A 576716-nucleotide genomic window follows, 5' to 3' on the forward strand; every position below is an offset into this window, starting at 1 on the left:
GGGTCTTTGTAGGTCCTAATACTCAAGGATATTTATTTGAACCCTATACTATAGGTGTTTTTAAGATTTCGGAGGTCATTAAAAATTCTAGCGGTCTTCCAACTCATGAGAAGTTAGTTTCAAGTTAGGTTGTAAAAAACATACAACTTAAAGATATTCCAACTCAGCCGTGCTTGTAATGGGGAAAAAGTTATAGAAATAAAATATTTACATACAATTTCACTATTGCATAAAAATTATGAGTTATGTCTCCCTACTTAAAAAACATCCTACACTGAATAACACACAAACCCATACGTTAAATTAGCATATGTAATACAATATGTAAAGTCAAGAAGAAGGAAGTTCTCATTCTAGAGCATATATACATTTTCTTTTCTTTGTTTCTAAAGAGAAGAGTTGTCTACAAGAATTTTACAAGTGTATGGTCCTAATTGGTAAATATTTATTTTATCAACTTTTATGAGTAAATTATAATAAATGAGCCCAGAGCCAAAATAATTGGACTAAAAGCTAATTTTAGCTCTATGAGTTTCAGGAAACTCATGGCGATTCTTCATTCATGGCTTAAATTGTATAAAGATTCAATATTTCTTTCGGATTTTACAGAGCATGAGCAAGTAGATCGGATACTTTCTGTGATTTACTTTTTTTATTTTTAGTTTCATTATGCAGTTTTGTCACTGTCTCACTGCTGGTTTCCATCAAATCTGTATTATGATATGCCAACATGCTATTGAGACCAGCACAATGCCCTCTGCCATATACCTACCATGAGGCAGCACTGGAAAATAAATGCAAATGGTTATACAGAAAATATAAGGAATCAGAAACAAAATGTGTTTGTGATACAATTAAAATAATGAGGGCTGACTATTTCAAGATAAGCCGGCATTGCTGTTTTATAACAGTGCATACTCACAATATAGTTGACTTTTGAGTCATATTCATTTGATCTCTATATAGTTTCAGGAATTTCAGTTTAGGAATTTATATGTTAAAGTTTAATGTTATTAAATCACAATTCATTAATTAAAAGTTCTAATTGTTTTAAGCCAAATCAATAGTGTGCTTATTAAATTATAAACGTACTGTATATAATAATCAATTTATAAACAATTCCGATTCCGACTCCTGGTTCCGGAATCGATGGAGTCGATGCCACACTGTTGTTTTCGATTCTTTTCGATTCTTGTTTTTTTTATGAAATTGATGGAGGAACCTAGTCCTGGAGTGACTGCAGGATATAAGGATGTAGAAAGTATCCATATCGGAAACTTTATTTGTAAAATGAAGATACATTTCAATAACTCTGATTTTAAATTGTAATTATGGATGCTCCTGAAATGGCCCATAGCCAAGCAGTCAGAATTGACAGTACTCTGTTCCAATGGCATATAGGAACCGTCAGACTGACAGTGCTCATTGTGTTGGGGCGGCAATCATATTTTAGGTTGGCTGTGACACCCTTTACACACACCCCTGCTAAAATGTAGTGCCAGATATGCATCCCCTCCAGCTGATGGTGCCCTGGGCGACCGCCTAGTTTGCCTATGCCTAAAAACGGCCCAGCAGCCCACCTTAACTCAGTACTTAGTTGAAACACCTTTGGCAGCATTACAGCCTCAAGTCTTTTTGGTATGATGCAACAAGCTTGGCACTCCTAGATTTGGGGATCTTCTCAAGATCTTCTCAGGTTGGATGGATACTGTCAATGGACAGCCATTTTAAGGTCTCTCCAGAGATGTTTGATTGGGGTAAAGTTTAGGCTCTGGCTGGGTCAGAGATATTCACAGAGTCATCTTTAAGCCACTCTTTGCGCCAAATGGCTTTCATTTCCTCTAGGGAAACTTCAGTGCAGCAATTTTTTTTTAGACTTCCCCAGATCATTGCCACAATACATTCTTGTTTCTGAGCTCTGCAGGTGGTTCTGTTGACCTAATAGCTCAATTTTTTTTTCTTTAATATGAATCTTCATGTGTGACAGGTTTATGTCCTTCCAAATAATGTGCAAACAATTGAATTTGCTATACATTTAATCTAGGCAGGTTCTAACCTGAATGTACATACTCAACGGCCACTTTATTTCGTACACCTGTTCAACTGCTTGTTAAGGCAAATGTCTTCTCAACCAATCACATGGCAGCAACTTAATACATTTAGGCATGTTTACATGGTCTAGATATACTGAAGTTCAAACTGAGCTCTTCGTGCAATGAAGTTTGTGCAACGGAGGAATTCCTGGCACTGTTTTGGCTACTTTACACATTTTATAAACAAGTTCTCTGCTGGTCAAAATGCCATCATAGGTACACACAAACAGCAAGTTCATTTAGCCCAGCACACAGCATTGTTTTAGATGTCCGGTAAGCTCTTTCGCAAAACATTTTGTATCTTTAGGTTCGGTCTTAAATATGACAATGTAAATGCTAAGCGAAGCAGGACTAAATGCATTGTCTTTTTTTAGTTTTTTTTTTGGTCTGGACCAAAAGAACTAAACTATAAAGCCGCGTTTCCACCGAAATTACCCGGAACTATTTGTACCAGGAACTTTTTTCCCAGGAACTTTTTCTCCCCCAGACCTGCTACAATCTGCGTTTCCACCGCGGTCTAATGTACCGGGGAGATTAGGCAAATTAGTCCGGTGACGTGGGAATGCGCGCGACTGCTTCTCCCTGTTACCGACGGACAGAAATCACTTTTGCGCGATACTGTCTGCAACAATAACAAGTGTAGGAGATGCAAGCAGCGCTGCTTTTGCTGATTATGTACACACATTACCAACACTGTTTATTTAAACGTGCACTTTCACCTGGTTTGACCATTTTAATGCAAAATGGGATGATGGGCAATCCAAAATCTGAATGTGTTGTAATAGCTCAATTCCAAAACAAAACATTTTCTATAAAAGGATAATGAGGTTTCAGTCATGACAGATGTGTGAAAAGTTAATTGAATGAAAACAATAGACTGAATTAAGCAGTTGAAAGATTAGGTACTAGACTGCAAGTATTTTATTTTTTATCACAATAACATCTCTTAACATTCACAAAAAAAAAAATCACATGACTAGTATTACAATATGCTTCATTAAATGCATAATTTTAGAGACTTCTTCCTCAAATTTGAAATGAAGCAGGACCACACTTATGGCTTCACTTAAGTTGTGGTTATAAGTTATTATACTACATTCACATAGTTATACATTTAAAAATATAATATTTGGGTTTTCTAGATATGTTTATGTGCATATTCAGAAAGACTTGCGAGCAGCAGCCCTTTTATTTGCTTCCTACACTATATGAATACAATTAGAATGTGGTTATATAGTTAGAATGTGGAAATTAAAGACACAGTGACATTTTACACATTTTACTTTATTTTAGACAGATTAGTTCTTACAAAATTAAAATAAAAGTGTGCAAAGACAAATAAATTACTAGAACAATAAAATGAAAATATAAAATGTGAAAACAACAATATAAAAAAAGTGTATTTTTCAGTAACCTGTCCAAGAGCTGTGCCAACACGTACAATATATAAAGTACAAATGTGGTAGTGCAAATGCTTCAGTCAAGCGGCTGGTCATTGTGGCTACTTCTTGAACGACTGGACAAACTGTCCAAGAACAGACAGAAACCCGGTCTGAAAGTCCCTCTGCTTTCTTCCGCTTCTGACTGGTGGAATGCCAGCTCTTGCCTCCTCATCTCTCCTCGGCCTGGCTCTCCAGTAACAGCTGAATATATTGGTCAGTTCTTGTCCATGCTGCAGGACGGCCCGGTTAGCATCCTCCATGTCCCTCAGTGCATCAAGAAAAGTCACAGTCCCTTTTCCTTTTCTCTAAGTAGAAAAATTGCACAGAAACACATGGAAATTAATACACAAGGCAACCATGAAACAATAGAAACCATCAATTAATTATTTAGTGTTTTCACTACAAATAATTAACAATTGTTTGCCCAGCTTGGACAATGCCCAGTGTGCAATTTTTATCATGGGCAATTTAAGTTTACAATTAAAAACAACAAAATCATTAAGGATTACACATCATTTTTTAAATATATACACATTTTTGTCAGCTTTATAACGTACTGGTGACCGCGGGGGAAAACCGGCTGGTCTCCGTTGCCTGCGATTCATCAGGGCCACCCGTTACGTCTGGAAAAGCACGTTGAAAAAAGTTACTGCAACGTGTTTAAACACTGCAACGAGTTTAATAGATGATACCAAGATGAGATATTTACCTTCAACCCACTCGGATTCCGGGATGGTTTCCAACAACGCACTAGCCGAGTCTTTCGTTACCGCTGCACCAGAAAATGACGGTCTGTGTCCCAACAACGCGTCCAGGCGGTCATGCCACTTGTTGATACGCCGGTCGGAACCGCTCCGGTTGTTATGATCCTTTAATTTCTTGTCATCTTGTCTTAATTTCTTTAACTTCTATCTGCACTGTTTTCCAGTGTGACTGGAACCGAGTCGATATCTTCAGGTAACGCTATACCTTTTCATTGCGGGTCGCCGTTTCCAGTTCCCGCTGGATGTCCTCCTCCGCTTATGTGCTCAATAAAGCCTGAGCCTCGTCGTCGGTCCATCGGTCAAATTTTTTGTTGAACTCCATTTTTGCAAAAAAAATATTTACTGAACGCAAAACCCACGGAACCCACCTCGCAAAAGACTTGTAAATATGGCGGTGGGAAAAAAAAATAGTTGCGAGAGCTCAACCAATCAGCATGTTCAGCGCCCAAGTCCCACCCCCGAAAGTTCGCAAACTTTTGAAAAGTCCCACCTCGCAAGCAGGGCCGTTTGGAGGGGGAAATATTTACCCGGAACTTCATTTAGACCCTGGTTCCTGCGGTCGAAACACACCGAGTTCCCCCCCAAAGTTCCTGGTTCCGGGGTAAAGTTCCTGCGGTGGAAACGCGGCTTAAGTGTGAACACACCAAGGTTTACAGATAACTGTCTGAAAAAGAAAATATCCAGTGAATGGCAGTTCTGTGGGCAAAAATGCAATGTTGGTGCCAGAGGTCAGAGTAGAATTACCAGACTGGGTTGAGCTGATAGAAAGGCAACAGTAAATCAAATAACCATGTTTCTATGACAGCAAGTCCAGGATGAGCGTTGAAGAACCAAACAATCCAAGATCATGCCAAATCGTCAGCAATCAAATCCAGCTAACCGAGTTAGCGACGTACGAAGAACGGACCGCAGGTAAGTTGACAGTTCAGAAGAAGCTATAACTCAGGACAAACATGTAATAATCAGAATGTCTTTTCCCTTACAGGACCAGGAGAGTGTGTGTATTAAAGGCTCATTCATTTGGGACTTTTATTATGACACCGAAGTTGCAGTAATATTCCACCAGTGAACAGCATCGTTAGTTGAGTTGCCGCTGTCTGCTGTGTGTGTGTGTGATCGGCATGAGCTGTCAGCTGTTGAAGAGGTTCATTCCTGTTCGTTCATGGCGATTTCTGCTGATGTCACATCAGGATGGTCAGGGTATATTCTGGCAAACCGTTTGCCAATCACGTCTAGCAATCGGCAAAGCAAACTGCGGTACACGCCATTCACCAACAAGAGATGGGTAACTCGCAAAGCACAATGTGCCTTCCTCTTTTCCCAGCACGATACCATAGAACGGAATTTAAAGTAAGAGGTTGAAAAGTAAGAGGCGGGGCGCCAGTTAAAAAATTTCAAAGTTAAAGCTCACGCAAACAGGTGTTAATAGACACGTTTTAGTCAAATATTCATTGTTTATAGCTACATCCAGTGTTAAAGTAAAACGCAATTTGGTGTTGTAACAGCTTATCCAATATAGCCTATATGATTTAAGACATAAGGCGATATAAGTGGCATGACAACCAATTTACCATATAATTCTTATGTGTTATGTAATATCTTAATAAAATATAAAATGTCTAACTTCTTTAAGTTTACACCTGCCATTGTGTAATGTAATTGTAAAGTCAATTAACATATTTAAACCTAAAATGGTTCTCAAACTGGTGGCCATCATGGCCTTTTGACATTTTATGAACTAATCTTTAATAAATGCAGTATAATAATATCAGAGAAATAAGACTTTCAACCAAAATAATTTATTAAATCATTGCATAAAGCATTCTACTGTATTATTTAATATGTATGGTTTGTAATGTTAAAATTATTTTGTCATTACATTTTTTTGTTTTGTGTCATTAACTGTGATTTATTTAATCCACATTGTGTTCGTACTTTTCTATGTGTACTGAAAGTTATATAACAAATATCATGTATTTTTTTTTAAATAAAGTTTTTGTATTTTCCTTGCTCAGAGTTGCTCTCAAATCTCTAAGAAGACCAGCCCAAATGTGTTGATCTACTGTTGAAAAATAAATTAACACAAAAAGCTGCAAGGTAAAATTAGATAAAACACAAACTTGGTATTGAACACGTGTTCTATAAATGTTGTTTTTAAATAGGCCTATGTAAAGACAAACTTTACGATTACATTTTTAGTAATTGCGTATAGTATATTATCTAGTAGATTACAGTGAATAAATACAGAAATTTGCAGTAGCCTACACATTGCATAGGCCTATACACAGTGTATGGTGGTTAGCGCAGAATGTCTGCTCACATTAGTAACCTTTTATATTGTAGATGTAAAATGACATAAAAATACATTTTAAAAGTTTGTTAATTTGATAAAGAGGCTAAGTGAATATACATTTGCAATCATATGCAAATGTGTGTCGGTTAAATAATACATTTAGTCTATACAATTATTTAAGAAATAACCCAGTCCAAGGGTTATGGTCACAGTAAACAAAGGTATATTTTTTCAGTCAAATGCTGTACCAAATTATTGACATGACCTCTAAGTGGCGTACTGGCGCTATCGTACGTCAATCGATGTGACGTGACACATTTTATTGCTTAAATTGGCGCTGTTTCTTGTCGCGGTCGGAGGTCCTGCCTGCTGTAAAGTGTACCGTCAAGATGTCTTTGGGAGCAACAACCTATACCCTAAGAAGGGGCAGTTTGTCTGCTGTACTGCGAGAGGATGATATTACAGTGGACAACTTGGCGAGGATCTTCAAGGTTTGTTCTCGTTAAACTGTTTTAATCTTTGATATTAAAGCCCCCATCCCCCACGTCCCAACCCAAACTTAGATTGTCCAGTCCTCATAGAAAGTAATCATTTTCGAATATTTTTAAGTGTAATATAAATTACTTTAAAATAGAATATTTAATTGGCCAAATGCTGAGAATAATTAGATAATAATTAAAGATCTAAATCCAGATATCATGTAGGACTGGAAAACGAACCTTTTGGACAAATGAGGGCAAACGTTTTTTTAAAAATTTTTTATTCTTTAATCTGAGCGGTACAAGACTTGGTTAATTTTTCTACAGTGTGCTTTTTTTCAGTGCTTGAAAGTAAAAACTTCTTAATCCCTTCCTCGTGGACAAAAATGGGCACCCATCACTGATCTATAGATCAGTGGCACCCATACACTCTAAAAAAAAAAAGGTTCTATGGCACCAAAAAAGTTTCTTGGCTAGTAATCATAGGGGAAATTTTTTACCAATATTGGTGCTTCAGTGGTTCTTCAGAGGTGCTATATAGCACCTTAGTCAAAGAACCGGTGAAGACTTGCTGATATATATATATATATATATATATATATATATATATAAAATGTTTTTACTGAAGTTAAAGAAATATTAAATATAACAAAAATAATATGCATATTTTACATAAAATATGGTACTTTTAATACCCCAAAAGGCATAAATTGATAGAATTAATTTAATCAAAGATGGTGATATTATTTTTTTTATTTTTTATTTTGGAATCACACTTTTGACCTCCGTGCCATGTCCACAAAGAAGTGATTAAGGGCTGTTATGCAAGGGTGGCTTGATGGTTAAAAGTGAATTAAATTAATCATGCTTATTGTGTTGTATTCTGATATTGTTCTGTTCCATTGATTCCTCTGTAGGTAACTCAGTCAAGTGTTTACTTGATCAACGATCAAGGAATTTCCATTTTCCCAGGTTCAACTGGATTCTTCAGTTGCATGGATCTCATGGATGGTGGGGCTACCTTCCAGGTTATGGGTGAGGAAATGTGTGGAGCATTACCAAGCCCAGTCACAACCGCATTTCACCCAAACCCTGGACAGAGTAGACCTCGTTTTAGCTTTTCAAGATCAGCCACTGCAACAGCCACTGCTACTCGCACACCTCATCCTGCAACTTGTCCTAAAAAGTACCAAAGGTAAGTTGCTGTAGATCACTTTTGGTCAGCATTGTTAAATATAAAAAAAACTGACTGGATTTTTTTTATTTTATTAGGTTTTCATATAACGTTTTCACCAAAACCCAATCTCTATTTAAAATAAAACAATTAATGAAACCACAACTTGACAGTTACTGACATTCTTCATTTAATACTTTGTGCAACCTCTGTTTGACAAGATAACAGCTCTGAGTCTTATATAACTGCTCGGGTTATGTATATAACCCTTGTTCCCTGAGAAGGGGAACGAGCACTGCATCGGGACGACACTTTGGGGATACTCCCTTAGCATCAGCGAATCTGAAACCAGAATGCCAACTAGGCCAATCCGATTGGCGTGCGTGATGACGTCATCGTGACGGCATACCCGGAAGTATAAAAGGGGTGCTGGAACGTAATGGCGGTAGTAATTGCTCTGAAGCATGCGCTCCAGGCGCGCCAAGGTGTGGCGTCGGGATGCAGTGCTCGTTCCCCTTCTCAGGGAACAAGGGTTATATACATAACCCGAGCAGTTCCCTTTCGAGGGAACTCGCACTGCATCGGGACGACGCTTTGGGGAACGAGTACCCACTAGGCCACACCGAAGGGTAGCGCCTGCCCTAGTGTGAAGCCGGAAACCGGGCACAGCTAGGACTGGAGCACCCTAGCACCAGGCGTCGTAGGGAGATCCAGGCTATAAAACCTGATAAAAGTGTGTGGGGTAGCCCACCCGGCCGCCTCGCAGATATCCTGCAAGGGGACCCCAGAAAGAAGGGCCACCGAAGAGGCCATGCCTCTGGTGGAATGAGCCCTCACAGCCACAGGTGAAGGCAAACTGCGCACCTGATAGGCCATGGTAATCGCCTGGACAATCCAATTACTGATTGTCTGAGTAGACGCAGGCAATCCCTTCTTAGGTGAGCCAAAACACACCAACAGTTGTTGTGATCTCCTCCACTGTGCAGACTTCGCCAAATAAACTCTGAGCGCCCTAACCGGGCAGAGTAGGTGAAGTCTCCCCTCTTCCGCCGTCACATGAGGCGGAGGATGAAATGCCTGCAGGACCAATGACCTGACCACCCTTGATGGCACCTTAGGCACGTAGCCCGGCCTAGGGTGTAAGATGGCCTTTACTCCTCCCGGGGCAAACTCCAGGCAGGTCGGCGTTACCGCCAAGGCCTGGAGATCTCCCACTCTCCTGAGAGAGGTAATGGCAAGGAGAAAAGCCACCTTAAGAGTCCGATCCTTTGGTCCAGCCGACTCCAATGGTTCGAAGGGGGCCTCAGCCATCCTTCGAGAACCACTGCCAGGTCCCAGGTTGGAACTCTGGTCCGAGCCGCAGGCCTCATCCTCCGAGCCCCACGGAGGAATTGTACAACCAGCTGGTGCCTACCCAGAGGCCCATCACCCAGAGGAGTGTGGAAAGCCGAAATGGCAGCCACGTACACCTTGAATGTGGACGGGGTAAGCCCTGCAGAAAAACGATCTTGGAGGAACTCCAGCACTGAAGCCACTGGGCAGTTAACTGGGTCCACCTCACGTTCTCTGCACCAAGTGGAAAATACATTCCACTTGAGGCTGTACAGTCTCCTCGTAGACGGAGCCCTGGAGCTGAGTAAGGTCTCTATCACCTCCGCCGATAGGCCAGCCTCTATGTACCTGGTCCCCTCAGGGGCCAGACCCATAGGTTCCAAATCTCCGGGCGGGGGTAAAATATCGTACCCGCCGCCTGAGATAGGAGATCCCTCCTCAGAGGAATCTCCCACGGCTGACCTGCTAGCAGAGCTATGATATCCGAGAACCAAACTCGAGTCGGCCAACGGGGTGCTACCAGAAGTAGACTGACCCCCTGTCGACGGACCCTTTCCAGGACTCCCGGGAGCAGAGCAATCGGGGGAAATGCGTACAGACGCAGCCTCGGCCACGTCTGCACCATGGCATCCAGCCCCAGCGGAGCTGGATGCGTGAGGGAAAACCACAGTGGACAGTGGGACGTCTCTCGAGACGCAAACAGATCCACTTCCACTGGGCCGAACCTCTTGCATATGGCCTCCACCACCTATGGGTGGAGTCGCCACTCCCCGGGCCTCAGCCCCTGCCTCAGCAGGATGTCTGCTCCCTGATTTTGGACCCCCGGGACATACATTGCCCTGATGGACAACAGTTTCCCTTGGGACCACAGGAGGATGTGATGCGCCAGTCTGCAAAGAGCGCGCAACCTCAAACCCCCCTGCCGTGCCCCAACCAGTGAGGGAGGCGTCTGTTGAAACGGATTTCCGGCAACAGGACGCTCCCAACACTGGCCCTTGGGACAGAAACCAAGGTTTCTTCCATATGACTAGGGAACGAAGGCCACTGCGCGTTACCCTGATCATACAGAATGGATTTCCCCTCAAGGAAAGCCACCTGGTTTACTTCCATATCAGGACATGGTGGCCGCGGAGGTCCGGGAAAAAGCTCCTCAGAGCTTTGTAGACCGCCAGCATTTCCAGGCAGTAGATGTGCCAGGAGAAATGCCTGGTCTCCCACAGACCTCTCGCAAAGCGGCCGCCATGACCACGTCCCAGCCAGTGAGGGAGGCGTCTGTTGAAACGGATTCCCGGCAACAGAACGCTCCCAACACTGGCCCTTGGGACAGAAACCAAGGTTTCTTCCATATGACTAGGGAACGAAGGCCACTGCGCGTTACCCTGATCATACAGAATGGATTTCCCCTCAAGGAAAGCCACCTGGTTTACTTCCCATAACCACGTCCCAGCCAGTGAGGGAGGCGTCTGTTGAAACGGATTCCCGGCAACAGAACGCTCCCAGCACTGGCCCCTGGGACAGAAACCAAGGTTTCTTCCATATGACTAGGGAACGAAGGCATCTGCGCGTTACCCTGATCATACAGAATGGTTTTCCCCCAGAGGAAAACCCCTTGATTCCCAGCTACCACTGTAAGGGTCTCATGCAGCAGGCCAAGAGATATTCTGTTGGACGCAGCCGAAATGAGCCCCAGCAGACCTTAAACTGCTTCACAGTGATGCTGTGGCCTAGCTTCATTTTAGAGACCAGGCCGCCTGGAAGAACCCGATATTGGTACGCTTTGCCCCAAAAAGCGAACCTCAGGAACTTCCTGTGACACAGAAGGATGGATACAGGGAAGTATGCGTCCTCTTCAGACCCATCGTGACAGACCAGTCCTCAGACTGGATCTGAATCACAATGGAGGAAATGCTAAGCATCTTGAATCTGAATCTCCTCAGAGAACGATTCAAGTACCTCCGGTCTAAAGTTGGATGCAACTCGCCATCCCTCTTAGGAACTATGAAGTACTGGCTGTAGAACCCGGACTCCCTGTCTGGCGGAGGAGCACATTCTGTGGCCTCCTTACCAACAGGGAGTGAACTTCCTGTTCCATTACCCGAACCTGCCCAGGGACCACTGCCGTCCAGACCACCCCACTGAACTTCAGGGGAAGGTAACCGGACTGCAGTCTGTATGCCCCTTCCTACAGTCGCAGGCCCCAAGCTGATATATTCGGAGGCATAACCATGCGCCGAGATAATCTGCTAAGGGAACCAGCCTCTCGAGGCCGGTCTCGGGTGTCAACCGAGCCTCCTCCCCGACCCCCTGAAGCGGCTTACCGGCAGGGCGAAATCGAGGAAGATTTTCGGTGTGCGTACGCGTTTGCTGGACCACCGCAAGTCTTGCTAGAGGCGGCTGGTGCAGCACGCGTGCACGGGGAAACGATGTGGCCCGAAGCGTACTAGACGGCGGGAACACAGCATCGATTCCCGAAAACTCCACAGGGGAGGCGACCTCGATCGCTCCTACCCGGGAGAGGGGGCTGGCCAGCAGGGGGCCTCATCTAAGGGAGCAGCTCAACAGGGCCACAACCCTAGAGCGGACACTGCGATTAGCAATTGCCTGAAACTGATGTGTCCCGCAGGCCACAAGGCGGCGAGAACGACATCAACTTCAGGAGGGCTCCATCTTAGATGAATATCCAGTTCACAAGTTAAACACGCTTGGGTGACAGAATTAAAGTATCCAACTTATCAAAGTCGGATAACATGACACTCAATTCCTCGGAATTAAATGCCATCATAATCACCAAACCCGTGCAACCTGATCTGAATAATAGGCTGAATAAAAAATATATCTAACTCCTCAAAGTCAGATAATATTTTAATTTAATTCCTCAGAATTAAATGCAGCCACAATAAGGTGAAACATAGTCTGAATGATAGGCTGAATATCTAACTCCTCAAAGTTAGATTATATTTAATTTTAATTCCTTAGAATTAAATGTAGCCGTAATTAATCAGACGACACTGTTTTATTTGTATTTATACGGACTCATAGACCCCGCGTTGCCTCAGCAACGTGGTTCAAGCCGTCATAATACAATTGGCTTTCATCCCTCGAGAAAAAAAAGCCAAACAGTGTCACACAATACAGTGAAACATGGTCTGAAATGACTGAATATCTAACTCCTCAGAGTCAGATAATATCTCATTTAAATCCTCAGACTTAAATGCAGCCATATCAGACAAATACTGATTTATTTTACTATACGGACTCGTCCGTTAAGCCAACCAGTATCTCATGCACACCGATCGCGTGTGTTCACATTAATTGCAGACCCATAACCTGCGCGCTGCCTTTTTTTCTTTTTTTTCCAGCAATCGCGTGGATGGAATCTTGTATATTTAAGAAGTGCTTATGACTTTGACTGCCTCGATGCTGAGTACGTCTAATTCCTCAGAATCAGACCTCTCACACATCGCGTCCTCCGCCCCGGGGGAAGAAGCCGCAGCACGGGCTTCCACACGGGGAAGGAGAACATCTGAACTGTCAGATAAAGACTGGGAAGATGCCTCAGCAGTCCCAGTCCCGCTGACAGTCCATCCGTGAGCCCCATGACCAGCCTCGCCGCACCGCCTCGGCGGATGCGGGACCGATCCACGGGGCTCACGCCGAGAGCGGAGCACTCTGAGCGTCAGCTTTCATAATGCTCACAAGCGGCTCCCTCGAGAGCCGCTCGAGCATGCTGAACGCCCAGGCAGTGCACACACAGCAGGTGTGTATCCGAGCCCGACATGTAGCGAGGGCAAGGATGCACACACTGCTTGAACTCTCTCAGTTTTTCACACTTCATTTCAATCACACACTTTCACTGACATACAACAGTAAATAGACAGACAGTTTGACAGATAGCGCTTGCTGAAGAGCAATAACTGCCATTACGTTCCAGCACCCCTTTTATACTTCCGGGTATGCCGTCACGATGACGTCATCACGCACGCCAATCGGATTGGCCTAGTTGGCATTCTGGTTTCAGATTCGCTGATGCTAAGGGAGTATCCCCAAAGCGTCGTCCCGATGCAGTGCGAGTTCCCTCGAAAGGGAACCTGTAATAGTACATCAGATATGTATTAAAACAGGACACAGGAGTAGCTTACAAAACCAGAAACTAAAATAATTAACATAAGATGGCGAAAACAAAACAAAAATCTGACAAAGGATGAAGAGATCATAAGATCTTAAATAAACTTATCAAGATAAAATTCACATTAATGGACTAATTAAGATAAGATGCAGATGAGAACAAGAAGGTGTTGAGAAAAAGGAACCCAACTTTAAAATAAGTCCAACAAAACTGGTAGATAGACAAACATAAGCTTAACTGGTAGGGCATTCGTTAGTAGCAAAGGTTATGGGTGTGATACCAAGGGAACAACACACATGCTGATAAAACATGAAGCCTGAAAGCACTGGCTTTGGCTCAAAGCAACTGCCAGTTGCATAAATATAATGAAAAACTTTCCAATAGAGCATTATATGCGTATGTAGAGAAAAAAACACATTACAAGAATGAGTCTGGTTTCTAGGTTGCAGAAATAAACAGTTGGCTGACATTGTTCATTAGACAATGTGTTTGTATGTGTGTTTCCACAGAACTATTTTCCTTGGTCAACTTGAGGGTGAAAAAATTGTTCAGGACAAGGCATTGATTATTCCATTTGAAGAATCTGAGGCCTGTTTGCCTACGATGACAGCTAAAGTAAAGGAAGCCCTTGCTATGGGTGCTGATGAAAATTTCATTTTAACTGACAGTCAAGGAAACCTGCTCCTTGATACCCCTGGCACTAAAGGTTTGTGGTTTTAGGTTAGAATGAACATTGAACAAGTTTATTAGGAAATTCATCACTGCTTGTCAACATACATGTTACTACTTACTGTATTACCATGACAGTACCATTCTGAATTTCATTATTCTATTTACCCCCTCTGTCACAGGTTCTGCTTATTGGAAGCAAAGCTCCAGACGCCTTTTTGCTGTGAAAGAGGATGTGTTCTCAGAGATGGGAAGAAGGAAAAAAAGAAAAGTAGGGTAAGTTCATGAAGGTTCTCACCAGAAGAATCTAGTCATCTTTGAACTTTTCATATATTCATGCAAGTAAAAATTTAAGTGCTGTAGTCTAGTGCATAGACTATCATTTCTAATCACCTGACATCTGTGATTTTATGGACAAGTTCGGATTGGACTAGATGTACAAAATGTTGTGATGATGCACATCAAGGCGTTTTAAAAGGTCACATTTTAAATGCATGCATCAGGTGCATACAATTACTTTTTATAAATTACTTAAGACCATTTTAAAAAGAGTTAAAGGGTTAGTTCACCCAAAAATGAATATTATGTCATTACAGAATTGCCTGTGCAGGTCACAGGTCTCCCCATCCATAGTCCAATCTTCCCATTATGGTCATTCCTCCAATTCAGGGTGCCAATTATTTACCTTTCTGGAGTCATCCAACTCCTATAATAGTACATTTAGGAACATGTTAGCTTGCTTGGGATGCATGATGGGAATAAGTGTTTTCTCATATAAAGCAGTTTCATTTAAACATAAAGAGTATGACAGGAAGTGAAGATTTTACTTGTGAATTTTAATCACAGAGACAGCCCCTAAATATTGATTAATAAATAGTTAAAATCACTCAAAGCTCCATTTCTTTTCATAATATCCCTTTGAGTAAGTTTAACTACTTATTATTTACTAATGAATATTTATCCAATATACTATTTATCCTGATATAATTCTAACATTACGTAATTGAGTTGAAAAATTAAAGTGAGGGTCACTGATATTACAGTGACCAGTTTTTAAAAGTTATAGAATTCTGTATTTTTTATTTTGTTGTCATATGGCAAAAACATAGATATCCACAATATAAAGGATGCAGGAAGCAGAAGATGTGCAAGTTAATAAGATCAATAGTTGTTCACATTGACTAAAACGTTTTAAAAAAGGCGTTTATTATCTGCAATCACAGACATTAACTTTTAGATGGGATCGAATTTCTCAGAGGACCAGAGTCTGCTGAAAAACATTTCCTGGGACTAGTTTTCCTGGATGTGGTTAGAGAAATTTGTCTTAAAGACACACTAATTCAAAATCACTGATCTCAGGTGGTAAGAATTGTAACTCAAATGGTGCTTAGAAAATAATGTCTAAATAGGGTTTGAGATTCTCCTGTACATCTTTTGATTTGTCTTTCAACTGTTAAAGGCAAGTTTCAAGACACAAAGGATCAGAGCTCTTTGAAATAAGAGACAAAATCGGGGAGGTACTTCTTGCATCAGAAGGTTTACCAGCTGTGTCAGCCAAGCTCAGGGAGCTGTGCAAGCATAGTGAGGGCCTCACAGAACAGCAAATTGAAATTCTGAGGACCTCATTTAGGTGTGGTGTATGTAGAGGCAAGTAATCACAAAGGCATTACACATACATGTATGTAGAATAAAAGTGCAACCATACTTTAGTCCATGGGTAAACACTTTCATAAAATATTGCCTATAATCTATATGGGCCGTATGTAAGGGACAATATTGTCATCTGGTCATTATTGCAAAATAAACCCCAAATGGAAGATCAGGACCCCAACAAGTTATTTATAGTAGCACTGATGTCAGTTTCCTGGATCATTAGTCTGACACTCAGGGGTGGTTTCCCAGAAAGGGCTTAGATTAAGCCAGGACTAGACCTTAGTTATATTAGGACATTTAAAGAGTTTTTTACAAACTTACAAAAAAACATTACTGGTTGTGTATTGAAACAAAACAATGGCACTGATATATTCTAAGATATGTCAGTGCAAGCTGTTTTCAGTTAAAGCCGGGTGCACACTGTGATTTTGGCCACGATTTAACTGTCTGAGACGCATTTAACAAATCCTAAAAGATTCCTCTGATCCTAGACTAAAATCTGAAGTCTTTGATCGTTAGTTTGACATGTTCACCGAAAGCCGATTAATGACCACTGCGATCAAATTTAACGTCAGACGAAATTCTGGCAGTGTCAGAAGATTTGGCGCACAATCCTGCAGTCTGACTTCTACGATGACCGTCATATTATCTTCGTTTTTCAAGACAAACTATGATCAAAATGAGCGCTAGAGATTTCTTTGTAGCCACCATTTCAATCCCACGTGTAATGCAGCTCACTGTCACCAAACACATTGATTGATGATATAAAACTCAGGATGAGTTTTCTTGCGTACGTCCGTTTTTAACGAGCCTTGACTATCTTACAGTCTTGACATTAATGACAGCTCAGATCTTACTGTATGACATGGCTTACAGCAAGGATCATGTTTGTACAGTCTGACAAGGAACAATCGTGAAGGACTATTATAAATCACACAGTGTGCACCCGGCTTTAGACATACATTTTAGTCTGGGACTACTTAAACCCTGTCTGGGAAACCACCCCTTAGTGTATATATTAAGAAATATAAGACTTCTGAATGTCACAAGTGACCATCAGCATTAAACGTTACAAAGAGCTGTGTAATAAAGTACTGTAAGTTTTCCTTTAATGAATTAAAGCAAATTGTATTTTAAACTGATTCTTAATTACGTATGTATAATGTTTATTACAGGAGTGATGGACAGTCCTGTGCTGGCACGCTGCTGTCGAAGTTTGGTTGGTTGTCGACAATGTGTTGACTTCATACTTCAGGAGGGTCAAGGATGCATAAAATGTCGGTCTGCAATTACAGAGGAATCCCTGGTGACTGTAGCTGGCCTCTCTGAAGTATTAAATGTCATTAGGGCCATAGAAGAACAGCACAATTCTGTTTAAGATCGCTGCTTTCATATAGTGCATGTTGTTTAAAATGTTCAATTGCAACCAGAATATTTTTTTCATTCAGTTTCATTAATATAACTCGTAATATAATAGTAGTGTTCTCTTAATATTGTATTAAACAAAAATAATGAATGCACAAGAAGACTAATTTTGTTAGTCACGTTAGTTATTACTTGGTGGCTGTAGCTATAATTAGGGTTATAGAAGAGCAGTACAGTTCTATTGCTGCTATGGTATAATACATATTAAAATGCTACCAGAAGAGTTTTTTTATTTGTTCAGTTTTGTTACAATATAACTCTTAATTGTATTGTTCTGTATTTCATGCTACAGTATGCAAACAAAATAAAAAATATATATATATACACAACAAGATGTCATGTTAGTGGTACAAATTTAAAGCAGCTCTATGCACATCTTCTGGTGATGTTAATTAGGTCAGTTACACAGTCTTGGTATGGCCTGTAATGCTCATTTACAGTGAAGTTAAATACATTTACAAGGTCAAAAAGTGAATTAAACTCCATCTCTGCCCTGATTTTGTCATCTTCCGACTGAAATGGGTCAATGCCAAATGCAGATGGAGTGGTCAAACTGTTTCCCATTTCCTGTCTGTATAGCTCGGCAGCTTCTGAGGCCCTCGGCAGCAGTTGCTCTGAAATCCTTGCCTTGCAGCCATCTCTGGCCAGCAGGTTGGGAATGCCTCTGCCTATAAATAGAAACATTTGAATTGTAAGAAAAAAATACTGATAAAACTGCATTAAATAATACTAGAAGAACATCCTACAAGTCTTGCCGAGTTTAGGTCCTGCCTTGCTCCTACTGTAAGTGTAATTGTCCTGAAGACCTTCATTAGCTGGTTCTAGTTTAGGTTTGGAGGTTAGATTAGGGTTGGAGCTAAACTCTGCAGGAACTGGCCCTTCAGAATATATTGGCAGTTGGATAACTGAATAATGATGGTATGACAAAGTAAAACACAATTTTGGAGTGATGTCAAAGCAATATATCATACCTAGAATATTATGGATATTCCATGCCTGTACAAATCTCTGTACTCCAATCTGGCTGATCTCGCATGTAAGATTGGATACACAGTATCTTGTCAACCCATCCTCCATATCCAAAGCCTCCTGGTCAACCATCTGAATAAGTGCAGTCTTGATTGGAAATTTGACCCGCTTATTTACTTCAGGCCATATTCTCTCTACGGTGTGGTTCTGTCAAGTAAAATTCCCACAATGTAAAGCACAACTCAAATTACAGTATAAAGTACAAAATACACTTTCATGTTAGTTCATTGTGCAATAAAGTTAACAGTTACAACCTTTGTTTTTTAAAATGTATTAGTAAATTCTGAAATTAACAAACTAAGATTAATAAATGCTGTAGAAGTATTCATTTTTAATGTTATCTAATGCATTCACTAAATGTTAACAAATACAACCTTACTATTACCAATAGCTTACTCAGAACAGTATACATGTTATAAAAATTAGACATCTGTGATAATAATAAATAATTAAATCTCACCTTAGTTGATGTTGTCTGGAGGTAAGGCAGTCGTTGCTGGTAATGTCTGTATTCTGCCAAGATGTCTTGCATGAAGAGGGTTAGATAAAATTCTCTACCGTGGTCCACTCTGACCTGATCCCACATCCCATGGGAAAGGACAGCGTTTCTAGCAAAATAAAAAATTATAAACTTTGATCGAGTGTAACAAAATTATGGTAATATTAGAGTAGGAAATCTTAGTCTTACTTGTACACCTCTTCATAAATTGTTAAATTGTTTTTTATTGGCATGGTAGAATGTCCAACAATTTTTTTGCTAAAGCCATCAATGGCTATGACATGGGTCACACCAAACATGCAAAGTTTTTCGTTCTGGTCCATATGCAGTTTGTGACCCACATACTCTGCATTATATGGGACAGGATTTAAATTAAGTGAATTAGGTTACATATAGAAAGTATTCAGCCCCCAGTTTTAGAAGCACTTGTGTAGAGAGACTATGGTGTGGTTTCCTGGACAGGGTTTAAGCAGTCCCAGACTAAAATGCATGTTTATAGCTGTCAAAACAGCTTGCACTGACATATCTTAAAATATATAATTGCCATTGGTTTGTTTCAAGATGCACACCAGTAATGTTTTTTTGTAATGCATGTTTGTAAAAACTACGTAAAAGTGCTAATATAACTAGTCCAGGCTTAAAACCTTACCCAGGTAACCGACCCTATACCTATTACATACCCTGCACCTGTCATTTTCAACTGTAGGTTATCTCTACTTTTGAAAGTTAAAGACAAAATACGCACTGAAGTATAATTATATAATGTTTAATAATTTAGATGCATTTAATGATTTTAAAAAAAGTACTATGGCACCCAAGTCTACCTGGCATCGAGCCTGGTGATATAGTTCATGCATCTGTGCCAATGTCCGGCCCACTCGAACCTCTGATGCATGAACTCCTTGTGCAGTAAGGTAGCCCGTCATCATTTTACGTCCATAATATGGTCCAGTCTGTGCACACAAATAAGTAAAAAATTAACCGATAATAGTCACTTAGATACAAGATGATTACACGAAGGTAAAGCATTTACATTGCAAATCTCACGTTCATGTGGTTAATATTTTTTCAGATGTTTAGTATGTTTCAGAATATTTGAATACATTTTTTTTATAAATATTTCATCTAGATCCATCTTAATTGTGGTAATTGACAATTAATGCAATGCAAGTAAAACTTTAATTAAAGCTACACTATGGATTTTTTCACTGCTAGGGGATCCATGACCTCTTTAAAACAATAACAAAGGCCTAGATTGATGACGCAGTGAATGAGCATGGAATCATGGAACTTGTCGTCATACCGATGGGTCTATTAATGTTTTTGGGGAAATAATGTTTATGGATGAGTGAATGCATTCATGTTTTATTAACATGACTGTGGTAAGCAGGGTGCGATTACTAATAAGAGACAGATATCAGCACCACACACGCGCGAGTCCCGGGGGATACATGAGGACATTTCATTCTACCGAACTACCTGCAAGTGTTAATTTGACGAATTAAAACTGTGAGGAAACACAATGCGGCTTCACTTGGTCTACACTATCTAAACTGCATTTGAGTGTTTTGAAAGTTATAAATGTTATTCTGTGTGGTAGTTTGTTGGCTGACAAGAAAAATGTGAATATTAACTTAAGGCCAAAACAAAAAGTAAGCAGGCATCCACATTAATTTCAATGTAAATAAAGGCGCCCACCCCCAGCATGCAACGCAACATAACATTCTCTATTTACAATAACAAATTTTAAATGAATGACTATCTGTAGCAAGAGTTTAAAATATTTATTCAAATATTAGCGATTAAAAAATGCTCACCTCTACAACAGCTTGCGAAACCACCAACTCCAGGTCGTCTTCGGAGATACATTTTCTTTTAAGGCCTCGTTCAGAGCGGAATTTCCGGATATTTCGCTCTGAATTCCCCCTCTGCATACCAAGCTCTGATAAACGATATGATATTTCCATATCTGTGTGTCCATCTTCATACATGCTCATTATAACATCTTCATATGCTGATAAACTCATGGTAGCGAGCGACTGAGTAGAGTCACAAGTGCACTCACTGCATTGAAATTACGCGGGTTACATTACCTTAACCAATCATGTTAATGCTCTCTCCGCACCCCGACGTATTTCCGGTAAAATCTCATTCGGTGTTTCTGTGACACTGGGCTGAGCTTACATGAATATTCACAAGTTTCATGTTTTAAAGCGCCACTGAAAATATTAGTGTACTCTCCTCGGATCACAGAAATAGCCTTTTGATGGCCAAACTGTTTTTTTTAATTTTTTTATTATGTTTAGCATATGTCCTTAGTTTCCTGTTTACACTCAGTGCATTTGGGGTCAATATGACCCCAAAATTTAAAGAATGATTGTAAAAAAAATGTACATTTTTAATAATACATATAATATATTATTTTTTTTGTTTACTTCTCCTCTATACAGTAATGCTGTGTTTTTGGATATACAAAGTACTTTTGTACCTATTTACCACACAATTCCTCAACTATACCATTAGCTTGCGTGTGAAATATTAATTTTTTATGAAAAAAATACTTAAATGATGATCTAAATTAAATATAATTTGTTTCTGGATATTGATCTAGGTGTTAGCTGTACAATTCTGCCATCTGTTGGTCAAAGACAAACCTGAAGGAATTACAATTTAAGAAAGAAATTGTTTTGTCCATAGAGACCCACCAGAGGGCCATAGAGATCCATTCATTTTACTGGATGTGGCCAACTGCTCATATCATAACTTTTGTGATACATTTTGTGAATTTATACATGTATACACATTATACAAGACATTAAAAATAAATATTCTTTCAAATAGTAGAATTTTGGTAGTTTTTGATGCGTTTTGAAATGTCTGTTTTTACAAAATACCACATAAATCGCCACATAAGAAACACCTAAAGTTTCTCTTGAATCAAGCAAGTAATCCAAATTCTCCAGGAGAGTGTATTTCTTTGCCATACTGCCACAGAATGAACTGTGTGCAGGACACCAAAGACCCTCTTGTATACCTTTCGTGTGGGAACAATTTCTTTATTTTCAAAACAAAGTTGCAGCTCTTAGATCTCAGAGTAAACTTTCTCAAAGTTGAACAGGTTAGTTGCCTTTCATCTCTCCCTTGCTCTCTCTGCATGTGTGTGTGTGTGCATGCATTAGGTCTCACTGATTCACTCACATGTGTTCTACATTTGATAGCTGATTTCATTTGACAAATGATTTCATTTGCTGATTTCTGATTTCATTTGACAAATTCCATACAGATGCTATTTGTGACAGTCACACCTCTCTCTCTCTCTCTCTCTCTCTCTCTCTCTCTCTCTCTCTCTCTCTCTCTCTGTGTCTGTGTGTGTGTGTGTGTGTGTGTGTGTGTGTGTGTGTGTGTGTGTGTGTGTGTGTGTGTGTGTGTGTGTGTGCGTGTGCGTGTGTGTGCGCATGTGTGTGTGTGCGCCCATGTGTGTGTGCATTAGGTCTCACCCCTTTTATCTTAGTTCTGCATTTGTGGCTGATTTTATTTGGCTGTGGCAGTCATACCTGTTTGTGTGTATGTGTGTGTGCGGGTGTGTGTGTTTGAGTGAGCATGTCTTTTCTACATTGCATTTTTGCTCTAGTACCAGGCCTTCATTTCTGTGTGGAAATTTTCAGATTTATGCTGGAATTATTGATTTTATTTGTCAATTTCTAAAAAAAAATGCTTTCAATTGGAGTCACACCTGTGTGTGTGTTTGTGTGCACGAGCATGTGTGTGTGCAAGTGATCATGTTCGTTCCACATTACATTTGTGCTCTAGTACCAGGACTTCATTGTGGTATGGAAATTTTCAGATTTATTCTGGATTTATAGATTTTTTTTGACAAAAGAAAAATAAAAAACTAATTTTTTTCGATTTTTCCATTCATTTCAATGTGGGGTCATATTGACCCCAAAGGTCATGAGTTTGACTTTTTTTTTTACATCCCTTTAGAACAACCGAATCAAGCCCAGTTTTTTGGTGTGTGTATGGTTAGATAACTTAGAAAAAGTCACAAGATTTCATTCCACTGAGATATAGGGAACCATTATTTTTAACTAAAGAAAAGTCGATTGGGGTCATATTGACCCCAAAGCACAAATGAGGGTTAAACACAATGAGAAATGTTTTTGTTTTTGACATGCATGCATGCGTTCATATGAATTAATGCATGTTAACCTTCATCTTTTTCCAGAAAACACACAATGATCTATATATGGTTAGAATCATGGTGAGATGGAGAAATTAGCAACCCTGCAGCACTTTCACAAAGTTTTAGTTAAATTAAGCTTACCACAATAATTAAAATGTTAAAAGAATTATAAGTGGTTAAATTGATCAACCACAAAGCTAAAAGTTACTCATAGGGTTTTTATTTACAAACGTGTATATGGAAATGAGGATTATTGTTTATAATATGGGGGAAATTTGATGTATACACACTGCTGTGATTGTTCTTCACAGCAGTGAACCTTGTTGTTATTTTTTCATAGTATCAAAAACATTCCCAAGCTTTATTCCCCCCAAAAATTATGCATTTACTTTAGAAAATGACAAAACATGAAAATTCTAAATTAATTTGACCACCTGATGCACGGTTGAATAGGGATTAAGTTTAACACAGTGGTGATATGGATTAAATTGGTCAAATTGTGAAATGAGCAAATCTGCAGTAGCATACATTCACAAGGACAGTTTTAGTTATATTCTAAAGGCTGTCCATAACAATTAAAATGTTCACATTTTAATGGCATTTATTTACTGGCTAAAATAATAGACCATATAATTTGCACATGTACTGTAAATATAAAATATATTTTTTTAAAAATCATGAGAGTAGTTTAATTTTGAATAATAATAATAATAATAAAGAGCAACTGATTCTGTGTTGAAATTTTATTTTTAAACAAGAAGTCATGACATAAATGATATATTTGAGCAAAAACACATTTATTTAAACACACATTAACACACTTAACAGAGGGTCTTGGGATCCCAGACAAAACAAGTTTGGTCTGCTCATGCAATCCAAAATAAAAATTGTATTCAAATTAAAAATATATAATAAAATGACATTTACAACAAACCTGTATTATTAAAACTGTAAACACACGGTCATGCTCAGAACAAAGTGAAAAACAAAAGTGTCTGCTTTGTCTGGTGTACAGGGATATTTATTGGCACAAGTCATCTTGTTTGGAAAAGAATCAAGGTCATATTATACATTAGCTATATTTGTTTATCACATGGTTCATCATCATGAACCATTAAGATAGTACAAATATTTAAAGTACATTAATATGTTTTTATGCTTGTGTGCAATTTTGGAAACACAAGGTCACAAGAAAGTCTACCGATTAGAAGTGCTTCTGCAAACTGAAATTTTACTGCTGCCTTCACCACAGGATATATATAGCCTACCAGACATAAGTATATGTTGTCATCATTAATCGAGCCAGCACATCGTGTGTGTGTGTGTGTGTGTGTGTGTGTTATTTTATGTTTTTGCAAGAAGTCTCTTATGCTCATAAAGCCTGCATTTATTTAATCAAAAATATTATGTATTAATCAGATTCATAAGAATCTTGAAAAGAGTATCAAAGCTACACACAAAAAAATTAAGCAGCACAACCGTTTCCAACATTGACAATAAATCATCTTATTAGAATGGTTTCTGAAGGATCATGTGACACTGAAGACTGGAGTAATGATGTTGACAATTCATGACAATAAAAAAATAAATAAAAAAAACAATTTCAATGTTTAAGAAAATCGTTTCTATAATCTGCATATCAGGGCAACATGACAGATGTAAACTAACGGAGCTCATATTGCTGTCTGTAGAGATTTGTTGAGGTGAATGCTGTTTGAAGTTAAATCTATAAATACAGTGGAATCCAGCCTAATGCGTTGTATTTGCTGTCCAAGTTGTTGAAATATTTTCAACGTTTAGCCTACATTTATAATGTATAATCTACATTTTACTTAACGGTGTGTCATCTGACACCTTAAACAATGTGACAAACACAATTTATTATAATCCGGAGAAATTTGTGTAAGCAGCGAAAAAAATAATATATATATATATATATATATATATATATATATATATATATATATATATATATATATATATATATATATATAAAAATCTTCTCTCAGTCAATTTGACTCCTCCAGGTAGCTTCCGACGCAGCACCGGGTGTTCTTTAGCCCCCGAACGAATGCGCGAAAGTGCACATTAATAATGTTCCAAATATAACCGGCAGATTATTGGCGTTTTACTTTAACACTGGATGTAGCTATAAACAATGAATATTTGACTAAAACGTGTCTATTAACACCTGTTTGTGTGTGCTTTAACTTTGAAATTTTTTAACTGGTGCCCCGCCTCTTACTTTTCAACCTCTTACTTTAAATTCCGTTCTATGGTATCGTGCTGGGAAAAGAGGAAGGCACATTGTGCTTTGCGAGTTACCCATCTCTTGTTGTTGAATGGCGTGTACCCCAGTTTGCTTTGCAGATTGCTAGACGTGATTGGCAAACGGTTTGCCAGAATATACCCTGACCCAGGATGTTAGTTACTGATCTCAAAGTAAGCTTATTCGCTTATATTTATATTAATAGTGATTTGAACAGTGTTATATGCAGCCGTGCATGCCCAGACATGTCATGTAGCGATCGTTCTGTGTTATTCCGATATGCGCCAACAGGATCTCCATATATGGTCACTATGTTGTTCATGGCAAATGATCGCTTATGGCTTGTATTTCCTGTAAAATATACCTTGTTTCTATTATGTAAAAGTGAACGCTTATTATTGTTTATGTTTTTGTTTATTCATTATCTTTATTGTACTTATTATTTTCCAGACTATGTACATCATTGAATATTCATCTGTGGTCCATTTATCTACCTCATATACACAGTGTTAAGCTGATCACCCTTCTCCTCATTATTGGTGCTCTGACCGGCACCCAGGGGGTTTACTCATCCATTAGCCAATCAGAACCTAACCCCCAATTTCCACCAGCTGCGTTACGGCTGCGGAACAGCTCCGCTGCGTGACCGCTCCGTGTTCCGTCGTCCGTCAATACCCACCAGGTCCGGATTTGTTGCGTAACGGCTGCGGTCATGACTGACAGCTGACGTCACGAGGCCCCATGTAATCTCGCGAATTCTGGTGTGATCGCGCGATATTTAACCTGTATAGCTATATAACTCCTCATTACGAGTACATAACTAGCTATTTGCTTTCTATCTTTATTTCTTGGACAAAAATAGTGACTTACCATCCACACCAATCACTTCTGCTATAGTTTTCCACGCCACATCCTTTTTAATGTTGTCCTTATAAAAAGGATGTGAGGGGTCATAGATGATGGGTTGATTCTGTACCTCAATAATCAGCATTTCTTCATCCATCGTGTCAACGGGGTTAAAACAAGCCTGTCTCCGCCCATTATGACGTTTTCAAGGTGTAGTGTAGGGAAATATGAGCGCGGTATATTTTATTTTGAAAATTAAACGGATCTTTTATTTTGTTTCTGGCTGTTCTGTTTTGTCACTCGACTTCCTGTCCTGCATACTCTGCCCTGTAGTGCTGCGGAGCGCTCCGGCATCCGGCAAAAATAGAAGCTCTGCGTATCTGATGCGGAGGGCTGCGGATCACCGGAGTCGGAACGCAGCTGTAACGCATTCAGTGGAAATACACTCATTGACTTTAATGGAAATGTCACAGGTCGGGGCGGGCCAAGCCAGACTGCACCCACCCCTGAAAAACCCGGGAACCACCTCGAGGAACGTGTCAAGGACCAGACAGACAAGGGAATAAAATACAGTTTTTTTTATTATATTAAAAGGTTGGTAAATTAGATAAGTCCTAATTAAAATCTTCTTGCCGCCAGGACAGTTCAAGAGTCTCTAGACCTCCTGGGACAGGAGGGGAGGAACGATCGTGACGGACCGGAGGCTCGAAGGGGAATCAGGGGGTCCAGGTAGGTCACTGGGTAAGTACTCCTCTACGGGACTCAAGAGGGGAGGTCGTGGTCATACGAACCCCATTCAGACTGGAACCAGGTAAGTATGCAGATGCGGAGGCGAAGCGAGTCACTGGTGTTACTCCGGAGGGAGGTACTCAGATGTGGGGGCAAGCGAGCCACTGGAACAATACAGCAAGGTTTAACTGTCCAACAGTATATGGAACATTCAACTGAATTACCTCTCTCTTCTTCTGAACAGGGTAAAGGCTTCCAATAAGGGCGTGTGGGGACCACCAGGCGGGAAGGACACTTTGGGGCGAAACGCTCCACTTCAGCTGAGCTCTGGAACAGTACAACAAGGTCTCAACGGTTCAACAGTTTGTGAAGCTTTCCAACTGATATACCTTCTCTTCTTCTGAACAGGGTAAAGGCTTCCAATAGGGATGTGTGGAGACCACCAGGCGGGAAGGGTGCTTTGAGCGGGACGCTCACTTCGGCTGAGCACTGGAACAGACACAGCACAGTTTCAACGGTTCAACTGTACATTATGCTTTTCAACTGATATACCTTCTCTTCTTTTGAACAGGGTAAAGGCTTCCAATAGGGGCGTGTGGAGACCACCAGGCGGGAAGGGCACTTTGAGCGGGACGCTCACTTCGGCTGAGCACTGGAACAGACACCGCACAGTTTCAACGGTTCAACAGTACATGAAGCTTTGCAACTGATATACCTTCTCTTCTTCTGAACAGGGTAAAGGCTTCCAATAGGGGCGTGTGGAGACCACCAGGCGGGAAGGACACTTTGGGCGGAACGCTCCACTTCAGCTGAGCACTGGAACAGTACAGCAAGGACTCAACCCATTTAAGAAATAATAAACACTGCACTTGGGTCTTCAACTTGCCTCCAGTGGGTCACTGAAACGTTACACCCAGGGGAACTGAGTGTACTTGGGAGGCTGAACCTCGCCAGTTGCGATTACTTTTCTCTGGAGCAGGTATGCGATATGCTAAAAAATGCGTTTGATCAGGTCCATTCGATCGACGGACATCTTCTCCAACCCGCGCAACTGCCCTTCTATCCTTATTTTGCAATCATCAAAGACCGGTTGTATCAAGTGACCCAAGACACTCATACAAAACAGGATATATTGTAATCCAATGGCCGGACATTTAGGACAGGCAGCCATGTTAAATCATATAATGACCCAATTCTTTGGGCGGGCATTCATGAGACTGTGCGCAGGTGGTGCGCAGCTTGTCATGAATGTCAGCTGGTAAATCCACCGGCCAACCCAAAAGTGCCTTTGCGCCCCCTTCCTCTCATGCAGGTTCCCTTCGAGATAATTGGTATGGACCTCATCGGGCCATTAGAAGGATTTAATCGCACATTGAAAACCATGATATGGAAGTTCTTTCACGAAGACGCTAAAAATTGGGATAAATGGCTGGAACCCCTCGTTTGCTGTGCGCGAGGTCCCGCAAGCCTCCACTGGGTTTTCCCCCTTTGAGCTTCTTTACGGACACCAGCCCTGTTTTGGATGTCCTGAAAGAAACTTGGGAGGACGGAGCTTCGGATAGTAAAAATGAAAAACAATATGTGCTGGACATGAGAACAAAACTCCACAAATTGGGGCGGCTCTCTATGGAGAAAATTTGTTACAGGCCCAGGAAAAGCAGAGCCGGCTATACAACTATACTGTGAGAATTTGCACCGGGAGAGAAAGTGCTTGTATTGCTACCCACCTCCAGCTCTAAATTACTCGCAAAGTGGCAAGGACCCTTTGAGGTCACACGGCGAGTAGACAATCTCAATTATGAGGTGATTCGAACGGACAGGAGTGGAGCGCATCAGATCTCTCATCTCAACCTCCTTTAAAAAATGGAGCGAGGAGGAGCCAGTGATGTTAGCAACGACAGTGAGCGGAGAGGAGGATCTCGGGTCAGAAGTGACAAGCCAGATAGTTTTAGTACCTAAAACTAAAAAGACGGCTTGGTCCGCTTCTGTGTTGACTATAGCAAGGTGAATGCTGTGTCGAAATTCGATGCATTTCCAATGCCCCAGGTTGATGAGTTGCTTGCTCGGCTTGGTACGGCTCGTTTTTATTCGACATTGGATTTAAAGAAAGGATATTGGCAGATCCCCTTATCACCAATATCTAAGGAAAAAACAGCCTTGACAACGCCGTTCGGATTGCACCAATTTGTGACGCTTACAAATTACAAATTAGTAAGACAGCAGCCGTTGCGACCTGTCCGAGTCCTAAGACCAAAAAGGAGGTGAGACAGTTCCTGGGGCTGGCGGGACATTACAGAAGGTTTGTACCTAATTATTCGGACCTCACCAGCCCGCTGACTGATCTCACTAAAAAGGAAGTGCCAGATCCGGTCCAGTGGACAGAGCTGTGCTGGCAGGCTTTCACCCAAGTAAAGGCTGCTCTGTGTGGCGGGCCGTTATTACACTCACCTGACTTTTCTCTCCCTTCTTGTTGCAGACTGATGCGTCGGAAGCTGGAAGCTCTCTATTACCCCTTTTCCACCAAGGCAGTGGCTAGTTTCAAATCGTTTCTTTGTCTTTCCTCACCCAAAGCACCAGCTCTGAACCAGGAAAAGTGGTTCTTAAGTAGCACCAAATCATTGCTGGTCTAGAAGTAAGAACCGTTTGCATCAGGGGCTGAGGGGTGAGGTTACCGTGACGAACAAGGCGAACACAAACTTGAGATCCGGCATTTTTGAAACAGCAGCTATTGGAGCTAATAGCTGCTGCTCGTTTGTAATCGCTGTCTATACAAATTACGGCGAGCTGCACGAATGCGTTGGATTCGTGGTGTTTTGATGCCGATGTAGGATCGTAAAGCCACGTGCATCAATAGTAACGCAACGTTCGCCATTGTTGATGGAAGGCTTGTTCGAGATGCATCGGTCCTGTGCAGACCGATCACCGTATGACAACGAGTCCAACGAGAGCATATGACTCCTTATGCTTTTGAATCACTCTGGCAGTGTTTTGATATCATCAATCGGATGGCTCCTTCCTCTCCTATAACCTTGTTTGTGAAATTGAGAGAATTATAAATAAACACACAAGTCCCAGCAAGCCGACCCTGTCTCCTTCCTTCACTATACTTTGAAAATTTTTACAATGTGTAATTGCAATTCAGTATTCTAAATAAGTAGCCTATAACTGATCTTTATTCAGGAGCATAGGTCCTATACCCAAAACTATATTTTGTATGTAAATTATATTTAGTTTCTTAAATTCTTCTCTAAATTACTTGTCCATTTTTTTTATTATTTGTTATTATTTTACCTAAATATAAATGATTATACTTAGAAGACATTTCTGGTGTTATAAAATATTGCATACAAATTTTCAACAAAAAAAACATATTTTAGTCAGAATTATTGCACTCCTATTTGGTGCGCATGCGTGCAGTAGCGCTCGTTCAATGTGAAGTTGGAAATATTTGCATGAGTTTCTAACAACTACAGATGGAGAACATACCTGTGAAATGTAAGTTTTGTACTGAGGAAAACACCATGTCTTAAATGCATAAAACAGCACAAAATATATGCTGTTTTCTGTGGTGGATCAATTTGATCCATGTTCGAACTCTAGGGCTGCTTAAGAAGAAAAGCGTGCACACGCAAGTATCTTGACCAGATAAACGTGGAACAAATTAGTGGGATTGCATGAACTTCAATTACCTTTTATGAACCTGATTTAGCCCCAACTTATTTTTTAGGATCATACAAGTCAAGTTTTGGAGTTTAATCCCCACTTTTTTTAGCGTCTTTTATGAAACAGCCCTCGTGACAGGTTTGAAAACCAATGCACTAAACCAAAGCACATCTTCATGCTATCACTATGAATGAAAATGAGAAGTTTAATCTTTTTTAAAAGTGGATTTTACATAAAATGTTGCCATTTTATACAAATGCATATGTTTAAATTATTACAAATTAAGGCAAAATAATAATAATAAAAAAAAACATAAATCCCCCTTAACCCTTAAATGCATACCTCGGGTCTTTAGCGACCCGAGATGTCATTCACTACCCTCCTCCTCATTCATTATTTAAAGTTAGACATCAACCATCTTAGTATTCCTCAACCAATCAATTTTAAACAATATAAAAAGAAAATAATAATACAATTATAATAGAATGCCTGTTTTTCCACTAGTTTAAATTAATCTATAATGACGAAATAACTGCAATTCACCTTTATTCCACAAGGTGGCAATGTCTGATACACAATGATGAAGTGATGTTTCACTCATAGTACCTCAGACAGGAAACGAAACAATAATAATCCGCAAAACTTGAAATGGCTCAGCGATTTACTGAAGAGAAAGTAGTGAACACAATCAAATATTAGTGTCACTTTCACTTGATGATGGTGAAGGAAGCTGTCAGTGATCAAAATATTTATTTTCAAGACGTTGAACCGGCGAACGTTCAACATACTTTAATCAAAATAATACAAACAAAGTGAAAGTAAAAGCGGCAACCCCTCACAGACGACTGCCGCGCCCACACATAACAAAACATAAATAAAACACAAATTAAAATCCAGGCCTGGTCCTCTCTCGTCCTTCACTGTCGTCGCTCCTCCTTTATACTCCCGTCACTCCTTCGTGAGACACGAGGCCGACGGCACGCAGCTGGCGCTCATCATCACTAATGACCGCGGCCTCGTCCCGCTCTCACGGTCCCTCAGCCTTGCTGCTCGCCACATAGCCCCAACGCCCTTCGCAGGCCGGGGGGTAGTCCCGAGCCTGCGCTCAACTGCCGATCACGGTGGCCGCGGCACCTGGGGGTAAGGACAGAGAGGTGAGAGAACGGAGCCGGGAGCACGAGGAGCGGCAGAGACGAGAGAGTGGAGAGAGGAGAAAAGAAAAGAGGGAGAAAAAAAATTCTGGTCCGGTTCCCGGACACACTGCCGCTCGGTCCTCAGCCAGCCGAAAGGCTCTTCCTCGCGGTGCCATGCGATGGTACTGGACGCTCGGAGGACGGATTGATCCTCCTCCGCCCCCTGGCGGCCGGCGGTGACTCCTCCTACTGAGGGCAGCCGGCAGCGAGTCCCGCGCTCCCTGCTCCTCCCCAACATGGTGGACGGCAGCAGGCTCCGGCTCAGGGCAAGCACTGGCGACTCCTCTGCTCCCTCTCGGACGGCAGCCACCCCACCTCGACCCAGGGGCATGGCAGCGAGCTGTCCGTCCCACCGGATCTTCACTCGCTCCAGCACCACCACCTCGGGCAGCCACTCGCGGTCTTCTCTCTTCCGCGCTGCCCGAACTCCTCAGCACCGCGATCCCCCTCAGCAGCGAGGGCTCTTAGACAGCATGTCCCTCCTTCCTCCTGGGCTTCGGCACCAATGTAACGGAGTTTGTTCGTGAGGGAAGAAGGAGGCGGGAACCCGCGAACGTTCAACATACTTTAATCAAAATAATACAAACAAAGTGAAAGTAAAAGCGGCAGCCCCTCACGGACGACTGCCGCGCCCACACATAACAAAACATAAATAAAACACAAATTAAAATCCAGGCCTGGTCCTCTCAAATCCTTCACTGTTGTCGCTCCTCCTTTATACTCCCGTCACTCCTCCGTGAGACACAAGGCCGACGGCACGCAGCTGGCGCTCATCATCACTGCGCTCTCGTGGTCCCTCAGCCTCGCTGCTCGCCACAGTTAGCATGTTTGTCTGCACAACTTTACAGTAAAACATTAATAAAGCATGTAATATTACGTTTGTTTAAAAAAAAAAGTTATATTACATATTGGGGCGGTACTTGTCCCCCTCAATGTGTGTGTTGGTTACGGTCCTACTTGTTTTGTGTTTTTAAAGGGCTTAGCTAATCAGGCCAATTAGAGCCAATTATTTCCCCTTTTTATTTAAACCAAGGGGTTATCAATGATGCTTAGGCTATATTTATAATCTACTGTAGAATTCAGAAAATAATGTAGAAAAATCTAAAATTGTCAAAATAACAGCCTCATTTGTGTAACAGTTTCCCAGTTTGAAATGTTCCAAATGACCCCCCCATCATGAGTTTTTTATTGCGACTATTATTTATTGTGTGTTACGACCCTTCTTTAGCCTTCTTTATTAAACATCTAGAGAATAAGGGGAACATTAGGCCAGTCGTGACCATTTTCTCAACTGAACACTGAAAATGATTAAGATAAGTAGGAGATAAGTGTGAGGCAAGTACAAGTGAACTTGTGTTTATTTATAGACCAGCAATGATAACTTATTTACAAGAAAATTATAAAGAAAATAATTATTTACAAGGAAGAAAAACAATTTCCACAAAACAATAATTTATTTAGATGGTTTCTGTGACCTCTTAAACTGTGCATGCACCACATATGTAGATTCCACTCTAAAAAATATATTTAAAAAGTAGGTTGCCTTAACATTTTAAGTTAATTGGAATTAAAAATTTGAGTTAATACAATGAACATTTGAGAATCGACATCACCTTTTATTCAAATATTATTAAAATAATTTGTTAGCATATTGCGTAATTGTGTTTTATTTGTAATAATGCAGTGAAACATGCCAAATTGTGCTATTTTCATGATTTATCACAACATTTTTTATTTATTTATGTGGTTCAGATACAATAATATTTTGAGTTTCTATTTATTAAACCAATTTCCTTCATTGTATTAACTCATCATTCTATTAATTTTTTTTATTTAAATGAACTAAAAATTTGAAGGCAACCAGGTTACGTATTTTTTTAAGTTAAACCAACAATATTTTGTTACAGTGTACAAGTTAATTTCAACTCTCTATATATCATTATCTAATTTAGATTCAACTGACTTACAATTTTGAGTTCAATCTTGTATAACTTAAATTAAAAAGTTGAAATTGCTTAACTTATTTTGATTTTGAGTTAAACTAACTTAAAAACAAATGTTGTCATAACTTATTGTTCCTATAATTTTTTACAGTATACACATTGTTTGTTTAATTTTACACATATAACTATCTCCAAGCAGAGATTCTTTTAAATGATTGTTTTTGTGGCACAAATAATAATAAAAATAATAAAATGTATAAAAAAATAATAATTTAAAGGAAACATAATACATTATGTTATTATAGATTATAAAGGTTTTTGTAATTAAATACAAACCCCCAAAAAACCACCCTTTCCAAACTAGAGTCTGTCAAGTGATTTTCTGCCATTTCCACCACTAAGTATCGTGTATCGCCGATCTCACAGGCTGGTGATAGGACGATATGAAAATGGAGCATATCACCCAACGCTATAATTTACACAACATCTACTCAGAAGACAACTATAAAACTGTCTATACATTCACTTAATTAATATAACTGTATTTTAGACTTTAAAGTCCATCATCCATCCATCCATCCACCAAACCAGAGATGCTGGATCCTATCCCAGCATCTCGGGCCACAAACAGGGGAATCACCCTGGACAGATGACCAGTCCAGCACAAGGCTAACATACAGATTTGCACCTATAGACAATTTAGTGCATCTAATCTACCTATGCTGCATGTATTTTGACTGTAGGGGAAACCAAAGCACCAGGGGGGTATTCCAGAAAGGAAGGTTAACTTACCGTCACATATACCTTGAACTCTCAGTTGATTAGCCCAAACCTTATTACTCGAGGTATGCTGGTTCCAAAAACGAGTAGGGGATTAAGTTCTGAGAACTCAGAGTATGTTCCCGGTTAAGACACAAGACATTCTCAACAGAGCGACGAATCGATGATTCACCAATGAAACAGCCGTCAAGAAAAAGCGTGCTGTTCTACTTCCTCTTCGTCTTTTGTTTAATGGCGATTTACATAACCTACTTAATGGAAATCGCCACCTATTTGGTGGTTGTGCAATAATTTTTTCAATGTCTTCATTTATTAAATAATCTTTATTCACTGAGAATAAGGATTATATTGTTTGTTTGATGCTAATTAATTGAATGCAGATCCATGTGTGAGATGACAATAAAATAAATAATAAATTTATTTTAATTGAATTAACATTTAAACATTACCTTGCTATATATATTTTTTAATTCTAATGCTTTAGAATTAATATATAATATTGTATATTATATAAAAAAAGCGGTTATATTAATAACTATATTAATTATATAAAATACATCTGAATACCTCTTAAGCAAACAAACCCTGGAACATTACCTGTTCAGAGAGTGAGTTACTATGGCTACTTACATACCCGGAAAGTTACCTCCATTTTTGGAAGTGAAAGTTGAGGTTATCTGTTTTCTTATCCTTAAACATACCCAGGTATGGCACATAACCTGCTTTCTGGAATACCCCCCTGGAGGAAACCCACACCAACACAGGGAGAACATGCAAACTCCACACAGAAAATTCAGCTGGGACTTGAACTGGGGACCTGGCTCAGCCACTGTCATCCTGGCTTTAAAGCCATACTTTTAAAATAATATTAAAGTTTTAATGAGACGTTTTTATACTCTTTGTTCATCTCAATGTTAAAGAAGAGGTCAAGGCCAAAAAAGAGGTCTCCTACTTTCTCTAACTTTCCCATAGCCACCATCTGTTGGAAAACTGCTGTATAAGCTGGGAGAGGACTAATTAAATTTAAAATATCAGTCATCACTTAGAGTGAACCTACTCCATTAATTAATTACAACATTGCTTCAGTATATGGACTGTGGGTGTTCCCTGGATAAGACGCTATGAAGCTAATTCTAACACAGTCATTCTGGGATATTTTTTTGTTATTTGAAAACAAAAAGGAAACAACTAAGAGGAAAACATCAGTGAACATCAGAAATTGTCTGGCTGTTGACATGTAACTTGTTTTGTTTGCTTTGATTTCACAGTAAACTTTACTTGACCTGAATGGCTTCAAAACAAGAGGTTCAATAGAGTCTGACAGAGTGTGTAATTTCTTCAAAGCCTTACGGATGCTGTGCGGGCCTACAAAACACAGGACAAAGACCCAATGAGTTACGCTTGAATTCCCACCCTCCACCAGAGCCAGCCATCCACACTGATGTCCTGTAATGGCTTCTGAAGGACCTTGAATGCCCCAAATGCAGATATTAGAGCCTACATAAGTCTACATCAAGTCAAATCACATAAGCCCATGACGGAGGTCCTCTGTAAGAATTTGTAATAAAGTGGAATGTTAAAATATAAATTCACTGGGTTAAATTACTACTCAATTGACTCATATTAAATAAAGACACTATTAAATACTGGACTTTATATTCACCAACAACTTGAGACAACTCTCTTATTAACCCTTAAATGCATGAATGTTTCACCAATCATTATTACATATTTAGGTCTTTACCCGGATCTATATCTAACATGGATGGATCTCTACCTGTCATGATGATATAAAACTCTCCTGATATTAGAGTAACAATTACAGAAGAATAAAATAAAGCATATCATGTTACCTTTTGGAACTTGGAAGTGTTCAGTTTGAGCAGATGTTTTATACCATCATCACTGTCCTCATCAGAGCTCATTTCCCAGTGCATTCAGCATCTGGCTCAAATTTGCGATTTCAAACATATTCTCAAAACTCTCATTTTCAACATCTTCAAAATCAATATTTAGATCTCTGACAGCTTCTTTACCAGATCCACAGTCAAGTGACAGAGACACTAATATTTGATTGTGTTCAGTACTTGCTCTGCAGTAAATCACTGAGCCATTTCAAGTTTTTCTGATGATACTTATTTATGAAACTTCATCATTGTATATCAGACGGGAGAGTGGCGACTCCATCCCCAGGCGGTCCAGCTGATATGGGACCTCTTTGGAGCCGCACAGGTAGACCTGTTTGCCTCTCCGGACTCGACCCATTGCCAGTGGTACTATTCCCTGACCGAGGACACCCTCGGCACAGATGCACTGGCACTGCGCAAGTATGTGTTTCCCCCAGTGAGCCTTCTTGCACAGACCCTGTGCAAGGTCAGGGAGGATGAGGAGCAGGTCTTGTTAGTTGCGCCCTACTGATCCAACCGGACCTGGTTTCCAGAACTAACTCTCCTCGTGACAGCCCCTCCTTGGCCAATTCCCCTGAGGAGGGACTTTCTTTCTCAGGGACGGGGCACTCTGTGGCACCCGCGTCCAGACCTCTGGACTGGAAACTCCATGTCTGGTCCCTGGTTGGGACGCGGAGGTTCTAGGTGGTCTACCACAGGCAGTGGTGGACACCATCTCTTCTGCTAGAGCCCCCTCTACGAGGCGCCTCTACGCTTTGAAGTGGAACCTGTTCGTTGAATGGTGCTCTTCCCACAGGGAAGACCCCCGAAGGTGTTCGGTTAGTGTCGTGCTTTCTTTTCTGCAAGATGGGCTGGAGTGAAGGCTATAGCGCAGCAATAGCGGCGTATCACAACGCAGTTGAAGGTAAGTCCTTAGGGAAGCACAACCTAATCGCCAAGTTCCTCAGAGGTGTGAGGAGGCTAAATCCTCCTCATCTTAACTCGATACCCTCTTGGGACTTGGCTCTAGTGCTCAGAGCACTTCAGAGCCCTCCCTTTTAGCCTTTGCAGTCTATAGAGCTTAAAATCCTGTCAATGAAGACAGTGCTCCTGACGGCATTGGCCTCCATCAAGAGGGTAGGGGACCTGCATGCACTTTCGGTCTACTGCATCTATTACATTAGTAATACTCCATATTCAGAAAATACTAAATTATTAGATAGTAAACTTCTGTCGATTTAACACTTGTCAAGTACTGAAAGGAATTCAGGCAGACATGTTCCTTACAGCTAATTAAAATTTCACTATGCAAAGGTGAAGACACATCGTAAAATAGACCCTTTTCACATTTCCGGGTTTCTTAGAGTGGAAGTCGTCATAGTTGGGTTAAATATTATAGCTGTGAATGAAAGAATACATAAAATTGCTTTGTGTGTGTGCCCATTTGCTCAAATAGCAAAAGAAAAACGCCACAATAGGGATTTCACAACTTCCAAAAAGAGGGAAAAAATAGAGTGAGATTGATAACGGCAGTGAAAAGAGAGAAATATGTTCATTTTACCATCACTCCCATTGACGCTGTATTAGAAACACCCTCACAGCGGTAACTTGTCTTTTGTTATTTGGTGCAAAAGTAATATAATACAAAGTATTAGTGTTATAAATGTACTTTTTTTTTTTTTTTGATGAAATTGCAAAAAACGTTGCAGGAATTACGATATTGATGATTTCGAGTCATCACAGGGGTGGCAGTGGCTCAGTGGTTCATGTAGGTTGTCTACAAACCGGAAGGTTGGTGGTTCGATCCCCGGTTCCTCCTGACCAAGTGCCGAGGTGTCCATGAGCAAGACACCTAACCCCAGCTGCTCCCGACGAGCTGGATGGCGCCTTGCATGGCTGACATCGCCGTCGGTGTGTGAATGAGTGTGTGAATGGGTGAATGTGAGGCAAAATGTAAAGCGCTTTGGATGGCCGTAGGTCTGTTAAAAGCGCTATATAAATGCAGTCCATTTACCATTTACCATCACAGTCTGTGAAAAGGGTCCATTGCTTTGTAAAATATCACTTTGTCATTCAAATCATTAATTATTATTTATCAGGAATATTTTACACTTTTTCACTATTTGCACTATTTTATTAATACATAAAGTTTATTATATTTTATTAATACATAAAGCTTATTATTTATTAATAATTTATTTTGGGACAGTACTTGTGTAAGGACGCTGAGGCGGCGTTAGAATCCATGTGCAGTGTTTTATTACAATCCACATTAAACAAATCCAAATCGACAGGCAAGGGGCATAAACGTGAGGCAGGCAGAAGTTCAAACACAATAAGGCAGTCCAATCCAAGCAACAGTAAAAAGGGAAATCCAAAAGGCAGAAACAGAATCAAACAGGCAATGGTCATAACAAGATGGCAATGGTGAAAGAAACGCTCGGTAAGGCAGGTAAACTGGCAATACTTCGCACTAGAATGATGGCTTAGGCATGCTTAAAGGTCCACCAAACAGGAAGTAACCAATGAAGCAGAGGGAGCAGCACAAAGTCAGTACTCGGGAGAGAGCTCCATCTGCTGGCGTGGCGTTACAGAATCCCCCCCCCCCCCCCCCCCCCCCCCCAGGAGCGACTCCTGGCGCTCTACTAGGACGTCCCCGTGGTCGCGGTGCTGGATGGTCGGGTCTGGCTTGATGGAATTCTTCGATCAGCGATGGATCCAGGATGTTGTGAGCGGCTACCCATGATCTCTCCTCAGGTCCATATCCCTCCCAGTCCACCAAGTATTGGAGCCGACCCCCTCTCCGTCTGGAGTCCAACAACTCCCTTACCGCATACGCCAGAGTTCCATCAATGTCCAGCGGTGGAGGTGGCTCCCGGTTCTCGACGTTGGGGTCAGCATCCGGGTGGACCGGTTTGAGGAGGGAAACATGGAAGGATGGAGAGACCCGATAGTTTGCAGGAAGCTCCAACTGATAAGTGACCTCATTTATCTGTCTCAAGATTTTAAATGGGCTTAAAATGGCTTCCTGCTCGGTAGCCGTAACTTGAGGTCCCGTGTGGAGACCCTTTGTCCAGGTTGGTAGGGAGGATGTGGGCGTCGCCGTCTATTGGCCTGGATTTCCTGGTTCCTGACCGCTCTTTGCAGACGCACATGAGCACTGTCCCACACCCTCTCACTACGTTGAATCCAGTCATCCACTGCTGGTACTAGAGATGGTTCACCTGACCACGGGAACAGGGGAGGTTGGTGCATACTCTGCCCATGGTAAAAACTCGGACCAACGATGCTGTTCACGACCACAGTACGACCTGAGATATCTGCCAATCTCTTGGTTCAGTCTTTCAACTTGTCCGTTTGATTGAGGATGGTAACCTGAAGTCAAACTGACATTGATGTCCAGTTAATTACAGAAGGCCTTCCACACCTGTGACGTGAACTGTGTCCCTCTGTCGGACACGATATCTTCAGGTATACCATAGACTCGGAAGACGTGGTGAAACATTGCTTGGGCTGTTTCCATGGCCGTGGGGAGACCTTTCAAAGGGATTAGCCGGCAGGCTTTAGAGAACCGGTCAATAATTACCAGGATGGTAGTGAATCCATTCGATAGGGGAAGATCAGTGACGAAGTCTATTGAGAGGTGTGAACAAGGCCTTTGAGGTATAGGCAGGGGCTGTAACAACCCAGATGGTAGTTCCTTGGGTGTTTTTGATTGAGCGCAGACTGAACAGGACTTGACGTAGTTAGCCACGTCCTTGACCAAGGACGGCCACCAAAACGAGTTCTGTGTGAGGTGAAGGGTTCTCGAAATACCTGGATGGCCAGAGCAAAGTGATGTGTGGACCCATTGCATGATTTGAACTCTGAGATTTGAAGGAACATAGTGCTTGTTTGGCGGGCAACCTGGTGGTGTGGGCTCGTTCTGTTGTTCTCTCTGAATGTCTTCCATCAAATCCCATGTAACTGGAGCAATAATGATGGATGGTGGGAGAATTGATTTCGGTCTGAATTCTGCTTGTGGGGGATCATGTCTTCTGGATAATGCATCTGCCTTGCTGTTCTTGCTACCCGGACGGTAGGTTACGGTGAACTGGAACCTTGTGAAGAATAGTGACCAGCGTGCTTGGCGGGGATTTAGTCTTTTTGCACCTTTGATATACTCAAGGTTCTTGTGATCCGTAATGACCTGGAAGGGGTAAATGGAGCCCTCCAGCCAATGTCTCTATTCTTCAATGGCCGCTTTCATGGCTAGAAGCTCCTTGTTGCCGACATCATAATTGCACTCTGCATCGGTGAGCTTCCTAGAGAAATATGCACAGGGAAACAGCTTGCCTGGTTGTCCATGGCGTTGCGAGAGCACTGCACCTATCCCACAGTCAGAAGCATCTACTTCCACAATGAATGGTAGGTTAGGGTCTGGATGTTTCAGGATGGGTGCCATAGTGAAGCTGTTCTTTAGGTTAGTGAATGCTTGAGAGGCTTGATCGGTCCATTTTAGTCTTGACGGTTTACCTTTTAGCAATGATGTCAGTGGTGCGAATGTCATGCTGTAATTGCGGATGAAACGTCTGTAGAAGTTGGCGAAACCCAGGAAGCGCTGAAGTTCCTTAACTGTGTTGGGTTGTGGCCATTCAGTTACCACCGTAATCTTGGAGTTATCCATCTCCACACCTTGATAGCTGATGTTGTATCCCAGGAATGAGGTATGTCCTACATGAAATTCACATTTCTCTGCTTTTATGTAGAGTTGATTTTCTAGTCTTGTGAGTACAGTTCTGACATGACCCTTGTGCTCCACTTCTGACTTGGAGTAAATCAGGATGTCATCGATGTAAGCGACTACATACTTGTTCAGGATGTCACTTCATTGATGAGTGACTGGAAGACGACAGGTGCATTGGACAGGCCATACGGCATAACGCAGTATTCATAGTGCCCCCTAGTGGTCAGGAAGGCAGTTTTCCACTCGTCACCTTCTTTAATTCTGATGAGGTTATACGGACTCCGGAGATCTAACTTGGTGTAAATCTTGGCCTCTCTGAGCTGTTCAAGTGCTGCAGGTACTAACGGTAGTGGGTAACGGAATTTAACTGTGACTTGATTCAAACCTCTATAATCTATAGATGGACGAAGCCCTCCATCTTTTTTCTCCCCGAATAAGAAACCAGCAGCCGCTGGTGAGGTAGATGGGCGAATTAACCCAGAACTGAGGGCTTCTTCGATGTACTCTTCCATGGCTTGGCTCTCAGGACGTGAAAGAGGATAAATCTTACTTTTGGGGGGCATGGTGTTTGGCAGGAGGTCGATGGCACAATCCCAGGGACAATGAGGTGGTAGCAGTGTTGCTTTGACTTTGCTGAACACCTCCTGTAGTTCCTGGTAGCATGATGGGATGGCAACTGGTTTTGACTCAAGGCTTTCAATACTGGTGGTAAGACATGGCTTGGTAATGATGTGGTTTAGACAGTGAGAAAAACAGAACTGTGACCATTGTGTGATTTCACCATGGAACCAAGAGATGACTGGGTCGTGAACAGATAGCCAGGGGTATCCAAGGATGATTTCATGGCATGGAGAGTTAATTACGTAGAACGTGATGGTTTCGTGATGAAACAGTCCTACTTGAAGTTTCATGGGCAGAGTTCGTTGACTGATACCGTCTCCGATGGGTTTGTCGTTGATGGCATTAACCTTGATTGGAGGACTGCAGGGTTGCGTGGGGATGTTGAATGTTGTGATGAGGTCTTGATGAATCAAATTTAATGCTGAACCGGAGTCAATCAGCGCTGTGAACTCAAAAGAGTCATTTTCAGTAGAAATCTTTACTGTGGTAGTGAGAGACTTGGTGTTAAGGAGTGAAAGATTGTCAACACTCACCCGGCTGTTGTTAATGGTGTTCCTTCGGGCTTTGAGTGGGCAAACAGAATTGCAATGGCCTGCCTCTCCACAGTAGAAACACAGGTTGTAGACTAGCCATCGTGATCTCTCCTCATCAGATAGCCTGGTGACTCCTAGTTGCATGGGTTCAGGGTTGGCATTATCATTGGATTGGTTAGGGCTGGAAATCTGCGTTCCTGGCTGGATAGGCATGTTTCTCATATAGGATGACTTGATTTGAGCCTGGTTGCTACGTTTGAGATTGTCAATCTTGATAGCTAGTGTAACATAGTCTGAGAAAGAGTGATCCTCACCCTTGCACGCAAGCTCTGCCTGTAGCTGTATGTTCAGACTGCGTTGAAACATGGCCTTGAGTGAAACATCATTCCAGCCACTCTGTGCAGCGAGCGTCCTGAACTCTATGGCGTAATCAGAGGCTGTCCTACGGCCCTGAGTAAGTTGCACGAGACGGGTAGAAATATCCTTGCCACCTGTTGGATACTCAAACACCTCTCTGAGTTGTTTCACAAAATATGTGTAAGAGGTTCGAAACAAATGGTCAGATTCCCAGACGGCCGTGGCCCACTCGATTGCTTTACCAGTAAGCAAAGACATGAGAAATGCACACTTCTTCTCATCAGACTCAAAGTCACATCCTTGATGCATGAAATAGATTTCAACTTGCCGGAGAAATCCTTTACATTGCTCCGCTGAACCATTGAATTTATCTGGTAAAGCAAAGCTTACCTTCCGGGGCGTAGGTGGTGGTAGCGATCGTAGGTGTTGAGTGAGATATTCGTTAGCCACTTGAGCTTTAACCAGTTGGTCTCTGAACTCCTTGAGCATATCGCCTTGATAAGCGAATGTGGCCTGTAGATTGGCAACTTCTGCTGGATTCATCGGTGGCGAAGTATTATGTAAGGATGCTGAGGCGGCGTTAGAATCCATGTGCAGTGTTTTATTACAATCCACAGCAAACAAATCCAAATCGACAGGCAAGGGCCATAAACGTGAGGCAGGCAGAAGTTCAAACACAATAAGGCAGTCCAATCCAAGCAACAGTACAAAGGGAAATCCAAAAGGCAGAAACAAAATCAAACAGGCAATGGTCATAACAAGATGGCAAAACCATGGTGAAAGAAACGCTCGGTAAGGCAGGTTAACTGGCAATACTTCACACTAGAATGATGGCTTAGCCATGCTTAAATGTCCACCAAACAGGAAGTAACCAATGAAGCAGAGGGAGCAGCACAAAGTCAGTACTCGGGAGAGGGCTCCCTCTGCTGGCGTGGCGTTACAACTTGGTCTTTTACAGTGTGCTGGAGGACTAAGAAAGAGCTGGAGGGAAGGGGGAGCCCAAAGGAGCCAAAGGTGTGGAGGGACAAGTCCCAGATGAAAGACTGTATGTCCATGGCGATGGCAGACCGAAAACTGACCCTTGACCCTTGAACCTTTGACGCATGCGTATTGACGAATGCAGTAGCGCAGAGGATAGAGCAAAACAAAACGCCGGTCATGAATTAGAAGTCTAAAAAGAGAATTTTTAAAGAGAAATGGCGGAGAAGAGAAGAGGGGCTTGAGTTTGTTGCCCAGCCCTATCTGCGAGAGGTGTCAAAGTGTGCAATGCTCCTATACATCGCGTCGGGGTTACTCTTTTACCAAAAGTCGACTTGCGTACAGCTGACCACCAGAAGCTATTTATTTTAGTCTATAAAGTTTTAAATATGGATATTTTTCTTACACAAACGTGCCACTTCCCTTCAGAAGGCTAACCCCCCAGAGCCATGTGGAGCAGTTATATGATGGATAGATGCACTTTTATGGACTTCAAAAACGACACAACCATTCACTGTCATTATAAAGCTTTGAAGAGCCAGGACATTTTTAATATAACACGATATATATATAATATATTTCTTCTATATGAAGAATGTCATATACACCTAGGATGACTTGAGGTTAAGTAAATCATGGTCTAATTTTCAATTTTGGATGAACTAACCCTTTCAGCTCTACTGACTCCAGTGGCTCAAAGGGAGCTACCAGGAGGGGATGATGCACAGCCTGGGAGAATTTAACCTCCTGGCGCCTCTCAGGAACCTAATGACCAGGTTTTGCTTTTCTAGCAACTTACCGTCAACTACAATGTTTTTTTTAATTTTTTTATTTAACCTTTATTTAACCAGAAAATACTCTCTGAGGTTAAGAATCTCTTTCACAGGAGTGTCCAGGCCAAAATGGGCAGCAATACATCAGTTTCATCACAAAATATTACAACTCAAACAGACTAAAAAACACTAAAAACAGTTACATATCGTTGAATCAGTGTCCATTTGTCAAATAACTGTTTTAAAATGATCCAATGCAAATTTTGTAATTTCAATTTTGATTGTAGATGATTCCAGTCAGTAGGAGCTGCATACATAAAGCCTTTTTGGCTAATTCAGATCGAACAAAAGGAACAGAGAGAATAAAACAATTTTGTGAGCGAAGAAAGTATTTCTCAACAATTTTCTGTTTTATGAGACAGCAAAGATAAGATGACAACATCCCCAAAATGGGCTTATAAATACAACCCCAAATCAGAAAAAGTTGGGACAGTATGGAAAACGCAAAAAAAAAAAAAAAGAAGTGCTTTCTAGAGTTGGGGTACTCGGACTTGGACTCGGACTCGAGTCCGGACTCGAGTCCAATTTTGAATGAACTCGGACTTGTCACGCACTCGGTTGAATTTGTACTCGGACTTGACACGGACTTGGACATTTTGGACTCGGAAAATATCCCGAGTGCAGTCGATTCCGCGTCATGTGTAACAACAAAACCGGCATTAAACTAAGATAAGAAATGAATGAACGCCTCCCCGCCTGTGATTTTACTGCACCACACCGGCAGGCAGCAGTAGCATCATCTTATGCTTGCAGACAATACACACATCACACGGATGCAATGCGTGGCTAGGAAAATGTCTTCAAAGTCAGCAATAATTTGTTTTGCTTTTGAAAATCATAAAGAATTTATTTGCAAGAAATCCAGTAAAAAGAAGCACTCTGCGGATTGCAAATCAACTGATTGTGTCTGGCACGACTTTCTACCGACATGTTCAAAGAAAACCTAGAGAAATGTAAGTTGCTTATTATAACTTTTAATACCAACTTAAATCCAAATAACTTAGGGCTGTCTACGCGCTGATATAAGCAAATATCCAATCATATGCACTAAAGTTAGGGGGTGTTTAGCCACGCTTGCAATGCTGGTGTCAGAGAGTTATACTCACGGAACACTATAGTTATTCACAATCACGATTTGCTTGCGTTTTAAAGCCTTGCCGGTTAAACGTTTCATTCGCGTGCTCATGCACTGTTTTAACATGCACTAAGCGCGCGCACTAAAAGCCTGTTAAACACACGTGATTACTGGACTAAGTAGTCTTACTGCACTAATACTGTCAAATACACACAAGGTTAACCTAGACACAGTCAGTTATGTATAAAGTGAAAGTAAAATCGGCGTGTGTCTGTATATTAGATGTGTAGAGGTCTTAAATTGACAGCAGCGCAGCCTATAGTGAACACCCTGCCCCTGCCGCTTGTCCTTAAAGGGACAGTTCACCTCTAAAATTATGTAATTATTTACTCACTCTAATTTTGTTCCAAACCTGTATTCATTTCTTCTGTTGAACATAAACAGTTGAATGGTAGCCATTGACATCCATATTATTATTTCCTACAATGGGACCAACTGGTTGGTTTCCGACATTCTCCAAAATATATTTTATGTCCAACAGAAGAAAGAACTTTATTCAGGTGTAAAACAACTTGAGCGTGAGTAATCGATGACAGAATTTTCATTTTTGAGTGAACTATCCCTTTAATGTTAATAAAACAACAAAAGACAAAGAGAAAATCACTCACTCACTCACTCCTGACTAACTTTAGTAAATTTAATAAGAATCACTGTACATGTAATACAGTGCAGTTTGTTTTATTTTACATTTAATTGTTTTATTCAATTTCTATAGTATTTATTCTTACTTGAATAATCCTACTTGAGAAAATATATCATTATTGTGAAATAAGATTTTAGTATCGCCCACGCCTAAACATTAGCATTTGGTGATACCAGAGGCATTAAATAATTGAAATACAATAAAACAGGTTAATTTGTGTTTTTCTTGCACTTGTAATAATAAAAGTTCTACATATATCTATGTCCATTCTATTGTTTGAAACCATTTTGATTGGAAAGTAGTTGATCTGTTGACAAAATAAAAATGTTAAATGGCAATGGCTAGATGTAATAGTGGTATTTTTTGTTACATTTTATATTACCATTGGTTTAATGGGTTGAAAGGTTAAAATATTAATAGAAGATAAAAATGTACAATAGCAATTTCTAACCTTTTTTCAATTTAATTACACTCTGGACTCGGGCGGACTCGACTCGGACTCGGCCGATAAGAACTCGGACTTGAGTCCAACTCGGCCCCTTTTGGACTCGGACTTGGACTCGGACTTGATTGTTTAAGACTTGGACTTGACTCGAACTCGACAAAGGTGGACTCGGACCCAACACTAGTGCTTTCTAAATTTACTTTGACTTGTATTTCATTGCAGAAAATATGAACACAAAATATTTCATGTTTTGTCTGGTCAACTTCATGTCATTTGTAAATATGCATCCTTTCCTGTCATTCAGACCTGCAACACATTTCAAAAAAAGTTGGGACAGGAGCAATTTAGGGCTAGTAATGAGGTAAAATGGTTAAACAATGATGTGATTTGAAACAGGTTATGTAATTATGATTTGGTACAAAAGCAGCATCCAAGAAAGGTCTAATCCTTTAGGAGCAAAGATGGGCCGAGGATCGCCAGTTTGCCAACAAATACGTGAGAAAATTATTGAAATGTTTAAAAACAATGTTCCTCAAAGAAAGATAGGAAGAGATTTGGATATTTCACATTCAACAGTGCATAACTAATTAAAAGATTCAAGGAATCTGGAGGAATTTCAGTGCATAAAGGACAAGGGTGCAAGCCTAAGCTGAACAACCGTGATCTCCGATCCCTCAGGCGGCACTGCATCAAGAATCGTCATTCATCTATGAGCGATATCACCACATGGGCTCAGGACTACTTTGGCAAACCTTTGTCAAGTACCACAATACGTAGTTACATCCACAAATGCCAGTTAAAACTGTACTGTGCCAAAAAAGGAAGCCCTATGTTAACAGTGTCCAGAAGTGCCGTCGACTTCTCTGGGCTCAGAGGCATCTGGGATGGACCATCACACAGTGGAAACGTGTACTGTGGTCAGATGAATCAGTATTTGAGGTATTTTTTGGGAGGAATGGACGCCGTGTGCTCCGGACCAAAGAAGAAAAGGATCATCCAGACTGTTACCAGCAACAAGTCCAAAAGCCAGGGTCTGTCATGGTATGGGGTTGTGTCAGTGCCCTTTGCAAAGGTAACTTGCACCTCTGTGAAGGCACCATTAATGCTGAAAAGTACATAGAGATTTTGGAGCATAATATGCTGCCCTACATCTTTTCCAGGGACGTCCATGCATATTTCAACAAGACAATGCAAAACCACATTTTGCACACATTACAAAGTCCTGGCTGCGGAGGAAGAGGGTACGTGTACTTGACTGGCCTGCCTGCAGTCCCGACCTGTCTCCAATACAGAATGTGTGCGCAAAATGCGACAACGAAGACCCCGTACTGTTGCCCACCTTAAGACTTGTTTGCAGGAAGAATGGGACAAAATGACACCTGAAACACTTCATCACTTGGTGTCTTCAGTCCCTAAACGTCTTTTAAGTGTTGTGAAGAGGAATGGCAACATTACAAAGTTGTAAATGCTTTACTGTCCCAACTTTTTTTTAAATGTGTTGCCGGTCTGAATGACAGGAAAGGATGCATATTTACAATTGACATGAAGTTGACCAGACAAAACATGAAATATTTTGTTATTTGTTATTTGTTATTTTCCATACTGTCCCAACTTTTTCTGATTTGGGGTTGTAATTCAATACCAGTGCATTTTTCTTCTGTTAAGCAAAGAAGACCAACCTACTCTGTTATGCAGTATACAGTGATGAGTTGAGGATTTACAATCAGATATAAATCTCAAAGCACCATGATAAACGGCATTCTAAAGAGGATAGAAGATATGATGGGACGAACTGATACACTACATCACCATAGTCAAGCATGGGTAGAAAAGTAGCGGTAACCAATTTCTTTCGTACGTTGAATGAAAAAAAAAACTTGTTCCTAAAATAAAACCCAAGCTTAATTTTCTATTTTTTCTTCAGTTGAGTAATGTGAGAGCTAAAAGATAGGACATCGTCAACAATAATGCCAAGATATTTCTACTCTTTTACTTTTACTTCAATCACAGCACAGATCCCTGGGGAACACCTTTGGCAATCACCAATGAATCAGACAGTTTACCATCAGCTTGTACACACTGTGTTCTTTCACTTAAATAGTTCTTAAAGGGGTGGTTCCGTGGTTTTTTTCTAGGCTTGCTTGTGTTTATGGGAAATAACGTCACTTTATAAACCAACACTCTTCAATCTATGCAACAATATTTTATGATCCACTGTGTCGAAAGCCTTTGATAAGTCAATAAAAAGAGAAGCACAGAAATCCCCATTATCAATCGAGCCCACAATATCATTAGAACTTTCAATACAGCTGTTGTGGTACTGTGTTTTTTACGAAACCCAGATTGATAAATAGACAACACTTTGTTCACGTTCAGAAAACATGTCAACTGTTCACTGATAATGTTTCTTATATCTTTGATAAAACACAGAACTTTGAAATTGGTCTGTAATTATCTAATATAGTAGAATATCCCCCTTTTAATAGAGGAACAACAAACGAATCAGAACATATACAATTTATTACGAATTCTGCACGAATAAGAGCAGATAGTGCTCCGGAGAACCAGGGGTTATCCCTACCTCTAACACTGAATTTTTTAAAAGGTGCATGCCTATTGATGATTGATATAAAACCATCATAGAAATATGTCCAGGCAGACTCAACGTCATGGATAAGAACGCTCCTGTCCTATCCCAGTTGTAATGTGCTATGTAAAGAAGAAAACCTTGTTCATTAAAATGTCTTAAACATCGTCTAGTGATAATACGTGGTTTATGCTTAGGTAATTTGGTATCTCTGACTATGGCAATGACACAGTGATCACTAACATCGTTATCATATACAGAAGCTGAAGAGTACTTATGGGGAGCATTACTAAAAATGAGATCAATTAATGTGGACTTTTTACAATCCTTCAAGTTAGGTCTCGTAGGTGTCTCAAGTAACTGAAAAAGATTGAGAGCATCACAGATTGCTTTAAAACTATCAGATACTGACTGCAGCCAATTCACATTAAAATCACTCAGAAGGACCAGCTCTTTGTAATTCAAGAAAGTCACCGAGTGCATCATAGAAGAAATGGCATCATTACTAGCTGATGTGAAATGAAAGGTCTTGGAAACAATAAGGTTTAAAGCGAATAATTCATATTTTTGAACAACTGACTCAGAAAGTAACACCTTGACTTCAAATCTACTATTCTTAACATAAACTGCTGGGCGTCACTAACCCCCCCCCCCCCCCCCCCCCCCCCCTAAACTTCTGCCCAGCCCCCCTAAAAAATTTGTGATTTACCTTTATAACATATGAAACTTGCGGGAGGCTTCGGCTTCGTCCTGTCTTTTGATCAGCGTGTTCTTCAATCCGCTGAGGCAGCGAAGAGAGTGCACGTCAGAAGCAGAGGTGTGTGCGTTGATCTGACCCTCATTGGTCTGTCAACACTCGTCAATGTCAACATATTTGAGAAAACCAATCAAATCAGAGTAGGCAGGCTTTATGTTCACACAGATGCTGCTGAGGCTGAGCGCAAATTTTAGCAACACGACTCAATGTCAAGTGCAAGATATGTAAGTAGCTAAACTAAACATTTCTATTTGACAGCTGCTTCTTTAAGTCAGAAATGTTAAACAAATGACAAAAATATTCAGGCAAATTAATAAACTTTTGTCTAATTTCGCCATTTTAAATTGAAATAGGCCTATGTAATGTAACTTATTATATAATTAACAAACAAGAAATATTAACAAAGTTATTTTCTTCAGATTAGGCATAAGATTAATTGTAATGAATGTGTGCATATTGTAAATTAATATAATTCCATTGTAGCATTCAGTAAATAAAAATGCTCAGCCTGTATTGGGCATAAGATTAGTAATGAATATGTGCATATTGTGAATCAATTTAATACATTTAGTTACCTTTTAGCCTTCAGTAAATTAACATGTCTACAAAAATGATTCATAAACATATAAATATCAGTTAACCATATGTTTTACTGTCTTCACTGACAAAAATGGAAAAAAAACTTAATCAGTCATATCTGCCCACTGACATGGTTTTCAAGTTATTGTTATCTAATTTTTTGGCGTTCAGAACATCTTAAAATGCACATATGTAGATCATGGCAATCGTCTCGGTTAGGTATGGTAACCCTCGTTTCCTGAAGGAGGGAACGGAGACGTACGTCGGACGTCACCGACGAATTGGTATCACTTCAGGGAGCCCCTATCAGCTTTGAGATATAGAGAACAGGCCAATAGGCCATTGGCGTGCGAGATTTGCATCTTTCGCTCCGCCCCGCACCACGGGTATAAACAGGAAGCGAGAGCAGCGCACTATTGTTTTTCTCTGAGGAGCCGAACTAGTGACTCGGCCATGCAGTGGTGGTACAGCAACTGTGGCGATGGGACGTATGTCTCCGTTCCCTCCTTCAGGGAACGAGGGTTACCATACGTAACAGATACGTTCCCTTTCAGTCGGTCACGTTCGACGTACGTCGGCCATCCTCTGGGCCATCCTCTGCTTTGAGACAGCCTTTCCCTTCTGCTGTCCTCCGTAACAGACGAAGAGCTGCTCTGAGGTCCTGAAGCTTTGCGTTCTGTCCACGTAGGCCCATAGGGCGCGGACCGGACAGAGAAAAGCTAGGGCTGGGTCTGCCTCCTCCGAAGGCAGCGCTTGCAGGCTCACCACCTGATCGCGGAAGGGAGTGGTGGGAACCTTGGGCACGAATCCAGGCCGGGGTCTCAGGATTACATGAGAGTTATCGGGCCCGAATTCCAGGCACGACTCGTCGACCAAAAATGCCTGCAGGTTCCCTACCCTCTTGATGGAGGCCAATGCAGTCAGGAGTACTGTCTTCAGAGACAGAACTTTTAACTCAGCTGACTGCAAAGGCTCAAAGGGCGCTATCTGCAGTGCGGTTAGCACCAGAGTTAAGTCCCAAGAGGGTATAGAGGGAGGGCGAGGTGGATTTAGTCTCCTCGTCCCCCCTAGGAACCTGACGATCAGAACGTGTTTACCTAAGGACTTTCCATCTACCATGTCATGATTAGCGGCGATAGCGGCAACATAAACTTTGAGGGTGGAGGGAGACAGCCTTCTCTCCGACCCGTCTTGTAGGGATGAAAGCACCGAACTGATCAAACATCTTCGGGGGTCTTCTCGGCGAGAAGAGCACCAACCGACGAGCAGGTTCCACTTCAACACATGGAGCTGTCTCATAGAGGGAGCTCTAGCGGAAGTGATGGTGTCTACCACTGTCCTGTGGTAGGCCACCTAGAACCTCTGCGTCCCGTCCAGGGACCAGACATGGAGTTTCCAGAGGTCCAGACGCGGGTGCCAGAGGGTGCCCCGTCTCCGAGTCAGGAGGTCCTTCCTCAGAGGAATGGGCCATGGAGGTGCTGTCGAGAGGAGCACTAGTTGGGCCAATACAGGGCAACCAACAGGACTTGCTTCTCATCCTCCCTGACGCTGCACAGTGTCTGTGCAAGAAGGCTCACTGGGGAAAACGCATATTTGCGTAGGCCCCGGGGCCAGCTGTGTGCCAGAGCATCCGAGCCGAGGGTCCCCTTGGTCAGGGACTAAAACAACTGGCAGTGGGTCGTGTCCGGGGCAGCAAACAGGTCTACCTGTGTGGTCCCGAAGCGACTTCAGATCAGCTGGACCACCTGGGGATGGAGTCTCCACTCTCCCTGGAACACATGCTGACAAACCATGCGAGATAACAGCATGCCTGGACACTTGTTCTAGAGGCACTCCTGCCCGTAAAAACGAAGGGTCAGCGGCCCCAGCAATTGACATCTGTCCTCTGCTAGAGCCCCAAATGAAACGCTAGATCCTTTTTTTTTTTTTTTTAAGGACCAGCAATCCCATCTGTTAGCTACCAGCAGGCATGTGAGATAGTGAGCGGGGCCGTGAGATGGCACACGGCGCGCTGAACACTCAAGCCCTTATGAAAAAGGCAAGATGAACAACGCGCCGACGTGGTTATGCTCAACACAGTCTCAACATGCTTGCGATGCGATAGAGGAGTGGGGGCCACGGAGATGTACTCGGCGGGGAAGCCTCACTGTAAACCTCAGGTCACCCAGGCTTATCAGCCAAAGTAGCCCCATTTCTGGTGCACCAGAAAATAAACTAGATCGGGGTATAAGTAAAGGGACTGAACCCCGTTTGAGGTGTCACAGTCTTGACCGCACATCTGAAGCGCCGAGCGAACGCTGGGCATCCAGAAACGCACGGGTGGAATGACATCTTGAAAAAGACGCAGTGTCACACCGTGTTAATCTTTTGTGAGGAAACACTCTTTTAACTGTGCTGAAGCACCCAGGGGAAGACCGCAGCAGCACACAGGAGATAAGTGCAGTCCTGTGTTTGCTATCACTGAGACAAACGCCCTCACTGAACCAGTTGCTGAGAGAACAGCAGTTTATTATGCAGATGCAGCGGTGAGCATGCGGTTGCGCTGATTGTGCCTTTTCGCCAACACAAAACGTCCCTCTCATTCTCTGGAGTATCTCTCTTATAGATAGGCTCTCTTTTAGAAAAGCAGTCTTGCTTCATCAACGCCGTTCGGGTGCAAAGTGAATGACAATAGTGCGCTGTTCTCGCTTCCTGTTTATACCCGCGGTGCGGGGCGGAGCGCGAGATGCAAATCTTGCACGCCAATGGCCCATTGGCCTGTTCTCTATATCTTGAAGCTGATAGGGGCTCCCTGAAGTGATCCCAATTGTACGTGAAGTGATAGACGTACGTCGAACGTGACCGACTGAAGGGGAACTAAATTTTCTCGGGGCCGCAACCCCCGAACCACCCTAACTACCTCACATTTGGGATCTCAGTGATTATAAACCTGCCTACATTATATGATTAAGAGATGTACAATATGGTCATGCAGAATAAGGCATTAATATTTGCTTTATAAGTAATAATAAACAGCCAAAATCCTAATATGCATACTAATAAGGTACTAGTTAATAGTGAGAATTGGACCCTAAACTAAAGTGTTACCATTTTTTTTCATTCCCTCACTGGGGGCTGAGCCCCCCTAAAATGAAAATCCTAGAAACGCCCCTGGTCCCAGGGCTATGTGTTTTTCAGACGGGCTATCACTGGCCTGCCGACGTGTGCATGTGTGTGTGTGTCGGTTTGCGGTTATATTCACTGAAGATCGGGCGAAATGATACAGAAATAACATTCCAATCAATCGCGGGTGGATGAGAGATGAATCATTGTGTTTGTTTGATAAAGACATTTTGCGAGCCCTGGCTGTGGGCTGGGCGATTCATTCCGGTTGCCGTTTGCCACACGCTGTCACTGACAGGGGAGCAGAAGCTCATTAAATATGCAAATCTTATCCAATCCTAGCCGTGGCCGTTTACTTCCAAGTCTTTCAGACCTAAAACCCAGACCTAATCTTGATGTTAGATTGGCAGGAACTTTAAAAGACCAAGCAGTATTGTTATATGGACCAGGATTTGTTTGAGCTGACGTTATAGAGTCGTCATACAAAAAAATTTAAAACAGAAACTTGAATCGGCAATCCCAAAGAACATGAAAGTTTGTGTATACACCACTTTTTCCAATTTGTCAATTTTAAAGTTACAGGAATATCATGATGTGGCTGGGAGAGTGAGTCATACCTGTAACGAGTGTTTCCCTGGTTGAATATAAGAAGAATTGCATAATTACAAGTAATGCACAACATTGTCCATCACGCGTCCGACTGTGTTGACAGTCTCGAGAAAAATTATCTGAGTCCTTCTTGCTGAAGCGTAGTCTAATGCACTCCAACTCGCCCTTTTTCCCACGAAACGCTGCCCGACACCACGAAGCACAAGAGAGATCCACGCCAGCACCAATCCACGCCGGCGCCGAAGAGAGAAAGCCAACACAAAAGGATCACCATCAAAACATCAACCGATAGATTTCTCAAAACGCTAAGTGGGCAAAGCCACTTGCGTTACGGTATAAAATAAGCACTTTCCTTTGCGAATAAGGGCGTAATCCATTAAACCCAATGGGCCAGTGAAATCCCTTATTTGGTAGCGATATCAGAGCCGAAACTCGATCAGCAGTCGGCCAACAAACCAGGTCCCATGCCAAAGGGAGAAAGCAGACAGAAGAAAGTCACCATCAAACAACAAATAGTAATATGCCAAAGTGCTAGTGGACAAGGCCACTTGTGTTACAGTGTGAAGTAAGCACTTTCCTTTGAGAGAGGGGCTTAATCTTTTTAACTCAATATTCAGCGTCTTCCCTTTCAATATGTTGGTCCACACGAGGTCAGCAAATAATCACAGGGAAGATCCACTCACAGAGATAAAATTCTTCACTTCATTTATCACAAAACAACAAGTCCTGAAGTTCTGAAGTTAAAAGGAAAAAACTAACATAAAGATCTAAAACGAGCTTACACACAGACATAGACGTGCCACCATCTTGGATTTGGTGTGTTTTTTGAGCCATGTGCAACGTGATGTGCCAACATACACCTTCAAGGTGGAGGGGGACAGCCTCTGCTCCAACCTCTCTTGCAGGAAGGAAAGCACAGATCCGATCAGGAATCTCTGGGGGTCTTCCCAACTGGAAGAGCACCACTCAGTGAACAGATTTCACTTCAAAGCGTAAACTTGCCGGGTAGAGGGAGCTCTGACTTGTGTGATAGTATCCACCACCACTGGTGGTAAGCCACTTAAGTCCTCAGCATTCCATCCAGAAGCCACATGTGGAGAGGTGTGGACATAGGTGCCATATGGTCCCCCGTCCCTGAGAAAGAAGGTCCCTGCACAGAGGGATCCGCCAGGAAGGGGGTGTCGCAAGGAGCATCAGGTCCGAGAACGAGGTCCGGGTGGGCCAATAAGGCACAACCATCAAGACCTGTTCCTCATTCTCACTGACCGTGCACAGTATCTGTGCAAGCAGGCTCACTGGGCGAAACGCATATTTGTGTAAGCACCGGGGCCGGCTGTGTGCTAACACGTCCATGCCAAGGGGTCAGGGAGTAAAAGAGCTGACAGTGGGAGGACTCATGAGAGACAAACAGGTCTACCTCTCCATCCCCAAATCGACTCCAGATCGTCTAGAGTCGATTTGGGGATGAAGTATCCATTCTCCTGGAAGCGTGAACTGTCGTGAGAGTATGTCAGCCACGCAATTAAGCTTGCCCCGGAATGTAAATGGCATGGAGTGACCTGAGCTGCTGCTGACTCCAGAGGAGGAGATGGTGGGCGAGTTGAGACATAAGATGCACAACCTTGGTGTGTTAGGTATATTCAACTGTCACTGTGTTGTCCATCTGGACTAAGACATGCTTGGCCTGAAGCAATGGCCACTGCTGTCAAGGTCCTGTCCAGGAGCTGCATCCCTGTTGCATTCAGTGCCCAAGCCCGTTCTGGAGGCATTTGTTGTCACAACAACGTACCTGGACACTTGTTCTAAGGGCACTCCGGTCAGTAGAAAAGCATGATCTGACCAAGGGCTTAAAGATCAGTGACAAATCGGTGTGATAGTCACACAGAGTATGCTGTGGCACCATGCCCATCTCGTGTAGCCAGTGCTGTGGCTGTCTTATATGCATCAATCCAAGCAACGTGACTGTGGCTGTGGATACCATATGCCCCAGGAGCAGCTTCTGGACTGTCGAGAACTGCTAAGTGAAGTCCTGAACAGTGTTGCCAAAGAGGCCACTGTTACGCCCTGTGGCTCAAAAGGGACGCAAAAAAATTATTGGGACACAAGATAATTTTTTAAATTTAAAGAAAAACATTATTAACAAAAGTAAAACTATACAAAAGATGTGTAATGTAGCAGTCAGGCATCAGTAGTGTAATGTTAAATGAACGCATGGGAATGTAATGTGCTGTAGCATTGTGGTGTGTGTAAAAGAAACACAACCAAACAAATATTAAAATTAAAAAATCAAGTAGGCTGCCCTCGTCTGCCATCTGTCTTGCTTCTTTTAAATGCCCAAAGGGAAGTAAGCAACAGGTGTCAACAATGTAGCCATTTGGGAGGGCGGAGTCATCCAACCAGCACTAGGGAAAACCCCACTAAAGACATGAATTGTCACAGCCATCTTGTGAGATGGGGGCGTTGCAAAATCATACTTCGTCGACAACCTGCATCTCAGCAAAGCTTAGCCAGAGGTAGCCCTCCTGGACCACCAAGGTGGACATCATCGCCGGAGGGTGAGGTCAGTTGCTGTGCTCAGCTCCTGCATCAACCCTGTAAGGAATCTTACATCTATACTTTATACTATCACTGTGCATAGTTTACTTTAACTTAAATTTAATTTAAGCCAACTGTCTTCATTTAATGGAAGTTGGATGTTGTGATAGTCTTTTCTTTCCTATTTTGAATTATATCCAAGTTAAACAGCTTCTCCAAAAAGAAAAAAACTGTACGGTGAGACTTGATTTTGATTTTAAATTGGGAATTGATTGGATCGTTGGATCAATGTAATTTGCAATTGCTGTGATCGCATGTGAGTGACAGGTTGTCCTGCCCTCACTCCAGTAAACACCTCATCAGAGAAGAGAAGTGATGTCGCTGCAAGATTGAGAGTAACTTAATTTGATTCAAGTTAAATTTAAGTTATCGAGTTTTAATGTTGTTTATGTTTATGTGGTGTTTCAACATGCTTTAAGACAGACCATGTGCAAATTCACAAGTCAACACCATTGCTGAGTATTTTCTCCTTAAAACTGCAGTGAAACAAAGATAGTCTCAAAAAATAGCCTGTGTTTCTTACGTCACAAACTACCTTGCAATCATTTACATCAATGTATGGGTGGACTTTAGCATATCATTAACTGCTGCAAAGCAGGGGAGTCTCAAGAGAAACCAGGTTATCCCAGTATATTTTTATGTTGATGTGACACGCTCACATGCCACACCTTGTATTTCTCACACTGAGAGGTAAGGGAAAACTTGTCCTGTTATGTACAAATAGTGGACGAGGCGCAGGCAAATGGAGGTAAGTTCTCTGCCGAGTTCTTAGCTGTCTCGAGTTATTCAACGTTAAATGCCACCTACCAGCCAATCTGAAATTAGAATTTGTTGTTTCCGGGTAAATTATGTGATCCCGCTGCATGCAAGCACGTTCGTTCAGTGTAGCCAGATTGGGCGGGTTCCTAATTTTTCTCAATTGTATAGTCTAATTGGTTAATAACAAACTCAAGTGTGCATGTACTTGATAAAATCAGGTCATCATGACACACACTGGCCCAGCATTCAGCGTTGAGTCAGCTGGCGTTGGTGTTGACGTTGCCGATCAGCCAATCAGCGATCAACAGGGAGACGCGCTCATTCATGACAGGTTTTCAGCGCAAAATTGTAGCTGGATATCAAGTGATCGCTATAATTTGTTACATTTTTATATAGCGCTTTTCTAGGCACTCAAAGCGCTTTTACATGGAAGGAGGGAATCTCCTCAACCACCACCAATGTGCAGCATCCACCTGGATGATGCGACGGCAGCCATATTGCGCCAGAACGCCCACTACACACCAGCTGATTGGTGGAGAGAAGTCAGAGTGATGAAGCCAATCATATATATATATATATATATATATATATATATAATATATATATGGGGATGATTAGGAGGCCATGATGGCAAATTTGGCCAGGATGCCAGGGTTACACCCCTACTCTTTATCGAAGGACATCCTGGAATTTTTAATGACCACAGAGAGTCAGGACCTTAGTTTAACATCTCATCCAAAGGATGGTGCTTGTTACAGTATAGAGTCCCCATCACTATACTGGGGCGTTAGGACCCACACAGACCACAGGGTGAGCACCCCCTGCTGGCCTCACTAACACCTCTACTGGCAGCAGCAACCTGGTTTTCCCAGGAGGTCTCCCATCCAGGTACTGTGGGAAACCAGTCTTGGGCTACAGGGTGATATGGTTGCTGCTGCTATGCCAAAGTGGCATAAATATACAGTAAGTTTTCTAAAGTAATGAGTGGGAGAGGGAACCAACTCGCAAAACCTGTGACTCAAATATTCTTTATAAATATAACTAACTCTAAGAGCACAGTTGAATGACTTGAATTTAAATCGAATATATGACTACTGTCCATCATTGTGCACACTGGCCTGATCAAGACATCTGCACCGTTTAAACCATCTAGACTACGCTGTACTCGAAAGAGGTTTAAAACAATGATTAATCCATTTTCACTGTGTTAAGTTCTGCGTTATGTTCTTCAAATATGTACTTCACAAAAGACATAACGTTACTGTTGTTATGTCTGAAGTTAAAGCACAACACAAAGATAAACGCATTCTTGTTGTTAATTTTTTGTTGTAGGGCTATCGTACAGGCTATGTATCAGTGAATGACACATTTTGGCTGGTGCCTGCTAATTACATTGTTTATTGCGATCACTTATATTTGGCACTTTTTGCACTTAAATCAGTTTACTCTTACTGTTGACATTTGAAAATGATTGTCGGTTAATTTTGTGATTTTGACAGTTTCCACTTGGACATTTTAGTCATGCATGACTGTATTTTAATGTATTGCCCTGTTTTGATCCGTGTTCCTGGGAAATTTGTTTATCATAATTTTATTTTGTCATCATTATTTTGTTTTAAGGATATAAAATGGTGCTAATCAACCTTGATTTACATGACAATAAAATGATATTACATTATTTTGGTAGTTCAAATTTTGGGTGTTTTTTTCTTGGATTGGGTGGGTTTTAGTGAGCTTTTGGGCTGGAAATCGTCAACCCAATCTGGCATCACTACGTTCGTTACTAGGCAACATGAAATTTGAAGTCCGAAGTTGGAAGAGCAAGATCTGATGAATGCGGTAGGTAACTCCATCATTTTTTTTTTGTATTTAGATTTTACGATTACTGGACAATCACTCCTGTGATCAAAGATAGTTGACGTTGGGGAATATAGCCAAATCTGTGCTAAATTATTATTGATGCAGTCAAAAACTCTCCAACTGCTTTGCAACCAGAAGCTTAAGCTTAGCTTTGGCAACCTGAAACTAAGGAAAGTACTACAGATGGATTTCATTGTTTTATAATTATTATAAATTAAATTATTATAATTTTTACTTTTTAGCCATGTTAAGACTACATCTCTTAAAGTGCTCTGGCTATCATTTCAGTAATGTTTTATATCCTGGCAATGCATACATTTCAGTAATGTTTTATATCCTGGCAATGCATACATTAATCATTGCTTTTGTGTGTTTCAAAGATGCAGAGAGAGAGAGAGAGAGAGAGAGTCTCCATGGTGGGTTTGAACAAAACCAAAACTAAGAACAGTTTGGCTCTGGACGGAACGCTATCATCCATCATGAGGGTGAAAATGGCTGGCCTTGAGCCACAGTGCTTTAAGTTAGAGCCCCCTACCCCTGTCATCAATGCATCAAAATGTGCAACAAACACTTACAACACAAAACCCCATTCATAAGCTGAAATGTGTACTCTCTCTCTCTCTCTCACACACACACATTTGTATTTTTGATATACATAACAATTTATTTTATTAAATTTGTCTGTTTCGTCAGATTTACCAATTGTTATATTTTTATTTGTGCTGGTCAATTATGAACAATAGGTAAAATTGATCCGCTAGCAAAAACTTGGGGGGCCGAGGGGCTGCTGGTGCAAATATTTGAGTGGCTCCTCTCCTAACAGATGTAATCTCACTCCAAACTTTTGAAAAAAAAGTGTGTATATGAAGAATAAAATGATGTTATGATGAAATATATTAGCCTGGTCTTACCAGACTCTCTAAGCGTTTACTTCCTTGAAGGCGGGTACTCTGTTGAAGTTTAAACTATTGGATCTGCCCAGAGCCACTCTGGAATTGCCAGAACTAATCACTAACGTTTGGTCAATTCAAATGTTTACGTGCTTTTCTTTTTTTTAATTTTTGATGGTGATGAAATATATTGCTCTTGTAAATACTTGCCAGCATTTAAAGAAATACAAGTCTAGAAATGCATTCCACATTACAGCGAAGCACAAACGCACGGTGCTCTGCAGTGTTCAAAAAGGATATTATATGAAGGTAAAATATATTCTTGAAAACTCAGAGATTCGGACAGCAATTAATTTACCACACGACCTTGGTGTTTGTCTAAAACAGTAGGTAATTCGGCCGGGGATTTTTAGGTGGGTGGTGGGAGACGGACGGCAATAAAATCACTGACTAGCCCCTGTTAATTATGACAATACCTTCCGACCCCACGAGAAACAATTACTGTCCGAATAGGGCTTCAGCCAACTCCTTCACCACTAACGGAGCGAGCTGGAAAATCAAACTTTTCCCGAACCCCGTGGGGAGGAGGGCCACAACATCATGGCCACCAACAAGACTCAGCAAAGTTTGTTCTTGCTCCGGCTTTAACTTCTGGATATTTGGCAGTGGTGCCACAACGGAATAAATGGCTTCGCTCGCATCTTTCTTTGCCGCCATTACTGAACTACAACTCAAACTTGCGCACGACATCAACGTCATCATTCTCAGCCACTCCCTCTGTTCGCTGATTGGACCTTTCTCAACTGATGTTCTATGATGTTCAAAGCTTTTCTAAGGATGCAGATTTGTAGAAGGCAGCAGTCTGACTCTGAGATGGTGAACGGGAACATGGTTTGTGTAACATTAGCAACACATTATTAGCTGTTTGATAATGTAGTCAAGCAAAAGGCTAATCATATGTGCGCCGTGCTGGCAAAAGGTGTCGGAATGGGCACAGGATCATTTCGAGCTACAGGCAAAACAAATGACAGAAAAATTGTGTTTTTCACAAAAATTTGTTAATTACGCCATCATCTAGCGATCCAAATGCTCCAAATAGTAATTCAACTTCTAAAATTATCTTTATTTGTATGTTTTCAGAGAGGAGTACCTTTCCTTTGTCCATGAAAACGATCTTATTCATGCTGACTGACAGATCCGACGCGTGCGCACTAAGACGCCTGAGACTGCGTGCAATCCTGATATACACATATACACAGAATTACAGTATTTCAAAATATCTGTCATGGTGAGTATTCACACGAACATTATCTGTTATGTCTTAAGTGAACGTTTGGTTAACGTTTGGTTTGAGAAAAAAACATGTGACGTGTAACATTATTTTAGATCCGTTCGGTAGGTCTTAATATATAGCTAGTCTGTCTGTTTGATTAACATTAATGAAACAGACTATATAATTGTGGTATCATGGAAAATACCACAATTGAATATATATTTTTTGTATATATATATAAATATATATATTTGGTTTTGACTTGTTTTCAAATTTGGTGATTTACCAGAGATTTTAAGGTATGTTTGCTAGGTGATTTTGTTTTGGAACTTTCAGAAAACGTTAAAGGGATAGTTCACCCAAAAACCAAAATTTGATGTTTTTCTGCTTACCCCTAAGGCATCCATCTGAGAGAAACCGAGCGGTATTTATGCAAATATATCACCTCATATCAGACGAACGCTTCAGCTCTCCAGACTGCCATCACTTCCCGTGTGTAAGGTCAAAATTCTGGCCGGGTCATAGATATGTATACGTAGATTCCTCATTCGAGCGATCCACACCATGATCCACGCAGGCACTAATGAGGAATCTATGAGCTCTGTCTCATTTCGAAAGGCTGCATCCTCCGGAGGTCGCATTTGAAGGCTGCATGCGTATGAAGGCTGTCTCATTTCAAAAAAGTAAGTAGGATACTCCGAATGCGACCTTCAAATGCGCCCTTCTTTTCAGGAATTCGGAGTGTGCATGAGATGTATCCTTCGTTGCTGCAGATAACCCACAATTCTTTGCGTCGCCATTAACAACCGTCATGTTTTTGAAAAAATGGCGCCGCCGGCAGATATACATGCAAGCGAAGATGTGGTGTTTAAACTTAAGTAGTTTAAAGCTTGTTTTTGTTTTTAAGCTGTATATATACCTCAAATAGATAGTTGTGGTTAACAGGATTACAAGTGTTGTGATTTTTTTTTTAAACGTTTAGAACAGTACTTTGCTGTCAAGGCAAAACATTTCATAGTCATTTTCAAGTTATAAATAATTTTCATTCATATAACTGGTGTGAGAGCGCAACTCCACGGTGAACGTGTTGGCATAGCAACGTGATACTTCCTGCCTGTGTGTCCTACGGAGGACGTCTCGTTTAATTCTGATTAAGGACTCTCCGTATACCGCATCCTTCATAGGATGTGTCCTCCAGAGGATGCAGCCTTCAAAATTAAATGAAATGAGACACAGCTTATGTATCTATGACCCGGCCAGAATTTTGACCTCACACACGGGAAGTGATGGCAGTCTGCAGAGCTGAAGCGTTCGTCTCATATGAGGTGATATATTTGCATAAATACCGCTCGGTTTCTCTCAGAAACCGATCGTTTCGTGTCTTAAGACATCAATGTGTCGTCACGAGCCGCAGGGTTTAATTTGAAGTTGTCTGTCCATGTTTTTTTTACTCTAATAGAATTCGACCCCATTGACAAGCATTATATGAGTGACACACAGCAACGGTTTGAGTTAAAAATCTTAATTTGTGTTCTACTGAAGAAACAAAGACACCTACATCTTGGATGCCTTAGGGCGGGGTAAGCAGAAAAACATCAAATTTTCGTTTTTGGGTGAACTATCCCTTTAAAGCTACACTATGTAACTTTTCCGTCCACTAGAGGTCGCCTGTTCAAAACAAAGGCGTAGTTTGATGACGCCACGTTTGAGTGCAGAATCTTGGGACATGTGGTCTTCACCTCACAGCTGGTGGGAAAGAGTCAGGATAGGACTCAGGCAGAAATCATGTTCATGGATGCGATTATTAACATTTCTGTAGTATGAAGCAGAGCAGGACAGAGTGTTGTGGAGCTGAACAAGGCCGCAGGAGCGATTGAAGAGCGGGACTGTTATTATGGCATAGCCACTTCCTCTTTTCCAGTCATGAGTATGAGGTAACGCAACTCTGTTTATCGTATTAGATATATCTGAGTGTGTTGAAAAGGAAGTTATGACGTTCGCTCGGCGGCTGCTATGACACTTGTTCACGCTGCAGTGAGAGTAAAGCGTTTCTGCTAAATAAACCAAGGGTAAACCAAGGGTAACGCAGATATGACGCAATCAACAGGCGACTCCCTCAAACGCATAGCTTACACGTCCCGGTTCCTTGGTTAAAATAGCAATTTCTCACGATTTACAAATAGTTGGAAACATTTGGGATATTCTAAGTACTCAACTGAACAAAATATATAACACTGGCCTATTGGTTTTTCGATATTTTACTGCAAAAATCTTCCTTTAACTCGATTTTTGTCAAAATTGACTTTACTGACTCGATCCACTTAAAACAGGCATAGCTCAGAATTTTTTTTTGTCTGATTCCAACAAATCATATCATTTTGAAAATAACAATAGGCTAAATAATTTTTTCAAATTTGCTCATTGAGACTATTTTTACCAGCACGGGTCACATATTAATTACCGTTATGTGTCCGACGAACAATACCACTGTGCAGCGTTTACTGCAGTAAAGTTGATCAGGTATTCTGAGCTGGTGTGAGTGTTTGGAGGCAGGGCTAATTTACAAATTGATGGGTCTGTATACTAAATGAAGCATGGGTGTTACATTCAAGCTATTTTAAGGCATGAAGAAAAAAAATTTACAGGAAAAAAAGTTTAATTTTGGTGATCAAAGATGAGTTTTAAGGGATAAAAGGATTGACTACAGGGGGATTTTAAAGATTGCGAGGGCACACAAATAAAAATTAAATAATGTGCACTATTTAAAATTAAATAAAATGTAAAAATAATTTATAATAAATTATAGCAATATAAAAAAAATTCAAATTTGATTTAATGGTGAACAATCAAAATTGACTGCAAATATTTATAGGCATTATGATGTCATCGTTGTGGATTCTGTTTTGAATGAACATATTTTTAATGTCAGTCTGAGATTTATTTATTTTTTTATAATTTTAATGTTACATTTCTTAAAATGTGTAAAGTTTACAAAAGGCAAAATTAAGGTTAAATTAACAAAAAGTTTTAGAAAGGATAAACGTGCTCTTATGGGCCTATAAAATCATTCAGTGCGCACGGCAAGGAATGTTCAATAAAAAAAACAAACAAACTTGCATTTATAATTGGTCGAAGGGAATCACTTGGAAAAAAAGTGTGACGATCTTCAAAATATCTGAACACAGAGGCTCTCTCCTCTGAGCATGTGGTCTTTGTTTGAAGTTTGTGTGGCTGTATCCATTCAGCTGTCAGTCAGAGACAGGCAGCAGCACTAGAATCAGTCCACTCAGAGTGTGCCACTCGGTACAGGCGGGCGATTCTTCATCTCTCCTTCTCTCTTCAGTCCAGGATGGCAAAATAACACGGTGAAGGCGGAGAGATCAGCATCTGCGTATATGGGAGCCTGTTATTAAAGCCAAGTTTAGTTTCCACTAGAGTTAAACACTCTAGGCATCTACGCTTGTAAATGCGTATTTGTCAAATGAAAGTGAAGAGATCGGAGATGTGGAGAGCCGGTGTCCTGCTGCTGTTCGCCGGCTGCGTCTGTACGAGTGTTCCGGAGGAGCCCGCGGACAGAGCGGCTCCATCTGACGGCTACTGCAGCTGGATAACGCGGGCTCAGCCGCACGGAGCTGGAGGCAGGAGAGAGGGCTTCAATGAGTTCAGACTGCGAGTGGAAGGAGACCCGGAGCATTATCATCCCAGCAGCACTTATCGAGGTACATGTCACTGTTTCAGCTGTTGTTAGGACCACCGGCGCGGACAGAGACGCTTCACAGTGCGCGCGCTGGATATGCTGTCTCAAAAACTAGCTAGCTACCTACATAGGCAGCATGTTTGGACATCAAATTGCCCAAATGATAGTGGAAACTGGGTTTTGTTGTCATGCGAGGAAGTTGTTTTGGGAAATATTAGGTTTTGAGTCAAAGGTTTAATTGTACAATGTTTGTGTGCTCTAGCATGGGTCATCTTTGCTGGTCTGGGCGCTTTGTGTCTCTTCTAAACTAACTAACTAACTAACTAACTAACTAACTAACTAACTAACTAACTAACTAACTAACTAACTAACTAATAAGCTACATACGCTGTTGGGTAAACAAGTATTCACAACACCACATTAGCATTCAGTAAGAATGTTGTTAGATTGTAATTGTTTTCAGGACAGTGGTATATTTAATCAGTGTCAAGGCAAGTCGTCACATTCATATCAAGGCTTGTTACATATTTAATTTTAATTTTTACTCTGTTATTTTTTCCAATTAACCTTTTCTGTTTTGATGGTTTTATAAATTGTTCAGTTTAAGTGCTGCTGGTTAGTTCATGTTAACTAATGTTAACTAATACAATCTTATTGTAAATGTTACCACTTTTACTAATAGGTCATTACCAAACATTATATAATCCTAGATCAGTAGTGCGTATAGTTTCATGTATAATTTGACAATGCAAATCAACGTTTTATAATTTTTCTAAACATTTGTGCATTGACCAATGATCTGTGCATTTATGCGCATTATAATGTATGTGAAAATGTGAAATATTTTTCAAATATTTTGTAGATTAGAAGTAGGTAAACCAGAGGAATATAGAAAGAAAAAGTAAATAAAGGTACTAGAGTTGTTAGAATTGTTTTTTAATACAAAATAAGTGAAGTTCCTAAAGGAAATTTCTGGAGGAGTGAACCCATGTAATCTATCAATGAACTGCCAGAGCATAGCAGTATACACCTTGCTCTGGCATCAGCATCGCTTCACACCAGAGCTCAAGTTGAAGCCGCTTTCTTGAGCCCCTCCACTGCAAAGAGCTAGCCAGAAAAGTTTAACCTCAATAGCTAAAGATGATAGGGGTAAACACACTTGTGAAATGCTAAAAAATCTATATCAGATACCTGATATAATTGTATGTGTTTTATTGATTTTGATCACCTGTGAAATCAACCAGAAAGGTCATGCACCCTGAATAATTATTGTGATTATTTCTAGTAACCCTGTATGCAGCCAACCCTGCGTACTTCAGAGGCTTTACTCTTATCGCTCTGAAGGAAGGGCACAATGGTGACCAAGAGGAGGATTATCCTGGAAATTTCCAGGTGAGATGCATCACATGTGTCACACATACAGTATGTAATACAATATATGGCCCAGTGTTTGTTCCAAATGGTAATTAAGTTTTATTGTAATTTAAAGGGATAGTTTATAAAAAATTTTTTAAAATCATTATCACCCTTTTATGTCATAAATCACCAGGATGTTGTAGTTCTTTCTATCGCTAGTCTAAATATAAGTAGCTGTATTACGACTACAAATGAGACCAACATGCAGCTTATATTGCAACCAATCAGCTTTCGTCAAATAAAACGTCAGTATTGGATCTGCACATTACTGTAGGTCTTAAAGTGAACGCAACATAATATAGCCTATACCCGCTCCTGTCTGTGTCATTAATGTTAACCAAACAACAACAACAGGGGGGAAAAAACTACTTACACTTAAAGCACTGTTTTTATCTGTATATTTATGTTGTATTTATTCATTCTTATTTTATTACTGACCATTTACTTGATTGCTTAATTACTTGAGAACTTTTTACTTATATTAAGAAATTGCTTATTGCTGTGTTTTTTTTGTAATATTTTGTTCTTATTTCCCACCCTAAGCGATCGTGTTATTAAAGCTAGATAGCATACCACTGGATTAGCCTTTCTTTTTTTTTTGTAAGATACCAAACAAGATTTAAGCATTTTTTTTGTTTTATTGTCATGTGTGACTATTGTCTTATTGACTATTTTTCGCAAATTTCTGGAAATGATCACCACAAAATCAGTCACTTTGATCTAAAAAAGAAAATCACAAAAAAAAATACTTATACACACATATATATATATATATATATATATATATATATATATATATCTTCCGTTTACCATATTTATTGAGCTCAATATATGTGCATTGATAAATTCTTATATGAATAAAAGCCTAAATTAAATCTGTTCATAATATAAAGCGATTGTGTCTCTTTAGAAGACTTTAATTAAACTGCACAATTCATATGGATTAAGTTTACAATGTCTTTGAGAACTTTTGAAGAGTCAAAGTTGCATGGACTTGCAATGAAGGGACAGAAATCTCTCAGGTTTAATTAAAAATATCTTCTTTTTTGATGATAAACTAAGTCTCATGGGTTTGTAATGACATGAGGGTGAGTAAATTGAATTTTTTTGATGAATTAACCCTTTAAAGGAAAATTTTATTATTTCTGCACTGTGTTGGGCCTTTACTTGATGTCCAAAGAGCAATAATTAAGTATAAAACATCATAGATTTCACAGTTGCCTTAAGAAGGATCTCATGAATATTAGGTACCTTATAGTCCTTCTGGGACAATGAATTAGAGGAGATTCCACAAATATAAAGCTGATGGTTTAGTTTGTATTAAGGCAGCCATCCTGATTGCCTGACTGTGGGATCTACTGTACTCCCTTTTGTGTGCTGGAGCCAAGCTCAGATTCAGCCACACCTGGCAAAGCTCTTACATCAACACCATATGCTGCCTCTCCGCACGAGCTCTCATGCTATGCCAGAGAGTGGAAACGGAACAAAAAAGGCCCATTAAATGTCACATAAACCATAAATCTCAGCTCCCTGCAGAAATGCTCTGCTCAAACCTGCTCTTGCACAGAAGAGATTTCTTGTCTTGCAAGTGGGATGTACGTAGAACAGTGGTTCTTAAATGGTTTTGTTTCAGGTCCCAAATTAGACATTAGACATTTACAGTTACAATTGGCGATGAACATAATACAACATCTTCACATCAAATTGTTCAGCATTAAATTGGAAATCAATTGGAATTTATATTACCAAGAACTATGTTGGACCAACAATATGAACAATTTGGATTGTTTCGTGTTCTTGAAAGAGTGTGCTTAACCCTAATCATGTTTAACCTTATTGAAAGTAAACTAATTTTAATCTGGGCAATATTTTCTATAACCCTGCATACCTTTGTTTGAGGATTAGGGCATCTCTCTCTACAAGCTATTCATAATTATATGGTTAGTTACTTTTTTAGTATTTGCATTTTACACATGCTGCACTACGCTGATGTATGCAACCCTACATCAGAAAGAAGAAGAAGAAGAAAAAAAGCATAGGTCATGAAATATATGATATTGTCATGTGCTGGAGAAAGCAGACGAAGGCGAGGATCTAAATGCAGGGTTTTTAATAAAATAACACATTGAACCAAATAACTCCAGGAATAAAGAAACAAAAACTACTACGACACACAAACTAGAAGCAACCATGACACACAAACTAGAAGCAACCATAACATGTATAACAACCCACAAACACCAGTAAGACACAAGCACTATATACAAAGGGAAGACTAGCTTAACAAGATAACAAGAGGGAGTGGCTAATTTGGAAACACCTGGGAGAACTAATCAACATGAAAAACTACAAAAGAACTACAAAACATGACACAAGACAGGAAATAACAAAAGTCCTCACAAGACAGGGAAACACAGGCTGGGATCATGACAGAGCCCCCCACTTAAGCCTTGTTTATACTCGCCGCGGCCGCAAGAGCGCGAGGGTGCGCGCGGCAAAAATGACGTCAACACGGAGGGGGCGGTCTCGCGCGTTGGCTCCGCAAGACCCCATTTCGCCTGGCGGTGCGCAGCAAATTTTTTGTAACTCCGCGCGCACCTCCGCATCCGAAGATGTACGATTTTGAGGCGACTTTGTCCGAGCTGGTGCGTCAGTACCGGCACATTTATGACCATTCCATGAGGGATCATCGCGACAGCCAGATGGCACAGAATTCATGGAAAGTTTGCATTGATGGGCATCCATCCGTCCAACCATTCATTCCTTTTGTGAATAGGACTTTAGAATACATTTGCATTAAGCACTCAGTTTGTCTTAAGTAACTGCTTACATTTTCAAAATGAGCCTACACTAACTGAAATAGAACCTTTGATAAAATAAGGCATGCTAACTGTACAAAGAGGCTTCATTTAGTAAATCAGTTTACAAGACACTTTCTACAGCATTTATTGTGCTTGTTTAGTGTTAATTTCAGAATGTACAAACAAAATCAGAAATTAGTTGTCATCTTCAGTTAATGCACTGTGAACTAATATAGTTAAAATATAGTATATATATATATATATATATATATATATATATATATATATATATATATATATATATAGTATATATATGTATATATAATATATATATATATATATATATATATATATATATATATATATATATATATATATATAGTATAAAAATATCAATATAGTGTATGCATGTTTTCACATCCATCTATTTTGTTCTAATGTCGACCAATGCCATGCTTTCAGTTTTATGGTTTTATTACAAAACACTGTGATAACTTATACATGAAAGTGAAAGATATATTTTAAAGCACAAAGCAAACACACGAGATTTAACACTTTTTTTTTTTTTTTTTACTTTGATTGGCAACATTACTGTATACATCCCCTTCTGATGACAGTCCTGTACTTGTACTGCGATCAACGAAACTGTGGTCGAGCCCAACTTGTAACTGGAGGCAACACATTTTTGGTTACTGTCAGACGCAAGAACACGTAGTGTGACGGCCAGTCTCTCTTGTAAAGTTACGGGGCTCATGTGGGTTCGTTTATGTTCCACGAACGGCTTGCGGGACGCCCTGTTCACCTGTTCCGGTAAACTACTTCTTCGCTCCTGCTTTCGACGGATTTAAGAACAATTACTCCAAGTCGCCCCCTGTCGTTTCACAGAATACTACAACGGCGCGCGCGTCGACTATAAACGCCTCGTCCGTTTGGGGGAGGAGCGCGCGCAGTTTGCGGAGCTCGCGCTGCGGAGCCAGGCGCGAGTATAACAGGGCCTTTAAGGAGCGGATTCCAGACGCTCCACAGGAAACAGTCTAGAAGGGTGGTGGAACGGAGGCAGAACAGGGGGAGGGATGGTGGGCCAGGCCTGTGCAGGGGGACAGGACTTGGACCCAGACATGGCAGAGGTGGGTGGACCTGGGCCGGGGAGCGTGGGCGGACCTGGGCCATGGAGCAGTTCAGGGAGCCACGTCGGCTCAGGGGACCACGTCGGCTCAGGCAGCTCAGGGGACCACGGAGGCGCAGGCAGCTCAGGGGACCACGGAGGCGCAGGCAGCTCAGGGGACCACGGAGGCCAGGGCGGCACAGACCATTCAGGAGACCAGGCTGGTACAGAAAGTTCAGGAATGGCCTCTGTGGATGGGTAAACAGACCGTTCAGGAGGTCAGGGTGGCACTGACCATTCAGGAGGCCAGGCTGGCGCAGAGAGTTCAGGGATGGCCTCTGTGGATGGATAGCCCCCTCCCAAATTTCTCTTGGGAGGAGCTAAGGACTCTGAAGTGAGTTCATAGACTGAAGGCCTCTCTGGATTCAGGACAGGAGACAGAGCCATCTCTGGATTCAGGACAGGAGACGGAGCCCTTTGGGGACTCAGGACAGGAGATGATGTCCTCTCGAGATTCAGGACAGAGGCTCGAGCCCTCTCTGGATGCTGGTCAGTGGCTGGAGCACTCTCTGGACGCTGGTCAGTGGCTGGAGCCCTCTCTGGACGCTGGTCAGTGGCTGGAGCCCTCTCTGGACGCTGGTCAGTGGCTGGAGCCCTCTCTGGACGCTGGTCAGTGGCTGGAGCCCTCTCTGGACGCTGGTCAGTGGCTGGAGCCATCTCTGGACGCTGGTCAGTGGCTGGGGCCCTCTCTGGACGCTGGTCAGTGGCTGGAGCCATCTCTGGACGCTGGTCAGTGGCTGGGGCCGTCTCTGGACACTGGACATGTACAGGAGACGTAGCTGGACTCTGGACGGTGGGCAGTGTGATCATGATGGGTAGAGACTTGGGCTTGGATGCCATGACAGTTGGGGTACACAGTGGTCCAAGCTCCTCCACTTCCCCTACCATGAATGGATATCCACACAGCCACAGAGCGAGGTCAATATACTGAGCCGGGGTCCAGCCAGTAGTTTCCTCCGACATCAGTTGGCCAATGTAATTGTCCAGCCCGCTCCATAAACATTCCATAAGCATAATGTCATCCAATGGAGCAAGATGGTAATAGGCAAGAAAGTCCTTCACATATTCCTCAATGGAACGGCCATTTTGATACATGGAGCAAGGATACGTATAGGGTCCTGATTTCCTCCTGCTAGATCCATAGTGGTGGGTTGTTCTGTCACGTGCTGGAGAAAGCAGACGAAGGCGAGGATCTAAATGCAGGGTTTTTAATAAAATAACACATTGAACCAAATAACTCCAGGAATAAAGAAACAAAGGAACAAAAACCACTAGGACACACAAACTAGAAGCAACCATAACATGTATAACAACCCACAAACACCAGTAAGACACAAGCACTATATATACAAAGGGAAGACTAGCTTAACAAGATAACAAGAGGGAGTGGCTAAATTGGAAACACCTGCGAGAACTAATCAACATGAAAAACTACAAAAGAACTACAAAACATGACACAAGACAGGAAATAACAAAAGTCCTCACAAGACAGGGAAACACAGGCTGGGATCATGACAGATATAAAGGGCATTGGATAAGTTCCATCTCACATATTTGTTTGTTTATGAGATCTGATGTTTTTTTTTCTTTTTTTTCTGATGTCTGGATAATGGAATAATGGAATTATTATTCGGCTATGCTAGTTCAGTAGGTGCAGAGTGTTTTGGCAAGTCCAGTCTTCATTATACATACTGTATTATGTCTGTACACATTTTTCAGTCTGAATACATTCCTTCTGATATTGCATATTCTGTTTTCATACCTGAAACTCTGCAATGCGAGGAAAATATATATTTTGTTGTACATATGCAGTGTGTGTAGATGCATACTGCATGTGAAGAGTGTCATTTTATGTCTGTTACCATAGCAGTGAGAAGCTTATCAAAGAAAACCAGTCATATGACAAAAAAAATTCACATATGTGTCAGAGCAACTCAGCATCACAGCCCTGTGCACAACTGGTGTGCTTCCTTTTCTAACATACCTTGAATTTGAATAATAAAAAATAAAATAGCTAAGTGGTCATTCTTCCTCCAACAATTAATTATCTCTGAATCAGAGTGTTACAAAGATTGGTGGGAGAGAGTCCTGGACTGCACTGTGCATTCATGCAAGGTATTTTTGCTTGAGTAAACAGTCTCATTTAAAAGTTTCACTATTGATTACTAGATTATATACATTTTTATATAAAGATTATTATACAATTTTTCAATAGTTTGTCAACTTCATCTAAACCGCAATGGTTCTTTGCTGCTTAGCTTCCGTAAGTGTTTAGTATGGAAATACTCTTCCAAAAAGGCAAGGCCTATGGTGAGCACTTAGCATCACTTAACACTAACTTGCAAGAAAGTGGACAGGAGTGGTAGAGAATATTTGATTTGAATAGAGAAAAAAGGCTAGGTGCTTCAGACTAGGGTTACTGGTAATGTGCTATGATGGAAAATTACACAAGGAGGCCAAAAACAAACAGCAAGGGATTTTTTGGCAGAACAGCCTTTGTTTTCAGATTTTTTTGTTTGCTTGAACACAGAGTTCTAGCTTAAATCTGTAACAAGATCTGCCAAAGTCCTTGATGTATGACATAATATAGTGGCATAGACACAGGACATAACGTACTTGGAAATATCAAGTTGTACTGTATATGTTGCTTCTCCACTGCAAACAAAAATATACCAAAAAGTTTTTGGCCTGACCAAGGCACTACCATTGTACTATCATTGCCTTGAAATTATTGGGCTATAAGTGACCCCCTCACAACATTATTAGCTAATTATATAATAGTTCAAGCCAGTTACTTATACATAGACGATGCATAAATGCATGTACATGAATTGCAGAAAAACACACAAGAATGTGGGGTAACACTTTTCTGTGATTAATGAATGACTACACAGGAACAAATGAGTAATGCAATATTAACATTCTTATAAATACAATTAACTAACTAGAAACTAATGATGAATGAATTAGGATGTAATAGCGATCAGTTGAATGAGGTAGTTCATTATTATCTAATCAGTAACTACTATTTTTTCATACCTCCCAGAGGACTACTAAGAACTACTATTTACAGCTTCAAAATTAGTGAGAGTAATGCAAATGGTATAATTAATTCTAAAGTAAAGATTATGATAACCTACTAGTAATTACTCAGGTATAACCAAATCCTTCAGAAGGATTTACTAATTATTTAGAACAGTATTCTAAAATTAAAAGCATGATAACTCCCTAGTAATGACTGAAGGTAGTGTAAGCTTTTGAGGTTTCTGTAAGGTTTTGGATAGTAATTCATGTTACTACATACTGGCCATTTGGAACAATATTCTAAACTGAATATCATGGTAACCCACTAGTAATGACTCATTACCAAATCTGTCAAAAGCGAGTACTATCCAAAACCTTACAAAAAGTGACTTCAGTCATTACTAGTGGTTTACCATGATCTTCACTTTTGGATTAATTACTATGCATTATTTACATTAATTATGAACCCGTAGTTCTTAGCAGTCCTCTGGGAGGTGTGAAAACAATCTTAGTTAGCGTATTGATTAGCTAATAGTGAGCTACTTGAACAGTGTGCTTTTACTTACTAATTAGTTAATCAGAGTTTTTTGATAGTTAAAGGGTTAGTTCACCCAAAAATGAAAATTCTGTCATTAATTACTTACCCTCATGTCGTTCGACACCCGTCAGACCTCCGTTCATCTTCGGAACAGAAATGAAGATATTTTAGTTGAAATATGATGGCTCTGAAAGGCCTCCATTGGCTCAATGGCACGTTACACTCTCAAGACCCTTAAAAGGTACTAAAGACGTCGTTACAAAGTCCATCTCACTACAGTGGTTCTAAAATAACTTTATGAATCGGCGACAATAGTTTTTGTGCGCAAAAAAACCCCTAAATAACGACAAAACACGGCCTCATGAAGCTTCGAAGCATTATGAATCAGTGAGCCGAATGATGATTCGGATCGCGTGTCAAACCGCCAAACTGCTGAAATTTGGCAATTCAAACCGCGGATTCGACTCGCTGATTCATAACGCTTTGGGTGGTGCGTGGGTGTGCTAAGCCTGAGACTGGGGGTTTGTCCGAATACCTAGCCTTAAGTATGAGCAACACTGATGCTGGTTCTTATGACTACTTTATCCTGTAGTCATAAACATAATTTATTATGCCTATGTAATTAACTGAAATAGGATCAGCAATGACAGCTTTTGGTGTAATTACTCAGGCTAAAACATGCCCACGCAGGCAGCACTCCCAAAGGGATGTGAGCCGTGGAGGGCTGAAGGAAAGGTTGGCGTCTCGAGGTGACACCCTCACTGCACCGCTCTCCTTCCTCATCCCTGTTCTTTTTGCTCATTTCCCCAGAGAGCCCACCTCGTGTCTCTGCCCTTAATAAGTGAGAGCAGAGCACTGCCAATACTGACTCTTCCAGTCAGAGCCGCCACACGGAGACTCACCTTTCACCCCTCTGCTGCGTTAACCCCTGTAGCTGGGAGAGACTAGTGTTAATACTGGGGGTCTTAAGTGCTGTGGAAAAGTTTCATGAGGTGGGATCTTTTTTGAGACAAGAGGCTTAAATGTTAACTGTATTTGGCTTTTGGATACTTGTAATCTTCTTATTTTTACACCATACTGTGTTGGGTTACTTTACACAAAATATAAAAACAAAAAAGTAGCGAAAAGCTACTAGAAATTTGATATTGATAATTTATTGTTGATAATATCTTGATAATATTTGCATACCATGGATAGAATGGATAGAATAGAATATAATGGTATATTTTATTGTACCATAGTAAAACCATCTAATAACAGTGGTATCGTCAATGATTTTGTAAGGGTACTCTGAAGAGAGTTCCTTCAGAAACCCCTAAGATTCATGACCACAAGTAGCGACCTCCCTATTAACCTCCAGAACCAACCCGGAGGCAAGTCGCATTTATTATTTCGTTTCTTATTATTCCCAGGAGCTGGCAGACACCCTCTCTCTTTTTTGGGCTTTTATTTGCTGTTGAAATTGATTTTGTGCCATAGTTAATTAGTGCCAGCCTTGGGTTTCTTTGAATGGATGATGTGTGGTATGGCTCTGTGAGGGGAGACTGTCGAGGAAACACAGGAAGCATCGAGTCAGAGCCGTTCAGTCAGTGATATGCTTCCTGGCGGTATTCAAATTCAAATATGATTAAGGCACTGTGAACATATTTCCGAATACCTGAATCCCAGTGAGAAAAATTAATTGTTTTGCAGAATTTTACTCTGTCTGGTACTTTTGGAGAAATGACACGACAACAGATTTGGAGAGTTTAAACAGAAAGATGCTTCATGGCTCTGTTTCAAAACCTAGTAAATTGCCTTGCTGCCTACTGGTTAAGTAGCTGCCTTATCGTTTTTATTTCACATAGGGAAAATGCTTTATTATAGTTTTTCTTAATTGCTGATCAATTCTCAAATTAGATTTTTTCCCTCAAAACAATACGTCCAGATCTCTGAAGAATTAGTTTATTGTTCACAACTGATTTTAATTTCTTATTCATTTCACTAAATTGCACATGTTTTGGCACGTGTGCAAAAGATTAAGAACAATTGTCTACAATTTGTGAAATAACTAAATACATGTAGCTTACTGATCAAAACGGATGAGTTGTTTCTCAGTGAAATTGTTTTAAACATTCTTTTGGCACGTGTGCAAAAGATTAAGAACAATTGTCTACAATTTGTGAAATAACTAAATACATGTAGCTTACTGATCAAAACGGATGAGTTGTTTCTCAGTGAAATTGTTTTAAACATTCTTTTGGCACGTGTGCAAAAGATTAAGAACAATTGTCTACAATTTGTGAAATAACTAAATACATGTAGCTTACTGATCAAAACGGATGAGTTGTTTCTCAGTGAAATTGTTTTAAACATTCTTTCATTGTGTGAGCCATCACATGCAAAATGATGCATTCAATTATAAAAAATCTGTAGGACATACAGTATTTGTATTTAATAAATATCTATGACATGGAATGGGTTAGATGTCTGCTAAATTGGCAAATAAACTGCCTGTCACGTTTTATCACAGGGATGAAGAAGGTGGGTGAAATATAATCAAATATAACTTGATTGATTAACCCTTTCGCACGTACGATCACACCGGTGTGATTAGAATGTTCATTGAATCACATGATCAACTGCTAAATTTAAATGTGCTTTTGCACGTTGGCTGGGGCTGAGGCGGAAGTCATATAGAACCATTCAGTGTTTTTTTAACTGTATAATGTTTATTTTAAAGCAGCACTAGGTAACTTTTCAACCTTCATAATATATTTTCAAGACTCTTGTGATGATACATCGACTTACAATAGGTTGAATGACACATCTGCCATAGCTTGACGGGGTCTGTATCGTTTTTAATCGTACTTTTAAACTTCGGGTTTCGGGGTAGTAACCCGAGAAAAAAAAGAACTACAAAATTCGACTGCTTTACGGCATATACGTCACTTCCACCACCACCCCCACTTCCTTAAATTTGGACGTGCAAGCCCGAGCCCAACTATCATTTGTTTGCCGGATGTTATAGTCATGGCCGAAGCAGCACAGAAAAATAAGAAAGCAAAGGTTTTGTCGGAGGAAAGCAAAAAGAAGAAACGAGAAAGTTATCGGATTAAAGGCAGGACGAGGATCAACATTGGGCCAGCGTTTGCTCATTGGCGTGAGCTGAAGGAGGAGGGGCTACATTCTTGCAAGTAAATACATAAATAAATAAATACATCATATTTTAGGATACCTAACATGTCTGTGATATTTATTTATTTGTCTTGCCTCAAGCTATAATGCAAATCGATTTTTCAAATTTGCAGATTCATCTATGGTAGCTTGATATTATAATATTGACGATGTATGGCTATTACCTACCACTCAAACATTGAATTGAAGTATCATATAGATTCTGTAAAACGGGAACCAATTGACTAGGCTACTATAATGACGCTGGCTTGTAAACGTGAGCATCGCGATCATTTGGTGTTTGAAAAAAATAAAACCCATGAAATTATATTCATATGACATGCTGAAACATATGCCACTGTACCTGGGACGAAGACATTTCACACGCGACGCAAGCAGAACACCTGCATGTGAACTCCTGCAGTGTTCAGGGCTATCACGCCGCATTCACACGGGCCGAGAAGCATTGATGCCGACGCCCCGTGTGAATGCGGCGTCATAGTTGTCATGTCAACAAATTAACGTGCGATGCATCCACTGATGTAAGATGACAAAAGTTTACGACAGTAGTAGAGGACAATACTATTTCCCAACTGTAGGGGGACCCCGAGAGCAAAAACTACCTAGTGCTGCTTTAAGTTTCAGACATTTAAATACACACAAGTACCAGCAAAACATTACATTTAGAGTTTGTAAAGTACACAATGATGTCTATGGAAGCAGCAATAATAATCCTTTCCACTATAATTAGACAAGTTTTATTCATATCAGATACACATTGCGTAAGTAACTTTAAAGTTTACTTTATTCTTCTCCCAGTTCACCGGCCACTTACATTCATGTATTTCGGAAGAAGTGAATGAATTCACGTGTTGTAAATCCACATTTAAAAAAAAAAAAAAAAAAAAAAAAAATTTTTTATTTTTTCTAAATAAAAATAGATCCACATTTATAAAGATCAGTGAATAGATCCAATTCTCTGAAATACCCCATCACGCATATAGCGCAACTAACGCAATCGTATTAAAGGTGTTTAAACATCAAACTTAATTAATTTGCCCATATTTGACAATCATAATATCAGATATGTCATGCTATAGTTAATATATGTGAATATTTTTAATAAAAGAGGAACAATTTAATAAAAGCAGATAATCAGTCATACAGCACTATTGTGACTGCGGTGTGTCACGTTACAAGCAATGACGTGTCACCGAAACAATAAAGTGACTAATAGTTCTAAATAATGGTCGCACTATGGTCACACTAGGACACACTAGACGATTTTCACATCTTATTTTAAAACTGTGGAAGTCCACAGACATAATGACAGTTTCAACCGATTTTTAGCATTGTAATCCTCTGAAAGCACACACTAGACCAGACCGTGAGACAACACACTTGTTGATTGTAGGAACGATTTCACAGTGACACGAGATCTCATGGAGACTCCATCACTTGAGAAGAAAAACAAATGGATTTATTTGGACTAGGGATGAAACGATTACCGGTTTCACAATAAACCACAATAAAATTTAGTGACGGTTAATAATATCGTTTAAAATTTAATTATCATTAAAACCGCGTGTGATTATCACGATTTTGAAAACTTGCGGTAAATCTTGTCCAGTCAGCGTCAGTCAGGCGCAGTGCTGTTTTTTGAATGAGAAGAAATGGCAGAAGGCAGTGACAGCACCGGGAGATTGTTCAGACTTCTAAAAGGACCAAATCTGAGGCGTGGTCATATTTTGGCTTTTACAAAAGTCCTGAGGGAAACTTAATCGAAGATGGTCACCCTGTCTGCAGAACATGCCAGAAGAAAGTCGATGTATAGGGGGAACACTTCAAAACTACGAACGCAAGGCAAGTGGACTACGTCTGGGAAATAATAACGTGAAGCGAACGAACAAATTCAGTCAAGACTAGGGTGACATTTAAGGGATAATAATCAGGGCTTGACATTAACAACCGCCATTTGCAGGTGTAACGTTATTTCGGCTGCACACTATAGCCACTTTGGCGGTTGAACTTATTATAGTCTTCTCAAAAGCCATCTGTTATAATCGCGTTGCGCATTATAACCCCTCACACGTGTTTCTATTGAGTTCATGAATGCAATGTCTCATAATCAGAGGCGTTCAGATTAGCCAGAGTTATGTTCAGAGCGCGCTCTCATTCACTGAAAAATGCCCTCAAAGCAGAGATAAACGTGGGATGTACGCAGGAGATTAACTCATCATACAGTGGTTTACTGTTTTTGTTCTATTTCAGCAGGGAAAATAGTTTCAAACAAACACAGCAAAACCACAGCGTATCTGACATGACTGGCATAAAGTTGGCGAATTTAGGGACCGTCTCTAAAGTTACATACAACATTGGTAACGTTATACACGTTTCAAACTTCAATAGCATTTGAAGAGAATGACAGTCATAAAACTGACTGTAAAGTGTTCCTCTAGGTGTCAGGTATGATGCACACATTTTGATATTTAATAAAATAAACTGTCAAATCATATGGAAATATGGATATGCATTATTTCACCAGGATACTGTTTGGGCTCTTACACAAAATATGCTGATTTAAATGCATCATTGCTGAACACTAGGGGTGTAACGATTCGTTTTAACAACGATTCGATTCGTATCACGATTTGAGGTTGTCGATACGATTCAAGGACGATATTGGTTCATTTAGAACGATACGATCCGAAACGATTCAGTGACTTGAAATCGATTCAGTAACTTTTTAGCCAAAAATTGTGTGACTGAAATAAATATCTGGATACTGGTCATTGCAGGTGAAGTTTCCTAGACTCCTGTTGTTTCTTGTAAGGGAATCAGGTATCAATTAATTATGGATATAAACAAACAAGTAAACAAAAATTAATGGCAAATGCATTCAAATTTTATTTGAATAAAATGCAACCAACAGTTTAGGTTGAATTAACAGGAAGTTAACCTTTTCTGCTCTCATTTTCAATATTCAATACATTTTCAATAAAAGCACAGTAAGTGCAACCAACATTTCAACAGTAGGTTAACCTGCTACTTCTGCTTTTGTTTTCCAACATACAAATATTACAATATTAATATAAAAAAATAAAGTGCAACTAACTTCTCTTCAGGTTTAATTAAAAGTAGGTTTACCTGCTACTTTTGCTGTTGTTTTTCAACATTAAAATAATACAAATACAATATTAATATCAAAAATAAAGTGCAACCAACATTTCTTCAGGTTGAATAAACTGGCTGAACCTGCTACTACAGGGCTCGACATTAGGCCGGTTCACATGCTTGTCCTTCGGACAAGTAAATCTGTCATTCACTTGTCCGAGTAAAACATTTGCTTGTCCGGATTTTTTTTGTAAATATAATCTATTCTGAAGCAATATTCTCACCAGTGTTTAATCAGCTTTGACATATTTAAATAAGCATATTTGTCATATTTGTACCTTTTTATAAAGGGCATTTTTTCATATCTTATAAAATATAGGGTATGCTTCGGCTTTCCTTTTATATTCTTAAATTTGATCAATAAATTAAACTAGAATAAGACACTATAGGCTGTTACCAATCAAATTAAATCATTTACACTGAAAAATTACAACTGCATTAAATAATTTTATGAGATTATTTTAAATATTTTTGAATATACAAATAAGAAATGTTGGGAAGATGAAACTAAACCACCAGTAGGTGGCAGCAGGTGACCGTCTTAATGAGCGATTCATTGAGTCGATTCAGTGAAACGGCTGAATCATTCAAGAATTTGGCGGTCGTTTACGAATAGGCCATTGAATCTTTGATTCAACCGATTCATTAAAACGCTGAATCATTCACTAACACACAATGTTCCTGTGAGATGCGTTACGGTTCTGCTGTGATATTTGTTTGGAACTATTTTCGCTGCTGAAATAGAACAAAAACAGTCCATATTGCTTCTAAAATGTAAGTGACTTAATGTTAAATTGTTTATGGAACTGGCTTATGAAATCAGTGTCATTTTCAGTCGTGATGGTATTCAGGAAAACACTCTTGTTAGAGTAATGTTGCTTAACTGTATCATATGTTATAAATATAAAAACTGCACAATTTTAACTGTGTATGTTAACTGAGTTTCTTTGTATGAGCGGCGCTCATTTGTTTTCGTTCTCGAGATGCTGCGTGAGCCTCAACACTTCAGAACACTTCTCTGTGCGTTCACTATGTCACCAGCAGTATTAAAAACTCGCTCTGCTGGCACACTGCTGCCAGGAATGCACAGGTAACATTTAGCAAGGGTTGAAAGTACAGGTAGCTCTTTCTCCTGGTGGCTTGATTATTTCTCGCTCGTTATCTTCTCCTCTGTCATCCGCCATACTATGTTTTGTTTTCTTAGCGCTGCTGCTGGTGCGTGGCGATGATGTCACAGATAGGCAGACTGAATCAAGTAACGTTTAACGCCTTTATCATTAAAAGTGCTAAGAAAAAACATCCATATAAAGTCTGACGTGCTTAAATCCAATGCGTCATTTCCTATTATCGATACAATCGATTGATTACCTTTTAAAACGATGTTAGATCGATACATGTCGTCCGGAAGGCCAACTTGCCGAGCACAGATCGATGTAGTTAGATCATAGGAATATAAATCGATACATCGATGGAGTAGATGAATCGTTACACCCCTACTGAACACTGATGAGAATATTGCTTGAGAATATATTTACAGAGATAATATTAGAGATTATATTTACACAAAATTATTATTATTTATGCGTTATGCGTTGCTATTGACGACGGCCATTATAAGGAAGGAAATCCCACAGAATAGAATCTAGCTTAAAAAAGTGCATGGAGCTGCTTTATTTATTTGTTGTTAACTTGTTGAAATGTTTTAAGTGTGTGCATCTGTTCTTTTTGAACACTTTCATCTCATTTGAACAAAACCGTGATAATATTGATAACCGTGATAAGTTGGGTCACTATAATCGTGATGTGAAATTTCCATACCGTTTCATCCCTAATTTGGACAAATGATTTGGGATCGTGCATGCTCTGATGCGATTGTGAGCACACAATTGAGGACAAAAGGTCGAAAAGCCTTGAATCGGGCTTAAATTCTTCAAGTGTGTGGCCAACCATTGCAAACAACCATTTACTTTTTCCAGTAAACTTTATCTACTGTTGAAATCTGTATTTAAAAACCCTCATTGTTAGACACAATAGCATACAGCTAGACAAAACAGCTTGACATTCTTGTATAATATAGTAAGCAGTCGGTGTTAAAAAACAAAACTAAAGAACATCTAAGCCTGGTTTCACAGACTTTACACAGGATTATGCATTAATTAAATTAGGACATTTAAGTAGCTGTTATAAAGGTCCTTAGAAAAAAGAAAAAAAAGCTTTACTGGAGGGCATCTTACCAAAACAATGGCACAGACATATTGTATGATAAAAACAGCTACAATATGCATTTTAGTCTGGGACTAGGCTTAAAGGGCATATTGCAGGTTAGAGTGAGTCAATGTATAGAAAAATAATGTAGGAACTAGATACTTTAAAATACGCTATTAAAGCTTTTGGAGTCGTTTTTGTGAGAGAATTTTACTTCCGCGTCTAAAAATGCCACATCCGGAAGTGACGTAACGAGAGGGAGTGCGGTGAATTTCAGCGATAGGAAAACAATGGATCGCAATGACAGTTCGGACGCATAGGAAATTATAAACGTTTATTAATACTCATATGGTAGACCAAAGCCATACAATTATGACACACAATTAGAGACAGACCAGGATTAGACAGAACAACGATTAGAGGAGACAAATTGAGTATTTGTGTGAGGAGAAACAGTGGAGAACAGAGCAGGTGTCTAGGTGAGAGACCAGTGTTAGTTTATAGATAATGCTAGCTAAACAATATGTGTACACTGTGCTCAGATTACAATACTGTACAGATTATTATCATGTATCCGGCATTAGGGATAATTATATCTGCATTTATGTTCAAACCTAGAGACTTTCAAACATCAAAATGTAATTTATTAATATGTATTTGTGTCAAAATGACATATAAACAGCTTTTTCTATATTCTATTTTACCTGGAAACGCTTCCAACACGTTTGCGTGTTGCATGAAAAACAGGCGTTGGTTCTATTTCTAGCATGCACGCGTTTTCAGCGGAGCTCGAGTGTGGCAGTGTACAAGCTCTAACCTGTTAACATGAGAGCCAAAATAAAAACGGACATGCCACGCAGCCAGTGGCTTGTGTTTCTACGAGCTGAATCTCTGACGGATCTGTGAGCGTCATGCCGACAACCGAACCATAGACAGTGTAGTGTTATTGTATGCGTTTTTCATGTTATCCTTTATTCATTAATTCTGTGTTATGGGTTTATTTCGTGTCGATTCACCGATAGTGTGAGACTGTGAGGATGTATGACGTGATGAGTATGTATTTGAGTGAACTTGAATGTACTTACGGCATGCATTTGTTTTAATGTACATACTGTGTATTCATCAATGTTCAAATTGATTCACGTAAACAACGGCAAAGAAGCATAAAGTGTGGATGTTTATTCATTTAGTATCCTCCTTTACATGAGTATTACCATGTTAAACACATCATAATGCTGCAATGATAATTCAAAGTGATGATGATCTAAAGTGAACGCTACACCTACACACACCACCACGTGTTTCCAAGCAGATGCAGAAGTGAAGTCACGTCTCTTCACCTGCACAAAACGCCACCATGCAGGTTTCCAGGTTTCCTCAACTTATATTTTTATAGGAAACCTGTGGACTCAGTGTCCTGACAGGCTGGACACAATAATTTACCATGACAATGATACATTGGAATAGAAAATCTACCAAAAATACATGGACTCCAACTGAATACCAACCTATTCTGCACTGAGCCAACGCAGAGCTTGGCAAGCAACTCCCTCTCGTGATGTAATATGACGCGATGTTGAAAAAAAAAAGCGTTTTTTACAAGCGGCTAACGAAACGGCCCCTTTATCAACTAAATTTGTGCTCTTATGTCTTTTTAAAACAATTAAAATCCTGCATTACTTTTTCATATGGTATTTTCATACAAGGTTATATATTCATTTAGAATTTTTTTTTTACCTGCAATATGCCCTTTAAGCCTTGTCTGTGAAGCTTGGGGCTAAACATTTTGACCAGTACGACTCACATGCTGACATAAAGACTTTTAATTTTGGTGGCAAGTTTCTTTTGCATAGTCATTTTTCTCCAGTTTCACACTGGAGAGCTTCTTTATAGTGGATATTGAAGTTGTAATTCTAACTGATAGTGTTACTGACACTGGTTTTTCATGTTTAATGTTTAGCTGCTTGCTTTAAAGCAATCTATTGTACAAAGTGGTATATAAATAAACTGGAGTGACAATTGCAGAGCTCGTATAAACAAATTGCACATCGCTATGATCAGATGCTTTCTTTACTGATGTTTTCTCTTCACTGTCATATATACATATTACATTTTAAGCACCGCTCCCAACAGCGTAGGTGGGTCGGAAACAGTATATCATGCAAAGGTATTTCAAACTTACTTTTACCCCTAAACGAAAATCGAAAAATAAAAGAACTTCACCGCGAGTATATCAGGGCCTTTACTCTGGAGACTCAAGCCTCTTTTCGCAGCTCATCTGGCTGGAGAGACAACCATTTCAAACCAGCCACCTCAGGAACAGCCTCCCTGGACCTGGTTGCTGGTTTAGATTCAGTGCCTGGAGTGAAAGTCACTTAGAACAGCCCTCTTTCTCTCTCTCACTTGTTCGTCAGCCTTCAAGGTTGATATGGTCTAATAAGGCCAGGCTTTTCTTTAGCTTTTTTTTTTCTTCTTCTTTTTTTTTTTTTTGCTGTGCCTCCAGAGAAACCTTTTGCATCTAGGGTTATTTAAAATCTGTGAGCATGCGCCTTCTTAGCCGTTTTTGAGACTGCTCTAAAAGCACTTTTTGTTGGGTTCTCTTGGGAAGTGAGCTGGCACTGGTGCTGACTGAGTGACTGCTTTCCCTTGGACTTGATAACAACATGTGCTTTAAACAAAGCAAATAAGCCTATACATTTATTGCAGGTTGTGCATCTTGTTCTTATTAGGGTGAGTAATCATTCTGTGGTACCTACTGAAACAATAGGCCAACTATGGTTTGAACTGTATATACTGTATTTAACTTCTTTAGAGGAGCCAAGAACATTTTTTGAATGGGAGGGAATTACTGTAATTTCTTATATGGCATTCTTTTTATAACTATAATGTTATATTGTTATATAATTAATGGAGGAATTAATTACACTACTACTAAAGTGGTCATTTTGACTTTGCAGTTTCCAGATCAGACTTTCTTTATTGATGTAATTTTCTTTTTACATTATCTGGGATACCAGCAGTACTTGAACCACTAACTACGATCTTACCCAGAAAGCTGTAACAAAGCTCTAAATCCACAATGGTGTATGAGGCAGGAAAACAAGACATTTTGACCGTTAAGGTCAAAATAAATGAGTAGCGTTGCAAGAAAAATAATATACCACCATCATTTCCAGACATTTCCTATTTGGATGGTAATAGATTTATAAGAGGATGCCTAAGCTAGTTAAAACAAATCCTTTGTTATTTGTACCAAGGTTATGTGAGGATAAAACACAGACTTTGATTCTGTTGGGATTGCATAAATAAGTTGTTGATTCGGTAGTGGTTGTGCTCAGCTTTTTCTCTAATGATTTAGTGATACATTATCAAAACTGCCTGTGTGTGATCAGTTTAGATTTTTTTTTTGTGTGTGTGATCAGTTTAGATTTTTGTACTATGAGCTTTGAAAATGTACACCTTACTTGTGAGAATAGTACCAATATCAAAACCATTCCATTTTAGGAACCAGCATACCTTGAGTAAGCAATTGAGAGTTCAGGGTATGCTTTCAGGGAGGCTGTTTCCTGGAGAATATGGGCTAGCTTGTGTTTGTATAGGGTTGGGAATCGAAAGTCGATTCCAATTCTGAAATCGGATAATTAAGGTCAGGAATCTGATACTAGTTCAAAAAAACCATTTTGTTTCTGATTATCGATTCGTGTGGATATTTTAATGTGTTTTTAAACCATTCAAGCGCAAGAAGTTGCAAAAGAGAATTACTGTTCAAAGAACAATCAAAGAACAAAAGAAAAAGAAAATCACTCAATGATCTTGACTGAATAACTTTTGTAATTTTAATAAGGATTAATCTATATTTTATTTATAAAAATAAAACTATGCAGTGCTATTTTAAATTTAATTTCAATTTCTGAACTTTGTTCAGCTGTATTTATTTATGCGATTGCTAATTTGCTTATTTGTTCTAATTGTATTACTTGACTGTATACTTGTTTTTAATATACATTTATATTAGGCTGCGTTTACACTGGCACAAAACCTTTTTTTTTACTCACATCTGACATAGATCTGAATTCGTTGCACATGTGTAAACACAAAAATCTGCACGCGATTCGATTTTTTTGCATCTGATCTGAGCCAAATGTGGTTTTAAATCAGATACATATTCGAGATCTGGACATCCGACCTAGGTCCAAACCCCTATATCCGATTCCCCTTTGAATTCCAAGCCACCACAAGGCGAGGGCAAATGTTTGCCCAAAAAGATAGCTTTTTAATGCTGTATTATGAAGCATATGTGTCTGTATTCAGCTTTTTTATTGAGGTGGAAACTTTATAAAGGAAATTATTTGCATGCACACAGAAACATGATTTTCAGCCTCTGTCCTGTGTTTTTTATAAATAAAACAGCTTCACTACTGAAAGCTACATTATATTTCTAAGCTATGAGGTCATAACTTTTCTGTAATTAAACCAACAAGCTTCACTAATTGGCAACTCTCTCTCTGTCTCTCCCTCTCTCGCTTGTTAATTCATTCAAATGTATAAAAAAATTATAATCTTACATTGCTACTTTATTTAAAATAACAAACAAAAATTACCGTTATTTTCCGGGCTATTCGGAATCGATAAACAGAATAGGAATTGGAATTGGAATCGCTAAAATTCAAATGATACACAACCGATACACAACCCTACTTTTGACCCTTCTTTAGGTTCCAGGTTGGCTAAATGCTACCTTGGAGTCCCAGTAACATCGGCCCCCAGTGAGAGGGTGTTCTCTACAGCAGTGTTTCTCAACTGGTGGGTCGCCTGAGAAAAACGTGTTGTCCCGATTCAGTATCAGATGATATGTTGTAAGGCTATATGTTAGCGTCATTTTCGTAGCTTGTTACAAAATAAAAAGTCTTGCTCACCTCAGAAAACCGAACTTTCTTGTCCTTTCAGCCGTTATACTGCACTCGTAGCGCACACTGTTCAATTACACGCGCTAATGCAGCGGTACACGCTGTATATCACTTCATAAAGCGCAAGAGAAATTACGAGCATGCAATGTTATGTTGTCAGTTTGTAAGTCATGAAATAAAAGTAAAGTACCAATAAATTACGTACCTTGGTATGATGTGTATTAGCTGGGATGGATTTGCATAAAGGTATGATGTTCATTCTATTCATCAGGAGCAGTTTCCATGTTTCATTAACAGTTCATGATGTATTGTGTATTCACCATGATAACTGTTGTTTATATAACCCCAAAATGGCACTTTATTTTCTCTTTTTATTTTTGTATTATTATGAGTAGTGTGGCGGCTACTTTATTGTATTGACAAAAACTGCTATTTAATGGCTTTTTATTCATCAGTATTAGTCATATTCATGCAATTTATATGTTTAAGTAGGCTAAAGTGGGACATTACTTGTGTGTGTGTCAACAATTTTTGTGAAATAAATTTTGCTTGTTTAAAAAAAAAAACATTGAACACAGAACCCTGCCCCCATAGCAAACAATACCGAACCGAATAGTGGCTCCAAAACGGTGATATGAACCAAACCGTGGCATTGGTGTATCGTTACACCCCTAATTAAGTAATTGAAAACTTTCGAGGTGTTTGTAAGGTTTTGGATAGTGCTTTTAATACAATGCATCTGGAAAGTATTCACAGTGCTTCACTTTTTCCACATGTTGTTATGTTATAGCCTTAAAATTGATTAAATTAATTATTTTCCTCAAAATTCTACAAACAATACCCCATAATGACAATGTGAAAGAAGTTTGTTTGAAATCTTTCCAAATTTATAAATAAATAAAAAACACACGTACATAACTATTCACAGCCTTTGCCATGACACTCAAAATTGAGCTCAGGTGCATCCTGTTTCCACTGATCATCCTTGAGATGTTTCTATAACTTGTTTGGAGTCCACCTGGGGTAAATTCAGTTGATTTGACATGATTTGGAAAGGCACACACTTGTCTATATAAGTTCCCACAGTTAAAGGTGCTGAATGTAAGAATGACTGGTTGAAATGACTACTGCAGTCTAAATTCAAAATATAGTTTGCCCAGCCCCCTCATTGTCAGATTCGACGCTCACGTGCGTTGCCAGTTTGAGGACATGCAACAGGAACGAGCGCAATTGACAATGGAAGGCGAGGAGACTTACACACTGTAAGTTGATGAGTTGATTTATCCACGCTGCAAACATAATATGGTATTTTTATGCTTTAGTACAGTAAAAAAAAACGTACATATTGCACCTTTAACATTGCATGTCAGAGCACAAACCAAGCCGTGAAGTCCAAGGAATTGTCTGTAGACCTCCGATACAGGATTGTATCGAGGCACAGATCTGGTGAAGGGTACAGAAAAATTTCTGCAGCATTAAAGGTCCCGATGAGCACAGTGGCCTCCATCATCCGTAAATGTAAGAAGTTTGGAACCATCAGGACTCTTCCTAGAGCTGGCTGCCCAGCCAAACTGAGCGATAAGGGGAGAAGGGCCTTAGTAAGGGAGGGGACCAAGAACCCGATGGTCACTCTGACAGAGCTTCAGCATTTCTCTGTGAAGAGAAGAGAACCTTCCATAATAACAACCATCTCTGCAGCACTCCACCAATCAGGCCTGTATGGTAGAGTGGCCAGACGGAAGCCACTCTTCAGTAAAAGGAACATGACAGCCTGCCTGGAGTTTGCCAAAAGGCACCTGAAGGACTCTCAGACCATGAGAAACAAAATTATCTGGTCTGATGAAACAATGATTGAACTCTTTGGCCTGAATAGCAAGCACCATGTTTGGAGGAAACCTGGCACCGCTCATCACCTGGCCAATTCCATCCCTACAGTAAAGGATGTTTTTGTGGGGATGTTTTTCAGGGGCAGAAACTGGGAGACTAGTCAGGATTGAGGGACAAATTAATGCTTCAATGTACAGAGACATCCTGCTCCAGAGCACTCTGGACCTCACACTGGGGCGAAGGTTCATCTTCCAACAGGAAAACAAAGGAGTGTCTACGGGACAACTTTGTGAATGTCCTTGAGTACTTGAATGTACTTGAACTCGAATGAACATTTCTGGAGAGATCTGAAAATGGCTGTGCACCGACAATATTTTTTTTCGTTTTTTATTTTTAATACATTTGGAAATATTTCAAACAAACTCCTTTCATGTTGTCATTATTGGGTATTGTTTGTAGAATTTTGAGGAAAATAATGAATTTAATTCATTTTGGAATAAGGCTGTAACAACAAAATGTGAAACACTGTGAATACTTTCCGGATGCACTGTATCACTTGAGTCATTACTATCCAAAACCTTACAAAAGCCTCAAAAGCTTACAATGACTTCAGTCATTACTAGAGTTTAATGTTTTTCACTTTAGAATACAAATCCAAATAATTAGTAACTCCTTTAAATGGATGTATAACACTTGAGTCATTATTAGTGGGTTACCATGATCTTCACTTTAGAATTTATTATACAATATGCATTATTCATATTATTATGAACCTGTGTATAGGTTTCATAGTAGTCCTCTGGGAGGTTTGAAAAAAATAGTAGTTACTGATTAGATAATAGTTAATTAGTAATTAGCTAATAACTACCACATTCAACTGAGCGTTATTACTTGCATATTTGTTAAGCAGAGTTTATTGTTTGTTAAGAGTAGTTACTAGAATGTTAATAGTATGTTACTAATTTGTTCCTGTGTAGGAACTCATTAATGATGGAACAGTATTCTAAAGTGTTACCTACAAACTATATAGATTCTATATAGATCTCTATATAGTTTCTCTCTTGACGCAGACAAGTTTGACTTAGTAGAAAAACCAGTTAAAACTTTAATTTCAGCCAGGATGAGGCATGCCAGTGGGCATTTCTTATTCAGTGTTCCGTTTCTTTCAGAAATGTCACAATATTGAAGGAATGTCGGTCAGAACTTCAGTTTCACACAAACTTCAATGTCACTTTAAATTAATGGCATCATGCTCTGTTGCTCTAAAAGCATTTGACCGGTAAGGTTTGTTTGGCCAGAAAGGTTCGTTTGGCAATACATTTCATTGCCTCAGCTGCGACAGCTTGCTCACCATCAGTCACCTAAATAGTGGAGGTCAGGGCAGTGGAGGTCAAAGGCCACTTAAACACTTTTCACAGTTGAATATATTATAAGATGCTCGTGAGGAGTCATAGAGACAGAAGCACATACGTACACAAATATGCGCTTATTTCCCACAGCTAATGTTAAGATTTTTGTCAACCCTTTGGTTCTTTCCACAATGTGAGTGAATATTTTAAGAGAATATTTAGCGTAAACAACACTTTATATCTGATCGGTACATTCCTATGGCCCTAGTCACACTAGGATGAAATTGTTTGGTGTCAAAGCGACAAAAAAGACACAAAAAAACACTCACCTTCCATATTAAGATATAAACTATTGGAGCTGACATCTGTTGATAGAGTTGGTTTCTGAACAGCCATAATGATAACAAAAAAGGAGCAACTGATAGAAAAAGCAATAATTGACAATGACTTGAAATCACCTTATATTTACTGTATATTGTACCCACGCACACATTTTATTTTATTAAGTTGTATTTCAAGTCAGGGTCAGTGACAGGACACTCCTATTTATGATTTATTTTAATTTATGATTTATTTAGCAATAAATCACAATGCAATTCATACCTTTTATACAGTTGTTACCAGTGCTATGTGGATTACTTACACATTGTAGTCTATTACTGAATACAAATTACATGATACAATTGTAGTTAGTAATATAATCTATTACATTACACATTTTCCCCCAGGTTCACAGACAAGGTTTAAGATTAGTCCCAAAATTCCATGATAGGTGCTCTTTAATATAATACATAATCCAGATTACATATTATCAGTTTCTACTCATTACTGGTTATTACATGTATGCGTGGAGTAAAATAATTTATGTTTATTTATAAATAAAGTTTATTTATTTATTTGAAAAGGGATGTATCTGTAATATGATCATGCATGCTCAATTTATAAAAGTTAAACTAAACCATTTATTTTACATGTTTTGTAGCCTACCTGCTCTCTGTTAGCGGATTCTTCGCAAAGTTAGCATAGGCATAAAAACAAACATCTATACTCTATTATCCTCAAACAACACTGGACAATTGGATAAAATAATATTATTTCTCGCTATATGTGAACAATTATATTATTTTCTGTATCTTTTCTCAGGTATGCCTATCTCTGTGGTGAAACACTGTGATAGTCGCACATGAACGGTTCTTTCATTGCGTTGGTCATAATTTATCTTTGACTGCATCTTCCTAATTCGAAATATGATCAAAGATCACATATGTGGACGTGTTCGGAGAAATTAGCCATTGGAAAAATATATTTTAACTACCAGCATGTTTAAATGAACGAAATGACTGAATGGAATTCAAAGTCGTCAAGTCAATAAAATGAATCTACAGTATAACTGCTGAATATGGGTGAAGTTACACACAACACAACGAGTATAAAGAGAGCTTAATTTTCAGTGACAGTTTCTACAGGTTACACTGTTACATCAGCAGGTGGCAGCAATTGACAGCAAGTAAAAACATTTTATGAGTGGGTCACTGAATCATTCATTCACATATTTGTTCCAAAAAACACTGATTCATTCAGGAAAGAAACAAGTGTATTTATTAATTAGTCATTGAATAATTTACTCAACTGATTGATTCAGCAATGAAACAATATTTCTGTGTCGCTCAAAATGTTAGAATTTTTTAGAAATTAGAAAGAAAAAAGATTACGATTTTTTTTTTTTTTGTTCTGATACTTTATTGTTGGGTAAAAGATGAAGTACACTGACCTCCATATATGGCTCTCCATGTCAAATCAAATCCATGACCTCTGTTACTGCTGTTTGGGTTATTGGGTGGAGGAATTGTGGGTATTGTCAATCATTTGTCACACTCATTTTGGCAGAAAAAAAAAACTATAATAATCTTCAATATTTACGAGGCAATTTAAGACTTTTATTTGTATGTTTCTTACATGAATAGACACAGAAGATAAGTAACAGGAATGCAACCATATTTGACACATTTGTAATAATGAATATGGGTTTGTGCACTCTGCAGATAATCGACGAGGAAGACACTCAGTTTATGACAAACTGCCCTCCAGCAGTGACAGAAAGCACCCCTCGCAGGAGGACCAGGATACAGGTTTTCTGGACAGCGCCACCGTCAGGCAGTGGCTGTGTACTGCTAAAGTAAGTGGCACAACTATTCTCTCCTTATAACCAAGGGTTAAATTAGGGGGAAGCCTAGGATTTTATGGTGATTATGGTACAACAAGTTTTTCATGGTAGGACAAACGCTAGTTACGTATGTAACTGTGGTTCTGTGAATTCCGGATGACCGCCTGAGGCGGTGCTAAGCACTAGTGGATAATCGCTGTGCCAGCTCGATAGGTCGAGAAAATTATAACAACAAAGTCACGTCATGGCGCAGACCGAGACGCTAGGATATAATCCCCAGCAGCTCGGTGCCCAGCCTCGGAATGCTTTCTCGCGCATTCCGAATGACAAGGAACTCTAGCAGTCATCCGGAATTCACAGAACCACAGTTACATACGTAACTAGCGTTCTGTTTCATTCCTCCTGACCGCCTGAGGCGGTGCTAAGCACTAGTGGATGACACATACCAACACAGTCATGAGGAATGCCACCCACCTGCAACATCAGGGTTGCTCCAGAAGGACTGCAGAGCTCACATCATGGGAAGCAGCAACATTAACCTTGTAGAACCGTGCGATGGTACATGGAGAAGACCAGGTAGCAGCCTCGCATACATCGCCAAGGAAACTCCCCGAAAAGCAGCCCAAGACGACGAGACTGCCCTAGTGGAGTGACAAGTAACACCTGCTGGTAAGGGCTGATGAGATTTGCTATACGCCAACTTTATCGTTTCAACAATCCAGCGTGATAGTCTCTGTTTGGACAAAGGCGCACCCTTGCGTACTTCACCGTAACAGACAAACAACTGATCCGTCTGTCTGAGAGAAGCGGTAGACTTAACATAGCACTTTAAAGCTCGTACAGAACACAGAAGATGAGACCTTCCCCCATCTGTTTCTGAGTGAGTGAAAGGCGGTTGAAAAGCAGCCAGATGAATAGACTGATTCACAAATTGCGGTAACAAAACTTTAGGGAGAAAGGCTGGATTGGGTCGAAGAATGACCCCGGAATCCTCTGGTAACCAGCGTAAGCTCAGTTCACTCACTGATAGAGCATGAAGCTCACCAACACGTTTAGTTTAAGCAACGGCCAACAAAAAAGACATTTTTAATGACAACCATAATATCCGCAACAGCCAATGGTTCAAATGGTGGTGAACAAAGGGACTCTAGAACAAGCGGTAAGTCCCAGACCGGAAAGGGAGTAGAACGAACAGGTTTTAAATGCCTCACTCACTTCAGAAAACTGCAAACAAGGTTATGAGACCCCAATGAAGCACCATCAACTGGGTCATGATAAACAGATATGGCGGCAACATAAACCTTTAAAGTGGAGGCCGCCTTGTTGTCATCTAATAGATGCTGCAAGAAACTCAACATTTTTGGCACAGTACAGTGAACTGGGTCAATTCCTTGATCCCCACACCAAGATGAAAATATCCTCCAACGAGCAGCTTAAAGCTGTCGTGTTGTAGGAGCCCTAGCGTTGCTGATGGTGTTCACTTCTGCTGGTTCACAAGCCATTAACTGTGTACTGGACCTAACGGCCAGACCCAGAGCTGAAGGCGAAACGGGTCTGGGTGCCAAACACGGCCGTGCATCTGAGAAAGGAGGTCCTTTCTGATGGGAAGCTGCCACGGCTCGCCCTGTAGTAAACTCAGAAGGAGGGGAAACCATGGCCTGGCTGGCCATCAAGGTGCCACTAACAGCACCCTGTGCTTGCATAGGAATATTTGGTGCAATGTTTCCCACAGAAGTGGAAAAGGGGGAAACACATACAAAAAGGCAGCTCGGCCACTCGTGGGCTAATGCATCCTGACCCAATGGGCTGGGCTTCTCGGCTCTCGCGAACCACCAGCGGCAATGAGTGGTCAGTTCTGATGCAAACAGGTCGACCTCCGCCTTGCCAAACCGCTGCCAAATCAACTGCACCATGTCCGGGTGAAGTCTCCATTCCCCCGGGAGAAGTAGATCCCTGGACAGAGCATCCGCCACTTGATTGTCTGATCCTGGGAGATGAACTGCCCTTAACGAAGCTAGCCGACCCTGAGACCATGTAAGGATCTTGCGAGTTAGCTGTAGAGACGCAAGTGACCTGGTGCCGCCCTGATGGTTCAAATGAAAGACCGTTGACGTGTTGTCGGAACGGACAAGCACGTGACGACCCATCAGATTTGGTAAGAAGTGTAGTAGAGCTAAGTACACTGCCTTCAGTTCCAAGATGTTGATATGTTCTAAGGCTTCCCTTGGTGACCAGTGACCACTGATTCCCCTCTGACTCCAAGTTTCCCCCCATCCTGTTAGAGAAGCATCGGTAGGGAATCAAGGATGTGGCGGCAGCTGACATCCCCATTAGTTGCAGAAGGACACCATAAGGAACTTTTGTTCCCAGACGGAAACAAGTCAGTAGCTGACAAATATTGTCCGTCCGAGCTTGAGACAATGTGGCAGACATTGTGATGGAGTTGAGTGTTATACCTATGAAGGTTAGGGTTTGCTCTGGGACCAGATGACTCTTTGTGTTGTTCACAGTTAGACCCAGCCTCTGAATATGCTCCAGCACAACCTTGGTGTTGCGAATAGCATGTCGTTTTGTTTGGGCACAAAGCAGCCTATCGTCTAAATAGGGCAGAATCCTCATGCCCTTGGACCAAAGGGGAGACAGGGTTGCACTCATGCATCTTGTAAAAACACGAGGAGCAAGAGATAGACCGAATGGTAGGACTCTGAATTGATAAGCTTGATCCTGAAAACTGATTCTTAGGAACTTCCTGTGGTGGGGAGCAATTGGAACATGGAAGTAAGCATCCCTCAAATCCACGCTCACAAACCAGTCTCCTTTCGTCACTGATCGAAAAACATCGACCGTGTGTTACATTCGAAAAGGAAGAGACTTTAAGAACACATTTAGGCGTCTCAGATCCAGAACTGGCCGAAAACTGCCGTCCTTTTTTGGAACAAGGAAGTACGTGGAGTAAAACCCGTCCCTCTGACTGAGGGGAGGAACTTTTTCTATGGCTCCTTTCAGCAACAGTGAATTCATTTCTAAGGAAAGGGCCTTTGAACTGTTTATATTTTTGACTACTGTCCGAAGGATTCCTGAAAACTTGGGAGGCTGGCGTCGGAACTGCAGAGTGTATCCCCTGTTCAAGGTTGCCAGAACCCAGGGGTCGGACACTGAATTTTCCCAGTAATCTAGGTGTTGCACTGTAAAACGACCGACTGCCGGCCCCATAGCTTCAGGGTTTTTGGCCTCTGGCTTTAGGACCTGTGGGGGGGGCGCTGACGTGGCCCCCCCTGACGGTGACGGTGAAAAGGGCGGGGTCCCTGAGCCTGTTCAGTCTCTCTATGACGCTGTGGTGCTTGAAACTAATGAACATTGTGTTGACGCACTCGTTGCTCTGAGCCGTGGTGCGTGAGCCGGAGCCAATGGCATCCTAAACGGTGGTGCCCGTGGTACTTGAGTTAGTTGTCGTGTTGCTTCTGATAACTTCATTCTCTTCTCCAATACCTCAGAAACATTGGGGCCAAAAAGATGTCACGGTACAATTGTCAGTTCTCTCAGCGTCTTTTTACAATCTTCAGATAACCTTGCCTGGGCAAGCCATACCTGGCGCCTGGCTGTTAGAAGGGTCGATGAAAGCTTACCAAGTTCCCGTGTCACATGACCCATAGTCAGCAGAGCCGTGTGTAAGAACCAAGGTATGGAAGCATCCACGCTCGCAGACACTAATGTCTTATTACAGGCAAGGAGCAGCTGGCAGATAGTATTCTCAGCTCTCGTTATATATGCTACAGACTCATATGCCGTCTTTAGGAAAGAGTCAGTACATCCACACTGCGCGCTTGAGCAGCATACATTGCCTCTTAGAGCCTCATCCGGTGATACCACCAGTGCTGCTACTGGCTGTTCAATTTCAGGTGCCCGTCCTACACCAATGGAGTCAGCTTCGGCCATTGAGGCCAGTGTGCGGGCTGTCTTTGACCTTCTTCTAGGTACATTAGGACATGTAAGTGCACTGGAGAATTCTGTCACAAAGTCCTTACATGGTGGCATTGCAAACACATTACTATCAGCAACTTGTCTGAAAAACACATTGGCTTGAACGGGCTGCACAGGTGATTTGTCAAGACCCAAACGAGCCACAGCCATTTGCAGAATAGATACAATATCATCTGGAGAAGATGGGTCTGCGCCTGATGAATGTACAGACCCACCACTCGAACCACCTGTAGCTGACAGGTTGGAAAAAACATCATGTGGGAGGGTGGGTTGCGTGGCGGGTTCCGCCAACTCTGAATTATGTGAATTAGACGTGCTCATGGAGAGAGCATCCAAATCCATATCGTGTGAGGGTTGGAAATCACTCTCATCCACTGGTGTGTTCTCAGTATGGGTGATTAACGCTGGGGGTTGAAGAGACTGAAGAAGACGTTTCATCTCCATCATTTCTGAAGAGAGAGTAGCCACAGTCTTCAATAATATATGTTCTGAAGTTTCCGTCTGTCGTAAAGACTTCTTCTTACTCGGTGGAGCGCCAGCAGCTGCCGAAGCGCGGCGCTTTTGAGCGCGTCGCGGCTGTTGTGCAAGACTAACAGGCAAGTTAGTGTCTAACTCAGCCAAGCAAAGCTGTCTTTCTGACAGCGGTAGCATACTACAAAGCAAACACGGATATTATACACGGTAGTATACACGGAGTTAGAGCCTCCTTCAAATGTTGAATCCCTAAGCAAGATAGGCATAGATCATGTCCGTCGTCGGGAAGAATCGTATTCGGACACAATCTGCAGCTTGAAACGAAGATGAGAGGGCTATGATCCATGGCTCCGTCAATAACGCGTCCTCGGTAGCACCGTAGGCACTCAGAACTGTAATAACACCCACTCCGAAGATCAGACGTCCCTCAAATCTTCGGATAGAACCGAAAGATTATAACGTCTAAGATATAATATAATAATATTTAGGTTTGCGGTGAAAACGCTACCCAAGCGGGGTCGAAACCAGCCACCGGTAGTACCGTGAAGCACAGGGTATCGCCGACAAAACAACTAAATATAATAGTATGCACTCACATAGAAATGTAATCCGAGATATCCGTCCCGATGATAGCGTTGAGCGTGCTGTCACAGCTTAGGAGGGCGAATCCTCGCAACTCAGGTAAGCTGTACACGACAGCGCGAAACTATGACCTATCATAAGCGAGAAAGCGAAAGAGGCTGGGCACGAGCTGCTGGGGATTATATCCTAGCGTCTCGGTCTGCGTCATGACGTGACTTTGTTGATATAATTTTCTCGACCTATCGAGTTAGCGCAGCGATTATCCACTAGTGCTTAGCACCGCCTCTGGCGGTCAGGAGGAATGAAACAGAACTACTTCTCTCAAAACAATTTCCAAATTGTTGGTCACTTGGTACTCTTGATTAGTGATGGGAAGTTCGGTTCTTTTCCGCGAAGTGGTTCTTCGGACATTTCTATCATCCCGGCGAATGAAAATACATTAAAAAACATTTATATAAAGTAATTTGTAATCATAACTTAGTATAATAATAATTATCGTCATTATCATCAGATAAGTTCTTACATTTATGTTTTGCAAAAGCACTCAATACAGCCACTGTCGTGCAAATGTGGATGTTTACACAGATTAAATCAATTTACATTGACATAACATAAACTTACACAAGTCCTCCGTTCACCCATGCTCATATTATCAGCACAGCATCAGTTGTCAGAGAGAAACAGTTCAGTTCAGACGATGCTGTCACGCATGCTCACTTTGCTCAGTCTCTCAGCTCTTCGGTATCGAACATGTCCAAAAGAAACGGTTCTCGATTCTGTACTGGTGATCCGAGAACCGCTGCAACCCGTTCCTGACTCGAGAACTGCTGGATCAGTGAGTGAGTGTGCTGAGCTGAGAACTGTTGCAAGCTGAATATGTAGTCTATAACAAAACTACTGTTTTGATTAATACATTTTAAGATTTATATCAACTTATTTAGAAATTAAATAAGCTGTTCCTGAAAATATCATACATTATTGATAAAACAAAAAAATATTTAGTTTGACAATTTTACAATCCATGCATTGTGTTTCCAAACTTTAAAATATAAGTGATAAGACAGCAATTATGTATTGAAAATGATCAGAGTTACATGATTAATTTAAAATATAACAGTGATAAGACAGCAATTATGTGATGAACATGATCAGAGTTACATGATTAATTTTATGCACTTGAAACCTACATTTTGTTCCTATGAACAAATTACATATATTCTCAGCTCATTGGTTCTCAGTATTGAATGAGTCCGAAAGATCGAACGTGTTCGAAAGAAACAGTTCTCGACTCTGTACTGGTGATCCAAAAACCGTTGTACATTCGGTAGTAGACGCATGCTCAGCTCATCGGTTCATCGGTTCTCAGTATTGAACGTGTCCGAAAGAAACGGTTCGTTCGGATTTGAGAACCGCTGTACGTTCGGTAGTACACACGCATGCTCAGTATCAGCTGCTTTTGAGTTCTCATCAGTTCTCTCTGCACAACATATCTCAGCTCAGTGAACTGTTGGAGTTACTAGTAACATATACATCAGGGTATTAGTTTATTTCTAGTCGAAGGGACTGTCACTCATGTCAGAAAGTGAGTAACTTTAGTAACTTGTGGATCAGTGCTGACTCGATTCAGTTCTGATTTGGTGAACTGGTTCGACCGGTTCACTAAAAAGAAACTGTTCAAAAGAACGATTCATTCACAAACCGGACATCACTACTCTAGATGTAATAAGATATGTATAACAATACTAGACACACAGATAAATAGCTAAAATAGGTTATAGCTCAGTCTGACATCATTATGAATTATTATGAAATTTGCACTAGGTTATAAGGAATATTATGCAGACAATTAATATGTATTGATCTGCAATTAAGAAAACACGTCGCATAGGGCGTGTGTTCATTTAAGAAGAACACTATGCAACTTAGACAAAAAAATTATGTCATAATCTATTATTAGTCGTCATTTTATTTTTTATATAATGATAATAAGACATTTAATAGCATCTGTTTTCATCCCAATTTTAATTTTTATTCACAAACTTACAAGCATATAGGCTATGCATTTATTGAATGAACGATCATCCCTTCCTCTTTACTATCTTACAGAAATAAATAAACTTGAATGAACATCAGAAAATATGTTGAAAGATACAGTATAACTTACCGACATCTGTATCATTCATGTCTCATGTAACAATGTAACAATGTAACAAACGCTCAATGTCATGTAACATTATACCTCAGAAAAGCCATTCGTTGACCATAAACTTGATAGTCAGCTAGAAAAATAAATCTAGAGAGGATAATTTTGCTAAATATATACAGACTGCACTCGCGCTCTGCTGCTCCACACATTTTTACCTAAAACCTACCACGTTTAGACAGCATGACCACATTCAAGCACTTAATACATTGAGCTTAAACAGCTCGCACTTTTACAACAGATTTAGTTCCCAAACTATATATTTTCATTTACAATAATAAATCCTTTGTCATTAGTATCTTAATTTTAGCGTCATCGGTCGAGTGCACTGAAACTCTGAGGATCTCCCATTCTTGGCTCATTTTGAGTCAGACTTTGAGACTCGCTCTGACCGGATCATTTGAATTAGTGAGTTGTTGACTCGAGAACAGATGCAAACAGATTGGACCTATTCACAAATGTATTGTTCAGTGTGATTTGCGCAGTTAAGGTTACAGGTTACAGTAGGGCTGGGTAATATGGAGCAAAAAATGTATCTCAATATATTTTGCTATATCTCGATAAACGATATACATCTCGATATCTTTACAGGAAAAATAACCCCTCAAAAACTACTGCAAAAACAAATATGCCAAATACCACAAAGTCTTTTTTTTTATTGAAGTGCAAAGAGGTAGGCAGTTCATGTAGAAACAAAGTGCTTTTGCGACATTAAACAAAAAAAAAATCCCTGTATACAAAAATAATAATTTAACTGTAAAATAAAGGAAGAAATAATACATATGGCCTTCTTTTCATTCAAAAATAAAACAACTCAACTCATGTCCACTGCTATATGAAATGCCACGGACTCGGTGATGCTACACCGCCTTGCGCTCTTTCTTTCATATTCTACACTGCGCGTTAAAGATTTGTGGAGTGTTATCTGTGTAGTGTTTGTAGTGTGAGTGTTGCCAGAGCTAGTGGGTTTAGTGCCCGGGATCCTTAGTCTGGTGCACTCCTCGTATGCAAGCTTGTGCCTTGTCTGTAAATGGTGGAAAAAGTTTGTGGTGCTAGAAGCTTTGGTTGGCACCAACTTTCGGCATTCACGGCAGTAGACATCTGTCCGCTGTTCGTCCGACGCCTTAAAACCAAAGTATCTCCATATAATGGAGCCAGTTGTTTTTTCTGACGAGTTCTGTAGCCTCCGGGCTGGTTGCTGACGCCGCCATGTTCAATGAGACAAAACGCGAGGGGAGGGGGAACAAAAGCAAGGAGGCGGGGGGCGAGCGAGCGGGGGCGAGCACAGCACAGAGAAGGCAAACAAGCAAAGTGTCACAATCAGAATGTAATATAAACAATATATCGATATATACGATATGTCAAAATCCATATCGTGTTTAAAAAAATCCATATCGTGTTTAAAAAAATATCTCGATATATTTTAAATATCGAGATATCGCCCATCCCTAGGTTACAGTGTTTCCCACAGATTAGAAACCAATTTGTGGTGGCGGGCGGGCGGGCCCCTAATAAAAAATATTAGGATGTAAGTTATTAACTTTTTAAAATTTCACATTTAAGAAATCTAGTGTTTGATCATGTCTAAATATTTATTCAAATGCAAAACTTAACCCTCTATGGCATGACTTTTTATTTTTTGGGGAAAAAAATATTTCACCCCATTTTTTGGGAGCTTGGGGGTCCCTGATAATATATCCATCATAAAAAGTGTCGCCCCCTCACCCCTGAACCAGATTTTGGTTTGTTGCCTCAGGGCAACAATGTGCCATAAGGGTCCTAAAACTCCAAGGTTTTCTACATAGATTTTCAATAGGGAAAACAAGCAATATGTGCATTAGATAAAATTATATTTTGAAAAACATCAAACAATACAAAAACACTACTACTAAATACAACTAACACCTCATGTATTATATTCATACACCAATCAGGCATAACATTATGACCACTGACAGGTGAAGTGAATAACACTGATGATCTCTTCATCACGGCTCTTGTTAGTGGGCAGGGCTCCTGTTAGTGGGTGGGTTATATTGGGCAGCAAGTGAACATTTTGTCCTCAAAGTTGATGTGTTAGAAGCAGGAAAAATGGGCAAGCGTAAGGATTTGAGCGAGTTTGACAAGGGCCAGATTGTGACGGCTAGACGACTGGGTCAGAGCATCTCCAAAACTGCAGCTCTTGTGGGGTGTTCCCGGTCTGCAGTGGTCAGTCTCTATCAAAAGTGCTCCAAGGAAGGAACAGTGGAGAACCGGCCACAGGGTCATGGGCGGCTAAGGCTCATTGAGACCCGTCAGGGTGCCCATGCTGACCCCTGTCCACCGCCAAAAGCACCAACAGTGGCCCGTGAGCATCAGAACTGGACCCCGGAGCAATGGAAGAAGGTGGCCTGGTCTGATGATCACGTGTTCTTCTACATCACATGGATGGCCGAGTGCGTGTGCGTGGCTTACCTGGGGAACACATGGCACCAGGTGCACTATGGGAAGAAGGCGTGGCGGCGGAGGCAGTGATGCTTTGGGCAATGTTTTGCTGGGAAACCTTGGGTCCTCCATCCATGTGGATGTAACTTTGACATGTACCACCTACCTAAGCATTGTTGCAGTACATGTACACCCTTTCATGGAAACAGTGTTCCCTGGTGGCTGTGGCCTCTTTAACTCTTTCACACTTCCACAAAGCACAAATGCTTCAGGAATGGTTTGAGGAGCACAACGCGTTTGAGGTGTTGACTTGGCCTCCAGATTCCCCAGATCTCAATCCAATCGAGCATCTGTGGGATGTGCTGAACAAACAAGTCTAATCAATGGAGGCCCCACCTCACAACTTACAGGACTTAAAGGATCTGCTGCTAACATCTTGGTGCCAGATACCACAGCACACCTTCAGGGGTCTAGAGGAGTCCATGCCTTGATGGCTCAGGGCTGTTTTGGCAGCAAAAGGGGGACCAACACAATATTAGGGAGGTGGTCATAATTGTATGCCTGATCGGTGATAATAATAATAATAATAAAAAACATAAATGATACTCATAATGCACATTCTTTGAGTTTTCTGAACGTGTAAAAACAAACTTCCCAGGAAGACTTGAATGCACCATATGGTACTAACACTATGATATTGCCTGAACAAAAGTGGTCTAACTGCACAGTGTTGCCCTGAGGCAACAAACAAAAAAAACACAGTTTTAGTATATAAATAAAAACAAAATAAATATTTAAACAATCAAACATACTTCTTTACAAGAAGTGCTGATGCACATGCATATATATTTTTTTATAAATTTATTTCAATTTAAACATGTTAAAAAGTGATATTTATCCAAACAATTGATGGCACTGTGTCCCATGTGGCTTTGCTTCATGAAAGGACTGCTCCACCCCCAAACAAAAAGTCACACCCACTTCAGCCCATCATTTAATTGAACAGACATGTCAGGTGATATTATATATTTAAAAAATATATAAAAAAAAGTTAAAGGGGCGGTGTGAGGTCCAAAAAGGTAGTTTGTTGCCTGAGGGCAACACTATGCCATAGATGGTTAAAAATAAGTAAGAAGATGTGATCTGCAATACTTTTTTGAGCAACCAGACTAGACACATATATACTTATTAAAGAGACATACAAGCAACTAGTAGGTAAACCATGGCTTTACAAATGAAAATGATTATTTTTCCAGCCACAAAATGACTCTAATTTGCCTCTTTGCATTGGAATTCTCTATTTTAACCTTGATTACTGCATTAATTGTAATATAAATAATACAAAATATTTTAAGTGGTCATTAATCGACAAAAATTATTGCACAAATAGTAGGCCTATTTAGTACAAAAAGATATCCTCAAAATATTCAATAAATATTATTAAACTAGAATATAGAACATTTATTTAATTTAAAAATAGTTAAGGTGTATGGTCACATTTGACCACCAATGAGGATTAGGAGTGCGACCAATTAGTAAGGAATAGGCCTACCTGAGGGCTAAATACAAGAAAAACATTAACATTAATGTTAACAATGTTGCATCTCCATCACTCTACATAATAAAATGATCGTGTAAATATGGTTGACGTAATAAAATTCTGCAAATACCTGCATAGTAAAACTGTTGTGCATCCGCTTAAGCCATTCAAATGCATTGACAGAGCGCTTGTTTGTTTAGAAGCTCCGCAAACCACGTGACCACGCGCGCCACCGGGAGATGAGAGCATGTCGCAACTCTGTTTTTCAACGCCTCTGACTTTAACTTTTATGCCACATTAGCGCCAAAACGATATTTATTGTTTGAATTTCGTATTCAATATTAAAAGCTTAGACTTTCATACCAAAAGCAGGTTTGGCAGTTTGGCGTGAGATTTTAAAAAGTCAATTAATAACGACGCACAATATGTGGCGGCCGGTGTTGTATCTGTGGCGCAGCGCCACAAATTAGTCTATGTGTGGGAAACACTGGGGTAATTGAAAAGATCCAGCTCATTTACTAATCGGACACTGCTAAAGCTTCTCTGAGCAAGTAACAATTTATTCAGTTCAAAATAACGAGGAAAGACATTTTTTATGAGATGTACTGGAGTAAAAAGTATGATATTATTTTGAAATATAGTGAAGTAAAAGTTTCCCAAAATAAAATGTCTCAGATAAAGTACAGATACTTGACAAAACTTAAGTACAGTAACAAAGTAAAAAAACATAAAATAAAATAAACTTTGTTACTGTCCATCAAATGTTCAGAAGAGGATGTTTTATTGGCTGCCATTTGACAAAGTATTTTAAACTGATTAATTAATAATAGAAAAAAAAACTAACCTTAAAACTAAACTAACCTAAAACTAATAAACTAATGTGTCCCCAACTAAGCAAGCCAAAAGCCAAAGGCAACAGAGGCGATGGTGGCAAGGAACCAAAACTGCATCAGGTGACAGAATGGAGAAAAAAAACCTTCGGAGAAACCAGGCTCAGTCGGTGTGCCAGTTCTCCTCTGGCCAACGAACAAACAGTGTATGATTATGGTTCAGGCAAAATTACGAGTCAGAAGTCATATTAGATTGGAATATTCAGAATCTTTGTCCAGTTCCATCTGATCGAAGATCGGAGTCATAACGCAGGAGACGGGTTTGTTGAGGATGTGTCGATGAGGCCGTCACAAAGGAGAGTCTAGTTGACACGGTCTCTGCAGACACTTCAGGGCTGCATTGGTCACGTCTAAATCGCAGGTCCACCAGAGAGAGAGTCCATAATTAAATAATTTTTGGAGCCTTGGTGTCACAGAATTCTACTGACGAGGCAAGTTGTTGGACCCAAGTGCAGCTTTTAATCAAAATATCAAAACATGGCAATACTAGAAACAAAAGACGTTGCTAAGCATAACTCTCACCTATACAGCAGGTAACAACATCAATAACAGACAAGGACACACAGCAAACATGAGGGCTTAAATACACAGACTAAATGACAAGACAAGTGACACCTGTGAACAGTGATGAGACAATTAGCCAATGACATGACACAACACATGAGGGCATAGGAATCACATGACAATGAAACACATGACAAAACCAGGAAACTGAAAGGACAAGACAAACTTAAGGTGTGTTCGACATCGGCTGCGGCTGGATGCAACTGATCGGCGAGAGTAGCCGCGTGCAGGCGGGGAGGAGCTGCAAACACAGACGTGAAGTCGGACACTTTCTGCTTCCCGCGGAGACGCTCGCGCTGTGTTTGCACACTTTATCAGCTGAAGTGAAATAAATGCAATATTTGGCAATACACAGATGTTTCAGAGACATTATTGTCATGTAATACTTTATGCACTGCTTAATACAGCGTGTGTTTTTACAAGAATAAAGTTCAACATATAAGCCTACACTATCAATGAAGTGGGGTCTATGTTTTTAATCAGTTATATTTTGATAAACATGACAATATAACATCGCGACTACATGAAAGGAGGTTTTACTGTTATAAAAAACAGATTTGTGCGCATTAGTGGAGCTGAAGGTTTTAGAATAAACACGAAACACACGTGATCGCTGTCATGCGGTGAATCTGGCCAATCGTAGAACAGCTGTGTCGTCATCAGAGCCCGTGCAGCCTCATGCAGTCGCTCTCGAGAAACTGCACCGGCTGTAATCGCCGGCTGCTCTCGAATCGCTCTCGCGGCACTTTGTTGACATACGTCACTGTCACGTGGCGTCGGCGTTGCCTCAAGTCGGACAAAATTTCTAACCGGCATGCACTGCTTCAAGTCACATCACAAGTCAAGTCACAAGTGCGCATCGCTGGGTGAAGTCGAACAAGCCTTTAGAAACATGACAGTAAACGTGATGAACTAAACACATGAAACATGAACCAACACCAAAACACCATGTGACACTTGGTGTGCCGATATCTTTTCAGTTTTTTTATTATTTCCTTTGTCAAGCACCCAACTTGAACATTTTTGCCAGTGATGTGTGTGCTTTTGTCCCGTTTGCTGACTGTTTCATGCAGACTGTTTCAGAGTAAAATCTGAGCAATTGTTTGTTTTGAATTAGATTTGATTATTACTACTCACCAGGCTCTGGCATGTGCTGATATTTGATCATGCTCGTTGGGTCACCCTTGTTTACATGGAGAAGTAGATGAGAGTTGTGACATTCCCACTCTATATGAGTGTCACTTAAAAAAATATAAATATATATTTAAAGATGGTGGGAATCCATTACAGTTAGTTCTGGCCCACTTTTCTTTAATTTATTTTTTTATACCCTTGATTGTAATATATACATCATAAACAATATGTGATTTGTTATTGTTGATGTCTTTCTAATATATTGTCCTTTATCCTTAGAAACTGTTGTAGCCGTTTTTCTACTACAGTATGTTGGTTAAATCCATTGAAGGAAACACAATTGTAACTTTCTTTTGTTAACTCTGAGTCAATCGCATGGGTTTTGTTATCAGTCTTAGACCGTGTGTGGACACTCTTAGTCAATCCATGCAAAATTAGACAGTGCGGATCATCGGTGGACGTTAATGACAGGGTACAGGTATGTAGGCTGGAAGTTGACAGAACACGAAGAGATTATGACTGTTCCATGATTCACTTGTTTTTCATATGAAATACTAATCTAAAAATAAGTTGTGAATCTCATAACTTTATATGGTTCACTGCCTGTAATGGAGGGGATTGGGACTGAGCTCCAGCTCAAAGTTCCTCCTTTGGACATAAACTATGGAAAAATAAAGAAGAGTGTTACAGTGGTTGGCAAATAAAAAAATGCAGCATGAGAAAAGACAGGCAGAGTGTTGAGGACTTGAAAAAAGTGCAATATCAAAAAATGTAAGACATGGAAGCATCAAACCAGCATGAGCGATGGAGAGGGCGCGCTTGAGGCAGACAGGATAAGGAGAGGTGGGGAGTAGGGCAGAAGATGTGGAGTGTGGGTAATGAGTAGAGATCCATGGTGGGGTTGCTGAACTCGACTTTTTGCTGTCTGTGAGTGAATTCTAGAGGGGATGCTGGGAGCAGAAATGCTCCATGAAATCAAAAGTTTCTGTTTCTCCTATTTACTCCAAACAGTCTCTCAAGTAAAAACAAAGGAGTGAAAAACTAGCTTGACATTGCAAAATTTAAAGAGAGCAAGAAACTTTCTGTCGTGTGTCAAATAGTTTCTTCATGCCCTCCAAACCTCCCCTGCAGTGGAGATCTCATGATTAAAAACTGCATCCAAAAAAGACAAATTAACTTGCGAAGCCACTGGTTAAAGAGTCAACATTTTACTTGTTTATTATTTGACCCTTTCACATTCAAGTCGAGTCCCTGGTGTGAGTTTAGCTTTTCCATATTTCCATTTTATTCAGCATATTCAAAATATTTTATTTATTATTTATGTCTTTTTAACTATATTTTCAAATACATGTAAGTAAATGTATTTTGACATTTAAACACCTTTACAATGATCATAATAGTTGATCTATAATGTGTAATGGGCGTTGCCATGTTAGTTTGCGCTGCAACTGTCAGATTTACAAAACAAAATGTCATCCACTTCTCTGTCCTAATAAAACCGTTTCCTAAACAGCTGTTCTAGTGTAGAAGGTGTAAGAAATGTATTATTAGGCTATTATTGTAAAACATTTCATTGTGGCTGAATACCATGAACAAAAATCAACAGGCTAGCAACTTTTGCCTATGGTTTAAAAATAACATAGCAAAAAATATATATAAATGTCAATCATTATTAAAGACAAGTAAACACTCAGTAATTAAAAAAAATAAACAAATTAGCAATTGCACAAAGAAATACAATTGAACAAAGATGATTGAAATAAACATGTTCAGGTATCAGGCTCAGAAACTGTAATCAAAAGTAAAATATCACTGCACTTTATTGATAAAAAATAGGCTATACATTGCAAATATAGTTACAAGTTATTCTGTCTAGAACAGTAAGTGAATTCTCCTCTTTCTTTATGATCACAGGAGACACAGTAATGCACGTTACATTCAGGTTTTCTCAGCTCACCCAAAGATCCTTAAATCAGGTGTAAAGAAGGCCAATGTCAAACCGTGCTTAACATTTCTCTTTTGGTATTGATGAAGTATAATTTGGTCAAATTGTGTTTGTGTGCGCGCATGGGTGTGTGTAAGTGCATAAAGGCCATCAACGACATAACCGACTGTGTTTATGAGAGTATTTTGGCATTTTGTGTGTGTATTTGTCCATTTGCGTGTGCAAAAATACGAGGAAGAGAACTCGTTATCGCAAAATATTCCCTGTGAGAAGCCGATCTGTGCACACGTGTGTGTTTGTGTGTGTGTCTACAGCACAGAAAACAGCGCGCGTCTTTTGTTGTTTGATTAACGTTATCATAGAGACGGCATCAAGAAAATCTGCCATCAACGACATAACCGACTGTGTTTTTGAATTTGAAATATTTGTCCATTCGCGTGCTGTGCAAAAAGACGAGGAAGAGAACTCAGAGTTCATTATCACGCACTATTCATTCAATATGAGAAGCCGTTCTGTGCGCACGTGTGTGTGTGTGTGTGCAGAGGAAAAAAAAAAAAATCATCGAATCACCGGTGGGCAATTTGGAACCAGTTCTGAAATGGAACCGGTTCACGATACCCATCCCTACAAATACCGGTAGTGTTGCTGTTTGTTACCAGTCTGTAGTGTGCTTTCAGAAACCCCCTACATTCCCCAGCTCCACCTGTATAGATCTGCTACGCGGGTTATTTCATGTATGTTACATGTGCAGCAGCAGCATGTCTTACATGCTCACAGCAATGTCTGTGAATGTATTAGCAGTAGCAAGCGTGGCATGGTTGTTGGTGCTAGACGGGCCGGTCTGAGTATTTCACAATCTGCTCAGTTACTGGGATTTTCACGCACAACCATTTGTAGGGTTTACAAAGAATGGTGTGAAAAGGGAAAAACATCCAGTATGCGGCAGTCCTGTGGGCAAAAATCCCTTGTTGATGTTCGAGGTCAGAGGAAAATGGGCTGACTTATTCAAGCTGATAGAAGAGCAACTTTGACTGAAATAACCACTCGTTACAACCGAGGTATGCAGCAAAGCATTTGTGAAGCCACAACACACACAACCTTGAGGCGGATGGGCTACAACAGCAGAAGACCCCACCGGGTACCACTCATCTCCACTACAAATAGGAAAAAGAGGCTACAATTTGCACAAGCTCACCAAAATTGGACAGTTGAAGACTGGAAAAATGTTGCCTGGTCTGATGAGTCTCAATTTCTGTTGAGACATTCAGATGGTAGTGTCAGAATTTGGCGTAAACAGAATGAGAACATGGATCCATCATGCCTTGTTACCACTGTGCAGGCTGCTGGTGGTGGTGTAATGGTGTGTGGGATGTTTTCCTGCACACTTTAGGCCCCTTAGTGCCAATTGGGCATCGTTTAAATTAGGGGTGGGCGATATCTCGATATTCAAAATATATCGAGATATTTTTTAAACACGATATGGATTTTGACATATCGATATATTGTTTATAATTAATTCTGATTCCGCCACTTTGCTTGTTTGCCTTCTCTGTGCTGTGCTCGCCCCCGCTCGCTCGCCCCCCGCCTCCTTGCTTTTGTTCCCCCTCCCCTCGCGTGTTATCATGGCGGCGTCGCAACCAGCTCGGAGGCTACAGAACTCGTCTTAAAAACAACTGGCTCCATTATATGGAGATACTTCGGTTAAGGCGTCGGACGAACAGCAGACATATGTCTACTGCCATGAATGCCGACAGTTGGTTCTCAAACACTTGATCCAAGATACAGTTTACCTAGGCAGCATTACTTTGCGAGACAAGAACTCCCGCGACTGTACACTACGGAGAGAGAGCGGCTCGCTTGCTGGAGAAGGTTTCTTACTATGCCCTTGATTTGAGTTGTTTTATTTTTGAATGAAAATTCATTATTTGCATGCGTTTTTTAAAGCCTTGCGCGTAGGGCACAGAGCGCGCGCACTAAAAGCCTGTCAAACAAGTGATTACTGGACTAAATCTTACTGCGCTAATACTGTCAAATACACACAAGGTTAACATAAACACAGTCGGTTATGTCTAAAGTGAAAGTAAAATCGGCGTGTGTTTGTATATTAGATGCGTGAAAGTCTTAAATTGACAGCAGGGCAGCCAGTGAACATGCTGCCGCTTGTCCTTAAAGGGACAGTTCACTCTAAAATGATGTCATTATTTACTCACTCTAATGTTGTTCCAAACCTGTATTAATTTCTTCTGTTGAACACAGACAGCTGATAGTAGCGATTGACATCCATATTATTATTTCCTACAATGGGGACCAGCAACTGTTTGGTTTCCAATATTCTTCAAAATACATGTTATGTCCAACAGAAGAAAGAACTTTATTCAGGTTTAAAACAACTTGAGCGTGAGTAATCAATGACAGAATTTTCATTTTTGAGTGAACTATTCCTTTAGTGGTTAATAAAATAACAAAAGACAAAGACAAAATCACTTATGGCTCTTGACTGAAAAACTAATACAGTAGCTTTAATAAGAATCAATGTATATTTTATAGGGAAGTCTATGTAGTGTTTTATTTTTACATTTATTAATTCAATTGAATACTAATATGCTGCTGTACAGCTCTGAGCTGCCAGTGTAAATCTTTATAAATATATATTTATTTTATATTATACAGTACACTAGGAATGTGTACAAGGGTTTTTAAAAGTAAAGTTTTAAGTTTAAGTAAGGTTTTTCAAGTCTTTTAAGTAAAATAAAGAAAGTATTGCAATAAAAAAATATAATTTTTTCCTCCTTAAGCTCTTGCTGTTCGGCTAAGAATAGAATAGCAAAAATCTGATGCAACTAGCCATCAGAACCGAACCGAAAACCGTGGTAAAAAGAACCGTATTGAACTGTGGACTAACTGTATTGTTGCATCCCTACTTTGTTCCTACATGAACTGCCTACCTCTTTGCACTTCAATAAAAAAAAAGACTTTGTGGTATTTGGCATATTTGTTTTTGCAGTAGTTTTTGGGGGGTTATTTTTCCTGTAAAGATATCGAGATATATATCGTATATCGAGATATAGCCAAATATATCGAGATATATTTTTTGCTCCATATCGCCCAGCCCTAGTTTAAATGCCACGGCCTACCTGAGCATTGTTTCTGACCATGTCCATACCTTTATGACCACCATGTACTCATCCTCTGATGGCTACTTCCAGCAGGATAATGCACTATGTCACAAAGGTCGAATCATTTCAAATTGGTTTCTTGAACATGACAATGAGTTCACTGTACTAAAATGGCCCCCACAGTCACCAGATCTCAACCCAATAGTGCATCTTTGGGATGTGGTGGAGCGGGAGCTTTGTGCCCTGGATGTGCATCCCACAAATCTCCATCAACTGCAAGATGCTATCCTATCAATATGGGCCAACATTTTTAAAGAATGCTTTCAGCACCTTGTTGAATCAATGCCACGTATAATTAAGGCAGTTCTGAAGGCGAAAGGGGGTCAAACACAGTATTAGTATGGTGTTCCTAATAATTCTTTAGGTGAGTGTACATAACCAATTTTAACTAATGTAACCTTATTTTAAAGTGTTACAAATATTATTTTTCTCTTGGAAAATGCCACGTTATGGAGGTAAAATTAGCTGTAAATGTTGTTTCATGTTCACTTTAATAGTGCTTTCACACCATTTTGCTTGGTCTATACCAAAGTTCGATTGCTCCCCTATGGGATGATTTTAGTCTCAAAATGATTAATAAATGCACACACAATTATCCATGAACTTGATAAATTTTGCTGATATTTTTTACTATGCACAAACAAATGCCTTTCAACTTGTGTGTGCAAAATACAGAATTACATGAATGTGCAGCGATTTGTACAAATTTTTGTGAAGAATATTTTTGTATTTTGCATTAGTGTATCATAATTTATGCATGCAACAAAGAAGATGCGCATTTGTGGATCATGTGCATTTATTGGCTTCTTTTCTGAGTCGATCTCATTTGATTCAATTGGATTTTGAGACTTAATGTAGGCCTATACACAAATACCAAATGTGCATTACTATTTTTAAACTAATAATTTACAACTTGTGTGTAAATACAGATTTACATGAATGTGCAGCATTTTGTACAAATAGAGGCGTAATTGTGAATGCAAAACTTTGATTGGTTGTTGGTCATAATTTGTGCGCGCAACGAGTAATATGTGGATTTGTGGATCCGGTGATGCGCATGCATTTATTGACTCGTTTGTGAGTCGATCCCATTTGATTAATTTGGATTTTGAGACTTTCATTTCGCGATCCTTGCACGATCCACACACACAACTGTCTAAGAAAGCCTGCTACCACTAGATGGCAGTATCCTGCCAAAACAGACACTGGCACCGTAAGCGTTCTTCTGCCTATAAGACGCCTAATGTTTCCTCGTTATAAAGACAAGGAAATGCTTAACAGTAGGCTAGCATTAAAAAGTTATTAATAATGCATACTTTGTATAGGCAATTAGATGAAATCAGGTTGTGAACACAACATTGTTCATCACAACATTTTTCTCCCATAGAAAACCATTATAAAATGCATAATATTGTCACCTTCTTAAAATAATTGCCCAAGTCATCAAATGACTTTTCCTAGGCTTCTTTTTAACTGCTATATTTAATAAAGGCCTACAGAGTTTGATCTAATATCAGTCTTTTTATTAGTTTAAACGTAGTAATGCACATTTGGTATTTGTGCATACATTAATAACTAGCACCAGGCGTATTCACTAGTAGTTGTTTGTGTGGGGGTTGTGAAATGCTTGAAAATGCGAAAAGAAAGTCTCAAAATCCAAATGAATAAAATGAGATCGACTCAGAAAAGACACCAATAAATTCACGCGTCACATGATCCACAAATGCGCTTTGTTGCATGCGCAAATTATGATACACTAATGCAAAATAAAAAAAAATATTCACAAAAATGTCTCTATTTGTACAAATCACTGCACATTCATGTAGTTCTGTATTTTGCACACACAAGTTGAAAGGCATTTGTTTGTGGATAGTAAAAAATATCTGCAAAATGTATCAAGTTCATGGATAATTGTGTGTGCATTTATTAATAATTTTGATACTAAAATCATCCCATAGCTACCTCCTCTGGTTTTGTTTTCTAAGCGTCAACAGAATTTGTGGCTATCTGCCGCGAATTAACTGCAAAGGTTCCGAAGAACATTGGAGTTAATTCCCGCGGGAGGCGAGCAGAAATTATGTATACATTTCTCTCCCCTTCTCCTACACACACCCACACGCGCACACACACACACACACACACACACACACACACAATTTGACCAATTCTACTTCATCAATACCAAAAGAGAAATGTTAAGCACGGTTTGACATTGACCTTCTTTACACCTGATTTAAGGATCTTTGGGTGAGCTGAGAAAACCTGAATGTAATGTGCATTACTGTGTCTCCTGTGATCGTAAAGAAATGGTCTTTGATTTTGTAGCTGAAACCATTACTCACTTCACCTCTGCGTGTTGATGAAGGGCAAAATTAAATATTATTAAATAAAATTAGAAAGCTTGAGAAAAATGGGCTGACTAAATGTTTTGGTCTCCATTTAAACTGTATTTAGTATTTGGATCACTAAGAGACTAAAAATCTGACAAGCAAGAGATGTCAGCAAAAGTTATAATTTTATTTTCAATCAGTTGCAGGTTATGAGAAATAAATTTAACTTGTGATTTTCTTTTTCTTAAGGGTGCTACTTAAAATAAAAATATGACATCTGTGAAATCAGCTAATGCACTTACCTGGGTCGGACTGATGCACAAATAAGATACATATAAGCATTTTCTGTTCAAGCTACTCTCAAACACTGATTTTTCCCTTATAAATGTTTGAAGTAAAAGCAAGGTGAAGTACTGAATGAAAAATAGATGTTTTTGAGGCAAGTGGAGGCTCATTAAAGACCTTGCGCAAAAAGCAATTTTGCTAAAAGCCAAGACGAATAATTCAGTTTAACAGCCACAGGGTTAAATAATTACAGTATAATTATATGCCACTTTTTTGGGGGGGGGGGGGGGGGGGTTCTAGGTTCACAGTGTATAAATACAAATGTAACCTGCATTTGTGTGTCAGTGGCACAAATATCACTGCCGGTGGTTTTCTGGGTTGATACAGGCCCTTGAATTTGCATTGCATAGCCTTGAGCACTGGCCTGGGAAGATCTCTCTCACAGACACACACATTGGGAAAGGCGATTAGCATCAGCTGTGTAAAAGCAGGAAAGTGAGTCTGCCCTTAATAACATCTCATTGATAGAATTTAAATTGGATGTTAAATAACCATTACCGCAGCTGATTGCCTGGCCAGCCCTGGAAAGTGAGGAGGCTTTCTGCCAAAGCCACTCTTCTTCAGATATGTGAAATTGGGGTGAGATTGAATTAGAGCATGGACAATTAGAGTAGTACCATCAGTACTTTAACATAAAAGGCGGCGTGGGTGGGTTTGAGTGTATTAGAGTCCTTCTGTGTCTCTCATTCCGTGTACAGACCGTTGACCCATATTTGTCACCCACTATCTCTCTAAATGAATGTTTCTGATGGTGAATAGTGATTGAGACAGTGGTGTAGGTTTCATTTGAACACCAAAAGACATGATTTGTTAAAGTTGGAGTGGGATATGTGGCTCAACTCTCTGCTGTCTGCCTCAAAAGCAAAGCAATCAAAATAAACAGATAGAGTTTGAAGCAGTAAATAGAAGAGCTGCCAATTTGCTCCTCACATCAAAGATAATGTGGTTGAGGGAAGAGTAACTCTGGTCATGGCCACCTGTAGCACAATGCAATCCAATTAGACAACTGAAATAATTGGGGAAAACTCAAGAAACAATGCTTGAATGCTTCAATGTTTTTCCTCTTTCCTTCCATTATCTATTTAAAGTTGTCATGAAATCAAAATCGTATTTTTTATACATTCCATTTTCCGGAATGATAAAGCAAAAAACTGATTTGTGAAAACTCTGCAAATTTATTAAAAAGAAAAAGGAAAAACCCGAAATGATTCAGACCCTTGCTGTTGGCAAGGTATTGCACAGGTGATGAATGATTCCTGGTTTCCTCCAGACATGATGCTGGGAATTAAGGTTCATCAGACCAGTTAATATTGTTTCTTGTTATCCTTTAGGTGCTTTTTTTTTTTTTTTTTTTTTGGCAAATTCTGAGCATGTTTTTTTTTTGTCTGCCATAAAGCCCAGATTGGTGAAGTGTTGCAGTGAGGGTTGACTTTCTGCAAGCTTCTCCCATCTCCACACATCATATCTGGTGCTCATCCAGAGTGACCACCGGTTTGGTCTAGCCAAACTTCTTCCATTTAAATGTGGGATAAACCAAAGCAAACCCATACAACCCAAGGAGAACATACAAAATCCACACAGAAAAGCCTCCAGGACTTGAACCAAGGACCTTCTTGCTGGAAGGCAACTGTGCTACCCCCTGAGCTGCCTGTGATATTTAAATTTTTACCTTTGCCTTTGTCATTATAGCGGAATGGAGTGTAGAAAAAAAATTTGATTAATAATTTAAAGGATGCAACAAAATGTGAAAAAAATTAAGGGGTATGAATTAGGACTCATGATGTCAGATTTTTCAATGCACAATTATCTTGGCCAAAATAATTCACAATAGACCCTTTTCACAGACTGTGATGACGCGTTTTAATGGTCATCAATATCGTTTTAATGGTCATCAATATAGAGTGGTCTTTTATTGTGCCAGCCTAAGGCACACTTGTGCAATAATCATGCTGTCTAATCAGCATCTTGAAATGCCACACCTGTGAGGTGGATGGATTATCTCGGCAAAGGAGAAGTGCTCACTAACACAGATTTAGACAGATTTGTGAACAATATTTGAGAGAAATAGGCCTTCTGTGTACATAGAAAAAGTCTTAGGCCCCGTTCACACTGCAAGTCTTAATGCCCAATTCTGATTTTTTGATCAGATCCGATTTTTTTGTTTGGCTGTTCACATTACCTTTTAAAATGTGGCCTATATCTGATTCCAGTGTGAACTGTTTGAAGTTTCAAACTAACCCGCATGCGCAAAAGAACAATAACAATGACGTCAGACGCAGCACGCTGTTGCACTAAAGTTCGGGAGGTTATGGAGGAAATTTTAATTTACATTTAAGACTCTTCACCTTCCTTTGGCACTGAAGCCATGTTCTTCTGTGTCCCCGTTCTTCCATTTCGTGTGCTATTTTTTCAAAAACGGAGCGGTTACGGTAGGATCCTTCTAGTTTAGCTTGATTTGAAGTATCTCCCCATATACCAATTAGGTCTAACACCCTCCATTGACTCGCTCCATCGCTGTTCTCCATATCTAGTCAAGTTTTTAATGTTACTGTCTGTGTCTGTTGGGTCTAGGGCTAACTCGCCGGCGCATAATTGTGACAAATGCCGAGGTAGATTGACGTAAAAGTCACATCAAATCCACCTTGGTTGTTCACACTGCGGCCACATTGAAAAAAATCAGATCTGGGTCTTATTCAGGACCACATATGTATGTGGTCTAAATCTGATTTGAAAAAAATCAGATCTGGGCAAGATTTGAGTGTTCACACTACCTCTGAAGAAGTCTGACCTGGTCACTTGACCCCAAAAAAATCGGATTTGGGCCACTTTTGCCTGCAGTGTGAACGGGGCCTTAGATCTTTGAGTTCAGCTCATGAAAAAATGGGTGCAAAATCTAAAGTGTTGCGTTTATAATTTTGTTCAGTGTAGAAATCTTGAAAAACAAAACCAAAAAATAATGCTATCAGTCAAACTCCTGCAAAGTTTTTATTTATTTATTTTTTAAATGTATGTATATTTATAAAACTAATACTTTGTATTATATTACTTTTGCATCAAGTTACAAAAACGTTCCCTGTCCCGGTTACATATGTAACCTTAGAACAGGGAACGAGACGCTATGTCTTTCTGATGCAGCGCGACTTCCCTTTCGAAAGGGAACAAGTTACTGCTGCTGTAAGGGTGTTTCTAATATAGCGTCTATGGGAGTGATGGTAAAAATTTACATCTTTCTCTCTTTTCACTGCCGTTATCAATCTCACTCTGTTTTTTCCCTCTTTTTGAATTTTTTTTTAAAAGTTTTTATTTTGCTGAGCAAATAGGGACACAAAAAATATATTTAATGTATACACTCATTCACCGCTATAAAGGTTAACCCAACTATGATGACTTCCGCTCTGAGAAACTCGGAAATGTGAAAAGGTCTAACAATATAACGCAATATATACTGAACAAAATTATAAACGCAAACCGATTGTTGCAGCAGCTGTCTGGGTGGCTGGTCTCAGACGATCTTGGAGGTGAAGATGCTGGACGTGGAGGTCCTGGGCTGGTGTGGTTACACGTGGTCTGCGGTTGTGGGGCCGGTTGAATGTACTGCCAAATTCTCTGAAATGCCTTTGGAGACGGCTTATGGTAGAGGAATGAACATTCAATTTACGGGCAACAGCTCTGGTGGACATTCCTGCAGTCAGAACACTCCCTCAAAACTTGCGACATCTGTGGCATTGTGCTGTGTGATAAAACTGCACATTTTAGAGTGGTCTTTTATTGTGCCAGCCTAAGGCACACCTGTGCACTAATCATGCTGTCTAATCAGCATCTTGAAATGCCACACCTGTGAGGTAGATGGATTATCTCGGCAAAGGAGAAGTGCTCACTAACACAGATTTGTGAACAATATTTGAGAGAAACAGGCCTTCTGTGTACATAGAAAAAGTCTTAGATCTTTGAGTTCAGCTCATGAAAAATGGGGGCAAAAACTAAAGTGTTGCGTTTATAATTTTGTTCAGTGTAGAAATCTTGAAAAACAAAACCAAAAAATAATGCTATCAGTCAAACAAATCTTTTCTTTGTTTATTTAATTTATTTGCATACAAAAGGAACAATTACACTTAATGGCAACCAGTTTGAAATAACTTCCTTCTGTGAACTCATGTGGCAGAAATTATATTATATAATAGTATTTTCTACAGTGATACACGCTATATCAATTGTCATTGCATTATAATATACATTAGCTTTATGAAAATAGATGGCTTAAAGAAATACATATAAAACATATATTGTCGCAATGGTGTGTTAACATAAAAGCGACTAGTATGCTGCATACAGTATGTGCTATGATTTGAATTAAATAATCCAAATAATGTCTGTAATTTAGCGCCCAAGTCAAGCCTAATGCTTGAGCCCTCTATTCCATTTGAAGTGGTATTTTGTGTTGTGAACACCTGTTTGCACACAGCAACTATATTTCTGCATAGACGTTGTTCCCCTTGCATTGAAGTCAGCTTCTTAGATTGCAGTGGGAGTGATGTACAGTAGTTTAGTTGTATTGCATTGTATGCAGTGTAAACAAAGTCACATAAATTACACTGTATAGATCAGCGATGGGCAACTTTGGTTCTGGAGGGCCACTGTCACTGTCAGTTTAGATCTATCCCTAATCAAAACACCTGCCTGTAATTTTCAGATATTCCTGAAGACTTTGGTTAGATTTTACACGTTTATGATTAGGGATGGAACTCCCTTTAGATACATGATCAACTACTAATGTATGGAATGTGACATGGTACTCTTGAGTCTTTACACTAAGAAAATCCTGTCATGTGACATGTGGACTGCTTTTTTGTGAGTACAGGAGAGTTAAATCATTATAGTTGAGCTGTTAGTGAAGGTTTGGAATGGAGTTTTTTGCCTTTCACACGTTTTTTTCTTTTTCTTTTCTTTTTTCTAACCAACAGCATCTTTCATCTTTCAATGGATAATGACCAGTCCAGTGAGTGAAAACTACCAGTTCATAAATATTCCTTGTCATTTGGATGAGGACCACCTGGACTGGTCCCAGCGCTCAGTACAATAATGCCAGGCCTGTTCCTCAGATGAGAGCTTCAGTGTGTGAGGAAGGACTTTTTGTTTACTCTGAGATTTTTCTAGGCTGTATAAAGACCTCCATGGCTGCCACAAGTATATGAGATGGCACCATGTAAACAGGTTTCACCAACTCTTTTGGAACCCAGAGCTTAAGCTATGTTCAAAATCACTTATCCGATTTTAATTACAACTACTTGACCAAAGTCTCTCTCTTTCTCTCTTGTTTACATTCTCTGTATTCTTGGACTATGCTACCAGGTTCATTTACATCTTTAAATCAGCTGTTTACTCTACTAAAAAAAAAGACCATATTTGACCACATTAAATTGCCATATTGATCCAAGCTGGTTTAGTGATGGTTTAGCTTCTGGGTCAGCATAGTTATCATGTTTACTAGCAATACTCTGGTTGACTAAAATTATTATTATGGTGAAGCTGATTGACCAAGCTTTGCTGGTATATTAAAATATCTGGTGGGATGACCAGCACACCAGCATCCAAAATCCAACTGGAGACCAGCTATTGGTCCACATTTAGATCCAAATAGACATGTTTCTTTTTTCTCCTATTGTACAGTACATGATGATCAACCCGCTAAAATGGCAAATTGTGTTCTAGTTAGAAATGTCATTAGAATGTAACTTTTTTTTAAGTTCCAGCGAAAACACATAAATATGCTTCAAATCTGCTGGCTTTTGATATCGATATTCGAATGGCATGTGCCTCTTTTTGTGGATTACAATCACTCCATGTGGGTTCATGATTGCTGCCTTTTCAAAGTGCTGATTTGCAAGTTATACTTTCTTTTCTTTTCTTTTCTTTTCTGATTCCCCTTCATTATCTTGTTCTCTCACCTCTCAATCTCTAGGGCTAGTATTGTTCAGAGGAAGATCATCTCATTCCAGGATGAGGGCTCGCTCACGAAGCGGATGTGTGAGAGAGGTGAGTCTTTCATTAATCCTAGCTAGATGATTTAGCACATTACAAGCAGTTATTCTATGAGATGCTATTTTACAGTGTATAGTGCTTTTCCTATTTTCTCTCTTTTCCCCCCAATTTGCCTCCTCATATAGCTGTTTCTATCTGAGCTTTGGTTGTTTTGCAGGCCTGATTGTTACAGGAAAAAAACGAAAATGAAAAAATATACAGTATATATTCCTGCACTTTCCTGTAGAGTTTAGCTCCAACATCCTGCCTGGAAGTTTCTAGCAGAGATGTTCTTATTATTATGGGAAGGGTTTAGTAGTAACATGTGTGGCTCATTTGCCTTGATTACCAATCACATTATAACATCACTGAATTGCTGTCAGTGCCAAACACTATTTGTCTGACTTCTCTTATAGAACATAACTTTTTCAGTGTAAACTCCAAAAATAGATAAATACAAATCAAATGTTTAATGGCAAAGTTGTTGAAGATTCGCTTATAGGCTGTTGATTCATTAGGTAATAAGCTGCTTCCTCACAAAAACAGTTTACACAGCGTATTGAAGACTCTCTTCCATTGACATGTATTAATAAAAAACAGCCACCTGTCTCTTATCCGGTGTACCGCTATATAGTGATAAAGGTGCTTTTCAAAGCATAAACATAAAAGCATATCCAAACAAAACAAACGAACCAAACAATATAACAAGTATAATATACATAATACAGACACAACATGAGTCAACAGCATAGCCCAAAGTGATCCAACCAGCCCAAACAAAATGAGTGAAACAAAAAATGTCCAAGTAGTCCCTGCTGAAACAATGAAACAAACATCCAGTCCAATAGGTATCAGTATAAAGTCAAAAGCCACTGGTACCGGGATGAAAAATAAAGCAGCTATGTAAAAGTGAAAAAAAAAACAGAAAAGAAAAAAAACTACAACAACAACAACGCACATTTATGTTAAATTTGTTTAGGACAAAACAGCACCCCTGGGGACCAGTGTTAAAAACAAAACATAGCAACAGGGACATCTTGCATGTTTCAATACTTTACATTTTTGACATTGTATGTCTATCTAGTGACTCAACAAAAGTCTGTGTGATTGAGCTGTTGTGCAGTTCATATATATATATATATATATATATATATATATATATATATATATATATATATATATATATATAATTAGATATAATTATTATTTTGTAGGTATAATAATTGTATAGATCAATAAGTAATACATAAACAATGTATCATTAATTATTTATGTATTATAATTAATAAGTAATTTATCTATTTGGATATAAATAATTGTAATAATCCAGCCATTCTCTCTTGTCCTTTAGAACCGCTGTATGGAGAATCCACAGACAAACCCCTGCTGGACTGCTGTGCCTGTGGAACTGCCAAATACAGAGTCACCTTCTACGGGAACTGGTCAGAGAAATTGCACCCTAAAGACTACCCAAGTAAGACACTATGTCCTCAATGACATGTGAGGTGTGTAATTTTTTCAATGTTAAAAAACTCTCTCCTATACCAGTTAAAATGGCAGAGACACTAAGTGATTTGAAATTTGATGCAATACTTAGGCACAAATTATTTACAGTTATTTAAAAAATTATACCTTACATCATGCAACCCTCATGAGGAGAGGTTTTCTGTTACTTTTCTTAATGAACAAGTGTAGATTTGTTTCCTTACATTGAAGGAGGGAGGGAATCAAGCCATGCCAAGGGAGCAGAATATCATAGAGCAGTTCTTATGGAAAACACCCAGTTCCCTTTCAGTCGGTCACGTTCGACGTACGTCGGAACTGACCGACGAATTGGGATCTGATCTCAGAGACCAATCTACTTCGAGTGTATTAAAAACGAGCCAATGGAGATTGGCATGCGATCCACGCATTCCACGCACCGCCCCGCAGCGCGGGTATAAATAAGGAAGTGGAATGCTTGATCATTGCCTTTTTTTTCGGAGCCGAACAGCGTCATTGCTGTGTCTACGAAGAGTGTTATTCGAGTCTCGTGAGAAGGATTGCTGTTCCAGTGCGGGTGTGACGGCGCTTTTCAGCGGGTGGCCGCTTCAGAGGAGATAAAGAGCTGGTTTTGTTGGTTGGCTGGGCGTTTCCATTTCTGAGTGCTCACGCAGGCTTGCACTATCTGAACTGCGTGAGCCGCGGTCATCTCCCTGAGTGCTTCAGCACTGAAAGAGCGGTTTTCCTTTTCTAAAAGAGCAACACGGTTTGACCCTGCGTCTTTTTCAAGATGTCATTCAAACCGCGTGTTTCTGGATGCGGTTGTTTCCTGTCCTCATTTGACGGCCACGATCTCTCTCACATATAAACATGTGTGATTGCGTTCGTGGGTGATCCATGCTCTCTCAGGAGAGCATGGTCACGTCGGCGCGTTGTTCGTCTCACCTTTCTCGTAAGGGCTCGAGCGTTCAGCGCGCCGTGTGCCGTCGAGCGCCGGCTGACAGCGGGGGTTGCCACGGCAACCCAGCGCGTCACTCGGCACTCTCTAGATGCGCGGTCCAGACTATGAAACATCAAATGGAACATCTATGAAACATCAAATAACCTTTCCTTATTCCCTGATCTAGTTTCTTTTCTGGTGCATCAGAAAAGGACTACTTTAGCTAATAAGCTTTGGTGGACCTGAGGATTACAGTGGGGCATCCCCGCCGGGTACATCTCTTCGGGCCCCCACTCCTCTATCGCATCATGAGCATGCCGAGACTTTGTTCGTGGGTGGTTCATGTTCTCTCATGAGAACATGACCACGTCGGTGCGGTGTTCGTCTTGCCTTTTCATAGGGCTTGAGCGTTCAGCGCACCGTGTGCCGTCGAGTTTGACGGCCACGTTCACTGTTTCACATGCCTGCTGGTAGCTTACAGATGGGATTGCTGGTCCTTTTAAAACAAGGAGACCTAATGTTTCATTTGTGGCTCTGGCAGAGGACAGATGTCAATTGCTGCATCGGAGAGAGGGCTGTTATGCACTGGAAATGATGATGCTGAGTTTCCCACTATAATGGTGTGTGCTTTTGCTGAATCAGATTCAGAGTTGGCAGCCATGCTTTCCCGGGTGGCTGAGGCGTAGTGCAACGCTTAAATCGCCTTGCCTACCCCCGTGCCTTTTTTCCCGGATGGGCATTGGAAAAATTAGCAGTATGGAACTATTTGGTGTCAAAATATGGAACACCAAAAGGGCCGAAATCTGTATAAATTTTTCCCTCTCTCACTACCCTCTGTCCTGCATGTACGAGGGTAGTCCCGACCCAGGGGTTATGCAGGAACTGCGTGCGGTGGTGGACCTCGCTCTCTGGGCGACGGAAGTCACTGCACGCTCCCTGGGTCAGGCGATGTCCACACTAGTGGTCCAGGAACCTGGGGCTAAACCTGGCCGATATGCGTGAGTCCGATTAAGTTCGGTTCCTTAACGCCCCTGTCTGTCAGGCTGGCCTCTTCGGCGACGCCGTCGAGTACTTTGCCCAGCAGTTCTCGATGGCCTAGAAGCAGACAGACCCTTGTCGCCGAGGGCGCCCCCCCTGCGTCCGCCTCTGCCCCTGCGAAACCCAGGCAGCAGCCTCCATCTGGGAGGCAGGGTGCCGGACGTAAGGGAGGCGCCCAACCCACTCAGGGCTTGCTAGTCTACAAGCAAGCGTAAGGGCAAGCGGCCCTGAGATGGGCAGCCCAGGGAGAACAGGAGCTGCTCCGAGGGAGTTGGTGTCCGCACCCCTCCCTCACCCCCCCGGAGGAGGACCGGGGGCCCTGACTGGTGTCAATACTCTCCCGCTGGCTCTCCGGAGTCCAGCGGTACCCACATTTTCAGAGCAGTTTCCTCTCTCCCTGGGCCCCAAGAGGGCCAGGTTGGCAGTGTGCGACGCCCCCGGGCCTTGTCACTTCTTTCCTCCCCTCCCTTCGCCAGGGGGCAGCAGTGTGGGCACCGAGAACGCCCCCGGGCCTTCTCACCCACACTCTGCCCCACCCTGGAATACTCAGACAACACTCCGGGCCGCCTCCGGGCCTCCCGAGTCGGGTCTGTCTATTCCGCCTCGCTGCCCCACCCCGGGTACGTCTGTGGTGCCGTTGGTCCCGCTTGTGCGTACATCAACCGTCAGGGTGGTCTACGCTCCCGTTGCATGTTCTAACTCGCCCGCCACCTCCTCCTTTGGAGTCAGAAGCATCTGAGGTCGCTTCGTGCCATTCACATCCCAGGTGCGCTGAACCAGACAGCCGACGAGCTCTCTCGCCAGTCGACACCTCCGGGGGAGTGGCGACTCCATCCCCAGGCGGATATGGGACCTCTTCGGAGCCGCACAGGTAGACCTGTTTGCCTCTCCGGACTCGACCCATTGCCAGTGGTACTATTCCCTGACCGGGGGCACCCTCGGCACGGATGCACTGGCGCACAGCTGGCCCCGGGACCTGCGCAAATATGCGTTTCCCCCAGTGAGCCTTCTTGCACAGACCCTGTGCAAGGTCAGGGAGGACGAGGAGCAGGTCTTGTTAGTTGCGCCCTACTGGCCCAACCTGACCTGGTTCCCAGAACTAACTCTCCTCGCGACAGCCCCTCCTTGGCCGATCCCCCTGAGGAGGGACCTTCTTTCTCAGGGACGGGGCACTCTATGGCACCCGCGTCCAGACCTCTGGAAACTCCATGTCTGGTCCCTGGACGGGACGCGGAGGTTCTAGGTGGTCTACCACAGGCAGTGGTGGACACCATCTCTTCTGCTAGAGCCCCCTCTACGAGGCGCCTCTACGCTTTGAAGTGGAACCTGTTCGTTGAATGGTGCTCTTCCCACCGGGAAGACCCCCGAAGGTGTTCGGTTAGTGTCGTGCTTTCTTTCCTGCAAGATGGGCTGGAGCGAAGGCTGTCTCCCTCCACCCTCAAAGTGTACGTCGCAGCAATAGCGGCGTATCACGACGCAGTCGAAGGTAAGTACATGGGAAAGCACGACTTAATCGTCAGGTTCCTCAGAGGTGCGAGGAGGCTAAATCCTCCTCGTCCAAACTCGTTACCCTTTTGGGACTTAGCTCTAGTGCTCAGAGCACTTCAGAGCCCTCCCTTTGAGCCTTTGCAGTCTGTGGAGCTTAAAATCCTGTCAATGAAGACAGTGCTTCTGACGGCATTGGCCTCCATCAAGAGGGTAGGGGACCTGCATGCACTTTCGGTCAACGAATCGTGCCTAGAATTCGGGCCGGCCAACTCTCACGTTGTCCTGAGACCCCGGTCTGGATACGTGCCCAAGGTTCCTACCACTCCCTTCCGGGACCAGGTAGTGAACCTGCAAGCGCTGCCCTCGGAGGAGGCAGACCCAGCCCAGGCTTTGTTATGTCCCGTCCGCGCTCTTCGCGCTTACGTCAACCGGACTCAAAGCTTTCGGACCTCAGAGCAACTCTTTGTCTGTTACGGAGGCCAGCAGAAGGGAAGGCTGTCTCCAAGCAGAGGTTAGCCCACTGGATAGTGGATGCTATCGTCTTGGCTTACCAGTCCCAAGACGTGCCTTGCCCGTTCGGGTTGCGAGCACACTCAACAAGGAGTGTTGCTTCTTCCTGGGCGCTGGCTCAAGGCGCCTCGCTGACAGATATATGTAGAGCTGCGGGCTGGGCGACACCTAACACGTTCGCTAGATTCTATAGCCTCCGTGTAGAGCCGGTATCTTCCCGCATCCTCGCCCCCAGTGGCCAGTAGCGCTAAGTGCCCGTTCTAAGTGTCGGCTTGCAACGCCACTCCCGCCCTCTGGGCCGGATACGTGCGTCTATTTTCTCCAGTTGTGTTCCCCGGAAACGGCTAACCCTGTCGAGCTCCTCCGTCACCCCTGCGGTGCCAGACGTTGCGGCCGTCTGACGCCAGGCCTGCACCCGAATGCTTGTGAAACGTGTGTGTAGGCTGGGTTCCATATGTAGCGGTCCCCTCACGGCTACCCCATATGTGTATTCTTCCACGGTACCAGCTACCCTACTCGGCTAGCCCCGTGTCTTCCCTTGACAGAGCCCGCTCTGTCGTCTCTGGGCGTGTTCTTTCCCCCCTGGGACCAGGCTGGAACCACCCCAGAGACTGCCATATGTTGCACTACCCTGCCAGGTTAGTCCTTATGTGTATTCTGCCACCTAGCCTTCTACGAAGGACGTGGCTCCGCAGCGTACCATCTCCCGAGACGGGCACGCTTTCCCAGCGTTATCCAATAGTCACACTGAGTGGGTCTTGCAGAAACAGCAGTGACTGACCTCCCTGCTTGGAGCCCTGACTTCCGTACCATCTAAGACGGTCCAGTGCGCTCAAGCAGGACGCTGGAAGGGCCAGCGCCCTGGCGTTTTGGTAGGGATCCCAATTCGTCGGTCAGTTCCGACGTACGTCGAACGTGACCGACTGAAAGGGAACGTCTCGGTTATCACTTCCTTATTTATACCCGCGCTGCGGGGCGGTGCGTGGAATGCGTGGATCGCATGCCAATCTCCATTGGCTCGTTTTTAATACACTCGAAGTAGATTGGTCTCTGAGATCAGATCCCAATTCGTCGGTCAGTTCCGACGTACGTCTCCGTTCCCTCCTTCAGGGAACGAGGGTTACATACGTAACCGAGACGTTTTACTGGACTCTGAAAAAAATATAGTATAACTTTATATATTTTATTTAAATGGGAATTTTATATTAGTTCATGTTTTATTTGTGATATACAAGTAATTTGTCTATTAACAAGTTTAACATGACGCTGAGTCTAAAATAGAGTGCCCTGAAATTCAAACATATTGTTTTCTATGAGTGTATGTTCAAAATCCTGCTGCACTACAGAGGGTCACTCACATAGCTTTCCAGTAAAGTACATTATGTTCTAAATTGTTAATGGGAATAGTCAGGAACTCACTAGTGCTCCTGCACTAATTATTGTAAACTTGGCATTGAAAAAGGTCACATGTGACTGAAACGTTTGCCTTTTATCTCGTATCCAATGATTTTTTTCTTGGGAGAGTGTGTGGAGTGCTCTTCTAAATTGTTAATATACATACTGACTTAACTCTTGGCTAGAAGACTGTTTATAGACATTTGTAACACTCTTACTTAATTTTACGTTTTTAATTTTTTTTTTGCTTCGTTGGAATGGGATGACACTTGGTGACCTTTGTCGCATTAGCTATGTGAACACACAAAAAAATCATGGACATTATTCGGATATGTTAAAGGGTGAAAATAAAAGTCACACTTGGCTCCTTCAAAGTAAAAAAAACAACAACATAGGAAATTAATGGGAAATACGAATGTAACGCAGTTCGATGTTATGGGAAAAAGGAGGCGGGAACCGGCCAACATTTAAAGAATAAACTAAGAGACTAAGAGAGAGTTAGAGAACCTATACAGGGGCTTAACAGATTCTTTGTATGGCAGTGGTGCTATATAGTACCTTATACACCCAAAAGAACCGCTGAAGAACCATACTGGGCTTAACAGGTTCTTTATATGGTAACGGTGCTATATAGCACCTCAACCACTCCAAAAACCGTTGAAGAACCAATTTTGTGTGTAGCAACTGCACAACAATGGCTGGTCCCTCATAAGTACACTTGCATACTACTGCAAGCTGTGCAGTAGCAAGCAGTGCTAGAAGTTTAAATCTCTTGCCTCAGTATATTTTATGCTCACAATATGTCTATATGGTTGTTGTATTTATATGTTTAGATATGTCTATATGTATTTTCTCTTAGCACCTATCCTCTCTTCTAGTCTTTTGTGGTTGGTGTGGATAACCTTGAGAGTGTCTCATTGGGAGTAAATTAAGCCTGGGGATTAGAGTCACTCGCCACTTGAGCTTCTGCAGCTCAGATCAATACTCTGATTAGAATGTACTCTGGGAGCTAGATGAACCTGATAAAGATAGTGTGGTGCCCTAATTTTTGGGCTTAGGAAACAGTGAAAGACATACGGGTAAACAGACACACACACACACACACACTTGTACAGTAGATAACACATGGGATTTAAGATTGTCACATGTGCGGAAAACATTCCCATGTGCCGGTACAATTACATGTATCCTAAAACACAAGCATGCTGCTGTGGACATCAGGAATATGTGCAGTCGTTATTATTTCATTTTGACGTATTTGCATAAATTACTTGATAAACAAATAAACTTTAATTAATAATAGCCAAAAGCACATATTATACTTTATTCCCATGCCACTTTCATCAAATGATTGAGGCACATCAACCAGTCATATTCTTGACTTTGTTGCTCAAATAAAAACATTTATGATTGTAACTGTCCAGTCTGTCCACCCCAAACTCACACGATTGGCTGATAAAGAAAATGACATGTTGGATACATGCATGGGTTGTAATGTTGCAATGTTGTCTTTGCAAACAAAGTGCATTGTATTATAAGCATAGCTTGCATTGAATTGAGCTGTGTTTGCACAGAAAAGAATGACAGTGATTCAAATGTGAGTGTTAGAATGAGATAATAAGATTAAGTATAACTATTTTATGTTTTGGCAAATTGATGGCAAATTTTGATTCATTTAAACATTTTGATTTGTACAAAAATGCATGGTTTTTAGGGGAAACAAATAAGCATCAAGGTCCATTCCTAAACCTAACCATAAGTGAAGTGTAAGCAGATCATATGAAAACATATAAATGAAATGATACAAACTCGTATGAATTTTCCACCAATAAAATAGTTACCTGATTGCAATTAGAGTGCTTTGAATGTCACGGTTTATTTCGCCCCACTGTCTTTACAATCAAAATGGCTTACTTGTAGATGTCATTATATACTAAACTGGCATTTGAGAAAGTATTTTAACATCAAAAACATTACACATATCACCTTGAAGCTTCATTTCAAAACAACTATCTTGCCAACCCAGTAGATCAAGGGCATTTCTGCAGGAAAATACATATACATATTTTTGAAGGAGATAGAGAGGAGAAATGGAGAGATACTGTGTTTGGCAGGACATATGAAAAAAGGCATTGGAACATCAGAGCGCATCAGTAAGATTTGATACAGGTCTGACGGATTGAGCGGATTAGCGGCACAGAGAGGATGTGGTAAGCAGTTCTTCAGAGAGCCAGTGTGAACACTCTGTCATGCCTGTGGAAAAGCTTAAATTGGTGAGTAGAAATTAGATTGAGGGCTTTAAAGGTCCAGATTGGGAGATCTGGAATTTAATACATCAGGTTAGAGATTTTCATACAAGGTGACTATATTGTCAAAGCAGGACATTATAAAGTTAGAAGAGAAGTGTGAAGTCATTTCATAACTTTTTTTTACAGATAGGATGTGTCATTTGTGAAACTCTTGTCAGTGGTTCAGAGAAGGTCAGCATAATGTAGCACCATAATCTAATACATTTATATTAAGTGCAGAATATTTTTGTGGTAAGGTGGAACTTGCCATTGAAGGACTTGGCTAAGGGTACAAATTGAGGACATACACTCAAAAAAGCCCTGGGTAGAGCTATTCTAGTGTTTTTTGGTCGGGCCCTGTGGGAGAACCCCATTTTGTGGGAGGTGGAAATCATTTATATGACATTTGTGGAAGCCATCATGGAGTAGTTGTACACACAACTGCTTCTGCACATTGGAGGGATGCTTCCTCTCCATCAGAAAAGCAGGATTATTGTTTTAATGACCAGAGTTATGTAAAATGCAAAACTTTTTTCAAGGTAAGTTTTCTCAACAAATACTGGTATATGCAATCTGTTGTGCTTAATTAAAGGGTTAGTTTACCCAAAAATGAAAATTATACCATAATTTACTCACCCTGATGCCATGCTACGTGTATATGTATAGGACTTTCTTATTTCAGCCAAAAAAAAAATCCTGTTATTTCCAAAATATCCTGTTATTTCCGAATGCGGAAGCGCAGAGGATAGAGCAAAACAAAACACTGTTCACGAATTAGAAGTCTAAAACAAGATTTTTAAAGAGAAATGTCAGAGGAGCTTGAGTTTGTTGCTTAGACCTAATTTTTTGAATTGCGTTTTTCTTACAACAACACATCAGAAGACCTTTCAGAAGGCCTTTATTAACCCCCTGGAGCTGTATTGATTACTTTTATGATGGGTGGATGCGCTTTTTGGGCTTCAAAAAACAAGGTACCATTCACTCCCATTATAAGGCTTGGAATAGCCAGGATCTTTTTTTTATATAACTCTGATTGTGTTTGGCTGAAAGAAGACAGTCATTTACACCTAGGATGGCTTGAGGGTGAGTATGGGGTAATTTTATTCTACATACCGTTTAATTCAAGACTTAATTTAACTACATCAGCCTCAGCGATACAAGGCACACCTGCCAGGTTATGGTCCTCAGTGGATGTTTTTGCATTTGTGGAGTGGATTGGTGTTTATCATCTGCTCCGTTGAGGAGGATATCACCAGCCCCACTCTGGACCCAGGGCCCTATGAGTCTGACCAGGTGCTTAAGCCGGCAACATCATCCGTCCCAGTGGGTGTGCTTGTGGAGTTCGAGGGAATGGAGCCCCACCCACAATCCCACCGCTGAGGGTGAGCTGCATATGGCCTTTCAGGGATGTTATGAGGATTTGGTAGAGGATAATCCCTGTGGTCTCCTGTCTCCGCCGGTCCTGCCTGGCTACAAGTATCCTGCGTCTCCACTGGTCCCACCCAGCCTCCATCTACCATCTAGCCTCCCACTCCCCCCTCCTCTACCAAAGACAGCCAGTCCTTCGGCCTCACATCTGCTGGCTCCCTTCAGTTCCTTGCCTCCCCCTCTGTTGACTCCACTCTGCTTTGCCTCCAGCTGCCGAGCCATCACTCCACCTCAGCTCGTTGACCAGTCAGCTCCACCTTGGCTCCTCATCCCTTGTCTTCATCTGGGGCCATCATCTTTACAGCTCCACCAGACTCCATTGTCCCTCAAGTTCTGCCTTGGTCAATTGTCGCTCTGCCTGAATACAGATTTCTTGGCCTTCAGCTGCACTTTGTCCCTCCACCTCTTTGGTTCTGTTGGGCTCTGCCTTCTTTCTGGCCCCACCTTAGTCCTGACTCCCACCGGCTCTGCCTTAGCCCTCTGGCACCCTGGCTCCACCTCAGATGCTCGTAGCTCTTGGTCTCATCAGCTCTTTCGGCTCCGCCTGGATCTCTACCTGCATCGGCTCCATCTCAGTCTGTCGTCCCCCTGTGTCTGCTTTCCAAGTCTCCACCATGGCTCCTCCATTACTCGACTCATCTCCTACCTAGCTCCTTCCACTGTTATGACCTCCCTGGTTTCCCCCGCTGTCATCTACTCCTGAAATGTTACATGATCACTGTGTTTGTTTTATTTTGTCATAGCGACTGGTCGATTGTACATCCCTTACACATGTCTCTGTAGTTCAATTTAGCACAAACTATGCCAAAGGTTTGGTTCCCAGGGAGCACATCAATAAATATTCTCATGTGTTTCTGGAATATGCATACAGTAAATGTATGTGTATATTTCACTAATGATCAGAAACACATGGAAATTGGTTTATTTAGTAAGTAATTATTTAAGTAGTTTTATAATTCATTATTCTAAGATATTTTAACTTATGTACCTTAACAGGAAGAGCCAATCACTGGTCGGCCCTCATTGGAGCTTCACATTCGAAGAACTATATATTGTGGGAGTATGGAGGTTATGCCAGTGAAGGGGTCAAACAGGTCTCTGAATTGGGCTCACCGGTCAAGACGGAGGAGGAGATTCGTCAAAAGGTAAGGATGCGGAGTTATTGCTTACCCAAACTGTTAATTTATTCAGCCACCAAATGCTAATCCAGAGTCAGTCATGACAAAAATTGTGATATTAAGCTATAGTGTTATATTATTCTATATATTGTGTTCTAAATTCTGCCTGGACAGCTTTTTTGGATCTAGAATTAATGTCTTTACACAACTTAAAATGGCCCATGTATTTTTAGACAAACTCAACTTGCAAACCCACAGCTGCAAACACATAATGGTTTAATCATAAGTCAGCTGGGTGGGCATTATCCTTCTTGTCCTCGAAGAACTTTGATAAGAACAACAATATGAATTAGAAGCTGTGTCTATGGAAATGCAATGATTACATAGAGCTGAAATGGATCAGGTTGATCATTACATTAGTTCTCCACTGGAGAATCATAATTACCTGCTGTTGAGGTCATTTGTGAGGAGCATTGAGAAAAGACCTTTGCAACTGACAAGCTTGCTGCCTATTCTCTAAGTTCAGTAGAGCGTGCAGATGCTCTTGTAGATCTGTGAAAGGCTCAGATGTTTGGTTCCCAGTACGCACAATGCATTTCCATTTGCAAGATCAGCTAATAATTGACATGGAAAGGATAAAGGTAAGAGGATGAGGGAGATGATTAAACTTAGTTCTGTTTCAATAATCATGTCTCTTACACTCCCATTTGTCATCTTTCTTACAAAAGTAAAGGTACAATAGAATAATTTAACAGTTTAGTAGTGATTTTGTATATAATAAATCTGTGAAGCATATGACTTATTCTACACTGTTAGCAAGCAACAGTTACGACATCACCAGAGTGATTTTTTCTTGATTAAAATAGGATTGATCTGGCTTTGTCACACTTGTTGCATTTAATAATAATACTTTTTTATTTTATTTTATTTTCACACTTTAGATTAGAGTCAAATTGAAGACTTTAGATGCAAAAGTCTGTCTGACGTTTTTCTTTAAAATAAGCATTTTTGTCAGGCATCTATGTATAGGTTTCTACCTAAGTACTGGTACTTCCGAATGGGCTGAGGCTGGGATTTAGTGGGTTTGAAGTGAAAGTATTTTATGAACCTATACTATATACAGAGAGCATTCACTCAGTATAGTTATCTCATTTTTGACCGAAGTGGCTTTTATAGGCTTTTGTATCTGAAATTCTCAATAAACTTATAAACTTAATAAACACAATAAACAATTCTCAATAAACTTTTGCCTCAATAAACTCCTAACTGCTGCTTAAATTGTTAGTAAGGTAGTTTTTAAGTGTATGTTATGGGTAGATTTAAGCGATGCAGGTCATATGGTCATGCTGAATAAGGCAATTATTTGGGCTAATATACAGACAATATCCTAGTAATGTGCATGCTAATTAGCAACTAGTTAATAGTGAGAATTGGACCCTAAACTGAAGTGTTACCAGTCGCTGTTTTATTTACTCTAAATGAGTTTAATCAAATAAAGCAAAATACTACTTATCAAAATTATCGTCGATCCCCTGAGTATTAGTTCTTTGTTTATTTTATTTTCTTATGTTTATTTTCCCCCATCCCACTGTTGCTTTTGACTAACTGAGGATTTGAAGGCACCATTCTTTGTACTAAAAGCTTTACTAACACATTCGACTGGACTGAAAAAAGTAAAATGATATTGTCCCTTTAGACCAATGAATTTCAGGCATCCAAATGGCATTGGCTGATATGGTTGGAAATGTCACTTTGATAATTAAGTCTTCAAGTCAGTGCACCAAAGATACTTCAACTCATCTGAGCAAGTGCTAGAAACCCTGAAGGAGGTACTGTATCACAGTGTGGCAGCTCTCCAGTAGATCTGTTATGTGAGCCATATCGCTGTGTGTTGCATTGGCTCTTGAGTATGTTGTAAGCAGGACTGTTTACAGTTGGTTGGACTGATAATTATTCTCCCTGGGTTTTTACGGTTCAGATAGCAAACAAATCTTACTGGAGGCTAGAGAGCTGGAGAGATCCATGTTGTGATATGGGTCTTGGCAGAAACGTGTGTTTGGGCAGTGACTGGAAAGTATGTTCACTCTGACATTTACACTTTTACACAGGTCAAATCAGATCAAAGGTCAAATCAGATCAAAAATCAAAAGACAATCACAGTTTATAGTAACAGCGGGGTCCATATCTGAGACACTACTGAAAATGGCGGTTTTATCTAGAAAGAAATGTGGGGTTTCACTTTATTTTGATGGTCCCTTTAGCACTCTGTTGACTATAAGTAACGTTGCACCTGTTTCAACTTACTCTCATTAGAGTATTAGTTGACTGCCTGCTTAATATCTGCTAACACATTATTGTGTTGGTCCCCCAACAGACATTCTACTGACTATAAGTAACTTTGCAACTACATGTCTTAACTTATTCTATCCCTAACCCTACCAGTCTACTAATACTCAACAAACACTCTAATGAGAGTTAGTAGACATGTAGGTGCAACGTTACTTATAGTCAACAGAATGTTCAAAAGGGACCATCAAAATAAAGTGTTACCAAATTCGGTAACACTTGACATATTCACTTTACAGCCTTTAAATGGAATGCATTATCAAGATATATTGAATGCATTAATTATGCCTTGTAATGTACCTTATAATGATGCATGGTATGATCTCATGAATAGTTTTAACCACATAATACATTATACAACTTATATAACGCCTTTAGAACGTATAATACATTAAAACACACAAAAAAGATGTAACAAGGAATCTGAAAATATTAAAATCGTTTTAACTTTGGTTATAATTATTTATGAAAAGATATAATGCATTTATAACATACATTATGAATACCTTTATAATGCATTATACTTAAAGGCTTTAAGTAAATTGTTACCATAAAATTGTCCTCAATTCAACTTGTTTATCAAATTGTTATGTTTAAATTTTGGTGCCAATTAGGTGTATTACTGTGTATTTACATTATCTAATTAGGCACTAGGCAGTTTAGGGTCCTGAAATAATTTAAGTGAAACCAAACAATGAACTTCGTGTTGCATTTTGAAAAAAATTGGCCAACATGTGTTTTGAAGTTCGATCCAGTGGTTTGAAACTTTCTGTAAAACCTTGTGCCATCTGTTAAACACCTTCAAACTGCCATTGATCCATAATGTTTAGGTGGTTGTGCTTCAGGTCTCCACCTTCTTTGACATGAAAATCTTTTCAGGTTAATTTGTTCACTCAGTCCTTTGAGGTCCAAAACAAATAAAAGTAATGAGTACACTGGAGTGCCGAATTGCAGAGGTGCACACATCTCCACATCTCTTTGATCAGATTCTTGTGTGTTTGTTGTGTTATTAAGAAAAAAGGTGTGAATCACATATTTAAATACTTATCTAAACACAGCTCCCTGCAGTGTGGACGGTGTCTGAATATTTTTTAACAGTTTATTGTTGCTCAGGTAAGATATTTAGAACTTCCGTTTTCCCCCTGAGCGATGAGGGAATAAGAACTTTGCAGACAGAATGTCAGGGACTTTAGGGGCAAGGCCAACAATATAATTGCAATTAAATTTATACTTGCAATACTTTATAACATAGCAGTACATATGTGCACAATAAGTACTTATGATAAACTTTTCCACGTAAATGTAAAATGCACAGGAAATATAGCTCTACGCATGGATTCAACAGTGTCTAGTCAAGTCATATTTGTATAGTGCTTTTAACAGTACATATTGTTTTAGCGTGATATCAGTTAAACTCAAATCCCACCCTGCAGCTAATTTCATTGGTCCACTCAATTACAAACTCACCTTTTAAGAAAAGATCAGACTTCATGTATTTAGCTTAAACAAATCATGCATGGATCCGATTGTGAAAAACAGTAATGCTATCTGTCAGGATGTGCTACCAATTCTATACTAAGGTTAAAGTTAGGGGTTATTTGTTTTAATGTTGTGTAGGAAATTAGCACTGTGATTGACATAACTAGTGAACTGGTCTATGCTTAAATTGATTGGAAATCAGCTTTACAGAAAATGCTAGTTTCAATGTTACGATTGTGGCGGGAGGTGCAAACGACAGACACAGTGGGTGTGGCATCAGACTCAACCCCGTTTTGAACTTCTGTGTAGTCAGAAGTTTGTGAGGTCACTTCGTGCCATTCACATCCCAGGTGCGCTGAAGGACCACCCCAGAGACTGCCACAGGTAGCACTACCCTGATAGGTTAGTCCTTATGTGTATTTCACCACATCTCCTTCCATTGAAGGACGTGGCTCTGCAGCGTGCCATCTCCTTGAGATGGGCATGCTTTCCCAGCGTTATCCAATAGTCACGCTGTGTGGGTCTTGCAGGAACAGCAGTGACTGTCCTTCCCTGCCTGGAACCCTGACTCCAACTCCAACATAGGAGTGGTCCATCGAGCTCAGGCAGGGCGCTGGAAGGGCCAGCATCCCTGGCGTGTTGGTAGGGATCCCAATTCGTCTGTCAGTTCCGACATACGTCGAACATGACCGATTGAAAGGGAACGTCTCGGTTACATATGTAACCCTCGTTCCCTGAAGGAGGGAACGGAGACGTACGTCCCGTCGCCAGGTGCTGTGCTTCAGCTGAAGGCCCGAGTCACTTATCTCGGTTCCTCAGTTGAAAAGCAATGAGGCGGTATTCCACTTCCTTATTTATACTCGCACAGCGGGGCGGTGCGTGGAATGCGTGAATCGCATGCCAATGTCCATTGGCTCGTTTTTAATCACTCAAAGTATATTGGTCTCTGAAAACAGATCCCAATTTGTTGGTCAGTTCCAACGTGCGTCTCCGTTCCCTCCTTCAGGGAACGAGGGTTACATACATAACCGAGACGATTTTTATGAACTAACGTTAACAAAGATTAACTAATGCTGAACAGAGGTGTTGTTCATGGTTAGTTCATGTTAACTAATGCATTAACTAATGTTAACTAATACAACCTTATTGTAAAGTGTTACCATATTTTCAATTGAAAGAGAACAGAATATTTAAACAATGCTTAGAGAGCATTTTTGTGTGATTTGAGTTCTGAGAACTTGGCTCAAAGTAAATTAAAACAACCATTTCAAAAGCTGAAGTGATTTTCTTTTTTATATATAGTTGGATATGTATAACTCAATGTTTTAACTAATTGAAAAAGCTGAATAATCGTTCAAAATTTACTGATTCGTCGTTGATGTCAATGGCAATAATCGATGATTAGTCGATTAATCGTTCTAATAATTGTTAGATTAATCGATTATTAAAATAACTGGCAAAGGGCGACAATTTCAGGGATGGGGTGGCACTGATAATAAAGGAGAGGCAGCCATTCCACACAGTGTATAAGGTCATATTTAATGGTGACACCTGTTGGTGCTATAGCAAAGATTCCACCTGCTCTTACTGGTCTCAGACTTCAATGTCAAAGTCAATGTTGTTTGCACAGTTCACAGTAAATATTACTATTATTTCAATCTACAGAGTTCATGAATGCTCAGTTAGAATTCATATTGACCTTCAAAAAGAATTTGAATGCAACATGCTCCATATACAGAAATCAGATAGTTCTTACTATTCAGAGTCAGTACACTTGCCATTCTCCAAGCTACAGGCAACACTCTGACAATAGCAGTGCTTAAATCTAGGAATCATTATGCGTTGTTACCACCTAGATCGAAATGAAGCAGTTGGTCGAAGCCCAGAATTAGATGATATGAATGTGGGGGGTCTTTGGCACAATGAGCCAGCGGGTGGGAACTCCACAATGTGACATTTTTCCTTCTCTCTAGCAGAATAGAAGCACCATCTGTCTGAGATGTCTTAATTTATTTTCATGTCTATCCAATGACTGTGCTTTCAACTTTCAAGTGGCTTTTAAAATATGGAATATGGAATTATGAATTACCTTTCATTGAAATGAAGCCTCACCTATTGCCAAAGGACAATTTTCTACCATCCATTCTCCAAATTGCTTGTCCTCAGTAGGGTGTGGGGATGTTGGAGCTTATCCCAGCGACTGGATGGTCAGTCCATCACAGCGTGAATAAAGATTGTCTACTTTAAATTCTTTATAATTAAAAATTAGGTAAATTAACAAAATAGTTCAGTGTAAAAGATCACCTGCAATTCAGTTTAGCCAGCTTTAGTCAAGAATACTTTCTGAATTTTAAAGAGTTGAGTTAGATGCCCAAATCACAGTGGTGGTAAGTATGCCAGGTTGTGGTAGTCTGCTGCATCCATCACAACATGGATAATTGCGCTGTGCCAGTTGCATTCAGCACAGATTTGTTGGACATGTTTCCACTGATACCTGACTTGCATAATTGTGAATTGAGTAGTAAAGTGCATGCAAATAAACAACCATATGCATTATCATTTACTAATAATTACAGAGCATTAAACATAATATAAATTTTCATTTACAACCATTTTCACATAAACCGATGATAAGAAATGTCACATTTAGCTTTGCCTCTTATGCAGTGTTTGGTGATGTTTCTGTCTGCAATACTCTGTCTTCTTTGGTTGAATGAGAACTGTTAGCTTAAAAGTTTATTTTGCACTTTAATTTTCCCGATAAATATGTAATAAAATGAATAGGTAAATAATTTGTGAGAATCACTGCAAGTAATTTTTTTCTACTTTAAGGTTTTTTTTGTACATTCATTTTCATGACAAATAAGTAATACAATTAATAGTTAAAACATTTGCTATCAATTTTTTAATACAAGAATCAGTCTTCTCAATACGATGTCAGTATCGAATGTATTTATACTTATTTCCGCACTTACACCCGTGTGTCTTAATCACATCAAGCACATTAATGACAGGATCACAAACAGGTAGCAAGACAGAGTTTGCAATGTGCAGTGTTCTACACACCGGTCGCACATGGGAGTGAGCACAGCTTGGTACATGCGGACCATCCTCAGTTTCCCTTTCTCTCTCGCTTCGCGGAGCTGGTGAGCAGTGCACAGATAGCGTGATCATATACTGTAATTCTAGCCAAAGAATGTGGGGAAAAGACATTAGCATAGCTACTTCAGGAATTAAAAAAATGAATGCTGTGTTTATTGCAAATATTAATTGGAGAAATTTTCTCCAGCCCTATATTTTACACAATTCACCTGAATACTTTTAAAATATTACAAATGTCCATTATTTGTTTAAGACATTTAACAATATTGTATCATTTAAAAAAATGCAAAATAAATAATTATATGACAATGTTACAACCACTCTTCTTCTCTCAGTTCTATCTCAGGTTTTTCTTTATTCTTTTTCAATAATAATAATTTGTGCTCGTCAGGTGGATGGATGTGGATGGCACACATACAGTATAATTTGGTTAGAAAGGTCCATTTTGAGATTTCTGACTTTTGATTGCTGACTTTGGTATTAGACATTTATAGAAGCTTGTTTCCGTCACTGAATGAAAAAAAAGGTAACTTGTAAAGGTAAATTGTGTCTCACAATTCTGATTCTGCACAATTTCTCACAATTCTCACAATTTTTTCCTGCAATTGCAAGTTTGCATCTAACAAATCTGACTTCTTTTCTCAGAATTGCATAATATAAACTCACAATTGTGTGATATAAAGTCTGAATTGTGACTTATAAAGTCAGAATGGCGTGTTGTTGTTTTTTCCCCTCAGAATTGGACTTTATAACTCGAAATTGCGAGTTTATATCTCACAATTCTGAAAAAAGTAGTGAGAATTGCGAGATATAAAGTCGCAATTGCAAGAAAAAAAAAGTCAGAATTGCAAGAATAAGGGTTCCGGAAGCTTGTTTCCATCATGGAATAAAATAATTTAAAAGATAATTGTGACTCTCATAATTCTGACTTTATTTCATACAATTGCAAGTAATGTCAGAATTGCAAAATATAAATTGTCAATTGCGAGTTATAAAGTCAGAATTTTGTAGGGGAGAGCTGGGCACAACCTAACGCTTTTTGACTTTCTCAGTTTGTGTGAATCCACTTGGGGTTCAGAGTATTTATTGTTTCCCACATTAATTGCACACATGTCTAGTACAATTATGTGGTTTTGTTTAATTAATACAGTGTATACTTTTTTCTTGATTTACCCCGAAAGAATGGAAGTGAAATGTGACAACATGCCCCATAGGTGGGGTACATTGTAACATGTGGTGGGGCATAATGTAACATGACCAAATAACAGCTTAAAATGTCATCTGATATAATAAAAAAAAATATACAAGATAAACTAAAATATTTTGTCAACAAAATACAATTATTAACTTTTTAAAATAAAATAATTCAGTTTATCACGTGTGTTTCATGTTTATTCTAAAACCTTCAGTTCCACCAATGCTCACAAATCTATTTTTTATAACTGTAAAACCTCCTTTCATGAAGTCGCGATGTTATATTGTCATGTTTATCAAAATAAAACTGATCAAAAACGTAGACCCCCACTTCAATGATAGTGTAGGCTTATATGTTGAACTTTATTCTTGTACAAACACACGCTGTATTAAGCAGTGCATAAAGTATGACATGACAATAATGTCTCTGAAACATCTGTGTATTGACAAATATTGCATTTATTTCACTTCAGCTGTGATAAAGTATGCAAACACAGCACTAGTGTCACTGCGGGAAGCAGAAAGTGTCCGACTTCAAGTCTCCATTTGCAGCTCCTCCCCGCCTGCATGTGGCTGTTCTCGCCGATCGGTTGCATCCAGCCGCAGCCGCTGTCGAACACACCTAATACAATGGAGCACATGGCAGGATCACATGACAAACAGGAAACATGAACAAGACCGAAAACATGACTGAAATAAACTTGAAAATAAAAGACATGAAGCGTGAATATGAACATGACCCAAAACCATTACAGTCATCTAGGAGAAACATTTAAATATATATATATATATATATACACCGATCAGGCATTATGACCACTGACAGGTGAAGTGAATAACACTGATTATCTGTTCATCACGGCACCTGTTAGTGGGTGGGATATATTAGGCAGCAAGTGAACATTTTGTCCTCAAAGTTGATGTGTTAGAAGCAGGAAAAATGGGAAAACGTAAGGATTTGAGCGAGTTTGACAAGGGCCAAATTGTGATGGCTAGATGACTGGGTCAGAGCTTCTCCAAAACTGCAGCTCTTTTGAGGTGTTCCCAGTCTGCAGTGGTCAGTATCTATCAGAAGTGGTCCAAGGAAGGAACCAGGTGAACCAGCGACAGGGTCATGGGGCGGCCGAGGCTCATTGATGCACGTGAGGAGCGAAGGCTGGCCCGTGTGGTCCGATCATACAGACAAGCTACTGTAGCTCAAATTGCTCAAGAAGTTAATGCTGGTTCTGATAGAAAGGTGTCTACACAGTGCATCGCAGTGCAGACCAGTCAGGGTGCCCATGCTGACCCCTGTTCACCGCCGAAAGCGCCAACAGTGGGCAAGTGAGCATCAGAACTGGACCATGGAGCAATGGAAGAAGGTGACCTCGTCTGATGAATCACTTTTTCTTTTACATCACGTAGATGGCTGAGTGTGTATGTGTCGCTTACCTAGGGAACACATGGCACCAGGATGCACTATGTGAAGAAGGCAAGCCGGCGGAGGCAGCGTGATGCTTTGGGCAATGTTCTGCTGGGAAAACTTGGGTCCTGCCATCCATCTGGATGAAACTTTTGTGTACTTTTATGTACCACCTACTTAAGCATTGTTGCAGACCATGTACACTCTTTCATGGAAACGGTATTCCCTGCCTGCACAACTACGAGTTTGAGGTGTTGACGTGGCCTTGCTAACATCTTGGTGCCAGATACCACAGCACACCTTCAGGGGTCTAGTGGAGTCCATGCCTCGATGGGTCAGGGCTGTTTTGGCAGCAAAAGGGGGACCAATACTATTAGAAAGGTGTTCATAAAGTTATGCCTGATCGGTGTATATAATATTTTCCCCCACCCTTCGTGTTGTTGGTTCCAGTATTTTTCATAATATTTTAGTTGCTTCTTTACTGTCTTGTCCTGGCAGAGGTGACTCATCAGCTATGATGAATTTGAACTCTGAAGCAAGAAATGCTTTCTTGTGAATGCTGACCTGCACAGAAATAGTCTATTGTATGTATTTGCAGTAAAAATTCAGTCAGGGCTTAGTGTGTGTGGGGAAAAAAATGAGTGGCTTTGTGTGGAAATGTTCCAATATTCCAGGTGTGGCTGTAGAGATGGCTTGTAAATGATGGCTTTATTTTGAGTAGCGCAGACCATTTCAGCATCTTAGACAAGTTTTATATCTGTGTTCCCATCTGTCCAACCTTCTGTCTGGTTTGTATTGTTTTCTAAATTTTTGATAAAGAGCCATATCCTGTTGATAAATAAGCAGTCTTTCTTCTCAATTTCCTGCACTGCAGCTCATCGTGATGTGTCTTCCCCTCTAGAGGCCATTGCTAGTCATCGTTGTGTGCAAAAATGTTTTTCATAAATTTTCAGGTCATTGTTGACGCACTGTGGGGGAGTAAATGGAAAATAAAATCTCCACGCTTCGGTGGATCCATCTCATTCAGCTCAGATAACACTAATGTTTTCTCCAAAACCTTTATGCTTCTGCTATTTCTAAAGAGTCCCAGGTTCCACACGACAATGAGAGTGTGATTGTTTGTGTTCTCACCCGTGTAATTCCCTACCCAAATGCCACATGGCCATATATTAGTGCTGTATGTTTGCATATCTTGTAAGGCATTTCTTAATGAAGGTTTTTTTTTATTTTTAAGATTGGTTATATTTTATACTTGACACTGGAAATATGTTCTCTTGTCACTTTTAAAGTCAGTTTGAAACATTTGTTAGCCATTTTATTCTCGTAATGTGAAAATAGAATATTCAATCAAAATCTATTGAAGAAAAATTATCTCTATATTATTACAGGGGGAAGAAAACTTATAGTGGTGATGTCTGCCAAAAAGGGAAGTTGTTTCAGGTATTTTGATGTAAGGTTGCAAAGACGGATTGTGTTTAGAAAAAAGCGAAAAATCATAAATTCCTTTCAACACATAACAGTGAAGATATATCATTACAAACTTAAACGTGTATCTAGAGGGACAATCAAAGGCTGTTTAAAAAGCCCTGCTTGAAGTCTGGTATGTGTACACTGTAAATAACTGCATGGGCTTTTTTTGAGATTTACTTTCTCCCAAAAATTTTGATAACTTTTTAAATGTTTTATTATTTTGGCAATTCAAATACTTTGGACAAATCAATTGGACAAACACAATAAATTCAAAGATTATATAGATTCAAAGATTATTATATAATTTAAAGATTAAAGGTGTAATTACCCATGTTTAGTCAAGTCGAATACCTCATGGAATAGTTACATTTGTGGGAAATCGGGTGACCAGATTGCAAAACAGAACACAAAGCTGACGCATAGCTTGATCTTCAAATTTATGGGTTCACGTACCGCCCTCATTCAGCACAAATGCAAATGTTTCTATTCCCACAATGTAACATTTGGTTGCTAACATATTATTTATTTCGTAAGCAAAGCTTTGTACTTCACTCGTGTCCACATGTCATACTAACAAGAAACTATGCTTCTAACCACAGGTTGAGAGCTGTAGTTCCAATCACACATGTAACAAGTTTGTAATGCTGTTTGCAAATGTTTGTTGAAAATATGGTATCAGGAAAGCAACAAAAATTTTGTGCGGTGTATGTCAGGCGATCTGTGACAGGTCTGTATGCATATTACCGGAGCCTGAGACTAGATGAGCAAAAACCATAAAGATTTTGTTGAGGTCACTAAAATATCTCCTTTTCCTGAATAATAATATGGCCTTAGCAGCTGATGTCATTGTATTGCCACACCATTTTTTTCTTACTTCTCACCCAGTTGGTAATTTGTGTATGCAGCTGGCTGCTACCTCAGCTCAGTGTGGTGCTAATGAGAAGACTGCTGTTGTGGTGCTTTTAATGGCTGCCTTGTCTCTGACTCAGGTTCTGCTGGCACAGGCCACCAGAGGATCTCAGATGGATTGTAAAATTCTCCATTTCCTGACTGAACAACTGCTGTTCTCTCCCCACATGGACAAAAATAAGGTTCCACCGGAGATAAAGATTATAGTAATGCTAGTCAGCTCTACTATTGTGGTCTACATGAGACACTGGACATTTTCCACTCTTTTTTTCCCTCTCTTTTACGGTTTTTATATGTGCTATTTTTTCTTATTTAAAATCCTAAACTTAAGTCTTCATGGTTTTTTTTGGTTTATGTTTTGTAACTATTACGTTTAAAAACATATCTTCTATAGTGATCATACATATGCCAATTGTCCAAACATAAGCAAGACAGCACTCTAAAGCTATATGTAATCTCTAAAGACAAAAGCCATCATTCTTACACATCATCACCATGGTTTGAAACGAACACACGCCAACCCAAATGGAGGTGATATCAGAGGTGTGCTGATTCTCATCTGGTGTTTGACTGGATCCCTTTTGGAGATGAGGACACTTTTTTATATAGATGTCAATAGAAGAGTGGCTTCAATACGCTGAAATCAGTACACTGACTTTTGTGAGGAAACAGCTGACCACTTTATGAATTGACAGCATGCAAATTTTTAACGTTTACCATTAAATAATATGTTTAGAGTGTGCTATATTTGGAAATTACAACAAAACAATTGCTATTTTATAAGAAAAGTCATTTTTTTATTATTTTATTATTTCTATTTTATTAAATTTTTCTGGTATCACTTTGCCTTTTTGCTTGCAAACTCTTTTTGGCTTGAGGTTCAGTTGTTGTTCTTCAAGTTGCTTCCACTGCAAATAGTAGTAGCTCATTATTTGAATGTTGTTAATTTCAAACAGAAAAGTTACATACTGTAGCTTTAAATCTAAGCAGTGATTTTGATGATCTTGTTTATTTCTGATATTTTTGTTTTGGCTTGTAGAAGTTCTGAATGGCTGGTAACTTTAAATAATGTAGTAGGCAAATTGGCAAATGAGCGAAAAAGTTAAAGGTGGGGTCTAATTACACTGAGCAAACCCAGCCTGATCTGCCGGCGATTTGATTTCGCCCTGCAACTCAGTCTGGAAACATGTACATTCATTTCTACTGCTTCTGTTACACTTTTGTGGGAACCAATCACAGACTGGCTTATCCACCTGACGCACTATTGGCGGGTTTAACACGATGACGGATAGAGAAGCGATGGGTCGTTGCCTGTTGATCATGCCTCTTGTGGTTGGATTGGTTGAAAGACTATCCAATTGCATACAGAGTCATTTGAATTATGCTCGTTTATCACGCCTCTTGTGGTCTGATTGGTTGAAGGACTATCCAATTGCGTACAGAGTCATTTAATTTATGCTCGTTTATCATGCCTCTTGTGCAGTAGAAAATGTGTTGCAGACTCCCCAGGCCACAATGTTCAATCTTAAATTGAGCTTGGTCTGGTGATAGCCAGACAAGGGTCTAATGCTATTTCATTCATTCTGGGTTCCCTTTCGAAAGGGAACTCGCGCTGTGTCAGCTGACGCTACGGGGAACGCCTCCAGCGTGACAGGTGTCTGAATCACAATCGAACCACGTCAATCCTATTGACCGGCGACAGCCCATGACGTCATCAAGATGCGACCAGGAAGTATATAAGGGCGCCTTGCCAACATGACACCGCTTCTTCGTCTTCAGGGACTGTTTGTCTGTTTCGAGGTTGAGAATCACGGAAAAGAAAGTCTACAATGAAGCACACAGGGAAGTCCAAGCACAACCTAAGAAAGTGCGTGGATCCGTGTCCCAGGTTCCTTACACCTGAGGACACCCATACCCTCTGTGTCATCTGTCTGGGGGAAGAGCATGCACGGGAGGTTCTCGAGGGAGCCTCCTGTGCCAATTGTGAGCGTCTTCCCATCCAGATGCTCCGCTCTCGTCTGGCCCTCTTCTCAAGGGAAGTGGTTCCAGCTTCTGGGGATGGGCCCGCCGGTGCTGAGGCTGAGCGCCGGCTACACTCTTGGGGTTCCCAGATGGATCTGGCTCATCGCCTAGAGAGAGGTGTGGTTCTCTCTGACGATCGGCCAGATCACGAGGGGCAGCTGCCAGGGGAGGAGTCAGACCTTTCCTCCTCTTCGTCAGCTGGTGCTCTTCCAGATGAGCAAGGGATGGCTGAGCAGGGTGGTGACGAATTGGCTGAGGCCGAACCCTCTCAGCCGCCCTGCCCCGTGTATGAGGAGCTGCTGGAGGTAATGGAGCGTGCCACCGCTAGGCTGCAGTTACAGTGGCGGCGCATTAGGAGAGAGCCCGCACGTTCGAGCCGCCTCGACGATCGCTTTCTCTCCGACGTTAACCCAGCGGCTCCCGGGAGTCTTCCATTCCTCCCGGATCTTCATGATCAGATCTCGGGGGCATGGAAGAAACCGTACTCGGCTCGGATCTTTCGATATCTGCGGGGAAATTTCGCTGATGTCGAGGGATCCGCCGAGTCCGGTTATGTGTCGATGCCACCAATCAATGAGATTTTCGCGAACTATCTCGCGTCTGGGAGGCCATCGACACTGAGAACTCCCGCCCTACCCTCTAAGGCGCTTAAAACTACCTTGCGCCTTAACGGTAGGGCATACACGTCAGCAGGTCAAGCTGCGGCGGCTCTGCACACTATGGCAGTGTTGCAGGCCTACCAGGCTGATCTCCTGAGGGATCTTGATCAGGGGGAGGGCCTACCCCCTGATGCGATAGCCTAGCTGCGTCGCACCACAGATTTTGCTCTCCGGGCCACCAAACAAACAGCGGTCGCCATCGGTCGCTCGATGGCGGCTATGGTGGCCACGGAGAGACATCTGTGGCTGAACCTGGCTGACATCGGGGGGAAAGAAAATACCTTTCTCCTCGATGCCCCGGTCTCGCCCTCTGGGCTCTTCGGCACCTCCGTTGAGGCGGTGGTGCGAAGATTCAGAGAGGCGAGGGCGCGCTCGGCGGCATTTAGATCTTGCACTCCGCGGAGATCCGGGGCGGCACCAAGACAGGCGGGAGGCTCCGGTCCGTCACGGTCTGAGGATTGGCGGCAGGACCAGCGAGCTAGCGTCGCTTCTCGTGCGCCCCCTACTGGTCGGAGTAGGGCGTGGAAGAAGCGTGACTCCCGCACCCGGAAGAGGAAGGACGCCGGGCAGGTGACCCGGAACCAGCGCCGTGGAGGACCACACTGGGATCAGTCTCTGCCTCCGAGGAGGCGCTAGACTGCCACAGTCCCTTCCTCCAGTTAATTCCCTTTTCCCCGACAAGCCTCTTACATCAGGCCGGTGGGCCCGTGATGAGCGGGAAAAGGAAGTACCCCAGTCTCTGACGGCCCGCCTGGCTTGGTGTGTGAGAGCGCCCTCGAGCGGGTCGGTTGTAATGTTGCACCTAAGCACACACATTTTGAATTAAAGCTTGTGGGTTGATTTCAATGGCGCTCTGCAGGCGATCGGGTAAGTTCCCTTGAGAGGGAAAATATCAATATATTTTCTGACTTATGCTCCCTGCTGAGGGTTTCGGGATCACTGTTGGATCATTGGATATTCTGTAGGGCCTGTAGTTCACCTGTTAGGATGGCCAGAACGATCATTATACACCAGTCGCTATTGGGCTCCATGGTGAGCTATTGTTGCTAGTAGAGAGCCAGCAGAAAGGATATAGGGTTATGTTTTAGAGCGGTTTTGCTCGCTGTATGGAATACAGTTTTTTAACCTCCTGAGTCAAAAAAAAAAAAAAAACGGGAATATCGCTGGTAGTACCGCTCATTCCTGTGTGTGTAGCGCTTTTTCTCAAAAAAACACAAACAAAAGTAAGGCTGCGTGTACGAATATCCCAGCTTTAAGCTTGTAACTTGTAGCCGCCTCAGGGTAGGGCGGTCTGTATCTTCTCTCAGTATAAATTGTCTGGAGAATGAGGGATCAGACTATGCTAGAACTGCAGTTAGATCTAGAGCCTCAGGTATAGATCTGATTACGGAGTCACCCACCAAAAAGCATTGGCACTCCGGGTAACTATTCAATTATTGAATGTAGCTTTTATTATGTCCCTAATGTAGCCTCCTCTTATTAGAGTCGTCCGGCCAAGGCCCGCCCCCTTCCCTGCGTTCTGGGGTTTTTATTAGTAATGCAGGTTGGTGCTGTGCAGATTTGATAGCAACCTAGCCAGTGGTTGTGGCGAGGGTTAGGCCATCTTTTCGTTTAAATACGAAGATGTTGTTAGCCTTGTTCAACTCTGCCCTCCAGAGCTAGTTTATTAAAAGCCGCCAGTTTTTGGCAGGCTCTGGTCCTGTTTATATGTCAACTGGCCAGGTGGCAGTACTCTTCTGATAAGGCAGGGTAGATTTGAGTATCCCACTCCTAGCTCTGTATCATTCTGCCTCACCTATGGCTCGGGTTGAGCAGCACTTCGTAACATTTGTCATAATTGGTTTGGTAGTGAGCTCCCTTCAAGCCAGAGCATTGCCATGGCTGACGCCCTTGCAGTAATGGTAGGCCGCTCTAAAGCTAGGTCCTTCATGAGGTGGGTGGCGTACGTGGTACTCCCCCCGCTTAGGGGGTCCAGGGCGTTGTTTTTGCCGAGTACCTTGTCATGAGTGATGTAATTAGGTTCCAGAGCTTGTAGGCGCTGCTGGTAAGACTGCACTGTTATACAGTAGGCCCAAAAGTAGGCCGCTGGGATGGATTAGCCCCAGGTTGAGACATTGGGGAAGCCAGTTGGCGGTGAGCAGCCAACTTGGGCAGTCTGGGCAGTAGACTCCGGGTCAGGTGGTAGGCCTTAGTAGGCCTCCTTGCGAGTGAGTCCCGATGTTGGGGAGGTTTAGCGATTAATAGCTGCAACCTAGATAGGCAGTCAGCCTTGGAAAGTAGGCCTTTTTGCAAAATCGGCCCCTTTCACCCTGGCTCATTATAAATGTAAACCCCAATAATAATAATAATAAATATATAATTTATGTTGTAATAATTTATGTTTTATATTAATGTTATTGTGCTATGAACTACACTATTCATACCATCAAGGAATATATGGGAAAATTATTTAACGGTGTTAATTAACGGTGTTGCCTGCAAATTGCCGTGCACAGTCGTAAACCTGAAGTTTCACGGCAATCTACAGTGCCACATACTGACGAAAATCCGTGACGTTTATTCAAAGAAAGAGCTTCATTTATAAACACACAGCTGTTCATTCAAAGAAAGAGCTTTATTGTCAAACACAACTATGTACAGTGCAGCAGTAATGTATCTTATGTTGTCCTCCAAAAACGTCAAAGAGAAGTGCACAACACATTCGGGGAACACAGGCGTATATGGTGAGTTGCCCTGTACTTTGGTGTCGCCTCTAATATGGATTGCAAAGTGGCACAGAGTTCGGCGAGCTCCAGGCTGCGAGAGGGCGGTGGCCGCACAATCCATCCAGACATCCCGTAAACAATGCCGTCTTCCTCATCAGATATGAGTTCAATGGTCGCGGACTTCCAAATGTCCACCTCATCCTCAGCCAGCACACTTCGTCTCGCTTTCAGCAACTGTAATACAATCCATAAAGACAATAAGCAACCTGAAAAATACTCACATTGACAAAAAACTGATCTAATATAATAAATCTTACCCTTTTTCTTCTTGATCGACTCCGAGCTAAACTTCACAGTTTCCGCCTGCGATGTAAGTTCAGGTTGTTTGTATCTGAAGCTCCGGCGTGTTGATTCATAATACGTCTTACAGGCAGCTGGAAAACAATTACATGAGACTGGTATTAATAAAAACAGTCACGGTAAAATTAAACAAGGAATGAGAAAAACATTAGACGTTATACTTACACACAATGTTGTCATGTTCAGCGGTTAAATCTGGACTTGCGGAAATCGCTCCAAGCAGATAAGAGGTCACGGCTTCGTTATGAGGCGAGGATAGTCTGTGTAAACAAAATGTGCAGTTTTAAGCTCGGATCTATTAACGCATCCATTTCCTTATACATCTGAATAAAAGCATATTCTTTGAATCGTAACGTTACATTATCCATGCTCTGGTTCATAGCGCCTGCAGTTTGCCTCAGAGTTGTGAAGACGCCTGAAAGATTAGTCGAAAAAGTTGGCCGCGTCCATGCAGAGGAGTTGAAGGGGAGCTGGAGGCGAGACGGCGTCCTGTCATTGTTGATCACGAAAAAGCAAAGCAGCAAAAACACAGGAAATGTATAAAAAAAAGAGAGTCCAAAACACGTCTGTTTAAAGCTCGTCTTCAAGTTTTGTACGCGTCATGGCCATGACCTCGCACGTGATTGGATGAGGGCGAGAAGCTCGTCGGGCTCCTCCAATCACATGCGAGGTCATTGTTATAAGGATGTTTTCCAGAATTAATGAAAAAACTCTGTATTAATACATTTTCCTGGACAGAATGGAAAATGTATTTAGTACCACATGCATGTACAGACTACAGTTCTCGCTCACAAATTTGATGGGATTAGGATTGATTGTCTTGATATAGTCAGTTTATGACAGTTTACAAAGAAGGGAGTCTAACAACAGACTGATTTTAAGAAATGTATTAAATTAACAAGAAAATGAAACAAAAGAATGTTAAGAGGTGAATAAAATAAAAAAATGTTGATGTATTTTGGCTGTGTGTGTGTGTGTGTGTGTGTGTGTGTGTGTGTGTGTGTGTGTCTGCCTGCACAGATGTGTGTGTGTCTGCCTGCATTAGTTATTGCTAATGACTTACAGAGTAATTAATCTACTCTGTTAGCCCGGACAAGTTGAATCTACTTAAAAAATTGGAGCAAACTGGTTGCCCTAAAAATGTAGTAATGTGAACTAAAACGAGTACATTTAACTTAAAATGTTTGGTTACACTTTATTTTGATAGTCCACTTTAAACATTCTACTACCTATAAGTAACTTTGCAACTACATGTCAACTAACTGTCATTAGAGGCTTAGTTGACTGTCAGTAGACTGGTAGGTTATGGTTAGGTGTTAGGGTTCGGGTTAGTAGAATAAGTTGAATTGTAGTTGCCAAGTTACTAATAGTCAGTAGAATGTCTGTTGGGGGACCAACAAAATAAAGTTTTAGTAAATATTAATCAGACAGTCTACAAATACTCTAATGACAGTTAGTTGACATGTAGTTGCAAAGTTACTTATAGTTAGTAGAATGTCTAAAGTGGACTATCAAAATAAAGTGTTACCAAATGTTTTAGTTAAAAAAATTGAGAACCTAGATAAAACTCCCCCTGCTGCTACTCTGATTTGCATTTGTGTAGCTCACAGCATTTTTCGGTGTTGCCTGCAAATTGCCGTGCACAGTCGTAAACCTGAAGTTTCACGGCAATCTACAGTGCCACATACTGACGAAAATCCCACTTTTCATGCAGTGTTTTGTATTGCTATATTTGTTTACTCCCCAACGATGTCGGCCTCAAGTAGCAGAATTCCCAACTAATAACCCTTCTTAGTTGTTGGAAGTTATCTTGTCAGCCAGCAGAGAAGCTACTGTCAGTCCAGGAGTTATAGCAGCCAGTTTTTCATGCCTGCCACCAGGAAGCCGTCCCTGCAGGTCTGCTGTAAGGTAGTAGGCCGTACAGGCCTCCCTGAAGATGGGCTCCACGGACGCCAGTCGCCAGTTGACCGTGACAGTCAGCGTGGATTGCGAGCAGGCAGCAGCCCCCTTCCAGGCCTCCCAGTAGGCTCACCATCGGGTAGTAGGCCTCACCAGGCCTCCGCTGGATGTGAGTTCCTAACCATCCCTAGGGGTGAGCCCTGGGACCAGGATGCCTCTGGCAGCAGGCAGGTGGGATTACCAGGTAATAGGCATCACCAGGCCTCCCTGAAGGTTTGCCATGGGTAGCAGGCCTCAAGCCGGGCCTCCCCTGACGGCACGTCCCAGGGCTTCAGTCATGTGGACTAGCATGGACTGTTGGCAGGTGGTAGGCCTCACTCGGCCTCCCTGAGGGTGAGTTCCCGAGTCAGGATGCTCGGGCAGCTAGCATAGCCTGCTATTAGGTAGTAGGCCTCTCCAGGCCTCCCTGAGGAGACGAGTTTCTGTTTTCCAGCTACTTCGACAGTTGGCTTCGGCTGCTATCAGGTAGTAGGCCTCACCAGGCCTCCCTTCAGCCGAGTTTGGATTCTCGAGCATTTGGCATGTACTGCTATCATATAATAGGCCTCACTAGGCCTCCCTGAGGGGTTGGGTTCTCAATTCAGGAACTGTTAACTGGCATATGCTGACAGCTAGTGGGGACCTTGCTGTCAATATCTGGCCCTTATTCGGCAGCATCTGAGGATGGTCTTACCCTAGCGCAACTGAGGTCGCTTCTGCCACTTGGTTCCCATGGGAGGGAATTTAGCCTGCAACCTGGCTTACCTACCGGGCAGCCCTTTTTAAGCTCCCCTCTCTTTGAGGGTCGTCTGTGAGCCTGAAGCTGCCTGATCAGATGGTCGTAGGCCCCTCGCGAGGCCTCCCAATTAGATCGGCTTATAGGCCAGTCTGGCCTCCTGAGTGTTTCTACTTGATAATAGCTCAGTAGATCCTAGGATCGAGCAGATTAACTCCCCTCGCTGGCAAGGGTGGAAAGCGCTATGCTGAGTACCGTTCTCCGGGATGCCCGTCTATGAGATCCGGTCTGACGAGGACACTGCCAATCTGCAGTCTCTTGGGCTGGATGCCTCTCCGGGAGGCGAGTATCCAGAGGCTCTGTTCTCGAACAGACAGGGATGGCCCGGCCGAAGTGCCCGTTGAAAAAGGCACCAAGCTAGGCCTCCTATTTGGTGCCAAAATATGGAACACCAAAAGGGCCATAATCTGTATAAAGTTTTCCTCTCTCTCACTACCCTCATCGGTGGGGTGGCAGTGCCACTGGCAGGCCACCTCCGCCCTGCTTAGTGCACAAGGGTGGTTCTGAGCCGAGGTTGAGCTGCGCACAGCGCTGGCCCTTGGCCAGACGATGTCCACCCTGGTCCAGAAACACCATTGACCCGAATTTGGTCAGGAGCTGCTCTTCCCCCGGAGGAGGGCCAGGTGGAAAACCATTGGTAATTCTGTTCTGCCACTGGTGTTACAAACAGCCAGTGATACCCAAATTCGTAAGAGCAGTTCCAATACCTCTGGGTCTTGAGAGTTCGGGAATGGCAGCGTGTGACGCTACAAAGCCTCGCCGCTCTCATTCCCCTCCCCACAAGAGGGTGAGAATGGCAGTGTGTGTGACGCTACAAAGCCTCGCCGCTCTCATTCCCCTCCCCACAAGAGGGCGAGAATGGCAGTGTGTGACGCTACAAAGCCTCTTCACTCCCATTCCCCTCTTCTCAGAGGCTATGCCTCGCCGCTCTTGTTCCCCGCTGAGGAAGGAGTTGAGGCAGGCCGTGTGCGACGCCACAAAGCCTTGCCACGCTCAGCCCCTCCTTCAATCGGAGAGTGCGCTTGCCGGTGTACGAAACTCCCATGCGTTGTCACCCCCTGGTGCCTCTCCAAATCGCCAGCAGGGGGTGCTGGCTGTGGGGATGCACATAAGCGGCCTTCCCACATTCGCTCACCCCCTCAGCGGAAGCAGGTAGTGTTGCACAGCACACTCAAACTCCACTTCGGGCCGCTACCATGCCGTCCGAGTTGGGTCCCTGCACGCCGCTACACTGCCCCGCTGCGGGTACATCTGTGGTGCTGTTGGTCCGCTTGCACGGTCACTGGGAGCTTGGCTAGTGCTTCCCCGCCCGTCTCGCCAGCTTGTCCGTACCATCAGACTCGGCTGTGTGATTCAGTTCGCCTGGCGCTTCCCCAAGCTCAGGGTCATTCACTTCACCTCCGTGTCGAAGGAGGACGCCCCTGTGCTCCAGGCGGAGATCGCAGTCTTACTGGCGAAGGACGCGATAAGAGCCGGTGCCTCCAGCCGTTATGAAGTCTGGGTTCTACAGCCCGTACTTCGTTGTACCCAAGAAAGTGGCGGGTTATGGCCGATCTTGGATCTGCAAATTCTTGAATCGGTCCCTTAAAGAAATGCCGTTCAGAATGCTAAACGCAGAAAAGCATCTTCAGGTGCATTCGTCCCCAAGATTGGCAAGAGTGCCTCTAGAACAAGTGTCCAGGCATGCTGTTATCTCCACGGATGCCTCATCCACCGGCTGGGGCGCCACGTACAACGGGCTTGCAGTTTCGGGTCTGTGGACGGGGCCTCAACTGCAATGGCATATCAATTACCTGGAGTTGTTAGCAGTTCGTCTTGCACTCAGCCGCTTCAAGAAGCCGCTCAGAGGCAAGCACGTTCTGGACCGTACGGACAGCACGGCGGCCATTGCGTACGTCAAAGAAAACAGGGTGGTCTACACTCCCGTCACATTTCACAACTCACCCGCCATCTCCTCCTCCTCTGGAGTCAGAAGCATCTGAGGTCGCTTCATGCCATTCACATTCCGGGCCTGCTCAATCGTGCAGCCGACAAGCTCTCTTGCTCTCTTGCTCTCTTGCTCTCTTGCAAGTGTTCCCGGGAGAGTGGAGACTCCATCCCCAGGTGGTCCAGCTGATCTGGAGGGGCTTTGGGACCGCACAGGTAGACCGGTTTGCCGCCCCGGACACGACCCACTGCCAGTTGTTTTATACCCTGACCGAGGGGACCCTCGGCTCATTCTAGCTATAAAAAAACAAAACAACCAACGCAATCGTAGAGAGAGAGGTTTGCCCGCTGATGGCAACTGAGTGGACAGCGCAAAGGATACAGGCGGGCCTCATCAAGTCGGTAAACAAAGCTACACAAGCAATGTTTTTCATCTTACATACTGGATAAGAACCTCAAGATCTACTAAAGGCTGCCCAAATTGATGATTTATGGCATGTAATCATCCATCCTGATGGCAAATATTTCCAACGAACATATACCGATCGAGCGGCATCCACGGAAATGGTCGAGCACCTATGGAAAAACATGAGATATTCTCCATTCATTTTTAACCACTAAAAAAAACCTTTCAGACACAACTTTCTTCTCACGTTAATAGTTAATTTAAGGTGGTTTCTGTGGCGTCACTACAATGACAAATGTATAGAGTGCATAATTGTAATGCGAGAGCGCATCAAATGCGCAAGCAGGAGTCTCTCCGCTCGCAGGCGCGTCTCTCGCTCAGATATTACATGTGCATGCTCAAACCTTTTCTTTCTGCATGTGCAATTGTGAATGTAGAATTGCCTTCTCTAGGATTTAATGTTACCAGAAGTGCAACATTATAGTTTGGGCATTCACCGGCAGAAACATTAATCGGCGCATATGCCAAGTTTGCCAACAAATGTAAATCAATACCGGTATTTACATAGAATAATAACTGCAAATTCAACTCAAGTTACTCAAGATTAACATGAGATTGGCTGAAACTGTGTGTTAGTGCACAACCCCTATTAAAGCAGTGAACATCCATGCTGTTAGAGGTTCTAGGAAAACTTGAGTTGGTTGAGAGACCGTATAATTTTAGAATTTTGAGAAATATTTCACTTCTGTGGATATAACAGGGTTTATTTGTGATCATTGTCATGTTTCAACACTTAGAAACTGTGATTTAATTTAGTTTATTTATAGCTAATACTGTCTTCACTCTGCCGGAATAACTTCCCAGCTTTAGCACTTGACATCAGAGCAAAAGAGTAGCGTAGGTGAGAGAGAGAGAGAAAATAATTTGCTCTACGGCAAAAGAGCCTTGACTAACAGACGTAAAGGACTGGCTTGATGTTTGACACTGTGACAGAATTGACATGAAACAATGTTCAGTCAGCACTCCGCTGGAGGTATTTTCTGTTCCATTTGATGAGGAAGTGTTACATTCTCTCTCGTCTGTTTTCCTCCCCTGCCTTCACAACTCAGGGTACAATAACCAAATAATCATTCTTTAAAGCTTTGACACAGTCTGCCTTAAACAATAGCCAAAACTTTTAATTAATACAGGGTGTGAAGAGACTTTCTGTCAGGATGTTCATTAAGATGACTGCAATATTGATCTTCCCTTTTTTGTTAAATGCAAAAACATGAAACAATTTGATAGAAGGATTGTTTGTGCCTGCTGAGATGAAGAATGGGGAAGGTGGAAAATTTACACTACAGGAATTTTCAAATGTGAAACCCACACAGGCACTTCAGCACCATATGCAAAACTGCAGCATCAAGTCTGTTTTCTTTTTTGGGGTGTGGGTGCAGGGGGGTGTTGTACATGTTTGGTGTTTTTTACAAATCTATATTTTGGCATTTAAGGAAGTCTTTATGTATGGCAACAGACATTTTATTAACTATGAAACTTTAAATGATTAGTATAAATTATAAATCAGCCGTGAAAAAAAAATCTGTCAACCACTACATTCAATCCTGTCAGTTCTTAAAATTCCTTTAACTATAAAAATCCAGTATGTTGATAGAGAAAGTAATTTAAAGGACAGACAGGATTGAAAGTAGTGGTCGACAGATTGTCATGACAGAACTTTAAACATCTCTTCTACAGTGTTCATACATATGCCAAACATCCAAACACAGGTGAGACGCTATTTTAACAGCTCTAAAGGCAAAAGCCATCATTCATAAACAACATAACCTGGGTTTGAAATGAGCACACGCCAACCCAAATGTCACCGCCGCTTCTCGTTCGGTTGGAGACATATGGGTTTTCCATTTATAAATATATTTATTTATTATAAAATTTGGATTTCATACATTAATTTCTTATTCAAACAAAATTCTGTCTCCTCCCTTCCTCTTTCCTCCTCATCATTTTCACCTGTGGTCTGTCACTCGCGCACAGTTTGCCAGCCAATGGTATTAAAACTTCTAATTTTCTTTTCTTGGTTTCCTTCGTTGCTTGGCGGGTCTTTCCTTCTTGCATTGGTGTTCGTTACCCCAGGCAAGTGAAGTATCGCCACATTATTATGTTTTTTTAATCTTCACTATTGCTTTAATGCAAATGATAAGTGCACCGCTATTTGTTGTGTAGTGACGTGTATGTTAAAGCAAGCCAGATATGCGCAGATTCTGTTGAGTATTTGCACTAAATCTGTGCAGATTTGGCTTATACAAACTTCCTCAGCAGAGTGAGTGAACTGGAGTGAACATAATAAGTAACCCGCCAAATTGGCTAGTTATTTGACAGCGTTACCCACCAGAGCTGATTTTTACCTGCATTTGGCAGATTGATGGGTGTAAATTTCAAACCCTGTATATATATATATATATATATATATATATATATATATATACATATATACATACAGGGTTTGAAATTAACACCCGTCAATTAATTATGTATATATATATATATATATATATATATATACATATGTATATATGTGTGTGTGAGTTCATATTTTACTCATTACATTGTCTTTATAAATTGAGGACATTAAAATATCTTGTTGCCGGTGTGTGTACCCTTGTTTGTATTTCCTGCTGTTGCATGTGTATAATAAATTACAGAAAGCTATTGTGAGTATAAATAGTACCCATTAAACAGCATCCATGCCTGGGTGGGCAGACAAGCTGTGAGTTTTTTTTTTCTTCATCTTGTAATCTCTTTGTCGCTCTTGTGAGAGAGCCCCTGTGATGAGTCTGTCAGAGAATCGACTGCCCAGATCTCTTCTAATGGATGACATGCTGACAATGACCAGTGTTCGTTCTACCCTGCCCCACTGTTCCTCAAATCAATCCATCACAGAGATCTTTATGAAATACCTCTTTATCTCCAAACACACCTCTTTCCCTCATCATTACGCCAGACTTAATAGCATATGACAGAATAAACACATACTTGCGTGCAAGTATCAATGTCAGCCACAGTTCACCGACTCCCTGATGCATATTGCATAAATGGCGGAGACTGACTCAAATTGACAACTCCAACCATCGGCGTTTACACGAAACAAGTATGGCTGTCTTCTCCATTGGGTCTACGTGTGGGTCTTCAAATGGCTGTAGAGGCCGATCTGCGATCCACATACTTTGGTGCAGTGTGCGCAGGGAAGAGTAGTGATCATTGGTGGTGGTTGAGGATTTCTGTCTTTCTCCTTGCAAAACTTTTATGGTTGGCTGGGTAGCTGGCTGGTTGGGTGGAGATTGATATAGGACCTGGGTCTTCTTGATGTTTAATTTTAGGCCCAGGGCTCTGTATGCCTTGACACTATAAGAGTGTCCTTGAGCTCTGAGGGAAGTTCTTCTTTTTCCCAGACTTTAAGTAGTAGGGTGTGGATGTGGTACAGGAGCTCTGATCCACCTTCCTTTAAGATCTCAGCTAGGAACCCATCTGGAATGGCAGCCTTGTTGTTCTTAAGGCTCCTGATGGCGTCTTCAACCTCTGTTAGGTTCTCCCATGTCTTCTCTGATGGGACTTTAGGGAACGTGTTTGGTAATGTCTATTTCGGTCATGCTGTCACTGTTGAAGAGTTTTTGGAAGTGCTCTTTCCATCGGGCGTTAATGGATTTGTTGTCCTTCAGCAGCTCCTGCCCATCCTTTGTGCGCAGGGGGTTTAGGCCACAGTAGCTTGCACCATAAACAGCCTTGGTAGCACTGAAAAAGCCTCTGGTGTCACCCAAGTCTGCCAGTCCCTGGATTTCCAGAGCCTTTTCTGTCTACCAAGAGTTCTCTTCTGCCCTTACCCGTCTTTGGACATCCGCCTTGGCTCTGGAGTGAGCCAGCCTTTTGGCCTTGCAGGTTACATAATTTTGCCAGACACGAAAGGCTTTCCTTTTCTTGGAGATGAGTTGTTCTATCTCTGTCATTTTCATCAAACCAGTCCTGGTGTTTTTTGTGCCCAAGAATGGTTTTGCAGGTAGCAAGAATTGTAGACTTTAGCAGATTTCAGTGCTCTTCAATGCCTTCAGGGTATTCTTGTTGCAGAGTTTCACCAAGAAAGGCCTGAAGTCGCTGCTGGATGGCAGTTTCCTCCAGACTGTCAAGGTTCAGTCTTGGTCGGAACTGCTTCTTTTGAGCTTTTCTCTTCCTCTTGAGTGTGATTGACATTTTGGAGTGGATGAGGCGATGATCTGTCCAACAGTCATCGGCACCGACCATGGCCCTTGTGATGTTCATGTCACGGCAGTCCCTGGCTCGTACATGACATAGTCAATGAGATGCCACTGTTTGGACTGGGGGTGTCTCCATATGCCTTAAATTTGTTTTTCTGGCGAAAGAGTGTTAGTGATGATGAGGTAATTCTGAGCACACTTGCTGTGAAGTTCCTGCTGCCTTCCTTTTCTATAGTGCCCTTCCAGAGGTGTTGATCCCGGCCAAGCCTGGCATTGGAGTCTCCTAGGAGAATAATCTCATCTTCCTCATCCTCATCTTCATTCTTGACAGTGTCTCATCTAAGCAGGCGTAGAAGGTCTCTTTTACTTCCTCTTCAGAGTCTAAAGTGGGGGCATAGGCACTCACAACTGTTGCTATCTGGTTGTTGGCAAGCACCAGACAGATTGTCATGAGACACTCACTAATCCCCACAGGAAGTTCATAGAGGTGGCTGATAAGCTGGTTCCTAATGGCAATTCCAACACCATGGATCCTAGGCTCATCAGCAAAATTTCCTTTCCAGAAGAAAGTGTAGCCACCCTTCTCCTTTTTCAGTTGACCTTCATCTGCTAATCGGAAAGGGCAGCTAGGTCAATCCGGAATTTGTTTGTTTTTGTGTTCCTGTGTTTGTTTGAAACTATTTTCGCTGCTGAAATAGAACAAAAACAGTCAACCACTGTATGATGATTTAATCTCCTGCGTACATCCCACGTTTATATCTGCTTTGAGTGCATTTTTCAGTAAGTGAGAGCGCGCTCTAAACATAACTCTGGCTAATCTGAACGCCTCTGATTATGAGACATTGCATTCATAAACTCAATAGAAACACGTGTGAGGGGTTATAATGCGCAACGCGATTATAACAGATGGCTTTTGAGAAGACTATAATAAGTTCAACCGCCAAAGTGGCTATAGTGTGCAGCCGAAATAACGTTACACCCGCAAATGGCGGTTGTTAATGTCAAGCCCTGATTATTATACCTTAAATGTCACCCTAGTCTTGACTGAATTTGTTCGTTCGCTTCACGTTATTATTTCCCAGACGTAGTTTTGGTATTGAGGTCAAAGTCCACTTGCCTTGCGTTCGTAGTTTTGAAGTGTTCCCCCTATACATCGACTTTCTTCTGGCATGTTCTGCAGACAGGGTGACCATCTTCGATTAAGTTTCCCTCAGGACTTTTGTAAAAGCCAAAATATGACCACGCCTCAGATTTGGTCCTTTTAGAAGTCTGAACAATCTTCCGGTGCTGTCACTGCCTTCTGCCATTTCTTCTCATTCAAAAAACAGCGCTGCGCCTGACTGACGCTGACTGGACAAGATTTACCGCGAGTTTTCAAAATCGTGATAATCACACGCGGTTTTAATGATAATTCAATTTTAAACAATATTACTAGCCGTCACTAAATTTTATTGTGGTTTATCATGAAACCGGTAATCGTTTCATCCCTAGCTACCATCAGCTGTCTGGTATTCAACTGTCTGTGTTCAACAGAAGAAATGAATACAGGTTTGGAACAACATTAGAGTGAGTAAATAATGACAATTTTAAAGGTGAACTGTCCCTTTAAGGACAAGCTGCAGCATGTTCACTAGGCTGCGCTGCTGTCAGTTTAAAGGTCCCATGGCAGGGCATTTTTCTATTATTTTATAATGTTTCCTGAGGTGTACTTATATTGTTAGTATGACTTTTACATCATAAAATGTCATAATTTAGAAATAAAAGGCATTTTTTCAATACTGCTGTTTGCCCTGTGGCTGAATGCCCTGCTTCAAGAGGCGTGTCTGCTGTGAGACTTCAGTAAAAACGCCCACTGTTGTGATTGGCTGACATCTTTGTATTTTAAATGAGCGGAGGGGGCATGGTTTAACTTGGTCTACGAGGCACGAGCAGGCACGAGCTGCTGCCAGAGAGACGGATGGACCTGAGTTCACTTCACATCAGTTCTCAGCATGTCTGAACTGTTGTAGTTACAGCATATACTTGAGGTTATTAGTCTATTTCTAGTCGGAGGGACTGTCACTCATGTCAGAAAGTTAGTAACTTTAGTAAATTATGGATCAGCGCTGACTGGAGACGCGAACCGTTTAGAACGATTCAGTCCGATTTGGTGAACTGATTCGGTTCACTAAAAAGAACAGGTTCAAAAGAAAGATCGTTCGCGAACCGGACATCACTAACGTACCAGAGACGGAGCTAAGCGATCGCTAACAAAGTTATTTATAGTACCTACTGAGTTATGAGAGCGCTGTCAGTCAGCGCGAGTTTATTGTGTTTGTATCTGAGAGTTCTGAATAAACACGAGTCCCAGTCACACCGAGTCCGTCTTCATCATTATTACCAACTTTGTAACACATGCAAAGTACCATTACAGCTGTCGAGATGAACGAGTTAAAAGTAAGTGTTGATAATAGCATTATTTTTTAAAATAAAATAAAAGCGTCAGTGACGCGCGTTGAGTACACAGCGCAAACAAAGACACAACAGCAGTAATCGAATGTAATCCAGTTTATTGTGGGGCTAGGCTGGCTAGCCCGAATATGCTCACGCTTACCCCCTTCTGCTTAATCTCACGCCGCGTTTGGTGCCTCCGCTGTGGGCCAGATGCAGTACTGGGGGTCGGGATGTTGAAGGCCAACGGCCAGTGCAGCCCGAGCTTCGGCGTGTGTGAGGCCGATGTTGAGCAGAAACTCATGACTGTATGCACATTTTAGAACCGATAGACGCGACGAGGACGTACAAAAACACTGACTCACAAGATAGAAAACACGAAAACACCGTTCTGTCTGGAGAGAGAGAAGCCGCATTGTGTGCACGAATAATAAATAATTAGCTACACATCAGAAATTACTGATCACAGATCAGAAGGAACTGAAAAAAGACTTCTGTTTTCATTTGTACATCCAAACACTGAGAAACTGCCAGCATTCACTCGTTCTCAAGGAATGATCTCTCGAGCGTTTGCATGGGCGTGCCAGATTCTCTGGGCGGAGGAAAGGGAGGTAACCGTTCCTGCTTGGACGTCAAACCAGGAGACTTCAGGATTGGCTCGTCTGGCCTGTCATTTTCTCAAAGGCAGTGAGAGACAGCCAGAACTCGGGTTTACACCGATCAACATTTCTATCCACTTGGGGACAATATTCAGGCTAGGGGAACTCATATTAATGTTGAAAAACCTCATAAAATGAAAATTTCATGCCATGGGACCTTTAAGACCTGCACGCATCTACAATAAAGACACACGCCGATTTTACTTAGACTTTAGACATAACCGACTGTGTTTATGTTAACCTTGTGTGTATTTGACAGTATTAGCGCAGTAAGACTACTTGGTCCATTAATCACGTGTTTGACAGGCTTTTAGTGTGCACTCTCGGAAAAGCGCATGTTAAAACAGTGCATAAGCAAACAAATGAAAGGTTTAAAAGGCAAGGCTTTAAAGCACATTCAAATAATTAACTTTCGTGATTGTGAATAACTATAGTGTTCCGTGAATATAACTCTACCAGTAACGTGTGATGTGAATGTATGTCGTGTTGTTCAGTATATTGGAATGGAGACATTTTAATCGTCCACGATCAAAAATCATGATATCGCACACCCCACCCATACCACAGATTTGAAAGATGGTGGTGTGCACTGCAGCCTCACTTCACTGCTCTGTTAAAATGTGAAATCTGTCACCAGCAAGCGTGGCTAAATACTCCCTAACTTTAATGCATTGTGATTGGATATTTGCTCATATCAGCGCTTACACTCACAGGCACACTCAAACAGAGCCAATTCGGAAAAATAATTAATGAAATGCAAAACCGATTGAGAATTGAGAATTGTGGCATCCCTAATATACACACTATATTGCCAAAAGTATTGGGACACCCCAAATCATTGAATTCAGGTGTTCCAATAATTTCTATTGCCGAAGGTGTATAAAATGAAGCACCCAGGAATGCAGACTGCTTCTATAAACATTTGTGAAACATTGGGTCGCTCTCAGGAGCTCAGTGAATTCAAGCGTGGTACCGTGATATGTTGCCACCTATATGCAATAAGTCAATTTGTGAAATTTCCTCACTACTAAATATTCCAAGGTGCTTTTAGTGGTTTTATAACAAAGTCGAAGCAATTGGGAACAACAGCAACTCAGCCACGAAGTGGTAGGCCACATAAAATCAATGTATAAAATCAATGGACAAGTCTGGGTTTGGACTGCGCACCAGTGCACAAAGCAAGGTCCATAAAGACATGGATTAGCGAGTTTGGTGTGGAGGAACTTGACTGGCCTGCACAGAGTCCTGCCCTCAATCCGATAGAACACCTTTGGGATGAATTAGAGTGGAGACTGTGAGCCAGGCCTTCTTGTCCAACATCAGTGCCTGACCTCACAAATGTGTTTCTAGAAGAATGGTAAAAAATTCCCATAAACACACTCCTAAACCTTGTGGAAAGCCTTCCCAAAAGAGTCACTGCATGAAAAGTGGGATTTTCGACCGACTCGTTCGTCTGTGCCACAAATTGTCGTAAACGAACCATGACGTAGGTGGAGAGCCCCCCGCTGAGAGCCCGCGGAGGTGCGACGCCTCTAATTAGCATATGAATAGCAGCGAAACCAGAGAGTCAACGGCCAGACTTGAATTTACTCACTCAGTATTGGCTGAAGCCACTACATTTAAACAAGAAAAATCCCTGGTGATTGGTTGGCAGATCACTGCAAACCAATCATTATTGGTCACCCTGGCTCATTATAAATGTAAACCCCAATAATAATAATAATAAATATATAATTTATGTTGTAATAATTTATGTTTTATATGAATGTTATTGTGCTATGAACTACACTATTCATACCATCAAGGAATATATGGGAAAATTTGCCCGGACCGTGCCGTTTATTCAAAGAAAGAGCTTAATTTATAAACACACAGCTGTTTATTCAAAGAAAGAGCTTTATTGTCAAACACACAACTATGTACAGTGCAGCAGTAATGTCTCTTATGTTGTCCTCCAAAAACGTCAAAAAGAAGCGCCCAACACATTCGGGAAACACAGGCGTATATGGTGACTTGCCCTGTATTTCGGTATCGTCTCTAATCTGGATTGCAAAGTGGCACAGAGTTCGGAGAGCTCCAGGCTGCAAGAGGGCGGTGGCCGCACAATCCATCCAGACACCCCGTCAACAATGCCGTCTTCCTCATCAGACATGAGGTCAATGGTCGCGCACTTCCAAATGTCCATCTCATCCTCAGCCAGCACACTTTGTCTCGCTTCCAGCAACTGTAATACAATCCATAAAGACAATAAGCAACCTGAAAAATACTCACATTGACAAAAAACGGATCTAATATAATAAATCTTACCCTTTTTCTTCTTGATCGACTCCGAACTAAACTTTGCAGTTTCCGCTCCGGCGTGTTGATTCATAATACGTCTTACAGGCAGCTGGAAAACAATTAAATGAGACTGGTATTAATAAAAACAGTCACGGTAAAATTAAACAAGGAATGAGAAAAACATTGGAAGTTATACTTACACACAATGTCGTCGTGATCAGCGGTTAAATCTGGACTCGCAGAAATCGCTCCAAGCAGATAAGAGGTCACGGCTTCGTTATGAGACGAGGATAGTCTGTGAAAACAAAATGTGCAGTTTTAAGCTTGGATCTATTAACGCATCCATGACCTTACACAGCTGAATAAAAGCATATTCTTTAAATCGTAACGTTACATTACCCATGCTCTGGTTCATAGCGCCTACAGTTTGCCTCAGAGTTGTGAAGACGCCAGACAGCTGAAAATTAGTCGAAAAAGTTGGTTGCGTCCATGCAGAGGAGTTGAAGGCGAGACGAAGGCGAGACGGCGTCCTGTCATTGTTGATCACGAAAAAGGAAAGCAGCAAAAACATAGGAAATGTAAAAAAAAAAAAAAAAAAATTCCAAAACACGTCTGTTTAAAGCTCATCTTCACGTCTTGTTCGCGTCATGGCCATGACCTCGCACGTGATTGGACTAGGGCGAGAAGCTCTACTATGGAATGCGCCCGGGGCCAAATCTCTTTTATACGAAACGCGTAACTTTTGACCGTGTCAACACGCACTGTTTGTCCGCATCAACTCAGCAACTTTTTATACTGTTCTGTCTCTGTTTTGTTTCCAGGAACATCTGATGAGTGCTATAATAAAATGACTTCATTATATTTAAAATATGTTTTGATATTCATTTTATTTATATTATTAATATTTTATTTACCCATAAACGTGTCTTTAGGAAGCCATAAGTTATAGACACAAGAATAACTTTTGCCATTTAAATGCCACATTAATTTACTGAGGACCTATACAGCCAATGATCATGTGTGAAAACACTTATACATAAATTGATCACTTAGAAATCAAAACTCAGGTTTGAGAAAGAAAGAATATGCATACAACAAAATATATTGTTTCATAGCAGCTTCAGTAACAAGTTCAAAACAAATTCTGCTGTAAACCGGCTCTAACAAGCCAATATAGTGTCAATATTCAGCTCAAGTGATTTCAGTGTTGATTCAGTTCAGTTTATTTCAGTTCAACTGTAAAATTCCTCAGTTGTGCATATTTGTGTGTAGTTAGTTATATGCAAAAACAAAATTTTTAGTTAAAATAGTTTTGCACAAAGTGTTGCTTTTGCAAGAGATGTCTGATGTTTTGCATGTTGTGTGTTTTGTGTGTAGAGTTACAAGAAATTGAGCCATATTTTCAGAAATTGTGTGTAAGCAATTAGATAAAACTGTAAATGAATCCTGTTTATTTTAGTTCAGGACTCATAGTCCAGGTGTTAGTAATCTGTGCTTAATCTTTGCAACAATTTTTTAACTCACGATTAACTAGATTAAGGCCTACTCTTGGCATAATTTAAACCATGTCCAGGAAACTGTCTCGGGTTATGACTATAACCCTTGTTCCCCGAGAAGGGAACGAGACACTGCGTCGTCGAGTGACAACACTCTGGGAACGCCCACAGCGTTACGCATCTGAAGCATGAATGAAATCAAGCCAATCTGATTGGTGTTGCGTCGTGACGTAGTAGATGACGGCATACCCGGAAGATACAAAAAGGAAGCTGATGCAAACACACACTAGCTCTTTTGCGATGAAGCAAGCGCTCTAGCCGTGATAGGTGTGGCGACGAGACGCAGTGTCTCGTTCCCTTCTCGGGGAACAAGGGTTATAGTCATAACCCGAGACGTTCCCCTTCGAGGGAACTCGCACTGCGTCGTCGAGTGACAACACTCTGGGAACGTTAATACCCACTAGGCCACACCAAATCACCCCACGTCCCAGTGTGAAGCTGGGTACCCAGGCACACTTAGGACGCAAGAACTCGAGCACCAGGCGTCACCGGGAGGTGCAGACTGTAGAATCTTATGAAGGTGTGCGGGGTGGCCCACCCGGCCGCCTCGCATACCTCTTGAAGCGAGACGCAGAAAGGAGGGCCACTGAGGAAGCCATGCTCCTGGTGGAATGGCCCCTCACGGCCATGGGTGAAGGCAAATTGCACACCCTATAAGCCGTGGCTATAGCCTGGACGATCCAGTTACTGATCGTCTGAGTTGACGCAGGCAGCCCCTTCTTGGGTGAGCCAAAGCACACCAACAATTGGTCTGACCTTCTCCAATGGGAAGACTTCTCTAAATAGATACTCAAAGCTCTGACCGGGCAGAGCAGATGAAGTCTCCCCTCTTCCGCCGTCAGGTGGGGAGGGGGATGGAAAGCCTGAAGAACCAGAGACCGGGCTCCCTGAGATGGAACCTTGGGAATGTAACCCGGTCTAGGGTGAAGGATGGCCCTTACTCTGCCGGGGGCAAACTCCAGGCAGGTTGGCGTGACCGCCAAGGCCTGGAGATCTCCCACTCTCCTCAGAGAGGTAATGGCGAGTAGAAAGGCCACCTTCAGGGTCAGGTTCTTAGGCTCAGCCAGCTCCAGTGGCTCGAAGGGGGCCTCAGCCAGCCCTTCCAGAACCACCGCCAGGTCCCAGGTTGGGGCTCTGGAGCGAGCCGCAGGCCTCATCCTCCGAGCCCCACGGAGGAACTGTACAACCAGGTGGTGCTTCCCCAAGGGTCCATCAGCTAGAGGTGCGTGGAAAGCCCCAAGGGCAGCCACGTACACCTTCAGGGTGGACGGGGTAAGACCAGCGGAGAAGCGATCTTGGAGGAACTCCAGCACTGAAGCCACTGGGCAGTTAACTGGATCCACCTCACGCTCTCCTCCTGGTAAAAGGAGCCCTGGAGCTGAGTAAGTTCTTGACCACTTCTGCTGACAGGCCCGCCTCTAGGTACCGAGCCCCCTCAGGGGCCAGACCCAGAGGCTCCAAAACTCTGGCAGGGGGTGAAATATTGTGCCCCCTGCCTGAGAGAGCAGATCACTCCTCAGAGGAACCTGCCACGGAGAGCCGTCTAGCAGAGCTATGATGTCCGAGAACCATACTCGAGTGGGCCACCGGGGTGCTACTAAGAGCAGGCTGATGCCCTCCCGGCGGACCCGCTCCAGAACTCCCGGGAGCAGAGCGATCGGGGGAATGCGTACAGACGCAGCCTCGGCCACGTCTGCATCATGGCGTCCAGCCCTAACGGAGCTGGATGCCTGAGAGAGAACCACAGTGGGACGTCTCTCGAGACACGAACAGGTCCACTTCCACTGGGCCAATCTCTCGCACATGGCCTCCACCACCTCTGGGTGGAGTCGCCACTCCCCGGGCCTCAGCCCCTGCCTCGACAGGATGTCTGCTCCCTGATTTTGGTCCCCGGGAATGTACATCGTCCTGAGGGACGATAACTTCCCCTGGGACCACAGGAGGATTTGATGCGCCAGTCTGCATAGAGGGCGCGACCTCAAACCCCCCTGGTGATTGAGATACGCGACAACCGAAGTGTTGTCTGAGCGTATCAGGACATGGTGGCCGTGGAGGTCCGGGTAAAAAGCTCCTCAGAGCTTTGTAGACCGCCAGCATCTCCAGGCAGTTGATGTGCCATGAGGAAATGCCGGGTCTCCCACAGACCTCTCGCAAAACGGCCTTCCATGACCACGCCCCAACCAGTGAGGGAAGCATCTGTTGAAGCGGCTCTCCGGCAACATGATGCTCCCAGCACTGGTCCTTGGGACCGGAACCAAGGTTTCCGCCATATGACGAGGGAACGAAGGCATTTGCGCGTTACCCTGATCATATGAAACGGATTTCCCCTCGGGGAAAACCCCCTGGCCCTCAGCCACCACTGTAGGGGTCTCATGTGCAGCAGGTCAAAAGGTATCACCTTGGACGCTGCTGCCCTGAGCCCCAGCAGTCTCTGAAACTGCTTCACAGTGAGGCTGCGGCCCGGCTTCACTCAGGAGACCATCGCCAGTATGGACTCCACGCGTGTGGGGGACATTTGTGCCCGCACCGACGTGGAGTCCCATACAACCCCCAGGAACGTAGTCCACTGGGAGGGCGTCAACACGCTCTTCTTCGTGTTGAGTCTCAGCCCCAAGCATCTGATGTGGGCCAGAACGACATCTCGATGCCGAACCGCCACCGCGAGGGGAGAGTGCCAGGCCGAAGGGAAGAACCTGATATTGGGACGCTTCGCTCCCGAAAGCGAACCTCAGGAACTTCTTGTGACATGGAAGGATGGAATATGGAAGTATGTGTCCTTTAGATTTATCGTGACGAACCAGTCCTCGGACTGGATCTGACTCACGATGGCTGGAATTATGAGCATCTTGAACCTGAATCTCCTCAGAGACCGATTCAAGAGCCTGAGATCTATTATCGGACGCAACCCACCATCCTTCCTTGGAACTATGAAGTACCGGCTGTAGAACCCGGAGTCCCTGTCCGCCAAATGAACCCGCTCTATGGCTTCCTTGGCTAACAGGGCTTGTACTTCTTGTTCCATAACCCGAACCTGCTCTGGGCCGACCACAGTCAGGACCACCCCGTTGAAACTCGGGGGAGGAGAACCGAACTGCAGCCTGTAACCCAGCTCTACAGTCTGCAGGACCCATGTAGATACACTCGGAAGGCATGACCATGCGCCAAGATAATCTACTAAGGGAACCAGCCTCTCGAGGCTGGCCTCGGGTGTCAACCGAAACTCGTTCCCGACCCCCCTGAAGCGGCTAACCGGCAGGGAGCGGTCGAGAACGATTTTCGGTGGGCGCACACGTTCGCTGCCCAGTCGCAAGTCCCCTTGGAGGCGACGAAGGCAGCGTGTGTGCGCGGGAAATCAGTGAGGCCCGAAGCGTCTTTGACGGCGGGAACACAGCACTGATTTCTCGAGAGCTCCTGGGGGAAAACGACCTCGGTCGCTCCTACCCGGGAGAGGGGGCTGGCCAGCAGGGGCCTCATCTAAGGGAGCAGCTTGACAGGGCCGCAACACTAGGGCGGACACTGTGCCTAGCAACCGCCTGAAACTGATGTGTCCCGCAGGCCACCAGGCGGCGAGAACAACATCAACTTCAGGAGGGCTCCCTCTTAGATGAATATCCAGACAAGTCAAACACGCTTGGGTGACAGACCGATTAAAGTATCTAACTTATCAAAGTCAGATAACATGACACTCAATTCCTCAGAATTAAATGTCATCATAATCACCCAACCCGTGCAACCTAGTCTGAATAACAGGCTGAATAAAAAATACATCTAACTCCTCACGTTAGATAATACTTTAATTTAATTCCTCAGAATTAAATGCAGCCATAATATGGTCTGAATGATAGGCTGAATATATAACTCCTCAAAGTCAGATCCTATATTATTTAATTCCTCAGAATTAAATACAGCCCAAATCATCAGACGATACTGTTTTATTGTATTTATATGGCTCGTAACCATACGTTGCCTCAGCAACGTGGCTCGAGCCGTTATAATACAATTGGCTTTCATTCCTCGGAAAAAAAGTCAAACAGGCGCTAGGCTGAAACACCCGAAAAGCGCACGGTAGTACGCGTCGAGATATTTCTCAATGAAAACAGCCAGCACCCTCAGGCGCTGACCGCATGCCTCGCACCCAACAGTATCCACAATATAGTGAAACATGGTCAGAAATGACACCAGACGATACTGCTTTATTGTATTTATACGGACTCGTAAACCACACGTTGCCTCAGCAACGTGGCTCGAGCCCTTATAATACAATTGGCTTTCATCCCTCGGGAAAAAAAGCCAAACAGGCGCGAGGCTGAAACACCCGAAAAGTGCACGGCAGTACGCGTCGAGATATTTCTCAATGAAAACAGCCAGCACCCTCAGGTGCTGACCGCATGCCTCGCACCCAACAGTATCACATTTCACCGTATCACGTTGTATCACTTTACTAGCAGACTCGAACCTACGCGCTGCCTTTTTTTTTTTTTTTTTTTGGCAACGCGAGATTGAATCTTGCATAGGAAATGGCGAGCCTCGATACGGAGCACGTCTAATTCCTCAGAATCAGACAGCTCACGCATCGGGTCCTCCACCCCGGGGGAAGAAGCCGCAGCGCGGGCTTCCACACGGGGAAGGAGAACAATGGAACTGTCAAACAGGGAAGGAGAAGATGCCTCAGCACCCTCTCAAGTTCCCCTGACAGCCCATCTGCGAGTCCCATGATTGATCAACCGTGCTGTCTTTTTTTTTTTTTTCGACAGACACGGGACCAGCCACGGGGTTCGCGAGCCCTGCTTGTGAACAACGTTGGTAGACAAACAACATCAAATAAGACTGACAAAACACAGAGCGCTTCGCTGAAGAGCAAAAAAGCTAGTGTGTGTTTGCATCAGCTTCCTTTTTGTATCTTCCGGGTATGCCGTCATCTACTACGTCACGATGCAACACCAATCAAATTGGCTTGATTTCATTCATGCTTCAGATGCGTAACGCTGTGGGCGTTCCCAGAGTGTTGTCACTCGACGACGCAGTGCGAGTTCCCTCGAAGGGGAACACCTCTTGAAAATCTGCATTGATAATTCATAAAATGTGGTGTGAGCTCAATTTAAATGACAATTACAGAAAAACACAATCTGACTTAACTATTAACACACAAACTTGTACTTTTCACATTTATGATTAATAGCCATTTAGAAATCATTCACAGTGCAGGGTGGAAAAATTAATTTTGGTATGTAAACTATATGTTTTACTTGATTTATTTGTGTGCTTTGGTTCATTGTCTTGTTGCATCACATAACCTCTCTAAAGGTTGAAGACATGAACTGCTGTCCTGAAATTCCCCTGTAAATTGTTCAAGAAAATTCATGACTTCAAAGCAGCATTAAACCATGTTTCACAGTTGGGAAGAGCTTTTGATATGGGTTTTGGTATTGCAGTGCCCCTTTTCCAAAACAAAATTTTTTAGCAATAAGTTAGTCTTTAGTCTTAATGCTTAGCAATAATAGAGCCCGGACAAGTTGAATCTACTTAAAAAATTGGAGCAAACTGGTTGCCCTAAAAAAATTAGTAATGTGAACTAAAACGAGTACATTTAACTTAAAATGTTTTAGTTAAAAAAATTCAGAACCTAGATAAAACTCCCCCTGCTGCTACTCTGATTTGCATTTGTGTAGCTCACGGCATGTTCATTTACATGTTAAAGCCTCCCCTAGAATTAAGGGGAGGGGGGGTCATGGGGGGACAACTGCCAAGCAAGGCCCACGTCAATTTCCGACAATTTACGCCAGTTTTCGGTGTTGCCTGCAAATTGCCGTGCACAGTCTTAAACCTGAAGTTCCACGGCAATCTACAGTGCAACATACTGACGAAAATCCCACTTTTCATGCAGTGAGTTGAAGCTTTTATAGCTGCAAAGGGTGGGCCAACTCCATATTAAACCCTACACATTAAGAATGGGATGTCATTAAAGTTCATGTGCATGTAAAGGCAGGCGTCCCACAACTTTTGGCAATATAGTGTGTGTATATACATATACACATACTATTTTAGCAACATTAAAACATTTATTAAAACAAAAATGTTATGTGTACCTCTAAGTACACTTTATCACATAACCATTTAGTATTTACACTGATCCTTGATTTATTTATTTATTATTAATTATTTTTCTGTACCACATACTTTTTTGTCGCTCATCACATTCAATTTATAGGCACAGGAAACTGCCTGATTTAGTCAATGTTCTATCTGCATCTACAGACGTTGAAAAACTGAACTGAAGTGAATTGAACTGAACCTTATAAATTATTTGTAAAACTGCAGTTCTTGTACCGGGGTCTTTTTGTTTTTGTGTTTGTGAATTTCTTTGAGGGTAGTGTAGTCTTGAAAGGACTGCTGCATCCTCTCCATCCTGGTAATTAGAACCAATCCTCCAATGGTCATGTTTTCACCATTACCGGATTCATATTACTTTAATAAATTGGCTGCTAAAACAATGCAGGCAGTGTGTACACATAAATAACGCTCAGTGACTATAATTCCTTCTTCCCTGTGTGTACTGCCTTGCATAAAGACTTTGTCATCAAAGAACAAACTCAATAGAGACATACATATTCTGAAAGGGCAAGAAATGGCTTAGCAACAAGATGGATATCCAGGTGGCCACGTTCTCTTTCCGTCCCATCTGTCTGTGTGTGAGTGGCCTCTCTACAATGCCGTACTTCAACCTTGGAAGCATCAGACTGGAGAGATTGCGGTCTTTGAACATCCTCTGATAAATGTGACCTCTGGTGTATAATCGCTCAGGCGAGATACAGATTCAGATAAAATAAATAAATAAAAATATCCTGTGCTAGCTGTAATACACAGCAAATTAAACAAAGATGATAGATGAAATATGATTAGCTCCTGCTAATAGCATTCTCTCTTGCTGCACGTCTGTGACCTCTTCCATGGCTACCAAGCCAAGGTCTAAGGTGGCTGCAGGAGAATGCAGTGACAATAAACATTTCCTGATTTCTTTTCGCAGACAGTCTTAAACCATCAGAAATTTGGATGACCGCCACTGGGTTCTTTCTTGTTTTCACTTTCTCTCTCACCGTCCATGCATTACATTCCTGTGCAAGTGCCTCTCTCAGGACCTTGTGCCTTCTCAGGCTTCTGCACTGTTTGAAAAACGCCATCCTGCATAATGCTGTTGATGATTGTTTAATTTCAGTCAACTGGCAGATTTCTGGGCGCTTGTCAAGTCAACTATAACACTGGGCAGAGCTGTTGCCTTTCAGGAAAACAAAGAGCGTTTTCAAATAGAACAGCTAAAAATTATCTGTTTTTTGGCAGGCAAAACTGTTATTATGATTCAACATCCTGCGATACTAAGCATAGGCAAGTAGGACTTAAAACGCAGTATTAAATTATGATTGTATGTGTCTGTGTGTGTGTGTGTGTGTGTGTGTGTGTGTGTGTGTGATTTTTTTATAGTGATGATTCCAGTCTTGCATATTGAAAGCTCCAAATTAAAGATGAGCAATAAAACTCTCTCAAAATGTGATTGCGATAAAATGTATGTTGTTAAGCTATCACACAGCAGAAATAACCATGACAACAACCAGTCCAACACACTCAACTATGTGACAAAATGATGGCTAATTCGTTTTAATTCATACAGTCCCATTCAAATGTTTTTGTGTAATCTGTTTACGCCCCACTGATGGTTAGGTTTAGGGATGGGGTTGGATAGACCTTAATGCTTATGTTTTTTTCTAAAACTATATTGCACGTTTCCATACAAATCATGGATTGATTGAAAAATTGCCACCGTGTTTTCTCATTAGATCGGAATTTGGGAAGGAAAAAAAATAGACATGGTCACTAAAAGATGTGTATGATAAAAATCTTCATTTAAAAAATATTTTTGTCTTCCATGAAAAGAAAAACAGATTTTGGGTTTGGAATATGTAAATACAGTTTAACCCTTTAATGCATGACTGTTTCGCCAATCATTCTTACATATTCAGGTCTTTAGCCATCTATATCTAACACGGATTGCGATAATATGAAACTCTCCTGAAATTAGAGTAACAATTGCTGAACACATATTTTGTTGCCTTTTGTTGCTTGGAAGGGTTCAGTTTGAACAGATGTTTTATACCATCATCACTGTCCTCATCAGAGCTCATTTCCCAGTACATTTAGCAAATTATAGTTTTGAGAACAAGTTTGAGAATATGTTTCGCGAATATGAGCCCTTTCGCAATCTCAAACATATTCTCAAAACTATAATTTTCAACATCTTCAAAATCAATAGTTTTATCGCTGACAGCTTCTTCACCAGATCCACCATCAAGTGAGAGTGACAGTAATATTTGATTGCGTTCAGTACTTGCTCTGCAGTAAATCGCTGAGCCATTTCGAGTTTTGCAGATTATACTATTCTTTCGTTTTCTGTCTGCAGTAAGTATGAGTGAAACTGCACTTCATCATTGTGTATCAGACATTGCCACCTTGTGGAATAAATGTTAATTGCACTTATTCCGTCATGAAAGATTAAATTATTGTTGTGCAGAAAAAATACAAGCACACTCTTGCACACCTCGGGCCGTTAGCGACCCTATACAATTTTTACAAAAAAAATATATGGAAAAACAGGCATTCTTTTATAATTTTTGTGAATGACGTCCCGGGTCGATAAAGATCCGAGGTATGCATTTAAGGGTTAAAATAAATTATGTGTTTATTTTTTAGGTGATCTGTCCTTTTAAGCTGCTTAATTTTTGGCAGTAGAATATAGATTGGTTGTAATAATAACAATGTTGATATGATTTGAAACTGCTGAGGTCATGTGCTTATTTTTTGGAGGGCACTGCTGAATATTTCAGGCCTGGCTGGTGTAGCTTGGAGCTGGACTATTTGTCTTTTCCAAAACAAACCTTTAGACACAATAAAGTAAGTCTGTCCTTGGAAAATAACCAACATCTTGGTTTGCTGTAAGAGACGGAATGCTATTTCCTGTAGAAAAATACAAACAATAAAGTGATATAGTAGTGCTCCTTATGAAGGTATGGTTGTTGTATTTTACACATTCCATCGGGTTCCAAGTTAAATGTGATATTGCATGTGTTTGTTGGTCTTGGAACAACATTCCTGTAAAATAAACATAAATACACATTAACAACACCTAACACTTAACATTTACAAGACCTAAAATTTAAATCTTGTCAAAGCCCCAATTTCAGCCCTAAGCCTAATTATACATACAATGTGATCCTGATCCTGGAACTGGATGTTCTGCACCCTGCTGAATGTCCATGCTGGTCCAGGTTTATGCTGATTAGTGCATATTAGGTCTCATTCACTAATAATTACATGGATTATTTGTATTATGCACACAAGATAACTTATCACGAACAATTTCTGCCTAATTCACAACACGTGCGTACCGCATAGATTTTGTTCTTAACATCGTTCTTACGGTAATTAATTTGGAGTATACTAAATGAGCGACTGTTTTCCAGAGGATAGAAATTTGCATAAAATATTCCCAAACCATATCCATATAAGGGACATGCACACCTTTTCCTTTAGTCACTCTCAGCAAACATGATGCTCTCTGGGATGCGCTCTAACCTGCGAGCATGCGCAGCAAGATCCTCGAGTGTGCCATCCTCCAAAAAATGTTCAAACACAATAAACACCTTTTAATACAGACCCAGATTGCAGACATCTGATTAACCAACTGTACATATGTGTATCTTTATTCAGAGGAAACTCACAGCTCAAGCTATAATATAATGATATATAATATAATGTATATATAATGATGAAATATGTATGTATAAAATTTCATCTTAACACGTTTAAAAGACTAGCATTCTCTTTTTTTGCGTGAGATTTTTGCGTACGCGTGGTTTCGGTTGTTCCTACATTTTTTTTCATAATGTAGAATTACATTTAGAACAAAAGTTATTGATGAATCATGATTTGTTCCTGTAAATGTTTGTAGGCTACGCAGATGTCACGCACAAATCCATGCATACGCATGGTTAGTGAATGAAACAAGGGATGCTCCGATCCGATACTCAGATCGGGTATCAGCTCCGATACTGCCAGATCGGGTATCGGTCAGGGGAGACCGATCCAAATCCGATATTGTGCAAATATTCTGTGTTATTGTTAAGCCCCACAAAAGGCACAAAAACATTAAAAAGTACCATGAAGTTTTCATGCACTATATATTCCAAGTTTTCTGAAGCTTTTCCATAGTTTAATGTGAGGTACAGATGAATATTTAAGTCATTAAATTCACGTGAATGCTTCCCTCGGCTGCAGCTGTCAGTCATTCTCCATTCAGCTTTCAAACTGTGTAGCGTTCGGTTACGACAGTCAACATGATAAAACTCTCCAAGAGGATTCAATGTTCCAATTATTATACTTGATCTGTAGATAAAAGGTATATGGTTTGAATAAAAGGACTTTATCTTGCTGAAGATTATTGCGGTTTCTAATTCATGTTACTTTCTCCCGGGTGTCTGTTAGATCACACCCAACACTTGAGTAAAGAGAGCTATAATTGTTCTTCATGCGCACAGTAAATGAAATGTAAAACTGTTAAAAGAAAAGGCTCAATAAACTACTGCATATATACAGTATATTACATTACACATCAATATCTTTCCCTTTGTGTTATGAACTTCAATGTGGATGGAGCGCTGCACGCTGTGACTCCATGTTGCTTCAAGCGCATCATCCTGCACACGGGATGCGCATAAGCGATTTGTGCCGCTCTGTATTGGAGCCTTGAATACTTTTGTGCAAGATTATTAATAGCCTTTCTTGTTCTGTCTTATCTATCATATGTGACTACCTCTTAAAAAGCTGCGCTATAAATTTAAAAGAAATGTCTTAATTTTATAGTATATATTTATCTATAAATAGCCTATATTTACTTGCTTTTCATGAATACATGACAAAGTCATGAGTCATGGATGAAGGAGTTAGCCTGACTCCTGTTTATTTTGAATGTCTACTAGTAAAGCTATTAATGCACTGGTGCACAATTATTTAATAAATAATTCACTACATTTGTGTCTGTTTGTAATTTTATTTTACAATGTTAAGAAAGTAATATTTGTCAAGCCTGCCTGATGCCATTCACAAAAGATTGATCCCAGTCTCTTCCACACAGCGAGGAATACTGTTTATTAGGTAATTCAGCACTTTTTTTATTTTAGTGTCGGATCGGTGATCGGTATCGGCCGATACTGAATCCCAGATATCGGTATCGGAGGCAAAAAATGCTGATCGGAGCATCCCTAAATGAAACCCATTATTTTCTCCAGGAAAGCATGTTGGTGAACCTTGGCTAGCACGGTTGGTAGTGTTGAGCTTGTTGATTAAACTAGTTTTGTTGGTTAAGTAAGCAGCCTGATACCATCTTTTAAGCCAGGCAACTTCACACCACAGTTTTATGAAACAACATGGACCATTAAATGACCAAACCCCTTTAGAGGTTTTCAAAATCCACAGGTGGTATGGGGAGCTGGGAAGCAGGGCCTGCTGCTGAGCTACATATGCTAATGTTTCATTCATTTAGCAGTCCATTACGCCTCAGCATTCAGTGCTCCTGGGGCAAGAGAGAGGGTCCTGATGCCTGAATACTGCGGCTTGACAAACTCAGCTCCTGTGCCTCCATGCCCATGGCCACATTACAGACCACTGGTTTGGTCATGCTGGTGAGGTATTCTCTCCGTTTTCCTAAGCCTCCAAAGGTATGGTGGCCATTTTACAGCGTAAAAAAATAGTTATAAGGCATGAGCTGCTTTGAGCTGCACATGTAGTCATTTTTATAGCTTTATTTATTGATTTTAAAGCTTATTTGTATGACCTTTATATAGGCTATTTTTATTATTTTAACTAAGTGCCTATTAATGATTGGTTAACTAAAATGTGTAATTGATTATGTGTATAATAATTACATAAATTATATCTTAATTATTCAAAATTATTATTATTATAAATAAACATTGTTAAAAGCCAGACACTTTAGTTTTTAAAACCCATTGGCTATGTAGTGACCTTTAATTTGGAGTAGAAACAGGGGGACTTTATTGCATCATTGGTGTGTCACTTTGATCACAGCTGATTGGTCCAATTTCAGTTTGAGATCTCTTATCCAGAACATAACCTGCCTTGGAGCAGGTTAGCAGTCGAGCGCAAGTTACTACAGTATGGAGATGAACGCTGCTAAAAGCCAAACCACTTTAATGGTACCTAAAACCCAGGATTGGCACAAACTAAGCTTAAACATATCTGGTTAGCCAGCTAAACCGGTTTCATGGTATAGGCCACTGCTTAGTTTCAGACAAAATATTCTGCTCTGGGGAACGAAAGTGTCACGGGTGAGCAGGGATGAAGCAGAGTGAGAATCCAAATGCAGCACAGATATTTAAGAACAAACAACATAAACAGAAATTCCAAGAACAAGAGTATCTACAAAGAACAGGCAAGAGCACAACAACAGCAACACACATACAGGAGCAATGACCAACAAACAACAACTGAACCACTAGGGTATTTATGCACAAAGGGAAACAAAGTTAACAAGATAACAAGGGGGAGTGGCTAAAGGCAACAACTGGGGGAAAACTAATCATCATGAAAAACTACAAAGAACTACAAAACATGGCACAAGACAGGATATAACAAAAGTCCGCACACAAGACAGGGGAACACAGGCTAGGATCATGACAGATAGTGATGGCCATGGTGGAATGTATTTCGACTGGCTAAAAAACTGTGGCCCACTCTGACTCCTTTTTTTTGTTGTTGCTGTGGTTCTCAAACAAGGGGCCAGGGTTCAAGTTCATAAAGTTCCAAAGGAGCTTTAAGTTGACTTCAAATAATTTAAAATAAGACTAAGCATGCACTAAAATAAGCTAAATCAACTAAAATCTATGTATTTCCTATTTTAATTCACCCACTCAAAATCTTGTATATGCGTTACATTTTAAAAGTGTGATTTCTAGATCTGCAAAAGTCATATAAATTAAATAAAATTAAATCCATTATACTTTTTAGGTAACCCTTTACAATAAGGTTTCATTAGTTAACATTAGTTTACTATATTATTTAACATTAACTAATAATGAACTGCACTTCTACAGCATTTATTTTGTTAATGTTAATTTCAACATTTACTAATACATTATAAAAATCAAAAGTTGTATTTGTTAACATCAGTTAATGCAATGTGAACTAACATGAACAAAAAAGGAACAACTATATTTATATTAACTAACATTAACAAGGATGAACAAATACACAAATACAATAACAACTGTATTTATCATGGTTACTTAATGTAAGTTAGTACATTAACTAATGTTAACAAATGAAACCTTATTGTAACGTGTTACCCATTTTTATAATGCAAATATTTTTTCTAGTAATAATTTGAGTAAAATTCTTACTTAAAAAAATGTAGTAGGCTAATTGTAAGCAAAAATACATTTTAAAATCATTATCCAATAAATCACAAACAACTGGAAAATCATGCAAATTAATTGGCTAAAATGTAGGTTTGTTTTATGTATGTGATATTCAAAAAAGGATATATTATATATATAAAACAGAAGTTTTAAGACATTACTAGCCAAATACAGTGTGGCACGGGTCCAACATAAATTTTGTACTTACTGTGGTAATATAGGGGTTATTGTCACAGTGTGGTTGAAGCAAGGTGAAATAAAGAGCTGGATTTAGATGCAGCAGTATGTTTATTATTAAAACTCAAAACATAAACAAAATAATCTCCGTAAATCTCAGAATCAACAGGACCAGAACAACCTACAATCATGACGAGAATGGACAAGTCAGTTTAAATATACAAACAAACCAATACAGCGAAACAAGCCACAGGTGTACATGAAAACTAACTGAAACACAGGAAACAACTTAAACAAGTCAAACCCACCCAAAAGAGAAACAGACACAGATGATTCCTTAATCCCCCCATCAAGACGCCACGACTATGTGCCTTAACTATAATAACAAAAAACAAGTCCATCAGAGGAAGGCAGGAGGGGACGTGTGAGTACACCCTACATGTATTTAGCTCATTTAGGAACATGCTAGTCCAGGGGTCGGGAACCTTTTTGGACCAAAGAGCCATTTTTTTATTTTTGGTTAATGCATTTTTCCAAAAGAGCCACAGAAAAAATAATATTAAATTATTATTAAAAAACAAGCTTTTTTCCCCAATAAAATTTCAACAATAGTAATTATTAGGTCCATAACTAAAAAAAAAACACATATGCAGCAAACAATAAATAAGTTGCAATATGGAATTAATTGTGCAGGGCTTTGTGAGGTTGAGTTATAAATCCTCTTCGTGTTTGTGAACGCACACAGTGCTTACATCTACTGTGTTAACGTGAATACTCGACATATCATTTTGATATATTTCTGTAGCCTATTAATTTGACATGCAGCCGAGGACAAAGCTGTGCTTGTCCGTGTTGCGCTCGGAGCGCGTGCACAGCATCCTGTCAGTAATTCAGTTGTCTTTCGTGACTTATCACGCTTTTATCATTTGTTTTCGTCAACTGAAATCTGCGTGGATTATCATAAATACACATTTATTTATCACAAGGGTCTCTGCGGCAAAAGCGAAAGTACCCGCGGGTGATGTTTCGAAATGTCTCTTCCACAGCAGAGCACCAGTTTCAATAAAAGGATATATTAACGTTTATATAGCCTACTTTTACATTTTCGCTGCTGTTCTAAAAATGGTTTTCAGTTACCTTTAACAAGCAACAGCTGCGTGAATCCCAGTGCAGAAGCTGTTACCACAGAAACGCAAGTGGTTATTGATTGCTGTCGCGACTCGTGACACTCGTGAACAGCACTGAACGCGCACGGCCGGTACAACTTGAATATTAGCTATTATCATATGTTTCATTAACCTCGGTAGGCTGTACAAGGGAATTGTAACTGGCTGCTTTTTTCTGCAGAGAGCGGATCTCAGTTGATGCGTCTAATTTTTTTTATCGATAATTTGTTGGTAAAGGGTGAGAGACCTGAGCCACATTATTTTTGTCAAAGAGCCAGGTGTGGCTCGCGAGCCATAGGTTCCCGACCACTGTGCTAGTCCAATGCCCACAAACTACCCACAGTCCGTTTTACTGCTTGCCTAAATGTCTTCGTGGAAATGTCAAGTCAGTCATTGCATTGATGAGTGTCAAAAAAATCCCAAATATTCACACCTGACATTTTGTTTAGCAGCATTTTAAAGCATGTTTCTTTATAAAGCATGCAGAAAGCATTCAGAAACACATCTGGTGTAAGGGAAGAGTCCTTTCTAGTAAATTTCGTAACCAGAGGAAAGCACTTTAATGCCATGTTTATAATCACAGCTGGCTGATAACACACAGTGACAAGCACCCAAAGGCTCTTGAGCAGAGGTACAGATATGTCCACCCATCAACACACACACACGCACACACTTGTACGGAAGCGTGCAGAGGATACATGCATATCCAAAGATGAAAGTCAGAAATGCTGAAGCATTTGCTTGCGTTAAACAACTTTTGATCTAGGCTGTTCACACACGCTGCACTGCTCATTCCAGCTATTTCCGGCACAGGTGTAGTTTGGTTTTAACATTGGTAGGGATATTTTGAAGTCAGAGTAAACAGATGCACATATACAGAAATGCACATCTGCAGTCTGTATATACAGTATGTGGGTTGTCATTGTATAACAAACAATAAGTCACAACTGTGATGGATAGACATATTGCTATAGATTATTTATTAAAATAATACAGTCTGATTAATTATCTAGTTCACAAAACCAGTCTAAATTATTTGTTCCTAAAATGGACTTATCTGCTTCTCAAGTTTAAGCTGGCCCCCACAATGTAATATAAACCTGTACACACACACACACACACACACACACACACACCCACACACACAAATCTTTACTTCATTTGACACTCTTTATGCATGTTTCTATGTATTTAAACCCTTCTGTCAACACCATCAATTTGAATCATGTGTTCTGGCTCATCTTTAATTCATGTGTCTCTCTTCATAAATCTGTTTACTGTAATAGTCTATACCTGGCCTGTTTTATGTATATAAATAAGCCCTCTACTCTGAGAGATTTTATAGCAGCGTGATATGCATGTGATTTGTACAGAGCCTATGAAGTGACCTGTAAGAGAAAAAAAAAAAACAAGACCCACAAATCCATTTGAGCTGGTCCAAATGCCAATTTTTTAGTTTCGAAGCTTTGGTAGTAATCAACATCGAATATCCAAAGCTTCGGAGGGAAGGAGCTGAGCATATTCTTCTCTCTAATAAAGGCCGGAATCTGGAGAAGTGGCGCGCCTCACGTGGGTAGGGCTTAAATGCTCCGAGAACGGACACTGCACTAGTGAGACAAAACACACTGTTACTTCCCAGTTTTGATATATTATAGTTGTAAACATAATTTTGTTCAGTTAGAGGACAGATTAACTACAATTAAAAGTTGAACGTGTCGCGTGAGCCGAACGAGAGGCGCCGCACAAACTGTAGCAGGAGTCAGATCTCATTCATCACAAGAGTGAGGAGCTGAAGATGATCGCGGAAGATTAGGTCTCAATGGGAAGTTTAAAAGCGCCTATTTAAGGGAGTTTGTCATTGTGCTGTTTTGTTGTGTTTTTCATTAAGAATAATAGGCTAATGAACCCACAATTCAAGCAACCCGCCCCTGAATTGGCAAACCGAAAGTAAACTGCGCACGGCTGCATTCGTTCACAGCCGCTCAGTGCACAAGCACTGCAATGTGACGGTGAGGGAAAATGTTCTCACCGCCACATCCCTAACGGGTAAAAAGGCTAATACATTTTGATTCTATTATTCTATTTTCCACAATGCCAAACCAACGCAGCTTAACCTCAGGCTCAGGCATGCACTTCTTCTATATAAGCGTGTGCAGACAGAGAATACTCCATTGCAGGGAACACTAAGAAGCAAATATATTTATTAAGCATAAGAAGGTTGGGTTCCTATTCAACTGTCCATCCTATTAAAAACTGCTAGGCTATAAATTAATTGTAAAAAAAGGGGTATTGTATTTCGCCAGATTTAATAGTGTAAACATATGCAAGCGCGGATGATAACCATTTCGAGGGGGATGCCAGGTGTGTGCAAAAAAATGTAATTAGAATATTCGCATATTCTGGTCCAGCCCTGAAATCCATAGCAGTTTTGCTATTTGTCCCCTCAGTTTATAAACCAGGGTTCCTCAAACTCAGCCCTGGAGGGCCACTGTGCTGCAGAGTTTAGCTCCAACTCTGATCAAACACAACTCAAGGTATTCAGGATCACTAGAAAATCACAGGTAAGTGTGTTTTATCAGGGTTGGAGCTAAACTCTGCAGGACAGTGGCCCTCCAGGACAGAGTTCGAGGAAGCCTGTTATTAACTGTACTCACAGATTCTTAAATTGTTCACTCAGTTTATCAAATCACGCCCATGGATTAATAAACCATACCCACGAATTTCCAATCTGTGCACTCAGATTTGTAAACCGTACCTACAGTTTTCAATCCAAACCCACAAATTCATAATCCGTGCCCACACTTTCTCAATCCGTTACCACAGTTTTGCAAACTGTACTCACGGATTTGTGGCCCATCCCTCATTTTTTTAAATCTAGTCTACTGACACAAGAACAGAGAAAGCTCCCAGTTCTGTTAACAAATCTTTTTGCATATTGTTTTATTGTGTATTATTCATTTGAATACAACTGTCTTAATGCTTAAATTCTAGGCTATAATTTGTAGTCGGGACGGTTTGGAACAATAGACAATGATTTTAGAATTATGCATCATAGCTAAACTCTGCAGGGCTGTGGCCATCCAGGAACAGAGGTTTGAGACCACTGTCCAATATATATATACAGTATAGGCAGGTCCAGTTAATATTTCATCAATATTTGCCATGGCTACTTCTTACTGAGTAATTGTATAGTTAATTCATTCAAGAACAGGTATTTGGTAAATGGTAATTACAAAGCTTTCAGTCAGCTCCACCAAGAAGGATGAAAGCTTAATGGAACATCAGAGAAGACATCATGACAGTCAATTAAGCACAAACAATACATTGTTATTTATTTATTTATTTAAGACATAAAAACCCCTTCCAGACATCTGCCACCAATTATACTTAATAAAGTCTGTCTATGTTAGTGTTTATCGTTTTTAGCTTTAGCTTTACAAAAAAACTGACATCTGCAAAGATAGAATTTTGTACATTTTAGCTGTGTTAACCCTGCTTAGTTAAATAAACCTGATTGCTTGACACCAACTGCTCAGCACAGCTGAGGATGGAGGGCTTATCAGAAGAAACATGCTGCTGAGGAAAGGAAAGCTGTGGGTTTCTGTGAACCACTGGCATTGCATTTGCCTGAGGAGATTATAAGGACAGGAGGTGACAAAGTCAGCCTGGACACATTCTAACAATAAACAAATGTAATGTTCAAACAGTATAGCCACAAATAAGTAGTTATCCTAATTTTCTTTGTTATTCCATATTGCACTGGTGGGCTTTAGGTCTTTTTTTAATAATTAAGGTTGTCAATCATCCATAGCCACCTGCATAAAAAAGGTATTTTAAACTTAACTGATTGTGCTTCTTTCAGTCCCCTTTAGAATTTTTTTACTATATTATTTTGCTTTTTAGTAAATGAATGGTGCACAATTTAGTGCTACAATTTTACAGATTAATTAAATAAATCTCTCTGTTGTGGCTGGAGCAGTCAATAAAGAACAGTTTTGCACATCCATTTCTCTCCACTAATGCGAAAGTGATTAGCTTTATAACATACAAGAGACTTTTTACCCAGAGAGGCCTTAAGTCGCATTACACTCTCATCTAAAGTAATGTTTGTAAAGTTAACTGTATTAGGGACTACATTTTAGAATGTTATATATATATATATATATATTATATATATTTATTGCAATCTCCACCAAACACAGAAACAATTGCCTCATTTTAAACCATACAGATATGAAATGACTACATTTTAGCAAAATTCATCAAGAACCCTTTTTTTTTAAATACAATTTTTGGAGAGGCTTTTCATAAACCATTAATTTTCTACTGAAAGTAGATGTGTGTGGGAGGGGGTGGTTTAATGTAAGTTAAAACATGAAATCATAGGTTAAATTGATTTTTCAGCACCACTGTGTTTAACCAGCTTCTTCAAAATAACCGTGTTACTGTTACCTGAAAGTAATATACTGATTTTGTCTGATGTGTGTAACGGGGCCTTTGAGCTTTAATAACCAGTAGGAGCAATCCATCAATAATTTTACTGCTTCACTGCCACTGCAAGAAGTCATTTCCAAAAACCAGTGAACTGCACTCACCAGACCCATTCTCTGGAATATGGCAGAACAACGATTAGATGATTGAGCAAGAACTGTCTGCACCTTAATACAGAACAGTGACTGAAAAGTAGTCACTCTAAGGAAAGGAAAATACTTACTTTGTGTGACTTACTACTGATAAGATTAACATGATGTTTTTATATTCCAAATAAATATGAATTATTATATTTTATATTATTTAATGATATTCCAAAATAATTAAATCTGAAATTCAAATAACATGATTTCTCTGATTTCTTTTTCTTCCTGCAAAATATGTCATTATCCCTCAATTTTGAGACATACAATGGCATCTGCTATATATGCGGGCGGTGGTTTAAGAAAAATAAAAGTGAATATGTGGCACATACTGTATATGGCATAAATGGCACTGTTGATGATGAAAATCTGCCTTTAAATGTGAGTTAAATATAAATAGGCTTATCAGTAACCATTTTCACTTGATATGGAACAAAGATGTCACAGCTTGCACCAAACACCAAATTAAAACCTTACAGAACCTATATTTTAGAGGGGGTAGTGCAGAGAAATAGATAGATAGTTCCAATTAGGTCAGAATAAACTGAGAGTTACCATCCACTCCTTCTCCTTGGTCTTTCTATTGTATCTTTGTCCACCCTGATAAATGACAGTATCAGGCTTTACAAGCACACATGCTGTCCGCATAGTTGTTCTGTCCACAGTGGATGGCCACAGTTGGTTAATCAATTTGAAATCTTACCGGAGAGAATGGAGGTGTTCTTCTATAACGTATCACCTTAAAGTGGGGAAGCATTCGATTTGACCATCATCACCAAACTGGCCTACAAGATCCAAATGGAACCTTTCACCAAAGATTTATGAGCTGTGTTATTCCTACTGTACCAGAAGTGTTACGGCAGGCATACACTGTGCTATTTCTGTGCGATTTCAGCAATGTTACCTACTCACACTGTACGAGTAGATTGCATGCGATGTAAATCCAAAGCTCAGGATTCATGTGCTCACACTGTGCGGTCCGATTGAAGTGCTTGACTTTACTGCTCACACTATACGTGTGAAATATATGCGCGATAAACCCCTGTGCCAGGTTGATATGGTGTATACAGAGATAGCTATATGGTCAAACATATCAGATATCGATATCAAGAGGATTTAGCATTTCCAATTTATGTATTAAATTATTAATTATTATTAGGGTAGGCCTACTTTTATTATTAAATTGATATTACATTTCATTTGCTCCCGCAACAATTTCATAACACATGCATAACTGACACGCTGCATAAAAGATTTGATGGATTAGCTTACTCCTAATTAAAATGTAATTATTTAAAAACATTTAGGCTGATTATACAATGAATTATAGGCCTATAATTAAAATGATTAACAGTCTATATAATAAGTCTATAGAACACTGCAATAATCAGTCATCAATGAAAAGAGCAGCTTTATTCCAAAAACAACTTGTTTAACGCGAAATGGGCCTACTTCTCTTCTCCTTTTTTTCACTAGGCTATATGGGCCACAAGAGAAATATTTAGAAAATAAATTAAGACTGGTATAGGCTACGTTTTCAGCATATGTTGAAGTAGATTTATCTCTCGTTGTCTCTGTGAGAATATGCGCCGAAAGTTCGTCAGATTTTACTTTCACTTTCTGTAGTGAATAATTGAGTGGGTTTGAGACTTCACCAACATAACTCTTGTGCACATTGCGTTTGCACATTTAAGTTTGCACATTGCGTGATATCCACTGACTTGCATTCATGATTAAAAAAAAAATAATAATAGTTCGGTTGACATTTTTCTTTATCACCAATTGTCAAATGATGGACAACCAATCACATTTCCCATGATAATAAAATGAAGTAAATATTAAATAAAAGTAAATATATAGTAAATAAAGTGTTAAAGTGAAACAAGTAAATTAATGATCAAGTAGCTAAATTAATAACAGATGTGGTGGATAGGCTATGGTGGTTTGGAAGACTTGGGTTATCCATTTTACAACACGAGGAGGCATACAACAGTTTGCTAAATTGCTTCTAGCTTGATAGCTGCCTACAAAACAAGATCTCCCTCTTTTTGTTTTCTTTCTTGCTGCATTAAAGATGAAATGGTTCAACTTCTGCTTTCGTGCAGGTGCAGTGAGGGGAAAATAGGGCTATCAGTTCGTAGCTCTGCTTCAGCTGTGGGACACCCTCACAAGGGAGGCGACCAGAATTTTTGACATGCCAGAAATGTATCCGACCATCCGATTGCCGATCGGGGGAGGTTTATCGTCTCTCGTTTCCCTCTGGACACTGCATGAACACCTAACAACAAGTGACGCACGACAAAGCTGAAAAACGGCCCGACACAAAAAAAGAGTCGCACGAGTCAGAATTAATCTAAAAATTGGACAAAAATCAGACAGAGTATGCACAGCTTTACTTGTAAATTAATTCCTGACAACGATAGCAGTAGCACAGTTACCAGTGTCCAAGTGTAAATGGTTAGTATTCTATTTACTTGTTGCTAATACTGTCTTTGTGTGTGATGACTTCCAACAGAGTTGCAAAGATGATCTTCTCCCAGTGCCTAAGGCAAGAAGAGAAATCCAAGACAATTCTTTTAGCATTATCTGGACTTTGCAAGCGCCCTGGTTTTCACTGCTGGTGATATGACAACTATGGCATTTTTGGAGATTCTTGGACATTTCCTGACTTCTTCTTTTTAGTACATTCACATTATAAAGGACAGAATCACCACCTCAGAAAAATGAACAAATATAATATCAAAATCATGTAAATCATATTTTCTTTTTTTTTCTTTTTTTTTTTATAAAGCTTGCCTCCAAACATTAAAGGAAGGTATTTGCATGCTAATTAGCACTAATGATCTTTTTAGCACAATGATTAACTCCAGGGTGTTCAGCTGGGATTGAGTGCCATGGGGAGACTACAGAGCCAGCTGCTGATGCCAGCATGGACTATTCTTGAATGCTTCTATGCATTTACTATAAACTGCAAATACATTAAAGATAGCAGTAGTTGGGCGTATATGCCTTATCTTTGCCAAATTGGTGTTATATTCACAAAACTAATGGTCTGTGTGCAAACACATACACTTTGTGCAGTTTTCAGTAATAGCTGGGGTAATAGCTGAAACCTAAAATAAACCTTTTGTGGTTGAAAATAGTTGTGGTATGTGACAAGAGCTGAGTGCATCCGCCAAGCGCGTGAAAACATCTTTTAATTTAGCAGTTGATCACGTGATGCACTGAACGTTCAAATCACACCTTTGTGACCTTATGCTCCAGGGACCAACCAAGACTGATCACTCTGGTGTGATCGTATGTGTCAAAGGGTTAACCCTTATGTGTGAATTCAAAAGTTACTCTGAGGTCCTTAGAGGACAAAAATGTCAGTGTAAAAAAACTGTCATAAAAAAATAAGCTTTGGAGCACAGGCTTAAGTTTGTTCTCATTTTAAAGAAGACCCTTGGAAGATTATTGTTGAAGTGAAAAGGTACAATGAAAGCCTATTAAAAAAGTCAGCATACTGTGATAGTTAAATGACCCAGGGATTAAAAATTGCTGTTTTAATGGGTTTCAATGGGGACAGTTTTTCCTTAGGTCCTAAGTGCAGTGTTGGGCACGTTACTTTAAAAAAGTAATTAGTTATAGTTACTAGTTACTTCTTACAAATAGTAACTGAGTTAGTAACTGAGTTACATCATTATAACAGTAACTAATTACCAGGGAAAGTAACTACTGAGTTACTTTTAGTTTTTTTTTTTTAAACTTGGATGCCCCAATATAAAAAAATATGTTAAATTAATGAATTGGACACTAAATAGAATAAATTATTATTATAAAACATTGTACATTAATGTACACTATTGTAATGTTGCTGTGGGACAATGTGAGAGACCTATCAAATTCAATACATTATTGTAAATATTATCAGCAGACCTACTATAGTGTAAATATTGTGTAAATATTATCAGTACTATACTACTCCTTTGGTAGTGGAGCTCACGTTATCACCTGCGTTTTTAGCCAATCATTTTGTGGCGGCATGTGATGATGTGAGGCGCTTCATTAGATTAGAATTACTTGCCACCGCCGTGGAGAGACTCTTTCTTCCTGGGCATCAGTTGCACGTTACATAAACATTCCTACCTTTCACCTCAACGAGGGAAAAGTAGCGCTTATACTTACAGTTTACGAAAGCTTCCGTTGAAGTCGTTGGACTTGGTGTTTGTGACTGTGCATATGCGTGCGCGTTGTAGTGTGCGTTATAGGTCTGTCACACACAGACACACACACACACCAACCAGAGAAAAAAAAAAACGTTGCGGGTTCCACTGACAGAGAGCCTGTTCGGATGAAAACCGCTTCAGTGAGCTCAATTATAGTAACGGCGTGTTTTTTTTCTCAGTAACGATAACGGCGTTGTAACGGGAGAAACAGTAATTTGTTTGATTACGCGTTACTGAAAAAAATAATTCCGTTAGTAACGGCATTTATCTATAACGCCGTTATTCCCATCACTGCCTAAGTGTAAATATTTTGTGTACCAATTGTAAAATAGATTTATTAAAGCAAGTGAGAAAGAATACAGTAAAAATACATACTTATGCCAAAATTTATGAAGTTGGTATTAACACAGGCAAAATTATCAAAATAACGAAACTGAAATTTTTTTAAAATGTCCTTAAGTATGCACAAGTATGTTTGTTTGAAGCATATTATTTCTGTAAGTTTTTATTATTTATTTTACTAACAATAACTTTTTAAAAGTAAGAGTGTGTGGTCAGTGGCATAATCAAGTTATTATGTAAATATTGTGTATTGGAGACTATTTGTTTTATTTTGTAATGTATTCTCCCATCTTCACAATCAACACAATCATGACATGTGTGATTGCTGTAACTCTTAGTGGTGTTACAGTGATTGGTGTTTTTGTCACTGTGTTGTGTTATTTGTGGTGTTAATGTCTTTTGTCTAACTGATTCTAGCTGATTGAGAAATTTGAGGGATTTTCAGATGCATTTATAGACAGACCCAGCTCACCCAGCTGACCTAAAGCCTTACAAATCTCATCAGGACAACTTGGTACCAATTTACAATAAGGTTCATTAGTTAACATTAGTTAACTACATTAGTTAACATTAACTAATAATGAACTGCACTTATAAACCATTTATTTATCTTTGTTGATTTCAACATTTACTAATGCATTATTAAAATCTTGTTAACATTAGTTAATGCACTGTGAACTACCATGAACAAACCAAGAACAGCTGTATTTTTTTTAACTAACGTTAACAAAGATTAACTAATGCTGAACATGTTAACTACTGCATTAACTAATGTTAACTAATACAACCTTATTGTAAAGTGTTACCGACAACTCTTCTCTAGTTCTTATTTTATCTAGCTGCATTAAACGTCAAGTCAAAGCCTGCCATGGTAATGCCGCATGCTTTCAGCAGAAGCCAATGGCAGCATGTTGCCATTTCCTCAAGGCAGGACACAATAATTGGGCACACTTAACCATTCACGCTCTCCTACTGGGCATGCCTGTGGCTGTCCGGAGGTGTTGGATGCCATGTGTTCTTTCGAGCTGGAATTTTCTTGTCATACTTTTATGAGCTCTTGAGCATGTGTAGTTATCTAGGGGCAGTGTGATAATTGCAATTAAGGAGTGTTTTGCTGCAAAATTTATCTAACAAATAAGGTGATGTTTTACTCTTATGTAACACAAAAAGACAATTAAACCATCCGCTATGTCCTATCCTTACAAACAATTGACTTGTCAAATAGAACTTGAGCTATTATTTGTGCCTCATCAACTCATCAACAAGATGGTCATGCAATCTGCCAGAAAAAGCTTGTTAGCCCACTCAGGCTTGCTATGTTATGACAGTTATTAGGGGATGGAGTAATTGTTTTGGTTTTAAAATTGTGTTAGAGATGGCTGAGGATGTCTTATTAGCAGAATGAGTGGGAAACATCTTTACTTACTTCAGCTCCTCTCTGCAGCTGCATTTTAATAGGTTAACATTCTGGATTTTTCAGTATGCCATTCACAGAATTCATCACATTTGGGTTAAACTACTTCCTTAACCCTTAAATGCATACCTCGGGTATTTAGCGACCTGAGACCTCATATAAGAAAAAAATAATAAAATTAAAATTGAATGCCTGTTTTTCCACTAATTTTTTGTCATAATTGTATAGGGTTGCTAACGACCCGAGGTGTGTAAGATTGTACTTTTTTTTCTGCACAATAATAAATGAATATATAATAATAAAAATACAAGTCTCCTAGTTAAAAATTGGACACGAATGCCCTCTCAAATCAAAATTTGAATGCAATGAGCTCGTAATCACAACTTCAGAAGTGGGAAGTAGGGCATTTTCGATAGCATGTGAAGGCAGCATTAGTGTCCAAAAACTTTGGAGCCACTGTATGAGCCCTTTAAACAGCATTTTTGCATCATAATTACATTTAAATAACTCACCTTGGAATTCTTGAGAACACTGTTAACCAGGACTCAACTGCAGTCCAGGGTCCTGGGCACGTATTTATCAAGCCTCTGAGAATTTCTCACAAGAACACTGCTAAGAATTGACTTAAGTGTAAAAAAAAAAATCTTGGCTCAAAGTTGTGCATAAAAGTTAGTTCCCTAGCACTTCGCCTGTGGTCCCGCCCATAGACATAATAAATGTATATATATTATTAATAAATTATTATTTAATATAATATAATTATTATTAAATATATATATATATTATTAATAAATTATTATTTAATATAATATAATTATTATTAAATATATATAAATTATTATAAAGTATTTATATATGGTCCTGGCAAAAACGCGCATTCCTACGTAAATTCATACAGTAGTACAGACCACGTAGCCTAGCAACATGCAAACAATGCAGAGTGTGCCGAGATTACTTTCAGTAATTTGCCTTTATCTAAACTGAAACGTAAAATTGGCAATGAAAACTAAGTTTAACCCTGCCTGGACTGACAAATACTTGTTTATTTTACCACCACATCCAATACTGTGCTTTTTATTTTATGCACTTTGAGATGTTCCTAGGTCAAATGTGTGCAAGCAGGGGCGTCAGACTGGGTGTAAAACCAGTACTGATTAAGGGGAGAGAGGGCCCTTGAAAAGTCAGGAATATTTTTTATTCGGACTGTCTATTCACACCAAGTGCAAATAGCGTGCCTAGTTGGCAAACGCTATCCGCATTAGCTTCGACTTACAATATAATAAAAATCAAGCAAACATCAACATCTTTAGTAGTGCAATTGATAGAGCGTGAGGCTTAGAGATCATGGTTTTGACGCGATCGACACATGGTTCGAATCCGCCTTGTGCAAAGAATGCTCTTATCCCTTTTCCCATCACACACACCACATCGGAAAGGCATTTACTTTGAATAAAAAAATAAGAAAATGTTCTAAAAGTGGAAATAAAGTGTCTAACGAAATGTTTAATAATAATAAAAGCATTTATTGGATAGTGTATGTTCACATTGCATAAGTTTCCAGTCAACTCGCTCCATGTCCAATAAAAACAATCCATATAATCTTCATGAAAAATCTTCCTTTAATCTTGATCCGTTAATAAATCAAGCAAATACAATAAAATAAACAAATATTATCTTAAATCCTAAATATCATGGATGCAGTAAAGAAAACTGCTACTCCACTATTTCCTATGCAACATATTTCAATGAAAAATTAGAGAATAATTATCTAAATAGTACACACAAACAAATAAAGTTTACATTCTAAACACAAATACTTAAAGACTGAAATGCACCACATAATTTGCAATATTTGTCAGTGAAAATAAGCAAAATAAGGCTCCTACATGTAGGGGTAGGGGTCGGTCGGTCGGTGTAGGGAGGGCTTTTATTGTCCCATAAGACAGCATCCATTTAATCGGTATGTATCTATCAAGATAAAGTATAAATTGCATATCATAACTACACATATTGCAAAGAACTGCTACTTTTATATGGTGCAAATATAATCTATTTTGTACTTAGTAAAGCTATTTCACTTTGTAAATAGCATCCATCACTATTTTCACTTAGTGCAAATAGCCTCTGCCTATTTTATTTTGGGAACATGAGGGCCCATCAGGACTGCCAATGCATAGGGCCCAGGATATTATGCTACGCCCCTGTGTGCAAGATGTTTATTTTGTTTCAAAAGGAAACTTAATGTTATATCCAATAGCCTACTACTGGGCACTATTTTGTTTTATGCACTTTGTGATCAGATATGTCAGATATGTAGTTAGTCTAGGTCATTTCTTTCTTTTTTTTTTTTTTTTGTAAGTGGAAAAAATTGGGGCTAACTCAGATTCTGTTCATTTAGCTCTTTTGTTGTTGTTTTATGCACCTTTTGCTGTGCAAACTGACCAGAGTTAAAAGAGAAACAATGAATAAACCTTGTGTTTTTAAATTTTTGGTTTTAAAATTTTTGTCATTACGAGCTGCTTCGCCGCTAAAATAACCTTCTTGGCTTGAAAATCTAGCCCAACTGAATTTGTAATTGAATAGCCCTGCCTTACTTCATTGTACCCCAGAAAGGTGGCGGGTTACGGCCGATCTTGGATCTGCGATTCTAGAACCGGTCCCTTCACAGGCTGCCGTTCAAGATGCTCACGCAGAAACGCATCTTCAGGTGCATCCGTCCCCAAGATTGGTTTGCAGCGATCGACCTGAATGACGCGTACTTTCATGTCCCAATTCTCCCTCGACACAGACCGTTTCTTTGCTTTGCGTTCGACGGACGAGCATATCAGTAAAAAGTCTTACCCTTCGGGCTAGCCCTGTCGCCCCACGTCTTCACGAAAGTCGCGGAGGCGGCCATTGCTCCCATGAGAGAGCGTGGTGTTCGTATCCTCAACTACCTCGACGACTGGCTGATCCTTGCCCAGTCGCAAGGGCAGTTGTGCGAACACAGGGACATGGTGCTCAGACACCTCAGCCAGTTGGTGCTTCGGGTCAACTGGGAGAAGAGCAAACTCTGCCCCACGCAGAGGATCTCTTTTCTCGGTATGGAGCTGGATTCGGTCACCCGGACAGCACGCCTCACCGAGGAGTGCATCCAGTCGGTGTTGAACTGCTTGAATTTGTTCAAACGCAGAACAGCGGTACCACTGGCATATTTTCAGAGGCTCCTGGGGCATATGGCATCCGCAGCCGCAGTAACGCCGCTGGGATTGCTTCATATGAGACCGCTTCAATGCTGGCTACACGACGAGTCCCGAGATGGGCGTAGCACAGCGGATGTCCAATTGACGCAGAGTTGCCGCCAAACCTTCAGCCCGTGGTCGGACCTTTCATTTCTACGGGCAGGAGTGCCTCTAGAACAAGTGTCCAGGCATGCTGTTGTCTCCACGGATGCCTCATCCACCGGCTGGGGTGCCACGTACAACGGGCTTGCAGTTTCGGGTCTGTGGACAGGACCTCAACTGCAATGGCATATCAATTGCCTGGAGTTGTTAGCAAATCGTCTTGCACTCAGCCTCTTCAAGAAGCCGCTCAGAGGCAAGCACGTTCTGGTCCGTACGGACAGCACTGCGGCCGCTGCGTACATCAACAAACAGGGCCCGTCGTATGTCACAACTCGCCCGCCATCTCCTCTTATGGAGTCAGAAGCATCTGAGGTCGCTTCATGCCACTCATTCCGGGCCTGCTCAATCGTGCAGCTGACGAGCTCTCACGTCAGCAGGTGCTCTCGGGAGAGTGGAGACTCTATCCCCAGGTGGTCCAGCTGATCTGGAGTCGCTTCGGGACCGCACAGGTAGACCTGTTTGCCGCCCCGGACATGACCCATTGCCAGTTGTTCTATTCCCTGGCCGAGGGGACCCTCGGCTCAGACGCTCTGGCACACAGCTGGCCCCAGGGCCTAAGCAAATATGCGTTTCCCCCAGTGAGTCTTCTTGCACAGTCTTTGTGCAAGGTCAGGGAGGACGAGGAGCAGGTCCTGTTGGCCCAACCGGACTTGGTTCCCGGAACTAGTGCTCCTTGAACCACCTCCTTGACCCATTCCCCTGAGGAAGGACCTCCTGACTCAGAGACGGGGCACCCTCTGGCACCCGCAGGTTCTAGGTGGTCTGCCACAGGCAGTGGTAGACACCATCACTTCCGCTAGAGCTCCCTCTACGAGACAGCTCTATGCGTTGAAGTGGAACTTGTTCGTCGATTGGTGCTCTTCTCGCGGAGAAGACCCCCCGAAGATGTTTGATCAGTTCGGTGCTTTCCTTCCTACAAGACGGGTTGGAGTGTTTCCTTCCACCCTCAAAGTTTATGTTGCCGCTATCGCACGTCCGTCGTACGTGACCGACTGAAAGAGAATGTCTCGGTTACATATGGTAACCCTCGTTCCCTGAAGGAGGGAACGGAGATGTACGTCCCGTCGCCACAGTGGCTGTACGATCACTGCATGGCCGAGTCACTAGTTCGTCTCCTTAGTGAAAAACAATAGTGCGCTGCTCTCACTTCCTGTTTATTCCTGCGGTGCGGGGCGGAGGAATAAACAGGAAGCGAGAGCAGCGCACTATTGTTTTTCACTGAGGAGACGAGGAGGATTTTCAAATCTCGCACGCCAGTGGCCCATTGGCCCGTTCTCTATATCTCGAAGCTGATAGGGGCTCCCTGAAGTGATCCCAATTCGTTGGTGACGTCCGACGTACGTCTCCATTCCCTCCTTCAGGGAACTAGGGTTACCATACGTAACCGAGACGTTATCAAGCATCTCAGTCAAACTTTAAGTGAAGTGTAGGACAAAATCTTAAGTGTCAGTCAAATGATTTACAACACTTTGCTGTGCCACAAACAGGATTTTGGATGACGACCAATCACTGAATATATTTACTTATTTAAGAATATTCTCAGACAAATTCACATTAAATGGTGTAATTAAGGGGAGTTTATATTCAACACACAATAAAGAATTTCCAAGAGAATACATTATGATTTTCACACTGGAAATGAAAGATAAACACGTTTTCCACCATGTCTTACAAATTACACCGTCCTCCGTCCTTCGGATGAGACGTTAATCCGAGGTCCTTCGATAAAGAGTAGGGGTGTAACCCCGGCATCCTGGCCAAATTTGCCCATTGGCCCCTCTCCATCATGGCCTCCTAATCATCCCCGTATACAGATTGGCTTCATCACTCTGTCTCCTCTCCACCAATCAGCTGGTGTGTGGTGGGCGTTCTGGCGCAATATGGCTGCCGTCGCATCATCCAGGTGGATGCTGCACATTGGTGGTGGTTGAGGAGATTCCCCCTTCTATATGTAAAGCGCTTTGAGTGCCTAGAAAAGCGCTATATAAATGTAACAAATTAATTACACATTTTAAACCGGTGTGCTGTTAACTGACCTGCCAATATATAGGCTAGATTTTTATGATATAATCCAAAAGAATACCGAATTGGTGGGAGGAAGAAGTGCTACTGCTTGCAGAATTATTCGAACAGCAGAATTTTTTAAATAAATGGCAAATTTGATAATTTGCTTTTAACTTACTTAATGTAGCGAATTAGCTCTGAGGGGAAATATTAGTAATTATTCATAACTCATTATGATTATTCATTATGTTTAATTATGAATATTTGAATCAGTTAAATAGATTAACTTGACGTAGCTACATTAACATTAAAATCATTCAATCAGTTCGTCCTAAGGACGTTCAGTGTTGATTATTAATTTAATTCTTAGAAAAGGATATTTTTCATGACTACAGAAAAATTATAATTTCTTTGAATTTACCTAAGCGCTTAGAGCGCATAGCAAGATCGATCATTTAAGGGACAATATGTTTGCAGGCACGGAGTCAGGACCAACATATATTGTGCACAAACTTTAATAACTAAATCATGGAACAAGACTACAACTAGCAGAAGACATGACATACACAATACATACACGACAAGAGGTAAGGTTAAAGTGGTTGGAGGGAAAAGGGTCAGAACAGATTGATGGAGCTATGCAGAAAGTCTAGAACCTTTGGGAAGAACCACCATTAATAAACTTCTTTATCTGAACATTTAGCCTGAGCTGTAGAAGACCGTCCGAGGTGAAATCGCAGGAGAAAGTTTGTGGGTTCCGTCCGATGGCTTTGACGTGGCGATCAAGTTCTTCTGCATCGATTGAAGAAGAAATTATGAGCTTGAGTGGTTGTTTCGACTCCGTTTAGGTTGCACATGGCGTGCAGAGTCTGGGCTTTGGTCTTGTGAGGCCTTTGGCTCTGTGTGTGTGGAGGCCTGCCATGTGGGCCCCCGGCTGGGCGGGAGCCCACAGACACAATGTGTCGTGTCCACGAGGGAGAGGGAGAAGAGAAGAGAGAGGAGGAATTTTAGATCTCTCTTTTTATAGTTTGGGGTGGTCACACCCTCCTGTGGTAGGCTTGACCAATGAGATTATTGGGATTTCCAAGCGGGAAAATCTCCTCTGGAGATTTATGGCTCTTTGTTTCAAACCTGATTCAATTGCAGAGGAAGGTTCTATTAAAGACTCTTGTAATACTAATATGTTGCACACGGATTGACATATCATATACACCAGTGGTTCTCAACCTTTTTTCAGTGATGTACCCCCTGTGAAATATTTTTTCAGCCAAGTACCCCCTAACCAGCGCAAAGCATTTTTGGTTGAAAAAAAAGACTTAAAACAGAGCACTGTGCCATCAGTGTCTGATTTATTAAACTTTGGAACAGATAAACGCATACAAATTCAAACATTTGAAAAAAAAAAATTACTATTTCGAACATTTTAAATGATAATAATCCATGACTAAATTTATTGCAAATATTTATCATCACTAAAATGTAGTGATTCAAACTAATGTAGTGAAAACAGTGACCATATTTCTGAAATGGAAACCGGGGACATTTCATATTTGAGTGGTCAAAATATCACTTAAATCTCATTTGTTTGATTATTAGGATTTTTGGTCTGGATTTAATACAATAAAAAAACACAAAAAAACAAACAAACAATGAAAACAGTTATTGGTAAGCTAACCATTGTAAATAAGCAGTTCAAAACAATATTGTAACATGACTTAACAAAAACACATAACAAAAATAAAACATAAATATGATAAATAAAACTATTCAACAAATATTGTAACATTTTATAATTTTATTTAAGTTTATAGGCAACTATATAAATTACTTTTTTTACTTCAAAAGTTTTGTTACGTTTATGCTTGAAAATAATTCTTACTGTCCTTAATTGGTCTTGTTATTTAGCTTTTTAGGATTATTTTAAGCAGAAAGTATATGTATTCTGCACATGTTGGTTGCAAGTGTAATTGTTTGGGGTTAGGGTTAAGGTTTTTATATTGAAGTTATAGTTCAGATGTGTGGTAATCACTGCGTTGTGACTGCAGATCTTTTGGGGACAAAACAATCCCGCACCTTGTTGAGGCTCGGTTATAAAGCACATACAATATTACTTTAAATTAAAAACGAATAGTTAGTATGTTACTACCTTGAAAGCGACAACGAGGTTTCTTTTGATATTTGACGATAATGGCGCTCTGTCTGCTCTCGACTCGGTACGTTCTTCATGAAGTTGAAGCGGGCGGAGCGTGCGCTATCAAGTAGAGTCAGCGTAGCAGCTGTATGTTGGTTGGGCGCTTTTTTTCCAATATATCTGCGGGTTGTTTGGAACGAGCTGTAAAACGGGGACATTTCCGGGGACAACTCCAGTCGGGGACAGAACATTAAAAACCCTCACCCTATCACCCTATTGTTGATCCAAGTGATTGACAGGTGATGCCAGGCGGCATATGACAGGTTGGGTCAAACCATCCTGGTATGGGGGAGACTCTGGGTTTTTAGGATAATGAAATCGAATAGCCTACTGAATATAAAATTAATTTTATGAACTTATACTTATATTTTTCTGAAATATTTATTAAAGAATTATTTTTAAAGGATTTTTGCATGGATGCTTCTTTTTAAATATATGTAGGCAATAATTAAAAATCTCACGTACCCCCTGGAATGCCTTCACGTACCCCCAGGGGTACGCGTACCCCCATTTGAGAACCACTGATATACACCATCATTCAGATATTTACATTCGTACAACTTCGTAGACACCAAACATGCCATAGACATGATTTTCGTTAACCATAGTATGCAATTCTGAAACAAATCCAACAGAGATTGAATTAACACATAGATCAAACCCTATAAAAACTAATCATGTGATGGATATATGTGCATATATTTCTCAAGTGGTTATACATAGGATATATGAGTTTAAGATGGTGTATTATACATTTTCAGAAAGACTGAGTCTCAGCTCTCTGAAAATGTATCTCTCTCAAATTCCTGTATGTCGTAAAACGTCTTATCTGATTGTTTCCAGGGCAACCGAGGATCCTTCTCTGTTGTGTTGGGGGAAAGTCTTGTTACCAAGCACAAGCATTTAAAACATATTAGTAAATGTAACCGGCGATTATGTGTCTGATTTTGCCTCAATTGCTACATTAAGTTTGAAAGTAGGAGTAAATTTCATGAATTCTCAGCACTTAAGACTAAAATGGCACTTGATAAAGCTTGATAAATATGGGGCCAGGGCTCCAACTCTAATCAAACACATCTGAACAAACTAATCAAAGTCTTCAAGGTTACTTGAAAATTACAGGCAGGTGTATTTGATTATGGTTTTAAATAAAGTCCATAGGACCGGAGCTGAATATTTCTGCTTTAAAACTTCTAGGAGGATCAAGCACACTTAGAAACAGACAGCTTGATCTCTGTAGTAAGTATTGACAAGCTTTACTTGTTTCCACAATGTTCTAAAAGTAGAAACAGATGTTTTGTTGTGCACCAGATCCACTGATGAATGCCAGTGGGATGGATGCTTTGCCCACACCCGAAACCATCTGCTGCTCTAAATAGTATTCATGGACACACGCAGGCTTCATGTCAGTTCATGGGGTTCAAATTCAGTCATTGGAAATCTATAATATATATATATATATATATATATATATATATATATATATATATATATATATATATATATATATATATATATATATATATATATATATATATATATATATATATATATATATATATATATATATATATAGCCTTAAAGGTGTCATATGATGCTATTTTCAAATATCATTATTTTGCGTATTGGGTGTAATAGAACAACAAACAATATGTGTTAATCTGCACAAAAATCAGTGTGCATTTGAACAGTCAATAGCAAATACTTTCACAAATAGTAAAACATACTTACAGGCTCTGATTCAGAAGTGCCAGATTGCCCTAGCAAAGTTGGAATTGCCCCCATTTTTTAGAAATAGTCTTTGTGCATAGCCGGCCTTGTACTCTCCCAGGCTCAGAAAACTGTTCTCTGTAAAATGTGCTGCACACAGACATTTGGGTTGTACTGTTCTGGAATAGTGATGTAAAAAAAAAAAAAAAAACACTTTACCACTGATTCCTAAGTGTGTCCACTTTCGGAAGGGTAAATAAAGTGTTTTTGCTTTTGTATAGAAACACACAATGTCTCCAAGACACCCCATGCGTAGCGGCACATACCCCTTTTCCACCAAGGCAGTGCTAGAGCTAATTCAGAGCCAGAGCTAGTCCCAGTTCATAGTTGGTTCGACTGAGGAGCCTTCTAAGAACCGTTTGCTTTTCCACGGGCTGAGAGCCACAACAGAGCCATGTCTTACGTCACTGTATACGTATCATCTTTCTCAGCAACGCTAGCGAGACAGCGGCAGTGTTGCCAAGTCTACGGTTATGCCGCGGGCTTTTTTTCATGACCGCGGCTTGAAGCGACCCCAATTATGTAATATTTAGCCCCGGGAATGCGAATTTTAGTAGGCAACCATGCCAAAAAAACACATATTTTACCCCCAAATGTGATTTTTACCAGGGAAGCTCCCTGAAACGCGATTGGGCTTGTTTTGAGTAGCAATTGGGCGGGTTTTGTTGTGAAAACCTGGCAACCCTGGACAGCGGGAAACACACACACACCAGGCTTGTTCAAGATGCATCGGCGCTGCGCACACCGATCCACGTATGATAAAAAACGCATGAGTGAATCAAAAGCATAAGGAGTCATATGCTCTCGCTGGACTCGTTATCATACTGCGATCGGTCTGTACAGCTGCGAACAAGCCTTCCATCAACAATGCAAACTTGCGTTATTATTGATTCACATGGCTTTACGATCCTACATCGGCATCAAAACACAACGAAAACACAGCAAATCCAACGCATTCATGCAGTTCGCCGTAATTTGTATAGACGGAGATTACAAACGAGCAGCAGCTGTTAGCTCCATTAGCTGCTATTTCACAATGGCGGATCTCAAGTTTGTGTTCGTCTTGTTGACCCCGCCCGCAGCGCCTGACGTAATCGGTTCTTACTTCTAGCCCTGTTCTAGCCCAGCAATGTTTTGGTGCTACTTAAGAACCACTTTTCCTGGCTCGGAGCTGGGGCTTTGGGTGTGGAAACACAAAGAACCCATTTGAAACTAGGCTCTGGCTTCGATCTAGCTCTGGCTCTGCTTTGGTGGAAAAGGGGTAACAGACAGCCTTCTTCAGGGTGGGAAATTTTCTATTTTCTATTTTTAAATGTTCTATTATTAAATAGGCAGTAAAATAAAGGCTTTTTAATATTTTGAAGAAGAGTGCCTTGGATTTTTCTTTTTTCAAACATTAATAAACATTTGCTTGTCAGTTGAAGTTTTGTAGTTGGTTTCATTCTATGTTTGTGTGACCGGGTCCGCCACTCATTAAGGAGAATGATAATACATAATCTAACAAACTTTAAAGTTCCGGAGTAAACTGATAGTTACTGCTTTCAGCAATTGAGAAGGGAGATCATATCATCACTTATTTTGAACAATGTTGACAACTGATTTAATTACTACTTTTTGGAAGGCTGAAATGAAAGTCCAGGACAAAAATGCTAGTAAAATGATTCAACTCATACACATAATTAATATTTATTACAATAATCATTGCAGTATTGTCATAACATACGGTATATATACAGTCAAACCAAAATTTATTCAGACACCTTCAACATTTTCTCACATTATCAGAGATCATTTGCTATAGTTTAGAAAATGGTAATAAAATATGACAAGAACTCAGAGTTAAACTGTGTCAGAACAAATTAATCTATAATAATGTCTGATAACTTTGAAAGAAAGGTATGTAATGTATTACAATCAACCAATCAGCTGTTAAATTTAAGTACACAATTAAACAATACCAATTTAGGTCAACCAATTACCAAGAAATGCTTAATTTTGTTCAGTCTGTGGTGTAAAAGGTCACATTAATAATTAAAGAATAAACACTTAAGCAAAACAAGGTCAGGTCAGGTGTCTGAATAATTTTGGTCCCAAATTCTTATCGTTTTTTCTGGTAGTCCATTGTATGAAGATTTTTTGGGTATAATATGTCACAGTTTACTTTATTTTGCTATCCAAACTTACATAAATGAACTATAGTGTCTTGCACCCACTAGTAAAAAAATATATATATCTGGTGACTGAATAATTTTTGGTTTGACTGTATATATATTATCGGTACATGCAAATTTACTGCATAGAATTTACTCAACCCAGGCTCACTGGAAAAATGTGTCTGTGGTGACATTTCTGCTAAATAATATTATTTAGCTTTTTGCATGTTTTAGCTTGTTCAGTTTAATCAGAAACAGAAAAATGTGAATTTGGAAAAATTATATTATGTTGGTTGTTTTTCATATCACAGCAGTTAAGAAATTTAAATGTCCAGTGAGTGGCGCTAAAATTGCATTTGACAATAACATACCACCTACACGAAACCCTATCCTAAATCTAATTGATAGTATTAACAAACGCAACAATTCGATGAAAAATGATATACCAGGTGAGCTACCAAGCAAGTTTACTATGTCAGAAGAGCCATACATATGGAGCTGATCATGTTGTGCAACCATCGAAAGACTCACACTGTCTTTTATTTACAATCTAAAATGACTCAGGACACAGGAATACCTACGAGATAACACTAACCTGACATAACGAGAACTGACAACTGAGCTGAACATAACAGAGGGTATAATTACCAGGCGAACATAATGATAGATGATGTAAATGATACGTAATCATATGAACAGAACAAACAAGGACACAATCAGTAACCAAAGAAACCGAAACTAAAGAGACCGGGGAAACAGGAACTAAAGGAAACCAAAGGAGTCCAATGAGCTTTGACAGCACTATGGTAAAAGTGTTTTAACATCAGAACATAGCAATGTGCAAAGAACTGCATGAAAATAAGTGTTTATTAATCGATAATCTGCATATAATAATAATTTGTGTGACAAGGAATAAAATATGTTTGTGCTTTACTTCAACTACTATTCATTTTAGCTGTACACTGCAGTGAAGGGTTAGGAACATTTTGAAAGTTTAATAGAGGCCTGTTTTTCCAATGAGCCTATGTTGAATTAATGACTAACTATTCTTATACGGAAATTAAAATTACTACTGCTTTTATGATTTTCATTTATATTCTGCACATGGCTGATCCTCCTCATGTTCTGTCAGAAGGAATAACCATCTGCCCATCTGCCTGTCAAACCGCACTCATTCCTCTGTCCTCCACTTTAATGCACCCGTTCACTAGACATCATGTCCTGTGAGGCAGCCGTAAGCTCTGTCCAGCTGTTTCACACTTCCCTTCAGATTTCGGACAGCCTGTTCGTGCTAATGTAAAGCCAGCATGGAGTCATGAGCAAAGCTAAGCTCCAGACATTATGTTCACAGGCACACTGACCCGATCAGCAACCACAACGATAAGCTCAGTGAATCTGTACTATTTTAGTGAACTTTTGCTGCTTTTTCCCTCTGGGCACTGTAAGCTTTCTCCGGATTATGACAGGGTAAGAGAGGTGTCTCCAGAGAAACAGTGAAATATTCAGTCTCTCTAATGATGGAGGACAGCCAGAGGAACGTAATGCAGCTGCTGTCTCATCAAATTCACTGTCAATAGATTCTCCCAGCTGCCCTTCTGATGTACTAGACATCAATCAGCTCACCATTAAAGACTGAAATTGTGGACACTTTCACAAAAAGCTTTGCTCCATTTATCACAAAAGCTGACAGATATAAAAGATACCACTTCCACTGCTGTTCTTTACTTAAGGCGAGACACGGCAGGTGAAAATAGTTTTTTCATGCAGTGGTCAATTTTGAGATTTTGGGCCAGTTTGCTGCCTTAACATGTAAGCTTTCATGTCAAAATAAATATGTCAAAATTACACATTAAGGTAGTTATTACATTATTTTTTGTCAACTTGTGCCTTTAGATTTCTAGCGGAAATCATCAAAAGTTAGCATTCTAACACGAGCTCCCGTGCTGTGTCCATTCACAGAAACATGTCATCACTGGTATCATTATAAAGCTCTCAGTCTCATACATAGCGCTGTCTAATCCAAATATGGGCATTTCCTTAGTAGAACTAACCAACTGCTAAAGTTTGCCTGGGAATAAAATGTTTTATTACATTGTTCTTTGTACGTATCTCCGCAGTGCTAAATTAAAATGTCTGCTGAGAAATGTGGCGCTAAAAGGTTAATGCTCCATCGCGTTTTAAAATAACGTACACCTAGGCAAGGCAAGGCAAGGCAAGTTTATTTGTATAGCACATTTCATACACAGTGGCAATTCAAAGTGCTTTACACAGAAATGAAATAAAAATATTACAGTTATAATAGGAATTTAAAGAAATAAAAAATAAAGAAAATATTGAAAGATAAAAATAAAGAGTATAATTAAAAATAAAAATAAATACAGGGTTAAATTTAAGCATATAAATTAAAATGCAAGCAGTTCGGACAAAGCACGTACAGTGGCACAGTGCTCATTCAGTAAATGCACAGCTGAACAGATGTGTTTTGAGTCTGGATTTGAAAGTGGCTACTGTTGGAGCACATCTGATCTGTTCAGGAAGCTGGTTCCAGCTACGGCTGGCATAATAGCTAAAAGCAGACTCTCCTTGCTTTGAGTGAACCCTTGGTATTTCTAATTGACTTGATCCTGATGATCTGAGTGATCTGTTGGGTTTGTATTTAATCAGCATATCTGCAATGTATTGAGGTCCTAGGTCATTGAGTGATTTATATACAAGTAATAGCACTTTAAAATCGATCCTAAATGTAACTGGAAGCCAGTGTAAAGATCTGAGGACTGGTGTGATATGGTCATATTTTCTGGTTCGGCTCAGGATCCTGGCAGCAGCGTTCTGTATGAGCTGCAGCTGTCTAATGGTCTTTTTGGGAAGGCCGGTGAGAAGACCATTACAATAATCCACCCTGCTGGTGATAAAAGCATGAACGAGTTTCTCTAAGTCTCTAACCTACACTAAACCCTAAACTTACCAGATAGTGTTAACACTAGAACCGCCAGGGGTCGCTGTATACCTAAAACCGCCAGCGGGTAAAATTTACCCATGCAGATTATTACTGTATTGATACGGCTAAAACATTTAATATGTCATTGTATCATGCCACTGTCTTCGCAAAGTAATGTATAGAGTCATGAAAATATTATTTTTAGTCATCCACTATGTTTTTGTTCTGTTGTTTTATGCTATTTTAAGCAGGCTACACTAATCCCTTTTTGGTGACTATAGCCCAGCCTGCAATGACGACGAGAATTAGATGGAAATAAAAACATATTTGGGTGATGTAATATTATAATAAAATTTAATTAATCCCATGTTATTCAAATAACCCATGTTATTTAAATTACTAAAATACCCTAAATAGACAATGAAGAGCAATAATAATTCACAGCACTGCATAAGATGTAGCCTATGACAATTTACGATAAGGATAATATACGAATTCAAGCGCACAGTTTGACCTAATTAATTATTCATTTGTATAGTTATATCATTTATAATTTGAATAAGAGAACAACACCAATAAACTTGGGATAATCATGAAAAATATTTTATTCATTCCATATCGGATTATTAAAAAAAAAAAAAAAATTCTTGAATAAATAGCAACACAGTAGCAAACAATACTCAATACAAAATTGCAAAACAAAAATGTATAATTAATCCAAAAATTTTAACATTTATAAATAGGCTAAAACATCTTTATTTGACCGTGCGTTGTGTGACTGTTTACAGTAAGCCGACGCGTTGCTCAAACACAGCGCAAAAATAGAGGAATTATATAGGGGTAAATTTGACCTGCTGGTGCTTATAGGTATAAATGCCCCGTTTTTTAATCTGGTTTTATCAAAACAATTTTTAACAACAGGGGATTGTAAATTACACAGTTTTAGTAAAAGTCAGTGACTGGGAGACTTGGATATTTTATTGAAAATCTGTTATGTACATTTGAAAAACAGCCATGGATAAATTTTACCCCGTGGCGGTTCTAGTGTTAACAAAAGCACATTTTACAAAAAAACGCAATTGCTGAAGCAAATATGCCATTTTAGCTTGTTTCTTGAAGTCTTTGTGCTTTTGTTGTAACTCTTGTTTCACGGGATTTGTACCCAAGCTATCTGCATCTCAAGTATGAGCTTTTCCATTAAAGTTCATATTTGTTGCATTAAGGAGACCTGTTTGAAATGCATGTTGGTCAAGCTCCTGGCAGCACTTTTTATAAATTAACCGCAAGCAGACAATTATGTCCACAAAACATGTCCACCCTGTCATGGTAGAGTATATACATTTTCATTGCATAGTGATTATAAAATGTAGATTTAGAGGAAGATATTCAGTCCCTTTCTCAACAATACATTTTAGTTTTAGAAATGTATTTTGATAATGATTCAATTACTGCAAAATATTTGTTTAAAATATGCAATAGTTGCACATTCCTTCATCTAAACACAAAGATATCTGGTCAAACTTTCAAACAATACTAACTGACCGTCATTTCATTATAATGAAATAACACAAAAGGTTGCTAACATTTTTCATCAAAGATGAAGAGGACAGGGTGGACAACAAGATGATAGGACCATGGCATGATAGGGTGGACAAAGGCTTTAATGGGTGAAAAGAACAGGAACATAAGAGAAAAAAACAGGAACAAGAAACCCTTAAGCATGATCCTCTAAAAACTAAAACTGCTCACTTGATACGTTAAAAACCACAGATTCATTCAGTAACGAAACACCACTGTGTGTTGCTCAGAGATACACAATGGATATTTTTACTTGGTATATGCCCCATTATTTACCCCCCCACCCCCCCCCCCCAAAAAAAAAACACTAATTTGTGCCAGATTTCGTTGTTCATTATGCAGATGATCCGGCTGCGTCTGTGTTCTTTAATTTGCATGACGTCAGTAGATCACGCACAGAACTTTCCATTCCCATCTGTGCTTTTTTGGATTTGCACTCTCAAGATAAGATAATTTGCCCTGTTTAGTAAATCTGGCCCTAAGTGTACTTGCAGCAGATGTTTTAACCTCCATTGAAGAAAGACCAAATGGGAATGTCCTTCAGTGGGTTTCTTAAAGGGCTGTTACCCCATAATGACAGGGTGGACAGCAATTTCAGGGAGTAATGCCAAATGTTTAATATTATTATGAAAATAGAATATAAATGAAAAAATTAACTTGTTTTAGAAAATAACTTGTCTACAACAATAGGAATAGGAATTAATTTCGTGTAATGTAACCACTTTTTACACTCACTGAAGTTGACATGCCAAAATTACATACATCCAATCAAAGAAAATGGTATAAAATGAGAAAAATACATTTAAAGAGACTAATCATTGTACTTATATGTGTAAATGGTTGGTCATTTATCATAAAACCTCAGAATTTCATTATTTTGCATTATATCCATGATGACTGTGATTCTGATGAGGCCACCAAAGGCACTTTATAGTGATTTTGACCCACATAAGAGTTTGGAAGAACATGAAGGTGAGTAAACAATGGCATAATTTTGAGTGAGCTTTAATAAATATGTTTTACACAGCAAGCAAGATGATTAATATAAATGCTGACAGGTGTTCAATGTTTATTTTAATTGGCATCTTCCTCAAAAGCTTCAAGCATGAAGAAGGACACAGTGAAGGCCTGTTGGAGAAAATGCCACACCTGTTGTTTTGTTTGGCATGTGGTGACATGAGAGAGAGCTAGACCTAGGACAAATTACCAAGGATCCCTAATGGATTTCATGAATAATAAGATAAAGGCATGAATTAGCAATGGCTGGATGCTGCCGCTTGGATTGCCTTTTTTTTTCAGGAGAAGAAGATTAAAAGATTTTTGTTGTATAAGGATTGAACCTTAATTGGGCTACTTCCCAATAAAGCTTTAAAAACTGTGGAGAAATGTTAATTAATACAGCATTTTTTGTTGTGCAGCGGAGCTGTGCCTTAATAAGACATGTCTCTGATTTTTCATGTAGAAAACTAAATTAAATATTGTGTGCATTGTTTTGTGGCCACTACAGAAGGCACTAATGAGGGTAGAAGTTAAGGTTTAGTTCCCCTTTGTATGCTTAAAAACAAGCTACAAAAATAAATCACTGAGAGAATATGGTGATAAACTAAGGCCCGGTTTCACAGACAGGGCTTAGACTAAGCCAGGATTAGGCCTTAGTTCAATTAGGACATTTAAGTAACTTTTATAAACGTGCCCAAGAAAAAAACATTACTGGTGTGCATCTTGAGACAAAACAATGCCACTGACATATTTTAAGATTTGTCAGTGCGAGATTCTTTCAGTTAAAATAGCTCAAACATGCATTTTAGTCTAGGATTAGCTTAAGCATTGTCTGTGAAACCGGGGGTAACTGATTTACATTGTTTTTAACACACTGATGTCTCATTCAATTTGACAAAAACAAATTAATAAAAATGAAAATGCACATTTAAATGAAAATGCAAAATTAGACACCCTTTAATAACTACTTTAGTTATTTATATTTTCTTTGATGATTTTGAATATTTTCATAACAGTATACTCAAACAATACCCTCTGATCTATGGAATTTGCAGGGGTGTGGCTATGGGTAGGGCAAACATTTGTCTGCACACACAACTCCAGGCCAGCAATATCTGTGCAGAAATTTAGGGCAGAGCCAATAATATTTACTTAATAGATGTTTGCCTTTTATTTTATCTTAGAGTTGCTTGCTTTTATTAGATTTAAAACTTGCTGTTTGATGTTGTTTATTTGGATTTATATCTAAAACCTTCCTTAAATACTACCATTTCTTTCGTATTAATGATGTTACACAGATTATCTATAAAAAAGACACAAATAATGAGTCATAATAATTCATAGATGTTTAATTGCATACAATACAAAATAAATATTCAGTAAGAAATCCTTGTCGTCCATGTAGTTCCTTGTGGTTACACTATACTATTACCTGAGTAAATGAATGACCGAATGCACATCTATATTCTTACCATAAACTGAGCTTGTATTAAATTGAGATAATAAATAATTACAGTGTAGTGTTCATAATTTACATACTGGTTAACCAGTTTGATTATTTTCCATAAGTTCTACTATAGATGTGAATTCTAGTGAGTTATATGACAGAACAAAATTTCTGTAATCTCAAAGGGCTATATTTACTAACAGCTTGCGCCAGCGCAAAGCCTCTTTTGGCATTAAAAAAAACTCCTGTCAGGATTTACTAATGCCGTGCAGTGATAAATTAGCGCTGAAAAGGCGTGGACACAGTTATTTTTGCGGCTGACCTTATTGCATATGTATTTGTAGGAGTGTCCCTTTCAGGCGCAAAGTCTATGGGAGGAGAGTATTTAAATGAATCATGCAAGGTGATTTACAAAGGTTTGTGCTTGTAAATTTACTGGTGTTTGCGTCATTATTTACCACCCCAAAAAAGCACGTCTTAAAGGTGAGGTAAGTATTATTTAAAAAATGCTTTATAAAAGTGTCTTGGGCCGAGGACCAAAACAAACTTGTAGCAAATCAGCAGTAAGGGGCGTGTCTACGAATTATGGTGCGAAGAGTTCAGTGCACGTCATTATTCAAAATACACGACATAGGACGGACATTAGCTGAGTGACGACAGACAGAGAGAGATGGCAAATTTTTTTTTGGAAAATGTCTATAGAACAAAAGAAGACTTACGATCAGGCAAGAAGTATCAGCTTTCCAGTGCTGGAGAGAACTCAAGGAGCACTAAGGCCTGCAATTGGACGCCGAGGTTGCATTATTTCTTCTCGATAGGCGAGTAACATTGGTTTTGTTTTGTTTCACAGAACTAATGCTAGCTTTTGCTTGAATATGCTTGTGTGTCATGTTCGCTTGTTTGCCCATTTGCAATCGTATCGTCTTTCACTTCAGCGATGATAAAGACCCATTCGTTTCTACATTGTATAAGCCTGGAGCGTCTACACCTCCTTACTCTCTGTTTCAAGCGTCAGCTCCCAAAGTGTGTGTGAAAAGTAAGATAATAAACTCCTAATATATGTTTGTTTCCTTTGGTTCCTCTTTTCATGATCAAAATAACCCTCTAATCTTGTCATATTTGTAATATGTTCGTTAGTTGGTCTGTCACGCTCGTGCTATCGAGTTGTTCATGAGAACTGTTTGTGTTTTTGTGATCGCTATAACCCTCTAATCTGGTCATAATTGTAATATGTTCGTTAGTTGGACTGTCATGCTTGTGCTATCGAGTTGTTCATGAGAACTGTGTTTGTGTTTTTGGGATGTAAGGGATAACTTTTTCATTAAACATTCGACCTGGATTACAATAGTAACACACATTGCTTTCACTTATTGATGTCATCATACCCTCGGCCGGCTGGTACAGCAGATTCCACCATAGCCGTTGCCTGTGTTGCATATGCATGTGGGGCGGAGCTATAAAAATAGGGACAAGACCCTTTTGGGGTAGGGGCGTGTTTGTTTTGTTGATTTCAAATATCAACATCGGTTACCAGAAAGCACCTACCCCACCTTTAAACCAGACACTAACGGGTAGATAACTGGTCATTCTGGAAATGATCCAGCTGCATCTGTGTTCATTAATTTGCGCTTCATCAGTAGATCATGCGCAGAACTGTCCACTCCCATCGGCACATTTAATGAATTGCACTCTCATGCTAATTTGCCGTTTAGTAAATCTGGCCCCAAGTACACAAAATCTAGTGTATATGTCAAACATGTTATAGAACACTCAGGCAGTCAAATTATTTAATGTTTCATCATCTCAATATGTGAGATTATCACATGTGTCTTCTTAAGAGATAGAAATCTAAGAGGCAAGAAATTGACAAGTAAGGCTTCAATTGTACTTCAATTGTAATCTTATTGCTCTCTAGAGGGAAACAACTGCAAACGTTTTTTTTTCTTTCTTATAGTTGTGTGAATAACTTTCTTATATGAACAATGTTCACATGAAAGGTTTTCTTACATTAATTATTAAAATGGCCTTGTAGATAAAAAAATATATATTTCTATACACACACACACACACACACACACACACACACACACACACACACACACACACACACACACACACACACACACACACACACACACACACACACACACACACACACACACACACACACACACACACACACACACACACACACACACACACACACACACACACACACACACACATATATTACTTACTCCAGGGGGATTGCATAGAGATAGAGATAGAATAATTATCCTAGGACCTACATTTCTGCTTAGCTGTATGTTCATACAGTTTAAAGTTACTGACAATCTGCTTAATCAAAAAGATAATTTGTTAACTGGCATTGCTTATATTCATGCCACTTTGATCCTTAGTCCTGTCAGGTCTTCTTTCAGAATTAAAAAAAAAAAAAAGCTGTAAAATTAAAGTTAATAAAGACTAATTCAGCACATCAAATGTGAGACACTATTCTAATGACAGAGAATTGAATGAAGGTCAAAACTACTGTAATTCTCTTAATGAAATGCGTAGTCTGATCAGGGTGTGTTGTTCCACATAAGCAACTGAAGTTATTTTCAAACATTTTCATTATAATTATTTTTGAATCTATGGCGTTGTCCTAAAAACTAGTGAGATGCCTTGCTGGATACTGCCTAAAATGGTAGCATCCTAACTAGAATCTCATAAGTGCCTGATATGGGACATTCGACATTGGCAGCAACTCTGTATGCCATACAAATTGCATGCATCTGTAACAGTATCCACGGCATCATCCACTGCATAGACAGTTCTTAAGTACTTGGTGCATAGTAAAAGTAGTGTATAGTATGTAATTTGTGTTGTAGCATAATTATGCTGCATGCTTTTTAGAACAGCCTTAGCATCGAGTGTACTTACATAGGAAGCTCACTGTGTTGCCTTATAATTCTGTTGAATAACATAATACATAATATTCCATACCTTGAAGCTGTTGGCAGAAATACGACCATCTTGACATTTGACTTAACTATTTCTGGACAAAAACTAGAAAAAAAGCTTCTTTTTTACAGTGATGTTAGCAGAACTTGTATTTTTGCAACACGTTTTGGTTGCTTCAGGGTGGCATGAAGCAGCACAATGTGTCATCACTCACAGCTCTGATGTGTTCCTCTAATTAACCATAGCAATCTACAGCGGATACAACACACACACACACACACACACACACACACACACACACACACACACACACACACACACACACACACACACACACACACACACACACACACACACACACACACACACACACACACACACACACACACACACACACACACACACACACACACACACACACACACACAGTTGTCTGCCTGTGTCTAATGACGTCAGGGAAGATAAGTGGAATTAGAGTTGAGCATGCACATGGTGCATCAACACATACACACTTTTTCTTGTTTATCGGCACCTCTCTCTCTCTCTCTCTCTCTCTCTCTCTCCTCTTGTTTGAACATACCAGCGCAACACGCTATCCTCTTCTTTTTCTCACACTATGTGTGCTCTCGCCTCTCACACATCCACATCCACCCATCAACCCATCAACCCACACACATACTACATGCTGTCTGCCCAATGCATTTCCATCCCTATGCTTGAGTCTGTGGTGATATCCACTGCATCTGTTATGCTATCTCACTGTGGCACGTCGTCATTTATAAATGACGCAAATAGAAAAAAATTTGTAAATGTAAAAAATGTATTAATTTTAGACTAGAAAAACAAATACATTTCTTATTTATATATATATATATATATGATCAATTGTATAACAAAGGCATGTTAAAGATCAAGGCTGATATAGCATACAGATCATTTGTCACACTGGAAATAAAAGGTCAAGTTGATTGATTGTGGCATTGGTTGTGTGATAAAGTATTCCAAGCAGTGCTGTTGTGTACTTTTGGATACCGCTGTATGTATGTATTTATATATGTATGCATGTATGTGTGTATTTATCTATCTATACGTATTTATTGTTTTGTTTCAGTTTATAAAGAAGTTTATAATAATTACCTTGCGGTTTCCTATAATTAATGTCATTTTGTCATAATTTTAACATAATTTTTGTCATTTTAACATAATTTTGTCTGAAACTGAGCCAGACAAGGTTTTCTTCTTTGTTATTGAAATAAAACACTCAAATTGTGACCAGACATAAAACCCTTTTTTTTTTTGCATGGATTTTAAAGGGGCACTTCAGTGCTGGGAAGATGAATGTGTATTTAAACTGTGTAATTTATGTAGTAGAAATGTGAAATTATTTTTGAATTTGGTGCCTTCCAGACTGAGAAAAGACAGAAAATCTATTTTTGTCTCATGTGGATGAAAGACAACAACTCCCAGAATGCACTTGCTTCGCTGCCCAAACGAGGCCACTCCCTACACCGCCCCAGCATCGTTTTGATCTCCATAATAATACAATAATTTAGTTCAGTTAGAGAATAAACACTACAATTAAAAAAACTCAACGTGTCTTTTCAATAAAGTGTGAGTGAGCCGAACGAAAGTCACAGGACAAACGTAGCAGGAGCACAAGAGGGAAGTTGAGCAGAGCTGAGGTAACGTTAAGCGAGGCTGTCATTCTCAGCGCATGTGTCTAGTCTGGCGCATTTTCTGATCACACATGGAAAGCTTAATGCTAAATCACTGAAGTTACCCTTTAATTATTTTTTTACATAATTCACATTATTTAATACCCTTACTAATACCATACAAATTAATATATATCATCTCTGGGGGAAAAAATTGGATTAAATGGGTTAAAATGTAAAAAAAAAAAACATAACCACACTTACTCAGACCAATCCTTATGACCACAGCAGCAATTATTAAACCACAGTTCATTTTTAGTTTTACTCTGCCTTGAACTAATTTCATGGCTGATCTGCTCAGCTTTCCAATACGACAGGCCAATTCTTCCTAGACAAGAGAACCCTGCTCTGAGTGCCCACAAAGAGAGACTTGGGGTTTCAGCCAGTATTGTCCCCATTTCAAGAGCAAATTAGAATATGCAGTAAGCCTTTCACGCATCCACTAATTAAAACTTAATATAGGTTTTAATATTTATAAGCGTCCTTAGAAGTGATTCTGTAGGTAAATGCAGGCTTAAAAACTTATTCACTCCAATGACATTACGCAAAGACACAGACACTGACTCACACATGGATATGCTGGGAAGGGCAGGGAAGCATTATATTTTGAGGAGAGAGATCATGACTCAGGGTTGGTATGAACCCACCCACCCCACCCCCCGAGTACAATAAGAAATAGAGTGGCTGCTGCTGCATTTAAACCCACTGAGATGAAGACAGTTCTTTTGACAATATCTCCACTTGTGGTTTCATGGATTAAGTCATTTTAGAAATATTTTCTTCAGTAGCCATCTGGCAAAGGATACTGCAGTACTACTAATCACATCAGCATTTACAATGGGTCTTATCATATTTATGATATATGATTTCATTCCTGTGATTGCAAAGCTTCATTTTCAGCAGCCATTACTGCAGTGCATCCAGAAAGTATTCACAGCGCTTTACTTTTTCTACATTTAGTTATGTTACAGCCTTATTCCAAAATGGATTAGATTCATTATTTTCCTCAAAATTCTACAAACAATACCCCATAATGACAACATGAAAGAAGTTTGTTTGAAATTTTGCAAATGTATACAAAAATAAAATAAAATAAAATAAAAATCACATGTACATAAGTATTCACAGCCTTGGCTCAATACTTTGTTGAAGCACCTTTGGCGCCAATTACAGCCTCAAGTCTTTTTGAGTATGATGCTACAAGCTTGACACACCGATTTTTGGGCAGTTTCTCCCATTCTTCTTTGCAGGACCTCTCAAGCTCCATCAGGTTGGATGCATAGCGACGGTGTGCAGCCATTTTTAGATCTCTCCAGAGATGTTCAATTGGGTTCAAGTTTGGGCTTTGACTGGGCCACTCAATGACATTCACAGAAAGAGTCCTGGTGGTTCCAAACCTCTTCCATTTATGGATGATGGAGGCCACTGTGCTCATTGGGACCTTCAATGCTGCAGAATTATTTCTGTACCCTTCCCCAGATCTGCGCCTCGATACAATCCTGTCTCGGAGGTCTACAGGCAATTCCTTGGACTTCATGGCTTGGTTTGTGCTCTGACATGCACTGTTAACTATGGGACCTTATATAGACAGGTGTGTCCCTTTCCAAATCATGTCCAATCAACTGAATTTACCACAGGTGGACTCCAATCAAGTTGTAGAAACATCTCAAGGATAATCAGTGGAAACAGGATGCATTTGAGCTCAATTTTGAATGTCAAGGCAAAGGCTGTGAATACTTGTACATGTGTTTTTTTTGTGTGTTTTGTTTTAATATAAATTTGCTAAGATTTCAAACAAACTTCTTTCACGTTGTCAATATGGGGTATTGTTTGTACAATTTTGCTGAAAATAATGAATTTAATCCATTTTAGAAAAAGGCTGTAACATAACAAAATGGGGAAAGAGTGAAGTGCTGTGAATACTTTCCGGATGCACTGTATAGACTCATTGTTTAAAACAGCTAAACAGTTCAGTTCAGTTCTACTCTGCAGTCATGTCTGTCCTCTGCACTTCTGTTATTGTCTGGTTCAGCTCGGCTACCAAATCAGACCTCAGAAGACAGCGGAGAGTCTGGACTGCTGGGAGAATCTTTGATACACCCCTTCCCACTATCCAAGAACTGTACTCATCCAGAGTGAGTAAAAGGGCTGGCAAAATCACTCTTGACCCCTCACATCCAAGCCACTTCCTCTTTGAAATGTTGCCGTCTGGTCGGCACTACAGAGAACTGAGCATCTGAACAGCCAGGCACAAGAAAAATGTCTTTCCTCAGGCCATCTACCTCATGAACAGTTTAATGCCCCCACTGTACAATGAACATGTGCAATGTGGTATTCAAATGGTGGTTCCATCCGGACTGTAGAATATAATTGCGCCATTTACCGTTTCTACAGATTAAAGCAGCACGTCAAAACAACAGAGTGGTACAAACCACAAGCACTCATGGTCGTTTACTGTAATGATCTTTCGGCACTATATATTTATATATTTTTATCTAGAGCCAAACGCCCTTTCCACTCTGTGTGTGTTGCTTCTCTCTCCAGGTTTGAGAAGTTTTTTCCCCATACATTTTGCATTATTAATCAGCATATAGAGCATTTCATAATAAACAATGCTATAATTTGAATCTTTGATGAGTATTTTGAGTGTTTAGGATTTTTTTATTTTACAAAGTACTACGGCTGCCCAATGGAAATGTATAACTGTTCCAAAAAATTATTGTCTGGACCTCCACTGGGAAGGAAATATAGAGATTGGACCTCTTGGAACTTTAATTGAATACCCCTGGTATACCTATACATGCATATATTGACTATTGTCTATTTTGTATATTGTGTATTTATTTGTTTTTTATTACCTGTCTTTTTGCTGTCATTCCCTAACCCATTCCCACTGGAACCTTCTGTCACTAAGACAAATTCCTTGTATGTGTAAGCATGCTTGGCAATAAAGCTCTTTCTGACAACAACACAACAACAACAACAACAACAACAACAACAACAACCATAACCTTTTATAAGGTATATATTTAAAGGGGTGGTTGATCAACGTTTTTTGAAGGTTTGATTGTGTTTATGGGGTGCACTGTAACATGGGTTCATGCTTCGGTTAAAAAAAAAAACACATTATTTTTCACATATTTTACCTTTATTCTACACCGATGTGTCCCTTCTTGTAAAAACAGCCAGATAGCTTCCTGGTTCTAAGCCTGTCCCTCAGAAATACGCAATGGGCTAAGATTGTTTAGCTGGCCCCGTGAGTTGTGATTTGCTAACCACCTAGTGCACATTGTCCGGAAACGGACTATTCATGGGAAACACATCAACAAAGAATAAAACATGCTTACAGGTTGTGGCCCATAAACAACAGCTTCTGCTTTTTAATTGGGAACTTCTGGATTATAATGTTCAGGAAAGTTCAGCGTTTCAACGACATGGCAACAACACTACTCACACTTCCAACATGGCCTTTGTTGCATGTTCCCGGGGGCAGGGTTTATGTACATTTTAGGGTTAGTGATGTCACTAACCCACAAGAAGCTTGTTGTAGGCCTTAAAAAGCAATTTATTTAAAAAAATATCTCCCTTTTCTTTGAACTTTGAGCGTTGTAACTTTACAGATGCTCAAACAGTAACATTACACACTAACTAAAGTTTAAAAAAAGTGAAATCATAATAAACCACCCCTTTAAAGGAAATAATTGAACAAACAAAACATTGTTGCTTGCTGGACAAAACATTCTCATTGTATGTGTGTAGAACTTAATAAATGTGTAAAGGAGTCAAAAAAAATCTAGGTATTCCTCTGTTACACACAGAAATTAAGATCTGCTGCAAGGAGACTAGGTTCCAACACCAGTACTGAACTGTAATGGGCAACATCGCACCTATAATGATAAAAAACAGGTATGATTGAGCATTCTGTCCTTTTTAGGGTTGCATCTTGTGACATCATGCCCTGTTTTTGGTAAGTTTAGATGTCTTTGGTCTGTGTTACATTCATATTTCAGCTGGACTGCACCAGAGTTTGTTTGGGAGCTGACAGAGACTTACATTTGCAGGCTTGTTTGGTGTGCAGCGTTCATACTTTTTACTCGAACAGCTTGTTCGAATGGCAGCGTTCATACTTTTATTCAAATGTACTGCACTAACAGACCAAGAGTTCTTAATCGAACCAATCCTGCCAAGTATGAATATGCCCTAAAATGGCTTTAAAGCTACACTGTGTAACTTTTTTAGTCTATTCTTAGCTAAAAACACTTAGTTCTTTCAAAAATATATGTGCTCATTAATGTATATATACTTCTTTCAAGTAATAAAGTATTCTCGTAAGTTTATAATATGCCATTGAAAATACATAAGGTAATGGGATCTAACGGTGGTCACCATGTTTCCCCTCCATCTTGAAAGTAAATTAGCCAAAGAGGGACATACCCGTAAATTCAAGCTTCGCCTTTCGCGTTTTAACCGGTTTTAATACTCGATGGCACTGTACAAAATTCCCTGCCTCGCGCATGTGCGCGTCAACTTGTTCAGACTTGTCTGGTGCATGTGCAGAGAGTTTTCATCTCAGCAGCGTCCAGTAACAGAGTTATACGGAGTTTTCCTGGCTTGTTTATTCCTCAAAAGTCTGTTTTTCCTTGTGTGGTATTTCTGTGCGTTAATAACTCCGTAAGTAATAATAGTTATTGTCATTGTAGATGTGTTTCAGAGTGTGTCATCGCGTAATTCAGTTGATGTCACCTCAGAAGTATTTTTGTGTCAACATACAATAGCGGAATGCTCACCTATTTGAATAATCATTCAGTTATTTTGTTATCAACAATGTTTATTCGTTTATAGAAAATATTTGCTTGTAATGTATGTTGATGGAAATAACAATTGTTATACAGAGCGCACTGCAGTGCTAACGTTAAAGCGGCGCACACACTTTTGTAACCGGACACCGCTTGCTAGCAGCAGCAGCAGCAGCTCCGCTCCTTTTAATGCAGCTGCATTTAGCGCCTATATATGGTACAATAAGCTCTGGTTTACGGTTACATTATACAAATGTAACTTACAAGTATAGTTATACAGTTCTTAACTGTGTATGTATATTTACCATCCTTATTTGTTCTCTCACAGAAACCACATTTATGTACATATCCACGCAAACCTGTTTATGCCTTGCAATTGGATGACTGAATAAACATTACTATCATCAAAGTTCACTCTGGATTAGCTGCAGTTCTTTCTAGCCGTATAATTAGGCCAGTTGAGTTCCAACCATCCCACTGCGCACAGAATATCCCACAGGCACCGTGTCGAATGTGGACGAGGTCGAACTGGAAGCCATGTTAATCTTGGACTAAATCGGCCACCGTAGGAGTTGAAACGAAATTGGAATTGAGAGGAACAGAAACTAAAATTCACTGAATGGTCCTATACCTTTTCACCACTAGATGGGGGAAAATATCACACAGTGTAGCTTTAAGGGACCTTATTAAAAGTAAAATGGTCATTTCTAACTGTTTCTAGATGTGGGTACTATTCATATAGTAGGTTAGAATTATGTGGCTTTGTTCTACTTTCAAATGTATAATTTTTTTAATATACAATATATATATATTATTTATTTATTTATTTATTTACTTATTTTGAAAATCCAATTCAGCCGACACGCTAACATTGAGCAGTGCCATTAGTTTGAAGCAGGAGGATCTGTTTGTCCAAGCAATGAAAGATGGCCAGATCATTTGGGAAACCTTTTGGAATAGTCATTACATTTTGCAATTCCATCTGCTGCCACTAGTGGTGCAGCAATTACACACTTTACCTTTAAAAATAGGCTTGATTATCTCTAAACCTCACTTGAATCCGTTTCAGTCCAGGTGGGATATTATGCCTTTGAAGCTGATCTGAAGCTGTTCTTTCAGATGTGCCTTCACAGCTACAAACATCAAGTAATTATTTTTTACTTGAGTACTTTTCAAAATGTATTTCACATATCCTATCCTTTCCTAATGTCTTATTAAATCTGATGGTCTATGTTTAGCCTTGAATAATTTGACCTTTATTTTTGATTAATTATCATGAATTATGGTTTGATCACAATTTGCATTTTAATGCACAGGTAATTGAATATAAGTGCAGAATGAGGGAATGACACTTTTGGCATTAATCAACGTATATTCATTTTATGTATGCAAAGCTCCATGCAGATAATTAAGAGCGGCAGCTGTTGTGTTATGGAATGGCACATTGAAAACCCAAACTGATGAAGCTCTTGACGATTTGGTTCAATTCTTTTGTATATGATGGCATTGATTAATGAGGATCAGGAAACATTGTACTTACTTTCTTAAGAGAGAATTGAAAAGTGAAATCCATACAGGTATTGGACCAAGTTCAATCAGGGTTAAAAATATCTTTCCAGGGTAATTTTTAAGACTTATTGTTCTCCAGAGTTCTTATACTTTATTTTTTGGCAAGAACTCTTAGCGAACGCCTAAGAGTGAATAAAAAGGATTCAAAAACAACAACGACTTGAGACAGGCAGTGCACATTCTAAAGTGCATTAACATGCATTTATTCAGTGTGTGGTGCATACAGAGAGAGGGAACATGGCTCTGTGTTTATGAACTAATGGCTATTTGCTATTTGTTTTATATATATATATATAGTGTGACGGGGTGAAGAAGCACACGACACAAGGTTGCAGGTGAGTTCCCCGAAGGGTGGGTTTTATTAAGTGTCAGAGTGAAAGTGGGCCGTTTGGCGTGAAGTCGGTGGGTGCTCGGTGCTCGGCGTCTCGTCCTTCGTTCTCCCAGTGCTGCAGTGCAGTGTGGATCCGTGCTGTTCTCCCGTGAGTGGGCTGGCGGTCACACGCTGCTGTCTGTGGGGAATAGCAGAAGTAAGGTTAGCCGAGTCTTCTGGAGACATCTCTCCCCTCTCTGCTTGTCTCTGAGTCTCATATAGGGGATGGTTGATGACCCGCAGCTGTGACCGCTCAGCCTCTGATGAGTGAGTGCAGGTGTGTCTGGTCCGTTTCCAGGGCGACACTGATAGAGGCTCGGGATGTATGTCACACACACAAGTGATGGTACGCCGGGCCGGTACCTCTTTTGTATCGCCGTGCACACAGGTGACTGACAAGGTGGTCTTGGGTTCGACTCATGGGGGTAGGACGGTGGCTTTGACCAGGCTGACCGCGCTGCCGCAGTCCAGGAGAGCCAGATATGGGAACCGCCGGTCTGCTTACTGGCCGCTGGGTGCCCTCCGGCGGGCGTCGCTCCTGGACCACCCTTCGGGGAAATGGTGGTGCTCGCTCCCTAACCTCCCGCTGTTGGGTGGCTTCCGCCAGCTCAATGGCCTCTGTGAGCTCTTCCAGGCTGGTAGGCTTCCGCATCCCTGCTGCCTGACGAAGCGGCCGCGGGAGGGCTCGTAGAAGGCGGTCAATGACGACGCGCTCCGCTACCTGGTGTGCGGTGGGATCCCCGGCCAGAAGCCAATGGTGGTCGAGATGAGACAGATCCGTGGCTTGAGCCCGGGCGGGCCGGCGGGTGTTATAGGTCCAGTCGTGGAACAGCTGTGCAGCAATCTCCCTCTTCAGCCCCTCATAGGTTGCACTCTGTTCGGGGGTCAGCGTGAAATAGGCACGCTGAGCTTCTCCGGTTAACAGCGGGGCCAGGATCCGGCCCCACTCATCTCTGGGCCACGCCTCCCAGACGGCAATGGCCTCGAACATTTTCAGATACAGCGTGACGTCATTATTCGTCGTCATTCGTGGCACCAACTGTGTTGCTTGGGCGCGGGGATCAGGCAGCGGAGCGCGCTGGGCGGCAGCGGAGCACGCTGGGCAGCAGCGTCGCGGAGCGCGGCGAGCTCTCTCTCGAACTCGCCTTGGCGGGAGGCCATATGCTCCATGATTTGCTGCTGGCGGATGCTCACCTCGGTGAGGTGTTTCAGCAGCTCGTCCATGTTGGGGGAGGAGCGCCACCTGGGGAAACAGAGAGGGAAGGTGAGTGAAAAGAAACCAACCGGAAATCCCTCAACCAAAACAATGCAAAGGATTTCCAGGATGAACCCGGAAGTGTGGCGAACTCAACGTGCGGGGAAATGTGTCGGTGCTTCTTCAGTGTAATGCCCGCATTCTCCACCAGTGTGACGGGGTGAAGAAGCACACGACATGAGGTTGCGGGTGAGTTCCCCGAAGGGTGGGTTTTATTAAGTGTCAGAATGAAAGTGGGCCGTTTGGCGTGAAGTCGGTGGGTGCTCGGCGTCTCGTCCTTCGTTCTCCCAGTGGTGCGGTGCAGTGTGGATCCGTGCTGTTCTCACGTGAGTGGGCTGGCGGTCATACGCTGCTGTCTGTGGGGAATAGCAGAAGTAAGGTTAGCCGATTCTTCTGGAGACATCTCTCCCCTCTCTGCTTGTCTCTGAGTCTCATATAGGGGATGGTTGATGATCCGCAGCTGTGACCGCTCAGCCCGTGATGAGTGGGTGCAGGTGTGTCTGGTCCGTTTCCAGGGCGACGCTGATAGAGGCTCGGGACGTATGTCACAATAGTCATCACTTGAAGTTTGTAAAGATTAAGAATTAAAAAAGTTTCTTTTTTAAGAAACTCATATTTTTATTCAGGAAAGTGTTATATTGATAAAAAGTGATAGTAAATATTTATATTGTTAGAAAATATTTATATTTTGAATAAATGCTGTTCTTTTTATTAATCAATAAATTATTAATTGATGAACATTTTATTCATCAATGAATCCTGTAAAAAGTATCACAGGTTCCAAAAAAATATTAAGCAGCACAAATGTTTCCAACATTGATAATAACAGCGTATCATATCAGCATATTAGAATGATTTCTGAAGGATCACGTGACACTGAAGCCTGGAATAATGGCTGATGAAAATTAAGCTTAGCATCACAGAAATAAATTATATTTTAAAGTATATTAAAATAGAAAAACATTATTTTAAATTGTAATAATATTGCATGATATTGTTGTTTTACTTAGGTATTTTTGATCAAATAAATGCAGGCTTGATGAGCATAAGTAATGTTTTAAAAACATTAAACTTCCAAACTTTTTTTGATACTGTATATATTTTTTCTATTGTTTTCTATTAAATTAGTTAACAAGAGGAAATGTCAATATTTCTCAACCGCTAATTAGCAGATTTCCCCATACAGGAAGAACAAGCCCTTGTGTCCTGCTCTTTTAGTGGACTGGTTTCCTGCTGTCTGTCATGCCTCCAGTGTATATCGTCTTCCTGTTTGGTTATAGTTTTCAATTTATGCAGGTTCAAGCTGTTTGAGTAACAATTATTTTGAGTGTATGTGATTTCTATTTTCATTTAATGCAGTCCCTGAGACAACAACAGTAATATGTCAGCTGTCTGAAAGTCACTTGTATATAATATTTAATTTCAGAAGCACATCCAGAAATAAACTTCACAAATGTAGAAATGTAGACACAAACGCGTCAGTAGCTGACACTATGGGGAAATACATTTTCTCTGAGAATACTAAAGTCCTATGAAATCTCACAGGTAAGAATTCGCCTGCCAATGGTGTTCAAGCGTGCAAAATATAGGCAGCCCTGAACGTCATTCCCATGATGCAAAGGGAATCACAGTTATTTACTGTAAAGAGAATAAGCTGTATAACACTGGGTGATATACAGTAAATAGCTGTACAAATGACAGAAATGTCTAACAGTGTAATGCACATAGATAACCTTACAAGGGCGATCATTTGTGCAGAGGGGCAGCAGCGTCGACGCCTGTAACAACTGACTGTCAAACGGGCTATACGCCCGTTAACTACTGCCACGATAGGCCACACGGCCTAATTGAACACCACTCACAAATTCTCTTCATTAAGTTATGAAGCAGTTCACAGCATGAGTTGGTCATGTAGAAGGGCGAGAGGGGATCGGCTTTTTTGCCATTCGAAGTTCTTATTGCCAGGACATTCTGCCGGGCGATTATAAATATGATGGCAGTAAGCTGTTGGTGGCTGTATACTTAAAGCATGGAGGGCATACAGTCAACGGCCAATTACTCTTGCGTAAAAGACAAGGTGTATGACACAGAGCAAATCACCAGGCCTCTAGAAATCTTTCCAAAAGTCCACTTTAATGCTCTGTTAAATGAACAGTTAAAATGAACAGTTAAAGTGACACTGTTCTAAACTAATGCGCTGCTGTGAGAAATATGACAACCCAAAGACAGAAGAACTAATAAAAAATAAGCTGTTAATAAGGGGCAATAGCCTTGTGGGCAGCGCTGTGTCATATGCCATAGCTGTGCACTGGCAAGGCATTGGCAACCCGCATTCGAGTCTCAGCTCGAGGTTAAGGCTTATTTGTTCATCAGTGACTAGTCGACTTTGACTCAACTTTAATCACATCAATGTCGACTTAAAAAAAAAACCTTGTGTGTGTGTTTATATATATATATATATATATATATATATATATATATATATATATATATATATATATATATATATATATATATATATATATATATATATATAAATATATATATATATATTTATATATTGACTTAATGCACTGCACAGCGGGACAGTCAGAACACAAAGGCAACCACTGTTCCTGAATTCCCGTTGCCCGCCACAAGCAGGGGGACGTCAGAAACAGACGTAAGAGAGCTGACAGTTTTGCTATCATCATATAATGCACTCGTAACACCGGGGGCGCTTTAGAGCTTGTACAACAGAAATTATAAACGTGGTATTCTGCGAAAGAACTGTATCTTGTAGGCAGTCTTATTGTTTCTAGAACTTACTCTGGAGTCCCTTACGACAGGGGTTGCAGCAATTTGTGCTTTTTATATGTAACTTGCCGCTTTACGGAAGGGGGTTACTTGTACAGGAGAAAACAGTTCTGTATTCTGTATTCTGCAAAGCACCATCCTCTGGTGAGTGTACCTCGACGGCGAGCTGTAGATGGCTTCTTGAAGACAGTGTAGCCTTTGTCATTTTGTGACCAACTATGTTGGATTCATCCTCAGCACAAACCCAGAATGCAACCTCAAGTTGTCTGTGAGCAGTTTCTCTGTTGGCCAACTACATCCACCCTCTAACCCCACTATAAATGGGACAAATTGGAGACCAATTGCAGACACAAGTTCTGCAGTTGCTGTTGCTTTGCTGATTCATAAATACAGATAAAAGATACAGTTAGACTAGAAGCCACAGACACACACACACATGCACACTGATTACTCATTATGCCCTTACCTTCCACTTTTAAATTTGTAAATCACCAACGTGTTAGTGTAATGGTAGATAAACAATCAGTGAACTTATATCACATTCTTACCACATCCACACATCATTATTATCATGATGTTTACTTAATCCACAGAGAGACTCTTAAAGCCCCACTACTGATTGGATAGATTGCATTTTAAGAAATATTTTCCTGTTTTGACTATTTTCTTGCTAGTTAAAAGGCAATCGTTATAGTGTTGATGGATCTGAGATGTATCCACTTTATATTACTGTTTATTAGTATATTATTATTAACTGGTTTATAATATGCTTCAAAATTCACGCTATAATTCCTCATGAAATAAAAATAAATACAAATGGATAGCATACCTTAGATAAAGTAATACGAAATAACTGAGTTCTCATTAAAGGGTAACTTCAGTGATTTAGCATTAGGCTTTGTATCAGTAGAAACCCGGTAGTATATTCAAATCATGGTACTTTCCCCCCTCATATCCCCCTGAGACGAGAGAATTATGCATTTTATTTCTGGAAAAAATCCTCCGATGACGCAAATATCGTCATTTTTGGCCAGAGGCTAAAGACTACAGGAGCTAGATGGAGCTGTTCCGCATGTTTTCAACCCGCCCATAGGGGAGAGATCTCACGCACAGAATGTAAGACACAGACGGACAATCATAATAACGGAGCGCAGTGCAGAGTAAAGTGAGTGTTTCAACTTTTCAATGAATTCTTGTGATAGTTTAGCTTCCATATGCGATCTGAAAACGTGCCAGACTGGCGCTTAACGTTACCTCAGCTCTGCTCAGCTCGATGGAAATCTGACACTGCTGCGTCTGTGCCGTGACTTTCATTTGGCTCACTCTCACTTTATTGAAAAGACACGTTCAGTTTTTAATTGTAGTGTTTATTCTCTAACTGAACAAAATGATTGTATTACTTTGAAGATCAAAACGACGGTGTACGGAGTGGCCTCGTAGGGCAGCGAAGCAAGTGCATTCTGGGAGTTGTTGTCTTTCATCCACATGAGACAAAAATACATTTTCTGTCTTTTCTCAGTCTAGAAGGCACCAAATTCAAAAATAATTTCACATTTCTACTGCATAAATGACCCAGTTTAAATACAAAGCTTAATGCTAAATCACTGAAGTTACCCTTTAAGTCTCTGATTTTTGACTAGATACTTTGCATATTGGCCAATTTAATTACAGTTTTAACCATCTTTGAATCTCTAGGAGATATGTGCAGAGGTGTCAAGTAACGAAGTACAAATACTTCGTTACCTTACTTAAGTAGAAATTTTGGGTATCTATACTTTACTGGAGTAATTATTTTTCAGCCTAATTTTTACTTCTACTCCTTACATTTTCAAGCAATTATCTGTACTTTCTACTCCTTACATTTTAATAATAGCCTCTTTTCTCCTATTCCATTTTGGCATGTTTTCATTCCTGCTTGTCGTCCAAAAAAAACAACTATCCAGATAAATTGCGCCATCCGGATAGAGTGAATTTGATTGTGGTTGGATGAGAAGGATAAACACAAACCATTCTGACACCCTATTGGGTTGTACGCGATCAATCACGCCTGCACCTACACAAATCACACACCATGTTGCCAGATAGGGCGGGTTCTCGCCGACGAGCCCGCACTTTCAGCCAATCAGCGATCAGCAGGCAGACGTGCTCATTCATGACTTTGGCCGGGTTTTTAGCGCGATAACTCGTAGCTGTAGCAGCCAGTGAGGGAGGCGTCTGTTGAAACGGATATCCGGCAACAAGACGCTCTCAACACTGGCCCCTGGGACAGAAACCAAGGTTTCTTCCATATGACTAGGGAACGAAGGCATTTGCGCGTTACCCTGATCATACGAAAAGGATTCCCTCTGGGGGAAAACCCCTTGGTTTTCAGCCACCACTGGAGGGGTCTCATGTTCAGCAGGCCAGAAGGTATTACGCTGGACGCTGCTGCCATGTGCCCCAGCACCCTCTGAAAGTGCTTCACAGTGATGTTGTGGCCTAGCCTTATTCCTGAGACCATCGCCAGTATGGTCTCGACTCGCGCGGGAGACAATTGTGCCCGCATCGTCGTCGAATCCCATACGACCCCGAGGAACGTTGTCCTCTGGGACGGCGTCAACACGCTCTTTTTTGTGTTGAGTTTCAGCCCAAAGCACCTTATGTGGGCCAGAACGACATCTCGATGCCGGACCGCCATATCGTACGACTGGGCCAGTATGAGCCAGTCGTCGATATAATTCAGTACACGGATGCCCTGAAGTCTCATTGGAGCCAGAGCTGCATCCATGCACTTCGTGAAGGTGCGTGGGGAGAGGGCTAGGCCGAAGGGAAGCACTCGATATTGGTACGCTTCGCCCCCGAAAGCGAACCTCAGATACTTCCTCTGACATGGAAGGATGGAGATGTGGAAATATGCGTCCTTCAGATCTATCGTGACGAACCAGTCCTCGGACTGGATCTGACTCACGATCATGGGAATGGTGAGCATTTTGAATCTGAAGCTCCTCAGAGACAGATTCAAAAACCTCAAATCTATTATCGGACGCAACCCTCCATCCTTTTTGGGAACTATAAAGTACCGGCTGTAGAACCCGGACTCCCTTTCCAGCGGAGGAACACGCTCTATGGCTTCCTTCGCTAATAAGGTTTTTACTTTGAGGCTGGCGTCGGGTGTTACACGGTTCCCGTCCCCAACCCCCTGAAGCGGCTGACCGGCAGGAAGTAGTTGGGGACGGTTCACCGTGTGCGGACGCGCGAGCTGCCCAGCCGCAGGTCTTTCCAGACCGCTCTTAGAAGCCCTGCCGCAGCTAGGACTTCTTCCCAGCAGCCTTCCGCGCCTGAAGGACGTTCCGTAGATCGCCCTTAGGAGCGGAAGACTGCTGCTGAGAGCGTCGCCTCTGTTGCCAGGCTCCCGAATGAGGGGCTCTAGATGCAACGCTCTCTTTTTGCACCTTTCGGTGCGAGGAGCTGGATGACGGCTGAGGCTGTCCGCTAGGGCCAGCCTTCCCAGGTTTTGAGCGACGAGGGAGATACTGGTGGAAGGCTGCTGACTGCTTCTTCGCCTCCTGGTGTCTGGAAACGACGGCGTTAACCGCGTCTCCAAACAACCCAGAAGGCAAAATCGGGGAGTCCAGGAGGAAGGATCTATCCTTCTCCTTTATCCCCGACAGATTCAGCCAGAGATGCCTCTCCACAGTCACCATTGAAGCCATGGAGCGGCCGATAGCACGGGCCGTCTCCTTGGTGACGCGGAGAGACAAATCTGCAGCCTTCCTAAATTCCAGTATATCCTCCGGAGAGGGACCATCTCCCTCGTCTAACTCCTTAAGGAGATCGGCCTGGTAGGCCTGCAGAATGGAGAGTGTGTGCAGGGAACTACCAGCCCGACCAGCCGCCATATAAGCCTTGCCCACCAGTGATGAGGTGTCCCGACAGGGCTTGGTGGGCAAAACCGGAGCCTTAAGGGACGATGCAGAATCGGGTGAAAGATATCTCGCGAGAGCCTCCTCCACCCGAGGCATCGCCCCATAGGAATAGGGCTAGGAATAGGGCTTCTTACAGGATCTGCACACCTCAGTGTGTAGATCCGGGAAAAAAGGCAGGCCCCGGCGAGGTGTTTGAACCCGGTGCGAGAGGAACCGGTCATCCAGCCTACTGGGTGGCTGAATTTCCAGAGCCTCTTGTGGCCAATTTATGTTTAATTTGGCCACAGCCCGGGTCAACACCTCTACCAACTCCTCTTGGGCGGGCGGATGAAGCGCTGAAACAATTTCTGCTTCATCCCCCGCCTCTGTCCCTATTTCCTCCGGCTCCTCGGAACCGGAGAGAACAAGCACCGGACCTCCCACCCCGGGGGAAGAAGCCGCAGAGCGGGCTTCCACACGGGGAGGAAGATCCTCGGAACTGTCAGAGGAGGATCGGGAAAGTGCCGCAGCAGTCCCGAAACCCTCTGACAAGTCCCGCTGTGAACCCCATGATCTGCGACGCCGAGACGCCTCAGCGACCGCGGGTCCAGAACCATGGGGCTCACGAGGCTGGCCGGCCTCATCAATCACGGCCAGCCGAGAGCGGAGCACTCTGAGCGTCAGCTTTTCGCAATGCTCACAAGCGGCTCCCTCGAGAGCCGCTCGAGCATGCTGAACGCCCAGACAGTGCACACACAGCAGGTGTGTATCCGAGCCCGACATATAACGAGGGCAAGGATGCACACACTGCTTAAACTCTCTCATTTTCTCCATTTCCATCATTCACACACTTTCTTACTGACGTACAACAATAAATAGACAGACAGTTTTTTGACACAGAGCGCTATTGCTGAAGAGCGATAACTGCCGACATTACGTTCCAGCTCCCCTTTTATACTTCCGGGTATGCCGTCACGGTTACGTCATCACGCACGCCAATCGGATTGGCCTAGTTGGCATTCTGGTTTCAGATTCGCTGATGCTAAGGGAGCATCCCCAAAGTGTCGTTTCGATGCAGTGCGAGTTCCCTCGAAAGGGAACTTTTGGAGAGCAGGAGAGCAGTGTTCAAGTCACAACAACTTACCACAGCAGGGCCTCAGGGTTTGCTGCTTGCCCCTCATCTTTTCTATACACAACATTATTGGAATTTGCTACAAAGGAACATTTTTTTTTACCACACAGAGAGGTATAGATGTTCTAAAACTAATCAAGAAAACAAATTGATTCAATACCAATAGTAAGGAACAAATGTGCTTGGATAATTTCATCTGGGAAGTGTATCTTTATTTTGTTGGGGGTACTGGAGTATGTTCCCAAAGGAAAAAATAATTAACTTTGAGAGAAGCATTTCTATGCGTTGTATTCACATAATGTAACTATTGGCTAACAGAGACCCAACTCTAACCTGGTCTAACCAAATGCATTCTTGTGCTAAAAACACAGGACGCAGTGCAGCAGGTCACCAGAGCAGAACAAAACACACTTTTGTTGTGAACAACACCTTATTCACAGGACACAGTACTACACATAGTACAACTGCATTTGGGGGCTTGAAATACAAACTTTTGAGAACGAGTTTCAAAGTGCAAATTCTTGAAAACGATACCGTTACCATCAAACAACAAAGACGTGAATTTGAGAAAACAGTGATGTCATGTGCATGCATATTGAGTGTTCAGTCTTTAGGCGGGTAGTGTTTTACAAAGTGACATTGCCAACTACTGGCCTGGCAGCATAATACAGCATGTTTAATTGTTTTTGTGGACCCGTGTGCATGGGGATTATTTTGATGTTGTCATCTGTAGGCAAGTAAGTAGGCATTTCTTGACCAGAATACGCTACACTATAGACCAGGTAATTAGTAAAAGGTTGCCTATGCCAGTCTACATTGTGTTCTCCTTCATTTGTGTCTAAACCCTGCGCTATTGTGATTTTGTTTTGCAACATTGTATTGGATAAAAACAATGAATAAATTAATAAATATAAATGTAGATTGCCATTTAATAACATTGCAGTCTACAGAAACAATTGAGATATTACATTTGTGATTTTTCTTTCTTATGGGCAAGTTGTTCACAAGTCCTGTACCACACATTATGTTACTCTTACAGTAAGCTAAACATTGTTGTGCAAATTCAGCAGTAAATATACATACGTTCTCTGAAGTATCTTTTCTAAAATGTGTCCATTAGGTTATGAAACAAGCAAAGCTTTAAATGCATAATGTCAGCTATAGCTGTTTATAGCATGACAAGCTGATTAATGGTCTGTGCTATATTGTGCCATTAAGCCAATAAATCCTACTGATGCTTTTCATAAGCTGTAATAGCAAAGTTGCAGAGAAGAATGGTTTCAACAGATGATTTTATTATTTACATTAATTTAGTGACTGTGAAGTGTGACTGTTTTTTTTTCTGTAAACACTGCAGCTATATGGTGCTATAAAAACTATTTAAATATATAAAATAAAGTATATAAAATACTGTTTTCAATTAAATACTGTATATAAAGTATATAAAATACTGTTGTTAATTTCATCACACAGGTGGTGGAGTAATAAATTCTGTAATTGATTTGCTTGTCAGATTATTGATGTAAATAACAAACATGGCATCTGAGAACTATTTTGCTATTTTTAGTTACCATTGGTTTATTTTATTTACTGATGTTTGATTCAAATGCAGATTGCCTACTACGTTATACTCTATTTTGCTTGCAAATGTTCATTGGAACTATGGTTTTGGAAAACACTGAATGTTGCTAACGACAGAAATTGCGAACATTTTTGGCTGAAAATTATTTTGAGAAACACTTGAGCCCAATACTGCAACACAGACTCAGTGGTGTGTGTTTTAGGCAGGACTACCTTTTTATCCGGCCAGTGATGCTTGAAGTGTTTTATATCAATGGATTTTAAGTAAGACGTCCAGTGTAAGTTTGAGAGGCTAAATTGATCAAACATGCGGTTAACTCACTGTCAGGCGCTGGCCGCTTGGTCGTTACTTTAAAAAACAAAAACTTTAATTTAACAAACAAAAAAATGATTTAAACATTTTTCTAAATTAACTTAATAAAGAAACGAAACGTAATATAACTACTTTGACATTAAAAACAAAACGGAACGTCTCGGTTACGTATGTAACCCTCGTTCCCTGAAGGAGGGAACGGAGACGCCACGTCGGAGTACCGACGAAAAGGAATCTCGCTCGCCAGAGCCAATCTACTTCGAGTGTAACTAAACGAGCCAATGCACATTGGCATGCAATGATTGCACCAGGTGCTCATGCTACGCCGTGCGGGTATAACTGAGACACAGGTGATTGCATCAAATCAGCCTTTTGCTGAGGAGCCGAGTAGGTAGACAGGCACCCCAGCAGGGTACATAGGACATGGCGATGGGACGTGGCGTCTACGTTCCCTCCTTCAGGTGCCAAAGGGTGCCCTGTCTCTGAGTCAGAAGGTCCTTCCTCAGAGGAATCGGCCAAGGAGGGGTTGTCGCAAGGAGCATAAGTTCTGGGAACCAGGTCCGGTTGGGCCAGTACGGCGCCACCAGCAGGACCTGCTCCTCATCTTCCCTGCTCTCTTTTTCTTTTTTTTGCGCAGCCCCTGGGGCCAGCTGTGCGCAAGGGCATCCGTGTCGAGTGTACCCTCGGTCAGCGAATAGAACCACTGGCAGTGGGACATTTCTGGGGAGGCAAACAAGTCGACCTGTGCCACCCCGAACTGTCTCCAAATCAGCTGAACCACCTGGGGGTGGAGTCGCCACTCGCCTGGGAGTGCAGCTCGTGAAAGCTCGTCGGCCACACTGTTGTGCACACCAGGGACATGAATGGCCCGAAGCGACCTCAGACACTTCTGACTCCAGAGGAGGAGATGGTGGGCGAGTTGCGACATGCGACGGGAGCGCAGATCACCTTGTCGGTTGATATATGCAATGATCGTAGTGTTGTCCGTGCGGACCAGTACATCTTTGCCCCGTAACCGTGATTTGAGGTGGCTCAGAGCAAGATGTACTGCTAGCAACTCGAGGCAATTGATATGCCAATGCAGGTGCGGGCCCGTCCAAACCCCTGACACTGCATGCCCATTGTACATGGCTCCCCAGCCCATGGCAGAGGCATCCGTGAAAACCACAGCATGCTTGGACACCTGTTCCAGGGGCACTCCGGCCCGAAGGAACGAGGGGTCTGACCATGGACTGACGGCAGGCCGGTGTGATGCTCACCCGATGAGTGCCGCGTTGCCACGCCCATCTCGGGACTCGGCCGTGTAGCCAATGCTGAATCAGAATCAGAAAAAGCTTTATTGCCAAGTAAATTTTTACACATACAAGGAATTTGTTTTGGTGTTGAGCAAGTCACACAGAGTCGACCATCTGCGGCGCCTCTTGAGTTGGAAAGAAGAATACAGCATAACATGAGGAGAGGTGAGGTGAGGAGAGGAGAAAAAAAAACAACCCCCAGACTATGCTCCTTTCGGGAGTACAGTGTGGGAACAGTAAAAAACCACCTCAGCAACGTAAGCGCATACACTTTACAACATGAAAAACACACGACTTGCAACAGGGTGGGGGAGGGGGGGGGGGGGTTGGGGGTTGAGGTATCCCAGCACAGGCAGGCGGCCATCCGGTCCTGCAGCCTTTCTAGGCGCTGGTTACAGACCCGCTTGTCAGACTGGGGGTACAAAGCGGCGAAGGCGAGAGATGGGGGGTGGTGGGGTGAGTGCATAAATGTGCGTTTGTGTGTCAGAGTTCATGTACATGTATGTGTAGGCCTGGAGAGTCACGTCTGGCACATAATCTCGGTGCCTCAGTCCGCAAGTTGCCAAGTTGCCATGGAGACAACCTTGATCAGGTCCCAGTCCGAGTCAACAGGTGTCTGTGAGGAGTGGGGGAGGAACGCAAGAGCGTTTCACTGCAGTGCTCTTCCAGGGGAGTTGTTGTTCCAACAGCGGCCTTGGCCAAGGCCAGTGCTGGTTGAGGGAGGCCGAAAGCAGATAAGATTGGAATTGTTTGGTCTTGGGGCGAGTAGCGACTACTCTCTTAGTTTGTTCTGGTCTCTGAAACGATCCATTTGTAAAGCCGTGAGCTTCTCCATGATGTTATCCATATTGCGTTTTATCTCCATGATGTTATCCATATTGTGGTTAATAGTCCCAGTCTGAGAGCTGACCGCTCTGCCCACTGCTTCAATCATGACGAGCAGCCTTGTGGAGCTTTGGACAGCTGTCACCGCTTCCTGAATTCCTCGATATACCAGGGCAATGCCTAATCCAATCAGCAGAAAACCTGTTATCATGGTTCCGAATAGGTAGATATCTTCAATGTCCTCCACGGAAAGAGCCGCTAGACACATGACCTGCCACTTCTCCCACGCATCCATCGTGTAGCCAGCAACGAACGTTCTGGCAGGGCAGTCAGGTTCCCCCGAACCCAAGCTTCTCGTCGAGAAGATGGTGTCAATTGCGTTGAGAGACCAGTTGATCAAATCCATGATTTTTAGTTTGGAGAGCAGTGCATAGAGAGTCTCTCAAAGTTTAAGACAGTAGACTAGACGAGAGAAGCAAGCAGGGGAGGAGGGAGGAGGGAAACCAGAGGACAGGGAGAGAATGCGACCGCCTTCGTTGAGAGTGGAGAGGGAAGCGGGAAGCAGTCTCATATGAAGCAGGCCGAACGGTGTTACTGCCGCAGCGGCTGCCATATGCCCCAGGAGCCTCTGAAACTGTTTCAGTGGAACCGCCATCCTGCCTTGAAACATGTTCAGGCAGTTCAGCATCGACTGGACACACTCCTCTTTGAGGCGCGCTGTCCGTTCGACCGAATCCAACTCCATACCGAGAAAAGAGATCCTCTGCACGGGGGCGAGTTTGCTCTTTTCCCAGTTGACCCGAAGACCCAACTGGCTGAGATGTCTGAGCACCAGGTCCCTGTGTTCGCACAACTGATCCCTGGACTGTGCTAGAATGAGCCAGTTGTCAAGATAGTTGAGGATGGGAACGCCCTGTTCTCTCATGGGCACAAGGGCCCCCTCCGTGACTTTCTTGAAGACAAGGGGGGACAGGGACAGCCCGAAGGGCAGGACTCTGTATTGACATGCTCGACCCTCGAACGCAAAGCGCAGAAACGGCCTGTGTAGAGGAAGAATCGAGACATGAAAGCACGCGTCCTTCAGGTCGATCGCTGCAAACCAATTGGGGACGGATACATTCGAAAATGCGTTTCTGCTTGAGCATCTTGAACGGTAGCTTGTGGAGGCTCCGATTCAGGACTCGCAGGTCCAAGATTGGCCGTAACCCACCGGTTTTCTTGGGTACAATGAAGTACGGGCTGTAGAAGCCGGTCTTCATATCGGCTGGAGGGACCGGCTCTGTCGCGTCCTTCGCCAGTAGGACAGCGATCTCCGCACACAGGACATGGGCATCTGCGGCATTCACCGAGGTGAAGCGGACGCCCTTGAACCTGGGGGGGGCGCCGGGCGAACTGAATCGCATAGTCGAGCCTGATGGTCCGAATGAGCCAGCAAGACGGACTGGGGAGCTCCAGCCAGGCTCGCAGAGACCGTGTAAGCGGGACCATAGGGACCATCGGCGTACCCACCATGGGGCAGCGAGGTGGAATGCAGGTACCGGGCTGGGGCTGCTGTCTCGTGGAGGCGGCCCGCAGCAAGGTGTGAGTGTGCTGTGCAACACTTACCTGATTCCACAGGTGGGCAGGAGGAACGTGAGGAGATCGTCCACTGCTGCTCGCTGGCGAAGGGGGAGGATGAGTGTGGTCCGGCGTTTGACTGGCCACAACTCTCCGAGCCCCCTGAGGACCTGGAGATGGAGGAAATTGCTCTTTTATTGAAAATTTGGGAACAGAAACAAAACGGAACACAATATTCTCCTCCCGGCCCTCCTCCGGGGGATGGAGCGGTGCGGTCACCGTCTCCAGAAGAGCAGTCCTACCCATCTCTGGGTCGCCCGTCTCAGGGCCCCTTGCCCTTGCCACCCCTCTTGGCAGGAGCCTTGATGGGCGGGGCGGCCTGCTTGCCCCCAGCTCCATGACGTCGCTTGGGTGGAGGCTGCTGCTGCAACGCGGGAGCGGAGGCAAACGCAGGCGGCCGCCCTCTGCGACGAGCAGACTGTGGTGCTGTTGGTGGCAGGGTGGAGACAGCAGCTGACCGCCGTGGCAGGATGTGACTGATGGCCTCAGTCTGCTTCTGTGCGGCCGAGAACTGCTGGGCACAGCAAGAGATGGCGTTCCTGGACCACCATAGTGGACATTGCACCTTCGTCGCACGAAGCGCGAGGTACGTTGCGGTTCTCAGTTCTTGGAGAACTGCGGGATCGTGACCACCCTCGTGCAGGTTCTTCAGTGCCTGGGCCTGATGAACCTGCAACAACGCCATAGCGTGTAAGGCGGAGCCTGCCTCTCCACAAGCCTGGTAGGCCTTTCCGATCAGATCGGATGAGTACCTACAGGCCCGGGAGGGGAGACACGGGTTCACCGTGGATGTGGAGTTAGGGCACAGTTGCATAGCAACGGCCCGTTCCACGGGAGGAACCTGCGTGTATCCTTTTGCAGGTCCGCCGTCGAGGGTGGTGAGGGAGGAGGATCCACTGGGCCGGTTTCGGGCAGTAAAAGGTGCCGTCCACGACCTAGTGAGCTCCTCGTGCACCTCCGGGAAGAACCAGGGTGGGGCGCTGAGAACCAGCACGGGCCACCCCGATAAACCAATCGTCCAACCTTGAGGGTTCGGGACACGATGGAGAGCTCCACTCGAGCCCAACTCTCTTGGCGGCCTGGGAAAGCATGGCCATAATTTCTGGATCAGTATCGGGCACAGCGAATCTTCCCGAAGGAGTCCCCTGCGCCGACACGTCATCTCTCGAAATATCTGACCCTCCCTCTGATGCAGCGATGGACATCTGGTCCTCGAGAGGAGCCCCGAAGGATACGGATGGTGCACACCTCGTGGATGGCCCACCGCGTTCCAACGGCAGCTCTACTGGCTGCGGAGTGCTAGAGGGATGAGGGTTCCCCGGGGGTTGGTTTCCTGGGGGAAGCGCGCTCACCGTAACCCTCAGATCACCAGCGCGAGTGGAGGGTAACCCTCTGTGGAGGGTTAGATTGAGGAAGAGGCACGGGGACTCCACCCCTTGCGAGATGGAGTCTAGACCGCAACTCCGAGATGGTCATGTTCCCGCAGTGAGAACATGAGTCATCCACCAGTGCTGCCTCAGCATGCTGAACGCCCAAACTTGAGATACTGGTGACCATCCCTCGGTGACAGGTAACCACCGCATCCAGAAACACACAGAAAGAATGTAATCTTGAAAAAGACACAAGCTCTGTCTGTGTAAGCTCTTTCAGAAGGACGCTCTCCTTGGTGCTGAAGCACGCAGGGGGCGGGGTCGCGGCAACCACAGTCAGGGGGTGGGTACAGCCTGACGTGCGCACTCTCTCACACGAAGGCGCTCTCTTACCAGCCGTAAGAATGGCTTTTCAGCGCTCTCCACCTAGCGCACTGAACCAGCTGTGAGAACAGCCTTTGTGATTGCTCTGACAAACAACAAAGAGAGATGATCCCAAAACCACGCAACCCGCTGCTGTGCCGTCACACCAACACCGACTGAAGAGATCGCTTCCGAAAGGCGGCTTCCGTCTTCAGTCAGGACTGCGAAGTAGTGAGTGATATCAGGCGTTACCATCTACCACTCGGCTCCGAAGCAAAAGGTTGATTTGATGCAATCACCTGTGTCTCATTTATACCCGCACGGTGTGGCATGATCACCTGGCGCAATCATTGCATGCCAATGTGCATTGGCTCATTTAGTTACACTCGAAGTAGATTGGCTCTCGCGAGCAAGATTCCTATTCGTCGGTACTCCGACCTGGCGTCGAGAGTGATCGACTGAATGGGAACTATTTTAATGGCTGCATTGATGTGTAGGCCTAATAGGGAGGATAAAAAAATAAAATAAAAAATCACGGCGGGCCGATAGTTTTGGTAAGCTGTCGGACACGGCCGGGCTAGTGCCTAGATTTGAGGCCCGTGCAGGGCTCTAAGACTAACTACAATTAAAAAAATGAACGTGCCACTTGAGCCAAACTAACGCGGGCGTCTCAGCACATCAGCAGCAGCAGTCAGATCATATTCTTCACGAGAGCGAGGAGCTAAATTACAAGATGATCGCGGAATATTTGGTTTCAAAGCGATGTAAAAGCGCCTATTTAAGGGAGTTTGTCATTGTACTGTTTTGTTGCTATGTTTTTCATTAAGAATAATAGCTAATGAACCCACAATTCAAGCAACCAGCCCCTGAATTGGCAAACCAAAAGTAAACGGCGCATGGCTGCATTGCGTTCATTCGCTCAGTGCACAAGCACAGCAATGAGGGAAAAGGTGAGGGAAAAAATGTTCACCGTCACATCCCTAACGTGTAAAAAGGATAATACATTTTGATTCTATTATTCTATTTTCCCCAATGTCAAACAAACGCAGCTTAACCCAAAATGCAAGCTCATGGCTTCTGCCATATAAGCTTGTGCAGTTGTGCGCTCTGCTGCAGGGAACACTATGAAGAAGCAAATATATGTATTAAGTATAACGAGGCTATTAAAAATGGCTTGGCTATAAGATAATTGAAAAAAAGTATTGTATTTTATAGTGATTTTATAGTGTAAACATATGCAAGCGTGAATGAGAGCCGTTTGGAGCGGGATGCCAGGTGTTCGCGGAAAAAAACAACAACGAATATTCAAATCACAAATTTGAAAATCGAATACCAACCCATCGAACGAACATTCGAATATTCTGGTCCAGTCCTAGCTATCGGGGAAAAAAATACCCACACCGGCATGCTGAGGGGAGTGCATGCCAAGAAATGGCTTTCAGCAGAAATGCCCAAAAATCACCCCTTCTGGTCACACACTAGGCTAGTGACAGTACTCCCTATGGCCACTGCCCAAGCTACACGCCTCAATGAGGAAGTGCCTTCATATAGTAACAGAAGGATTTGTCAAAGGCTGCTCGAATGCTTGGAGCCAGCAACTTCATAGCGAAGGGGTTCCTTTAAGAGAATATGTCCAAGGACCGAAAGGAGCCCTTGCCAGTCACTTTCAGATTGACATTGTGTCCGCCACCGGACAAATAAGGACTCTTGCTCAAAGACAGGCTGCTGTCTGAGATAAGCTCTGGAGGAGTAAAGGCCTCAACAGGATGAAATTCCACAGAAGTGGCCAAGGACACTCAAACCCCATGACTTGATGGTCACGATCAAGTAGCCTTATGGAGAGCCTGTTCTAGACGGTCACAAGTTAGATAATGCTAATAACCAAAGCTCTAGAGAGCGGAGGCTTCTGCATAGTGCTTTTTGCTCTCTATATGAGAAGAAGCCTAACAAAGCCCAGAGGACATCCACAGGGGAGACTTTCTCAGAAATAGCCTGCAACACCTGGCTATTTGTCAGTGCCTAACACCACTAGGGAACTGTAGCTATCAAGCCTCTCTCCTTCTCTGTGACCTAATCCTCGGAGGAGAGGTCCGGGAGGCAACGCTAGCCCCTACGGTCCTCGAACCGAGACAGGCCAGGGCCCCCTGGCTGCCTGGGTGCAGGCTCGGACCGGGGCGTTATGCATGATTTAAACGCAGTCGAGCACACCCTCGAAAGCCCTTCTCTTTCTCCCGATGTCTGCTAAGTTCACCCACAGATGCCTCTCCATTGCCACCATCACCGCCATCGATCTGCCAACAGCGGCGGCAATCTGTTTGCTGGCCCGGAGAGCCAGATGGTGTGGCGCATCTCGGATAGCGCTTCAGGAGAAAGACCCTGTCCCTGGTTCAAGTCTTTAAGCAAAGGAGCCTGGTACGCTAGAAGCACTACCATGGTGTGCAGTGAAGCGCCAGCCTGACCTGCTGCCGTGTGTCCAAGCGCAAGGTGGTTTTGAGAAGCTTTGTAAGCAGGGCTGGAGCTTTGAGGGTTGACGTATCCATGCTCGTGCACAACCTCGACATTTGCATAGTTTGCATGTCAGTGGATGTAGGCTGGATATGGATTTTTCCATGCCTCTTGATCTCAGTGTGGAGGTCGGGAAGGAATGGAAGGCTCACGGGAGCTGGAAGGTTATAGCCGGAAAGAAACCATTCGTCTAGTCTCCCACAAGCGGCCTCTTACCTAACACGCTTCCACGACAGTTTAAGCCTGCCTGAAGTGCATTTCATAACCCCCAACAGCTCGTCATACGTGGGGCAGGGTGGCTGTGAGGGCTCAGAAGTCTTGCCTTCTTCCCCCTCAACATCCATCTCCTGCTCTTCCCGGCATGGTGCCAGTAGAGCACTGTCTGCTGAACCAGAGGATTCTGGACACTGCATCCTTGTCCAGCAGAACACTCTCGTCAGCTGAAGCGCGTGAAAGATTAACTCCTCTCTCAAGCTCTTCAGCTAGCTTAATCTTTGATCCCCCAAGTGATCATCTCTCCACCTCCGCGTGAGAGGGACCCTCAACGGGAAACACTTGCAGTGCACGCAAACAGCTCCCTCAAGAACTGAGCGTGCATGCTCTTCGCCCAGACAGTGAATGCATGAGTCTTCAGGTGTCAGAAATCTTGGACACAGGTCAGCACACTGCTTGAAATGTTTTTCAGACATTTTGTTATTTATCTGATTGAACAGCACTTCAAACAAAACGGTCCCTGAAGACGAAATGAGGATGACATGTTCTCTAGGTGCTCCTTATATACTTCCTGTCATAGGCTGTCGCTGAGGCATTCCCCAATTGCGTCTCAGGATGCAGTGCGTGTTCCCTTTCGAAAGGGAACCCATTTGAAAATGTCAGTATTTTTGCAATTCTGTTTGGTGACACTAGTGGTGCAAAAAATGATACACCACCGTTCAATCTTAAAAAAGAAAACTGTAATATATTAAAGTTTTAAATAATTAAACTTTTCAATTCAATTATTTATTTATTTGTAGTGAACGCAGTAATTCTATAGTAATACGGTGTAATATAACTTATTTAAAGCTACACTATGTAACTTTTCCATCCACTAGAGGTCGCCTGTTCAAAACAAAGGCGTAGTTTGATGACGCCACGTTTGAGCGCAGAATCTTGGCATATGGTCTTTACCTCAAAGCCGGTGGAAAGGAGTCAGGATAGGACTCGGGCAGAAATCATGTTCATGGATGCGATTATTAACGTTACTGTAGTATGAAGCAGAGCAGGGCCGAGTGTTGTGGAGCTGAGCAAGGCCGCAGGAGCGATTGAAGAGTGGGACTGTTATTATGGCATAGTCGCTGGCGGGACTTTTATTATGACACGGTCGCCGGCGCCACTTCCGCTTTTCCAGTCATGAGTATGAGGTAACGTAACTTTATCATATTAGATATATCTGAGTGTGTTGAAAAGGAAGTTATGACGTTTGCTCAACGGCTGCTATGACACTTGTTCACACTGCAGTGAGAGTAAAGAAAAACCGAGGGTAACGCAGATATGACGCAATCGACAGGCGACTCCCTCACACGCATAGCTCACACGTCCCGTTTCCTTGGTTAAAATAGCAATTTCTCACAATTTACAAATAGTTGGAAACATTTGGGATATTCTAAGTACTCAACTGAACAAAATATATAACACTGGCCTAGTGGTTTTTGGATATTTTACTGCAAAAATCTTACATAGTTCACCTTTAAATGAAACACATTTCTGGTGTATTCTCAATCTATGTCTATGTTGAAAACACTATTAGTAACATCTGAATGTCCCGATGCAGTGAGACTGATTGAGGTCATTGCTTATTTGATAAAGATTTCCCCATTTCCATCTTTAAAACCTAGAGAGCTATACAAAGAGAGGTGACCGCAGGGGTTCTACCAGTGTTCCAAATAGAAGAAACTCTAAATGAAATTGACACTATTGGAGGTTTGCTCTAACGCACAGATGGTGTCTGGGGGCCTTCTTGTATGATGAAATGGGTTGTTGATTGAATCTAGAGTGGGGAAAAGAGCCCACTTTCACTTGCGGTGAAAACATCTAAGTATGGAACATTATAATTGTAGATTGCTTTTCAATGGATTCTAAAGTTTATAGGGTTAGCAGCAGGATGCAACTTTAGCTTTCAGATGACAATACATAACGTAATAAATGCAGCAACCTGTTTTTTGCAAAGGCTTGCTAATGAACTGGTTATATTTTAGGAGAGGAATATAACCTGTTGAAACAAACTAGAAAAAAAATCTTCAATAAATGCATCACATTTTCTCTCACAATAAGTAGAATTTCACAATGTACATTAGTTAAGCTCAAGGAATTTGAATGTTGTAGGGGTGTCCCCGACTAATGATTTACACATTCGAATAAGAATTGTCAAATCTTTCTATAGTCGACCGATAGTCGAATCTATGTGTGTGTGAATGGGTTGGGACTGGGAGGGGCATGACAGTCAGCAGGAGGGTAAAACTATTTTTATTTTATTTTACACACTCCACTCAGCAACAACTTTTAATAAAGCGACCAAAACTGCCTGCCAATTGACAGACGAACTGACAATGGCTTTCTTATTTAGGTTTAAATAAAAGGTAATGTGGTGGATAAACATTCGTAAAACGTTTTCTCGTAACATTTTACAGCCGCGATCGAAATACAGAACATCACACAAATATATAAAAGAACATTTTGATAAATAAACATAAACAAAATACCTGCCTAGAGAGGAAAAGAACACACTCACTGCAGACAGGATTTGCATTTCACATTTTGCTAAATTAAATTAAATCGGCAAAATTGCTGTGCCAGCATGATTTCAGTGCAGCGCAACATCGATACAACATAAAACAATAAAAAGCATTAATTTACAGAATTAAATTAGAACAGAATATACATTACTAATAATAAAAAAATAGATAAAAACGAAATCAAGTCACAGGGAGCATAATAAATGTGTGCAAAATGCCAAAGTGCAGGGGAACATATGAAGACTTCAGATGCAAAAGCCTCTAAGTCCGTCTGACATCTTTCTTTAAAATAAGCATTTTTGACAGGTTTCTATGTATAGGTTTCTACCCAAGTACCGGTACTTCTGAATGGGCTGAGGCTGGGATTTAGTAGGTTTGAAGTGAAAGTATTTTATGAACGTATACTATATGCGGAGAGCATTCACTCAGTGCATCTGAAGCATCTGAACTCTTCATATATAAAAAAAACACAAGCCACAGTTAAATTAAGTAACCCTGAGTGACCAATAAATAAAATAAATATAAATAAATTATTAAAACAACGAAAGTTTAGCCAGAATTGTGAAATTTCTCTTTTTAACTGCCGAAACAACAATAAACGCTAAACTGGCAGTTTTTTTAGCTAAACATGTTCACAGCAAATTAAAATTAGAAACGGCTGAAATGTTTTGAAACACTTGTACCCTACCCGATCGAAAAAAAATCCATTATTTTACTCTGCTTGTGTGCGTTTGAATCTTTTCGAATTGTGTGCAGGGAAAAACCAACTTGTTAACGTTGGCCGGCAGCAGTGCGCTCCTAAACTTGCCCTTTTTAAGTGGAAAGCCATGTTTGTTGTTGATGAGTGGTAGGACATGAGCTGTTGGCACAACTTATAATTTGTTACATTTTTTACATTTATATAGCGCTTTTCTAGGCACTCAAAGCGCTTTACATAGAAGGGGGGAATCTCCTCAACCACCACCAATGTGCAGCATCCACCTGGATGATGCGACGGCAGCCATATTGCGCCAGTACGCCCACCACACACCAGCTGATTGGTGGAGAGGAGACTGAGGGATGATACCAATCGTATATATATATGGGGATGATTAGGAGGCCATGATGGATAGGGGCCAATGGGCAAATTTGGCCAGGATGCCGGGGTTACACCCCTACTCCTTATCGAAGGACATCCTGGGATTTTTAATGACCACAGAGAGTCAGGACCTCGGTTTAACGTCTCATCCGAAAGACGGTGCTTGTTACAGTATAGTGTCCCGATCACTATACTGGGGTGTTAGGACCCACACAGACCACAGGGTGAGCACCCCCTGCTGGCCTCACTAACACCTCTCCCAGCAGCAACCTAGTTTTCCCAGTTGGTCTCCCATCCAGGTACTAACCAGGCTCAGCCCTGCTTAGCTTCAGTGGGAAACCAGTCTTGGGCTACAGGGTGATATGGCTGCTGATAAACTTGCATTTTACTTTTTTTGGATCATCTTTTACTATTTCAAAGTGCATCCACACTTTAGAGTTTCTTATTCCAGACATTAAGTAACCCCTGCCGCCAAGATGCGCCTCGTCTGTCACTGATCAGGGAAAGTGAAACTTAAATCTGTCACAGGGGTGGTTGGATTTATTCACACACACACGTTAAAAATATTTATTGAATGCTTCTTTCTTTTCACGTTTTTTTTTACAGCATTATCATAATTAAAGGCTGTATATAACTTAATATAACCGTACAAAACCAGTAGTTCTGTGTGAAATTAGACATTACGCACCCCCATATTGCCAAAATGGTATGATCCTCGTTTCATAACACCCGCGAAGATTCGACTGAGAGATCGGTGGTCGAATCAGGCTCCGCATATCGATGCATCGAATCTTCGACTATTTGGGGTCACCCCGAGAATGTTGTTGTGGCAAAGAAGATTTAAAAATAGAGAATACTTTGACATTGCCAATTTTGCTGGATTACTCATGATATTAAATTATTTCTCATAAATAATTGGTATTCAAAATTATATTTATAACAAAACAAAGTAAATTTTAAATTTTCAGATATTATTCACATGTTATTATTAAATAGTATTTGGTGATTGATTAACGTCTCTGCCTCCTCTGCATCTCTCTACTTGGTTGTGAATTAATGTTTGGGGTTTGAAAAGATTTCTTTTGTGCATACATTAGGGGTGTAACGGTACACAAAACTGGTGGTCCGGTACGTACCTCGGTTTTGAAGTCACTGTTCGGTATGGGTTCGGTACAGCAGGGGAGAGAAAGCAAAATATAAAATTGCTTTTGTATTATTAAACATTAGTTTAATTAATAAATTGTGTCTGTCCTTAAATGAATTAAATTATACATAAAAGTTTTCTAAAGATATGAAAAATATCTCTGCTAATGCTGTAAAGTGTAAACTATACAGGGAGCCCTTCACTTTACTTACTACAACAGAGACCAAATTAGCCTAAATTTAGTTGCTATTTATTTTTAGATATAATAATCAACACTCAACAGAGGGAATACTGAATGTTTTTTTATACAGACAGACACAGACGGGAAAAACGATTGCATACAGAACGCTTGCTGAAAACACAGAAGCTAGCACTGTTTGTTCCAGGTATTCTTTACAGTCTCAGTCATCCGTCTATGACATTCCGTCACGCCATTGGACTGATTTCACACGTGCTTCACGATCCATCTCGAGGTAGTGCAAGCACCCTCTTTAGGGACTTGTTTGTTTATTTTTTTTAAGTAAACCAACCGCGACCGCACACTCAGTGAGCTCGCGGTCGCCGCTGTTTGTGCCTTCTCTCCCAGCACAAAAAACCTCTTCTCTCTCTCTCTCTCTCTCTCTCTCTCTCTCTCTCTCTTTCTCTCTCTCTCTCTCTCTCTCTCTGCTGTAGCAGGAACAGTCTTTATGGATACCTGTTCGGCTCCGAAGTGAATGACAAATGTGCGCTGCTTCCGCCTTCTGCATTCTTCTTCTGTTGGTTCCCAACAGTGAGTGCATTCACTGGATGCACTATTCTCCTGTATTTTGCCGCGGTCGTTCCCTGGGTGCTTCAGCACACTACAAGAGCTTTCTTCTAAAAGAGCAACACGGGTGTGACACTGCGTCTTTTTCAAGATGTCCTTCCACCTGTGCGTTTCTGGATGCGGTTGTTTCCTGTCCTTATTTGACGGCGACGATCCCTCTCACACAAGCATGTTGAGATTGCTTTCGTGGGTGATCCATGTTCTCTCAGGAGAATGGGATCATGTTGGTGCGCTGCTTGTCTCACCTTCCTCATGAGGGTTTGAGCATTCAGAGTGCCGTGTGCCATCTAGCTGACTCTGCACTCTAAATGCGCGGTCGAGACTTGAAACCTCAAACGAAGTTTAGACCCTTCGCCTATTCCCTGATCTAGTTTATTTTCTGGAAGAAAATGACTACTTTGGCTAATAAACCTTGTTGACCTGAGGATTACAGTGGGGCTTCCCCGCCGAGTACGTCTCCGTGGGCCCCCACTCCTCTTTTGCATCGCAAGCATGCTGAGACTGTGTTCGTGGGTGGTTCATGTTCTCTCATGAGAGCATGACCATGTCGGCGCGTTGTTCGTCTTGCCTTTCTCATAAGGGCTTGAGTGTTCAGCATACCATGTGCCGTCGGACGCCCACGCTCACTGTCTCACATGCCTGCTGGTAGCTTACAGATGGGATTGCTGGTTCTTTAAAAAAAGGGGGGACCTAGAGTTTCATCTGGGGCTCTAGCAGAGGACAGAGGTCAATTGCTGCATCAGAGAGGGCTGTTATGAGCTGGAAATGAAGATGATGCTGAGATTCCCACTATAATGGTGTGTACTCATGCTGAATCAGATTCAGACTTGACAGACATGCTTTCCCGGGTGGCTGAGGCATAGTGCAACACGTAAATCTCCTTGCCCGCCCCCTTGCCTTTTCCCCGGATGTGCATTGGAAAACTTTGGCAGTATGGAACTATTTGGTGCCAAAATATGGAACACCAAAAGGGCCATAATCTGTATAAAGTTTTCCCCTCTCTCACTACCCTCATCGGTGGGGTGGCAGTGTCACTGGCAGGCCACCTCTGTCTGGCACTCTTGCACAGCTGCGCACAGTGACTGATTTATATTTAAAGTTACAGCGCTGGCCCTTGGCCAGATGATGCCTACCCTGGTCCAGAAACACCTTTGGGCTAACCTTGCAGGGGTGTGAGACGTTGCCAAAGTACACTTTCTTGATGCTCCCATCTTACAAGGTGACCCTTTTTGGCGACACTGTCAGTGACTGTGCCCAGCAGTCCTCCACAGTGCAAAGCAGAACGCTACCATGCCTTCTCTCGTACCCTCTGTCCCACCGTGGGGGCAGGTAGGTGCTGCTTTGTGCACTCGGACCCCACTTCAGGACACTATGCCTCTTGGGTTGGGTCCCTGCCCTCCACTTTGCTGCCCTACCGCGGGTACGTCTGTGGTGCGGGTGGGTTCGTGGTATGGTTTCTAGAAGCCTAGCTAGCGCTTCCGAGACCGTCCCGCTGGCTCACCTGCACCATCAGGCTTGGCTATGCGAATCAGTTCACGCGGCATCCTCCCAAGTTCATAGGCATTCTCTTCACTTTTGTGTGGAGCTGCGATGCCCCTGTCTTGGGGAAAGAGATCGAAGTCCTACTGGCAAAGGACGCGATTTGAGCCGCTCCCTCCAGCCGATATGAAGATGGGGTTCTATAGCCCCCACTTCATTGTGCCCAAGAAAAGCGGTGGATTATGACCAATCTTGGACCTGCGAGTCCTGAACCGGGCTCTTCACAAACTGCCCGTTCAGATTTTGACGCAGAAACACATTTTCGAGTGCATCCGTCCCCAAGATTGGTTTGCAGTGATCGACCTGAAGGTCCTTTCCTTCGGGCTGTCCCTGTTGTGCGAACACAGAGACATGGTGCTCAGTCACCTCAGCCTGAAGGGACTTCGGGTCAACTGGGAGAGGAGCAAACTCTGCCCCATGCAGAGGATCTCTTATCTCGGTATGGAGTTGGATTCGGTCAACCAGACTGCACGCCTCATAGAGGAACAAGTCCGGTCAGTGTTGATCTGCTTGAATTCGTTCAATGGCAGGACAGCTGTCCTACTGAAATTAGAACCTCTGCGTCCCCTCCCGTCCAGGACCGTCTGACTCAGAGACAGGGTACCCTGCAACCTGCAAGCGCTGCCCTCGGAGGAGGCAGACCCAGCCCTGGCTTTTCTCTGTCCCGTCCGTGCTCTGCGGGCTTATGTGGACAGAACGCAAAGCTTCAGAACCTCAGAACAGCTCTTCATCTGTTAAGGAGGCCAGCAGAAGGGAAAGGCTGTCTCCAAACAGAGGATGACCCACTGGATAGTGGATGCCGTCGCCTTGGCGTATGAAACCCAAGGTGTGCCTTTCCCGCTCAGGTTGAGGGCCCACTCCACTAGGAGTGTTGCCTCTTCCTGGGTGCTGGCACACACTGTGCCTCGCTGACAGATATATGTAGAGCTGCGGGCTGAGTGACACCTAACACGTTTGCTAGATTCTATAGCCTCTGTGTAGAGCCGGTTTCTTCCCGTGTGGACACTTCAACTAGCCAGTAACACCGATGTGCCCGTTCTAGTGTCGGCTTTCTGCGACATTCCCCTCCTCATGGACCGGATATGGGCATGCGCATATATTCTCCAGTAGAGTTCCCCAGATTGGCGAACCCTGTTCCTCCACAACCCCATATGTAACCGAGACGTTTTCGTTCATGAGACATGAAAATGAAACTATCCACAAAATTACTTTATTAATATAAAAAATTCAAAATGGATATGAATTAAACATTCATACATCAGATAGATAGATTATAGATAGATATTATTTTAAAATATTAATTATATATTGATAAAAACTTATTGTGTGAGTGAGAGAGAGAGAGAGAGAGAGAGAGAGAGAGAGAGAGAGAGAGAGATTTTATAGTGCATACTGCAATACAGTCCTAACTGATTTACTACATGCCTTTATTTTTCCTGTATCTTTTGGTGATGCATGATGCAAATGCAAACCGTAAATGGGAAAAACAAACCCAACTCACAAACAGGCACCGGAGGCTGTCAGATCTACCCCACATCTCAAATAACAATGGTCACATTTTGTTAACATGAACTGAATTAGCATAATCTCAGTGTCATGTTCGGAGATCAGTATGCAGGAAACCAGAGGCAATGACAGTTCTGTCATGACATCCATATTAAAACTGTGATATATTTCAAGAACTCTGGGCTTCTAGCTTTGCCTTAGATAAACAGGATTGTAGCTTTCTTTCCCCCTATATTGCAAATCGTACCGGAACATCCTATAACTTTTGATGGACTACTTTGATAGGCTAGTGGTTTAGATGGATTGTGAATTAGCTTTGGTCATCCTATTTTACAATCATTAGAATATGTGTAAATATGTGGTGCCATGTTTTCATTGGTTATAAACCTCTGAATTTCATAGTAAAAACACATTTGGTCAGGCCCTGGTCCTGGTACGAACTTGATCACACACATGCATGCACGCGTGCACACACACAGACACACAGGTGTGTGTTTACTCTTCACTCCTCTAGATTCCTAGGGGTTGGGGATGGGGGGCTGTTGGTTTTATTTACCTTTTAAAAAATATTTTCTTATTCTAAAGTTAATTATTTTTATACATTTGGATTATTGAAATAAATAATATGATTACAATCAAGTATTTTCTTTTAGTGGAAACCTATGTTGCATTATTGCATTTATTTGGCATTATTGCAATAACAAGACACTTCAAAAGACCTCAGACAACAACACAAATGTCTAGACTTTGACAAAAATTCAGATTTTATGTGTTTTGTGATGTATGTATATAGTTATATATGTATATGATTTCTAAATTTACTTTGACATGTATTTCATTGCAGACAATATGAACACAAAATATTTCATGTTTTGTCTGGTCAACTTCATGTCATTTGTAAATATGCATCCTTTCCTGTGATTCAGACCTGCAACACATTTCAAAAAAAGTTGGGACAGTAAAGCATTTACAACTTTGTAATGTTGCCATTCCTCTTCACAACACTTAAAAGACGTTTAGGGACTGAAGACACCAAGTGATGAAGTGTTTCAGGTGTCATTTTGTCCCATTCTTCCTGCAAACAAGTCTTAAGGTGGGCAACACTACGGTACGGGGTCTTCGTTGTCGCACCACACATTCTCTATTGGAGACACGTCGGGACTGCAGGCAGGCCAGTCAAGTACCCGTACCCTCTTCCTCCGCAGCCAGGACTTTGTAATGTGTGCAGAATGTGGTTTTGCATTGTCTTGTTGAAATATGCATGGACGTCCCTGGAAAAGATGTCTTCTTGAAGGCAGCATATTATGCTCCAAAATCTCTATGTACTTTTCAGCATTAATGGTGCCTTCACAGAAGTGCAAGTTACCTTTGCCAAGGGCAATGACACAACCCCATACCATGACAGACCCTGGCTTTTGGACATGTTGCTGGTAACAGTCTGGATGATCCTTTTCTTCTTTGGTCCGGAGCACACGGTGTCCATTCCTCCCAAAAAATACCTCAAATACTGATTCATCTGACCACAGTACACGTTTCCACTGTGTGATGGTCCATCCCAGATGCCTCCGAGCCCAGAGAAGTCGACAGCGCTTCTGGACACTGTTAACATAGGGCTTCCTTTTGGCACAGTACAGTTTTAACTGGCATTTGTGGATGTAACTACGTATTGTGGTACTTGACAAAGGTTTGCCAAAGTAGTCCTGAGCCCATGTGGTGATATCGCTTATAGATGAATGACGATTCTTGATGCAGTGCCGCCTGAGGGATCGGAGATCACGGTTGGTCAGCTTAGGCTTGTGCCCTTGTCCTTTACGCACTGAAATTCTATATAGCACCGCTACCATATACATAACATGTTAAGATATGGTGCTATATAGTACCAAAAGTGGTTCCTCTATGATTACGATGAAGAATCATTTTTGGTGCCATATAGAACCTTTTTTTTTTTTGAGTGTACGAGGCCACTCCCAAAGCCACGGCCTACCTATCACTTACCTACCGCGGCACCGCCCCCAACGTCGTTTTGATATTCATAGTAATAAAATAATTTCGTTCAGTTAGAGAATAGACTCTACAATGAAAAACTGAACGTGTCTTTTCAATAATGTGTGAATGAGCCGCATGAAAGTCACGTCACAGATGCAGCAGGAGTCAGATTTCATTCATCACGAGAGAAGAGCTGAGCATAGCTGAGGTAAGCGTGGCTGTCATTTTCGGCGCATGTCCAGTCTGGCGCATTATCAGATCGCATGTGGAAGCTAAACATTCATAGGAATTCATTGAAAAGTTGAAACAGTCACTTTGCTCCGTACCGCTCCGTTATGAATGCCCGAGCCGAGCGGCAGCGGCCGTGCGCATTTACATTCTGTGATTGAGATCCCTCTCCTGTGGGCGGGTTGAAAACATGCGGAACTAGTTCCTGAAGTCTCTAGGCTCTGGCCAAAAATCCTCCGATGACGCAAAATGATGAAATTTGTGTCATCGGAGGATTTTTTCCAGAAATAAAATGCATAATTATCTTGTCGCAGGGGGATATGAGGGGGAAAAGTACCATAATTAAAATATACTACCGGGTTTCCACTGATACAAAGCTTAATGCTAAATCACTGAAGTTACCCTTTAAGGTGTTTTTTTCATAATAATTTCATATTTCATATGCATGTTAATGGAGTGGTTGAGGAATTTTGCAGTAAATAGGTATAAACAAAAGTACTTCATATCCCTCAAAACACAGCATAAACCTATAGATGAGAAGTAAACTAATGACATATAATTTGTATTATTAAAATGTATATTTTTTGTACAATTGCTCAATAAATGTTTCGGGTCATATTAAACCCCAAAGACAAGGAACGTAAACAGGAAACAAGGAGCATATGAGGGTTAATATATGGATGGGCTGGACTGCAGGTGGGCAAAGCCCTCCTCTCTTTCGCCGATAGTGAAGGTAGATCTACATTGGAGAATGACCCAGTCCAGATATTCCATGAATGTCCCTTGAGGTGCTAAAAAAACCCACAGATGCTGTTATCATTATAATGAGCTAGAAGAGCAAGGTCTAAAAATGTGTGTGTGCTCCACATGGGTGCAATCCCCCTGGGAGAGGCAAAGGAGTTGAAATGTCATGGCGTGGTTGCAGCAAAAATAAAAGAACATGATCTGATTGCAACAGTCTCTATTCACAAACTCAAAAATAACAAAGATACTCAGAATTCTCACATATCACAAAAACACAAACAGAACAACCAGCTGAATGCGACGAAGGTGGAACAAAGACTAAAAGAAAACAGGCTAAATTATTACTAACACAAACCATTGTAAGCAACAAGAAACAGGTGTGGTGCTTTAATAAAACAATGAATAACCATGGTAACAAAATAAATAGAACAGGAAACAGAATACAATTAAAACAAAACTCAAACTCAGATAAAATGTACTACACTACTTTTTTTAGCATTATTGAGCATTATATATGCAAAATTATAAAGAGTGATTGCTTGGCAACCTAAAATACAACTTAAAAATTATTCATAATGTAATTCCATCACCAAAATTCCTCCTCTTCCGACAGTAACAGTAATTTTTTTTTTTCTTTACCTTTCTGCCAATATGCATTTTGTTGGCTGTCAGAATGCACTTAGCACTCTTGAGTTAAATGGTCTGTCCTTCCCACAGAGGTGTGTGGATGCGGGCTTTATTGTTGTTGATAAGTGCCTTTAAAGTCCTAGTTTGGGGCCTAAATGTCACCCATCATAGTTTGTCCATCACATGAGTAGTGGACAGAAGCAAGACTTGTGGTTTGACAATACTGCCAATTAGGGGTGTGAGGGCGAGATCTTGCAATATAAAAATGTGATGAGATTTCTCGTTGAGTGAAAAGCTGTCTCGTGATATCGTCATGATGGAGAGTGAGAGTGAAATTAGCATAGAATATGCCACTGCTACGCCTCCATTGTCGTTTTGCTTTTTTATAGAAATAAAAATCATTTAATTCAGTTGGATAATGGTCTCTTCAATTGTAAACTATTGTAAATGTAGGCTCTGCTCATTCAGCACAAGCTGCAACCGCAAGCAATGCTGCAGGAATCACAATTCACAGATCATGTGACGAGAGTAGAAGAGATGACTGACAAGACCATGGTGGATGATTCGTTGCGCAACAGAGCTCAGGGTTTTTCCTACATTGAAAATTTTTTGGCGGCCGCCAAAACAAATTGTTGTCCCGCCAAAGCCTTATTTGATGAGTTATTGTGATTTAGGAGTGATGTAGAATAGATGACCGCTGCCCTTGCGTTAACTGAGTGTCAGAGAGAACGACCAGAGAGCTCCTCCCCCGCTCGCACGCTCTCTGTCTTCAAAATAAGCATTCTTAGCTTTCTAATATTTCACATATTACGTTAATCAAAATCAAAAGGTCGGAAGACCGAATCCATGTTGCACGTGGCGCTATCAGACGATGTTTTCCTTTAATTACCGCTGGGTGTGAAATGCGCTCAAAAAACATTGACTGATTCTTTGACCAGCTGACATAAAGCATACTTTCAATAAACGTGAAACAAATCCTATCCGGTTATGAAGTGTTTTCTGTGTGTTGACAAATCTTTCGCGATGTTCTAACAGAAGGGATTCACACACAGCGCGTCAGCCAATGTCCGATTCGCCACATTATCTCCTTTGAACCGAATCATTTTAACGACTGGTTAGAACGGATCAGTCCAACACTGAACTCATGAATCATTTGAATCATTTACTCAGAACACTTGAAATGAGAACACAAGTGTGCTTACCCACTTTAGCAAGAGTGGATAGTAAGAATTAGCTTTAATCATCCACAGTCTTTCAGCTTATTTATTTGGACAATGTGTAGTAAAATAAATAGCCTAAAATCATTTAGTTTAGACTGGAGTGAACCCAGAACAAAGTTGTGGTTAGCTAGCTGATAATTTTATGAAATTGTATATAGCAGAAAATTAGGCTATTTGTTCATTTTTTAATACTACTTTTTAATATTGATACGATTATATACCAAAACAACTATCAGTAAATAGTGTAAAAATGAGGAACAAAAACAAACATCAAGGTATCAAAATAAGATAAGCAAAAATTACAACTTTTCTTTGAATTTATTTAAAATGTTTTGTCAGTATTGCACTTGCAGATCACGTGGGTAGGGAACTTTTTTACTGTGCGTGCGTGTGTGTGTGTGTGTGTGTATGGATGACCATGTCTGTCAGCCACCACCGAAGACCATTTTTGACCCAGGAAAAACCCTGAGAGCTTAAGCGTCTGATAAATATCTGATCTTGTAGAATGCAAGCTCAGCACCACCTCTCCCTATACACAGAGTACGTGTGATCACAAATATGAATATGAAAATGAAAGTAAAACGTGAGCTCCCTGATGCGCTAAAATTAGGCCACATACAATAACCTGTCTCCCAAGATCAAAGCTAGCTTAGGCTGGGCTGTGTAGTTGTAAACACTTTGAATATTTAGAGAGCACTTTGAAAATGGTTGCACTTATTGCTAGCACTTAATAAGACTAAAACTGTAAAAACAAACACTGTTATTTATTTTTGTTATTTATTCTGTTTTTATTTAATTGTTCAATTTGTGGAAAGGAGTGAAATTAGTAGAACACACACAACCTCAGTCAGAATTTCTGGAAGCTCATAATTCATGTACAATAAGGTCTGAATAGATTATTGTGAAATCATACAGGAGAGAAGCCAGTCAGTTGAGTTTGTGGCAAAACCTTTTACAGTGCTTGTATATTGTTGTCTTTCAATGTATATGGTAATTCATACCCAGATAGTAGAACTGAAATGACATTACAAGATTATTATTTAAAACATTTCAAAATGCACATGCAGACTATTTTTCCAGTCATGAATTTTGTCATTGAGAATTTCTTAAAAATACTGTGCAAAAATCTTGTCTCGTCTCGTGAACCCAATCTTGCGTCTCGTCACACCCCTACTGCCAATCATAAACTGCAACAGTAATAGACTGTTTGAAATATAACATCTGTTTTCCCCATCATTATTTGTTTGGTTAATCTACCTTCTCCATCTTCTTGCATAGTCTCACAACAAAGAAGTTGACTCATGCAAAACATATGACTTTTACTCATATTAAAGGTGTTCTTATATTTACTGTTGTTCAGCAGAATCCAATCTTTCCAAAAGTAATCCACATGATTGGGAATGTCGCTGTGAGGGCAAAAGATTTCTCCACACAGATTTTGCATTGTTCAAGTTGGTAATGCAAATTCACTATATTGACAAACAGAAAGCTGTTTGGTTTGTTAATTGCTTCTCTGTGAGTTGTGCTTCATACTGTACATCTGACTAGTAATGGACAATGGAACTTTTTTGCACTGCAAAATTTTCCTTAAATGGGCTAGGTGCACAAGATGGTGTCTGTACGCTTCTGCGATGCTAGTGTGTGCATGTTTACTTCCGCTCATCCTCTTCCAGTCTTAACGATGTTCGCATTGACTGTGAAGAGAAACTTATATATGAAACTTGGATATAATGAATGTTTTTAAAATGAAAGAGAAGATGTTGGTCTATCAGAGACAAAAGAAAACATCCTTCTTATATTATTGTGTACCTCTGTATGGTAATTCATTGAGATACGCAGATATTATCTTTCATTCTTTCTCCTGTTGATTCTGTGGCCCAGGCTCAGTGGTTAGTGAAAATCCACAGGGATCTCTTTATTCATACAAAACAGTGTATAATATACATGTCCTGATTTTGTTCTGACTGCTGGGGGACTAAATGGCTCAAAACTGCTTTCTTTGTCTGCGTGGAACAACACTACCCTCATCAAGATATAATGTTTGCTATAATTGTCAACCGAAGTAGGCCCTGTTCCAAATGGCACCCTAAACCCTCACAAGTCTGCACTTTTGTGACGTAACACCGCTTTGACTGTCGGGAAGTCTGCTGCGGAGCTTGCTTTAGTGCAGGCTCTGCAAAAGTGTGCATTGAGGGTGAATATCGACCAGAAAGGGGACGCTCGCAAGCACCCTTCTGAAACCTAAAATGACAAATGAGACATCCTATAGTCTCATGGCAAGCCAAGGCAATTCAAGTTTATTTATATAGCACATTTCAAACACAATGGTAATTCCAAGTAGTTTACACGAAAAGGAAAGAATAATAAAAAGACGGTACATAAAAGATTTACATAAAATGCTTTAAAACAGTTAAAATTAAAGGCCACAGGAATTGAAAGGCCACAAGAATGAAAATGCATATGAAGTGTGCCATTAAGGACAGGGCTGTATTAATTCTCAAATAAGAAACACAATAATCCGATTGTCACAAGTGCACCAGTCCTCCTTCACTGCAACATTCCCTCACTCAGACCCTGGACTAAACTTCCCAGCATCCCTCCTGGTTCTCACCTGCACTCATTCAGCCATCACCCACACCTTCCACTGATCATCACCTCATCAGGAAGCACATGAGAGCACACACGTCTCACTCCATCATTGTCTGGTCTATGACAAGGAATACAGACTACTTACTTGAACATTTACTTCTAGTGATTCTCAGACAAAATTCCTACCTGCTACTCAAGTCTCCATTTCTCCAGGGATCCTTCTTCCTCATCTCCTTGAACCTTCTACAGAAGTGTGTGCTGTATGAGGCGTCTTTGTGCGCACGATTGCTTTTTTTATTTCAGCATGAGTTTGAAAATCACATTTCATTGGTTCACACATCGTGCCATCGAGAATTCGCTATGAATATTCTTAGAATGCTGCGTCGAGGAGTGAGCAAAACGAGAGAAAAACAAATTTTTCATAGACAAAGGAAAGGTACTCCTCTCAGAAAACGTACAAATAAAGGAACTTTTCGATGTTTAACTGCTATTTGGGGCTTTAGGATCGAGCACATTTTTGTGACAGTCTCAAATTCGACCACAATTGACATTTTACACTTATTTTGCCTGTAGCTGGTAATTATCCTGTGTGTAATCAAATAAAGATGTTACAAATCTGCCTGGAAGAAGACGTGTTTAAATAGTCCAAATGAACAGTGAGGAGGAGAGTTTGAGGTGCCAAAGACTCTCCATGGATCACAACTGGAGAATTGCAGAGATTAGTTGAGTCTTGGGGTCAGAAAGCCTAAAAAAATTATCAAACAGCACCTACATCATCACAAGTTGTTTTGAAGGGTTTCAAGAAAACATTTTGTACATCCAAAAACAAACTCCAGCATATTCTGGAACTTCAAAAGGGACCTGGTTCTATGGTCTGATGAAACTATAAAAAAAAATAGCTTTTTGGCAGCAAACCCACCAGATGGGTTTGGTGCAAACAAGGATGGCCACGGTTAAATATACTGCTGGATCTTTAATGTTGTGGGCCTTTTTTTTTTTTTTGGAGGTCCTGGACATCTTAATTCAGATACATGGTACCGTGGATTCTAGCAAATCCCAACAGATAAAAGAAATAAAATAATCTGACCACTTCTGCTAGAAATCCTAGAATGGGCCATGATTGGATCTTCAGCTGGGAATCTGAAGGATCTGGAGAGATTATGTATGAAGAAATGCTTTCTGACCTCTTCTCAGGTGTTCTTCAAACTCATCAGGCATTATAGAAGGACGTTGCAATGTTTGGGTGCTAATAATTGTGGACAACGTGAACTAGATAATAAAAATAAATTAAAAAATCTATTTTAAAAGCTTTAATAACATGTAAAAATTATTAAGGCTCAACGTGAGATGTGTTTATTTTTACCTCTCAGGCAGGAGATTTTGAAGTTATCCTCCCATGTACTGCCCTTTCCCATTTCCCTTTTTATCTTCTCTGTAACATTGATTGTCTTCATGCCACTTTATTATTGATTTTTCAATACCATATTGCAAGGACTGATATGGCACTTTTCCAAGTGCTTCCTGCCAAGGGATGGGGGAATTTAATGCTCTTGTCTTGTGGCTTGTAAATGATTTAATATGTTTTCAGTAATGCTGGCCAATAAACCTGGATGATCGCACAGTTGACATCAGAAAAGGTTAGCCCTTTACCCCTCTTACAACAAATAACCCTGCAAAGAAGATTACTTTAAGTTCTGTGCTCAGCACTGTAATGGTATTGATGCCATGTCATACTGAAGCAAAATTACATTCTTCTAATGAATTCTAAAAACTCAGCAACCTGCATGTTCTAGAATTTTAAGTCTTAATTCATGGTGCTGAGTGAGTAATTGCACATATGTTATTCTAAAACTTCCCGCAAGGAGCTTCCAATTAGAGCTAAAGTTTAGTTTGAGCTCCTCATCAAAGGTTTCATTAAGGATTAAAATGAGCTGATTGTTGAAGCTGTTTCCTAAGAGATACATGTTCAACCCCTCATACAATTAAAATTATATATAGTATATTCATTCACACTTGAAAACAGGGACATGTGTGAAGACATCTGTAGTAAACGTTGTTTGTACGGGAAGAAGGAGGCGGGAACCGGCGGACATTCAAAATAACTTTTAATTAAACAAACACAAACTAAAATGGCGGCGACAGCCCCTCGCGGTCGACTGTCGCCTACATACAAATAAACACAAAATGAAAATAATAAGCTGCAGCCCCTCACGGTCGACTGCAGCAACACATAACAAAACATAAATAAAATACAACATAAAATCCAGGCCTGGTCCTCTCTCGTCCCTCACTGTCGTCGCTCCTCCTTTATAGTCCCTCACTCCTCCGCGAGGGCCGAGATCGCTGCGGCGCGCAGCTGCCGCTCATCCTCCCTGATGAGCGCCGCCTCGTCCCGCCCTCACGGTCCCTCGGCCTCGCTGTTCGCCACATACCCCCAACGCCCTTGCCAGGCCGGGGGGTACTCCCGAGCCTGCACTCTACCCCCCCCCCTCCCCGGGGGGGCCGATCACGGCGGCCGCGGGACCTGGGGGTAAGAACAGCGAGGTGAGAGAATGGAGCGAGGAACATGAGGAGCGACAGAGACGAGAGAGTGGAGAGAGGAGAAAAAAAAAAATTCTGGTCCGGTTCCCAGACACACTGCCGCTCGGTCCTCAGCCAGCCGAGAGGCTCTTCCTCGCGGTGCCATGCGGTGGTACTGTACGGCCGGTGGACGGCTCGACACTCCTCCGCCCCCTGGCGGCCGGCGGTGGCTCCTCCTTCTGAAGGCCAATTTATACTTCTGCGTCGAGTGCACGCAGAGGTTACGGCGTACCCTACGCATAGACGCGTTGGATACGCCGTACCCTACGCCGTAGCCTGACGCGCACCTCTCCAAAAATGTAACAACGCGTCAATTCTATGCGGACCGCAAGCGCTGTGATTGGTCTGCCAGAACCCTTCCCTATAAATAAATAAAAAATCTGCGATAGGAGTGTGTGTGTGTGTGTGTCCAGAAATTGGATGATAGTTCCTTACGTCTGCTATAACACACTATTTTGCAGTCCAGCGATTCTTTATGGTAGTAAATAAATACATAGATCCGCTGAATATAGTTTATTTATTTTCTCATTAAAACCAAAGATGTTAATCAGTAATTGTATATCAAGAACAGGGACACATTAGGGTATATTTCGTGAATGAAGTCTCCGCAACAACAATCGCTTGCTGAGCCACCGCTGCTGAAAACAGCGGCCACGAGCTCCGCATGGTTTCACAAATGCATTCCAGCGCCAGATCGCCTTATTTAACTTTACTAATCAACTAGAGATGCTTAATTTGTATTAGATACAACAACTCAAGCTGCAAGAAAAGCCGCTCTCTCACTGCTGCTGATATTCCGACATGAATGTACAGATTCTACACATCAAGCTGCTTCTTCTTCGGCTGTTGTCTTGATTACACCAACATGCCCGAGGACACTGCCTTCTAGCGTCTGCATGTGGAATTGCACATTGACGCAGACAACAGCGCAGAAGTATAAATGCTCACGACGGCGTCGGCTACGCGCGTAGCCTACGGCGTACACTCGACGCAGAAGTATAAATGGGCCTTGAGGGCGGCCGGAAGCGAGTCCCCATCCCGCGCTCCCTGCTCCTCCCCAACCTGGCGGACGGCAGCGCTCCGGCTCCTCCCCAATATGGCGGACGGCAGCAGGCTTCGGCTCCGGGCAAGCGCTGGGGACTCCTTCGCCCCCTCGCGGACGGCGGCCACCCCACCTCGACCCAGGGGCACGGCAGCAAGCTCTCCGTCCCACCGACCTTCATCCGCTCCAGCACCACCGCTTCGGGCAGCCGCTCGCGGACTTCTCTCCTCCGCGCTGCCCGAACTCCGCGGCACCGCGATCCCCCTCAGCTGCGAGGGCTCTTCGACAGCGTGTCCCTCCTTCCTCCCGGGTTTCGGCACCACTGTAGTAAACGTTGTTTGTACGGGAAGAAGGAGGCGGGAACCGGCGGACATTCAAAATAACTTTTAATTAAACAAACACAAACTAAAATGGCGGCGACAGCCCCTCGCGGTCGACTGTCGCCTACATACAAATAAACACAAAATGAAAATAATAAGCTGCAGCCCCTCACGGTCGACTGCAGCAACACATAACAAAACATAAATAAAATACAACATAAAATCCAGGCCTGGTCCTCTCTCGTCCCTCACTGTCGTCGCTCCTCCTTTATAGTCCCTCACTCCTCCGCGAGGGCCGAGATCGCTGCGGCGCGCAGCTGCCGCTCATCCTCCCTGATGAGCGCCGCCTCGTCCCGCCCTCACGGTCCCTCGGCCTCGCTGTTCGCCACAACATCATATGCACAGTGCAGGGCTCCTAATGCAGTATGACTCAGTGACTCTCATTAAAGCAATAGTTCACCCAAAAGTGTAAATGATGTCATTATTTTCTCACCTTCATGCCATTACACATTTGCCAAGCTCCAAAAAAACACCATACAAGTAAGCTTGTTCTATATTTCATATAAATGTAGAATTATATGTAATATAAACATACATTTTTGGTTGATTATGTCAATAACCATAATATGAAGATTATCTGTGAATAACTCTGAAATAACTATAATTGACTGTTCCTCATACAAGCTATTGTGTTAAGTTCAAAGACTTGGAATATGCCGCTAACAATAACTATTACGTTTTAATAATTGTTTGGTAACACTTTAGCTTAGGTTCCAATTCTCGCTATTAACTAGTTGCTTATTAGCATGCATATTACTAGGATATTGGCTGTTTATTACTTATAGAGCACATATTAAAGCCTTATTCTGCATGAACATATTCTACATCCCTTAAAGGATTAGTTCAACCAAAACTGAAAATAATGTAATTTATTACTCACCCTCATGCCTTTCTACACCCGTAAGACATTCGTTCATCTTCGGAACGCAAATTAAGATATTTTTGTTGAAATCCGATGGCTCAGTGAGGCCTGCATAGCCAGCAATGACATTTCCTATCTCAAGATCCTAAAAACGATGTAGATGTACTAAAAACATATTTAAATCAGTTCATGTGAGTACAGTGGTTCAACTTTAATATTATAAAAACGTTTTTTTTTGGTGCTCCAAAAAAAATATATAACGACATATATAGTGATGAACGATTTCCAAACACTGCTTCATGAAGCTTCGAACCGTTATAAATCAGTGTATCGAATCGGATCGGAGCACCAAAGGGAACCTGAGAGTGCTGAGGCATCTTCTCCTTCCCTGTCTGACAGTTCCATTGTTCTCCTTCCCCGTGTGGAAGCCCGCGCTGCGGTTTCTTCCCCCGGGGTGGAGGACCCGATGCGTGAGCTGTCTGATTCTGAGGAATTAGACGGGCTCCGTATCGAGGCTCGCCATTTTCCTAATGCAAGATTCAATCTTGCGTTGTCGAGGCGGCGCATAGGTTCGGGTTTGCTATTAAAGTGATACAACGTGATATGGTGTGAAGGCATGTGATACTGTTGGGTGCGAGGCATGCAGTCAGCTCCTGAGGGTGCTGGCTGTTTTCATTGAGATATATCTCGACGCGTACTGCCGTGTGCCTTTCGGGAGTTTCAGCCTCGCGCCTGTTTGGCTTTCTTCTCGAGGGATGAAAGCCAATTGTATTATAATGGCTTGAACCACATTCCTGAGGCAACATGTGGTTACGAGTCCGTATAAATACAATAAAACAGTATTGTCTAATGGTTATGGCTGCATTTAATTCTGAGGATTTAAATGAAATATGATCTGACTTTGAGGAGTTAGATATTTAGCCTATCATTCAGACCATGTTTCACCGTATTGTGGCTGCATTTAATTCCGAGGAATTAAATTAAAATATTATCTGACTTTGAGGAGTAAGATGTATTTTTTTACTCAGCTTATCATTCAGACCAGGTTGCACAGGTTGGGTGATTATGATGGCATTTAATTCTGAGGAATTGAGTGTCATGCTATCTGACTTTGATAAGTTAGATACTTTTAATCAGTCTGTCGCCCAAGCGGGTTTGACTTGTCTGGATATTCATCTAAGATGGGAGCAATCATGCATGGGCAGTTCCTGAGGGGGCTGCTTCCATGCATGGTGAGGCTGCTCCTCCTTGGAGCCCTCCGGAAGTTGATGTCGTTCTCGCCGCCTTAAGGCCTGCGGGACACATCAGTTTCAGGCAATTGCTAATCGCAGTGTCCGCCCTAGTGTTGCGGCCCTGTCGAGCTTCTCCCTTAGATGAGGCCCCTGCTGGCCAACCCCCTCTCCCCTGTGGAGCTTTTGTGAATCGATGCTGTGCTCCCGCCGTCTAGTACGCTTCGGGCCACATTGTTTCTCCACGCATGTGCGCTGCACCAGCCGCCTCTAGCAAGACCTGCGGCGGTCCAGCAAAGGCGTACGCACACCGAAAATCTTCCTCGATTTCGCCCTGCCGGTTAGCCATTTCAGGGGTCGGGGAGGAGGCTCGGTTGACACCCGAGGCTGGCCTCGAGAGGCTGGTTCCCTTAGCAGATTATCTCGGAGCATGGTTATGCCTCCGAATATATCTGCATGGGCCCTACGTACTGTAGAACGGGGTTACAGGCCGCAGTTCAGTTCCCCTCCCCCGAAGTTCAACGGGGTGGTCTGGACTGTGGTCGGCCCAGAGCAGGTGCGGGTTATGGAACAGGAAGTACACTCGCTGTTGGTTAAGGAGGCTTTTGAACGTATTCCTCTGCCAGTCAGGGAGTCTGGGTTCTACAGCCGGTACTTCATAGTTCCTAAGAAGGATGGCCAGTTGCGTCCAACTTTAGATACTTGGATCGTTCTCTGAGGAGATTCAGATTCAAGATGCTTGAGAATTTCCTTTTCGTGATTCAGATCCAGTCTGAGGACTGGCCTGTCACGGTGGATCTAAAGAGGACGCATACTTCCATGTATCCTTCCTTCTGTGTCACGGGGAATTCCTGAGGTTCGCTTTCGGGGGCGAAGCGTATCATTATCGGGTTCCTCCATTCGGCCTGTTTTTTTTTCCTCGCGAGTAGCAGCAGTTTGGCATTGAGATGTCGTCCTTGGCTGCTCTCAGTGCTTGGGGTTGAGACTCTACATGCAATAGTGTGTTGACGCCTTCTCAGAGAATCGTGTTCCTGGAAGCCATATGGGATTCTCTACGTTGTGGGCACAATTGTCCCCCACGTGTATCGAGTCCATATGGGCGATGGTCTCCAAAATGAAGCTAGGCCGCAGCATCAACTTGTGTAGCAGTTTAGGACTGCTGGGACTTATGGCTGCTGCATCCAACAGAATATATCTTGGCCTGCTGCACGAGACCCCTACAGTGGTGACTGGGAACCAGGGGGGTTTTCCTCGAGGGGAAAACCATTCTGTATGATCAGGGTAATGCGCAGATGCCTTCGTTCCCTCGTCATATGGAAGAGACCTTGGTTCCTGTCCCGGGGGCCAGTGTTGGGAGCATCATGTTGCCGGAAAACCGTTTCAACTGCTGCCTCCCTCACTGGTTGGGACGTGGTCAGGGACGGCCGCTTTGCGAGAGGTCTGTGGGAGACCCGGCATTCTTCCTGGCACATCAACTGACTGGAAATGCTGGCGGTCTACAAGGCTCTGAGGAGGTTTCTCCCGGACCTCCGCAGCCACCTTGTCCTGATACATTCAGACAACACTTCAGTTGTTGCGTATCTGAATCGTCAGTGGGGTCTGAGGTCGCGCCCTCTTTGCAGACTGGCACACCAGGTCCTCCTGTGGTGCCAGGGGAAGCTGTCGTCTCTCAGAGCAATGTACGTCCCCAGGGACCAAAACCAGGGAGCAGACGTCCTGTCAAGGCAGGGGCTGAGGCCCGGGGAGTGGCGACTCGACCCAGAGGTGGTGGAGGCCATGTGCGAGAGATTCGGCCCAGTGGAAGTGGACCTATTTGCGTCTCGAGAGACGTCCCACTGTCCAATGTGGTTTTCTCTCAGGCATCCAGCTCCGTTAGGGCTGGATGCCATGATGCAGATGTGGCCGAGGCTGTGTCTGTATGCATTTCCCCCGATCGCTCTGCTCCCGGGAGTTCTGGAGCGGGTCCGCCGGGAGGGGATCAGCCTACTTCAAGTGGCACCCCGCTGGCCGGCCTGAGTATGGTTCTCGGACATCATAGCACTACTAGACGGCCCTCCATGGTTGGTCCCTCTGAGGAGGGATCTGCTCTCGCAGGCAGGGGGCACAATATTTCACCCCCGGCCGGAGTTATGGAACCTCTGGGTCTGGCCCCTGAGGGGGCTCGGTACCTAGAGGCTTGCCTGTCGGCAGATGTGGTCGAGACCCTACTCAGCTCCAGGGCTCCTTCCACCAGGAGACTGTACAGCCTTAAGTGGAATGTGTTCTCCACTTGGTGTAGAGAGCGTGATGTGGACCCAGTTAACTGCCCAGTGGCTTCAGTGCTGGAGTTCCTCCAAGATCGTTTCTCCGCCGGTCTTACCCCGTCCACCCTGAAGGTGTATTTGGCTGCCATTGGGGCTTTCCACGCACCTATAGGTGATGGACCCTTGGGGAAGCACCATTCTGGTTGTACAGTTCCTCCGTGGGGCTCGGAGGATGAGGCCTGCGGCTCGCTCCAGAGTCCCAACCTGGGACCTGGCGGTGGTACTCGAGGGATCTGCCGAGGCCCCCTTTGAGCCACTGGAGTCGGTTGAGGCGAAGAACCTGACCCTTAAGGTGGCCTTTCTCCTCACTATTACTGGGATCTCCAGGAGTTAGCCCCCGGCGGAGTTAAGGCCATCTTACACCCTAGACCGGGCTATGTACCCTAGGTGCCATCTCATGTGGCACGGTCTTTGGTTCTTCAGGCCTTTCATCCTCCTCCCCACCTGACGGCGGAAGAGGGAAGACTTCACCTGCTCTGCCCCATCAGAGCCTTAAGAATTTATCTGGAGAGGTCTTCCCAGTGGAGAAAGTCAGACCAGTTGTTGGTGTGCTTTGGCTCACCCAAGAAAGGGCTGCCTGCATCTACACAGACAATCAGTAATTGGATTGTCCAGGCTATAGCCGTGGCTTATAAGGTGCGCAACTTGCCTTCACCTATGGCCATGAGGGCTCATTCCACCTGGGGCATGGCCTCCTCGTGGCCCTTCTTTCTGGCGTCTCGCTTCAAGAGGTTTGCGAGGTGGCCACCCTGCACACCTTCATAAGATTTTACAGTCTGCATCTCCACGCCTGGTGCCAGAGTGCTCGCATCCTAAGTGTGCCTGGTTCCCAGCTTCACACTAGGACCGGTGTGATTTCGGTGTGGCATAGTGGGTATTTACATTCCCAGAGTGTCGTCACTCGACGACGCAGTACGAGTTCCCTCGAAGGGGAACGTCTCGGGTTACGACTGTAACCCCTGTTCCCCGATCTTCCGGGTATGCCGTCATCTACTACGTCATGACGCAGCACCAATCAGATTGGCTTGATTTCATTCATGCTTCAGACGCGCTACGCTGGGGGCGTTCCCAGAGTGTCGTCACTCGACAACACAGTGTCTCGTTCCCTTCTCGGGGAACAGGGGTTACAGTCGTAACCCGAGACGTTTCTGCTTGTAATATTTTATTCAAATGTAGTAACCTCTAAAACAACCTTCCTTTTCTGCTAACATCACAGATCTATCTTATTTTTCAACCCTTGCCAACCAAGAAGCTGGCTGTATTCTGGTATGCAACAGTTTTATTATCAAGCTATACCTGCATACAATCTAAAACTGTGCAATTGTACTTTGGAAAAAGCTGTTTTAAAGCAAATAGTGATCACACAAAATATTGTTTTGATTGAACAAATGGAAGTTAATTGATAAACCATGATAAACCAGATTTTTTTACAAGTTCCCAAACTTTTCACAGTACTGTAGTTTGCTTGTAGAACATTGGAAACATTTTGAAGCAGTTGTCACAGTTCTTAGATGGATTTGGTTATCTCAATAGCTACTGTCGTTTCATGTAATTCCAGACTAGCTTAATTATGGTGATATCAAAGCCTTGTGTGGAGCATACCATATGTTGTATAGAACTCCATTTATGTATTTATTTATTTCCACCCTCTTCATATACAATCCTTTAGGCGCCCAGTTGCTTAATGTGATATCTCAGGGTACTTAGAGATATTACCATTTTGATCTGGAAATGTAATATTATCTCCATTCAAAGTACCTCCAAAATCCACATTGTCTGCAATCTTGCTGGGATCCTTTTGTGGTTGTGTCCACTGACGACACCTAAAAGAGGATTTCTAATCCATTACATATGAGTGAACATAATAATAAGACTTTCTTTCTCTGCTGAGCAGAGAGGGGTCATGTGTTCCCTAAATTAAATCAAATGGATTTTTAAATGACTCAGGCCAGGACTGCAGAACTTCTCAAAAGAGGTTAGCAGTTCAAAGTGCATTGCAGTGCTCAGTGTTGTGAAGGTAAGAGCCATTCCAGGGCCAGATTCCACACTAAGCTTCAGTTAATGGCTTTTTCTTTAATCTTTCTTTATCCTAAATGAATGCTTACAGTGCAGCGTAAGCAAAGTGCTTGTATGCATTGGCCAATCGCAGTGTTGCTGCATGAACTGCATAGTTGGTAAACAGGAGAGCCAAATCTGGCTATTTAGTATATGTTAACATGTGGGCAAGAAATAACTGTAACGTGTACAAGATTTCCTTGGTAACTTTGGTTAATACATTAACGCGTATTTAGTATAGTACACTTACACATGAGTTCATCTAACTAAAAAAGAACTGTATAGATTATTTTAAATTACTTTAGATTTGCTCTTGATTTAGAACAAATCAATTTATCTTAACGTGATTTCCCTATCTGTTATTCGCTTTGACGTGAATGACACTAGGGGTCGCTCTTGGGAGCTCTAAACACCTCTGACATAGTCAGAAAAGAATTTGGTGGGTGGAATTTGCACATCTGGACATACGGGTATAAAAGTAAGCTGGCATGCTCCACTCATTTAGCTTTGTTCTTCTGAGCCAAAGCACCACGTCTCTTATGGTTAAAAGAGAAGGGGTTTTATATTCACCTCCATACACTGCTGGATCCATGAGCACATTTCAATGTTCTCTCTCTGTGTGCACAGATAAGTGCAGGGAGTTCCCCTGTGTGCATCAGTGGTGATCTAAAAGCAAATTCCTATAAAAGAGCTACATGGCGGATCAAGTCTTTTTAAAGATGCCTTTCCGTCCATGTCTTTCCGGGTGCGGGCGATTTCTCTCTCCATTGGATGGCCATGATCACTGTTTTGAAGGCCATTATTAACCCCCCAGAGCCGCGTGGAGCACGTTATTTGACGGACAGATGCATTTTTTATTGACTTCAAAAACAGAGCAACAATTACTGACATTATAATGCTTGGATTAGCCTGGACTTTTTTAACATAACTCAGATTTTATTTGTCTGAAAGAAGAATGTCATATACACCTAGGATGACTTGAGGGTGAGTAAATCATGGGCTAATTTTCATTTTTGGGTGAACTATCCCTTTAAGTGGAGACAGCATTTGTCGATGGTTCATGCACTCACTGCGAGAGCATGGCCATGGGAACGTTGCTGTAGCGACTCTTGTACTTTTTCAAAAGGCACCTCTTCCCATTCTGGTCCATTTACCTCCGGGTAAGAGACCTCGGCGGCGGGTGAACTTAACCCTTTGAGGTCTGAGGGGGTTCCCTTTCAAGGGATTCACGCTTACCCTGATGGAACGCCTCAGCTCTCGAAGGGGCTGACTGCATGCATTATGACCAGCTACCATTAAGAACGCTCCACTTCTGCCGTGCTCTCTTTGAGGAGGCCGCCCAAGCTCACATTCCTCACGGCTCTGGTCTCGCTGCTACCGAGGTAGAGCAGTGACACGGGTCATTGGTTTCGCAAAGGAATCTGGCAGAGGGGTTAGAGATGGGCTCTGCCTTTTCTTTGTCCTCACCTGCCGGATCTAATGCCTTATCTCTTACGTTTCCTGACATCCAGATCACAACCTCCTCAATTGGTCCTGCTGATTTTTCCCGATCTCCACACCGATTTGTTGAGATTGTGGAAGAAACCAGCTTCATATTGTGTCTTCAGCTCCAAAACTTAGAATTATTCTTCCATCATGGGGCTGAAGGAACATTGATATGGGGTGATGCCTAAGGTGGAAGAAACGCTGGTTAGCTATCTCTCCCCTGAGCCATATGTTACCCACCGAGCAGGTCAGAACAACTTGGGGATGGTGGGTAGAGTGTATTCGGCAGAAGGTAAGGCCATGGCATGTTTGTGCACTGTCTATTCTGCAGGCATACCAGGCTGACCTGCTCAGAGACCTGGATGAGAGTGAAAGTGTGAGCCCGGGCGCAATAAGAGAGCTGTGCTAGGCCACAAATTTAGGCTACAGATTCTAGGCCACCAAAGGAAACGGCCAAGTCAATTGGCCAATCTATGGCGGCTCTGGTAGCCATAGAGAGGCATTTATGGTTAAACTTGTTAGGCAAGAAAGACAAAGATAAGAACTTCCTAATGTGTGCCACGCTTTCCCCTCCTGGCCTATTTGGCGACACTGTCACATCAGTTGTCGAGAAGACAATATATATATATATATATTCCTTTTGGCTTTGTGTTGCATAATTAATAACCTGTTTTTTCTCTTTGGCTTAACAGCAAATAAAGTTTGTTAAGAGATTCATTAAAAATGCGTTGAATTTCATACCTCATTAAATTGACAATGTGCATAATGTAACATTTTAAAAATTATTATTTAAAAATAAGTTAGAGACGTGAGTGTTGTCAGTTGAAAAAATGTGATTGTTATTTTGATTGCAAGGGTTAAGATTATTTGGTAATCCCAACAGTGACCAATAAAATGTACTCAACTGTGCTCTACTAACTCTACTACTGTACTAACACTTTATTTTAGGGTTTAATCATCACTATTAACTAGTTGCTTATTAGCATGCATATTACTAAGATATTGAGTGTTTATTAGTACTCATAAAACATATATTAATGTCTTATTCGGCATGACCTTATTCTACATCCCTTAATTGTACCCAATACCTAAGTTTAAACTCTACAAAAACTACCCTACTACCTATTAATAAGCAGTAAATTAGAAGTTTATTGAGGCAAAAGTTGTAGTTAATAGTGAATATGTGTCCCCCATACTAAAGTGTTACCCATTTCCCAAACAACAAATAGCTGCTTAACCAATGTAGTATGATGTATCATTAGTGAAATTAACTTGCTAAGGATGAACTTTTGTAACAGTGCTTGCACCACGTGAATTTAACAATATAGGACTTTCGTTAATGAAGTCACATGCAAATGGACATACACAGATGGTGGAGATAACTTCTGCTAATTAATCTATTTGAGAATGCAATTAATGTATTTTTAATATATTAAATTGGTGTTTAAGACAGCTGGAGCAATACTGTATGTGAAGCTCAAAGTGTGAATCAAAGTGTCATGTCTTTGCATGATAAAGAATGATGGCTTTTAACCCCAGCAGTAAAACCTTCCCCTTGACAGTCTTCAGTGATGCCCTTCCCATGAACTCCTGATATGGTTTGAGTGGGATAGAGCCATACATACACTGCTGGCCTGTGTGCCGTGAGCGATTGATGAAATATTTATACAGCTTTTATGAGACTCTGATGTGATCACTCCATCAGCAGAAAGAATAGAAAGCTTCATACATTACTTCCTGTCAAGACAAACAAAGGGATGGCATGAGAGAAAGAACGAAACACTCTTTTTTTACAGTGATTTGACCATGGCTAAAGGGAGTTCTTAAGCATTTAAGTATGTAATATATATTGATTTACTTTTTTGTTTTATCACACAGGGTGACGACGTCTTGACCGTCATAAAGATGAAGGCCCAATGGCCAGCCTGGCAGCCCCTCAATGTGTGAGTAACTGTCATCTAATCAGTTTGTGTGTGTATGTGTGTGTGCTGGTGTTATCTTTCCTCTGTATAATGTTTCATTAAAATACAAATTAAAGTGTTAAAGGTGAAATATTCCAGTTTAAAGGATTAGTTCACTTGAAAATGAAAATTACCCCAATGGCAGTGACGGGGTCCATTAAGTTTGAAGCTGAAAAAACTGCATCCATCTATAATAAACATACTCCACACAGCTTCTGAAGCGGATCGATGGAGTTTTGTAAGAAAAATATCAAATATCACCTTCCGTATTCAACTTACGCAGAAAGTGTAATTCCGCTTGCAGTTCAAAACGCTTACGACGTGATAACATCTGACATCATATGTTGCACCAGTTGCGTTTTTTTCATAAGTTGAATACGGAAGGTGGTCTGGCGGTGTGAGGCTAAATGGTTTGAAAATTATCTGTGGAGAGCCTGAAGTGTCTTCAACCTCTAAATGATAGGTTGGTACTGGTATTGTGCCTATGCGTGAAGAACACTTTCCTGGACAGTACCCTGAAGTGACTGAGTAGCAGGGAGAGTCCATTCTACAGGTAGAACTCTGCAAACTCTGCAACTCTGCACCACTCACTGTGAATACACCGTTTCGGACATGTGACACACAGTCTGCTGTTGTCCGAGGTGCATGTTGCTTAACATAACAGACTTCTGAGGGCAACAAGGAGAAAGGCAAACTTTTCCTGACTAAAAGGTCATGGACAGCTTTACTAAGCCGAAGGCCAGAAAAACTTGATCACTAACCAAAGGTCAGTGTGCCTTTGTGGGCACCAGTGTGCTGCTGCGCACTCAGAAAAAGGTACAAAAGCTGTCATTGAGGTGGTACCCTTTCTAAAGGTACTAATATGTTCCATTTAGGTACTAGTTGTAATGTCTAGTGTTTTGGTTTTGTTTCATCTTCTTCTTCTTCTGGTGTTTAATGACGGATTGGCAAGCCAATGTAAATTATGCATTACCGCCACCTACTCATCTGGAGTGTGGAGTGTACATAGCTTTGAAAGAAATGACAAGAATAAAAATAAAAAAGTGTGTCTTGTTAGTCATTAGTCTTTGTGTATTTAAGCCCTCATGTTTGCCTTGTTCCCTTGTCGAGTATTGATGTTGTAACCCACTGTGTTGGTGAGTTTTATGTTTAGCCACGCCAAGTCAAGTCTTTGTTTCTAGTATTGCCAAGCCAAGTCTTTGTTTTTGATATTTTGATTAAACTGCACTTGTGTTCAGCAAACTTTCCTTCAGTGGACTAATCGTTACAGAATACTTGACCGCATTATGAACCCAGCAGTTTGCCATCTCCTGCGCCTCCACCAAGGCCAGCGCCCCATTGAGGATTATGTTGTGGACTTTTGTGAACTGTGTGATTTAGTTGGTTTAGTTGGACGTGGCACTAAAATAAATTTTTAGAAATGGATTAAACGAGCCCTTGCGCTCTAGACTACCAGGGGGAAAAATTCACTATATATCGACCGTGCCCTTCTGCTGAGTGGCTCTGCATTTACTGTGGGAACGGCGGAGGAGGAGCCACGCCATTCCACAGTACCCACCACACCACAATGCCACCACTGTCATGTCTGGATTAGTTCATGTCATGCCTGCCACACCTCATTTCATTCACGTCATGCCTGCCACGCCTGATCTCATTCACGTCATGCCTACCCTGCCACAGCCTGTCCAGAGTCCAGTGACGCCACCTGTGATGCAACCTGTCCACATCTAGAGCCAAGTGGTGTCTCCTGTCCACGTCCAGAACCAAGCGGCGTCTCCTGTTCACGTCCAGAGCCCAGAGATGGCTCCAGCCACTGACCAGCGTCCAGAGATGGCTCCAGCCATTGACCAGGATCCAGAGATGGCTCCAGCCCGTAACCAGCATCCAGAGATGGCTCCAGCCACTGACCAGCGTCCAGAGATGGCTCCAGCCCCTGAACAGCGTCCAGAGGTGGCTTCAGCCACTGACCAGCATCCAGAGATGGCTCCAGCCATTGACCAGAGTCCAGAAAGGGCTCCAGCCACTGACCAGCATCCAGAGACGGCTCCAGCCACTGCCCAGCATCCAGATATGGCTCCAGCCACTGACCAGCATCCAGAGACATTGCAGACCCTGACCAGCACCCAGAAACGGCTCAAGATCATGACCCCATAGCTCCGCCCAAGAAAAAAAATGATGAGGCCACGAAGGCCGCGCCTCTGTGGACCCCTGAACTGCCTGTACCACTATGGCCCCCTGAACTGCCTGTACCGGCATGCCCCCCTGAAGCGCTCCATGGCCCAGGTCCGCCCACACTCAACGGCCCAGGTCCACCCACGCTCCACGGCCCAGGTCCGCCCATGCTCCCAGGCCTGTCTCTGCCATGCCAGGGTCCAAGTCCTGTCCCCCTTGGACCCTGAGATGCCTCCCCAAGACCCCCTCCACTCCACCACCCTTCAGGAATTTCATGTTGTTTTTTTTTGGGGCGTCGAGAGCCGCCCTTAGAGGTGTGGGTGGGGGGGGGGGGTCTGTAATGTCTAGTGTTTTGTTTCATGTTCATGTTCATTGTCTTGTTTCCTGGTTTGTCATGTGATTCCATTGTCTCCTCATGTGATCATGTCATGTGCTTCCCTAGTCTAATGTGTTATGTTCTCATTGGTTGTTTTTGTCATGTGTTCTTAGTTCAGTTCTGTCATTGGTTCATTGTCTTTATTGTTCACAGGTGTGTCTTGTTAGTCATTAGTCTTTGTGTATTTAAGCCCTCATGTTTGCCTTGTTCCCTTGTCGAGTATTGATGTTGTAACCTGCTGTGTTGGTGAGTTTTATGTTTAGCCACGCCAAGTCAAGTCTTTGTTTCTAGTATTGCCAAGTCTTTGTTTTATGTTTTTTATATTTTGATTAAACTTCAGAAAACTTGTCTTCAGTGGACTAATCATTACACTAGTATGTACCCTTAAGGGGTAAAAAAAGGGACACATGTATTTTGGAAAGGTGCTGCCCCAGTGACAGCTATTTACATTTCATTAATACATTCCATATTAAATATGAAAATATTAATCGTCAAAAGTCATAGTGGCAGTTAGAAGCAAGGTAGAATTTTTCTGCCTCAAATGTTTTTGCAGAACTGAGAATCAGTGATCAAACTGAGCATGCCCAAAAGCCATTATAAGTACTCACTATTTATAAAAAGTTGCTTGCGCTTCATTAGTTGACTTTGCCTTTTTTTTCTTCTTTTTATATGTTAGATAGTAAGATAGTAAGTATATCATACATTAGAAGATTTTTAATGTATGATTTTAATGTATGAAAAAAGAATAATAAGACATGCTGTATGTCCAGAATCTTGGAATTTTAATCTGTTCAAATGAGAAAAGTATTGATTGATTGATTAGAACTGGTTCATATAGCTCCCCTCTCTCATCTGATCACATTACTGCACAGATATTAGAAAAGGTGAGAGACAGCAAGTAGAGGTCTGCATTCCTGCGGCTCTCAGTTTTCCTGCTGCGCGGGAGTACATTTCCAAATCAAAGACGGTAGCAGTCGGTAACTCTGGTGTGCATTGGAGGGGAGTGGGCGGCCACTCCCGACATCCTTTGACAACAGCGTATCCGCACTTGAACTTGAAGTGAACAAAACTTTCTGCAATGGTGGCGTACACACAGTTCTCAGTTCCCTTCTCTAAACCTGGCAATATATGTTCTTTGCATCCTATCCACGAGAGCACCATCAGAGAAAACATTCAGCCTTTGTGGTCAGATTTTGTAGGAGAGACGTTCGGTAGGCTAATGAAACTGTCATTGGTCAGCGACAGTCTCTTCTTGCATGAATGCTAAAAAAATATTCATTTTGCAGTAGCTAGCTAGATGAAAAAAGCGAGCAGTTTTTGTTTATTTGTATTTTTGGCTTACCATTTTGAGTGACAGATGTCGTATTTGATTTAGCCTATTTTTCTCTGTGACATTTTTTACAGTGTTGACAGTCTCATGATAAATAAAATTATTGTATAGCCAACATTTTATATTTGTTATCCCAGTCACTCCCTTTCTTTAGGAGGTTTAAACGAGGTCTAAATTTAACGGGATCGGTCGGGTCGGGAAGAAAATCATTTTAAACTGTAAGCGGATGAACACAGAGTGAATTTTAAGTGGGAGCAATTGGGTGTGGTATAGAACCTAGTGGGAGCGGGCGGGAGTGAGACAGAAAAAAAAAGTCCCGCGCAGACCTCTACTTTGAAGCTAATGTTGACCGACTCTGTCCATCTCCAAAAACAACAAAAAGGATTATAAAGGTATCATAAAAAAAGTTCTCTAAGGCCATAGCTTCATGTGATATTCCCCTCTGCAGTAGCTCTCAAATCTTATTTGCATTAATACATTCAAATATGATTCATCAAGATGTGTCAAGGCAGTTTCATTGTCAATTATGATTTTACATGGAACCAGTGATATTTGATTTCACTGACATCAAACCCAGAGCAACATCTTTAAAACTGCAGTGCAGAACTTTTGCCTCTCTATCACCATCTTTGTTTGAAACATGAAATTGCTGATTTAATTTTAATTTTTTTTACGTGGGTTGTGCTTCGGCACTGCTCCTCTTCACGGACTAGTCTGTGATCACCACATCAGAGTGGATCTGTCACTGTGGATGCAGAGTGGATGCTGTACATTGACATGCCAATAATAAGTATGTCCTCCTAGGCATATATGCAAACAATGTCATCTGAACAATAAATATATCTGCAACTTTTGTTCTGACCAAAAAAAAAAAAAAAAAAATCACATTACTGATGTTTAGATCTAACAATTGCTCAGTCAGATCAGATTCCACAATGCAAGTTTGCTTGCTACCTTTGAGTCACTAAAATCTATTACCTGTTCAGCAGGTAATAAACATCTCTGTGTCAGTCTTCAATCCCTTCAGATCTTGGATTTGTCACCTCCTCCCAAAAGCCAATGCCGGTATTTACTCTCATTTTAGTACAGGCTCTATCACTTTCCCTTTTTTACTGCAGGTTTGAGGTTTCTTGGTTTTGACAACAGGTGATTCCTAGGATGTCAGCGATGATTGCTGTTTAGACCTTTCTAGATTAAAAACAGCCATCTAGATGACAAGTTTAAATTCTCAGCACACACCATAAACTAGCCGGGTCTTCTATCTGTTAACAGGCGTACCGTTGAAATTTACATTTCCTGCTAAATTTACATTTCCTGCTAAATTTAACCCAACAGCTAAAACTTTAAATCATTATTTATAGTTTTAAGTTATAGTCATTATTTATAGTTTTATAGAATATTTACATTCACCGTTCCCTTCTGGTGGAATGATCTTCCCACCTCCATCCGAATTGCAGAATCACTGACAACCTTCAAAAGACAGCTGAAAACTCACCTCTACCGTGAGCACTTAACCTCATCTTGAAAAAAAAAAATCCTTTTCCTTCTATTTTCCTCTACTCCTTCCCTGCCCTAGCGTGTGTTCCTCTGGGTAATGTCCAAAACTTAGTACTTCAGGCACTTTTTATGTTTCGATTGCCTCTTCATGACGGATCGCTTCTTGTACTCCTCAGTTGTAAGTCGCTTTGGATAAAAGCGTCTGCTAAATGCATAAATGTAAATGTAAAACATTGTTTTAAACACTGATGTCTTATGTAGTTGCTCATTAACTGATTTTTATTATTTAACCCACTCCCTTAAAAACTTAAGGCAGAAGTGCCAGGTTTGAATATACCCAAGCATTGATGAGATATGAAAGCTGCAGAAGATCACGATTTTTAGCCAAGAACTGATTTGAGTTTTTGTTCTTGTTATTAAGATGTTATACTGAAATTAATCTCTCAAATCTTCCTCTTCATAGCAGTATTTGACATATCATTCATGTTGGCGTACTTTCAATTAAAATATCATATATATTGCAGGTAGTTTGATGTCACAGATATCAGTCACAGAACCAGTTATGTTTAATACCTTTTGTATGATGTTTGACGTTTAGAACAGCATGAACAAATACCAGTAAATTGACTACCACAAACCTTAGTAAATCATGCTGCATAGTTTTTAAAAAATTATACCATGTCCATATATTATGTCCACGACTTTTCATTGCTAATTTTTCACTGGGTGTCTTTCGTAAATCCTGACAGATTTTCATTGTCAAAAGACAGTTTGCACTGATGCAAGCCTTTAGTAAACCTGGCCTTTAGTATTTTTTTTTTTTCATTGAAATAATATTTAATAATGTTTATTTTTATTTTTATTTTATTATGTACATTAGGGTTTATATTAAATATTATGGTGTCAAGACACATTTTTATTGCATCATTTTAATGTTACTTGTGTTACCATGATGGTGTTTGATGACGAAAAAAATGTCAGAAAGTAATGTTGTTGATGATGTGCATGAAAACACTCCTCATAACGCGAAAAACAAGTTATCCCGCGAGTAAACTAGAGCGAGTAACGCAATGCGAATATTCGCTTCACTTTTGGTGTGCACACACTGTAAAAGATCCCATTCACAAACCCTGTAAAGACGGTAAATCTCACAAAATCTCATTCATCAGACATGACTTTAAAGTAAAAAAACATTGCGGATGACCGGCAAGAAGGAATGGCGCTTGTAGTGTATGGACTGCTTTTTAAAGAAAATTAGCGGGAGGAAAAAGGAAAATGTTAAGATGAAGTCATGGAGACGGGGTGAACATGAGCATTACATGTTACAGCACGAGCTAGAGGTGAGTCTTCCATCAGCTCGCTTTCTGATTGGTATTGTTTCGTTTCACATGCTAATCTCCAGAACGTACGGCCGTGCGTACGTTTGTCCTCGGGATTCCCCCCACACAACAGAATTTCTGATTGTAAATATACATGTTGAATATTTACGATTTGAGATCGGGGCGGCTTCAACGTTCTTCTGGGCAGATTCAGTCACCCTTAACACACCTCACACCACAGGAAAATCTGATAAAACAATCTGTAGAACCATCAAGATAATCGGGACTTCACCTAGGATTGTCGGAAGGGGAGAAATTGGCCCAAAATCGCCCCGATTATCTTATGGTGTGTACCCAGCTTCAGGGTATGTGTACTAAAAACAGAAAAATTTTTCCTATGGGTTTTTTGGGTACAGACGACAACATTGTCAAAATTATCTCTTTTCACACGGATCTGGACAAATGACTAAAAACAGCCAAAACACGTTAAAAGTTTTTAGTTGAAAACGGTGTTGTGTAAACTGCCTTACTTGCACTATTTTCTCCTTGTTTATCATTTTAAGTGATCTAAATTGATTAATGCTCCCAGAATCCCCCAAGCACAGAGAATTTCAAATTTATAATGCTGTGTTCACCTGATCGAGTATACAGTATTTGGGTGAATTAGAACTTTAGAGCAGACTGGAAATTGCTTTTGAATTGACTCAGAGTGCCATGAAACGCTTAGTATGAAGCAAGACTTGCTTGAGACCAGAGCTATTAATGTCTTTTACTCACACTGTACAATCATTTGACTTCATAACGGCAGTTAATGTCCAAAAACACTAAATGTTCTTTCTTTATTTCTCTCTCTACTCTTGTTGTCTTCTCATCTTCTCTAAAGATCTGTTTAGTAGCTGTATATTTAGAATAGCAGCTAATGCATGCTCTGCTGTTTCTTTCCAGAAACCTTGAAAAGCTTGAGTTGAGTTGATTAGCAGTGCGCTGACAAGCAGACAGTGAAATAATAGGTTGTCAATGCAAGTCTCTAATTAGCTGCCTGGTTTGTTTTGTGTTTGTGTGTGTCTGTGTGTTTATTTTCAAGGGTGGAGTTGGATGATTTCATTTTCCTTAAAGTGGTGAATAAAGATATGGCTTTAAAACAGACTTTGCTTTATTGTTAAGCAATAATGACACAAATTTATGCTGACTTTTGCAGCCCTGTCATAAAGCATATTTTTGTGTATGTGCATACAATTATGTATGGCAGATATTCAGTGCTATTTTAAGATCACTAGCCACGTTTACATGCACACTTTTTTGTCATTCCGATTAAAATCATTCCGATTGAAAGATTCGGTGGACTGTTTACATGAGACTTTATCTAAACCGATCTGGTGTTTACATGTTCTGACTTTCAATCGGAATCATTTTGTGACATGCGCACATAATTTGTCTGTCGCATAGATTCGTAACTTTGCCAATTATAGTAACTGCAATGTTCGTGGATCAATAGTTCTGTGTTGGTAATTTTTATATATATTTATTTATTTTTCTGTGGGCGGACATGCAGTAGTTTAACCTAATTTATGTCCTATACAATGGCTTTTTCAACAGCTGTGAATGAATGCGGACTCAAAATGAATTCAATTAATTTATTTTGAAAAACACAAAATGAACACTAAAATTCACCCAAATTATTAATAAAAACATAAGATATACGGTGAAACAAGAATGAAAGCATTCAAGGCGTGCGCGATCTGCATCATTAGCCTGCTAGTAGGCTAACTGATGGAGAGAGAGAGCACGCACACTTATGTGCAACATAGTCGGTTTATGCCTTAAGTAAACACCAAAAGATGAGAAAGAAAACGCACAGCATGTGTAACCTACTGCTGTCTTTGTCCTTAATGCTCATCTAACAACAAAAGACAAAAATAAATTCACCTACTGCTGTTGACTAAATAATTTTTCACAAGTTCAAACTTACATATAATCAGATATATAGAGCATAGAGTATAATGCTAATTTGTTGTGCTGTCCGAGTGGGGACGGCTCTCGCAGAATCCAAAGGGAGTTCAATACTCACAGCATCGGACAGGTAAGTCTTACTTGAAGTCGACCAAGTTTTGTCATTTGGTAGGCCTAGGCTAGTTAGCCAATGGGGGTTTATTGGGCTTTTTTGATGTGCAACAGATTCGACCTGATGTATCTTTTGAAAGTGTCTGATGACCATCGTCCGACTCCGAGAGCTTGGATTTACTACTATGAGAGGCCTTTTTGGGTTGTGTGTGGTTGTTGCCTGAAAAAAATTCTGCAGGGATGCCCGATTGAAGGAGAAAATATTTTTTTCCTTTAACATATTTTTATTGGATTTTACACATTTGAAAAAACAAACAAAACACACTTAAGTACTTACAAACCTAACCTAAATCCCTTCACCTCCCCAATAGTCCTGGCTGGTAAGAAAAAGAAAAAAAACCCTTACATATAAAACGCTTTATATCATACATTCCTATTAAGCACTTTGTGTATATACAATAAGTTCCCTTTCGAAAGTCATCATGATGTCATCAAGGTGTGACCAGGAAGTATATAAGGGCGCCTTGCAAACATGACACCGCTTCTTCGTCTTCAGGGACTGTTTTGTCTGAATTGCTTCGAGTTAAGGTAATCCAAATTCATTATTGTATACACACAAGCTGTGTGTTTCTGCCTGGGATCAAGAGCATGCACAGTCAGCTCTTATCGAGTTGTTTGTTTGTATAATGTGAGCGTTTGTCAATCCGAGATCGCTCTGCTCTCGTCTGATTCTCTTCCTGAGGGAAGAGGGTTTGGCATCCGAGACTGATGATGCGGTCCCGGATAGAGGTTTCCCGGATAGAGCTTGCTGAATCGTCACGGGAAAGCATTCTTCCCTTTGACGATCTGGCGGCTGACAAGACTTGTTTGCAAGTGCTCTAGGGATGGCTGTGAGAAGGAGGATTAATATTCTCAGCCATCCCGACTGTGTATGCTGAGCCGATGAATGTTATGAATCGCGCTGCAGGCGGGCTGCGGCCGCCGTGTTGTCGCGTTAGAGGAGAGGTCGCTCGTGTTGGACTAAACGATCGATTTCTCCCCAACCATAATCATCGGCTCAGTTGGGCTTTCATTCCTTCCTGATCTTCCTATTTAGATCGAGGGGGCATGGAATAACCTATATTCGGCTCATATTCACTGACATCAGCGGTATGACATCAGCGGTATGACGCTGATAGCAGGAGGATAGGAAAAGGAGAATATGGGTATGTGTCGTTTTCTCCGATTAACGTGATGTGTGCAATCTCGCATCTGGGAAGCTGAGAGCTCCAACCCTGCCACCTAAACAATGTGTCGCTTTAATGGCAGGGCATACACGGCAGCAGGTCAGCCCGGTGCTACTTCTTACACCATGGCAGTGTTTCATGCGCACCAGGCCGGTTTGCTGAGGGATCTCGATCAGGGGATGATTCCCTGATGCGGTGGTTGTGCAACAGGCGGAGACTGGGCCCGAGGGCCAGCATCGCGGAGGAATAGCGCATTTGGCAGCGTCTGAGGACCTGCGTACCACTGAGATCCGGGTCCCAGGCAGGCGGGAGGCATCACGGTCCGAGGACCGGAGACGGGGCCCGAGGGCCAGCATTGCCTCTCGTGCGCCCCCACAGTCGGGGGTGGGGCACAGAGAGGCGGACTCCCGGGAGAAGTAGGAGCTGTGTATCACAAAACGCAGTCAGCGTTCATGATGGATCTCCTCCCTGAGTGTGAGCTAAGGAATTACATTGACCCTCACTCCTCTTCTTCATCATCATCTCCCCAGGCCCTTCTTACATCCGGCCTAGGTGGATCCGCGATGATGTGCTAGGGCGCGCCTGGCTGGTCTGTGAGTGCGCCCCCCTCAGGCCCGTGGTAGTGGTACACCTAAGCATACATGTGGTGAATTAAGCTTGTGGGTGGATATCATTGCGCGCTGCAGGCGAGCGGGTAAGTCCCCTATAAGAGGGAAAAATATTACATATTTTCTGACTTATGCTCCCTGTAGAGGGCTTCAGGGATCGCTGTGGATCGTTGGATATTTCCTAGGGCCTGTAGTTCCCCTGCTGTAGTTGCCTAGGCTCCATAATGATCTAGTATTTGTAGTGGAGAGCCAGCAAAGAATATATATATTTTCTGAACAGCCGTTCTGTTAAGGCTGTGGGTGTGGAATAGCCTTTATATCTCCCAGACTTTTAAAATCTGTGAATAGCTCTGGGAATGCTGCCTATTTTTGCGGGTATGTAGCATTTTTTTTCTCTAAAAAAATAAAATAAAAAGGAAAGGCTAGGCATATATTTATCCTAGTTTAAGCTGGTAACTGGTAGCCGCCTCAGGGTTTGGCGGTCTGTAACTTCTCTCAGTATAAGTCTTCTGGAGAATGCAGGATCAGACTACGCAAGAACTACAGTTAGATCTAGAGCCAGATCTAATATTCGACTGGCATTTCTACCCGAGTGCCCTTTTTGTTTGGTGCAATAGTAGTGGCCCTTTCGGACCTCGGGTATAGATCTAGATTGGCCTAGGCTTTCTAGGGATTACGGAGGCGCCCGCCAAGAAGCGTTGGCGCTCCGGGTAGCTATTCTATTTTTGAATGTAGCTTTATTATTGTCCCTAATGTAGCCTCCTCTTATGTAGAGTCGTCCGGCTAAGGCCCACCCCCTTCCCTGCGTTCTGGGGCTTTTACCAGTAATGCAGGTTGGAGCTGCGCAGAATTGATAGTGACTTAGCCAGTGGTCGTGGGGTAGGGTTAAGGCCATTTTTCATATGAATACGAAAAGACTGTATGAATAGCCCAGCCCTGCCCTCCAGAGCTAGTTTCTTAGAAAGCCGCCAGTTTTTTGGCAGGCTCTGGCCCTGTTTATATGCCTCGGCCAGTTGGCAGTACTCCTCTGACAAGGCTGGGTAGATTTGAGTACCTCCACTCCTAGCTCTGTATCATTCTGCCTCACCCATGGCTCGGGTTGAGCAGCACTTCGCAACCTTTTGTTTATGTAGGTTTGGTTGTGAGCTCCCATGTATCCAGAGCATTGCCATGGCTGACGCCCTCGCACGGTATGGTAGGCCGCTATTAAAGCTAGGACCTTCATGAGGTGGGTGGCGTATGTGGTACTCCCCCCACATAGGGGGTACAGGGCGTTTGGTTTGCCGAGTACCCTGTTATGGACAATGTGATTAGGTTCCAGTACTTGTAAGCGCTGCCGATAAGAATGCGCCATTATACAGTTGGCTCCAGAAGAAAGTGGAGGCCTTCGGGATGGGTCACCCAGCTAGGCTGGGATGGATTGTAGGCCAGCTGGCTGTGAGTAGCCAGCTGGGGCAGTCTTGGCAGTAGACTCCAGGTCAGGTAGTAGGCCTCAGAGACAGGCCTCCTTGCGAGCGAGTCCCGACGTTTGGGGAGGTTAGCAATTTATTAGCTGCAACCTGGTTAGGTAGTCAGCCTTGGTAGGCCTCTTGCAAAATTCGGCCCCATGTGTTTGCGGTATGTATTGCTCCCCAACGATGTCGCTTCAAGTAGCAGAAAATTTCCCAACTAATTACCCTAGTTAGCAGTTGGATGTTATTTTTGTCAGCCAGCAGAGAAGCTACTGTCAGCCCAAGGTTATAGCAACCAGTTTTTCATTCAGGAAGCCGTCCCTGCAGGCCTGCTGTAGGGTGGTAGGCCCCATTAGGCCTCCCTGAAGGCGGGCTCCCGTTCGCCAGTCGCTGTGTCAACTAGCATGGGTTGCTAAGCTGTTGGCGGGTGGTAGGCCGCACCAGGCCTCCCTGAAGACTCGGCATGAGGTAGCAGGCCTCACCAGGCCTCCCTTGAGGACGCGTTCCTGGGCTTCAGTCATTCGGCAGGTTTTGATGAACTGTTGGCAGGTAGTAGGCCCCACCAGGCCTCCCTGAAGGAGGGCTCCTGATTGCCAGTCGCCGTGCCAGCTGGCACAGGAGCTGCTAGGCTGTTGCTGGGTAGCAGGCCGCACTAGGCCTCCCTGAAGACTGGTCGTAAGGTAGTAGGCCTTGCCGGGCCTCCCTGAGGGCCCGCTATCAGATTGTAGGCCTTACTAGGCCTATCCAACTCTTGTCATAAGGTAGTAGGCCTCACAAGGCCTCCCTGAGGGCATGTTCCTGGGCTCCAGTAACTTGAGAAACAGTTAGCACGAGTCGCTAGCAGGTAGCAGGCCACACTAGGCCTCCCTTGAGGGCGAGTTCCTGAGTTAGGATGCTCGGGTAGCTAGCATAGCTTGCTATCAGGTAGTAGGCCTCTCCGGGCCTCCCTGAAGGCTTGCTATCAGGTGGTAGGCCTCACTAGGCCTCCCTGAGGGTGACTTCCCGAGTCACGATGCTCGACTAGCTGGTGTAGCTTGATTATCAGGTAGAAGGCCTCCATTAGGCCTCCCTGTGAAAACGAGTTTCCGTTTTTCAGCTTTGACAGTCGGCTTCAACTGCTATCATGTAGTAGGCCTCACAGGCCTCCCTCTAGGCGAGTTCCTGAGCATGGTTTCTCAGGCTTTTCTGGCATATACTCCTATCATACAATGGGCCTCAGGCCTCCCTAACGGGTTTTTTGTTCTCAGTTTGAGGATTGTTAACTGGCATGACACTGAGTGGTGACCTGCTATCAGTGATCCGGCCCTTAGCCGGCAGCATCTAGTAAGGTCTTACTCTAGCGCGACTGGTGTCGCTTCTGCTACTTGGTCCCCAAGGAGGGGATTTCAGCCTGCAACCTGGTTTACCTACCGGGCAGCCCCCTTTAAGCTCCCCTCTTTTCGGAGGGTCGTATGTGAGCCCGAAGCTGCCTGGGCCTGATCAGATGGTCGTAGGCCCCTAGGGTGGCCTCCCAATTAGATCAGCTTTTAGGCCAGTCTGGCCTCCTAAGTGTTTCTATTTGATAATAGCTCAGTAGATCCTAGGATCGAGCAGATTAACTCCCCTCGCTGGCAAGGGTAGAAAGCGCTATGCTGAGTACTGCTCTCCGGGATGCCCGTCTCTGAGTTCCGGTCTGAGGAGGACACTGCCAACCTGCAGTCCCTTGGACTGGATGCCTCTCCAGGAGGCGAGTATCCAGAGGCTCTGTTCTCGAACAGACAAGGATGGCCCGGCTGAAGTGCCCATTAAAAAAGGCACCAAGCTAGTTCTCCTTGGTGGCGGTAGTGGCTGGCTGGGGCGCCCTAGGGCCCCCTAGCCACATTCCCTTAAAGGAGCCCCCTTCTTTTGAATGGGTTGGATCCAGGCCTTTGAGCGGCCTGGGTAGGACTTCTCTAAGTGTTCGAAGTTTCCTACTCAGGTTTTTAGCTTGGGCTATGACCGTAGGAATGCTGTCACTGACAGCCTTGTGTGACCAGAGGGGGAGTGGTTCAGGCATTTCAATTGAATTTGCTTGTCCTGACAGTTGTCACTGCCAGTAGGCATGCACTCCCCTCGGCATGGCGGCGTGGGTATATCGTTCCCCGTAGCGTCAGCTGATGCAGCGCGAGTTCCCTTTCGAAAGGGAACGTCTCCGGTTACGTATGTAACCTAGGTTCCCTGAGAACAGGGAACGAGACGCTGCGTCGCTTTGCCACGCCTCAGGGCTTGCCTGCCAAACAGTCCCTTCAGGCGAAGAAGCGGTGTCATGTTTGCAAGGCGCCCTATATACTTCCTGGTCGCACCTTGATGACATCATAGGCTGTCGCCGGTCAATAGGATTGCCGTGATTCGATAGTAGTTCAGACACCTGTCACGCTGGAGGCGTTCCCCGTAGTGTCAGCTGATGCAGCGTCTCGTTCCCTGTTCTCAGGGAACCTACCGGAGACGTTCACACATATAGCCTCTTCAATATCTTCTTCTTTAACAAATTCCATAAACATCTCCCAGATATCATAAAATTCAGAAGACTTCCCCTTTATTACGTATGTAAGCTTCTCAAGGGCCAAACTGGATATCAAATTTTTCAACCAAAGTCCAAGGGAAGGACAGCTAGCATTCTTCCAAACTGAGGGCAATTGAACGTCTTGCTTGTAATAGATTGTAAAAGTCCACCAGTTTTCTTTCTCTGATGGGCATAGAGCAATCGTCCACATAGATACCCAAAATACATATTATAGGGCTTAAAGGAACAGATGTAGTAGTAAATTGAGACACATACTGAGTTACCTTACTCCAGAACTTATGACACTTAAAACATAAATCAGGAATACTAGGGTTAAATTTATTTAATCTCACAGGTGTAATATAGGTTCTCATTATCCAATTATATTGTAAAAGTCTCAACCGAGTGTTTATAGTTTGTGTTTGTGCTTTTAAACATATTGTACCCCACTCATCTAAAGAAATGTCTTTATTTAAGTCCTGCATCCATGCCTGTCTTTTATTTTCAGAACTTTCTTTATGGTTCTGTACGAGTATATTATATAATTGAGTAATTTGCCCTTTACTGAAACAGTCTTGTGTGGAAAAGATTTCCAATGTGGATAATGAAGGAAGTTGTACAGAATTATTTAGTTTTGAAAAAATAAAACTTCTAAGCTGCAGATATATAAAAAAAAAATCTGGGGTATATGAAACTTCGACACTAGATTGTCAAATGACATTAAAATATTGTCTTCATATAAATCTTTCAATCTAACAATACCCTTATTTAACCATAGTTTAAACCCCATATCATTTTTAGCTGGGCTGAAATATTCATTACCCCAAATAGGAGAAAAGCAAGACAGCAATGGGGCCTCACCGAGAAATTTATGAACTTCGTACCAGATCATTATGTTATTTTTCACAAATGGGTTATCTGTTTTTCTTTTTAGTTCTTTAAGGGGTGCTGAATGTAAAAAGCTGTCAAGTGTAAAGCCTTTTGCAGCCAACGTTTCAACCTGTAACCAAAATATATTCGAGTCTCTGGAGAACCAAAAAATTGCGGCCCTCATTTGAGCAGCCTAATAGTACCAGAATAAATTTGGTAATTGTAGCCCTCCTCTGTCATAAGGCAGGTATAGAAGGGAAAGTCGAAGTCTTGGCTTCCTGTTACTCCAAACAAAATTAGAAAGAAGCTTACTAACTTTTGGAAAAAAGGCAGGAGGAGGGGCAAGTGGTAACGACTGAAAGACATAAAAATCTCTGTAATATGTTCATCTTAATCACATTTATTCTTCCCATTAAAGACAGGGGCAGTGTCATCCATCTAGTCGTCTCTTCAGATACCTTCAACACTAAAGGTTCATAATTAGCTGAACTAAGGGAACTTATTTTGGGGGTTATTTTAATTCCTAGGTAATTAAAACCATTAACAGCATTAACAAAGGGGTGTACTACTTTTGGATTAATTCTTTCTTGTTCATTAAGAAACATAATTGAGTATTTTTCTTTATTTACTCTAAAACCAGAAAAATTACCAAACAGGCCCATGCGCTTTAGAAGGGAAGGTATTGATTTTTCAAGCTCTGATAAAAATACAATATCATCAGCATATAAGGCAATATGGTGTTCTAAAACATCTGTATGAATACCACAAATTACAGGGTTTGATCTAATTGCTATTGCTAGTGGTTCCATGGATAATACAAAGAGTAAAGGCAAAAGTGGTGAGCCTTGTCTAGAACCACAAGTTAATTTAAATGGTTGTGAGATAAAATTGTTAGTGAGTACCTCCGCATTAGAATCAACTATAGAATTTTCATCCACCTACGAAAGTTATCCCCCAAGCCAAACCGCGCAAGCACCTCCATCAAATACGGCCATTCCAGTCTGTCGAGCGACGGAATGGGCGTATCAGGGGCGCCATCCCCGGCATGTATCAAATTAAGTACCCTCCTAACATTGTGGAACCCTTGACGATTCTTAACAAAGCCATTCTGGTCTGAATGTACCAGCTGAGGCAGGACCTTCTCAAGTCTCATTCCCAAGGCTTTCGCAATAATTTTTGCATCCGTATTCAAAAGTGAAATTGGCCTATATGAGCCGCATTCTACAGATGACTTTCCTGGCTTTGAAATAAGAGTGATCAGGGCACTTCTCAAAGAGGGAGGGAGACACCCTCGCTGAAAAGCCTCTACATGCATAGCAACGGACCTATTAATTTATCTTTGCATTTTCTATAAATGTCAATCGGGAGCCCATCCGGACCCGCCGCTTTACCACCCCTCATTTTAAGAATAGCATTAGAGACCTCTTCCAACTCCAATACACTATCTAGCTCTAGCTTCATCTGTTCAGAAATAGAGAAATTTGGTTTGATATAGAGATTTATAAAACAATACAAATGTACCATTAATCTCAGCCGGATCTGACGTAATTTCTCCCCTCCCGTTCCTAATTTCATTAATAGCTCTTTCTGATTTTAATTTTTTAATTTGCCAGGCCAGCAGTTTACTGGGTTTCTCACCCTGATCATAAAAAGTTTGCTTCAATCTTAATATACTACTTTCAGCTTTTAGTGTTGGAAGTTCCTCATATTGAGCTTTTAAAGCTAGTAACTTTTGCTTAATTCGTACTGACTTATCTTTGTTTATTATTTTCTCGAAATCTCTGATTTCAGCATCTAATGCTTTTTGTGTTTAAAGTAAAAATAAATAAATGAATAAAATAAAATGAATAATAATAAATCAATCAATAAAATTGTATTTTAAACAAAAATAATAATAATAGTGATAATAACATTTAGGTTAGCGAACTTTCCAAATAAGTGAGCCTCTCCCACAATATGTAGTGCATTGGTTTCAAAAATTGTAGGCTACTAATAAAATGCCAGAAAAACACCAAAACAACTAATAACACCATGGAAAACACCAAGGAAAAGCCGAGTCATCAGTAACACATTACTGGAAATGCTGGAAATACACTAGTAGTAGTACTTAATAATAAAGTTAGAGTGAGAACCTACCCAGCTGAGAATAAAGTAGAGAGAGATGTTTGTATGTTTACAAATATACAAGTTCAAGTCACTTCTCGCTAGGTCTCGAAAATTTAGAAGATCTGACAACCGTTCTTTTAGGTTCTCTCCGCTTCACCTGCACTTTGTACTCCCTGTAGAAACTTTTCCGCATCAACTGGGTCCTCAAACTCGCGGGTCTTTCCATCCATTGTCAGGCGCAGCTTGGCTGGGTAAACTATTTCATAATTGACGTTCAGGGATTTCAACTGCTGTTTAACCCCGTCAAAACGCCTCCTCTGACAGTGAAGTTCCTCGGACGGATCTGGGAAAAATCTGACCTCATGATCTCCATACATGATCTTGCCTTTCAAGTCTGGCAGCTCGCATTACTCAGACTTTTAACGCGGCATTGGGAAAGTTGTCGGGCCCAGCACTTCGGGTAACCATTTTTCCAAGAAGGCGGTCGCGTCAGGATTTTCCACCTTTTCAGGTAGATTAACTGAGGTTCGATCTCCGAGATCGGTTTTCCAGATCATCTAGCTTCTGTGAAAGGAAGGCTAGGTGCTTAACTACCTCTTCCATCTTGCCCTTCTCCATATTAACTGTATCTTCTACGTTGCTAATGCGCTCTTCGGCCATATCCATGCGTCCTGAGAAGTCCCTCACATCCTTTTTAACATCATGAATCGCGTTAAGAACGCCATCGATCTTTGTCGCGAAGTCACTTCTCATCATGTCTAACTTTTGAATCACATCTAGATTTTGGCCGGTGTTGATACAGATTTCTTCGGATTGGGGAGCGCTGCATGCATTACCTGTTGAGCTAGCCACACTGCTAGCATCCCACTCGTCATCTTGTTCCTTGAGTAGCGAAGAGTCCGATTTGTGCTTTGTTTTGGATTTTTTCGTGGGCATTTCGATCGTTGGTTCACCTCAAAACGTTTGTGAAACAAATGGAACTTTTAGAAACAAAAAGGCGGATAATATACAGGATTTTCATCAAATAGCGCCAGGAGCTCACAAAAAGACGTGCACTCAGCTCGGAGTCATAACCACACCCCGAGAACAGATTTTTTTGTTTTTTTAGAAGTAAAAATGTGTAAAGGGTTTGTTGGACTCATCTATGAATAGGATTGAAAAGGGATTTAGCTTGAGAGCGTCTGAATTGGAGGTAGGCAAAATGAGTGGTATGGTTGGATTGGTGAAGAGAAGCTTAGAATATAAATTAAATGGCATTTTTTAGCTTGGACTGGCTTACTTTGTTTAACCAAATAGGATATTGTTTCACCATCGAATACTGATACGTCTGAGATTGTGGGGTGGATTTCTGGGTTGATTTGGAAGTGATAGCAATTTCAAAGCATTTAAGAAAACCAAAAAAGGTTCAAATAAACATACAGTAGTGTCCAGTGTGTGGGTGGTAATGTTAGCCTGTGCAGAGGGTATAAGTACATTTCGTTAGAACGTCTAACGTTGTCGGCTGTCTGATGTCGGGGTTGGTGGTTTGGGATCGTTGGATTCCTTTGATCAGGTGGAAGATTTGTGAATTATTTATCTCGGGGGAGGGAATGCGGTAGATCAGTTTAAGGAAAAAATGTATGCACCTTTGATAGACCTGACTTGGAGGCCCTTAATGCTGTGGAGATAACTGAGGTGATTGAGAGGAGTAAAACATTGGAAATGGTAGGTTATACGAAAGGTGGAATGCTTTGAAACACATCCATCTTGTCACGTAGTATTGAAGGGTTCTGGGAGAAATCTCTTTTAAAAGTATCACTTCTTTTTACAATCATGGCATATTGCTCTGTGGACATTTTTTTTATTTAACCATTAAATGCATGAACGTTTCAAACGTTATTACATATTCTTTGCCCCGTATCAGCCCTTTGAGGCGGCTCAGAGCAAGATGCACTGCTAGCAACTTGAGGCAGTTAATGTGCCAATGCAGGTGCGGGCCCGTCCAAACCCCTGACACTGCATACCCATTGTACGTGGCTCCCCAGCCCATGGCAGAGGCATCCGTGAAAACCACAGCATGCCTGGACACCTGTTCCAAGGGCACTCCGGCCCAAAGACCATGGCCATAAGGATTCGCTGAGGCTGCCGGCGGCGGGGTGGAGACAGCAGCTGTCGTGGCAGGATGTGACTGATCGCCTCAGTCTGCTTCTGTGAACTGCTGGGCGAAGTTCTGGACCGCGTCGCCGATGGGGGAATTAAGGAACCTGATCTTGTCGGTTTCCCTCATGTCGGCCAGACACAGCCAGAGATGTCGTTCCTGGCCCGTGCTGTTATCTTTGTCGCAGGAAGTGCGAGGTCTGTTGTGGTTCTCAGTTCCTGTAGAACTGCGGGGTCGTGACCACCCTCATACAAGGTCTTCAGTGCCTGGGCCTAATGGACCTGCAACACATCTACAGGCCCAGGAGGGGAGACACGGGTTCCCCCTGGATGTGGAGTTAGGGCACAGTTGCATAGCAATGGCCCGTTCCACGGGAGGAACCTGCGTGTAACCCTTTGCAGGTCCGCCATCGAGGGTGGTGAGGGAGGAGGAGCCACTTGGCTGGTTTCGGGCAGGAAAAGGTGCCATCCATGACCTGGTGAGCACCTCGTGCACCTCCGGAAAGAAAGGAACCGGGGTGGGGCGCTGAGAACCAGCACGGTCCACCCCGAGAAACCAAACGTCCAGCCTCGAGGGTTTGGGACACGGTGGAGGGTTCCACATGAGCACGACCCTCTCAGCAGCCCGGGAAAGCATGGCCATCATTTCCGGATCCGTATTGGGCACAGTTGACCTTCCCGAAGAAGCCCCCTGCGCCGATACGTCATCTCCAGAAATTTCAGACCCTCCCTCCAATACAGCGATGGACATCTGATCATCGAGAGGAGCCCCGAAGGATATGGATGGTACGCACCTAGTGGGTGGACCACCGCGTTCCTCCGGCAGCTCTACTGGCTGCGGAATGCGAGTGGTGAGGGTTCCCTGGGGGTTGGGTCCCTGGGGGAAGCGCGCTCACCGTAACCCTCAAATCACCTGTGTTACTGCCTGAAGTAACAATTTGTGGAGGGTTAGATCGAGGCAGAGGCACGGGGACTCCACCCCTTGTGAGATGGAGTCTAGACTGCAACTTCGAGATGGTCATGTTCCCGCAGTGAGAACATGAGTCATCCACCAATGCTGCCTCAGCGTGCTGAACGCCCAAACACGAGATACAGCACTGGTGACCATCCCTCTGTGACAGGTAACCACCACATCCAGAAACAAACAGATAGAATGTCATCTTGAAAAAGACGCAAGCTCTATCGATGTTGCTCTTTTAGACAATAACTAAATATAATCTAGTGTTGGATGACAAAAACTATGACGAAAATCAACTGTCATTTTCGTCAACAAATAAAAACGAGACGAAAATGTTAGGGAGGGACGATAAGGGAAGAGATCCAGTCAGAACGGATATCCTGTGTAACAGATGCGCACATTTGATTTGAACGGGCTGATCTAATCGCTGGAAAACAGCGCTGTTGCACATTCTCCAGAGCGGTTCACAATCAATGAATAGCGCACATTTATACCAGGCAATTGTTTATGAACTAATGCTGATGAATAATGACAATGTTTACTTTACGATGTTTGTATAGTAATATGTTTTAGACGGTTGTAACAATGCATATTTTATCTCCCTCATCTGAACTTGAATGAGCATCCTGCAACTGCAATAGTAAGGCGCAGACATTTCAAAATAAGAGTCAATGTGTATTTCAAGCTTGTTTATAGAAAAAAGTCACACATTATATATTCGTTTTTTGGTTACACAATAAACTGCATTTAATTTCATTCCCATTTCATTCATAGTCAAGAGGAAAGACCAGTGTTTGACACATATTCAATAAAGTATCAGGTTTATAATAGTTAACTAAAACCATTAAAAAAATCTTCATAAGGCTACTTAATAAATAAATGTTAACTGACATGAAAAAAATAATAAACAAACTTATGTGAAGCTTTAGCTTAACCTGATATGGCATACTAACTAAAACAGAAATACAAAGTTAGAAAAACTGTATAGATGTTTTTAAAAAACAAACAAAAAAGTGAATTGAGCTCTCTTTCGTGTATTTTTTATGTCAAAACAAAATGATGTCAAAATGTCAGTTCAAATGAAAGTCGGTTATGAAATGCTTAATGTATTACAATAACAATCATTAGATTTTAGGAGACTAAGGCCCAATCCCATTTCTACCCCTTAGCCCTTCTCTTTCCCCCACCCTTTCGTTTTGCGCGTTCACGTGAAGGTGTATGAGTGTCTCGATTCTCTTTTGGCTGGAGTGGTAGGGGTAAGGGGAAGGGCCAGATAGCCCTTCAAACGAAGATTTTTTCAGGACCACACTTCGAATGAAGGGGTATGAGGAGTTTCCCTCCACTGACTACCGTGCTGCTAGAATGTGTGAATGTTGACACTCAGGATCGATCACTTGCATGTCGCCTGCCTGCCAGTTTCTCCGTAGCTTGCTAAACGCACTATTTGAGTGATTTGAACACATTAATAATAGTTAAAAAAATATATATCTGGTCATCCTTCATAACACAGTCGATATTTACATCACATATCGTCTGTAAACTCTTGCGTTACCTAGGCAACGACTGACTTGACGTATAACGTATGAACATTATCGCAGCAACACAGTAGATAACGAAAACATATCCGTACCGGCCGGCTCGGATCAGCACGGAATGGAGCGGTTAATAAACAAAGTGAACAGTTTGGCCCGATGGAAAAGCGGCTTCACCAGTTGTATGTTCTGTATCATCTTAGGAAACTCTGGCTCATACGTTTTTGAACTGAAAATGAGCGCCGTTTTATTCCACGACAAAGTCATGGAAGTAGTGCAGGCTGACATGCACTCTCTCTCTCACAGAGACACACTCTACCACCTGTAAGAACGGCTTTTAAGCACTCTCCACCTAGCACACTGAACCAGCTGTGAGAACAGCCTTTGCGTTTGCTCTTACAAATGATGATCGGGAAAACCACACAACCTGCTGCTGGGTCGTCACACCAACACCGACTGAAGAGATTGCTTCCAAAAGGCAGGCTTCTTTCAGTCAGGACTGCGAAGTAAGGAGTGATAACTAGCATAGCCAACTACCACTCAGCTCCAAAGCAAAATGCTGATTTGATGCAAACACCTGTGTCTCATTTATACCCGCGCTGTGTGACATGAGCACCTGGTGCAATTATTATTTATTTATTTATTGGTCAACAAGCAAAATTCCATTTGCAATCATTTTACACAGGAAAGCATGAGACATACAGGTGCATACATACAATTATGTATATACAAGCACCCATAAAAAAAAAAATAAAAAAAAAATACATAATAAATAATGTTTACATTCTTATTGACCAAAGGTGTAGGCTGAAGCTAAAGCTTATATTATGCCTACCCTTAACTCCACACAAGCAGCACTAATTAACACTCATTTAATATGACAAATATAGGATTTTCTCAATGTGTATTTAAAAAAAAAAAAACATGCATTATTATTATTATTATTATTATTATTATTATTATTATTATTATTATTACCACCATTACCACTACCAACACTGTCATCATTACCATCATGACTACTACTATTATTAACATCACTATTCAGTATATCTTTTCATTACCAATCTTTTATAAAGTATTTTAAACTGTATTAATGAATTAACCTTTTTTAATTCATCAGGGAAACTATTCCAAAGCTGAACACCTTTATTTGATGGGCAGTTTCTTCTTAAATTAGTTCTACAATATGGTACATCAAACATATATGTCCCTCTAAGATCGTAATTACTATCTCTCAAGCTGAACATAGCTTGCAAGGAATGAGGGAGGGAGTGTTGTCTTGCCTTATACACAAGTTTAGTAGTGTACAAATCTACCAAGTCGTAGAATTTTAATGTTTTCAACTGGATAAACAAGGAATTCGTTGGGGTATTATATGGAGAATGTGTAATTATTCTGATGGCCTTCTTTTGTAGTAGAAAAACTGGCGTAGTTCTAGATTTATATGTATTTCCCCAGATTTCTATTCCATATGTTAAATATGGAGTGATGAGAGTACTGTACAATATATATAATGCACTTTTGTTCAAAATATATTGCAATTTATATAAAATTGCAATTGTTTTTGATATTTTCTTTTGGACATTTTGTATATGGTATTTCCATGCCATTTTATGATCTATAATCACTCCTAAGAACTTAATGTAATTAACTCTTTCTAGTATATTATTATCAATTTTAATTTTAATATCATTATCTATCATTTTATTACCAAATACCATGAATTTTGTTTTAGATCAATTCAGAGATAATTTATTTGAGTCGAACCAGCTCTTTAGTTTGCACAGTTCTCTCTCCACTACCATTACTAACTCTTCCAGATTTTGACCTGAGCAATAAACATTGGTGTCGTCAGCAAACAAGACATAATTGAGTACATCAGACACCTTACAAATCTCATTAATATAAAGCTAAAATAACTTAGGTCCCAACACCGAACCTTGCGGAACTCCACAACTTATTCTCTGCAAATTAGACTCTACACCATTTATATGTACATACTGAAACCTATCTGTTAAGTAATTTTCAACCCAAGAATGTGCTATCCCCCTGAAACCATACTTTTGCAATTTACGTAATAAAATATTGTGATCTATTGTATCGAAGGCCTTCTGTAAATCTAAAAAAATTCCAACTGTGTACTGTTTTTTATTCATTGCTTGTGTAATATTTTCAACTAAATTAACAACTGCCATTGTTGTAGACCTCTGTGCTCTAAAACCAAATTGTTGTTCTGTTAAAATATTATTTCATTCTATATAATTATCCAGCCTTTTAACAAATAACTTTTCTAATATTTTGGAAAATTGAGAAAGCAAAGAAATGGGTCTATAATTAGAAAACAAATGCTTGTCTCCATCTTTGTGTAGCGGGAGAACTTTGGCTATTTTCATTTCATTAGGAAAGATACCAGTTTTGAAGGCAATCATTGCATACCAATGTGCATTGGCTCGTTTAGTTACACTCAAAGTAGATTGGCTCTCGCGAGCGAGATTCCTATTCGTCGGTACTCCGACATGGCATCAAGAGTGACCGACTGAATGGGAATCCAATTTACCTCGTCATGTATTTACATGGTCGCGGCTGTTTTCAGCTAGATTCACCACAGAACCTGTAATGTTCCCATATCACACGACTGTATAAAACAACATTCGGAGTCAAAGTGCTGTTCATCACTTCATAGAGCAGCAGAAACACAGTGCACGTTCGTCAGTGGCAGCGCTGTGCGGATATTCGTTTTTTTGCAGTTTCCCATGCACTCAAAAAAAGAGATAAAAACAGTGCCTAATATGGACGAAGGGAGGTCTCTCTCGCTTTGGCCTGTCAATTCAGAAGACAAACCAATGGGCCGCTGTCCCTGCATGATCGGCCAGTCCGTGGCAAAAAAACTTTACTAGTTAAAATCGGCCCCAAAGTGCGTTGGCCCACCGGGAAAATGCCCGGTATGCCAGATTACCAGTCCAGCCCTGCTGATCAGTGTAAACCATTTTATCTTGTATAAATACGTTTCCAAACTATTTAACCATAAGATGTGCGTGCATGAAATGCTGCAAATTCAGCCTGTTTTGTCAAATCAAAATGATAAAACTACTGCAAATCACTATAAAACTTCAGAAAACATTTCACAGGATGTTGAGAGGACGCAGGCGTGTATGTCGCCGCTTCTCATCTCCGACCTAAACCAATGTTTTTTGTGGCTGTTATGTTCTACAAACAACCTAAACACGTTGGCCATCCGGACATTAGTGTCATCAGTGTCGGGATCATAATCTCTGTCTTGCCTGATTCTGTTGCGTTTGTCACGGCTGTCTAACGCTGCTTATCGCCGCTGCAAACTTTTACCTCCGCTACACCAACAACTCATTAGACGACGAAACAGAAGTCGCTGTGTACTGAAGTACAGTGACTTACCGTGTAACTGAAACTGCTGTCCAAAAACGTTTTTCCTTCGCTGTGCTGTGGTCTTTCTGGCCTCCTGTTATCATTATGGATTTAGCAAACCGAGCAAGGATGCTAGCAACTGCGTGCTGCCCCTTGGCCACGACTCTCATCAAATACACTGCAGTGGAACTCATGAGTCTTAGCTCAAATACATCTCTGAGTTGCCTTGAGGTGATAAAATCTCTCCACCTCCTGCGTCGCTCCCCCTATGTTCATAGGGCTGCCCGTCATAAGTTTGTTTACTCTCACGAAACTTTGTCTGTCCCAGCTGTTTGGTGCCATGCTTCACGCTGGCGACGTCATCGATGCAAACCACGCCCATCACAAGTTAATCTTCGATCCTTGGTCTGTGTGGACACTGTCACCTCTGCAACTGCACTAACCAGGACAACATCATTCTTGCTGCTTAACATTCGTTCATTAAATAACAAAGCCCTCCTTATCCATGATCTCATCTCAGAAAAATCACTGGATTTTGTTTGTCTTACTGAGACATGGCAGAACCAGCATGAGTTCATAACTCTCAATCAAGCCACTCCCCCAGGTTATGGATATATCCAGAAGCCTCGCAGCTTTGGCCGTGGTGGCGGGCTTGCTGTTATCCATCGTGCTGACATCTTGATCAAAGAGATCCCAGTGAATACTACCTCCTTTGAATGTGTTCACTTCATGTTGACTGGGTCCGCACAGCTAAAGGTAGAGCTACTAAAATCATCAGAGACATTAATCACCCTGCAAACTCTCACTTCACCCTGCTGCCATCTGGTAAGCGCTTCCGTAGCCTGATGGCAAAGACTGAAAGACTCAGGAGGAGTTTCTTCCCCCAGGCCATCAGACTCCTGAACTCAGTCACGTGACTTCACTTCACCCCGCACACGCATAAACATCCAGTTTAAACATTAACATCCACATACTGCCATTGCACTGCACTTTACGTTCCTATTGTTACTGTGTAACAACCTGTAATAACCTGTTTGCACATCATACTCCTGTTTGCACATTATACTCCATTTGCAATTATACCTATTGCATGCACATCATACTTCTCTATATATAAATATATATATATATTTTATGTTAACCACTTATTTTTAAGTCTACAGTCTCTCACTTATCATATCCACTTATTTTATATTTTATATTTTTATTTTATTTTTTTATTTTTATCTTATTTCCTATTTTTATCTTACTTGATTTATTTATAACTCTACTTATGTTAATACTTTTTATTCTAATTTTATTCTATTTCTATTTTAATTTCCCCTTGTGTTCTTGTAACTGTTATTTGCACTGTCCATGGAGCGGACCTGTTTACATTTCACTGCCAGTTGTATATTGTGTATATAACTGTGTATGTGACAAATAAAACTCTTGAATCTTGAATCTTGAGGTTGTTCTAATCTACCGCCCCCCCAAAGCCTCTGCCTGCTTCCTATCTGAGCTCACTGAACTGCTTTCCACTGTATGCCCGAAATCTCCGTCTACTATCCTGCTGGGTGATTTTAACATTCATGTGGATTCCAGAAATTGTTCTCTTGCTACTGATTTTCTATCACTGCTGGACTGCCTCAGTTTTACTCAACATGTACAGGGCCCCACGCATGTCAAAGGGCACACCCTGGACCTGGTTTGCTGTGCTGGCATAACCCCCTCCAACCTACAGTGCACTGACCTGGCTGTCTCTGACCACCATGCCATCCTATTCTGGGTCCCTGTGCCTCTCCCAAAGTAGTGCACTAAACGGCACATCACTTTCAAGAACATCAAGCGGGTGTGTACCTCCACGTTATCTGACTCCCTAGTGACCCACCTCGCCACCCACCACCCGTACCAAACAGTGGATGACATGGTGGAACACTACATCCGTGCCCTCTCGCTCAGCCTGGACTTTGTAGCTCCTCTTACCACGCGATACGTGTCTTTCTCTCGTCCTGCTCCTTGGTTCACCCCTGAGCTCCGCAAGATGAAGACCACAGGACGTAGGCTTGAGAGACGATACAGAAGATCCGGCCTCACTGTCCATCATGAAGCATTTAAAGACCACGTCACGAACTACAAAGGAGCCCTTTCTCAGGCAAAAACAAGCTATTACTCCACACTAATCAGTAACCAACATAAACACCCCAAAATGCTCTTCTCCACCATCAACCGTCTTCTTTACCTTCCTGATGCTGCTAAACCCTCAGATGCAGCTGACCTTTGCTCCAGGTTCCTGGATTTCTTCCAGCAGAAAGTGGATACCATCCACTGGCAGCTCCAGTCTCCGGGACTCTCTCCCTGCCCCACACTGGCCCAACAGGATTTTTACCACTCAGCTGCCCGCTCACCTCAGTGCTGCCTTTCCACCTTCTCTCCACTGGATGCTGACCAAGTAAAAAAACTGGTCACCTCAGCTAAAACTTCTACTAGCTGTCTCGACCCTATGCCAACCACCCTGGTCAAGGCCTGTCTTCCCATTCTCTGCTATCCAGTAGAAAACATCATAAATGCATCACTTGCCTCTGGAGTGGTGCCATCCAGCTTCAAAATGGCAGCAGTCATCCCCACCCTCAAAAAGCTAGGGTCAGACCCGGATGACCCCAACAACTATCGTCCAATCTCCAACCTCCCTTTTATCAGCAAAATCCTTGAAAGAGCAGTGGCTGCCCAGCTTCAACTTCACATGTCCCACCATGAGCTCTTTGAACCTTTCCAATCTGGTTTCAGAACCCACCATAGCACGGAGACTGCCCTCATTAAAATCACTAATGACCTCCTGCTTGCTGCTGACAATGGCCTCATCACCATCCTCATCCTACTTGACCTCTCTGCAGCTTTTGATACAGTCTTACATACCATCCTTCTCCGCCGCCTTTCTGAGCTCATCAGCCTCAGTGGCACAGCACTGTCCTGGTTCAGGTCCTACCTCACAGAACGGAAACAATTCATCACTCATTCATCAAGGGCTCTGTGCTTGGTCCTCTGCTGTTCACCATTTACATACTACCCCTAGGTCATATTATCCGTAAACATGGACTCAACTTCCACTGCTACGCCGATGACACTCAACTTTATATTAGCACAAACCCCTCCTCCCAACTCCCACCCACACAACTTGTCAAATGCCTGCAGGAACTCAAATCATGGATGACCACAAACCTACTCAAACTAAATAGCAAAAAGACAGAGCTCATGGTGGTGGCCCCTCCACCACTGCTCAGGAAAATTGGAGACCTGGCTCTGGTTGTGGATGGCTGCTCCATTTCCCCAACTCCTGAGGTGCGCAATCTGGGTGTTATCCTGGACTCCACTCTCTCCTTCCGGTCCCATATCAAAAACGTTACTAAGTCTGCCTTCTACCATCTCAGAAACATCTCACGACTCCGGCCTTCACTTACTCTTTCAGTAACTGAGACACTCATCCATGCCTTCATCACCTCCCGTCTGGACTTCTGCAATGGTGTCCTGTCTGGACTGCCCACCAAGGCCCTTAGCAGACTCCAGTATGTCCAGAACTCAGCTGCCAGGGTTTTAACCCACACAAAGCCCTGGCAGCATATCACTCCCATCCTCAAACAGCTCCACTGGTTGCCAGTCAAGTCACGCATTGCCTACAAGATCCTCCTGCTCACCTACAAATCTCTCCATGGACTCTCACCACAATACCTTACAGATCTCCTCCACCCCTACACTCAGTCGCGTTCCCTGCGGTCCACTGACAAGGACCTGCTGGCCACCCCCCGCACCAGGTTGCGGACTTTTGGTGACAGGGCTTTCTCTGTCAATGCTCCCACACTTTGGAACACTCTACCGCTCCATGTCCGCTCTGCCCCGTCCCTGCCCATGTTCAAAAAGCACCTCAAAACATTCCTTCTCACTAAGTCATTTGACCTCTAAATGCCCCCCCCCCCCCCCCCCCAGCCCCCATAATTTGTTAAGCGACCTTGGGTATCATGAAAGGCGCTATATAAGTCTAAGTTATTATTATTATTATTATTATTATTAGAAAACAACAAGTAAATTAGTATAATATAAAATATAAAACATTTTCATTTACACAATGAACAAAACATTTTTACAATAAATCACACTATTCCACAATAACATTTTTGTCTAGTACTGTCTGCATATTTACTTCGAATTTGTTGAACTTTTTAGGCTCAGTGAGAACAATAGTCACAAATGACAGCGACTCTCTTGTAGTCATTGCAGCATGGCTGGCTAGATTCAGATTCAGATTTATTCTTTATTGTCCTCAGTAGAGGAAATTAGTTTCCGCAGACTGTACCAGGAGCAACATTCAGCACACATAATATACACATATTGCACAGAATACACATATCATTGTACACATAAATAAACAAACTGCACAAAAATGGCAAACTGTAAAAACTATAACTTCAGCACTCTTATAGCTGAGAGTACAAAACTTTTCCCTAGGCGTGATTTTTGTGGGGCAGCTATCTGTATCTATGGCCTGAGGGAAGAAGGGTTGGGTACACTCACAGCAGTGGTCCACTGTTTTGCGATTGAGTGATGATGGGCAAATGTGGAACCTGTTTATTCTTCTTTTTCAGTGGGGTTTTGTTTCACAAAACCACAGCATTTCAGTACACTCTGGGATGCCCAGGGAAGTCTTGGTACCTGTGCTCTTACTTGCAACCATGCTCTCAGTAGCCGAAGGCCAAGGTTCTCAAGGAAAATGTTATGTCTGTGAGGACTCACAGATTCCGAACCTGGAAACTTTTCAACGAAAACAGCTTGTGCATTATAGCAGCAAGGTTGAGGCAGTTGTATAAATATTCCAAGGCCAATGTTTTGTTCTCCTCTGTACACTGTAGTTGTGGCACAGTTGGTCCATGCGGTCCACAGCACTCTTGGTCTTGTTTTAGTCTAGAATCATCACAGGATTTCTAGACACCTCGTCAACCTCTTGAATAACAACAAAAATAAAACAAACAGGCTTGATCTCAAAGGTCTCCTCTTACAGGTATGAAACGCAGGCGGAACTTCTGATTTGTTTTTGCGCATTGTTCCCAGCAAGGTAATGTGTTTGAAGAGCAAATTAGCAGCGAGTTTTGCACTTGTAAGCCAGTTATCAGTTTTGACATTTACTGTATAGTTCAGAATTGACTCTACCAATTTCTTTACTACAGTCTCTGCCAATCCTGTGCAACGCTGATTGCCTTCACAACCAGTTTATGGTAGACCATTGAACATAGCAACATCAGAATACATCAGTTTCATGCCGTATTTGTCAGGTTTCTGGGGGGGCTGCAACGTCCTCTGAATGAGATGAGCTGCTCATCAATATCATCAACATACAGGCCAAAGTTGTAATCCCACTGCAATTTCATTGATGGCATTCCAGAGTGATCTAAACAGAGATATTTTGTCATTGATTTTTCTCATCTGATGTGTGTCACGGTCATCAAATCTCATAAATCTGTTCACGATCTGTTCAAATCTATTGATGCTGAATGAATATTGGCCTTCCGCTGTGACTGCTGGACCAGAGAGATCGCAGATGCTCGTGCTGAGAGTGATAGACCCGATAGACTCCTATCACAGCTTTCATCTCAGTTTCATCAACTCGTTTCCATGTGCTAGGCTCTCTGCCTTTAGACACCATATACATTCTTGCATACTGGTTAGTATTTTCAATCACCTTGTGCAGAATATAATCATCAATGAAACATGAGTGCATTGCTTTCAGCCAGAACTAGTTTTGTCTTGACGCAAGGCCCTTCTTTGGTGTGATAAATATTGCATCCATAGAAGCCCACAAGCATCTCTTCTCGGTCAGCTGATAACCAAACAAGTACATTTTTGCTTGTGTAGGTTTCATCTGTGGAAACTAACAGAGAAGTAAATTTGGCGATGCAATGCAACACAATGCATCGTGACTTCTCGCTTCCATTCTCAGTTCTGTCAGGTCCATTAAGTCAAGAACACACATGACAATAAAAATGATTTAGAAATTTTTATTGAATTGCAATCAGTTGATGAATTCTGAATTAAATTTGTTTTTGGCGGTATGGCTCTGTTCAGGGAGTCCTCTGACCTTTCATGAGCACCATGAAATAGCAGAGAGTCAGAGGACAGCAGCAGCATCAGGGAACGCTTACCAGTTTAGGACTGGGAGAGCTTAACTATTCCCCCCAAACAAACCATACCTGGCAATCCTCTTGAGAATGACACAAGAGGATGGTGTAGACAAATGCTTATGAATTTTATGAATGAATTACTAATTGGTGCAATATGGTTCTGTTCGAATGAGTCTCCTGACCATTCATGAGACCATGAATTAGCAGTGAGTCAGGGGACAGCAGCAGCATTAGGGAAAGCTCACACAGTTTAGGACTGGGAGAGCTTAACTATTCCCCCCAAACAAACCATACCTGGCAATCCTCTTGAGATAAAACAAGAGGATGGAATTAGACAATTAAAATGCTTAGACGTCTTATGAATGAATTACAAATTAGTGCAATATGGTTTTGTTCAGATGAGTCTCCTTACCTTTCATGAGCACCATGAAATAGCAGAGAGTCAGGGGACAGAAGCAGCATTAGTGGACGCTCACGTGAATTAGGACTAGGGGATCTTAACTATTCCCCCCAAACAAACCACACCTGGCAATCCTCTTGAGAATAAAACAAGAGGATGGAATTAGACAATTAAAATTCTTAGACGTCTTATGAATGAATTACGAATTAGTGCAATATGGTTTTGTTCAGATGAGTCTCCTGACCTTTCATGAGCACCATGAAATAGCATTGAGTCAGGGGACAGCAGCAGCGTTAGTGGACGCTCATATGAATTAGGACTAGGGGAGCTGAACTATCCCCCCCCCCCCCCCCCCCCCCAAACCATACCAGGCAATCCTCCCTGGCTCTTTCAGCTAATTGAAGAGACAGCAGAGGATAAAAAGCAATTTCATCTAGCACGAGGATGTAGCTACAGTTATTGATACGAGTAAATAAATAGTAAATAGGTGATATGGCTCTATTCTAAATTCCCCTTCATCATCATGGGGAGCTCCACGAAATCCAAAACAGGGAACAGCAGCAGCTTCTGGGGGCAATCATCCTATTTTATAGACTGGAGAGTAGCATAAATCCCCCCAATAGACCATAACCAGGCAATCCTCCCAGGCTCTTCCTTCTAATTCGAAGAGCCACGGAGGATCCAAAAGAGTGTTTCGAGAGAAGGCAATCGAACTGAATTTAATTGTAAAGATCCAATCGATCTACGTGAAGCTAGCATGATGAATGTAGCCCGCTAATTGATAGAAGTAATTTATATACGTTGACAGCTACTGAAGCTATAATATTAAATTTCCCATGCAACGATCAGAGAGCAGCACTCATAGCTTTTCTAATGGATGGCTCGAGCATCGGGCCAGATAAAACGTTCATAAGCAGATGAGGACAATCGCATGAATGGCCTTCAAATGTAGAGACAAGAGTGGAGGAAGCTGCAGTTGTAGCAGCCATAATGCACAGAGAATGAGCCGTATAACGTTCTGAGGGAAGCTTGCGGTATGCATAGCGGCGGAGACAGGAGGCAAGCCAGGCTCTGGACACGAGCTTTCCGCACTCCAAGGCAAATAATGGATCCAGCTGACCAGCTTGTGGATGACTCCTCAGGTAGGCTAACATAGATGACATAAAAGCAGAGTCAGATTCAGAGATAAAACGCCATTCATCCCCTTTCCTATCAGTTTTGTGTGCTTAGAATTATGCTGAAGTGCTAGGAACAAATTGATACATAAGAAATGTGAGGTCATGTGACCGCAAGTAAAACGTATCTTAGCAATATATCAGGATAAGGCCCAAAACACCTCTATCAGCTTTAATATCAAATTCCCATAGTGCCTATAGCTTTAAGAAAAGCATATTCCCAATAGTGCCTATAGCTTTAAGAAAACGCATATTTCCAAATTTCCAATAGCGACTTTAGCTTGAAGAAAGATTTTCTGAAAGAATCTTTAAACAATTCTGAAAAGTAACTTCTAACTCTAAAGTTCGTTATAACTTAAGAACAAGTGTGTTTCTAATAGCACCTACAGCTTTTAAAACAAGCATGTTTCCAAATTCTACTATAGCTTACGATATCACTTTAAGACAAGCACATTTCCAACATCTATAGCTTAAGAAAAAGTAGTTCCCATTCAGTCGGTCACGTTCGACGTACGTCGGACGTACCGACGAATTGGGATCACTTCTGGGAGCCCCTATCAGCTTCGAGCTATCTAGAACCGGCCAATGGACAATTGGCGTGCGAGATTTGCATCTCGCGCCCCGCCCCGCGCCGCGGGTATAAACAGGAAGCGAGAGCGAATGCACGCTGTCATTCACTTCGGAGCCACACAGGCATATGAAGACGACTCACTCATCTACTATAGAAGAGTATTTTCGCTGCTACAGCAAGAGAACTAGACCGGAGAGGAACCGGAAGAGGACGCGTGTTGGAGAAACGGCACCTTTCAGCGGGACCGCGCTGACTCATCCAGCTGCTGAGAGAGCAGAGAAAACTGCTGTTTTCACAGCAACAAATTTCTGTTGGTCTGGTTGGGCGTTTTCCCTGTTTGAGTACAGGCACGGGCTGCACACAATCCCGTGCGCTGTCGCGTTTCCCCCTGAGTGCTTCAGCACAGAGCGTTTTCCTCACAAAAAGAGTTCACGGGTGACGTGCCGTCCTTTTCAGGATGTCTTACCACCCGTGCGTTTCTGGATGCGGTCGTTCCCTGTCCCCTGCTGACGGTCACAATCGCTGTCTCACGTGTTTGGGCATACAGCACACTGAGGCGGCGTTTGTGGATGGCTCATGTTCCCACTGCGGGAACATGACCATCTCGGAGTTAAGATCGAGACTCTCCTACCTTCGGGCTGGGGGAGTCCCCTTACCCATCCCACGAACCAGGGCTGCCCCTAACCCGGGCGGTCCTGCTTCTTTGGATGGCCAGGGTGATCTGAGGATCACGTTTAGGGCAAACCCGCCGAGTGAATCTCCGCAGGCCCCTATTCCCTCTGCTCCGCAGCCGGTAGAGCCTCCAGGAGAACCCGCTGGACCCTCCCACGGGAGACCAGTGGTGACTTTTGGAGCTCCAGCAGACGAACAGATGTCAATCGCTGCATCGGAGGGGGAGTTTCAGTCCTCGGGGGATGAAGGGTCAGTTGTACTGCCTCCCTCTGGGAGAGTGGCAACGGCTGCCCCGGACCCTGAGATGGCTGCTATGCTTTCCCGGGCCGCCGAAAGGGTTGGGCTCGAGTGGAACCCTCCACCGTGTCCCGAACCCTCTAGGTTGGACGATTGGTTCCTCGGGGTGGGTCGCGCTGGTTCTCAGCGTCCCGCCCCGACACCTTTCTTCCCGGAGGTGCATGAGGAGCTCACGAGGTCGTGGACGGCACCTTTTTCTGCCAGAAACCGGCCGAGTGACTCCTCCCCTCTCACTACCCTCGACGGCGGGCCAGCCAAGGGTTACGTGGGGATCCCGCCAGTGGAGCGCGCCGTCGCGATGCAACTGTGTCCGGCGACCGCCTCTAACTGGCGCGGTGACCCACGTCTCCCGTCCCGGGCCTGTAAGTTCTCTTCCAGTCTGACTGGGAAGGCTTACAAGGCCTGCGGGCAGGCTGCGTCCGCTTTGCATGGCATGGCGTTGCTCCAGGTCCACCAGGCCCAGGCACTCCTTGACATGCACGAGGGTAGGCCTGACCCAGAGCTCCTCCGGGAGCTCCGGACGGCGACGGACCTCGCCCTCCGGGCGACGAAAGTCACCGCCCGTTCCATCGGTCAGGCGATGTCCACGCTTGTGGTCCAGGAGCGTCATCTCTGGCTCAACCTGGCTGATATGAGGGAGGCCGATAAATATCGGTTCCTGGACTCCCCCATCTCGTCAGCTGGGTTGTTCGGCGACGCGGTCGAGAGCTTCGCCCAACAGTTCTCGGCCGCCCAGAAGCAGACGGAGGCGATCAAGCACATCCTGCCCCGGCGGCCCGCTGCTGCCCCCACCCCGCCGCCGGTGGCAGCGCCTCCGACTACTCGTCGCCGAGGACGTCCACCCGCCGCCGCCTCCGCCCCCGCCAAGGCACCGCAGCAGCCTTCCACCAGCCGACGGCGTGGGGCCGGCCGTGGGAAGGATGTCCAGCCCGCTCAGGCCGCTGCCAAGCCAGGTGGCAAGCGTCGTCGCAAGCGACCCTGAGACGGGCCACCCAGAGATGGAGGAAACTGCTCTGAGGGAGATGGCTGCAGCACCACTCCTTCCCCCGGAGGAGGGCCGGGGGAAAATCTTTTGTTTGTCTGTTCCGCCGCTGGTCCCAGTGCCAGCGGCACCCAAAACTTCAATAAAAGAGCAGTTTCCAATATCTCTGGGTGCCAAGAGAGCGCGCTTGGCGGTGGTCGACGCTCCCATGCCTCGCCACCCTCAAGTACCTCTCCCTTCGCCAACAGGGGACGCCGGCTGTCGGGACGCACACAAGCGGCCTCCCCACACTCGCACGTCCCCTCCGCGGATGCAGGTAAGTGTTGCACAGCACACTCAGATCCCGCTACGGGCCGCTCCCATGCCGTCCGAGCCGGATCCCTGCGTTCCGCCTCGCTGCCCCGCTGCGGGTACGTCTGTGGTGCCGATGGTCCCCCTTGCTCGGAGTCTGGGAGCCTGGCTAGCGCTTCCCAGCCCGTCTCGGTGGCTCATCCGTACCATCAGACTCGGCTATGCGATTCAGTTCGCCCGGCGTCCCCCCAAGTTCAGGGGCGTTCACTTCACGACTGTAGTGGAGGCGAACGCCCCCGTGCTCAGGGCGGAGATCGCTGTCCTACTGGCGAAGGACGCGATAGAGCCGGTCCCTCAAGCCGATATGAGGTCCGGGTTCTACAGCCCGTACTTCATTGTACCCAAGAAAGGCGGCGGGTTACGACCGATCTTGGACCTGCGATTCCTGAACCGGTCCCTTCACAGGCTGCCGTTCACGATGTTAACGCAGAAGCGCATCTTCAGGTGCATCCGTCCCCAAGATTGGTTTGCAGCGATCGACCTGAAGGACGCGTACTTTCATGTCTCGATTCTCCCTCGACACCGGCCCTTTCTGCGCTTCGCGTTCGAGGGACGGGCATATCAGTACCGCGTCTTACCCTTCGGCCTGTCCCTGTCGCCCCGCGTCTTTACGAAGGTTGCGGAGGCGGCCATTGCTCCCATGAGAGAGCATGGTGTTCGCATCCTCAACTACCTCGACGACTGGCTGATTCTTGCCCAGTCACGAGAGCAGTTGTGCGAACACAGGGACAAGGTGCTCAGTCACCTCAGCCAGTTGGGACTTCGGGTCAACTGGGAGAAGAGCAAACTCTGCCCCACGCAGAGGATCTCTTTTCTCGGTATGGAGATGGACTCGGTCGCCATGACTGCGCGCCTCACCGAGGAGCGCGTCCAGTCGGTGTTGAACTGCCTGAATTCATTCAAAGGCAGGACAGCGGTTCCACTGAAACATTTTCAGAGGCTCCTGGGGCATATGGCATCCGCAGCCGCAGTAACGCCGCTCGGATTGCTTCATATGAGACCGCTTCAACGCTGGCTACACGATCGAGTCCCGAGATGGGCGTGGCACAGCGGTTCCCTCCGCGTCCAAGTGACTCCGAGGTGCCGCCAAACCTTCGGCCCGTGGTCGGACCCTTTGTTTCTCCGGGCGGGAGTCCCCCTAGAACAAGTGTCCAGGCACTCCGTTGTCTCCACGGATGCCTCATCCACGGGTTGGGGTGCCACGTACAACGGGCTTGCAGCTTCGGGCCTGTGGACGGGGCCTCAGCTGCAATGGCATATCAATTGCCTCGAGTTGTTAGCAGTTCGTCTTGCACTCAGCCGCTTCAAAGTGCCGCTCAGAGGCAAGCACGTTCTGGTCCGGACGGACAACACTGCGGCCGTAGCGTACATCAACAAACAAGGTGGTCTACGCTCCCGTCGCATGTCGCAACTCGCCCGCCATCTCCTCTTATGGAGTCAGAAGCATCTGAGGTCGCTTCGTGCTGTTCACATTCCGGGCCTGCTCAATTGTGCGGCCGACGAGCTGTCACGTCAGCAGGAACTTCCGGGAGAATGGCGACTCCATCCCCAGGCGGTCCAGCTAATCTGGAGTCGTTTCGGGGCCGCACAGGTAGACCTGTTTGCCTCCCCAGAGACGACCCACTGTCAGTGGTTTTATTCCTTGACCGAGGGAACCCTCGGGTCGGATGCCCTGGCCCACAGCTGGCCCCGGGAAGAACGCAAGTATGCGTTTCCCCCAGTGAGCCTTCTTGCGCAGACTCTGTGCAAAGTCAGGGAGGACGAGGAGCAGGTCCTGTTGGTCGCTCCGTATTGGCCCAACCGGACTTGGTTCCCGGAACTAGTGCTCCTTGCGACAGCACCTCCCTGGCCCATTCCTCTGAGGCAGGACCTCCTGACTCAGAGACGGGGCACCCTATGGCACCCGCGTCCAGACCTCTGGAAACTCCATGTCTGGTCCCTGGACGGGACGCGGAGGTTCTAGGTGACCTACCACAAGCGGTAGTTGACACCATCACTTCCGCTAGAGCCCCCTCTACGAGGCGCCTCTATGCGTTGAAGTGGAACCTGTTCGTCGATTGGTGCTCTTCCCGCCAAGAAGACCCCCGAAGATGTTCGATCGCTTCTGTGCTTACCTTTCTACAAGATGGGTTGGAGCGAAGGCTGTCTCCCTCCACCCTCAAGGTCTATGTCGCCGCTATCGCCGCTAATCATGAGTTCGTAGATGGAAAATCTCTAGGTAAGCACGATCTGATCGTCAGGTTCCTTAGGGGAGCGAGGAGATTAAATCCTCCTCGTCCTCCCTCTATACCCTCTTGGGACTTAGCTCTGGTGCTTACTGCACTACAGAGAGAACCCTTTGAGCCTCTGCAGTCAGCCGAGTTGAAAATCCTGTCGTTAAAGACTATACTCCTGATTGAGTTGGCCTCCATCAAGAGGGTAGGGGACCTGCAGGCATTTTCGGTCGACGAATCGTGCCTGGTGTTCGGGCCCGGTAACTCTCATGTGATCATGAGACCCCGGCCTGGATACGTGCCCAAGGTTCCCACTACTCCCTTCCGGGACCAAGTGGTGAGCCTGCAAGCGCTGCCTTCGGAGGAGGCAGACCCAGCCCTAGCTTTTCTCTGTCCCTTCCGTGCTCTCCGGACTTACGTGGACAGAACGCAAAGCTTCAGGACCTCAGAGCAGCTCTTCGTCTGTTACGGAGGACAGCAGAAGGGAAAGGCTGTCTCCAAGCAGAGGATGGCCCACTGGATAGTGGACGCCATCGTCTTGGCTTATCAGTCCCAAGACGTGCCCTGCCCGCTCGGGTTAAGAGCCCACTCCACTAGGGGTGTTGCCTCTTCCTGGGCGCTGGCTCGTGGCGCCTCGCTGACAGATATTTGTAGAGCTGCGGGCTGGGCGACACCTAACACGTTCGCTAGATTCTATAGCCTCCGTGTAGAGCCGGTCTCTTCCTGTGTGCTCACTTCCCATAGTCAGTAACACCGAAGTACCCGTTCCAGTGTCGGCTTGCTGCGCCATTCCCTCCCCTATGGTAGACGGATGCGTGCGCTTATTCTGCTCCAGTCGAGTTCCCCGGAACGGCGAACCCTGTTGAGTCCTCCGCAACCCGCGGCAGTCGGACGTGGCGGAGCGTTCGACGCCAGGTCTAACACTCGTATGCATTGGTGGAACTTGTGTTAGGCTGGGTTCCGTATGTAGTGACCCCCACGGCGGTCCCATATGTGTATTCTTCCACGGTACGGCTCCCTACGGCGAGCCCGTGTCTTTCCCTCGGCAGAGCTCCTCTGCCGTCTCAGGTTCGTGTTGTCTCCCTCCTAATTGACCGGGGCCACCCCTGAGACTTCCGTATGTTGTGCTGCCCACGGCCAGCCCATACGTGTATTCTCCACATGTTAACTCCCTCTGGGCATGATGTGGCTTCCGCAGCTGCCTTCACAGGCACGCTTTCCCAGCGTTATCCAATACAGTCAGCTGAGTGGGTCTTGCGGAACAGCAGCTTTGACTCTCCCTGCGTGAACCTACCCGCCCGCATCAGATCGGGGTCTGTGGGGCTCATCGCTGGGCGCTGGAAGTGGTAGTAACTATGGCGTTTTCCATAGGGGATCCCAATTCGTCGGTACGTCCGACGTACGTCGAACGTGACCGACTGAATGGGAACGTCTCGGTTACGTATGGTAACCCTCGTTCCCTGAAGGAGGGAACGGAGACGTACGTCCCGTCGCCACAGTTGCTGTACCATCACTGCAGGTCGAGCCACTACGTGTGGCTCCTCAGTGAAAAACAGCGTGCATTCGCTCTCGCTTCCTGTTTATACCCGCGGCGCGGGGCGGGGCGCGAGATGCAAATCTCGCACGCCAATTGTCCATTGGCCGGTTCTAGATAGCTCGAAGCTGATAGGGGCTCCCAGAAGTGATCCCAATTCGTCGGTACGTCCGACGTACGTCTCCGTTCCCTCCTTCAGGGAACGAGGGTTACCATACGTAACCGAGACGTTTTACACTAGCTATATCGCTTTAAGCCAAGCATGCATCAGACACTATAGCTTTAACAACAAGCGATTTCCAATATTTATTATAGCTTTAAACAAGCATGTTCCCGATATCAACTATTAATTAAACGACAAGCACTTCCAATATTAATTATAGCTTTAAAAACGAGCACTTCCAATATTAGTTATAGCTTCAATATCGATTATAGTTTTAAGAACACGCGATTTTCAATATTACTATAGCTTTAAGAACAAGCCTTTCACTTTTAATTAGAACTTAAGAACTAGCACTTCCAATAGTAGCTATAGCATTAAGAACCAGCGCTTCCAATATTAATTATAGCTTTAAAAACAAGCACTTTCGATATTAGCTATAGCTTTAAGAACAAGCATTTCATATATTAGCTTTAGTTTTAAGAACAAGCATTTCCGATATTAATTATAGTTTTAAGAACAAGCATTTCCGATATTAATTATAGTTTTAAGAACGAGCATTTCCGATATTAGCTATTGCTTCAAGAACCAGCGCGTCCAATATTAATTATAGCTTTAAGAACAAGCATTTCCGATATTAGCTAAAGCTTTAAGAACCAGCGTGTCCAATATTATAGCTTTAAGAACAAGCACTTCCAATATTAGCTAAAGCTTTAAGAACAAGCCTTTCAATAAAGCTTTAAGAACAAGCATTTCAATATCAGCTAAAGTTTTGAGAACAAGCATTTCAAAATCAGCTAAAGCTTTGAGAACAAGCATTTCGATATCAGCTAAAGCTTTGAGAACAAGCATTTCAATATCAGCTAAAGCTTTGAGAACAAGCATTTCAATATTAGCTAAAGCTTTGAGAACAAGCATTTCGATATTAGCTAAAGCTTTGAGAACAAGCATTTCAATATTAGCTAAAGCTTTGAGAACAAGCATTTCAATATTAGCTAAAGCTTTGAGAACAAGCATTTCAATATTAGCTAAAGCTTTAATAACAAGCATTTCTATATTAGCTATAGCTTTAAGAACAAGCATTTCCAATATTAGCTTTTTAATACAACGCTTCCAATATTAATTATAGCTTTAATAACGAACACTTCAGATCTCAACTATAGCTTAAGACAATATCCAATAGCAACTTTAGCTTAAACAAGTTACACATTTACAAATACCACTATAGAGATAAAAACTATATCCAGGGCCGTGCACAGACCTTTTGAGGGGCATGTGTTGAAACTGAAAAAGGGCACCCCTTTTTATTATATATATATATATATATATATATATATATATATATATATATATATATATATATATATATATATATATATATATATAATAAAGATTATTTATTACATAATTATTACAGCCTACATAAATGGAAGAAATGGCCATAGCTTCATGACAAAATCAATAATGCAAAATAATAGTCTCAAAAGCTTTAGATTTATTCACTATCAATAACAACCATAATAACATAAATATTATGTCTCTTATTCACTACACTTTCCCTAAAATAACCCAGCACAGAAAAAAAAAATAGAGTGAAAACTACAGTTGCCGTGAAAAGCAAATTAAAAAAGATTTCTGAAGGACCACGTGACACTGAAGAGTAGCTTTGGTCACAGAAAAAAAAGACATTTTAAAATATACTCAAATAGAAAACAGTTATTTTAAATTGTAAAAATATTTCAAAATATTACTGTTTTTGCTGTATTTTGGATCAAATAAATGAAGCCTTTGGAGAGCAGAAGAGACTCTTTTAAAAACATTTAAAAATCTTACCGTCCAAATATATATATTGCATTCTACATGATAAAATATAAATATTTCACATTGATCTGATTCTGTAGTTTTTTGTTGTTGTTACTACTACAACAAACCATGTTTTACTATATTTATACAAGACAAGCAGAGAGAGTATAGAACACTGTAGATAAAAAAATAGCTAGATAACGAATAATGTGTGCATATTAACAGCCTTGAATAATAACCATCATTTTATATTATTACCTTAACACGATTAAATGTTAATAAATCAAGTGTATCATCAGCAATCATGAATCAAAGATATGTTACCTAGGTGACGACGAGGATCACACTAGTCGCTTTGTGTAAGTTCCAGTATGAAACAGCGCGGGGCGAACAAAAAAACAAATTATATGTTGTTCAGATGTTGTATACTTATCAATATATTGTTAACATTTTACAAAAGTCAAACTCAAATGCGATGCAGTTAAGGGGGTTTTGACCAGCGAATGTGTGCAAATGTGCAATTTGTCCGTCATTAAAACGGCGTAACGTTACATTTTTATCAGCAGGTTTCAAACTAGTTTGTTGTAGCTATAATGGGCAGTTGGGCACTCTGTCTTTCCGGTTGTAAAATAAAATACATTTGGCCAAAATCTAATTTTATAAAAGATGAAATGCTACTATGTATGCACAGGCTATTTAAGTGTAGGCAAGTCTACATATGTATTGACTAACTTAGCTAGTCTCTACTTTTCAGTCTCAGGTGGTAGGCGGTAACTTAGTGGTGGTCCCACCACGTCTTAGTCAGACTCAAATTCAAATAAATAAAATATGAGCCTATAGACATAGTGTTTGTTTAATACTTATTCAAACAACAATATCTTTATTTACCCTTGCAAAACTTCGTCCAGCTGCGGTCTGCCGTGCGGCTGCTGCGGAACGTCAGTTCGTTCAGTCGAGAATGATAGAGGGGGCGGAGTTATGGTTAACTGACAGTTTGAGGATCGTCGAATAATATTTACTCAAGCTCTTTTTAAGAACTTTCATTGGCTAAATATTTGTAAAACAGACAGACGTGAAGGGCGACCAATAGAATTGATTTATAAAAAAAAAAAAAAAAAACGCCACCAAAAAAAAAGGGCACTTCGGCGTGGGCACAAAAAAGGGCATGTGCACTGCACAGGTTGAGCCCTACCTGTGCACGTGCCTGACTATATCCATAAGCCTATCATTTACTGAAAACGACTAGCTTAAGCAATGCAGATACCATTGTCAATTACGTTGCCAATTACCTGATAATTTTTTAACAGGGTTTTAAAACGAAGTTAGCTTCATGAAGACACAGATGAATGAGAGTGAAAATTGCCAGCTGAGACATATGCTTGATATACTTACCTTGTGGAGTGCAGATTTCTCTGAAATTGTTCTTGAGTCAGTCACATTAAGTTTTAAGTATAACTTCAGAGTCCATGAAAATAATGCAGCGATGCAAACTCCAAATTAGACAGTTTATGAACCATGCGACAAAATCGCAAGTTCAAGTTTACAACCTGAATGAATGTGAGGTGAACCATGTGGGGGCGAATTGCTCGCTATAATTCGCACTGCACAAATCCTTGTTATATGATTCTGTTTTGCCTGCCGAATTCCCCATTTAATTAGCTCCTGACAAATCTTGTATTAAAGCAAAACATGCATTTGAGCAGTGAGTGATTTTAACTAATAATACTAATACCTCGCTGACGGCCACCTCTCAGGATCACGTCCGTGACGATTGGCCGCCGCCCATCGCTGCTAAACATGCTGCAAATGGAACACGTATCCCAGAGCCCGAGACACAGAACCCAGTGAAACGTTTGCCAAATTATATAATTACAGGCTCATCAAGCGGGGTTGCTTTCGTTGAGAAAATAGCTTGTAATGTTAGAACTTGAACCGGCACACTCGGATAAGCTGGAGAAAAAAAAATCATTCTTACCAGACAGCATTTAGTCTAGAAATAAGCTGACGAAAGTATCCAACACATGGTCATAATTATTGCTGCTCCCATAGTTATAGTATATGTCCTGATATAATTCTGCTGAAAATGCAGCTGCTGGCGTTTGTATGTAATATTGAATACTTTATTTGCAAAAATAATGCTCACATTGCATGATTGAATCATTAGCCAACACTACTATCTCACTCAATAGAACACAGAGTAAAAGGCAATGCACTTTAAAAGAGCCTTTTGTATGTTCGATGATTTGTTAAAGCAGACCGCACAAAATGCATAGTGATAAGCAAAGGAAAACCAATAATTCTTATCCTGGTTGCAAAGCAGCGAGCAGCTAGTAGTAAGAGCAAACTTGATCTGCTTTAAATAGGCGCCCTGCTTTTAGCGTAGCCATTAATAACGAGGGGAGTTGAAACAGCTGATGCAAATCAGCTGATGAGTCAGTGTTGTTACCAATAGCGTTAGCAGCGTCTTGACTACTTGGCCTGCCAGAACTGACGCTGATGCTCAATTTATATACATAACCCTGGCACGTTGCCTTTCTAGGGAATATTGACGCTGTGTTGTGGTGTTGATGCAATGGGAACGACAATACCCACACCACCATACTGAGAGGATGCCTGCATACTGGCAGTGGAAAAAAATGCACAAGCACTGTAGTACCTGAGAGGACCTGAGACCCTGGGGTTGACTCCACATCCACACTATAAAACCTGATGAATGTGTGCAGGGAGGACCAGCCTTCTGCAGAACAAATATCACATAAAGATGCCCCTTTTGCGAGAGCCTCAGAAGCAGCAATGATTTTGGATAGAGTGGGCCTTAAATTCTAGAGGTGAAGTGACCCTGCACACCTCATAGGCCAAAGTGACTGCATTCGAAACCCAGTGAGATATGATCTTTTTGGAAGCAGGGGGACCTTGGTTGCGCCCTACAAAGCAAACAAAAAGATATGATTTATAGCACCGGCCTGAGCGGTGGAAATAAACCCTAAGAGCCCTGAGTGGACTCATTAAGCCTTTCCTGCTTCTGAGTTTCAGATGGTTGAGGAGAGATGGTATGAAGAACGACAGGATGAAATGGTGAAGAAGGCAGCTTAGGAACATAAACCGGCCTAGGGTGCAGTATCACCTTGACCAACAACACCTTGAAATCCAGGCTGGAAGCATACAGGTCTCCTACCCTTTTTAATGAGGTAATGGCAATAAGCATCACAGAGGCCGACTCTAAGGGTTTGAAGGGAGCGTTTGACAACCCTTCCAATACAATAGATCCCATGAGGGAACTCATTGTCTGCAGCCAGATCTCAGCCATCTAGAACCATGCACGAAACAGGACCAACAGTTTCCAGATCTTCAGTTGTGGTTGAAAGATTGTCCCTCAAGCCTGGGACAAAATGTCCCTCCTGGTTGGAATCTCCAATGGAGAGTCTTCCAGGAGAGACACAAGGTCCGCAAACCATACTCGGGCCAGCCAGAACAGGGCTAGCAGAATCAATCGCATCTCCTACTGATGGACCCTCGCCAGAGCGATCAGGGGAAAGGTGTACAGATGCAGCTTCAACCCCATTTGAACCATGGCATCCAGTCCCAGATGAGCTGGAGGATGGAGAGAGAACCAAAGGGGACAGTGGGTTTACTCCTCATATGCAAACATGTCCACAGCCACCTGACTGAACTTCTGCAATCCCCAGGTAAATTGAGGTGTCCCAGAATGTAAACTAACCTCAGGGAGAGCCGTTTGCCATCAGCCCAGAGCAGGATCTGCTCCTCCAGCCTGAACAGTGGGTGTGAACGCAACCCACCCTTGTAATTTTTTTATGCGACTACTGATGCGTTGTCCATGCACTCCAACACATGGGAACCCCTGAGATCTGAGAGAAAGTGATTCAGAGATAGAAACACAGCCCTCATGTTCAGGCAGTTGACGTGCCACAAGAGATGAGGGCCCCCCAAATATCAGTCCATGACAGCACCCCAGCCTGTGAGGGAGGCATCCATCGTGATAATCTTGTGATGATAACACGGCCCCAGAAAGGGACCCAAGGCAGATTTGATTTGAGACACAATAAGACTTAACATCAACATCTTGAACCTGTAAATCTGCAGAGGACGGTTCAAGAGGCGAAGATCTAAAATTGGATGCAAACTCTGTCTTTCTTGGAAACCAGGAAGTATCAACTGTAAAACCCAGAGTCCCTTTTGGTAGGGGAACATTTTCCATAACCCCTTTGACCAGAAGAGACTCCTTCTGCATGTGTCTACATTACAATTTGATGATCTGTGATCTGTTATCAGAGGTAACTTTTTCAAGTTATGCATTTTAGAAATGTCCACATACAAATCATGCAGTTAGCTAACAATGTATTAATTCAAACATTTTATTAATTTAAGGCAGAAACAGTTAGATCATTAGATAAATGAATACATGTTAACAAATAATTAGGATGTATAGGAAATTTGCATTGGTGCATGTTGATTCAGAGTTTGTATCATCTGAAATCCTGTCAGGAGTCGGAGTCCTCTTGAGTCATCTATTCACAGGTGTTGGGACATCTGAAGTCTTCATAAGCGGCTGGATACAAAGCGGAGCTGAGGGATGGGCATGATGGGATGGTCATCCCGAGATGGACTCCTTTTGGACTAATTGTAGCTTGTTTATTGAGGTTGCAGGACAACCATATGACTAATCTAGAGGTCATAAATGCATTAACTAACTTTCCTGCTTCAGAAACAGATAGCATGTGCTGTATCTTAGTGATGTTGAAGAAGACTTTTTGAAAGATGATTTTCGAAAGAAAAGTTGCTGTCTAATATAACACCCCGATCTTTAACAGTAGAGGAGGAAGTAACAGTACATTCCTCTAAAGCAAATTGTATTCTAAGAGATTCTGTGTACAGGCCCCCCCCCCCCCATTTAAATAGAAAAATGGTAACGGTCTGATAAGTAGGATCTAAACCACCTTAATGCCTGTCCCTGAATTCCGGTGTAATTTTGTAGAAACCACCACTCCCTGAAACACCAGAGGTGGCAGGGTGGTGGAATGATTCCTGGAAGGGAATGAGGGAGAGTGGTTGCTATATGTAGATGGACCACTCTCTCTCTCATTCCCTTCTCACTAGAAGGTTTCAACTGTCTGAATGTTTCTTTGCTGCCTGTAATCTGTTGATGACTGTACTGACAGTGTCGTCAAAGAGGCCAGAGGGCGAGACCGGGGCGTCCAGCAGAAAAGTTATTTCTTTATCCTTATCTCTTAAAGGTTGAGCCACAGATGCCTCTCTGTAGCCACCAACGCAACCATAGAATGGCCGATAGCACAGGCCACCTGCTTAGAGGAGCTGAGAGACGAATATTTGGCTCTGCGGAGCTCTTTAACTGTATTGGAGCTAAGGCCCTCACCGGTGTCGAGTTCGCTGAGCAGGTCAGCCTGGTAAGCCTGTAACACCGCCATGGTGTGCAGGGACCCGCCAGCCTAACCTGCTGCCTCATAAGCCTTGCCCACTTCAGATGATGTAACTCTGTATGGCCTCTTTACAGAAGAAGCCCACAAGCATCTCTTCTACCCAAGGTATCGACTTGTACCCATGTTCAGTGAACCCAACAATAGTCAAATATTCTAAACAATCTCAACAATCTCATTGGTTTAAGAACATGAGAGGAATAAGGGGCTTTCCACAACTTTAGATCTCAGTGTGAAAATCGGGAAAGAGGGTGGGGGGGGGGGGGGGGTAAATTTGAGTGGCTGGGCCAGATTGCTAGTAAGGAAGCGCTCATCCAGTTTTCTATGAGGCACTTTCCTCTTCTGATAGGGCCACTCAATTTTTTTAATTTGCCATCGAACGTGTGATATCCTCTAGCAGTTCCTTGAAGGTTTTAGAGGAAGATAGCAACTGCCTGTGCTTGTCGCACTCGACTCATAACCTCCCTCCGTGTCTATTTCCTGGAAACTAGACCCCTCTGAGAGCAGGTGCATGTCCGGAATGGAAGAGATTGCAGAACAGGCTTTTAACTCCTGGGCAGGACCGTCTGAGTCTGCAGCACCTTTGCAGTGCTCATGCAGGTGCAGATATAAAATTCCCCTCATTATCAAAGAGGGAAAGGCAGGAGTCAAGTTTCCTCACTGTTAAATGCTCACAGTAAGTGCAATCAGTTCCCTTAAGAGCTAATCTAGCATGCTACGCTCAGAGACATAACTCAAACACATAACACATAGCTTGTGTCTGTCGTCCCCAGGAAAAGAGCGGGGACATGGCGACACATAGTTTTTCTTTTTTTCTCTCTTATACTAAGACAGACAAACAATTTGACACATTTTTTATGGACGTCGTTGCATCACCTGACTTCATCCCAGGCCAATAGCTTGGTGTGAACTACACATGACTCAGACACCAGCTGAAGGTGGTGTTGATGTTCCTTTGAAAGAAAACCAGGCTAATTGCATCATAGATGACAGAGAGAACAGTGACTCGCTGCCAGTTTTCAGTGAATTATTCGTTTATTAAAACATGAGCTTCTTCATATTCTGTCATTGTTTCTGAAGAGCGCAAGCCCTCACACATCATGCTGTGTGAAAAAAAGACTGAACGTAATGTCAAAACATCCCACCGCTGTATGGCCAGATGATAGGCTAACTACCAGCTTCACGCTAGTCAAGTTTTGATGTATGCGAATTGTGATATCAAGCAGTGTTGGGGAAGCTACTCTGAAACTGTAGTTTGACTAGCTACAAGCTACTAATAAATTAAAGTAGTTAAACTACAGTCAAGCTACCCTTCTGAAAAAGTACTTAGATACACTACAAGTTACTACTAAAATGTAGCTAGCTACATTGAAAATAATTTGATTATATATATATATATATATATATATATATATATATATATATATATATATATATATATATATTTTTTTTTTTTTTTTTTTTTTTTTTTTACAATTAAATTGCATATTTACAAATAACTGAATAACTGTTAAGGAATAATGTTTTAATTAAATTTTTTGGGGTTTAAAACAACACAAAGCAATACAATTATGAAAACAGTAAAGTTTTATTTTGCAAACTATCCAAATATACAAAACTCAAATGTAATCTCAAACTGACTGTCAAATTGCAAAATCGCTACAAATGTCATGTCACATCAATGCAAGAACCAAATGTAAGCAACTTGGATACACAGGAGTAGATAAAAATGCAGGTAAACTCACAGCACGTGCAGTGATGGTGACGGTGTGTGATCAGAGCCGCTCTGAGACGCGAATCATGCGCCGCTTGCGTGAACATTGTGCACCTCATTCTGAAACCCACGCAACCTATTTAATTAGATCAGAGCCTTTGCCATGGGATAAATGCACTAAACTATATCGCAATATTGTTTTCTATTCAATTGACAGATGCTTGCCAGTGCAATGACGCAAACACCACGTTAGTGATCTTTTAGGTTCTTTATAAAACTGGTGGGACAGATTAAACTGGCGTATATATATATATATATATATATATACATATATATATATATATATACATATATATATATATATATATATATATATATATATATACATATATATATATATATATATATATATATATATATATATATATATATATATATATATACATATATATATATATATATACATATATATATATATATATATATATATATATATATATATATATATATGTATATATATATATATTAGGGCTGTCAAAAAATAAAACGCAGATTAATCCATTCTGTATTGGACTTTGACCTTGAGCTGTAAAATGAAGGAGGGAGACGAGAACACGCTGCCTGGATCATTGATTGGAACATTTACGTAGCCTGATGGAAGTGCTGATAAAAATAAAGTCGTCTGCAATGTCCTGCAATGTCCACTATCCTACCCAAGAGTGTGTCATATACACGCCATAAATTGCGTATCATATGCACGCGAAAAACTGCGTAGCGTATACATTCCACGACATTGCACACTTGTACTATTGATACGCATTCTCAACAGGGAGCGTGCACTCTTAAAGGGGCCACACTATATTCCTACTCGTTACAACGTCCATGCATTCAGCAGCCCAAATGAATACCTGTCTGTCATTAATGTTAATCAAACAACTACAGGTGTTAAATAAATGTATACATATTAAAGAAACCTACTGTATCTGTATATTTTTTTAAGAAATGTTCTATTGTTTTTGTAATTTGCTTCTTTGTTCTTTTATTTAGCCAATATTCAATTTCTCATATTAGCCATATTGCCCACCTGCACAGCTGATATACAATGTAGTCTTGATTTGGGTGGTCACTCTGCATTGAAAGTTGATGACTCAAATGACTCAAGTAAAATGACTCAAAATAAAGTAATTTAAGCATGCCAAATTCAACTTTAATCATATAAAATGTAATTTCCAAGCAGCAAAATTGTGGCCAGTGAAAATGCTGAGTGGCTAGTAACTTTGGAAAACCATTAGCCACAGTGGCTGGTGAGCAAAAAAGTTAATGTCAAGCCCTGTTTGTATGTACAGTGAAACAAATCTTCTTCCTGAAGCACTTTTTAATTTATTTCCTCCGCATATTAGGTCATATTGTTTATTGTTATGGCCAATATTTGAACAGTGAAAATAATAATAAAAGAGTTTTTGAACTTTAATGTCACTAATGCTGATTATTCATTTATTCATTTTAATTGAAATATTTAAAATACTTTCACAACAAAAATTATGTATGCAATTAATTTAGAATAATTAATCACAGAGTATGTAATTAATTAGATTAAAAATGTTAATCGATTGACAGCCCTAATATATATATATATATATATATCAATCAAAATAATCGATTTAAAAAGGCTATTATTCCCCTGTATGTGCTTGAAGTCTTCGACATAGACAGCGTTTTAATCGTATAAATCAAGTGTAACCTTTACTAGTCGATTTGTGTAAAGTTATAAACCCACTTCTGTACGTTCTTTACATAATCATCAGACGATCTCTTCTCTGTGAACCGTAAAGCCACAAGATGCACGATGAAACAATAGATGGCGTAACGCGCGATTTTAGTATGTGATCAAATAAGAAGAAAACGCTGTGCTGTTTCAATGTGTGGCATCCACAAGAAGCAGACAGAGGAAAAGGGGTTCAAATTAGGATATTCGACTACGCCACCCTGGGAATTTCACCCAGAGAATATGACCAGTGCACAGGTTCCCTACTACAGACAAGGAGAATGGAGACACAGGTATTTGATACAAAAGTACAAAAATGTATTATGATTCATCCGAATAAAATCTGATGCACAATCACTCAATTGCAGTGTTAAAAGGACAGAAGCTGCAAAAGACAGACACGCTCCTTTCACACGCACTGCACGCTCACATCACACGGGCCCCAGTGAAAATGATCAGTCACGGCACACGGTGTAAACACCACCACCAAAAGCAAGGAAGGAGGAGTAAATTGCCTACGCAAGGCGGCCGCAGCTCCTAAAAATAAACACTCGCAACTCTCCACACCTTACACACACACAAAAGAAAAAGACATTAATTATATAAACAGACAAGTGGATGTCAATTATTAATTCACAACCGGCCTTTGGTTGTAATACCCTTACTGGCCCAGTTCAATGAAGAAAGCAATTAACAATAAAAATAATAAATAAACCGAATTTAACAAAATAGTCTTTGATCCCAAAATCAAGAAAACAAAATGTTTTTTATGCACATACAAGAAATCAAGACAATTAACTTCAGTCAAGGAAAGATAAATCAAAATTGAAAAGAAAAGAAAACATATGTATGGTTATAAACAATTCACAAATCAACAGTTAAATCAAATTAAATAAATCAGGATTTTAACAAATGATTCATAACCACAGTCGAAAACACAAAACAAAATTATGCAAAAAAAAAGAATACAAATAAACAAATTAATCTTAATAGACAAGGAAGAACTCGGACCGTATAAAGTAATGAGTATGTGAATATAATAACTCAAGCAGCAGTATCACAATGACCTATGACAAAACAGCGGTGACATCTCTGCACTCAATGCGATCCTCGTCGCTGCGGGATTAGGTACACCAAGAGACAGTAAAGAAGAGAAAGAGACATCCTTTTAATAGTTCGCAGTAGTCATTCATACATCACGGACTGAAAGACACAGACGCCCGCACAGCAGCCAGCTGATAACAAACGGGAAAATCCCCAAACCAACGTCTGATGGAAACTCTGTTACAGCAGCAAACCGTTGCTCACTCAAACGGTCGCAGCAACACGCAAAACCGCAGCGCCATGCCAGGCACGCGAACAAACAGACGAGAACCCACCACAGGTGCGCTCCAACCTAAATGCGGGCGCAACTCCATGACGTCACTGCAATTATGCCTATGCGGGCAAATGGGCTTCCAGCTCATCATGCCACAAATGCATTGTAGGCTCATCAAAACACAAAACGGAATGTAGCTTTTGGTCGCGCTACACCGCTACTTGATGGAAAAAGTAGTTAGCTACTGGAAAAGCTACATTGTTTTAAAAGTAACTGAGGTACTGACAAGCTACTTAAAAATGTCGCTACTTGTAATTAACTACTCCCCAACACTGATATCAAGGTAAAGACAATTGCAGTGATGTACATTAAAGCATGCTTGAGTCCGTTATGTTGATGCTTAAACCATGTATGTGCGCGCTCAACGCACAGATCACATTTGTTTCCGGACACATTTCCGTACATTCACTTTGTTTCCACACATATTTTGTTTATGTTTTTTTTTTTGTTTTTTTTGCATCTCCATGTGGTCCTGTTTAGTATCACAACTTGACATGTCTAAAACGTAAAGAAGCTCTTTGCTATTGCACTGTACACATACTGATATTTTACTTTGCTGGATATAGCAAATGATGACAAAATGCGTTAAACAAGATAAATTATATATGCCTAATTTCATGATAAGTATGCGATTAATCACCCAAAATTGTGTGATTAATTGTGATTAAAAATGTTAATCTATTGACAGGCCTAATAATTTTACATTCTTTTGCTTTGAGCTTCCTTTTTATTAAAGAATTCTGAAAAAAGTATCAGGTTTTTTTTTTTATATTAAGGAGCACAACCTTTTTCAAATGAAATAATAATCAGACAATATGAAAGTCAATTAAAAGTTATAATTGATTGACAGCCCTGGTTTAAATGCATCCATACATTTGATTTGATATGGTTAAATGAGAGCTGGTGACTAGTTCATCCCCTGAGGACACAATAAATTCCCAGCAAGCCCCACACTCTGTATGTACAAATGTTTGACACCATAATCCTTTCAACGTTGAACATCTACCTGGTGGTCCACCCTACTGCGTGAGCTTGCTACACTTCTCTCTTTTAACAGAGGGGTGAATTTTATCTCTGACAGCCATATTGAGCCAATACAATGGAAATATATGTCTTGAAATGGAGAAAAATGGGTGTTACAGAGACCCACAGACAGAATTGTAACCAATGTGATAACTGTAGTCGTCTTCATGTGTAAGTGTGATATGTATGTATTTGTCTGTATGGGGAAAATGGCTATGGGACTTTTTTGGTTATGAAAATAGAAATCTTTTTATAAATTATTTTGTGTATAAGGGAGTTAGACTCTGTCACGATTCACCAGTGAGAGTGCAACCAGAGGGCACTCCACCCCGGACTGTCATTCCATCAAAGACTACATCTCCCATAATCCTTTGCCCAAACTCACTATATAAGCCTGGTTATCTTTATAATTCATTGCAAAGTCTTGTTTGTTGTATAACTGCATTTCTGAGTGTTTTCCCTGGTTTCTTGTCTCTTGGTTTTGGATTTCTTGCCTGTTCTGTGGATTACCCTTTTGCATGTCTCTCCTGTCTTGTTTGCCTGTTTGGACTGCTTGCCAGTCTCTCCTTTCTTGTTTGCCTGTTTGGACTGCTTGCATGTGTAGATTGATTGATTGATTGATTGATTGATTGATTGATTGATTGATTGATTGATTGATTGATTGATTGATTGATTGATTGATTGATTGATTGATTGATTGATTGATTGATTTAAATTAGTTAAACAAGGTGTACCCATTCAGAAAATATAAACAAAAATAAAAGGGATCACTTGGAATTGTATAATAAACTCACTTGTAAAATAACCTAATTCAAACATTTTAAATTTCAGTATTTAACCTGATAACCTGCGTCAGGTTTTACAAAATTACTGTCAGATGTAAGTAATTACCTTGATAAACTATACATCATTAAGAAGATCTAAGACTCAAGATTCAATTTTTTACCTCTGTTTTATTCTCAAAGTCTTATAGTGACCGTAATGTGTCAGGAGTTATGAATATGAAAACCAGCGTCGGTACCTTTTGATTGTAATATAAGCGTCAGCAGCTCTCATTCATAAAAAACTCCTCTATGCTCGTCATGAAGACTTGCGACAAAACAACATCCCCTCAGGGCTTTTAGTTCAAAAGTGTGCAGATGTGGAGAAATATTAACAGATTCTCATATGTCTGAGTCAAATTTATATACAGAGAAGTCTTATTTATTCAATCTTTCTCCAAAATGTGCAGATGTAATCATTATGAGCGCTGGATACTCTGATGTGTTGTGTTTTCAGTTCATACTGGCAGCCGCAGGGTGCTCCGTGCACATGTATGGCACAGACGAGGAAGAGATAGACCATGTGACATTCCAGGAACTCCCTGACATAAACAAAACTTCCAGAGATCGCTATAACATGCAGATAGTCACGTTTGAAGACAATAAACACACAATAGTGACAATTTATGGTTTATCTGTGTTCTTTATATGTGTCAGATATTTGAGGTCTCTTACCCCCGTTGTTGTCCACAAAACTTCAGTACCGACACTTAGAAATAAAAGACAGGGAAAGCAATAAAGGGCATTGCTAACAACACATTCAGCCAGCCACCTCCGTTTCTCATAACAAGTGCGTGAAGCGAGTGCAGCTGCGTCCTGTCACAGGCCTGCTGCTGGATTTGTAAATCGCGTTGGTCCAGTTCGGGATCCTTTATCATTTTTTTTCTTCCAACGAACGCCTTGTGAAAGAATTTGGTTTAACAGCTGCCATCTCTACGAAAGTGATCATCCTAACAAGGTTTTGGCGGAGCCGGAGTGACTGTGTCGCCCGCGCACTTTCGCTTTAGTGGCCAAGAGTGTAAAGTTGAATGACAGGTGATGAGAACCAATCAGATTGAATAAAATAACACGCATTCCAATTCTGATTCGCCAGGGACGCAATGACCTGCGTCCGGAGGAGGATCTTTAAGAACCAATTAGAGACCAGCTTCAGGTCACATGCTGCCCATATATTTTTAGACTCAGATAGACATCCATTTGTCTGGCGTCCCTCACGCATGAAACCGCATGAAACGTATTGAAGAACATATAAAATAGTTAACCCATCAAAGACAGTTTTTATTAAATGCTGAGGCTCTTACTAACAGCCAGCACATCGTATGAGTAAACTATTTTATTTTTATTTCACTTTTATATCATTTTTGTATACATGTATATTTCTGGAATTTTGATGGGGGCGGCGCCCCAGCGCCCTTGATTGACCAGCCGCCATTGCTATTAACTGCTAGTTATTAACTTATTAGCATGCATATTACTTGGATATTGTTGTTTTATTGGTGCCTATAAAGTAAATATTAATACCTTATTCTGCATGACCATATTCTACATCCCTTAATCCTATACCTAAACTTAAAAACTACATTACTAACTATTAATAAGCAGTGATTAGGAGTTTATTAGTGCAAAACTTGTAGTTAATAGTTAGTTAATGGAGATAATTGGACCCTAAAGTAAAGTGTGACAAAACAAACATATTTGTTAGTTTTTCTCTTTTGCCTCCTTCTCATGTATAAATGAGATGTGTGCCATCTAAATGTGAAGTCATCTGATTTCTCTCTTTACCTCAGTCGAGCAGCTCCCTCAGCCGAGTTCTCAGTGGACCGTACACGTCACCTGACGTCCTTTTTGACGATGCTGGGTCCCAGTCCTGACTGGAACGTGGGTCTGTCATCAGAAGACCTTTGCACCAGAGAATGTGGCTGGGTCCAGAAGGTGGTTCAGGACCTCATCCCATGGGATGCAGGAACAGACAGCGGGGTCACTTATGAGGTGAGCACTCAAAGAAAGAGATACAATGGGGTCCAAATGTCTGAGAGCCTTTCAATTTTGCAATTTGTCTTATTTACTATAGAATTTTTCATCACAAATTACATTATCGGCAGGGCAATTTGAGTGAGCAGTTGAAGTGAAGGTGAACATGAATTTCAGGATTCCTTAGTTTTTGGTACAGGTATGTTCAAATTTTACAAAATGTATTGGAAGCAGGGAAATCACATTCACGTGCACTGCAAAAAAGGGGGGCCTGAAATCTATGAAAATGTATTTAATTTATTATTAATTTTTAATAATTCTTAAAAATATATTTTCAGTGTGGCCTCATACCTTTGTTTCACACTGTGGAAAATGTAGACTGATTATATAGTTTAGATGTGAAGTCAATGAAATACTACAGTGAATCAGGGGCGTTTGAGATCAACGCCAATCAAATCGAAGAAGGCAGGATTTATTGTTCACAGCACATCCAAGCAGCGCGGCACCTTTTAAAGCTTAAAGAATGCGAGGTAAGATGTAAGCACCTGAACATGGCGAGAAAATACAGCTATATTTGCCAAATGTTTACGATAAAAACATATTAAACGGCCGACGTTAAATTCCAGGGATGCAAACTACTACTGACCTTTTTGAATCTCTCAGATTTTAATGCCATTTACGTTATTCGACACACAATGTACAAAAAAGCTTTAACGTAGCAGTTATCAGCATTTTTGACACAAGATAAGAGTGAATGTTTGTATATCCGTTTTCAGGCTTTCTTCAGTGATTTCACTTGTCTAGGGAAATTCAGCTCAAACTTGCATTGTAAATCTTACAACTTTCACTTTCAAGTCCTTGATTGTGAAATTGTCATATATTAAAATAAAAATATAATTAGATAATTAGTTCACATGCATTATTTTATACATGAAAATAATGCATGTGAACTAATTATCTAATTATATTTTTATTTTAATATATGACAATTTCACAATCAAGGACTTGAAAGTGAAAGTTGTAAAATAATGAAAAATGAAAAATGACTATTGAAAAATGTTTTTGAAAGAAGAATGCTGAATTTATTTGATTCAAAAATACAATAAAACACTAATATTATGAAATATTACATTTTAAAATAATTTTAAACATTCTGAGATGGTGGGTTTATGGTGTGGAGTGTTGCGGACCGGGTGTGGTGGGCCACTTTGTGCCAAAAAAGTCCAGGGCCACTTTTTAGCCCCAGTCCGCCTCTGCAGTTCAGTCTTTGGATAATAAAGGTTGTGACTAGTATAGCATGCTCAAGGCAAACAACACTAAATGAGTTCTCTCTGAATTAATAACACAACAAAATAAAAACAGGAAAAAATATGACTTAATTTTAAAAAAGCTATTTGCCAGCTGAAATGGTCCACCGGAGACCATACAGTCATGATCATAGCTTGATTCTGCCATCTACTGGTGTGTGTCAGTCTATGTGTGTCAGTTTTGAACAAAACAGACACTGACTCAAAACTAAACTGCTTGAATTGACATAATTCCGAAGGATAACGATCAAATGTTTGTTTGTTTGTTTGTTTGTTTGTTTGTTTGTTTGTTTGTTTTATTTACAAATTGAGAGGTTACAATTTTTACTTATGGAGTGGTTTGGTGGTTAAAGGAATATTTCGGATTAAATATAAATGAATTTATTTTAAAATCATATTTAAGATGTAACCATTCAAAAATTATTTATTTTTCTTTTCTTTTTTCTTTTCTTTTTCCCTCCAACTTGTCTAATATGATGTCAATAAAGCTCATGTTGTATTGAACCAGGAACATTCTTTTAAATGTATCCGCTCCTAACACAACCTTGGATTCCTCACTTTTACCCTCCATATCATTGGGGAGTGGGTCTGTGTATATAATTTGTATTGCTCCCCTGGTTGAGCATGTTATGTTCGACCTCTCTCAGCGACCTTGCTGCTGTTGACTGCGGAGCTAATCTCCCTTTGTGAAGCCTACAGGCCTGGTATGGTGGTGTCTTTGTTGTGTGAGTTTATTTTAAACTGTAAAAATATGCAATGTACAGTCAACCCAAAAATTATTCAGACACCAGATAAAATTGTTACTAGTGGGTGCAGGACACTTTAGTTAATTTATGTAAGTGAGGATAGCAAAATAAAGTAAACTGTGACATATTATACCCAACAATTCTTCATACAATGGACTACCAGTAAAATTGGTAACAATTTGGGACCAAAATTATTCAGACACTTTGACCTGACCATGTTTTGCATTAAGTGTTTTTTCTTTAATTGCTACTGTGACCTTTTACACCACAGACTGAACAAAATTAAGCATTGCTTGGTAATTGGTTGACCTAAATTGGTATTATGTAATTGTGTATTTGATTAAATTTAACAGCTGACAGCTGATTGGTTGATTTTGTAATCCATTATATGTAATCCATTACAAGTTATCTGACATTCAAGATGAATTTGTTCTGACACAGTTTAACTCTGAGTTTTTGACATATTTTATTACCATGTTCTAAACTATAAAGAATAAACTGTGATAATGTGAGAGTCTTTTGGATACATTTTGGGTTGACTGTATAATAACCATCCCTTTGGATGTTTAATTGTTTTTTGTTTTATTTTGATTAATGTTGCATATCTTAAAGGAACAATTCACACACCTTTTTTTCCTTTTTTTTATTTGGTTGCGTGTTAGAACCCTTCCTTTAATTCATATATAATATAATTATATAGTTCATGTATAATAACCATCCCTTTGGATGTTTAATTGTGTTTTGTTTTATTTTGATTAATGTTACATATCTTAAAGGAACAATTCACACACATTTTTTTCCTTTTTTTTATTTGGTTGCGTGTTAGAATCCTTCCTTTAATTCATACAACTGATATTGGTTTAATATGATTTTCATGTGGTTATTTATATAGTCCTAAATTACTTTTATTTATTTAATGTGCCTTAGTCTCCCAACAAGCCTACAACACCTCAGGAGAAAATTCGTCCCCTCACAAGTTTAGACCATCCACAGAGCCCGTTCTACGACCCAGAGGGTGGCGCAATCACTCCTGTAGCCAGAATTGTTGTGGAGAGAATTGCCCGCAAGGTCTGTTTCTTTACTTGTCTTAGAAAAATTCAGTTTCAAAAGAAAATGTACTTAGCTGTTGCATTTTTAGTTTGTATTGCTGTGCAAAACATCTCTGCATTATTCATGTCATAAAAGTCTATAAACTGAGAGCTAAAATAACTAAACAACAACAAAAACAGATTATACATATTTATGAAGCCAGTGCCCTGAAAGCATTGAAAGTCATGCATCTTTTTTTGGGAGGGCGTTAGATTACTGTATGAGAATTAGGACAAACACAAGGAAAAGTATAACCTGTGCCATTTTCATTTTTTTTTTGCGGTTGTCAATCAGATAGTAATAGTGAATTACATTCCATCACTGTGTAGAAGAATTTGATTGAATGTGGGAAATCATTTTCACTCGTTAAATGTTTAAGTTGTTTCCTGATGTCTGCAGGGTGAGCAGTGCAACATTGTGCCTGATAATGTAGATGACATTGTGGCTGACATTGCCCAGGAGGAAAAAGAAGAAGGTTGGTTTGCATCTCTTTATCTTTTCGTCAAAAGCGACCTTGAGAGAGAGAGAGAGAGAGAGAGAGAGAGAGAGAGAGAGAGAGAGAGAGAGAGAGAGAGAGAGAGAGAGAGAGAGAGAGAGAGAGATACTTCACTTAAAAAAATCCCTTTATTAAGTCAATAACATTTGGGAATTTGGGATCTATATAAAATCACATTTGTCTATGAACAATTCCATTTCTATATTTTTCCCCTCATCAACACATTAGACAATTTTAGATTAAAGCTTCCATACCCATCAGGTTCACACAGAAAAGTATTAAAACCCCAGGGATAAAAAAAGACTATAAAAAAAGACTATAAAAGAGCATACTCTACTGTTTTTTTCTTTTTTTTTCTAGAACACCAAATCGCCAACTTCACCATTCCACAAACAAAATAAAGAAAAATTACTTTTTTGATGTTTTCTACAGAGTACTTTGGGCCATAAATAAACAATGAAACATTAAACAAACCCATTAACTTCAGACTCAACTCCTTCACTAACTGCATCAAAGTTTTTAGGTGATAGTATTCCATGAATCACAGTTTCGAATACAAATAGGACAACCCTTCCCAACTAAAGGATCCAGTCGTGCTATGTGTGATCTCCCACTCTCTTATTAATGGGTTTTTTTGTACAAGGACTGCCAGCTACTTTTCTGGGAAGAGCCTAACCCCAAGACTAAAGTCCATTTTCTTTCTGTTAGATCTTTAAGGTCTTGATAGTTCATAGTTTTGACACATGCAGTATAAAGTTAACCCCATTTCTGGAGTATTCAAAGATAGCAATTTTCCAGGATCTTCTTCTTGATAATCTTTTATTCATCAACAAATTAAATTCTGAAAAAGAATATGGCTCTGTATTATCTCCTGTACAAGTCTTTTTGAGTATTTAGCTGAAAAGGGAAGTGCAGCTTATAGGTCCTCTAGCACTCGTTTGGCGAGACGGTCTAAAATAGAGAGATTCATTAGCAGCCACAGACCTGGTTGACCACTCCGTTTGAAGCAGAAAACAATTGCCATGAATCCAAAATATTGAGGTAAAAAAGGTTAAGTCTACCTAAAGAGTTCTCTTTAGGGTCATGGTGAATGGCTGTTTGTCTAGACCCATTCGTCCAGCTTTGCGTAAAAGAGCACACATTAGTTCCATCCATCCATGATGTTGGTGATATAGAAACTGCTGAATAGCCAGCAGTCAAAATTCATTCTAGCTTGAATATCTATCAGTCCTTGTACCCCTTCTTGAACAGGAAGATAGAGAACAGCTGCTCTTAGCCAATGCTGACCAGACCAAAAAAATGCTAAGTATCCTTTAAATATATTGGATTAACATCACTGGTGAATCCACAACCATCAATGTATGACAAGGCATTGAGGCAATGAGATTGTTGGAAATTAGTACTTTCCCCCTAAATGATAACTGGGGTAGCCACCCTTTCCAACTAGACAAGCTCGCACAGACCTTCTCCACTAAACCCTCCCAATGTTTATTTTTATATTCCTCTTGACCTAGATATACTCCTAGATATTTAAAACCAGGTGTACCCCACTGAATATTACTAGGAAGATTTGGTAACAACATATTAATGTTTTCCACACAGCTTGTTTTATCCCAGTTAAGCCTCAGAGACAAAGCTCTTTCATAGACTTCTAAAGCCCCCTTTAAATTCTGTACATCTTCCTGCTGTTGAACTATTACAGTAATATCATCAGCATATGCAGACAATATGACTCTTTTCTTAAACTACCATTTATATTTAAACCTTTTAGTTTACACCTAAGCAAACACAATAAGGGTTGTGACAAACACAACTCTACAGTTGGCCAGACACTGGGCAGCCTTGTCTGATTCCTTTTTGTATTTTAACTGGTACACTTTACCCACTCCCTATTTTTATCATACTCAAGGATCTTTTATTCAACAATTTTATCCATGATATTAACTTATCACCAAAACCAAAACACTTTATAACATGAAACAAATACTGATGATCCACACGATCACATTCTTTTTCTTGGTCTCAAGATATTAGACCAACTCTAACATTGTGCATTCTTAAGTATTCTAAAAGATCTATCCTTAAAAACAAATTATCATGAATACATCTTTTTGGAAAACAATAAGACTGATCTTCATGAACCAAGGAACCTGAGGGTGTTTTTACATGGGGCATGGTTCGCATGAAACATTGCTAATGTGAAAGCTGTCATGCTGACTTGGGAGTGCGCCGAGGTACCGAATCTGAGACTGGTTCGCACTTCAACTGTGCCACAATTTGTGTGAATGAGAAAGCAACATGGACTCAAGTAAAGTAACCTGCGCATGCGTTTTAGCCAATTACGATGTATTTAGTACAATAAAACACATGTAAGGGATGATAGTGTTCATGATTTACCTTGGATACGAGCGAGAATGAGCCTGCAGTGTAATCACACATAGCTAGTGCAATCAGGGCAACAAATGAATGGCAAGCTGCTGTCTCCACAAAAGAGTCTGTTTGCAAGCAGCAGAAACGCCTAGGTTACGACTGTAACCTCGGTTCCCTGAAGACGGAACAAGCGTTGCATCGATGACGCTATGGGAACGCAATGCGTGATGAAGTCATAAAGCACATGTCAAATCAGTCCAATGGTGAGACGAGACGTCAGAGCGGGTGACGTCACGAACCAGGAAGCTATATAGCCTGCCCAAAACAAAGCCGCGCTAGCTTTCTGAGTCTTCAGTAGTTCTCTGTGATATCTGTTCAGTGTTTTTTTCAAGTGTTTTTTCTAGTTCAGTAAAATAAAGCTAATAAAAAACACTATGGCGGACAAGCAGCATTTTAGAGTGTGTGTGCACCCTTGCCCGCCTTTCTTTATGGGTGGGGACACACACATTCTGTGTGTTGCATGTTTGGGAGCGGAGCATGCACGGTCAGCGCTCGAGGGCGCTGGCTGTGAGCACTGTGAGGTGCTTCCATTGCGGACGCTCCGATCCTGCCTGTCGTTCTTTTGCAAGGGCGCTCAGGCTCAGGTTCCCAATGGCTTTGGTCCCGCTGCTGCCGAGGCACAGCGGCAATCACAGTCATGGGGATCGCAGATGGATCTATCAGTGAGGCCAGAGACGGGCCTTCATGACTTCATCACGCATTGCGTTCCCATAGCGTCATCGATGCAACATGAGTTCCCTTGAAAGGGAATCTGCCTTATGCAATGCACATACAGTAAACCCAAGTGTCATTTACTCTGGTCTTTAAAATAGCACCAAATAAATAAAAAAAACAAAACAATAAATTGACCCACGTTCTGTTTTCTTTCATGCAGCGTGCACGTTTGTGATGACGTAAGATGCGCTCAAGTATACCGGGGTTCGATAGAATTGAGTGTGAAACCAGACCAACACTGCGGGGAGCGCCGGGAAAAATCACGCTCAGACTCGGATCGCAGCAAACTAATGTAAAAACACCCTGAAATGGTCTTGGTTTGCAATACATTTAGAAAATATCTTGTAATCAGAATTAAGAACAGCAACATATCTCCAGTTTTTAAGTAAACACAAATCTCCTTTCTTTGGAAGAAGAGAAAGGACTGCCCTCTGACAACTTTTGGACAGTACCTTCAATTTATAACTTTTTTCTAGAACTTAACCCTTGTGCGGTCTTCGGTCATTTCTGACCGGAGAATTGTACGTTTTGAATTGTTAAAAATCACAGCTTCATCGGAATGGTACGAAACTTGGTGACTTTTATGACACTTGGAATGTGAACACAAAAAAAATTGAGGGTATGATTTGAACAGGCTAAGTGCTCATAAAAGAAATAGTCACACTCATAGTCATAGCCTCCGACCATAGGAAATTAATGGGAAATATACGAATATACTGAGAATACAAAAATACTGAGAATTTTTATGTGCACAATCTACAAATCGGCACAATATACACTCAAGACTGTGAAATAAACACACCCATACCCAAAAACTCCCCCACCAAAAACTCAAGTAAGAGCAAGTAGGTGCCCTTTCACAACCATGATTCACAGTTTCATTATCTTTCTTATTATGTGTTTCTTGTAAAAACGCAACTTGTTTCTTTCAAATTTAAACATTCTTTTAATAATGGCCATTTACTTCTGTCCCTTGCCCCATTTACATCAGGATACATACAGGATCATACTCTAAGAACATCCAGTAAACAGGGGAAAAGAAAAAGAAAAGGAAAGAAAGAGAATCAGAATTCTCTAAATAAGTGTACACTTATTTAGAGTTAGTTCTAGTAGACCGTCTTGGTTACGTATGGTAACCCTTGTTCCCTGAAGGAGGGAAAGGAGACGTACGTCGGACGTACCGATGAATTGGGATCACTTCAGGGAGCCCCTATCAGCTTCGAGATATAGAGAACAGGCCAATGGGCCATTGGCGTGCAAGATTTGCATCTCGCGCTCCGCCCCGCGCCGCGGGTATAAACAGGAAGCGAGAGCGAATGCACGCTGTTTTTCACTGAGGAGCCGAACTTAGTGACTCGGCCCTGCAGTGATGGTACAGCAACTGTGGCGACGGGACGTACGTCTACGTTCCCTCCTTCAGGGAACGAGGGTTACCATACGTAACCGAGACGTTCCCTTTCAGTCGGTCACGTTCGATGTACGTCGGACGTACCGACGAATTGGGATCCCTTTGGAAAACGCCATAGTTACTACCACTTCCAGCGCCCAGCGATGAGCCCCTCAGACCCCGATCTGATGCGGGCGGGGAATTCACGCAGGGAGAGTCAAAGCTGCTCTTCCGCAAGACCCACTCAGCTGACTGTATTGGATAACGCTGGGAAAGCGTGCCTGTGAAGGCCGCTACGGAAGCCACATCATGCCCAGAGGGAGTTACCATGTGGAGAATACACGTATGGGCTGGCCGTGGGCAGCACAACATACGGAAGTCCCAGGGGTGGCCCCGGCCAATTAGAGGAGGGGGACAACAGCTTCCTGAGACGGCAGAGGAGACTCTGCCGAGGGAAAGACACGGGCCCGCCGTAGGGAGCCGTACCGTGGAAGAATACACATATGGGACCGCCGTGGGGGTCACTACATATGGAACCCAACCTAACACAAGTTCCACCAATGCATACGAGTGTTAGACCTGGCGTCGAACGCTCCGCCACGTCCGACTGCCCTGGGTTGCGGAGGACTCAACAGGGTTCGCCGTTCCGGGAAACTCGACTGGAGCAAAATAAGTGCACGCATCCGTCTACCATAGGGGAGGGAATGGCGCAGCAAGCCGACACTAGAACAGGCACTTCGGTGTTACTGACTATGGGAAGTGAGCACGCAGGAAGATACCGGCTCTACACGGAGGCTATAGAATCTAGCGAACGTGTTAGGTGTCGCCCAGCCTGCAGCTCTACAGATATCTGTCAGCGAGGCGCCACGAGCCAGCGCCCAGGAAGAGGCAACACCCCTAGTGGAGTGGGCTCTTAACCCGAGCGGGCAGGGCACGTCTCGGGACTCATAAGCCAAGACGATGGCATCCACTATCCAGTGGGCCATCCTCTGCTTGGAGACAGCCTTTCCCTTCTGCTGTCCTCCGTAACAGACGAAGAGCTGCTCTGAGGTCCTGAAGCTTTGCGTTCTGTCCACGTAAGTCCGGAGAGAACGGACGGGACAGAGAAAAGCTAGGGCTGGGTCTGCCTCCTCCGAAGGCAGCACTTGCAGGCTCACCACTTGATCCCTGAAGGGAGTAGTGGGAACCTTGGGCACGTATCCAGGCCGGGGTCTCATGATCACATGAGAGTTACCGGGCCTGAATTCCAGGCACGATTCGTCGACCAAAAATGCCTGCAGGTCCCCTACCCTCTTGATGGAGGCCAAAGCAGTCAGGAGTATTGTCTTTAACGACAAGATTTTCAACTCCGCTGACTGCAAAGGCTCAAAGGGCGCTCTCTTTAGTGCAGTTAGCACCAGAGTTAAGTCCCAAGAGGGTATGGAGGGAGGGCGAGGCGGATTTAGTCTCCTCGCCCCCCTCAGGAACCTGACGATCAGATCGTGCTTACCTAGAGATTTTCCATCTACTAGCTCATGATTAGCGGCGATATCGGCAACATAGACTTTGAGGGTGGAGGGAGACAGCCTTCGCTCCAACCCATCTTGTAGAAAGGAAAGCACAGACCTGATCGAACATCTTCGGGGGTCTTCTCGGAGAGAAGAGCACCAAACGACGAACAGGTTCCACTTCAACGCATAGAGGCGCCTCGTAGAGGGGGCCTCACAGTGGGCCGCTTGCGGTAGGTCACCTAGAACCTCCGCGTCCCGTCCAGGGACCAGACATGGAGTTTCCAGAGGTCTGGACGCGGGTGCCATAGGGTGCCCCGTCTCTGAGTCAGGAGGTCCTTCCTCAGAGGAATGGGCCAGGGAGGTGCTGTCGCGAGGAGCACTAGTTCCGGAAACCAAGTCCGGATGGGCCAATACGGAGCGACCAACAGGACTTGCTCCTCGTCCTCCCTGACTTTGCACAGTGTCTGTGCAAGAAGGCTCACTGGGGGAAACGCATACTTGCGTTCTTCCCGGGGCCAGCTGTGGGCCAGGGCATCCGACCCGAGGGTTGCCTCGGTCAAGGAATAAAACCACTGACAGTGGGTCGTCTCTGGGGAGGCAAACAGGTCTACCTGTGCGGCCCCGAAACGACTCCAGATCAGTTGGACCGCCTGGGGATGGAGTCGCCACTCTCCCGGAAGCACCTGCTGACGTGACAGCTCGTCGGCTGCACGATTGAGCAGGCCCTGAATGTGAATGGCACGGAGCGACCTCAGATGCTTCTGACTCCATAAGAGGAGATGGCGTAGACCACCCTGTTTGTTGACGTACGCAACGGTCTCAGTGTTGTCCGTACGGACCAGAACGTGCTTGCCTCAGAGCGGAACTTTGAAGCGGCTGAGTGCAAGACGAACTGCTAACAACTCGAGGCAATTGATATGCCATTGCAATTGTGGCCCCGTCCACAGACCCAAAACTGCAAGCCCGTTGTACGTGGCACCCAGCCGGTGGATGAAGCATCCGTGGAGACAACAGAATGCCTGGACACTTGTTCTAGGGGAATTCCCGCCCGTAGAACGAAGGGTCCGACCACGGGCTGAAGGTTGGCGGCACCTCAGAGTCACTTGGACGCGGAGGGACCGCTGCGCCACGCCCATCTCAGGACTCGGTGGTGTAGCCAGCGTTGAAGCAGTCTCATATGAAGCAATCCCAGCGGCGTTACTGCGGCTGCGGATGCCATATGCCCCAGGAGCCTCTGAAAGTGTTCAGTGGTGCCGCTGTCCTGCCTCTGAACGAATTCAGGCAGTTCAACACTGACTGGACGCGCTCCTCTGTGAGAAAATACCTCCATACCGAGAAAAGAGATCCTCTGTGTGGGACAGAGTTTGCTCTTCTCCCAGTTGACCCGAAGTCCCAACTGGCTGAGGTGACTGAGCACCTTGTCCCTGTGTTCGCACAACTGCTCTCGCGACTGGGCAAGGATCAGCCAGTCGTCGAGGTAGTTGAGAATGCGAACACCATGCTCTCTCATGGGAGCAATGGCCGCCTCCGCAACCTTCGTAAAGACGCGGGGCGACAGGGACAGGCCGAAGGGCAAGACGCGGTACTGACATGCCCGTCCCTCGAACGCGAAGCGCAGAAAGGGCCGGTGTCGAGGGGAATCGAGACATGAAAGTGCGCGTCATTCAGGTCAATCGCTGCAAACCAATCTTGGGGACAGACGCACCTTAAGATGCGCTTCTGCGTTAGCATTCTGAATGGCAGCCTGTGAAGGGACCGGTTCAGGAATCGCAGGTCCAAGATCGGCCGTAACCCACCGCCTTTCTTGGATACAATGAAGTACGGGCTGTAGAACCCGGACCTCATATCGGCTGGAGGGACCGGCTCCATCGCGTCCTTCGCCAGTAGGACTGCGATCTCCGCCCGGAGCACGGGGGCGTTCTCCTTCGCTACTGGGAAGTGAACGCCCCCAAACTTAGGGGGACGCCGGGCGAACTGAATCACATAGCCGAGTCTGATGGTACGGCCCCGAGACGGGCTGGGAAGCGCTAGCCAGGCTCCCCGACACCGAGCAAGGGGATTAACCACAGACGTACCCGCAGCGGGGCAGCGACACGGAATGCAGGGTTCCGAATCGGACGGCATGGGAGCGGCCCGAAGTGGGATCTGAGTGTGCTGTGCAACACTTACCTGCGTCCGCGGAGGGGGCGTGCGAGTGTGGGGAGGCCGCTTGAGTGCATTCCCACAGCCGGCGCCCCCTGCTGGCGAAGGGAGAGGCGTCTGAGGGTGGCGAGGCATGGGAGCGTCGACCACCGCCAAGCGCGCTCACCAAATGAAGGAGGGGCTGAGCGTGGCAAGGCTTTGTGGCGTTGTGCACGGTCTGCCTCACCTCCTTCCTCAGTGGGGAACAAGAGTGTCGGGCACTGTTGTCCACGCACCGCTGAGAAGAGGGGAATGAGAGTGGCGAGGCTTTGTAGCGTCACACACTGCTATTCTCGCCCTCTTGTGGGGAGGGGAATGAAAGCGGCGAGGCTTTGTAGCGTCACACGCTGCCATTCCTGAACTCCCGAGACCCAGAGGTATTGGAACCGCTCTTATTTAGCGCTGTGCGCAGCTCAACCTCGGCTCAGAACTACCCTTGTACATTAAGCAGGGCCGGGTTGGCCTGCCAGTGGCACTGCCACCCCACCGATGAGGGTAGTGAGAGAGAGGAAAACTTTATACAGATTATGGCCCTATTGGTGTTCCATATTTTGGCACCAATAGTTCCACAATGCCAAAGCCTTCCAATGCACATCCGAGAAAGGTCAAGGGGCAGGCAAGGCGATTTATGCATTGCACTATGCCTCAGCCACCTGGGAAAGCATGGCTGTCAAGTATGATTCAGCACGAGCGCCCACTATTACGGTGGGAATCTCGGCATCATCTTCATTTTCAACACATAACAGCCCTCTCTCCGATGCAGCGATTGACATCTGTCCTCTGCTAGAGCCCCAAATGAAACGCTAGGTCCCCTTTTAAGGACCAGCAATCCCATCTGTAAGCTACCAGCAGACATGTGAGATAGTGAGTGTGGCCGTGAGACGGCACACAGCGCGCTGAACACTTAAGCCCTTATGAAAAAGGCAAGACGAACAACACGCCGACGTGGCTATGCTCTCATGAGAGAGCATAGACCACCCTCAAACACAGTCTCAACATGCTTGCGATGCGATAGAGGAGTGAGGGGCCCACAGAGATGTACGCGGCGGGGAAGCCTCACTGTAATCCTCAGGTCACCCAGGCTTATCAGCCAAAATAGTCCCCCCTCTGGTGCACCAGAAAAGAGACTAGATCGGGGTATAAGCGAAGGGACTCAACCCCGTTTGAGGCATCATCGTCTCGACCGCGCATCGGAGGCGCCGAGTGACGCGCGCTGAGTTGCTGTGGCAGCCCACGCTGTCACCCAGCAGCTAGACGGCACACGGCGCGCTGAACACTCAAACCCTCACGCGGAAGGCGAGATGACCAGCGCGTCGACGTGTTCCCGTTCCCCTGAGAGAACACGGATCACCCACGAACACAGTCTCAACATGTTTATGCGAGAGGGGTCGTGGCCGTCAGGACAGGAAACAACCGCATCCAGAAACGCACGAGTGGAATGACGTCTTGAAAAAGACGCAGTGTCACACCCGTGTTGCTCTTTTATGAGGAAACGCTCTTTCAACAGTGCTGAAGCACCCAGGGGAAGACCGTGGCAACACACAGGTGGTAAGTGCAGTCCTGTGTTTGCACTCACTGAACAAACGCCCTCACCAAAACCGACAGTTGCTGTGAGAACAGCAGTTTGTTATGCTGATGCAGCGGTGAGCACGCGGTCGCGCTGATTGTGCCTTTTCGCCAACACAGAGCGTCCTTCTCGTTCTCTGGAGCATCTCTCTTGCAGATAGGCTCTCTTTTAGAAAAGCAGTCTTGCTTCATCAACGCCGTTCGGCTCCGAAGTGAATGACAGCGTGCATTCGCTCTCGCTTCCTGTTTATACCCGCGGCGTGGGGCGGAGCGCGAGATGCAAATCTCGCACGTTCTCTATATCTCGAAGCTGCTAGGGGCTCCCTGAAGTGATCCCAATTCGTCGGTACGTCCGACGTACGTCGAACGTGACCGACTGAAAGGGAACTATGTTTACCCTAATTCTTTTTAATTTTTTGACTGACTGCTGTCAAATATTTATTTAATCTACATCTTTTTTTCTTCAACAAAACCACAACGCTACATTATTTTTGAGTTAATACAATTTTCTTGGTTAGGAAAAATGTATTCACTAACAGCATTCCTTCCCTTAGTTTCATGTAGGAAATTATTTATCTGTTCAACAGAATACAAATCTCAATATCTACCGACATACAGTATATATCAATGCATGAATCATCATTTCTTTTCCAACACTCTTGTCTTTGGACTCTTTTTCCGCTTCATCATTTGAACCTGTAATGCCTTCTTGCATTAGATAACAATACAGCTATTAGTTGAAACTTCTTAATTTCTACCCTCATTACTTTCAGGCATGTTTACATCATGTGTACACCAGCTTCATTCTCTCCTTTTGCTTCTCCTTCTTCTCTTTGAGTACTTGCATTACTCAACAGCCTTTCCACGACTGTCACTCCACTATTCTCACCTGACAAACTTGGCATCCCTGTTTCTTCCTCTGCCTGTTGTTTATGAGAGTAGGAACATCTTTTGTGGCCGATATCTCCACACTCAAAACAACATAAATTATCAGTACTCACGTAAACCATATAGGAGCTCTCTCCACATGTCACTTGAAACAAAACATCCAGAGTTTTAGTAGGAGATGAAAATGTGTAATCTAAAAGACAATGCAGGCTTAAGTTCAGCAGATTTGCAAGCCAAAGGAATCATTTTTACAGCACTAGCCATCTTTCCAAAAAAACTTTGGGCACATTGGAAATTGTAACTTTTGTTGCTGGAGCATAAAGAGGTGTAACAGGTAAAGGTTTCTTTCACCCAAATGCCACTTTCAATTAGCCTGATTACCAGTTAGTTAGTAAAAAAAAAAAAAAAAACCTGCCTTGTTCATAAGAGATACAGAAATAATGTTTTCATGACCTACCTGTTCTCCTGTTGCTAACAGCACCTCCTCAATATGTTTACCTAACTCGGTAATGCATCAGGGCTGGGTCTTCCCCTGCAGAGGTAGACACCATCCTGAAAAAAATTTAAATCGTGTGAAAAAAAAGAAAAAAAGTTTTAACTGTAAAGAAAGTTTTGAAACATTAGGTATATTTACATTAAAGTTCCTTAATTAAAAGTAATTTAAAAGTTCCTCATTTTGTTTTGGAAGTCACCTACAAATAGGTTTACATGCATCCAAGGTCAAAAAAACTTTAATTTTCTCCTAACATACGTTGCACAACTTTTCATGAGCCTACTCTGCTCGGATTGGTCAGACGGCCCAGTCCAGGGGTTACGTTACAAGTTATCTGTGGCTATAAATGACAATACCCTTAACATAAAAATACCCTTACTTTCAGTAACTCTCTAAGTAAGGGTATTTTTATGTATATATGTATATATGTATCAATTTCTTTCCCATTCTGACATTCAGTTTGGAGTTCAGGAGATTGTCTTGACCAGGACCACACCCCTAAATGCATTGAAGCAACTGCCATGTGATTGGTTGATTAGATAATTGCATTAATGAGAAATTGAACAGGTGTTCCTAATAATCCTTTAGGTGAGTGTATATATATATATATATATATATATATATATATATATATATATATATATATATATATATATATATATATTAGGGGTGTAACGGTTCGTGTATTCGTACCGAACGGTTCAAGGGGTGAGTTCCAAATGGAATCAGTATTCCCTGTTTGATCATCCCTATGTGAGCAGGACACACGTGTACCGTATGTAGCAGTTTGGAATGCACTTGGCAAAGGGAGCGGCGTAAATTCCTCATTATCTTCAGCTGGGATGTTCCGGTGACAACGCAGCACAGTGTCCGTCAGCAGATCAGGGTTGCCTGATATTCACAACAAAACCCGCCCAATCGCTACTCAAAACTAGCCCAAAACAAGCCCAGTCTCATTTCAGTAGGGTTTTTTTTGGTAAAAATCTCTTATGGGGGGTAAAATATATGTCTTTTTGGCAGGGTTTCCTGCTGAAATACGCATTCCCGGTGCTAAATATCACACAATTGGGGTCGCTTCAACCTGCGGACATGTATGAACTTGGCAACACTGCAGCAGATGTCGCAGTTTTATCTGCATCATTTTCTTTTTTTTAGCCTAACTGTTGCAAATAAAAATAAACATTTTTTATTTTAAAATGTTTATAAAAATATGCTTTGTAATACTGTATATAAAAAGTAATATAACTCTTAAAAATATATTTTGTATATTTATTTATGCCGGCGCTGCGTTGTCACGGGAACATCCCAGCTGAAGATAATGAGGAAATTACGCCGCTCCCTTTGCCAAGTGCATTCCAAACTGCTACATACGGCACACGCGTGTCCTGCTCACATAGGGATGATCAAATAGGGAATACTGATTCCCGTGTCCTGCTCACATAGGGATGATCAAATAGGGAATACTGATTCCATTTGGAACTCACCCCGTGAACCGTTCGGTACGAATACGCGAACCGTTACACCCCTAATATATATATATATATATATATATATATATATATATATATATATATATATATATATATATATATATATATATATATATATATATTTGTAGCCTGACATCACTTCAACATGTTTGCATAATTTAATAAAAGATTTAATTCATATAACTGTCTTGCTCACTGCTTAGAGCTATGGATTATCTTGCACTACAAAAAAACATCTTTAGCCCCCCTCAATTCTAGCACAGATAATTTAGCCATTAGCGGTCAGGTTGTAGTTTTATATCACTTTGGAATATAGTTTAATTTTAAACCACAAGAATACTTGTTTCCTTTCCTCCAATTCAACATAAAATGTAAGGCCTAAGAGCTGGAACAGACCTTCTACTCTAATCTGTCGGTCTTCTATAAAATTAGTTTATTTAATAACGTATGTAACGTGGTTCCCTGTAAAATGGTCTCCATAATCTCTGACAAGAACATAAATAATCAGAGAGCTCCACCAGCAGAAGATCCACTATGTCTTCCTGTACTCTCCTTAGAACCACTAGAAGCAGACTTATCTGATAGAAAGCATACAAGCAGGGTATCGGATCCACCACTTCCCTGCCAAATCTTTGCCAAATCAGACCCATGGTTCAAATATGCAATTGCCATTCTCCAGGCCTCAACCCATGCCTTGAGAGAAGATCTGCCCCCATATTTAACCAATTTGAGATATGCACTGCCCTTAGTGACATAAACTTGTTCTGCACCTAAAAAAGAATCAAACCATATGACAGTCCTGGATGTCTGGAAGGAAATATCTCAAAACTAGAAAAAAACATAATAATTTCCAGGTAATTTATGTGACAGGCAAATATATCGCCCTCCGTAGGCTGTGCGACCTTCGTAAGCTGCTTTACCCAAAGGGACAGGCAGAGTCAAAAACTGCCATTATTTCCAATGTAACTGATAGCATTTGCTCCCAATACTTATTGTGTGGTGAGAAATTGTTAATCCACCACTGAAATGGTCTCAAATGAAGCAGGTCCACTGGTGAAGCTGCTGCCATAGACCCATAAGCCTGCGAACAGACCTACAGGAATGTCTTGCCCTGCTCTGAATCAATTCAGACAAAGGCGAAATGAAAGGCTGTAGACAATCACTCTTGCATCATGCATGAGTTGAGTTCCACCCTTAGGAATACGGTCTGTTGCCTCAGCAACAAAACAGTCTTCTGAAGGTTTATTCTCAGATCCAGCCTCTGTAGGTGATCAAGAACAGGTGAGTTACTGAAACAAAATAAAACAATGAAGATAGTGTGGACAAAAATATCTTCTTCCTGAAGAGGCGTGATAGCACATTCTTTTGAGTTACTGGTGACACACGTGGAGGGTGTTCTCTTAGCATCAGCTACTGACATAAAGGCAAGTAAACCTATGAAAGCAGACATCTTTTTTGTGGCAATTAACAAAAGCATATGTTGAAGCGGGCCTCATCATGACTTCATTTACGTTTGTGGTTATCTCAGATAATATGGTCTTCAGAGAATTTAACGTTAAAGAGTTTATATTGAAGTCTCTAATATTTTTGATTGTAGACTTTAGCATCTTAGCAAATCTCAGTGAGCACATTTTTCCTTTAAACTACACAGGAGACGTGCGATTATTTTGGTATTTTTATCTGTAAAAAAAATTGAGAGATTTAAGCAACGTTTTCTCTCTATTTAATCTCACTGAAGTTTAGTAGAAACAAAGGAAATATGTTTTGAGATCTCAAGGGCACTCTCTTTATGAGCTTTCAAAATTCTAACAAACTAAAATGTTCTTATTACCAAACTTCTTTATTTTTCTGTTTGGTCAGATGACACTCCAGAGACATGTATCTACTCCAACTGGTCTCCATGGTCTGCATGCAGCTCCTCAACGTGTGAGAAGGGGAAGAGGATGAGGCAGAGGATGCTGAAGGCACAGCTGGATCTCAGCGTGCCCTGTCCACATACACAAGACTTTGAGCCCTGCATGGGGCCTGGCTGCAGTGATGAGGGTAAGAATCAAACAAACACGAAATCAGAGTTTCATTCCCCAGATGTAAATGAACATGGAAGATATTGTCATTCATATTCAAAGCTCTGTTTAAAACCACAGTGATGAGCCTTGCCATCTACTATCTACATAGACATCTGTCTGCCATCCACAAAGGACATGTTCTAATTTTAAAAACAGCATGACAGGGTGCAATAGAATGAATGCATTGACTAAGGGCCCTATTATACACCCAGCGCAATGCGACGGCAGGCAAGAGTTTTTTGCTAGTTTCAGCACGACGCAGTCATCATTTCCATGTCCAGCACTACGTTGTTTAAATATCAAATGCACTCGTGCCCATCTGTTCGTGTAAATAGTGAAGACGCCATTGTGCAAGCACAACTGGCTTTTAAAGGGAATGGGAGATGAGACTCTGATTGGTTTATTGCACGTTACGCCCAAAACACACCCATGACTGATTAAGAGACTAGGTAAAACCCTTTTGGACCATTGTTATTTATGTCCGTCGTTAAACTAGCAAAAGTGGATTCGGATACACCCTAAATGCACCTGCACCACACGCTTCAGACCATGCGCTCAGAACGTTAAAATAGGGCCCTGTCTCTTTTTTCAAAGATCAAATTAAGGGGGCGTTTGCACGACACCATTTTCAAATAAAACAGAAAACGTTTTATGCGTTTTGGCTGTTAATTTATACAACATCAGTGGCATTTTGGGGACCTGAAAATGCTAACTTTTGGAAACAGGTTTCAAATGGCAAGTTTCCGAAAATTATATTGTCTCGCGAAAAACGTAATTTTGTGAACTACATGTTCAGTCTATAGGCACGTTGTGTTTCTTTACAAAGTGAGTATCAGTTGATACGGGCCTTCATTCATAAAAAGATGCCATTACAACAAATATTTAAAATATGCTGTCTTTAAATTGTTTCTTCATTAATTTGGAGAGTAACTGAAATTATTACAATATCAAAATATTAAAAACTTGCGATTAATCACGATTAATTACAGAAAACAATGTGATTAATTCGTTTTAAAAAATGTCATCGATTCACAGCACTAATAATAATATTTGTTTTTTAATGGTTTGAGAGTTCAGAGTCGACAGTCTTGAATCTCCACTGATACTGTAAGTTATGGTTTGATGAAACAGCTTAGAAAAATAGAACATTACTATTTCAGCTCTCATTTGTCATTCACATTAAGATAAATGCTAAAAATTGGCTCGCTGCTGGCAACCATGTTTGTTTATCTTTATGAGTGATATTTAAAGAACATGTTAGCATGTTTACCAAAGATAATGCATATCAGTTTTCAACGTAATTGATCACACTTTTATGCAGTTATAATAAATATATAGTAAATCTAGTTATAGTAAGCTTTTTTTGCCTCTCAGGCACCATCAAAGCATTGACAGCGATCAGCTCAGATCTATCAATCCTTTTCAAGCTCAACCTATGACAAGAGTTTAGGCTGTGGCTACTGTATCAGGCTGAGGTGTCAGGTCAAGTCACCTTTATTTGCATAGTGCTTTATACAATGCTGCCCTACAAAGGCTAAGTGCAGTAACTACGCAAACACTGAAACTGAGAAAAATGGCTTTAAAGTTTTTACACCAGCCAGTCAAACATGTTGTGGGTAGATTAGTGGTAATGCATTCATGTATTGCCTTCTTAGGAAGACATTTTTGTAGATAAAAACCATGACCACCGATGTGATCTTTGACCCCCAAAATGCAGATACTGCACTCTGCCTTTGGATGACCTTAAACAACTAAAACACTATTGCAAAGGCAAAGTGCAGTATCTACAAACTAAATGTGTTCATCCAACTTTTTTTCATGCTTCTTAATACATGTTTATAGTAATAATAAACTTTATATAATACAGAATTTTCATTTTCGGTTGAACTATCCCTTTAACATCATTTCTTAGAATTAGAGGTTAGAGAGTAAGTTAACTTACGTATTTCTTCTCCCTTTAGCCTAACTTCTAAGCTATTCTCAAACATGTACATTTCCTGTTTATGCTATCTACACCCTTAAAGCTATAATTAAAATATAATTATTATGTATTCTTAGCTAGCCTATCTGTGAAATCCAAAAAAACGATTGGCACTTTTTTTTTGTATATTAAGTAGCCTACGAAATTAGTGCGTGAAAATAGAGTACTTTCAGTACATTATGCAAGTGTACTTTTTCACCTAGTGCTTGCTGTCGGTCCGGCTGCGCTGCGCTGCGCTCGTCCGGTTGTCCGGTTGTCACCTGCTGACTGGCGCCGCTAACTTTTAGAGTAACTTTGTCTAACAAGATAACTTTACCAGACCCAGCTAACTTTTGAAGGAGTAACCCCTGTCAATACAATTGGATTAGCTGCCTGAAACGGAGAGATGTCTGAATCAACAAACACCAACGTGATTAAATCAGATTATCTTTACGTTGTCAGAGGATATTGCCTTTAAAAGAGCAGCACAGGTTAGTCAAAATTTGCTAGCGGCTGGCTAGTCAATGTTAACTGAATATAAAGCTCTCAGTTGCCTTACTATGAGTTATTATTTTGCTATCTTCCTTACCAGTCTTTGAATATTTGCGTTTTAACGTGAGTTCAAACATCATATGGCTGCGGGATTGTTTCTGTGTGTTACGATCGGGGCAAACTGCATAAGTTACAATCCCCATTGTGACAAGGCTGAAACCGCAGTATCTGCTGTGTCAAGAACTGGGAAACAAAGCTAGAACGCTGTAACATCACTTACTGCGGTTTGCCTTGGTATTGGCTTGGATTTTGTAGTTACTGCAATTTTGACACGCTCGTTTCTCTAAAACTGGACAAAATTGAACCAGCAAACTTTTTCACAAGACAGAACAGATGTCACAAAGCCCATTTCAAGTCTTAACTCAATTTTGACCAAATGTGTAGTTACTGCGCTTTGCCTTTGGACGGCAGAATACAGGTCGTTTAAAAGCAGTTTTACAGTGATACACAGGAAAATAATGATTCAGTGATACAAACAGAGTTCATTTTGGCTGTGAAGCAGCTCTAAAAAGAAAGATTTCAATGTTCAGCTGAAGTCAGTTCAGTGTTGATTCAGTTCAGTTGCAAAGATCATCATTTAATAAATTAGTTAAATTCAGCTCAATTCAATTAAAGCAGCTCTGCAGAAAACCGTTGTCATCGTCCAGTTTCTTTCTTATCAAATAGTGTTAGTGCAGTCAGATCTGGTTGGTGTGGGACCATGGCTGACATGATAAATGGGAAAAGACATTTAGCTTCAATGACAGAAGTTCAAGACAAATTTTGCTGCATTTAGATGAGCGTGAACGGGGCATTGCAAAGCAACAAGCTAAAATACACCCGTTCAGAAAGACAAATGTTGCAGCTTATATTATGAGATGTCCAGTGTAGACAGCTTCAAATAGTTGTGGAAAAAAAAAGTTAAAAAAAATCCACCTGGTGCATATACTGTATGTTGGATGGGTTTATTATATGTAAAACACTCAAGTTCGCTCTAGACAGAGCGTTTACCTACTCAACTGCTAATTGAAAGTAGTCTTTTTTTGACTGCTGAGACATGCCTTTAAAAGAACCCATAAGAGCTTATTAGTATTTGTGACGTTTGAGTCAGGGGAAAATATGCAAAATATGCTTTATTTTTGTAATTCTGCTAGGTGACACTAAATCAAAATATTTAAGCTGATTGTGGCATTGAATCAATTTTCTCGACATTAGCCACTAGATATGGAGTCTGTATCAGACATCACAGCTAAATCTGATACAACCCCTCCTAGAAAATCCCCACAAACGATGAGCTATTAGAGCACATAATTTGTGCCATGGCCTGGCAAAGTTTTAATTGATCCGGCCATAGCCAATTAGATGAGAGATATGAGAGAATGATGACTGAGCTGGAAAAAGAAATGCCTCTTGTCCCTCTCTTTCCTTTCCTGGTTCCTTTGGTTTTTGAGACTGGGTGAGTGGATAGAGAGTTATAATTTTAGTGTTTGGTAGTAGTGTCTAGTTTTATACTAGTACTAGTTTGGTACTAGTTTTAGCATCTCTGTTCTTGCCCTCTCTGGGGTGAGAACGGGGCAGATGTAGTTGGGTTTTAGAGTGGGTATTATTGTTCTTAGTATCCTAGCTATTACTGACCCGCTACAAAGTAAGATGTGGCTGATATGTGAGGTGAAGTGTCAGTGAAAACCTGAGGTAGTGAAGAGAATCTGGAAAAGATTTTATGAAGCAGAGGTGGACCTCTTCACCTCCCAACAGACAGCACAATGTCCCCTCTACTTCAGTCTGGGTCGCTAGGGCTCATTCTCAGTGCTAGGGCTCCGTCAACTAGAAGTTATGCTAATAAATGGGGTGTCTTTGAAAAGTGGTGCACTGCATGCATGGCCGTCAGTTTGGTTTGAAATGTGCTGGGGACAGAGACGCATTCAGAAGTGCATTTTCAGAAGTGCTGGGTCCAATGATGCATAATTTTTTTTCTTTCTTTCACGCAGGTCATGTTTTGAAAGACGATGTCCTGTAGCTTACTAATGTAAATAAATACAAATGTATACAAAAATCATGTGATGATGTCCGACTCGTTTTATGAAGAAGAAAGCCGTAAGTTTTCAAAAAGCATTAGACAAATGAAATGACCCACTAATCTGCTTCATAAGTAGCCTACCATGTTGACAATATGACATGGCCATGACGTGGTTTAATTTAGCCTACCTAAACAATGATTACCAAAATTCTCTCTCATGTTGCTCCTCATAACCACTGAAAATGGAAAAAAAAAACGAACCCAAGATCGGGCCTCGCTCTACATTATCCCTTATTACATGTATCCAGTCTTATAGCCTTATCTTACTCATGCCGAGGAAAGCGCCCGCAAATTCTTTAATATTTTTCATTTTTGCAGTTTTTTTTACCACTTCGTTATTTTGGCTCGGAATTTCGTTTGTTGGAAATATGAACTGAATTTAGAAATTACATTTGAAATAAAAAACTTTGCGTTTAATAAACAAAAACATTTTTGAAGCGTTTGGAGTGGAGTAGGCTATATACATGCAAAATGTAGCCTATTTAGATTCATAGTTAGGCTATATGTTTAAATGTTAGCCTATTATATTATGGTTTTAATGTCATATGTTGATACGTCAAAAGAAGACTGCTCTGGTTGCAAGCAAATTGTCAAGAAGAAATGAAGATTAGGGATGCTTTAACCGTTTACGAAAAGTAAGAATTTTGACAGATTAATATACAGTTAAACGGTTTAAAATATATTTATTTTTTATTTTTTTAAGATTTTTTTTTTTTTTTTTTTTTGCTGCATGGTAAAAGCAAAATAGGCCTATGCTATATTCGGTTTAAAGATCAGCTCAATATATAATGTATAATCTTTAAAATAGGCCTGTCCTTTTATTGAAACTGGGGCAAAAAGACATTTTGAAACATTTCACACGCTGCTACTTTCGGTTTTGCCGCAGAGACCCTTGTGATAAATAAATGTGTTGTATTTATGATAATCCGTGCAGATTTCAGTTGATGAAACTAAATTATAAAAGCGTGATAGCCTAAGTCACGAAAGACAACTGAATTACTGACAGGATGCTGTGCGCGCGTTCCGAGCGCAACACGGACAAGCATAGCGTGCCCAAATGGCCAAATAAACACAGAAATTGGCTATGTCAAAATGCCAAGTCGAGTATTCACATAAACACAGTAGATGTAAGCACTGTGTGCGTGCACACACACAAATGTATAACTGGACCTCAAAGTGAAAGCCCTGCAAAATTAATTCCATATTGCAACTTATTTACTGTTTGCTGCATATTTGTTTGTTTTTAGTTATACTACTGTTGAAATGTTATTAGGGAAATAAAAAGGAAAAAGTTTAAATAATAATTGTATATATTTTTACTGTGGCTCTTGATGCTTAAATGCTTTAACCAAAAATGAAAAATGGCTCTTTGGTCCAAAAAGGTTCCCGACTCCTGGCTTAAATGAACAAGTTGAGTAGAAAAAAAAAAACATATTTTCGAGCCGGCATGTCACAAAGGGCATTCTGGGTTGAGCCAGCAGCGCTGAGCGAGCGAATAGACAGCTATTTTTATTTGACAAAAAAAATTTGTCTGACGAGAAAGAAATGCCGGTTCTTTTTAAGATTCAATCGGATTTAGTAGTTCCCTTTCGAGGGAACTCGCACTGCATCGAAACGACACTTTGGGGATGCTCCCTTAGCATCAGCGAATCTGAAACCAGAATGCCAACTAGGCCAATCCGATTGGCGTGCGTGATGACGTAACCGTGACGGCATACCCGGAAGTATAAAAGGGGAGCTGGAACGTAATGTCGGCAGTTATCGCTCTTCAGCAATAGCGCTCTGTGTCAAAAAACTGTCTGTCTATTTATTGTTGTACGTCAGTAAGAAAGTGTGTGAATGATGGAAGAGAAAATGAGAGAGTTCAAGCAGTGTGTGCATCCTTGCCCTCGTTATATGTCGGGCTCGGATACACACCTGCTGTGTGTGCACTGTCTGGGCGTTCAGCATGCTCGAGCGGCTCTCGAGGGAGCCGCTTGTGAGCATTGCGAAAAGCTGACGCTCAGGGTGCTCCGCTCTTGGCTGGCCGTGCTCGATGAGGCCGGCCAGCCTCGTGAGCCCCGTGGATCGGTCCCGCATCCGCCGAGGCGGTGCGGCGAGGCTGGTCATGGAGCTCACGGATGGACTGTCAGCGGGACTGGGACTGCTGAGGCATCTTCCCAGTCTTTGTCTGACAGTTCAGATGTTCTCCTTCCCCGTGTGGAAGCCCGCGCTGCGGCTTCTTCCCCCGGGGCGGAGGACCCGATGTGTGAGCGGTCTGATTCTGAGGAATTAGACGTGCTCAGCATCGAGGCAGTCGAAGTTATAAGCACTTCTTAAATATGCAAGATTCCATCTCGCGATTGCTGTAAAAAAGACAGCGCGCAGGTTATGGGTCTGCAATTAAAGTGAACACACGCGATCGGTGTGCATGAGATACTGGCCGTATAGTACGATAAATCAGTATTGTCTGATATGGCTGCATTTAAGTCTGAGGATTTAAATGAGATATGATCTGACTCTGAGGAGTTAGATATTCAGCCTGTCATTCAGACCATGTTTCACCGTATTGTGTGACACTGTTTGGCTTTTTTTTTCTCGAGGGATGAAAGCCAGTTGTATTATGTCGGCTTGAACCACGTTGCTGAGGCAACGCGGGGTCTATGAGTCCGTATAAATACAAATAGAACAGTGTCGTCTGATTAAGTACGGCTACATTTAATTCTAGGGAATTAAATAAATATAATCTGACTTTGAGGAGTTAGATATTCAGCCTATCATTCAGACTATGTTTCACTTTATTGTGGCTGCATTTAATTCTGAGGAATTAACACTGCATGAAAAAAGGTGTATCCGGACCAGGATACTCCTGTATACACTGCTGAAATTCGGAAGAATCCAGGAGTATACTGGCCGGATAGGTCAAATTCCATGGATCCGTATATGTCCGTATTCATCCGAAATGGTACCAAATCGGATGTATGTTGTGGCCGTATACTCCCATGCTACAGCCATTTGTTGCCATGGCAAATAATCCCATCAAGTTTTTCCCAGGAGACATTTTCACACCTCTAAACAGCTTTGCCTTCCATCCCCTATTGGTCCTTCATCTCAAACTGGATTGGTTGTTTTTTTTAAAACCACTCCCAAAACCCAGACTGCTATTGGAGGACAGGACGCATTGAAAACCCAGTCAAGTGACTTTATTGGTTACTTCTAAGGCTAAGGGTGGGCTAGGTTTTGTAGCATAGGGACTTGATTGGTTATAGGCCAGCTATGCAGATTTTGCTAATTAATATATAATATATATATATAAAAAATAATCCCCTCTCCCTCCCAAAAGAAAAATACACACAAAACAATTTGCGAAAGTCTGAAATATTTATTAAAAAGGTATTAAAAAAAAAAAAACATTCTTAACAGCATTATAAACGAACATTAAAACAATGGTGAAACAAAAACAAGTGAACTAAATGTATTTAAAAGGGATGAAAATGTAAAGGAACAAATGTAAAAATATAAACAGTCCAAAGAACATAAATATACGTTAAATTGAATTGGTAAAGAAACAAAAAGGGAAAAAAAGACCGATGTAAAGGAATAAAATACACAGTGAACATAAAAAGGAAAAGAATAAATATAGAAATTAAACAATATAAAATGAGAACAATACATTTATAAGACAAAAAAAAATGTATATAAAATACACATAAATATTCCAAGTAAACAATATAACCAAATAAAAAGAACAAAAGCATTATAAACATACATTCAAATGAATGGGGGAAAAGATAAGTGAACAAAATGTTTCTAAAGGAAGGCGACGTAAGAGGAACAACAATACAAAACGTGGAGATCAAAAGCAACATGGACATCTAAAAAGGAACAAACATACAAAGTATACAATATAAAACGAGACAAAGAAATCTATAAATTAAAAAGTGTATATAAAATATATGTAAATGTTCTATATATGGGAACCAATAAAAGTATAAGTATATAAACATAGGAATAAAGTAAATATAAAATGGAACAATTGAATATTAAAATTATAATTATAAAATAATTGTGACCAACTCTAACACAATGTTGTTTGAGTTTTGAACATTTTTTCAAACTGGCATAATGGGCTGGTGATGTGATGCGTAGCGTGGGTCAGCCAAGTCTGGTTTGTAGTAGCTAGCCTAACCATCCACACTGGCCTTCCATCAACAACAGCAGCATCTTCATCAGACATCTTGTCTATAGTTGCGGTCTTCCACAGGTTCTGTGTTGGTTTGTGCAACCCTGGACCTGGTCTCCAGCAACTGCAAAACATGACAGTGAATTAACCACTAAAACTCAGAGAGGAGTATAGTAACATTCTGGAGGGAAAAAGCTTAACCGGTTTCTTAACTTACCCGTGTCTTTCTCTGACGGTTCTGTGTGATGTTCTTCATAGTGTTTCTTTTCTGGGCCTTTTCAGACTGAGCCAAAGAATACTTCCTCAGCAAAGTCTCACAAAATAAAATACATCTTGCGACCTGCCAAATAATACATTAATAATATATAGTTAATGCCAATAAATGTAAGTAAAACAATTCAATCAAAATGTATTTGTATAGTGCTTTTCACAATACATATTCAGGGGTTTTCCTGGGTCAAAAATGGTCTTCGGTGGTGGCTGACAGACATGGTCATCCATACACACACACACACACACACACACACACACACACACACACACACACACACACACACACACACACACACACACACACACACACACACACACACACACACACACACACACACACACACACACACACACACACACACACACACACACACACACACACACACACACACACACACACACACACACACACACACACACACACACACACACACACACACACACACACACACACACACACACACACACACACACACGGTAAAAAAAAAAAAATACCCTACCCACTTGATCTGCAAGCGCAAAACTGACAATAAATTTGAAATAAATTCAAAGAAAGTTTGTAACTTTTGCTTATCTTATTTTGATACCTTGATGTTTGTTTTTTTTCCTCATTTTTACACTATTTACTGATAATTGTTTGTTTTGGTAATCATATCAATATTAAAAAAATGAACAAATAGCCTAATTTTCTGCCATATACAATCAGCTAGCTAACAACAACTTTGTTCTGGGTTCACCTCACTCCAGTCTAAACTAAATGATTTTACGCTATTTATTTTACTACACATTGTCCACATAAATAAGCTGAAAGACTGTTGATAATTAAAAATAATTCTTACTATCCACTCTTGCTAAAATGGGTAAGCACACTTGTGTTCTCATTTCAGGTGTTGTTCTGAGTAAATGATTAAACTAATTCGTGAGTTCAGTGTTGGACAGATCAGTTGTTCTAACCAGTCGTTAAAATGATTCAGTTCAAAGGAGTCATTAGGTGGCGAATCGGACATTAGCAGACGCGTTGTGTGTGAATCCCGTCTGTTAGAACATCGCGAAAGATTTGTCAACACACAGAAAACACTTCATAACCGGATGGGATTTGTTTCCTGTTTATTTAAAGTATGCTTTATGCAGCTGGTCAGAGAATCAGTCAATGTTTTTTGAGCGCATTTCACACCCAGCGGTAATTAAAGGAAGACGTCTGATAGCGCCACGTGCAACATGGATTCGGTCTTCAGACCTTTTGATTTTGATTAACGTAAAATGTGAAACATTAGAAAGCTAAGAATGCTTATTTTGAAGACAGAGAGAGTGCGAGCGAGGGAGGAGCTCTCTGATCGTTCTCTCTGTCACTCAGTTAACTCAAGTGCAGCACTCATCTGTTCTACATCACTCATAAATCACAATAACTCATCAAATAAGGCTTTGGCGGGACAAAAATTTGTTTTGGCGGCCGGCAAAAAAATGTCAATGTAGGAAAAACCCTGATATTGTTTCAAAGCAACTTTGAAAATGCAGAAAATGCATGCGTCTACATTACAGAAAAAAACAGAGAACATTAAAATAATTTTTAAGAGTACCTTTTACACATTCAGGGTCAACATCTGTAAAAGTTCTTCAGGATCATGGATTCAAAACTTCTGGATCATGAGGGGGGAAGAAACATGCACACACACAAATGAATATTAATTTGTTTGATAAAACATTAATATTAATTATCAACTTACGGACAAGGACTTGCAAAACATACTCACCAGGTCCATACAAAAACTTCACAGTAGATCCAAAATCCTGGTTTGCCTATAATTCTTCAGAGTCCAAGTATGGTGGTTTCCTGTCCTCTCTGTTGAACAAGTGTACATGACAGTGTTCTCAGATTACTCATTCCAAAGCTCTGTTACATTTTATGACAAGCTTGATCTTAAAACTAGCTGACAGTAGGGATGGGCATTATGGCCATATTATTATACATACATGAGAAATTTTATTTTACAATAACGATATCACAATATATTTATTTTGATGGATATTTTATTAAAATGCTACAGAATAATACTGCTTTAAAAGTCTTCACTGTATGATATTCAATTAATTAATATCACTTGATTCTTAAAGAAGCAGAAGGTCTTCTCTATTCTTTTGTTTTATTAAAATGATGACAAAGCTGCAGCCCCTTTAAGAACGGATGCACAGAATGACACGCATCCGGGTTTCCCCACGTTAACTTGAACTGTTTAACTTACTTAAAACATAACTGACTGTTTAAATCAAGTGAATACCTCACATGACAAGGTTTCTGAGATAATTGTGTGCATTTTACAGAAAGATAATTGATTTCGGGATCGCATGCTGTCTGAGAGAGGCTTATTTTAACACATGCATGTCCCGTTCATTATTCTACATTCAAGCATGTTTCCTTGTCAAAATGTCAAAAAGTTTTAGTACAGTCAGTGCTGCGTTATATACGCTATATTCCCATTCCGCAATATAAAAAGGTAATGTTAACGTTTACAGCAAAATCGCTAACAATAGTCAGTATCATCAGATCGCCATAACACCCAGCCCTATCTTAACAATATTACAACAAAACACAGAAACAGAATATGCAAGTTAATCACGATTAGCATATGACTTTAATGCACTAACGTTATATCTTGATGAGCAGTAGAAACAATATAAAGGGATTAACGTTACCTTCTGCCGTCTGCTGTCCGCCATTGGAAACTTAGTCTGTTCGTATTCATGTTTTTTCGTTCTCAGTCGACATCCCACCATCAAAATTCGTCCAAAATAAGATTTTAACAGGTTTAAATGGTCCATGCAATGCCATTAATAGACCGTCGTGAAGATTAGAAGCGTCGCGTCCCCGCGAGTCACGAGCAACTCCAACGGCAACGGGTGTATAATTCAAACTGAAGGCGCGCACTGTCATTGGCCAGATTTCTGGATGACGTTCAGATTGACCAATCACGCTCAAAAGAACACGGAAAGACAGCAAATAGCCTTGCAAATATAGAAAAAAACTTGTTTTAAACAACAGTTAGAAAATGTGTATATTTATTTTTATTTGCTGTTATATTTAATGAATTGGTCAAATGGTGTTTTGTGGTGTGGGCAGAGGCCTGGAAGTTTCAACCTGGAGAGCAGTGCAGATTTATACTCTTTAAAAACAATTATTGTTTGATATTTAGTTTGCTATATATTTTGTTATATTTGTATCCAGAATTGAATGTAAAACCAGTTTGAATGTAAAAATACACCTTCACTGTAAAACAGAAAATTAAAGTAAAATATCTTAATTTAAATAAGGAAAAATCTGTAAACTAATAGTGTTTTCTCTAAAACGTTTAATGTAAATTTCTGTGAAGTTTTTAAACTTTATTTGACTTAAGATATTTGACTTTAATTTTACGGTTTTTGTTTTGCAGCTGTAGCTGCTGTTTTTTTAGGTTTTTATTTTTACAGTGTAAATATAAAACTAATAAGATTTACTTTAAAATGACAAAGAATAATGTTAAATTGTTAGTATGGACATAAACATAAACCTTTAATATAATGAGCTAAATATTGTATTACAGTTGTTAATTTACAGATATTGTTTGTAATTTTGCATGAATTTGTTATTTATGAAAACAGAAAAATAATACAGTGATGTTCCTGTATAAAAAAATTAGAATTACTGTAGTTTGTCATTAATGATATAATCCTTAAAATAACAGTCAAGTTGTTTATTTAGATATTGTTTGTAATTTTACATCGTTTTAAACATAATTCAAAATTACAAGAAAATACTGTAAAAAAAGAAAAGTTTTTTTCTGTAAAATTAGGATTATTTTTATTGGTTGCCTTATTTTTATTGGTAACCTTATTTTTATTGGTAACCTTATTGGTTGCACCTACATCTATTGTGAGTGGTGGATTTCAAACCTCAAAACGCCCCTCTTTTGCAGCGTGTTAAAGTTAAGAATCTTAGAGTGACACTTTTTGTTAACAGTTGCAGAGCTGAAAGATCTGCTTGTGTTTCTGTGTTTCTTGAGCAAGTGAATCCCTGCTCTTTTTTATTCCATATTTTTATTTTGAGCATATCAGTTTTTGGTGTTTTTAAAACAAACTTTTTCATTTTCCACATTTCATCTCCTTTTTATTTAATTCTATTATTGCCTACAAATTATTGTAAAACTTTGCAAAAATTGTTTGGGGATGGTCTAAAATGTTTGGTTAATTATCCTTTGTTAATTCCATTACATTTCTTTGTTTATTTCATTACATATTCAGATTTTTTTGTGAACGTATATGTTCAGACAGGGTTTTTATTTTGTACTGTTTTTATAAAAAATATTTGATTAAGAGACTCTTTTCATGCAGTGGTTTTAAGGCCCTGACACACCATTCTGATGGTTTGGCCCAGACCCAGGCAACGTGAACCAACCCCACAGTCGGCTTTAGTCATTGCTAGTTCAGTTTAGTGTTTCAGGGCCTTAAGAATTTATTTTTTCTGTGTAAAAAGCTTGTTTGCTGTAGCCTACAGTAGACCAGAGATAATTCTCAATCCTGAGGTCCTCCCCTGCCCCCCTCCTTCTGAGAACAGCCAGCACCTAGTGTCAGTCATTAACATATGAAAGGTCTTCTTCACACCTAACAGTCCTCAGTCCAAGCACACCCAGCAATGTTTCAGCTGTATATGTCCGTGAAATTTCACGGATTCCTGTATACGTCCGCATACGTGAGGTTTCCGGGTTTTTCTGGAAATATACTGTTCCGTGATACTCTGATCCGCTTTTTCCCACATACATCCGGTAAACATCAAATTACACAGGAGTATACCATGCCCGGATAGTGCCGGATTTCAGTGTTTTCATGCAGTGTAAATTAAAATATTATCTGACTTTGAGAAAGAAAAAAGAGTTAGATATATTTTTTATTCAGCCTGTTATCCAGATCAGGTTGCACGGGTTTGGTGATTATGATGGCATTTAATTCCGAGGAATTGAGTGTCATGTTATCCGACTTTGATAAGTTGGATACTTTAATTCTGTCACCCAAGCGTGTTTAACTTGTGAACTGGATATTCATCTAAGAGGGAGCCCTCCTGAAGTTGATGTTGTTCTCGCCGCCTTGTGGCCTGCGGGACACATCAGTTTCAGGCAATTGCTAATCGCAGTGTCCGCTCTAGTGTTGTGGCCCTGTTAAGCTGCTCCCTTAGATGAGGCCCCTGCTGGCCAGCCCCCTCTCCCGGGTAGGAGCGATCGAGGTCGTCTCCCCTGTGGAGTTTTCGGGAATCGATGCTGTGTTCCCGCCGTCTAGTACGCTTCGGGCCACATCGTTTCCCCGTGCACGCGTGCTGCACCAGCCGCCTCTAGCAAGACTTGCGGTGGTCCAGCAAACGCGTACGCACACCGAAAATCTTCCTCGATTTCGCCCTGCCGGTTAGCCGCTTCAAGGGGTCGGGGAGGAGGCTCGGTTGACACCCGAGACCGGCCTCGAGAGGCTGGTTCCCTTAGCAGATTATCTCGGCGCATGGTTATGCCTCCGAATATATCAGCTTGGGGCCTGCAACTGTAGAAAGGGGCATACAGACTGCAGTCCGGTTACCTTCCCCTGAAGTTCAGTGGGGTGGTCTGGACGGCAGTGGTCCCTGGGCAGGTTCGGATAATGGAACAGGAAGTTCACTCCCTGTTGGTAGGGAGGTCACAGAATGTGCTCCTCCGCCAGACAGGGAGTCCGGGTTCTACAGCCAGTACTTCATAGTTCCTAAGAGGGATGGCGAGTTGCATCCAACTTTAGACCTGAGGTACTTGAATCGTTCTCTGAGGAGATTCAGATTCAAGATGCTTAGCAATTCCTCCATTGTGATTCAGATCCAGTCTGAGGACTGGTCTGTCACGATGGGTCTGAAGAGGACGCATACTTCCCTGTATCCATCCTTCTGTGTCACAGGAAGTTCCTGAGGTTCGCTTTTTGGGGCAAAGCGTACCAATATCGGGTTCTTCCAGGCGGCCTAGCCCTTTGAGACTCTACACGCAGTAGCGTGTTGACGCCTTCTCAGAGAACTGTGTTCCTGGGAGTCGTATGGGATTCTCTACGTTGTGGGCACAAATGTCTCCCGAACGTATCGAGTCCATATGGGCGGTGGTCTCTAAAATGAAGCTAGGCCACAGCATCACTGTGAAGCAGTTTAAGGTCTGCTGGGGCTCATTGCGGCTGCGTCCAACAGAATATCTCTTGGCCTGCTGCATGAGACCCTTACAGTGGTAGCTGGGAATCAAGGGGTTTTCCTCGGGGGGAAAACCATTCTGTATGATCAGGGTAACGCGCAGATGCCTTCGTTCCCTAGTCATATGGAAGAAACCTTGGTTTCTGTCCCAGGGGCCAGTGTTGGGAGCGTTCTGTTGCCGGTAATCCGTTTCAACAGGCGCCTCCCTCAATGGCTGGGACGTGGTTATGGGAAGTAAACCAGGTGGCTTTCCTTGAGGGGAAATCCATTCTGTATGATCAGGGTAACGCGCAGTGGCCTTCGTTCCCTAGTCATATGGAAGAGACTTTCTGTCCCAAGGGCCAGTGTTGGGAGCGTTCTGTTGCCGGGAATCCGTTTCAACAGACGCCTCCCTCACTGGCTGGGACGTGGTCATGGCGGCCGCTTTGCGAGAGATCTGTGGGAGACCAGGCATTTCTCCTGGCACATCTACTGCCTGGAAATGCTGGCGGTCTACAAAGCTCTGAGGAGCTTTTTCCCGGACCTCCGCGGCCACCATGTCCTGATACGGAAGTAAACCAGGTGGCTTTCCTTGAGGGGAAATCCATTCTGTATGATCAGGGTAACATGCAGGGGCCTTCGTTCCCTAGTCATATGGAAGAAACCTTGGTTTCTGTCCCAAGGGCCAGTGTTGGGAGCGTCCTGTTGCCGGGAATCCGTTTCAACAGACGCCTCTCTCCCTGGTTGGGGCACGGCAGGGGGGTTTGAGGTTGCGCCCTCTTTGCAGACTGGCGCATCACATCCTCCTGTGGTCCCAAGGGAAACTGTTGTCCATCAGGGCAATGTATGTCCCGGGGGTCCAAAATCAGGGAGCAGACATCCTGCCGAGGCAGGGGCTGAGGCCCGGGGAGTGGCGACTCCACCCAGAGGTGGTGGAGGCCATATGCAAGAGGTTCGGCCCAGTGGAAGTGGATTATTTGCTTCTCGAGAGACGTCCCACTGCCCACTGTGGTTTTTCCTCACGCATCCAGCCTCGCTGGGGTTGGATGCCATGGTTCAGACGTAGCCGAGGCTGTGTCTGTGCGCATTTCCCCCGATTGCTCTGCTCCCGGGAGTCCTAGAGAGGGTCAGAAGACAGGGGGTCAGTCTACTTCTGGTAGCACCCCGTTGGCCGACTCGAGTCTGGTTCTCGGATATCATAGCTCTGCTAGCAGGTCAGCCGTGGGAGATTCCTCTGAGGAGGGATCTCCTATCTCAGGCTGCGGGTACGATATTTTACCCCCGCCCGGAGATTTGGAACCTATGGGTCTGGCCCCTGAGGGGACCAGGTACATAGAGGCTGGCCTATCGGCAGAGGTGATAGAGACCTTGCTCAGTTCTAGGGCTCCGTCTACGAGGAGACTGTACAGCCTCAAGTGGAATGTATTTTCCACTTGGTGCAGGGAGCGTGAGGTGAACCCAGTTAACTGCCCAGTGGCTTCAGTGCTGGAGTTCCTCCAAGATCGCTTCTCTGCATGGCTTACCCCGTCCACACTCAAGGTGTACGTGTCTGCCATTGCGGCTTTCCACACTCCTATGGGTGATGGGCCTCTGGGTAGGCACCATCTGGTTGTACAATTCCTCCGTGGGGCTCGGAGGATGAGGCCTGCGGCTCATTCCAGAGTTCCAACCTGGGACCTGGCAGTGGTTCTCGAAGGTTTGGCTGAGGCCCCCTTCGAGCCATTGGAGTCGGCCGAACCTAAGAACCTGACCCTTAAGGTGGCTTTTCTCCTCGCCATTACCTCTCTTAGGAGAGTGGGAGATCTCCAGGCCTTGGCGGTAACGCCAACCTGCCTGGAGTTTGCCCCGGGAGGAGTAAAAGCCATCCTACACCCTAGGCCGGGCTACGTGCCTAAGGTGCCATCAAGGGTGGTCAGGTCTTTGGTTCTGTAGGCATTTCATCCTCCGCCTCACGTGATGGCGGAAGAGGGGAGACTTCACCTACTCTGCCCGGTTAGGGCGCTCAGAGTTTATTTGGCGAAGTCTGCACAGTGGAGGAGATCACAACAACTGTTGGTGTGTTTTGGTTCACCTAAGAAGGGATTGCCTGCGTCTACTCAGACAATCAGTAATTGGATTGTCCAGGCAATTACCATGGCCTACCAGGTGCGCAGTTTGCCTTCACCTGTGGCCGTGAGGGCTCATTCCACCAGAGGTATGGCCTCTTCGGTGGCCCTTCTTTCGGGGGTCCCCTTGCAGGATATCTGCGAGGCGGCCGGGTGGGCTACCCCACACACATTTATCAGGTTCTATAGCCTGGATCTCCCTACAACGCCTGGTGCTAGGGTGCTCCAGTCCTAGCTGTGCCCGGTCTCCGGCTTCACACTAGGGCAGGTGCTACCCTTCAGTGTGGCCTAGTGGGTACTCATTCCCCAAAGTGTCGTTTCGATGCAGTGCGAGTTCCCTCGAAAGGGAACTGCTCGGGTTATGTATATAACCCTTGTTCCCTGAGAAGGGGAACGAGCACTGCATCCCGACGCCACACCTCGGCGCGACTGGAGCGCATGCTTCAGAGCGATTACTGCCGACATTACGTTCCAGCTCCCCTTTTATACTTATACGGTATGCCGTCACGGTTACGTCATCACGCACGCCAATCGGATTGGCCTAGTTGGCATTCTGGTTTCAGATTCGCTGATGCTAAGGGAGCATCCCCAAAGTGTCGTTTCGATGCAGTGCTCGTTCCCCTTCTCAGGGAACAAGGGTTATATACATAACCCGAGCAGTTTTTCTTAATCCCTATTAATTATTTAGGCTAGGTGAGAAATATTTAGTGTCTATTTATTTTATGCTTTTTATTTATATTATTTTATTCCGTTTTTCTCTGTTGTCAGAAACGCTGCAGGTGGTGAAAATTTGATAATGTGTGAATCCAGGTTCTGTTGTTAAGCTGTTCTGTCAAATCTGATAAATGTCAAAATAAAGATACAAATATAGTTAAATGAATAGGAATAGGCTACATATGATGAAAATAATAATGTTGAATAAAATGCTGAAATGAAGAAAATCAGATCATCAGAGGAGGTATACGAAACGAACATGAACTGCGATTGAATATCACTAATATAGTTTTCTTTTCTTTTTTTGACGCTTGGCTCTTGAGCACATCATGTCAAGTTTCTATAGATTTTCTGATTTTAACTCATCATGATAATTTACTGTGTCGGCTGGAATATGATGATATTTGTCTGATATATAGCCTACCGAATGCAGTCATGTAAGTTTTCTTATTTGCTGTTTTCTTTTCTGGTTGCAGGTGAACATACAATCAGTTCTGCATTTTGACTTTGTTTGACCAAAAGAGTTTAAACTTTGTTTTTATTACAAAAATAGCCAAATGCCCCGTTTCCCACCACTTGAGGGCATGGCCTACTTTCCGACTACATCAATAAACCCCGCCCTCAAGCCTGATTGACAGTTGACTGTGTTAGGCATCGGAAATGCAAATGCAAATGCAAAAGGGATTGCGATTCCATTTGAATTTTGTGCAGGTTGTGGCAGGACACGGAGGAAATGAAAGAGCAAATAGGTGATTTTCTATTGCTATTGCAAAATGGCAGGGTCATAACTTGTAAGACATTGGAAATGCAATTGCAAACAGACTTTGCTTTTCCATTTGAAATTTGGCAGTCGTTGTGCGTTCGTGTAAACGAAAATGCAAATGACAATGGTAATGCGCGATTTGCAATTGCGTTTGGATTGTCACATTTTATGCATCCACAAATTGAAAACGCAATTGCAAATACAATTTGCAATTCCTTTTGAAAATTGTCCGCGATATCCTTCCATAGTATGTGAGCAGCATGAGTAAGATCGGCTAAAGATGCGCAATATGTCTGGAGACATGGAGTGGGGTCAGACATGATTTTTATTGAGTGTTGTTTTGCAGAAATAATTTCTTTAAAGTGAATTTCGTTTTCTATAAATTGTATTTTAATTTTGATCAAGGTTTCATAAACTAATTGCCTGTACATTTAATACATAAGCAAAATAAGAGCGCGGAGAATGGATTGGCGTGCGTAACGAACCCACTGGCCTGTTTCCGCGGCCTTTGAGTAATGCTGGAAGCGTCTTTCTTTTTAATACATTTCTTGAATGTCTTAATTACAGTAGGTCTATAGATAGGCTAGTTATGATATTTGTGGCTGTCATTACTAGGTTAAAGCTACTAGATTAAAGCTACGCGCTAATCATGAGCGATCCATGGCACCTGTTACCCATGGCTGTTAAGAACTGTAGGCTACATCAATACATTACAACAATTTCGTGCTATGGGCACTGCCACTGATACAGGCAGCGGAAGAGCCTATTTTATGGAGCTTGCTTCTGCTTTTCAAACAAGTGTGACAAAGGCATGGGCTAAATAAATTCTCTAATGTGGATACTGACATATACACACATCACTATACAATACATGCCCTTATTTGGAGAAAATATATGTCGTTTTAACAAGAAAAATATGTCGCTTTAACGACATAAGATCTCGTTATTACGAGAAAAGATGTTGTTAAAACGACATAAGATCTCGTTATTACGACATAATTGAGTGGAAAAAAATTATATGTAGGCTATGTGGCAGCAATGGGTCACCGTAAAATTGAACTCAAGGTTTAAAAAAAAAAAGTGGTGGGTACAAAATGACTCATGACGAAATGTGGTGGGTACGCGTCCCCCCCGCCCCCTACGAAATCGATGCCTATGACTGCATGTAATGCAGATCCAGTTAACTGCCAGTTTGCTTCAGTTCTGGACTTCCTGCAGGATAATTATAAACAGGCATGCCCCGCCACTCTCAAGGTTTATGTGGCCGCTTTATCAGCTTGCCACGCCTTGATTGACGGGGAGCAACTGGGGAAACGTCCTCTGCTCACTCACTTTGTTCATGGGGCCAGACCACTGAGGCCTCCCCCAAGAACCAAGATCCCGTCATGGGACTTAGCTATAGTCCTTAAGGGTCTGGTTGAGACCCCCCTTTGAACCCCTAGAGTCAGTGCCTGACAAGCTGACTCTAAAAATGTTTTTTTGTTTATGGCTATCACTTCTTTAAAAATAATCTGAGATTTGCAGGCTCTGTCTGTTTCACCATTCAGCTCATTCACGAGTTCACACTTACATCAAATTAAATAGAGTAAAGATTATGCGTATTTGGCGTGCTGTCCAGGGGAGGGCTCCGGGCTCAGAATTTTGGCCCGAACCCAGAGTATCCCCCCCGTGATAGAGATAGTCTAGAACTAGATTGTATTTTATTATGGATTATGTTGACGTCTAATAAGAGTTTATTAAAATCAAGTGAGGAGATGGGGTGGTGGAGGGAATTCTAAAATAAAAATGGTCAACGAAAGAAGGTAAATCTGCTGTATATATACACCTCTTATCGTTGATTAAATCGATTAGCTTGATGTGCCCCACACGTGTTTAATTAGGTTTAATTATCTGAGGGTGCTCCACTGTGTTTAATTAGGTTTAATTATCTGAACGTGCTTCTCCCGAAATTTGTTAATAAAACATCACTTCACGAGTTCACACTTACATCAATTTAAATAGAGTAAAGATTATGCATATTTGGTATGCTGTCTGGGGGAGGGCTCTGGGCTTGGAATTTTGGCCCGAACCCAGAGTATCCCCCAAAGTGCAAAGAACAGAGGACAGCCACCAGAAAACACCCAAATACGCAGATAATTGGTGGGCTGGCATTTTGATAAGCCTGGTTGCTTGACCAGGAAAGCCTGTGTTGCCTCTGATGGGAGCAGCTCACGGCATCGGGCGGACAGGCCCTACTGGCCGATGGACTGGGAGCAACCTTGATTTGGAATGATCGATCGGTAAGGCTCTTGCCACGTCTGAGGGGGGCCAGGCTCACTGCAAGAGACGAGAAACAAGCCCTACCAGCCGATAAACGAGGAGCAGCCTTAAGTTAAAATTACCGATCAAGAAGGCTCTTGCAACATCTGAGGGGGGCCAGGCTCACTGCAACAGACGAGAAACAACCCTACTGGCTGATAAATGAGGAACATCCTCAAAAATTACCGATTGGGAAGGCTCTTGCGACGTCTGAGGGGGGCCAGGGTCACTGCAACAGATGAGAAACAAGACCTACCGGCCGATAAATGAGGAGAGACCCTAATTTAGAACGACCGATCGGGAAGGCTCTTGCGACATCCAATGGGAGGCAAAGGCTCACTGTATCAGATGGAAAAAGCCCTACTGGTCGAAAAAAAGGGGAGCAACATCATTTAAACCGCCCAACCAGAGGGCCCCTACTGGCTGGTGAACGGTGGGCGCGTTGTTTGGAATGGCCGATCGGGAGGGCTCAAGCCGTATCTGACAGGAGATCAAGACTCGTGGCATCAGACGGGTGAGCCCTACTGACCGATAAACGGGGCGGCGCAATTAAATAGAAATGACTGACCGAGGGGGCCCACCCAGCCTCCACCAGGAGCAGTTTCTGGCGTCAGGTGAGTCCTATCGGCCGACGGCACGGTGAAGGAGAAGTGAAACACCCGGCCAGGAAGCTCTCGCCGACATCTGATGGGAGATCAAGATTCGCTGTATCAGATGGGTAAGCTTCGCTGGCAGACGGCTGGAAGGTAAAGCATGGATGTTCGTCCAGGAGAGCTCTTGCAGCATCCGAAAGGAGATCAAGACTCGCGGTATCGGGTAAGCCACGCTGGACGGAGAAAAGAGAAGAGATAGGCATAGACCTGGAGAGCTCTGCGGTGTCCGAAAGGAGATCAAGACTCGTGGTATCGGACGAGTAAGCCTCGCTGGATGGAAAAAGAAAAAGATTGATAGCGACCTGGAGGGCCCTCGCGGCATCCGATGGGAGATCAATTCTCAAGGCATCGAAAAGAGAAGCCTCGCTGGTCAGGGAAAGAAAAGGATGGATGCTGGCCTAGAGGGCTTTCGCGGCATCCAACGGGAGCTCAAGCTCAAAGCGTTGGATGAGTAAGCCTCACTAGACGGAAAAGGAGAAAAGATAGGATAGTGTGTTTTTTTTTGGGGGGGGGGGTGGTCTTGCTTCGCTTGATTAAGTATGATATGGTTTCGCCATCGAGTACTGATAGGTCTGGGATAGTGGGGTGGATGTTAGGGTAGAACTTGGAGGTGATCGCAATTTCTGAGCATCCTAAGAAACCGAAAAAGCTAAAATAAGCAGTGTTGAGTGTGCAAGCTGCACTGAGGAGGGTATGGATACATTTTGAGAGGACATTTAGTATTGTGATCACTGAACCCTTGATCAGGAGGGAGGTTCGTGAATTTTCTGGGGAGGGAGCCCCATAAGTCAATTGCGGAAAAATTGGATGCCGCTCAGGCAGCATTTGATGGACCTAACTTGGAGGCCCTTAACGGTATTAAGGTAGGAAACGAGTTGATTGAAAGGAGAGAAAATTTGAGGGTATGCATGTTATAAGAGAAATGGAATGCTTTAAACATCTCCAAGCAGTCACGTAGGATTGGAAGGTTTCTGGGAGGGAACATCACTGCTGCGGCAGTGGAGAAAAGGTTAGCCAGAGACACTGACCTCAAGCGGTATCAAAGGGAACAGCACTCCTGTGCCAGTGGAGAAAATTATCAAGAGAAACTGAGCTCCTGCGGGAGCGGAAGGAAAAGCACTGCTGCGGAACTGGAGAAATTAGCCAGAGAAACTGAGCTCCTGCGGGAGCAGAGGGAAAAGCACTGCTGTGGCAGTGGAGAAATTAGCCAGAGAACCTGAGCTCCTGCGGGAGCTGAGAGAACAGCACTGCTGTGGCAGTGGAGAAATTAGCCAAAGAAACTCAGCTCCTGCGGGAGCAGAGAGAACAGCACTGCTGTGGCAGTGGAGAAATTAGCCAGAGAAACTCAGCTCCTGCGGGAGCAGAGGGAACAGCACTGCTGTGGCAGTGGAGAAATTAGCCAGAGAAACTGAGCTCCTGCGGGAGCAGAGGGAACAGCACTGCTGTGGCAGTGGAGAAATTAGCCAGAGAAACTGAGCTCCTGCGGGAGCAGAGGGAACAGCACTGCTGTGGCAGTGGAGAAAGGTTAGACGGAAAAAAGCTTCTTGCACATTCGTATGAGGGAGATAAAATAAGCTGTCTTACAACTGTATACAACCAGGGCTTGAACATCATACCTGACACCTAGATGAACACTGTACAGTTCTTCAAATGCTATTGAAGTTAGAGACGTGTATACCAATGTTTTTAATGTAACTTTAGAGACGATCCCTAAATACGCAAATATAATGTCCAACGTCAAGCCAGCTTTACTCCAGTAACATCAGTTGGTTATGGTTCTGTTGTGATAATTGTTTGAAAAACATTTTCGCTGTTGAAATAGAACAAAACCAGTCAATCGCTCAATGATTAATTAAACTCCTACATACATCACACGCACATCTCTGCTTTGTTGTTTATGATGAGAGTGCAGTTTTCAGTGAGAACAAAACTCTGGCGTTTCATGACTGATCTGATCGTCTCTGATTATGACATTCAATTCAATTCAATTCAAATTTATTTGTATAGCGCTTTTCACAATACACATTGTTTCAAAGCAGCTTTACAGAAAGTGCATTTCATAGATGTACAGTAAAAATGTTAGAAAGACAATGTTAAAGAATAATGTTCGAAAAAGTTAATCAATCGTGTATTAATTTAGGCCATAACAACGCTGGCGTTGAGTCGTCTCTTCACAGGCGTGGAGTCGTCTCATCACAGGTGTCGGGGCATCCGAAGTCTCCATGAGAGGCTGGATACAAACTGGAGCTGATGAACTATTTACCTCGGGACTAGTGTCCCGAGATAACAACAGAAAAGCAGATGGGAAATGATTAGCGTAGCTGCTGTTCAGAATATTATATTAATGCTTTTGATCCGATTTAACTGTAGTATAAAAAGATAATTATAATGTGAATGCTTGGCTAAAGAGATGCGTCTTTAATCTAGTTTTAAACTGGGACAGCGAGTCTGAACCTCGAACAATATCAGGAAGACTATTCCAGAGTTTAGGAGCTAAATGTGAAAAAGCCCTCCCTCCTTTAGTGGACTTAGATATCCTAGGAATGACCAGAAGCCTAGAGTTTAGTGATCTTAAAGAGCGCGATGGATTGTAGGGCGATAGAAGATCCGTTAGATACACTGGAGCTAAACCATTTAGGGCTTTATAGGTTAGTAGCAATAGTTTGTAATTGATACGGAACTTCACAGGTAACCAGTGTAGAGATGATAAAATTGGTGTTATATGATCATATTTTCTTGACCTAGTAAGAACTCTAGCAGCTGCGTTTTGGACTAACTGTAGTTTGTTTATTGAGGATGCAGGACAACCAGCTAATAAAGCATTACAGTAATCTAATCTCGAGGTCATGAATGCATGAACTAACTTTTCTGCATCAGAGATAGATAGCATGTTACGTAGCTTAGCAATGTTTCTAAGATGGAAAAATGCCGTTCTTGTAACATATGAAATATGATTTTCGAATGTCAGGTTGCGGTCTAATATAACACCCAGGTCTTTTACTGTAGTGGATAAAGTGACAGGACATCCTTCCAAGGTAAAATTGTATTGCGAGAGGTTTTGTGGGCAGTTTTTTGGACCAATAAGTAACACCTCCGTTTTATCTGAATTTAATAGCAGAAAATTACACGTCATCCAGTATTTAATATCTTCAACACACGCTGTCAGTTTAGATAATTTAGCGTTTTCATCCGGTCGTGATGAAATATATAATTGAGTGTCATCAGCATAACAGTGGAAATTAATTCCATGTTTTCTTATAATATTACCAAGTGGCAGCATATATATAGAGAATAGCAGAGGGCCTAACACGGATCCTTGTGGCACCCCATAGTCTACTGACGTCATCTTTGATTTTTCCCCATTTAGACAGACAAAATGGTAGCGGTCTGATAAGTACGATCTAAACCAGTTTAATGCCTGTCCCTGAACACCAGTATAATTTTGAAGTCGATCTAAGAGTAGTTTATGATCTATAGTATCAAACGCAGCACTAAGATCGAGTAGAACTAGTATTGAGATACAGCCTTGGTCAGAAGCTAGAAGTAAATCATTTGTGATTTTAACGAGTGCAGTTTCTGTGCTATGATGCGGCCTGAATCCTGATTGAAATTTTTCATAGATATCATTTTCTTGCAAGAAAGCGCACAATTGAGCGGACACAACTTTTTCTAGTATTTTAGACATAAATGGAAGATTTGAAATTGGTCTGTAATTTGCTAGGTTATTATGATCTAATTGTGGCTTCTTAATGAGAGGTTTTATGACTGCCAACTTGAATATTCTTGGAACATGACCTAAAGATAAAGATGAGTTAATAATATTGAGAAGAGGCTCTTCCACTACAGGTAACAATTCTTTCAGTAGTTTAGTGGGTATTGGATCTAATAAACATGTTGTTGGTTTAGATGCAATGATAAGTTTATTTAGCTCTTCCTGTCCTATAGTTGTAAAGCGGTGTAGTAGTTCTTGACGGGCGATAGTTGCGGTTGAATCATAAGACATCATTAAAGATTGTACATTTACAATTTTGTTTCTGATGCTTTCTATTTTCTCAGTGAAGAAATTCATAAAATCATTACTACTAAACTGTAACGGAATATTTTGCTCAGGCGATGTTTGTTTATTTGTTAGTCTAGCCACGGTGTTAAATAAAAACCTTGGGTTTTTTATTTTGATTATTTTCTATTATTTTGCGGAGATGCTCAGCCCTGGCTGCTTTTAGGGCCTTTTTATAACGTGACATACTATCTTTCCACGCGATTCTAAAGACTAGTAACACTAGTACTTCAAACGAATTAAACCTGTGACCTGTTTTATGAGTAACATTAAGAATATCTCTATAGATTGTTGCAACACCCCCGCCACGACCAATCAGACGGGGCTCATGCTTATAACAGTATCCTGGCGGAGTAGACTCATTAAGACCGAAATAATCATTTGGCTTAAGCCAGGTTTCAGTAAGGCAAAGTACATCGAAACTATTATCTGTGACCATTTCATTTACAATAACCGCCTTAGGTGTGAGCGATCTAATGTTTAGAAGACCTAGTTTTAGAAATTGTTTTTGTTCACTAATATTGAGATTTTCTGGTTTAATCACAATTAGATTTTTCCTAGATCCTACAGTAGATTTAATGTTTGACCTCACTAAACGAGGAATAGACACAGTTTCTATATAATGTTCTACATTTATGTTCAGACACAGTTTCTATATAATGTTCTACACAGTTATGTTCAGACACAGTTTCTATATAATGTTCTACATTGGTACTTATGTCAATTAAGTTTGGGCAGCATTGTTTTTGTTCACTAATATTGAGATTTTCTGGTTTAATCACAATTAGATTTTTCCTAGATCTTACAGTAGATTTAATGTTTGACCTCACTAAACGAGGAATAGACACAGTTTCTATATAATGTTCTACACAGTTATGTTCAGACACAGTTTCTATATAATGTTCTACATTGGTACTTATGTCAGTTAAGTTAGGACAGCAAATACTGTGATTTGGACTTTGACTTACTAGTCATATGGTGGTGTGCAGCGCTCTGGAGATGTTGTCCGACAGAAGAGCCGCTCCGATTCTGCTGGGGTGAAGGCCATCAGGACGGAAGAGCCTAGGTCGCTCCCAAAACAGATTCCAATTATTTACAAAGAGCAGCTTCTGTTCATTACACCATGACATTAACCATTCATTTAGAGCAAATAATCTACTGAACTTTTCATGTCCTAGTCGGTACGTGGGAAGAGGTCCAGACACGATGATCGTTGCTTCAGGCGATGTTCTGCGCACCGTCTCGACCAGGCTCTTGTAGTCCTTCTTCAGAACCTCCGTCTGCCGCAGCCTGGTGTCGTTCGTTCCCGCGTGCAGCACGACAGCTCCGATGCGCTCGTCACCGTTCAGGATCTCGGGAACCTGCGCAGCGACATTGAGAACACGAGCACCAGGAAAGCAGTGAGTGATTACCTTGCCTTTACCTGAGGTAGCGTGGACATGTCGGACGATGGAAGTACCGATGACCACAGCGTCGCGTTCCGTCTCGCGAAGAGGGGAGAAGCGGTTCCGGGTGGAGATCTCGAAGACCGGGAGGGGCGGAGAGGTCCTAGCTCTGGTCCTGGCTCGCGTCTTCCGCTGTGGAAGCACCCAGGGTCGTGTCGGCGCCGGATTGAACGAAACCAGGGATGATGATCGCGTCCTGGGTGCTTTGGTCCTGTGCAGAGAAACACACGGAGTAGACGAGGTCGGAGTCAAGAGGTTACTAACCGCATCGGCGCGTGATGTTTCAAGCGCTGATCGTCGCTCTCTCAGCACGGCTCGTCTCTCTAGTAGATCGCGAATCTGCTTCTCCAACGACTCCAACTCCAACTGCACCGAATGCAGCTCGAACGTGTCCTCGCCTGCACTCAAAGGTAACATTAGACACACATCCGAGTTATTCGTCATTGTAGCAGATGTGCTGCGATGACGAATTGTCGGTTTCAGTGGTGACCGGTGTAAATAAGTTACCACGCGTGCAATGCTAGCGGGCTACCGGTGTAAATAAGTTCCACGCATGCAATGCTAGCGGGCTACCGGTGTAAATAAGTTACCACGCGTGCAATGCTAGCGGGCTACCGGTGTAAATAAGTTCCACGCGTGCAATGCTAGCGGGCTACCGGTGTAAATAAGCTACCACGCGTGCAATGCTAGCGGGCTACCGGTGTAAATAAGCTACCACGCGTGCAATGCTAGCGGGCTACGGTTAGTAGCGGAAGTTCGGATATAAGTAGTGATATCAAAGCAATCCGATTGTTTTTTATAGAGAATCGTATCGGAGATATATTCACACGCTGTAAATAATAGAAAATAATCGTTTGTAAGCGAGTGATAAGGAGAAAATCAAGGATTATGAATCAATTCGACGGAGCTCTAACATCAACAACGCGCTCACAACCCGCGCATGCGCATAGCCCCTGGAATCGACGCTGATAATAAAGCCCATGTGAAATGTCAGATACGTTAGTTTTTACTTACACTTGGCTACAACCATTCAGGCCAGCTATCCGGCCTCTCTGTGTGAAGCGTTACACTTGTGTACAACATAGGCTACAATATAAATCACACTAAAGAAACATTGTCATTGTTCATAAGAATTCACTTGGCATAAATGTGCGCTGTTCATTGATTGTAAACTGCTCTGAACTGAAGCATTGTTGTGCATTCTGAAGCATAGTTGTGCAAGCCCGTAGAGCGCTCAGAATCTGAAACGTGAAGCTCACATTTATTTAATGATATGTATTTCTATCCCCAAAATAAGATTAAAATAATCATAAATTAAAATAATCATTAATACGCATTGTATACAATATAGCCTACTGTAAGGTAGTGATGTTACATTTAGCCTAAGAAAACGGGTGCTCCAAAATACATTGTAGCTACAGTTTGCACACGTCTATTTGTATGTGAGTATGGTCGCACTGTGTCGAGCTCTTGTGTGACCGAGATTATATGAGCGTCAAGTTGAGAAGTATTGAATCAAAGGCATTGATATCAGGTGGATCCAACTAGTGACTGATCGTTTGGGCGCAATATGCGCTGTTGTGTTGCCATCATTTTTTATTTATTTAGCCTTACGATACGTTCATTCGCTTTACCAGCAAGTGTATTTATTGCTCATCACCAGCAAGTGTATTTATTGCTTATCACCACGGCAACCACGCATGCGTCTATTATGAATGCACTTCTCGTGTGTGACAGAAAAGTATGTCTTTAGTACACGGAGGGTCAGAACTGTTGTAGTTTCCCCTGTTGCAAGTAAAGAGTCAACGATCGATCGTTGCAAGTAAAGAGTCGAGCGCTCGTGTTATTTGACTGTAACCCTGTTCCCTGACAAAAGTGGGAACTAGACGCTATGCTTCATGCTATGGGGAACTGAAACTGCACTGAAGATTTCCCAGGATTGCTCTTCAGACAAAACATACCTGTCGATGCACCTGTGGCACATCTTATTATAGCATCTGACAGGCATGCATTCTGATGACGTCACTGCCGAGGCTATAAAGTTCAAAGTCAATTTCATTGATGTGTTGCACACATAATCACAGCTGGTCACACCAAAAGGCGTTTCCTCATAGCGCTCAGCGCATCATCTCGTTCCTGCTTTTTCAGGGAACAGGGTTACAGTCAGGTAACCAAATATGAATATGAACAGAATATAAAAGACAGAGGCATCGTGATGCACTGAAACAGTTGAAGCAAATGTGACATATTGTTTCGAAGCTTCTAAACAATCCAACACCCGTCTCTATGGCGACACCTAGTGGTTACTTGCATGTGTTGATCTGAAATAACCTTGTTAAAAAATATATTTTTTAACATCTGTCTGACAACTACATGGTCTTGGTTTTGTAACCTGTAGCCTCCTCATTGTGAATAACTATAGGGTTTTTTTGGTCATGAAAAATGAAGATTAATAAAATAAATAAAGTCACAATGTGTCACATTTGTTGCATAACATTTTTATTAAAAAAAAATGATTGCTCTGCTGATGAAGGACTTTTTTTACATATAATTTCTCCAGCCTTTGAAAACATTCTCCCACAAGGGACACTTGTTGCTGGCATGCACACATATTTTTTAGCAAGTACATACAATTCATGCATTCTGGACAAAAACGCATCTTTGAGGTACTTTTTCACTTATACTGTTGCATCAGCTGTAGCACTGTGTATCGTCTGGGTTTCACGGATACAACTATCAAACAGTTCCCATAAACTGCCCTGGATCTCTGCTGGTGTTGTTGTTAATGATGATGATGATGATGATGATGATGATGATGATGATGATGAAGGGCCTGATGTTGACATTTGTGGCTCTGAATGAGAATTAAAACAACAATTAGTTACAAGGCATAAACTGACAGCATATATGAAGTACAAGTTACATAATTATTCAAATGAAATATCGGCATAAAGTTAGATGAAGACTGAAACTGCTCACCATGAGTTGCTGTATTTGAACACATCAGCAAAAGCGCACTCCATTGTGATGTTTTTTCAGACTACGAAGATTTCACGAGTTCACACGTACATCAAATTAAATGGAGTAAAGATTATGCGTGTTTGGCGTGCTGTCCGGGGGAGGGCTCCGGGCTCGGAATTTGGCCCGAACCCAGAGTATCCCCCCCATGATGAAGATAGTCTAGAACTAGACTGTATTTTATTATGGATTGTGTTGACGTCTAATGAGTTTATTAAATCAAAGTGGGTGGTGGAGGGATGCTAAAAATAAAAACGGTCAACGAAAGAAGGTAAATATGCTGTATATATACACACACCTCTTATCGTTGATTAAATCGATTGGCTTGATATGCTCCACATGTGTTTAATTAGGTTTAATTATCTGAGGGTGCTCCACTTGGGTTTGATTAGGTTACATTATCTGGCGTGCTCCATTGTTTAGATAGGTTTAATTATCTGGACGTGGTCCTCCCGAAATTAGTTACTAAAAATTCACAAAGAAGATCAGAAGATAAAGATAAAAAAATAAAACCTACTTTCAGACAGATACATTGAAAAAAAAATATAGAAATAGTGCACAGCTATTAAAAGTAGCCTACAGGTTCATTATTTTATAAGTTATGTTTGGTTAAGTTTATGCTCAGACAGAGACAGATCAAACTGAATTTAGAACTACAACAATTAGGAAACCCAAACTGATGTCTTCACTGGCTGTCGATGGGTTAATCATATGTAGCCCTATATAAATGTTTTTCATTTAATACAGTGGCTAAGTTTGTGAAGTGTTATATTTAAATATTCACAGTGAAGCTGTGTTTAACACGATTGGGAGTTGTGATTGGGACATTAGTTTTTAGGGGTGATTGACCTATTTAAAACTATAGACTTTCTAAACAGTGTCACAACACTTTGTGATTTTATCTGAATTATATTTCAAACAATGCATACCTTGCTTAGACGGGCATGCAGTGTCAGTAGCAGGCCTAGGTACAGGGGGAATGTTACCATCCTCTGCACCCTCCAAAATGGCAGGATGAGTGCTCCTCAAATGGCGCATCATGGAGGATGTATTGTTGCAGAAAGCTAGCTGCCTATCACAATACACACATCTCACTGTATTTTGTGTTTACAATGGAAATGCTCCCACACCACAGATGTACGGCATCTCTTACATGTAGCCTCCATTTTTATCTATTCTATTACAGTTTTTCTCAGTCGCTTTGGTACATTTCTCGAATCATCCTCGACATTTGCAAAACAGCAAGTGCATTTCTCAAAACAATTCGTACAAATAGCAAAACACCATGGATTACCTGCAAAAGCCAGTCTCTTGCTCAAAATCCTTAGTTCATCTCTCAAAAGTAAATATCTGTGTCAATGAACATGTCAGTGCCATCAGAATGACAAGTCCTTGTGTCATTGTGTATGAATAAGACAGTCAAATTGCTTAGTCATATTGTCAATATAACTGTACTCTGGAGGGATGTTCTGATGTAAATATGGCAAAAATTTTGATGACAATTATTGTAAATTGTAGGTTACACCTTAGTGTATGTGGGAGTTTGAATGCAAGAGACTGGACAAGATTCACATTTATGCTTTTACTGTTTGTACTGTAATTTGTTGACAGACCATGTCATTGCGATACAGAAAGGAAAAGACAGCACTGCATAGCACAAAGAAAAAACCCCCCAGAAAAACAAAAGTAGAAATGTGAACGTCTAACTGAAATGTATAGAAATATGCTTGACATTTTATGACAACTTGTTCAACCATTTTGCATGTAAAGACTTATGCTATGAACTAATGCCTAAATGTCATGGGGGGTAAGACTATTCAACAGAGACCCATTATAATACATGTTGATCAACATGACATAAGCAACTGATAATGTAGGAAACAGAAGAGAATTGTACATAATCATTTGCATGGATGTACACAAGCATTTGCAACTTGTTCAAATAAATGAGAAACTGCTTTTTTGATGTGCACAAGTGACACAATGATGTGAAGATTGAACAGGTAGCTTTGAGAATTTCAATTCTGATCTGAGAAATGTACCAAAGTGACTGAGAATAACTGTAATATATCTATCTATATATCACCTATGAATAATTCTATATATCTAACTTATGCTGTGCTATCTGTCACTATCTAACTTAGTCTATATGAATCTGTCACTATATCTATCCTAACTATCTGTCACTTTCTATACCTATCAGTCAATATATATCTAATTTAAATCTTGCCTAAATATAACTAACCAGAGTGCACTATAAATCTCCCTTATATCACAAAATCACTGCTATCACAAAATCTCTCTCCTCTCACAAAAACCCACGAGGTGAAGATAGATTAACTTCACTTTTAAACTCTGGGGAATTAGGTTCATACAGATGTGTGACTGTGTGGTTTGTTCCCGCCCCTTTCAATCAAATGCAGTTTCAACCACCTGATGAAACACTTGAAGCTTCATTTAGCCATAGTCACGTGACATAGGTGTTTTGAATCAAAGTTCGGAGCAGTGTTTCGAAACATCTGCGCTTCGGGATCTCGACAAAGCTTTGAAACGTCAGTTTCGTGTCAGCCATAATTAGGTAAACCCCAACAATGATGGATCAAGGCTGGGTGTTGTATCATGTTTTTCAGTTCGTTTGAAAATCGTTTGTAGGATATCGGGTAATGAGAAAGAAGATATTTGTGCATGTTGGATGAGGAGCTTTTTTTATAAACTTGAGAAACTTTAAGCATTAAACAAACAATGAATAAATTAAGGATAGATAGATAGATAGATAGATAGATAGATAGATAGATAGATAGATAGATAGATAGATAGATAGATAGATAGATAGATAGATAGATAGATAGATAGATAGATAGATAGATAGATAGATAGATAGATAGATAGATAGATAGATTTTAGATGTCTCTTTCCTAACACACACAAAAACCCCGCCGTCTAATGCAAACCACAGATTAGTGGGTGGACAAGTCGGGTTCTCCTTAGTGTTTAATGAGGTGGTAACATCCATTATCGATTGTTTATCATGTGATGGAGATGATATACTGTATAAGTGACCTCCAGGGTACCCTGTTTACTCATGGTTTTATTAATGATTCAATGCCACATCTTATCAAGCAGAACAAATGCCAGCAATTTGAGAAAAGAGGGAATTACAGGCTTTGCAGCATACACTTTTTGTCTTGACCATCTAACTATAGCTGATTAAGTAATATTAGCAATTATCGATGTTCTTGATTAAATTTCACAGTTGAGTGAGCATTGTTAATGAATGTATATTAATGTAATATGGTTTAGAAAGGCTAAAAAATATATCATGTCTTGCTGGTAAATATTGAAGGTGATATCTGCATTTTAGATCAAGTAACTAGACCATGAATAAATTGGCTACCATATTCAAAAAATCCGTTTGCCCTCCTTAAGCTAGTAGGCTATGATGTGATTGTGTAGGGCTCTTGACCAAGATGTTCTACCATATTTTCCTAAGCTAGCTTTGACCAGCTAGAAACCAGCTAACATTTCAAGCTAAATGTATTTGTTTTTTCCAGCAGGTCTGATGGTTGAATGTGAAAAGATTTTTGAATAAAGACATGAATAACAAAGTGATCCTTGACTTTTACAGATGCTTCCACATGCATGATGTCCGAATGGATCACATGGTCACCATGCAGTGTGTCATGTGGTGCAGGTGTGCGCTCTAGGGAGCGCTATGTAAAACAGTTTCCTGAGGATGGCTTTCCTTGCACCCTTCCCACTGAAGAGACAGAGCCATGCACAGTCAATGAGGACTGCTGTGAGTATTACTGTTGGCACACAAGCCAGATTCATTGAGAAATTTTACACATTACAGAAATTTTGTTTAGCTTTAATTCTTAAAGGTCCTGACAAATCAAGGTCCTTCATAAAACAATGCACTACAACTAATCTAATGAAGTCTAATATACTCTGCCTGAAAGGAGCTTTCTGTTCATTTCTGTTTCATTTCCCAAAAATGAAACTTTGATGTTTATCTGCTTACCCCCAAGGCATCCAATATATAGGTGGCTTTGTTTCTTCAGTAGAACACAGATGATAATTTTAACTCCAACTGTTGCAGTCTGTCAGAGTATGAGAACTATGAGAGTATGAGAACTATGAGAGTAAAAAAATATGCATATATAAATCCATATTAAACCCTGCGGCTCTTGACGACACGTTAATGTCTTAAGACACAAAACGATCGGTTTGTGCGAGAAACCAAACAGTATTTATATCATGTTTTACCTCTAATACACCACTATGTCAAACAGTGTTCACTGTGCGATCACTTCCGGTGAGTGAGGTCAATGTACACGATAGAGAGATACTCGCGAGAGATCACTTCCGGCACTATATGTCTATGCTAGGGTGACCATATTTTGATTACCGAAAACCAGGACACTCGGCCCGGCAATGAGATACTCAAATGATACTCGAAGTTTACTCAAAGGTTCCTTATTAATTTCAATACATTTAAAGTATGCCCACTCTGTATGGATAGAAAATTGTTATATTAGGGCCAGGACATGTCCTGGGAAAACAGGATGTTTGGTCACCCTAGTCTATGCACGAGATTGTGTCCTGACCTCACTTACCGGAAGTCATTGCGCACAGAACGCTGTTGGGCACAGTGGCGTATAAGAGGTAAAAAATTATATAAATACTGTTCGGTTTCTCACACAAACTGGTCGTTTCGTGACCTAAGACATCAACATGTCGTCATGAGCCGCAGGGTTTAATATGGATTTGTATGTGCATGTTTTTTACTCTCATAGTTCTCATACTCTTATGTGTTACCATTCACATGCATTATACGACTGACAGACTGCAACGGTTGGAGTTAAACATCTTAATTTGTGTTCTACTGAAGAAACAAAGGGGTAATGCCCTGGGGGTAAGTAGAAAAACAAAACATTTTCATTTTTGGGTGAACTATCGCCTTAAATGCATGAATGTTTCGCCGATTATTACTAAGTGACCCAGATCTACAGTATATCTAGCACGGATTGATCTCTACCTGTCGCGATAATATAAAACTGGTTGTTGCATTCAACCACATAATAATGACCCACATTTTGTCACTTTTGCTTTATGTGTGCAGACATTTTTTAGTCATTCTGAGTCATAACAGCCATGTGACTGGCAATAAAGGCCATCCCTTTATGTGAACTCCCTGCTACTGACAGAGGGGGAAAAAATTATTTCACAAAAATAAACAAAAAACACCCAAAAAATAGTTTCTGTAAAATCACAATAATAACCTTATTTTCCATGTATAATTATTTAGCATTTTTAGGCCTAACTGTCTAGACTAACCAGCCAATCCCTTACAGTTTATTTTAGTAATATGCCAAAAAGTTGTTTTAAGCAAAAAAAATTGTTGATAAAAGTTCTTCTCCCACTGACAATTATATGTATATGTTTCTACTGGTGTAGCTCCAAGCAGTTGCATGGTTACTGAATGGGGTGAATGGGATATATGCAGTGCCACCTGTGGGATTGGAATGAAAAGACGGGAACGGATGGTGAAAATGCCCCCGTCTGATGGCTCCATTTGTGGGGCTGAGGTGGTGGAAGCAGAGAAGTGTATGATGCCAGAATGCCGTAAGTGCCAATACTCAAATGCATGCCGACATAATTATGCACAACCATGTACGCCCAGTTTAACATATTCACACACATTCACAGGTATATTAACAGATTTCCACGCATGTATGTGAATGTTTATGTGGACATTATTTAATATATTAATATACATACATGGCCAAATTTGTCCAGTTGTTGTCCACAATTACTTATACAACGATCAGGCATAGCTAGATAACTGTGTCAGAGCATCTCCAAAACTGCAGTGATCAGTATCTATTAAAAGTGGTCCAAGGAAGAAACAGTGGTGAACTGGCGACAGGGTCATAGGTGGCCAATGCTCATTGATGCACGTGGGGAGCGAAGGCTGGCCCGTGTGGTCCGATCAAACAGACAAGCAACTGTAGCTCAAACTGCTCAAGAAGTAAATGCTGGATCTGATAGAAAGATGTCAGAATACACAGTGCATCGCAGTTTGGTGCGTATTGGGCTGTATAGCTGCAGACCTGTCAGGGTGCCCATGCTGACCCCTGTCAACTGCCGAAAGTGCCAACAGTGGGCACGTGAGCTTCAGAACTGGACCACGGAGCAATGGAAGAAGGTGGCCTGGTCTGATGCATCACGTTTTCTTTTACATCATGTGGATGACGGGGTGCATGTGCATCACTTACCTGGGAAACACATGGCTCCAGGATGCACTATGGGAAGAAAGCCGGTGGAGGCAGTGTGATGCTTTGGGCAATGTTCTGCTGGGAAACCTTGGTTCCTGCCATCCATGTGGATGTTTCTTTGACACGTACCACCTTTCATGGAAACGGTATTCAATGGTGGCTGTGGCCTTTTTCAGCATGCACCCTGCCACAAAGCAAAAACGGTTCAAGAATGGTTTGAAGAGCACAACAATGAGTTTGAGGTGTTGACTTGTCCTCCAAATTCCCTAGATCTCAATCCAATTGAGCATCTGTGGGATGTGCTGAACAAACAAGTCCAAACCACGGCACACCTTCAGGAGTCTAGTGGAGTCCATGCCTCGACGGGTCAGGGCTGTTTTAGCAGCAAAAAAAGGGACCAATACAATATTAGGAAGGTGGTCATAATATTATGCCTGATTGGTGTACACACACTCATGCATAACTACATATTCACACAAAACACAAGTAGTGAACACCACTTTAACATATTCCAATAACATAACCATCCGGTTGAAGAACGGTCATCACGCAGGAGACGGGTTAGTTCATGTCGATGAGGCCTTTAGAGTCTAGTTGACACGGTTTCTGCTGACACTTCAGGGCAGCGTTTGACGCGTCTAGGTGCAGGTTCACCATCTGATTTGGAAACGGCCCGGATCCGGCTGACAACAGTAAACCTTGAGATAAACAGAGAGACTAATATTAGCGTAGATGCCATTCTTTTTATGATGTAATGAGTACATCAGGTGTTATGGGAAGTGTTCCCGGTTCTGGCTGACCTAGTTAATGCAGCCTAAAATAATAATTTAACTGATTTGAATAATATAAATTGATAATGTTCAATGTGTATGCCATAGTAAAGAGATGTGTTTTTAGTCTAGATTTAAACTGACAGAGTGTGTCTGCTTCCCAAACAATGCTAGGAAGACTGTTCCAGAGTTTAGGTGCTAAATAGGAAAAGGATCAACCGCTAGCAGATGATTTTGATATTCTAGGTATATCAACTGGCCAGAATTTTGTGACTGCAATAGACGTGATGGAGTATAATGCGTTAAGAGCTCGCTCAAGTACAGGGGAGCTAAACCATTTAGTGCTTTATAAGTAATTAGCAAGATTTTAAAATTGATACAATGTTTAATAGGGAGCCAGTGCAGTGTTGACAGAACCAGGCTAATATGGTCATACTTCCTGGTTCTAGTAAGAACTCGAGCTGCTGCGTTTTGGACCAGCTGGAGTTTGTTTATTAAGCGAGTAGGGCAACCACCCAGTAGAGCATAACAATGATCTAGCCTTGAGGTCATGAACGCATTAACTAACTGTTCAGCATTTTGCATTGAAAGCATGTGCCGTAATTAAGATATATTTTTAAGATGGAAGAATGCCGTTTTACAGATGCTAGAAATGTGGCTTTCAAATTAGAGATTGGTATCAAAGAGCACACCCAGGTTCCTAACTGACATACATACATGTGAATATTAATAAAACATACATAAACATTCACATTACAATATTCACACACATATTCACATGTATCCCAACATTAGCATATTCAAGCAGAATACATGGCCATTTATACAGAAAACACATCCTCATGCCTCCAGTCCTCAGTGTTATTATGCTGCATTTTGTTTGTGTATAGATACTATCCCATGTTTACTGTCCCCGTGGTCGGACTGGAGTGACTGCAGTGTGACATGTGGTAAAGGCACACGGACACGTCAGCGCATGCTAAAATCACCTGCAGAGTTGGGAGAATGCAGTGAGGATCTGGAACAGTTGGAGAAATGCATGCTGCCAGAGTGTCGTAAGTTGCGCATACTCTTTCTCTATCACACACAAACGCACATTCTTGAATATGTGGTTTGTAATGGCTTTTATACTGTTTAAACTGTATATATCATGAATCCTCCTCCAAAGCAAATATTAAGTGGCAATATTAGCTATTGGAGTTTGCATGGATCTACACTTTGAAAATTCACCCAAAATAGCAGACCATCCAAGTATCTGTGGGATACTCACTTCAATATGCTATGATTTTGGACACAAAATCATAATCTCTAATTATAATCACTATTGTAATCTCTGATGCTATTTAGGACAGATAATATGCAAATTAGGATGCAGGGTGTATCTCCAGGAACAGGGCTAAAGATTATTGCGATTCACAGTCAACTTGTTTATTGAACTGTTGTATAAATGCAATATCGCACTCTCAAGGCCTGTTCACACCGGGACGATTTTCGCGCGCGTTTATCGCCGACGTTTAACGCCTCGTGACTAAACAATGGGTGCCAATGTGGGTGTGCACACCGACGCGTAAAACGCCAGGCGTAAAAGCGTCATTTGAAAAAAAACGCCTCGGGTTCGTTTTTTTATTTTGACGCGGCGCGTTAAAAACTGGCCGACCAATGAGATCAGCGCTTTTGTTCACGTGCCTGGAGCTGCTGAAGTGACAGTAAAACACGACTTGGTGGCGCTCAAGCACAAAATCGGTCTTGCCGAGCACAGAAGAAGATGGGCTGCTAATGCTGCTTGCCAGTTAGCAACAAGTGTGTGAATGGTTTTGCCATAGACATAATATATCTGTGGTTTTGGCAAGCACGTAAATACTGTCTCTCCTTTTCTTCTGTGTGACAAGCGAGTGTCAGAAGCTTAAAGTGCCACAGCACCACCTTGTGTACCGGGAGCGCATCTACTGAATGTGCACGTTCACTCGGCGCATCGCCAGTGGAAATCGCTTGGGTCTGAACACTCAAGATGCGCCGAAAAACGTCACGAAAAACGCTGGCGATAAGCGTGTGCGATATTCGTCCTGTTGTGTACAGGCCTTCAATCATGCTGTTGTTCTGAATTCTTACTTGTCTGAGTGAAGAATCCTTTAGAAACATACACAACCAAAACATATACATATTATTTTACTCGAATACTGAATTGTCTCTTTTTGAGATAATGAGATCTTGGTAACACTTATTAACACAACATTAGTTAAAGGGTTAGTTCATCCAAAAATGAAAATTCTGTCATTAATTACTCACCCTCATGTCGTTCCCAACCCGCAAGACTTCGTTCATCTTCGGAACACAAATTAAGATATTTTTGATGAAAACCCGAGAGCTCTCAGGCCCCTCCATTGACAGAAATGTAATTAACACTTTCAAGGTCCAGAAAGGTAGTAAAAACATTGTTAAAATCGTCCATATGAATCGTCTATATTTTGTTGTATGAATATCTGAGCATGCAATATATCAAAAGAAAGAGCAGACCCCTGCTTTTAAACAAAAACAAAAAAAAGACAAAAGTTTTATTCTAGCTTCATGCATTCCTTTTTTTATCAACACTTAAATATGGGTAAGGTTCATTAAAAAAAGCTACATTTTGAACAAAAAGCTGAGAAAATCAAGTTTTTAATCTACATCCAGATCAGATTCAGAGCAATGATCAAACACAGATGGAGTAGATTGAGTCTATCGACACCCCCTACTGCTTGCACAGTCCTATAGATTGTTCTGGGTCGACATTTTATTCAGTAACATTAGGCAGTTTTGATTTATATGTTTAATGTTGATGATCACGTTATTTTACATATGCATCTGCTTATATATGAACGCTTGTTTTTTTTTGCGTCTTCTTCGCCTGTGTTTTGATCAGGAGATTATGTACTCATTCAGAAGATGCGCAATAGTGTCCCCTAGCGTATACATTGAAAACACGGAAACACTGAAAATTCAGTGTTTGGCAGGGAAGCGTTTTCTCACAAATAACGGAAAATTATGTGTTTGGCAGGGAAGCGTTTTCTCACAAATAACGAAACATTCTGTGTTTGGTGGGGAAAGAGTTAAGGCAACCATTATTTTAGAATGCATCACCTTATTGTCACGTGAAACAACAGCCACAATAGTGCTTTATGACAGATGTATTGCTTTTATTTAGTTTTTCCTTTTTTATTCAAAATATTCACAAATTTGGTAACATCATGAAGTATCTGATATTCCGATTCAAATATGTTTGCGTGAAAGTGTTTTGTCGTTTAAAACCCTTTATAATGATCTTTTTTTTTATAATGTGCAATGGGCTACGGCGTGTTAGTTTGCACTGTAATTCAGAGAATTGGATCTGTCGGATTAACATAAATTAAATTCCCCCACTTCCCCCACTCCCGAAATACATGAAAGTAAGTGACCGGTGAACTGGGAGAAGAATAGAGTAAACAATATAGTTACCTATACAATGTGTATCTGATTATTATTGCTGCTTCCTTATACATCAGTGTGTATTTTAAATAACTATAAATGTATTGTCTTAAATTTGTAATGAATGCAAACATTCATGTTATTTGTAATTAAGGTTACACGTTTCATTGGACATAAACTCAGTCAGTAGACACATGTTTTAACTAAATACAGAAATATCTACTTAATCAATGTGTGTGTGAATGAGAAGTGACTAACGAACAAAATATACAAACACAAAATTATAAAAAGCCTTTGAAACCATTCATTTTCAATTACATTTTCTCCTTGTGCTTGAATATTGTCTCATTTAATTTGTCTTTCTCTCTCTAGCGATGGACTGTATGATGTCACAGTGGTCTGAGTGGTCAGAGTGCAGTAAGTCCTGCGGGAAGGGTCACTTGATCCGCACACGCATGATCACCATGGAGCCTCAATTTGGAGGAGATCCATGCCCTGAGACCACACAGAGAAAAGCATGCAAGATCAAGAAGTGTAATCAAGGAGGCTTAAACAGTGAAGAGAGGAAAAGACGCAAAGAAGACCGTAAGAAGAGGAGGAACAAACAGGGAAGGGAAGAGAGCGCAGATGAGCTTGCAGGTGAACATGAACTCTGTTAAAGCAATACTACACTCAAAACTGAACAGTCTCTCATCATTTATTCACTCTCATGCCATCCCAGATGTATATTACTTTCTTTCTTTTATGGAACACAAACTGAGAAAAAAACGTTTTTGTTAAATCTCTGAGTCCATAAATAAAAGTGCCTCAAAGTTGACGCTATAGGCAAAGCGAACATTGCGGTAAATCAAATGACCTCAGTAGATGGTAGGGAGAATGGAAGATACAACCCCAAATCACAAAAAGTTGGGACAGTATGGAAAACGCAAATAAAAAAAAAAGAAGTGATTTCTAAATTTACTTTGACTTGTATTTCATTGCAGACAATATGAACACAAAATATTTCATGTTTTGTCTGGTCAACTTCATGTCATTTGTAAATATGCATCCTTTCCTGTCATTCAGACCTGCAACACATTTAAAAAAAAGTTGGGACAGTAAAGCATTTACCACTTTGTAATGTTGCCATTCCTTTTCACAACACTTAAAAGACGTTTAGGGACTGAAAACACCAAATGATGAAGTGTTTCAGGTGTAATTTTGTCCCATTCTTCCTGCAAACAAGTCTTAAGGTGGGCAACAGTACGGGGTCTTCGTTGTCGCATTTTGCGCTTCAAAATGCGCCACACATTCTCTATTGGAGACAGGTCGGGACTGCAGGCAGGCCAGTCAAGTACCCATACCCTCTTCCTCCACAGCCAGGACTTTGTAATGTGTGCAGAATGTGGTTTTGCATTGTCTTGTTGAAATATGCATGGACGTCCCTGGAAAAGATGTCTTCTTGAAGGCAGCATATTATGCTCCAAAATCTCTATGCACTTTTCAGCATTAATGGTGCCTTCACAGAAGTGCAAGTTACCTTTGCCAAGGGTACTGACACAACCCCATACCATGACAGACCCTGGCTTCTGGACTTGTTGCTGGTAACAGTCTGGATGATCCTTTTCTTCTTTGGTCCGGAGCACACGGCGTCCATTCCTCCCAAAAAATACGTGAAATACTGATTCATCTGACCACAGTACAAGTTTCCACTGTGTGATGGTGCATCCCAGATGCCTCCGAGCCCAGAGAAGTTGACGGCGCTTCTGGACACTGTTAACATAGGGCTTCCTTTTGGCACAGTACAGTTTTAACTGGCATTTGTGGATGTAACTACGTATTGTGGTACTTGACAAAGGTTTGCCAAAGTAGTCCTGAGCCCATGTGGTGATATCGCTTATAGATGAATGATGATTCTTGATGCAGTGCCGCCTGAGGGATCGGAGATCACGGTTGTTCAGCTTAGGCTTGCGCCCTTGTCCTTTACGCACTGAAATTCCTCCAGATTCCTTGAATCTTTTAATTATGTTATGCACTGTTGAATGTGAAATATCCAAATCTCTTCCTATCTTTCTTTGAGGAACATTGTTTTTAAACATTTCAATAATTTTCTCACGTATTTGTTGGCAAACTGGCGATCCTCGGCCCATCTTTGCTCCTAAAGGATTAGACCTTTCTTGGATGCTGCTTTTGTTCCAAATCATAATTACAATCACCTGTTGACATCACCTGTTTCAAATCACATCATTATTTAACCATTTTACCTCATTACTAGCCCTAAATTGCTCCTGTCCCAACTTTTTTTGAAATGTGTTGCAGGTCTGAATGGCAGGAAAGGATGCATATTTACAAATGACATGAAGTTGACCAGACAAAACATGAAATATTTTGTGTTCATATTGTCTGCAATGAAATACAAGTCAAAGTAAATTTAGAAATCACTTCTTTTTTTTTTTTTGCGTTTTCCATACTGTCCCAACTTTTTCTGATTTGGGGTTGTAGAAAGTTCTTACAATGCATTGCAGGGCCTTGTGGTCTGAAGCATTGCAACTGCCAAACCAGACAGTGATGTATGTAGTTAATATGCTATCAATGGTACAATGGTAACATGCTTACAATGGTAAACATGGTAAGGATGGATGAGGTTTGCCCGTGAGGTGGCACTGAGAGACGAATTTTGATAGTATGTGGTGTGTAGACATTGTCTGGCTATCACCAGACCAAGCTCAATTTAAAATGTAATATTGGTCTGGGGAATTTGCTATGTATTTTCTACTGCACAAGAGGCGTGATAAACAAGCATAAATTAAATTACTCTGTACGCAATTGGATAGTCCTTCAACCAATCAGACCACAAGAGGCGTGATAAACGAGCATAATTCAAATGACTCTGTATGCAATTGGATAGTCCTTCCACCAATCAGACCACAAGAGGCGTGATCAACATGCAACGGCCAATCGCTTCTCTATCCGTCATCGTGTTAAACCCGCCAATAGCGAGCCAGGTGGATAAGCCAGTCTGTGATTGGTTCCCGCAAACGTGTAACAGAAGCAGTAGAAATGAATGTACAGTTCCCTTTCAAGGGAACTTGCGCTGTGTCAAAGTGCTGCGGGAACGCCTCTCCTTGATTGCGTCATGAAGCACTCGTGAAATCAGTCCAATGGTGTGACGGGACGCCGTAGGCGGTTAACGTCATTGACCAGGAAGCTATAAAGCACCCCTGAACCAGACAATGTCAGCTTCTGTGTCTTCACAAGCGCTCTGTGTTGGAATCGTTTGTCCAAATATTGTGTGTGTGTGTCAAAAGAAAGATAATGGCGGATCAGTTCAGACAATGGGCATGCTCCAATCCCAAACACATTACACAGAGCAAATGTGTGTCCCCACCCATGATGTAACGAGGACAGGGAGGCACACACATTTGCTCTGTGTAATGTGTTTGGGATTGGAGCATGCCCAGGCAGCCCTCGAGGGGGCTGGCTGTGAGCACTGCGAGAAACTGGCGATGATAACGCTCAGATCCTGCCTGCTTGCGTTCCCCAGCGCTTGGGTCCCGCTGCTGCAGAGGCACAGCGAAGGCTCACATCCTGGGGTTCGCAGATGGATCTAACAGCGGGGTTAGAGACTGGTGTTCCCCTTTCTCTGCCCTTACCTGTTAGATCTGACGCTTCAGTTCACGAGTTAGAAGCACGCTCTGCGGTTTCTTCTCCTCGTGCTGAAGCGCAGTTGCAGCAGCACTCCAGTTCCGAGGAACTGGATGTTGTGAGCCTGGAAAATGTTGATGATTATGAAAGTATTTCGCCACCACATACACACGCTCACGAGGAGCTTTTGGAGGTTGTGACTCGCGCTGTAGCCAGGTTACAAATAGATTGGCCAGCTGTGAAGCAAGAGACTCGTCAGTCAAGTAAATTAGACGAGCGCTTTCTGCCAGCCAGATCACAACCTCCAAAGCGGGGCTTGCCGTTTTTTCCTGATCTTCACACCGAGGTGTTGAAGTCATGGAATAAACCGGCTTCATTTAGAGTTTTCAGTCCAGCGACGTCAGCATATTCAAATATAACTGGACTGAAACAGCACGGTTATGCAGCGGTGCCGCGGGTTGAAGAGACGCTCGCGAGTGGTCTCTCTCCCGACTCTGCATCGTCGCTGAAAGCCCCGCAGCTACCCACTAAGCCAGTGAGAGCAACATCAGCGTTAGTGGGTAGGGCGTATTCGGCGGCAGGTCAGGCGGCCACCTGTTTACACACAATGACGGTTTTACAAGCTTATCAGGCTGACCTGCTGAAGGATATTGATGAAGAATGTGAGGAAGTGGGACGTGAAACGATTGCGGAGATTAGGAGAGCCGCTGATTTGTCTCTTCGGGCTACCAAGGAGACGGCCAAATCCATCGGCCGTTCTATGGCAGCCCTGGTGGCCACAGAGAGACATTTATGGCTAAATTTGTCAGATATAAAAGAAAGAGACAAAAAGTTTTTATTAGATGCTCCTATCGCCCCTGCTGGCCTCTTCAGCGACTCAGTAAATACAGTAGTCGAGAGGTTTCAAGAAGCGAAAAAACAGCATTTCAAAAGTTTCTTCCTCGCAAGTCTCATGTCCTTGGGGCTGCTGGGCGGGAGCAGCTCCAACCGAGTACGTCCTCCTCGTACAGAGCACAGCTGAAGGCAGTCCCCTCCGAGGGGAGGCGGTGTTCACCTCATTACCCGGTGCCCGTCTCCTCTCGGTGCCATCAGGGAGCCGTTCTGCCAACCCTGCCACCTCGTGAGGCAGGAAACGTAGCGGCGCGGGGGAGCTCGCGCCCTCTGAGGAGGGCTCAAAAAGGGTACTTGAGCGCTCAACAAATACCAGAGTCCAGGCTCAAGAGGCTGGTTCCCTTAGTAGATTTTCTGGCAGCGTGAAAACTTCGGCCAAATATCTCAGATTGGGTCCTGCAGACAATAGAAAATGGGTACAGAATTCAGTTTGGGTCACACTCGCCCAGGTTCAACTGGGTGGTATCCACAGTGGTCCGCCCTGAGCAGGCTTTGGTTATGGAACAAGAAGTACAGACTCTTTTGCGAAAAGAGGCTATATAGAGGGTCCCTCCCCACAGCAGAGAGTCGGGTTTTACAGCCGGTATTTATAGTTCCAAAGAAGGAAGGAGGGCTGCGTCCCATTCTAGATCTGCATCAGTTAAATCGCACCGTAAAGAAACTAAAGTTCAAGATGCTCACACTGAAACAGATCATGTGTCAAATCAGATGTGTTGAATCCAGTTAACTTCCAGGATAAATTCTCTTCGGGGGTTAACCCCTTCTACCTTGAAGGTATATGTGGCGGCCATTTCTGCTTACCACATTCCTCTAGAGGGTGCATCAGTGGGTAGACACCCGTGGGTAACTCGCTTCCTCCGTGGTACTCTGAGGCTTAGGCCTGCGGCACGCTCGAGGGTGCCGACCTGGGATCTGGCCGGGGTGTTAGAAGGCCTAGTGTTGGCTCCCTTTGAACCTATTGAAGAGGTGCCGGAGAAGTTTCTCACTTTAAAAACGTTGTTTCTTCTGGCCATCTCGTCTCTCAAGAGAGTCAGTGATCTGCAAGCATTATCGGTTTCTCCCTCCTGTCTTGAGTTTGCACCTGGTATGGTGAAAGCATTTCTGTTTCCCAAAGAGGGATATGTGCCTAAGGTCCCCACTAATGTGGCGGGCCCCATAATGCTGCAGGCCTTTTCTCCGCCTCAAAACCCAGACCAGGAGAAATTAAATTTGCTCTGCCCAGTGAGGGCACTAGATGCTTATGTCCACAGAGCTGCCCTGTGGCGTAAGACTGATCAGTTGTTTGTATGTTTTGGTTCCCCAAGTAAGGGAAAGCCTGCTTCTAAACAGACACTAAGCAAGTGGATAGTCGAGGCTATTTCAATTGCTTTTGAGTCGGCCGGTCAGCCCTCACTGCTAAGGGTCCGAGCCCACTCTACTCGGAGTATGGCTGCTTCTACAGCTTTGTTGTCAGGAGTTTCTCTTCAGGAGGTTTGTGATGCGGCAGCCTGGTCCTCTCCGCACACCTTCGTGAGATTTTATAACCTGGATGTGGCCTCTACTCCAGGATCTCGAGTGTTTGGAACATAGTGTGCGCTACGATTTCACAAATACATGCACTTGGGATTATGGCGGCGTGGGTATTGGGTTCCCGCAGCGCTTTTTTTTTCAATTTTAGTTCCCTTGAAAGGGAATGTCTCAGGTTACGTATGTAACCATGGTTCCCTGAGAGGGAACGAGACGCTGCATTGCTTTGCAATACTCCCGGCATGCCTGTGACCGACTTTTTCGACCAATCAGAAGCTGACATTGTCTGGTTCAGGGGTGCTTTATAGTTTCCTGGTCAATGACATCACTCGCCTACGGCATCCCGTCACGCCATTGGACTGATTTCACGAGTGCTTCATGACGCAATCACGCAGAGGCGTTCCCGCAGCGCTTTGACACAGCGTCTTGTTCCCTCTCAGGGAACCATGGTTACATACGTAACCTGAGACGGTTTCCAGACTAAGTTGCAGGGCGAAATCAAATTGCTGGCAGATCAGGCTGGGTTTACCCAGTCTAGTGTAGACCTGGAAGCTTAGTGATAGTTTTAGAAATAATAGGTTTGTGTAAGAAAAATACTAAACTTTTAAACTACAAACCACCACTTCTGACCAACTGGTAGGATGCTGTGAAGTGTGATATAAGCAAAGAAACTTGCACGAGAAGTAATGCAGAAGCACAGAGGACTGTTACTTTTCACTCACACATAATATTTTGCTTCAAAAGACATTGATTCATCAACTGGAGCTGTATGGATTAACATGTTCGTTTTTGAAGCCTGAATTTTGAGGAACCCATACACTTGCATTACATGGAGATTTTTTTTTTTTAAGCCAGCATAACATTGCTGCTGACTTTCTCCATAAGAAATTCTGCATCATCACATCACCACTAGAGATAATGACAATCTCCTAAGAAAATCAGCTTCAGATGTCAATGAGTATCATAACCAGGGTTGGGAAGGTTACTTTTAAAATGTATTTCACTAGACATTACAAAATAGATGCTTTAAAAAGTAATTTGTAATGTATTTAGTTAGATTACACAAGTTGTGTAAATTAATCTAAATACTTTAGAATACTTTGGAATACTAATAAGGTATGTAACACAAAGGGGCCACCAAACTTAGGACTTGGTTTTCCTCTGCATATTATTTTTAACAAAATTTAGAATTTTGAATAAATTAGTTTTGATTTATTCAGTTTTGAATAAATCTTGCATACAACATGATATAGACAAAATTCTTTTTTTCAAGTATTTTCTGGAATCTAGTGGAGAAAAAAAACAAAACTATCTGCAGGGTGCTAGAGCACAGTTACACAGTTTCAAAACTGATTTTATAACCAAAAAATCAAAAAGCGCCTTTTTTGGGGGGGATTATTACAGCTCAAACAACATATACTTACATGTTTATCGCTTTTAGCAGTGTTTTATGTAACTTAAAGGGTTTACTTTAAAATGACACCAACATTGTGTATATAGACCACTGTATGTGGTTATAGGAAGCTTTTCAATTTGGGTAGGCCAAATCCAGGCGGAAATCCCAAAAATGGTCCCAGAGCTTAAACAAAATAAGAAAAATGTACACATCATGTTAAAAAAATTATTGTGCTTCATGGAAGTTTGTTTCCGCCACTAAATATAAAAATAAAAAAAAGTAATTGTGACTTTTTATCTCACAAATCTGACTTTTTTTTTTCTCAGAATTGCGAGAATTAAACTCGCAATTGCATGTTATAAAGTCAGAATTGTGACTTTTTCCAATTGCTGTTTACATTAATTGCCCATTACAGTTTACATTAATGTTTAAGAGACTTACACTACACTCTCTGTTAGTAAATTAGCATAAAAAACATTGACACTTCCGATTGATTCAGACATTCCCCATTAGTAATTCTGTATCATTACATTGACACTGTGGATACAGGGGCTCTTTGTGCTTCTTTTTTTTTTCACCCGTCAGAGTCATATCATTGTCATTAAATTCGTAATTGAGACTACAGATGGCAATACTCTCTGTTGGCAAATCAGCATCACAACATAACCACTGCAGATGCATTGCAGATGCATTAAATTAACTGATCTTACTGCCACTAACAACAGTTGTATCCGGTCTAAATTTCTTCCAAAAGGATGCAAAATGAAGCCGTGGTCTGGATGGACTGACTGTACCAAGCTGTGTGGTGGAGGAATCCAGGAGCGGCTAATGACGGCCAAGAAGAGATTCAAAAATGCACAACTAAATAGCTGTAAAGACCGAAAGGAGATACGGGCCTGCAATGTCCACCCCTGCTAGGGCTGTACTGAGTGGGCTTGTGGGATGGGACCCAATCTAGATTATGAACAGACTGTGACACAATGTCTTGCAGTAATTTAATGCACTCTGTTCGGGGGTTGGAAAGCTGCAACAGGTAGTCTGTTATTTTGACTTTTGTTTTCTAGAATTTATAGTGACCCAGGCCTTGTCTAGCCTGTAAACGGACGAGAAAACAAGAGGGAGGGTGCTCAGAGTTGCAATGTACTGTACAATTCAGATGTATTAATATTTAAGAGTAACAGCCCTTTGCTTTGAAGTTGTTTTAAAGATTGATTTTTCACAAGCAGGACCATGGCATTAATGTGTTCAGACATGAAATTTAAGAAAATTTCTTCTTTTATACTCTGTGATCCAAACACACACAAACACACATACAGAAAATAGCATCCTTCCAAAAAAAAAAGACTTTTTAAATCACAGTCACAAGAGTCAGTGGTTCAAAGACACCATGTGTTTTATATATATATATATATATATATATATATATATATATATATATATATATATATATATATATATATATATATATATATATATATATATATATATATATATATATATATATATATATATATATATATATATATATATATATACATACATAATATATATATATATATATATATATATATATATATATATATATATATATATATATATATATATATATATATATATATATATATATATATATATATATATATATATATATATATATAAATTACCCCCCCACACACCTTTTTTCTAGCTATTACGAACAGTCCAGAAGAAAAATTGACAAATACACGTTCACATTCAACCTTAATCAAAATGAACAGAAGAGCTAAATTTAAATGCAGCAAACAAGGAATTCAAGAGATTTGAAAAGCAATGCTAAAATTACCATATATGTCCTTTTTTATTTTTTTTATGCTATTTAAACATTTACACATAGCTATTAGCTTGTAACATTTAAACAAAAGGTACAGAAATGTACAAAAACTTTTTGTACATATGGATAGATACTTCTAATATGGAACTATTGACAGCATCTAAATAATGTAAACATTATTATGTATTTACAGCTATAGAAATGTAAAATATAAAAAAAATATTTAATATCATAAATATTTGTATAGTTACATGTTTACCAATTTATAGACATTAGATCCCTTGACCCTACCACCAAACCTAAACAATAATCACTTTTATAGATTATAAAACAAATATATAAAACATAGCAGGCAGAAAGAAATGTATAATGAGAATTTAGTTTCAATATACCATTAAATAGATATGTAATGCTAATTACTAATTGTTGCTGAAATTATAACAAACTCTGTTGCAGTCCTCTCTGCTTTTTTTGTATATTTTATGGTCATTTTGAGTCACACCGTATTGAAAAAAAATATCTTGTGTACCACAGCAAAACAAAATAACATGACAAGTAATGGTTAAATTATTATAAAAATGTTATTAATTTTAAGGTTTTGAAAAGTAGTCTTGTATAACCTTATGTAATCCTTTAAAACATATTGGAACCATAAGTCAAACAGAACATAATTAATTGTTATAATTTCAAATGAGTCAACTGTGTTAAATGCATTTGAAAACAGTCATTGATCATAAATACAAAATCAAACAATTAATTCCAAGATTTGAATATTTATAAATAAGGATTTGTAATGTGTGTCTATAAAATTGTTTATACTAAAATAATTTACATTTTAGATGCTGTCGATGTTGTACTTTTTATTGTCTATTCAAATGAAGGTAAATGATAAAACCACACTTAATATACATAAGAGATAGAGATCACAAGATCATTTTGATGCACAATTTCTTGCAAAATTGTTTATTTGCATCTAAAGACTACTATTTTGTTAGTTTTAACTATTATTTTTATTAACACCTCAATAAACAATGGCCCAAAAATAGATTTGATACTTAGTCTCACTTACATTTTTATTTATTTTTTTAACTGGAAGATAAATTATCAAACCAAAGGGCAACCTCAAACAAATGATGTTAGACCTTCTCTTAGAGCTTACTTCAATTTGAACCTTTTTTAATTGACTCCTATCCAGCTGGTATCACACAAGTGTCCTAGCAAAGTACAAGTGTACAAGTTTATCACTTTAACTGGTTCCACTATACATAATATAAATATAAATATAAATAAATACATAAAATAAATGTTCCACTGACATCTGACAACCAGAAAGTGTGCAAATACAAAATAATGTCTTTATTTTGAACATTAAATCTATTGTTTAATAATTTAAATAATAAGAGACATGTTGAAAAGGTGTTCAATGATTTACAATGTACAATGTTTAAAAATTAATAGTTAATGGTTTTATATATTTTGTCTAATGCAATAACATTCATACAGTTTAGTTATGTTTTCAGTGTCTTCATATTTTGGGGAAACATTACAACACTAAATATTACTTTCAAACAAAAAGTAGAAAAATATTAACAATCACATTATTGTTGAGTTGTTGGAAGCAGATCTTTGTTTTTCAAAGACAAATCCCTTCCAGTATAAACATTTGCCACTCAAAAAAATAAGACTTAATTCAATTAAAGCCTATAGGACGTACAGTACAGGTAACATATGCAGTTAAACAGTCAGTCGTTGGGGGAAAAATTTGTTAAGACCAAGTCAATTTGCCCATATAGTTGCCCTTTTGTAATCAAGCCCTAGATCTGGTAATATGTTTGATTTTAACATGTTCTCTGCCCAGAAGTATTGCCATGTATGCAAATCAGCTGTACTTACTTTTGCAAGATTACTGTAAAATTGTTGTGGGAAAATATACTATTATTGCGTAATGATAATGGCTATACGCCTATTCCTATTCAAATAAGTAATGGAACTATTGTCTCCTGTGATTAATTTTTGGTGTGTAATTTTCCTGAACTAAAGCACATATAACCAGCCATTCCAGGATTTTCTATGTTTCATGTTTGAAATGAGTGCTGTCTAGGACCCACTGATCTGTTATTATTTTGTTCCCCACTGTAAGACATGTAGATACCTTTAAACTGAAATGTTAATTTGTTGGATTTTGATTTGCTTTGGTTTTATCAGCCCTTCTGATAACTCCAATTTTTTTATAAGAAATTATTCTTACCAAAGTCTTGCATAGATGTTTTGTAGTTGTCTCTCTTCCTTGTTGGTCCTCTGACATGATTCATACTTTTTGAATATTTCCTCTTTACAATAAAAGGAAATGTAACAAAGTGCCTAATTCATTTCCTGATTATTTATGGAAAAGGTTTTTATATAATTCCATTAATCATATAATCCCCAAAACAGTTCAAATGCATCAAAATAACACATTTGTTTTGCCACTACGCTTGGTCTTGGGCCCTTTGTGCTCCCTGTAAGTGATCTCTTTAGATGTTATCATCAACAAAACAGCTGTCATCTGCATAAAAACTAAAAATATTATGCAATGTTTCTTTTTGAAAAGAAACTTTGACGTTGCATGATGGTATTGACGCTATGAGAACGCTTCCAAGTGAACCCTGCTCGAGGGAGCTGACTATTGAGAGAAGTTCAGCATTCGCAAGCTCCGATCCTGCTGGGCTCTCTTCTTGAGGAATGAATGAGAGTCAAATGGGAAGCTCATGCTGTCCGTATCTGATTCTGAGGGATGTGAGCATGTTTTGGGCAGAACAGTCTTATCAAACTTCCACATTTGAGCAACTGCTCAAGCTTGTCACTCATGTTGCAATTTAAATCTGGATTAGCCTATTGAACAGAGAGCGGTTGTTCATTCCAAGCTTGACGACCGCTTTCTTACATCATGAAGAGAGCAACCTCCCTGCCGTCATTTCTCGCTCTTCCCCGATCTCCACACTGAGAATCTATACTCTGCTAATGTACATACCCATGCGACATCAACTCTATGGTCATTGGTATGCTGCTCAAGCAAAGGTCTGGACGATGCCCAAGGTGGAAGAGACATTTGCGCACTATATTTCCCCTTTAGCCGCATTGTGATGGAGTATAGTAACATAGTCTTTGTAGAGTAACATTGAATCTAGTGGGCAAGACGTAAGCGGCAGCAGGTTAGGCTGGTCCATCGTCAGGTACCAGGAAGCTAAGTGACAGTTGATGGCATTCAAGGAGTTAATTAAATGCTAAGAAGAGTGTGCTATCTCCCAGTGAGTCACCTTTATTTATATAGCAATTTAGATTGTTTCAAAACAGCAATACAGAGATAAAAAGGAAAGTGATGATTCAATGAGGTAAACAGAGTTCAATTCTGCTGCAAAGCAGCAATAAATTGTTTTATTAACAAGACTTGGGAAGAACACGTTCAAATTATCTATCCAATCAGTCAGAGAGGAAGCCTATATATAGTGACAGTTGACAGTTTTCTGGATCACTCCAACAGCCCAACTCCTTACTCTTGGCTGGTTACTTTCCCAGCCTGGGTTACAGGGGGAGTATTCTCGGTTCTGGCCAAATTCCAATTTTTCAACTTTATTATAAGGTTTCAGTGTTACACTGTAATTATACATTAAGTACTGAGTAATAATAATAACTACATGTACTTACTATATGGTTAGGATGAGGGTTTGGTTTAGGTGTAACAATGACATTGTAAAATAAAGCGTTACCAAAAAAAGTGATGTCATCATCAAGCTCAGTTTAGTTCTCATTCAATAGTGTCAGTACAGTCAAATAATATTGCTAAATATTACGTTTCCCCAACTAAGCAAGCCAGAGGCGACGATGACAAGGAACCCAAACTTCATCTGTGACAGAAATGGAGAAAAAAACCCTTTGGAGAATCCAGGCTTAATCTGGGGACTAGTTCTACTCTGTCCAAACAAACCAACATTGTGTGTTTATGATTCCATGCTGCATCAAAAATCAGATTGTGGATTTTTATCATTCACAATTTTTCATCCAGTTCCTTGTGCTTGAAAATTGGGACACATCATGCTGGCATATTGTGGGGAGGAGTATCCGGTTCTTGTGGTCTTTGCTGAAGATCTGTTCCGATTGCTGTTATGTCGACAAGGTCTTCACATGAGATCTAAATGTAATTTAGTTCATTGAACAAACAATTTTTTGAGTGCACACTCTCTCAGTTATAAATATAATCACATTGGTTTTAGCATGTTTAGAATCATGTTCCCTATCTATCAGTCACTTAGACGTTGTGTCAAGACTGACACTAGGGGTCACTCTTGGGAGCCCCAAACACTTCTGACGTATTCAAAAAAGGCCAAGGAAATTGAATGTAATTTGCATGCCAGCCACTCCCCCGGACATATGGGTATATGAGTGTTTCTGATTATAGAGTACTATGTATACAGCATTTGCTGGATTAAGAGCACATTTTTTGTGGTCTCTCTCTCGGTGTTACAGTCACATGGTCACCTGTCACTTCTGCACCTCACTTCCAAGCATCCTCCTTGTCTCTCATCTGCATGCACTTCATTATCACACACACCTGCACCTCGTCTGCACCTTCATCAGCACTCCTACATAAGCACACACCTCACCTCAGTGAGTTGTCCGATCTCGTTTATGCAACTAGGACTACCTACCTGTTTCTCGAGTAATTACTCCTGTGTCCCGTTCTCCAACGATTTCCCATGTGTCCTTTTCTCCAGCGATTACCTTCAAGTCTTACCTTCACTCTCCATGTTCATCCGTCAGAGGCAAGAGGTGTGTGTATTCAACCTGGTTTCCTCTTCACCGTATTCCACGAGTCCCTGCACCTGTAAAGAAAAAGACATTCTATCATTCTCACATCCAAAGAACATCAAGTCTCCATTGGGTGTATACTCACCTGTTGTTCTTGCCTGTTGCTCTGTGCTGTCTAGAATAAACTCTGTTCACCATTCCTCTTTGTGTTCTGAGTCTATATTCCATAACACTCGGGTGCACAGATAAGTGCAAGGAGTTCCCCATGGTACTTAACCTATAGAAGTCTGAGCTGTTTTAGGGACCTTTAGAAGTTGACACGCTCACGACATTTGTGCTTTTTTCAGTTGCTTATAAACATATTAATGGCAAAAGTGTAATTACACTGTATTCAGCACAAACTGGGCTACATAATATGTGAGCAACAGGTATGTACATGCTTGTAGTTTTGAGAGAATAATGTTTATGCGTGGTTTTTGAAAAAACAAAGGCCTAAAATAATATATTAATTTACATTTTGTAAGACACTTTTTCTTTACAAAGGCAGTATGCGAGGAGGTGTGAACATTAATGAGTAATGCTGGGTATCACACCTGAGAGAACAAAACAATGCATAATGGGCAGCATAATGACCTGCATAATGAATGAGCTTCAGGTATGTGACTGAGAGGGAGCTAAGCAACAGGACAAAGGAAATATATTTCGTTGTAGTTTATTTAGAATGTAGTCAACAAAGGCCTATTATATTTTAAATAATCAAAAGATTTGACTACACTGCAAAAAAATGCTCTTCTTATTTAGTATTTTTTCTTGTTTCCAGTCCAAATATCTAAAAATTCTTAAATCAAGATTAATTTACTAGATAAGTAAAATTTTCTGGGGGGAAAATCAAAATGAAGTGAGTTTTTGCTTAAAACAAGCTAAACTTTCTGCCAAAACAAGAAACAAGATTTCAATCAGAAATGTTTTTGAAAGAAGTCTCATGCTAAAAAAAAAAAACAGTAATATTGTGTCACTGAACCCAATTCAGTATTCAGTAAATACAAATAACTGATTAATTGGTAATGATGAATGTTATAAGTAAAATATTTGGCATTTAAAACAACATAATGCAATGCAATTATGATTTCAAATAGTATAGGGTGAATTCAGGTTGATTGGGACACTTTTTTCCCAGTCATTTCAATGGCAAACATTTTCTGAATCATTTGATTTTGTAAACGTATTACAAAATCAATGTATTGTTCTTTCGCACAAAATCTTTCTTACCTTTTCCCTCCCTACTCCTAGTATTATTGTATTTTATTCTGTCTGTCAGTAATTTATTACTGTCATAGTAAATTGCATTTGAAAAAGATTTGACTTTTTTTTTTTACTGAGTTTTTTACTTTTTTTACTACGTTATTACTGAGCGAGCGTTTTGCACTTAAGTTGCCCTATCCAGGCAGAAATTGGTATTGATTTGAAGCCATTCACGGGCTATCATCTGTGCGTTTAAGTGTAATTATCAGAGACAGCTGGGCGAACGAAAAATAGTATACAGTAGTCAGGTCTCTTGTCATTCGGGAAGCGAACGGTGTTTGAAGCAGGTCGGGAGAGCGCGCATGTAAGTTTTGAACATATTCTTTAGTTCTGTTGCACGGCTTAAAGTTGTAGCTACTTGCTAGAATAGTGTTGATTCTCCTAGTATTATTGTATTTTATTCTGTCTGTCAGTAATTTATTACTGTCATAGTAAATTGCATTTGAATAAGATTTGACTTCGTTATTACTGAACGAGCATTTTGCACTTAAGTTGCCCTATCCAGGCAGAAATTGGTATTGATTTGAAGTAATTCACGGGCTATCATCTGCGCGTTTAAGTGTAATTATCAGAGCCAGCTGGGCGAATGAAAAATAGTATATATACAGTAGTCAGGTCTCTTGTCATTCGAGAAGCGAACGGCATTTGAAGCAGGTCGGTAGAGCGCGCATGTAAGTTTTGAACATATTCTTTAGTTCTGTTGCACGGCTTAAAGTTGTAGCTACTTGCTAGAACAGTGTAGATTCTCCTAGCATTATTGTATTTTATTCTGTCTGTCAGTAATTTATTACTGTCATAGTAAATTGCATTTGAATAAGATTTGACACTTGCTGCGTCCCAATTCGCCTACTTATACTACGTCCTAAAAGTATGTACTGTTTTTGTGAAGAAAAAGTACATACTTTTGAGTGTGTAGCAGAAGAGTATGCAAGCTTTGGGACATACTACTTCGTCATCTTTAACGGACTCTGTTGCTTATTTACGTGCGTCCCCTCACCGTTTAAACTGCCCTGTCAATCATCGTCACAGTTCAAATCCTCCACATTCAATTTAATTTCCTACCGTATCGGAGAGAAATGTAGCCTCACGTTGATCTGCCATTCGTGGGTCTTTAATGCAGAGACTCCCCTCATGTGTTTGCAAAGTTAATGGCCAAACGTATCATTACAAACGTTCTCAATGCTGCTGCAGGTGAAATATAATGTTACTAACATTGAATAAATATCTTTTTGTCAGGTTAAATACTGATAATTGCTCACTCAAGCCCCTTTATCTAATCCTCTCTACTTAACCGTCAGACTCGCGTAACCGTCATGTTTGTAGTTTTTAAACACTTTTTATCCGCGTTTGTAGTTCTAATCGAATCCTCGTCCATCTCGCAATGGGTTGTGGGCAATATCAGCCGTTAGAGTGCGCATCGATCTGCACTTCGAATTCTGACCGGAAATAGTAAACCATCCGGGAATCTTTGGAATACTCTTTTCAACATACTACGATTTGGGACATACTAATTCTTTTTTCGAATACTATTTAGTACGGATAGTATGCGAATTGGGACGCAGCATTTGTTATTACTGAGCGAGCGTTTTGCACTTATGTTGCCCTATCCAGGCAGAAATTGGTATTGATTTGAAGCCATTCACAGGCTATCATCTGCGCGTTTCAGTGTAATTATCAGAGCCAGCTGAGCTCACTCAGCAGCGAATAGTATCTATTTAATGAGCGTTCCATAGCTGGCGCGGAAGCGTTCAGTCCGCGGTTTCAGCCTCCGCATTTGAAGACCGACGCGGGTAAAGGCATCTGTATTCGACTCTTCCTCTGCACGACTCCTCCGAGGCAAGGACTCCGGTAAGGCACTGAGTTATCTCCATTCTTGTCTCCTTTCATCTTCCTTTCTTCTCTCTAACCATGTGCGTCCACTCCATTTGCGTTATATCTCAACCACGCCCCACTATTACACGTACACGTAGACGGCACCGTAACACTGCTAATCTACGCCCTGTTCCCTCCTCCTCTAATGCCCCTCCCTCTCTTTCTTTTTCTGTGGGGCTATGGAATTGTCAGTCAGCTGTCAATAAAGCTGACTTCATTCCAGCCTTTGCCACTCAATCCGCTCTCAAAATCCTGGCCTTGACTGAGACTTGGGTCCGTCCAGAAGACTCAGCAACACCTGCTGCTCTTTCTAATAACTTATCTTTCTCCCACACCCCTCGCCAGACTGGGAGGGGTGGAGGCACGGGTCTTCTCATTTCTAACAATTGGAAATACTCATCTCACACAGCTCTTTGCAATAACAACACATTTGAATATCATGCTATTACGCTTACAACTCCCACTAAAATCCATATTGTAGTCATTTACCGCCCCCCAGGTCCACTGACCACCTTTGTCGATGAACTTGATGTTCTGCTGTCCTCATTTCCAGAGGATGGCTGCCCACTAGTACTCGGCGACTTCAACATTCACCTGGACAAATCTTATGCTTCAGATTTCCACTCCCTCCTAGCTTCATTCGATCTCAAACGCCTCATCACGTCACATACCCACAAATCTGACAACCATCTGGACCTCATTTACACACGCAGCTGCTCTACTGACAGCATTTTGGTCAAACCTCTACACATCTCAGATCATTTCTTCATCACATTTAATCTTCAACTTACTACTCACGCACCACCAGTTCCTCCACCAGTTACTTTCAGGCGAAACCTGCGCTCACTCTCTCCTTCTCATCTCTCCTCTGCTCTGTCATCCTCCCTTCCCTCATCCACACAATTCTCCTCTATGGATGCTAACACTGCAACTGACCCCTTATGCTCCACTTTAACTTCATGTCTAGACAGTATCTGCCCTCTTTCTTTTAGGCCAGCACGAGCTACTCCCTCTAACCCTTGGTTATCTGATTTTATTCATGAACACCGGACAATACTCAGGGCAGCAGAGAGGAAATGGCATAAATCAAACCACCCATCTGATTTAGCTAAGTATCAGTCTCTGCTCTCATCCTTCTCGGATGAAATACATGCAGCTAAATCTTCTTATTTCCAAAACAAGATCAGCAGCACCTCAAACTCACGCACACTTTTCAGAACATTCAACTCTCTGCTCTGTCCTCCTCCACCACCTCCCTATCTCCAGACGACTTTGCACAATTCTTCACAAACAAAACAACAACTATCAGCAATCAGTTCTCACCCCCGCGCACTGTGGATTTTAGATCAGCCACATCCACAACCGAACACCCTCTCTCCTCATTTTCTACACTCACTGAGGCCGAAGTATCTAAACTTCTCCTCTCCAGCCATCCAACCACCTGTCCTCTCGATCCCATTCCCTCACACCTCCTTCAAGCCATCTCTCCTACACTCCTACCAGCACTCACACACATCATCAACACATCTCTCTGCACCGGCACTTTCCATACCACTTTCAAGCAGGCTCGGGTAACTCCACTGCTTAAGAAACCCACATTAAACTCATCACTCATAGATAACTACAGACCTGTCTCTCTCCTACCATTCATAGCAAAAACTCTTGAACGAGTTGTTTTCAACCAGGTTTCGTCCTTCCTCTCACAGAATAATCAGCAGGACGTTAACCAATCCGGTTTCAAAAGGGGCCACTCCACAGAGACTGCACTACTGTCGGTCACTGAAGCCCTGTGGATAGCTAAAGCTGAGTCCAAATCATCAGTCCTCGTCTTCCTTGATCTATCTGCTGCCTTCGACACGGTCACGGCTCAGTGCTTGGACCTCTCCTTTTCTCCATTTCCACTACTTAATTTGGGTCCCATCATACAGGCACATGGCTTCTCATATCACTGCTATGCTGATGACACTCAGCTCTACCTTTCATTCCAACCAGACGACCCCACAGTAGCTGCAAGAATCTCCAGCTGTCTGGCTGACATCTCTGCATGGATGAGTATAAAATCACCTACAGCTCAACCTGGCAAAGACTGAGTTCCTCATCTTCCCTGCCAGTCCCACTATGCAACATGACTTCACCATCCAGTTAGGTACATCCCTGATTTCCCCTTCAAAGTCAGTCAGAAATCTTGGAGTTACATTTGATGACCAGTTGTCCTTCAGAGAACACATTGCTAAGACAGCTAGCAAGTGCAAGTTTGCTCTCTACAACACCAGGAAGATCAGACCGTTCCTAACAGAGCACCCAACACAGCTTCTTGTCCAGGCCCTGGTTATTTCCAGACTTGACTACTGCAATGCGCTTCTGGCTGGACTCCCCTCTTGTGCGATCCAAACACTTCGAATGATCCAGAATGCAGCGGCACGTCTTGTCTTCAACGAGCACAAAAGGACCCATGTCACACCACTCTTCATCTCTCTGCACTGGTTACCACTCGCTGCTCGCATCAAGTTTAAGGCGCTGACGCTTGCCTACAGAGCCCCCACGCGCTCAGCTCCTGCATACATTGACTCGATTCTACGACTCCACACCCCCACCAGAAGCCTTCGTTCAGCTAAGGAGCGAAGGCTTGTGGTACCATCACAGAGAGGCAAAAAATCAATTTCCAGAACATTTTCATTCAACGTTCCCAGCTGGTGGAACGATCTTCCCACCGCCATCCGAAACGCTGATTCGTTGACAACATTCAAAAGTCAACTAAAAACTCATCTCTTCCGTGAGCACTTAACCTCTTAAAAAAAAAAATCCTCTTTCTTCGCTTTTCCCTCCCTACTCTAGCCTGTGCTACACTGAGAGCACTAAGTATTTCAGGCACTTGTTGCGCTCACTTGACTCTTCATGACCAATCGCTTATTGTACCTCCAAGTTGTAAGTCGCTTTGGATAAAAGCGTCTGCTAAATGAATAAATGTAAATGTAAAAATGTAATGTAAATGTAAACGATCAGATACACACAATACTCAAATATAATTTCTAGCTTCAGTTCATTTATGGGACATGCGTGCAATGCATGATCGCCAGCGCTAAGGCTATTGTCTGTTATATTGGCTTCTTATTAACCCTTAAATGCATGACTGTTTCGCCAAACATTCTTACATATGCGGGTCTTTAGTGACCTGGATCTATATCTAACATGGATAGATCTATACCTGTCACGATAATATATAAAACGTCTCGGGTTATGACTATAACCCTTGTTCCCCGAGAAGGGAATGAGACACTGCGTCATCGAGTGATGACACTCTGGGAACACCCACAGCGTTACGCATCTGAAGTATGAATGAAATCAAGCCAATCTGATTGGTGGTGCGTCATGACATAGTAGATGACGGCATACCCGGAAGATACATAAGGGACGCTGATGCAAACACATAACAGCACTTGAGATGAAGCGAGCGCTCTGACCGTGATGGGTGTGGCGACGAGACGCAGAGACGCCTTCTCGGGGAACAAGGGTTATAGTCATAACCCGAGACGTTCCCCTTCGAGGGAACTCGCACTGCGTCATCGAGTGATGACACTCTGGGAACGTTCATACCCACTAGGCCACACCGACATCACCTGCGTCCCAGTGTGAAGCTGGAGACCAGGCACACTTAGGACGCAAGCACTCTAGCACCAGGCGTCACCTCGAGGTGCAGACTATAAAATCTAATGAAGGTGTGCGGGGTGGCCCACCCGGCCGCCTCGCAAACCTCTTGAAGCGAGACGCCAGAAAGGAGGGCCACCGAGGAGGCCATGCTCCTGGTGGAATGGGCCCTCACGGCCATGGGTGAAGCCTGGACAATCCAATTACTGATCGTCTGAGTCGATGGAGGCAGCCCTTTCTTGGGTGAACCAAAGCACACCAACAATTGGTCTGACCTTCTCCACTGGGAAGACTTCTCCAGGTAAATACGTAAAGCTCTGACAGGGCAGAGCAGGTGAAGTCTCCCCTCTTCCGCCGTCAGGTTTCAGCTTCCTTCACCAGATCCATCATTAAGTGACAGTGACACTAATATTTGATTGTGTTCAGTACTTGCTCTGCAGTAAATCTGAGCCATTTTAAGTTTAGCAGATTATAATTATTGTTTTGTTTTCTGTCTGAGGTCACTATGAGTGAAACGACACTTCATCATTATGTAGCAGACATTGCCACCTTGTGGAATAAAGGTGAATAGCAGTTATTTCATCATTATAGATTAATTTATTATTGTGCAGGAAAAAATACATACAATCTTACACACCTCGGGTCGTTAGTGACCCTATACAATTTTGACAAAAAACTATTGGAAAAACAGGCATTCAATTATAATTTTATAGTTATTTTCTTGTTATATTGTTTAAAATGGATTGATTGAGGAATACTAAGAAGGTTAATGTCTAACTTTAAAAAATGAATTAGGAGGAGGGCAGTGAATGACGTCTCAGGTCACTAAAGACCCAAGGTATGCATTTAAGGGTTAAATAAGAAGCAAATATATTAAAAACATTAAAATTAAGATACAATTTATACAAAACAAAATAAATTCCCTTTAAAGAAAGGATTTCTACAAAACAAAACTCCAGAATAATTTCTGACAAACTTTGATATTAAATGAAATTATTCTATAGTGAAAAAGTCCATGTCCAATGTCCATCAGCACTTTATTATTATGAAAATAATAATGAGAAGGTTTGAAAAACTAAAAAGCGTTTCTATATTTTACTATATCTCTTTAAATAAATATTATTTTCTATTTAAAACGATAATTTCATTAGGCTATTTTAAAAACCCAACTACTCATCCGCCCTATAGGTTGCACATGAGGGGGAAAACATAGCTTTCTTCCACGTAATTTTTTATTTTACTGTATCTCTTTACATAAATATTATCTTCTACTTAAAAATTAAAATATCGTTATTTTACTAACCCAACTAATAACTCATCCGGGTTTTCCAATAGTTTGCACGTGAGGGGGAAAACGCTTTCTTCCACTTAAGAAGAGTTGTGCTGTAACGAGGGGTCAGCCTAGTGAGGATCCATCTGCAGCTTTATTTAACTCGGTTTGAAAAATACAGGGTCGAGACACAGCAGTAGTAGTGGAGGAGACTAAACAGAATCGTAATCAGGGACAGGCTAAGGTCTGGGCAGGCAGCTAAATATCACAATCCAGATAAACAGGCAAAGGTCGGGGCAGGCGGCAGAGAATCAACAACGATAAACAGTCCAAGATCAGATACTGAATAGCAATAGACAGGGAAACGTAGCAAATCAAGACTTTGCAATGGTGCTGTGTGTGTGTCGTGCTTAAATAGTACGTCTGTGTGTGTGTGATGAGCTGCAGGTGCCTGCGCAATCAGTCCCAGGTATGAGTGTCTATGGGAGTTGTAGTCCGAATAGCAACAGTCAATATTCTGGTGAGAGCTCCCTCTGGCGATCCGGAGGAAGTGGAGAAGGAGCCTCACCTGTAACGTGCACTTTTAAGGAATTTTTATTTTACTGTATCTCTTTACATCGATCTGGATTGATAGTTCAATAAACTCACTCAGCCATCTTCCCTCGTCGCGACATGCGAGCTCAGCTTGAAGGTCCAGATTTAATCCCTTCCGGTACAACAGTTTTAAAGTATCCTCCACTCAGTTAGTCTGTGCTGCGAGGGTGCGAAAAGATAGAGCATATTCCGCTGCCGTTCTTCTCCCCTGACTTAGAGCAAGCAGCTGGTCACCCACACTCTTACCTCCAGCCGGATGATCGAACACTTCTTTGAAGCACTGAAGAAAGATATTGAAGGACGGGAAAGCAGTTCCGTCATCTCTCCACACCGCGGTGGTCCAATCTAAAGCCTTTCCAGTCAGCAGTGAGCATACGAAAGATATCCTGCTCAAATCCGTGGGATACAAGGTAGGTTGCTGGTTGACAAACATTGAGCATTGTAATAGAAATCCCTTGCATTTCGCTGAGTCACCGTCAAATTTTTCGGGGAATGCCAGACGCGGGTTCACACTTGTGGGTGGATTGGGCAGGCTGTCAGCGGGGGGAGGCGTGGACGCCACCCTCTGAATGTATAACATGTAAGCCTTGTAGTGTTTTGACTAGCTCCTCCGTCAGGGAGGTTAAGCGATTGAGCTGATGCTGATGCATTGCGAACTGGTGGCCCTGTGCTGATTGTTCAGAAGACAACTGCATAATAGCCGCTGGATCGCTGTCTGGCGAAGTCTTCTGTAACGAGGGGTCAGCTGAGTGAGGATCCATATGCAGTTTTATTTAACTCGGTTTGAACAATACAGGGTCGAGACACAGCAGTAGTGGTGGAGGAGACTAAACAGAATCATAAACAGGGACAGGCTAAGGTCTGGGCAGGCAGCTAAAGATCACAATCCAGATAAACAGGCACAGGTTGGGGCAGGCAGCAGAGAATCAACAGTCCAAGATCAGATACTGAATAGCAATAGACAGGGAAATTCTCAGAAATGATCACCATAGCAAATCAAGACTTCGCAATGGTGCTGTGTGTGTGTCGTGCTTAAATAGTACGTCTCTGTGTGTGTGTTTGTGTGATGAGCTGCAGGTGCATGCGCAATTAGTCCCAGGTATGAGTGTTTATGGGAGTTGTAGTCCGAATAGCAACAGTCAATATTCTGGTGAGAGCTCCCTCTGGTGATCCGGAGGAAGTGGAGAAGGAGCCTCACCTGTAACGTGCACTTTTAAGCAATTTTTATTTTACTGTATCTTTACATAAATTTAATTTAAAAACTATAATTTCGTTATTTTACTAACCCAACTAATGACTCATCCAGGCTTTCCAATAGTTCCCCTTCGAGGGAACTCGCACTGCATCGTCGAGTGACAACACTCTGGGAACGCCCACAGCGTTGCGCGTCTGAAGTATGAATGAAATCAAGCCAATCTGATTGGTGGTGGGTCATGACATAGTAGATGACGGCATACCCGGAAGATACATAAGGGACGCTGATGCATACACACACCAGCTTTTGCTCTTCAGCGGAGCGCTCTGTGTTTTGTCAGTCTTATTTGATGTTGTTTGTCTACCAACGTTGTTCACAAGCAGGGCTCGCGAACTCCGTGGCTGGTCCCGTGTCTGTCGAAAAAAAAAAAAAAAAAGACAGCACGGTTGATCAATCATGGGACTCGCAGATGGGCTGTCAGGGGAACTTGAGGGTGCTGAGGCATCTTCTCCTTCCCTGTTTGACAGTTCCATTGTTCTCCTTCCCCGTGTGGAAGCCCGCGCTGCGGCTTCTTCCCCCGGGGTGGAGGACCCGATGCGTGAGCCGTCTGATTCTGAGGAATTAGACGGGCTCCGTATCGAGGCTCGCCATTTCCTAGTGCAAGATTCAATCCCCCGTTGCCAAAAAAAAAAAAAAAAAGGCAGCGCGTAGGTTCGAGTCTGCTAGTAAAGTGATACAACTTGATACGGTGAAATGTGATACTGTTGGGTGCGAGGCATGCGCCTGAGGGTGCTGGCCATTTTTCATTGAGAAATATCTTGACGCGTACTGCCGTGCGCCTTTCGGGTGTTTCAGCCTTGCGCCTGTTTGGCTTTTTTTCCCGAGGGATGAAAGCCAATTGTATTATAATGGCTCGAGCCACGTTGCTAAGGCAACGTGTGGTTTACGAGTCCGTATAAATACAATAAAACAGTATCGTCTAATGATTATGGCTGCATTTAAGTCTGAGGATTTAAATGAAATGGGATCTGACTTTGAGGAGTTAGATATTCAGCCTGTCATTTCGGACCATGTTTCACTGTATTGTGTGATACTGTTGGGTGCGGTCAGCGCCTGAGGATGCTGGCTGTTTTCATTGAGAAATATCTCGACGCGTACTACCATGCGTCTTTCGTGTGTTTCAGCCTCACGCCTGTTTGATTTTTTCCTGAGGGATGAAAGCCAATTGTATTATAACGGCTCGAGCCACGTTGCTGAGGCAATGTGTGGTTGCGAGCCATATAAATACAATAAAACAGTATCGTCTGATGATTATGGCTGCATTTAATTCTGAGGAATTAAATTGTAGCAATTATGGGTGCAGACATAGTTAATGAATCTTCCAATGATTCGATCAAATGAACATCCCCGTTCACAAAGCACAATTCAGCTCCAGGAGATCGAACATCGATCACGAGGGAGATGGGGGCTTGATTCTGCCCGGAGCTACTAGTTCTGACTTCCTATGGACTCGCCACCAAACTCAGTTAAAAGAGGACAAAGGGCTCGTGGTTGTCACAAGACAAAGAAACAACCAGACCTCTGTCTTTGCAATGACCGGTAAATGAACTCCACGACACAGCAAAAACTCCAAGTAAGCTCACAGAAACTGTTAGCTTATGGAGTACATCAAATAACTGATTATTGGACTTTCATTCAAATAGCCTTCGACATAACTTGTTAGTGTGTTTACAACTAATACACGTTAGTTAGACTATTAGGCATGTATATTACTCACAATTCATGCAATTATGTAACTATTGAATGAGTGGATGAAAAAGCATTGTGTTTGATACCGGTGTGTTCGTATGGGTATAATCCAACAGATGAGCTGAATGAAATCTTTATAGAATTGATCATGTCCTTATAGTAAGAAATTAGGTCTAAATTTACTCTCTGCTTAAGAGCAGGAAACTAAATTCTATAGTTAACCCAATTTTGTGGGAGGGGTGGAGACACAGTCACCCCTGAAGCCTAATTGGCCAGAACCCATCCAGGGGATGGGCAAATGTTTGAGTTTAATCTCAGAACACGAACGAAAAGTTCAGTTCTGTACAGTTCAGACCAGAAGCAGTGCAGAGTTCAGCTCAAGTTCGGTTCCAGTTCGGTCAAAGCTGGTTCGCGGCCTGTTCGCAGTTCAGAGATGAGCTAAGTCCTAGCAGTTTGACCAGAGTGAGTTCTGAACGGAGAGCTCCCAGGAGACGATCTGACGATCGTGACAGACCAATACAGAGAAAATGGGTTAACAACGATTTCATTCAGGCCATCTGCTTTTCTCTCACTTTCCTTTCTTTTACCTAAAGTTTATTTTATTTCCGTTAAGTCTCGGGTTCTGTTAAGTTTCGCCACAAAAGTCTCTCAACAACGAGTTTCTAACAGCGCGCTCCAACTTCAAACAACGCCCACAAGACTTTCATCCAGCCGCCAACACGCCACGTGATTGGCTTCCCCAGACGTCGACCAGACCTTCAGCGAATCAAAGATCCGGGAAAACCCCTGTCCAGCCAGGAAAAGGGAATCCCCCTTGTCAGACGACACGCGAAACACAAACGCAAGTAACGCCTTTTTGATTCCAAGCTGAACTGGTGCATTATATCAAATGTAATAACCCTGCCTAAGAAACGATAGGAGGTTAAGTTACTGATCAATGGTTTCTTCAGGTCATGTTTCATAAATGCATAGATTGCTTAGGATTTCATAATTTCTCTCTCTTAGAACTTATTCTTTCCTCACCTTCTTCCTTTCTGCAACGTGTGAATGTGCGAGCGTGTGTGTTTATGTTAGATATTAGTTTGATGTGTTAGATTAATCAATAAAGTTCCGTTTGTATTCAAAGATAACTGTTCTTGTGTTATGTGCTTATCAATTTAATGTCTTGAACTGCCGATCTAAGTTACCTGGCTGTTAAATAGTGTTTCACTATTGTTCGGATATTAATATCCGCTGCAGAGTTGATATTTACGGCCCGTTCAAATGAACGCTAGAAGAGTCATTTGCTCGGCTGTAAAATAGACTCTCAAAATTCCCTATGAATTCATTAAATTCATTCATTTGAGCTAAATATACATGTTTCCCTTTAACAGAGCCCCCTTTAAGTTCTTACATATCGGCGGACAAATAAGTTAAGGGGTAAACATTAATTCTGAATTATTTATAATATATAGTGTCATTCGAGTCTTTCATTTTAATTCAGTTCCCCGTTGAGTTATTATTTTATCTGACTCATAGTCGCCACAGTATTAAAGTATTATCTGACGTGAGGAGTTAGATGTATTTTTTACTCAGCCTATCATTCAGACTAGGTTGCACGGGTTGGGTGATTATGATGGCATTTAATTCTGAGGAATTAAGTGTCATGTTATCTGACTTTCATAAGTTAGATACTTTAATCGGTCTGTCACCCAAGCGTGTTTGACAAGGCGCGTTCTCGCCGCCTTGTGGCCTGCGGGACACATCAGTTTCAGGCGGTTGCTAAGCGCAGTGTCCGCCCTAGTGTTGCGGCCCTGTCGAGCTGCTCCCTTAGATGAGGCCCCTGCTGGCCAGCCCCCTCTCCCGGGTAGGAGCGACCGAGGTCGTTTTCCCCCAGGAGCTCTTGGGAAATCAGTGTTGTGTTCCCGCCGTCAAAGACGCTTCGGGCCTCACTGATTTCCCGCGCACGCACGCCGCCTTCGTTGCCTCCAATAGGACTTGCGACTGAGCAGCGAACGTGTGCGCCCACCGAAAATCGTTCTCGACTGCTCCCTGCCGGTTAGCCGCTTCAGGGAGTCGGGAACGAGTTTCGGTTGACACCCGAGGCCAGCCTCGAGAGGCTGGTTCCCTTAGTAGATTATCTCGGCGCATGGTCATGGCTTCCGAGTGTGTCTACGTGGGTCCTGCAGACTGTAGAGCTGGGTTGCAGGCTTCAGTTCGGTTCTCCTCCCCCGAAGTTCAACGGGTGGTCCGGACTGTGGTCGGCCCAGAGCAGGTTCGGGTTATGGAACAAGAAGTACAGCCCTGTTAGCCAAGGAGGCCATAGAACGGGTCCCTCTGGCAGACAGGGAGTCCGGGTTCTACAACCGGTACTTCATAGTTCCCAAGAAGGATGGTGGGTTGCATCCGATAATAGATATCAGGCTCTTGAATCGGTCTCTGAGGAGATTCAGGTTCAAGATGCTCATAATTCCAGCCATCGTGAGTCAGATCCAGTCCGAGGACTGGTTCGTCACGATAGATCTAAAGGACGCATACTTCCATATTTCCATCCTTCCATGTCACAGGAAGTTCCTGAGGTTCGCTTTCGGGGGCGAAGCGTACCAATATCGGGTTCTCCCCTTCGGCCTGGCACTCTCCCCTCGCAGAGATGGCGGTTCGGCATCGAGATGTCGTTCTGGCCCACATCAGGTGCTTGGGGCTGAGACTCAACACGAAGAAGAGCGTGTTGACGCCCTCCCAGCGGACTACGTTCCTGGGGGTTGTATGGGACTCCACGTCGATGTGGGCACAAATGTCCCCCGCACGCGTGAAGTCCATACTGGCGATGGTCTCCTGAGTGAAGCCAGGCTGCAGCCTCACTGTGAAGAAGTTTCAGAGACTGCTGGGGCTCAGGGCAGCAGCGTCCAAGGTGATACCTTTTGACCTGCTGCACATGAGACCCCTACAGTGGTGGCTGAGGGCCAAGGGGTTTTCCCCGAGGGGAAATCCGTTTCGTTTGATCAGGGTAACGCGCAAATGCCTTCCTTCCCTCGTCATATGGCGGAAACCTTGGTTCCTGTCCCAAGGACCAGGGCTGGGAGCATCATGTTGCTGGAGAGCCGCTTCAACAGATGCTTCCCTCACTGGCTGGGGCACGGGCATGGACGGCTGCTTTGCGAGAGGTCTGTGGGAGACCCGGCATTCTTCATGGCACATCAACTGCCTGGAGATGCTGGCGGTCTACAAAGCTCTGAGGAGCTTTTTCCCGGACCTCCACGGCCACCATGTCCTGATACGCTCAGACAACACCTCGGTTGTCGCGTATCTCAATCACCAGGGGGGTTTGAGGTTGCGCCCTCTTTGCAGACTGGCGCATCAAATCCTCCTGTGGTCCCAGGGGAAACTGTCGTCTCTCAGAGCAATGTACGTCCCCGGGGACCAGAACCAGGGAGCAGACGTCCTGTCGAGGCAGGGGCTGAGGCCCGGGGAGTGGCGACTCCACCCAAAGGCGGTGGAGGCCATGTGCGAGAGATTCGGCCCAGTGGAAGTGGTCTTGTTCGCATCTCGAGAGACGTCCCACTGTCCACTGTGGTTTTCCGCCGATCGCTCTGCTCCCGGGAGTTCTGGAGCGGGTCCGCCGGGAGGGCATCAGCTTGCTCTTAGTAGCCTTAGTGCTCTTACTCGAGTGGGCTCCGGCTCTCCGTGAGCTGAAGAACCTGACCCTGAAGGTGGCCTTTCTCCTCGCCATTACCTCTCTCAGGAGAGTGGGAGATCTCCAGGCCTTGCCTGGAGTTTGCCCCTGGCGGAGTTAGGGCCATCTTGCACCCTAAACCGGGCTATATACCCAGGGTTCCATCTCAGGGAGCACGGTCTCTGCTTCTTCAGGCTTTCCATCCCCCTCCCCACCTGACGGCGGAAGAGGGGAGACTTCACCTGCTCTGCCCTGTCAGAGCCTTACGTATTTATTTGGAGAAGTCTTCCCAGTGGAGAAGGTCAGACCAATTGTTGGTATGCGAGGCGGCCGGGTGGGCCACCCTGCACACCTTCACAAGATTTTACAGTCTGCACCTCCTGGTGACGCCTTGTCCTCGAGTGCTTGCGTCCTAAGTGTGCCTGGGGTTCCAGCTTCACACTGGGACGTGGGGTGATTTCGGTGTGGCCTAGTGGGTATTAACGTTCCCAGAGTGTTGTCACTCGACGACGCAGTGCGAGTTCCCTCGAAGGGGAACGTCTCGGGTTATGACTATAACCCTTGTTCCCCGAGAAGGGAACGAGACACTGCGTCTCGTCGCCACACCTATCACGGGTAGAGCGCTCGCTTCATCGCAAGTGCTGGTGTGTGTATGCATCAGCGTCCCTTATGTATCTTCCGGGTATGCCGTCATCTACTACGTCATGACGCACCATCAATCAGATTGGCTTGATTTCATTCATACTTCAGACGTGCAATGCTGTGGGCGTTCCCAGAGTTTTGTCACTCGATGACGCAGTGTTTCGTTCCCCTCTCGGGGAACAAGGGTTATAGTCATAACCCGAGACGTTTGCATGTGAGGGGGGAAAACGTAGCTTTTTTCCACATTAGAGTTATGCACTTTTAAGCTATTTTTATTTTACTATATCTCTTTTCATAAATATTATTTTCTACTTAAAAAACTATAATTTCTTTATTTTATTCACCCAACTAATTAGCCTACAGGCTTTCCAATAGGTTACACGCATTTTTCACAATCCATTACGGAGCTGATCAATTTTGATTTTGCATATTGTTCTTTAAACGTTCTTTTGTGTAGTTCATACAACCACCTTACAATATTTAAATAACATAATTTATTTTATAGCCTATGCTATGCTTTGCACAACAAAAAGTTAATTGTGCTGGTAAATCCCGAGTTTCGGCCTGAGTGTTGTTTCCGTTTTCTTGTTCTTGATTTGTTGTTCTTTTGTGTTTTAATAAATGTGTATTATCAGAATCACCTTCATTCTTTCATTTAATTTGACATTATGGATAAGGCAAATTGTCTTTAAAAGTAATAACCAGACAAGAGTTATTTGAAGTTCACTGAAGTCTGGGTTTATCTTAACTGCCGCTTCAGTGCAGGAGCAAGAGTTGTGTGACAATGAGCACGATCTCATGAGACACTACAATAAGCTTGTATACTAATAATTCATTCATTACACACTAAAAACTCCTGGGTCAAAAATAACCCATAATGGGTTATTTTTGACCCAAATCCTTGGTTAAAAAGGGACCAACTAATTTCTGGGTTATTTCAACCCAGAAAAATGGGTTATTCTTTTTGACCCAATTTCTGGGTTTAATCCCTGACCCAAATTATGGGTTAAAATAACCCAACATTGTAGTTAATATAACCCAACTTCTGTGTCAAAAGAACAACCCCAATATCTGGGTTGAAATAACCCAGAAATTAGTAGGTCTGTTTTTAACCAAAGGTCAAAGGTCAGAAATAACCTAACTTAGGTAACTATGCCTTATTTCAGAAAATAAAACTTCAGGCACTTACACACTTCAAGCTCTTTTAATTTTTTATTGCATTAAATTAATTTCTATATAAAAACACACACACTTGGACCTATTTATTTAAAGACACATTGTAATAGCATTAGAAAGAAAAAAATAGAAAAATAAACAACTCTCAAACATTCTCTCTCAAACATTTGACAACATTCAATAACTGGATTGAACTTGAGGCTTAAAGTCTTCAAACATTGTTTGTGTCATTTACTGCACACAATTTAACAGTTCTGCAATTAAGTAAGGCAGTCTTAAGAAATTTGACAGAATTTGATTCAGGTCCCTCAATCTGATACACAACTTGCTGCAGAAACTCCCATGCGGGAGCACACTGCTTGGGGTAGTTGATATCAAGAACATAAAATACCTTGAAGTACACGTCAACTGCCCCAAGCAGTGTGCTCTGAGGGAGTGCCTGACCAGCTAATATCACTAATGCCTGAGAAGCACATTGCTGGGGATTTCCCAGCGCCAGGACAGAGGGGAATGGCTTTGATTGCTGGAGGTATTCCATCATATTTGTTCCAACCTAAAACAGACAGAAACAGAAAGATAGACAAAAGAAAATGAATATTGTGTAGAAGGTGAATTGTAAGCAAGATAATAGACTACCAGTTTGTGCTGTAATGCTGATAATAACTGATACAAGGAAGCCAAATGAGCTGTGGTTCTTAATTGGTGTGTTCATTTTGAGTGGGTCATGAATGTGTACTAGAAAATGTATCATCTAATTTTAAAATCAGGATTCACCCTTTTGCTTTCACATAAAACATGTCACTTGGATTGCCTTCTTTCACCAGTACAGTATAGTTAGAATTAAGAATATTCTCTCTCAGAGTAGTGCTGAGAAACCAGTCCATTGTACTTACAGGCATTTGGTGTATGAACGCTGTCCGGGACTCTTCAGTGGAGTGCCGGATAGTCTTCTTCCCAACCATGTAGATGGCCTGTGGCACCATGGTGGGTAGCAATGTTAGAGCTAGTTCCCCTTTGGCATCTGTAGGTTAACAATATTCTAGGTATCAGTATGTGTGTGGAAAATAATATGACTGTATAGAAATATGTAAATGAACAAAAACAACAAATGTGGCCAAAAGGAAAGGGATAACAGGACCCTTGCCATAGAACACACAAAAGGTCAGTTTTAACTTACCCAGTGTCATGTCCTCAACATTAAGTGAAGGGAGTTTATTGTCCTGCTTGGCCAAGTACAGGACCTTTTCAGTATATTCAGGGATCCTGGTCTCAAATAATTTAGGTGCAACCTTACCATGCAGCACCTGGAAGTCCTGCGCAATCTAAAAAAAACACAGAAAAAAAAGGAAAAATGTGATATCCGCTCCTTTGATACAAGAAGCAAATAAAGGCATCTTTACACAGCAACGTGGCACAGATACCAATACTGAAGCGGCATAACATCACAAAAATGCGCATTTACATAGACCTGAACTTACGCTTCTCTGAAGCGGCATAAATGCATTTACACAGGAATGTCGCGGGAAACAATGCTCTGAACATTACTAATTTAAAACTACAGTTTTAACAAAGTGTTATAAATTAATTAAAAAATATTGAAATATATAAAAATAAAAATACAGAATATAAAACGACATTAATGCAAAGGTGAATATCTGGCCCATTCTTATGCATAACAGCTTATAGACAAGGCACAAGTAAAATAATGTTTAGGTATAGAGAGATGATATGAGGGCAGTAAGAGTAAAAAAGCTCACCTCTAAAATTCTCTATCAACTCAGACAGCCGCCACTCAGTTAGGCTTTCAGCAACAAATCTGTCCATTTAAAATGACCTGGAGAAAACATAACAATATAGAGGTTAACAACAATTTATAGACTTGACCCACTTATTTAACTCTCACTACTTCAGCCAGTAGAGCACTCTATAATATGATAAGCATGGCGCAGCTGGTAAACATAACTCAACTATTGTGTTGCCTCGTCGCTCTAGCTGCGACTAAAGGGGTCGCACACCGGACGAGAAGCTTATTTAAAATTCAAACACATTATTCTCTATGAGTGCACACACACTGGCGGTGCCACGCCATTCGGCGTCTGTACACGGCGCCCAGGCCCAGCAGCAACGACTCAGGACAGGACCTTCAAAATCCTGCAGCGCCACAGAGCGTAATGTACATAGTAGTTTTATATAAAATTTACATAAAATGTATATAAAATGTACACTAATTCGTCTCAAATCGTCGTTAATGTATATACTGACTTAACCATGTGTTGCAATATACATTTAGTATCGCTTTCATAGCTTTACAGAAATCAGCTGCTTGAATGAAAATTGCTGTCTGTTATTGGATTTTCAGGTTATATTCTCAATTCATTCAGTTAACGGACGCTCTGAGGTAAAGTGTTCAGACTGCAGAGCAGACTCAGCAACAATTGTATTTAATTATACAGTACAATCATAACATAGAACTGACATTATCTTAATTCCATAATTTCCTTAAACTAACAATATTGCTGGCCATAAACTGAGAAAGTGCCCGATACCTCGAGTTGTCCTAGACGCAGCGCGGCGCTTCTCGTCCGGTGTTCGACCACCTTAACGCGGCACGAAGTCGCCACTAGCTGCACTGTACTACTAATTGTATTAATAATACTTATCGTATTATTACCAGTATTATAAAAATGAGATAAGTACAGCGCAGTTTAAACTAACTTAGTAAGATGTTGCCGCGATAGCCGTGGGCGGCTAACGTTACACGCCAACCACAGAATTACCACGGCTCATTTTTTCAGCAAATGATGCTAAACTAGCAACGAGGACATGGACACAGAAAAGTTTACGTTACATAGACACTGAAAATACTTGCTTACCTTGAATACACAACGAAGTTGCACCGAAGAAGCCCAGGCCAAAACGGATCGAGCGCGAAGTGACGGTTGGAGCGACTGTTGTGAGAAAATTCCAGAACAGCGGGGGGCAGGGTGCGTGAACCCAGAACATGGGTTACTCTTTTAAAAATAACCCAGAAACCTAAACAACCCATGAATTGAGTCAAAATATTAGCCCTATAACCCAGAAAATGGTTACTCTCTGAAAAAATAACCCATAATTTTAACCCAACACAAATAACCCAGAAAATGGGTTGAAGAAATAACCCAGGAGTTTTTAGAGTGTAGGACTGTTTTCTTGTACAAAATTAAATATTTTAAAGAGCACCTATTATGGCATTTAAAATGTTCCAAATATTGTTTTAGAAGTCCCCAACAACAGTTCCCTTTCGAAAGGGAACTTGCGCTGCGTCAGCTGACGCTATGGGGAACGCCTCCAGCGTGACAGGTGCCTGAAATCACAATAACAAAACGTCAATCCTATTGACCGGCGACAGCCTATGACGTCATCAAGGTGCAACCAGGAAGTATAAAAGGGCGCCTTGCCAACATGACAGTATCTTTTTGTCTTCAGGGACTGTTTGCCGATTTTCACGTAAAGCGTCAAAGAAAGAAGTGTGCCCAGAAACAACGCCACTTCCGCAGATGTGTGGACCCGTGTACCAGGTATCTTACACCTGAGGATACACACACACTCTGTGTGTACTGTCTGGGTGAGGAGCATGCACAGGAAGTTCTCGAGGGAGCTTCCTGTGCAAACTGCGAGCGTTTTCCCCTGAAGACGCTCCGCTCTCGTCTGGCTCTCTTCTCGAGGGGAGAGAATTCAGCATCTGGGGACGGCCCCGCTCGAGCTGAGGCTGAGCGGCGTCTGAAGTCCTGGGGTTCCCAGATGGATCTGGCTCGTCGTCTGGAGACTGGTGTGGTGCTCGCAGATGACGATCCAGATCGCGAGGGGCAGACATCGGAGGAGGAGCGGGATTTGAGCTCCTCCTCCTCGTCTGCGGCTCTTCCAACTGAGCAAAGGATGGATGAAGAGATTGGTGAGTCAGCTGAGGCTGAAACCTCGCATCCATCCTGTCCCATGTACGGGGAGCTGGTGGAGGTCATGGAGCGCGCTGCAGGTAGACTGCAGCTGCCGTGGCAGCGCGCGAGGAGAGAGGTCGTGCGTTCAAATCGTTTGGATGACCGGTTTCTCTCCGCTCATGATCGCCCAGCTCCCGGGAGTCTTCCATTTCTTCCGGATCTCCATCAACAGATCTCGAAGGGATGGAAGAAGCCGTATTCAGCCCGCATCCATCGGCATCAGCGAGCTAACTTCGCTGATGTCGAGGGATTGGCTGAGGCTGGATATGTGTCGTTGCCGCCCGTGGACGAGACGTTTGCGAACTATCTCGCCTCTGGGCGGCCATCGACACTGAGGTCTCCCACCCTGCCGACCAAACCTCTTAGGACGACATCACGGTTGAACGGCAGGGCGTACATGTCAGCGGGTCACGCTGGGGCGGCTTTACACACCATGGCGGTGTTACAAGCCTACCAGGCGGACCTGCTGAGGGACCTCGATCAGGGGGAGGGACTAACCCCTGATGCGGTGGCCGAGTTGCGCCGGACCACGGATCTCGCTCTCTGGGCTGCCAAACAAACCACGTTTGCCATCGGTCGTTCGATGGCGGCGATGGTAGCCACGGAGAGACATCTGTGGTTGAACCTGTCGGACATCGGGGAGAAAGAGAAGTCCTTTCTCCTGGATGCCCCGGTTTCGCCCTCTGAACTTTTCGGCACCTCCGTGGAGGCGGTGGTTGGAAAGTTCAGGGAGGCGAAGGCGCACTCGGCGGCATTTAGAACATGCATCCCGCTGAGGTCCGGGACCGCGCCCAGGCAGCCGGGTGTCCCTGGCCCGTCACGGTCTGAGGACTGGAGACGGGACCAGCGAACCAGCGTCGCCTCTCGAGCGCCCCCTCCTTGGAGGACTGGTGTGCAGAGAAGGCGGGACACCCGCAACAAGAAGAGGAAGGAAGCCGGTGCTGGTAACCGGAACCAGCGTAGGCAGCGGACTCCGCCTCCCAGGGCGCGCAGATGAGCGCTGCCTTTTTCCCTTCCTCCTGTGAAATTCCCCTGGGTGCTTTACATCAGGCCGGTGGGCCAATGATGAGCAGAAAATGTAAGATTCTGACGGCCCGCCTGGTTTGTTTGGTGAAAGCGCCCCCCTCAGGATGGTGGTCGTATACTAGCTTGATGGCTGGTTTGAAGCGCAGAGAAGAGCGAGTGGTGAGTCCCCCTCGAGAAGGGTGAAACATTTTCTACTAATGTTTTCAGGACTCCGTTTTTCGCTCTCCTGAGAGGGCTCGGGGGATTATGGAACATCGCTGGACATCGCAGGGCCTGCAGCTCCCCGTGAGTAAGCTAAGAACGATCTTCTTTGCAACATTATATGTTTGTGCATAATGCTATACTTTAGCTAGTAGAGATCTACCGCCTCTCCGTGTTATCTCTCTCACTTATGTGAGTGTTTGTATTTGCCTCTCTTGCTCACGGGCTTGTGGCGCGCGGGGGCGAGTTGTTTGTTTTCCTAGCTTTAAGTATAAAGTAGCATTACGACCGGGTTAAGCACTAATGCGTGAGCTGTAGTGAGATCTGCGCCCAGCCCTGTTGGGCTTTTAAATGGGTTTCGGGGCCCCGTTGTTTATGTAAGGGGTGATAATATTTCTTTCCCGAGCCCTGGGTAGATCTAGTGCAGGTTTAGCACCGCACCACTTGGCCTAGGCTTTGCTAAGGATGGGGGGCGCTTCCTTTAAAAGCAGGTATGTTGCCCTAGGCCTGTCTTTAAGTATAAGAACAGTGCATGTTTTTCTGCATCCTTGATTCAGCCTCCTCTTATTACAGAGTAGTCCGGCCAAGGCCCGCCCCCTTCTCTGCGTTCTGGGGTTATTTAGTAATGCAGTGTAGGTGGTGCAGCAGGGATAGCGACCTTGCCAGTGGTCGTGGGGCCGGGCTGAGCGTCTTTCGCTGTGTGCGTCTAAGACTTTAGTTTTGCTGTGCCCCGCCTTTCAGAGCTGGTGTGGCCACCACCTTCTGGTGGCCCCCGGCCTCATCCTGGAGGATGGTACGGCCGGTGGGTTACATTTTTGTATGATGTGTTTTACCCTCTGCTCTATGTCCTCTGCTCCACCTTCTTTAGGGCTCGGGTCGAGCTGAACATCGCAACCTTCTGCAAAAAGCGGCGGTTTGATCGAATGCTCCCCGAGGCCCGAGCATTACCAATGGCTGACGTCCTTGCACGAACGGCAGACCGCTGTATGAGAAAGTAAGGCGGCCGCCCTGAAGCAGGTGACGTAAGTTGTACTCCCCTCGCTTTAGAGGGTTCCTAAGCATTTGTTTGCTGAGTGCACTGCTGTTGGCAATGTGATTAGCAACCCATGCCACCATGTCTGTAGGCACTGCCCTGTGAGACTGCGCTATCGCGGAGGCCCTTTAGCCTCTGGGATGGAGCCAGCCCCAGGTGCGGGCATATGAAGGCCAGCTGGTTGTGAGTAGCCAGCTTGGGCAGTCTGGGCAGCCGACTCCAGGACAAGGGAGTCTCGACGTCGTGGCCCATAGGTGGGCCCCCGAGGATTCTTTCCGTCGACGTCGACTTCAGCAGAAACCTCGTCAACCAGTAGGCCCTCTTTGGCCTCCTTGGGGATGAGTCCCCAGGTGATAACTGGATGTCCAGTTCTTCGTCAGCAGCAGACAGCTACCGTCAGCCCGGGTGCAGCAGCCAGCCTTCTTCTATCCGCGGCAGGGTTCATAGAACCTGCAGACCTCCTATTTGGAGGTAGGCCCTGCCAGGCCTCCCTGAGGGGTAGGCTCCCGTTTTTGGGTTACCTTGGCTCAGATGGTAGGCCCCATCAGGCCTCCCTGAGAGCCTGCTGTGAGTAGCAGGCCTTGCCCGGTCTCCCCCGAGGGGGTATTCCTGAGCATTAGTCCCTCGACGGCTGGCACGAGCTGCTAGTAGGTGGTAGGCGTTACCAAGCCTCCCTAAGGGCCTGCTGTGGGGTAAGCAGGCTCACTGGACCTCCTCTGAGGGGTTGGTCCCGGGCCCCAGTCACTGGATGGCTAGCACGAGCTGCTAGTAGGTAGTAGGCCTCACCCGGCCTCCCTGAGGGCGAGTTCCCGGTTCCCAGTCTCTGTGGCGGTGAGCACGGAGTGCTAGCAGGTAGTAGGCCTCACTAGGCCTCCCTGGAGGACTAGCACGTTCTGCTCTCAGGTGGTAGGCGGCGAGCCTCCCTGAGATCGTTCCCCGGTCCCCAGTTCCGGTACCACATGGTGGCATGGGTTGCTAACAGGTAGCAAGCGGCACGGGCTTCCCTGGGGGATTCGCTATTGGATTGTAGGCCTCACCCGGCCTCCTCTAAGGGCATGTTCCGGTTTCGCAGTCACTAGATGAGTCTAGTCACTGTGGAAAAGCTATCTCTAGCGCACCTATTGTCAGGTGGCAGGCCTAACTAAGCCTCCCTGAAGGAACGCCCAACGACTAAACAGGTGGTAGGCCTCACTAGGTAGACCTCCCTGTTCTCCCAGCTACCTCGAGGGCTAGCTCGACTACGATCAGGTGGTAGGCCTGCTAGGCCTCCCTGAGGGCGAGCTCCGTGGTTTGGACACGCGAGCAGTCGGCACAAGTTACCAGATGGAGGCCCCTTCTGGCCTCCCTGGGGGACGAGTTCCCTAGGAGGGAACACACAACTGGCTTTACACTGACAGCTGGTGGTCACCTGCTATCAGGCGCCGGTTTCTAGCCGGTAGCACCTGAAGGCGGTGTTCATACCCTAGCATGACGAGACGACGCTGCTACTATGCGGTCCCTACAGGAAGGGACTCTCATAGATCGCCTACAGCATGGTTACCTACCAGGCAGGCTTGGGAGCTCCTCTCAAGTGAGAGTCTTCTGTGAGCTGATAGCCGCTTGGCACTGATCCGTCGGTTGTAGGCCCATCGAGGCCTCCCAGCAAGGATCAGCCTGTAGGCCTGTTCGGCCTCCTGAGCACGTTTTAAAATAAGTGCTTGGTAGATCCTAGGATTGAGTGGCTAAACTCCCCTCGCTAGCAAGGGTTAGAAAGCACTTCGCTGAGCGCTGCTCTCCAGGATAACCCGTCTCTGAGGTCTGGCCTTTTTGCAGTACCCTAGTAGGATGTCTCTCCGGAGGCAAGTACCAGAGGCTCTGTACTTAAGCAGACAGGGGTTGGCCGAACTGACGTGTCCCACATAGAGGTCGCTAGGTCGGGCCTCCCTGGTGGCATTCGGTGAATTCTTCCTGAATAGTGACTGGCACGGGTTCCCTCGGGTCCCCCTGCCACGTTCCCTTAAAGGAACCCCTTCTGTTGAACGGGCTGGTTCCAGGCCTTCGAGCGGCCAGGGTAGGACTTCATGTAGTATGCGAAGTTTCCTTCTCAGGTTTATAGCTTGGGCTTTGACCGTAGGGAGCGCTGTCACTGACAGCCTAATGTGACCAGAAGGGGAGTGGTTCAGGCTTTTCAGTTGAATTTGCTTGTCCTGACAGTTGTCACTGCCAGTGGGCATGCACTCCTTTCGGCATGGCGGCGTTGGTATATCGTTCCCCGTAGCGTCAGCTGACGCAGCGCGAGTTCCCTTTCGAAAGGGAACGTCTCTGGTTACGTATGTAACCTATGTTCCCTGAGAACAGGGAACGAGACGCTGCGTCGCTTTGCCATGCCGCAAGGCTTGCCTGCCAAACAGTCCCTTCAGACGTTTAGATACTGTCATGTTGGCAAGGCGCCCTTTTATACTTCCTGGTTGCACCTTGATGACGTCATAGGCTGTCGCCGGTCAATAGGATTGACGTTTTGTTATTGTGATTTCAGGCACCTGTCACGCTGGAGGCGTTCCCCGTAGCGTCAGCTGACGCAGCGTCTCGTTCCCTGTTCTCAGGGAACATAGGTTACATACGTAACCAGAGACGTTTTGCATGCATGCAATGACAAAAAAGACTTTAGTTTTCTTATAATATGCATTTATTTTTACCTGTTTTGACAGCGATTCTCAAATGATTCCTTTAGTTATTCACTTTTCAAAACCCCGCCTTTACGTGACGCTAATCTGCGGTGATTGGTCCGATGACCCAGTCAGTTGTGATTGGTATAGTCTGTGCAGATATTTTCGGAAACGGAACACCCATCAAAGTCTTATAGTGACAGTAATTTGTTAATATGTGTCAGGAGTTATGAATATGAAAACCGCATCGGTACCGTTTGATTGTAATATGAGCCTCAGCTGATCTCATTCATAAAAAAACTCCTCTATTCTCCTCACGTATGCTCGCGACAAATCAACATCCCTCAGGGCTTTTAGTTCAAAAGTGTGCAAATGAGGAGACATATTGATAGATTCTCATATGTCTGTGTCAAAGTATTTTTTATTCAATACTTCATCAAAATGCGCAGATATAGCCTAATCATGAGCGATTGAGTCTCTTATGTGTTGTTTTCAATTCATACTGGCAGCCGGAGGGCGCTCTGTGCTCATGTAGTCCATATATGGTACAGACAGACGAAGAAGGTGCCATAATAGAAGTCCATAATAAAAGCTTCCTGAGATCGCGAAACATGCAAATAGAGACATTTGAAGACTAATAAACACTCAATCGCGACGATGTATGGTTTGTCTTCAAGCCACTTAGTCTTCAAATGCTCATCCTTGGGCAGATGAAAAAAGTTTGCTTTTGAGTCACACTTCAGAACACAGCGTCTCGTCGCCATGATATTTTCTAGTTTTCACTGGCGTCTTGGAGCGCAATAAGTGGGCGTATCGTATTCAAATAACTTGACAAGTTGACGTCATCTAGTCAGAGAAAAAGCTTCGGTCTTCCAACGATTCTTAAAAATGACTCAGAGTCAACTCTTACTTTTGAAAGAAAATAACTATATATACGGTGCACTGTCATATTTCAAACTTTGCAGGATGTTTTTGTTCACTTAGATCTATGTTACACACTACATGAAAGGTAAATTTCAAAATTCCATGATAGGTGCTCTTTAAGTTAAATTCACAGTGTAAGACAAGAGGCTAACAATGTCAAGATCAATATTTGTGTAGCCTGCCTGACGCGGTATTTTTTACAGACTAACATGTCACGTCTCTGGCATAGACTACAATATTTAAAACAGCATATATGCATTAGTTATATTCTCACTTTAATTTACAGAGCAATCCCTGCAATGCAAAGTTTTTAGGTTAACTATAGAATAGACTAGGATTAGTGTGTGTCGCTCGCGCAAGACTCGCAACGGGGGGCGGCACTTCATCGTGATGTCGGTCAGCCATCATCAACACAATCCTGCACTGTAAAAACTTTTTTTTGGGGGAAAAATTGTGAAAATTGATCATTACATATTGGCCTACTAAATGACTTCCAAATAATTATCCCCATGCAAAAAGATGCATTGTACTAATCATAGCTTAAGGTCTTCGCTCAAAATTAAAATTGTATATTTACCGAACATATTTAATTGTGCTCAGTCAATATATGAAGTCGAAGTGAAAAATCCATGTTGGATGAACAAGTCCTATACTCGAAAAACTGTATACGCATGCGCAAAATGCGCTTGAGGAAAACCGTTCGTGTGGAGATTTCAAATGCGGAGCACGGGAGAGCGAGCAGACTGCAGAGCCAAACCAGCCGGTGCTGAAGACCGAAACAAACATTCCCAAGAGAATAGAGATATTCATCGTCACAAGACGTTGGTGAGTATTGTAGCGAATTAGATCTGAGGGGAAATACAAATAATTATTCATAACTCATTATTATTAATTATGAATATTTGAATCAGTTAAATAGATTAAATTGATGTAGCTACATTAACATTACAATCATTCAATCAGTTCAGTATTGATTATTAATTAATTCTTAGAAAAGGATATTTTTCATGGCCACAGAAAAGTAATTATTTCTTTGAATTTACCTAAGCGCTTAGAGCGCATAGCAAGATCGATCATTTAAGGGACAATATGTTTGCAGGCAGGGAGTCAGGACTTTAATACCTAAATCACGGAACAAGACTAAAACTAACATGAAACATATATACACAGTATATACATGACAAGAGGTAAGGTTAGAGTGGTTGGAGGGAAAAGGGTCAGTGTTATGTTCTGTTGTTTATCTGGGCAAAGAGAGACCTCTTGTGGCGATTCCTAACCTAGCATGTTGTTTACATTTTACTAGCAGTCTCGCGTCAGTTCAGTGTCTCTCGGTGAATTAAGCGGCCTCATTTTTCTCTCTTGATTTAATTTGGTCAGAAAACACGTTTGTCTGTAAGTACGAAGTCATATAGTAATCTCATCATCTAGCACTAAGAATAATAGTATGATATCCTTTGTTAGTTCTGAATGTGCATTTTGATCGCATATGCTAAACCCTAGCTTCGTAATGTAAATTCCCATAGAAGTTAGCATTAAGCTAGCGCATTTATTTTTATGTTTATCAGATTAAATTGCAATATTATTCATAAACAACTTCTGTATTTGAATGGAATACTGAAATGTATTGTTCTTTGCAGTTTTACAGTGCTTCCTGAGTAAAGTTTGGAAAGGATAAACAAGCTTCATTCTTTGTCTTGGGGAAACTGTTAACTATCTGCCGAGCTGATGTAAAAGGCTAGACTGTGCCACACACACACAGAAGCGGGGGCAGAACAGTAAAAAGACATAACTCTTCTAACGGCCAGCGTTTGTCGATCTGTAAGTAGAAAATCACTTAAAGCAACCATCATGACACACAGAATACAAGAAGAAGATTTGGATGGATTAGAAACCAGATCACAAATATCTAACTGCTCAAGAACCAGCAGACAATCTGTGGCTAATTCTATGGCATTGAAAGCACGGGCTAAAGCAGAAGCCGCACGTGCTGAGCTTGCATTTGCTAGAAAAGAGGCAGAGCTAATAAAACAACAAGCCATTCTAAACGCTAGTTTGCATGAACTGAAATTAGCAAAGGCGGCGGCTGCTGCTAACGCCGAAGCTGAAAGTCTTGAAGCAGCTGCTGAGGAGGAATATGAACTGTTAAATCCACTTCAACAAATAGAAAAAAACCCAATGCCTCTAACTCCAGTCGAAATTCATTGTGGAAATGCTGCAATGCAGATTCCTGTCATACATCCAGGTCACCAGCTTTATCAGAGTGCAAAAGCAGCCAATACAGTAAATTTAGTTGCAGTTTCACAATCAGATACAAGACCACAGACGACTTCACCAGTGCGCCAGCTTTTCATGGACAGCAGTGAAGCGAACAGATATGACAATCAGGTCAACGCATCACCAAGTAAAATCAGTGAACACAAGTTTCTTGAACAAACTCAAAATCACTCGTACAAAGGAGAACCAATCTGGACCCCAAATCAGATAACCAGCACTGCACAGAGAAAATCATACAGTGAGCTCTCCCACAATGTGAAACAAACCAGTGACGATTTCAAGCCTCCCCAGTTTTACTACACACAGCCCTCCCAACTCCCTATGTACAACACAAGCCCACCCAGTGCAATGACTGCAACAGATCTAGGGAAGTACCTGATGCGACGAGAGCTGGTGAGCTCGGGTCTACTGAAGTTCGACGACAAGCCGGAGAACTACTGGGCCTGGAAGGCGTCCTTTATCAGTTCAACTGATGACCTGAAACTCTCCGCTAGAGAGGAACTTGATTTGCTGTGCAAATGGCTTGGGCCTTCGTCATCTGAGCAAGCTAAAAGGATCAGAGCGGTACACATTCACAATGCACCCACTGGCCTCAGGATGTTATGGCAAAGACTGGAGGATGTTTATGGCTCACCTGAGGAGATTGAAAATGCTCTTCTGAGAAAAGCTGAGGAATTTCCTAAGATCTCAGCCAAAGAAAACCACAAGTTAAGAGAACTGGGAGACATTCTCATGGAACTTGAAGCAGCCCGAGCAGATGGATACTTACCTGGTCTCTCATATCTCAACACCTCCCGTGGAGTAAGCCCAATAGTCCAGAAACTCCCTCCCAACCTACAAGAGAGGTGGATTACTGTAGGATCACGTTACAAAGAACAACACAGGGTGCCATATCCTCCCTTTGGAGTCTTCGTCAACTTTGTTTGTGAACAGGCAAAAATACGCAACAATCCTAGTTTTGCCAGCATTACAGGAGCATGGTGTGCAACAAAGACAGAAAAGAGTGCTTATCAGCCAGCCAGTCATCACGTGAGAACATCAGTTGCTGTAAGGAGGACTGAAATCTCAACAAGTGACAGCAACAGAGATAATACAACAATAGTCAGGAAACAAGAGGATCCCGACAAACAGTGCCCACTACATAACAAGCCTCATCCATTGAGAAAATGTCGTGGCTTCAGAAACAAAACTTTGGAGGAAAGGAAAACGTATCTGAAAGAAAAACGCATCTGTTTCAAGTGCTGTGCTTCATCCACTCATGTTGCTAAGGACTGTAACAGGCCTCTGCTGTGCCAGGAGTGCAACAGTGACAAACACCTGTCAGCGCTACATCCAGGGCCCGCCCCATGGAAAACTGATGTACATGTGAGTACCGTGGATCACAGCGGGGAGCGGCAGCCGCAGGAGGCCATTCCGTCTGTGACGTCCAAATGCACAGAAATCTGTGGGAGTGTGAACACGTCAAAATCCTGTTCCAAAATCTGTCTCGCCTTAGTGTATCCTGCTGGTCAAAGAGACAAAGCCATGAAGACCTACATAGTTCTTGACGAGCAGAGCAATAAGTCCCTTGGAAGAACAGAATTCTTTGAACATTTTGGAATTCAAGGTGCAGGGTCGAGGTACACTCTGAAGACATGCTCAGGAGTGGTGGATACAGCAGGGAGACGCGCCAGCAACTTCATAGTGGAATCAGTAGACGGTAACATCCACATTTCCTTGCCTACTCTGATTGAGTGTGACATGCTGCCAGACGACAGGTCCGAAATACCATCACCAGAGGTAGCCAGACATCATCCGCACCTCAAACACTTGGCAGACAAAATCCCAGCCCTGGATCCCAATGCGTCCATCCTCCTCCTACTTGGGCGAGACATAATACGGCTGCACAAAGTGCGTGAACAATGTAATGGGCCACACAATGCACCGTTTGCACAGCGACTCGACCTTGGATGGGTGATAATCGGAGATGTGTGTCTGGGAAGAGCACATAAAACCACTACTGCCAGCGTCTTAAGAACCAGTGTGCTGACAAGCGGACGCCACTCCATCCTAAACCCATGCATCAGCAACTTAATGGTCAGAGAGAAGATTGACAGTGCTGTACCACCCCACACCTTTCCATGTGTGTCTCATGCAGCCAATGAAGCAGATAGCCTGAGCAGAGACGTGTTTCAAAGAACACGGCGCGACGATCAGCTTGGCCTGTCCATCGAAGATGAGTTGTTCCTTAACCTCATGGATAAGGAAGTCTACATTGACGAAGCAAACAGCTGGGTAGCACCGCTGCCATTTAAGCCAAACAGGCTGCGTCTGCCCAACAACAGACAACATGCTCTCAATCGCCTCGCCTCCCTCTGTCGCATGCTGGAGAAGAAACATGGCATGAAAGAACACTTCTTCAACTTCATGCAAGCAATGTTTGATGCTGATCAAGCGGAGCTTGCCCCAGCACTGAGGCCACAACAAGAATGCTGGTACCTACCAATATTCGGCGTTTATCACCCACAGAAAAAAGACCAAATACGTGTAGTGTTTGATTCCAGTGCGAAACACGAAGGCACCTCCCTTAACGACGTTCTTCTCAGTGGGCCCGACATGAACAACACCCTATAGGGGGTCCTCATGCGTTTCCGTAGAGAGCCTGTAGCGGTAACTGCAGATGTCCAGCAGATGTTCTACTGCTTCATTGTCCATGAAGATCATCGTGATTTTCTAAGATTTTTGTGGTTCAAAGACAACAACCCAAACAAACACATCACTGAGTATCGCATGAAAGTGCACGTTTTTGGCAATTCTCCTTCCCCTGCAGTAGCCATCTACGGCCTGAGAAGAGCAGCCTTGCATGGAGTAAAGGAACGGGACAGTGAAGCTACACAGTTTGTCATGAGAAATTTCTATGTTGATGATGGGCTCTCCTCATTCCCCACCGACGAAAAGGCCATCGCTGTACTGAAAAACACAAAAGAGATGTTAGCAGAGTCAAGCATCAAGTTACACAAAATAGCCTCTAACAGTCGTACTGTGATGGATGCCTTTCCCCCTGAGGAGAGGGCCAAAGACTTGGTGGATCTAGAGCTAACTGTTGACCCCTTGCCACTGCAGCGGAGTTTGGGACTCACCTGGAACTTACAGTCAGACACGTTCACATTCCGTGTATCTAGAGAAAAGAAGCCTTTTACTAGAAGGGGAATCCTTTCTACAGTCAATGGACTTTACGACCCCCTGGGGTTTGTAGCACCTGTCACAATCAAAGGAAAGGTCTTAGTCAGAGAGCTGTCTGCCGAGCAAGCTGAATGGGATGCTCCTCTGCCAGCGCTGAAAGAGGAACAGTGGAGAATGTGGACGGACTCACTCTGTGAGCTTGAGCAGCTTCAAATTGACAGACCCTATGCGGCAGTTTCCTTGTGCTCCACAAAACACAGAGAACTCTGCATCTTCTCCGACGCCTCCACTATGGCCATATCAGCAGTGGCTTATCTCAAAGCAACAGATAAAAATGGACACACTCACATTGGATTCCTCATGGGCAAGGCAAAGCTGGCTCCTCATCCCCCACACACTGTTCCACGGCTCGAGCTTTGTGCTGCTGTCTTGGCTGTTGAATTGGCAGACTTAATTAAAGAAGAGCTTGACGTAGACATCCACAAGGTCACATTCTACACAGACAGTCGGATTGTATTGGGCTACATCAACAACACAAGTAGAAGATTCTATGTATATGTCTCCAACAGAGTCACACGCATCAGAAAGTCTTCAAGCCCGGAACAATGGCACTTTGTCAGCACAGAACACAACCCTGCAGACCATGGGACTCGCTCAGTGCCAGCTGCCATGTTGAAAGACACCAACTGGTTCAAAGGTCCAGCCTTCTTAGCCAAAGACACCACACCGCCAGAGGAGTTTGAGCTCATTGACCCTGAAGCAGACGCAGACGTACGCCCACAGATCCAAGCTTTCATAACCAAGACCTTTGAAGGAGAGCTGGGATCAAACCGATTTGAACGCTTCTCCAACTGGAAGTCACTTATTCGAGCCTTTTCCAAGCTCATACACAAGGCCAGGTCTTATACAAAGGGCTCAATCGCCAATACGGATGAGCCGACACAAGCAAGACTAATAGTCATCAGAAACGCTCAACACGATACATTTGCTGAGGAGATGAAATGCCTTTCCAGAGGTGAAGTCGTTCCAAAGTCGAGCCCTCTGAGGAAACTGAATCCAATTGTGGATAAGGACGGCCTTCTGAGAGTTGAAGGACGCATTCCTTTGGCTGACATACCCTGGGAAGAGAAACACCCAATCATTGTCTCCGGAAAGCACCACGTAGCAACCTTATTGGTGAGACATTACCATGCAAAGGTCGCTCATCAGGGAAGACATCTGACAGAGGGTGCTGTTCGCTCTGCTGGATTGTGGCTGATTGGAGGCAAGAGACTGGTGTCAAGCATCATACATAAATGTGTGACCTGTAATAAGCTGAGAGGAAGAATGGAAGAACAAAAAATGTCAAGCCTACCTGCTGAACGACTCGACCCAGGTCCTCCGTTCACAAATGTAGGTGTCGATGTGTTCGGCCCATGGACCATAAGCTCAAGACGAACTCACTGCACGAAAAGTGGGATTTTCGACCCCATAAACGCCTGTATACTCCTGGAAATCTCCCTAATTTTCGGCAGTTTTCGACAATTTAGAGGCAGCGAACGTCGCGTTCGTCTGTGCCACAAATTGTCGTAAACGAACCATGACGTAGGTGGAGAGCCCCCCCCCGCTGAGAGACCGCGCGGAGGTGCGACGCCTCTAATTTGCATATGAATAGCAGCGAAACCAGAGAGTCAACGGCCAGACTTGAATTTACTCACTCACTATTGGCTGAAGCCATTACATTTAAAAAAGAAAAATCCCTCGTGATTGGTTGGCAGATCACTGCAAACCAATCATTATTGGTCCCCCTGGCTCATTATAAATGTAAACCCCAATAATAATAATAAATATATAATTTATGTTGTAATAATTTGTTTCATATTAATGTTATTGTGCTATGAAGTATTCATACCATCAAGGAATATATGGGCAAATTATACGGACCGTGCCGTTTATTCAAACAAGGGGCTTCATTTATAAGCATACAGCTGTTCATTCAAAGAAAGGGCTTCATTTATAAAACACAGCGGTTTACTCAAAGAAAGAGCTTTATTGTTAAACACACAACTATGTACAGTGCAGCAGTAATGTCTCGTAATATAATGTAAAGTTCGGCGAGCTCCAGGCTGCGAGAGCGCGGTGGCCGCACAATCCATCCAGACACCCCGTCAACAAAGCCGTCTTCCTCGTCAGACATGAGTTCAATGGTCGCGGACTTCCAAACGTCCACCTCATCCAGCACACTCTCGCTTCCAGCAACTGTAATACAATCCATAAAGACAATAAGCAACCTGAAAAATACTCACATTGACAAAAAACGGATCTAATATAATAAATCTTACCCTTTTTCTTCTTGATCGACTCCGAGCTAAACTTCCCAGTTTCAGGTTGTTTGTCTCTGAAGCTCCGGCGTGTCGATTCATAATACGTCTTACAGGCAGCTGGAAAACAATTACATGAGACTGGTATTAATAAAAACAGTCACGGTAAAATTAAACAAGGAATGAGAAACACATTAGAAGTTACTTACACACAATTTCGTCATGATCAGCGGTTAAATCTGGACTCGCGGAAATCGCTCCAAGCAGATAAGAGCTCACGGCTTCGTTATGAGGCGAGGATAGTCTGTGTAAACAAAATGTGCAGTTTTAAGCTCGGATCTATTAACGCATCCATTTCCTTATACAGCTGAATAAAAGCATATTCTTTATATCGTAACGTTACATTACCCATGCTGTGGTTCATAGCGACTGCAGTTTGCCTCAGAGTTATGAAGACGAAGACAGCCTCCTGAAAATGAGTCCAAAAAGTTCGTCGCGTCCATGCAGAGATTGAGTTGAAGACGGTGTCCTGTCATTGTTGATCACGAAAAAGGAAAGCAGCAAAAAACATAAAAAAATAGTTTAAAGCTCGTCTTCTACGCGTCATGGCCATGACCTCGACCTCGCACCCCATTGGACTAGGGCTCTGATATGGAACGCGCCCGGGGCCAAATCTCTTTATACGAAACGCGTGACTTATGATCGTTTCAACCTTCAACACGCCCTGTTTTCCGCTTCACGCACAGTTTTAACATGTTAAGAAGACACATTTGAACGTGTTTCTTAACGCGCACATTCTGTACATGTCGAAGTGTAATATTTTTTTTTTAAAGCAGACTTACCTTTAGATGTAGCCTAGGCTACATACATATTAATATAAGATATTAATTAATTGCTTAACTGACTACTGTGCTAGAGTAAAGTAGCCTAATGTTACAATGTATATTAAGTAAATGCTTAATATTATACAATTATTATAATTTATCTATATGGGTTATTGTTTGTTTTTTAAAGATAGGCTATATATAATTTCTAAAAGTATAGGCTAATTTACACAGCACATATTTATAACTGAAAACACACACCACTTTATTCACTTTCACATAATAATGTTTTTGTAATTTGGTGTTTAGTTTGTTGTATAGTTTGTTTATACTGTTCTGTCTCTGTTTTGTTTCCAGGAACATCTGATGAGTGCTATAATAAAATGACTTCATTATATTTAAAATATGTTTTGATATTAATTTTATTTATATTATTAATATTTTATTTACCCATAAACATGTCTTTAGGAAGCCATAAGTTATAGAGACAAGAATAACTTTTGCCATTTAAATGCCACATTCATTTACTGAGGACCCATACAGCCAATGATCATGTGTGAAAACACATACATAAATTGATCACTTAGAAATCAAAACTAAGGTTTGAGAAAGAAAGAATATGCATTCAACAAAATATATTGTTTCATAGCAGCTTCAGTAACAAGTTCAAAACAAATTCTGCTGTAAACCGGCTCTAACAAGCCAATATAGTGTCAATATTCAGCTCAAGTGACTTCAGTGTTGATTCAGTTCAGTTGATTTCAGTTCAACTGTAAATTCCTCAGTTGTGCATTGTGTGTAGTTAGATATATGCAAAAACAACATTTTTGGAAATAGTTAAAATAGTTTTGCACAAAGTGTTGCTTTTGCAAGAGATGTCTGATGTTTTGTGTGTAGAGTTACAAGAAATGGAGCCATATTTTCAGAAATTGTGTGTAAGCAATTAGATAAAACTGTAAATGAATCCAGTTTATTTTAGTTCAGGACTCATAGTCCAGGTGTTAGTAATCTGTGCTTAATCTTTGTTCCAGGCAACAATTTTTTAACTCACGATTAAATAGATTAAGGCCTACTCTTGGCATAATTTAAACCCTGTCCAGGAAACCACCTCTTGAAAATCTGCATTGATAATTCATAAAATGTGGTGTGAGCTCAATTTAAAGGACAATTACAGAAAAACACAATCTGACTTAACTATAAACACACAAACTTGTACTTTTCACATTTATGATTAATAGCCATTTAAAAAATCATTCACAGTGCAGGGTGGAAAAATTAATGTTGGTATGTAAACTATGCTTTACTTGATTTATTTGTGTGCTTTGGTTCATTGTCTTGTTGCATCACATAACCTCTCTAAAGGTTGAAGACATGAACTGCTGTCCTGTATTTTTTTATTTTTTTTACATAACATTGGTTATTGCTAATGACATACAGAGTAATTAATCTACACTGTGAGCCCGGACAAGTTGAATCTACTTAAAAAATTGGAGCAAACTGGTTGCCCTAAAAATTTAGTAATGTGTACTAAAACGAGTACATTTAACTTAAATTTAAGTTAACATTTTAACTTAAACTTTAAACTTGTTTTAGTCAAAAAAATTCAGAACCTAGATAAAACTCCCCCTGCTGCTACTCTGATTTGCATTTGTGTAGCTCACAGCATGTTCATTTACATGATAAAGCCTCCCCTAGAATTAAGGGGAGGGGGGGTCATGGGGGGACAACTGCCAAGCAAGGCCCACGTCAATTTCCGACAATTTACGGCAGTTTTCGGTGTTGCCTGCAAATTGCCGTGCACAGTCGTAAACCTGAAGTTTCACGGCAATCTACAGTGTCACACACTGACGAAAATCCCACTTTTCATGCAGTGACTTGCGGCGGCATTGCAGAGAACAAACGCTGGGCAGTCATCTTTACTTGCATGGTAACAAGAGCTGTGCATATCGAAGTTCTCGAGTCTCTGTCCTCCTCAAGCTTTGTTAATTCATTAAGGAGATTCACAGCGGTCCGTGGTCCTGTCCGCCTGTTTCGTTCTGACCAGGGAACGAACTTCATTGGGGCATGCAAGGAACTTCAGATCAAATCTGATGATCAGGAACTAAATGCTTACCTTCACAATCAAAGCTGCACCTGGACCTTTAATCCCCCCCGCTCTTCCCATATGGGTGGAGTGTGGGAGCGTATGATAGGTATTGCCCGTAGGATACTGGATGCAAGCCAAGACAAGCCAAACCTGAGCGAAGGAGATGTTGTGCTGCTCAAGGATGCTCAGGTCAAGCGGAATGAATGGCCCGTCGGAGTGGTGGTGAACGCCATTCCCAGCAAAGATTCTAAAGTTCGCAAAGTGGATGTGAGGGTGGGCAGACGAGACACTCAGCGGGTGTATTCTAGACCAGTCTCAGAAGTTATTCTACTTGTAAAAAGGGAATAGTGTTATAATACATTATAACAAGCGGGGAGTGTTATGTTCTGTTGTTTATCTGGGCAAAGAGAGACCTCTTGTGGCGATTCCTAACCTAGCATGTTGTTTACATTTTACTAGCAGTCTCGCGTCAGTTCAGTGTCTCTCTGTGAATTAAGCGGCCTCATTTTTCTCTCTTGATTTAATTTGGTCAGAAAACACGTTTGTCTGTAAGTACGAAGTCATATAGTTATCTCATCATCTAGCACTAAGAATAATAGTATGATATCCTTTGTTAGTTCTGAATGTGCATTTTGATCGCATATGCTAAACCCTAGCTTCGTAATGTAAATTCCCATAGAAGTTAGCATTAAGCTAGCGCATTTATTTTTATGTTTATCAGATTAAATTGCAATATTATTCATAAACAACTTCTGTATTTGAATGGAATACTGAAATGTATTGTTCTTTGCAGTTTTACAGTGCTTCCTGAGTAAAGTTTGGAAAGGATAAACAAGCTTCATTCTTTGTCTTGGGGAAACTGTTAACTATCTGCCGAGCTGATGTAAAAGGCTAGACTGTGCCACACACACACAGAACCACAGTCGCTACAGTATTGAGCACTTAAATTATTCTCCAGAGTTTCGCTTCATGACCCGGTATGAAGTTTAAAAGACATTTTGTATAATCACGAGTTCATGCATTCATTGGTTTCATGAGTGGGTTTTCGTTTACCATATAATTATCTAATGATAGCCAATAGTTTTATTTTCCTCATGTCTTATATGTCTAAAATATTAGGTAATAAGTAAATTAAGTCATTTGTGTGATATGCGCCATTCGACCGTTGAACATTGCCGTCGGCCTCTTTCAGGGTTTAAGTTATTGCCTTTTAATATCAAACACGTCAAGCTTGTGATTTTCTTATTCGTCCATTAATTCGTCTCATCCTCATTATATAATGAAGTAACTTCTGTTCTGTCACTTGCCAGATGTGATGCAGGGGAACTTTATCATTAATGTTAGTTTTTATTTGCAGGTTTTTAGCCTATGCAGTGCCGCATTTTCTTCACCACATACAACCTGCAGAAGTTTTTCCTTATTGAAAATAATGTATTTTCACCAAATATCCTGTGTTGGAATTGACTTGTTAATAAAGTAATGTGATAAAATGTCAACCCTGTTGTCTGTGTTCATTTTGCTTAATATATTTATGTTTTTAGTCATTTTTGTCTTTTGGGACAGTGAGAAATAAACAACTTTGTTCAATTGTTACTACAATTTAAAATATTTAACCAACTTCACAGTTTCACTGTAAAACATTTCTCCAATTTAAAATTTTAGTTGGCCAAATTTAATTTATATTACTTAAATTGTATCAATTCACAAAAATTCAATTTGTCCAACTGAAAAATTTAGATGTGACCAGTCACTAGAAAACTTGGAGAGGCCTGAATTTTTTTTACAGTGTTAGTAAATTAATTTTTTTCCAGTGCCTCAACATATTATTTCTAATTGAGCCCATGTTACATTTACATTTACATTTATGCATTTGGCAGACGCTTTTATCCAAAGTGACTTACACTGCCTTACAGGGACAATCCTTTAGTGCCTTGCTAAAGGACACACTGGTGGTGACTGCTGGGATCAAACCAGCAACCTTCTGCGCGTCAGTTCCATGGTTTCACCCACTGGACCACCATCTCTCACCATGTTAACAGACTGTTGCCACAATGGATAAAATTCAATTCACAGAAATTCAATTTGGCCAATTGAAAAATTTAGATGTGATCAGTCTCTAGATTGGAGGATTGAATTGGAGAGGCCTTACATTTTTTACAGTGTAGTGGAATTAATCCAAGTATACAGAATGCGTTACTCAGATTGAGTAACGTAACGGAATACGTTACAAACTACATTTTTGGGCATGTATTCTGTATTCTGTAATGAAATACATTTTGAAAGTATCCTTCCCAACACTGTCCTTTATATTGCTTTACAATCAGGGTGGTTTCGCCCTGAAATAACTTTTCTCATGCATCTGCATTGGTTCAAATTGGAAGTATAAGGCCCTTACAGTAAATTGGTACAGTAAAAGATCGATTCACTTCAGATTGTCTTTTTTAACCCCCTAGAGCCGTATGGATTACTTTTATAATGGATGGATGCACTTGTTGGGCTGCAATTCACTGCCATTATAATGATTGGATTAGCCAGGACATTTTTTTAAATAACTCCAATTGTATTCGTCTGAAAGAAGAATGTCATATACACCTAGGTTGGCTCGAGGGTGAGTAAATTATGGGATAATTTTAATTTTTGGAAAAAACTATCACTGCAGCAACTCATAATGTAATAACTGCACATAATATAATAAGTAATACATTATTGTTGTAATACAGTTTTCATAATGTAATAATTATGTAAAAACGTAATACAATCTTGAGCTCATAATGTAATAACCATTTTTACATTATGAGAAATGTATGACATTATAAACTCACCAAAAACATATCATATTTTCATTTTTATAATAGCTATTAAACATAAAACAATATTAGTATTCCATTACAGTCGATTTTTTAAAATATAAATCAAGTTTCAAACTACATGCAAAATGCAACAGATTTAAATATCCATGCAATTATTATATATTTATTATTCCTTTATAGTACATTTAAAAAATCTAAATCCAGTTTTAACTTGCCTACAAAATCCACCAGATTACTGATACTGCTACTACTACTACTACTAGCAGTAGTAGTAGTTGTTTAAAGGTGTAAAGGTTATTTATCTTTCTTTTTTACAAATAGAAAAATAATCAGAAAAATAATCACAAAACCCAAAAGTTTTAGCAGGGGTGTGTTGTAATTTTTCAAATCACACATACTCTCACAATACACACACACATTCTTGGATATGCTGTTCACAGGGACTCTCCATAGGTGTAAGAATTTTTATACTGTACCATTCGTATCTTCTATCCCCCTACCCAACCCCTAAACCTACCCATCACACAAAACTTGTTTGTTGTTTTAAGTCATTTGGTTTACAAGGACCCAGGAAGTGTCCTCTTAAACCATGTTTATGATGTAATATCCATGTCATTATACACAAACACACACAAAGTGCTCTGCAATAAAAAAATATTTAGGGATTAAAAAAAAAATAATTCTCTTTAAGTTGTGTCTCTTTTGTTTGGCCACTAGAGGGAGGTATCAATACATGGAATGTTCACTGTTTGGACCATTAAAATTTGCGGTAGGTAAAGATTTGCTTCTCTGCTTAACCACATCTATGCTTAACCACATCGACTATGATCCAGTTATCACTGTCTGATCAAGCATATAAAGGGATGTGCCACAACCGTCCCTGTAAAAGTTCACACTTCAATGTGCCTGCAAACAATGTTTGATTTTGCTATGGCCTAGTTTCCCTTTGCTAATTCCACAATTATTTCCACAATGAAAAACTTAATTTTTAACTTAATTTTTTCATAAGAGTTTATGTAGGGAATGTTTATGGCACTTGTACAGAACAAGTGTGGAAAGGCCTTAAACCTGCAAAAAAATGTGAAAGGCAATTCTGACTGAGTTGACATGTCACCAGGAAATCAAATTTGAAAATTCTTAAATTTTTTAAGGAACATTGCATTCAATTTTGCATTGATTCATGCACATCGTTTAGGGGCAAAAGGCACAAAATGTGCTTTTCACCATTCCCGTGGTGTATGTTTGCAGATTTTTTTATTATTATTATTGAATACCCCACACATGAAGTAAAAGGCTTAGCATGGGGCAAAAAGCACAAAGTATAAAAAAAGACTTTAGGTAAAATAATATGTTTTTAATAATGTCTGAGTTAATAATCACAAAGTTCGTTTATTTGGATAAATAAAATAATATTTTTTTGTTTAATAAATATATATTGTTATAATGTTCATTTTAAAAATACAGAAACAAAATTATTTTAAAAATGAAAGATTCTGAAACCATTGGGCTAGGGCTAGTTCACCCAAAAATGAAAATGATCCCATAATTTACTCACCCTCAAGCCATCTTAGGTATATATATATATGGCTCTTCCAAGCTTTATAATGGGAGTGAATACTATCTTGTTTTTTGAAACCCCAAAAAACTATCCATAATCCATAAGTCTCCAGGGGGTTAATAAAAGCCTTCTAAAGAAAAATATCAATAATTATAACTTTATAAACTATAACAATAAAGATAAGGGACAAAACATGCTTTAGAAGTTAGTTTTATTATTTAATAATACATTAATTATAAACTGATATACAGTGGGGAGAACAAGTATTTGATACACTGCCGATTTTGCAGGTTTGCCCACTTACAAAGCATGTAGAAGTCTGTAATTACAGAATTTTTTTTGGTACAGAAACCTTTGTTTGCAATTACAGAGATCATACGTTTCCTGTAGTTCTTGACCAGGTTTGCACACACTGCAGCAGGGATTTTGGCCCACCAGATCCTTCGGGTTTTCGGGGCTGTCGCTTGGCAATACGGACTTTCAGCTCCCTCCAAAGATTTTCTATTGGGTTCAGGTCTGGAGACTAGGCCACTCCAGGACCTGGAGATGCTTCTTACGGAGCCACTCCTTAGTTGCCCTGGCTGTGTGTTTCGGGTCGTTGTCATGCTGGAAGACCCAGCCACAACCCATCTTCAATGTTCTTACTGAGGGAAGGAGGTTGTTGGCCAAGATCTCGTGATACATGGCCCCATCCATTCTCCCCTCAATACGGTGCAGTCGTCCTGTCCCCTTTGCAGAAAAGCATCCCCAAAGAATGATGTTTCCACCTCCATGCTTCACGGTTGGGATGGTGTTCTTGGGGTTGTACTCATCCTTCTTCTTCGTCCAAACACGGCGAGTGGAGTTTAGACCAAAAAGCTCTATTTTTGTCTCATCAGATCACATGACCTTCTCCCATTCCTCCTCTGGATCATCCAGATGGTCATTGGCAAACTTCAGACGGGCCTGGACATGCGCTGGCTTGAGCAGGGGGACCTTGCGTGCGCTGCAGGATTTTAATCCATGACGGCGTAGTGTTACTAATGGTTTTCTTTGAGACTGTGGTCCCAGCTCTCTTCAAGTCGTTGACCAGGTCCTGCCGTGTAGTTCTGGGCTGATCCCTCACCTTCCTCATGCGTTCTCACCAAGCTGCTTGCCTATTGTCCTGTAGCCCATCACTGCATGAAAACACTGAAATCCGGCAATATCCGGGCATGGTATACTCCTGTGTAATTTGATGTTTACCGGATGTATGTGGGAAAAAGCGGATCAGAGTAACACGGAACAGTATATTTCCAGAAAAACCCGGAAACCTCAGGAATCCGTGAATACAGGAATCCGTGAAATTTCACGGACATATACAGCTGAAACACTGCTGGGTGTGCTAGGACTGAAGACTGTTAGGTGTGAAGAAGACCTTTCATATGTTAATGACTGACACTAGGTGCTGGCTGTTCTCAGAGGGAGGGGTGAAAGGGGAGGACTTCAGGATTGAGAATTATCTCTGGTCTACTGTAGGCTACAGCAAACAAGCTTTTTGTACAGAAAAATAAATTCTTAAGGCCCTGAAACACTAAACCGAACTAGCAATGACTAAAGCCGACTGTGGGGTTGGTTCACGTTGGTTCACCGAACTAGCAATGACTAAAGCCGACTGTGGGGTTGGTTCACGTTGCCTGGGTCTGGGTCAAACCATCAGAATGGTGTGTCAGGGCCTTAAAACCACTGCATGAAAAGAGTCTCTTAACTCCTTAAGCTTCATGAGCGCGTGCACGGGTTGAAGCGCTATTTTCAAATATTTTTTATAAAAACAGTACAAAATAAAAACCGTCTGAACATATACGTTCACAAAAAAATCTGAATATGTAATGAAATAAACAAAGAAATGTAATGGAATTAACAAAGGATAATTAACCAAACATTTTAGACTATCCCCAAATAATTTTGCAAAGTTTTACAAATTGCAGGCAATAATAACATTAACTAAAAAGGAGATGAAATGTGGAATATAAAAAAGTTTGTTTAAAAAACACCAAAAACTGATATGCTCAAAATAAAAATATGGAATAAAAAAGAGCAGGGATTCACTTGCTCAAGAAACACAGAAACACAAGCAGATCTTTCAGCTCTGCAACTGTTAACAAAAAGTGTCACTCCAAGATTCTTAACTTTAAAACTCCTTAAGCTTCATGAGCACGTGCACGGGTTGAAGCGCTATTTTTAGCACGAGTGTAATGTTTGTTAATAGATTTAACGTAAAAAAACATCATTAATCTTGACAAACTATATATCATTCTAAAGGTCTAAACCTCAAGCATCGAGGACAGACCACTGTTTTTCAATGAAAAGCTTATAACGGCTGTATTTTTGCATGAATGTAAGCAATACACATCAAAACAATTGATAAGAAAAAAAGAGCACATACCGTAGTTTCCTAATTACGAGCCACACACGCATCCAGTGCTAAAAGTTTCCAGAATGAATGGAAAGGTGAGGGTCCACTGAATAACATCCCATAGAGCATTTTAATCCAACGAAACAATAACGGTGTAATATTGATGGTTAATCCTTTGTTTACATCGCATTTCCGCGGAGCGGAGTATCATACTAGACTGTTATGCAATAAAATAATGCACCAAAAACCGTCTCCCGGTAGCATAAAGTGGCATGGGTTTAAAGCTTAGACTGTTACGAACATTATACAACTAACCCCACTCAAAAACATGCAAAGATAGCCGCGATATAGTCAAAAATATCCAACTATTGCACTCGTTTTATCTGATGTCATGACGTGCTCATCCAATGATAATGTCTGTTTATCTGGAGCCAATAAAAGCATTGAATCGTCATGACTGACAGAAAATGTAGCCAATGAACACACGATTCCAACGAGACCTCTCATGTGTGTATTTGTCACATGGGCGTGAATATTTATTCATTTGAATGTGGCGCGCTCTCCCACGAGAGGCTGAGACAAGTCTGTGTGACTGTGACACACACACACACCCCCCCCCCCCTCCCCGGCATCTGACAGCTAAAGCTAACGGGCTAGTAAACAGGCGGTCTCTTTGTAGTAACTGTTTGCTAATCTTACTAACTGGACGGAATTTATTATCCAATGGATCGTCAAAAGAAGTTTGTATTGTGCTGAAGATGCTTTATTTGAGCTCACTCGAAGCAGCGGTGTGGGAAACCAATGAGGAGAGTCAAGACAGCGATGACGGTGCTTGTTGACAGAGAAGTTGATCCAATAACACACCGGTGAGTTGCTATGTGTAGTTGTTTATGTATATTGAGAATGTGTGTGAGAATGTATTTATTTTATTGTTTCTGTGTGCTAGAAAAAATGCAATATACCAGTATGCATTATACATATGCTGATATTTTGCATTTTTCCTAGCACACATGGGGAAAAAGTATAAATAATTTTTCCCCATGTGTGTGTAAATAAAACATATATATATATAACACATGTAATTGTTTTTATATATATATATATATATATATATATATATATATATATATATATATATATATATATATATATATATATATATATATATATATATATATATATATTGAGACTGTATTTATTTTATGTTTTTCCTGTGTGCTAGAAAAATTACAATATACCAGTATAGATTATATATATACTGATATTTAGCATTTTTTCTAGCACACACAGAAAAAAAAAATATATATATATATAATATATAAAATGCATTTTTTCCCCTATGCTACAAAAAACGAATTGACGAAAAAAGAAAAGTTCTGGACGGCCGACCATCTGTGTGATTGTTGAATGCTCACTGTATCACCGGCCATTATATTGATTGTAGGACTGTGTGAGAATGTATGGGCCGCCGTCAATATGAATGCTCACTGTATAGCCGGTCGTTAGATTGATGCTTGGGCTGTGTGAGAATGTATAGGTGTCCATCAATATGAATGCTGTCTAACCGACTGCCCATCAGTTTCATTGTTCATGGGATGGCCTGTAATTAGAGTGAATGATGACAGTGTGATTGTTGATTGAATGGGCAAACTATACAGAAATAGGACATGCAGTGCTAATTCTCATTCCTTTCCTTGCCATTCTACAGGCATCAGGTTGAGTCTTCAGATGAGCTATGGCATCCAAGCACCAGCCAACCAGCAGAAAAGAGAAGAACGCTTTCAGATTCTTCAAGATCTGCACTTGCTGTTGTAGACCTGAATCCGCCAGTAAAAGGCCAGTAAATGTTTTTTTTTTTACATTTGCAAATTGTGTGTGTTTTTATAGCTATATATTTATATTATATTGTTATTTATATTACTAGTTATATTTATAGTTATTATACTTATATTACTTTTTGTATTTTCAGTTGCAAAGAAGTTTAGCTCTTTTTTATTAATATTTCATTTTTATTATATTTTTATAAGTTCTGTTGTACAAATAAATCACTAATACAAAGTCTTATGGTTCTGCCTATTATTTTATAGTTGAAAAAGCATTCAAGCATCATATATGATGGCTAAAACAGCTTGCAGTACACTTCATAACATTAGGTTATCAAGTCTCCTGTAGGTTTCTTGGCACCTGGACATATTCTTAGAAAAAAGCATGCAGGAACCCCATTTTTCATGATATCTTCGTCAAATTTTAAATATAAACTGATGAGACTTTTGCCTTTCAATTCATTAACTAACTGGATTCCTCCAGGCTTATTTTCATATATTTTTACATCAAATAATAAAGTGTTCATTGTAGCACAAATCATCTTCAAGACACTTCAACTTCTATAACTGTTTGTCTTTCTAAGTTTTTTTCTACTTTAATGTTTGGGTAATAAACTGTAAAGTGTCTTCTTTTTAAAGATGTCTAAATTGTGCATGTAGTGCAAATTGTTTAGCAACTGCAATTGTTTTAGTTGGGAGATGTCATTTCTGGGGATGTGCCTCAAGCAGGCGGAGGGAGAAATGGAACAGACATAGTCTTGGAAAAAAGCTTGCAGGAACCACATTTTTCATTATATCTTCCTCAAACTTGAAATATAAACTGATAAGTCGTGTGGCTTTCAATCCATAACTGAACTGGATTCCTCCAGGTCTATTTTCATATATTTTTACATGAAATAATACAACATTCTGTGTAGTGCAAATAATTTTTGAGGCATTTCAACTATTATAATTTTTTATCTGTTTGAGAATTATCAACTCTGATTGCTTTTTAGTAGAGTCCCAAGTGTCTTCTTTCCAAAGATACCTTAATTGTGCCTGTAGCACACTGTTCTCAGGAGCTATAATTGTTTTAATTCAGGTAGGTCGTTTTCAGCTGTGAGCCCCAAAGTGGGGTTGCAGTTTAACAGGATGCAGTTTAACAAGATGCAAAAGATGCATCTTGCAGTTTAACAAGATGCAAAAAAGGGGCGTTTTGAGGTTTGAAATCCACCACTCACAATAGATGAGGTGACGCAATGGAGGTGCAACCAATAAGGTTACACTGTAAAAAAAAAAATCCTAATTTTACAGAAAAAACTTCAGGTTTTTTTACAGTATTTTCTTGTAATTTTGAATTATGTTTAAAACGATGTACAATTACAAACAATATCTAAATAAACAACTTGACTGTTATTTTAAGGATTATATCATTAATGACAAATTACAGTAATTCTCATTTTTTATACAGGAACATCACTGTATTATTTTTCTGTTTTCATAAATTACATACAAATTCATGTAAAATTACAAACAATGTCTGTAAATTAAGAACTTGACCATTATTTTATCATTAATGACAAATTAGAGTAATTCTGTTTTTTTATACATGGAAATCACTGTATTATTTATACATGATCTATACAAACAATATCTGTAAATAAACAACTTGACTGTTATTTTAAGGATTATATCATTAATGACAAATTACAGTAATTCTCATTTTTTAATACAGGAACATCATTGTATTATTTTTCTGTTTTCATAAATTACATACAAATGTATGTAAAATGACAGAAATAATCTGTAATAAAATATTTAGCTCATTGCATTAAAGGTTTATGTCCATACTAACAATTTAACATTATTCTTTGTAATTTTAAAGTAAATCTTATTAGTTTTATATTTACACTGTAAAAAATAAAAATCTAAAAAAACGGTCAAATGACTGGCAGCTATGGCTGCCAAACAAAAACCGTAAAATTAAAGTAAAATATCTTAAATCAAATAAAGTTCAAAAACTTCACAGAAATTTGCATTAAAAGTTTTATAGAAAACACTGTTAACCCCTTAAACCCGAAGTGTCCCCAGGACACCCCCCCCCCCGCGAAAAAAATTCTACTAAGGGGGGTTACTAAGCAACCACTGAATGTAACATAAAATAGGCATCATTTTAAAGCTTAGAATCTCAGCTTTTCAATGCATCTATCCATGTTGGGGTACTCAAAACGAGTGCTGAGTTATTAATCTAAAACGGAGTGTACCACCCGAGGGCGCCACCTAGCTGTGAAAAAAATTAATTGTCATATTTTTCAAAACTACTGCATTGATCAACACAAAATAGGTGTCATTTGAAAGCTTAGAGTCTAAACTTTACAATGAATGTAGCCATTATGATTATCTCCAAAGTAGTGATGAGTTGTTTGCTGATAAAAGGGAAAAAAAAAAAATCATAATTTATGGAGGGGGGGGGGGGGTTATTATGTTCTGCCATGTGTCAATCACATCATACAGCTCAGATAGTCATGTGTCATATGTCATTTGAAAGGTCTTGTGGAGCAGAATACAACAAGCCTAACTGACTAAACTTTTAGCGAGTTTTTGTAAGTTAAGTCCTGCAAGACCCATATGTAAATAATATACTGATGCAGCATTCATGTGGTGTTTTTCGTTTGTAACTTCATGAAACGTGGAAAACCGGTGCATCATTATTTACAGCAGATTCTCACCATTAAAAAGAGCCCAAAGTCACCATAATCTGTCTTTTAGATCTATAGATATCCCTCGTTGAAATATGGCACACAGAATACATCACAGAAGCACATGAGCGGAGTACAAAAATAGCAGTTGCTTAGACTTGCCGTTTTTGCTGGTGACTTCATGAAACAAGCTCCGATCGTTAAAAATGGCACACCCTTATTTACAGCAGATTCACACGATTAAAAAGAGACCAATAACACAACAATCCGTCACTCTCATACAAAGTTCTCACTCATTGAATTATAACCTCACAGGCGCAAATATGCTAAATATGCTAACGTTGTGCTAAAGTCGCGTTTATGCTTGTAACTTCATGAAACAAGCTCCGATCGTTAAGTTATGATCAGAAGTTATGATTTATTGAATTATGTACATGAAACCTGACAGGAGCACATGCTATTTTTGCACAAAAGTCACGTTTTTGCTTGCAACTTCATGAAACTTTCTCCGATCGTTAAACATGGCACAGCATTATTTACAGGAGATTCCAACGATTAAAAAGAGACCAAGGACATCATAATCCATTGTGTCGATCACGAGATATTCCTCACAGATGATGTGGTGATCAGTGCAGTTTGGCAGAAAATGGCCATTTACGTTAGCAGCTAGAGGGCGCCCGGGGGCCGTACACTCCGGTTTAGATGAATAACTCAGCGCTCGTAAAGAGCATATAAAAAATGATAGATTCATTGGAAAGCTGAGATTCTAAGCTTTAAAATGATACCCATTATGTGTTATTATATAATATAATATACATAATATTGTAATAATATAATGTTTCATCAGCAGTTTCTCAGCATTAGATTGTCCAAATGTAATAATAATTTATATTTTCTAAAAATATTAAAAGTGTTTTAACAAATAATACATACTTTTTGACTCTCCTTGCTATAATTTGAGTTATGAGTCTTTAAATTTGTGTATTTCTCTCAGAAAACAACAGTTTTGTAAATGTCAAGGACTGAACAAAAAGGCTACCTTTGTTCTAAATGCTGTAACTTTTGATTACTTTATGTTATCGCCACAAAATTTGATCCAGATGCAGTCTTTAAAGTTTAAAGTGAGTCTTTAAAGTTGTATATGTCACTCAGAAAACAACAGTTTTCTAGATTTTTTCAGGGTGTCAAGGATTGAACAAAAAGGCTACTTTTGTTCTAAATGCTGTAACTTTTGATTACTTTATGATATCGCCACAAAATTTGATCCAGATGCAGACCACATATAGGGGAACATCACCAAAAAAAGAATTATTCTGCTGGCCTATTTCCTTCCTGAGTTATTGAATGTTACATAAGATATATTTGTAAAATTATTAAAAATATATTTTAAAAAAAATGCCTTTTATCAGCAGTTTCTCAGCAATATATTGTCCAAATATAATACAATTTATATTTTCCAAAAATATAAAATGTTTGCTAACAAATGATACCTACCATTTGACTCTCCTTACTATAGTTTTGGAGTTATGAGTCTTTAAAGTTGTATATGTCTCTTAGACAAAAAAACTCAAAAAATACCTTCAGGGCTTAGATATTTTACATTAATTTTCTGTTTTACAGTTTATGTGTAATTTTACATTCAAACTGTAATTCTGGATACAAATATAATAAATTATAAAGCAAACTAAATATCAAACAATAATCTGTTTTTAAAGAGTACAAATCTGCACTGCTCTCCAGGTTGAAACTTTCAAGCCTCTGCCCACATCACAAAACACCACTTGACCAATTAATTAAATATAACAGCAAATAAAAAGAAATATACACATTTTCTAACTGTAGTTTAAAACAAGTTTTTTTTCTATGGTTGCAAGGCTATGCTGTCTTTCCGTGTTCTTTTGAGCGTGATTGGTCAATTTGAACGTCATCCAGAAATCTGGCCAATGACAGTGCGCGCCTTCAGTTTGAATTATACACCCGTTGTCGTTGGAGTGGCTCGCGGCTCGCGGCGGCGTCTTCTAGTTCTAATCTGCAACAGAACTGCTTCGTCGGTCCATTAATGGCATTGCATGGATCATTTTACATCTGAAAACACATCTGTTTACATCATTTTGATTGTGGGATGTCGACTGAGAACGAAAAAACATGAATACGAACAGACTAAGTTACCAATGGCGGACAACAGACGGCAGAAGGTAACGTAAATCCCTTTATATTTTTTCTACTGCTCATCAAGATATAACGTTAGTGCATTAAAGTCATATCCTAATCGCGATTAACTTACATATTCTGTGTTTTGTTGTAATACTGTTAAGCTAGGGCTGGGTGTTATGACGATCATAGTTATGACTATTGTTAGCGACTTTGCAGTAAACGTTAAAATAACCTTTTTATATTGCGGAATGTGAGTATGAATATAGTGTATATAACGCAGCACTGACTGTACTAAAAGTTTTTGACATTTTGACAAAGAAATATGCATGAATGTAGAATAATGAGTGGGACATGCATGTGTTAAAATAAGCCTCTCTCAGACAGCAGGCGATCCCGAAATCAAATATCTTTCTGTGAAATGCACACAGTTATCTCAGTAAGCCTGTCTTGTGAGGTATTCACTTGATTTAAAGAGTCATTTATGTCTTAAGTAAGTTAAACAGTTCAAGTTAACGTGGGGAAACCCGGATGCGTGTCATTCTGTGCATCCGTTCTTAAAGGGGCAGCAGATTAATAAACTGCTGTCTGTCATAATTGTAATCAAACAACAAAAGAATAGAGAAGACCTTCTGCTTCTTTAAGAATGCATTGATATTAATTCATAGAATATCATACAGTGAAGACTTTTAAAGCAGTATTATTCTGTAGCATTTTAATAACATATCTATCAAAATAAAATAAATATATTGTGATATCGTTATTGTGAAATACAATTTCTCATGTATGTAGAATAATATGGTCATAATGCCCATCCCTAGAGGAAGTATTCTTTGGCTCAGTCTGAAAAGGCCCAGAAAAGAAGAACACTATGAAGAACATCACACAGAACCGTCAGAGAAAGAGACCGGTAAGTTAAGCAGTTTTCCCCCCAGAATGGTACTATACTACAGACCGGTACATCGACCGCATTACTGCAGAAGCTGCACCGATCCGTCTGTCAATCTCCCGTTCCATCCTTCCCTCACTCGTGAACAAGACCCCAAGATACCTGAACTCCTCCACTTGAGGCAGGAACTCTCCACCCACCTGAAGCGGGCAAGCCACCCTTTTCCGACTGAGAACCATGGCCTCGGACTTGGAGGTGCTGATTCTCATCCCACCGCTTCACACTCGGCCGCAAACCGTCCCAGTGCACGCTGAAGGTCCTGGTTCGAGGAAGCCAACACGACAACATCATCTTTACATTTGTTCCTGGGTTTGGGTTATTATGAACTATCCAGTTCCTAAAACACCATCCTTTTTAATATTAAACATATATAACCAAATGTTCATTAGACATAATATCATGTAGTTCAGTTGATGTTTTAACATTTTAACACAATAAATGGAAAAAAAAGAATCAAATATTTATTTCAAAATGAACAGAAACCTTCATCTGACGGTGTTAAATACTGACGGAGTTGAAAAAAACTGATGGAAATGACAAAAGTCCACCTGAAGGTTATAACAACTGATTGACAAGACAACAAATTAAGACAACTAACTAATTGTTAAACTAATATTTAAAGGGGTACTTCAAGCTACTGGTCATCGCTTGCCCACCATGACACCGCCTCCACCATTGTTTTGATTGTTATACTAATACAATAATTTAGTTTATTTAGAGAATAGACACTACAATTAAAAACTGAACATGTCTGTGGCGAGGGGGGCGTGGTTTAGCGAAGTCTGTGACGGGAGAGAGAGTCAGAGGACGAGCGGCACGTAAGTGGATCAAGCACAAATGATGAACACTTGTCTCTTGTTGCAGTAATTGGCGTGGAGAGAGTACATAGGTCGGGAGGAAACGAGAGAGAGGAAGAGAGAGCTGGAGACGGAGATACAGACTGGAACTCGGCTGGGAAAGGAAGCAGAGAGGAACTGCTGGAGAGAAACCGACGATTGAGAATTTATGAGACTTTATGAGGAACCTTTATGTTTGTGCGAAGTGCACAGTATTATAACCTGAGTAAACTGAGTTAAATAAACCAACACGAGTTCCAGTAAGCCGACCCCTTTGTCTTCTTCCTTACCGTCACACGAACATCACAACAGTGTCTTTTCAATAAAGTGTAAGTGAGCCGAATGAAAGGCACGGCACAGACGCAGCAGGAGTCAGATTTAATTAATCACGAGAGCGAAGAGCTGAGCAGAGCTGAGGTAAGCGTGGCAGTCATTCTCGGCGCATGTCCAGTCTGGCGCATTTTCAGATCATGCCTATGGAAGCTAAACTTTCATAGGAATTCATTGAAAAGTTGAAACACTCACTTTGCTCCGCACTGCTCCGTTATTAATGCCAGAGCCGAGCGGCCATGCGCATTTACATTCTGTGAGTGAGATCCATGCCCTGTGGGCGGGTTGATAACATGCGGCTCATAACTAGCTCCTGTCGTCTCTAGCCTCTGGCCAAAAAATCCTCAGATGACGCAAAAGGACGATATTTGCATGATCTGAGGATTTTTTTCCATAAATAAAATGCATAATTATCTTGTCTCTGGGGGATATGAGTGGGGAAAGTACCATACTTTGAATATACTACCGGGTTTCTACCAGTGGTAAAATCTAAGTCTAAAATCTAAAAACGAAGTACAAATACTTTGTTACTTTACTAAAGTATATTTTTCACGTATCTGTACTTTACTTAAGTAGAATCAATAGTGCATACTTTTGACTTTTACTTCGTTACATTTGCAGCAAGTATTATACTTTCTACTCTACTACATTTCTACAACGTTCCATTACATTTTCTGATCAGTTTCAGGGCTCGACATTAACGCTTGTCCTCTTGTAATGAACAAGGTTGCGCTGTTGAGGCTCGCACACCCTCATGAGGAGAAATGGAAACAAATGAGCGCCGCTCACACAGAGAAACTCAGTCACATACTGCAGTAACGATTCAAAATGTGAAGTTTTTATATTTATAACATATAATACAGTTAAAAACATCAAACGACCAAGAGTGTTGTTTTCCTGAATACCATCACGACTGAAAATGTGTCACTGATTTCATATGACACTGACAGTTCCATAAACAATTAATTAACAAAATGTCACTTACATTTTAGATGCAATAGTGACTGTTTTTGTTCTATTTCAGCAGCGAAAATAGTTCCAAACAAAGATCAGAGCAGAACCATAATGCAACAGAGCGTTACTGAATGATTCAGTGTTTGAATGAATCGGTTTAATCAAAGATTCAATGACCTGTTAATAAACGACTGCCTCATTCCTGAACGAATCAGCCGTTTGAACTAATCAACTCAATGATTCACTCATTAATACCTGCCGCCACCTACTGGCAGTTTAGTTTCATGTATAAACATTCTTTCCAACATTTCTTATTTGTATTCAAAAAAATATTTGAAACAATCTCATAACATTATTTAATGCAGTTGCAATTTTTCAATGTAAATTATTTAATTTGATTGGTAACAGCCCTATAGTGTCTTATTCTAATTTAATTTATTAATCAAATGTAAAAATATAAAAGGAAAGCTGAAGCATAGCCTATATTTAATAAGATTAGGTGGGGAAAATGCCCTTTTTGAAAGGTAAAAATATCATAACTATGCAATTTAAATACGTCAAAGCTGATCACTGAACACTGTGGTGAGAATATTGCTTCAGAATGCTGATATTTAACGCTGCAGATCACCCTGATTGATAACCAGAATTGTAAGTCAGAATGTAAACCGGGCCACTGATGGTAAGCACAATTACATTTACCTAAAACTATATAATTAAAATGTCACCCTTTGGGGGGGCAAGGGGTACATTGAGGCCACGAAGGTCATGCCTCTGTAGCCCCCTGAACCGCCGTTACCGCCATGGCCCCTTGAACTGCCGTTACCACCATGGCCCCTTGAACTACCTGATCCGCCATGGCCGCCCACGGCTCATGATCCACCATGGCCGCCCACGGCTCCTGACCCGCCATGGCTCACGGTCCGTGAACCCAGCAGTTGCCTTATTGCTTCGCCTCAGTCAAGGACAGCATTCCATTGAGGACTATGTCCAGGAATTCTGTGAACTTTGTCATTGCGTGGATTTTAATGACGTGGCTCTAAAGGACATTTTTAGATTTGGACTGAATGGACCGGTTTGCTCCCAGCTGCCAGGAGGGAAAATCCACTGGTCATTGGAACAGTACATCGACCATGCCCTGCTGCTTAGTGGCTCTTCCTTTACTGTGGGAACGGTGGATGAGGAACTCCACTGTCCCACAGTACCCTCCACACCAGTGAGCCCAGCCCACGTCCATGCTCCAGCCTGAACCACCGTTACCGCCATGGCCCCTTGAACTACCTGATCCGCCATGGCAGCCCACGGCTCCTGATCCACCATGGCCGCCCACGGCTTCTGATCCGCCATGGACACCCACGGCTCCTGACCCGCCATGGCATCCCATGCCTCATGGTCCGTGAACCCAGCAGTTGCCTTATTGCTTCGCCTCCGTCAAGGACAGCGTTCCATTAAGGACTACGTCCAGGAATTCTGTGAACTTTGTCATTGCGTGGATTTTAACGACGTGTCTCTAAAGAACATTTTTAGATTTGGACTGAATGGACCGGTTTGCTCCCAGCTGCCGGGAGGGAAAATACCCTCCACACCAGTGAGCCCAGCCCACGTCCATGCTCCAGCCCACATCCAGGCTCCAGCCCACAAGCCTGCTCCAGCCCACGACCCCATAGTCCTGCCCAATAATTTTTTTTGGGGGGGCAAGGGGTACATTGAAGCCATGAAGGCCATGCCATGGCATCCCAAGCCTCATGGTCCAGGTCATCCCACGCCTCATGGTCCGGATCATCCCACGCCTCATGGTCCAGGTCCGCCCACGCCACAGTGTCCGGGTCCGCCCACGCCACAGGGTCCAGGTCCACCCACGCCTCAGGGTCCAGGTCCACCCACGCCTCAGGGTCCAGGTCCGCCCACGCTCCCAGGCCTGTCCTTGTTGCACCTGGGTCTGCGTCCGATGCCCCTGCATGGGCCTGGCCCACCATCCCTCCCCCAAGACCGTCCCCCAAGACTATTTTTGGTGGTTTGTTTATGTTTGGGCATCTGGGGGATCTGTCACAGGGTGTTTTGGTGTCAGTGCATGTTCATGTTTTTAGTTTATCATGTTCAATGTCATGTTTCTCAGTTTGTCATGTTCTGTCAGGTTTCCTGGTTGTCATGTGACTCCCATGCCCTCATGTGTTCTTGTGTCATGTCATTGGTTCATTGTTTAATCAGTGTTCACAGGTGTCCCTTGTCTTGTCATTCGTTTATGTGTATTTAAGCTCTCTTGTTTGCCATGTGTCTTTGTCTGATAATGAATATTGTAACTCATGGTTGGTGAGTTCTATGTCAAGTCCTTTTTTTTGTATTGCCAAGTCTTTTGTTTTATGGTTTGGATTTTTGATTTATGTTTTATAATTTGTAAATATAGAAACTGCACTTGGGTTCAGCAACTTGCCTCTTCAGTGGATACATGTTACAGTAGTGTACATTTAGAAAGCTAGAAAGTCTAAACTTTGTACTTGTTGTTACGTCTTGCGGGATACTATGAAAAGAGAGGCTAAAATCCAGAGTTTTATTAAACCAAAAAGAAAAGGAAAATCAGAGTCAGATAATGTGGGAGTGGAAGGTGCAGATAAGACTTATAAGGTATACGTACAAATTGAGTTGTGGAAGGCAAAAGAGGAGAAGATGGAGTGGTGGAAGACAGAAATATAAAAATGTATGACAAAGAGCTAGATAGAGGTGATGAGACAGAAGAAATACAGCATGAAGAGGGCTAAGGGAGGAAGAGAGCTCAGACATTGAAAGAGAAGAGAGAGAGAGAGCTTGAAACACCAGCCCCCTGTGTGTCAGGTACCCATGGTATGTTGTGTTCAGTGTGCCTTTTCAAATATTATTTTTTACATTAACATACAATAGTCAAAACCTATTTATTTTTATAACATAAGTTCTGATTTAAAGGACCATATGTCAATATATGTTTACATTGTAAACCATATATTATGGTTACAATCAGTGCTTTTGTTATTAGATACTGGTGAGACAAGATATTTGATGACTTTAGATGGGCATTTTGTTGCTTTTGTTGCACTAAAACCTTTGATTTAATGAATTAATTAATTAATTTATTGTTGAAAATATTTGTTGGTGATTGAATGCACCACATTTTAATCTAGATACACAACAACTTGTGGTTTATATGCATTTGCTATGTGTTGGTGATTAAATAAACCAGTACCTGATGCATTGAGGCTTACAGGGCCGTTTGAAGAAATTTGGGGGCCCCAAGCAAAATGGACATAGAGACAGTGCAAATACTGTTGTTGCATATACTGTCCATAAAATTTGAAAACATTTGCAAAAAACACCACTGTATCATTAAAAAAAATTGTAAACCTTTAACCATTTTTAAAACATCTATAAACATTACATTGATAGACGGACCAGATATTCCTAACACTTTGGGAATACTTAAGGGTTACTAGTTGGTTTGTAAACTGTCTATAAACATTATCTAGATGGTTATTATAAAGTTGCAACAGATGACTATAATACCATGATAAATAGTTAATAAACAGTACCAGTAAAACATGTGGGTTGTCCTGATACTGTACTTCAAAATGTAACAGTGTAAAAATTGCCACAGAATAAAGTAATTGTTCAAGATCCATTGGTAACTTATAAAAATAATGTCATATTTGCAAACTGTCACTACCGTATATCCCGACACTAGCACACTAAGATAAGCTATGAAAAAAATAATGTTCCTCTGCCTCTTTCTGGTTAAACAATGTTTATAATAATTGTTAATATAGCATGCTATATTAACTATTCCAGGTTATTTATGCATAGCATAAATAATAGTTAGTATAGCATGCTATGCCACTTTCATCAAAACCTATTACAAAGCTATAGCAATCTCATGTAATTTCGTCTGTTCGAAAAAAAAGTTGCACTAACTGTTCCTTACAAGCAGCATTTGCCGTCAGGCAGGTAACGATAGCTAACATAAACATATTTTTGCTAGCCTACCTGCTGCAAACTTACACCATTTTGTACAAGACAAGTAGAGCTATTTTATCCAGTGTAATTTATCACATACCACTATCTTGTTTTTTTTCTTATCCTCCTCTTCCTTTCTCTATTTTCTTTTCTGGCTTCCTGAAGCATAAAATTCCGCTTCAAATCCGAGGATGTTTTGTATTTTGCCGCAGCAGAGATCGCGTGGTTGGCTGGCTGCTGTCAGCGACTACTGAGAGTGGGCCCCTTAAGGGGGATCCCGATAACAGTGTCATTGCACTTTACTGCATTGACTATCAATGGGGCGCTCACACAGTTTGTCGTTTCATTTTATTCTTAACCTGTCGCTGTCTTGGAGCCCCAGGCCAGCTCGGGGCCCCAAGCAATTGCTTGGTTTGCCTGCCTTGTCGCGACGGGCCTGGAGGCTTATATCCATATATAGGCGAATCTGTATTGTTTGTCATGCTTTGTTAATTAATATTGATATGAACTTGTAGATACTCACTTTGTTTTCAGTCCAGCTATCAGGTTCAGGCAAAATCTATCACACAACAGTCTTCAATCTTTATAGACCATTAAAAAAATGTTTGCCCCTGTGTATTTACACTGAATATGTATTTTATTACTTGAATCCACAAGAACCATGCAAGGATGCTTGCTTCAGTGTTGCCACCCCTCATAGTTCTCATGCCACCCCATTAAAAAATATCTAGATCTGCCCCTGCTGGGATGTGAAGGTTGATAAGTCAGTACTGCCTGGGTGGCGGCTCAACCTAAAAAAATGGGAAATATGTGCATGGGATATATATTGGAGAATAGGATATGTGGGAACGTGTCACATGCTTCATCATTTTGACCCCAAAATATAGAATTTTTTTATTTTGAAGGCTATATACTGGTTCAAATTGATGATGGAGCAGATCACCTTTGTACCTAGTAGAGTTCATGTATGTACAATAGGTGTGTAATGATACACCAATGCCATGTTCGGTTCACATCACGGTTTTGGAGCCACGGTTCAGTTCGGTTCGGTTCTGTTTGCTGTGGGTCAGGGTTCATGGCAGGGCACCAGCAATAATAACACTAGATTCACTTTTAACCTAATAATAACAACAACAATAATTTAACTTATTAACTTTATACATTGGCTTCACGTTTTCTTTAGAGCAGTTAGCAAACCTGAGTAAACTAAAATGAAATAAATGCCTCCACTGTAGTCTAGACTAGTTAAAAAAAAACAAAAAAAACAAGCAAATTTATTCCACAAAAATGTATGACCACACACAAGTAATGTCCCACTTTAGCCTACTTAAACACAAAAATTGTATGGATATGACTTATACTGGTGATGAATAAATAGGCCTATAAGTTAACCCTCCTATTATCTTTGGGGTCAATTTGACCCCATTCAATGTTTAACGTCTGTAAAAACATGATTGACATTTTTTTTTTTTGGCTTTAGATTGAATGACTTTTCCTAATTTAATGGGGACAACTCTGTAAACATAAAATTAACATGATGATATTTTTCCAATGTCCTGTACACATTTTGTAGCATCTGTGTTTTTTGGGGTCAATTTGACCCCAGGCTCTTTTAGCTGTATAAAACATAAGAAATATCAAAATTTTACACCCATTTGTTTAGGTTGTTTTATTGAGGTCATTATAACATGCTATAATTTTATATATTCAATGTAACATTCAAACAACTTCCCTCTGATTTAGGGCTCTAATCTAACCTAACCAAACCATACCTGTAGTATTGCGAGAACCACTAGTAGTTCACGTTATTATGGTCCTGCCACCCCACGTGAATGACAGGGTAGCCATAGTGCTGCTAATGTCATCAAAATGGTTCCAGGGCCCACCAGATATGCTGTCAGACATAAATGACCTGAGACATAAACCTTTGTAAAAAAAAAATCATATTCTGGAGGTTTAAATTGCTGGGGTCAAATTGAGTGAACAGTTACCATGGCAAATACACAATACCAACATGAACTGTTAATGAATCATATGACTGCTCCTGATTAGCACAGAATGCATGCAAATCCTTACCAGCTAACACACGGCGTACCTGTTACGTGATTTATTGGTACTTTACTTTTATGTCATGACTTATGTTGCATGATCGTAGGCTGTGTTCGAAATCACCCCCTATACCCTCAGTCATTATTCCATACATTAGTCCACTGATATAGTCCCCTTTGAAAACAAGTGAGGGATTTCGGACGCTAAGTGCGCCGGAAAGGCTGGTTTTTTTGCAGTTTGTGCTTGCTGTTTATTTGAAACGTAGCAAACCGGCAGCTCCAGTAACAATGAAAAGATTTATCTTGAACTCTGCCACGGAAACTAGCATGTATAAACCTTAATCAAACAATATAATAATAATTTTAAAAAGGAATTTATACCTTTATGCATGATATTGCGCTGGACCAGTGCGGTTCGGAACAGCCATTTAGTGGTGTCCGAAACCATAGTGGACGTTATGAAGTGCACTCATTCAATCCCACAATGCACCGCAATAACTAGTTTACAACCAATGTATGCTCGACGATGTATGTTTCAACCAATGTATGTTTTGCCAGGAGATGGCATCGACCCACACACTTTTTAAGACCAATGATATTGGACCCACTCTCTTTTATCGTCTCTGATTAAACGCGTTAGAAGCTTTATTCCCACATTTCTAATATTTTCTTCATTTTCATTGAAAATAAATGCCTTTCCGATCTGATATGTGATGGGGAAAAAGGATCAGAGCGAGTTTGGCAAAAGACGGATTCGAACCTCTGATCAATTTGCGTCAAATCTTGACACCATGTCTTACCCCTACACTATTGCTGCTGATGAAGATTGAGTTTTCCGTAGTTTTGTCTGCCTCAACCAGACGTTTAAACAAGCCGATATATTTAAATATATTTATTGTAAATTGCATCTACTCCAGTAAAATGTTTCTGTTAAAGGACCCACCCACATTTTTTTGCTTCTGACGCCCATACAATATAGTATAAATAGTAGCCTACTATATAGTATGAAATATATACTATACTATATGTAAATTATAGGCAAGGCAATGCAAGGCAAGTTTATTTGTATAGCACATTTCATACACAGTGGCAATTCAAAGTGCTTTACACAGAAATTAAGTTAAAATAGTCATAAGTGAATAAAATAAAAATATATATAGTATAACAGTTATAATAGGAATTAAAAGGAAATAAAAATAAAGATGAAATCCCCTATCTGGGGTGGAAGAAAATGGAGAGTCAGGTTTACTTTAAAAATATTTGTCAAGTAACTGTGCGTTTAGACAGTACCCTTACAGACAAATCTTCTTGGCCTAACTTGAGGGCGTTCTCTAGATGTTTTACCCGCCAGAGCAGATCTAAACGGGTCGTCCTCGCACCGGAGGGAGTACTCAAAAAATATTTGTCATGTAACTGTGCATTTAAACATTACCCTTACAGACAAATCTTCCTGGACAGGAATACCAGGGCTATCTCTACTTTGTTCGACCGTCAGAGCGGATCTACACGGTCCTTCCTCTTACCACCAAGGCTATACAGATCTATCCGTCAGAGCAGATCTAAACGGATCGTCCTCGCACCGGAGGGATTTCGATTTATCGCTCCCCCGTCTCTCAACCTCTTCCACCCAGACAGCCTTAACAAAAAAATAAAAAATAATAAAAAATAAAAAGTATAATTAAAAAATAAAAATAAAACAGGGTTAAATTGAAACATAATTAAAGTGCAAGCAGTTCGGACAAAGCACAGAGCTCATTGAGTAAATGCATAAGATAAGGTGCAATCAGTCGGACGTACAGTGGCATAGCTCATTCAGTAAATGCACAGCTAAACAGATGTATTTTGAGTCTGGATTTGAAAGTGGCTACTGTTGGAGCACATCTGATCTGTTCAGGAAGCTGGTTCCAGCTACGGCTGGCATAATAGCTAAAAGCAGACTCTCCTTGCTTTGAGTGAACCCTTGGTATTTCTAATTGACTTGATCCTGATGATCTGAGTGATCTGTTGGGTTTGTATTTAATCAGCATATCTGCAATGTATTGAGGTCCTAGGTCATTGAGTGATTTATATACAAGTAATAGTACTTTAAAATCGATCCTAAATGTAACTGGAAGCCAGTGTAAAGACCTGAGGACTGGTGTGATATGGTCATATTTTCTGGTTCTGCTCAGAATCCTGGCAGCAGCGTTCTGTATGCGCTGCAGCTTTCTAATGGTCTTTTTGGGAAGGCCAGTGAGAAGACCATTACAATAGTCCACCCTGCTGGTGATAAAAGCATGAACGAGTTTCTCTAAGTCTTGCCTGGAAATAAAGCTTCTAATTCTTGCAATATTTTTCAGATGATAGTAAACTGATTTAGTTATTGCTTTGACATGACTACTGAAACTCAGGTCTGACTCCAAAATCACACCAAGATTCCTGACTTGATTTTTTTTATTTTAGACCTTTAGCCTCAAGATATGCGTTCACCTTGAGAATTTCATCTTTGTTTCCAAATGTAGTGATTTCAGTTTTGTCTTTGTTTAACTGAAGAAAGTGTTGGCACATCCAACTGTTAACTTCATCAATGCATTTACATAGAGAGTTAATGGGGCTGTAGTCATTAGGTGATAGGGCTAAGTAGATCTGGGTGTTGTCAGCATATCTGTGGTAAGCCATTTTGTTATTTTTCATTATTTGGCTCAGTGGCAGCATGTACAGGTTGAATAGGAGTGGTGCAAGAATTGACCCTTGTGGGACTCCGCATGTCATGGATGTCCACTCAGACTTATGGTCACCTATACTCACATAATAAACTCTCCCTTCTAAGTATGACCTGAACCATTTGAGGACCATTCCAGAAAGCCCAACCCAATTTTCTAGCCTGTCAAGAAGTATGTTGTGGTCAACAGTGTCGAATGCAGCACTGAGGTCGAGTAGTACCAGAATTGATGTTTTGCCTGTATCTGTATTGAGGCGAATATCGTTTATAATCTTTATGAGCACTGTCTCTGTGCTGTGATGCGGTCGGAAACAAGATTGAAAATTGTCAAAGTATCCGTTTGAGTTCAAGAATTTGTTCAGCTGACTGAAAACAACTTTTTATACTATAAAATTTGTACATAAAAATATTAAGTCTTTATTTTTTTAATTAACCCTTTGACATGTACGATCACACCCGTGTGATCAAGCTAGGCTGGTCCCTGGAGCGTACGATCACACTGGTGTGATTAGAACGCTCATGATCAACTGCCAAATTCAAAATTTCAAATCTGCTTTAGCGCGCTGACTGGCGCTGAGCCAAAGACTGAGTGCGTGAGAGACTGACAGAGCTCGGTGTCTTTTAATGTTTATTTTAGGTTTCATACACTTCAAATTACATTACACAACCACAAAAATATCAGCAAAAACTAAATACAGTTTGTAATTGCATACTAATATTTTTATAACAGCAAGATATCAGTGTTGTAAGCATATAATGGCCCGTGATAACATTACCGATCAAATAACACAATAATTTTCTACCCTTTGACGTGTGCGATCAGTTTAGCCTGTTCCCTCACGTAATGTCACATATATCAGGAGAAGAGGGTGATCTTGTGTGTAAATCCAGCAGGCTTCGGCTCCCTGGTACTGTTGTAAACATATAATCGCGGCACCAGCGCCCATAAAAATAGCTCGCTAGAACAGTACAGATCAAATAACACAATCATTTTCTACCCTAAAAGACGTGTACGATCAGTCTAGCCTGTTCCCTCACGTAATGTCACATATATCAGGAGAACGTCTCCGGTTACGTATGTAACCTAGGTTCCCTGAGAACAGGGAACGAGACGCTGCGTCAGCTTGACGCTACGGGGAACGCCTCCAGCGTGACAGGTGTCTGAACTACTATCGAATCACGGCAATCCTATTGACCGGCGACAGCCTATGATGTCATCAAGATGCGACCAGGAAGTATATAAGGGCGCCTCACAAACATGACACCGCTTCTTCGTCTGAAGGGACTGTTTGGCAGGCAGGCCCTGAGGCATGGCAAAGCGACGCAGCGTCTCGTTCCCTGTTCTCAGGGAACCTAGGTTACATACGTAACCGGAGACGTTCCCTTTCGAAAGGGAACTCGCGCTGCGTCAGCTTGACGCTACAGGGAACGAAATACCAATGCCGCCATGCCGAGGGGAGTGCATGCCCACTGGCAAATTCAAATGAAATGCCTGAACCACTCCCCCTCTGGTCACACAGGGCTGTCAGTGACAGCATTCCCTACGGTCATAGCCCAAGCTATAAGCCTCGTCAGGAACCTTAGTGCGGCTGCACAAGGTCCTATTCAGGCCGCTCAAAGACCTGGATCCAACCCATTCAAAGAAAGGGAATGTGGCTAGGGGGCCCTAGGGCGCCCCAGCCAGCCACTAACGCCGCCAAGGAGGCCTAGCTTGGTGCCTTTTCCAACGGGCACTTCGGCCGGGCCATCCTTGTCTGTTCGAGAACAGAGCCTCTGGATACTCGCCTACTAAAGAGGCATCCAGTCCAAGGTACTGCAGAATGGCAGTGTCCTCCTCGAGCCGGATCTCAGAGACGGGCATCCTGGAGAGCAGTACTCAGCATAGCGCTTTCGACCCTTGCCAGCGAGGGGAGTTAATCTGCTCGATCCTAGGATCTACTGAGTTATTATCAAGTAGAAACACTCAGGAGGCCAGACTGGCCTAAAAGCTGATCTAATTGGGAGGCCTCCGACCATCTTATCAGGCCCAGGCAGCTTCGCGGGGCTGCCCGGTAGGTAAGCCAGGTTGTAGGCTAAATTCCCTCCCATGGGAACCAAGTAGCAGAAGCGACCTCAGTCGCGCTAGGGTAAGACCATCCTCAGATGCTGCCAAATAAGGGGCAGATCCCACTAGCTGTCAGCATATGCCAGTAAACAGTTCTTGAACTGAGAACCCAACCCCTCAGGGAGGCCTAGTGAGGCCTATTACATGATAGCAGTACATGCCAAATGCTCGAGAAACCAAACTCGGAAACTCGGCTGAAGGGAGGCCTGGTGAGGCCTACTACCTGATAGCAGTCGAAGCCCACTGTCAAAGTAGATGGAAAACAGAAGCTCGTCTCCTCTGGGAGGCCTGGAGAGGCCTACTACCTAATAGCAGACCATGCTAGCTGCCCGAGCCTCCTGACTCGGGAACTCCCCCTCAGGGAGGCCTAGTGAGGCCTATCGCCTAGTAACGAGCTCACAGGGAGGCTGAGTGAGGCCTACCACCTGCCAACAGTCCATGCTAGTCCACATGACTGAAACCTTGGGACGTGCCATCAGGGGAGGCCCGGCTTGAGGCCTGCTACCCATGGCAAACCTTCAGGGAGGCCTGGTGAGGCCTACTACCTGGCAATCCCACATGCCTGCTGCCAGAGGCATCCTGGTCCCGGGGCTCACCCCTAGGGACGGTCAGGAACTCACATCCAGGGGAGGCCTGGTGAGGCCTACTACCTGGTAATCCCACATGTCTGCTGCCAGAGGCATCCTGGTCCCGGGGCTCACCCCTAGGGACAGTCAGGAACTCACATCCAGGGGAGGCCTGGTGAGGCCTACTACCCGGTGGCGAGCCACAGGGAGGCCTGGAAGGGGCCTGCTGCCTGTTCGCAATCCACGCTGACCGTCACGGTCGACTGGCGTCCGTGGAGCCCCTCTACTACCTTACAGCAGACCTGCAGGGACGGCTTCCTGTTGTGGCAGGCATGAAAAACTGCTGCTATAACTCCCGGACTGACAGCGGCTTCTCTGCTGGCTGACAAGATAACAAAGAAAGGTTATTAGTTGATAATTCTGCTACTTGAGGCCGACATCGTTAGGGAGTAAACACATAGCAATACAAAAGGGGCCGACTTTGCAAAAGGCCTACTTTCCAAGGCTGACTACCTATCTAGGTTGCAGCTATTAATCGCTAACCTCCTTAACGTCGGGACTCACTCGCAAGGAGGCCTATCACCTGACCCGGAGTCTACTGCCCCGACTGCCCGAGTTGGCTGCTCACAGCCAACTGGCTTCCCCAAGGTCTCAACCTGGGGCTAATCCATCCCAGCGGCCTACTTTCGGGCCTACTGTATGACAGTTGCAGTCTTACCAGCAGCGCCTACAAGCTCTGGAACCTAATTACATTACTCATGACAGGGTACTCGGCAAAAACAACGCCCTGGACCCCCTGAGCAGGGGGAGTACCACGTACGCCACCTACCTCATGAAGGACCTAGCTTAAAAGCGGCCTACCATTACTGCAAGGGCGTCAGCCATGGCAATGCTCTGGCTTCAAGGGAGCTCACTACCAAACCAACATATGACAAAGGTTACGAAGTGCTGCTCAACCCGAGCCATGGGTGAGGCAGAATGATACAGAGCTAGGAGTGGGATACTCAAATCTACCCTGCCTTATCAGAGGAGTACTGCCACCTGGCCAGGACATATAAACAGGGCCAGAGCCTGCCAAAAACTGGCGGCTTTTAAGAAAATAGCTCTGGAGGGCAGGGTTGAGCTACGCATACAATCTCTTCGTACTTGAACGAAAGATGGCCTAACCCTGCCCCACGACCACTGGCTAAGTCGCTATAAATTCTGCACAGCACCAACCTGCATTACTAGTGAAAAACCACAGAATGCAGAGAAGGGGGCGGGCCTTGACCGGACGACTCTACATGAGAGGAGGCTTACATTAGGGATATTAAAAAACTAATTCACTTATTGAATAGCTACCCGGGGTGCCAACGCATTTAGCGGACGCCTCCGTAATCCCTAGAAAGCCTAGGCCAATCTAGATCTATACCCGAGACCCGATAGGGCCACTCCTATTGCACCAGACAAAAGGACACTCGGGCAGAAGTGCCATTCATATACTAGATCTGGCCCTAGATCTAACTGTAGTTCTAGCGTAGTCTGATCCTGCATTCCCAAAAAACTTATACTGAGAGAGGATACAAACCGCCTTACCCCGAGGCGGCTACCAGTTACCAGCTTAAAACTAGGAGAAAATACACGCCTAGCAATACGCTACATACCCACAGGAATGAGCGGCGCCTTCCCAGAGATACACCTTTTTTTTTTTTTTTTTAAACCCTGGGAGGTTAAAAAACTGTATTCCACACAGCGAGCAGTTAGAGCTCTTAAATATAACTCTCATATCCTTTGCTGGCTCTCTACTAGCAACACTAGCTCACCATGGAGCCCAAGCAACTGGTGTATAATGATCGTTCTAGCCATCCTAACAGGGGAACTACAGGCCCTACAGAAATATCCAACGATCCACAGCGATCCCCAAAGCCCTCTACAGGGAGCATGATTCAGAAAATATATTCATATTTTTCCCTCTTATAGGGGACTTACCCGCTCGCCTGCGGCGCGCCATGATATCCACCCACAAGCTTAATTCACCACATGAATGCTTAGGTGTACCACTACCATGGGCCAGAGGGGGCACACTCACAGACCAGCCAGGCGGGCCCTAGCACATCATCGCGGACACACCTAGGCCGGATGTAAGAAGCGCCTGGGGAGAGATGAAGAAGAAGAGTCAATATAATTCTTAACTCACCCTCAGGGAGGAGACCCATCATGAACGCTGACTGCGTTTTGTGATACACAGCTCCTACTTCTGCCGGGAGTCCGCCTCTCTGTGCCCCACCCTCGACTGTGGGGGCGCGCGAGAGGCAATGCTGGCCCTCGGGCCCCGTCACCGGTCCTCGGACCGTGACGCCTCCCGCCTGCCTGGGACCCGGATCCCCTTGGTATGCAGGTCCTCAGACGCTGCCAAATGCACTATTCCTCCGCGATGCTGGCCCTCGGGCCCAGTCTCCGCCTGCTGCGCAACCACCACATCAGGGAAACATCCCCTGATCGAGATCCCTCAGCAAACCGGCTTGGTGCGCATGAAACACTGCCATGGTGTAAGAAGTATCACCGGGCTGACCTGCTGCCGTGTATGCCCTGCCATTAAAGCGACACATCATTTAGGTGGCAGGGTTGGAGCTCTCAGCTTCCCAGATGCGCTTTGTTAGATTGCACACATCCCCGAATATAGGTTATTCCATGCCCCCTCGATCTAAATAGGAAGATCAGGAAGGAATGAAAGCCCAACTGAGCCGATGATTATGGCTGGGGAGAAATCGATCGTTTAGTCCAACACGAGCGATCTCTCCTCTAACGCGGCAACATAGCGGCCGCCTGCAGCGCGTTTCATAACATTCATCGGTCAGCATACACAGTCGGGATGGCTGAGAAGATTAATCCTCCTTCTCACAGCCATCCTTAGAGCACTTGCAAACAAGTCTCGTCGGCCGCCAGATCGTCAAAGGGAAGAATGCCTTTCCGTGACGATTTAGCGAGCTCTATCCGGGAAACCCGTGACTTGCGTCCACGCACAGCCTCGGCATGAGTGGGACTGCATCATCGGTCTCGGATGTCAGACCCTCTTCCCTCAGGAAGAGAATCAGATGAGAGCAGAGCGATCTCGGATTGACAAACGCTCACATTATACAAACAAACAAACAGCTTGATAAGAGCTGACTGTGCATGCTCTTGATCCCAGGCAGAAACACACAGCTTTTGTGTATATAATAATGAATTTGGATTACCTTACTCGAAGCAATTCAGACAAAACAGTCCCTGAAGACGAAAAAGCTGTGTCATGTTTGTGAGGCGCCCTTATATACTTCCTGGTCGCATCTTGATGACATCATAGGCTGTCGCCGGTCAATAGGATTGCCGTGATTCGATAGTAGTTCAGACACCTGTCACGCTGGAGGCGTTCCCCGTAGCGTCAAGCTGACGCAGCGCGAGTTCCCTTTCGAAAGGGAAGTGGGTGATCTTGTGCTGTAAATCCAGCAGGCTTCAGCTCCCTGGTGCTGTTGTAAACACATAATGGCAGCGCCCTGCCCGCAGCCGTGATAACTTACCGATCAACTAACATACACTGCAAAAAATGCTCTTCTTATTTAGTATTTTTTTCTTGTTTCCAGTTCAAATATTAAAAAAATCTTAAATCAGGGTGCATTTACTAGATAAGTAAAATGACATGAGATATTTTTTCTTGTTTCCTGAAGAAAAATATAAAAATGAAGTGAGTTTTTGCTTAAAATGAACTAAATTATCTGCCAATGGGGTGAGAAAAATAATCTTATTTCTGTTTGGGACAGAAACAAGAATTCAATCAGAAACAAGATTATTTTTCTCACCCCATTGGCAGATCATTTTGCTTGTTTTAAGCAAAAACTCACTTCATTTTGATTTTATTTTTAAGAAAACAAGTAAAACTATTTATGTCATTTTACTTATCTAGTAAAAGCATCTTGATTTAAAAATTAATATTTAGACTAGAAACAAGACACAATTACTAAGTAAGAAGAGCATTTTTTTGCAGTGTACATATTTTTAAGTATATAAACCATAAGGAGTTCACTTGCATTCATTTAATTTAGTTAACAAGTTTGAAAATATTTTGTATAAAAATAAAACATTTAAACAGTCATGCATTGCAAGCATTTTTTCCCGCTGACAAGTCACAAGTCACTGTTGACGTCACTCTTACCTCACACTCACGTTGGTACCAACTTCAGACACAATTTTAATAAAATGTACCAGTTTTTAACAACTTCAGAGAAAATGGCAGACAATTTATTTAAAAGAAGACAACTGACAAGTGAGGAAATTGAGGAGATTTTTTTTTATATTTATGTGGAGGAAACAAACCGCTATGCCTCTGACTTGAAAGAAAAAGAAGTGAGGGGAAAAATGGTTAAATGGGTTCCAACAAATATCCCTGAAATGTACACATTTTTAGTGGCAGTTCTCCTAATGGGGGTGATCAAAAAACCATCACTTCGGGATTACTGGAGCACAGACCCCATGCTCTTGACACCATTTATCGGGTCTTTGTTCTCACAGGACCGCTTCCTTCTGCTCCTCTGCGGTCTTCACTTCGCAAACAATGCAACAGCAGTTTTCAATGACCCTCTGAAAAAAATCAGAAATATTTTTACTGCTCTCACCTCCTCCTTTGGTCGCATTTTTGTGCCATTCTGCAACATGACATAATGACTTTGCGTAAACATACACGCCACTTTCTAAAGCCAAATGGCGTGTTATCTGTACGCATTGAGATATCCGCGTGTATGTGTACGGCGTGTGATTCCGCGTGTATGTGTACGCCGAAACGAACCGTCATCTCCGCGTGTATGTCTACGCCGTGTGATTCCGCGTGTATGTGTACGCCGTGTGATCCCGCGTGTATGTGTACGCCGTGTGATTCCGCGTGTATGTGTACGCCGTGTGATTCCGCGTGTATGTGTACGCCGTGTGATTCCGCGTGTATGTGTACGCCGTGTGATTCTGCGTGTATGTGTACGCCGTGTGATTCCGCGTGTATGTGTATGCCGTGTGATTCTGCGTGTATGTGTACGGCGTGTGATTCTGCGTGTATGTCTACGGCGTGTGATTCCGCGTGTATGTCTACGCCGTGTGATTCCGCGTGTATGTGTACGGCGTGTGATTCTGCGTGTATGTGTACGGCGTGTGATTCTGCGTGTATGTGTACGCCGTGTGATCCCGCGTGTATGTGTACGCCGTGTGATTCCGCGTGTATGTGTACGCCGTGTGATTCCGCGTGTATGTGTACGCCGTGTGATTCCGCGTGTATGTGTACGCCGTGTGATTCTGCGTGTATGTGTACGCCGTGTGATTCCGCGTGTATGTGTATGCCGTGTGATTCTGCGTGTATGTGTACGGCGTGTGATTCTGCGTGTATGTCTACGGCGTGTGATTCCGCGTGTATGTCTACGCCGTGTGATTCCGCGTGTATGTGTACGGCGTGTGATTCTGCGTGTATGTGTACGGCGTGTGATTCTGCGTGTATGTGTACGGCGTGTGATTCTGCTTGTATGTGTACACTGTGTTATTTTGCGTGTATGTGTACGGCGTGTGATTCTGCGTGTGTGTCTACGCCGTGTGATTCCGCGTGTATGTGTACGGCGTGTGATTCTGCGTGTATGTGTACGGCGCGTGATTCTGCGTGTATGTGTACGCCGTGTGATTATGCTTGTATGTGTACACTGTGTGATTTTGCGTGTATGTGTACGCCGTGTGATTCTGCGTGTATGTGTACGCCGTGTGATTCCGCGTGTATGTGTACGCCGTGTGATTCTGCGTTTATGTCTACGCCGTGTGATTCCGCGTGTATGTGTACGCCGAAACGAACCGTCATCTCCGCGTGTATGTCTACGCCGTGTGATTCCGCGTATATGTGTACGCCGTGTGATTCTGCGTGTATGTGTATGGCGAGTGATTCTGCGTGTATGTGTATGGCAAAACGAACCGTCATCTCCGCGTGTATGTGTACGGCGTGTGATTCCGCGTGTATGTGTACGGCGTGTGATTCCGCGTGTATGTGTACGCCGTGTGATTCCGCGTGTATGTGTACGGCATGTGATTCCGCGTGTATGTGTACGGCGTGTGATTCCGCGTGTATGTGTACGCTGTGTGATTGTGCGTGTATGTCTACGCCGTGTGATTCTGCATGTATGTGTACGCCGTGTGATTCTGCGTGTATGTGTACGCCGAAACGAACCGTCATCTCCGCGTGTATGTCTACGCCGTGTGATTCCGCGTGTATGTCTACGCCGTGTGATTCCGCGTGTATGTGTACGCCGTGTGATTCCGCGTGTATGTGTACGCCGAAACGAACCGTCATCTCCGCGTATATGTGTACGGGGTGTGATTCTGCGTGTATGTCTACGCCGTGTGATTCCGCGTGTATGTGTACGGTGTGTGATTTTGCGTGTATGTGTACAGCGTGTGATTCTGCATGTATGTGTACGGCGTGTGATTCTGCGTGTATGTCTACGCCGTGTGATTCTGCGTGTATGTCTACGCCGTGTGATTCCACGTGTATGTGTACGGCGTGTGATTTCGGGTGTATGTGTACGCCGTGTGATTCCGCGTGTATGTGTACGGTGTGTGATTCTGCATGTATGTGTACAGCGTGTGATTCCGCGTGTATGTCTACACACTTTTCCAGCACCTCTTGTCTCTTGGCACTGGAGCTTGTGGGACTGTGCGTGCAAACCGGAAAGGGATGCCACCATTCACATGTAAAATGACAAAGGGTGAGGTGGAATTCAAGGAAAATGGATCACAGTTGGCAGTCAAATGGCATGATAAGAAAGATGTCCATGTCCTTACCACAGTCCACCCAACTGGTATGGCAGCCACAGGGAAGCTGGATCATATCACTAGGCAAGCAAAGATGAAGCCAGTCTGTGTGCTGGAGTACAACAAAAAGATGGGGGCATAAACATATGTATATAGTTTGTTTTAAAGATTTTTTTTACCATAGTATATTTATTGTTTTGGTTATAATACTATTTTGATTGTTGTTCATTGTAATTATATTTATAATTTGTTTTGTATTTTTTTAGAAAGTGTATACATGTATAATAGTTTAAACAAAAAACATTTAGCTTAAATAAAACATGAATGAAATGTGTACATTTAGCAATTTCTTTTTAACAAATGACATACGTTTGAATTATTACTGCACGCCAGGCTGCCAGTCTGAATATTTAGAACGTACGTGCGAAAGGGTTAAATGCTTATTAGTTACTTTATTATTCATTACCCTTTCCAAGTAAGTTCAGTGCCACACAAGTAAAGAGCTATAGGGCTCGTTTTTGGAGTAGTGGAGTAATGGAGAATGAGGGTACATAGGGCGAATTGGACAGCAGTAAGTTAATTAATTCATGCGACTCTCACAGTGCGTTGAGAGTGAGAGCGATTCAAAAGCATATAAGGCCGGTTTCACACTGCACACGTTAGCAGGGCGTAAGCAGCGTATATATTTTTTTCGGCGCCCATGTTAACAGATTAGAGCATTCACACCGCACGCAGAGACGGCGTGGCAGCATGTAGCAGGAGCAGAGCAGAAGCAGCAGTGCCGCGATTGTTTCGGCGCCGAGTCTATTTTTGCCGCGCTGCTCACGCTGAATTAAAGCCACAGTGGATTGTTCTTGATCAAAACAGACCTGATTAAGATGGAAAATAACAAATTTCACCATGAAATCATGTAGTGAAGTGTCCCGTGTGTTTCACGATCACCATATGACATCCAGCGCTGTGAAAAAATAAAATAAAATACACAAACACAACACTGACACCAGCTAAGTCAACATTACCCTTCAACAATCACCATCTACTTCCATTGCCTGATTCACACTACTTAAAACCAACTCTACACTTAATAAAGAACACTTATACTTACCTGCTTGTCTGTGCCCTTCTGTACTGTGACAGAAGACCATACCACCAATGCAGAGTCCGGTTGAACCCTGTGAGGAACATCATCCCACTCCCTTTTATGGAACCAATCAACCCTGCATCTACTGCTTCTTCTCCACCTGCCTCTGCCTGTCCCATGGCCCGACCAGCGACATTCACTGGTGAGGCGGAGGATTGCAGTGGATTTCTTCTCCAGTGTTCGCTATACTTTGAGATGCAACCACAGCTTTTCCCCACCGAACGGGCAAGTATTGCTTTCATGATTTCCCTGTTATCTGGACAAGCTCTCCATTGGGCACAATCCATCTGGCAGTCCGGTGGCCCGATTACGAGCACAATAACAACCTTCACCAGCCATTTAGAGGAAGTTTTCGCCCAAACGGCATCCATCTTGTCTGTTCGTGATCAATTATTCAACCTTCATCAAGGTAATTCGTCTATCCACACCTATTATCTACAGTTCTGCATGCTGGCCGCATCAAGTGGTTGGAATGAAACGGCTCTACTCACCCCTTTTATGCCAAGAACTAAATCCCGAGGTACATCACAAGATGATCACCTACGACGACACCGTCGGCCTGGAGAGCTTCATTCAAACATCTCAAAATGTCTATCCACCTGTGCTCTGGATCCACTTGCATCGCATCCTCCGCCCACCGATCCATCTGTCGCTCTTCCAGCACCAAAACCCATGCAGGTAGATTACTATAATCGGTCCCCCGTGGATCGACAAAGAAGACTACTCAACCGCCTGTCTCTATTGTGGGGGATAAGGGCACCCCACAAACCCAGCGGTGATTTACTCTTCAATGTCTACCTCAATTTGCACCTCTTACTCAGACTCCTGTCCAACTTATAACCCCTAAACTTCTCCTTCCAGCGCAAGCGCTCATCAACTCTGGCTCCGCTGGGAATTTCATCTTGCATCAACTTCTCCAAAGACTCAATCTCCAGAGGAAACGCTGTCCACAAGAGTTAACCATCCACACCTCGACAAGCCGCTGGGTCGTGGTCGTGTTCGTCACTTCTCCCCCACTGTCACGCTCCGCGTTGGCTGCCTGCATGAGGAGAAAATCTTGTTCATGGTGCTGAAAGGTTCAACCCCCGACATCATCCTGGGTGACTCAACACGAACCCACCATCAATTGAACTCTGGAGAGATTCTACAATGGAGTGATGCCTGCTTTCGAAACTGAAACCTCCGGTTCGAAAGAACTACCATCATCTCGCCAGTTCCTCCTGTCTGCCTTTAAACTCCACCTCCGTTGAGAGCCCTGAAACTGAAGTTAACACCGAAATCCCTCCAGAGTACCAGGCATTCCAGGATGTCTTCAGTAAGCGGTTGCAACCCTTCAGCAACCCGTCTTCCACCTCATCAGCCATGGGACTGTGCTATTGACCTGCTGCCTGGGGCCACTCCACCTAAAGGTAAGATATACCCACTGTCTATCCCAGGAAAGAAGGCCATGGAGGAGTAAATTCAGAAGGCTCTTAAACAATGCTTCAGCCATCCATCGATATCCCCTGCCGCATCCAGCTTCTTCTTCGTGGCCAAGAAGGATGGAGGATGGAGGCCGTGCATTGATTACCGGACCCTCAATTCCCAGACTGTAAAGTATCACTATCCTCTTCCTCTGGTCCCAGCTGCATTGGAACAGCTCCGTGGAGCTCGCATTTTCTCCAAGCTTGACCTGCGGAGCTCTTACAACCTCATTAGGATCCGTGAGGGTGACGAATGGAAGACGGCGTTCATCGCCCCCAGCAGGACACTATGAATATCAGGTGATGCCGTATGGCCTGTCCAACCCGCCTTCAGTGTTCCAAGGCAACATGAATGAGGTGTTCCGGGAGTACCTTCATCGCTTTGTTATTGTCTATATTGACGGCATTCTCATCTATTCCCAGAACCAGGCAGAACATCGCCACCACATGACACAGGTCCTCCAGAAGCTGAAGAACCACCTGTAGTTCCACACCCCATCTGTCCAGTTCCTTGGATACGCCATCAACCACCGAGGTATCCAAATGGACCAGAGGAAGGTGGATGCCATCCACAACTGGCCCCAACCTGTAACTGTCAAGGAACTCCAACGTTTCCTAGGATTCTCCAACTTTTACCGTCGTTTCATCCAGAATTATAGTCTCCTCAGCTCACCTCTAACCTTACTCCTCCAAAACCGGCCCAAGTCTCTGTCCTGGAACCCTTTGGCCAATGAAGCCTTCCAACATCTCAACGAATGTACCATCCACCTGCTGTCTGTCCCTCATGGAGCGCATACATCTCCAGGCTCTGGACACCCAGGCAGCCAGCGAACCCTCTCGCTCCTACAAGATAGCTACTGGTGGTCCAACATGACCCAGGAGATCTCCCGATATGTCAAGGGGTGCTCAGTCTGTGCCATTTCCAACACTCCACGGAAACTCCCAGAGGGTAAACTGATACCCCTACCGATAGCCTGACGTCCATGGTCCCATCTGGGAGTTGATTTCAATACTGACCTCCCTCCATCTAACCATCATACCTGCATCTTTGCCATCGTTGACCGATTCTTGAGAGCCTGCAAGCGGATCCCTATCAAGGGCTTACCCACCACATTCAAAGCTGTAGAACTTCTATTCAACCAAATATTCCGCCATTATGGCTTCCTAGAAGACATTATCTCTGATAGAGGTCACCAGTTCATATCCCGTGTTTGGAGAGCCTTCTTCCAGCTTCTGGGCTTAAAGTGAGCTTATCATCCGGGTACCATCCACAAACCAACGGCCAGACTGAGCGCAAGAACCAGGAGATTGGTACCTTCCCTGGGCAGAGTATGCCCAGAACTCCCTATGGCAGACCACCACTGGGCTTACTCCATTCCAGTGTATCCTCGGCTATCAACCTCCTCTTTTCCCCTGGTCCAGAGAGCCATCAGAGGTTCCAGCTGTCAATCACTGGTTCAAGGAGAGCAAGAGGGTATGGGACTCAGCACACATGCATCTCCAGTGGGCAGTGCGGAGACACCAACGCCAGGCAGATGTCCGACGAGCTGAAGCCACCCAATATCAACCAGGACAAAAGGCTCTCCACCCGTGACATTCATCTTCACCTGCCCTGCCGTAAGCTGAGTCCCCGCTACAAAAGTCCTTTCACTGTGCAGATGCAGGTCAATGAAATCACCTACTGACTCAACCTTCCAGCTCAATACCGGATCTCACCTCCATTTCACGTTTCTTTACTTAAACCCTTCACTGAACCGGTCTCCTTCTCCCACAGAACCCACAACGGACGAAGTACCTCCTCCTCCAGAAGTCGCTGACGAGGACCTAGTATACCGAGTCCACACCATCCTAGACTCACGGCGGCGGGGCAGTAACCTTGAGCATCTTATTGACTGGGAGGGGTACTGTCCCAAAGAACGCTCATGGGTATCCCGAAATAACATTCTGGGTCCATTATTACTCACCCAGTTCTACAAAGATCATTCAAACCGTCCAGTCCCCTGAGGTCGTGGCCGTCCCCATCGCCAGCTCCGGCAGCCATCAGGAGCCGGCCGTGGTAAAGGGGGTACTGTCACAGAGTCAGTCACACCGTCACAGCCCCAATCATCACCTAATCACCAGGACCCGCCCACTGGTTCACATTCACCAGAATACTGATTCGCTGCACCTGCACCTCATCAGAGACAATCACTATATATGCACTCAGTCACCATTCACTCCTTGTCTGGTCTTGTCTCAGTACACGCTTATTCTACAGACCCCTTACCTCCCTACTTACCCATGATCACACCGTCTCGTCTCCTGTCTTCCATCTGTCTGGTTACCGATCTTCACTCATTGAGTTCTCCATCACCTGCAAGATACCACACTCAGTCTACACCCGCTAAGTCATCATTACCATTCTACAAGTCACCATCTACTTCCATTGCCTGATTCACGCTACTTTTTATGTTTGATATATATCAGATCTCTGCCTTTCAATTTAAATGCATATTTTTGAATTTGCTACATTTTTAAAAATTGTATTTGGCAGTTTAACATCATGCTGAGGACAGGTTAAATTACATGTATTTTCCAAGTATAGAGCATGTATTTAACCCTTAATCGTCCCTCAAGTAGGGTTTACGTTTGAGTCCCTTGGGGTCAGATAGACCCCAGACTTTTACAGAGCGATTGCATAAGGAAATATAATTTTTTTACATGGAAAACTATATATCATTTTTTTATTTACTTCTCAACTATACATTTATGCTGTGTTTTTGTGGGTATTTGGTAGTTTTGTACCTATTTACTGCACAAATACTTAACTATGTCTTAAATTGGCTCATTAAAAGTTATTTTTTTATGAAAAAATCACTTGAATAATGATCTTAAATAAATATAAATAGTTTTTGGACATTGCTCTATGTGTTAGGGATAGAATACCACCATCTGTAGGTTTGTGGAAAAACTTTAGGAATTATAGTTAAAGAGAAAGAGAGTGCAATGACCACATTATCCACTAGAGGTCCATAGGGAAGTTATGCAAAAGTTAAGCTGCCTTTCATCTTTCTTTTATTTGCCCTTTTCCCTCTCTTTCTCATGATTGTTCCATGTTGCATTTGTGCTCTAGTATTTGTCCTTCATTTATGTATGGAATTTTTTCAGATTTATGCCAGTTTTGTTGATTTTATTTGCCAGTTTCTGTAAAAATGCTCTCTGTTGCAGTCAACAGCAGTGTTGCTGTGTGTGTGTGTGTGTGTGTGTGTGTGTGTGTGTGTGTGTGTGTGTGTGTGTGTGTGTGTGTGCGCGCGCGCATGAGACAGAAAGTTTGTTCCACTTTGTGTTTATGCTCTAGGACCAGATCTTGATATAAATGTAGACATTTTCAGATTCATACTGGATTTAGTTGATTTTTTTTTTCCAAACAAAGTGAAAAAAAAGCATTTTTTACATTTTCCCATTCATTGCCAAAATCCAAAAAAATGCTCCAGACACCTGTGTTTGTGTTTGTGTGTGTGTGAGTGAACATGCTTGTTCCATATTGCATTTGTGCTCTAGTATTAGTACTTCATTTATGTATGAAAATCTTTCAGATTTATGCCAGTTTTGTTGATTTTATTTGCCAAATTCAATAAAAATACTCTCTGTTGCAGTCACACACATGTGTGTGTTTGTGTGTGTGTATGAGATAGAAAGTTCGTTCTACTTTGTGTTTATGCTCTAGGACCAGACCTTGATATAAATGTGGAAATTTTCGGATTTATACTGGATTTAGTTTTTTTTTGACAAAAAAAGTGAAAAAAATGTATTTTTAAAAGTCACAGAGTCTCATGGCCCTGAGATGAAGGGAACACTTTCAAAAAATGGAGGAAAAGTCCATTGGGGTCAGCTGGACCCCTGTCAATCAATTAAAAAATAACTAATTAATCACACCTTTTTTCCTGTAATTAATCACGATTAATCTCGAATGAATGAATTCATATAACATTTTCATTTTACACATCATAATGTTCATAAAACAAAACTGAACGTCTGAGGAAAAAAAGAGTATCTTCAGTATAGCTTGATTGAAGACGTTTAGTTGCAAAAACTTTTATCTTATTATGCCTGTATGTTTCTTCGGTGGAACCTACAAAGTCATACAAATAAATTACAATGTTAATTTAAAAAAATTTTTTTGATGCAGTGTACCTAGAAGTTCCTGTGTCTGAAACTTGAAATGCATTTCACACTCTTACCACTCAGGGGCAACAAAAGACTTTGGTGCGAAGTAGATCATGGTGAATGGGGGAGGGCATGAATGGAAATAGAAAACCCATCAAGTGCAGTTCAGAACCGCAGTCTTTATTACTAACCTGATTACCATGAGCCTGCAATAGTTTGTGATGAACCTTTTGAATGCGGTTGCCATGGGAATGTTAGTGATGGTCTTAGCCCTCAGAAGCTGCAGTCTCTTTGACAAATTCTATTGCCTGAGCTCATGCTGCGCTGTACTCTACCATAGCAAATACAAACAGGCAAACAAACCACATGTACTGTCTCTTATTTTTTACATATGGACACATAATTACACAACAATATCAGTGCTCAGGTTCTCCTGAGATACAAATTTAAAAAAAATGTAAGAGCATATGAGATAAATCTCTCTCTCTCTCTCTATCTCTCTCTCTCTGTGTGTGTGTATTTGTACTTTGTGATTTATGAGGACACAAATTTGTATAATTACACTGGTATTACAACGTAAACATGAAATATGAGGACATTTCATATGTCCTCATATTAAAAATAGCTTTAAAAACATACAAAACAATGTTTTATTAAAAATGTAGAATGTTTCCTGTGATGGGTAGGTTTAGGGGTAGTGTAGGGGGATAGAATGTACAGTATAAAAAAACATTAAACCTATGGAATGTCCTCACTTAGATAGCAAAACAAACCTGTGTGTGTGATTAAATTATTCAGTATGCACATTAAACATTATAAAGTGTTGTCGCTATGGTAACACTGTTACTACGCCTCTTAGCAGGGGCTCTGTTGGAATTTTTCATAGTGATGTCTGTTGACATTTGTGTTAAACATCTATAGAAATTGCTTTGGACTACAAGATGGTAACATGGTTTGAGAATTGCCTAATCATTTTCTTTCATAATCATTTTCATTCTCATCATAATCATTGACATTGACTGGGCTAAATGGAGGATCTCTTGCCTGCATTCTCTGCAGCTAGAAAGTGTCAGTATAGGAAGCCTTTAGACAGTTCTCAGTGTCACATTAAATAAGGAGGTTAGGTCTAGATATTTTCATCTTCTGTGTTTCTATAAATATAATGTTAATAATATTATATAATAAAATAATACAAGTATTGACAATAGTGATGGTAGTGCACCAGAAAATAAGGTTGTAGTAAGAAAGGAGGAAGTTTAAGATCGAGGATAGAAGCATTAAGGGTGATGACAAATCATAGATTATTGTAAAGTCAGGCATTTTGGTACATTATCCTATGCAAATTTGGAAGTTGTGATCCACACTACAACCAGAGGTCAGGAAAGATGCCACTACACTGACAAGCAAATGCCCCCAAAATGATGACTAAACAGATCAAAATTGAGTTATGTGTGGAATACACTGAAAAAGAAGAGTCTTGTTTATTCTCACCTGTGCTACAATCATTGATTTGTAATTCCAAGAAAGAAACAATGTTAAACATGTTGCCTAATCATCTAATCATCTTTTTTAATCATCTTTTTTAAACACTAAGACATGATTACACTACTGTCCAGGCAGTGAAGTTGCATCTGAATTTGTGACAGGTTCTGAAAAGTTCCAAATGAAATATTGTACAACAAGATTAAGTAGAATGTTAATAAAGCTTTTAATGTTTTTGAAAAAATAAGACCTTTTCACTACATCTCAGATAGTGAAAATGCATTTGAATGTGTGAAATTTCAGACAATTTGCCAAAAATAAGTCAGTAATAAAGCCCTAAGCAAAAAGGTCAAAGGCCAGATGTAGAAAACTAATTTTGGAAAATGATTTTAGCCTTAAATATATGTAAAATATAAAGTCTTTTTTGTTTTAGTTTTTTTCATAATTAGTCCCATAGAGGTAGGGTCAATGGGATGCTGCATAATATAATATTAGTGTTAAAAAAAAAAAAAAAGGTAGTGTGAATAGAGTTAAGCGTACTTGTCCAAAAAACTACTTGAGTAAAAATGTCATGGCACGCGGACTCAGACAAAGAGAAATGACGTTAACGTTGATGTTTATTAACAGCATAGAGCAGAACAGGTAATTACTGGGGAGTATACAGTTCAGATAGGCTCAGGATAGTGGATATGGTGATGTAACATACCTTTCCTTTATCTTACAGGTGCTGGAGATCATGGAAGACAGAGCATACGGATGGGTGGATGCACACACCTTGCTGTGAATGGTGAGTTTGGTGGTATCATTTCCTGTAGGATACACAGGAGAGACAACGGTAGGGTAGACGGTGGCGATAACTGCTGGGGAAGAGGTAAGTAGTCCACTACGTGTTAACGAGACTGAACAATGATGTGAGACCAGGGTGTGTGTTTTTGTAGCAGGCTTGATGATGGTGCAGATGAGAAACAGGTGCGGGTGATATCTGAAAGAGTGTAGGTGAGAACAATGAGGGCTTATGGGAAATCTAGTGCAGAAGTGATTGATCCGGTGACCGTGACAAAGAGTAAAAGAGTAGCTTATTTAAAAGTTCTAATAAGTAGTGAGAACTGATCTACGGATTCCTCCCCCTTATAATAAACTGCATGTGTACTGCAATTTAGAAATGCAAAAAGTACTGTACACACTGTATTTCACATTCTCTTTTGCTATTTTTAAGAAAGAATGAAGAATTAAAACATGTTTTCATTTTAACTTATCAGTGATAACATGTATCTACTCCCAAGACAATAGGGAAAGACTATTACAAAGACAAAAATATTGAAATGGAAATTAGAAAGTAATTTGAAGTTGCTAGCAAAAAGTTTTTCTTCATTTATTTGAAAGTGTGGCTGAAGAACAAGATTGGCCTAGTTCTGATCGAACGATTATGCTCTGCCTTACATCTGCCCCTCATGGACTCACTCATTCACTCATCTCCGGGATCAGGGCACCCAGGCAGCTAGCAAACACTCTTGCTTATCCACAACCATTATTGGTGGCCCAGTATGACCCAGGACGTAAACTGTTACGTAAGAGGCTGTTCCATCTGTACCATCACTAAATAACCACACTACTTACAATAGGGAAAACAACTGCCTTTACCCATTGCTCAAAGACCTTGGTCCCACCTAGGAGTTGATTTTGTCACAGACTTACCTCCATCCGACTCATATACCTGCATCTTAGTTACTGTGGATTGTTTCTCAAAAACTTGTCAACTTGTACCATTCAAGGAATTACCATCTGCTATTGAGACAGCTGAAGCCTTGTTCCACCATGTGTTCTGTAACTTTGGGTTACCTGAGGACTTTGTGTCAGATCAAGGACCACATTTCATTTTCCGGGTGTGGAAAGCATTCTTTCGACTCTTAAGTGTATCAGTTAGTTTATCTTCAGGGTACCATCCACAATCAAATGGGCAAACTTAGCACAATATCCAAAAGATTGGATGCCACCTGAGGTCTACTGCCACAACCATCAGCACAGCTGGAATAAATTCCTTTCCTGGGCTGAGTATGAACAAAACTGACTCCATAAAGCCACCACCGGTCTCAAACCCTTCCGGTGCATACTCAGTTACCAACCACCCCTGTTTCCCTGTTCAGCTGAACCTTCGGATGTTCCAGCTGTGAACCACTGGATGCAGGAGAGCGAGAGGGTATATGACTCAGGGTATATGACTCCACCTGCAGAGGGCAGTAAGGAGGCACAAGAGCCAGGCTGACACCCACAGAGCTACCACCCCTACTTACCATCCAGCACAGAAGGTCCATCAGGACATTTGCCTCAGGTTGCCCTGTCGCAAGCAGAGTCCCTGCTACTTTGGACCATTCACCTGCAAAACCAAGAACTCTGAGTTAAGTCTGCCATATATTGCATGCCATCTGCTTACCCTGTTAAATAAACATCCGTTGCCTGCATTCCTGTTGTCTGCCTCTTTGTTACATGACAATATGGGATTTAGAAAGTAATTTGTAATAAGTAATGCAGTACTTTTTAGAGAGTAAGTAATATAGTAATCTAATTACACTGTTGAAGATAGTATTTTTTTAAACACTGGCACTGAAATAGGCACAGATGAGCTAACACATTTACATTTACATTTATGCATTTAGCAGACGCTTTTATCCAAAGCGACTTACAACTTGGGGGTACAATAAGCGATTGGTCGTGAAGAGTCGAGTGAGCGCAACAAGTGCCTGAAATACTTAGTCCGTGTACATTTCTCAGTGTAGCACAGGCTAGAGTAGGGCGGGAAAGAGGAGGAAAAGAGGAAAGGAAAGTTTTTTTTTTTTTTTTTTTTTTTTTTTAGGAGGTTAAGTGCTCACGGAAGAGATGAGTTTTTAGTTGACTTTTGAATGTTGTCAATGAATCCGCATTTCGGATGGCGGTGGGCAGATCGTTCCACCAGCAGGGAACGTTGAATGAAAATGTTCTGGAAAGGGATTTTTTGCCTCTCTGTGAAGGTACCACAAGCCTTCGCTCCTTGGTTGAACGAAGGCTTCTGGTGGGGGTGTGGCGACGTAGAATCGAGTCAAAGTATGCAGGAGCTGAGTGCGTGGTAGCTCTGTAGGCAAGCGTCAGCAACTTAAACTTGATGCGAACAGCGAGTGGTAACACATATTACATTGTAATTCCATATAGTTTACAATGTCAACATTGCATAAATCCCAGCAAATTGACATGCTCTGACATTTGTGCTTTTTTCAGTTGCTTATACACATATTAATGGCAAAAGTGTAATTACACTGTATCCAGCACAAACTGGGCTACCATAATATCTAATGAATAATGTTGGGTATCACACCTGAGATAACAAAATAACGCATAATGACCTGCATAATGAGCTGCATAATGAATGAGCTTCAGGTATGTGACTGAGAGAGCAACAGAACAAAGGAAATATATATTTGTTGTAGTTTATTTAGAATGTATTCAACAAAGGCCTATAATATAATATTTTAAATGATCAAAAGATTTGACTACACAGCAAAAAAAGCTCTTCTTATTTAGTATTTTTTTCTTGTTTCCAGTCCAAATGTTTAAAATTCTTAAATCAAGACTCATTTACTAGATAAGTAACATTTTCTGTGGGAAAAATCTAAATGAAGTGAGTTTTTGTTAAAAACAAACAAAATTATCTTCCACAACAATTTATGATTTATTATGGTATAAAGCACACAGATAAACCATATATTGTTGTGATTGTGTTTATTGTCTTCAAACGTGTCTATGTTTATGTCAGGGAGTTTCTGGAATGTCACATGGTATATATCTTCTTCGTCTATGCCATATATGGACTACATGTGCACGGAGCGCCCTCCGGCTGCCAGTATGAACTCAAAACACAACACATCAGAGTATCCAGCACTCATAATGATTACATCTTCGCATTTTGGGTAAAGATTGCATAAATAATACTTCTCTGTATATAAATTTGACACAGACATATGAGAATCTATCAATATTCCTCCTCATCTGCACACTTTTGAAATAAAAGCCCTGAGGGAGGTTGTTTTGTCGCAAGTCTTCATAACGAGCATAGATGAGTTTTTTTATGAATGAGAGCAGCTGACGCCAGAGGTGTAAATCCATATTAAATCCATATTAAACTCCGCAGCTCATGACAACACATCGATGTCCTAAGACATCGTGTCTTAGGACATCAATGTGTCGTCACGAGCCGCTTCCATTCACATGCATTATACGACTGACAGACTGCAACTGTTGGAGTTAAAAATCTTAATTTGTGTTCTAATGAAGAAACAAAGACACCTACATCTTGGATGCCCTGGAGATAAGCAGATATACATCAAATTTCCATTTTTGGGTGAGCTATCCCTTTAATTAAGTTAAATCCGGGGTTTTACAACTTTGAGTAGCATGTTGCATACTGGCATTATCTTGTAGTTTGATAATTAAATACCATTACATTCAAACAGTTCTAAAGCAGGATAAAACCTTGTATGTGGTTCATTCACTTCATGTTTTTAGAGATTAAAAGCTTAAAGAAGAATCTCTAGTTTTCAGTCTTGCTGCTACTTTTACTTTTTTAATACTCAAGTACAATTTTAATGTGGTACTTTTTTACTTTTACTCAAGTATGATTCTGGCCAGATACTTTTACTTTTAATTGAGTAAAAATTTCTTTCAGTACTTGTACTTTCACTTGGGTAAAATTTTTGAGTACTTTTTACACTTCTGGCTGACGCTCATATTACAATCAAAAGGTAAAGGTTCATAACTCCTGACACATATTAACAAATTACGGTCACTATAAGACTTAAAATGGAAGCTTGAGTCTTAGATCTTTTTAATGATGTATAGTTTGTCAAGGTAATTACTTACATCTGACAGTAATTTTGAGCTAATTTAAACAAAGAAAGCTTCAGTTCGTCCTCGGGCAGGTTTTTGCGTTTAATATTCACAGATGCTAACAGATTAAACAGAACAGCTTTCCATGAGGAGAATTATTCCTCAACGCATCTCAAAACGATGAAGCTGAAGTGTGGCGCTTAACTTGAAGTGTTTGTTTGGGTTGATGTGTGGGCGTTGACGTATGGTATTTGAATCTCAAAGAACATGCGTTCCGTGGGTGTGGTCGCATTACTGCATAATGAAGTGACTCGCGAAAGACTGACTTCTCTCTGTTTTCAAACAGATTACATAAATACAGAATATTTGTTTTCGATTTGATTTACATTATTTAAAACCTGACATTTTAACGTTTCTTTAGACATATGTCTCATGTTTGTGTGATAAGTTTTCACTAAGCTACAGGTCATTTTCTGAAGACAAATCAGATTAGACCTCATTTACAGAGAGGCTGCAGATTGTGCATCATGTTTGTTTTCTTTATTTTGCAAAAAACACAACAATTAGTTTTTATTGTGACTGTACACAAAAAAAATAGAAACTTAACAGATTATAATGATGTATAACACTTGCCTGAATGATAAAAAACTACAGTTATTTGAGTTTCTTTGACACTGCTAAGAAAAAAAGCGTGTCGATCACGCCGGCGACTCGAAGGGGTTAACTGGGATTTCAGGGTGGGTGAACCACCTTTTAGAATTATTATAGAAATATTTAGAATAAATAATCATTTTTACTTGCATTTTTATTATTAGTATTAGCATTAAAACATCATTTGAAATAAAATATTGGTATCTAAACATATCTAATCAACAGTCAATTAAAGTAAGTAGATTCTCACTCTCAGTGGCAAGAGGGTGGCCAGGACTCATTTCCATACACTCATAATCCATGAGGGTCTCCCACAGCGATGGATGCCTGGTCAGACGCGGATAGCTCAGGCTCCAGGGTGATGTCCTGCTCGATCGCTCCTCTAGGTGTGGGCTCAAATATCGCGGCCGAGGCGGGGTCTTGGTCTCTGGTGGGCTTGTGCGTCACACCTTGCAGAGGGATGGTCTCTGGGCACTGGGCTGCGAGTGGGGCTGGCGTCATTGTCCTTGGTTCAAACGGTGTTCAGGCCGACATACAGGAACGAGCACAGACAGTCGTCTGGGAAAGGTGTCTGGTAGGCGAGAGCGAGAAATTCCTCCATATTTTCCTCAATGGAGCATTCTCCCTGTTCAAGGCATATTAACCGGAAATGAGGGAGAATCCATGGTGAAGAGCAAAAAAACCAAAAAAAATTTTGCCAGATGTTTTCGGATGCCTGCCTTTACATGAACATGAACTTTAATGACAACCCATTCTTAATCCGTAGGGTTTAATATGGAGTTGGCCCACCATTTGCAGCTATAATAGCTTCAACTCTTCTGGGAAGGCTTTCCACAAGGTTTAGGAGTGTGTTTAAGGGAATTTTTGACCATTCTTCTAGAAGCGCATTTGTGAGGTCAGGCACTGAGGTTGGACGAGAAGGCCTGGCTCACAGTCTCCGCTCTAATTCATCCCAAAGGTTCTATCGGGTCGAGGTCAAGGCCCTGTGCAGTCCAGTCAAGTTCCTCCACACCAAACTCGCTCATCCATGTCTTTATGGACCTTGCTTTGTGCACTAGTGCACAGTCATGTTGGAACATGAAGGGCCTTCCCCAAACTGTTCCCACAAAGTTTGGAGCATGACATTGTCCAAAATGTCTTGGTATGCTGAAGCATTAAGTGTTCCTTTGACTGGAACTAAGGGGCCAAGCTCAACCCCTGAAAAACAACCCCACTCTATAACCCCTCCATCAAACCAGAGTAAACGCATGCAAGTCTCCCAGAACTCTTTCCACATGATAAAGCCAGTGAGAGCCCTGCCTTTAATACAGATTTACTCTGCCTCTATCATTAATGCTGGTCATTCAGAGAGGGCCAAACAGCCATCGTAGAAGTGAGGGGGGTTTAACCACCTCGCTCCCTTCTAAAAGCCAAACACTAACTTATACCTCACAACCAAGCATTGGTCCAGCTGAACATGAAATGATGAGATAGCTGCCACATGCAGTTTAAGTGTAGAAGGTGAGCACCCACTGTCCAAGCGGTTTTGCAGAAATTATAAAAATGACTGAGACAGGACAAGTCACTGGGTCGTTGTTATGCATCTTACACCAATTCACAAACACTTTCCATTTATTAGCATCCAGTTAGCTAGTAGAAGGGACCCTAGCCTCTGCTTCAGTATCCATCACTTTTTGTTACACACCTACCATTCTTGGGCCAGCTAATCTGCCAGACATGCAGATCCATCAGATGGATGACAAATGGTGCCCATTGCCTGGGACTCCCTGAAGTGGGACTGGCCTCAGGGGTGCTGTGAAGAGCTGCATTAGCTCCAGGAAACATGACTGGTAGGGCCATTTTGGTGCAACTAAATGTTAATCTCCTGCTCCATCCTGACATTGTTCAGTAGGGCTCTGACTGGAGGAAACGCATCTTTGCGCTTTCAGGGCCAACAGCGCGTCCCCTCCCAGGGGAGAGTGTGTTAAAGGAAAAGAACAGCAGGCAGTGTGTGTGTTCTCCTCTGACGCAAACAAATTGATCTGTTTCCCCGAACAGGCTTCAAATTAGGTATACCATCTGGGGATGCACATACTCAGTGGGCTACACCCTTCCTGGACCGCATATCTGTGCCGTAATTAAGGCAACTTGGGACATAAACCTTGGTGATTGATCTAAGCCACCACCGCTGCATTGTCTGTATGGATGAGAACGTGGCAGTCATGAACATACAGAAAAAAAACAGCACATGGCTAGATGATGATGATTCTGTTGTGACCACCATCCTTCTTAACCACTCCCATTGAGACTCCCCAGTCGTGCATCACACTGTCAAACCTGGGGGATAGAGTGCTCATGCAGTCACGATTCATGTCACATCTTTCAGCCACATCTGAAGTGGTCTCATGTATAGCAGACCCAGGTGACAAACAGCGGAGCCCACTGCTATCAACCACAGCATTTTGTGCAAATGCTTCTGTAGCAAGGAACTCACTGGCTTGAATAAAGGTGACCTGTAATCCTTTGAACTGATCAACCATGCTTTTTTAAGGCAAACCTCAGAAAGCACAAGTGATGAGAGGCTGTCTGTATATGACTGTATATGACTATCTGCCATCCTTTTTTGGGACCAGAAAATATTGACTGTAAAACCTGCTCCTCTTTTAACTCGGGCATACCACCGCTATTGCTTGCTTTGCAAGCAGTGAATGTATCTCCAGCACCAGCGTCTCCTGGTCCAACATCACCACACCGGTAAAGCGGGGTTGGCCTGTGTGCAAACTGAAGCATATAGACTTTTTCTATCATGCTCACCACCCAAGGCAGCAAGGCTGGCAGAACGTGCCAAGCATTTGAAAATTGTGAAAGGGGCAACAATGGCTCGTTTTCCACTCCAGAAGGCTTGCTGCTCTGTGGCGTGGAGATGCTGTCGATTCCTAATGAAGTGGGAAACATATCGTCGCTGTCCGATGAAAACCACGTATGTCCATTTTGCCGATTTTGAGATTTTTTGACGGATTGAATGTCCAGGTTCATTTCCGTATACAGTATGCGTCACATATCTAAATGGCCAATGAAAAGTTGTGAAATCATGTCATCTGATTTTCACGTATATCCATTTGGTGTCAAAGCTGTCAATCACGCCACGTATCTCCGGCCCTGTGGAAGCATCTCGCCGGTCTCGCTGGTCTCGTGAAGTTGTTTCATCGAAGCTCAGCACTGGATAGCCGAAAGTACGACATTGAAGCTCTCCACAGTTTAGTTCTAATCAAGTTCTTCACAGATTAGTTTGCTTGCTAGTATGTAAATAAACTCGGTCTCTTTGATAAGATTCAGCCTTTTTTTTCTCAGTCAAACTGATCAAATTATAGCCTGTAATGCTACTGTCATGATTGTCACTAGAACATGCCTCACTCATACTGCTATCACCGCTTCCAGAGGCTGAGAATATCCAGCACGTATTCCTCTGTATTCCTCACGTATTCCTCTGCTGAAACGCGACTTTGCCATTCTAATTAATGATCGGAAGAACGCGTATCGACCACCGTTACTGTAAAATATGCACGTATGTCCATTTAAACTCAATTTTGGTCAAATGTGGATTATATCATTACACTGGCAAGAATATGGTTACATGTAAAGATGCCGTACCAAGTATGACAACGCTACATTCAACTGCTTTTGAAATACAGTGTTTTTTTCACTTCCTGAAAAGTAAGCGTTTTGGACATACGTGAGTTTCATCGGGCAGCGACGATATGACTTATACTCGACATACCGCCAAAGTAAGTCAGGGGAATTGGCTTGCCATGTAAGAGACAAGACTTAAAATATGCATAGCACTGTGTAAGCATGAGACTCGCTTACATTGTCTGAGCATTGGATGAATAAGAAGAAAAGAGCTCTGAAATTGATGCATGTTTGTTTTAGTTTTTTTGCAATGTTTATTACAGACAATAACACAACATTCAAACCCTCGATGTTGTTGCCGCCATAGGGAACACCAGCTTGTGGCTCGCGCTGTGCTCATCCTTTCCTCTGGCCTTAACCCCTTAATCCCCTCATTTCAAATCTGAGGCTATGTCAAAAACTATGAATTTTATTAAACATTTTCTAAGACCACGTGATGTGAGTTTTTAGAGAAGAAGCTATCAAATATGTTGTTGGCCTGAAAACACCCATTTGTCTAATGTCTGGCGAGGAGAACAGCTCAATTAATGCTACAATGTCCTCACTCAACGATCGTTTTACACCTCTGAGAGTAATAGACTTGATCCTCATTATTCTTTTATTGTTATTCTTTTGTTTGTATTCAGCCATTATAGTCTTTATTCTGGCTGAAGGACGTGTTTTTATTAGCTTCTTAGTTCACGCGTAGAAATGTAGAATTGGTTCGTTCTTCACAGAGACAGAATGAGGAAGTGTACACACAGAACAGCGTCATGCAGGAGGGCAGTATTGAGTCACGTAAGATGATTGACAGCTCCAGATGACGCATGAGTGCGTGATGACTCATATCTGACGCAAATCAAGAAGAGGAGAGGCAGAGCTTGCTATGAACACTATTTCAGCTTTTCAGATCGGATAATTCACTGGGAAATGAATAGAAATGGTATTCTGTATAATGAAATATTTTGCAAACGTGATAATAAATCAATATTTCTCCAAATATGCGCACTTTTGAACTAAGAGCCTTTCTTCTTTGCAACTGTGTGGACACAATTGAACCGCTGCAGACAAGAGAGAATTCATATGCGTGTGATATTCGATTCAAAATATCTTATATTACAGATCGATTATTTTGCATTCCTGACATTAATTAAGAAATGAATGTCACTGCAACCCAGTTTTATCATAAACAGTGTTCAAATATCGAAGCTGGAGTCTTTAATCTGTCTAATGATACTGAGTTTGTCCAGATAAAGTAAGACTGTAATGTTTTAACGAGCAGTGAATGTTGAACAACAGTAATCTGGGGCCGTCTGCGATCCTTGACACAAAAGGGGTTAAACTAAATGCATGAATCAAACGGTGAGCTGAAATGTCCACAAAATTAAAAAACAACAATGAAATATGAGTGTGTAGTTTATCGGTCAAAAAATATGTGCATGAAAGTTTTGTTACCAGGGCCACATTAACTCTCTGAAGTCGGCAAAGGTGCTGGTGCCTCCACCTCAGTTTTTTTCTTATCAGTGCGAAAGAGACTCAAAATACTCTGTCGATGTTGGTCATACAGGCAAGTGTTATAAATCATTATAATCTGTTAAGTTTCTACTTTTATTTGTGTATACTCACAATAAAAACAAAATGTTGCGCTTTTTGCAAAATAAAGAAAACAAACATGATGCAAAATCTGCATCTCAATGAAGTCTTTTCTGATACTCTTTTGAAATTGAACTGTAACTTAGTGAATACTTGTCACACAAACATGGGACCACACCCACGGATAATATTATAATAAATGTCTATAATTTGATGAGGGATTGTTACATGTAGACAAAATTTTAACTTTCTAAAGGAAAAAATCCAAACTTCATGAAGTTCTGTTTGAGTTCACAGTAAAAACACCACATTTTTGCTGCCGTTTTTCTTAAAATTCTATTAATTTAATAGACCTGTATATGGTCCCCAAGTGGCTAGAAATTTTGATAGATGTAAACCGAGTCCTGGGTGACCTGCTCTGCCTTTGAGAAAATGAGATCTCAGACGAGCCAATCTGGAATCTTCCCTATATGTCGAAATACATGGAAACGTTACCTCCCCTTCCTCTGCTTTGCCCGCCCAGAGAATTTTGAGAACATGGATTCCGTTTATCAGTCGCGATGTCAGCACAGGCTTTACAAACAGACTCTTACCATATGGATTCGACAGCACCGCCACAAACAGTGAGTATCATTAATGCCTGATCTGTGATCAGTGATTTCTGATGTGTAGCTAATCATTCAAGTTCACGCAGACTTTCTTTCTAAATAGTTTAATACTGTCAGTACCGCCGCTGGCTGTCTTGATGCCCTAAGTGTCACGGTGTGACTTTTCCTGGGGCGGAACCATAGTGGCAGAGATTTGTTCCGCCCGGATCAAACACCACTACTTCCGGGTTCCCGTCCCCGTGCCAAAAATCATAGAGAATCGGCGGCAGGTGCTCCAATAAACAGCGCGATCTCCGGATTGGGGGAAGTACAAAGGAGTACAAAGAGGGCCTCCAGAAGTCAGTCGGAGTCAGTCGTTGCAGCGGTCACACACAGCCGCAGCTGTTAGTTCCGGGTCGGGCTCAAGCTGAGCTTGGTGGTAGCCGCTTCCAGCCGTTGCGGCGAGAGGATCTGGGCATCTGGGCAAACAAAGGATAACACGAGGTGGATATTGTGGACTGAGCGATCAAAGATCCGGAGAGCTATAAAGAGAAGAAAAGAGACGAGGCTGAGTATAATACAGACAGAGTTTTGCATTGTGATTCAAGTGTCAAGTGTGTGTCCGATTCTGAGAAGTTACATGCAGGACAGTTAACGGAAGTGCTAATGAGCAAATCCCTTCGGGAGAGAGAGCACAGCGGTCAGGACGCGAGCCAGACACTGGAAGAGAGAACAAGACGAGCACACGGGTTGATCAATGTGTGAGTACCCTGAGAAACGTATACAGTAACAACTTCATCGGAAGTTTAACATCTGTGAGCCTTGTGACGTTGAAACTAGGAAAACAAGTGGCCCCACCGCGGAGAGTGAGCGTGGGAGAGCCAGAGACGGCGGACAGTGAAAGCCGCCGGGGTGGTGCAGCAGCAACGTCCTTTTCGTTGGTTCTTCGCTATACCAGCGCTTCAGCGACCCCCCCCCCCCCACCCCCCCGAGAGATAAACGACGCGGGAAAAGTGGTCTCTGGACCTTAAGTACACCTGGTTAGTGTGTAGAGTGCCGTGGGTGAGTCAGCATCTTGACTTTGAGAGTGTACACTTGGAATCTGCTGTGTTGTGCTGTTTGTGTGCGTGTCGTCCCAGAGACCATTATCCAGGCTGACCCACTCTCTGGGGAAGGTACGATCCCGGAGATCCCAAGGGCCAGTGCTGGGAGCATCATGTTGCCGGAGAGCCGTTTCAACAGATGCCTCCCTCACTGGTTGGGGCGCGGTCATGGAAGGCCGCTTTGCGAGAGGTCAGTGGGAGACCCGGCATTCTTCATGGCACATCCAACTGCCTGGAGATGCTGGCGGTCTGGCCCCTGATGCTGGCGGTCTCTGCCTGGGTCTGGCCCCTGAGGGGGCTCGGTACCTAGAGGCGGGCCTGTCAGCAGAGGTGGTCGAGACCTTACTCAGCTCCAGGGCTCCTTCTACCAGGAGACTGTACAGCCTCAAGTGGAATGTATTTTCCACTTGGTGTAGAGAGCGTGAGGTGGATCCAGTTAACTGCCCAGTGGCTTCAGTGCTGGAGTTCCTCCAAGATTGCTTCTCCACTGGTCTTAGCCCGTCCACCCTGAAGGTGTACGTGGCTGCCCTTGGGGCTTTCCACGCACCTCTAGGTGATGGACCTTTGGGGAAGCACCACCTGGTTGTACAGTTCCTCCGTGGGGCTCGGAGGATGAGGCCGGTAGCTCGCTCCAGAGTCCCAACCTGGGACCTGGCGGTGGTTCTGGAAGGGCTGGCTGAGGCCCCCTTCGAGCCACTGGAGCTGGCTGAGCCTAAGAACCTGACCCTGAAGGTGGCCTTTCTCCTCGCCATTACCTCTCTGAGGAGAGTGGGAGATCTCCAGGCATTGGCGGTCACGCCAACCTGCCTGGAGTTTGCCCCCGGCGGAGTAAGGGCCATCCTTCACCCTAGACCGGGTTCCATTCCCAAGGTTCCATCTCAGGGAGCCCGGTCTCTGGTTCTTCAGGCTTTCCATCCCCCTCTCCACCTGACGGCGGAAGAGGGGAGACTTCATCTGCTCTGCCCGGTCAGAGCTCTGAGTATTTATCTAGAGAAGTCTTCCCATTGGAGAAGGTCAGACCAGTTGTTGGTGTGCTTTGGCTCACCCAAGAAGGGGCTGCCTGCGTCAACTCAGACGATCAGTAACTGGATAGTCCAGGCTATAGCCACGGCTTATAGGGTGCGCAATTTGCCTTCACCCATGGCCATGAGGGCCCATTCCACCAGGAGCATGGCTTCCTCAGTGGCCCTCCTTTCTGGCGTCTCGCTTCAAGAGGTATGCGAGGCGGCCGGGTGGGCCATCCCGCACACCTTCATACGTTTTTACAGTCTGCACCTCCCGGTGACGGCTGGTGCTCGAGTTCTTGCGTCCTAAGTGTGCCTGGGTTTCCAGCTTCACACTGGGACGTGGGGTGATTTCGGTGTGGCCTAGTGGGTATTAACGTTCCCAGAGTGTCGTCACTCGACGACGCAGTGCGAGTTCCCTCGAAGGGGAACGTCTCGGGTTATGACTATAACCCTTGTTCCCCGAGAAGGGAACGAGACACTGCGTCTCGTCGCCACACCTATCACGGCTAGAGCGCTTGCTTCATCGCAAAAGAGCTAGTGTGTGTTTGCATCAGCTTCCTTTTTGTATCTTCCGGGTATGCCGTCATCTACTACGTCACGACGCACCACCAATCTGATTGGCTTGATTTCATTCATACTTCAGATGCGTAACGCTGTGGGCGTTCCCAGAGTGTCGTCACTCGACGACGCAGTGTCTCGTTCCCTTCTCGGGGAACAAGGGTTATAGTCATAACCCGAGACGTTTTACCTTTCAGTAATAGCTTTGTATTTTTTCCCTTTAAAGGAAACATTCTAGTTTCCCCAAGCCTTACTTTTGTTTCTCTCTTGATTTTGATTTTGTAATCTAGTCTCTCTCTCTCTCTCTCTCTCTCTCTCTCTCTCTCTCTCTCCCCAGTTCCCTGCAAGGTTGCAGTCTTTTTTTCCCTTTTTTTCTTTCTTTGCTATCTTAATTTAGTTTCTTTATTTAGTTTTCTCTAGTTATAGTTTTGCCCGTTTTTATTTTGCTTGTTTCTTTCTTTTTTTTTCTTTTTTGATATTTCTTGTTGTCTTGTCTTGAGTGTTGTTTCCTGCTCTGCCCTGCTTCGTGTGTCTTCCCTGGTCGCCGACTCCTGATCTGGCAGCCAGTCTGGTGCTTCATTAAGTATCGAGCCTCTGGTTTCCTGAGTCACTGCCATGTCTCCATCTGTGCCTTAGCATCTGGAGCTGCCTCATCCCCGACCAGCCTGTTCTCCAGTTGTGTGCCCTGCCCTTTTGTTTGGACTGTGTTCCTGCCTCGCCTATCTTGTGATGTGCCTTTTGTTGTTAATAAATATCAGACAATTTTGTCAATATTGTGACACCAGAACCATCATCAAACATCTCATTCATAGGCCCTGGCTGTTTTCTCAGGTCATTGCCTGCAAAGCTGCTTTCATATCTGTGGATAGAAAGGTGCTTGGGGTAGTAAGATCCAACCTGTCCACAGGTATCAAAAGAGTCTAGACTATGCCCTGAAAATACAATTCAACTCAACAACTAACCATGAAACATTTGAAAGACATCCAGTCGGCATCCAGGGCATAGTCTAGGCCCGCAGCTCTACATATATATGTCAGCAAGGCCTTGAGCCAACGCCCAGGAGTAAATATGAGCAAACAGTAAATATGTCCATTCCCTATTCACAATTTTAAATAGTGCATTCTCAGATGGTACCTGAAAGAGACTTTGCAATTAATTTTACGTATATTCAGTGGGCAATTATTCCAATGATTGATGGCACGATAAATAACTGTTCTCTTTAAAGAATTTGATTTTGGGCGTGGTAACATCATCTTGCCATCATCAGCAGACCTAGTCAAATGAGAGAGAACCTGATCACACCTAATAATTTGGTTATATAAAAAACGGGTTGAAAAGAAAAGACAGTGTTTCTGAAAAATTTGATTGTATTGAAAACCAGCCTTTTCTCCACCATTAACCATGAGAGTCGACGTTGCATACTGATAGTGTTTGTTCTGATGGGACAATGCAATACTAACCTAACAGCTCTATTTTGGGCAGTTTGTAATTTCTTTAGTTGACCTTTAGATGCAGACGACCACACAGGGGCACAATGATCCAGGTGACAAAGATTTAGCCACCTGTCACACTATGTGTGTAGGGACATAAGAAAGACATTTCCTCACCATAGAGATACCACAACCTATCTTCTTCACTATGCTATCAATATGTTCTACCCATGACAGCTGACTATCTATTATTGTGCCCAGAAATGTTACTTTATCTACCTGTTCTATAGGTTCCCCAGACAAGTTCAAACTCATCTTTGGGTTAGATGACAGTTTATGACTCGATAATTGATATAATAATAATATTATAATTATAATAATATTATATAATATCCCAAGATAATTGATTTGGTTTACTTATTTGGATAAAACTTATTTAGTTTTATCCAATCAAAAACCATATTTAACTCAGCTGATAAAACATTGTCCAGTTCACTGACAGTTTTTGCAGCATAATACAGTGTTTAATAATCAGCATACATTTGTACAGTTGCTTTGTACAGTTGCTTTACAAATCTGATGGTAAATCGTTTGTGACGATGGCGTATAAAAGTGGTCCCAGGCAGCTCCCTTGCAGGACCCCGCAGTCCAAGACCTAAGAGTGAGAGCAGCTGCCCAAATAATAAACCTGTTGCATCCTACTTGTGAGATAATTCTCCATAAATTGGATGGCAGTTGGACTAAATCCATAGCATTTTAGTTTACCAATGAGTAGATTGTGATCTATGACATCAAATGCTGCCCTAAAATCAAGTAATACTGCACCCGTCATCTGTAAATTATCCATTTCCTTGAGTCAGTCATCTGTTATTACTGTAAAGGCGGAACAAGTTGAATGGTTATGTCTATAAGCATGTTGAAAATCTGTATTCAAGCCATTACATTCAAAGTATTCCATTATTTGTGAGTGAACTATTCTCTCCATCAGCTTACTAAGAACTCTGAAAATATGGATAGGTCTACTGTTCTTCCCAGTGAGTGCTAGTCTCTCATCTTTAGGTAAGGGAATTATTTTACCTTCTTTCCAGATAGTGGGAAAAACACCTTTTCATTAAAGGTCCCATGGCATGAAAAATTCATTTTATGAGTTTTTTTTTAACATTAATATGAGTTCCCTTAGCCTGTATATGGTCCCCAAGTGGCTAGAAATTTTGATGGGTGTAAACCGAGTTCTGGCTGTCTTTCTCTGCCTTTGAGAAAATGACAGCACAGATGAGCTGATCTGGAATTTTCCTGTTATGAAGTCATAACAGGAAAGGTTACCTCCCCTTCCTCTGCTTTGCCCGCCCAGAGCACTCAGAGAAAATGGATTCAGTTTATGTCAGCACAGGCTTTACAAACAGACTTTACAATATGGATTCGACAGCTCCGCGACAAACAGTGAGTAACAGTGTTCTTTAATGCCTGATCTGTGATCAGTGATTTCTGATGTGTAGCTAATCATTCAAGTTCACACAAACTTTTGTTCTAGATCAATTAATGATCGCCGTCTTGATGCCCTAAGCGTAGTGCATCAGTGAATCAAGCGTGGACCCGGTCCGAATGATGGCTAGACTTTACTGATGTTTCAGGAGTTTATTGAAACCGTTTATCTCCAAAAATCACCGTAAGAGCTGAACAAAAAACAAAGTGCGCATAAACACCTCTTACACAAACTCTCTCTCCACAGCGAAATACACAAACATACTCATTACAAATGACAGTAAACAAGCACATACACACCTATTGTCTTTTCGGGGGGTCCTAAACAAACTGTAAACTTTAAAGCTACACTGTGTAACTATTTTAGTCTATTAGTCTATCTTAGCTAAAAACACTTAGTTCTTTCAAAAATATATGTGCTCATTAATGTATATTTACTTCTTTCAAGTAATAAAGTATTCTCGTAAGTTTATAATATGCCATTGAAAATACATAAGGTAATGGGATCTAACGGTGGTCGCCATGTTGCCCCTCCATCTTGAAAGTACATTAGCCAAAGAGGGACATACCCGTAAATTCAAGCTTCGCCTTTCGCGTTTTAACCGGTTTTAATACTCGATGGCACTGTACAAAATTCTCTGCCTCGCGCATGTGCGCGTCAACTTGTTCAGACTTGTCTGGTGCATGTGCAGAGAGTTTTCATCTCAGCAGCGTCCAGTAACAGAGTTATACGGAGTTTTCCTGGCTTGTTTATTCCTCAAAAGTCTGTTTTTTCTTGTGTGGTATTTCTGTGCGTTAATAACTCCGTAAGTAATAATAGTTATTGTCATTGTAGATGTGTTTCAGAGTGTGTCATCGCGTAATTCAGTTGATGTCACCTCAGAAGTATTTTTGTGTCAACATACAATAGCTCACCTATTTGAATAATCATTCAGTTATTTTGTTATCAACAATGTTTATTCGTTTATAGAAAATATTTGCTTGTAATGTATGTTGATGGAAATATGTATCAGGTCTGATCAGCATATTAACAATTGTTATACAGAGCGCACTGCAGTGCTAACGTTAAATCGGCGCACACACTTTTGTAACCGGACACCACTTGTTAGCAGCAGTAGCGCCAGCTCCGCTCCTTTTAATGCAGCTGCATTTAGCACCTATATATGGTACAATAAGCTCCGGTTTACGGTTACATTATACAAATGTAACTTATAAGTATAGTTATACAGTTCTTAACTGTGTATATTTACCATCCTTATTTGTTCTCTCACAGAAACCACATTTATGTACATATCCACGCAAACCTGTTTATGCCTTGCAATTGGATGACTGAATAAACATTACTATCAACAAAGTTCACTCTGGATTAGCTGCAGTTCTTTCTAGCCGAATAATTAGGCCAGTTGAGTTCCAACCATCCCACTGCGCACAGAATATCCCACAGGCACCGTGTCGAATGTGGACGAGGTCGAACTGGAAGCCATGTTAATCTTGGACTAAATCGGCCACCGTAGGAGTTGAAACGAAATCGGAATTGAGAGGAACAGAAACTAAAATTCACTGGATGGTCATATACCTTTTCACCACTAGATGGGGGAAAATATCACACAGTGTAGCTTTAAATCTGATTAAACCCACTGAATGATGAACCGCGAGCTCTCACGAGTGCTCCCTCTTTTTTCATATTGCTCCGTAGACTGCAACACCCGTCAAAATAAAAGTACCTGCTTATTTGCACAGATAATACAGACCTAAAACCTATTTAAATGCACAGAAATGTCAAAAATGTACACAAAAACGAATTATAAGATACATTACAATGATGCCTGTTACAATAAAACTTCCTCCAGCTCTCCATGGTTCAGGAGTGCCCAGTCAATCAGTGTCTCTCTCTCTCATGCATTCAGTGCATGCAGTGCCTCGCTAAACCACGCCCCCTCCACAACATTTCAAATGCAAAGATGTCAGCCAATCACAACAGTGGGCGTTTTCACTGAAGTCTCACAGCAGACACGCCCCTTGAAACATTCAGCCACAGGGCAAACATCAGTATAGAAAAAATGCCTTTTATTTCTAAATTATGAATTTTTTGGATGTAAAAATCATACTAACAATATAAGTACACCTCAGGAAACATTATAAAATAATAGAAAAATGCCATGCCATGGGACCTTTAAGCATGTATTTAATATTTGACATAAGGGACCACCAACATAGTCAGCTGCCAAGCCAAGTACTTTACTGTCCAGCATGTCAGTACCCACTGAGCTGTGTTCGGGTAGGGACTTAAACAACTTCCTTACTTCCTTACTTTCTCCACACTATTAAACTGGAAAGTACAACTCTTATCTAACATCACATTATTTTTTATGAGCTTCAGGTAACTAGAATCAGTATTGTCCATATTCTGCCTTAGTGCATGGACCCTATTTATGAAAAAATCATTAAAATTATTCACTATATCAGATGGTTTGGTCAGAAACTTGCCTTCTGATTCCACAAAAGGAGCCCATCCGTTTGTCCGTCTCTCCATTATTTCATTAAGGGTTTTCCAGAGGTCTTTACCATCTTGCTTTACAGCATTTATTCTCTGCATGTAATATTCTTTTTTCATCAATCTATTCAGTTTTGTAACCTGATTTCTCAGTTGACAGTACTTGAATCTGTCCTCCACTAATGCAGTCTTTACTAATATAGATTTGGCTTAATCTCTGAGGCTCTTTATAGTCTCATTCAGCCATAGGACTGGTCTTGCTTTTACGACTACACTTTCTCATAGGGGCATGCAAATCAACAATCTTCATTAAACTTTCCATAAAGATATTTAAGGAGACCTCAGGCTCCTCAGCAGCATACACGTCAGCCCAAACAATATCAATATCTGCCAAAAAACTTTCCCGAATAAATTTCTTGAAAATCCTTTTATGTACTATATTTACCTTACATTTAAAGCTACACTATGTAACTTTTCCGTCCACTAGAGGTCGCCTGTTCAAAACAAAGGCGTAGTTTGATGACGCCACGTTTGAGCGCAGAATCTCGGGACATGTGGTCTTCACCTCACAGCCGGTGGAAAACAGTCAGGATAGGACTCGGGCAGAAATCATGTTCATGGATGCGATTATTAACATTACTGTAGTGAAGCAGAGCAGGACCGAGTGTTGTGGAGCTGAGCAAGGCCGCAGGAGCGATTGAAGAGCGGGACTGTTATTATGGCATAGTCACCAGCGGGACTTTTATTATGACACAGTTGCCGGCGGCATTTCCTCTTCTCCAGTGCTGAGTGTGAGGTAACGCAGCTCTGTTTATCGTATTAGATATATCTGAGTGTGTTGAAAACGAAGTTATGACGTTCGCTCGGCGGCTGCTATGACACTTGTTCACAATGCAGTGAGAGTAAAGTGCTTCACTGAATAAAACCGGAGACCGAGGGTGACGCAGATATGACGCAATCGACAGGCGACTCCCTCAAACGCATAGCTCACACGTCCCGGCTCCTTGGTTAAAATAGCAATTTTCTTACGATTTACAAATAGTTGAAAACATTTGGGATATTCTAAGTACTCAACTGAACAAAATATATAACACTGGCCTAGTGATTTCTGGATGTTTTACTGCAAAAATCCTACATAGTTCAGCTTTAAGAATTTTAGTTTTCCTGGTAATTGCTATGGTATTATGGTCACTAAAACCCACAGATCGAGAAACTGGTTTAGTGCAGCATTCAGGAATATTTGTATAAATATGGTCTATGCAAGTGGCAGAAATATGGCCAGCGCTGTTAGTAAAGACTGCTTGGTTGAGAAATCATCTGAGATAGTTTCATTGATCGATGCTTGTAATCTATCTTTTGTTTCATTGGACATTGATTCGCAAACCAGTCTATCTTCATATCCCCAGTTAGAAAAATATCACCATTCACATCTGTAACTCTGTCAATTAACACACATAAATCATTCAGATATTGCACATCAGTCCCGGGAGGTCTATAGCAGCAGCAGATCAACACCGGCTTATGGTAAGGAAGATGCACTTTAACCCATAAAGATTCTAAACCATCTGAGATAAACTCAGAGCACAGTGTTCCTGGAAAGTTATCTCTAATATATAATGCTATGTGTAACAACTCTATGTTACAGTGACAGGTCGCTCTAAGCACCTGATATTGGACCAGTGTCTAGGTTCGGTTACAGGAGGGTAGGAATCAAGGCACTCAAGACAGGCAATGACTGGAATCATATGAATGTATTTTGATTGGTGAAAAAAATGATAATAAAAGCAAATGTAACAATCACAACAACAATGAAATAAAAATAAATCAAATCAAATTAAACAATTGTCCCTTTCAATCCCTTGTTGTTCTTTTAGATATCTTTTGAGCTCTGTTCACTATTCAATTCTAGTTATTTGAGTTATATTTTAATCGTTTAGTTTCTAATTTTAGTTATAGATATTTAGGTTTACTAACTTTTAGTTTAATAAGAGCTTTGTTATTTAGGGGTTTTAGTTCCCACTCATAAAATGATTAACCAAAATTAAAACAAATTATGAGAAAGTAAATTACATTAAATCACAATAGGCAAATCCAAAACAAATTGAAACAATTAAATTCTTCAACAATATAACAGTCAATTACTCCTCAATAGCAACGTTCTTTTGTCAAAGTGCAGAAATATGTTGGTGTGTGCAAGTGTCTTTGGTGAAGGTTGTATTGCGACAGTCAATAGTGCAAAATGATCAACGTCGGGAAAATAATCTGATCCTTCCGATCAGAATGCACGCAATGATAAATGGATTCCACCTGTTTAGTTGAAATCACTACCGGAATCTTCCGTTTGCGTTTCTCTCAAGTCACTGTGGTTCGGGTGGGTAGGCTCGCCATCTCGATGTCAAAGGGTTCATCCAATCGCACAAAAAACCTGACCTGTTCACACAAACAGGGTCTTAAGCATCATACACATTTACACACTATTTTCTTTGAGAACAGCGCAATATATACTCTTCACATTCATCAATCAACAATATATATACATGAAAATGGTATTCAAATACTCTTTTTCCTCTAGTCATCACGTATATAACATACCAGAATATGTCAATTTGTAACAATATAACATTTTAGTGCTTAAATGAAATATTCTATCACCTTTCACACTTCTTCTGAACCATTTCACATTTTAAACACTTCAGAACATTTCAAAACCTTCAATAAACAAATATAACATTCAGTTTTCAGTAAATTTAACAATATTACTTAAAAACTCACCAAATCCGGGGGTATCATATGTCTGACACCCGCATGGATTTTCAGGGGTTCTCATCAAAAATCGTCAGTTGTAATATCAACAATCTTGTTCTAAAAACAACCCAATATAATCAAATAATAGGTCTATGACATAATATATATCATATTATACAGATATTAGAAAGGATTATTTAGATATTTGCCTTGGATTGATCTTGCTCTTCTCTCTCACTCGCGATCAGCAAATGTGTTCGCCTCTCAATGCTCCCGCGTCTCGTCTCTATGACGTCACGCGCAGTCGCGGTTTAAACTGAATATATAATTTCAGCATTCCGTCATTTTATTATTTATTATATTATTATATTAAACTGCAATGACTTTAAGCAACATTCTATTTAATCTTTTTGCATTTTGTTAGAGTTATAATTATTTGGAAATTATATTATTTTCTTTCTGTTTCTCATATAACAGGATTCTAACCTGTGTTACATATGCCACCCCCATGCTTGTCCCTTCTAAAAATATTATAGCCATCAATGGAAATCTCTGTGTCTAGAACAGTAGCATCCAGATGGGTCTCCGATACTGCCAAGATATTAATGGTGTTTTCTTTAATCAGATAATTAAGTTCAAGTAACTTATTTCTGATGCTGCAGACATTCAAATGGGCCATAACAAGACCCTTTGAAACAAGGTTCATACTATTCAGTGGGCTAACCTCTGCTTGGATACAGCCTTTCTGCTGGCCTCCGTAACAGATGAAGAGCTGATCTGAGGACCTGAAGCTTTGCGGACGGGACAGGGGCAGCGCTTACAGGTTCACCACCAGGTCCCTGAAGGGAGTGGTAGGAACCTTGGGAACATATCCGAGCCGGGATCTCAGGATGATGTGAGAATCAGCCGGCCGAAATTCCAGTCACGATTTGTTGACCGAAAATGCTTGCAGGTCCCCTACCCTCTTGATGGAAGCCAGTGCAGGCGCAACCTCTCTCTCTTGCTGATTGACATCTCTCTTTGAAGGTACAACACTGTACAGAGCTGTTAAAACAGCTGATTTTGAGCTCTAGTAGGGCTCACAACCACCACTGACAGCCCCGTCACACCAACACCATCAAACAAGAGACTCTTTGTAGAAAATACTCACTAAGAACTGCAAAGTTGAATGCATACAAACGGCTCGGCTCCGAAGCGAAAGGCAAATATCCAATATATCCGCTTACATATTTATACCCACTCTCCAAGGAGTGTCAGATGCAAAGTTTGCATGCCAATGTCCATTGGTTTGTTTAGTTAGAATCGAAGTGGATTGGTCTCTCAAAGTGTGATGTCGAGAGTGACCGACTGAAAGGGAAACATTGATACCAGTGATTAGTCACTGGAGCTGTTTTAGTCAATCTCTCTCTCTCTCTCTCTCTCGTTTATTTTGTACCTAGGGTATGCGTAACACTGTACACTCGTGTTTTCATTCTAAAATGTTTTCCATATATCTAATAAATATTGATATTACACACACACACACACATTAAACACAGTTTTAAAGTTTGGTGTATTTTGCTGCAGCACATCTTAATGAAGGTAAAAGTGTGGTAAAATGGCTAATCAAATAAATCAAGGTTTTTGAAGAGTCTTAGTCCAAAGGCTCTATCAGTGAATTAAAGAGACAATTTTATTATTGTGGGTTTCTTACATTTACATTACATTTAGTCATTTAGCAGACGCTTTTATCCAAAGCGACTTACAAATGAGAGCAATAGAAGCAACTACAACAGTCAGAGGCTACAGTATGCAAGTGCTGTAACAAGTCTCAGTTAATCTAACACAGAACACATAGGATTTTTTTTTTTTTTTTTTTTTTTTTTTTTTTTTATAAATTAGACAGACAGAAAAATGAATATAATGTTAAGTGCTATTCTTGATTGGTCAGGTGCTGCTGGAAGAGATGCGTCTTTAGATGTTTTTTGAAAATGGCTACAGACTCGGCTGCTCGAATTGAGATAGGCAGGTCATTCCACCAGGTGGGGACAGTCCAGGAAAAGGTCCGTGACAGTGATTTCATGCCTCTCTGGTATGGCACCACAAGGCGTCGTTCACCGGTAGAACGCAAACTCCTGGAGGGTGTGTATGTCTGAACAAGTGAGTTAAGGTAAATTGGTGCAGAGCCAGTGGTTGCTTTGAAGGCGAGTACCAGTGCCTTGAATTTGATGCGAGCGGCTATTGGTAGCCAGTGGAGTCTGATGAAGAGAGGCGTGACGTGCGCTCTCTTCGGCTCGTTAAAGATCACCCTCGCCGCTGCATTCTGGATCAGTTGCAAGGGTTTGATAGTGCATGCCGGAAGGCCTGCTAGAAGAGCATTACAGTAGTCCAGTCTGGAGAGAACAAGAGCTTGGGCCAAGAGTTGTGTGGTCTGCTCAGATAGGAAGGCTCTAATCTTCCTAATGTTGTATAATGCAAATCTGCAGGACCGGGTTGTTGCAGTAATGTGGTCAGTGAATTTTAGCTGATCATCGATCACAACTCCAAGATTCCTGGCTGTCCTGGACGGAGTTATGGTTGATGATCCTAGCTGAATGGAGAGATTGTGATGAAGTGCTGGGTTGGCTGAGACCACAAGCAGTTCAGTCTTTGCAAGGTTGAGTTGCAGGTGATGCTCCTTCATCCAGGCAGAATTGTCTGTTAGGCAGGCAGCAATACGAACACCAACCATGGGATCATCTGGTTGAAATGAGAAGTAGAGTTGAGTGTCGTCTGCATAGCAGTGATAGGAAAAGCCATGTTTCTGAATGACCGATCCCAGTGATGACATGTAGATGGAGAAGAGAAGTGGTCCAAGCACTGAGCCCTGTGGAACTCCAGTGGCTAGATGTTGTGACTTAGACACTTCACCTCTCCATGACACCCTGAAGGACCTACCTGAGAGGTAAGACTTGAGCCACTGGAGAGCAGTTCCTGAGATGCCCATCTTCATGAGAGTTGACGGGAGGATCTGGTGGTTAACTGTGTCAAAAGCAGCAGACAAATCCAGTAAGATAAGTACTGTGGATCTGGAAGCCGCTCTTGCCTGCCTCAGTGCCTCCGTAACCGAGAGCAGGGCAGTCTCAGTTGAGTGGCCGCTTTTGAAGCCTGATTGGTTGATATCCAGGAGGTTGTTCTGTTCAAGAAACGTAGAGAGCTGGTTAAAAACAACTCGCTCGAGTGTCTTTGCAATGAAAGGCAGAAGGGATACCGGTCTGTAGTTTTCTAAAAGTGCTGGGTTCATAGAGTGTTTCTTAAGCAGTGGGGTTACCCGAGCCTGCTTAAATGCTGTGGGGAAGGTCCCGGTGTGAAGAGAGGTGTTGACAATGTGAGTGAGTGCAGGAGTAACAGAAGAAGAAATGGCCTGAAGGAGGTGAGTGGGGATAGGGTCAAGCGGACAGGTAGTGGGGTGGTTGGAAAGGATGAGTTTGGAGACTTCAGCTTCAGAGAGCAGAGAAAAAGAGGGGAGTGTATGTGTTATGGTTGTTGAGATGTGCGTGTCGGTTTGTGGTGCGGAGAATTGGCTGCTGATGGAGGAGTTTTTTTGTGTGAAAAATGATGCAAAGTCATCAGCTGTAAGAGTTGATGAAGGAGGGGGGGGGCAGAGGAGCGAAGAGAACGTTCTGAAGAGTGCACGAGAGTCAGAGCAGTTGTGTATTTTGTTGTGATAGTATGTAGTTTTAGCAGTGGAGACGTTACTAGAGAAAGAAGCGAGAAGAGACTGATACAGGGTCAGGTCAGTAGTGTTTTTAGTTTTGCGCCACTTCCTCTCTGCCGCCCGGAGCCCAGAGCGATGTTCGCGGAGAACATCAGACAGCCAGGGGGCAGAGGGAGTGGTGCGGGCTGGCCTGGATGAAACGGGACAGAAGTTGTCTAAGCAAGATGTTAGAGTGGAGCAAAGAGTGTCAGTAGCACTGTTAGTGTCCAGTGCTGAGAACTGAGCAGGTGGAGGGAGTGAGGAGGAAACCATAGTGGATAGACGGGAGGGAGAGAGTGACCGTAGATTACGCCGAAAGGTAATCAGCGGAGGAGTGTGTGTTGTGTTAGGAGTTAGTAGGAGGTTAAGAGTGATGAGAAAGTGATCTGAGGTGTGTAAAGGAGTAACTAAAGTGACGTCTGTGGAGCAGTAGCGTGTGTAGATAAGATCAAGATGGTTACCTGATTTATGAGTAGCTGTAGTAGATACTCGCTTAAGATCAAATGAGGTCAGAAGAGTGGTGAAGTCTGCAGCCTGGGGTTTATCAAGGTGAATGTTGAAGTCACCGAGCAGTGCCAGAGGAGTGCCATCCTCAGGGAAGTGAGAGAGTAACATATCCAATTCCTCCAGGAAGTTACCCAGTTGACCTGGAGGACGATAAATAACTACAATCAGGGTGAGTGACAGTGATTGAGTGCGATTCAAATGAGCAGTTGCCTGATAGAGAACGGATGGGCTCAAATTTCCAATCCTTTGAGATGAGCAGACCAGTACCTCCGCCCCTCCCAATCTGGCGAGAGGTGTGTGAAAAAGAGAAATTATTTGAGAGGGCCGCAGGAGTGGCAGTGTCTTCTGGTTTGATCCAGGTTTCAGTTAGAGCCAATGCCAATGAATGAGTGGAAATAGATGAAATAAAGTCTGCTTTGTTTACAGCAGACTGGCAATTCCAGAGACCAATTGGAATGGACATTAATGTAGCAGAGGAAATGGGTACACTACGCAGATTAGTAGGATTACGGCGTCTAGAATGTACAGAGCGTGATTTACGGGTGTGTGTAATAATAATAGAGATTTGGAAGCACATTGTGAATACGGGTCAGAGAAATAAGCAGATGAAAACAAGCAAAAACACAAAAGTGGACAAAGTATATATATATAGCTATACTCAAGTGCCTTGTCGGTGTCCTTGCTCGAGTGGAGTCGCGCAGAGTAGAGTCGAATGGTCTTTACACTCTTCGGTCTTCACACGAGGAGGGCTTCACACGAGGGCTGCCGCTTCCGCTGCCGCGGAGTACTACTCAATTTATACTTGCATTAAATGTCGTTATTGAATACAGCTGGCTACTCCCAGTGAAACGCGTTAGTTCGCACGAGGTCAAACAATAACAAACCAGACTACAACAAACAGCCAACTACAGCAAACAGACAGCGTTCTAAAGAACAGCTGAACTACAGATCAAATGAGGAAAATGTAAACAGAACTCACACACTAGCTGTTTTCTTCTGTCATCTTTAAAGGGGTCATGAATTGAGAAATCAACTTTCCCTTGAGCTTTTGATATATAAAAGGTCATTGTAAAATAAGTATATCCTGTAAGTTTCAGAGCTGAAAACTTCCTTGTTAGTTAAAGAAAAGCTTGACAGCTGGCTCAGCAAACGACCAATCTGTGAATTTGCTTCCCTGTGACATCAGAGAGCAGTGAAACTCCGCCTCAACCGAAGAAGAAAAACACCTAATTATGTAGCCCCGCCCACCGACTCTCGCATGACATGTTATAGATAAATAACATATGCCTATGTGGAGCTAAACCGGATTGAACTTCCAAGCAATAAACATGACATTGAATTATGCACAGTCGCTGCATAAGCTTCCTTCGTTCCCTTTCGAAAGGGAACTCTCGCTGCGTCTAGCTGACGCTATGGGGAACGCCCTCGGCGTGACTGGTGTCTGAAGCTACTATCGAATCACGGCAAAGTCTTTGACCGACGTCAGCCCATGACGTCATCAACGTGCGACCCGGAAGTATAAAAGGGCGCCGTGCCAACACATACACATCTTTCTCGTCTTCAGGGACTGTCTGTTTGAACTGCTATACGAGTTAAGGCAGGCGGGACCTGGTCCTTCACGGTCTGAGGACCGTAGGCAGGACCAGAGCGCTAGCGTCTCCTCTCGTGCCCCCCCCTCCGTGGAGGAGCAGGGCACAGAGGAGATGGGATTCCCGGGGGGAAAAAGGATCTGAGGGAGGTGATCCAGGACCAACGCTCTCGGCGTTGGTGATGGATCACTTCCCTTGAGGGCGGTTACATCCTAGCCCTCTCCTTTTTCCTTTTTAATGTCTTTTAATGATTTTTTACCCAGGCACTTCTTACATCAGGCCTGAGGCGGGCCCATGATGAGTAGAACTATGTTCTGACGGCCCGCCCGGACCTGCTCAGTGAGAACGCCCCTTTCAGGCATTCAAGGGCGGTAGAACATGGTGGTGAGAACCGCACAATGAGTCTTCGCTCAGCATGCCGCAGGTGAGAGTGGTCATTTTTGTGTATTACACTAAAAATATGTATTTCTTACAGACCCCAGGTTTCCTGTATAGAGTTGGGTATTCATCAACGACTGAACGCTGAGGCGTCAGTTGGGATGTGGATGAAGGAGGCGCGTTGCTGAGGCACCGCCACCGTTGGTAATATGAACCACTTAGATCGGAGGCTCTAGTAAGGCAGGTGCCAATGCTGAGGCATCAAGGTACTGCTAGCCTAGCTGGCTATCAGGTTAAAGAGGGGCAAATACGCTCCCCTGAAGGTCGGCTGTCAATTGTAGGCCTCAGTAGGCCTCTTGAACAAGGCGCGTTTTCAGTTGGAAGGCCTCAACCAGGCCTCACTGGAGGTATGTACCGATGTGCGCATCGGGACAGCTAGCCTGGCGGCTATCAGGTTGTAGGCCTCATCAGGCCTCCCTGAAGGCCCGCTGTTAGTTGTAAGGCCTTATTAGGCCTCCCTGAGGGTGAGCTCTCAGGTTGTGATCACTACCAGAGGCAGGTTGTAGGCCTCATCAGGCCTCCCTGAAGGCCTGCTGTTAACTCTAAGACCTTACTAGGCCTTTCTGAGGGTGAGCTCCCAGATTGTGGTCACTCCCAGAGGCAGGTTGTAGGCCTCATCAGGCCTCCCTGAAGACCTGCTGTTAAATTCTAAGGTAGTAGGCCCCATCAGGCCTCCCTAAGGTGTTCCTGGGATCCAGTCATCTAAAACAGTTAAGCACGAATTGCAAACAGGTAGCAGGCCTCTCCAGGCCTCCCTAAAGGCTGATTATCTGGTAGTAGGCCTCAATAGGCCTCCCTTGAGAGCGAGTTCCTTAATCAGGATGCTCGGATAGCCTACGTAGCTTGACTGTCGACTAGTAGGCCTCAATAGGCCTCCCTGAGGGTGAGCTCCCAGGTTGTGGTCACTCGAACGAGGTAGTAGGCCCCATCAGGCCTCCCTAAGGCGTTCCTGGGATCCAGTCATTTGATACAGTTAGCACGCATTGCAAACAGGTAGCAGGCCTCTCCAGGCCTCCCTGAAGGCTGGTTATCAGGTAGTAGGCCTTAATAGGCCTCCCTTGAGGGCGAGTTCCTTAATCAGGATGCTCGAAAAGCCTGCGTAGCTTGACTGTCGGGTAGTAGGCCTCAATAGGCCTCCCGGAGGGTGAGCTCCCAGATTGTGGTCACTCGAACAAGGTAGTAGGCCCCATCAGGCCTCCCTAATGTGTTCCTGGGACCCAGTCATTTGAAACAGTTAGCACGTATTGCAAACAGGTAGTAGGCCTCTCCAGGCCTCCCTGAAGGCTGCTTATCAGGTAGTAGGCCTTAATAGGCCTCCCTTGAGGGCGAGTTCCTTAATCAGGATGCTCGAAAAGCCTGCGTAGCTTGACTGTCGAGTCCCAGATGGTGGTCACTCGAACGAGGTAGTAGGCCCCATCAGGCCTCCCTGAGGTGTTCCTGGGACCCAGTCGTTTAGCACGTATTGCAATCAGGTAGTAGGCCTCTCCAGGCCTCCCTAAAGGCTGGTTATCAGGTAGTAGGCCTTAAATAGGCCTCCCTTGAGGACGGGTTCCTTAAACAGGATGCCCGACTAGCCTGCGTAGCTTGACTGTCAAGTAGTAGGCCTCCATAGGCCTCCTTGAGAAAACAAGGGTAACCTCAGCAGGCGGTATTGCTGTCAGGTAGTAGGCCTCACTAAGGCCTCCCTGAGGACGGAGTCCCGAGCCTGGATGCTTGGGTTTCCAGCATGGCTTGCGGTTAGGTAGTAGGCCTCTATAGGCCTCCCTGGAATACCCGCTATCAAGTAGTAGGCCCACAGGGCCTCCTTGAAGTTGAAGTTCCTGAGCTAGGCACTTTGATTACCAGTTCTCTGTGAGAAATTGTGGTAGTTGGGCTTACAGCTGGAGGTTACTCGCCAGGCAGGCTCAGCTGCTCCCCTCAATGAGGGTCGTCTATGAGTGCTCAGCCGCCTGAGCCTGGTCAGACGGTCGTAGGCCTCTCATGAGGCCTCCCTGTTAGATCAGTCATTAAGGCCCTTTCGGCCTCCCTACTGCTTTGAAACACAAGCACCTGGTAGATCCTTGATTTGAGCAGGCAGACTCCCCTCGATAGCAAGGGTTGAAAAGCACTACGCTGAGTGTTGCTCTCTTGGATAACCCGTCTCTGAGTTCCGGGCTAAGTAAGACTGCCTGTGTTTCAGTCCCTTAGCTTGGACGCCCCTTGGGCACCATCCAGAGGCTCTGTTTGAACAGACAGGGTTGGCTAAACCGAAGTGTCCATAACTCTTAGGGCACCAGGTCAGGCCTCCCTGGTGGCACTCGGGAGAACATTTCCCGAGTAGTGACTGGCTGGGGTTCCTTCGGGTCCCCTAGCCACATTCCCTTGAAGGGACCCCTTCTTTGGAAGTAGTGGTCCCGGGCCTTCAAGCTGTCTAGATGGAACTCCACGCAGTGCGTTAGGGTTCCGTTTAGTTGTATAGCTTGGGCTATGACCGTAGGGAGTGCTGTCACTGTCAGCCCAGGACCTGAGGGGGAATCGCTCAGGTTTTTCTATGAATTACTTGAGTTGACAGTTGTCACTGCCAATGGGCAGACACTCCCCTCAGCATGGCGGCGTTGGTATATCGTTCCCCATAGCGTCAGCTAGACGCAGCGAGAGTTCCCTTTCGAAAGGGAACGTCTAAGGTTACGTATGTAACCTCTGTTCCCTGAGAACAGGGAACGAGCGCTGCGTCGCGTTGCCATGCTTCAGGGCCTATCTGCCATACAGTCCCTTCAGACGAGAAGATGTGTATGTGTTGGCACGGCGCCCTTTTATACTTCCGGGTCGCACGTTGATGACGTCATGGGCTGACGTCGGTCAAAGACTTTGCCGTGATTCGATAGTAGCTTCAGACACCAGTCACGCCGAGGGCGTTCCCCATAGCGTCAGCTAGACGCAGCGCTCGTTCCCTGTTCTCAGGGAACAGAGGTTACTTACGTAACCTTAGACGGTTTCCAATATTAGGAATGCGGTTCAACTTTATTTTTAATGAAGATCCAGCTCACGTGGGTAAGACATTGAGCGTTTGTTCACTTAATTTCACTGTGGATTCGTTTGTAATCAAGAGACTGGATTTACAGACAGAATGAGATTAAAAAACAATGCTGGGCCTTCTATATTGGATCCGGCAGGAATGGTGCAACACACTTATGTGAGTAAAAATGTTTTTTATATGTAATAGTATTGCATTGTTACAGATTTGATATCTACTGATGTATGTCTAACTAAACATAACTTACCACACTGTCACAGTCTGGAGTATCCTTTGTATTTGAGGTGTTGTTGATTCATTGTCCTGCGATTCGTGATCAGACTCAAACATGTATGGGCCAGGGCTCGCAAAGTCAACATCCCGGGGGTAATGTGTTTTCCAGTCGGGCTACTAAAATATATCACCGGCCTGCCTGACGAGCTATCTTAAAGGGGATATTGCAGGTTACATTTTTTTCACAATGAATATATAAACTTGTATGAAAATACCATATGAAAAGGTAATGTAGGATTTAAAATATTTTAACCCCTGAAGGTATTTTTTGAGGTTTTTTTTGTCTGAGTGACATACCCAAATTTAAAGACTCATAACTCCAAAACTACAGCAAGGAGAGTCAAATGGTAGGTATCAATTGTAGAAAAACTTTTGATATTTTTAGAAAAATTTTTTTTTTATTACATTTAGACAACCTAATGCTGAGAAACTGCTGATAAAAGGCAAACATATTATTTATTTTTTAAAGTTGCCCTAGAATGAGTTGAAACAATATTTTAAAATGTTCTCTGATATCTACATAGATGGTATGTGAGTTATTTAAGGGTAAACATTTTTTCAGTGTACAGGTTTACCATTTACAACCCCAGAAATAGTCTCTAGAATTAAATGGTCTGTTTTTGCCTTATTTGGAAGGGTCATGAATATTAATGTGGAGTTCTGCTCTGATTGGCTGTTTCATTGCGGCTGATTTCAGTAGCTTCAGTGACAACAAACAGATCTACACTGTCCGTCATGAAAATGGTGAGATTATGCATCCAACCTTTTATGTTTGATCCTGTTTCTGACGAAGATGCTTTTTTTTGAGGAACAGCCAATTGTTTTGAGATTGGAAATGGACGCTTCTGAGTGGTAAGTTTAGTCTTTATTTTCAGTAAGAACCTGCAAAACGTAACGTCAGTACTATAACTTCAGCCTAAATGTGAACTAGCATATAACATTAACTTTACACGTCAACTCATAACGCCAGCAGTCACAACTTTGTTTTTAGTATTGTGAAAATATTTTAATCATTGTAATGCGTCACCGTATGATTTTACAATGATAGCTTCTTCACTTTGAGTCACAAACTCTAAACAGCGAACAGGGTAGCGCGTAAATATGTTGTTTGTACAGTAAGGTTTTTTTTTTTTTTTTACAAATTGACTAGATGCCTTGTCAAATGACTAACTTTCAATTTAAGTGGTGGAGAAGGTGACATTAGCAAGAAGGATCGAGTGAGCTATAAGCATCTAAACTAACATTGTTAGCTCCTGAGTGTTGTTGATGAAATATAGGCTAAATTATAATTCTATCCGACAAAAGGGATTGCCATATGTATCTACGGTTGTATTTTGTAGATTTATATGACAACACTGGCAGGAAATAATATTAACCTTTGTCATTTAACATTTGTCATTCTGTTATGTGTGCTACTTGGAGTTTCCTATTGTACTAGCATCTTGCGTTGATATTATCGTTAATGTTGTCTCACTAAGAAACTTTCGATTTAATCCAAAATTGTTTAGACAGTCAATAAGTGGATAAAATCACTACTTACTGCTTGCGGGAATATAGTTTGAATTGCCGCTTCTCCAGTATCAGAAGCTGAACGAAGCCTGTTTGATATTGTCCCAGGTTAGAAAAACTGTCCAACTGTCCTGAGCAAACGAACAACTTTGAATTAAATTGTTGCAGTATCCGGTTATAGATAAACATCAACCATGCCTGTTTACAGTTTTGTTCTGTGGGAAGGGTATGAAAAGTCCTCACGTCCCCTGCACAGCCTGGAACATAACATTTATTTCCATGATCTGCCATTTTCGCTATCCTCGCGTGATGCTTGTTTACCTGCAGAAATCCCAATGATTCGGCTGTGCAGTTCCGCCTAGCCTTGAACATTTGCTGGCATATGCAAATGTTGGGGGCGTACATATTATGGGGGCGTACATATTAATGATCCCAACGGCTGCGTCACACTCAGTGGAAGGAGGAAGCAATGGTGTTTGAGACTCACGGTATGTGATGTCCATGTACTGAACGACTCGGTTATTAACATAACCTCGGTTCCCTGAGAGTAGGGAACGAGTCTTGCGGTAGCATAACGCATGGGGGGTACTCCATATTTCCTCGAAACTTAAGTCAATTTTATCCTTAAAATGTTCCATGTAAAACGCAGTGTAGCTGCACAGTACACCTAGCAGAGCACAGGTACGTGCTGATTGGCTGTGCTGCTGCAACTGCAGGCAACCTGTGGCAAGGCGGCTGAGTGGGGGGAGCCAATGGGACGTCTTCTTTGTTCCCGCCCGCATAGCCCTCCTGAATTTGCATAGGGCCTTTAAAAGGCTGTGTCTCGCCATAGGGACACACTGAGCTAGCACTAGCACGGCATGCTACGCAAGACTCGTTCCCGACTCTCAGGGAACCGAGGTTATGTTAATAACCGAGTCGTTCCCTTTCGAGAGAGTCAATCGTCTTGCGTTAGCATAACGCAGGGGGACCCGTGTAAAACCCTGTGCGTGCAGATCTCCACCGCCAGGGCGTAAGCCCTGACAGACTCTGGAGAGAACAAGCCCCTTAAAGCCGACCATAGTGGGCTTCCTAGGGGGTAGATGTGTATTATGCTGGCCAGACATAGTCGGGCCTTATGGAGCGTAGCCAGACCTTGTCGGGCTATATGATGCATGCTTGTGAATACATAAGAGGGTAATACCCTTATTACGTAGAAAACACACCTGCTTGAAAGGCAGGGGCATCTAGGTTATAGAACCTGATAAACGTGGACGGAGAGGCCCAGCCTGCCGCCGCACAGATATTTTCTAATGGTATGCTATTAGACCAGGCCCATGACGAGGCCATGCCTCTCGTGGAATGAGCTCTGACGCCTATAGGGCAGACGAGACCTTTGGACTGATAAGCCAGCGCGATAGCGTCTACTATCCATCGTGATAATCTCTGCTTCGTGACCGGGCTTCCTTTAGTGCTTCCCGAAGCAGACAAATAGCTGTTCCGACCGCCTATAGGCTGCGGAACGCTCTACGTATATTTTGAGTGCTCTGACTGGGCAAAGTGCGCTCGCACCTTCCTCGTCCTGCGAGGATGGCAGCGTCGATAGTGTGATCACCTGTGCTCTGAATGGAGTGGAAAGCACTTTAGGTATATATCCATGCCTTGGTTTGAGGATGACTTTGGAGTCATTGGGCCCAAATTCCAGACAGGAAGCACTCGTTGAGAGGCCATGTAGGTCACCTACTCTCTTTACCGACGCGAGAGCCAGCAGAAATGCAGCTTTGAGTGAAAGGTGCTGTATGTTTGCTGACTGCAGTGGTTAGAATGGGGGCTCTTTCATAGCTTGTAGGACTATAGAAAGATCCCATACAGGAACTGTGAGGGGGCAAGGCGGGTTAAGCCTTCTGGCTCCTTTAAGAAACCGACCATTTCAGGGCGTATTGCCGCCTAGTTTTGGGGGCTCTGGCCTCTGATATGGTGTTCAGTATTTCGACCGGGATGTTCCCGGGTAGCCATTGATGGCCCATGCATGAAGGGCCCATAAATCTGGTCTGGGGTGCCAGATCTTCCCCTTCACCTGACTGAGGAGGTCTTTCCTCAGTGGTATTGGCCACGGGGCTGTTTCCAGCATCTGGGTCAGATCCACATACCATGACTGGCTCCTCCACAGCGGAGCTATCAACAGTGTTGTGTGTTTCCCCTCCACGATCCTCCTGATTACCTGGGGTAACAGTGCGATCGGGGGAAATGCATACAGAGGGAGGCGGGGCCACTCGTGGGCCAGCGCATCCCTGTCCTTGGAGAAGTATATAGGGCAGTGAGTGTTGTCTTTCGACGCGAAAAGATCTACTTCGGCTTTCCCGGAGACACTCCATATCAACTGAACCGTTTGTGGGTGAAGTGACCATTCCCCTGGGGGAACGTTGTTCCTGGATAGCATATCCGGCCCCTGGTTCAGTATTCCCGGCACGTGCGCTGCTCTCAGTGAGCTCAGGTTACGTGCTTCCCATATCAAGAGGCGTTCTGCCATGATATGTAGGCTACATGAGTTTAGCCCACCCTGGCGTTTTATATATGAGACTACTGTCATGCTGTCCGAGCGGACCAGGACATGCTGTCCCTTTAAGAACGGGAGGAAAGCTTTGAGCGCTAAAACCACCACTCTCATATCTAGACAGTTTATGTGTAGCCTCTTCTCCGCTACTGACCACAGGCCGGAGAGTGGCTTGCCCTGATGTAGAGCATCCCAACCTAGGTTGGATGCATCTGTTGAGACTACTTTCCCTCTCATGGTGGCGCCCGCGCTTACCCCTAACTGGTACCAGTCTTCCACTAGCCAAGGAGCCAGGGCTCTGATGCAGCCGTGGTTCACCTTGATGCGCAGCCGGCCTGAATGCCACGCCCAGGCCGGGACAGTTTGAGCACAGCTGATGCTGAGGCCATCTGGCCTAACATCCTCTGAAACTTCTTGAGAGGGACGCACGAGTCCGCTTTGAACAAAGCTGCCAGACTCTGAATGGCGCGCGCTCGACGTGACATCAGCTTCTCTCTCATTTGTATAGAGTCTATGTGCACTCCCAGAAAACATGTATTCTGGGATGGGGATAGCACGCTCTTTTCCGTATTGATCCTGAGACCCAGGCCTTCCAAATGGCTGAGGAGCCAGGATCTGTGCGTCACCAGCTGAGCCTCTGATTGGGCTAAGATTAACCAATCGTCGAGGTAGTTGAGGATGCGCATCCCCTTTAATCTCAGGGGAGCTAGTGCAGCGTCCATGCATTTCGTAAAAATGCGGGGCACGACAGATAGGCCGAATGGCAGAACCGTGTCTTGATAAGTCTGTCCCTCGAAGGCGAATCTCAAGAATGGCCTGTGACGGGGAGGTATTTGTATGTGAAAATAAGCATCCATCAGATCTAGTGTGAAAAACCAATCTCCCGGACGAATGTGCGCTAGGATTTGTTTCATGGACAGCATTCTGAACGTACGGCTCAATAGCGATGTGTTTAGCTGCCTGAGATTTAGGATGGGCCTGAGGCCACATCCCTCTTCGGGATGAGAAAGTAACGGCTGTAAAAGCCTGCGACGCTTTGCGACGGGTGCACGGCTTCTATTGCTCGTTTCTCTAGCTGTTTGGCCACTTCGGCGCAGAGGACGTGACTCACGGTGCTTCTTACCGAAGATTCCAACGACTGCAACGAGTAGCCTCTCTCTATGATGTTTAACACCCATGTTGATATTCATGGGATGGCTTGCCATGCCTGAATATGTGCAGCTAGGGGCTGTATACCATTCAGGGGCGGGTCGCTTTGAGAAAAGGGACCGGTAGCCTGAATAAATACACTCTAAAAAAAAAAAGGTTCTATATTGCACCAAAAATGGTCCTTGGCTCGTAATCATAGGGGAACCTTTTTTAGTGCTATATAGCACCAATTTTGGTGCTTCAGTGGTTCTTCAGCGGTTCTTCAGCGGTTCTTCACCGGTTCTTTGACTAAGGTGCTATATAGCACCTCTGAAGAACCGCTGAAGAACCACTGAAGCACCAAAATTGGTGCTATATAGCACTAAAAAAGGTTCCCCTATGATTACGAGCCTTTTTTTTTAGAGTGTAGTGTCTGCGAGACCCCAGCTATATTGGTTATATTTCGCGGTGCGCCTTGTATGGCGGGCACGCTCGTTATATTTGAGGCGTTTGTTGCGTGGGGAGTCATGGGTGCAATGGCAACGTTTTGCGGCGCACTCTGTGAAGTGGACGTGTGCATAACAGCCGCAGCACGTATGTCGCGAGGACGTGGGTGCTGTGTGTGCAAAGTGTTCATGTGTAGGGGTACAAACTGAGAAGTTGGCACACTGACTACATTGAACAAGCTCTTTTTGGGATTTATTTGGGTCGCTGTGAGAACGGCGGTCGGGTGCAGGCGAGCGCGCTTGTTCTCGGGCTCGTTGACTGCGAATTCTGTGAAACCAGTCACCTGGCTAGAGGGAACTGTGAGACAGGAGGGCAGAGAGAGCTGTGATGGTCCGGCTGCGGCGGGACTTAACCAGGCTCTCTTTTTTGTGATGGCTAGGCCTGCTTAGGCGGGTCAGGGGGGCGGCACAGTCTTGGGCCGCGGTCCCTGTCGCTCTGGCTGTCTGCTTTGGCCGGTGGAGCGAGAACGCTGTCTGTTTCTGGATGTCGAGCGGGGGCGCGCACTCATGGGTGCGTTCCTGGGCTGCTGAGCGGGCAGAGCTCTCCCTTGGCGGTTTGAAGACAAGCTCAATCTTTTGGGGAGGACGTGCTTCATAGCCTGAGACGCTTTCTGCGCCTCGGAAAAACGCTCCGCAAAGCCCGACACCGCGGCGCCGAACAGGCCGGACGTCGTGATGGGGACACACAGGAAGGCGGATCTGTCCACGTCCTTCATCTCTGTCAGGTTGAGCCAGAGATGGCGCACGACCACCTAGAGGCTGGCCATAGACTTCCCGATCGCCTGGGCCGTGGCCTTGGTCGCTCGCAGGGCTAGATCTTTGGCGCTGCGGAGGTCCTTAAGAGCCTCGGGGTCCGGGATGGACTCGTCCAGCGAGCGGAGGAGCTTGGTCTGGAATACTTGTAGTATCGCCATGGTGTGAGATAAAACATTCATGATCACACTTCTATTTTCTTAGTTTATTTATAATGTGATGGGAAGCATTTTCTGTGCTTTCATACTAATCCCAATTTCATCCTAAAGCAAAGCTCTTGTTTCTTTCAACACAATCCCATATAAAATGTATGTGTATGTGTTGTGTGTTGTCAAGTCCAGATGTTGGCTGCAACACAGTGCATGATTGTCTGGCCTTTCAGGATTACAAACACACCCACACACACACACACACACACACACACACACACACACACACACACACACACACACACACACACGTCTGGTTCGCTATCTTTGTGGGGACAAAGCCTAATGGTTTTTATACTGTACAAATTGTATTATATCCCATTACACTAACCCTACTAAATCTACCTATCACATATTTCTGCATTTTTACATTTTCCACAAAAAAAAAAACATATTTCTGTATGATTTATAAGCTTGTTTCCTCCAAAAAAAAACATGAACACACACACACACACACACACACACACACACACACACACACACACACACACACACACTTTATATATAATTCCCAGTATTTCTTTAATTGTTTTCTTTTCTATTGATTCATGCCTTAAAAATCTATACATAAATGTATGTATTATTTATTTAAATAAATAATGCATTTAAATAAAGTGTGAAAACGATTAGCAAGACGATGCATAATATGTTTTCTTATGCTACAGAGATGCTTGAAGTAAAATAACTATTTTGTGAACAGCTGGCATTGTCATACTACAGACAAAAAGAAAAGAAAAAAAAAGTTAATTTAATAGCATCATGGCCTGTCTTGCTGGATTGGTTTTCCATTGTGAATCAATCATGAAGATGAAATTAACCCATGGGTCATAAATTCATTGGGTTCCTGCTATGTAAAGCTTAAATTGTCAAATATCAAGGATTATCCCTGAAACTAAGACTCTAAAACTAACGTGGCATGGCAATGAAGCTGATCCATATCTAGCAGTGTGACTGCCAGTGAATCGTAGCCATAACATGACTGTTCACATATGTTTGGCTGAACGTTATTAGAAAGAAGAGCTTGTCTGAGAGCAAAACATGCTTCATCATTTGATAATGAATTGGAGCTTGTGGAATGAAGATGGAGAAAGATAGACTGAGTTCTCACAATAAACCAATTAAAAATAAGAGCTCACAATTGCACTGCCATTCATCAAGCCTCACGTCACCATGACAACGACACCCAGCTCCAGCAGCTCATTTGTGTTCCACAGAGATGAGGAAAAGATGTCAATTCTGCATATTAGAGTCAAATCAGAAATGCAACACCTTTGACAGCTTGGCAAAGCTACCTGTGAGATGTCATGAATGGAATAAACAAGTTACATGCAGAAGATCAAACCAATCCAAAAATTAGCTGCAAGGTGAAATTGCTCCTCGGAGATAACAGCAGAATTCGCCACACATATCAGGACACTGTGAAATCTATTTCTGACTTAGTAAACTGCAGGCAAGCATATATTTTTTTTTTAGGTTTTGGCTGCATTGTTGCTCTGCGTGATCAAACATTATCGCCTGTGGCTCACATCAGTGTGTGTTTCTGTGGCAACAGCTTTCCTCAAACTGTGACAAGTGTTTGTGTGTTTGCCAGTGTGTTATAAATGTGTATGCATATATTCTCTAAGCGGGAAGTTGAAATCCCACACAGAAGAGGAGGAGGCGACCATCAATCTATTCTTCCAGAGATGAGCTGAGAGCTGGGAGGTGCAGTGGGGAGATCTCAGCATAGCTAACATCCCATCAGGTGACTCCCTTACGCTTACCAGGATTTGAATAGCATCTCAGCTCTCTAACAAGTCTCCACAGTCTCTACTGTCGAGAGAACAGAATGTAATAGTTATGCTCTACTGGGGAATCACTAAAGCTGCTCTGTAAAGAAGTGGAGTGCATTACGTCCATGTAATCTTTTATGCACTGCAATGGTATTACATCTTATGATTATACAGTGCTCGAGTTAAAGGATTTTGACATTTTCTGTCCTAATTGTACAGTAAAACCATGCGTTGTTGGAGAAATTAAATCTATTGCGTGTTTTCAAGATTTAAATATGAACTTTTCCAACACGATCACATTAGAATGCGTATCAACAGTATGAGTGTGCAATGTTGTGGAATGTTTACGCCAAAATTACGTGCGTATGGTACACAGTTTTTCGCATGCAAATGATACGCATTTTATAGCGTGACACACTCTTGGGTAGGATGGGGGTGGGGGTTCATGCGTATAATATGCCATAAAGTGCGTATCGTATACACGTGGAAAAACTGCCTACCATATGCACGACAAAACTCATTTTGGCGTATACATTCCACGACACTGAACACACGGTATTATTTATACGCATTTTCGTGTGAACGGGCTCACTTTTCCCAAGTATCTGTTTTGTCTCTTTTTCCCCTCCTACAGAATTTTAGTAGAAATATCACTATATTTAAAAAAAAATTAATAGTTATAATTAAAGGGATAGTTCACCCGAAAATGAAAATGTTATCATTGTTTGCTCACCCCCAATTTGTTCCAAACCTTATGAATTACCTTCTTCTTTTGAACACAAAAGGAGACATTTTGAAGAATGTTGGTAACCAGACCATTGACGGTAGCTATTGGCTTCCATACAAAAACTAAACAAAAAAACAATACTAGGAAGTCAATGGCCAACGTCAACTTTCTGGTTACCAACCTTCTTCAAAATTTATTTTGTGTTCTGAAGAAAGTTTGGAATTTTAATTTTTCATTTTTGGGTGAACTATCCCCTTTGCAACTACATATTAAACTATTCTGCTAACATGAACCCTAACACCTAATCCTAACCTAACAGTCTATTCAACCCAATTTTACGAGGTGTCTAATTCGTATGAATTTGTATCACCTCACTCATACAAATTGGTATGATTTTTGCTAAATCGTACATATTTGATGAATTGGTAAATTCTTATGATTTTGTACGAATGATCCAACCTCAAACCCCACCCCTAAACCTACCCATCCCTGCAGTATAGACAAATCGTACCCATTCATACGAGTGAGGTCGTACGAATTTGTACGAATTAGCCACTTCGTACAAATACGTACTAATTGGTCGTGAGATAGCATTTGTCTATTAACAGTTTACTATTGTCTACTAATACCCTAATGAGAGTTAGTTGACAGGTAGTTCCAAAGTTGCTCATAGTTAGTAGAATATCTAAAGTTCACACCGATCCACAAAAAAAAAAAAAAAAAATGCTTTATTATGCATGCCAGGCCAGCAGTTGGCAATGTCACTTAATGTAAATTCTGAAGAATGAATTGCTCTTTTTTATACGTCAGTTCAAAGTGACCATGTCTGTCACGGTGCCATATACATTTTTTAAAATCAATCTTGTTGATGATTTAAAGAGGTTTCAAATGGGTCTGATGCGTTTTGTGGTCTGTACCAACTACTGCATATGATAATTTCTCTCTCTGGACCGGAGCAGACTGTGTGTACACATAAGCATTCTTTTACAGAACAGACTTGCACCAAACGCACACACCTTTAGTGTAGACTACACTCGCAATACCGATGCGCATGACGTCACCATTTTCACTTTTCACAGATTTGCGATTTTGTTGTTTACACAGAGACAATAACGGCCTTGTTTCCAAAACTTGCAAACGCCTTTTGCAAACTCCAGATGGGCTGTCATGTGCCGTCTGGCCACTGGCTTGATTGGTGGAGTGCTGCAGAGATGGTTGATCTTCTGGAAGGTTCTCCTCTCTCCACAGAGAAACACTGGAGCTCTGTCAGAGTGACCATCGGGTTCTTGGTCACCTCCCTGACGAAGGCCCTTTTCCCCCGATCACTCAGTTTGGCCAGGTGGCCAGCTCTAGGAAGAGTCCTGGTGATTCCAAACGTCTTCCATTTACGGATGATGGAGGCCACTGTGCTCATTGGGACCTTCAATGCTGCATTTTTCTGTACCCTTCCCCAGATCTGTGCCTCGATACAATCCTGCCTCAGAGGTCTAAATCACGTCCAATCAACTGAATTTACCACAGTTGGACTCCAATCAATTTGTAGAAACATCTCAAGGATGATCAGTGTAAACAGGATGCACCTGAGCTCAATTTTGAGTGTCATGGCAAAGGCTGTGAATACTTATGTAAATTTTTTTTGTTTTTTATTTGCAAAGATTTCAAACAAACTTATTTCACGTTGTCATAATGGGGTATTGTTTGTAGAATTGAGGACACAATTATTAATTTAATACATTTTGAAATAAGGCTGTAACATAAAATGTAGAAAAAGTGAAGCACTGTGAATACTTTCTGGATGCACTGAATTTGTCTTATCCCATTGATAAGCAATTTTTTCTTGTTTTAAAAGTGAAGGGTGTATGACATATATAGTGTAGATGTTAAATGTGGAAAAATGCACAGTTGATTTGTTACAATGTTAGTGTGTCATCTTAAATCGTTAAAAAAAGTAAATGCGTTACTGAATAAATGTAGTTGTGTGTATTTGTGGTCTACCACACATACAATGGTTCTTAGTGGTCATTCAGAGATTAAATAATCATGAGATGAAATGGAAGGGAGTTTTACTGTCCTCTATCAGTAATTCCATTCAGTTTTTCTGTGCAGGCAGTGTACTTAAGCTCCCCCGGGATGAGCATGAGGCGATGAGAAGAGGCAGTCAAACAGAGGAACACTGTGTGGAAATGATCCATTTACCCAAGTTAATCGCTGCCTTCTGCTGTTCAAGGCCACCTAATGGGTTTACTATGCTCACTCTGCAAAATGCACACACTCACACACAAATGTTGCATCTCTCAAGCTCATTCACTTATGCAGTCAACAAAGGAAAGTACAGTACAGCATACAATGATATCTATTGTCACTGTGTATGCTAAATTACTCATGTCTAAAGATAAGGTTGCACAAATGTCTGCTAATTTAGTATATTGCTATTGTGGTTTGTTGCCATTATGACACACTATTCTTCATTAATTAATTATTAGGCATAAATGGATGGCGACTTCTTTGAAAGTGTAATGAGACACAGAGAGTGTTGTCCAGACAGTGAATTCATCGATTTTACAACCTCTGACTCAGAGCATCTGGGGCCTATACATCTCAAGGATAGCTGTACAGCAGCACAGACAGGATATTGAGTATCACTATTGCCTTTTATATCCTCACAATAAAGTTGATACATATCTTAAACGTTAGCATTTTAAAGCACATTCATTCTGTCAGATCTGAAATGCAGCCTACCAAATGGTCATATTAATTACAGTTTTTACCCAATAGCTCAATTACTAAATTTTCTTTCTTTTTTTCCAATCATAATTGTCATTAGTAACCCTTTATATTAGGTGTCATTTACTACTATGCACTGTAAGGGAAAATTTTATTATGCAAGAAGATTAAAACATTATGCATGAAAGGTTTATTAATTTACATATAATCATACAAAAAAATCATTATGTTTAAGATCATCTACAGTTAATTTTTAGGAGCTCACATTCTTCCACGTAGGACACATCGGATATGTAGCTAGCGTGTGACCTCAGAGGTCAGTGGAACTAATTCTGGGGACCCAGGTTAAGATGGACTGGATACATGGGGATATTTGAGTGTGTGCTTCTAACTTTTGCCATGTGTGGAAATTTACAGGAGGAGGGCGTAGGTGACCTTGTTTGAAAATGACTATAAGAGCTGCACTTTTGTTATGTCTTGCAGGCAATGCTCTGCAGACATTCAGGATGGCTGTATGACTGTTGACTCTTCTTTTGCAAAATAATAAACCATTTTATTAAATTATTAAGGGTTGTCTCTTATTCAGAGTTGATTAGAAAATTGCAGCAACAGCACTTACATAAAAAAGTGTGCAATGTACGTATTGTGTTCATATTGCAAAACACTTGCTGCCATTGAGGTGGGATACGGGTGAGGTTGGGGACATCTTTGGTTGTACTGTATGTGTGGCAGGGTAAGTGACTTTTCTTAATGGTCTGCCTGGGTTGGGTATGGTTGGTAAACCAATGAGGTGCAAGCGGCTTTAGTATTTAAGGACCTTTATTTTGACGGGTTCTTATGGTTCTGTTTGATTCTGGGTTCACTTTCCCCCTGGCACGTCCTTTCCCGTCCCCATTCCTGTACAGGTATGTTGAGATCCTGCTGATGGTATAATATGAGCTGCTTATGGCTGCACTGTATTATAATATGAGCTATTTATAGTTTAGAGCTAGTGATGGGCAGACCGAAGCTTCGTGAAGCACTGAAACAGTTGAAGCAAATGTGCCATATTGTTTCGAAGCTTCGAATCAATCCGACACCCGTCTCTACGGCGACATCTAGTGGTCACTTGTATGTATTGATCTGAAATACCTTGACAATGATCCATGTAAAAAAAAAGAAAAGTTTTTAACATGTCTTGTGGTCGTCAAAAATGAACATTTAACAAAATAAATAAAGCCAGAATGTGTCACATTTGTTGCATAACTTTTTTATTCACAAATAGTATTTGCTCTGCTGTTGAAGGAGTTAGCTGACTTCTTTTTTTACATATAATTTCTCCAGCCTTTGAAAAATCCTCTCACATGGGACACTTGTTGTCCTCTGCACCCTCCAGAATGCCAGGATGAGTGCTCCTTAAATGGTGCAAGAAGGCTAGCTGACTATCACAATACACACATCTCATTTTATTTGGTGTTTCCAAATGGAAATTAACCCACACCACAGATGTACGACATCTCTTGTAATGGACAATAACAAAGATAACTTCCCGATTAACAACATCCTCATTCTGGGAAAATGTTATATAGCCTACACAAATGCCAGTTCTTAAAGGTGAAACCAAAATTGTATTAATTTCATAATGAGTTTAACTCTTATACAAAAGCCCTCAACGTGATGAAAATGCAATCAGTCTTTTTTCCATTATAGAAGAATATGATCTTCAAACAAAACCCTAGCGCCTTTAATGTTTTTTGTTTCATTAAAAAACTCATTTTTGTTTCTTTTATTATGATTTGCCTGATATATTTTTCTACTGTGCTTTCAAGCACCTGATCTGTATTTTGTAATACAAAAATGTTCTGTTATTGCAATGCTGTTTGTAAATGATTATTTGTTCAGCAATAAAAAAAATGTACGGCATCTCTTATGTGGAGCCTCCATTTTTATCTATTCTATTAATATATCTATCTATATATCACCTATGAATCTATATAATTATATATCTCTAACTTATGCTGTGCTATCTGTCACTATCTAACATATGATCCTATCTGTCAGAGTCTATACCTATCAGTCAATATATCTAATTTAAATCTAGCCTAAATATAGCCTATCTAACCAAAGCGCACTATAAATCTCACTTATATCACAAAATCACTGCTATCACAAAATCTCTCTCCTCTCACAAAAACCCACGAGGTGAAGATGGATTTACTTCACTTTTAAACTTTGTGGTGAATTAGGTTTATACAGATGTGTGACTGTGTGGTTTGTTCCCGCCCCCTTTAATCAACGCAGTTTCAACAGGCGCCACCTGATGAAACACTTCAAAGCTTCATGTAGCCATTGTCACGTGACATGGGTGTTTCGAATCACAGTTCGCAGCAGTGTTTCGAAACATCTGCGCTTCGGGATCTCGGCAAAGCGCCGAAACGTCAGTTTCGCGTCAGCCATCCCTATTTAGAGCTGCATTGGTGGCGTCTGCACTGTGGCAAGTTTGTGGCAGAGTTCGCTCAGGTACATTGTGTTCATTTTAAATCCCTTGGTCACTTGCTGTCGTACTTATTGTGTATTGCTCTCAGTATAGCGCCATTAGCACGTGTTAAACGCTGGCCTATAGATTGATTCACGGTACCTGTTGTGGGTAACCATACAGCTTTGCGTCTGGTATTTATTCAACCCAAATTGTAAGTATTCCTCTCCCTTTCTCACATTTGGGCTCGGTGAATTTAGTTAACGCTCGATCTGTTTTGTTAAAGGTCGAAGGGGAATTGAACTTCAAGATTTCAAATTCTTACTGATTGCCGAAGACACCACATGTGACGCTGCTGCTGTTTTGCTTGCAGTCCATTTTTATATTTTATGATTTGTGTTAGGGATGTCAATTTACACAAATTTCCTTGATCAATCGTCGTTTAAATTAACGATCAATTTATCGTTATCCTTAATACTGCATATGCGTCTACAGCAGTGGCTTATAGCCGACTGCATGACACCAAATCAATGGGAAGGGTTTTTAGTCTAAATAAAGGGCTATAGGATTGTAAAATGAATCAATGTGATTGATAGTTTAATTAAATTACTTATTTAATAATCAAATATGAGTAATACGTGTCACCAACTCCACCTCAGATGCGTGCTCTTCAGAATGTGTGGACGTGCTCTTCCTGAAACAACGCACTGAAAATGCCAACTAGAAAGTAGCTAAAGCCTGCCCAAAAAGTCGCTAAATGTCGCTAGATGACGTCATGTGTCAATTAGCATATCCGTGACGTCACCGCGTCGTCCTTGCGTTCTGCCTACCTAATGTGCTTTCAAAAAAAAAAAAAGCCTAATGTGCTTTCTCTCCTAATCCGCTCACATACTGTATTTTAAAATAATACAATACAGCCAACTGTCCAATAAATAGGTTCTCATTTCCTATATCTCTTTTTCATACAGACGAGTATGATATAGTTAATGACACATTTTTTTTTAACAATCTGAATTGATGAGATGTCTGAGACTGGATGAACTAAAGCTCTTTGATAGTGAGTAAAAGTGATAAGCACTAGCCTGGATGCCAGCCGAATTTAGCCCCGCCCACAATTTTTTTTGCTCGGGCAATTCGGTCTGGACTCGCTCCATAGAGGAGTAATTATGCCCGAACAGAAACTGTTCGGACCAATGAAATTGTCAGGGCGGGCTTTAGACGATGATGGACAGATGATAAACAGTAACGTAATCATCCACGTCATCGAAGGCGCTTGGGTTGAATTTGCTCTTATCCTAAACGGAGAACTTGTTCGTATATGCATTCACCTTCACTATTTCTCTCAGAAACGATGATCGTGTTGGTAAGTACTCTGTGTATCCTTAAATAATTTTATTACTGGCAAAGATCGTTTACACTCATCTTTTTCTTGTAACGTTACTTAATCCAGCGTGCGTGCAGACAGGGTTTCCAAGTGTTTTTGCAATGTCGCGCACAATTGCTACTCAAAACTATAGCCCAAAACAATAACTTTCCGGGGTGTTCTCCGGAAAAAAAATGGCGTTTGGTTGGCAAAATATGTTATTTTGGCAAGGTTGCCTGCTAAAATTCGCATTCCTGGGTTTATATAATCACATAATTGGGGTCGCTTCAACCCGCGGACATGGAGAAAAACACGGACTTGGCAACACAGTGCAGTTGAGCTCTGTTGACATTTGACAACTAACGTTACGCGTCGCTCCGTTGCTCTGATTGGTTGTGGGTCTATCCAATTGAGGTCTTTCCTGGCTCGGTTGAAACACGCCCCATAATCAAAGCTCAATGGAGCGGTACCAGACTCAAATTCTGACTAGAATTGAGTATGGCCACGCCAGGCTAGATAAGCACAAGAGAAGAATGGAAATCATAACGGGTCAAACTAAATTCTTTAAATATAAAACAAAGGAAGCAGATAAGTGATTGGTCCGTGGCAACCTTGTGCTAATGTGTAGCTCGCTCATTCACGTCTGAACAGGGTAAACGCAGAGAGAGGTGTGACGGCAGGGAGAAGTGGATAGAAAACAGAAAAACGACTTCAAATCTCGTTTTCCACATGTGGGCGGTCATTACACGCCCCTTTCAGCCGATTGGTGAATCAAATTTGAGACAGTGACGTCATCAGTTCGTTCACCAAAATAAAAGTTATCTGCTGCTATATCAGAATATCGTCTTTCTTCTGTGTAACGTAAAGCGTATTTCACAGAAACATGAATGCACAGATAATAATAATAAAAAAACTACAGTAAATTTAATTAAATCTGTTGTTAACATTTATAGGCTAAGTCCGCTCTCATTTGTATTCATATGTTTTAATTTATATTTGAAGACTTCAGATGAGCATTTCAGATTGCACTTCTTCCTTGCTTTCTTCCAAAATGTGCAATTTTATCAAGCTCCTATGTTTGTCCGGTTATTTCACTTTAATGGCAATGAAAATGGCTATGCCTTAAACAGCTTAAAGGTCCCATGGCATGGCATTTTTCTATTATTTTATAATGTTTCCTGAGGTGTACTTATATTGTTAGTATGATTTTTACATCATAAAATGTCATAATTTAGAAATAAAAGGCATTTTTTTCTATACTGCTGTTTGCCCTGTGGCTGAAGGCCCTGTTACAAGAGGCGTGTCTGCTGTGAGACTTCAGTAAAAACGCCCACTGTTGTGATTGGTTGACATCTTTGCATTTGATATGAGCCGAGGGGGCGTGGTTTAACGAGGTCTACGAGGCACGAGCAGGCACGAGCTGCTGCCAGAGAGATGGATGGACCGGAGTTCACTTCACATCGGTTCTGTCAGTCTCAGTTCAGTGAACTGTTTTAGTTACAGCATATCCTTCAGGTTATTAGTCTATTTCTAGTCGGAGGGGCTGTCACTCATGTCAGAAAGTTAGTAACTTTAGTAAATTATGGATCAGCGCTGACTGGAGACGAGAACCGTTTAGAACGAGTCAGTCCGATTTGGTGAACTGATTCGGTTCACTAAAAAGAACCGGTTCAAAAGAAAGATCGTTCGCGAACCGGACATCACTAGTGTACCAGAAACTGAGCTCAGCGATTGCTAACAAAGTTATTTATAGTAACTACTGAGTTATGAGAGCGCTGTCAGTTAGCGCAAATGTATTGTGTTTGTATTTGAGAGTTCTGAATAAACACGAGTCCCAGTCACGCCGAGTCCGTCTTCATCATTATTACCAACTTTGTAACACATGCAAAGTACCATTACAGCTGTCGAGATGAACGAGTTATGAGTAAGTGTTGATAATACCATTATTTTTAGATATGTTCCTATCATATGGAAAGCGTCAGTGACGCGCATTGAGTACACAGCGCAAACAAAGACACAACAGCAGTAATCGAATGTAATCCAGTTTATTGTGGGAATAGCTGGCTAGCCTAGCCGCAACCTGATCTCACAGAATTCCGTGAAATGAACACGGGTCCCTTAACTCAAAATCCGTGACAGTTTCACGGAATCGCCGAAAATTCCGTGATGGGTCCACGGAAGTGATCCCAATGCAAGTCAATGACAGTAAAAAGCAGACATGATTTTATGAATATTTATAGGCTACTTTCATATTTTGGAGCAACTAACTCCACTCCTACCCTAAACCTACCCACTCTCAACAATATAAAAACACATAATAGGCAAATACAAGTACAGTCACAGGTATTTATTGCAAAAACTGACCAAAAACAGTATAAAAGTATTAACTCATGTTGCATTCCAAGTCTTTTGAAGTCACACGATGTCTTCATGTAAAGAACAGAGTTGATCTTAATGTTTAAATCGCTAAAATGATGATCCCGCCGCTCCGTGAACACACTCATTCATATCTGATTCAAATAATACACACGACTCTTCAGCGTGACGCATTCTGTCACGAGACACACGAGAGCCAATGGCATTTTACAATCGAAGCCGACGTAATGACGCTATTGGTCACGAGACATACGACAGCCAATGCTTTCAAAGCTGACGTAACGTTTCTCCCGGCGGCAAATTTGAAATGTATTTTTGATCTTTGGCGGATGGACTCGACGCTGCTGATCGCTTTTGGGGATTTTCTTCACACAAATTAATCGTTTGGCCTCGGAACACTTGGAATATTTTTACTTTTGGAATAAATTGTGCCTGCAGTCGTATCTGCCTGTTATATCCTGTTTTTTTATAATACACATATGGTTAGGTTTAGGGAAGGGATTGGGTTACGAGTTCAAAACGTGTCTAAATACTGTAAAAAAAAAAATTAAATAAATCAAATTATGCTGGCTGATTAAATCGAGAATCACACTCCATGTCATAATGGCAAAAATCATAGTTTCATGATGATAACCATGCCCAACGCGTCTGTATACTGTCATTGACTTATATAGGCATCACTTCCGTGGACCCATCACGGAATTTTCGGCGATTCCGTGAAACTGCCACGGATTTTGAGTTAAGGGACCCGTGTTCATTTCACGGAATTCTGTGAGATCAGATTGCCTAGCCCAGATACTCTCACGCTTACCCCCCTTCTGCTTAATCTCGCGCCGCATTTGGTGCCTCCGCTGTGGGCCAGATGCAGTACTGGGGGTCGGGGATGTTGGAGGCCGACCGGTCAGTGCAGCCCGAGCCTCGGCGTGTGTAAGGTTTATCTCTAAAGATGTTACTCTGCTGATGTTGAGCAGAAACGACTGTATGCACATTGTAGAACAGATAGACGCGACGAGGACTTACAAAAACACTGACTCACAAGATAGAAAACACGAAAACACCGCTCTGTCGGGAGAGAGAGAAGCCGCAGCGTGTGCACGAATAATAAATAATTAGCTACACATAAGAAATCACTGATCACAGATCAGAAGGAACTGAAGAAAGACTTCTGTTTTCATTTGTACATCCAAACACTGAGAAACTGCCAGCGTTCACTCGTTCACAAGCAATGATCTCACGAACACTTGCATGGGCGTGCCAGATTCTCTGGGCGGAGGAAAGGGAGGTAACCGTTCCTGCTTGGATGTCAAACCAGGAGACTTCAGGATTGGCTCGTCTGGCCTGTCATTTTCTCAAAGGCAGAGAAAGACAGCCAGAACTCGGGTTTACACCGATCAACATTTCTATCCACTTGGGGACAATATTCAGGCTAGGGGAACTCATATTAATGTTGAAAAACCTCATAAAATGAAAATTTCATGCCATGGGACCTTTGAGGCATTGTGTTTTTAGATGTAAAATGTAAATGCCTCTACATCTAGCCAAAGCACATGACGGGCTACTACCACCGATCTATAGGCTATATATAATGATAGGCTATTCTCTATTATAGATCAGTGGCTGCTGCACTCATTTTTTCTTATTTTAATGTTTTGTTTACATTTAATACATTTAAATTATATAATTTTGCAGATGCATTCCTTGCAGTATATAGTAGGATATGCAGTCATTTATAATAATTACAAAATAGGCTATCCACTAGGTGGCGCACAGGGACAACAATCACCATGGACGCGTCAAAAGGCGATCGCGATCCTTTGCCCCGCAGTAGCTTTTTTCATATTTTCAGTGTTATTAATGCAATACTAAATTGCTGCGAAGTGTGTGTGTGTGTTACATTTATTTTCACCATATGTAGCCTATAGACCAAAAAAACTAAAAACTAATTTGAAATATTGTAAGGCTAATGAAACTGTTATTCCTATTTGACATCTCTTAAATTAAACATTTCCCTAGAAATTTAATTAACATAATGAACATTATTATATGTCACACTTTATTTGCTATCCTCACTTGCTGTCTTTCCTTCGCTTTTAAATGAATTGGCCGTGAACATTTTACTTTCAATTTTTAAATGCATCAATTGCTTCAATGGAAAACAGCAAAACAAAAACTCTTGTAGACCTATATTAAACATAGAACTTTTATTAACATAATGAACAAAATACCACGCTGTAGACCAGGCAAGGCGCTGTGGGTGATGAGGAGAGGAGTAGGCTATTCACATTCAGTTTGCCTATAGTGCTCACAAAATCGTGCCTTTTTTAAAAACTATTCATATAACATTACTGCTACAGCATACTGTCATAACCTATTATCAAGATAAAACTGATAAATGAAAGTTGTCAAAAGAGGCATGTTATTATCACTTTTCCAGCATTATTCTTAAAAGTAATGTAAATTATGTTTTCAACATATAGGTTTATTGGCCTCGATGAGTGTCATACTCCCAGCCCTGAGATTGTCACAGACGGAATTAAATTTGTGAATCTTTGTAAATATTAATAGCCTTAGGCTTTACAAACGAAAAAAAACGGGAAACGACCTTTTTCTCGTTTCTGTGTATATCATTTCAAATTGGAAAACAAACTATCAAAACCTACACGGACCCAGGTGTGTGATTTTCCTAAATTCACTCATCGTCCTGTCATTCTGGTGCCATTTATTATTATTATTATTATTATTATTATTATTATTATTATTATACATTTTATTTATAGGCACCTTTCATGGCACTCAAGGACACGTTACAAAGTTTTTTTAACAAACTTTTAGCTGACAGAGTTCAGATGTAAACCAGTGTGCAGTGTTGACAAACGAACCAGTCCTCTCATCCAAAGTTTTCACTCACTGAATTATAACCTCACAGGCGCAAATATGCTAACGTTGTGCTAAAGTCGCGTTTATGCTTGTAACTTCATGAAACAAGCTCCGATCGTTAAACATGGCACATCCTTATTTACAGCAGATTCTTTACAGCTTATTTATTCACGATTAAAAAGAGACCAAGAACACCACAATCCGTCACTCGAATCAGAAAATATCACTCATTGAATTATTACACATTATAGCCTGACAGGAGCACATACGCTAATAAACAGTAGCTTTAAAGTCGCGTTTAGAAAGTCTTTCTTTACAATTAATTTCGTTTTGTATAAATTGTATTTTAATTTTGATCAATATTGAATCACCTATTTGGCTGTATATTTAATAAATAAGAAGCAAACCAAGATCGTCGGGAATGGATTGACGTGCGTAACTGGGCTGTTTCCGTGGTCTTTGAGTAAGGCTGAAACTATGGCGTCTTTCTGTTTGAATACATTTCTTGAATATACTGTATGTCTTAATTACAGTAGGCCTATAGATAGTTATGATATTTGGTCTGTCATTACTAGGTTAAAGTTACGCCACTGTCCTTATTAGAAGAAAATATATGTTGTTTTAACGGCACAAGATCTCGTTATTACGACATACTTGAGTGTGGGAGAAATGCATGACAGTAACAGGTGACCTTTAAATGTTTCCATTGCAGTTTTGCGAAAATGTCCTTTTTTGAATTGCCTGAAAAACCAACACATGCGAGTGTAAAAACTTTTTTGCGATATATGGGCGTTTTATTAATTAATTGACATTTCGTGAATTGATAGGCTCTGGACATTCTTACTCGATATGGATTACTGTAACACCCAATCACACAGCAGAAATAAACACGACAACAGCCAGTCAGAGCCAGTCAGCGTGCAGCTTTTAACTTGCACATCAAAAGTACACCCTCTACTGGCAAAGAAAACTCGACACGAGAAGAAAAAAATGTGTGGAAGCAGCGACAAATGTTAAATCAAAAGTGAAACTAACCTTGAGTCACCAAAGACAACGAATTTGTTGATCAAAGTTAGCACGAATTGTTACTCTTTTGAACCTTAATTCACAGACCATTAATCTGCTCGGGTCAAACTCCAGACTGCAGCGAGCACTAAACAGCGCTGTGAGATCCAGTGTGAAGCGTGTTCATTCAGCGAAAAACTTCAATGTCTCTGTGATTTAAACTAGTTTAAAGCCAGACAAAACAGCGAGGACAAACAGCAGAAACACTGTGTGCAATGATACAGTCAGAAGGCTTTTCGATCTTATCCATAATTTACCATGTTGTGACACTAACTGCACCGCATAGTACTGTGGCAGAAATGTGGGATATATTCATATATAATTGTTTTATATTATTAATGTAGACATGTATTGAATGTATTAAAGGAGTAATGGAATATTATTACAGTATTTTTTGTCATTGAGCTATAGAATTTGTGCATTTATACTAAATGTCTTTAGGCTACTGTTTTTCATACAAATACCATAGAAACCATATAGAGACATTTTACCATGGTAGTGAAGAGCTATATGTGTGTTTTTAACTGCGGTTATCATGATCTAAATCTATGATACTATGGAAGACCAATGGTTAATTTTAATAAAACTAATAATATTTATATTTCACCATATAAAAATGAGGTTGTTAAAATTTTTACAAATGTCCGTGTTTTTGTTGATGAATATAAATTTACATCTGCATCCTCCTACTACTGTCAACTCACTGTCAAATGTGCATTTCTAAGAGACAAAACAATATTATTAATACTGCACTGCAAACTGTGCCGAAGATATATGCCAAAGTCAGGCAACACAAACCTGTTTCATGACTAGAAACAATATCACCTATCAGAACATGCAGAAACAAGAGGAAAAATGACTGGAAAAGTGTAAGGAATTCAAAAACGTGAAGTGTTTGTCATATTCTGACAATAAAAAGTAGTTTAAAACCACAATTAACAGTCAGGGCCCGTATTTATCAAGCTTCTTAGAATTACTCACAAGAACACTGCTAAGAATTGACTTAAGAGTAAAAAAATTCTTGGCTCAAAGCTGCGCTTAAAAGTTAGTTATCAAGCATCTCAGTCGTACTTAAAGTGAAGTATAGGACTAAATCTTAAGTGTCAGTCTTAGAGTTGATTCACGACACTTTGTTGTGCCACAAACAGGATTTTGGATGATGTCATAGGCATGAACCAATCACTGAATAGATGTCTATTTAAGAATGTTCTCAGATAAATAACATTGAATGGTGAAATTCCTATGAGGAGTTTACATTCAACACACATTTGACATAAACGAATTTTCAAGAGAATACACTATGATATACACGTTTTCCTCCATGTCTTAATTCAAATTTGAAACTGGTGTGCTGTTAACTAACCTGCCTATATATAGCGTAGATTTTTTGATATAATCAGCCACCATGGATTCCAAAAGAAAACCGAACTGGCGGGAGGAAGAAGGGCTACTGCTTGCCGAATTAGTCGAACAGCGGAAACATGTAATAAAAGGCAAGTTCAGTCCAACATTAACCAGCAATGACAAGAAAAAGGCATGGGAGGACATCACCAGACATTTAAATGCTTCACAGACCTCATGCACTCGGTCACCATCTGACGGCGAGAAGAAATGGTACAACGTTCTCAGCAAAAGCCGCATTGAAATAGCCGCCTTCAAATCGAACATTTTGCGCACAGTTATAGTTAATTTATTTTCCATTTGCATGCCTGTGCCCTTTGTCATTAGCCGTACCTGATTTTATTATAACTGATATTCAAACTCAAGTGGAGGCCCCCCAGGCAAACCACTGAGCTCCCTTTGTGCGGTGGTGCAGCGCATACTTGGGGAGGACAATGCTGTCATCTCCGGAGTGGAGGGTAGCCAGGATCCTGCAGCAATGAAGTTCGAAATTCTGTCAGAAAAGTGTGGCCCAAATAATTTTTTATTTACTCAAAACCATGACAACAATATTCAACATTTTAAATGTTTTATTTTTGAGTTATAATAAAGATGAAAGGGGAATCGCTTGACCCGGCCACCCTGAACATGGGCTCTCCACACCCTTGCTTTCGATGACCTCTCAAGCTCCTCAAGTCAGGTATCCCTGGTGGTGGATGACAGCCCGACAATGGTCCCACTCCCAGATTACCTGCAAGCACTGCGGAGAGAAAAACTAAAACTTCAAATTAAAGTATTGAGACTGCAAGAGGAATACTACACTATAGCACTGAAAAAACAATTGTGAAAAACATGTGTGTTTTATTACTTATTAATAATTAAGTGTACCCAAAGTGGAGGTTGGCAAAGTGTTGTCTGAAGGCTGCACCATCACATGTATTAATATCGCTCGGGAGACTGGCATCTCCATCTTCTCCATCGTCATCATCCTCTAGTGGGGGTGGGATGTTGTGCCTCTTGCAAATATTATGCAGTATTGCACATGCCATTATAATATGGCACACTTTTTCAAGAGAGTACCGAATTTCTGAGTGTAGAATGTGGAATCTACGCTTCCACTGGCCAATCCCTCTCTCTACCACACTTCTTGTGATACGATGTGCCCTGTGAAGGGAAACAAAATTAAAACCTTATTTATAGCCTTTATTAGGATAGAGAGTTGTATTATTAAACTATAAAAACAATCTTGTATAAATAGATTAAAATATAGGCTACCTGTTGTAGTTGAGTTGGGCTTCTGTCAGTGGAATATGGAAAGGGGTGAGCAGCCAACGGCGTAAAGGGTATCCTTTATCCCCTATTAGATGACACCCTGGCGGCACAAAGTGCCTTTCAAAAAGCTGTTTCAGGCCACTTTCATTCAATATTCGCGCATCATGTGTAGACCCAGGCCATTTGGGTACCACATCCAAAATGCTGTAGTCTGCAGCAAACACAACTTGTGAGTTGATGCTGTGGTACCTCTTCCTGTTCACATAAACGTTCTCGTTTACACTGGGATCAATGATTTTTATATGAGTGCCTTCGATTGCGCCTACTACTCCTGGGAAGCCGGCTATTTGCATAAATTGTGTTTGATGCTGCTGGATTACACGGGTGTTGTTGGGAAGTCGATGAAACGTGTGACAATGTGTGGAACTGTAAGTGCCATAATTGTTTCCATGACAATTCGGCTTACTGATGGTTGTGATGGCCCCAAATCATCCCCAAATTTTTCCAGTGGCAAGGAAACGAAGCATCATCACAGCCTTCAATTCTACTGAAAAGGCATTGCTGCGCAAAGTTACTGGTGATATGACATCCCTCACCAAGTCGCTGACAAAGATGATGCCTTCTCTGTCCAAACGATACCGTTTGATTAACTGCTCGTCGTCAAACATTTCAAAAACATTCTTCCTCTCCTGAAAGTTTCGTGCACGTCTCTGTCACCTCAGTGCCATCCCAAGCCCCTACGGGCAACTCCTAACCACTTGAGAGACCTCTCGAGCTGTCTTAAATAACTGGGAGAGTAAGAGTGATTCTTAGCTTTAAGACATTTGATAACTTACTTTTATACTTAAGTTTGAAAGTAGGAGTACATTTCATGAATTCTCAGCACTTAAGACTAAAATGGCACTTTGAGAAGCTTGATAAATACGGCCCTGGTTTCTACAACTTTCACTTAGGAGCAAAAATCTGCCTTTAAAGGGGTGGTAAAACATTCTTTCGAAGGCTTGATTGTGTTTGTGGGGTGCACTGTAACATGTGTTCATGCTTCGTTTTTAAAAAATTGCATTATTTTTCATATATTTCACCTTTATTTTACACTTCTCTGTCCATCCTTGTAAAAACGGTCTGATGGTTTCCGTGTTCTATGAAGCTGGTCCCTCAAAAATACGCAATGGGCTCAGATTGGTTAGCTGGCCCAGTGTGTTGTGATACGCTAACCGCCTAGTGCACGTTTTTCGGAAACGTCACGCTCTTTACCTTTACCGGTAGTCTGTGCTTTGGTAGTATTAGAAACAATGGCGTCAATAAAACCATAGCAATTTGAGCCTGAATCGGACCCAGACAATTTTAGTGAAGATGATCGAGCAGAACCTGTTCAACCTGTTCAGTCCTCAAAGGGATTTTTTTGAGTAAAGACTGTGGATCTATAGTGATCGCTATTGAATGGCACTGTTACTTTTGTATTTTTAGAACGATTATAGCCAAATATCTGTCGCAAGAACTATTAACCCAAAACAAACACTAAACATTGGCTTTACTATAGTAGCCAAATCAAACACAGAACCATGTTTAGCATGCCTGTATATAAACAAGCATGTAGATAAACAATACATAAAAGCTCTAATCAAAGAATAATTTACACTAATTCCAAGTTCGCTGTTGAGATTTAAAAAAAGTTTGTAACGTTAGGTGTTTGTCGGATAACGTTAAGAATGAATGAGCATTTAACAAACTGGTTTGCAGAGCCAAACCGCGTTGTCATTTGTTTACTTCCTTGCTACAACGTACAATTAACAATACGAGCTATTACAGGAAAACACATAGACGAAAAATAAATCATACTTACAGGTTGTGGCCAGTAAACAGCTTCTGTTTTTAAATCCATCTTTCAGGACAAGCCGTTGTGCGAATCCTGCATTGAACTCCGTGAAATGTGCAGCACAGAGAGCGAGATTTGGGTAATAATTATGAGGGACCGAGTTAAAAAATTTTTTTAACCATTGATCCCTAACTCCCCCGTCTCTAGGAAGGCTGAACAAAGTGGACCTGCAATCCGGATGAAAATAACAGCGTTTCGTCGGCATTGCGGCAACAACATTCCAGCCTTCTAACTATACCACAACAACTCTTCCCCACAGCAATAAAAAATGGCCTCGCCCCCCTTATTTAATATTCTCGGAGGAGGGGTTTATTTAAATATTGGGGCTGGTGATGTCAGCAGCCCTGGAGGAATGTCTGTAGTCCCTACTGGCCGTTTGCTGTAGTCCTTAGAAATTGATTTCTTTAAAAGCAAATATCTCCCTTTGCTTTAAACTTTGAACGTTGTAACTTTGCAGATGTTTATGCTCAAACAGCAATATTACACACTAGCTAAAGTTATAAAAGTGAAATCGTGTTTTACCACCCCTTTAAATTTGAAATAAATAAATATTTGACATTTATCGATATCGACTGATATAATTTTTTTTTTATCAAAATCACTTTTTGGCCATATCGCCCAGCCCTAACCTCACCTCATTTCTTTGTCTGGTCTTGTTCATGCAACATGGACTACTTCCCTGTATATCCAGCGTTTTCTCCTGAGTTATATTCTCCGATGTTAAGGGCTGTATCAGAATATTTGTTCGGTGGGTTGGTATTCGATTTTCAAATTTGGGATTTTAATATTTTCTCCCTTCCGCACACCTGGCATTCCCCTCGAAACGGTTCTCATTCGCGCTTGAATATGTTTATACTATAAAATCTGGCAAAATACAATATATATATATATATATATTTTTTTTTTTCTTTTTTTTTTACACAATTATCTTATAGCCTTGCTAAAAGTTGAATTGTAATCCAATATAGTTATACTTAATAAATATATCTTAGCCTAAGTGTTCCCTGCAAGGCTAGTATATACAACTATTCTCTGTCTAGAGCGCACAACTACACAAGCTTATATGGAAGAAGCACATGCCTGAGCTTGCATTTTGGGTCAAGCTGTGTTGGTTTGACATTGGGGAAAATTGAATAATAGAATCAAAATGTTAGCAAAATGTTTTGCATATTAGCCTTTTTACCCGTTAGGGATGTGACAGTGAGAATTTTCCCCTCACTGCTTTTACATTTTGCTTTGAAACTTCCGCGATTATCTTGCCATTCAGCTTCTCACTCTCGTGATGAAATCTGTCTCTCGTTCGGCTCACGCTGCACATTCAGTTTTTAATTCTCTAACTGAACTAAATTATTTTTTACTACTATAAAATAACAAAACAATGGTGGGCGCGGTGCTGCGGTGGGCAAGTGATGCAAGCGGTGTTGTGCCTGAACACCAGTAACACAGACTATCATAGCAAGCCTATTACTCGTTATTATCAATCGTAATGAATCTACTGTGAAATATAGGAGCTTGATACTGGGATGTAACAGATCTGTGTGTTTTGTTTCACTAGTGCAGTGTCCGTTCTCGGAGCATTTAAGCCCTGCGCCGCTTCTTGAGATTACTGCCTTTATTAGAGAGAAGAATATCTTCAGCCCCCTCTCTCCGAAGCTTTGCATATTCGGTGTTGATTACTACCAAAGCTTCGAAGCTCAAAAAATGGTATTCGGACCAGCCCTCAAGAGAGAGCACTGTTCTTGGCATTGCTTCTAAACCCCAGAGAGACAAGATGAGCAAGGATCGATCTCCAATGTCGAAGCGCAAGCTCTTGTGACTTGACCAGTGTCAGCCAATCGTCTATGTAATTCAAAATGTGGATGGCCCTGGAATCGCAGCAGAGCCAGAGGTGCATCCATGCATTTTGTGTATACGCGGGGAATCTAGGTCGAATGGAAGAACCCGATATTGGTAAGCTTCGCCCCTGAAAGTGAACCTCAGGAATTTTCTGTGTTGTGGCAAGATTTCTATGTGGAAGTATGCATCCTTGAGATCAAACAGTGGTTTCAATGGGTGTCAGGAAGGAGTTGAATGATGTATTTTTAAACGCCCCGTACTGAGGGGGCACACCCCCACAGACCAGGGCACAAAAACCCTCAGGACTTTTTCTTTTCTTTTTTTTTAAACAAAAGGCCTGAGGTCAGGTCTATAATTAGACTGCTTTTGAGCCTTTCTTTCAGCAGGTCAGCCTGGTACGCCTGTAACACTGCCATAGATACACATGTGCAGAGCAGTACCAGCTTGACCCACTGACTGAAACGCCTTCCCCACCAGCATGGATGTTAATAGGCACAGCTTGGTGGGGAGCAGTAACTTTTTAAGTGACGATGAGCTCCCAGGGAAGAGATAGCCCGTGAGTGTCTTTTCGGACTGGGGCATCATCATACAACCACATGCCCTTGCACCCACAATAGTCGAATAAGTTGATGTCGAGGGAACAAAGAATAAGGAAGGAATAAGGGTTCCAACATGAGCGAGTTAACACCGAGGTCCTCAAGAAGGGGCAGTCTAGCTGTCATCTGGCCACTGCATGAGTCACCACCTCGAAGTAACTTCTTATATGAGTTTTCATCATTGGAGGTGCACTCAGTGATGGCACTCTCAAAGTAATTTTTTTTTAGATGGCTATTTCATCAGAAACAGTGATCGCTCGAGCCGCACGGAAAACGCGCGCATGCTAGAAATAGAACCGACGCCTATCTTTCACGCGACACGCAAGCGTGTTGGAAGAGTTTCCAGGCAAAATAGAATAGGAAAATATTTGTATATGTCATTTTGACAGGAATGCATATTAATAAATGACATTTTGACGTTTGAAAGTCTCTAGGTTGATGTTACAGGTCTGCAAAGAAACAGGCGTTTTTCCAGTGCAACACATTTAATAGAAGAATGTTTCTTTTCTGAAAAGAAGAATGAAAGATACAGTGTCAATAATAAATGGAGCGTCTCAGTTTTCGTATTTCTCTAGTCATTTCTGCACGAACTCTCATTTCTTTAAACATGTCTTATACTCAGTGTCACAATAAACATTCACTTGCTCAATAAACACAAACGTAACAAAATGTAACTTAGTTTGTACTCTTTAACAATTATTTTGCCTATTAAACTCTCAGTTAAGCATAAATTACATTCTTTGAATCAGTTCTGATAATTATCATGTTCTCACATGACGCATTTGTCACTCTTATTGTCCGATACACAAGAATAGTTACTCATTTGCGCTTCCGTTAACTCCATTACGGTCTTCTGACGCAATTCACACAAAATGCCGGACAATAGTGAACTCCATGTGCTTCACTTAACTCACATTACTCGTCACTGATTTGTGTAAGCATTATACAGGCAACAAATTAACTCTCTTTACAACATTCTCCTCTCAATCCACAGTATAAACAGTACACAGTATAGCGATCTCCCTTCTCTGCGTGAACTCTCACGACAGTCATTCTCCATTACACTTGCGTTACATTCACGGGTAGTCAAAACACTCTTTTAATACTCAAGAACTACTCAAAACATCAAAACGTCACTGAAAAGTGTTCATGAACCCTTTAACTTGTAATATAGGAGGATTTATCTTACCTGAAAAGAAGAATGAAAGATACAGTGTCAATAATAAATGGAGCGTCTCAGTTTTCGTATTTCTCTAGTCATTTCTGCACGAACTCTAACGTTACACACGTTCGAGCAGATCTTGGCGAGAGCTCCCCCTAGCGGTCTGGCTCTATTATGACGCTGTATATACACAAAAATGAATGCATTATTACTGCTCACCTCTTCAAAATCATAAACAAGAGTCCATGAAACACAAACACTCTGGATAGATTAATAAAATGTAACTTTTAGAACGTTTAAATGGGGGTCTGCTGTTTTCATGTCTAATTTTACATGTATGACTTTACATAGTGCCACATTGACATAAATGCAGATATAATTGTAATTCTTAAAAAATTATAATATCGATTTTCAAATATTGCACCTGTCAATACAGAACAAAATATTTTGTAGCCTATTTGGCAGTCAATACTGCCGAGTGCCGACTTTGTCTTTGCTGTATCAGTAGGCTATATATTTATATAAATATATATTTATATATTTTATGTTTAACATGAAGTATAGGCCTTCCACTACATCACCTAGCAGCTGCAGCGCCGCGTCAGACACGCTTCTGGTGTGCAAAGACACAGAAAACGCCACGCAGCCGCTACGCAGCTGACACGCAACAGAAACGCCATGCTCACGCCACGCTTGCAGTGTGTCGCCGGCCTAACGGTCTCTCTATGTAGTGCTTTATGAAGACAGCTGACATTTTAAAAGTTTATTTGCATAAAAATTTCCTTTATTGGCAAAAGCTACTTATGTCAGAGAGAGTTTCTGGTGGTCAATAAAGAAGGAAATTGAATATTAGTATTGTTGCTGTCAATGGCGAATCCATCATGGCGGCGAAAATTAATCGTAAAGGGAGGTTTTAATCGCAGGTTAAATTCTAATCCCCTATTTGTTAATCTGGGTTTAAAATTAAGTGGTGCAACACAACTCGATTTAAAATAAAGCCTAGATCAACTAATCCTAGATTAGCTCTAAACTGAGTTTAATTTAATCCTTGTTGGTGCAACCCACCCTTAGAGTATATTGGCGAATATTCGTCGGAGGCGGCTGGTCTTGTGGTGTTCCTCAAGGATCCATTTTAGCCTCAATTCTTTTTACATTATATATGCTTCCTCTAGGGTCTATTTTCAGGAAACATGGGTTGTCATTCCACTGTCATGCGGACGACACTCAAGTTTATTTACCCCTAAAACCAACAATTGATGGGCTGGAATCACTGAGGGCCTGCCTAATTGATGTGCAAGCATGGTTATCTTTAAATGTTCTTAATTTTAATGAAAGTAAAACTGAAATAATAGTTTTTGGCTCATCTCATCTTCGTCAAATGTCCCTAGGAAATGTAACACTTTCTGCAAACCCCTGGGTAATGAACTTTACGGTTTTGTTTTTGACAATGGTCCCAAATTTGACAAGCAGATAAACGCAGTGGTCAAATCCTGTTTTTTCCAGCTCCGTCTTTTAGCTAAAGTAAAACCTGTTTTATCTTTTAATAACTTGAAAGAATAATTCATGCATTTTTAACATCAAGGTTAGACTATTGTAATTCACTGTACTATGGGATCAGCCAATCAGCTTTATCCCAGTTACAGATGGTACAAAATGCAGCAGCAAGACTTCTGACTTGTACAAAAAAGTACTTTGCTCTCTGCACTGGTTACCTGTACGATACCATGTTGATTTTTAAATTCTGCTCTTGGTTTTTAAATCTTTAAATGGTTTGGCATCCCCGTACCTTGCGGATTTACTGACAGAACATCGTCCAGTTATGTCTCTCCGGTCGTCAGAGATTGCTACGTATTCCGAAATCAAAGCTGAAAAGTAGAGGTGACCGTGCTTTTTCAGTGGCTGCTCCCCGACTGTGGAATGCGTTACCCTTAAGTATTAGATCTGCATCGTCCATATCTGTTTTTAAATCTAGGCTAAAATCTTACCTTTTTGAACAAGCATATAGCCAATAATATATTGTATTGTATTATGTGATTATATTGTGTTTATATTTAGCATAAACTGAGCTTTGTTCTTACTTCTGAGAATATATTCTTATATATATATTCTTCTTATATTAAAAAATAAAATTCATCAGTGATGTATTTATTATAATAAAATATATATATAATAATATAGATAAATAATAATCACTGATGAATACCAATGATAATAATGAACAAATCAGTCAATGATCAACCATTTGCATTGTTTTATTGTGACAAATACGTTTATTTAATTGAATTTATTTAATTAACATTTTATTTAATAAATACGGTAAAATATATAATCATGGACTTCATAGAAAGTGCTGTGATTTATTGAGGTCTAATGGTGTTTAAACTACTGTAATATGGTCTGTCTGACTTTAACTGTCTGGGAACAGCTGCTATGGAGGGTTCCCTCATGGTGGCCCCACAGTGGAAAACTACTGTGGGCCCTGCATGAGGAAAACCACTGGGGGGCCCATGTGGGTTTTCTGTGGGCAAACCCTAATTGCAGCCCAAACGGGCAGAACTGCTATGGGCCCCGCATGGGCTAACACACTGGGGGCCCATGTGGGTTGCCCACACTAAACTGTCATAGGGGCCCAAACGGACTGAACCGCTATGGGCCCCGCATGGGCCTGTGTGGGTTTTCTGTGGGCAAGCCCACAGTGGGTTGCCCACACTAAATCATCATTGGGGCCCAAACAGGCAGAACCGCTATGGGCATGTTTACTGGGACAAGGTCCTCAAAGCTAGCCATGATGTCTGAAGAATGTTATTCTAAAGTTCCAAATAATTCATACAATGTGATGTCAGTGTTCTTTGATGGTTATTTGCAGACAGTAAACAATGTGGAACTCATGTGGAAAGCAGATATGACTGTCATGTTACATTGCTCCAGGGGATACACAAACTGCTTGACAATAGCTTTAATAATTCAGAAAGCTTGCCTGAGACAATGGAACCTAAACATCAACCCTCTTACAGGCACAAATGATGCACAGAGCAAACAATGGTGGCCATTTCCATATTTAGAAATGTTTTTTTTTTTTTTTCATGTTAAAGGTCCCGTTCTTCGTGTTTTTTTGAAGCTTTGATTGTGTTTACAGTGTGCAATATAACATGTGTTCATGTTTCGTGTGTAAAAAAACACAGTACTTTTCACACAATTTACTTATCTGTATACCGCTGTTCTCACCGTCCTAAAAACGGCTGGTGATTTCCTTGTTCTATAAAGTCCCTCCTTCAGAAATACGTAACGAGTTCTGATTGTGCAAGCGGTTCCTGTGCTGTGATTCGACCACAGCTTAGCGCACGTGAAAGCGGTTCCTGTGTTGTAATTTGACAGCAGCTTAACGCACGTTGGAAAGGTCACGCCTCTTAACGGGGAGATGTATGCGTTCAATAATCTCTACAGCGTCTCTGGGAAAGCCAAACAAAGGTGATTTGACTCCTGGATGAAAATAACAGCGTCTCGATGACATGGCGATAAACACACTCAACGCAACAGTTCCTTTTCTCCACGCGACCGTCCGCTTCTCCACGTGGGACAGCAACAAGACCGCGCCCCCTTTTTTGCGTTTCTTTGTGGGCGGAGGTTAGTCTGTTCTACTGCTCTACTGACGTAATTAAAGAAGGAAGTACCAGGATGTAGTCCAAGCCAGCCGTTCGCTGTAGGCTTTGAAAGGGAACTTCTGTTAAATAAAATATCTCGCTTGGCATTGAACTTTGAGCTTTATAATTTTACAGGTATTATTTATGCTCTAACAGCAACATCACACACTAACTAAAGTTTGAACAATGGAATCGCGAAGAAGGGGACCTTTAAAGGTAAAGGTTTGTCTCTCTGTGTTACAGACTAGAATAAACAATGCATGATGCAATAAGTAAATAATTTATTGGTAAACCTTGGTCTAATCGTCTGCCAGAAATAACTACTGGCAGTGTTATGAGCATATGTTGAATGTGTGACATCCTAAAATATGTACACATTTTGGGTATTGTTATTTTGGAAGAAAAAGTTTATTTTCCATATACTATTTTTCATTTCTGCTTAGATTTTATATGTAAAATGTCACAGGGAGCTGAAAAATGTCAAGTATAAATCATTAGCTGTGTCCCAAAGTGAAGGCTGCGCACTTCGAAGGCCACAGACGTCAAAGGCCAGGTGCACGAATGGGCCTTCGAAGTGCACGAAGGCTGAACCGAGGGACAGGTTTGCCAGGTCTACACAACAAAACCACTCCAATTGCTAATCAAAAGAAGCGGAATCACGTCCAGAATGCAGGGGGTGGGCGAAAGAACTATTGCTAAAGTAAAGACAACTTAAACCTGTGGACTATAGGCTACAAACAACTCAGAGCAACAGTGTAAAAGTAGGCCAATTCCAGATTTGGCAACACTGAACCGAGCGGCGTTAAATGGCCTATAGCAGGTGTGTGAGAACAGCCCATCCCGGTCCAGCAGCACCAGCGTCTCCTGATCAGCCCAATTAAAGTGTACAAACAAATGTTTTCTAAATGTTAATTTAAATAATTTTTTTTCTGATGATAAACTATTGTATAAAAAGTTGTAAAAGTACTTTAAGTAATGTATATACTACCAATTTATTTTCATTTACACATTTTCATTTACATGACAAAATAAATGTATTGAAGAATTTGTTTAATGTACAAATTATAACTTGCATTACAAAAATAAACAATGTACAGAACAATTACTTCTCTTATTTAGCCTACACATTTCAAGTTACATAACGAAAATAAACAATGTATAGTAGGCTATTACTTTGGTTAATTTACAAATAACTTGCATTACAAAAATAAATATAGGCTATAGAACATTTTCATTTTTAACTTAGGCCTATATATTACAAAAAATAACTTGCTTTACAAAAAAATAAAATAATGTATAGGCCAACGTTTAAAAAAAGAATATATAGAAAAATTGTTCTGTGCATCCTGGCCATGAGTTTAGATTAGGGATGCACCGAATCCAGATTTTTGGGGTTCGGCCGAATACCGAATCCACTGGTTAAGATTCTGCCGAAATAACTTTGATCGATTAATACTATCAGTTAAACGTTTTAAATGTTTTTTTTTTTTTGGTTTGTTTGTTTGTTTGCTGCATGGTTAAAGAAAAATATGCTGTATTTGTTCACTCATGGAGAACGTCGACACACCATATGTCTAAACAGACATATTTTGTAAAATGAAACAATGGGAATGAAGCCTACTGTGTGGGACCATTTCGACAGAAAGGGCGACGAAGTTACTTGCAAAATATGCTATACGGTATTAAAATACAGCAGTACTACAAGCTCTTGACTGGTGTAAAGCAAATGCAAGGTGCTGGCCACTCTAGCGAGGCATTATCTCTGTATTCCCGGGGCACCAGTGCCATCTGAAGCCTTGTTTAAGGCTTTTCGTAGTGTGGTTTTGGTCAAGTTTACTTAAGTAAACATTGTCACGTTCTCGCCGCTGTTTCCTGAGGGTTTATAGAACAATTACCCCGAAACGCCCTCTGTCGTTTCAAAGAACAACACAACGACGAGCGCAGAAGGCGTGCACGCAGTCAATAGGTTCGCGCTGCCGAGAAAGACAAAAGTATAAACAAGACTCAGAGGGTGTTTTCTGCCACGGGTTTAACTGTCAACAGACTGTGCTCCAGACTAACCCACATCACTTAGACATGTTACTTAAAAAAAAAAAAAAAAACATACAAGGTGTGGATTGAGGTAGGCCTGCTATTTTTATTTGACAAAAAAAAAACTATTCCGGTTCTTCAAAGCTTCAAACGGATCTTAATTTGTTAATTATATAAGAAACAAAAGAAATATATTTTATTGATAAAGCGTTATTGGTTTACAATGTGAAAAAAAAAACCATTGAATAAACAATTGCTGGGCATTATGTGCGACACACACGCATTCGCTCCTGTCACCTCATTTCTTTTCCAGGACTTTCTAATCTGCCAACACGGCCCTCTGTATGGGGCCTGTAACAGATTTGTGGGGGCTCTCTCCTAGGATCGACTCCTGATGCCAACGGAAGTCAATCCATAAAACCTGATCCTGAGGACCAAAAGAAAGCTGGTGACTGCGCGAGTGGCTCGAGGGACTATGGAAAAGAGGTCAGCATGGCTGATCGAGTTCGCAAAGGCCTGGTTTGGGACATCAGTAAAAGGCTACTCAACCTGTCCGCTGTTGAACTGTTCCAAGTTGCCAAAAGCATCGGTCCAATACCAGTGAGGGACTTCTCCGAACTTGACGCTGAAGATCAAGAGGGCTGTCTTGAATACATCAATGCCTTGATGTACAGGACTCACCTGTTAGAATCAGAGGACAGAGGGATGATTGAATTTTTTGTTTTACAAGGGACTGTGGAGGCTGTTGTACAAAAGCATGGTGCTGCAGCGCCTTGTCATCGTTATGGTGAGGTTGAGAGTAATGTTGATGTATGCCCTGCACCTACTTCATATACACACACCTCTACAGGTCACATGATCACTACAGACACTAGGTATCTAGAATCGCCTAAAAGTGTATCTGATCTAGGGAAAGTTACAGGGTTATATACAAATCCTACCACCAATCCTACTGACAGACATTCAGATTACGAAGAGCTGAGCAGGAATCTCATTCAGTATCTTACACCACATACACAGCACTCCACTCCTAGCCCACCTGTGATACACAGTGACACGCCTATAAATAGTAATAATGTTGAACTTACCTCACAGGGGATCATAGAAAAATTAGTCTCATTAAGAGACCTCTCCTGCCTGCAACGTCGTGAATTTAAGATACAAGGGGGTCAAATTGGTGACTATGCATCTGAAATCACATACAATGAATTTCAGTGAAGCTGAACTAGTCAGAGAAATATTATGTGCAATCAAACCAGGTAACTTAAAAGAAATGATTATGAATAAGGAAGACATGACAGTGGCAGAGCTTAAGAAATTCCTTCAGTCACACCTAGGGGACAAAAGCAGCACCAAGTTATTTCAGGAGCTAATGTGTGCAAAAAGAGATCGAAAAACCTCAACAGTTCCTGTACAGGGTAATAGGCCTTAAGCAGAAAATACTCTTTGGTATCGAACAGTCTAACACAGATGTGAGGTACAGCCCAGCCACAAGCCGAGATGTGTCCCTCCATACTGTGTATCAAGGCCTGGGGCACAAGTATAAAGATGTCAGGAGTGAGCTTAAACCTCTGCTGGATGACCACAGTATCACAGATGAGGCGATTGTGAGAAATGTCCAATGAAATGTATTGGGGTCCAATAACTCCCAAGCAAAGCAATCCAAGCTCTGCCCAACTTGAAAGTGAACCTGACAGAGGAGTAAAAAAGGCGTCCGGTCAGAAAATTAAAAACGTTCTCATTGATGCACTTACTGATATAGGAGTTTCCATGCGCCAGTCAACACTGAGGCCACAACCTGAACAAATCTGTCGATGTTTCATAAGAGCCCCCCCACCCCCCCACCAAGGAGCAACATTGGGGTTGCCCCAGGTGTAACCGACAGAACTGCACTCATTGTTTTCTCTGTGGCGAATATGTGATGTCATAATATGTGAGCAACATGTATGTACATGCTTGTATTTTTGCAACTCGTCAACCCTCGGCTTTGGGTAAGCATCAAACTTCGACACCGCGTTTACTTTACGATAGTCCACACAGAACCGGACCGAGCTGAGGTTTAGGAACCGAGGTTTAGGAACTATCGGGCTTGCCCAGTCAATGTTGGGCTCTTCTATTACCCCCATGTCTAACATAGCCTCTAATTCGGTCTGAACTACCTTTTTCTTGTGTTCAGGCAAGCGATAAGGCCGGCTGTGAACCACAACTCCCGGCTCCGTCTCAAGGTGGTGCTGAATGAGGTCGGTCCGGCCAGGTAGGGTTGAGAACACGTCAGCAAACTCTGCTTGTAACCGTTGTACGTCAGTGAGCTGCGAGGGTGAGAGGTGGTCTCCCCCAGAGGCCAGAGCGAGAGATTGAGGCTTTTGGACCGCCTCTGGCCCGAGATCCTCCTCTCCACTCACTACCGTCGCTAGCATCACTGACTCGGACTCAGACTATTTCTTTAACAGGTTGAGGTGGTAAATTTGACGTGCCCCGTCCCTATCTGACCATATCACCTCATAGTTGAGATCTCCAACTCGCCGTGTGACCTCAAAGGGCCCTTGCCACTTTGCGAGTAATTTAGAGCTAGACGTAGAGAGTAACACAAGCACTTTATCTCCTGGTGAAAATTGACGGAGCCGAGCGCCTCTGTTGTACTGCTGTCTCTGTTTGTCCTGAGCCTGTAACAAATTCTCCATAGACAGCCGCCCCAAAGTGTGGAGTTTTGTTCTCAGGTCCAGGACATATTGAATTTCGTTCTTACTCGCGGAAGGTCCGTCCTCCCAAACCTCTCTAAGGACATCCAGCACCCCCCGAGGCTGGCGTCCATAGAGCAGTTCAAAGGGGGAAAACCCCGTGGAGGCTTGGGGGACCTCGCGGACAGTGAATAACAGAGGCTCTAGCCATTTATCCCAATTTTTGGCGTCCTCGTGGACGAACTTACGAATCATGGCTTTTAATGTGTGATTAAAACACTCGACCAGACCGTCCGTTTGTGGGTGATAGACGCTGATGCGAATCGATTTAATGCCCAACAATTCGTAAAGCTTGCGGATTGTCCGTGACATAAATGCCGTGCCCTGATCGGTGAGAATCTCTTTCGGGATTCCCACCCGGGAGATTACACAACAACGCGCTCGCGACACTTTTCGCCGAAATAGTGCGGAGCGGAACTGCTTCAAGATATCGCGTTGCGTAGTCGACGAGAACTAATGCAAAGCGATGCCCTCGTGCTGACCGTTCTAATGGCCCAATGAGGTCCATACCAATTCGTTCGAAGGGGACCTTCATCAACGATAGGGGGCACAATGGTGCTTTTGGGGTGCCAGGTGGATTCACCAACTGACATTCACGACAAGACGCACACCACTTGCATACATTCTCGTGAATGCCCGGCCAGAAAAACCGGGCCATGGGACGGTTTAGTGTAGCCGTTTGTCCTAAATGCCCGGACATTGGATTAGAATCTAGGTAAAAGAGTCTCTATGTGCTGCATTAATGCAATTATCTAATCAACCAATCACACGGCAGTTGCTTCAATGCATTTAGGGGTGTGGTCCTGGTCAAGACAATCTCATGAACTCCAAACTGAATGTCAGAATGGGAAAGAAAGGCGATTTAAGCAATTTTGAGCATGGCATGGTTGTTGGTGCCAGACGGGCCGGTCTGAGTATTTCACAATCTGCTCAGTTACTGGGATTTTCACGCACAACCATTTCTATGGTTTACAAAGAATGGTGTGAAAAGGGAAAAACATCCAGTATGCGGCAGTCCTGTGGGTGAAAATGCCTTGTTGATGCTAGAGGAGAATGGGCCGACTGATTCAAGCTGATAGAAGAGCAACTTTGACTGAAAATAACCACCCGTTACAACCGAGGTATGCAACCTTGAGGCGGATGGGCTACAACAGCAGAAGACCCCACCGGGTACCACTCATCTCCACTACAAATAGGAAAAAGAGGCTACAATTTGCACGAGCTCACCAAAATTGGACAGTTGAACACTGGAAAAATGTTGCCTGGTCTGATGAACCTCGATTTCTGTCGAGACATTCAGATGGTAGAGTCAGAATTTGGCTTAAAGGGTTAGTTCACCCAAAAATGAAAATTCTGTCATTAATTACTCACCCTCACGTCGTTCGAGACCCGTAAGACCTCCGTTCATATTCGGAACACAAATGAAGATATTTTTGTTGAAAGCTGATGGCTGAGAAAGGCTTCAGATAGGCCTCCATTGGCATTCAGTACACTTATACTCCCAAGACGGATAAAAGGCACTCAAAACATCGTTACAAAGTCCATCTCACCACAGTGACTCTACAATAATCTTACGATGCGACGACAATAGTTTTTGTGCATAAAAAAATCAAAATAACACCTTTTTCCAACTTGTTACTGCCTTCCGTGTGTGCCTCCAAGACGCATGCGCGAGAATATGACGCAGATCCGGCGTTCGGACAGATGACCCAGAAGTGATTTGTTTACAATCAGAGGAAGATGCGCGTATCTCAGCTGTTGGATTCTACATTGATCGTGCTTTAGGTCTCGGCGTAGTGCTCAAAATGGGGTTAGAGTGTGCATTTCATGGATTCCCGAACCCCGGCGCTACGTCATATTCTTGCGCATGCGTCGTGGAGGCACACGCGGAAGGCAATAACAAGCTGGATAAAGGTGTTATTTTGATTTTTTTTTGCGCACAAAAACTATTGTCGTCGCATCGTAAGATTATTGTAGAGTCACTGTGGTGAGATGGACTTTGTAACAACATTTTAAGTGCCTTTTATCGGTCTTGGGAGTATAAGTGTACTGAATGCCAATGGAGGCCTTTCTGAAGCCTTTCTCAGCCATCAGCTTTCAACAAAAATATCTTCATTTGTGTTCCGAATATGAACGGAGGTCTTACGGGTCTCGAACGACATAAGGGTGAGTAATTAATGACAGAATTTTCATTTTTGGGTGAACTAACCCTTTAAACAGAATGAGAACATGGATCCATCATGCCTTGTTACCACTGTGCAGGCTGGTGGTGGTGGTGTAATGGTGTGAGGGATGTTTTCTTGGCACACTTTAGGCCCCTTAGTGCCAATTGGGCATCGTTTAAAGCCACGGGCTACCTGAGCATTGTTTCTGACCATGTCCATCCCTTTATGACCACCATGTACCCATCCTCTGATGGCTACTTCCAGCAGGATGATGCACCATGTCACAAAGCTTGAATCATTTCAAATTGGTTTCTTGAACATGACAATGAGTTCACTGTACTAAAATGGCCCCCACAGTCACCAGATCTCAACCCAATAGAGCATCTTTGGGATGTGGTGGAACGGGAGCTTCATGCCCTGGATGTGCATCCCACAAATCTCCATCAACTGCAAGATGCTATCCTATCAATATGGGCCAACATTTCTAAAGAATGCTTTCAGCACCTTGTTGAATCAAAGCCACGTAGAATTAAGGCAGTTCTGAAGGCGAAAGGGGGTCAAACACAGTATTAGTATGGTGTTCCTAATAATCCTTTAGGTGAGTGTATATACAGTATAAGGTATAGATCATCTTTTTTTTTTTTTTCAGGTGGATCCAGCAAACTATGAAGTCATAAGCCCCGTTTCCACCGAAATTACCCGGAACAATTTGTACCAGGAACTTTTTTTACAGGAACTTTTTTTCCCCCCAGACCTGCTACTGTCTGTGTTTCCACTGCAGTCTAAAGTACCGTGAAGATTAGGCAAATTAGTCAAGAGACTAGGGACTGCACGCGGCTGCTCCTCCCAGTCAGTGACGGACAATAATCATTTTTGTGCGATACTGTCTGCAACAATAACAAGTATGGAGGAGATGCAAGCAGCGCTGCTTTTGCTAGCTATGTATTGGTTTACTAAATATGTAATTAGCAAAACGGCGGAAAACAGAGGAGCACTGATACTAAACAGAGCACTGATACTAAAGCATATTCTGAAAGCTCGTAAAGCTAGATTTAAAATAAGACAACGTATGAAATTATCAGCTATTACGGACATTGACCGTGCGATTGCTGAGACAACGCGCGTCATCGGACAGAAAGAGCAAGACTGATATATTCTGAACGCAGAATGAACCTCGCAAGACTTTTAAAAATGCCGGTTGAAATAAAATGCTGCGTGAGCTCAAACGATCAGCATCTTCAGCACCCAAGTCCCACCCCTGAAAGTTCCGGAACTTTGAAAAAGTACTACCTCGCGAGCGGGGCCGTTTGGAGGGGGAAATATTTACCCGGAACTTCATTTAGACCCTGGTTCCTGCGGTCGAAACACACCGAGTACCACCCCAAAGTTCCTAGTTCCTGGGGAAAGTTCCTGTGGTGGAAATGCGCCTATAGTGGGCATTGTAAAAGAGGGCCACCAATGGTTCCTAGTTGTAAGTATTTGTGGTAGAGAATAGTTTTCCTTAGATTTTTCCCTTATCCCCTTAATGTTGATTTGCTCCAATATTCCTCTATCGTGTTGTCTGGATATTTTTGCATTTTACTGAGACTATATACCCATCCCAAAACATTTTGCTTGACTCAATTGGAGAGTCCAACACCAAGAAGAAAAAGTGTTTGGAGACAACAGGGTATTTTTCATGCACCACAGTAGTGTTATTGTAAAATGATGTATGCTTGAAAGAAAATCATACTCTCTTGCTTGCAGAGCCCTGATGACAGAAAACGGTTTCAGTTTCACAATGGGTGATCACCCACTTCAGAAGGATGTTACATCATGTGGTGTATTCGCTTTGAAGGTTGATATATAGCAGAAAATAATGTTCTTTAAAATGGTATAATACTTTGCAGTTAATTTCTTGTTACTTCCTTAGTTTGCAGAGCACATTCTGCACAATTCCAAAATTGACTCCAGCGAGCCACAAGACGTAACCCGATACAGAATGGATATTGCGTTAACTTTACTACGCCAATCTAGTAGGGCTTTATAAGCCCTAGAATGTTATTGACCTGTGCTTTTTGATGTGCATCACTTTCATTAGTGTTGTACTGTACCTCATAGATGACCTGAGTGACCTGTGCCACTTTTGTGGGGAGGCAGAAATCTTTGAAGATGAAGATGAAGATGCAGATGTTCATTGGGTAACTATGGCTGCATTTTTGGTTGGTGTTGCATACACAAAGTAATAATGAATTGACCAATGCTTTAAAGTTTTTTGTTTGTTTGTTTTTGATAGCCTTAATAAACATTACATTGAAATCGGTAATACATTTTAAAGTTGACAAGAAATAAGCTGGATTGAATTGGCAGCTATAAAACCTTGCTTCTAAAAACAAAAAAAACTAAAAAGGCTTCCCGTACATCCAGTTGTGCGTCTTGCTCATGTTAGTTCTGATGGTACGCATGGCAACTCAGCAACTACACTAGACTTTCAGTATGATTTCGTAAAGGGAAACAGACATTCCGAAGGGAACAGAATCGATTGCTTCACCGGCGCACTCACAATTGCTGGGGATTATGTGTGACACACACGCTCCTGTCTCCTCATGACAACAAATGACAACAAAACTATGACAACATGACAACAAAACTATATGCACATGAGTCATTTAATTACTATGTCTATGTTTATGTTACAAATATTTTGTATATGTGAATATATTGAAAACGTGTAGATCATCCGCCATTTTGTGGATTCTGTGAAATGCTTGCATGTGCTCGTGAAATGTATTTGATTCATATAGGCTCCAGTTACCAGGTTTTTATGTTCATTATTTGTTTATCCATATTATATTTGTGTTTGGTTAATTAGAGTTCATGTGTGACACAAATATCAATGCACTTCTCCAGTTAAAAGTTTTAAATAGACATTTCAGTACAAACAAATGTAATGCAGATATTTTCTGATAATGCAGAAGGAAAAATTAATGTTAAAGTAACATGGTGGCAGATCTGATTATCAAAATCAGTTACTTAGATGTTAAATGTGTGGTTTACGTACATTTACTTACATGTTCAGTCGTGTGATGATTTTTATATGCATAATATACCTCTTGAATTGTTTGAGTAGATTTAAAGAAGCAAAATGAAAAGCTCAAATGTATGTTTGTGAAAAAAGGGGAAAACCTTAAATGTGAAATGTGCAACGTTTTAACAGAGGAAAAAGAAAATGACATTTGTGCAAGAAATTTTTTTTTTTTTATTGATAATTCTTTATTGGTTTACAATGTGAAAAAAAAACCTTGAATAAACAATTGCTGGGGATTATGTGCGACACATACATCAGCGTAGCAGTCAATAAACGGGACAGTCATGAACGGGACATTTAGGCCCAATAAACGGGACATCCCCAGTACGGGACAGTTGGCAACCCTACTCTTATATCATGCTGTGTTTAATATTATAGAGCATAAAAATACCCCCATGTCGTACGTGTAGGCTATCTACATATTACAACATGTTTTCATTGATTTCACACATTGTAGTCTGGCAATAGTTCGACTAGTAGCCTACAATGTGAAGTTTATCATCAATAATGCTATTAGTGAGAAGAAATGTTTACCTTAATGTTAAAATCACTTTTCTGTTTCTGGGGTAAATCCAACGTAAACTCAGCGTGTCTTCCAAGCTCGATGAAAATGATGAAGCTGATTCTTGTTTTGAGGTGATGGGGGGCGTTTAGGTTTGTGTTCCTTCACGTGGACGATTTGCATGTGAATCGCTTTGCGCGCGTGGGTGTGGTCACATTAAAGATAATGAGGCTCCGCTGGAGGAACTGTACCTCTTGCTGTTTTCATACGGATTACATAAACAGATAATATTTTTTAATGTTTTTTATATAAATGTACAAGCTTTATAAAGAGATATCTGTCGTGTCTGTGAGGCAAGTATTCTTTGAGTTCTGAGGTCATTTTCAGACGCATTTCAGAATGCATCACAGGGAGACCGACGGGCACTCCCGGCGCTATGGGCGGGCCTTAGGGGGCCGGGCCCGCCCACAGAGCTCCTGTGCCCCCCCTCCATCAAATTTACATTTAAAAATTATTTAAAAAATAATAATAATTTACGTGTAGTATTTATATATTCATTGATGTGTGTATTTAAGTGTAATATTTGACTCATAGGGCCCTATTTTAACGATCTGAAACGCAAGTGTCAAAACGCGAAGCGCAAGTAACTTTGTGGGCGGGTCTCGGCGCTGTTGCTATTTTCCCGGCGGGATAAATGGCTCTTGCGCCCGGCGCAAATCTAAAATGGGTTGGTCTGAAGTAGCTTCATTATTCATAGGTGTGGTTTGGGCGTAACGTGAATAAACCAATCCGAGCGTCATCCAACATTCCCTTTAAAAGCAGGTGCGCAAGTTCCATTATGGATTGCTATTATTATGGCGTATTTACCAGGCGCACGCCAGGAGCGGTTCACAGCCGAGGAGACTGATGTTCTTTTAAGAGCAGTGAAAGACAGAGAAGTGAAGTTGTAATGTTGTACATTATGGTAAAGGTGATTTCACAGTCTTTTTTTTTCAGTCTTTCAGTTTTTTCAGTTTTTCAGTCGATTTTTGTTCCTGGTTCTTGACGGACAAACCAATTTGTCAGATGTCCTTATATACATATATGTCTTGCCACTATTGGGCAAACAGGTCTTATCCTTAATTATTACAATTAGCCTGAATCATTTGTAAGCTAGATTTATGCCTATTTTTTCACATCTTCGTGGCACACCACAATGATTTCCGTCATATGACGGATGAAGATGAAGATATCTCATGTGTTAATATTTTTTTAGTGTAACAATTTATGATTTGCAAAAATAACTTGCATCTGTGTAGATTACATGAGCAAAGTGTATGCGCGTTGTGCACGCTATACATTATGGTCAAGCATGCGCCCTTAAAATAGCATAATGAACAACGCGCAACGCGCCACTGACTTTAGACTAGGTTTTTTCTGGTCAGTGGCGCAATTGTTTAATGAAACAGCAAAATAGCACCAGGGATTGTTTGCGCCGGAACACGCCTCCTTTTTTGCGCTGGACCGCCCAGGTAGCGCAAGTTCATTCACTAGTTTAGCGACGTGCTTCTGTGGAGGGAAAAGCGCGCTTTGCGCGGGTGCAAAATAGGAATGACACATGCGTCGGTGTACAAAGTCAATTGCGCTGGGTGCAAGATAGGGCCCACAATCTTATTTAAAAAAACACCCGCGAAGTTTGACTGATTGTTTACAAAAAAGGGGTTTCCCGCTGACCCGCTCTAACGGCAGCATCTCGTTTTGCCTAAGCTAGCTAGCTAGGTTAAATTTAAATTAATCGTGAAAGTGAAAATATTAAAATATAGATATACGAAGTTTTTTCAAATCATCAGCTTCTGGAGGGAAGAAACTGACACCTGTGGTGCCTGAAACACCTGCTACAACGACAGAAGCAGCACCAGTCATGATCCAAGCTATGTTTTTTTTATGAGATTCCACTCCCAAAAACGTCGACTTCAGCTGTATTAAGAACGTGAGTAGGGCAGTTGGTTTTATTACTCTTCTTAAGTTGCACCAGCTGTGGTGTAAATTATGCATTTGACTCTAGCCGTGTTTACATTACCCTTCAAATTGCGCAAATTGAAATTGCGAATTGAAAATATTTCGAAATAGTTTTTTATCGATATTTAGATAATAGCGCAAAACAGCTGCGCAAATCTGTAATGGAAACGCAGCTACTGATATGCTATATGTGTGTGAGTGTGTCGTAGTTGATTATGCATGGTTGATTTAATACTTAACTTGAGATTTGTGACTATTAGGCTGTTATTAGGAAGTTGGCTTATAGCATGCTGTGTTCACGGAACAATGCAGACCAAGGCTATAACTGTAACATGATATCTTCAGTAACCGAAATATGAGTGGGCAATAGGCTAATTGTAGTTAGGATACTGAAATCGCCGTGAAACTGTTGTAGCAATAGTTGGTTGTTGTCCTATAGAAAAATGTATTGGATGTCATAATTAGGCCCCCCCAAGAATATTAAATGCCCGTCCATTGATTGGTTTCTGCAGCCGGCATTGCCGACGGGAGAATGTGCATCCTGTTTGTTTTCTTTATTTAGCGAAAAGCACAACATTTAGTTTTTATTATGAGTGTACATAAATATAAGTAGACACTTTAAGCTTTGTAAAGACATGTCGTTCATGTCTGTAAGGCCAAAAATGACGGAGTATTTTAAGATGTTTTACACGGTCACGCAAAACAGGCGGGTGGGTTTCTTGGGTCCAGAGGGTTAAATATGGATATTTTTCTCACACAAACTCGCCACGTTCCTTCAGAAGGCATTTATTTTATTTATTTTTTTATAATAAATATTTTTTCATAAAAATATGACTTGTCCAATTATTAATTTTGTGTGATTATTAGTGTGTATATATACCGCAAATGAGCCCTCTGATGTTCTCTACATTTGTGAGTGAAATCACTGATATTCTGCTACCCAACAGGCCTTATATTGCAATATTACATTTCCCTAAAATCATACTAAAATGTAAAAACCCGTTTATTTCTGAAAATATTGTTGAATTTTAATTGTCCCCATCTAAACAAGCCAGAGTTCTCCTCTGGACAACAAACGAACAGTGCATGATTATGATTCAGGCAGCATTACAGGTCAGAAGTAAGATTGGAATCGGAACATTACAAATATTTAAACCAGTTCCATCTAGTTGAAGATCAGATTCATCATGCAGACAGAGAAGGGTTTGTTGAGGATCTGTGCCACTGACTATCATGTCGATGAAGCCTTCACCGGGGAGAGTCTACTTGACATAGTCTCTGCTGACACATCAGGGCTGCGTTGTGGTCATGTCTAGGCGCAGGTCCTCCATCGGATCTGGATACGGCCCGGATCTGGCTGACTACGGTAAATCTCGGGATAAACAGAGAGACTAATATTAGTGTAGATGCTATTTTTCTTATGATGTAACAAATACATCAGGTGTTGTGGAAAGTGTCCCCTGTTCCAGTTTTACCACCCAGTAGAGCATTGCAATAATCTATCCTTGAGGTCATGAACGCATTAACTAACCTTTCTGCATTTGTAATTTAGAGCATATGTTGCAATTTAGATATATGTTTAAGATGGAAGAATGTGGTTTTACAGATGCTAGAAATATGGCTTTCAAATGAAAGTTTGGCTATGATCAAGTGCAGGCCCTTCTATTTACCAAGAGAATTCTCATTTATTGTTGTGCCTGCAGTTTACATTCCTCCAGACACTAATGCCAAACTAGCTTTGGAAAAATGGCATGCATCCCAACGGAGCATTTATTGTTGCTTGAGACTTCAATCACTCCAACTTAAAAAAACTGTACTCCCAAAAATTTACCAGAATATATCCTGCTCTACTAGAGGTGACTGACACACTGCTTCTTCCCTTCAACTATCACCCTATGGAACACTACATTGCATCGTTAGGCACTGATGTTTTATTGTAATTATATCCAAAGGATATGACTACTTAGTATCGAAAATAATTTTTAATGTTCTCTCTTTGCTGCATATATTTACTATTCAGCTTTTAATTTATTATTCAGCTATTTATTTATTACTATACATGTATATTTTTCAATAGCATTTTTATCTATTTGCACAATGCTATTATCATTGTACATTTTTCAATGTACATTTATGAAATGCACTTTCTGTGAAGCTGCTTTGAAACAATGTGTATTGTGAAAAGCGCTATACAAATAAATTTGAATTGAATTGAATTGAATTGAATTGCTGAGTACTTTTACTGTGCAATGACAATAAAGTTGTATCGTATCATATCGCTTCATATCAAAGAGCAGACCCGTCCTAACAGACGACGACTTGACAGAGCAGCCATCAAGTGTTAGACAGTTTTTCAGAATTACGTAGCAGAATATTATTAGTTATCCAAGTTTTTATATCAGCTATGCATTCTGTTAATTTTGTGAATTGGTAAGTTTCATTGGGGTGCAAAAAAATATAGAGTTGAGTATCATCTGCGTAGCAGTGAAAACTAACGCCATGCTTGCAAATGATATCTCCCAAGGGTAGCATGTACAGCGTGAAAACCAATGGTCTTAGTACTAAGCCTTGCGGTACTCCATACTGAACTTGTGGTCGATATAATATATCTTCATTTACTGCTACAAACTTGCCTTGCAATTACATTAATGCCAACATAATTTTTGAGTCTATTCAAAACAATGTTGTGGTTGATTGTATAAAATGCAGCACTAAGATCCAGTAACATTAATAGAGAGATACAACCAAGGAATGAAAAAGGATGGGGGTTTGCATCCAATTTTAGATCTGTGCCTATTAAATCGCACTGTAGGGAAGCTCAAGTTCAAAATGCTTACTCTCAGGCAGATCGTGTCACAAATCAGGTCCGAGGACTGGTTTGTCACGATTGATCTCAAGGACGCATACTTCCATGTATCCATCCTTCCACAACACAGGAAGTTTATGAGGTCCTCTTTCAGGGGCGAAGTATACCAATATCGAGTTCTTCCTTTCGGCCTAGCTTTGTTACCTCGCACTTTCACAAAATGTGTGGATCCGGCTGTGGCACCTCTGTGTCTGCAGGGCATCTGCATACTCAACTACATCAATGATTGGTTGATTCTGGCTCATTCAGAGCAGATGCTGGTTCAACATCAAGAGATGTCGTTCTCGCTCACATGAGAAAGCTGGGGTTGAGGCTGAACGAAAGAAAAGTGTCTGACCGCAAAAGGGGACTGACTTTATTGCATCAGACAAGTCACTTTGCTCACAGCTCTGAGCTGGACGATGACATCACTGTTTTCTCCAGCATGGCTGTACAGCCGAAAAATTTACGTTGTGTTTTATTTGCATTTTGTTATATGTGTGCGTGGCAGTCATCTGTGAGGGGCTGCCGCTTTTATACCTAGCTAAAAACATAACTAGCTATCCGCCTAAACTGGCTTCATGGTATAGGCCCCTGGACTGATGCCTGGTTATGGTAACATTTTATGTTGGATGTCCATCTTGGATTTCTAACTCTATTATTAAAATATTGGAATATTACAAAATGCTCTCCTCTTAACTGAACTACTTTCGATTTGTGAGAAATTTAATTTATTTCTGCCTAAAACGGGTGGGGAATGTTGATCCTGGAGGGCCACTCTCTTGCAGAGTTTAGCTCCAATCAAACACACCTGAAGCTAGTCATGGTCTTCAGGATTACTAATGCTTTATTCACACCAAACACGAATAGAGCGTCAAAATCGCGTCTATCGTGTCTAGTTGGATGCTTGAACATTTTGAATCCATTCGCGCGTCCACAGCAAATTGAACACGTGTATAAATTGAGCATTTGAAGCAAAATAGATGTGCGTTCATGGCGCTCCAGGAGAAATATGTCATAAAACACCACCCTGCCTCTTTTCATTTTCATTTAAAAAGATATTAACCATTAATAGCCACACAAATGTGGTTCAGGCAACGCACTACCTGGATTATCTTCACTGCATGTATATTTTAATATCCTAAAAAAAGTTATGAAACTTCTCTTTGCCCTCAGTCAAAACGATTTGGCAGGCAACAAATGATAGATTCATGAGACCAAAGATCGTCCGTTAGATCTACACAAGATGATTTATGTCTCATGTTTAACCACTACAGAGACACCAGAGCCAGCAGCAGACGTTAGAAGGACTAGCCGAGGTAACGGCCGTTTTTACACTGCAAGCGTGAGCAGTGCGTGAGCTGCACGTCAGCGTAACTACACCGTGACTGCAGCAGCAGACGCGCAAGAGTATTCACACTGGAAGCGTTTGTACAGCGTCACAGCAGCGGCTCCAACGCTACATATAATGCTCACTTATATCATATGTAAGCATTTCTTTATAAAGAGAACTAGCCTATATTGGTGTTTAGAAGTTGGTCATTTATAAACTTGATAGTCTTGAAACTTTGTTAACATGGAGGCGTAGGCTACTACAACATTTGCATGTAAATGGTAAACGACAAACACAACCAAGAAAACAGCTCCGATCGTGTGGTTTCATTCATACTCCGATACGTTTACAAGACCGCAAACTCCGCAGACAAAAATAAAACGCACACTGTTTGATTTGGGTAGTGCTAGAGCCTAGACCTGTCTGTGTAGCCTACATAATAAACCAAACCAATGTTTATATATCATATTTGCTGGCTAGCTTACTTAAGATATATATATATATATATATATATATATATATATATATATATATATATATATATATATATATATATATATATATATATATATATATATATATATATATACATAAATGCATGCATACATACACACTTTCACACAAACTAACTGAATAATTAAAACAGTTTAAAAGGGGTAAATGTTCTACAAATATATTTTATTCTTCATTTTCTTTTCTGACATACTCCAGTTCTTGTTAAAACACACTACACGTGCTTCTTGTGTGCATTTTGAGCACTTTTTGTGTGAAATCATTTTTATTTTGTCCATCAAAAGAGTGCTTTCACTTTAATCGAGCATCAGCAGCGCAGCAAAAAAAAGCTTGGTGTCGAAACCCCCGCTTCACTGCTACTCACGCGCTGCTCCTGCTCCCGGTGTGAATGCACTCATTGATTAGCATGGGCGGCGGAAAAAATATGCACTGTTCACGCGCCGCTCACGCTTGCGGTGTGAAACGGCCGTAAGGCTGCTCTCGTCGGGGTTAACGAGCACTGAGCGCCGCTGAACGACTGGATCTCACAGCTCCAAAAACGCAAGATAACATTTTTTTAAATATATATATTATAAGAAGCATCCGTGAGAGTGCAGAAATCATCAAGATCACCTCATTCATGTCTGCCATTGGCCACAATGCTCATCGCTGCAACCTTTCATGCGACGGGAGTAGATCTAAATATAATGCTATAATCAACACTTTTCACAAATTATCTCAACAGCTGTAATAGTACAATATATGCAAAGATATTAGCCAATCACAGCAGTGGGTGTTTACTTTGAAGTCTCACAGCAAACACACCCTCACAGCCCCTTCCAATCAGAGGGCTAAAATCAAGGTAAAAAAATTGCTTTTTATTTCTAATAATAACACTATTTTTGATGTAAAAACCATACTAACATAATAAGTACACCTTAGGAAACATTATAAACCCCTTTAAAACATTTTTTTTTTAAAATAAATGTAGCATGACTCTTTAGCTATGCAAGCCCAAAACAACATTAACTGAACTGAATGACACTTCTTCCTTTGAAACAGTAAGAACAAAGATTGCTGTTGCCACAACACAGTGTATGTGGCCTCCAACACCTTCACAGAAAGAAAAAGTGTGAAACCCATGAGTCAGCAGTTTCATCCTTCCAGGTTCCCCGAAACAGCTGTTATCAGAGGTGTTTATCATTAGTCAGAATCACTCACTGTTCAAACGCGATGTTTTGCTTTAATAACAGATTTGTCAGGAGCTAATTAAAATGGTGACTTCAGCAGGCAAAACAAGTGGGAAATATAGCGAGTGGAATTCGTCCCCACACAGATTCATTCAGGTTTGTAAACTTCAGGTTCAGGTTTAAGAGCATCGGAAAAGGAATGCCATTCAAGACCGGAAGTAACTTTTCAGATTTTGATTAAAGATTACCACAACAATGATTTTTTCTTCTTTTGTGTATTAACTTCTAACTAAGTGTTCACCCGAAGACCTGTAATGTTTGTTAAAGGAACACTCCACTGTTTTTAGAAATAGGGCTTATTTAACATCTTTCCTACATTTAGATATGTGGGCAAATGCATTTTTGTCTCAGTGTATGCATTGTTTTAGTTTGGCAGGGTTTATGCTAGCTTAGCTTAGCATAGTGAATGGAATCCTATGTTGCCAGCTAGCATGTCCCGAGTAAAAGTGATCCAAAAAAAAAAAAAAAAACACCTAATTCCTTCTTGTGGCCTGCATATTCACAACAAATACAAATAGCGATGCAGATTGAGACTTTATTATTAGGGTGAAGCACATGCGAAGCACTGCTACTTGGGCGCAGAGATATCACGCAACACATGAAATCCCCAAACTTCTATTCATGCATCATGTTTAAAATAATCACTTACTCTGTGGACAATTGTCCATTCACTGTAAAAAATTTATAATCTTCCCAACTCAAAATTTTCTAGTGACTGGTCACATCTAAAATTTTGAATTGGCCAAATTTAATTTCTGTGAATTGAATTTTATCCATTGTGGCAACAGTTTGTTAACATGGGCTCAATTAGAAATAATATGTTGAGCCAATGGAAAAATGTAATTTACCAACACTGTAAAAAATGTCCGGCCTCTCCAATTTAAAATTTTCTAGTGACCGATCACATCTAAATTTTTCAATTTGGCCAACTAAAAAATTTAGATGTGATCGGTCACTAGAAAATTTTTAATTGGAGAAATGTTTTACAGTGAAACTGTGTGGTTGATCCAATTAAATATTTTAAATTGTAGTAACAATTGTTTATTTCTCACTGTCCCAAAAGACAAAAATGACTAAAAACATAAATATATTAAGCAAAATACAGAAACAGACAACAGGGTTGATTTTTTTATCACATTATTTTATTAACAAGTAAATTCCAACACAGGATATTTGGCTGAAAATACCTTATTTTCAATAAGGAAAAACTCTGAATACATTCAAGAAGTCTTCTGCATAACAGGGTGTCTTAATGTGGTGAAGAAAACACAGCACTGCAAGCTAAAAACCTGCAAATAAAAATAAAAAATAACATTAATGACAAAGCTCCCCTGCATCACATCTGGCAAGAGACAGAACAGAAGTTTCTTCATTATAAAATGAGGATGAGACGAATGAATGGATGAATAAGAAAATCAGTTTGATATTAAAAGGCAATAACTCAAGCCCTGAAAGAGGCCGAAGCCAAACGCACCGTGTTCAACAGTCGCATGCCGCACATATCACACAAATGACTTAATTTCCTTATTACCTATTGTTTTAGACATATAAGACATGAGGAAAATAAAACTATTGGCTACCATTAGATAATTATGTGGTAAACGAGAACACACTCATGAAACCAATGAATGCATGAACTCGTGATTCTATAAAATGTCTTTTAAACTTCATACCCGGTCATAAAGCAAAACCCTGGAGAATAATTTCAGTGCTAAATACTCACCAACGTCTTTGTGAGATGAATATCTCTCTATTCTCTTGGGAATGTCTGTTTCGGTTTTCAGCACCTGGCTGCTGGTTCTGCTCCGCTCACGCGCTCCGTATTTGAAATCTCCACACAAACGGTTTTCTTCAAGTGCATTTTGTGCATGCGTATACCGTTTTTCGGACGTAGGACTTGTTCGTCCAACATGGATTTTTCACTTCGACTTCATAGATTGACTGAGCACAATTAAATATGTTCGGTGAATATACAATTTTAATTTTGAGTGAAGACCTTATGCTATGATTAGTACAATGCATCTTTTTGCATGGCGATAATTATTTGGAAGTCATTTATTGGGCCAATATGTAATGATCAATTTGCTAAATTTTTCCCCCCAATTTTTTTTTACAGTGTTGGGTCCATCCGGCATGGGGCGTTTTTTCCAGTTCACTTTCTCACACCGGAAAAAAAAATAGAGTACTGCAGGATGGATCAACGCCGTGAAATCCTCGGTAGCTGTGACACAACTGCGGGCACGCTCATCTTGATCTGACGCGTTGAGCCTGGTCATCAATGGCAGGAACTTGTCCCACTCGCCACAGCACAGACACTCTTTTTCAGTCGGCATAGAGTGACATTTTCCACCACACTCACACCACCAGTTCACGTTAGCTCTCATCCTCACGTACTCCGGCTTTTGAGCGATCACAACCTCCTCCTCCTATCGTTCTATTTCCAAAGCATGCAGGCGTAGCTCCTCTTCTGAAAACTCTGGTTCATAGATGTATGGTTTTGGATCTTTACTGTCTAAGAAGTAAACCTCTTCGCCATTCACGTACTGTATGAAAAATAGCCAGCTACTATTCACGCTGGTATGTTGACGGAAGTTGTGGGATTTCATGTGTTGCGTGATATCTCTGCGCCCAAGTAGCAGTGCTTCGCCTGTGCTTCCCCATAATATAGTCCCAAGTCAATATCTGCTTAGGAAATCACCTAGTCTTAATCTGCATTGCTATTTGTATTCGTTGTGAATACGCAGGCACAAGAAGTAATTCTGTGTTTTTTTGGATCACTTTTACTCGGGACATGCAAGCTGGCAACATAGGATTCCATTCATTATGCTAAGCTAAGCTAGCGGCGACCCTGCCAAACTAAAACAATGCATGCACTGAGACAAAAATGCATTTGCCCACATATCTAAATGTAGGAAAGATGTTGAATAAGCCCCATTTCTAAAAACGGTGGAGTGTTCCTTTAACAAAGTAAATGGGATCAATTTTGATTTCATGAGGCTATAGTTGATATTAGGGTAAAAAATGCTGTTCCAAAAGCTATAGTCACTATTGGAAATGTGATTTTCTTAAAGCTGTATGTTCTTTGGGCCTTATCCTAATCTATTGCTAAAATACGTTTTGCTCACGGCTTTCTACGTTTTCTCAGGTGGTGAGTTTTCCATAGATTCTTTTAATCCCTCACATGACCTCACATTTCTGATGTATCAATTTATTCTTACCACTTCACCATAATTCTAAGCACACACTGATAGGAAAAGGGGATGAAAAGTTGTTTTTATCTCTGAATCTGACTCTGCTTTTTATGTCATCTTTGTTGGCCTACCTGAGGAGCCATCCACAAGCTGGTCAGCAGGACCCATTATTTACCATGGAAGAGGGAAAGCCCATGTCCAGAGCCTGACTTGCCTCCTGTCTCCGCCTGCTCTGCCAATACTGCAAGCTTCCCTCAGAGCATTATACGGCTCATTGTCTGCACATACGGGCTGCTACAACTGCAGCTTCCTCCACTCCTGTCTTTACATTGAAGGCCATGAGGTGATGGTCTTCAGCTACTTATGAACGTAACCTCTGGCCCGATGCTCGAGTCATCCATAAGAAAAGCTATGAGTGCTGCTTCCTGATCTGGGGCTTGAAAATTTTATATTATAGCTTCAGTAGCTGTTGAGCCTATTTACCTAAATATACATTCCTCATGCTAGCTTCACATAGATCTATTGGCTCTTTACAATTCAATTCAGTTAGATTGGCTTCCTGAAACGCTCTTTTGGATCCTCTGCTGTCTCTTCAATTAGCAGTAAGAGCTAGGGAAGATTGCCTGGTATGGTCTGTTGGGGGATTTATGCTGCCCTCCCAGTTTAAAAAAAATGGGAGGTTGTCCCCAGAAGCTGTTGCTGTTCCCAGTCTTGGCTTTTTATGGAGCTCATTAAAAGGATGGGGAATTTAGAACAGAGCCATATCGGCAAATGTAAATGTTTGCAAAATATGCCAATAAAAAAGTTGACTAAAAGTTTGTCTATGGGTTTTTGACTTAAAGGAACAAAATAGGCTAATTTTCCAACTCCCCTTGAGTTAAACAGTTGAGTTTTACCGTTTTCGATCTGATTATACTGTTAGCATCTCGCTTGAAATTTTACTCTTAGACTCTTCTGTAGTTACAGTACATCGTGTACTAAGACCGTCGGAAAATGAAAAGTTGCGATTTTCTAGGCCGATATGGCTACTATACTTTCATTCCTGCATAATAATCAAGGAACTTTGCTGCGGTACCATGGGTGCAGCAGGCCCAATGATGAATATGATTTTTGTATGAATATGTCCGTTCAAGCGATGCATCACTGGCCTATTAACTGTCCTGAGTGTCGCTCACGTATGTAAATGTTCTCACAACATTGCATTGTTAAAATTCATCAGAATGTTGCTGGCCAACTGGCGATTGACACAGTTTAATTTGCCAGCCAACGCTGATTTTTACTCGCATTTGGCGCTTGGCAAGTGTTAATTTTAGGCCCTGACTGTAGTCATTGCTGAACATTTTCCTTTGCAATAAAAATCCACAGTTTCAGAGTATACAGCCATTAAAAAAAAAACCACAGAGCAACTTTCCATCCTGCCAGAATTCTTTGTACAACAGTGAGTAAAACAAGAGTTTTAAATAAGTGATGAACCATTTATAAATGATGTATTAATTTGTAAACATGGATGTTCCGCTGCTGTTTGTATTTTTTTAATTGCTGGATATCAGCTCAAAACATAGATGGGGCATATCTAAAATGGGTCCTACTTTTTTCACCATGGTATTGTCCAGTTCTTCACTTAGCACTCACATGAAATAACTTGTGACATCTACATGAGCTAAAGGGTTAGTCAACCAAAGCATTCTGCCAACATTCTCATCCTTATGCTGTTATAAGCCTGTAAGATTGTATGTCTTCTGTAGAACACAAAAAGAGAAATTTGGCAAACATCAATTATGTCGGATGTCATCGTCACTTACATCTAACCCTGTGGAAGGCACTATATTTGGAATAAGCGCTAACATGAATGTGATAATTGTCAGGGTACACACAGACACAGGAACGAGAGAGGCAAAACTAGAGAACACAATGATAAGTTTAATTATGAAGGCTGCAGGGTCAAGGCAATGCAGGTGAATAGTGACTTTGATGACAGATCATTGCCCCCCCAGCATTAGTCTGGTTTCACACTCAACTTGATTCTGTTGAACCCTGGTGCATTTGCGTTCATTTTACGTCTTCACAAACGTGCACGGGCATGATAGAAAACATAACGCGGGTCAATATATTGTGGTTTTTTTTGGTGCTAATAAGTGCAGCAGAGGAAACAACACTTGGGTTTACCCTGTGTGTTGCATGAAGGCAGCTTTTCTACTGCTTGCAAACAGACTCTCGAGGAAACAGTGGATTGCCATTCATTTGCTGCCCTGATTGCACTCGCTATGCTCAAATACACTCCAGGCTCGCTCTCGCTCGTATCTAAGGTAAATCATCAACACTATCATCCCTTACATGTGTTTTATTGAACTAAAGACATCGTATCTGGCTAAAACGCATGCGCGGTTACTTTTCTATACCAGAGTCCATGGTGCTTTCACATTCACTTGAATCGCGACACAGTTCAAGTGCAACCGAACTCAGACCACCTCCTCCAGGTAGACTTGGGTTCGGTATCCTCAGTGCATACCCGGGTCACATGACAGCTTTCACATTAGCAGTTTTTCATGCAAACTGTGCCCCATTTCCAACTAAACTGCCAGTGTATATTTCCTTGCTATATACAGCCTTACATTTAATGTAATTTTACAGTAAAATGTATTGTTTTTGGAAGTGAAAAAGGACGTCATTATGTAAATTACAGTGAAAAACTGTAAATTAACATTCCCAAAATTTAGTTAAACTATGTTTCCTCTTAGTTTTCTCTAATCAGTTATGTCCATTAGGGTTTTGTTACATCTAAGGTTGTTAAATTAAGGTTTATTGCATTGCGTCATGTTGTGTTACCATGATGCTGTTAAGTATTTTTGCTAACGAGACTCTGTGCACCCTCTATATATTAATATTTACCTTCTCAGTTTTTGGAAAAGCTGCTTTTGATTCAAGTTACCTTCTCATCACCACCTGTTTTTAGCGGTTGCCAGTGTATTACAAAGGTACTGTCACATATTCCCTGTGTGTTTGTGGACACTTTGTGTTATTTCCTGTCCTGTGCCATGTGTTGTAGTCCTTTGTAGTTTTTCATGTTGTATTAGTTCTCCCAGGTGTTTCCCATTTAGCCACTCCCTCTTGTTACCTCGTTAACCTTGTTTCCCTGTGTATTTATACCCCACTGCTTCAGTTGTTGTTTGTTGGTCGGTGTGCATTTACAAGTGTTCCTGTTGTTGTGCTCCTGCCTGTTTGCCTACTTGGACTTGCTTTGTTTAAGCCTTTAATAAATGTTCAAAGCTGCATTTGGATTCTCATCCCTGCCTCCAACGTTACAGGTAGTGATGGCCAAATGAGGCTTTCTGAACCACTGAGGCTTTCCAGCCCATTGGTTCACCTAAAGGTTCATTTAACTGAAGCCTCATGAAACAGTGTGCTCCCTAGTGACACCTGCTGTGCAAAGCAATGTATCGCACACAAATCTATTCATCCTGAGCAACCAAATTGTCACAGTGTGGGCACACCCTTTTTCTATTGCCTGTGTATTAAATAAAGTTTTTTATTCTGCTTGTATTAACCTATGCACACACAACTCACACAAACACACAACTTTGTGTTCAACTATTCAGTAGTTCTTTGGGTTAGTGATGACAGTGAATGGCCCAAATGATTGTAAAGAAATTATTGTGTGTGCAGTGCTGATTGGGAGTGCAATAGTGCATGGAACTGGGAGGCTATACATATAATAATAATAATATATATATATATATATATATATATATATATATATATATATATATATATATATATATATATATATATATATATATATATATATATACGTATTATAGGTATTACAACTAGATATAGGCTAATTTACTCTAATAATCTACTGAACTAATTTACTCTAATAATCTACTAAACTAAGTATAATGTAATATAATATATAATACAAGCTATGATATATAATGATAACTATGCTACTACAAACACGCTACTACGTACAACCAACACCTCAACACCAATGCAAACGCCTACTGCAAACCCCACAAGAGGCGCGAGGTTTCGAACCACTTTTATCCGGAAGCGATACTCAGAATGAAGCAATGACGCTAACCCTAACCCTAACCCTAACCCTAACGCTTCAGATGTCCCATCACTAGTTACAGGATATTAGCATAGGTTGGTATATTAATATGATATCAGTTAATCATTTTTTTTTACAGTAAATTTCACAGATTATTATTATTAATTTTTTACAGTGTAAAGATGAACTTTAAAGAGAAATATGTCAATATTTACCCACCCTCATGTCATTCTAAGCTTGTATGTGGTTACTTTTTGTAAATGATAGTTCATAGTGGCTAATCAAGCACCAGAAATTATATGAAAAGTAGAACATGACGTGTGCACTATATTTCAAGTCTTCTGAAGTAGGCCTATTGCAATAGCTTTTTGTGATAAGTTCAAACACATAAACTTTTGCCTCTACCAACAATTTAGCAACACTTCACTACTGTATCTAAGATATTATATAACTTCAGAATACTTAAAAAAAAAAAAAGCAACAACTAAGAATACAGCACAGGTTTGTTTGGACTTTAACGTTATGAACATAACAGCCCTACTACATTTTAGCTATTGCTGTATGGAAAAGAGCAGCTTAAACTCTGCAATCTTTGTTTGTGTTCCAAAGAAGAAATAACGTTATTAAAATATAATAACATGAGAATGAATAAATGATGGTGTTCACGCCTTTAATGACATAAATCCACTCAGCCAAACTAAAAATATACATGTCAAAGCATGCCAAAGAGAGAGTTGAGAATGTATTTGCAGAAAACTTCATCACGAACCAAAACGGCTATTACAAACGTGCATAGGACTTACAGAACTGAATTAAAAACATAGGTTTATATACAGAGGAAATTAGATAATTAGCATGACATATGTGAATTGAATGGGATTAGGATCTAAAAACAGGAAGGAAACAACAGATGAGGAGAACATAACATTTTTTTTTCAGGGAACAGAACTGTGACAATACAATAATGTCATACACTATGTCTGCAGAAATCAAGTGTATAGCGTTAGTTCTGGCAGGTCACGTTAGTCAACCTCACATCAGCTGACTGTCAGCTGATCACGTCTACCTATAGGAAGACGATGCCTATCACAGGGAGTTCTTGCCCAGAACAGAACCATACCGCCAATCTAAACGATACACTAATTGTCTATCATCTTTGATGAGAGTGGTCCTGACAGAAGTGCCTTTTTCCTTGCCCCCACCCCCCATATGTCACTATGCCACAAATCTTTGCAAGGTCATTTGAGTGCTTTCACCAGGTCATTGACTTGATATTTTGTCTTTATCTGGTTCAATAAATAAATGGTCAATACATTTTATCAATGACCAATAGAGAGCTCAAGCATTTAAATAAAATCTTTTTAAGTGGTTCAATAAAGGCTCTTCCCTCTGTTTTTTTTTTTTTTTTAGGATTCTACCAAGACCGTTTTGCTACTTTGCTGAAAAGCTGTAGACAGATCCTATGACTTTTGAGCATAAATGTATTTGTGAGTAGGAAGACAAACTGCACTTTATTAAATGTAGTAATGTGGCATTTTGTGGCACTCGAGCTGCTCTGGTCTTTAAAGTCAGCGTTGCACAAACAGATTTTGTGGAGTGAGATATGTCTCAAGGCTAGGGATATATCTGAAGGAGATAAAGCCTTTGCAAGCATTCATCAAGGCCGCAGTGATTGTTGCCATGAAACAAGTTGTCAGAGCCACTGGCATTGTCACATCACACACATAGGCAGGTGTGTGAGCATTCTCCCCAAAGAGTCAGGAGCAATGTTAACAGGTGCAGTAACCTACAACACTCAGGAGGTACCACCCCACTAACAGGGTTGGCAGCTCCACTTCTGTCAGCCATCAGCGGGGAGTCCAGTGATGACATGCCTTGGGGAGGGCCACTCTGCACCCAGCTGAAGATAAAGCAAGTATTTTCAAGAAAGAGTGTCGTCAAAATGTGTTTAGTGTAGAGCCCTGCACGGGCCTCAAAACTAGGCCCTAGCCCGGCCCTGGCCCGAGGCGCTGAGGCCCTAGCCTGGCCCGTGTCCGACAGCTCATCAAAATTATCAGCCCGAGTCCGACTGGAGCCCGTGTTTTTTTTTTTATTCTCCCTGTTACACATTAGTTGCAGCCATTAAAATTGTTCAGTTTTGTTTTTAATGTCAAAGTAGCTATATTTCGTTTTGTTTCTTTATTAAGTTAATTTAGACAAATGTTTGAAGCATTTTGTAGCTTGTTAAATGAAAGTTTCCGTTATTTAAAGTGATGACCAAGCGGCCAGCGGCCAACAGTGAGTTAACCCAACGCTTTAGCCTCTCAAATCAACACTTGACTTGTCTTGCTATAAAATCCATATAAAACACATCGTTTAAACGTTTAGCCTACTATCACTAGCCTGGTTTTACCAGACTCTCGTACATTTCATTTGTACATAGAGTCTGGCCACTCTCCATTGACAAGCGTTTACTTCCTTGAAGGCGGGTTCTCTGTTGAAGTTTAAAACTATTGGATCTGCCAAGAGTCACTCTGGATCTGCCTAACCAATCGCTAACGTTTGGTCGTGACATATGTCACGCGCCGTTCGCCTTTGATTCTCACATTAACTGAGCACACCACCTCAGTGTAAGTGATAAAACCTTGTGCATTCGGATTGTTATTTATTCACGGTGGAGGAGAGTCTTGTGATCTGAACGCGCTGCTCTCGTGGTGCATCTCTCATGCAATCATAACATGATTGTATGCTGTCAATAAAATGTCATATGCTTAGTATGATAAGAATAAATGCTGCCTTGAATAACAGCCCGATTCAAATGTTTACGTGCTTTTCTTCTTTTATTTTTTGAGCGGTGGTGAAATATTTTGCTCTTGTAAACACTTGCCAGTATTTAAAGAAATACAAGTCTAGAAATGCAAATTACAGCTCACGCAACCGCACAGTGCTCTGAAAGGGTCTATAAAGGATATAAACAGTGAGTTTTGAAGTGATATATTCTTGAAAACTCAGAGATGTGGATTCGGACAGCAATTACATTACCACACGACCTTGGTGTTTGTCAAAAGTCGATAATTCAGCCTGGGTTTTTCTCGCGGGTGGTGGGAGACGGACGGCTTCAGCAACTCCTTCACCACTAACGGAGCGAGCTGGAAAAGACTTTTCCCGGACCACAACATCAGCAGTACAGCAGTGATTGTTCTTGCTCCGTGTAACGGGAGTTCGTTTGTTCAGGGAAGAAGGAGGCGGGAACCGGCGAACGTTTAACAACTTTTAATCAAATAATAAACACAAAATGAAAGTAAAAGCGGCAGCCCCTCACGGACGACTGCCGCGCACAAACATAACAAAACCCAACTTAAAATCCAGGCCTGGTCCTCTCTCGTCCTTCACCGGTGTCGCTCGTCCTTATATGCCTCCGTGCTCCCTCATGAGAGGACTCGAGACCGGTGTGTCTCAATCACGCACACCGGTCTCGCTCGCTCGTCCACCTCGCCACACTTTTAACTTCTGGACATTCGTCAGCGCTGCCACACACTCGCATCTTTCTCCGACGCCATTACTGAACTACAACTCAAACTAGCGCACGACATCAACGTCATCGCTCTCAGCCACTCCCTCTGTTCGCTGATTGGACCGGTAAAAAATTGTTCGGGGGAAAACCTAAGCATACACCGCAGTCCCAGACGTAGTACTGAAGGAAAATGAAAATTGAGCGGAAGTACGTAGGAGGGTGGAGCCAGGCTATACTATCACCACCATCACAGTAAAAAGGCATTTTTGACAAGATGAGGCAGGCAGATCGCAACAGCGCGCGCAAACGAAACAGGCTACACAATCTAAACAAATAATAGGCTAATAATAATTAAAAAAAACATGCTGGTTGTCTTACCTACCTCTCCGCGAAATTAATCTAAATCAGATCTTCAATTCCCGTGCTATATGCACATTTAACGGAGTTCATGTCAACGAAATCAACCGATATGAGCATTTTATTTATCAGCTCATTTCAACATCAAAGACCGCATTATGAGAACGAGCGCCCTAAACACTGGTAAGAGCCTTTAGTCTCATTAGTTTTAATGAAGATTGTTGTGTTTTTGAGCATCTAAGACTTAGCTTATTTTCAGTTTCACTTGTGGCAGTTTGCGTGTTGGCTTGCTTTACTCATTTGCGGCGATGCGTGTGGCCGTCCTCTAAACACTGTGCGAGCCGGTCTTGACAGTTGCGGACTCGCGATATCATGGTCTCATGTTGTTTCCACCAGCGCAGCATATCTCATTGTTTCTTTTAATTATTGAATGCCTAAAATATAAAATGAAGGCCCGAAGCCTGGCCCGCGTTTGAGGTATGATGGGAAAATTGGCCCGAAGCCTGGCCCTAGGGGCGTAAAAAAGTCAGGGCCCGTCGGGCTCGGGCAGAAATGCAGGGCTCTAGTTTAGTGTTCAGATATAATTATAACCAGATTATTAATGGAAATGTTCACCCTACAAAGACAATTCTGTCAGTATTTACCCTCATGAACAGTAGCTCTAAACCGATGATAAGGAAAGTCATAATTCACCAATAATCATCCATTTGTGTACTTTTCTTGGCACTTTGTGAATAGCTATGAGACATGTGAGAACCAATAAATTGTAGGACACAAATAATTCAGTCTAGTTATTTATTATTGTGATATTTACAAAGTTATATTACTTAAGAGATTGTTTGAGTTGAACATTTAAATATAAATGCCTAAAAATCCAAGTTAATTTATCTAAAATGTAAAAAAAAAATCATAAAAATAAATTTGCAATTGACTTACAAATCTTTTTTTTTTAAGTTATACTTAATATTGTTATTAAATTTCAATCACAATATTTGAGAACTGAGAAATTATACTGATCGGTTATAGGCTGGGAAGCACCCTGTGCCCATGGCCAACAGTGATGCCAGTAACGTGTTACTTAGTAACACCTTACTCTAATCTGACTAATTTTTCCAGTAAAGAGTAATCTAACTCGTTACTATTTCCAAACCAGTAATCAGATTGAAGTAATTTATCCAAGTCACTGTGAGTTACTATTTTTTTTTCATTTTCCTTAGTGAAAATATATATTTTTGCTTTCTTCTTGCGTCTCAGTTGAGATTGCTCATGTGTCGTCATCATGACGTATTCCCAGTGGTAAACGCAAAGCATTTTGGGAATCCGCGGCACAAACGGGCGCCAGTCGCCATTACTTCATTGCATGGAGGGAAGAACGCAGTGTTCACGATGCCGTCTACCTGCTGTGTTATAAACTGCAATTGAGATTGCTAATGTGTCTTCATCATGACGTATTCCCAGTGGTAAACGCAAAGCATTTTGGGAATCCGCGGCACAAACGGGCGCCAGTCGCCAGACTTCTTTGCATGGAGGGAAGAACGCAGTGTTCAAGATGCCATCTTCCTGC

At 41.8% G+C, this 576716-nt stretch overlaps 2 protein-coding genes across 2 annotated transcripts; one reads left to right on the forward strand and one right to left on the reverse strand.

The window, feature by feature from the left end:
* Positions 1-65002: 65002 nt before the first annotated feature.
* Positions 65003-394505, forward strand: spon1a (spondin 1a). Its single transcript, XM_079824799.1, has 16 exons — positions 65003-65471; positions 66735-66841; positions 93054-93187; positions 120723-120796; positions 122133-122255; positions 132347-132495; positions 270620-270684; positions 326495-326696; positions 329659-329799; positions 330220-330295; positions 344816-344998; positions 378893-379063; positions 380725-380892; positions 383206-383370; positions 386129-386395; positions 393928-394505. The coding sequence occupies exons 1-16, from the start codon at positions 65219-65221 to the stop codon at positions 394089-394091; spliced, it is 2442 nt and encodes an 813-aa protein (XP_079680925.1). The 5' UTR covers positions 65003-65218; the 3' UTR covers positions 394092-394505.
* A 22025-nt stretch (positions 394506-416530) lies between these two features.
* Positions 416531-420041, reverse strand: LOC307131488 (uncharacterized protein). Its single transcript, XM_079825159.1, has 4 exons — positions 418623-420041; positions 418043-418187; positions 417759-417886; positions 416531-417418 (listed from the first exon to the last, which is right to left on the reverse strand). The coding sequence occupies exons 2-4, from the start codon at positions 418050-418052 to the stop codon at positions 417077-417079; spliced, it is 480 nt and encodes a 159-aa protein (XP_079681285.1). The 5' UTR covers positions 418053-418187; positions 418623-420041; the 3' UTR covers positions 416531-417076.
* Positions 420042-576716: the final 156675 nt, after the last annotated feature.

This window comes from Gobio gobio (genome assembly GCF_949357685.1).
Source record: "Gobio gobio genome assembly, chromosome: 9".
NCBI classification, from domain to species: domain Eukaryota; kingdom Metazoa; phylum Chordata; class Actinopteri; order Cypriniformes; family Gobionidae; genus Gobio; species Gobio gobio.

Coding starts and splice junctions, on each gene's coding strand:
- LOC307131488 (XM_079825159.1), bottom strand. Junction 417,419..417,758: donor CGTTCATACACCAAATGCCT/GTAAGTACAATG, acceptor TGTCTGTTTTAG/GTTGGAACAAATATGATGGA.
- spon1a (XM_079824799.1), top strand. CDS start 65,219: ATGCGTATTTGTCAAATGAAAGTGAAGAGATCGGAGATGTGGAGAGCC. Junction 65,472..66,734: donor TCCCAGCAGCACTTATCGAG/GTACATGTCACT, acceptor GATTATTTCTAG/TAACCCTGTATGCAGCCAAC. Junction 380,893..383,205: donor GTGTATGATGCCAGAATGCC/GTAAGTGCCAAT, acceptor GTTTGTGTATAG/ATACTATCCCATGTTTACTG.